The following is a 423738-nucleotide window of genomic DNA, read 5'->3' as shown; positions in this document are numbered from 1 at the left end:
ATGGTATATTAGGTCAGGACTCGGACCAATGACCAATAACGAAAATTTAGTTGAAAATTTTTATGCAGAGCTGACGTCATCGTTGGTGCTATCGATTAAATTGAACTACAGTATGTACACACGCTATTATATGATGTCATATATACTATACATAACAATGAAAAAAAACCACTTACCCAGCTGATCGTATGAAAACACTATACGCACAATTAGGTGTTCCACGAATTGTGAGCTTGGTTACATATTTCTTGATGAAAGTGATGCGGATAATTGGTTTCAATCACAGAAACTTCCAAGCAATCGCATTGGATCTTATGTCATCAATCAAACATTATTACGCAGATAAAATTTGTCATCTAATGCTAAAATAGTCTGGACATACATGCATGGGCTACTTTTTAACCTGATGTCATAGTTTTGCTATAACTTAACCCTTTGAGTCACATATTATTCTGCTGGGTCGATTTTTGTGACAAGATAGTATTCTATGATTTTTTAAAACGCTGATTACGAGTCTGAAATCACATTTCAAAAATTCTCAACGGTGGATCCAATATGGCGGACGAGAATTTCAAATTTGATTGTATCCGGTCAAAAAACTCTATGCGGGGGTTTTTGGCTCGCTGATGAATGCGCGAAACTGCATTTTTAAAATACGATTTCAGACCTGTTATTAGCAACTCCAAAAACCCTTGGACAGATTTTTTTTTCCGTATTCGATCGAATTTGAAGTCTTCAGCTGCCATATTGGATCCGCCATACTGTTATCTTGAATTACTGAAATTTGGATTCATATTCGTAATCAGCGACTCCAAAAATATATAATTTATGTTGAACATGTATGTATATGTGTAGATGGGGAACTTTCTCGGATATGAATTGTTCTTTCAATTTTCACAATTTTCTTCAATCCATTTGTTTTTAACAATAACAATTTACATTATATCGCAATAATTACTTTATTGAAAACCTATTTTAATAAAACATGCTATCAGAAATAGCAAAAAAACGCAAAGAAATACATTGAAAAGTTCTCTCAATGTAAAAAATGGATATAAAATAGGTGGTAAGAATACTAACCACCATGACTCAAAGGGTAAAGAAAGTCTGTCCTTAAATTTTGATCTTCTGTTTTCGTCTGTAAATGTTTTTTTTCATAATTGCAGAACGCAAGTGGCTTTTTTTAACAACAATTTCTCATCCAGCTATGTTTCTCAAATAATTATCTACATACTCTGAAATATACTCATACGACATATTCTCTGAAAGTCTTGATTGAAATTTTGCAATGCAAATGCGAAAGCTTCGTCTTGTCAAATATGAAGAGCTTTGCAGTACTGGTTTCCTTTTTGTTTTCTGTCAGCAGTTTCTGTTTTAGTGAAGTAGAGAAAAAAAATCAGAAAGATGTACCCTGAAACTACCTTCGGATAACACCTGATAAATATGTATGTGTCTTTACCAATGTATTATATGTTACCTGGAGGGGTGAATTTCAACGGGGAGAAAAAAATTCACGCCTTACGCACAATACATGTATAATATACAATATATTCATCCGAATATACTATAGGAGGTATGTGCGTATTTATGTACAATACAATATAGTTACAATAAAATTATAATAATAGTAATTAGAATAATAAGAATAATATTAATAATAATACAAAGACATTTCGCGTCTGACGAACTTTCGTGTGGCAAACGGTGAAGATTTTACCATATCGTGTAATAATGTAAAGCAATTTAAGAATAGTTATATTTCTTTGTAAATTAGTATACATAATATATATAAATATATACAATATATGAACATACATGTATATGTACTTCTGTTATTCCGTTGTTGTCACTATATTATTGTAAATTTAATTAAATATAGGAATTAATGAGGGGGTTATATATTACATTCTAAATGCTAAATATAATAATTCCCGCATTTGGAATCTGTTTATTCGATACTACGTACAATAATACATGTATATATCTCTAAGGCTCAAATGTCACAATAGTGTAATGACGTCAGAATTCTGTATATAACAAGAGTATGTTACACAGTTTTCACGAAGCACGAAATTGAGGTTAGGGTCGTGTAATGTCAGATTTCTTCGCGACAGTGCGTGCGTGGACTGCAAAAAAGACCACTTTTAACTCCTAGGACTCGTCGACTTACTTTACCCCGATAGAAACGGGTACTTCGTATACGGGAAACACGCATGAAAAACCCGTAAAACATGCTCACGTTATATAAACATATTTCCACATAGGATGACGGAAACTTGAGAAGAAATCGATTATTCACAACTTACACGCTTGTCGCGTACCTTCGAAAGTGCTTATACTGATACGCGTACGATTTGTGGTATTTGGGTGCATTCGTGCACGCAAGACTGGGATTTAAGGTTATGTAGTACTCCTACCCTTACCGACTGGGAAAACTAACCTTTTTTCTTTCTATATTAGATAAACAAACAAACGGTAAGAGTTCAAATTTCGACGGTGCATCGCTCTTTTCAACCAGAATTCAGGAAAGTTACTCATATCCTAAGAATCGTCAAAAAATGTGTGGTTCTTCAAAGAGTGTTACTATTTCCAAATTTCATGGGCCGAAAAGTGCATAGCTGAGATACTTTGCGCAATTCCGGAAAGAATAAGGAGTAAAATGAGCCATCGTGAGACATCCAATATCGAGATCGCTAGACGAGAAGTAGGAATTATAATAATTTCGTGAATAAAAGATGATCTTACGATCAACTGGGCGCACAGCCGAGCGTTCCTTGGTTGGGTTCAAAGTTCGAACATTATCGGTTCGTCTATTTATTGAGTACAGTAGAAAAAGGGTGAGTTTGCTCCGTCGGTAACGGTAGAAGTGCTACATGACCTTGAAGGCATTCTCCACACTGCATGACAAGATTCCTCATACGATGCTTACCAAGGTACGCAACCAACGTGTATACCTATAATTGGATATTCAATCTCAATAATATTTACGACTGATGTCAGCTGGTGGTAAACATTATAAATTCTTACCAACTATATTTAACCTGGGAAATATTCATTTTTATGTTCACGTGGTCAGAGTTCTCTCTGCAACAACTCCGGCGATTGTTTGTAACTTGATAATTATATTAACGCGGGATCATTAAATCTAACTGTTGCGTTATTGGTACACTGTTTATTATTATTAACCCAAATTTCACCATGATTATCGACAGGAGTATACGCGATGAAGAAAGAAGAAAACGAGCAGCTTATTAGCCTCTTCGGAAATGGAGTTACCAGGAACATTTCCAGATAATTAAATTATCACGTACCATTAAATCACCCGTTTTTCTTCAAGCGTTAACGGAAGAAATAAAGCAGCGCTACTCCAAGTATACATCAATTCTTGAATATGCAGAATGTGTATTTATCTCTCTACTTCGTCAATTATCATAATTTTTCCCGTTATAATTTCTCTGTTAATAATTTCAAATTATTATAATGCATTATTTATACACAACTATCTGGGTTGAAAAAACAAACAAATTACTTGAAACAGATGTCTGTAGATCCGTATTTAAAAATATTTCGAGTGGTATTGCCTGTAAAAATTTCACCGCAATTTTTTTCTTCAACTCAAGACCATGTCTTACGACGTAAGTGAAATCAATAGATTTTATGGTGAATGGTTTCAGCTTCTTAGTTTAATAATATCGATTGACTTAACTAACGTCCCAGATCAATAAAATCAAGTATTATTAACGCAGCAAAATATTGCAAATAAAAATATCGCGGTGCTGTATTTGACGAGTGATAAAATGTTAAACTCAGAATGAAATACTCACCAAAGATGTTGAATACAACCGATCGATTTTACCTTCTCAAACTGAATGATTATTTTCACACAGCACAATTATAACGGACCAGTTCAGAGAGAAACTGGATAGGAAATGCTGAAAAGGCGCGAAAAATTTCGCAGACTTGAAAACTTTTTCACGCAGCGAAACGTTCGCCATTTCACATTCAAGTGGACATCCAACGTTCGAGGGACGCCGTTTATAGGTCACATCACAGGAGAGCTTATAGCTGAATGGATAAACCCTGAACTTTGAGCACGTCGTTTTATATACAGCATACGAACATAAATTTGCAAAGCGAAAAATCGGATTAAAATAGGATTTTTATCATGTAAGAAAACGGAAGTATTATATATTATTATATTTAATTACCAGATGTTGATTACTCGGCCTTAAAGCTTCCGCGAACTTGCAATCTTCTTCTCAAAAATGTGTGTAACAAACTTTTCTTCGCCCGTGCGAAGGTCCGGTTTATCCCCAAATCATTCTTGACGTGTTTTGACGTGTAAGCAGCCGAGATTCCTTAACTTATTCATACACAACTTTTAAAGGGGAAAGTCACGTGTCATTCACCACTACACGAGTCTTTATATTTTCGGCCAAAGTCTTATTTTTATCGAAAATAGTTCTTTTGTTCCAAATGCTTCAAAATTCCCGCGCTAATGTCCGTCCGAAATCAATTCCGTTGAATATGGTTCACACGACAAAAGTGCTTATCACGTGAATTATAACGATCTTAAAATATTGTAAAGAAACTCTTTCAATATTGCAATAACCTTGTTTCAATGAATAAATATGTCTGTTCAACAGCTTTGAATAAATTAGCTCCGTTTCAAAAGATATTACTCCACCATCATTTAATTTTTTCACTTATTGAGTTGTTAATCGATGTTGTAAAAAAGTGTATTCGTGCACCGTGATGTTGTAATCTGTGGTACCTCTTGTAATCCTCATCATCTTCGTAATTACTTGTAATCTTTAAATTCATTGTCACGTTTTATAATACTTTTTTGTTCCTCATATTGTTTTTGTAATCCTTTTGATGCTTGTAACCATTGCAGTCACCTATTATGTTTGCAGTCCCTTTTAAGCTTGGCTTTCATTTCACAATCCCTCTGTTTTTTTAGGATTTATTGTATTCTTTGTAATCCTTGTAATACTAGTGGACTTTTTATAATACTTACATGTCACCTTGCTATAATCTTGGCAAACTTTTGCTGTAATCTTTTGAAATATTGTATTCAGTTGCAGTCTCTGTAATCCGTGTAATCTTTGTATTCATTTTGTAAACCCCGCAATCTCTGTAACCATCTTGAAATATCTTTGTAATTGTAATTAACGTACGCCATTTTGATGCAGCAAGCAATCTCTCGCAACAAATCTTTTCGTATTTTAGATGGTTATACTCCGAATTCATTTTTGTGATAATATTTTTTAAACATTTCTTACATGAATATTTCAAGATATCGTTGAAGGATATAAAAATATAAAATTGAAAAAAGATTCGCATGAATTGAAGAATCAAACTCGAATCAATTTGTGAGTTGAATTATGAATCTTAAAAAAATTTCACTATTCCACTTTTGAAAAATACTCACAAAGTTCTGCAAATTTTCAGTTTTCAGTTATTGTAAGATTAATTCCTCGATGGAATAATTTTTTTTCCATTCTTCCAAACATTTCGAATGTTTTGGATTTACAAAAATGAATACTTAAAGGTTTCAAAATGTTTGAAGAAACATGTTCCGGTTAACTAAAAGGTAAAATGGAATTCTAATTTGAGGTTTCGAAAATACGATGACAGAACAAGACACCCTTTTAACGTATTAGTTATCGAGTCGAAAAGTTTTAAGAGACAGAAGAAATGTTAAATAGTTTTAAAAACTATATTAAGACTCAAAAAAGTCCAGTTAGAATGGAAAATCTCATATACCTCGTATAGATGCTTAAGTTCGCAGCATACACATAGTTCTATGTACCTATATATCCGTAGGAAAGTGCATCGGCAAGTTTTTACCCCACGTCGTAAACCCAGGTGATAAATAATTTACGGACATCTTACCTGTTGAAAATTTATACAGAAGTCAGGAGCGAAGCCTTTTACGAATTGATCGCCGAATTGATTTTCCCCGATCACTGAGTCTAACCAATATAAATGGGTCCGTTTGCATTTGAAGTCGTGCTCGCGAATATTATATAGAATTATTCCTATAAAATTTCGACCAGTGGGCCCCCAGATCGGCTCTACATAATTCAAAAATGATTTCCTAATTTTTTCAGATTTTCATATCAATTCTAACCCGTGCCCCAAAGAGGGTGGATTCTATCCAACCCTTTCCGAGGGACATCAAATCTACCGAATGGATTTCAATGAAATATGGTAACAAAATTGGAAAATTCAAAATGGCGGATCCAATATGGTAAAGGGAAATTCAAAAATTCATTTGATTTCGATGAAGCTCGGTGCTCAAGGATTTTCGAGGCTGCTGATTACCAATCGGAACTACAAATTACAAAATTGAAAACGGTGAATCCAATATGGCTGTATCAAGTGAATTTTGGAATTTTGGTCTACCATATTGGATTCGCTACTTTGAGTTCTCAGATTTTGAGACTTTCAGGTTCTTAATCAGCGACCCAAAAAACCCTTGGATACGAAATTTAAACCGAATCCGTTCGGTATATAAGTTTGATCCACCCTCTTTGGAGCATGGATTAGAGTTGGGATGAAAATGTAAAATAATTGGGGAATTCCCATTTACCACGAAAAAGTGTGTTCAAAAATTTTTTTTTTAGAAATTACGCAATTTATAAAGATTTCATTACTTTTTCCAGACATTTTCTCGCTTACGATAGTCACCATCTCAATTTTCACTTACCGTAAAAAAAAACAAATTGAAATTATTTTACGGTGAATGGGAATTGAATTCCTTCATTTAGAGGGAAACGTCGTTAGGTTTTGAAAAATGGTTATAGAACATACTAAAAAATTTTTAAAATTTCTAAATCCACATAATTTCACAAATTTTGGTTTCTCTGTTATAAATAAATTTTTGATAACTAAACCATTTTCATCAAATTTCAAAATATTTGTTTCGCAAAAGTTGAAGTCAAAACGAATGCATACATCAACCACCTTGTTTTTCTTTGATCAAACATTTCCAATAATGTAACATACCATCGGTAAAAAAAATGTCAATTTTGCTCATAGAATCAAAAAATTGAAAAAAAAAAATTGTCTAGTATAACGAAACCCTGAAAGGAAAACAAAGCCGAATGTGACGCATTGCGTTCCAGCATTTTTGTCATCCCTGTCTCGCTGCAACGCTTCCGTTTTTGCATCCGCTTTACGTGTACGCTACGTCACACCAGAGTTTTATCATAATCTGAGCAATATGCAGTTCTCTCGGCGTCGCATCTGGGTTCGTCGAGTTGAGCGTCAGACATATATAATGTAGTATGGAAATATTCCACCAGTACACGGTTCATTAATCGTGTAATCCAGTGATATGTCAGACTTATTTCTGCGACAGACGGACGTATTTTACTGCTAAAAGAATGTACCGGTTAAAAATACCAAAATTCAAGTAATCCACCTCCTACGACAATACATTCTGGTGAAAATAAGAAGAGCGTTTTTTTTTTAGAACTTTCTTGCTGCTGTAATCTGTAGATACAAAACGCTTTTACAGGATTCAATGGAATACAACGACCTAGCAAGAATCTAACTTCAAAACTAGATGAAAGGGAAGGCTGACATTTAATAATAGCGTTGTAATAGCTTCAATTTCTGTAATCATGAGTTATATCTATATTCGAGTATGTCGGAATATTAATAGGCAATAAAGCTTAAGGAAAATGGATTAAAACTTCTGGCTTTATAGTTTCGACTACCACCTTAGATCGATACATCAAACCTTGATTCGGTTATAGAGTTTTCGTTGCCAGTCAACTTCCTTCTTCTCTCCCAGACATTGTCAAAGAATAGTTGTGAAAATAAAAAACCTGTGTGATGAGTAAAAAGGGTTACAAGTCGAACTACGCAGTCTTTGTACATGACAAAACTTTTTTTTCACCAAGCCAAGCCTTCTATTCACATTATTTAACAAAGTATGATAACATAACGTATGTGTAGGAGTACGCTACCTACTACCTCGTTATCAGAGCGTGTTAGGGCGGTTCCGGTAATAGGATTCCAAGAAATTCATCGCCAGAGCGTTTCGTGTTAAGGTGTTTATAAAGACCCGTTGTACACCTCGAAAACGCGGGGATGCAAGACTCCTATACCGCTCAAGCGATTAGAGTGAAACTTGGGCAGTTTATGCCTTACTTTGGCAAAAAGTGGAGCGTATTTTTCCATTGTCAAAATTTTGAAAAAAATTTTACAGATTGGTTACCACTCACAGAAATTGACCAAATTTTCACAGTTGCACTGAATAGATCGACCTATCCGGTATGTGCCACTCGACGGTAATGAAACACACATTTTGAGCCCAGTTCCATGAGATTTGATGGTGAAATGACGAAATGGCAGCTGATCTGGTTTTCGATTATAAAGAATCCCGAAATCTCATTTTGGCGACATTTGCTACCGACATTACGCGCATGCCGGTAATGTATGCGTGTAATGTCGGTAAAAAAATTACCGGCAGGCATGAAAGGTCGGTTACAAATGTCGCCAAAATGAGATTTCGGTGTTCTTCGTAATCGAAAACCAGATCAGCTGCCATTTCGTCATTTCACCATCAAATCTCATGGGACTGGGCTCAAAATGTGTGTTTCATCACCACCGAGTGGCATCATACGGGATTGTTCGATCCATTCAGTGTAACTGGGAAAATTTGGCCAATTTCTGTGGGTGGTAACCAATCTGTAAGATGTTTTTCTAAATTTTGAAAAAGTAAAAAGACGCTCCACTTTTTGCCCAAATAACGCATTAATTGCCCAAATTTCACTCTGATCGCTTGAGCGGTATAGGAGTTCTGCTTCCCCGCGTTTTCAAGGTGTACGACGGTTCTTTATAAGCACCTTAAAGTTTGTCGATGATCATCATCACTCCTCGTTATGAGAGAATCACAGTTGTGTATACGAATGGGGATCCGTTTTTGTCAAACTCTACCCAGGGGGCAGCATCATAGATCATTCTATGTCGCGCCAATATTCAATATTAGAAATAATACCTGTGTGTTATCAAAAAACATGGATAAAAATAAATAAACGATTTTGTTTACTTTTTACAATCATTAAATGAAAAAAAGATAACTCAACTGTATATTTATCTGTGTAATAACTTTCTTTTTTTTTAACAATTACACCCTTTGCAAAGTAGCTCAAACATAACATCAACGTATCCTCGACGATTTCGAAGACCGAAAATTAGTATTTATGGTTTTTTCCTACAGGCCTCGGCGTTTCTGAATTCTTAGAAAAGTGAAAGCTGCATTATCTCTACAAAAAGGTACAGAAAAGTTAATTTCTAACTTTTAAAAAGCAACATTTGAAAATTGGCGCTTGAAAAAACTTGCTAATATGCTACTCTTAAGCGAGTGACCTTGGCAAAACGGATTTCCATCCGGTACCTGAACGAGTATGATTAAACGCAATCGCTTGTTCGCTTATGACGAGGAGTCCGCGCCAAGGTTGGGTAACTCAGATACACAGCTGGTAGAGTGGGGGAAGCTACAAACTGGCTTAACCAGAACAAAGGGGATACTCTTTTATTGAGATTGTAACTTTGCAATGCGTGATCTAGTGGGAAAAACTCAAACTAATGCAACCAATCTGACAGTTGACCGTTAACCGTGTTTTTTCGCGTGCAGATGGTAGAACCGATATATTATTGATTATGTTTAATCAATTTATGTGCCACGAGTAATTTGAAACCTCGGGAATTACGATTTGCCGCCATTAAAATTAAAAACTTAGGTTATATGGTGACAAAATGGCACCGGCAACCAGGCGCTGACGTCATGAGGACATTCCCCAATTACGAGGATTCTTACAACGAGGCATTACTGTATGAACAAAGATTAGAGGGTGCATATACACATTTGACTGGAAATACTCTTTAGCCCTCGATATCAGCAGCTCCATGCGCCACTTCGCTTTTCCGTATACGATAATAGAGTCTGTTCATAAAAAGAGTCTAAATTCTACTTATCGTATGAAATATTGCTCCGTCTGTAAAATGACAACATATTCCTTTTTTTCGCCTGTTTACTATCTGCATATCCTAGAATTACATACCTTGTATACTTTCATATCTTATTTCCCTTGATTTTTGAATGATGTTCATTATTTTTGGCGGCCAAGGTCGTCCGGTTCGTTCGTGATCAATATAACGTGTATACGAATTGCCAAGTCAGCAAGTTCACATTTTGGATTCATATTCTCATATAGAAATCCTCACGTGTCGTACATTGCATATGGATACCTTTCTAGTAGGTGTATGTATAGGTATACGCTACGTGTACTTATATCGCTGAACAAGACAAAGGAGCATATTGGAGGCACGTCTCGTTCCTATTCATCGTTCCGGGTATATCCAACTGATTTAAATTCCGAACGGAGCTCGCTTCAACACGAAAAAGGAATAAAAGAACAAGCAAACCTACACGTACGTGCATACGTATATGTATATGCATACATATATGTATCGCCCATGTTCTTTTAAGCCCATAAGAAACAACTGAAATTAAATCTCTCAGTCTGCAGATACATTATGTAGAGTGTTTTCAAGTAAGCACCGCAGTATGTTGGGTTGCCTATCAATGAGAGGAACTAATATCGGTAATACAGATTCACTGAATCATAATGACTTGAGTTAAGCCAAGTCTTATAATCACTCTAACGTGGCTCGGGAACCCGATTACTAAACGATTCAGTACAGGTTATAAACAACCAAACAACTGCTTGACCGAAACCACACAATTTGGCAAGATGGGCAGTTCCAGCTCACTCGCTAGGACTGGGTAACTACCGGTAACTTGGTAGTCTGTATTACCGATATTTGTTCCCCTCAGCGCTAGGCAACTCAACATACTGCGGTGTTCACTTGGAAACACCCTATAAGGCTCGTTTCATCGTCGTCCCACAATTCCGTAGGTCTATTCCGGTGTAAATGGTGGTGCTGAATTTATGGCACCAAGGATAGAGATAGAGTGAAAAAAATGAGCAAAAAGATCAGCTGCAGGAAGAAAAGAAACAAGTCGACGCAGTGGCGCATGGCCCAGATATTATCCATCGATCTGCAGATTATCAATGACCCCTCTATATCAAACTAAGTAAATCCTTCGCGCAGATTCCGACCTCGATAAATTTAGTGATCGAAAAATTTATAATGTTTGGAGTGAAAAATTGGCGTTGTTACTTATATCGATGAAATACTGACTCACCTTGACATATTTTACAACTCGGTGAGCAAGTTTATTACAGGTATGGGGGTTGCTTCAACTTCTTGGCGCACGTGTGGGATACTCAAAACGAACATTTATTAATAAGGAAGTTCGTTGGCCAAAATTGATACTTTGTATTACGTTATATTACCAAATAGTCGTACGTTGTGTAGTTTCACTGAACGATGGCTAATTTTATTTGGATGAATATTTTCTATAAAGTCATTGAAACAGGTTTTCTTTATTTTCAATAATAAATTCGATGTGATCATTTTTTTCATCATATCGGTGCATCGTTGTAAAATCACGTATTGAACGGTGCCAACATTACGAAAAAAGTGATGCAATCAATTTATGTTAAATAGTCTTCATAATATGAAAAAAAATAACCAATGTGCTATCATCTCGTAATGAAACTGATAAAACATATCAAGTTTTGGACAACCAACGTCATTAAATACGAACCGCATCGGCACTTGCACTGATTATAAATGCATACCCTTTTAACGTTTTCCCTAGATTTAAAATTCACATTCAAGCATAGCAAAATGTAACTGACGACTTATATTTGACAACAATTATCCAAGAAAATGGATGATGCTGCTCATATAACAATAAAGCAATAGCATAACAATTATTTCAACTTCGGATTTGATTTGGGATTGGCAAAACGTATTGAAAAAACGATATGTTCATTTCGTCATTTGAAATCTTCACAGTTATTCAACTTTCGATTGGAACCCTTATCGATTACCGAAATTAATAATGAAGAAAAATTGCCTCACGAGGATTTCATTTATTGTCGGTGCTCAACGTTGCAGGTGCTACCCTGTCATATTGGAGGGTATAAGGATTGAAGCTTTACGCTCATGGAAAAAATGGCGGGGCGAGAAGTTGATTCGATATGCTTCCAAACTTTGACCACATTTTGTTGATTTTAAATTAGACGATGCAATAATTGCCATCACTATTTGGCACCACCGAATTACAAAAAAGGCATTCGGTTAGGACTTCCAAAGACCCCAGAATTTTACAAACTTTTTTTGGCCATGATAGAAAAGAAATTCATGCAGAAGTTTTTACGAATGGCTGAAATTGTTCATTCTGATGACTACATTCAAACATTTCTAGTAGTATACAGTATTACAACTTTTTGAGGTAATAATTGCGATTGCGTGTGGATTGATGAATGAAATTTATTGTATAACTATTTTTTTGATGTACTTTTATTCCAGGTTATAACGATTCAAATATGGCTGCCTCAAATCAAAACAAATAATCATTATCAGCAGTAATTGATTCTTAGTGATTATCACGTGTTGTCCGTCTTCGTTGATTTCCACCTTTCTTTGGAAGACGGGCTCATTCTGTAAAAATCTCGCATCAGAGCAACACGTGTAAAGTTGCCTTTCCCAATAATTGTCTTCTCTTCTTTTAAAAATCGAACATCGATGACCATTGAATCATTTTTTAATATAAAGTTTCACGACGTAGATTTCGTTACAACAGAATCAAGTCAGTGACCTGTGAAGCGTAAGCCTTGTGAATTATCTTCGAAAATAAAACCACATGAATTTTCGTTTCCAAACAACATTTCGCTGTGATTAATGACATCGACCGATCTGCGTTATTTATAACCGACAGAAGAGTAATTATTAGGAAACCAATTCAAACATTAAAAATACTAAACCTAAGCAAAACATATAAAATTGATATGAGAGAGTATTTAAAATGTATAAGGAAAATCAGAGAAATTATAATCTTAACGAAAGAAAGACGATTTACGTTTACAATTTAAACATTATACACTTTTTGACAAATAACTTATGTATGAAATGAGCGAATGATCGAAAAACAAAGTGTATTAGTATAAAATTGAATTAATAAAATAAAAGGAAGTGATTTCAATTTTTCATATCACATGACATAAAAGATTTTCTAATTTATTTTTAACAAACCTTTATTATTATAACGTCGAATAGCAGCAGAGATGTAGTATAAGCACCACGTGCCTGCATGTCAAACATAATATCGCGACTACTTGATATTCGAATCTCGGGTCGTTGGCCAAAGGGTACAAGAGAACGACCCGTTGGCGGGTTTTCGCTCAGAGAGCCAAGAAGTTTTGGGCTTTGCGAAGGAGAGAGGCGTGGGTTGGACCTCCAGCACAGATGTTGCGATATTAATGATTCTCTCGGGCATCTGAACCAGCATCAACTTGACGTCGTCCTGTGGCGTGTGTGCCGGATGACCAAGACGTCACAGCCTGTGCCACCACCTCGAAGTAATCGGCCTATATTCACCTGCCTAATGATGCGTGAACCAAATTTATACTTTCGGAGTGTCCATTCCAAAGCTGAAAATTTTAATCAACATTTTCAGCGAAAAGCTCAGAGTCACATTTTTCTTTGGGCCCAGCATAAGGTAATTTATAAAAACAAAGCATTTTTTAATCTACTTTGCGAGAAATTCGACCGAATTTCCCGATCACTCAATATGTATAAATATTTCAAATTTCGCATCAGCAAATTTTTGTATATTTAGAAAGACCTCAAAGCGATGCTTTTTTAGCTTGTTCCTATTCTCCGGCTTGCTTCATGTGTGGTAGAAAAAGTTGTTGGGTGTCTTTTTCGTCGAGAGTAATCTGTACCGCTTTACTGCAAACGTTGTTTCTAACGTTGCATGGTCCAGTTACGCGATCATCGATCTTCCTGTGTACCAACGTAGCAAAACGTGGAAGGGGAGGAGGAGGAGGAGGAGGAGGTGGAGTTCTCCGTCAAAGTCGCTAGTTGAAATAGTTGCCGGCCACTTACGAGGAATCGGCGACTACGTAGCGACGACGAGAATGGCCGGAATTCTTGCATCGTGTAAGCAATGCACGCGTGTCGGTGCGAATGGCGATGTGCTCAGTCAGGCGATTCTAAGCCCGGAGCCCTTCCTTTACGCGTTCCATTTCTCCCGAAACATACTTGGAATACCCCACATACGCAATGACGATTTGTCGAAATTAATATCAGATTAACGAACTGAATTCCAGTTGCTCGATGGTCAGGATTACGCACCCTGCAGCAGACGACTAATTTCATTCGCCGTTTTACGACTTAACTCTGATTATGATGAGACAACTTTGTCTGATGTCTCGGTTTATATTTGTCGAAAATCTCTTGAATACAGTACAATATTCCAGGCATTTATTTTGCTATAGGTGAGTAACACTGTTTTTTTGTTTTTTTTTTTCATCAACCCGTTACATGGACTGTCTAACGCACGCGCGCTTTAACGCGATGTAACAGTCCTATCTTTACCGACAGAGCGAACTGATCCGTTTTCTTCCTATACTGAATAAACACACGATCAGAATGGCTTGAAATTTCGACGGTGCATAGCTCTTTTCTAGCGAAATCGAGGAAAGTTACTCATATCCCGAAAATCGTGAAAAAAATTTATTTACGAAATTATTGTAATCACTAGTTTTCATTCAGCAGCCTCAAAATTTTATGAAAACAGTCTCACGATGGCTCATTCTCTTCGGTTTTGTAGAAAGTCCATCAAAAAATGCACTTTTGTGCCCCTGAAATGCCGGACATGTGAGAATAGCCATACCCGTCAAAAAAACAAACATTTTTTTGACGATTTTCGGATATGTGTAACCTTCCTCGATTCCGCTACAAAAGAGCTATGCACCGTCGAAATATCAACTCATTCTGTTCATTTGTTTATTTAATATAAGAAGAAAACGGATGAGTTAGCTCGGTCGGTAAAGGTAGGACTGCTATATCGCGTTAATTCGTCCGCCAAATATTTCTGCACAAGTATAATAATTATTTCCTTAAAAGAATGTATTACTTTAAAATAGTTTACACCGTCGACATGAATTTAAACATACCTGCTATCTTACACCAAAGATTGATAGGATATAAGTAAGGGAACCAGAAAGGTTTGAAATTTCAAACAAACATTGAATCTTTTCTCTATGACACGTGGAGATTTTTCGTAACAAAAATTTCTACTCAGTCAAGTAATTTCCGGAAACATCATACTTTTGATGATATATTCTTGATAAAAATAAGAAAATCTAATATTTTTACTGTCGAAACAGGTATAAGGCACGTGTTAAAAACATTGTCTCTTTCTATTTTCACTAATTAATTTTGTAAAATGCGCAATATATTAAAAAATGCTGAGACTGAATAAAAATTTTTATTGCGAGAAGTCTCTCCGTGTAGAAATTCTGTTGGTACAATCTTTCGCGAACATTTTGGCGTAAAGCCAGTTGAAATATTTGCAAAATTGAATTCATTACATGAGTTCCAAGAATTTTATTGCATCCACCAGCGACGTGACGAAGAATTACTACAGAGTCGGAAAAGAATCGCAGGCATCACCATAGAAAACTAGGACAAAAAAACTAGGATACCAAAATTTCACACAAGCTCAACCGACCTCTGCGTATAAAAATCAATTATCTCAGATATTTTAGCAACAATGATACCGAATTATTTTAAGTTTATGTTCATTTTTAGCTGCCGTTGTTCTACTTTAGCCCTTTTCTCACAAATTTCAGGTTCAATTTGTGAGGGAAGATCTTACGAGAAAAACAGCACAATGATGACTTGCAAAAAATTCCAATTTCAATCCCCCACATCACTGTAAAAATTAGAAAGCAGTTACGCCTTAGGAATATCTCCCTTGATTATTAACATTTTTGTAACCTCAACCAGTGATTAAGATGCTTATAAAGACCTGTTGTACACCTCGAAAACGCGGAGATGCAAAACTCCTATACCGCTCAAGCGATCAGAGTGAAACTTGGGCGATTAATGCCTTATTTTGGCAAGAAGTGGACCGACTTTTTACTTTTTCAAAATTTGGAAAAAAATTTTAAAGATTGGTGACCACCCACAGAAATTGGCCAAATTTTCACAGTTGCACTAAATGGATCGAACTATCCGGTATGATGCCACTCGGCGGTGATAAAACACACATTTTGAGCCCAGTCCCATGAGATTTGATAGTGAAGTGACGAAATGGCAGCCGATCTGGTTTTCAATCACGAAGAACACCGAAATCTCATTTTGGTGACATTTGTCGGTAATTTCTTATGCACATAAGAAAGCTTATGCGCATAATGTCGGTATCAAATGTCGCCAAAATGAGATTTCGGTGTACTTCGTAAGCGAAAACCAGATCAGCTGCCATTTCGTCATTTTACCATCAAATCTCATGGGACTGGGCTCAAAATGTGTATTTCATCACCGTCGAGTGGCATCATACCGGATAGTTTGATCCATTCAGTGCAACTGCGAAAATTTAGCCAATTTCTGGGGGGTGGTAACCATTCTGTAAAATTTTTTTCTAAATTTTGAAAAAGTAAAAAGACGCTCCACTTTTTGCCAAAATAAGGCATTAACTGCCCAAGTTTCACTCTAATCGCTTAAGCGGTATAGGAGTTTTGCATCCCCGCGTTTTCGAGGTGTACAACGCGTCTTTATAAGCACCTTAATACGATCAATATAAATTCGCTTGAAAAATTGATGTGTGATTATTCACCAGTCCTCAAACGCCGTTCCAACTCTATCCCGTCTTTGCTCTTTCAAACCTTTCCGATCCCCTCAAAAGTTAAGAATCACGAAACCCCATGTCTGGATTTAATTGTAGATATCTATCTGCAGCTTTTCGCTCCTGGATACTCCACCGCCTCACCGAGCCCATTTCTTCCCAGTAGAGAGTGGCGTCTTGCATTGTGTTCCGATGCCACTTTAATCGATTCGTTTTAACCCGAGTACTCTCCTTCTTCGTCGGTAATAACGGAGCTAAGAGGAAGAAGATCAGCTCGAGTATACTTATCAGACTAAATCCCACGAATACACCACAAATTCCACCGATGTTACCTTCAAACATAAAAAACGGTTCGTCAACCAGCCGTTCAGATGGAAACGCAAAATAATAACAATAAAATCGATCGCTTCAAGATATAAAGTCATTCTTTGATTATTGTTGGGATCTTTGGTACTGGAGTGGTTAGAGCAACGTGTTATCCCAAGAGGGTAATCAGCTGATTTTCATTTCGTGACATTGAAGTCCGCTTAAAAATGAGTAAACATTGTTATTTTATTCTTCTAGAACGAGTATTTCATAGCGATATACTGTAATACAGAATCAATCCTATTAAAGATAATTTTGCACCAAATACTTCAACGAAATTTTAACCCTTTCCGTTCGATTGTTTACTTAATATAAGAAGAAGAAAGGTGAGTTTGCTCGGTCGGTAAGAGTAGGAGTTACATACAAGTCATTAGACGTGCGTCACGTGTCACCATACAACGACGTCGTTACGCGCGCTATTTGAATAGCGTTAGAAAATCTTTCCGCGATAACACGCAGATGAATGAGAGACACAAGCCCACAAAAAAACAAAAAAAGTTCAAGCTCCAACTTGAAAAATCTTGAGTTCACCTTGAAAAAAAAGATCCTGAAAGTTTCAATGCTCTATCTCACTATTAAGGGGTGCCAGCAGATTTGTAAAATAATTATTTTTTTTAGTTGTTTCTTTTTTTTATATTCAATTTATTATTTATGACTATTTTGATTTCTTAAATTTTTATTCCGGACTACTTTAAAAAATTTTATTTACTGATTTCTAGGCTATGTTTTTTTTTTATACGCCATGTTGCTTATTCCATCACGAAAAATTGAAAATGTTTTATTTGTTTACGATTAGATTTTTTTTTTTTTTAATCGTTATGAAATTCAAAACAATCAAGGTTCGAGAAAAAATGGAATCTTATTCCATTAGGAAAACGAATAGACAGAAAAGTTGAAACAAAAAATTATTTTTAAATTCTGCCGGAACCCTTTAATAGTGAAATAGAGAATTGAAACGTGCAGGATCTTTTTTTCTCAAGGTGAACTCAAGATTTTTCAAGTTGGAGCATGAAAATCTTTCCGCGATAACACGCAGATGAATGAGAGACACAAGCCCAGCTATGGACGTTATTGATAGATAGTTGGTACATAAATACTTGGGTGTAGACATTATATATGTACAGGCATTAGGTACATTCGCATCTCTTTTTATCGCCACTTACGCTATAGGTTGATAATCTTGAATATCTCGCCGTGCAATATCGCGTCGTCAACGTTTTACTGAAGAGTGCTTAAGAACGACCCACCTCAAGGGTTCAACCTACTGCTTATATTAAGTGAGCTTCGCGTGTAGAATACAGACAGTGATTCAGGAATACGACTTAATTCTCATTACAGAGCTGTGATTAGAGAGAACAGATGATTCGTTCAACTCATTGGAGGATTAGTCTAAGCATTTAGCATTTACGATTATACTTTATATTTTTTCGACTGATTCGTTTTTTTCTGTTTTTGCTACTCTCGCTACAAAATAGTTTAGGAAATAGCAAAAATTTGTTATGGAACTCTTATGTCATGCTGATCAATCGACAAGACATTTGTTGGTTTTACGAAATTGAGATTTTTTATAACTGGATCTGCTATGAGATTTTTTTATTTGAGTATCAGAAAATATAACATCAATATTTGAAATATTTTTTTTTTATAACAAAAAAAACTTTGTTTTTTCACTATCGTGAATGCAATTTCGGTTCAAATGGAATCAATCATTGATAGAGGGGTTCGACAGGTCATATTTAAAATTCAAGTTGATGTTTTTTATACATGCTTTTTGACACCCGAACTAACTTATAATTGATCGCAAATCACACAGAATTTTTGTCAACCTTATCTTATTTAGTTTCAAGCCCGCTTATCTCGATAATAAGAAGCTGTTGCCAAATGATATTGAGAGATCTTGTGAAAATATGCAAAGATCTTATCATAACAAAATAAAAGAGAGATATATTCGATTGATTCATTTGGGAATTTATACCTATACGTTAAGTAAAGGAACGTTCGGTTGGAGGGATTATTTTTAACTGATTTATTCGAATGTCACGAATAAATTGTCAGGAAAAAAGCATTGAATCAAATATGTATACTTATCTCATGATTAATTCGAGTCTGATATTTTGTTGCATGAAAAGTTCTGTGTAATGGTCCAAGAAATTGTTTTCACTGAATTATAATATGTTTGAGTCAAGAAATATGATTCTATTGATTGAACAACAGTTTCAGTTAAATCAGAGGCGACGATACAGGGTGAAAAAAATTTTCCTTAACAAAACATATATTTTCTTAATTTATCAGATCTTTTTTCTCAGTGAAATCACCGGGAACCAATTTCGTTGATTAAAATCATTGCAAAAACTCTAAAGTTGAAGAAATTGCGTGGGAGAGTTGCAAGAAATCATAAAAATAGTTCTAAGCCTTTCAGTAAATGATAAACGATTTCAATTCTATAACATTCTATTGATTTCTGTATCGTCGTGTGATTTTCGTTAATGTCTAATGATTTTCCAGCATTACAGGCAGTATCTAGTGATTTTTGGTAACTTATGGTGATTTCCTGTCATTCTATTTTGTCCGGAAATCACTGAAAATCCCCTAGATTGCTATGAAATTATAGGAAATCAGGGCTAACATTTAGAATTAACGGAAATTACTGGGTAATTGAAATCACTCATTTACGTGCCAAGTAAAGTGTCCACCTTTCTTAAAATTCTAAGTTTTTTCAACAACATCGATTGTTTAGTAATTGAAGCAATGTGGCAGTTTAATCCATCCGCAATTCTACGCATGGAAGGAAAGTCGATGCCTCCGGATTTCAATTGAATAGCATTGAAATATGATTCTATTTCAACTGAATATTCCGAACAATCCGTGCAAGATGTGATAAGCGATGTGCCTCTAAGCTAATCCTGGATTTGCTCAAGCAGCTGTTATTGCATATTAAGCACGAAAATGATATAAACCGAATATATACGAGGTTGAAGTTAGTAACGTTAATGTGACGGAACATCAGAGAAAATATCATTATTAAGCAGTTCGGAACGACTTCCAAAGAATTGGTTTTTAAAAATATGTACATATACATTAGGGTGGCCGTTAAAAAAAAAGTTCAAGCTCCAACTTGAAAAATCTTGAGTTCACCTTGAAAAAAAAGATCCTGAAAGTTTCAATGCTCTATCTCACTATTAAGGGGTGCCAGCAGATTTGTAAAATAATTATTTTTTTTAGTTGTTTCTTTTTTTTATATTCAATTTATTATTTATGACTATTTTGATTTCTTAAATTTTTATTCCGGACTACTTTAAAAAATTTTATTTACTGATTTCTAGGCTATGTTTTTTTTTTATACGCCATGTTGCTTATTCCATCACGAAAAATTGAAAATGTTTTATTTGTTTACGATTAGATTTTTTTTTTTTTTAATCGTTATGAAATTCAAAACAATCAAGGTTCGAGAAAAAATGGAATCTTATTCCATTAGGAAAACGAATAGACAGAAAAGTTGAAACAAAAAATTATTTTTAAATTCTGCCGGAACCCTTTAATAGTGAAATAGAGAATTGAAACGTGCAGGATCTTTTTTTCTCAAGGTGAACTCAAGATTTTTCAAGTTGGAGCATGAACATTTTTTTGCAAAAAACGGCATAAAAACGCGGTTTGTTTCAACTTTTTCAAACAATGGCCGAAATTTTGCAAATATCAAAAATCGCATGATTCAATCCAAGGCCATTAACATGCTGATTCTAAAACTGTTTGATTTTTTGGTTTCAGGTTAACCATCTCTGAGAAATCATCAACATCGCAGACCTACATTTTTTCAGACTGATTTTCAACTACGATTTTCGTGTATAAAAAGATATTAAAATCAATAAATTTATTTTTAATGTAATTCTAGAGTGTATTTGTTAAGCCTGACAGAGCCTATATCAATATTTACAGTTAAAACTTATTAAAAAAATTCTTGAAAAAATCCTTTTTTTTTTTTTTTTTTGCTCGTCATTTGGGTGGACCTCTTAAGTGATTACTTAGTGCCTTGTGTGGCAAGAGAGGAAAAACTGAAAAGGCTTACTCACTTAGCAGCTCGTACCAATAATATATGACGTCCTGCTTTAATCTGGGTACAGAGTCATGTCCAAAATATATGTGGATGATGCTACGGTCCGAAGAATTGGTGTTATTCCTAGAACACAGAGATAAAATGTAATAGGATCAACTACCTGCAAGAGGACAAAAAAAGAGGACAATTTCTAACGGTTAATGTGTTTCAAATGATCCCACAAAGATGAATCGCACGGATTGAATAGCATCCCTACTTTGTGATGGAAATGAAGTTGCAAAAAGTTGAATAACCCAACCAAACATATTCAAAATTCGAAAAAAGTTTTTTGAATTCAAACATTTGAAATGATCAAACTCTAGCGTTTTTTATCCGATTCTAATGTTTTAAACTCATTTCACTAATTCAAGAAATCCTCGAAAATTGACCGAAGAACACTCGATAAATATTACGTTAGAGTACAGTCATACTTCACTAATGTAACTGTTGACGAACATCTGTTGTACTCTACTTACGCAATTTTTTTTTCATTTTGTACACAGCTATTTATAGAAAAAAAAGTCGGTCAATCTGCATCGTAAATATCTGCAGATATCTACGATGAAAAAATGGGTTCAAAACATCGGAATTGGAGTTGAAAATACTAGAGCTCAATCATTTTTGACTGGATATTTTTTCGAATGACTTTTTTCGATTTTGCAAACTCGTGATTCAGACAGACTCGGTCAATTCATCTCGAATTCGAGACGCAGCCGATTATTCTGGTTATTTCAACTATGGCTATTTGAAAATTTCTGAGAGCCTAAACGGATATGCATGTTGTCTGTGTACAGATAGAAAAAATTTTATCTCGAATATTTTCGATTATAAAATTTAGAGTTTTTAACTTATCATATGCATGGAAAAGCACATTTCTAACAAAATTTGGATGGAAATTAACCTTTCGTTTCCATACTGGGTCAAATTGACACACATCGGATTTCAGAAGGTTATGTACATATGTACTTCGAAAATTCTAGAATAAGAATCCAGCGTTGTTTTTTGAAAAATAAAATATTTCACTTAAAAAGAATATACAGTTCTCAATTTTTTATATTTTGTCTTAAAATTTGTGAATGGTACTCTTGAAATGGGGCACTTTGAGGAAAAATAAATCTTGATACTGTACGTTTCAAATAGCATAGTCATTCTGACACACGAATTTGGTGGAAATGGAGGAAAAAGACTCATTTGTAACCTTTCGGTTACACATATTTATCTCCAAAGTCAGACGCCGAGACTATTTGATCTAGACATCCAAAAGCTTAATTCAGTACTCGGTGGGGATTTACCACCAGCCTTCTTAATCCTCCGAGAATTTCATTTGTCAAATAGAAGCCACATATTTTGGTTGGAAATTGAAACGCTGTAACTTTACGTAAATTTCAAGGTCCATTTTCTAAATTTATTCCCTACGCATTTTTCTCTAATAAACCTATCTTCAACTCACTCATGTCAAATTTGTAAAATAGAACTTTGATTTCGTGCGATCATACGCGCTGAACAGAATTTTGCTTTCAATTTTTAAGGCAGCCATTCTGTAGCGTGAAACTTTTTCTTCGAAATGGTTTTTTCAAATTTTACCTGCGATTTTTTGTCACCAAGTTGCCCAATATCAAAAGAAATCGTGCGAGAAAAACTTTGACCGTAACGGAAAATAAGTTTTTACGAGAAAATTTTTTCACAAAGAAAAAAAAACTATAAACTTTCAAACAAAAATCATGAATTTAAGACTGAAGCTGAAGAATATAAAAAAAGGTTTTCCTTACAAAAAACGTGTTTCGCACTGTTCTTGAGCATCTAGTCTAGAACAGATTGCATGCCCAAAAGATTCCGACTCTTTTACATCGCTCACACGTTGATTCATATTTTTACAACGATAAGGATACGATGAAAATTCACCCCATGCAAAAATCAAATTGTTCAAAGTGTGTAAATTGATCAACGCCTTTCTCCTGAATCGTAAGAGCTAAATATTTCAAACTTAAAGGATTTTAGCATCTTATAATTACACCGGATATTTCCGAGTAAATACCGCAGTATGTTGAGTTGCCTATCACTAAGGGAAACAATTACGGGTAACACAGACCTACTAAGTTATCGGTAGTGAGCGCGTTTAAAGCCCTTGCGATTGAGCTAAAACTGTCGGTGTTGCTAATTTGTGCGGATTTGGTCAAGCAATTGTTTCGTTGTTTACTACCTATCCTAAGTGTGACCTATGCAGAAGCATTCAGTGTCCGGTTCCGGAGTCATGTTGAAGTTATTACGACTCAGTAGGTCTGTTTTACCGATATTTGTTCCCCCTAGTGATAGGCAACCCAACATACTGCAGCGTTGACATGGAAACTCCCGGTGTAATTAGTGGACTTGCCCATAGATAGAAATGTTTGAATTACGCGATATTGCCGGGAAAATCCGCTCCTGCGGTTAGGCTGGTGACGCTATTCCAAACAAAGTAACGGATATCGTTACAGGCTGGATAACATTCGCTGCAGTCAATACCCGTGACAGCCTCGTACTTCATCGCTCTGTAGTAGCTTTCACGGTTGAGATTTGTTTCGTCGGCAGCAACTTCGTGAGGAAAGAGGACCCACCATTTCGCTGAAATGGTACAAGTTTCGCTCAGTACCGAAGCCATGAGAGCGGAACTAGAAGTAGCGCCCTGGCGGGAAACTTTTTGAACCTCTGGCTACACGCCTATTTTTCTCCCTCGGATCGATGGATGCGAGAATTTGGCCAAATCGAAAAGTGGTTTCGTTCCCTGTGACGGCCATAACTCGGATGAGAATCGCTTCGTTTCGTTCGATTGACCTATCAATCGACACCTTGACCCTTCATGGACCCGAGACAATTTTGACAAACTCTACGCTACATAAGGGAACTTTTACTCAATACTTATATTTGCTTTGAGGAGGCTGGTCTGGAGAGGAGAAAATCAAGTCTCCAATCGGTAATATTGAACAGAGTTTTATACGCAGTGTTTTGCAAGAAAAAAAAAAGAATTGGAAAAAAATCCAAGTTACTCAAAAGTAACGTTTTGTAGTCCAGTAAAAATAGGTCTGAATTAAAAATAGTCGGATTTTAGCTGCATTTTTGTGTATAGGGGATTTCGACTCTCAGGATCTGAAATCTAGTCATTTTTGAGCTGCTCAGCCGGTGTTTCGAGAAAACGGTGAAGTTTGACGTTTTTCGCATTTCCTCAAAAACTGCTATCGAAAGATATAAAATGACTTGACTATAGTGTAGGGTGAAAAATTCTATATCGAATTATGTCCTCGTATGTCAGAAACGGAGTCGGATTACCAAATTAGGGAAAAAGAAATTCTGCTTGTCAACGGTATCTGGGGAATAAAATGGGTAAAATAAATTTATTAACTAAGAAGAAAGAAATTCTATTTATCGACGGCGTCCGGAGAATTTTTTTAAAATAATTCTAAAACGCTTAAATCGCTGCAGTTAATTCTGATTCAGAACTATTTGTACTAAGCAATACCTCTCCGTATATTGTTGCTGAATTGATTTTTTCACAGAAATTCAGTGATATTCTAGCCAAGAATTGCTAAACAGTCTATGTACAGCTGATGACAATCTAGCTTGGAGCTTTTAAATTAAAATGCGATTTAACAGCTGTATAAGGAGGAAACACAATTTTCGTGTACAATAAACTATTCTGTAATAAACAATTTTCAGGCGAACAAAAATTGCACATTTATTTGTTGATAGCAACATTACTGAGAACATAAAAAACCGATATACTTTATACATTCTCGTTTCGGTGTTTCCGACGACCGATTGTAGAGTTGAACATGAAAACAAAAACCAAACTTGAAGTACCTGTTGTTTACTAATTTTCGTAATTTTCACAATGTGTACCGAATAATTTTAAACTGAATGTTACACTCGTGACATATGAAAGACAACATCTTTGTTGGGGTGTTTCCTTCAATTTTCACTCTTCAGACTAACGAGACATAAAATGAGTAAGAAATATTATTTCCACTTCATTTTCAAGGTTTACTGAGCTGAAACGTGTAAGGAATAGTTTCAGGAGTTTTTAGAGTGAAAAATGTTCGTAAACAAAAATCATCATCGTAAAACCGTCGGAAAATGAACTTTTCGTGGAAATATTGCACGATTAGAAATTTTAAGAAGAAATCTCTGGCAAATTTTCAATTTACCATTTTTTGTTGTTTTTTGCCTACAAATTCTGTAATATAAGACACTTGCTTTCATCTTCAATGATCTTTCATCCAACCTAGAAAATTTGGAAAAAACTCACAAAGACCATCGCTGATGTATTTTCCGTTCTAGTACGTTTCATGTAATATACAGCTAAAATGAATGATATTGTAAGTACTAGAGAACCATAATTGTTCAGGCTTACATTTATTGCTGTTCAAACACGGAAGGTCAGTCATATCACAGGTTCTACGATCATCTGTAAAACAAAATCGCGTGTAGACAATCAATCACATTTTCCTGCAGTGTATAGGATTGATCATAAAATTATCCTCTAGCTTTCCCTTTACACACCTTTTTTTTTTTTTATTATTATTATTAATTTATTTGTAGAAACGGCTCAAGGTTAAAGCACAAAGCTCTGCCATAGATATAGATCTACACTCACCTCTCTTAGGAAAAAAAAAGGGCAGGCAATTACACGTCTCCCATATATCGTCAACGCGACAGTTTACTATACAATCGCTGTACGTATATCCTGTGAATAATTTTTGCAGTTCCGTATTAAATATGCATTTCCGCTTCTCTACAGGATAACTGATTATTTCGTCCGGCGTAAAAAACACTATCGCTTCTAGCATCAAATACGTTTCCGTTGACGGGGATATCATTTGTTCAATTACCCCACCACTTGGATTATCAGGATAATCCTCGGAATTGAATATAATTACCTAAGGACAAATAAATTCAAGCAATTCGTAAATTTTTGGGAAGTGAATAAATGGAGAAAATTAAAGTCAACCAATTACTGTGAATATACTACATTTCGGTGATGAGTATTTATGAAGCATCGGATATACGACAACATTTTTTTTTGTCTTTCAAACGCGCATTAAATTTTCGTAAAGCATCTCAAATAGAACATTTCAGCCAAATATGAGCTTTTGATATTGATATTAGAGTTACCTGTTTTGTTTTTCTTTCATTTTCCATTCAAATAACACGTTAAGAAAAACAAAAAATTCTTGAATATTTTTTTTTCTCGTAAACGGTTTGAATTATAAACTATCTGAATACAGATTCTCCATGCGAATTTCACGCTCTATAAAAACATACCAAGATACAAAATTTCTTTCTTTTTATGTGTTATTTCGAGGGAAAATGAAAAAAATAAAATAGGCACCTCTAAATATAAATATCAAGAGCTCATATTTGACTGGCATATTCTATTTAAGACGCTTTACCGAAATTCAGGTGAGCGTTAAAAAAAAAAAAATTTCATTTTTTTTTTTTTTTTTTTTTTTTTTTTGTAACACCCCTAATGGAGCCACGTTCTCAAGACTATGTTGTAAATACTAAGAATTAGCGCAGTAATTAAAACTGAGTGACACAACTTTCGAATCGGATCAAACCGGATCGAACTATTCGGTATGAGGCTACTCGGCGGTGATGAAACATACATTTTGAGCCCAGTCCCATGAGATTTGATGGTGAAATGACGAAATGGTAGCTGATCTGGTTTTCAATTACGAAGTACACCGAAATCTCATTTTGGCGACATTTGTTACCGACAATACGCTCGTGCCGGTAATGTATGCGTGTAATGTCGGTAAAAAATTAGCGGCAAGTGTGAAAAGTCGGTAACAAATATCGCTAAAATGAGATTTCGGTGTTCTTCGTAATCGAAAACCAGGTCAGCTGCCATTTCGTCATTTCACCATCAAATCTCATGGGACTGGGTTCAAAATGTGTGTTTCATCACCGCCGAGTGGCATCATACCGGATAGGTCGATCCATTCAGTGCAACGGTGAAAATTTGGCCAATCTCTATGGGTGGTAACTAATCTGTAAATTTTTTTTCTAAATTTTAAGGAAGTAAAAAGACGCTCCACTTTTTGCCAAAATAAGGCATTAAGTGCCCAAGTTTCACTTTGATCGCTTTGAGCAGTATAGGAGTTTTGCATCCCCGCGTTTTCGAGGTGCACAACGCGTCTTTATAAGCACCTTAACAGTCGTCTCAATTACAAATTACATTTGTAATTTGTAGTTTATATTTGACTTATTTCAATTTTTCCCGACATCTTATTTCGTCCTCAATACAATATACGTATGTAATTTTGATTTTGTTTTGCCCCAGTTACAAATGATTCATGTAATTTTAATTAATATACAAATTAAATTTTAATGTAATTAATATGTGAAATTACAAATTGTAATCGGGTAATGCCCAACACTGACCTTCCAACCTTTTCCTGGTGGTATTGTGTAGTAGTAATCGTCAAGCAAAGGTTCGATCAAAATAGTCAGACCAGTAGTAACTCCTGGTTCTGTTGCTTGTAAGACTTTGCTTTGAAATCCGGTTTTGTTGTAACCAGATGCCCTAATTCCAAGAATTGGGTATTACCGGACAGAACTGCATGTACCAGAATCGAGTTAATGTGCAATTAATTTACAATACGTATATAATATCTCACGGTATAAACTCATCACTCTGACGAACGTAGTTGAATGTGCAGCAGTAGCCGTCCTGAGTTTTTCGAAATGTAAAAAGTTTCGTACACGGCATCAGCTCCCCTCGGTAAGTACAGCTCAGAATAACCTCGTGACACTTCGGCGTTAACTGGTGAAACAAACAAAACATCTGCATAATTACTTCCGAATCGATTGCTTGTAAGCAAACAACTGGCACCAGTAATTTGCAACCCTGCAACACAAAGGAAGGCTTGCTTCGTAATTTGTGCCACTTTTTCCCTTGACCCATAATTGGCGGTTTCGATATTGATACTCATCGCGGTGTGACTTGAAATTTTAGGAAAGGGGTACGAATCCATAGATGTAAAACTCACCGAAAGAGCTAGTCGAACAATTTTTCAATAAGATTTATATCTGGGGGGGGGGGCTGATATTGTTTAAAAAAGCGCAGGTATTTGTTGAATGGCCACTTAAATGGATGATTTTTTAATAAATCGAAACGAGTAGTAAACTATTACGATACATAAATCTTGTACCTGATTATATGCGAGAACTCCATAGAAAAATCAACGGAGCCGCCATTTTAACCCTTTCAGTCAAGGTCGGATACTCAGCGTCTCACCTCAAAAATTTCCATGTCCTAGCTTTATCACAGCTTATTTACAACTTCATGTGATCTTAGTTAATTCTTATAAGCCCGAAAACCCCCAAGTAGCAAGTTCCGGCCAGAAGCATCGAACTTTGATAGATTTTTTGATTTTTATCCACCATATCGGATGCGCCATCTTGGATTTGGAAACTTTCAAATTCCGACTTTAGGTTTGTCATCAGCGACCCCAAGACCCCCGAATAACTCGTTTTAGCCAGGATCATTGAGTTTTGAAAGTGATTTCGATTTCACATCCGGCATTTTGGATGTGGAAATGATCCAATTCTGACTTTGGTTTTGTGATCAGCGACCCCAAAAACCCCCGAATAACTCGTTTCAGCCAGGATCATCGAGTTTTGAAAGTGATTTTGATTTTAAAAAAGGTCGATCTACTAAAAGTAAGGTAAATTCTGGTAGCGCATGAAAAAAGTATTTTTTTTTTGCTGAAAAACCGCGTATTTTTTAGATTGATTCCCAAAATTTATCCAGTAATAAAAACCGTATTCGGGAAGATAAGAATTTCTCACTTAAGGTACCTATTTTTTCATAATTTTGTTATGTCGGCAAAGATACGAAAACAATTCGCGTTTAAACCTCAATTAGGTGGAAACAGTAAACTTTGATGTGGCATTTCTCGTGAACGGTAAGTCCTAGAAAGTTTAAACTTGGTTAACATTTCAATCGTAAAACACAGTACAGGAGGTACAAATTTCAGAAAAATCGATTTTTTGACGTCCCGTTCATTTGTTGATAATTGTTGGAGTGTCCTTACATATGTGTGTGGGGGTGGGGGTGGGGGGGGGGGGGGGGGGGGGGGTACTTACAGAAATACTTAGTATTCGAGGACTCAATTGAATCTAAATCTTTCTTTTTTAATTGTAACCAAAGAAAATAAAATGATTCACGTCACGGAGAATACATTTTTGAAAATTCAAAATAATGCTCAATAATGTTTATAGAAGTTATTTTTTACTATTTACATAACATTTCGAAAAACAAAATTTCTTTTTAGTATTTTAAGGGTACCCCATTTTACCCCCCCCCCCCCTATCCCGTTTCGCCCGCTCCACCCCTACTAATGTAAGTTTTTGTAAAACTACTAACATTTCTCATTAGTTCGTTAGTATCATACTCTCCGTTGTAAAAAACCTTGAGCATATCGTGGAGAGCTTGATGCTGTGTTTCGAATGACTCGTAGTCGTAATCATACAAATGTCCCAAGTACTTGAGCAGCCCCAGAATCTCCTGTGACGATAAGTTTGAAACATTTGCTTTGAAACTGTAATGCAGAAAATGATTACGACGCTTTTACTTGACGGAATCCAGTCTGATAATTTTGCTTGCGTATGATAGTATCATTTATATTCTTACATTGATTCGGCTAATGAGCTTGCAGATTTGTAACTAATTCGGTTCAAAGTACACAAGGCCATTGCTGCAAATTTCGAAATTTCATTACCTTCGGTCCTTTACGATGAGATGAAAAACAAAGGAACAAGTAAATGGTCACAGTTTGTCGATCTAAAAAGATTAAACGTTCCAAAGTTATAGGTTATGATTTAGCACTTCAGATACGTCGAAAAGTTTTTTGTCACCCGCTGATTCACAATCGATGCTAAAAATTTCAGAAAGAAGTTGATTTCAAAGGAGAATGTTCGATAGCTATTTTTCTACGAAATGCATTATTACGGCAATTATGTAATTCACGTGGCAAATTTATAACCTCGAAACTAATAGAAGAACGAAAAACAAACTCTTTTTTGTACTTTTCCACTTTCGTGCCTTTCGAGGATACTTTTCCTAAGATATATGAAATACCATAAGAAAGACAAACTTTTTTGACAAAATGAAATGCTAATTTTGAATTTTGTCACACATTATCGAGACATAAAATTTTATCGAATCTCTACTCTGATAAATTTTGATCATGCAAATATAGAAAATATCTTCCTCAGATGATATCACGATTGTTTCTACAATTGTCGGCATTCAAGAATCGGTTCAGAAAATCTCTCTTGTGTGTTAAAAATTTGAGATCCGATACATTAACTTATTCTGTAATAACCTAAGAACTTGTTTTTCGTAGGTTGACTCCGATTTATACAAAGCCTAAAAAATCCCGATAGAAAATGTGTGATATATTTAATAAATGGATGAATCAAAGAAAGTTATTTTCCTCCTGTATCTGAATAAAGTACAGGCTTCGATGATGATCGTAGTATTGAAGAAAAAGATGATGAATGTCAAAAAAATTGGTAGACTGCCACATCACAAAATGTCTGACATTGAAAATATACATAATGTTTGTTATTTAATTACTAAAATTTACGTTTTCAGACATTTTGCGCGTAGCTTTTGACCTGACTGTATTTCCAAAAATGTCAACGAATCTAACCTAAGTGACATACAGCAACACGGTTAATTTAGATCTTAAATCATTCGTATGGATCCCAGATTAAAAAAAAACTGTTTTCAGACATTTTTAAGTTGTCTGATTAGATGCTACATTCAATTTGTCTGGTATCATTTTTTTTAGATATTTGGCCAACGTATTTAATCATTGCCGACCAATTTCAGATATTTTGCTATGTGTTACTTAGGTCAGATGTGTTCACATTTTCGAAATGCTATCAAAATGTAAGACGACAATGTAAATGTAATAATGTAAAATATGGTAGAAATACACCGTGAAATAAAGTACGTACCAGGAAATGCAACGTTACTTGTAGGATACGGATCGTTGTCCTCGGTAGTTATAATTGGAGATCTTTTGTACTCAGCGTATACATCAAAGACGACGTAAGCTGCCCCAAAAATCATCACGACGTAAACAATCACCCAAATTGTTCTAGAAGAATGAAATATACATTAGAGGTATAGGTGCATGCAAGAAAACAATAATTGGGAAAAATTGTGACAATTATGTACTTACAAGTACAATTTGTAATTAAAATCACAATGAAATACAAGTCAAGTATATGTGTAATTTGTAATTGAACCTAGTCATGAAATATAAAAGACTTTCGTATTTTGTAATTGGAAAAAAGAAAATGAAATCACAATAATGTAGTGATGGATTGTATTACAAAATAGTAATTTGGCTGGATACTTTCATACTAATACTAATAATTTAGTCGGATGAAGATGAATTTGAAATTTCTACTCGATCCAAGAAAAGATATCAATTACTTGCAATAATTGTAACTAAAATGATATCTTGATTATAACCGAAATCAAATACTAATTGCAAATATAATTTGTATTTCATTTCTATCCGATTACAAAATACAAATTTAATACATATGCATTCTATTTTCAGTTGGCAAAATTGTGACAATTATGTACTTACAAGTACAATTTGTAATTGAAATCACAGTAGCATACAAGTCACGTGTATAATTTGTAGTTGAACCTAGTAATGAAATACAAAAGACTTTCGTACTTTGTAATTGGAAAAAATAAAATGCTGATCACATTTTGCAATCATAATTGATTTGAAATAAAATATTAATTATATTAATCTTTTGTATAAATAAGGTCAAAATGAAATACAAATTACATTGTAATTGCGGGCAAATGAAAGACGAAATGAATAAGTATTACAAAATGCAATTGCAATCTACATTCTATTTTCTTCTGAGTACAAAAAGTATTGAATACAATTCAAAGAAGAAAAAAATGGCATTTTTTATTCAGTTTACTTTAATTACAAATGTCGCACGTGTTGTAATTTGTAATCTGTAATCAAAATGTGATTAATTACAAATCGTATGGTGCTAAATACTGATACACATATTATAATTAGGAAACGAAGGTGCGTAGGTGCCATTCGGAGGGTCAATTTATCTTACATTTATTTGAATCAGATCGAAATGTATTGCGCTAAAAGTAAATATCATTTTATCGTTCTCACCTCTCAAGCCAATGTCGCCCTGGTTCAGTGAAATATTTGCAGCCATTCAAGCTTGAGTTTTCACAGTAGAATTTGAGCTGTTCAACAAATGGTCTACATCGAACACTTTCACGCCGTTTTGGGCGAGTCCAGCCGTTAATTTTTGGAGGATCGATAGTTTCGCTTATACTCCGCATATTTTCTGCGGTAAAAGAGACTTCGAATTCGAACGTTTTTCAAGTCACTAGAATTCGCGGGATAATTTCTCCAAGGAATGTAATCTCTGGATAATTCAAATCCAGCAGAGGGACAGAATTTCGTTTCACGTAGTACAACACTAAAACTCTAACCACGTTTCCCGGTTGTTTTCCTCCGTTCTCTGGGTTTCCTCCCACCTGGTTTTCTCTTCTGAATATTTCATAGTTCGCCCAAAAATTCCACCGGAACTACTCACCACCTTCTACTCTGGTTACGCTTTTAGTCGCACGTTTTCGCCTTCCATTTGCACAGTCGAACCCAAGACCAATGCTGTGTGAATACACTGTGTGACTGAAACATAACACAGCGAATAAAAAATTTATTCCCAAATAAATACCGGTTCGAGTTCTGTGACGATGACCGTGAGAAAAACCTCAGCCTCGATGTATTTGCTCGCGAAAATCCACCGTTAAATGCAATGACGAAGTGATTTTGACGACAAGGCGTGAATTAACGTGTGAATTATAGTTGTGCGATATCAAAATAAAATGAATCTGAAATTCGGTACGTCGGGCTATTTTTCGCTTGCAGGATAATCGATCGTTTCAACCAGACAAAATCACAGATTTCTCTAATTTTAGCTCGTGCGCTGAATTGTGGAAAAGGGTTATTCTTAAACAACGATCATATTAATTCTGATAATTAATTTTAATACAGAAAAAGAGCGTCAGGACATAAAAAAAAATACTCGATTCATTGTGAAACTCGGTCATGTATAATCAGATAAAATTATACACGACAGGATCTGAAGTTATATCTGACTAGATCGTGTTATACCTATATAGCCCTTTTATAAAATTGATTCTATATCAAGATATTATTTTAAATCCGGTTCGATACAATTATGAGAGTCAGATTTGATTACACTTGACCGTATTTAATTTCAGATGTGACTGCGTGTGTGTTTTATCATATCTGGTAAGATATAATGTCAGATCTGACCTTATTATAACAAGATGTTCAAGCTACATTTCACATTATAATTTATTGAAACGATCCACAGCTTATACCTTGTATCCATGAACAAAGTGCGCACGTGATGCGCGTGCCACAGCTAATCGTGGGCTCCTAGGGACATTTTCTGACAGTGGCGATTGGTATTGCGTCGGTTACTCAATCAGGCGGTAACTGACGACCAATCAAATTCGACCGACTTAACGCATGCGCATCACGTGTTCAGTTTGTTCATGGATACAAGGTATAGTGACTTTGAAGTATCTAGTTAATTTATCAAAATAGGTATGAATGCATTTTGCCTTATTATGATTCACTGAATTTCAGACATTCCTGCAAATATGAAGTAAAGCTTTTTCCAAACATTAATCAATACAGTAGTGTAAAAACCAAAGTCAGCCTCATAATTCTTTCGGATACAGAGTTTTCTGTGAACAAAAACCACCACTAATTGTGGGCTCCTAGGGACATTTTCTGACAGTCACGATTGGTATTGCGTGGGCTGCTCAATCAGGCGGTAACTGTCGAACAACAAAATTCGAACGACTTGACGCACGGGCATAAGGTGCGCAATTTCCTCATGGACACACGGTATATACGATTCGTATCAGACTTTGATATACACAATTATTAAGTAAGATTATTACGATTATAGAACAGACGGCCTACCATTATGTAAAACAAATGGTTCTTTTTTTCCAATAACACAAGTCTGCAATCCAAAAACTGCACAGGTTTTTGTACTGTTTAGCGTAGATTTTTACTCGCTGAAACTAGGAAAAATACTCCAAAATTACATCACGTCCGGGTTTTTCTTTAACTCCTGTTTGTAGTTTCATTTAAAGAGGAACTCCCGTTTAACTTGAAATCTAGTATCCTATTCTTAATTCTGAAAATTCTATGCAAAAGTGATTTCCTAATTTCATATAATATGTATTAGAGTGAGACTCAAGAATAAATACAAACAGAGAAAGAGAAAATAAAAAGCGGAAATATGTTCGGAGAAATGTCAACGAGAAGAAGGAATGGTTTCGTGGGTAAAAAGCATGAACACGGAATATGGAGTACATTTCCTGATAAAATTATTTGTTTAATTTTGTAAGAAATATTGTTTAGTTCGTTGTAATGAAATGGCGGTTTTTTCATTACTGTTATGCATTTTTTTACACAAACACCTAATTGTATTTTGCAAAAATACTGTACGTGATGGAGGGAAATGGAAGTCATTTTTGGATTCAGTACACTCGAGAACATAATATTTACCAAAAACATCCCATGCAGTTAAAATAAATTTTTTTCCCCATACCTGTGTAATGGAGTCTTACACACGTGACTAAAAACCACTCTGCACTCATCTATTGAATTTTACAACGTGGTGTAAGTATACACTGTGTGCCTAAGAGTGCAGATTCTTTCTCCAAAAAAGTTTCTCTCTTGCGCTAGACTGGACTTAAGTAAGATGTGTACCAACGACACCAAAATACCCTAGATCGGTGGCAATTAATTGTTACGACGCTGAATCTGCTTGGGGAAAAAATGAGCGGGACTTTCAAATACTCACAACACGACTATACGTGATGGCATTACCGAACAGGTTAGCGTTCGCCAAAAAAATAATTCCCTAACAATATAGGGATTTCTTTAGACAGTTGGTACACATCTCAGTTAAACGCTCCTCGAAGAAAGGAGCGTGTGTAGCAGTTCTAGACACAGCATGTATACTCAGACATACAGAACTCAGACTCAGACAGAAAAGAGATGTTCTGTTTTCATTTTCCTCTCTATGCCGTTTACTACCAACACGAAAAGGTATAATATCAGGCTTCCTCCATGTCTATATTCTCTAAGATTCATATGAACATCACCGCCATACCTTTCAGCACACACTCACTGCAGTTGGACGAAGTTAGTATCTCGTTTAAACTTTCACATCCAGCTTCGTTATATTTTCAAACCGATGGAAAATTTTAACCGTCAAAAAATCATCCCGATTATTTTACTTCCAACAATTCTTAACTGAGGTATTTATTATTTAACTTTAATAACACTGGTCAACACGAATTTCGAGTCTAGGTTCCAGATTTCAAATTTTGATTTCTTCCACGTAATCAATAAAAAAAAAAAAAATTGATTTGTTAGATGAAGTTCGATTTTTATTTCAACCTGCTGCTACCTGCTACTTATACTATCAAGTAAAAACTTCAAGACTTATTTGTCAACGTAATAAAGACAGAAATACCCGTTATAAGTAATAATTGAAGATTTTGGTTTTTAGTCGATGTATAGAATCAAAATTTATTCATTTAAATATAAGCTGTGAAGAAAAATTTTGCTGACTTACATAATCATCTGTGGAACACAGATAAAAATAAACATGTCCTTTTTTTTACTTTATGAATATTCGTCCAGTCCGACCAAAATCGTCTTTGAATTGACTGCAAATAACTTGAAACAAAACTGTATAGTTATTTTCAGAATCCTAAACCGACTTTCTGATTGCCTCCTGGACACGTACCTACACTTATTATTTTATTTTGGGCGATTTGAATTCAAGAGTTGATGATTTTGTGCGAGTAATTATATTGTGAAAGCTCTATGATCACATAAATATTTATATTGCGATGCGCACAATCCTCCAAAGATTTTCCCCGCAAAATGTTGAGCCATACTAAGTTGTACGTTGATGAGCAGCTGAGTGAAACTAGTTTTGTTTTATTTACCTCGTTCCCTGTTTTTCTATCTCTATATTTTATTCCATGCTGCTATTACAAGTATCTACATACATCTACTGAATACAATATTTCATATTCATTGATCGAGGCAAACAGACACACACGACCTCCATTAATACAGGTTAAGTATTTATTGGTGCTCAATTAGTTCACCAATGATGGACGATATCATATTTTTATTTCTTTATTTTTTCACCTTGTTACTTGTTTCTTTATCTCCATATTTTACTCCATACTGCTATCATAAGTATCTACATATATCTACTGACTATAATATTTCATATTCATTGATCGAGGCAAAGAGACGTACATGACCTCTGTTTGCACAGGTTAAGTACTTATTGGTGCTCAAGTTGTTCACTAATGATGGATATAGGCACATTCTTATTCGTTTCTTTTTTTCTTACCTTTCGATTGACATGCTCTTGACCCTAAGCGAGTCGAGAACCAAACCTCCCAGATTATGGATGAGTATTTTTGAAAATTGAATACATGGAATAATGAACGATACAATTTACACACATGTACTTCATAAAGTGTAGAATAATAATAGAATGAAATTGGTAGGTACTCGTGGTCTCATAAATATTTTCTATCAGAAAGTCATTCAACTTTCATTCGCGTATTCTAGCGGTTAAGGTCACTTAGCAATCCTACCTTTACCGACCGAGCAAACTCACTCTCTTTCTTACTATATTAAACAAACGAATGAACAGAAAGAGTTCAAATTTCAACGATGCATCGCTCTTACTCCAATAAAATTTACTTAAGCTGTGTAAAATCTACCCAAATTAGGATAATTTTCATTAAATTAAGTGGATACCAATGCAATCAATGCCTGCGTGTCCTATTTAAGCAAACAAATTTTTTATCAAATTCCGCAAATTGAGAAGTAAGCAAGCAGAATTCTTGGTTCGTTGTCAGTATAGCTAATTATAATTACATTCAACTTTCGATTGGAGTGTGGAATCAAACGAATTAGATGGTAAAAAGTTACAACGGAATTACTGTTTTTACAGCCGTGAATAATACATTGAACGACAAAACTGAATTTTGAATACCTTCGCACAATCAACTGTTGAAATAATGACTCTCGGATCAGTCTATTTGCAGTTAAAGTGCGCCAGGTAGCCTGCAGGTTTCCTGATTCCTCAAATTTAGAAGTGTAACGTAGTGTAACGAAGAATGTATGACGGAAGTTGTGACATCAACGTGTTTATGGTACTCGAGTAACCACCAAATTTCTCTTACCACAACGAATTTCCGATTTCCCATTCCATAGTGCACAGATTATTTATTGAAAATATGGTTACGTCACGTATTACATTACAGGGAATAACATAGTTATTTGGGCTTCATCATTTCATCGAATTTCATCGAATTTTTCGTATTATGATTTCGTACTGTATAGCTATGCATACATTCAATCTCTACACCCCATACAAAGAGAATATATTCATCATGCTAATTATTTTTCATTGATGCTGGTGTGTTAAAATTGAGTTTGTTGTAATTGCCATTCTATATTTGCCCTATTATTGTTGCAGAGATTAATTGCCGCAGGGTTCAACTAATACAAGGGATTAATTGTCGCAGAGTTCAGTCACCGCAGGGTTTATCGTCGCAAGGATCAACCCGAACAGTGTTTAATTGTTGCGGATCAATTCTCGCGGGTCGATTACCTTGAAGCAAATTGACATAGAATTACCCCTAATTCGTGACCTATTCATATCACCTACTAAAATTTCTGAACGAAGATTTTTTTCAACGAGAACTTATATTCTTACGGGGTACTTCCGGGTTAAGTCCTCGGGATTCCAGCAAATTATTCCCAGACAATAGGGTTGCCCAGAAGTTGGAGAGCACAAAAATTTCTACGCGAATTCAATGCTAGGGAAATTTTTTTCTAGTATACTATATAAATACTATGATATTTCAGGAGTTTCCAAAATTTTCATGATAAGTTTCAATGGATATTTCTTGGAGTTTCCAGAATTTTGATAAGATTCGACAGATTATAAAAAAAAAAAATTGTTCGGGTGGAATTTCAAGAAACTTCGTGAGTTATAAAAAATATGATAATTTTCCAAAAAAATTTCTATGCAGAGTATTTACAGGCTCTCTATTAACGTGTGAGTATTTCCATTTTTGGCAAAAATTTCTACGCAGATTCATTGAATTTTTATTCGGCATTTTATCGGAAATTTGAAAAGTTTCACAAGTTCATATCGGGTTTCTAGTATGTGTAACACTTGCGATGGCGACTAAATGATTAGAATTTCCGAAATGACAATGGTAAAATAATGATAAGAATTTCCGAAATGACAATGATAAAATAATGATATAATAATTTTTATGACAATATATTATATGCAAAGAAATGTATGATGTGTTCACCTCAACTCAATTTGCTTAAAACTTAAGCATTTCATGAATTCATTTTTCACTTATATTACTTACTAGTGCAAACTCAACTATTTTAACTTATTACTCATGGATTTTCAAACGATGTTCGTTCAAAGGTACGATATTCGATCAAATTAATTTACTAAGCGCATTATATCAAAGGAATAAAAAAAATTAATAAAACAAAATAAGCCTCATAATTATAAACTGTTTTACAACGCCTGATATTATATCCCCAGAATACTCAACTTCGGACGCAGAGTTTATTTAAGTACCGACGCGATGTATAACGTAAATACTGACTATTACGATTACGGGCATTGCTATGGATGGTACGAAAATATATAATACTAACCTACCTATCTTAGTTCAAATTAAAAGCCGCTTTACGGTTCTTTAAGAGGGTATAAAAAATTTACGTCCTAAACTTTGCTGGTTTCAGCTAACATCTTCAAACGTGTTCAACATATAATGTAGCTTAAGCCTTCAAATATTTGTGCATAAAATTAATAAAGATCAAGGGTCTTCAGGCATTTCTCAACCGTCGATCATAATGAAAAATAAATACCAAATACGTCTTGAGTTATTACTGGCTATGGTTATTACGTGCATTGCTCATTTCGAATCACTCAAGTTCATCACATTAACCTAACCTAACTCAACCTAACCTAACCGATTATGCAAATATATCACTACCACCATTGCCACCCCAACTCCTTTCTGGAAATTCCTAACCTAACCTAACCTATTATGCAAATATATCACCACCACCATTGTTGCCGCAATTCCTTTCTGGAAATTCTTCTTCGAGTTTTTAAACTTTTTATAGCGTGTGAAACGATGGTGGATCATTCTTCATACATTTCGCGGGAATCCCGTAAAGTTTCATGAATTTTTATGGTGTTTTGAGAGTCCCTGTAGCATATTCCTATGGAATTCTTATAATACATCGATCAGTTTCATCATATGTTGACCATTACTATGTGGAATTTTTGTGATAAGGTTCGTTAAAAATACGAAACAAACTCTCGCTTTTGTCGAATTATAACGTTTTATTAGCTGTATACATGATGCAGCGGATTTTAGGTTAAATTTATTATATATATATATATATATATATATATATATATATATATATATATATATATATATATAGTAAAATCACCTCACATCAAATATGGCCAATGGGAATTACCAGCTTGTTGAATATTCACCACTCCTACGATTTCAAAATTTATTTTACTTCCGCGAGGGAGTTAGGGAAGTATAAAAGCACACACGTATCCGGGAAAACCTATTCCATCGGTAAGGTCAAGTTACGTTAGGTTAGATTTCACTAGCTTTCCGTAAATATGGCACGATGCAACGAAAATATTTTCAAGTGACAGGAACTCGTTCATGATAGCCGCTTTCCTGCTAAGTCAATTTTCTGGCTACTACTTACCACTTAGCGCGTACAAGAAGTCTGTCATTTGGTTCAACGTTGAACGTCCAGAGGTGTGTGGTGCTTATGACGTCAGGATACATGTATAAACCTGTTCCACGGCGCCTTACGTACGGCAATTACTGAGTTCTGTTCTTGGACTGTGATGCGACGTAGGTATGTACATACATAAGGCAAGTGTACGTACTTCACCTTGGCGTGGAAAGATTCAACTCCACCTTCATCGACGAAAATGATAAGGAAAAGTTTGAAGCCGCGACGAGGGAACAATCCGGTCGCAGGCGTAACTTCGCCGTTTCGGAAGACTCGATAAACTTCTGCAAGTAAAACATTTCGGCTCTGGTTCAGCTTTTGGTTTCAGGCGCAGCCGGACCATCTGTCGCCTTTATCGAGATCCCAGCACCTTTCCGTTCCCTCGGGCAAATCGCACCGTTCCACAAACCGCCCAGCTTTAACCCCGAAGGCAAATCTTCAGAGAGATCTCACAGTCTCGGAAAAAGAGCAATATCCTCTGGAGACTTGAATTTGTCGGAAAACTCGTAAGATCCGATAAAAAATATTTCATTCATACGGCGAGCAATTCTGTCAACAATCCACAATGCACGGATGCTTAAAAATATCGTTGATAGAAAGCTAGGTTGGACTGAGTAACATCCACCTCGGATCGATCATTCGAAGCACGCCATGCTTTCAAGAACTTTGATAAAATTTATACAACTTGCAAGTTTCGGCGAGAAAATCTTCTGGCCATCTTTGTTTAACTGGAACTTGGAATAAGGACACAATTATTATGAGATATAATCGTGTGAATAACTTTTAAACATTTATCATCGGTCACTGTGTCCTTTGGGATTCAATATGTTGACCATTTTTATTAAAATCAGATTCGGATTCAGCGCGTCAAAAACTTTAGGGAAAGTATGGTCCGGTTTCAGAGTCTAAGGGTTAGTCTTTATCGGCCTGCATTATCGGACATATAACTGATTTTTTCAAGGAAATGACACGTCCAATTAAAAACAACATCAAGAATACTTTCGATTACAAATTTCATACGGAATCAGGTGAAAAAAAATTTAATGCGAAATTCCGTAATTTTGATCCTGCCATCCGTAACGTTTGATCCGCCACTTAGAATTTTGAAATTTCCATACCGGATTCGTAACCAGCGACTTTAAAAACTCTAGCATAGAAAATTTGGCTTTGATCCAATGAAAACTGTGAAAAACGGTTTGTCTTTTCATAGTGTTTTTTGCACATTGATTGTTTATCAATAAATTACTGTGAAGTACTCAAGTCAAAACACATGGCGCATTACAAAATTGAGGTATATAGGAGTCTTGAGAAACTTAATTGCTTGCTTATTAGTGCTAAAATGTACCCGTATTCATATAAAAACTGAAAATAATCTGATGTTGCATATAAGCAACATCACCCCTGAAAGAATCAAACGAATCATCATGATCGCTTATGGCTGTCTAACTATGACGAATATACACCACCAAGAAAAAAATTTATACGGTTTAGAGTTCCGATGATATCGTTAATTTTTTTTTTTTTTTTCTACCGTAGGTTTAATTTTATGTGGATTGAAGTTATGTATTAATCACAACTATTACATCCAGCATAAAGTTCACTATAAAACTTTTAAAAAAACTGCGATATCGATGTAAAAGTTGCCACCAAAGGATGGTGATCTGATCTATAGAAAAATAACCCCAAAAACATCATATTCGGATCAGGAATATCGAAGTTTATTCATTCCGTACATTCAAATGACAAAGGATTTTCTCAAAGCGTTGATATCTTGTCATTAGCTTGTGTTCTTCGAATTAGCTCAGATTCATTTCTATCACATAGTAAGAATATTAACTTATTCGTGTTTATTATAATTGGCAGAAATCGCATTGCTGGAGATTATTTTAACGGTTTCGTCCTCTTCTCCTAACTTTTGACGCAGACAGATCGCACGATTCATTTCTAAATTATCTTATACTCCAACCAATACACCTACAGATTAAAAGTAGCGAATATCTTTGGAGTACATCATCGATTCCCTGCAGCTGAACAACAACTTCGTCCATGAAATATGAAAATTGTCAAACATGAATAAATCTACCGAGTAGTTGAGCACGATGGCAAGGGGTTGAAAAAGGGGTGGCTGGAGCCAGCAATCTGTGGCAACTAGTTTCGCAACCACAAATCACTCCGCGTTGTCCGGTTTATCCCCCCCCCCCCCCCCCCCCCCGCCCCTCCGCCCCTCGCTGGCACGCAATTGCAGCTCTTCTCACGCCCTCACTTTCTCTCATTCTCTCTCCCTTTGGTTTTCCGTTTTAGAATTTTGCTCAATACTAAATAATATAACCGCCAGTTGCGGCTTCGCCTACATCTAAATTTAATGTGACAAAATGAAAATTCTATTCACATGAAAAAATCTTGCTTACAGTTGAGAATATTCAAATGAAGACTGATAATATCTGACTTAACCTATAACCGAACCTAACCTAACCTCTATCTATAAGAGCATTCAGCGTTCGCTTAAGTGTATGATCCCGTTCTTTTGACTTGGCTTACAAATATAGGTATACCGTTATTTCTCCAAAACTGTTCAGATCGTGGTGACGAAATATAGTCCAAATACGGTCAGACGTTGTAGCTATTCACAGAAGAAAAAAATAATCAAAATCGGTTCAGTCGTTCTGGAAACTATATAAAATACGTTCATTTGTTAAAACGGCTCGCACGCTACCTATTGCATAGTAGTTCCACTAATTCATAAGCCTTCGCAATGACAAAAGAACGCAGACGGGACAAACCACGGTGTTATATACAGGTCTGGAAATTACTATGAAATGGTAGGAAACCGTTAACCGATTCAAATATTCTTACATATTTCACCGCTACGTGGCATTGGTGCTAAGTAGTATGCGACAAGTACAGATTAGTTTCTGTCTGTCTCTCTCCCTGTTCTGAACGAGGCACATGCGCGGAAAATAATAAGCAGCAAAGGGGGAAGGGGGTGGGAGATACTAGAGTCCCGACAAAACAAAAATACTACCAGACTGCAGCGACGCATATGGCGGTGAGCAAAAGGAATAGCGGAGCTCGTAAAGGGGACACAAACATTTCTATTCTAGGGGGACACACGGTCTCATTGAACTGAGGCTTTCCAGACCAGTGTATATATAAGACCGTGAGACAAACAGACATTCATTTTTATACGTATAGATTTCGACTCGAAAGCAATTTACCACCGCTCGTTACTTCGTTTCAACGGAGTGATGTCCCGGAACGTCAATGAATTCCTTTCCGCAACTCTACTCTGTCTCTCCCTCTCACTCTCTATTTCCGGATAAAACGCGAACGAAATGCCAACCATTCCGTTTTCAAATGAAGGACGATTATCGGCTGGCCGTTCACTCGCCAGCTCTGTCTACTCGTTCCGCGGTTTTATCCGTGACGTTTCCAACTTCCAATTTGATTTATATCTTTCGGGAAAACCACGCAGGTAACACGATTGCTATACGTGATCCACTTCGGATCATCGGTCCAGTAGATTCAATTATATGAGATCTCTTGGCTATGTCACTCCATTTTGTAATCCAATCCAATCCTAACCTAACCTAACCTAACCTAATCTAACCTCACCCACCTCTGTGCAAAGTCAATGCCTTCTGCTGCTTATATGTATAAACAATTGTAAAATTATTCGGATACGTGATCCACTGATCATTGGTTCAGTAGAACTAATTACATTCGACCTTTTCTCTTATATCGCTCCATTTGTTCGGTCCAGCATAGCCCAATACATCTGGCTGTACCTAAGTAATAATTATAAAAGTTTGTAAACCGTCGAACTGACTCATGGAATTTCCCAAACCATGAAGGGTGCGCGCATGTGCCATAAAGAACGTACAGCATTTGTTTTAACGAGAAACCATGCTTGGAAAGGTAAAGCGAAAGAACCAGAACATGAATTCGGGACCTCGGACTTTCCTCGTTTATGGCGTCAGGTCGTCACCACACGCGCATGCCAGTAATGCATGCGTGTAATGTCGGTAAAAAATTACCGCCATCCGTGAAAGGTCGTTAACAAATGTCTCAAAAATGAGATTTCGGTGTTCTTCGTAATCGAAAACCAGATCAGCTGCCATTTTGTCATTTCACCATCAAATCTCATGGGACTTGGCTCAAAATGTGTGTTTCATCACCGCCGAGTGGCATCATACCGGATAGGTCGATCCATTCAGTGCAACTGTGAAAATTTGGCCAATTTCTGTGGGTGGTAACCAATCTGTAAAATTTTTTTCCAAATTTAAAAAAATTAAAAAGACACTCCACTTTTTGCCAAAATAAGGCATTAACTGCCCAAGTTTCACTCTGATCGCTTAAGCGGTATAGGAGTTTTGCATCCCCGCGTTTTCGAGGTGTACAACGCGTCTTTATAAGTACCTTAAGAGTCCCACGCCAAGGGCCTCGTGAATGTGACGTAGGCGTTTTGGGTTTTTCTAACCCCCTACCGGACCACGCATGGAGGATGGAGGTACCTAGCATTGCCTTCCACCCTCATGGGTTCAGCTCTTATCGTAGCCTAACACATAAATTTTTTTTACCATCAAGTCAGTCGCAGTCAAGTAGGCAAATCGTCGAGTCGTCGCTAAAGTTGGATGTCGAGGTCCACATCAGCCACGGCAGTAAAGACGCGAGTCATTGAATACCCTGTGCTCTCGTATAATACTTGCAACTGTTACTTTGCTTACTTTAAGCTCACAAAAAAACAGTTATCTGTTAACACGTCATCGAGTTAGTATTTACTAATACAAAATCTACAACCACATTTACATCTCATATTTGTAATCAGGATTAAACAAGTTACGTTGTTTTTTAATACTGATTTCGTTCAGACATACTGAGAAAATAATTCGACCCTGGAATACTTATTCTACGGTAGTCTTACACCATTGCATAATTCAACTTCTTTGATAATTACAACATTCCAGCCTTGGTGCAAAGTCAATGCCTTCTGCTGCTTACATGATCTTCACCTTGGTCCAAAGTATTAAACTATCTTGACGTAAATAAAACTATTGATCACAACTTTTTAGCAGCGTTTCTGTTTTGTTTCAATTGAGAAGAGAACTGGAATTATTTCATGAGAAGCTTATAGAGCAGACTCGTAAAATTTCTCGAGACTTTATGTGACGTCATGGTGAAAGAGTCATGAAACTTATTTGCCTATGTCGCCGTAATATCTGTAGTTTATGCATGTACTATTACTTTCACAGTGTTTCAGTGCAGAGATTAAAGTTACGATTATCGATTTCAACAGTTTAATGTCAGCTGTATCGAGATTATTTCCACGTACGTCTCACATGCATGCCGTACTGCATGAGCCCATTACCGCAGTTTATTTCCACCATGACTATTGCGTATTGGAATGGTACTTTCTGCTGGTAAGTTTTGACCATATAACGAACGGAGACCAGTGTAGAAAGTAAAAAGTGGACATTATTTCTTTCTAACTCACTGTTAGGGGATTTTATCGAAATAAAAATCCGTCTACTAGTTACTATCATTGGGCTGTGCTGTAAGGTTTTTTCACTAGGAAATGTTGAATGAATGGGTTGAAAAATTCAAAAGACATTTTGTAAGAATTCTCAAGACCCTGATTTTTCAAATCGCTTCGTGATGGAACCGGTCCAGAAAAGTTCAAGATGAGAAACAAAAATTTTGTAATTTTTTTGTTGAACTTTCAGACTGTTTAAATAACATTTAAGTTGATCAAAAACATTAAAAGCAATAAAAAAATATTAGAAAAAATCAGCCCATCATAGGCTTGGTCTTCAAACGCCAATCTGAAATTTAGGCTATTCAACCGTTAGCTGCCCACTTTGGATATTCTGACTAAAGCCGAAGTACCGACCGAGTAAAATAATTGCGTTTCGGGTTTTTTCACTCCTGAGAAACCCAATCTTTTCCAAGTATGGAAAATGATGGAAACTTCAATAATTGTGCTTGTGTCGAGATTGGGAGATTGTCGGAAACACCATGTATATGGGTAAGTCCACCAATTCTGTGTCAAAGTTGTACCGGGTGGTCTTAATTTAGCAAAACTAAGAAGATCATCTGAAAGGACGTATTAAAGCAAGCATTCGTGATTTTTTTTAAATTTTTGTGTTCAATAGTTTTTTAGTAATGGCGGCTCACAGTTTTCGCATTTTGTAAAACACTAAGTTTTCAAATGCCCATAACTTTTTCCCAATTATAGCTAGAAAAAATTTTAGAGAAACGATTTTTCAAAGAAAAACATGAACTTTTTGAAAAAAAATATACCAAAATTCTGGAATGTTTTAAAAATTACGAAAATTGCGTTTAAAGTATAAAAATCGATTTTTCGGGTCTTGCCCCATTTTTCTCGGTTTCGAAAGTATTTTTTTCGAAAAATTCAAAATTTTTCACATCGGAATACATTTCAAACGAGATGGGATCTCTGAAGCAACCACCTTAGAAAAATTAAATTCAAATTTTTCGCAATTTATTATTTTTTTTTTTTTACAATTAAAATTATTGTTATTATTACTGTTATTTTATACATTTTTAAGTGAGAGATTTTATAACCTCAAAACCAACAGTAACCATTAAAATTAAATACTACTTATCTATTAGATCTTATTATTACATAGGCAAACTTAAAAAAATTATAATTCAATTCTAATAGCTACTGTTGGTTTTGAGTTTTTGAATAACAATAATTTTAATTGTCAACGAAAACAAAAAAAATGCGGATAATTTGAATTTAATTTTTCTGAGGCGGTTGCTTCAGAGATCCCATCTCGTTTGAAATGTATTCCGATGTGAAAAATTCCGAATTTTTCGAAAAAAACACTTTCGAAACCGGGAAAAATGGGGCAAGGACCGAAAAATCGATGTTTATACTTTAAACGCAATTTTCGTAATTTTTAAAACATTCCAGAATTTGGGCATATTTTTTTTCAAAAAGTTCATGTTTTTCTCTGAAAAATCGTTTCTCTAAAATTTTCTCTAGCTATAATTGGAAAAAAGTTATGGGCATTTGAAAACTTAGTGTTTCACAAAATGCGAAAACTGTGAGCCGCCATTACTCAAAAACTGTTGAACACAAAAATTTAAAAAAAATCATGGATGCTTGCTTTGATACGTCCTTTCAGATGACTTTCTTAGTTTTGCTAAATTAAGACCAACCGTTACAACTTTGACACAGAATTGGTAGACTTACCCATATGCATAGTTTCAGCCGATTCTGACTTGCTTTGAGGTTATTGCACGCTACTGTGTAGCTGAATCCCACATATATTTTCATCAATTCTCCGAGGTTTCCTTGATTATCACACAAGCACTATCATAAACCATATCATCATTTACCTAATGAAGTGGATTTATAGGAAGCGGAAAAAGTGTAAAACACGATTTCCCAAATTTTTCCGTAAAACTTAGAGAATCGATATCCCCTAAACGTCTCCCAAATGAAAAGTGGTCAAAGAACGCCGACCTTCAACGTCATGTTGACTTTCAGGCTTCAATCTGGGCCAAAAGTGGCGCTAGCTCGTATTGACAATGCGAATCTCTCTAAAACTGTTCACTAATTACTTGGAGCTTTCACGGCCAATCGAAACCCCTCATGGAGCAGTACAGATATTAAGAGAGAAGTGAAAGATGTCGGTGTAATTCAGAATCATTCCTCATCCTCCCCGTCGTTAGGAGCTGTTCCATTGCCCATTATTCTTTCCAAATCATTTAAGGAACTTTGCTTCAAGAGTGAAAGCATGTGCCGAGCTACGCTGTGACCGAATTCTTTAATTCACTTCAGTGTCGATATCTTTTTGGGGCGGGGTTGAGATTCAGAATTTGAGAAGTTCCGGAAGAGTCGAATTCTGAATTTTTTGGTGGCGAAACTTTGTTAAAGTAAAAAAAGAAACTTTGACTAAACGTCAGACTTTCGAATGGTTCGCAAAAATGCACAGTCCCGAAAGAGCAAGATTTCGAAAGAGCATAACTCCAACGAGTCAAAGTTTCGAAAGTGCAAAAATGAGAAAATTTAAAAATCTGCAACATTGAAATTCCGAATGATCCAAGATTTTTAGTTCTGTAAATTTCTGACTTGGTGAAATTTCACCACTTTGATCTTTCTTTGTTGTGGATTACCGATATTTTTTTTCGGAATGCTAGTCATACTGATTCTCGGGTTTTCTCGTTTTTTACACCCACTCGTTGACTAAGCTACGCTGTGTGAGCATATTTTAGTATTCGGAATTTTACTTTTCGGAACTTTGAGCCGTCGGGTTTCCGACACTTTGTTGTTTCGTAAAAATTTCATTTTTGTACTTTAAGTTTCGCCATCAAATAATTTGGAATTTGAGCACTATCGGAACTTTTCAAATTAGGAACTTCAACCCTGTTCCATCTTTTTTTATAACATACTATAAAGTTTCTCTTTGGTGTAGGTATCGTGAGTACTACTTGCAGTTTTTTACCAGCCGTAAGCACTCATAGAAGACTTCCTCAAATGATGTTTAGACTACTCTCGGTCGCTATTGTCACATTGTAACTACTGAGGGAAGGTTGATCGTGAGTCAGTGGAAACTTGTTACCAGCCTCACACTCACTCCCAAGATACTCTTGTGTCATAAAAAATTTACATTGACAAAATCCGGCCGCGAGGGTGTACTTAGTTTGGAAGCGGATTGAATTACTTACAATTCATAGATATCAATTGTATCAAATATCAATTACATCTTCGTAACTTCTGCGTAGTTAGATTTATAGGAGACTAGGGGTTTTACCCCTGCGTGCCTCGCGTTGCTGTTCGTTCTTATTTGTTTATTGTTAAGAAGCAAGAACCAAGTCGATATCTCATTGGACCCAAGAGATATCGCGAAATCCGCGGAAACACTCTTCACCCTCTTGAGCCCCTTAGGAACCGAAATCGTCTCTTTAGGACTTAAATTTAGAAAAATGCCGAAAATCGTTTTTAGGATTTTGAATGAGGAACCGTTACAAGCAAAAACCAAGTCGATATCTCATTTGAAGCAAGAGATAGCGAGAAATCCGCGAAAACACGTTGCAACCCTTTCCATCCCCTTTGGAGTTGAATTTCGAAAGGTCCCTTCGTATTCTACGATTACATCATGAAAGAAATATACTCCAAAATGTGAACCTCAGACATTATTTTCAATCCTCAAGAACATTATTCATGCGAAGTACGAACCAGAATATAAATCCTGTTCCACATTTTTTTTCTGTCAATAAAAATTTCAATATGGGTTGCCAAAATATTTAAGAAAGCACACATAAACTGCACTTGAGAGTAGTACTAAAATCTGGTTAAATGTTCAAAATATTGTGGAGGGGTGAGAAATGGTGGCATAATTCGTAAAGAATCTCTCATATGTAATTAGTCATTGAAAGATCGTTTAGTACAGCTCGAAAATTTCTAGTATATATAGGTATAGACGAGTACAGTCACTGACTAAATTTAAGATTAGGAATACAGAAAGAAAAAACCATTAAAAAAATTTCAGCTATGCGATTTGCGCCAACGATAATGAACACGAATAAATCAATTTTCTTTCTATGAGACAGAAATTAATCTAATTTGATAAAAAATATCAACAATTACAGAAAAACTTATTTATAATTAAAACCTCAAAATCAAATAGGCTTTGATACTTTTCAGTCGATTATAATGTTTATGGACCCATTTTGTTTACCATAGAGATCTAACCTAAAGATTTGTGTAAATTTTATAATTTGGAACGTTGAACTTCTGAAACCTTTTCTCAAATTGTTGATATCTGAGCTTGTGTTAATTGAATTTGTTTAGATTTATTTCCATTTTGCAATAGCGATGGTGTTTTTTTGGTGTTCACCATTAGCAGTGGAAATAACGTTGCTTGAATTTTTTTAAATGGCTTATTTTCTTTTCTAGTCTATGATGCAAACGGTGGAAAGCATTTATCCTTAAAGGGGCGCATATATGCTGTAAATGTACTTGTAAGACGTAACGGTTGTACAAGCTTGCCAATTTTTTTTCACAACACTGTTCAACCAACCAAGCAACATGCATTGTAGCCCAAGGAAAAGAAATTATAGTCTGGTCGATTTACTAACTTTGAGAAAACGTTAGATATCAAAAATCTGAGACGCTTGATTTTCAGAACAACTTACTGAATGTATACTTCAAATTTCAGACGAAAACATCGATAATTGTAGAATTTATTCACTTTGAGTGGGTAAAATTGAAGAATAAATTAATCTAACAAATCAAACATGCAACCAAAACCGTAATTAAATGCATTTTCCGATTTATCGATTCCATGATCATTTTGCAAATCGTTAGTAAAGTAGACGATGGTGATATGTAATTATATTTTTTCCGTGGAACATTTTTTGGCTTCATCACACTTTTTCACAAAAATAATGGAAAAGAATTAGGTGATCCTACTAAATATTTATAAAAATATAAACGACGTTTATGTATTGAGAAACGGTAAAAATTATTTTAGTATTAGGATTTTTCTTCATAGATTTTGGCTGAATTACGAGAATTAATAAGTATCGCAATTGTCTCATATGGTTAGTGCAGTTTTGGTTAATTTCCATTTAAATCAACATATCTTTAAGAAATTACATCCATCCGAAGTGAATAACTTCTACAGTTTTCCAAAATTTGCCAAAACGGCGTATATAAAATTCTATTTAAAATTATACGCCCTTTTGGCTTTGCAGAACTAAAAGGGCGTATAATTTTTTTTTTTCTCTGCCAATCGCTTTGTAAACATATTCTAACCCTAAAAATGAGGAAAAAAATTGATTACTTTGCAAATTAAAAGAAAAAAAAAACCAACACCACCAATTGTTTAAAAAAAAGTTGGAATTTTTTTTTAAATGTTTTAAAGCAAAACTTGAGTTTTTTTTATTAACCCTTTTGGCGTTAGTACATAAAAAAAAGTTATTACAGATCTTTACGTTTTGAGCGATTTTTAGTTGAATGGCACAAAAAATGTTCTTATACGCCCTTTTGGCATTTGACACGCGATATATTTAGCCGAAATTTGTTGTATACATTCCGTGCACCATTCTGATCAATCAAGAATATCCCATTTTCGGTATCTAACTTTTCCTCAAAGTTACGAAATCAACCGAATCCAGTTTTTGTCTTCCTGGGCAATATATCTTACTTGGTTGGTAGTCCTGCCAAAAATGATTATGCGTTAAATTATCAAACGTTGTGACTAAAATTCACGTGTAATTTATTACACAATTTATTTCCTAAATTCGATACAGTATATAAAATACAAATTATTAGATATACCAGATCCAAAACCGTATAGAGATTACATAGTTCAAACTTCCAAAGTTCACTATATAATTTTTCATCTAGTATATCTAATGATTCGTCTTCTCGTGAATTTATTATATAGATTCTTAAATATTATATTTAATTCGCAAGATAAATCATGTAATTAATTGCACGTGAATTCTGGTAATAATATTTTACAATTCAACACATCATCACCTTCAGTAGGAAGGAAACTACTCATAAAAAAAAGTCAAGCATCTACAGACTTACTTCTCACAGATACATGCATAGGGTAACCCCCCACCCCACCCTAAACTGCAGGCGAACAGCGTTTTACTCCTTACATCCGAGATGAACAATGTGCATCGCCCAGCCTTTCAATTGAAAAGGGAATCTCGAGACAGTATTGTAATATTTTTGAGTGCCCGGCTTTCGAGTGCCGGATAGCTTCACTGCAAGACTCTTTGAAGATTATACGTTGCTCAGAATCAGACCAAAACCTACTTGACCTGTAGAAATTCGGAATATATCTGTTATATGAAGTGGACTAGCGTCGCATTATTTCATTTTATGAAACTTTAGATTTTGACAAATAGTCTGCTTGAAAATGAACTTACATTATTGATTAATGTATTTGTTATAGTTAGAAAATTTAAGTAATAATCAGGAGAAAGGAAAATTCATCCCGAGGGTGGGAATCTGTATAAACAAAAGGAAATAATAAAGTTTTGGATTAATCATCAATTTTTATTTACGTTTATCGTTGATGAAATTTGTTTGTATCAAAGTATTAGTAGACTTTTTCAAACTATTAGTAAACAAGTTTTAACTGTAAATATTAATTTAGACTTTATTACGCTTACGGTTTTCGTGATTAAGATCAATAAAAAAATTTTTTTTTTTTTAAATATAATTCGAGTATTTATTAAGCCTAACAAAGTCTATATCAATATGTACAGTTAAAACTTATCAGAAAAATCCCTTTTTTTGGTCATCAGTTGGGTAGACCCCTTAGCGATCTGAAAAAATCAATCAATACGATTTCATTACTACTCACTCTGCACACTGCAAATATTATCTCAGGTATGAACAGATTTATTAAAACCCGCTGATTTTTAGTCGCTATGAACGCACTTTGACAATCGATTCTTCACACAGGAGAGGAAAATAATTTATAGAAACAGGAAACAGCTGATAGTGAAGACTTCACAAGCAAGCAACTACAGCATCGCATTACGTTGATTTGTGTCAGAAAATTAATATGAAAGGAATTACTGGACGAAATTTTCTTCATCTCGAAACAGGATTCGTAAACTTTTGGAAAATTTTGTATCTACAGTTCATTCAAGCCTCCCGAAAATCTGGTCATAATTTTTTTGGGAATTACTTACTCGTTGCGTTTATTAAATTTAGCGCATCTTCCGAAGATATTTATAGACTAACCCAGTTCGCAATACATTATAATTTGTCAACCTAAGAATAAGTGCAGTTTTTCAATGAAAGGAGAACGATTGAATAAAAGAATCGGAAATGCCTTTCAATGAAAAAATCTGTCCAATTCAGATGAGGTCCGGAAACGTATTCAGTTCCATAAACAAGTTGTAAGGCTTTTGTAGCAGTGTAAGTTGTAAGGATGGTTTTTTCCATTAATCTCGAGGTAATCTGTCTCTTTGAATCGAATGTGGTTGTCAGTTTATACAACCAAGGGTGAAGAACGATAACCGATAAAAAACGAACCTTCTCCATTACCAATTGTATCCCATTTCTTTGCCAATTTAAATTCGGGTCGTCGATTATGCTGAACCTTAATCTCAGGAAGAACGACGCATCGATCGCAACAAATTTTAGTCTTTCTATCTATATATCACCAACTGAAACTTGTTATTTATAAAGAAATTAACGAATGTCATGGAAATAAATATTAAAATGGTTTAAAGGAAACATTTTTTAGAAAAAAACGACGATTTGATAAACGTAAATGAATTCTTTCACAATGAACAATGGTAGGTTCTCTTTGCATTCGCCTTGGCTAAAATATATCACAAAATTGTAATTTATGGAAAATATCTGTGTTTTCCGCCAGGTGTTGTAAGTTCTAGGTTCAATGATTTTGAATTTTATGAAGTGTGAATTTAAGCAATCGAAATTGTGTTGAAAAGACTTTATGTGGAAAGATAACAAATTATTTGAAATTAAGGAAATCCAGAGAAAATATTTTTTCAGTGAATTATTATTTCAATAATTTTTAATAGCGAGATTCATATCTTCTTTTTATAGAAGAAACCTGTGAGTCGAAACTCACTTCTTCACTGAAAAAGGAATCTGCTTCGAGAAACAAGCATTTTCTCTGATGATTCTCAGAAAGAAATCAACAAGAATAAAATTGAAAATCAGAAAGAAATAGAACTTGAGAAACCAAATGCACATAATTACTCTGCCCACTACAACACAAGTACTTCTAAACTTTAAAAAACATTTAAGGGCTACAAGAAACTTCAATTAAATTGCAAATATTTTGTTCAACAATCGTCTATCTCTTTATAACGAAAATGGTTTCGGTAAACTAACAATTCGTAAGAATGTTACAAAAGAAATTCAGGGGCATTTTATAAAAATACACTTCATTAATTGCCAGCTATGTATTTAAGAGAAAAGAGAGTGAAAACTTTGTTCGCTAAACTTTAGGAGTCAAGTTTAGAAAATAATCTGAGTAATTATTTATTATTTCTAATTATTTCTCCTGAGAATTACAGTCAATTTCTGAAGCACACTGTTAAGCCAATTTAAATACAATCATACCGCATTTTGATCGTAAATGAATTACCTACATTAAATCACTCTAGATAAATTTTTCCTTGCCTAACTACTCAGTTAATCGCGAAATCGTTTAGTATGCAAATTGTCTATGGCTTATAATTAACAACTTCCTGGTCAATTAATAAACTTTTGAAAGTTATTGAAAATTCATATCAGACAAAATTTTAGAGAGTCTATCAAAAACGAAAATGATGACACGATTTTCGCAGTGAAAAACCGAAAAAGTCGCCTGATTCCTCTACAATAACAAATAAAATCCTTAATTCTGGCAATTTTCTACTTAATTGAGGAGGGATTCGCTCTTGTCAAATTCAACTCGATTACCTTTTACTTCGTCTCGTGATCGAGGTGGGATCGAATTCTGAAAGCTGGAATTTCGAATTTATTTAACGCGGATCCGAGTTTCCCCGGAAATTGCAAATGCTGAATTTAACGAAATAAAAATCTTGCACTTTCGAAATGAGTAAATTGATGAGGAGTCTAAATAGGTATCGTAAAAAAGACCCCAAATGAAAACGTGAGGGTGAGCAAAGCTTTACTTTACCGCCTTCGAGACCGCCTAAAAAGATAAAAGACGTGACCAATAAACATGTCGTTAAAAATGTCGTGAAAAAAATAACCCAAACCAGGATTTGGCAAAGCGGTCACAAAAATAAGAGGAAAACATAAAATATGAAAATAATCGTCAGAATTAACTCAACACTTTTCGTCATTTTCCCATAATTATAGACAATTTTTGATAAAAACACGAGCAAAAGTAGGCCTGTAAATTTTTAAATCATATGAAGATTATTGATTTCCCGGTTTCCTATTTTAAAACAAAACAAAAGAACAAGACATTTCATTGTAACTGAGCTCAAAATTTTCTTTGACAACATTATCTAGGGATTCTTTTTTTCATTATAATTTTAAATATAATAACTGGAACTGGAACCGTAACTATTATTCATGACATTGACCAACACGACGAGTATTTCCTCGTTTGTGAAATTGAAATCGTCCACAACTTTTGGTATTCGACGCAAATTATTTAATCTCCTTGTCCTAAATTTCTCCACCGAACGATGCTACACGTTTTCACATCGATTACAATCTATACTGCAGCGACCTGCATTACCGGCGTTATCGCAGTGACACCTCTAAAGAATTTCACCCAACATCTGATCAAATGCAAATCCAACGTGTTTTGTGATTTATCAAACGCGAATAATACCGTCAGCCAGTAAGGTAGATTTCTCCGCGTCGCATGCATAGTCGGTAATATTGCCACTAGAGTGAGTAACTATCAATACTGACTATTGGTGTCATCTTACACGAGGTATGCAAGTACTACAATATCATCAACTCGATAATATTTTACAAGTATCACGAATGACTCGTCAACTTTGTCGACTCGTGTAGACTCGTTCGAAATATCATTTCCTACCAGTAAGCGGTGAGATCTAAACAACGACAAAATGTCTCTGAACGTAGATCCCGAAATTTTGTCAGTTTTCGGTTTTTGGAGCGGTCTGTTAGCTCTGAAAGTTATGGCTATGTCATTACTTACTGCACGTCAACGATTCCGAAAACAGGTGAGTCCAATTTCTGTTTACAGAGTCAGCAATCATGAATAAAACCGGTTTCGCGATCATTTCTCGTTCGTTTGTTTTCGTTTTTCTTTCTGTTAGGTATTCGAAACAATTGCCAACCCATAAGAAGCGAATATCGAAGTTCGAAAGTAACTAATGTGAAATTTTAACACCTGTAGTACCATCAAATACAATTATTTATACGACTTATCTGCGCTGTGCCAATAGTTCACCTTATTCAAATTTAAAAATAGAAATAAGAATTACAAAATCAAACAAAAGAATATTAAAATGCACGAGGTGTTCGAAAATTATCAGTCACTATGGGATTCCCCCATTCTGGTCCCCTATCGAAACCTTTTAATACCTCTTTTCGAGATGTTTCGCTGTTTGTTTTTCAGTCTACATAATATTTTTGCGCAAGACAGATTACATGATAAATAATTCGTGTTAACTAATGTCCATATCTTACGTTATGGACAGACAGTGCATTTCAAAAGTATAAAAAAATAGACCTTGAATGATATTGCGTTCGATTCGAGTCAAACTATTTATTTACAATGCAGAACAAAATTATACATTATATGTATTGTAGAAAACGTCTTTCATTGCAATATAATATATTGAATTGGCGAAATTTTCTTCACTCCTTGGCACCTTGAGAAAAAATATTTAGTCAGAACTAATCGAGAATTACAAATATATAACTGTGTGTTATCTATGATTTCTTATTTTACGAAAACTTTGAGTTTTGCACTTCTTTTTACAATTAACCTAAGTTTTATCCAGGAAATGAAATAAAATCTCTTAACCCATTGTACCAGATAATAATTGACCCAACTACCGCAATATGTTCTCATAATTATAAAATCCTCTTATTCACTGCTGGCAGATAAAACAGGCTCTTAGTCGATAACCTTCATTGCCAACATTTCACAACTTATAATACTGATATCATACGATCATCACTATCAAGTCTAAATCGAAAAATCGTCCACAGATATCTCACAGTGTAACCGAAAAAAGTCCCACTGGCTCATTAAAAGTTCTTAATCCATTAAACTTTAACTGTGAACACCTTGTTGTTAACAACATCATGGAAATCACATTATTTTACTATTTTTTCATCTATAAAATCATATTTTTTTCCCGTTGTAATGAAAAGTAGCTCATTTTATTAAAAATTAAAAAGAAATATATTGTTCTTATCCAAAATTTTTGCTCAGACACAATTTGTGGAGAATTTCTTTATGAATAAAATGAGAAACTATTTGTCGAAATTGAATAAGGAACGTAATAGATTTTCCCGTAAAAAAAAACAGAATAATATTATTCATGTGACACTGTTCGATGAGATGTTTACAGATCATATTTGTCGTCGATGTTTTCAAGAAATTTCCCCATACATGGGGACTTTTTTAGTTAAATGTTACTAGATTAGCTTCAGCGATACTTTACAAGCTTTTGTTTTATCACGTTTGTGAATCAACTCACTGTTTTGAACCAACTGCACGTCCCACAACATGAACAAACTTTTGTGAATTAGAAAAATTTCCAAAAAATTCCTGTCTCAGAGTCTGAAAGTAAGAAGACAATGACAGTGCAAGTAACAAAAAAAAAAACTAATTGCAGGTCTTCGCAAATCCGGAAGACACCTCACTCGCAAGTAAAAAAGCAAAGGTCGACTTTAACGACCCAGATGTCGAACGAGTCCGCAGAGCACACTTGAATGACCTTGAAAATGTTGTGCCATGGTTCATTGCCACTTCCCTCTGGATAGGAACTGGTCCATCAACATGGCTGGCCGGTTTGTTGATCCGAGGTTTCGTCATCTCGAGGATAATCCACACTATCGTCTACGCAATCGTACCGCTTCCACAACCTGCAAGAGGCCTCAGTTTTGGCGTAGGACTTTTGATCACCGGCTACATGGCGGTTTCAACAATACTGCACTACTCATCCTAAAGAAACGATTTTAAATTTCCCCATACATATATGAACTTACAGAACTGAGTACAATTTCCCTAGGATTTTGCTTCTGTTATTGGTTTGAAACTGGGGAAATCGCACTCAATACGTAACAGCGATATATGAATTCCAGCTAACTTTGTAATACATGATGTTATTGATAATAAAATTGGTGACTAGGTTAATGCTTCATTTCTTTATCAAATTCGTGCAGATGATTTCATGATTCTAAAGTAACCTACAAACTTGATGTAACGCCAACTGAAGGCACGAAAAAGGTGAACCACTCAAGAAGATTGTTAGAAGCTGCAGTTGGCCAGAAATCACGTTTCGTCAAACCTTTCCATTTTTTTTTCTTTTTATTTCATATTGAATTATGATTTTTTTTCTAACCTTGATGTAACAAGTAAAAGCTTATGTAACAAGAATCCGAACATTATACGAATTTAAATTAATTGTCCAAATTTAATTTTGTTTACTTTTTTCCGTCTACTTTTCCAACGTCAAGATTCATGTCGATAAAAAAAAAAGTCTTATCCAATGATAACATAGTTATGGTACCTATACCATGGGATTTGAAATTGTTGATTTGATCTCAAAAACCTCCTATCCTATACCATATATAATCTTATAAAGAATATTTGAATATAGCTTTCGAGATTTTTTTGACAAGCACCTTAAAAATGTATAAAACTAAAACGCAGAAGAAAAAATAGTACGATTTTACATATTCATGATGCGGATTGAATTTTCGATTCGGCGCTCACTCTTCGATTCTTGGCCCGCACAGTGTTCTTTTTACAGTAAAAAAAATGATGTTTATATCTTTTTTTAGCCACTCTTCTTAACTTTCTGGTATCTTCGGTTGTTTGCTTATGGAAATGAGCTCTAGCGATCCAGTCAAACCAGCAGAACTCAGCTTTATTCTTCTTCTCTAAGCTTACAACATTTGAATTCACACAATAAAATTTCCTACTTTTTCTGTGAACAGTACCGAATCGACCATCGCAATTGAATTTCAATTGCCAGCTAATCTTCATCAATCTCACAGCTTCATAAATACTTTTGTTATAATAGCTCTCTAAATAAAATACTGGAACACAAAGTTACGTCAATTCTACGACTTACAATTCTGAGAGTAAATTTATTCGCGACGAATCCTCTTCCTCTCTTCATATTTGCACTACCTTTCAAGTGCTATGATTTTTATACATTTATGTACCTGAGAAAATCTAGATATCACATATGGGTAAGTGTAAATGAATGATAGAACCACTTCATTCGAAAATATATTTTTCGAACAGTAACAAGTCACATAATTATAATAGCTATGGTACAAACATAACGCAATAAAATGAAAATTCTGAAGGTGTGGCACGAAGGTTTTTCCCCGTTAAGGAATAGTAATGATAACATATCTAAACGTTTATAACAAATCTCTAAATTCTTTAGTTTTAGAATGCCTATAAATTATTTAAGATTGCAAAATATATAAGTCTGTATTGCATTATAACAGTTTACTGAATTTCCCACCGTCGTAAAAAAGTTGCGAAATAACAATTCGTCGTAAAAAATGCATTGTCACATTAAGGTTATAAACTTCAGCTTCATATTTTTTTGATACGAGTGTAATATATAGTTTAAATCATGATTTGTACTTGACATTTAGTGCGTTGTACAAGCTTTCCCTGATTGAATTAAATTAAAAGACTGATTTGAAAAAATACTGTAAATGAATCAGTAAGAATAATGCAATATCGTTGCAGCTGCCATGTAGAAAGTGACGAAATATCCTAGGAAAAAGGCAATGGCCCTGGAAGGCTGGGGGAGAGGAACAACTGCATATACGACAGTATGAAGAATCCTGGACAGGACGAAAACTCGGATCAACAAACCGGCCAACCACGTCGATGGACCCGTGCCTAGCCAAAGCCAAGTGACTATGAACCATGGCACAACGTTTTCAAGGTCATTCAAATGGGCCCGACGAATTCGTTCCACGTCTGGGTCATCGAAGGCGACTTTTGCCTTCTTATGTTTCGCGGCGTCTTCCGGATTCGCGAAAACCTGCAAACACAATTAATCATGGAATCATAGCGGAGTGTCAGGTTCTCAGATTGATTAGAGCTACACGGAAGAGAAGGATTATTTGAGTCAAGTGATATTCGCTTGATTCAACTAAATACTATAGTCGAATTTAGCGAACACGATACTTATTTAATTCGATAAAATACTTTTTTCGGGTGAAATATTCATGACAAGTCAATTTAATCTTGGATCAAGCCCCTGAATGATCATGCTGACTATCAATTTATTCAAGATAACACGGCGTGAGCTCCTTGCGATAATGTGAATTTTGTGTCAAGAAATGTGTGATTAAAATGACTTAACAATTTTATTAAATCGATTGTTTTAAAAATATAAAGTTCTTGTGTCAAACCGAATTGAGCTTGTTTTAAACTAAGTTTTATTGAGTCAAAAATCTCAATGACTGAAACGGGTAATGAAATTTTGTTGTTACAAAAATCTCTTGCGTTGATTAAACATTAGGCTTATTCAAGCGCACAAAATGTATTCTTTGAATGATATCATTTATAATTCTGTTCACTCAAAATGTTGTGGGACTGAATCGATATTTGATAAGCAAAAATCCAAAAACTTATTGTTGTACATGAAGTAGTACCCGATTTTACAACCATCTCTGAAGCTATTTCCGTAGCGAGAAAGTTCACCGCCTAGTGGCCATTTATAGTACTAGTATACCGATGTTTACGATTAATATATTCTCTCCTTGTTCCAAAGTATGTGGTGTTTCTTTTACCTCGTAAAGAAATTAGTGCAACTGATTCAACGAGTTACACCAAACAAGCTCCCGTTAGATCAACAAAGTATAGCATTTTTGTTGACTAGATTTATGTACTTATTTTATTTCAAGTGCCTAATTATTTCTGTCAATGAACATGCGACTTGGAGGAACTATAAATAAACTTGAAACGAAATGATGTTTAATGGACTCAATTTCCGAAACACAACGAAATTTTCACTCCAATCAATACTTCATTCGATCGTGACAAGAAAGGCTATCGTTAAATCAAGGAATTCGTTTGACCAACTACACATTACAACGCATATTTTAATTTGTTAAAAACAAAAAAATAATCATTTCATTTTCGAAGCAATTAGAGCTAAAAAATCATTATGCTATCCAGACTTGAATGCGAATCGTACTTAGCCCACAAGATCTGGAAGTATAGAGTATTATGAAAAACAGTATTATGACGTGAAACAAAAGTAAAAAAATATACACGTCTTTTATTTCAAGGTAAACTACGAGGAATTAATTGCCAACCATTTGTTAATAGCTGCGTAATTGTGTCGATTCACCGATCGCCGGTTGGCAGGGAGGTACATAATTTATGAAATAATCAACCATGGAAAAAAACTGGATCGCTGATAGCTGAAAAATAGGGTTTATCGTCGTATCGAGCAATTATATCATATTATATAAACTCCGACGGCGTCAACGTCTGGAATGATTAATTATTACACGATTTCATAAGCGATGCACCAAAAAGTCGTTAATCAGACGATTGAGAAGGTTCTAGACACAAAAATACAGGGTGGCACCAAAGTGAGACGCAAGGCAATCAGAAACGAGGCTGAAGTTAGTAAAGTTACTGTAACGAGACGTTGACACAAAAATGACTAATTTTGCATCTTTGGAATAATTGGTAAACTTAAATTTACAGAATCTGAGTTTATTCATGCTTTATTAACGGTTTCCTAAATTTCCGCGAACCCTAAAGTAGCAAAATAACGAGTTTTTCTAAAGATGCAGTATCACAATGTAACATTACAAACTTCAGACTGATTGCAAAAATTCATACCAAGTTTTCACTCCAAGTGGCAAAATTGCGGATTAATTCTAGGACAGTTGATAAAATTTTCTGTGAGAGTAACGCATCTAGTGCATTTTTCCCCTTGTCTGATCGTACTAGGATCGTTGGTCTGACATTTCTTCGATTTAATATCCCTACGTGCAATAATTATGCTGACGGAATAGAACTACACGCAACATATGTAGCTTGGACAAAATTCGAACTCACCTGTTTCCGCATCCGCTGACGGCCCGTAAGCACCGCCATAGCCAGGATTTTTAGGACCAATATACTGCCCCAAAATCCAAAAATTTTTACCGACTCCACATCTATGCTCGGTGCCATTTTGCCGTTACGCCGATATACGCCGGTCTCAGTCTTGTTTACAACTCCACGTTCTTAGAGCGGCTGAAATTGAACGAGGCGACTCCTAACGATATGCCGAGTCATGGACGAAAGCGATAAAACAATCGTATACTCGGCGCTTGCCGGTAGTGCCCTTGAAGCACTTCGGTCAGTGGCTCTAGCCAACGGCAGTAGTGCAGACTATCTAAGCTGTTATTAGATTTCTACTTGACCGACTAAGGACCCCGCAGAATTCCAAAGAAATAGGCTCCCGGTCTGATTGGCTGAATTTTCAGTAGGTTCCCTGGTGAGCGTGATTGCTACGATTTTTAACGAATTTTTAGGGGAATCGGGACGTTTCGTAAGATTCGATACAAAAAATTGTTTACGCCCAAAATCATAAATATATATAATTTCTCGTAAAAACTGGTAGATTTTCGTGAAAATTTGTATTTTTTTAGTGAGAAATCTACAAGATAGTACTATTTTCATGGTAAATTAACAATTCCTTACAAAAAACTATACATGTATACAATTTTGAACGAAAGAATACGAAATTTTCCAATTTCTGTAAAAATTCGTAGTAGTAGAAATTTTCATCAGGGTTATTGGGAATGTAACTTTGCAATGCGTCATCTGATGGAAAAAAATCAAACTAATACAACCAGGCTAACAACTGACCGTTGACCGTGTTTTTCCGTGTGTAGATGGTAGATATATCATCGATTACATTTCATTAATTTATGTGACATGAGTAATTTCAAACCCGAAGAATTACAATTTGCCTCCATTAAAATCAAAAACTTAGGTTATGTGGTGATAAAATGGCGCCGACAACCAGGCTCTGACATCATGAGGACATTTTCTAATAGTATATATCCTCCCGATCAAAAGTTCTTCCGGACAAGAGTCCCAAACATCAGTAGTTTCCGACAAACAGGTTTTTGAACATGCTTTCCAGATTTTTCGATGTGTATGGATTTTGCGATTTTCATGAATTATAAAGCTTCAAGTGAATTTGGAATCAAACAATTAATCACTCAAAAAACTGCACGGTTGATTCTCAAGGATAGGCAGGACGCTGTGATTGATTTCATCAATGCATTGATGCTATTCTTGAACTCGCTAGTTTACTAGAAGGAGGTGCAACGTTAGATTAGGCCTGAAGAACGACACTCTCTGACTCTTGCAATAATCGACTTTTCCTGTTTTTCACGCATGTCGGAATATCTGCGAATCGGCTGTGCAGTTTTTGAGTGATATATTTGATCTCAAGTCCACCTTGAAGCTACGTAATTTGTAAAAATCACGTAATCCATAGATATAAGAAAATCCATGCACTCCTCTTCCGAAGCCTGTATCTCGGAAACTACTGATTTCCGGGACTTGTGTCCGTGGAAACTTTTGATCGGGAGGATATATAACATACTGAAAATTCATCCAATTTAACCGGGAGCTGATTTCCATAAAGATCCTGCGACGTCCTTTAGCCTTCTCACAGTTTTACCGAATTCTCTTTAATCTCTCTATCTAATAAAAAGATTTCATCGCCTGAATTTAACATTTTCAAGACACTCAAACAATTAAGACGCAACCAGCATCGCAGGAAAGACGCAACCAGAATCGCACGGACGATTAAGATGCATAGAGTTAGTGTTTTTGATATATTGTTTTTTGTTGTCCAGGACCAGCGCTACGTGGCATTCGTGGTCCAGGTCGCAAGGACGATATTTTCCGTCGTCCAAAAACCCTGCTTTGTAACATTCGTAGTCCAGATAGATGGAATGAACTTTTCGAAACACAGAAGGTAACTGTCGCAGCCCAAAGGCTAGAATAATTTCGGCCTACGCATGAGCGAGGCGCTAAGCGCTAACCTTGTGAATAATATAAAATAATATAATAACACCCTAAATAAGGACATCCCTAGTATTCACTGTATTCAATCGGGTGACAAGGTTAGTGTGGGAAAACCCAAAAAGTACATCTCTCGCTCTCTAAACAATAAACAAATGAGAACGCACAACAGCACGAGGGGCACGAAGCGCGCAGAGGCAAAGCCCCTAGTAGAAATACAAAATTTATAAAATCTGCGTTCATGGGAAATTAAAAAAAATCTGACCAAAACAATTTCAGTCGATAAGGTAGGAGCAGCTACATCGACTGATAACGTAATGTCGCTAGTCAATTCACTGTAATATGTTTCGAGCCAATCACACATACCTAACATCAATTATTTGATGAAAGATGAAACTTTCATCATGGGATATCGTATTTATTCTAACTTTTCTTACTTGAAGTTATCTAGTACTTACATGAGTTATCTCCTCGGTTGCTGTCGGCGGTTAGAGCGGTCTGTATCAAACCAGTTCAATGCAGTGCAACAAGCGGTGCCTCCAATATCCGCTGTATCTAGTGCGTGACTGGTTCTTTGTGACAAAATCATATCAAAAGTTTTTACCAAATCTGGAAAAATCGAGATCGTTTTCCTCTCGTTGTCTTCGCGTTTTGTATTTCCTTGGTAATCAATTTCTCAGTTACATCTTGCGTGATCCATGCCTTACTAAAACCGTCTATCGTTTAGAATGTCTTTCTAGAATTTTTGTTAGATGTTTGTCTAATTATAAGTTATTTTCTGATATTTTATTATTCATTTTGTTATAGTGTATCTGGAATTCTTATACTTACGGTGATTCTTAGATTCCACCATTTCGTAGTTTTTTCTTCAAACTTATAGTGTAACTGGTCAGTCCCCCTGAACGGGTATCGTGCAGAACTATAATCGGTCTTATCAAGATTCCAAATTTCCAGCTTCCCTCAGAGTGAACTAAGTAGAATCCAGGTCAACATTTCGACAGTGGTTTCACTCAGCCCGTTAAAGAGCGCAATTTGCTTTTCTTGGAATCGAACTTATTTCTTATTATACTTCCGCGTAACTAATGATAAACTAATATTATTCGATGTTTTCAACTCTGGTTGATAGCTCAAAATTATTTTATATTCGTATCCTTATTCTATTTGTACCTAAAAATTAGCATATTTACGATGGATTTTAGTAAATCGTTATTAACATATTAAGTGGGTACATGGGTTGAAATAACATCGTCATACAAATAAAAACCATAAATACTGTTTACGTTTTTGTTTAAATAACGTGAATTTGTTGGATTCGACTCCCTTTCCCTGTCGCGAATATTTGCCTAGAAGAATTTTAGTTAAGTTTGATTTTACGTCGCGTAATGTTAGTACACATGTTTGTGTATTCTAAGATTTACTATGCACCGTGACTCTGTCTTATCTTACACCATACAATAAAAATATTGTATTAGTATAGTGTGATTAGCAGCTGCAGCGTGTTCAAGTTTATCATTGCAATGTAAAAATCGTCTTATCGGAATGTACCTTGATCTGTTGTTGTAATAATCTCCTTCAGTACATTGGCAATTTAAGTTGATGATACTGACTTTTTTATTCATTAGTGCATTATATTGAACTGCCACTCACGCAACACAAAACTTGAAGTCGTTTAAAGGACATTTAACTTGAGGTGGAGAGGTACAGTTTGAAAGGTCTAAAAGCGATTGAGACGATTGGTTTATATGATTTGACGTATTTGTTAGTATTAACATTAGTCGTAAACCCATAGCGTCAGAAGTGCCGCAAAGGGGGGATGCGAGGTAAAAACTCTGAAGGCCAAAGCCTTCGTCGAACATAGCCACAGCCATAGAAAATGATGATTTTGAGAGGCAGTTGTTCTTGAACCGAGCCAGAGACCGGTACAGAACTAATATTGATAATTTCTGGAGGATGGGTGGATTTGTTATCGCATCGCCCTGTATGCAGTAGATTATTGTAAGTGAAATAGAAACAGATTGTATTACAGGTAAAGAAAATTGTTGGTGTAATGAAAGCATGTTAATCAGTGATACAAGTTTTAGCGATTAGGTGTGTATTAAATTATCTCAAACAGTTCAATTGCAAAATCAGATCTGCATAGTGAAATAATTTTGTAAACATTACAAAATTATGATTTAATGGTAGCAACGAAAAAAATTGTCGTTTGATGGTTATTTATGCTGACAGCAAAAATATTATGTATGTGAATTGACAAACTGATTTAGTGCTATCAGACCACAAATGATTTAGGTCTGCTGATTTTACGAGGCATTATTTACCATACAATGCGAGGCATTTGACCTTATATTTGAGAAGTGGTTAAAGAAAGATCTGAGCTTCATGATAATGCAAACAAAAACGTGAAATTTTGTCATCCTAACGTCATCCCACCACCCTTAAGGGGGCCCGCAAGTGAAAAGCAAGCCCCATGACAGATACACGCTACAAGGACGCTGATTTTTTGTACATGGTTTTGAATAAGAAACGATGTCTCATATCAATTTTTTGTAATTTAGAAACAATTATTTGATTCTATTTCGTATTTGCGACAGAAATTTTGTTCTCAGGAGAAAAGTTTCAGCATAATGCGTGTACAAGTTGATTTTGTTTTAAAAGTTTGAAAATTTCTCTGAGTGAATAGACAGAATTTGTTATATCTTACCAATAATACTCGCGTATTGTTTATGGAAATTTTTCGCTTGAAGAGCTGTGTCACGATTGTTTCCATTATGCACTTAACTCTCGCGTGAACACCTTTACGGCCATAGGCTCAATTCTGGGCAATTAAGGCAGCTTCATACGGAATTATATAGTGGGGATAAAATACTCCTCATAAAATAGTTTGAAACACTTTAACGAACTAAATCCAAAAAACATCACGTGATGAATTATATGAATTTCACGTTTTAAGGCCTTAGGCAACTCTAGAGGCCGAAAAAAATAGGCTTTTAGGAATTTTTTTCAGAAATACAACAAAATAAATCGAGATAACAGAAACGTTATTTTATTATTCATATCAGTGACTACTTACAGTAATTTTTTTGGAGCGATTTATTTCAAAATGGCGGCTGTGCAGCGTTTTTGCGACGACGTCTCCTTTTTTCGGGGTCCACGACCGGACTAACATCTCCTGTAATTTTTTTAGTCATAATGAGCCAATGAATTTTTTTGATTATATATAATAACTGCTATAGAAGTACGTAGGATTTTTTTCTTATATTGCGGAGTTCATTTGTTATTAACAATTATCTGACAATTTTTTGGGCGAGTTCTTCACTTTCCACTTTAGAAGTGCGCCATTTGGCCAAAAATCAATATATCGCAAAAATCCTACGTACTTCTATAGCAGTTATTATATATGTATAATCAAAAAAATTCAATGGCTCATTATGATTAAAAAAATTACAGGAGCTGTTAGTCCAGCCGTGGACCCCGAAAAAAAGAAGACGTCGTCGCAAAACGCTGCACAGCCGCCATTTTGAAATATATCGCTTCAAAAAAATTACTGTAAGCAGTCACTGATATGAACAATAAAATCACGTTTCTGTTATCTCGATTTATTTTGTAGTATTTCTGAAAAAAATCCCAAAAAAGCCTATTTTTTCGGCCTCTAGAGTGGCCTAAGGTCTTAACTGCAGTGTATTTGGCTCCTTTCTGATACCTACGAAATCTCGGTAGATCTAAAATTTCTCAAAATTTAGATTCACTTAGATGAATTCGACCACAACTGATTGAAAATTGTACGTAAGCATATACAGGGTGACCCAGTACCCGCGGACCACCGAGCACTGACGGATTCCTTGCAAAGAAACAAGACTAATTGAACTAACTAACCCTGTATTTTTTTTTTGTCCGGAAATATGAATTTTTGAATTACTTGTGATAATTTTCGATTCTTTCTATAATTTATTGCCGAGAAATAAGTGTTGTCATATTCATCCTGATTCTATAAGGGGGACCATAAAATTTCGAATTCATGTTAACGGTTGACTGGCAGGGTATTTTCGAGTTTTTGTACAAAACTGATCGAAGCATATTCTTTACTGAAATACACGAAAATCTGTTTAAGGGGGGTTTTTGGTGTTATCGATTCCATTTCTAAACTTAGTATTTGCTTTGAACCATGTTAGGTAGGTCTGAGAATAAGGGTTGACGGTGAAATTTTCGATTTTACAAAAAAATTGTAGTTGGGGGTTTTTAGGGATGCTCATTCCATTCCATTGCTTGATTTGATTTTCACTCCGCAGCCCCCTGAAGAAATAAAAAATAAGGGTTGAGGGTGAAATTTTTCGATTTCTCCAATTCTCAATAATACGAATAGAAATTCGATGTCAGATTCATGAAGTTCAAATGGTAGATCCGAAGAACGTGAACGCCGAAATTTAAATTCCTGAAAATTTATTATTGTCATTTTTGTTTATTTACATTTCAGTATCCGCCATTTAGAATTTCACGACTTAGATAGCGGATTCATAGTGAGCAGCCCTAAAAACCTCGAAGTAAAAATTTTACAATCATACGATAACTTGAAAAGTGTGTACTTCAAACAGTATAGAATAATTATATATGATTTGAATGATTTTTAGGTTAGGATTTTGAGTTTAATAAATCTGTTTGATTAGTCGAATAGAGCATACCAAAAAACAATTATGTATAAATTTTCGTCCAAACAGATGGAAATTTAAAAAAGTTATTTAAGTTTGTACACATACGATACAATACCAGGGTTGGCACAGTTCTTTTTTTTTTGTACATATATGATACAATACCGTTCAACCGGTTCGAAATATGTCACATATCACCTCTGAACTAGGTTAACGAACGTTGATTTCTTACGTGTAGGAGTATAGAGTTTATCTCTTGAACGATAACGATACTTTGTAAAGAGTTGTGAATGAAGTGAATGAAAAATGCTTGATCGACCTGAATCCTCATTCCTGGACCATTTTTTGTTTCGTTTAGTGTTTCTTATTGTTGAATGTCACGTTACATGTAACGTGATCGTATTATTAATTATTTTTTTTACTTGCTGAATGTTACATTAGTTCATGCATGCATATTTCAACACCGCATGAGTATCGTTAAAGACAGTGAAGAAAGGGTGTCAGTTGCCCCAAAAGTTTACGTTTGAGTTTATTTCATCCACGGCTTGCTATTGTTTGAGTTTTTTGCGGTTCACAAGGAGACTGCGTTTTCTGATTTTGTTTCCGTGTTTTGTTATGACCAGTTTGACATTCTTCTTTTGTTGTATTGTCTCTCCTACATGTGGTTCATCCTCCCCACATGAAGATTCTGGTGCTCGTTGATGGAGAGTTTTCGTTTTTGCACTGCTTGTTCACCTCACTTTGTTCTCCTGTCAGTCCTTTGTATTTTGGTTTGGTTAGTAGCAGTCGACAGTTTTCATTTCAGTTTCCAACCCGTTCAATTAATTCTCTGCATTTCGGAACTCCATATTTAGCGACCAAATATGCACTCGTGAAACTGAAAAACCTTTTTGAAACCGCTGTGTGATGACTTTCACAGACTTTCTCCCCCATTGCTTCTAGGCTCATACTTCATTCAAAAACTGCAATCTCTTAACGCTAGTGCAAATAATTAATTTCTAACAAGTTATCTCTTTTGGAACCAGCCACATAAAGACGATGTCGACGCGTAACTCTACATTCATTTCACGTGACTATTCACGTTGCATAGCTATAACTTCGATGACCGTTTGCAGTATGAATCCAATTTGAAATTCCAATGAAAATTAAACAGTAATCAATTATTTCAGTCTTGAAGAAGTAATACAAGCAACAAATCGAGCAGGACGACAAAGCTTCTTCGAATTCGATTTTGGCGCCTCGTGTATCGAAAGGAGTGAAATCCCTCAGAAAGCATTTGGACCGAATCTCCGCATCGTTGGAGCAGCTTGAAAATATGTGGGAATTCACCTTTCTTGAAATCGCGATAAGCTGTGTGACCATTCTGACAGTTTTATACTACTACAGTGTCACGAAACACTCCTATTGGAGAAGGAAGAATGTGGCAGGCCCGAAGCCACTGCCGATATTCGGTAATTTCTTGGACGTTGCCTGTATGAAAACGTCATTGGCCGAAAAGTTTCGCGATCTGTATCAAAACTGGAAACACGAACCGTTCATCGGATTATTTCACGGAACAGTGCCGGTTGTGATGATTAGTGACCTCACACTGCTGAAGCACGTCTTCGTGAAGGATTTCACAACGTTCACCGATCGAGGACTTCTCGTTAACGACGATGTCGACCCCTTGTCCCAACACTTGTTCGCCATCGACGGTCACCGGTGGCGAAGGCTCAGAAATAAGCTGTCGCCAGTCTTTACGTCCGGTAAACTTAAGCAGATGTACCATCTTCTGTGCGAATGTGCGGATCATTTTGAAAAGTACGTCATTGACCTTGCCGCCAAGGGCGATCCGATCGAGTGTAAAGAGATCACAGCTAAGTTCACCACCGATGTCATCGGCTCCTGCGCCTTCGGACTCAACATGAACGCTCTCACCAGCGAGGACAGCGAGTTTAGGAAGATGGGAAGGAAGGTCTTTGCCCCGTCGTTCAAAGACGGCGTAGTAAGAACAATCAGGGAAAGTCTGCCAGTCCTGTTCAAATACTTGAAAATCCGAATATTTTCTCGCGAGATTACCGAATTCTTCGTCAACAGTACAGCAGAGACCATTTCGTACAGGATGAAACACGATATTGTTCGGCCGGACTTTATCCACTTGTTGATGGAGCTTCGGAAAAATTCAGATCAAACTGATTTGGGTACGTGAATGACTCACTTGGGCCTGTCAATTTATTATACTGATTTTTTTACCATCTTTTTGGATGACTTTAAGCAAAGGATCTGAGCGATCCTATCTTAATCTATCTTGATATGTATTTATAAGTAACTCAGGAATATCTATTCATGATTAATAATAGAATAGCTTCGATTCCGTATGACAGATTTCTTTTACTCATGCAACTGTATTGTTATAATTAACGAAATTGGAACTTCACCATTTCCGCGTGTGAAAAAATCTTTTAATATTCAGAACTGACGGATGAACTGATCGCTGCTCAAGTTTTCGTCTTTTTCCTGGCTGGATTCGAGACTTCTGCCACAACCATATCTTTCGCTCTTTACGAACTAGCACAGAATGAAAGTATTCAAGAAAAACTGCGCGATGAAATCCAAGAAGCTCTGAAAGCTCACAACGGGAGTCTACCTTTTGAAGCAATCAAGGATCTCAAGTATTTGGACAAAGTCTTTCAAGGTATAATGACCGTACATTGTAATTGTGGTTACTTGTGAGATCATGATATCTTTTCCCTTATTTTCTGTTACGTGTAATAACTACGTAGTTACACCTCGAAAAATGAACATTCGGTTGTTCTCATTCGACGAAATTTTCTCATTCCATTTCAACCTGAAAAAGTTGTTATGCATTAATCCCCATGAAAAAAAGGATCCCTCGCTCAAAAAGATATCTCTCAAATCTAATCTTGAATAGTTGCTCTCGGAATAATAACTTCTTTCATTGAAATCACATTGGGAAGCTGTCATTATTCTTTCATCTGTCACTATATCAAACCAAATTCGTAGGTCAAACTGTTAAAAAATTATAAACTTTGGCTCTAAGTTAATTCAGATTAGAAGTTTCTCCTAAAACATCTTTCGTTGCTGAATTATTGATCTTGAAGCAAAAATTCACATGAAAAATTTGTATAGAGTATATAAACTCCATCCAGCATCAAGTTCCTAGTATAAAATGTGCTTAAGTCGTAACTCAACAAAACGACATGTTCCCTGTGTTATTTAAATGGAAAAACTTCGGATTCCAAGACCGATCTTTTGAAATAAAAATTCAGAGATGTCCTCCCGTTAGGATTCCTTTTTGCTTGGACAACAATTTTTTCGGGTAGGCCCGAAAAAACATGCGCTATCAAAAAAATCAACTTAACAAACATCGATAATTATTGTTTCCGTGATTTTAGAAACACTGAGAAAACATCCGCCCCTTCCGATTCTAACACGAAGATCCGTCAATGACTACACGATACCTGACACAACGGTCCATATTCCGAGTGGTACAAAAATCTTTGTACCAGTTTTGGGTCTTCACCACGATCCGCAGTACTATCCTGATCCTGAAGTTTTTGATCCCGAACGATTTGCGGATGAAGCGGTTCAAAAAAGACCTGCGATGGCGTACTTGCCATTTGGAGACGGGCCACGAAACTGCATCGGTAAGACAAACGTTATCCGTATTGGAAAATCAATCATCTGTCAATTTCGAAGTAATTTATCGCATCTCGTTAAAAGTGCTAGTTTTCTCCTAACTCAGGTTTATAAAATTCAGAACAAATTTTTCAATAATCAAACAACTGCCTCTATTTACAACGAATCATTAAAGCCATGAGCAAAAATTCTGAGCCGGATATGAAACCAAAGATATATCTAAGTATGTAACAGTTGTACCTGTAATTCAGAGGAGCCATTTCGAAGAATCTATTCGTATTCGTTAGACGCCTCGGACGTCATTATATAATCATCAAGTAATCGTAGGTGTTTAAACATTACAGATTCAAAAAACAATGATATTTGTGTGATTTCAGGTGCCCGATTTGCAATTTATCAGACGAAAATGGGTATCATCAAGATACTGAAAAACTACAAAGTTTCAATATCCTCAAACACGAAAGTTCCGTACGATATTGAAAGAACCACTTTTATACTGACATCTGTTGGTGGTATTTATTTAAACTTTAAGAATCTTACATGAAACATTCTTACTTCAAAATTACTAATTCACAGAATATGTAAAGAAAAATGGTATAACAAAAAATTCATCTGTGCAAATAAAACGAACACTATAGAGTAAAAATTCCACAAGTTCTAGTCTTTACGGATCCTTTCCCATCGAAACAGAATATCTTCAACGTCAAAGACTGATTTAGTCTAGCCACTCTGCTGTAACTGATTGTGTGAAAAATTATCTGTTTTCATCAACTCTGGGGATAACTATATGTAAAATTCCTTTTGAAAGATCACCGAGGATCTCGACATATATGATTGTTACATCCCAGCCGATAATTACAGCATTACCCTCTCTATACGGTAACTTACCGACGTGACATTACCATAATAGATCATCGGCAGTTTACACCAGATTTGAGATTCATGTCGATCTAGATTTAGTTACCATCTCTGTATACAACGGTCTTGCACCGACAATCTGCATACAACATACCAGGCGTTATTTTGCAACCAAGCTTAGACTCGTGCAATGGTATGCAGTATATATATATGTATATATGTATATCCCACATTTAGAATTTTGTTTTATTTGCGCTCACCTCCAATGGCGCGAATGACATTGCTGGAGATTTTTCAAACATTTTACTATCTTCTCTAAACTTTAATCCAGTGGGTGGGGCTCATTCGTTCTTAAGGTCACGCAGTAGTAGTCTTACCCTTACTGACTGAGCAAACGCTCCATTTCCTCTTTATCTGAAGAAAACAAAGTAACAGAAAGGGTTTAAATTTAAACGGCCCAACACTCTTTTGTAACCGAATTCAGGAAAGTTACTCATATCCCGAAAATTGTGAAGAAAATGTGTGGTTTTTTGACACGTGTTACTATTCTAACATTTCCCGTATTTCAAGGGCAGAAAACTATACACCTGAGAGACTTTGCGCCATTGGGGAAGGGATAAGGCGTAAAAGAAGCTATCGTAAAATTGTTTTCGTACAATATTGAGGTCGCTAGACGAGAACCAGAAATTACGCTGACGATCAGCTGGACGCACGGCGAACCAAACGCTGGTTGAAATTTGAACTCTTTCTGTTCGCTTGTTTATTAAATATAGGAAGAAAAAAGGTAAGTTTGCTCGGTCGGTAAAGGTAGGAGTACTAGATGACCTTAAGAGACGAAAGCAAGGATACAGGAAAGGTGTAAGAATTCAGGATAGTGGTCGTATGGGAAAAGGATGACAGGAAAGGGACTGTAAGATCACTATAAAGAAAATGTGAGAGTTAGCGAGCAGCGAAAAGATGGGAAAGACGTGTGGCGACAAGCCGGTCGTAACAAAATAAACAATATCTCGGTATTTGTAAAAACAACGTTATATTAGTATACCAGATGTAAATTGAGAAATTCTTGAGAATAACTGACATCAAATATGCGATCTTGAATAGCATTAATCACAAAGCGTTATTCCGGTTACGAAAGATTTAATGAACCATTTTGCACACGAAAAAATACATCATATACAATTGTGGAGCGGCATTTTGGGCCCGGTATAAACGACTCTCCGAACCCTGGACGGAACCAAAAATACAGATTCTATGGTATCGATTGTCGAATTAGGTGAGCAAAAAAACGTGAGAGGTGTCATGGAACACCCGGTTGAAACGAAGTTACGTATACACGAAACGATATAGTGAGAGAGACATCGAAAGGGATCTCGAGAGAAGCGCATCCAAAGGAGCCACCATGATATAGTCCTACGCTCATACTACGGCCTGCCCCGACTCCGAGCGCTAATAGAGAGAGAGAGAGAGAGAGAGAGAGAGAGAGAGAGAGAGAGAGAGAGAGAGAGAGAGAGAGAGCCACGTACGATAGCAAAAATGTCGTTGGAACTTTTCATGACGGTCGAATCTTACACTTATTTCGGCCTAACCCCCATCCGCCAAGAGGGCGTAACGCGCGATAAGGAGCTTCGTTCCAATAACGCCAGAACTGGAGTCATGCATCTGAGATTCCGAGACGGGTAGTATTCACCGTAGCGAATAGCGAACGAGATATTACAGGCCTTTTGTTTCTTCTTGTTTTTCGAGTTCCAACGGCATAGAACAGTGAGTCGGTGACGATTTCGAGACAATTGAGGACTGGCGGAGTTGCGACAATTCCAAATGAAGGATATCGAGGCTTTGGAGGGGGTACCAACGAAGATCCCTTCATCCATAGCCTCTCCTCGCTTCCCCACCAACAGCTACCCGACAAAATTTGCGAAGTACTGACTTGCTCGCCGCCGAATCATCATAGAACTGCGAGGAGTACGAAATTGCGATCTAACGTCAACTTTTGCGTCGCAATGCTCCAGCAGACGCGCGTCGAGTTGCGTAACCTACCAAATCGATGACGGATCAATTGTTGCGTATTCTTGCGGGATTGACGTCACGGGGGAAGTAGCGTCAGAGATCTGTGTTGCGGAGGTCCGTCGAATTTGAGATCACTCTAGTTCTACCGATTAGGAGACATAGACGCGTACTGTAACGTTTTGAAAGCGAGATTCTGAAGGGAAAGGAAAAATTGGGAAGGTACCACCACGCAACTTCGAGGAGGTGGGAGCTTTTGTTCAGTGGATGTGGAACGACGAACGCTGCTAATATCCTTGCGATCGAATTATGAGATTATTGAAGTAAAAGCTTTCCGAATAACGGATAGCCATTTTGGATTTGCGTTGTCGACATGTGCTTGAAATTCGTCTGCCGATTCTTTTGCTTGGTGACCGTAGTCCGAGTTTCGCGTATTTGAGTTGAGTAAAATTTCGATTGTTGAGAGTAATAGTAGGAGTAATGTAGATTCATGCTCATAGCAATGTTGGACAACTGGAGTTAAAAGCACACATGAGCTTTACAAGTTACAAGAGGGTAGAATTAGAGACCTTAAACTAATTCAAATGTACTAAAACCGTCGAGAGAAATCAAAAAAAGAACGTCAGTCAAGGAACAATAAGCGGAAGTACGGCGATACACAAAAAGTAAGATCAAATTATAGATAGACGGAGGTCAGGTTATGTAGAATAACTAGAGTGTTGAGTAGAGTCATGCTTCCGAAATGCGTTCTTTTCGTTTGTAATTTGCGTACAGCCATTTATTTGGCTTTATTGAGTCGCGTTGCGGTATCGTGTTTTCAAAATCGCCTCTTGTGTAAGTCGTGAATATCTGAAACTGAGTGTTCGAATTAGCAAGTAGCCGATTTTAGAATTTTGAGACAGTTATTTCGTTATGTTAATTGAGTTGGCGGTTGCGCTGCAAATATTGTATTTTGAATTTTGATCATGTTTGTTTTACGACTGAGTTTGCGTTGTGTCGAATTACGTATTGTTGAGTATAGTTTAGATTTAGTGCGTGTAGGTTGAGTGAAGAATAACGTTTAATGTACAAGGAACATCAGTTTGTTGTCCCCCTCCGATTTCGTTGAGACTTATGTACCTATGTTGAAAAATTTAAAAAAATGGTGACCATACAAACAAAAAAAGCAACAACTTGACAAGCCTTCCGAGCACTTATTTGCGAAGAAAACATTCGCGTTATTTACAGTGGGTGCCATGACAACGTGGCAACAAATGCCTCTCACCATACAGTGCGAGGCGTTTGACCTTATATTTGAGAAGGGTTGAAGAAAGATCTGAGCTTCATGATAATTCAACAAAAAACGTGCAATTTTGTCCACCTAATGTAGCAGCAAGTGAAATTCAAGCTCTATGATAGATATATGCTACAAGGCCGCTGATTTTTTGTACGTGGTTTTGAGTAAGAAACAATGACGCATATCGAAAAATAATTCCGGTAAAATCTTCGCTATTATAGAAATTGATATTTTTGACCGAAGAAGAATGTCCCTAGATCCATGGGTGAAATTGTTCGAAATAGTCAACAGGAGATGTGAAAAAATCGGCGAATCTTGATATCAAGCACCGATGGAGGAGATACATTTTTAAGTAAGTACAAACCACTAAAAGGCCGTTTTGCGTACTAGTAAGTTCCTCAATTTCATGTTTTATGACCCCTACTGTCATAATATATAGATCTATAAGTAGCGGAATCAGTAGGAGTGAGTCGGCATAGTCAAATAAAAGTTTAAAATTGATGTGAGTATGGAAACCCTACGACGAGAAAATTTCTAAGTTCCTATAAATATACAAACTTCATTGCATAAAAATTTCAATACTTAATATCAAGATTCGTCGATTTTGTTACATATCCTGTTGACTCTTTCGAACAACTTCACGCAGGCATTTTACAACATTCTTCTTTGTTCAATGATATCAATTTTGAGAATAGCGAAGATTTTGCCCGAATTATTTTTCAACACAGGACATCATTTCTTATCCGAAACCATGTAGCAAAAAAATCAGCGGCTATTCAGTATAGGTTATAACGTGAAGACGTTTAATACCTATTTATGTAGCATGGCCGTAAACCGCCTGTTTTTTTGGCAAGGATAAAGATTTCAGGACGAGCTGAAGGGGAGCCGGAAGCGAGCCGGAAGCGAGTACTGAAATTATCCGAGCCAAAAAACGGTTTACGGGCATGCCACATACAATATTTTTTACGGTATGGGCATTGAAGAGCAAAACAAAGAGTGAGGTTATGTCGCGATCTGTTCGACGAAGCTACTTTATTCGGCAGTTTGGGATGCGCACTTCGAACTGCGCATAAAAACTGCGGAATAAAGACTTTATTCCGCAACTTTGTTCGCTGCCGTATAAAGCGTCACTTTACGGAACGAAAACTGCCACAAAAAGTGGACTTTTCAATGCCCATGCCGTCAATAGTACATTGTATAACAAGGAGGCAAAGATGGTCTTTTCGGGCCGAGCGTAAGTTTGCAATATAAGACTCGAGGAAATACGCGATGCAAATACGCGAGGTGAAAAGACCGTTGCCTCCATGTTATACACGATACTTTATATAACAAGAGTATCTTACGCGGTTTTTCACGCAGCACCAAATTGAGGTTAGGGTCGCGAAATGTGAGATCAGTTCGCTGTGTTTGTCGCGTCAGCGCCTGAGAGCCGTACAGAAATGACCAACTTTGACTCCTAGGAGTCAAAAGCGGTCGTTTCAGTACTCCGCGCATGCGCAATTCGCGGACTCACTCGACCGGCGTAGAAACGGGTACTTTGTGTACCGAAAACATCTAAGAAAAACCGCGTGAAACATACTTGCGTTATATAACAGAAATGAGTGCGGTTCGAATCCGCGTACCCCTCCGACGGGGGGACCGAGAGGGGGATTCGCCCGCGTGCCACCTCTGACCGGGAGACAATCAGTCAGTACACACCTCTTGTAATCGTTGTATCGAGAGTCAAGTATCGCTCAGTGAAGTGAGAGTGTGTGTGTAGTGCGACAGCTCACCGCACTATATACCAAATTCAGGACCCGTGAGTGTGGGATTTCATTGTTATCAACTAAAGGTAAAATGAATAACCCTTCATCCCATATATAATGACTTGCGTCGAGGTTTATTAGCTTCCTTACTGCATTCCTCGCACTCTCTTGAGACTATCACCAAACCCTGCTCGGTAGCCGCGCTCCGGTCCCTACGCACGACCCTCGGGCCACTGATTGCAGCTAGTCAGAGGCAACAATATCCTAGTTTGGTTCGGGGCTAGGTAAGTAAAACCGCACTCGACCCGGCGCCCAATAAAAAAGGTAAAAGGTAACAGTACTTCATGCCGGCGAGTGTGGATCGCCGGTGCAACGAGAAATCGGCCCGTTTGTGCCCCTATTCGGCTTCGCTTACTTAGCCTGGCGAACTCGCGTAGGGTGAGGAAAACCATATTTTCGTCACAAGGTATATATGTATCACTTGCGAGTCCCTCAATTTTTTTTGCAATTTTAAAACAATTATTTGATTCCATTTCGTATTTGCGACAAAGTATTGCTTTCTCGCAAGAAAAGTTTCAGCAAATAGTGTGCAAATTGATTTTCTTTAAACGTCAGAAATTTTCTCTTAGTGAATAGAAAGAATGTGTTATATCTTAACAATAATAGTCGCGTATTAATTATGGAAAACTTTTGCTCAAAGAGCTGTATCACGGTTATTTTCATCTTGCACTTAACTCTCGGATGGACGAATTTACGGTCATCGCCCCAACGTGGCTTGATGAGTGTAGCGTGAAGGAGGGTTTTGGATTCAAGGCTACATGAACACTGGAAGGCGCTTGTGGCACATGTGTGGATAAAACGTTTCAAAGAGATCACAATAGTTGATATCAACAGGGGTTATACGTTTATTTGATGTGTGCACTTCAATTACATAAACGAACACTTTTAAACGGTACAAATATATATATATATATATATATATATATATATGTATATATATATATATTTATGATACGGTAAAGTCAAATATATAAGGATTGAACGACACGATGCTACGTGACAGACTTTTTGGTAACGACTATAAAAGAAAATGATGAACTAGATAAACGAATACATCCGTAAAACAATCACACAACGCATTCACACAGGGGTGTCCACATAATACACACATTAATACGAAACAATGAGAAACTGCATAGTGGGCATTTATTTGGCTCCTTTCTGGGAAAAGTTAACGACTTGATACAGAAATATGAATTTTTTATTTATTTTCAACAGTTTTTGAATACGCAGAATCTTCCTCAACGGTGTAATGTATTGCCAAGAAATAAGTGTTGTCATCTTCATCCTGACTCTATAACGGGGACCATAGTATTTCGATTTCATGTTAAAAGTATGTGATATATCACTCCTGATTTAGGATGACAAACATTGATTTCTCAGGTGTATAAAGACTATATATTGAATGATAACGACATATTGCAAAGAGTTGTGAATGAAGTAAATGAAAAATGCTTGATTGGCCTGAAATCTCATTCTTGGACCATCTTTTGTCTCATTTTATTGTTAAGTATCGTTGCATGTCACGTTACATGTAACTTGTAAATCTTTTGTGTCCCTAGATGCAGATTGATAAGGTTTCGTCGGGGAAGGTCAATGAAGAACTCGATATGTTTGGCAAATATGCTTTCCGGCGTTTCGGTTGGCCGGGCCAGCCATCTTCTAGCTGTATTTATAAAAGAAAACAACAATGTTACATTTATTTTAAGGTTATGCACGTATTGGCACGTTAAATCGTGTTTGATAATTTTTAAAATTGGTTTACATATAAAAAGGTTACGGAAGTTTTAAATTCTCTGTGAGATGCGATGTATAATGACTACATATAGTATTCGACTTACAGCCATTAGACTATCCTACACGCGTGAGTATTGCAATATGTTCGTCACATAGCGTTTTGGTAGGAAGTGATTTCCAGAATTCGAAGTTGGAAAGCTATGCTTATGCATTCATGTCTGCATTTAGTTTTGCGTGGCTGCCAGTGCCATAGATCGATCGATTCTTGGTTAGGATTAGTGGCGATAAAATTCAAACCAGCAATTTTGTATTACCTGGGTTACTTGGAGAGTTGGGTATTGGAGTTATATGATGTGTTGACTGAAAAATGTTATCTAATGTCGAAAAATACAAGTGGCTAAAATTGTCAATGTCTGTGCGTTTGTTTGCAGTATCTGTTTTTGGAATGTGAGTCACCTCTTTAATAAGCCGTTTGTGCCACGTATCTTCCTTATCAATAATTTTTACATCATTAAAATTAAAAGTGTGGCCCATGGGGAGTGCATGATACGATAAGGCAGATCTATTTGGATCAAAGGATTTTATGTCGTACTTATGATTTGCTATTATTTTCTTCAAATGTGGTGGAGATTGTCCGATGTAAAATTTTATGCAGTCATTGCATTTGATCTTGTAGACAGTGTCAATTTGATCAAGGTTGGATGTTTCTGATTTTAAAGATGTGAATAGGCTGTGAATAGTGTTTGCAATTTTATATTATACATTGATGTGATGTTTTTTTAACGTACGTTTACGAAACTTGGATAGCGTCGCCAACAATACACCACCTGCAAACATTTAACCAGAAACATATAAAAACAGATCAACAACGTGGCAACAGCATGGCATATTAGAATAAAAAAGGTTACATCACTGAATTCACCGCACAAGTTCTCAAATCTTATAACACGCTACCTCCAAAAATTTATTACTACAACTCGCATCATCCCTTACAACATAAAAAGAGTGTAGCCGGTGGATTAATTGATAGAAGCATAATTCTTTCACACTATAAGTTTGGGAAAAAAAACTCACAAATAGTTGAGGAAACATTAATCAAGAATGGCTACCCCATAAGGATAGTCCTTGACCTTCAAGCTCAAAGGATAAACAAACATTATAACAGCATCAAATGGAACTCGAATCAAATGGTTGACTTACAATTAAATGACAATAATAACGTCAGCTCTATTCCTTTTGTAAATGGTCTATCACAAAACATCAAACGTACTTTGACAAACATCACATCAATGTAACATATCAAATCGTAAACACTATTCACAGTCTGTTCACATCTTTAGAATCAAATACGTTCAACCTAGATCAAATTACCACTATCTGCAAGATCAAATGCAATGACTGTGCGAAATGTTACATCGGCCAATCTTCATAACATGTAAAGAAAAGAATCGCAAATCATAAGTACGAAACAAAATCCCTTGATCCAAATAGATCTGCTTTATCGTATCATGCACTCACTAAGGGACACACTTTTGATTTTAATGATGTGAAAATTATTGATAAGAAAGATATATGGCACAAACGGTTGTTTGAAGAGATGACTCACATTGAAAAGAAGAATACTGTAAACAAACGCACGGACATTGACAACTTTAGCCACTTGTATTTCGACATCATATAATATTCTTCAGTCAACGCGTCCTGTAACTCCAATACCTAACTCTCCCGGTGACTTGAGTAATACAAAACTTCTGATTTAAAATTTCGCGCCACTGATCCTAATCAATACTGGATCGATCCATAGCACTGATAGCCACGCAAAACTAAATACAGACAGAAATGCATACACGTAGCCTTCAAAATTCGAACTCTGGAAATCACTTTCTCCCAAAACGCGATGTAACGAACATCTTACAATACTCACCTGTGCAGGGTAACTGTAAGTCGAATATTATATAATCATCATGCATCGTATCTCGTAGAGAATTTGAAACTTTTGTGACCTTTTCCATATGTAAACATAATTTAAGAATTATTAAACACGATTCAACGTGCCAATACGTGCGTAATCTCCGAATAAATGTAACGTTGTTGTTTTCTTTTAATAAATACAACCAGAAAGTGGCTGGCCGGGCCAGCCGAAACGTCGGAAAGCATATTTGCCAAACATATCAAGTTACATCCAACGTAATCACACTATTAGAATTTTTGTTACTTGCTCGATATGGTATTAGTTCATGAAGACGGTGTCGACGTGTGACGCTACATTCATTTCACGTAATTATTCATATTGCATAGCAATAATTTCGATTTCTGTTTGCAGTATGAATCCAATTTAAAGTTGCGATGAAAATTAAACAGTCATTAACTCTTTCAGTCTTGAAGAAGTAATAGAAGCAACAAATCGAGCGGGACGACAAAGCTTGTTCGAATGCGATTTTGGCGCCTCGTGTATTGAAAGAAGTGAAATCCCTCACGAAGCGTTTTGACCGACTCCCATCGTTAGAGCGACTTGAAAATATGTGGAAATTTACCTTTATTGAAATCGTGATAAGCTGTGTGACGATTCTGACAGTTTTATACTACTACAGTGTCACGAAACACTCCTATTGGAGAAGGAAGAATGTGGCAGGCCCGAAGCCACTGCCGATATTCGGTAATTTCTTGGACGTTGTGTTTATGAAGACATCGCTGGCCGAAAAGCTTTGCGATTTCTATCAAGTCTGGAAGCACTTCTTCGTGAAGGATTTCACAACGTTCACCGATCGAGGACTTCTCGTTAACGAGGGTGTCGATCCTTTGTCCCAACACTTGTTCGCCATCGACAGTCACCGGTGGCGAAGGCTCAGAAATAAGCTGTCGCCAGTCTTTACGTCCGGTAAACTCAAGCAGATGTATCATCTCCTGTGCGAATGCGCGGATCATTTTGAAAAGTACGTTATTGACCTTGCCGCCAAGGGCGATCCGATCGAGTGTAAAGAGATCACAGCTAAGTTCACCACCGACGTCATCGGCTCCTGCGCTTTCGGAATCAACATGAACGCTCTAACCAGCGAGGACAGCGAGTTTAGGAATATGGGGAGGAAGGTCTTTGCCCCGTCGTTCAAAGACGGCGTAGTAAGAACAATCAGGGAAAGTCTGCCAGTCCTATTCAAATTCTTGAAGATCAGAATGATCTCTCGCGAGATTACCGCATTCTTTGTCAACAGTACAGCAGAGACAATTTCGTACAGGATGAAACACGATATCGTTCGGAAAAATTCGGATCAAATTGATTTTGGTACGTGATTGACTAACTGATGCTTTCATCATCTCTTGGAAGGAATTTAAGCAAAGAATGTAAATGATTCGATCCTAATTCAACTTCAGTCATATTTGTCAGTAACTGAGCCGTAGCTATTCATAATTAAAAATAGAATAGCTTCAATTTCATATGAACGGTTATTTATACTCACGCAACTGCATTGTTTCAGTGAACGCAATTGAAAGTAGGGGAACCCGGGGCGAAACGGGGCACCAAATATTTGAAGCTATATCATGGTTTCTGGCGACGAAAAAAAATTGCCGACTTCTTGAGAAAGCATTCCTCAATGTTTTGGTATTACTTAGATGATATTTTGAGTATTTATTAATAGGAACTTTTGATATACCGTCAATGAATAAAAGGCGGAACGGGGTGCTCTGTTTATTATTTATTGCAAAAGGTGCGCATATAGCAAATTAAATCTGCTTCGTCATCTTCTCTGTCTAGACCTGAACATGAGGACCTGGTACACTTTTGGCACCGAGAACAAGAAGTCCAGCGTTCATCGGAAGTTGAATATAGCTTGTTACAGTAGGCCGTTCGTCCTCCCTCGTTCCGCGCCGGCGGCCACTTCGAGCTTACTTCTGAAAAAGATATTGTTGAATAATTCGTCGAAATGATAATGTGATAGGATTGCTGAAACCCTGTATATTGAATACATTGACTGGTTGGAATTTGGCGAGTTTATCGACGTCATTTTCACGTGCGAAAAAATCTTTTGGTATTCAGAACTGACGGACGAACTGATCGCTGCTCAATTTTTCGTCTTCTTCTTTGCTGGATCCGCTACTCCTGCCACAGCTATATCTTTCGCTCTTTACGAACTAGCACAGAACGAAGGTATTCAAGATAAACTGCGCGATGAAATCCAAGAAGCTCTGAAAGCTCACAACGGGAGTCTACCCTTCAAAGCAATCAAGGATCTGAAGTATTTGGACAAAGTCTTTCAAGGTACAGTGACCGTATATTGTAATTGTGGTTACTTATAAGATCAACACACATTTTTCCTTATTTTCTGTTATTCATAATACTTACATAGTTACACCTTGAGAAATAAGCATCCGAGTGTTTTGTTTGGACGTAATTTTCATATTCCATTTCTTCCTGAAAAACTTGTGATAGACCGATACCTATGGAGAAGAGGATCCCTCGCTTCGAAGGATATATATCAAATCTAACTTTAAATACTTACTCTCTTCTCGAGATAACATGAGGAGCCGGCCAGTATTCGTTCAATTGTTACCACTGTCAAGCCATATTCGTAGCTCAAACGATTCAAAAGTTATAGACCTTGGCTCCAAACTCAATTGAGTTTGAAAATTCATCCGGAAACGTCTTTAGTAGTATAATCATTGATCTTGCCTGGAAAAGTTCACGTGACAAATTTGTATAGAGATTTATAAACTCCCTCCAGCATCAAGTCCCTAGTATAAAATGTACTCAGGTCGTAACTTAACGAAACAACATCTTCCCTGTGTTATTTGAATGAAAGAACTTCGAATTCCAAGGCCGATCTCTTACAATTAAAATTCCGAGATGCTCTTCCGTTAGGATTCTTTTTTGCATGGACAACAAATTTTTCCGGTAGGACCGAAAAAACATGTGCCATCAAAAAAGCAACTCAACAAACATCGATAATCATTGTTTCCGTGATTTTAGAAACACTGAGAAAACATCCACCCGTTCCGTTTCTAACACGAAGATGCGTCAATGATTACACGATACCTGACACAACGGTCCATATTCCGAGTGGTACAAAAATCTTTGTACCAGTTTTGGGTCTTCACTACGATCCGCAGTACTTTCCAGATGCTGAAGTTTTTGATCCCGAACGATTTGCGGCTGAAGCGGTTCAAAAAAGACCTGCGATGGCGTACTTGCCATTTGGAGACGGGCCACGGAACTGTATCGGTAAGACAACCGATATCTGTGTTAGAAAATCAATCATCAGTCCATGTCGAATTAATTATTCGCATCTCGTTAAAACTGCCAGTTTCCTCTGTGCTAGGGTTTTAAAGCTCGAAACAAGTTTCTCAATAATTAAACGACCCTTCCTAAAAATGATCATGCGGTATATTATAAAAAATGACTGAAATTCACGTGTGATTTATGACATGATTTATTTTGCAAACTCGATAAGATATGTAAAAAAACCGCACAATAAATTACAAAAGCACGAATCATCAGATCTACTAGATCAAAAATCGTTGAACGATTTTACAATTCATCATGTAATTCTGAAACAACTGACAATTTTCTATGAAAGATAATTACCATTCCGTTCCAAAGCAGCGTAATTTTTTTCCAGTAGTGTTCTTAGAATTTATTTGAAAAGTACAACAACGGAGTACGAATTCATACGAAAAACTGTAATGATCGACAATTTTAGAATTTAATTTAGACCGATAAGGTCACGAATGTGTATGAGAAAGTATGAAGTATAATTCTTGAACCGCCGCTAGATGTCTTGATCTCAGTAAGCGAGTCTAATGGAAAAAACTAAAATTTTTTATTTTACGGAACCAGGAATCCTACGATATTTCACAACCGATTGTATCCATTTTAACAATTTGATATGAAAAAAACGATCGTGTAAATGCGCGCCATTCTACTCTCGTCGTATTAAGTTCTACGATAAACTACAGCAAAGTAAAATAATTTACAAAATGTCCATGCCAAAACTACGAAAGTGTTCAACTTTCTCTACTCAATCTTAAAATCGAATTCGTAGTTGTAGAGAACTGAAAAAAATTACACTAATCAACATTATTTTACGAAAGCTTATGATTTGATATGAAAAGATACAATATTCTACAGAAATCTATGAAAATGTACTAAATTTCATGGGAGGAAGGATTAGAAATCAGATCAAATATCTACGCTAATCGACGAAACATTACTATAGTCCAAAATATCTTGCTATAATGTACGAAAAAAATTTACGCCAGAACTACGTCAAATGTTCCAATTTCTCTCCAAAATCGTAGAGAATTTCTGTGTTCTGGTGTAGAAACTTTTCGTAGTTTGGCGTGGAAATAATTTCCACCGGGGTAGTTAAGTGGAAGCTGAGGTTCTTTAGTAAAGTCCATTAAACAATAGTATATTGTGCAACTAGTAGGCAAAAGACACTTTATATATGTATATATATACATATATTTATATACGTCTAGTAGCGCCAAAAATGCGCTACAAGATAATAATTTTCAGTAGCAATAATAGAAATTAATGAAAATAAATAGTACACATTGTTCATTGGTATTTAAACTTTGTAAAAGAATTCATTCCATTTTATTCTTACAAAAATTACTGTGCAAAAAATCACGTGATCCACATCTCCAAAACAAAAAGTTGCTCCACAATCGACATCGTATCTCCGGTGAATGTTGATCGGTCTGCAAAATTTGAAAAAATTCTTGTCAAATGAAGTTGTAATTATAGTCTGTCTAGCCAGAATTTTGAATTCCAAAAAATTTCGCAATTTATGGCAGCTTAAAGACACGTATGCGTCTTACGTCATAAATTTTACACTTGAATCATTTTTATGAAATTTTTTAATCAAAATATCGAAAATCCGGCTCTACAGACTACAGTGAAAACTATTTCGAATATCCAAAAAAATTTTTGGGGAAATTTTGCAATCGAACTTCACAGGAATAAGCCTAAAACTATAGAGAACAACAATCCGTTCTAAAAAAAATCGATTTTTTGAAAATTCTAGATGTATTTAAGCCCTTAAAGCAGTTCATAAGCTCTTGGAAATCTACAATCACTTTTAGAGGTTCCATGTTTGAAATTTTGGGAAATACAATTGGTTCTAACCCAGTCAGTGGTGATTTTGTTAACCTGCTGTTGTAAAGTGCTAGTTAAATCAAATCTCACAACGTTATAAGTTTTTTTATCATATAGCTGTTTAAGCATTTTTTCTCTGTGTATTTGTTTTTGTAATTTAGAGTCGCCGTTTTGAGAAATTCGCGTAATTCATCAACGGTGGTAAGTTTTATCGTTACACAGGAACTTCCTATTTACTTTCAGACTACTGATGCGTCATTGTATAATCATCAATTATTCGTAATTGTTCAAACATTAGAGATTCAAAAAGTAATGATATTTATTCATTTTAGGTGCCCGATTTGCGATTTACCAGACGAAGATGGGTATCATCAACATACTAAAAAATTGCAAAGTGTCAATATGCTCGAAGACGAAAATTCCGTACGAAATTGAAAGGACAACTTTTGGACTGGCACCTGTTGGTGGTATTTATTTGAACTTTACGAATCTTTCATGAGATATTTTCACTTCAAAATGACCAATGAACAGAATATTTACAGAAAAATGGAACAAGAAAAAATGTATCTGAGAAAATAAAACTGGGACTATAGAGTAAGAATTGCACAAATTTCTGGTCTTCATGAATCCTTTCCCATCGGAACACAATTTCCTAAATGTCGAAGATTATAATGTAACGGGAATTAATTATTCAATTAGCCACAAAGAATACAAAAGAAAATCAGGCATTAAAATCAATAGTATCAAGTGTATTGACAAAATAGCAAAAATCGGATGCAGTCAGAAAAGGGAAATTAACAATTCAGCAAGATAAAGTAATGCAATAAGCAAAGAGCAGATATTAGTGGGATACCTGACGATACAATTCGATAAGCAGCAATTAGCAAGTTTACATTATCCAAAGATGAGACTAGCGTGCAATAACAATCTGAGAAATAATTAGCGATAGAGAGAAGTAATACAGTAAGCGAGCATTAGCAGACATTGAAAGTATACGGTTTGTGTATTATAATTATGAGAAAAGATTGACAGAAGCTAATAACTTAAACAGTATGCGTTATTTTAAATCAGTTTTACAATCGACGAACGGGCCAATTAGACCACGAAAATTTGGATAATAAAGTAATTCTTACTTGACTTACAATTTTATTAAGATAGACTAGCTAAGATATTGTTGAGTAAAGTCATCGATATTAACGAGTATTCACGAATAATTCATGTAGCTTGAATTGCGAGAAATATGTTCGGGATAAAGTGAATAACGAGGATAAAAGATATTAAAGTTACTCGCTACGATTTTGTTACCGATACTGCAAACTAGATTAATCTACGGCGGCAGTTGCAATAATTAGAGATTCCGATTTTCAGGGGTATGCAAACTCAATTGTTGTAGACAACGTCTTATCGATAAATCAAGGTGCAAGCATAAGCAAGAAAACTGTATAAAACATAATACACGTTAATAGAAGCTACGCTATTGGTCAAGATGCTACAACATTAACCCTTAAATGGTAACGTGTTTTTCGGCACCTTCAAATGCATGGCAACGGAGGGTAACTCGTATGGGGCGCTTTAAAAAGTGCTCTAAAGTGCTCTAAAAAATTCGCCAAAATTCATGAAATCCCTTCGACTATCGTAGAACAAGGACCAATCACTATATTGCTCCTCATTATTCATTGATCAATATTTATCAGTTAAAAAGATACACATTTCAAGAAGTTACAGTCATTTTCCAGGTAAAAAGAGTGATAAACGACCAAGTTACAGCCAATCTCCCAGAGGCCTAAAAAAAAAGTTGTTTTGCGGTGTGTAACATAACTCATGACTGGATCATCTGAAACAAACAAAGTCGTTGGAATTAGTTAAGAACAATATTCTCTTGTACTTGACGGTGAAAAATTTTGAATTTTTCTTTTTTTTTTCTTAAAGAACCGAAAAATGAAGGATTTTTTTAACGAAGAAAACAGTTTTCACTTTGAACATGCGTCATTCTGTTACGGTATAGAGGGACGGTATTGACAAGCGGTTGTTTGGGTGCCTTTGGGTCCGATCTCGTCGCTGTCCTCGATCCAGGAATGATGAAAGGTTACTTTTGATTATGTATAAGCTTTATTAGAATTTGGGAGTAGGGTAGAATAAATTGGCGAAGTGCTTTGAGGAGTAGGTAAGGTGATTTTTATAGAACAGAAGTTGGAGCTTGATGTTGATTGTTAGAACGTTGGAATCGGAGTGTATTCTGAGCGTGAGAAAGAAGCGAGAATCCAGATAGTGGGGAATAGAAATGGCAAGGTAAGGGTGATAACGAGTGGCGTAAGGCTGGATGGAAATAGGAGGACAAGATATAGAGTATAGCGTTACGATGAGGATGGCCGGTAGAGGCAAGAAGTTGTCGAGGAAGGTGGGGGAGACGTATGGCGGGATGCCGGACGTAACACCCCCCCCCCCCCCCCCCCTGAGAGACAACATTCGTGAGGTATGGCGAGCGAATGTTTAGAATGAGAAGAAGAAGGGTATTGGGTGACTGGTAGGTGATCACTTCGCCAGGAATAGTCTGTAGTACGTAGCACTGTAAATGTGTTTGAGTAATAGCGGATGAGTTTCCTTACAATAATGTGCGTGTTATCAAGCTAACCTAAATTATTAAGTTGGGTATGATTGTGATTGTATGATTACAATCATAGTTAAGTTAGAGCAGTATAGTATAATTTTGAATTATGTATAATTGATATTGATATAGTAATGTAGTTATAATAATGTGGTTCATACAATAATAGATATCCATGTTATCGTTACAGATTATAATGGTAAGATGAAGCAATGAAAGAATATAATTGCAGATGTGGTAGAGGGCTTAGTTCCAAATGTGGAGACAGTTGGAGCTGGCGTAAGGTGCTTATAAAGACGCGTTGTACACCTCGAAAACGCGTGGATGCAAAACTCCTATACCGCTCCAGCGATCAGAGTGAAATTTGGGCAGTTGATGCCTTATTTTGGCAAAAAGTGGAGCGTCCTTTTAATTTTTCAAAATTTGGAAAAAAAATTTACAGATTGGTTACCATCCATAGAAATTGGCCAAATTTTAAAAATTGCACTGAATCGATTAAACCATTCGGTATGATAGCACTCGGCGGTTATAAAACACACATTTTGAGCCCAGTTCCATCAGATTTCATGGTGAAATAACGAAATGGCAGCTGATCTGGTTTTAGATTACGAAGTACACCGAAATCTCATTTTGGTGATATCGCAATCTCCAGCGATCTCTTGAGATTTAAAAATAAAAATTTCTATTCTCCTAACTTTTATCTCAATCTTCAAGTCATGTAATACTCCTACCCTTACCGATCGAGCAAACTTTTTCCTCCCTATCTTTAATAAACTAACCAATGGAAAGGGTTTCAATTTCGACGTTGCATCGCACTTTTCTAGTAGAATTCAGGAAAGTTACTCACATCCCGAAAATTGTCAATAAAAAGTGTGGTTTTTGACACGTGTCAACCGAGAAACCCTCGGCCGTACGCCCAGCTAATCGTAAGAGAAAAAGTCACACGTGTTTTTGACAATTATCGGGATATGAGTAACTTTCCTGAATTCTGCTAGAAAAGAGCGATGTACCGTCGAAATTTCAATCGTTTCCGTTCATTTCTTTATTTATCATGTAAAGAAAAGGGTCAGTTTGCTCGGTCGGTAAGGGTAGAAGTACTACCAAACCTTAAGGCTTAGAACAATTCGCGACGTCGCCAGTTTTTGTTTGAGACAAGGTAGTCATGGCGACGGTTTCCGACGCGGGAACATATGGCCAGTCGCGAAGGTGTACCTGACGGGGTCGAACAACGTCAATCGTCGACGTAACCTCGCGTGGTGTACCTGAACTGTCACGTCATACCCGTCAACGGTAGATGCGCTAACCAGATTTTTATTTCTGCGTAACACTTTGACCGTGTTTTCTATTCGAATATTGATGTTGTCCTTCGGGTTCGTTGTTGAAAGTTTCATTCAAGTTGACAGATTCGTTCAGTCAGGCTTGCCAACAGGTGCCGGTTACTTTCAATTTAAGTACTCGTTCAAATTTTAACGTTGAAGCTGCTTCTGTGGTCGCTGCTTTAGTGAAAATTTCTACTACTGCAAATTTTGATAGAAATTGCAACAGTTGGCATTATTTCGTACGAAATTGTAAATATGTATATTTTTTCGTAGAGAATTGTTAATTTTCGTCAAAAATAGTAGTATTTTGTAAATTTTTTTACTGAGAAAACAAAAATATTCATGGAATCCTACAAATTTTTATAAGAAACTATGCATATTTACTATTTTTTACGAAACCGATGTTTTGCAGAAATTATTTTCACCAGGGCTTAAGCCAATCGCGATTCAATAAGTTTCAATTGACAAAATGTGCGCCGTGTATTGCTCGTTCATCAGTATCACTTGTTGAAGACCAAGACCGTGATTTGATACCTCGTAAGTACATACAAGTAGTTTCATTTTTTCTAGAATAAAATTTTATGCTTTGTTTGAACATTAAACCGCATGTAGATTCACGTCACTCACGCAAACGCAAGGCGAACACTTAGGTACTCGCGTGAGAATCGATCTATTTCGAATCAATATATCATTATATTCTAACTGAGAGACACTGTGCAGTTCATGTTTTATGTATAAGCTGCAGTATAACAGTATAAAGCTTCCTTCAAGAGCCACATCATGTACACGTTATCTAACACCATTTTATTGAACGTGCATGCGAGTACTTTGTAACCCTATCGTCTATTCACCGCGCTATTTGACCTTAAAACCATGATAAAGACTCATCACTGCGCGATTGGAATGAAAGTCAGCTCGTCCGTCGGTGATACGACTGACTTTCGAGTTTAAGCACTCTTCCGAAATCTTTTATACCACTGATGTAGGAGGGGAAACCGTTTTCCTATCGTGAAATAAAAAATAAAAAAAAATTAAATTTTGTAGTTTATTCAGTAGTTTTTGAAAACAAATTTACATTTAATATTCATCAGTAGTACCATTTTGAACAAATCTGTATCACATTTAATTTGTTATAAAACTGCAAGATAGATTAATAACTATGTTCAATAATTTCTCAACCTTATCTTTGACTATGTGTAGATTTTTTCGGTATCGAGGGTCAATAAAAAGCGTGAAATCCGAATTATTTTATCTGACAGCCCTGAGGGGGCCCTCGTCAGAAAACCAAACAATTATTTATAATAATTATGTAATGCAGTATTATAATTACTGTAAATAATTATTTCATGTATATATGTAATACGGTTCAGAAATTTGGAATCACTTTACGAATTTTCGATCCGGATAAAAAGTTAGATATCTCGGTCAAAAAATGGCAAGAATGGATGTTCCGGGCTGCATTTAAAAGTCGAAAGAACCAGTTTCATTCGCGTTTTTTTGTAAATTCTCTGTGACTTTCTTACACTCACTTGGTAATGTTGAGCACGTATTTTTTTATGATTTTCATACTTTCTCGTAATTTCTTGGAAAATATCAATAGAGATTTTTTTAGAATGACTTTGAAAGGGATAAGGGTCAGCTTCAATTTCCTTTTCTGAAATTTATTTCTTCGATTTTACTTATAAAGTTATTCACTGTTTTGTACAGTAGTTCAGTTTTTGGAAGATCTGTCGTAACTCGAGGACTACGTGGTTTAAAATTAAATGTCAAGAGGGAGAAAAGTTGCATTATTTCATTTCAAACGTGTCATAATATTTTAATAATTTCGTTGAGATGCTTTTTTGTGATCGTAAAGAAATTTTCTTCAGCTCGAGAACGATGGGATTTAAAATCAAAAGTCAGGAGGAAAAAAGATGTATTCTTTTGTTTCGAACGTTTCAGAATTTTTTTTAGAGTTAGATTTAAAACAAAATTTATACTCATAAAGAAGAGATCAAACTCCTCGTAAGAATAAATTTCTATTTCTATTTCCCCAAAAGTTACGCGTGACTTTTTGGAAGTATGAAAATCGCAAAGAAACACCATGTTCAGCTTCACTTGTTAGTGATGGCTAAAAAAATTGTAAAGAATTTTTTTAAACCAGATGATGATACTGATTTTTTCTTCTTTCAAATCTCACCCTAAACATTCATTTGGTTTTTTTTTGGCCGAGATATCCCCAATTGTATCCCGATCGAAAATTCAAAAGGTGATCCCGAGCTTACGGACGGTACTGTATACAGACTGCTTCCTAGTAAACACCGCAGTATGTTTGGTTGCCTGCCATAAGGGTGCGCAAATGTCGTTAAGACAGACCTACAGAGTTATCGGTAGGTAGCAAGTTTAAAGTCCTCGTGAGTCAGGTGGAACCGCTGAACCAGTGCACTGAACTATAATATTATATATGAGGTATTCCATCCCAAGTGTGTAAACCCGTGACCCTCACCCTCTCATTTTTTTTTCTTTGTTTTGTTTTATATGATCGCATTGAGCCTAAAAGTACTCAAAATGAATATAAAATTCATAATTGATAATATAAAATTCATTTTGAGTACCGAAATAATTCAATATCTGCTCAAGGTGAGCCGAGTGAGCTATTCGAGAATTTTTTGGAATTTTGTGAACGTTAATAGCTTGTAAAACACATTAAAAAAAATCTGCCCACTACGGGTGATAGCTTGAAAATTTTTATATGTTATCACGGTTTTTTGAGAATTTTTTCAGATTTAAAAAAAATTACGTTTTTTTTTTGAAATTTTTTTTTTTTCTTTAAATAAGAGATGTTTGAAAAAATCTAAAAAAAATATGAGGGTGTCTTTTAGACTCAATGCGATCACATAAAAAAAAATAAAAAAAATCCGAGAGGGTAAGGGTCACGGGTTTACACGCTTGGGATGGAATACCTCATATATAAAAATATATAGGGCATTCCATGTCAAATTTACCTATGTTTTCCCTCACCATTTTTGATTTATTCCGCAATTTTTTATACGATTCTTCCATCTGAAAAAGGCAATCCTGAATTTTTTCAAATTTTTTTCGCAACCGATTTCTTGTAAATATTATTGAAACTTATTTCGAAAACGGACGTTTTTTAAATTCTGAAAAAATTCTTGAAAATATAGTTTCTCATTCCGATCATTCTGACACCTGGCTGATGATGGACCGATTTTTTCTTCTATTTTTTTTTAGCACTTTTAACATTTTTAACAAACGAAACTCTATCCTGCAACGTTACGAAAATTTTTGAAGATTTTTCGTAACGTTGCAGGATCGAGTTTCGTTTATTGAAAATGTTAAAAGTGCTAAAAAAAATAGAAGAAAAAATCGGCCCATTACGAAAAAAATACGTTACGAAAAAAATCTACAATATTTTGTGATAAGTCTAGCATTTTCGCTGTTAATCTCGAAAAAAAGTAATTTTTTACATAACTGCAACTTTAAATTTGAATAACTTTTGAAAGAATTGAGTTATCAAGAAATTTTAACAGACCTTTTTTTGTAGAGTATTAAATTAAATGGATATTGACAACCTACAAAAATAAATGGATATTTATGTGCTTTGCTTGGTTACTGAGCCATAAAATTCAAAAATAACAAAAATTATTTTCTCATGTTGAATAAATGGAAATGGGAAAATTGCGTTGAGAAACCACTAAACATTAATATTAACTGCTCAAATTATGACAGGCCTCTTATGTCCTCTTCTTGCAACAATTAGACGTGTGACTTTGAAACAAAAGTCAAATAAACGATATTTTTGGATCACCCTAATATATATACTATGTACATAATATATATTATAATGAATTTTAAAACGAATCACCATTTTCGGTTTCTAACGATTCACGTGAACGAATTTTCAGTAATTTACGTAACCATGCTGCAAGTAGATTATACTTGGCAGCGTTGCAATGCGCTATCCGTATCTACCGCATTATGGCATCGGTGAGGTCTTGTTGCCTATAGCCACGCGACTACTCGCAACGATTCACGATATTTCCTATGCAATTTCCTGAACTGTACCTGAATTCTCACCAAATAACGCGTTCCTGTTTCATTCTCGCGTTTCAACTTATTGCCTTTCATCATTACAGTTTGAATATTGACAAGCTTTGAAATAAACTGTGTTTATCTCAGCAAAGTTCTATTGTTTTGCAAACATATTTTATCATTGAAACAAGTCTTTCAAATAATAGTCTTCCAATATAAAGACTGTATAGAAAATGAGATTTTCCACATTTTTTCCTGTATATTTTCTTGAACATATTATAAGACAAAATGCATTTCGAGGTTTCGGATACTCTTAATTATGATGTGATGATAAGGTAATTAGGCTTACATCTAATGATTGTCACGAAGTGTCGAACACAAAGATAAATGCCGCATAGTTCAAGATTAGTTTTACGTTTGAGACTTATCTCTTGACACATTTCTGTACGACAAGGAACGCTCACTGTTTCTGAACAATACGGTATCAGTCCTACAGGACACTCGTCGAACGTTATGAAAAATGACGAGTAGTAAGTGCAAAGTGTCAAATGTAAGGTTAGCTTTACCCTGGTCTTGGAAAGTCAAGTTCTAAAGCATCATTTCGCCTTTTATTGATGCGAACTAGTCTCACGTACATATATCATGCGCCGTATGGTCCGTAGGTGTATAATTGCTGTGGCAAGCATTCATTCAATAATAATATAGCTAATTCTTTGCCAGTGTAGATGTATCAAGTAAGCATACTATCGTGTCGTTCTTTCAACGTCTCATATGCCGCTGTTGTATGATACCTACTGGAAAGAACACAAGCACATGAAAAAAAAGTTGTTTGTGCGACAGTACTTTTCCAACGTATTTTGAGCTGCTGAATCGATATCCGAGGTCAGAATTGAAGTTCCGTGTTCATTTTTTTTTTTCTTGCTAACCTCAAAAAATACTGCAAATGGGACTTTCTTTTACAAACGGAACACCTTTCCGACCGAAACATTTTTGATTTGGCTGAATTTTTTTTTAAAAGCAAATATTAATATTGTACGATGTAATGCAGAACAAGGTACTTATTAACTAATAATAATGTATTGAAATATTAAGAAAATTAATTTAATATATATATAATATTATTTTATATATATTATATTTTATAGATAAATAATATTATTTAATGAAACATATGAAATAATTATTTATACTGCTGAGAAAAACGATACGAGGCAAAAAAATGAGGCGTGCAATGGAATCTGCGCGCCGATGCGACGTGCCGCGTCAGATAAATAAATTTTTTCTCCAATAGTAATAATAATATAATAATTTCTCTATAGATTGAAAATGCGTTTTTCATAGAAAATTTGACGTAGAATACGATGGATATATTAAGAACTCGCCACGAGGTGAGGGCAATGGTTAAAAATCGATTCAAACATTTTAATTGCTTATAACAATATGAATTCGTTAATAATTTTCAATGAAACTATTTTTTTTTATCACAGTTCATTCTTTTATCTTTAAAATGAAAGAAAGAAGAAGGTTCTAGCTCAAATATAACCGGAGTTATGAATTTGTTAGAATGAGTCTACAAGCCGAAAATCGCGAGATTCTCAAATTTTCGATCCCCTCTGTTTTCCAAAATATGTGAAAGAAAAAAAAACTTGAATACGTATCTCTTTTTTTCGATATAAACCCCGAAAAGAAAAATTCAGCCAAATCAAAAATGTGTCGGTCAATTTTTATCCAAATCTGTTCGGTTTGTACAAGGAAGTTCCAAATACGCCATTATTCTGATTCCTGCAGTGTTAATATTTCTAATCTGATGTGAAGATATAACTATCTAAGTATAAGGAGGCCAGCTGACCTGCCCAAAGTGATCTAGCTGACGCTAAACGAGAATAATGGCGTACATACAACATTTTTTGAGGTTAGCAAAAAAAAAAAATGGTACATAGAACTTCAATTCTGACCTCGGATATTGATTCAGCAGCTCAAAATACGTAGGAAAACTACTATCACATCCGTCGTACAATCAACTTTTTTTGAGTGCCTGTGAAATTGATTCTTAGCCGAGAAGTAAAAAATCGCGTGAACCATGCAGATACAAACCTACGACTAAACGTACTACACCCCAAGGGTTAATCGCTGTTGTTATCTGGAGTCAATATGCGCCGTAATCTGATGTAATTCTTGTTATCGTTTTAAAACTGATATAACTCTTGTAATCCATTGTCACCTCTTGCAGTCTTTTGTAATCGCTTTGTATTCTTTATGTTACCTTTGTAATAATTGTAACCACTTATAATATTTGCCATCCATTTCTATTCATATGTTAGTGTTATCTACATGGAGTTCTTGTAATATTTGTATTCCATTGTAATCATTTGTGATCCATTGTGTTCCTTTCGTACCCTGCATATTTTTATTGTGATCCCTGAAATCCTGGTGATTTTCGTAATCAGTTACAATCTTTGTGATCCCTTGCGGGCTTTACCAATTCTTTGCAATCTCTTTCCCTGAAATCGCCTTGTAATCTTTGTAATCGTAATGCGTGTACTCAATTTTTTCTTTTCTTTTATTAAATAGTCCCTCGACTGCACGCTTATCGTCGACGCCCACAGACAGAATTGAAACATAATGTCGTACTAATAGACCATCTAACTAGCCATAATGGTACTCAAAGCGAATCTCAATCAGTCTAGGCTGTGATCGTACGTAATAAGGCGTAGATTTTGAATCTTTATAAAATTACCGCCTTCGTCCTGTTCCATTTCAACATTAAATCCTGCATGCAGGAAGCACGAATTGCAAAAGGCTTGATATTTTATGGAGGTATGATTGCCAGCAATTTTCTATATTATGAAGTCAGCGCGCACGACTTGAAGAGTGAAGCAATCACTGCGAATTAAAGCAGGTCGTACATTTTCAAGGGTAATACCACCTCCTTTAAAAATTTACTGAGCAAGTTAAGTGTGAACGCCTCCGCTTAAATGGTGACGTCCTCTCAATTGCAACTCCTCATAAACATTACCGAGAACTTAGGTATAACTTTGTGACAGGATGTCACACTGCAATATTTTTTAATGCCAGCTAAACACTGGCAGGCACCTTCAACTGCTGATGACGTTTCCAAGGTTTACCTTTCCCACGCACGGTACATTGCCGTCTTTAAAAAATGGCCTTAAGTAACTAACAATGAGGTGAAAGCAGTTCCTTGAAATCCTTCCTTCGTATCTTTATGGGGTAATGGGCGCGTCGATACTATAACAACTTTGGAAACATCTATAATAAGAGAAAAATAACAGAGGTAACATAGACATATTATGACAGATAACAAAAGCCTGAAAAAAAATATTTTATTGGGATATTTTTGGTACATGATATGTTTTCGAGTGTGCTGAATCCAAAAATCACTTCCATTTCCTTCCATTACGTACAGTATTTTTGCAAAACATAAAGTGTTTGCATAAAACAGCATAACAATAATGAAATATCCGACATTTCATTGCAATGAACTAAACAGTATTTCTTATAAAATTAAACAAACAATTTCTTCGTGAAATGAACTCAATATTCTGTGTTGGAATCTGACTTTCCCCATTAACGTAACTATATTGGATACATGTATTACCTACTGGGCTCTCCCAGATCGTCATTTGCGTATCCGGTGTGTAAGAATAATTGTAAAACGTGTAAAGGGCGTGGGCTTATTCAGGAACTGCAAAGGTAAGCCGGCCTCGTTTGACGATCACTGCACTATCTACCAAAACGGGATTTACAATTAGTGTCAGGGTCACCTACGACGAGAGACGAGGAAGCGTTGTTGCAGGTTTTTCGGAGTTCCTGCACGTAAAGATGAAGATCATAAGAATGACTAAAAATAATTGATTTTCGATTGAATCGACTATATGTCCCCCATTAATTGAGTATAATCGATTATTTTTCATCATAATTGGTTTTGTTCTTTAGTCCCATAAACGTGGCAATGCAATATTAATTTGTGTGATTAAAGTATAGATTATTATTATTATTATTATTATCTTACTTACTATAAGTATTATACCTATTTTATATAATAAGTGGAAGATAAATGAATATTTTCACCTGAAATTGAAAAATATTTTTAATGAAACTATAAATCATCAATAAACTTTTCTGCTATTCAGAATGTATAGTGAAATTTACGAAATTTTGATCTCATATGTACCATTTCAAACGATTGCGAAATAATCGATTAATCGATTAATTTTTACCGATTCAATGGAGTCGTGTTCGATTATTTTTTTGGACTCGATTAATTGATGGATCGATTATTTTTACGCCTTTTCAGCACCAAAACATATTTTTATTTATCATATTTATAAATGGTGTAAGGTCACATCCATATTTTTGTGATTTTTTCGTAAACGCTTTAAAAACCTTTGAAACGTTAGGAAGAATAAAAAAAAACATTTTTTGCAACAAATTATATCAAATGTAAATGTACAAGGTTGCAACCGACATTTTTAATTTGGAAACGTTTAAAAACCTTTTGAAACGTAAATATTCATCGATTTCGGAAATAAATTTCGAAGATTTTCGCGTGGTTTGAGAGTGTGGATGCGACCTTATGACTTGAACTCATGATCTTCTATTGTTAATTAACAACTTTTTTCTTACGAAACAAACGTTTTTGAACTTATTCTCATGTTTTTCGCGTGGGGGGAAAGGGGACCAAAAATATACCCCTTTATCCCTCAATTATATCATCAGACACGCGAAACATTTCAATTTCTGCTCGTTCTTCAAGTCGCTATTACGCTTCGTTAAAAGAAGAACTGCATGCAGAGTCTCGACGTTAGCTGCACGCATACACACTGCATCTGTTATAACCATGACATCACTGGCTGCAAATGCCCACATGCAATTCTTTCGATCAGCTTGTACAAGGTTCTCCATGCGAGCTCTGTTCATTTATCACAAACTGAACAGATTATGCATATTATTCACAGGGCTGGATAAATCTCTTTGACAAGTGCGTTAACAAATGATAATGGAAAATGCTTCTAAAGATATAATTTCAATAGATGAATGGAAATGTATTCTCCAATGCTATTTTACTTCAAACATAAAATATAGAGATTTCAAATGAGTTATAAAATGTATACAATTGTGATATATATTTTTCTAATAATTCAGATACGTCTTGTACACTGTCACTTTGTACTGTACGTGCAATATTATTTTTAGCCAGGAACCGTAGTTTTTCATATGTTTTGTCTTTTATAATTGTTGTAAATCAAGAACGGTTTTTCAATTAAAAAAAAAAACTACAGTTTTGATAGATCTAGCTTGTCGTGTTTAGTGTAAAAATATTCTAAACACTCGTGCAGTCACACGCTGTTTATTTGCGGAATATCATACAAAACGCTCTTTCTCTATCTCTGAAGAGAGAGGCTATACAGGCAGACATGTTTGCTCTTCAGGTGAGCACGACACAGTCAGGATATATATCCAAATCACTTCTTGATCCAAGCGAAAGCATTAACACATTTTTTAAAACATTTTCTTCAAGTTAAAAATTAAGTGGTAACCTAGAAATTTTATCGTAATGTATTCCAGTCGCAGAGAATTATTCTAATATATTCATAATGGAATTCTGGGAAATATGTGAAATAAAGTTGAATATATTATAAGACATTTAAAAAATGAGAAATGTCTATGAAGTGCACAAAAATAATACATAAACATGAATACATTTTTCCACTTCAAGTAGAAAATGCAAAATTTAATTTCAAATATTCCTCAGTCGATTACGTACATCATTGAATGATTAGGTCTTTCACGGAATTGAGAATGATTCAATATTCTGCATCGAGAAAAGCATGAACAAATAAACGTAATGTAAACAAATAGAGTCGATGCGAGTATGCTAGACAAGGTCATCTGCAGTAATGCCGATTGTTTTCAACGGAATCCGTGACGTCATCTGAACAGTCGAGATCCTTGGCATTGCGTATCGCGTTATATTGCATCAGCAGTTGTTCGTCGCAACCGTCAGTTCTACAAATCGGATACAATTTAAAGTTTCAATCGACCGCAGAAATTATTTGAGGTTATGTAGTACTACTACCTTTACTGACCGAGCAAACTGGAAATTTGAACCCCGTGTGTTAATTTTTTTATTTAATATAGAAAGGAAAAGTTTGAGTTTGCTCCGTCGGTAAAAGTAGAAGTACTACATGACCTCAAGGGAAAAAAAATTAATGCAGAAATCGGCGGAAGGTACGTCGGTAACGAAATCAATGAATCCTGTCACATTTCCGCAGGCATATCGCAGTTACACACTCGTATTATACATATTCTAACGTATATACACGTATACTCTTGTGGATCGTGAAATCGGGGCCGTCGAGCGAGTCTGCCAATGACCATACACGGTTTTAATGACTGATGACTTCACGCAGCGAGAATAGCCTGGAGGTCCACGATCAGCCGACCAGTGGTTCTCATTTACATTGAAAACTGCAATAAACACATACACTTTGAAATTCTACACGCAGCATTGAGGCGAGGACAGATTTTTTGTATATTTGGACAATCATCTATGCAGATATAGCGAAATCGAACACGATATATGGGCTTCTAATAGACACCAATCATGCTTCCAAGAATCGCGCATAATCGATCTCAGCAAGGATTTTGTCCTAAGATGGCATCCTCGTGTCGTCAGAAATATATGTATAAACTTTTCAGAAATACTTCATTTATTATCAGCTGTTACAACATCGCTTCAATATCCAAGCAAGTATCATTGCAATCGATTTGTAAAATGATTCTAATACCGACGAAATATTTATTATAATAATAATTATTATTATAATTGTTATGATTATTATTATTATTATCACTGTTGTCGTTTTCATTATCATAACACCGGCAAGTCATGAAGAAATTATTGTTTTGACGTATCGATTGATACACAATCTTCCAATTTCGTTTAATCTTAATCTCAAGTTTTATTTACTCAGATATCCAGGCGGCCTGATTTCCAATGTTAAGGTATCCTATAGGTCTATACTTTAGCTTGTTCTGTAACTTCGCGTACAGTACGTTTTGTGAGAGTTTCTGCAAGCTGCTTATTTTTACACTGAAACTGTATAAAAGGCTTAGGTGGCACAAGCATTTTCTATAGTATACCTTATAGTATATTAGGATGGTTTTGATTTTGGCCATGTTGGAATTTCTTCGCGATCACCGCCCAAAAGTAATCAACGAACATAGAAAAAAACTGCCGCAACCCCAAATTTATACGATAACTCCAACACGCCCCACCAGGTAGTCGAATTTTCAAATGAAAAACTGCATGCATTCAAAATTTTTTGAAATAATCTGTTTAATAATTCAAATCTATGTATCATGAAACAATTTCCTGTGGGTATCTTATAGGTAATTTAATGCTCTACGAAAAAGGTCTGTTGTAAAATTTTCTTAAATTTAATATTCATCAAGTTATCAGCGAAGAACCGTCTTCATTTTTTCACTGCAGAAAATATTCATAACTTTGCGAAGAAGATTTTTTTTCTTCAAATCGTTAAAGTACGGCACTCATAATAATTGTTTTGGATGTAGAAAAATATTTGAATTGGATTTGGTCGGAGTTTTTGATAACATAAAATAAATTACAACCTCTAATGCGTGGAAAAAATTTTAATTTTAACTTGTTATGAATTACAATCTTATCATAATAAAATCAAGCAGCTTCACATAACTGAAAAATCTACTCGCATACGATAAGTGGTCAAATTTATCACATAAACGCTACAACACATAACCTAATTTTTTCGAGTCGACTGCAGTCTTGGGGTTGTTTTTTTGTCGCCATTTATGGATTATGTGGATTGAATCGCACTTTCTCCGAGTTTTCCTTGATTTATTCAGGTATCGCCGAGCTGTCGGCCAACATTCGTCGCCGTTTCAATTCACTTGAATCATGAAGTAGCCGATGCATGTATATGCATAGGGTTGCCGCTGCATTCGGTTCCTTATTTGTCGCTACTCTCAATACTTACCGAGTTGGACCACCTCGCAGTTCTGCAATACTACGCGGAATGAATAAAAAGTTTCCAGATCTCCGCTCTCATTCCACACTTACGTAGACCGCTCTGCCTACATGATTTTTTAATATACCTAATTGGATGAAAATCAGGTCAGGTCAACAACAATTAAATTACTATTACCAGTATGACTACACGCTTGATTGTCGAAAGTTTTATCGTCGGTTTTGAAAATTCACAAGAAAAAATTTAGAAAACTCTAAATAAACGACTTCTTCAATTCTGTCCCCGACCTTTTCTACGAAAAATCAATTACTTTCGAATATCATCAATATGTACTGAATACTTCGAGAGTGACGTTTTTGCTCAACTATCAGAAGCATGACAGTTCGAAAACCTCGCGCAGTAATTGACAACAAGTTTCGAATTTTATTAGAGTATTATTTTGTTACAGTATTTTAACACTGCCACTTTAGTATAACAAGTTTTTGCTATTTATTCATTGTTGAATAATCAATTAATTACTTATAAACATTGTCCCTGACGATTGTTAGTATTATTAACTTTTTCGTATTTCATTTCATAATATTTTGACATAAACCTTGATATATATTTTGAACCTCATCCAGCCTCTTTTGGACATTTTCTTTCAGATTTATTATATCTGTGTATAGTCTGTCGAAGAAATGCTAATTGGAAAACTTGTGCTACTGTATCTTTGTTTATCTCCTCGTCAAACTTGGTAATCGATATAAAAATTGGTTTGCATTTTACCGGCAGACTGAAAACCTGTGTTGAAGAATTTAAGGAGGAGACATGCATTTACTTCTGACGGTTAAAAAAAAGGATGGTTCCTCTCACCATGCCGTAAATTTTATCAACGAAATAATAATAAATTGAATAAACGACTTCACATCATCACGACGATGACATGACGACACGATGACGACATTCACAACGTCATATCTGCATCATAACGGTGTTTTGATGTTCTAAAACAAGATACGTTTTTTTTCTGAATAATCCAATCCCGTAGCTATTATATATTCACTTGTTTTATGTTGGTACTTCAAACTTGAACGAACGAACGAGGATGTGAGTTGAGGTGTGTTACAGGACAGATAGATATTACTTAAATCAATGCATTTTTGAACCCCAAAATAGTAAATAATGATTATTAATTAAGTTAGTTATTCTATAAAACTCATTTGAAAACTATTTATTTACCCTAAACCATAGCAAGTCCCCTAATTTTCGTGAAAATTTTGCGCGAATCACGCAACATTGACCCATTATTCAGTTTCGAAATCATATATCTTTTCATACCATTGAGTGTTCTAATGTTTTGTTGTTCAGGAAATTTAGAATCCTCACCCAGGCTTGATATGAGCCGTATTTTTCGGTGATACCTATTTTTCAGAATTACGTTCATTACTCAATATGATTCCAAACTGTGCCATAAAATCAGATATTCGAGATTTTTATTTTATTTGGGTTGGGTTGGTAGCATTTGGTCGGTTACTTGGTGCAAAGTTTTGCTTACGGAAATACAAAATCGTCAGTCTTTATCGTAATTTATAATGTCAATGTGTTCTATTTCAATAATTTCGTGGTCTTGCTGCTTGCCTATCAATAAGAGTTGAAACTCGAAATATGTTCAATGTGTAATCTGTGTGCAACTAGGAGTTAATCCCTCGTGAAAGCTCACAGTGTACACTTTTCCGGAAATCTTTTGAAATCCCTTGAAACCTCTGAAATCTTTTGAAACATTCTGTAATCTTTGAAGTCTCTTGAAATCTTTCGAAATCTCTTGAAATGGTTTGAAACGCTCTGAAATCTTTTGAAGTCTTTGGAAATTTTTCAAATATTTGAAATCTTCCTTTATCTCTTAAGCCTCTTAAAATCTTTTGAAATCTCTGAAATTTTGCTTTGAAAAATCCTTTGAAATCCCATGAGGTCTCATGTAATCTTTCAAAATCTTTGAAATCCCTTGACGTCTCTTGCAATCTTTTGAAATTCTTTGAAATCATTTGAAATCCTTTGACGTCTCTTGCAATCTTTTGAAATCCATTGAAATCTTTTGAAATCTTTTGAAGTCTTTCGAAATCTTTGTAATCTTGGAATCAAGTGTACATCAAATCAATGAGTGATTAACCCTCGTTGTGTCTTGACGTAAAGTTAGTTAGTACAGTTAGACGTATGTGAGTGGTTCAAGACTTAAATTACATATTACATACTTTTTTGTGTTGAAAATTTTGAAAAAAATAGTCGATTTTTTTGATACGGTCTAATATACTCATGACTTTAGTTCATCCGTTCTTTACTTTCTCTTCTGGTATAAAATGTGGCATGCCCATGGCACGTTATTAAAATTGTTAAAAATCTGTTACATCTGTTACATCACATAACCTACAAACGCCTGAAATCCAATAATAAGAACAACAATATAAACTCTCTTGAAGCAGAATTTCTTTCTGCGTCTTCCATTGTTTCCGCGGACAGAGCGAGGGACAAGTTAAAGGATAAGTCGTAAAAATAGCCGATTCGCGCGTTGGCGTCTCCAGGTCATGCGACGTGACACAAAAGCCTCGCCTCTCAGAGCCAGAGCGAATCTTACGGCGCGAGTCGACCGGTTCGCCTACTGGAAATCGCCATGTTAACCAAATACGGGGCGCCAGGGACTTAGACGTAGTCGGCTGTGGACACGTACATCGTACCCACATATACACCCATAAAGGCATGTGTGCGGGCCGGCAGATTGTGGAGGCACCCATACTCGTACAACTCGAGTAGGCATTTATGCCTACACATCGCTGATCACGTACGAAACTGTAACTTTATAATGTCAAGACACCAGTTCTGTACACACGGAGGAAAAGGAGTTCGTGAATAAACAAAATAGATTTTGTGGGAGTCCATTCACTTCAATCTAGTAACCCTTATTTGCTCCGAATGCGATGACTTCTCGATTGAACGATTTCGATTTAGTCAGTTTGTCAAAATGATTTAGTCAAGCGAATTCCCTGATTCGACAAATACCTTTCTAGTTTTGATACAACAATTTAATATTCTTAAAACAAAACAATTGAGGTACATTCAATAGGATTTTTAGTAATAATTTACAATATTTCAAAATTTACGTTATTGCAAGGAACTCGCGCCGTGTTATTTCGAATAAACTCATAATTGTTTAAAATGTTTAATTCTATTTTAAGTTGTCACAAGTATTTCGTTCGATAAAAGTATTCTGTTGAATTAAGTAAGTATTATATTCGCTGCATTTGAATGTAACTTTTAGTTGAATGAATCGAATATCACTCGACTCAAATATATAATCCTTTCCCTCCCTGCAGCAGTTACAGGTTACCTTGACGTTCCAAAAACGGTTCGATCAAACGATTAACTACTTTACCTATATTTTACACCGCCTCAAAAATTAAATTTCAATTATACGTAAAGATATAACGATTTAAAAATTTACAAGAACTACACACGAGATACGATATAGAACGAAAATATCCTAAACCCGGACGCATTCGACTCTTTCAAATCAGTGCAATCAATTTTTTCTAAAATTTTTGCTGAAACAACAGGTCCAAATGATAGTTTTTACCGGATTGAAAATCCTCCTGAGTTTAGGAGTTTTAGTTCAGGTCTAAGTGACACGTCGGAAGAACTCTGTCCCATTATTATCAGATAAAGCGTAAAAAACAATACTCGGCCCAGTTTCTTCATGGAATCTACCAAAATAACCGTGAAGTTTATGGTTTAACAGTTGGTCCGGCTCCGTTCTGATATAAATATGATAAGGTGTCTGTTTTCGTAGGCCTTAACAGGTTCGCTTCAGTCTGCCATTTTGAACGAATGGTACAAGAAGCCCTGATATCACCAATACCTGATTTCTGACTGCGTCAAGTTATAAAAAAGTCACTATCGTTTTTAGGAATAGTTTTTTTATCTCCACTATCAGATCCAAATAAGTGTCCTGTACTTCATAAACGATGCATCAGATAATTATTTCAACTAATTCTTTCTCTTAGATCAATAATCTCGAAAGAAAAATGAATAAACCACACAGGGAATTAGAAAAATGTGTAGTTGAGAATGAAATATCGTCTCGTTGAAGGTGTCAAGTATAGATTTATTGAAATGAAATTTGTACTTCTTTTATAAAATGAATATTTCAAAACAATCGTTGTGTTTGAAAAGTATAATATCTTTTTTTTCACACACGTAGAGATTTTTTCAGTCAAAAAACTTTTGCTAGGTCATCTCTGTTACTTTTTTCAGTAGTGTGTGTATTTTACAATTTGTGGCTTGAAAAATGTGGAATCTAAAAAACCTTTCATAAAATAATTTGACGCGTTGAATCCAAAACTGCTTATCACAATTTTAATTCGCTGGATTAGATGGAGCATTGATAATATGAGGACTTTAATTTTAGATTCAGAATCGAAAATCCTCAAATGACCGAGGGCAAAATTAAGCAAATTAGTACCGAAATTCCGCCACAGGGAGAATCCTCATAATACTCTTCAATGCACATTTTCATTTATGTTTTGGAATCGGTTTCTCAATTTATTGGTTAATAGCCATTAAACGTAGTTTCATCTAATTTTTAGCATTTCAACAGCTTTCTAACCGTCAATCCGAGAAAAGTTAATTATAAGTAAATTATGTAATTTAGTACGCAAATACTTTGTAAAATACTTTTACTAATCTTCTGAGATCTTTGTAATCTTTATGTAATCTATGTAATCTTTGTAATCAACTTGTAATCACTGTAATTGTAATCGGTGTACGCCATTTTCGCCTAGTGATTAACCCCTCGAAAATGACTCTAAGTTTTGAGAAAATACATTTTTTTAGAAAATATATAAATATTCCTGAGAATAACAATTGCTTCGTGAGAATATTATTCACACACTGTGCTAAAGGTTAGAATAGACAAAAAAAGGAAAAGAAAAAAAAAATTTGCATTTCTCAACGAATCGCCAATATTTTACGAATGTTTTAGATTCCTAGGAGAACAGTATCCTATTCCTCAGAATTTTCTAATAAAAGGGATCAAAAAATGGTAAATCGTAAAAGAAAATGTACATACAAATGCGCCTAATTTTTGTGTTCTGACAAATAATTTAATTAAACTTACAGTCTGATCTAAAAACTTGACGGTTTGATAAAACCATGAAGTTTGACCAAAAGCGGATTGATTAACAATGTGACACGCCTCACATAGTTATTGTACATATTTTTTGAATGCCGAATTCGTGTATAGTTCATCCGATCTGAATGAATAATAACTAATTAGCTTCCTATCGTTTGTTCATTTAATATCGGAAGAAAAAGGGTGAGATTCCTCATTCAGTAAAGGTATGACTACCGTATGGTCTTGACGTGTTTAGTTCTTATTTTATGAATAAAAAAATCTATTTCTGAAGCCGTGAATTCAGGTTCCTTCTTTAACAACACCGATGTCAAAATAATCCGGCCCGGACTCAAGTTCTAAGACTTTAGAAAATCCGAGACTTTCAAGGGTCCCGTTCTCTTGGATAGATCATGTACAGCTTGGGAGTGACTATACATATAATGAAAACCGCGAATCATACACAGTTCGTGGGAAATAATGTTGGCCAGAGAAAACCGCAAGCCGCAAACGTATGCCTTATACTACCTCCACGTAAATGAAGCCCACACCTTCAGTCTGGTATCGCTTTTTCTGGAACTGACTGACGAAGTAGTCGCCGGAGAGTTTCTCTCCGGGCCATAAAAGATCTACCACATTTATTATGCGTCATTGCGCATCGTCAGACATACGAGCTGCAAGAGCAAGCTGAAATATGCCGTATTCAACACGCATGCTGTAGCATTACAATATCGATTCGTATCGATCATGATCCTTTTTACGTGCCATGTTTTACTGATACATCATTCGCTTTGTATTGATACAAGGTATATGTCTTTTCTTTTTTATAGAAATACGATGTACGAATATATGCTTGTACTTGTACCGATCAAAAGTCTCGCGCAATATAAGATTCGCGATATAATAGTGAGATAATTTGTGTCACTGCGGTTTCACGAAGTGTGTGTATACTAATAACGCATCACACATGCGGGGGATTCCATGCCAACTCGACCAGTTGTGATCTAACAGTTTTTAATTAGATCGAAACTTTTTTACGTAACAGTTACAGTTTGGAAATCCCAATTACGTGTTCAAATGAAAAATTCCATTAGTATCGTCAGATAGAATATTGAAAAATAATTGAAATGTATTTTTTCTTTTTTCAATTCAATGTTTATTAACAAATTACACAATGAGCTCACAATAACTTCCGAAGCCTCTAAAATATATTGGAAAAAATTATTGAATTTTCTTGGCTCTGAAATAAACTTAGCATGTGTAAGAAGATTTAGTATTTTTTTTTTTTCTTCAAATGTTCCTACGGCATTTTCCAAACATTTAATTAATAATCAATTTCTCGAATGCTTCATTTACAAACATGTACGTTAAAGTGTCGATTGGATCTCTAAATCTCATCAAAATTTATAAAATATTCAGACTATCATTTTTATGATTCTAAAACTTTGAGAGTGCTAGAAATTTTTTTTTTTTTCTGACCGACTGATCATTCAACGATAGACACACAGCAGATTATATTTTGGAAAGTTTGTTTAGAATTCCATAAAAGGTGAAGTTCAAAATTAAATCGAGGACCTTACAGTACTACATGAATATGTTTCAACGAAATTAAAAGTACTGATGTCAAAATATGGTCAAGCTAGCATGAAATGACTCATACATAGGTGTTGACTAAGATTATGAAAAGAAGGAGAAATGATTGCTAATAATAATATGTAATTATTTCTTCAACAGCAGCCATGATTGAGAAATGGTAATAAATTTTTCCGCCAATTCATTGAATATGAAGTTCATCAAACACGTTCCACACCAATTTCATGGAAATGGACAAACAAGAATCGTTACATTTTGCAAACAAGGAACCAGACTTTCCTGGTTTGCTTTAATTGCGTCGTCGATAGCAATTCTCGGCAATCAAATTGCGCGATAGTAAAGTACAGAGGACGTCATAGGAATGAAGAAAGAAAAACACTTGAATCTATGTATCTGTAGTGTTATAAATATTATCCTCAAAGAAACGCCAAATGAACCTCTATTGGTTCTGAAGCCGACATGAATTGAAGGTAGACGAAATTGACACTGCACAAGTTTTTCTACTATTTCTCATAGATTTTTACTCATTGAAACCGGGAAAAATACTCTCATAGATTTTTCTTGAACTCGTGTTTGTTCTTCCATTTGAAGTGAAACTCCCGTTTAACGGGAAATCTGATATTCTATTCTTGATTATAAAAGTCATATACAAAAGTGATTTCTTATTTTCATTTAATATGTCGCGGTAATAATGCCAAAAGGGCGTATCGAATTTTTTTTTTTTTTTTTTACAATTAACTTAAAAATGTGTATATTGTATAAATCTATGGAAAAAATGGAAAAAAAGAAGTTTCTAAAGATTGTCTACATTATACACATTTTTTAATTGATTGAAGAAAAAAAATATTTTGAAATACGCCCTTTTGGCATTAGTAACGCGATGTATAAGCGTGAAACTCAAGAATAAATATAAACAGGAGAAGAGAAAATGGAAAGTGTGTGCGCAAAAGTATTAAAGATAAGAAAAAAAGGTTTCATAGGCAAAAATAATGAGCACGGAATATTGAGTACATTTCATGATGAAATTATTTGATGAATTTTATAAGAAATATTGTTTAGTTGATTGCAATAAAATTGTGGTTTTTTCATTATTGTTACGTTTTTTTATGCAGACACCTTGTATTTTGCAAAAATACTGAACGTGATGAAGGGAAATGGAAGTCATTTGTGGATTCAGCACACTCGAAACATAACATTTACCAAAAACATCCTGCGCAGTTGAAATAAAATATTTTTTTGCAAACCTGTGTTATAAAATCGAACGGCAACTCGCCTTCTAGTAATATTCTGTATGAATCAGATGATCGCAAATATTTATGTTCACGCTCCCAATGTATGCATAATGATGAATGACGAGTCGATTCGTGAAACTGAGCATTATGGCAACTGCGCATATGTCGCGATCTGAGCTGCTGAAAGTTTTTCTCTTCAGGTATAAAGAACCACCGCGCACAGCTTCGAAGCAAGATGACGTAACACGGTTTAAACTCGTTGGCTGACTCTGACAATGAGATTTACTGTTACCCGCTAGTGTATTATACTCCATATGTAGGTACTTTAATGCTGTAGAAGAACAATGAGCCGGTCGAGGTTTAATTGCCGAAAAGTACCCAAGTGGATGAAAAGATAAATAGATATCATACCTGTAAGACAGAAGAAGGAATGTAGAAAACCTTCCCGAATCTCGACATCTTGCGCAATAACGACGAAACGAAGGCCAAGGCGAAGCGCCGATTAACAGGTCGAGAATCTGAAAATTGTAATAGTAATTTTTTTCGGTATTGTAGGCCAATCAAGAACCAAAATCTCATTTATGTTTCGACCCTTTGAGGGGAGGCCCTCCTCAAAACTGTAATTAGTTTATTTACAATCATAAAAATTGAATTAACAATTACAATGGGAGTGGTAATAACTTTTTTGCTTCATATAAAGAAATGTTAAAATGAAATAAAAGTTAATGACTTAACTTTAGAACAATTATAATATAATCGGCCAGAGAAGTAAAGAAAAAAAAAAAAAAAAAAAAAAAAAAACTTGAACTAAGCATACGTGAAATAAAGAGTAAAAATAACCGAGTCGAAACACAGCTTTCAGAAATCAATCATGTCCACGAGAGAATAGAGCCAGGTCGTCAACTACAATTGTGAAAGAATCAGGTTAGGTTTACCATTCCTGTCAATATGCATCCGACTACCAAAGAAGGACTTGAATTTTTTTTTTGTTCGAAGCAACTTTACCAGGATAAAAGACTCCCAACTATTCACTTACCTGAGTCTTTTGGTAACCTGTTAACATGTAACCTTTAGCAAGGTTTTTGGCAACTTCGATAATAATTTAAATGTCTTAATTTTTACGTTCTCGTTCGATATCTCAACAATGATCACCGGTAGGTAAAAAATTCATGTGACCTAACTTATAGAGTATAAAAAAACGAAACAAATAGTATATGTTATCACAAAAAGACAAGATGGTGGAGAAAGTTCATCCGAAATCTTTGTCGGAAAGTTCAAGTTAAACTTTTCCAAGTCCCCCGTACACAATATGTATCTAAAAAACTGCCTTCTCCGTAATATCTTCTGTAATATCCGCGACGGTTGAACTATTCTCGCCAATAAAAGTAACAAGAATTATTAATTAGCGATTCTAACTCGATGTCACGGTTTGTTAACTGCTATGTTGACCAGCGATCACTTCTGTTGGCAATAAATGCTAAGCTGCAGTCGGAGTGTTTATGACAAAAAAGGCAAGAGCGAGACTGCAGAGCGAAAAACAGCTTTATTGAAAAGATTAAAGGTAAATATACTCATTCTGTAATCCTGTCGTGCGGTATTTAAGTTACCTAATACGTCAAATGATTATTACGTAAGACTCCCATCCTCCCATTATTGAAAAAAAAATATCTCATCAGCGAACAATATTTCGAACAGGCTTATCACCGTTTTTGATCAGCGTGTCATGGGTCTGTGGCCAGTCAGTTTATTCGCCAACATCTTGGGCCTTATATTTATCGTTAAACCGGTTTTCGCAAAGGTGTCCTTATTCCGCCGCTCTCCGTGCGTGGTCCCCACCTTTCCGCTAGTGTCAGTCCAACATTGATACCACCAGAAGACGTAAGTGTTCGCTGGTGTTTGCTATTTCAGACGCCTCCTACGGTCTTTTACTGATGCGAGGTGTACGGAGCACCAGAGTGGGGATTACGGCCAGCTTCGCGTTAACCAGTTCGTGCAGCTATAACTAGTACAGAAGAGGCCGGTCCGGTGGATTTGACGCGTCGCGGTGCCGACCATACGGACGAGCGATACGTAGCTGACACGACGTGTTTTTTACTTCTTGCCGCGATATTTTTACGAAAAAGTGAGTTAGTGAATGCGAACGGTATTGATACAGGCTGAAAAGTAAAGCCGGGCAAGAAGCGTTACCCAAAATTTTTTTATTTATATTTTATAATCTTATAAATTTTGAGTGAGATCGGTGCTGTTCTTTTTTTTTCACTTTGTGCAAATTTTTAAAACAGTTTTACACAGAATTTTTCTAAGCTTTTTATAACTCTGGATTATCGTTGGTTATATAAACGACGGTATTTTTAAATAAATTAAAATTACTACGATTGTGGAAGTTGAACTTGTTAACATTCGATAGCAAAGTGTCGCTTTACGTATAGTGTCCGGAACGTCTTTTATACAAGTAATATTAGCAAACGGTCGGTGGTAAAAAAAAAAGTGTTAACATGACGATTCACAAAAAAGGAACAGCAAATAAGACGAAAACTAAAGGCTCCGATAAGAATGTTACTGAAGTTGCCAGTACCTCGTCTAGCTCTGTAGCTGACGTGTCACAATCCACTTCAAAAAATGCGACAGTTGCTTCGACAGAAATTGTTTCAACGTCAAGTGTAGTTCAAGAAGCATCGAAAGTCACGAAGAGCGAATCTCGAAGCAGTGTTACCGAGGTGAGCAGTTCCAGTCGTGAGGTGATAATGGATTCGAAGGGACATGTTGTCAAGGTAATTGAGCATGCGCCAAAAACAGTCAAACACTCATCGTCAACGTCTAAGGCTGGGCAGAGTTCAACAGATTTTATTGCGGGAGAGCAAAGGGAGCAAATAAAGCAAACGAAGAAAGGAATTAGTGATGAAAAACGAACAACAAATTCAGGTAAAAGTCTGAAACAGATTTCAGATGGAGATCATGCTGCAACTATACGGTCGACGAAAGGTCAAAGTACTGATCAGATCAGCTCTTCTCATTTTGAAAGCAGTCAAAAATCATCTTCCTCTTCAAATACCGTCGTGAAATCTTCATCATCCGTGCAGGCCCACATTGAGCAATCGTCATCAGTGACAAGTTCCGATCAAATTGCTAGTCATTCTAATCCTACGAGTCAAACATCTTCAAAATCGTTCGAATCGGTGAGGTCAAGTCAACTGGTGGAGCAAGGTGTAACTAAAGATGGTCAAACGGTGAAATCAAGAACGGAAATACAAAAGGCTGGACACAGAGTAAACGACAACGGAAAAGTTACATCATCAAAGACGGAAAGCGTTGACAGTGAGACAAGCGTACTACCAGCTGATGGTAAGGATGGTAATAAAACCTTACCTACTTCCCAAAACGTTAAAGTTATTGGCGAGCGGGTGAGTCCAGACAAAACAACAGGTAATGTAACAATTCGTACGAGAGTAACAGATAGTATTGGCCAAAGTGTAGCGACGACTGAGCAGGTACGAAGTGACGGTACCGCACATAATACCAAGCCCGGTGCATCTACGTGGGACGGAAATTTCGTCCTCGAAAAATCGGTAAAACAAAATCCAAGGAACACGTCAAGTTCAAGCGTCTTACGTCAAACTGGAAAAGATTCTCCGTCGTCAAAAAAGTCGAAGGATAAAAGTACTAATGTATCTCGAACAATCGCTGGCGACAATAAATCTGTAACACAGATACAACAGGGATCTTCGAATACCACCGAAGTTCGCGGCTCGACTCACATTGATCAGAAACGATCTTCCAGTACCGTAATTCAAGATCAAGACTCCACCGTTCAAAGTTATACTTTGGAAACTGTAAACACGTATGATTCTACTGGAAAGCTCATTAGCAGTGTCACTCGCCGTGTGCCTTCGGAAACTAGCGGGTTCACGGATAGTGAAGAAACATCTATAGACCAACAGACGTCAACATTTATTCATGAAACCGATTCCAGTGATCAAAACACGCGCTACTCAAAGCCCGGAGACTCTGCTTGGGATGGAAAATTTGTTTATGAAAAACCTTCCCCTACCCGAAAGTGGAATACATCTGATGCTTCAATATTTCAGCATCCTGGCCAAGATGGAGTAGTCGAATCCACGAGACGTATTGACTCGAGAGAATCGAATCTAGATGGTTCCTACAACAAAGAATCTACGACTAATGTTCACACTGCTCGAGGATCTACAGAATCATCAGAATTTTTGACACGCGAACGTGTAGATGTCAGCAAGGAATCTTATGTGTATACGGACGATGGCAGGACCCCACAAACTGTTGCAGATCCTCCAGAGGGTACCCGAATCAACAAGCCTGGTCAGTTAAATCCAAACGGTCAATATATGCGAGAAAATTCGCAAGATAATAGATCCAAACAATCGACCGATGCTACGGTGGTGAGAAGAACTAAGCCGAGAAATGATTCCGTGGAAGTACAAGACATAACCGAAGAAGTTAACGTCAGTAACGTCTCCGAATCAGTCTCCTCTTCCTATATAGTTGAACATTCGTCAAGTAGCGATATAAAAAACATCGATAAGATAACCTCTGTATCGGAAACAATCATCGAAGAAGAGCCTTCTGGGAGAGGAACTATTAGTCATACTCCTCACAATCGTCCTGAAAGCCCTGATAAGTCACGAGGACATCCCAGAGACCGTGTACCTGTAAGCAATAAGCCTGGCCAATCAACTTGGGACGGTCACTTTATTTACGAAAAACCACAAACACCAACTTCTGACCGACGCCACCCACCTAACGGTAGCCCTGTGGATTCTTTGACCAGAAGGACTAACAGGCGTAGCAACGTAATAGACATTTCTGACGTCACAGAAGATAATTCCATCAATGAAGTCGATACTGTGTCAACTTCATACATTGTTGAGCACTCCTCAAGTCAGCAAAGTTTTACCGACTGTAAAGACCATGTAAGTATTTCTTCAATTACGTCAGAAACCACTGTTTACGATGACCAGCAAGGTAATCGTCCTGGTACTGCTCAGAGGAAGCATCCACTAGATGGACATCCAACTCCATCAGAACATCTTGACAGTCCAGACAAGACTGCAAGACCCACAAAACCAGGATCTTCGACATGGGATGGTTCGTTTTTGTATGAAAAGGTATCAGATCAAAAGAAACCTGCTGACTTAAAAAGACAACCTGTGATCGGTGATGGTAAAAAACCAAGTGACAGTAGACAACGACCCACCACTGAGAATAAAAGACTCACCGGCGGTAGCCCAAGTGAACAAGATCGCAAAAATTTACGCCACGGCAGTGACACTACCTTGAACATAGGTAGTACTATAGAAGATGAAGTCATTTCAAGTTCTATCATTGTAGAACAATCCAATATCCAAGAGAGTTTTACCGACTCAAAGAATCTAGATTTCTCCACGACGGTAACGGAGACGGTAATAATTCGGGATGGCAAACCTGTCGAAAAACAAACGATTCGATCCATCACTGATGAACATTATCCCGATAGTCCTGATAAGAGAGCACCGAGTTCGCCAGACAAACTCATCAATACTCCTGGAAGCCCACACAAAAAGACCGCTCATCCCGATGACGCGAGTATTCGACCCACAAAACCCGGCTCTTCGACATGGGATGGTTCCTTCGTTGTCGAAAAGAGACCAACAGCACAGAAGCCCGCTGATTCTCGGAAAGAACCCCGAGTCAATGAGAAAAGGAAACCGACCGATGGAAGACAACAACCGATTGACGATGGTAAGAAACCAACGACCAGAAGACCTTCAGATGGCAAGCCAAGTGATGTGGAGCGTAGAACATCGAAACATGTAAGTGACAGTACTTTGAGCATCGCTAACACGACCGAGGATGTTTCTAGCACTTCCGAAGTCGTCACGAGCTCCTTTGTCGTGGAGCGATCCGACATCCAGGCGAGTTACACTGATTTGCAGAATACAGATTTCTCTACGTCGTTAACGGTAGTTATGCGCGATGGTAAGCCAGTCGAAAGACACACAGTTTATTCCTCAACCGATCAACATCGCCCTGGTAGCCCTGATAAGAGAACACCCACTCCGAGAGATAAGACTGTCGATGGGCAGAGAAGCCCAGACAAAATAACAGGCCCTCCTGATGACAAAAGTGCTCGTCCAACAAAGCCCGGTTCTTCAACGTGGGATGGTTCCTTCGTTATTGAAAAACCACAGGGGCAAAAAAAGCCTGCAGATTTGCGGAAAGAACCCATTGTCGATGATCAGAGAAAGCCAAATGATGGAAAACGGCAACCGAACGATGGAGACAAGAGACCCTCCACCGCAAAGCCTTCCGATGTGGGGCGTAAGACCACAAAGCACGTGAGTGATAGTACTTTGAGCCTCGGCAATACAACTAAAGATGTATCCAGTACGTCTGATGTAATTACCAGCAGCTCTTTCGTCGTAGAAGAGTCTCATGCCCAGGAAAGTTATAGAGATTCGAAGAACGTGGATTTTTCAACCATGTCTACTGAAACATTACTGATTCGCGACGGAAAACCTGTTGATAGATCTGTGACTCATTCAAAACCCGGTCAGCGTCGACCTGGCAGCCCTGAGAAAAGAACTCCTCTTCCCAGAGAAAATATTGTCGAAAGACCAGAGAGTCCAACTAAAAAGGGATCCGCTCCAGAAGACAAAAACATCCGGCCCACAAAGCCTGGATCTTCAACTTGGGATGGGTCTTTCGTTTACGAAAAACCCCAAGAATCTACTCCAAAACCTATTCAAAAGAAAACGCCATCTGATGACAAAAAAAGGCCAACTGACGTACGTCCCAAGGGCGGAAAATTGGTTGACACGACAGGTCAAGTATCAACTATGACTTCCGCAGATCTCCGGAAAACTTCAGAAGATATCAGGGATACGTTGGACGTAACGACTAGTACTTACGTTACCAAACAGACTTCCATAAAAGACTCGAAGAAGTTTGGTTCAACAAGTGTGTCTGAAACAATAGTGCACGAAGAGTCTGAAAATAAGCAATCAAGAGATGACTCCAGGAAGCCGAAGAGGCTTGAAGACCTCGATAAATCACCCGAAAGGCAACCTGGTCAATCTGGACGTCGGCCAGATGGAAAAACGTCCCCCGAACGAAGGCCTGGAGAGCCAGAGAAGCCTGAAGACAGGTCAACTCGTCCAACCAAACTTGGCTCTTCGACGTGGAGTGGTGGTTTCGTTTATGAACAGCCTAAAACACCAACTCCAATCAATAAGAAACCTGGTCAGCAAAAAGAACCGACTGATGACAAAAAACGTCCATTAGAAGACAAGAAAAAACCATCCAACGAGCGCCCAAAGGATCAGAAAATTACTGACACAGTTGTTCGAAAATCGTCCACAAGTTCCACTGATATTCGAGACATTACTGAAGACGTAACTGATGTAACAATAAATACTTACGTCAGTGAACAGACGTCTGTGAGGGACTCGAAGAAATTTGGTTCAACAGTTGTTTCCGAAACAGTAGTCTATGAAGGATCACCAGACAATAGACCAAGGGATGATGGTGGTCAGCCGAAGAAACCTGATGGTGACAAAGCGCCTCAACAGCGACCAGGTGAGCCTAAAAGGCGTCCAGATGAAAAATCAGTTTCTGGCCAAAAGCCCAAAAGGGAAGAAAGCCCCGAAGACAGGTCGACTCGTCCAACCAAACTTGGTTCTTCGACGTGGAGTGGTGCTTTCGTTTATGAACAGCCTAAAACACCAACTCCAATCAATAAGAAACCTGGTCAGCAAAAAGAACCGACTGATGACAAAAAACGTCCATTAGAAGACAAGAAAAAACCATCCAGCGAGCGCCCAAAAGATCAGAAAATTACTGACACAGTTGTTCGAAAATCGTCCACAAGTTCCACTGATATTCGAGACATTACTGAAGACGTAACTGATGTAACAATAAATACTTACGTCAGTGAACAGACGTCTGTGAGGGACTCGAAGAAATTTGGTTCAACAGTTATTTCCGAAACAGTAGTCTATGAAGGATCACCAGACAATAGACCAAGGGATGATGGTGGTCAGCTGAAGAAACCTGACGGTGACAAAATGCCTCAACAGCGACCGGGTGAGCCTAAAAGGCGTCCAGATGAAAAAGCGGTTCCTGGCCAAAAACCCAAAAAGGAAGAAAGCCCCGAAGACAGGTCGACTCGTCCAACCAAACTTGGTTCTTCGACGTGGAGTGGTGCTTTCGTTTATGAACAGCCTAAAACACCAACTCCAATCAATAAGAAACCTGGTCAGCAAAAAGAACCGATTGATGACAAAAAACGACCATTAGAAGACAAGAAAAAACCATCCAGCGAGCGCCCAAAAGATCAGAAAATTACTGACACAGTTGTTCGAAACTCGTCCACTAGTTCCACTGATATTCGAGACATTACTGAAGACATTACTGATGTAACAATAAATACTTACGTCAGCGAACAGAAGTCTGTGAGTGACTCGAAGAAATTTGGTTCAACAGTTGTTTCCGAAACAGTAGTCTATGAAGGATCACCAGACAATAGACCAAGGGATGATGGTGGTCAGCCGAAGAAACCTGATGGTGACAAAATGCCTCAACAGCGACCGGGTGAGCCTCAAAGGCGTCCAGATGATAAAGCGGTTCCTGGCCAAAAACCCAAAAGGGAAGAAAGCCCCGAAGACAGATCGACTCGTCCAACCAAACTTGGCTCTTCGACGTGGAGCGGTGCTTTCGTTTATGAACAGCCTAAAACACCAGCACCAGTCAATAAGAAACCTAGTCAGCAGAAAGAACCGACTGATGACAAAAAACGTCCATTAGAAGACAAGAAAAAACCATCTAACGAGCGCCCAAAGGATCAGAAAATTACTGACACAGTTGTTCGAAAATCGTCCACAACTTCCACTGATATTCGGGACATTACTGAAGACGTTACTGATGTAACAATAAATACTTATATTAGCGAACAAACGTCTGTGAGTGACACAAAGAAATTTGGTTCAACAGTTGTTTCCGAAACAGTAGTCTATGAAGGATCACCAGACAATAAACCAAGGGATGATCGTGGTCAGCCGAAGAAACCTGACGGTGACAAAATGCCTCAACAGCGACCAGGTGAGCCTAAAAGGCGTCCAGATGAAAAATCGGTTCCTGGCCAAAAGCCCAAAAGGGAAGAAAGCCCCGATGATAGGTCGACTCGTCCAACCAAACTTGGCTCTTCGACGTGGAGCGGTGCTTTCGTTTATGAACAGCCTAAAGAACCGACCGGTAAGAAACCCGAGCCAAAAACGGGACCAACTGCTGATAAAAAACAGCCCACTGACAGTAAAAAGAAACCAGATGGAAAACGCCCTACTGATTCCGTGGTTCAAAAACCTTCTACTACTCCAACCGACGCCCCAGCTGATAAAAGGCCTGAACAGAAGAAGCCCGGAGACAGTACCGAGAAGCCTAAAAAGTCGGAAAATCTTTATGAAAAACCTGAAAGTTCTTCTGACCGTCCTGCTGGAAAACGAGAACCTGAAGACCGAAGACCAGAGAGTCCCACAGACAAATCCTTCAGACCAGATAAACCCGGTTCTTCGACCTGGAATGGTTCTTTCGTTTACGAAAAACCGAAATCTACAGAAAAGCCAGAGAAGCCAACTGACGGAAAGAAACCAAAACATCCGAGTTCGCCGAAGGACGTCGTTCCAAAACGTCACCCATCAGAGCAAAGCCCAGACGAAGTTACTAAAATGACCTTCAGTCAGACCACCATTGATCTGCAGGACGTAACTGATATCCAACAATCTTCATACGTCATCGAGCAGTCATCGAGTTACACCAGTGTCAAGGACGTACGCGATGTCACCGAGGAATACATCACCACTGATTACACAACGGAAAAACGTCATGACTTGGTGAGTGACCAAACAAAAAGTTCGAAATTCCTCGATCAGAACTAATCCTTTGCTATTTCATTAACTCACTGCAGAAAAATAACCGGCGATGATACGTGCCTTAATTCTACCGACACTGAGGTCTACTTTCACCTGTTTCAAACTGTGTCGGTTCGTTGTACGCGTAACTTAACATGCACGAGTATGCATATATGTATATATAGGTATAGGTTATGCGTAGAGACGATATAATACATGCGCACATGAACTGTTCACGGCTAAAAATATCCATGATTCGCTTAGACTTCACTTGTTTAACTACGAGAATTACTTAATACGTCAATGAATGTTTAAGCTGCATCTGACTTTGATACAAGAACGCAGAGTAGCATTTGAAGTTTTCATCACGCGTGATATACTTACATAGATAATTTGACAGGAGAACGTGACTTTGAAAAAATGTTCGTTTGTAATGCTACTTTTTTGCCAAGTCAAAACTAATTTAACGTTAAAGAACTTTTCAGTTGAAGTTTGATCATAATTGCATGAAGTATATCGGTAGAGAACGTTTCGATAGTACTCAAACATGAGATTCAACGTGAAGTACAATACCTACAAATGGCTGCATTAGCTACCGAGATTTTTTTCGAGCTGTAACCTCAACCTTTTCAAATGTTACCTCGAATCTGCTTATCTCTGCATAAATGAGTCACTGTGTTTCCATGCGAGTGTATAAAGTATCTCACACAATCCTACTCAAGAACAACCTGTAATGAAACGTGGCACATTTTATGAGTATTTTTTCACGTCATATTTCAAACATGAAACACCGGTTCGAAAAATTCTGCGCCTTGCTGTTCTTCATATAGAGAAATAAAACGTTTCAAGTCTTTCAGCAACTACTCAGTCAAGCCAGAAATATATCAAAATTACGTGGCAGTGTCTGAAATTTTTTTCTCGCCAATCGAGATAATTTGTCATAATATATCACAAGATATTTTAACTCGAAACACTTATTCCTGAGTTATTTAACGACTCCGTTTACGTGATTTTACACACGATTCTGATCGTGATTTCATCGAATCGAGTAGATCGGTTTAATTTCGAATGAATTGATTTCATTGGCACGTTCTTCATATGGGTACCCATGACTTGGCCGCAGCATTGTTTAAATTGATAAGTTCCGTTGTCAGCGATGCAGGTTGTCTAGTACTTACATTTCAATGCGTTGTACGTGTTGAAAAATTTACTACACTTGTACATAAATAATCAATTACTTGCTGTCTAAATAAAATTTCACTGTGAGATTATATTTTCGTGGCAGCGTTTCGATTGCGCACCAAATGAATTTATGCCGAACTTGAATAAACGCGATAAGGCTGCGGATTAGATTAGTAATTGATACAGCTGTTTTCATATTTTTTTTTATAATAATCATGTCATTCTAAAAATAAGGCGAGTAGTTAATGTACAATTTTTAATATTTTCTGTCCAAAGGCGTCGCTTTTTTAAGCAAGTATGATTAATTCAATATTAAATCAACGAACATTTCTACGCGGCCGCATCCGATTCCACGAAAATTGTGGTGGGTGACTCTTTGAACAACTTCCTGCTGTTTCATCGAATTATGTTTTATTCTCATTTTTTTTTCTTACAATAAGACGCAACTAGGAAAAAAAATTCAACAAATTCTCACTAGAAACGTCATATTAAATCAAACTCATTTTCCAATTTTTCTTAAAAAATTCTTAAACCAATTGCAAAATTTTCTTTCTAATCATTATTCATTCGTGAAACTCGAGAATATTCTGTTACACGTGATATTTTATAAAAATTCAATGATTTAAGTAATACATTCTACCAAGCTTTACAAAGCGCACCAGCCAGGCTAAGATTCTTAGAACGTTTCAACTTAGAGCCATAGCATTGGTTTGAAAAAAAACCTTGACTAGATAAGGATCGAAGATGTAAAAGCCCTTGTTAAATTGGCATTAAATTATTCGTAAGTTAGATTATAAATATACCAGTTAGACTGTATCAAAAAAGTCGACTATTTTTTTTCAGAATTTAAGTCAAAAATATTATTCGAAATGACGAAAAAAGGATGCTGTCCAAGTTTCAGCACTTAATATTAATATTTAGAGGTGCCGCATCGCGGTTTTTTTATTTCCCATTTAAATGACATGGGAAACATTTGTTGTAATCTTTGGAATTTGTGTAACACATCAACGCATTAGTGTACTGATAAGACCAGAACGAATTTTTTTTACGGAATTGAACGCTCTAAAAAAAAGTCTGTTATCAATTTATGATAAATCTACTCTTTCAAAAGTTATTTAAAGTTCTTTGTTGACGTTTGATCTGAAATAACTATACCAACAGAGTAGATTTATCATAAAATGATAACAGACCTCTTTTGCAGAGCGTTCAATTCCCTACAAAAATACATTATGGTCTTATCAGAATACTAATTCGTTGACGAGTTATAAAAATTCAAAGTTTAAAACAAATTTTTTCCGTATTAATTAAATGGGAAATATAAAATCGCGATGAGGCACCTCTAAATAATATTATTATGAGCTGAAACTTGAATAGCAGCGGTTTTTCCACATTTTGAACAATATTTCCGACTTGATTTTTGAAACAAAAAAATATTGGAAAAGGTCCTGATTTATTCCACACCATTTAACGCTGATGAAAATATTGATCGTGATTAAATTTTCGCACAGATTTTTTCACGCGTATGTGCGAAAGATGTAAGAATGATCGATGATAAGAATTGTATTAAATAATTACAATCGCACTGCGTAAATGACAATTGAAATTAGGGCGAGAATAAAATACCATTAAATACCGCATATTTACGTGTTTCAATGAATTTCTTAGGATTGATCGGTCAAGGTTCTTGTGAGTGAGACGTTGCATGCGGGTTATCAGAATGCAACTTTATTGTTAAATCGAACTTTTGGAATTGAGTTCACGATATCGAGGTTACGGCGCCAATGTTGAGCATTCAACAAGCAAACCTTATAAGACAACAAAACACTGAGAAGTTTGACGTACCTCATTGTTAAACGTTGAACTTTGCCCTAGATATGCCAGAGCTCAATTGATCTACACAGGTATCTTCTGCCGACAGAGCGGATCTAGAGCGATCTTTATCAATTTGATCATAATCAATTTTTCTTGCTACACAAACTAATTCAGTCTGATATTAGTGGTGAAATCCTTCAGGATGTTATTTTTATCAAACCTTCGTTCTTTCGTAATGGAGAAAATTGAGTAACGTCCTGTATTCATGAAAATTTCAGTATGATTTTTTTATTTGCTATTAATCAAAGATATAAAATCGACAATACGCTGAAATCTTAGGGCCGTAGCAAATTTCTCTTCAAATAATTAATAGAGAAAAAATTTTTTTAGTCCCCTGATTTTTTCCGTGAATTTTGGTGTTTGTAAAGTCATGATTATATTAGATTGGCTCTAGTTTTTTGTTGTTGTAGTACTGTAAGAAGGGGGATGGTTACTAATAAAATCATGATTTTATTCGTAAATTCTCCGTTTTCAATCACCAAAATTGACAGAAAATATCGGGGCATCAAAATTTTATTTTCTTAAGCTGTTAAGTATTTTTTTCATAAACTTTAAATAGTAAAAGTGAAATTAAATTTTTCATCTAAATATTGCTTTTTTTTAATTCATTCATGAAAATGTCGATGAAATAAATAACTGAAGTCAATTTCTGAAAATTACGCTTACTCCTAGAGTCATTGACATGAAATCTTACTAAGACCACTCAAATATCTATAACACTGTTGACTAATGTTATTCTAATGCAGCAAGTTGAGCCTAGTCACTCAAGTGTTTAAACATACCGATCTGCTGTGTCAGTTTAATTAGTTCAGCGGCTTAAATGTGCAACGTATGTTTGCGTTATCCGATAGATAATTTAAAATTTGTGAAACGAGAAGTAAACCTTATTCAACTGAATAGCGCAAGTATGCAATTAGCCTGAGATAAACGACAGTAAATTATAACTTTTTAGAAAGCACAAATGCGATTTTGAAAATCCATTTGACCACTTATAACAATCAGTAGCGGCTAATTATTGCGGTGCGAAACAACCTGCAGCTGCAGGTTTAGTTTTTTTAATTTAGCCTACTTTGAGCCCTACGTAGAAACTCCTACGTAAAATTTGAAGATAGTAAAATAGGTTCTTTAAAAATCAATATCAGACCCTCCCTTGACGCTAAAAATCTCCGAAATTTCCGGAATTGCCAAGTTTAGGCTCAAAACAGAGTCTGTTTAGAACCTCCCGTAACCCCCCTAAAGGTCCATTGATTCGGATTGATTATGATTGAATATACAAAAAATACGATTAATTCGTATGAAATAAAATTCAAATCCCAATAAACAGAAATTGATTACATATAGGCATTTTCTGTATATTCAAACAGTTGAAAGGGTTTTTGTATTAGTAAGAACTTTGATTAAATACAGCTCCTTTCTTCAAAAAACTTTCTTGTGCTGAATTGGTCTTAAGTAAGATGTGTACCAACAGATCCAAAATACCCTAGATCGGTGGTGATTAATTGTTGTGACGTTGAATCTGAGTGGGACTAAAAAGGGTAGCGTTCGCCTGAAAAATAATTCCCTAGCAATATAAGGATTTCTTTAGACAGTTGGTACACATCTGAGTTAAAGGCTTTAACCTTAAAGAAAGATGCGTGTGTGGGAGTTCTAGGCACACCATGTACACTCACAACACGCTTAAGGCTCTCTTTAATATTGAAGTGCCTGAAGATCACGGCGACGGGGTATTTCTTGTCTATGTTTAGCGTTCTGGTACGTGAATTCCGCCTTAGCTGCACACTTGAAAGATCGCCGGCACCAGCGTACTTGGACTCTCGAGATCAGAAATGGAGGTTCAACGAGCTGCTGCCGATGCCTGTATAGTCACGTTGTTCGAGAAAGAGAGTCGCGCTTATATTTAGAAATTTCGAATACCGCATGACATGTTTTGCCACACGAGAGTTCCATGAACAGTAAACTATCAAAATTGTACATATATGGTAGTCTGAGGCTTGTTAATCGTTCGTCAGATACCGCGAATCGCTTCGAGTCATTTGCATCACCGTCTTAACCTCAGATTTTTCTAAGGATTGTTGCAGCTCTCCGAATTCTACATAAACCTACTTCAACACTATATTTAGATTATAAGGCATTGGCATGTAGTAATTATCTACGTATACTAATTGTGAAACGACAGCTATACCAACGTGTCTAAATTAATGTTACGATACTATACCAAATATTTTTCACTGTCACGTGTCAGTGAATGAAAGTCGTCAATTTTTTACTAACGTTTCATCGACATAACGAAATTATCCAACATATCAGCAACGGTATGAAAAAAAACACAAAAATGAGGAACAAAGAAAATTGTTCTCTTGTGGTCAAAATGAGTATTTACATAATTAATAGAAGTTACGAGAGAAAAAAATAGAAGACGAAAAACAAGAAGTAGTATTTCCGGGTCATCTCTAACGGTTGTCAACTACAAACGACAGTTAAGGGGTTAGAAGAATTGTCACAAACAGTTCTATAATTTGTCACGAGAAAATCAGGCGCAAAAAACTTTACCAAAGAAGAAGAGCTAGCAATTTTCTATTCGTTCGGATCCTTATATGAACCCTTTTTTTTACACAAATATGGCGAAGTGAAATTGTACTCAACTATTGTCCGTTGATGGATGGCGCGAAGAGACAAGCTAATTATAAGACAATTTATAGAAATAGTGACAACTCAGCTAAAAGGTAAAAACATCATGGCGTCAACTGTCTACGACACAATACTATATTAAAATGTTACCAATACTCGAGGAATACACGCAGTTATTTTTCTTTGAAAAAATATTCTCGATACCGTAATGTATTCAAGAATTCTTTTGTAATATCGAGCAAAAACGAAACGGACATTTTTTTTTAATACAAATTAAACAATTGAAAAAAGGGAATATTATAGATTCGAATAAAAAAATTAGTAACTTGATTACTAACACTGTATATTACTCTAATTATTCCAACTAACAAATGCTTTTGCCATCTAATTTGCAGAGAGATGTTACTGAGTCAACGACAGAGTTTATCGGCCATGAACAGGTGAATAGCATGGTAGCCAGAGACGTTGTGGATGACAAGAGATTCGAAAAAATCACAACCACCAAAGGGCCAAAAGACACGCCAACACCAAAGTCAATTCCTGCTGCTGGTAAGCCCAGCCGTCCACAACGCCGTGATGAATCTCCGAAAAAACCTGGTGATGATGCTGACAAGCCTAAGAAACCAAAAAAGTAAGTCAATCATGTACTGATTTCAAGAGTATTCATTAGTAAAATCAAAGTTGGATAGTAAGAGTCAAAGTATTTCTTATTCAACACAGCTGTGATGCAAAAGGTGGTTTTTCAAAAATGAAAAGTTTTCGGAAGCTCAGTTTTACTCAACTTTTGAAACCAATATCAAATATTTTATTCCGTAAACTGTGTTAAAACATTTGTTTTCATTGTTGTATGTTCGGTAATTTTATGCAACGGGACCTCTTCTGATAATTCTTTACTTTGTAACGTAGACCTTCCGATCGTCGGTCTGTTTCTCCGGAGAAACCTAGTGACCAAAAATCACCAGACAGCAAGCCAAGGCCAGCTGCTGGAAAGCCTAGTCGCCCGGACGAAAAGCCACGACGTGGTGATCAAACGCCAGATTCCTTGGACGAGGACGAACCACAGCCAAAAAAGTTACTGGAGCCTGCTGATGTCCTGGCTAAAATACCACTGAAGGAACAGTGTATTTGCGAGCTATGTACCTGCGGGTAAGTCACCTTAATCTGAATCATTATGAAGCTGAATTCGAAAAATCAAATTTAAAGGATCATTCAAGTGTAACGGGTCGGAAAATAGCTGATTTTCGCGATTTTTTTTCGATGGTCAAAATATGTTCATCGGTTTAATTTTTTTATACATGAGAACAGAAAATAAATATTTAAACTTTTATTTTTATTTATTTTTCACACTTTTTTTAACGGTTGAAAATATTTTCATAAAAAAGACGTCCTCATGATGTACACAGTTTTGTCCGTAAATATTATCTGAAACAAAATTTGTAAAAAGATTATTAATCAGTATGAAAGCCGCTGTCTTGCAATGGAGGTTTTTTCTTTATCAAAATCGACAAAATGACGGTGATTTGAAGAGAATTCCGACAATTTAGCCTATTTTTTCAACAGTTTCTAAGTAATAAAAAAAAGGTTTCGGTTAGTGATTGCCAACTGAAAGCGTCTGAGGTCAGAAATTTCATAATGATTTTGGTTCAAATTAAAAACAAAGTATATGTCTGTACAGACAAGTTTTCTTTGTGATCACTAAAACTTAAACTTGAGGTACACTCTATAAAATCGATCAAATATGGTCGGTATTATTTTGTTTCTTTAACCACCGATAATGAATTTTGAATCGAAAACAGACGTTAGTGAGATTTTATAAATCGTCTTCTAGGTTATTTCTTTCGTCATCGAGAATTTTAGTTCCTCTAACTATCGAATAGTTACACGTTAAAAAGATTACAAGCAGTCGTGTAATTGGATGTGATTAAAAATGTCTACAATAAGCCGAGCGTGATGTGAAAATAATTAGATAGGGCGATGAAAAAATAAACAAGATGAAAAACCAGTTCGGATGTAATGAGTGCATGCCTCAGGAATGCCTTCGTTCGCATTATAGCTTTATATCAGTGATTACGTAAAGCGGCGATACCGCGATTAGAGCAGCCACGAAAACTTTGCACAATATGATCTCGAACGTATAAAGATAAATAAAAACGAAATCGACCACTTGAAATAGAATTAGGAAAGCAAGAGTATTTATCTATAACTATACTGTTAAAAATTTCTATTAGGAACTTCCTACACAGTATTGGAAATTTTAATCGGATATGGAACACTGAATGCACAATACCTTCAGTGTTTATTCAATTTACAAATACAATAAATTTACCACACAATTTAATAAATTCAAATTACTGCGTGTTTCTTATAAATTTTAGTCACGTCAAACATTTTTATCGTAAATTTCAGAAAAATACGTAGTAATTTACGTCGCTCCACTGCATTTATAAATTTGTAACATGATTTCATAATGTGACAACTCTTTTGTTCAGTAAATGTGTAGTAAATTCACAATAATTTTTAACAGTGTAACGCAGTGTAGGTAACGCAACTGTTTTCTATCGCCCTGGGTAACCTCAAAATATTATCAGACTTATGAGCAGCAAAACGTGTAGAATGAAATTCTTTTATACACCACATCTAATTTAAAATAGTTCAAAAAACAATTAATTATTTAAACGCGCTGCTACATATCTGTGCTACTTCTACGTTTTAATTCCCTAATTCATCGCAGGCTCGAATCCTCTGTATTCAACTCTGCTGACTTTTCAATCCATTCATTTCAAATGTTGGCTTTCGGATATTTAAGGTCATGTAGTACTCTTACCCTTACCGACTGAGTCGCGCTACAAAAGAGTGATGTACCGTCGAAATTTGAACCGTTTCGGTTAGTCTGTTCATTAAATATAGGAACAAAACGGGTGAATCAGCTCGATCGGTAAGGGTAGGAGTACTACATAACCTTAACGTAGTCTTCAATGTACCGCTTGTGCTTATCTAACCTTTTCGGTTACATATCTGATGCATATCTGTCGATTAATTATATAGTTGAATGCACTCACGATGCACTTGTTTTCACCTTCACGACATGTCACTTTTACATCTACACTGTACGCATACAAATATAACTCATGTCGTTTTTATTATTTTACTTACCTTTTGTTGTATCACCTTCGAATACACTCTATTGAATGTAACCTCTTCTGCTGACCTCAAGCGACCTTGGCCTCTCTCTCTCTCTCCTCTTTCTCTCTCTCTCTCTCTCTCTCTCTCTCTTTCTCTCTTTCTATTCCCCCCTTTCTATTCATCGCCGATCCCACAACGCACTACGATGTTGAATAACAATGAGACGTTTGGCAGCGAGTGCAGAATGAACATTTCGACAAAGCGTTCGCTTCATGGGCCAGCAAAAATCTGTATATCCATAGCAATCGGTCAATATTTCTTCCAGCGAATAAACCTGGAGTATATGTTTAAGCCTGTGTCTATATTGTTTAAAAAATTCTTGCAACACACATTAGAATTTGATGAAGACATTTGCGAAAAGCAACAGTGCGCAGCCACTTAACCAGGCCTCAAAATATGCATTCCTCTGATCGTGTTCATTACGTAATTCGTAGAACGACCTAAAAACCGGTACTTCAGGTCTGCAACGTGCCTGTATATCATGGTAGATATATGCATTAGAGTATCATTAAATACGTTTATGTACAATCTACATGCTGGCAATGCTGTGACGCGATGCCGTCAGTAACGATGACGTAATCGGGGCCATCTACTCATGCTTTTCGGCCCACACTTGTTACAACAACTGAATATCGTTAAAGCAAAATTTGTCGATCCGAGTTGGGCAAAGAACCGCGTTGCAGCGAGTGAGGTAATGTCACAAATAATTCAATATGGAAAAAATTGTTGGCCAAATTGATGACCCAGCAATAAGAATAACACGACTAATGTTTCTATAACTTGATGTGGTGGATTAAAGACCGCTCGTAATCCCTATAATTATTTCACTTCGACTGAATAGATAAATCATGTAGGTGACTGTTTTTTGTTTTGTAAGTAACAACAATCATAATTATAAAGGAGGTGTATCTATTTTTATTCACGTACAAATATCGATAATAGGGTAAATACAAATTCTTGCAATATTTTACATCGTAAAGTTTGATTCATTAAAAACAATTGACTTAGTTTTTTAAACGAGTAGCAATTTTAGCAAATTTATCAAAAACGAAATATTTATAAGCTTTTGTTCCGGGTAATCTATACTACCAAATTATTAGAGATACCATATTTTTTTTCTGCACAAGGAGGAAAAAAGTCAAGGCCGATTATCTCGCGTGGTAATATGCGAATCAAATTATAGGTATGACTATAAAAGCGGCCTTGCTTCCCAACTACTTGTTAAATCATAGCGAAATGAACGCTAGCAGATACATACATACGTAGGTACGTGTCGCATAAATTCGTTTCCTAATGCATGGTTGCAGGCAACAGAATTATAATATGTATCTAGTTTTTCTAGCGTCACGTTGGGAAGTTGGAAAAAAAACAAATTGGTAACACGTCGCACGGTCAGAGCACACCGACAATAGCTTTAATAACATCAGCCTTAACTTGTGACTACAAAGCAATCTTGCAATTCAACGACACGCCGCACCGTCGCCTCTAGCGGGCCAAATATTTTTTAGTTTCCCAGATAACTAGACGAAACTGCGCCGCATCATTGCATAGAGATAAAATTAGGAATTTTATTATCCTTTTCAAGATATCGTGTGGTGCTCGTGCTCCCTAGACCGAAGCAAGATTACCAAATTAGGTTAGGTTAGGTTAGGTTAGGTGTTAGGGTCTTTTTTAAACCCTGCGAAATCCTGGGGCTTAATCATGAAAGTTGGGTTCTTCGGGACCTGGCAACAACCATTTTTATCGAACTACGCGAGTGTCACTGACATTTTTGTTGGTGTCGAAGATTCGAAACTGCAGCTTTCTCCTTTAACCGGTTCGTCATTTCCGGGTTTCATACCGCACGATCTACTACCATAACGAACCATCGATCCCTGACAAAGAACTTATGTTGCGGCCAAACAAAAGGCGGATTATGAAATTTTGGGTGTCCGTCTTTCGTAAGAGAAAAGTGACCGACAGTGAAAGTATAAAACGCGTATACATAAGGTTCAAACATATTGGCGGTAACTGAACATCGCCAAAACTCACTGACATGTATTTATATACATAATAAACATGGAGAACTCGAAAAACATGAAAATGCTAATCTAAATTCGAACTCACGACGAGTAAAGTTTTGATGAAACCTACCTACCGCAGCATTTTTATCGACAAATTAGCGTTTTTATCGTCTAGTATATCGAAATCTTCAACGATCTTTTAAAGAACAGCTGCAACTCGAACATTTTTGCGTAGATGTACAGTCAACTTGTTGCGAAGAGTAAGCTTCTCCGCTTGAATTGCTGCTACTGTTAAATTCTGACATTGGTCTTCGGCTCAGTGTAAAGAGGTAGAATGAGTTGGGAGTGTAAAGAATGTTCAAAGTATAGCCATTTCTGGTCACTAATGTACAAAGTGTTTAGTATTTATTTGACGACTGCTTGCGGTTGCGTCATTTGAGGTAGATATACTGTACAGCCAGCTATGTGAAGTATGTCACTGACACTTGAAGTTCCTCATCTAAGGAGGTGGTGAAACCAGCTAACATTAACAGTAATCGATGTAGCTAGGTATACAAGCACACCTTCATTCAAAATTCTGGTCGTTCTTCGATGACTGGATCACCGTTGCTTAAGGCGGTTATTATTAATTTATCGTCGAGTTGCCCCTCACGCAGCATTTAGAAAATAATTGAAATAGCTAAGGACGTTGGGAGCGAAAGAATAGTTGTGTTAAATACCTTATAATATCTGTGGCAAGTCTGAACTCAATCTGCGAGTCCTATAAAACGCACCGGTGAGGTGTTGAAAAATTGTAAGGGCTTGAATTCTGTCAAAACAAATGTCTGCTACTATCATATATAATATAGTTGAATTAAAACGCTTGGTTGAACAACTAAATAGCTACATAATCTCACAGTATCAAAATCATTGTCAACGTTGGGCTATGTAGTTAAAGACTAGTTGAACCACGTTAGGCAGTAGTTTTCATTCATGTGCTGCATGTCACTTGTAGAAATATCAGAGGCAAACTTTGTTTGACTGAATCAAACACAGGCTGATTGTGAATCTCTGTAAGCCTCTATTATGTACGTATTATGAGCCTGAGCCCACTGGAATGAAAGACTGAAGAGGTTAGCCTACTTAGACGAGCACCGAAACAGGCTAATTTTCAGAAATTAATTCCGGAAGAACTGCTGATGCAATATTAATAATATTTTGATATCAACACATGTAAACGGTCAAAAAAATTTATTGGAAAAAAATACAATTTGATAAAGATAGAATGCTTTTCCATGATTCACGTGGTTGGTCACCAAAAAAAAGAAACTTATTAACTGCATTATATCAGCTTTCGACTCACGAAGCTTTTTTCCTTTTTGGTGATAAAAAAAAATTCCTCGGTTTTTAAATGTTTCCGGCTCAAGAATACGGTTCAAACAAATGTTCAAATTCAAAAAATATTTTTAATATCTACATGAAACTTATTGGAAGAATAATCTTAACCGTTCGAAATATTTTTCAAAAGAAAAACGAAAATAAAACCGTTACACTAGTGTATCTTCTTAAGGCACGCGGGGGCCGCAGAGCCAATCTCCAGCTGAGAAGCTAAGTAATTCTCTTTAGAGGCAGCTCCTTCTATGGTGCAGTACAAGAGTTGAACGGGGCTAATCCGAGTCTGCTATTACGATGTTGCGGTCGTTCCATATGCGGCATGCCTTGAGAGGAGATTACGCTGTCCATGTACATCATAATAACGGAGCAGCATTTTAATGGATGTTGTGCATAAATTGAAGAGAAATATGGTATTTCACGTTCAAATATAATATTTCGATTCGTCAAAGCCATCTTTATGGCTTTCTTGACACGTGAGTTTAGGGGAAAAGTTTAAATGGTCATTAAAATTGTGAATCGAAATTTGCCTAGTAATTTTTTTTTTCCAATACAAATTCTCACAACTCTAATTTAGCTTGAAGTAATGTTAAATACTCGCTGAAATTTAACTGCTGCACAGACGATGTTCTACCTACAAAGCATACAAGAACATCTGCAATCGCGAAATCTGAAACCAGAGACTAGTATAATTATTTAGAATAACTTAATTTTAGGCTCGGGAAACCAATCCACAAAATACGTGTAACACCATGATTTGCAATGACCGAATAGTTCGCGAGAGTGCAAAAAAAGCCATCAATATTGAAAACGGCTGTCAATAGGTAACACAGAATTTAATATCTTGAGGTCATATATAATTATAGTCAACTTTTTGAATGAGATGATTACGAAAATCGCGTGGTCGCAAGCGAATTAATAATAGACCAGCATAAGCCGTATAAGAAAGTTTTATAGTCAGAGCGTAGGATAGGACACAGTCAGTATAAATCAGGCTCGATTTGAACTAAAAAAGACAATGCGCGGCGAGTAATGATACATAACTGTATCGTTATAAACACCCACGTGGACAGCCACCTCTGCCACCTGACTCATTCCATGACTGATTAAAAGCTATTATAATAATACTGAATCAACGCTAAATGTATCCTTCAAACTCAGACCAGCTATGGTGAAAAAATTTCCCGTATATTGAGTGGGTCTGTTTCTGTAAAATTCCGAACTCTTCAAATGGTATTAGCTCCGACATACCCAACATGATGACAAACTATAAATTTTTGTAAAAGTGTCCGGAACATGTAAACAAATTTATGTAACGATATAGCCTTGCCGGTTTTAATGGTTTCAGAGTAAATAAATGAGAGATTGCAACAACGAAAAATAAATTAGCTAACAGAAAATATAGGGTATGAGAATTTCTTGAAGTTGATATTTTTCGTATGATACATTCTCGACAGAATATGTATGAATTTGGAAAACAAACAAATCTCTAAATTGGTAAAGATGAGAATACTATTTTAAATCCCGGGGGTTTTCTCACCTGTCAAATTAATTGGTGACGAACGAATTATTTCAGACGGCACCGATGTCCTCACAATGTTGGCCAGGACAATTTTGAATCACCTCACGAGCCTATAGACAGCGTAACGTCTTACCGCCACGAATACGATGAAAAGCACGTAGATAGACAAGTGATAGTTCACCATGAAGACCACCTGCACCTGGAGGGTGAATTCATTGGGGAACGACGTACTGACTACGTCGTCACCCATGGAGACCGAGCTCCGGTTCGAAAGCCTCAGGATAATCTTCATCCTGAAGGAGATTTCTACGGACGTCCTAAGGAAGAAGCGCCCACCATAGGCGAACGAGCACCCGTTAGGCGTCCCCAAGACAATTTAAGGCCCGAGGGTGATTTCGATGGTAAAATATTATTCCCATTTGTTACAATTCTGTGCATTACCACTATCTACAGCTATGTTTGAAAGTTTTATGACATTATAGTTTGATGGTAGATCAGCATTACAATATATGTATATTTATTTTTTTATTTTTTTGTTTTCCATTTTTTTCAGGCGTGACAACAAAAGAGCTGGCCTTCCCCGGGCTACCCGGCGAACGACCAAGCCCTGTGCGTCGCAATACCTACACAAAAGTAGAGGGTGAATTTATAGACGAAACTACGAGTCGAACTGAGTATATCGATCATCGAACTATACAGCGAGCGGAAGTAATTAGACGTACAGATAATTTGATCATTGGCGAAGGAGAGTTTACGGTGAGTAATTATAGTCCCATCTTTTCAATCCTTGAAACTATTCAAGACTGGGAGTAGCAGGATAAGGCAAAAATTCGGGACATTCAGATCTTGCATAATGATTTTAAGATGTCAACATTAAAAAACTTGGAATGACTAGATTTTTCGGTGGATAAGAATAACAATGGTATTAATCAATCGTCTTCTATTCCATTTCTAGGGAACCTCTCACGTCAAAGAAGACTTTCCAACTTACGAAATTGTTGAGCATGAAGAACCCACGATCCGTCGCAAAACAACAACGGACGAAGTAGACAGATATTATGGCAGGACGGACATTATCGAAAACTTTACAACCACCAATGAAGAGTACCGTAACTTTGATCAAACTGACTACATGTCTACAACAATTATCAGACGCGATGATAATCTCAAGCCAGAAGGTCCTTTCGAAGGAACACCTAAATCCAGGGATGACTACGTGCCAATGCTTACCGAAAGACGAGAACCGCATAAACCGAAAGACAATCTGAAGCCTGAAGGACCTTTCGAAGGACGTCCCAAAGACGATTTCAAACCAACCACGGGAGATCGTGCGCCAGTTAAAAAACCTCAGGACAACCTTAAGACCGAAGGGCCTTTTGAAGGGCGCCCTAAGGATGATTTCTCTCCGAAACAAAGTGAACGACCCGAAGTTAAGAAGCCTAAGGACAATCTTCGCCCCGAAGGAACCTTCGAAGATCGACCGAAAGACAAATTCACACCGGCTGAACGACGCACACCCATTAAACATGCAGACAATTTGAAACCTGAAGGAGAATTTGAAAGACCCATCCGAGAACCGTACGGTCCGGGTGAAAGAGCGCCAATCGTTCGCCACCCTGACAATTTGTTCCCCAAGGGTGATTTCCCGGATAGAGAGCGTCAACCATTTGAACCTGCTGAACGCAGGACCCCGATAAAGCCTGGAGATAATTTACGCCCTGAAGGAGACTTTGATGGCCGCCCCAAAAATGACTATGGACCGAAATATGTCGAAAAACCTGATGTCAAACGACCCCAGGATAACCTCAAGCCTGAAGGACCATTCGAGGGTCGACCAAAGGATAAATATACTCCTGGAGAACGTCGCCAGCCGATCAGACATCCTGACAATCTTCATCCCGAAGGTGAGTTCGAAAGACCTGAGGAAGAACCCTTCGGGCCCGGTGACAGAGCTGAAATTGTCCGCCATCCAGATAATTTATTCCCGTCGGGAGAATTCTTGGACAGAGAACGTAAGCCCTTTGAACCCGCAGAGAGAAGAAAGCCAATCAAGCATCCAGATAATTTAAAACCAGAAGGTGACTTTGAACGTCCAGAGCACGAAAAATTCCGTCCTGCTGAAAAGCCTAAGGTCAAGAAGCCTCAAGATAATCTTAAGCCAGAAGGCGATTTCGAACGACCAGAACCGACTAAAGTGGGTCCAAGTGAAAAACGAACACCAATTAAACATCCGGATAACTTGAAACCAGAAGGTGATTTTACTGGCAAACCAAAAGACGATTACAAGCCCATGCAGGGAGAACGTGCGGACGTTAAACGACCAGAAGATAATTTGAAACCTGAGGGTATATTTGAAGGCAGACCTAGGGATGATTATAAACATGTCACAGTTGACCGTGTCGATATTGTCAAGCATTCTGACAACCTGTATATGGAAGGTGAAATTTCAACATACAGATCACGAGACGAGTATGCTGACTTCTTGGTTAGAGAACGAGTAGAAGTGACAAAACATCAGGATAACCTAAGGCCCGAAGGACCATTTGAAGGTCGACCTAGAGATGATTATTCACCAAAAACTGCTGAAAGACCAGAAGTGAGGAAACCAAAGGACAATTTACGACCTGAAGGAGAATTTGAAAGACCAGAAAAAACACCATATGGCCCTGCTGAAAAACGAACACCAATCAAACATGAAGATAATCTTCGACCTGAAGGTGAATTCGAAAGACCTGAGCATGAAAAATACCGTCCTGCCGAAAGACCCGAAGTTAAGAAACCCAAAGACAACCTGCGACCTGAAGGAGAATTCGAGAGACCCGAAAAGACACCTTACGGACCTGCTGAAAAACGGACGCCGATCAAACACGATGACAATCTTCGACCGGAAGGTGAATTTGAGAGGCCGGAACATGAAAAGTACCGCCCCGCTGAGAGACCTGAAGTCAAACGACCGAAGGACAACCTGCGACCTGAAGGAGAATTCGAAAGACCCGAAAAGACGCCTTACGGACCTGCTGAGAAACGGACGCCGATCAAGCACGACGATAATCTTCGACCTGAAGGTGAATTCGAAAGACCTGAGCATGAAAAGTACCGCCCCGCTGAGAGACCTGAAGTCAAACGACCGAAGGACAACCTGCGACCTGAAGGAGAATTCGAAAGACCCGAAAAGACGCCTTACGGACCTGCTGAGAAACGGACGCCGATCAAGCACGACGATAATCTTCGACCTGAAGGTGAATTCGAAAGACCTGAGCATGAAAAGTACCGCCCCGCTGAGAGACCTGAAGTCAAACGACCGAAGGACAACCTGCGACCTGAAGGAGAATTCGAGAGACCCGAAAAGACGCCTTACGGACCAGCTGAAAAACGGACGCCGATCAAACACGATGATAATCTTCGACCGGAAGGTGAATTTGAGAGGCCCGAACATGAAAAGTACCGCCCCGCTGAGAGACCTGAAGTCAAACGACCGAAGGACAACCTGCGACCTGAAGGAGAATTCGAGAGACCCGAAAAGACACCTTACGGACCTGCTGAAAAACGGACGCCGATCAAACACGATGATAATCTTCGACCGGAAGGTGAATTTGAGAGGCCCGAACATGAAAAGTACCGCCCCGCTGAAAGACCTGAAGTCAAACGACCGAAGGACAACCTGCGACCTGAAGGGGAATTCGAAAGACCCGAAAAAACGCCTTACGGACCTGCTGAGAAACGGACGCCGATCAAGCACGACGATAATCTTCGACCTGAAGGCGAATTCGAAAGGCCTGAGCATGCAAAGTACCGCCCCGCTGAGAGACCTGAAGTTAAACGACCGAAGGACAACCTGCGACCTGAAGGAGAATTCGAAAGACCCGAAAAGACGCCTTACGGACCTGCTGAGAAACGGACGCCGATCAAGCACGACGATAATCTTCGACCTGAAGGTGAATTCGAAAGGCCTGAGCAAGAAAAGTACCGCCCCGCTGAGAGACCTGAAGTCAAACGACCGAAGGACAACCTGCGACCTGAAGGGGAATTCGAAAGACCCGAAAAAACGCCTTACGGACCTGCTGAGAAACGGACGCCGATCAAGCACGACGATAATCTTCGACCTGAAGGCGAATTCGAAAGGCCTGAGCATGCAAAGTACCGCCCCGCTGAGAGACCTGAAGTCAAACGACCGAAGGACAACCTGCGACCTGAAGGAGAATTCGAAAGACCCGAAAAGACGCCCTACGGACCTGCTGAGAAACGGACGCCGATCAAGCACGACGATAATCTTCGACCTGAAGGTGAATTCGAAAGGCCTGAGCATGAAAAGTACCGCCCCGCTGAGAGACCTGAAGTCAAACGACCGAAGGACAACCTGCGACCTGAAGGAGAATTCGAAAGACCCGAAAAGACGCCCTACGGACCTGCTGAGAAACGGACGCCGATCAAGCACGACGATAATCTTCGACCTGAAGGTGAATTCGAAAGACCTGAGCATGAAAAGTACCGCCCCGCTGAGAGACCTGAAGTCAAACGACCGAAGGACAACCTGCGACCTGAAGGAGAATTCGAAAGACCCGAAAAGACGCCTTACGGACCTGCTGAGAAACGGACGCCGATCAAACATGATGATAACCTTCGACCAGAGGGTGAATTCGAAAGACCTGAGCATGAAAAGTACCGCCCCGCTGAGAGACCTGAAGTCAAGAAGCCGAAAGACAACCTTCGGCCAGAGGGTGAGTTTGAAAGACCAGAAAAAACTCCGTATGGTCCAGCTGAAAAACGAACACCGATCAAACACGATGATAACCTTCGACCAGAGGGTGAATTTGAAAGACCCGAGCATGAAAAGTACCGTCCTGCCGAAAGACCGGAAGTCAAACGACCGAAGGACAACCTGCGACCTGAAGGAGAATTCGAAAGACCCAAAAAGACGCCTTACGGACCTGCTGAGAAACGGACGCCGATCAAGCACGACGATAATCTTCGACCTGAAGGTGAATTCGAAAGACCTGAGCATGAAAAGTACCGCCCCGCTGAGAGACCTGAAGTCAAACGACCGAAGGACAACCTGCGACCTGAAGGAGAATTCGAAAGACCCGAAAAGACGCCTTACGGACCTGCTGAGAAACGGACGCCGATCAAACATGATGATAACCTTCGACCAGAGGGTGAATTCGAAAGACCTGAGCATGAAAAGTACCGCCCCGCTGAGAGACCTGAAGTCAAGAAGCCGAAAGACAACCTTCGGCCAGAGGGTGAGTTTGAAAGACCAGAAAAAACTCCGTATGGTCCAGCTGAAAAACGAACACCGATCAAACACGATGATAACCTTCGACCAGAGGGTGAATTTGAAAGACCCGAGCATGAAAAGTACCGTCCTGCCGAAAGACCGGAAGTCAAACGACCGAAGGACAACCTGCGACCTGAAGGCGAATTCGAGAGACCCGAAAAGACGCCTTACGGACCTGCTGAGAAACGGACGCCGATCAAGCACGACGATAATCTTCGACCTGAAGGTGAATTCGAAAGGCCGGAACATGAAAAGTACCGCCCCGCTGAGAGACCCGAAGTCAAACGACCGAAGGACAACCTGCGACCTGAAGGCGAATTCGAGAGACCCGAAAAGACGCCTTACGGACCTGCTGAGAAACGGACGCCGATCAAGCACGACGATAATCTTCGACCTGAAGGTGAATTCGAAAGGCCGGAACATGAAAAGTACCGCCCCGCTGAGAGACCCGAAGTCAAACGACCGAAGGACAACCTGCGACCTGAAGGGGAATTCGAAAGACCCGAAAAGACGCCTTACGGACCTGCTGAGAAACGGACGCCGATCAAACATGATGATAACCTTCGACCAGAGGGTGAATTCGAAAGACCTGAGCATGAAAAGTACCGCCCCGCTGAGAGGCCTGAAGTCAAGAAGCCAAAAGACAATCTACGACCTGAGGGAGAATTCGAGAGACCCGAAAAGACACCTTACGGACCTGCTGAGAAACGAACGCCGATCAAGCACCACGATAATCTGCGACCTGAAGGTGAATTTCAAAGACCTGAGCATGAAAAGTACCGCCCCGCTGAAAGACCTGAAGTTAAGAAGCCGAAAGACAACCTTCGACCGGAGGGTGAGTTTGAGAGACCAGAAAAAACTCCGTACGGTCCGGCTGAAAAACGAACACCGATCAAACACGATGATAATCTTCGACCTGAAGGTGAATTCGAAAGACCCGAGCATGAAAAGTACCGTCCTGCTGAAAGACCCGAAGTTAAGAAGCCAAAAGACAACCTTCGACCGGAGGGCGAGTTTGAGAGACCAGAAAAAACGCGTTACGGCCCGGCAGAAAAGCGAACACCAATCAAACACGATGATAACCTTCGACCAGAGGGTGAATTCGAAAGACCAGAACACGAACGGTATCGTCCTGCAGAAAGACCCGAAGTCAAGAAGCCTAAAGATAACCTTCGGCCGGAGGGCGAGTTCGAAAGACCAGAAAAGACTCCTTATGGTCCTGCTGAAAAACGAACGCCAATCAAGCACGACGATAATCTTCGACCGGAAGGTGAATTTGAGAGGCCAGAGCATGAAAGGTACCGTCCTGCCGAAAGACCTGAAGTTAAGAAGCCGAAAGATAACCTTCGACCGGAAGGTGAGTTTGAGAGACCAGAAAAAACGCGCTACGGCCCAGCAGAAAAGCGAACACCAATCAAACACGATGATAACCTTCGACCAGAGGGTGAATTCGAAAGACCAGAACACCAACGATATCGTCCTGCTGAAAGACCAGAAGTCAAGAAGCCTAAAGATAACCTTCGGCCAGAGGGCGAGTTTGAAAGACCAGAAAAGACTTCATATGGTCCTGCTGAAAAACGAACGCCGATCAAGCACGGCGATAATCTTCGACCGGAAGGTGAATTTGAGAGGCCAGAGCATGAAAAGTTCCGACCTGCCGAAAGACCTGAAGTTAAAAGGCCAAAAGACAACCTTCGACCGGAGGGAGAATTTGAGAGACCTGAGAAAACATCGGTTGGGCCAGCTGAAAGACGAACACCTATTAAACATTCTGACAATCTGAAGCCCGAGGGTGATTTTGTTGGCAGAGTGAGGGATGACTACAAGATAATTAAAGGCGAGCGTGTTGACGTAATTAAACATACTGATAATCTTCGAATGGAAGGTGACATCCAAACTTATCGATCCCGTGACGATTACACAGACTTTCTCCTCAGAGAGCGTGTTGAAGTTACTAAATATGAAGATAATTTACGTATGGAAGGAGAATTCATCGATATGAGAACGCGTGATGATTATAAAGTAGTTAAAGGAGAAAGAGCTGAAGTAAAGAAGCCCAAAGACAATCTTAAACCAGAAGGAGAATTCGAAAGGCCAGACAAGAAACCCGTCGGGCCGGCAGAGCGTCGAACACCAATCAAACACGCTGACAACCTAAAACCAGAAGGGGACTTTACGGATCGCCCGCAAGAAGAAGCCCCGAAAAAAGGAGAAAGAGCTGAAATAAAGAAACCCAAAGATAACCTCCGTCCTGAGGGTGAATTCGATAGGCCTGAAAAAACATCTTACGGCCCTGCAGAGAAAAGAACACCAATCAAACACGCTGATAATCTCAAACCCGAAGGTGACTTTACTGGACGTCCAAAGGAAGAGACTCCAAAACGTGGCGACCGAGCTGATATCAAGAAACCGAAAGATAATTTACGTCCAGAAGGAAATTTCGAGCGTCCCGACAAAACACCCGTTGGACCAGCTGAGCGCAGGACACCTATACGCCACGAAGACAATCTTCATCCGGAGGGAGAATTTACTGGACGTCCCAAAGATGATTTCACTCCGAAACGTGCAGAACGTCCAGTGCAAAAGAAACCTCAAGATAACCTCAAACCAGAAGGTGAATTCACTGGCAAGCCAAGAGAGGATTACGTTAGAAAGATTGGGGAGCGATCCGAAATTGTTGTGCATAAGGATAATCTAAGAATGGAAGGTGAAATTGATGTGCACAGGTCAAGAGACGATTACACCACTTCGAGAACCGAACGCGTTAACGTTGTCAGACATGAAGATAACCTGAAGATCGAAGGAGAATTTATTGACGTGCGTAGACGTGATGATTACAATATAACACGTGGCGAACGCACTGAGATTATTAGGCACGAAGACAATCTCCGCCCAGAAGGTGACTTTGAACGTCCAGAAAAAGCACCGGTGGGTCCAGCTGAACGTAGATCACCTATAAAACACCCAGACAATCTAAAACCAGAGGGAGACTTCATTCGTCGACCAAAGGATGCTGCACCAACCAAAGGAGATCGGGCTGTTGTCCAGAAGCCTAAAGACAACCTCAGACCAGAAGGTGACTTTGAAAGGCCTGATAAATCACCCGTTGGTCCAGGTGAAAGGCGGACACCGATCCGACATGCAGATAACCTCAAACCAGAGGGTGATTTCGAAAGAAGGTCTCCAACTAAAGTGGGGCCAGGTGAAAGACGGACCCCGATTCGCCACGAGGATAACCTCAAGCCTGAGGGTGATTTCGAGAGACGGATTCCAAGTAAAGTGGGACCAGGTGAAAGACGAACTCCGATTCGCCATGAGGACAACTTGAAACCCGAAGGTGATTTTGAGAAACGAGCACCAAGTAAAGTAGGACCAGGTGAAAAACGCACTCCGATTCGCCATGAAGACAATCTTCATCCGGAAGGTGACTTCTACGGGATGCCGAAAAATGAATCGACGCCGAAGAAGGGTGATCGCGCAGTTATCAAACGCCCGCAAGATAACCTGCGATCTGAGGGTGAAATGCAAATGACACAAACTTCTAAAGATGATTACAAAGTTGTAAAAGGCGATCGAGTCGAAATACGTCGCCGCGAAGATCATCTGCGCATGGAAGGAGAGATTGACGTGCGTAGATCAAGAGACGATTACAAAAAGATCACGAAGGTCGAAAGAGTGGATGTTACAAGACACGAAGATAATCTTAGGATTGAGGGTGAATTCATTGATGTCCGTAGAAGAGATGACTACACCACACATGTTGGTGGTGAAAGAACCATTATTCAGAGACAGCGTGACAACTTAAGACCTGAAGGTGACTTTGAAAGACCAGAGAAGACTCACGTTGGTCCAGGTGAGAGAAGATCTCCTATCAAGCATCCAGATAATCTGAAGCCTGAAGGTGATTTTGAGCAGCGAATACCGCAACAAGTTGGACCTGGTGAACGTAGAACACCCATCCGTCACGGAGATAACTTGAAATCGGAAGGTGACTTTGACGGCCGACCAAGAGACGACTACTCGCCGAAAAAAGGAGAGAGAACCGAAATAGTACGGAGAGAGGATAACTTAAAAATGACTGGTGATTTCCGCGATACAACTTCACAGAAATCGGCATACAAAGTTATTCATGGCGAACGCGTAGAAGTCAAACGCCACGAGGGTAACCTGAAAATCAGTACTGGTGCAATGGAATCTAGGACAACTTCGAAAGATACATTCACACCAACCAGGAAAGATTCAGCCGGCATCGTATCCTACGATCGGCCAGTAAATCGCCAAACACACATGGAGTCCTCAATTTCACTTGGTGAAGACACAAGTACAATGTCCACGACAAATCAACGTAACTACAACACATACACACGGAAAACTGGTCGTGAAGTAGCTACTAAACTAGACGATGTGCAATCAGATGTTAAACGAGCTGCGACAACGGAAACTAAAACTATGCCTGATGGTTCAATAGTTACGGTCATTAGGGAAACGACAACAAAACACACAGGGAAAAAGTTAACTGATCAAACAACTCACCACCAACATGCTCATCATACAAACGTGTCGGAGCGCCACGCTACTCGAGTTATCGATAACTCTGTAATTGGTGGTGGTCCCGGCGGTCCAAGAGGGGACTCGTCCGTTGGTAGCATAGTCCAAGACAATGACATTTCCCGAAGGTCAACTACAGTCGTGGACAACCAGCGATATGCTAACGAACAACATCATCGTACAAGCAACGAACAACATCATCGTACAAGCAACGAACAACGTCATCGTACAAGCAACGAACAACATCATCGTACAAGCAACGAACAACGTCTGAGATCCGAGAATGTGTCTCAAACGCGTTACGTGGTCGATGACAGATCAATAACCGATGTGAATAAGCACGCCCGAAATCAAATCACGCGAGACATATCATCAAATACGCGCCACTTGGCAGACAACAGGTCAACAAGCACGCAAGATATTCAAAAACAACAACAAATCGAACGACATCAACGACAGCATCAGCACCAACAGCAGCATCAACACCAGCATCAACACCAGCACCAGCATCAGCACGAAATTTCTCGGCGTGATTACGTGAATTCCGAATTGGTTGACAACAGGCAAACAAACGCATCGCGTCATCAACACAGCTCGATGCATACTCAACATACCGTTGCCAGTCAAGCACGATACAACACGAATCAATCGAGCAGCAGCGACTTGAAACAAATCATTGGAGGATATTCCGGACAGTCAGTGGTGGATTCTTCTACCAAGACCAGTCATCACAGAAAAAATATCATCTCTTCGTCGGCCGCAGATGTGAGCAATTCAGTGCTGCATCGCAGAGGAGTAACCTCATCGACTGAGGCACTTCACACGATTTCGTCGACTGCTGCGGCTCAACGAAAGAGCATATCGAACCTTGCTGATTCTGGACAGTATATCAGTAATTCGAGTCAGAGTAGCGACCGTCGAAGTCTGACCTCCTTACACCGTAGTACCAAGGATGGCAACCCTTGGGCATCAGCGACATATGAAAGGCCACAACGGGTCGTTCATCGGGATAACCTTACGATTGGCGGAAAATTCTACTCTCAACGCGAAGCCAACAGCTACGGTAACTTCACGACGCAGAAGACCGAACGCGTTCAAAGACGCTCGAACGTATCACACATCGCTCTTGGCGATGGCAGCGCAACTACGTCAACATCCTATAAGAAGGAGTTCGTTCCGAAACAACAGGGTCCATGTCCAGCTGCTCTATTGGAAGCTAAAAAAGCGCCCTTCAAGCACACAAGAGATACGCCAAAACACAAGTTCTACATGCCACTGATTTCCAATTAATTTATTAGGTTACCAGTCCTCTGAGTCGTACACAAACGCTGTAACTTTTATCGCACTTACTTCTCTTGATGTCATTTGAAGCAAGCGTAAGTCGGCGAAATTCCTTTTCGACACCCTAGAACTGTGATAAAAATTCAGAATTTTACTATTCTCCACGTTAAATTGATGTGATTATCTAACTATACTATACGGTTACATTTTTTGCAAGAATATCCACAATGATATTTTATCTATACTGTGATAAATTATTGTTGAATATTATTTCCCGAGAAACTTATATATGCTAATATCTGCATTGGTTACATATGGTGAAATTTATCTCGTTATTGATATACACGATATACTCGTATACTATAAACATTATACTTATATAATATAAATATAACTCATCGCATGTAAGTCTGTTAAAACATGGAATCAAGCAGAAATAAACGTGACTGATTGCAAAAGTGCATTGCAAAGCAACAACAATAGAGCTTAAAATGGCGAAAAATTCGAACAGATTAAAATCAAAGAAATATCAAAGTAGTCCAATCGTTGATCTAAATTTTGATTTAAGATCAAAATAATGTTATTCTCGAAAGCATTCCAAAATTAAAATTGATTTTAAAGATCTTGACTATCAATTTATATATTAATTTATGCACTATAGTTCGCAAATAATTGATCAAATATTTTAAATAATAATTCCACTGGACTAGTGACGGTTTGCGTTTGTTTCTCAGCTGGCAGAATATCAATGATTCACATTGGGTATATCACTATCACTACTATTGCTATCATCGTTATTATAATTATCCTGCTTCTTGTTATTCTTATTATTGCCTTTATTTTCTTTGTTATTATTTTTTGGCATAAGTTATTTTACCCGTGTCGTAAGTATACGATATTTGATTTATTCACACAGTTATACTTTCATGAAATAAAAAAGCTTTTATTATTTGACGAAGAGTATTATGATTATTATTATCATCACCACTTACCATATCATCGAATAGCGTAAGCGAGATTTATCTCGTACATGGGGTCCTTATAAATCCCTATAAAACCCTCTGAAACAACCCTTCAAATTCAAAGGCCCTCTGAAATACGTAGATACAAGATCTCCGGATCTGATGGTAATATAATTCTTATTCTTGACATATATACTTTCCATTAAATTCTTCCGGTTGTGGAGTTCTGCAAATTTATTGGCTATGAAATGTTTGACTTATTTCTAGGTGCTTCTTTGACATACACTGCATGCGTGACTAAGAATTAAACCAAATCGAGTGTAAACGAGATACGTCGACGAAACATCTCCGATCGTCACGTGTACGAGAAATCTGTATTGTTTCCTATAGCTAGCCAGCAATTGTTTTGTGTTCAATATTTATTTCTGAAATGTGTTGGGAAATAAATAATTATGTTTGTTCAATAACTTGAAGACGCAATCGAAATCGGTAATCCCATTCGCGAGACCTTCCAACATCTCTGCAGGTGGGATAATAATACTTGGTGATGATACACTCACAACGCCTATTATGAGAAAAGAAGTACTTCTTAACTACCTGTATTTCTGTGCCCTGTCAATCTTTTCTCAATCAGCTAGCTGTCTAACTCGCACATTGGATTCAGCCACCAGGTAAATACGATCCTAAAAAATTGATCACAGAATATTAATTTTAGATTATACTGGACTTCAAGAAAATATTAGCAAATTGATTCTTAGCAAATGACATTCAGAAACATACGTCAATGGTTCGCTCGAGTGTAATTCGTTCTTGACCACTGAAGCCGTCTTACGAAAATATCTATTTACAATTCTTGAGATGTTTTATCTAGAAAATTTTATCAATTCAATTTTTTATATAAACGTAAATTTCTCAATTACTTGAACTATATTCCAGTAACGACAATGACGCGCTGTACAATAAGAGTTCTTTGTCAAATAAGGATATCTTAAATCATTTCGATGATTCTTCTGATATTGAATTTCGTTTTAAGCTCCTCTAGTGGTCAGGTCTACCATAACGTGAAACTAAAAGAAAACACGAGACGGATGAGCGATGAAACTGATCAAAACATTCAGTATAGTCAGCTGACCGACAAACAAGACATTAACAATGTTAACAACGTACCAATCCGTCGAAAACGGGCAATTCGAGAGGCAGGGAATACAGTCCCTCTTAGTGGATCGTCAAATCCTTCCCGCAAGGCAGGGCTGATTTCCGGAAAGCAACGATTCAAGAAGGCCAATCATCCAATTGATGTCAATGTTGGAAAACTGTTAAACGATAAAGGTGATCTGAAAGGGAGTTCTCTCGCAAAATTTGATGCTGCGGGAGATCATGGTGATCAGGTAAATTGATTCTCACAACTATACCATTTACAATTGCATACCGAGAGGAGACATTGTAACCTAACAGAAACTTGCATATTGAGTAAATGACTGCGCATAAAATCTTTTGGATGGCAATATCATGCCGCGTCAATATTCTTGTCTGAAAAATAAATAGAGCCAATCAAGTTGCAAATTGAAATTACGTTGTTGTAATGAGTCGTAGCAGGTCAACAGTCGTGAGCGAATTGAAAATAAAGGTTTGCCACGGCTTCCCGAATTATTACAATCGGTATTTGAGATCTGCAACTTGGCTTGGAAATTGGCAGCTTAAGCTTGAGAACGTTAACCTGCGTGAAAACATGACAAAGCTTGCGCATCTGCAGTCAGATGCTCAATCTGTGAATTTTCACAGCTTTCTCTCCGTATGAATTTGATAAATCGCAAGTCATTTTATTTCCCTTAAATTTTCGGCTCTGTCCTTTATAAGGATAAACGGGATCTTCGCAAGCAACAAACCATGTCTTCGGGATTGTCGCAATCCAGGGACGAAGATAAAGTAAAGTCCGGTAAAAAAGAAGGGAAGAGAAATTCCTATTCCGTGAAAACAATGAAGCCGAAATCCAGGGCAATTAAGCAGAGTGATCTCATGACTCGGAGCTCTTTTGCAAAGATGAAAGGCCTCGTACACGACAAAGGCGGTTATTCTGCTGTAATAGATGACTCAAAATTGCGCGAGTCGGAGTTTGACAGCAAAAACCTCGGGGATGAAGCTGACCTTGATCAAAAATCTACCGAGTATGAAGAAACAGATGATGATGAAGACATAGAAGCACCGGCTGGCTACAAGGAAAATGCGCCGGAAGTTTCGCAGAACAGCGAAGAGTCTGAAAAAGTTGATCTGCCTCAGAATTCAGCGGAAGATGATGATTTTTATAACCAAGAAATGGACAAGAGAGAAGCAGAAATCTTAGAAGAAGAATACGAGGGAATCGATAATCAAGACGAACCGTATGGGGATGCCGACGAAACCGACGATTCTAACCGCCAGGGCACGAATATTCGACGAGAAACGTCACTTTCGGAAAATGGAGAAAAAGTAGATAGCCGGGTGAAGAGACACGATACCGAAGCCAATGGAAGTGGTTCTGACAAAAATGACACGACTAACCTGAGCGACGATGCAAAAGGACCACTGGAGCGTCTTGGAAACCTGGCTGACGAATCACTTGATAATTCGAAACGGGAAATAGATCAAAATTCAGTCGGGGTATCATCGAGTTCCAGCCACGAAGCACAAGAAGACACTCTAAAGAGCCGGGAAGAAATGAACAAAAGCTTGAAACAAGATTCGATGAATTTTGATACGAAATCCGACGTCCACGTGGACTGGGATGCGAAAGGCACCGGGGACTCTTTTAACGATGACATGAAGAAGGAATCGAACAACTTGGCTAATGATGACCTGGACGCTGATTACGATAAAAAAGTCGAGCAACAGATCCAGCAGAGGATAGACTCAATAAAGGAAGAAATTAAGCGGGGAGTAGAGGAGAAGCAAAAAATACGAGCAATCGAAGTTAACAATGCAAAGTACGACGCGATGCAGAGCGAGGATGAAGAGGACGAGGTTGAAAATAATCAAAGTTTAGATGCACCAAGCGAGCGAAAAAGTGTTTCAAAACGATCTATCATCGATGGAATTCAAAGGTCGCATCAAAAGGCTAAACGACATATTTTAAAAAGAGTAAAACGCTCGAGCACCGCAGATGAGAGACAATTGCGTGCTATCGAAGGTGTCGAAACCCTGGATCCCGACGTCCTTGTGAAGGCAAAGCTACGCCATGAAAGCATACGCAAACGGTCCGCACCAATTTATGGCGCAACTGACGAGGACGATTCGAAAATTTCGAGTTCCTCAATCAAAAGAAGCATCGTCCCACGCCAAGTTTACCTCGTCAAGAGCGAACCGCAAATATCATCCCCGGGAAACAACAGAGAAATCAGGAATCCGATAATCATACCCGAACAAGCACAGGCTAATATCGATGACGAGTTGCCACCAGGTGTATCATTGGACCAAAGTTTACTAGAAGACCATTTTTCTGCAATTAATAACAGACTCAAACGAAGTCCGGAACGATTTGCGCGGCGCAGACGCGCTAGCGCAGTTATTCCTGAAGGCGGAGTCGCCTTTCTTGGTTATAGACCGCAAGACGACGACGAGAATGACGAGGGAAGTGAATTCGATGATGACGGCTTCGAGGACGGAAGTCCGCACCTTGCAGAGGACAGATCGAGCTATGCTGAACCTTACGCGATTCGTGCCCAGTACCTCGGTAACGAAGTCAGGAATGAAAAGCCAACTGACTTCCTTTTCGCTGGTGTCGATGATGAGCAAAATGACTTTCTGGTGCGGCGCAAGCGCGGTGAACTTGACGAGGATGGGCAACCGGCCCGACTTCACGGTGGTGGAGCTCTTGCCAGACGACAAGCACGGGCGAAGTCAAAGCAGATGCAATCAGCACGGGTAAATAGTATATATCCCAGAGAAAAATGACTGGATCAAATTAGATCGAATTTTTTCTAAATAGTTCTCAGCATATCAAATCTAGACCAATCCAATTGAACCTAATTAGATATAATTTTATATTTCTTGGATCTGGTTAGATATTAAGTTGTCAGGTCTATCTATACATATTACTATAATTACGGATGCAATTACATATAACAATTAGCTCTGACCAGACCAGGAGCCTGATTCTGTGACTTGTATCATCGAAGACAGAGGTTATAAAAGTCATTCTGACCAATCAGAGTTTAGAGGCGTGATTCTGATTTTCTTGCCAACGTGAAAGCAGTTATAAAGGTTATCAAGACCAATCAGGAAGCAGTTGTAGTCAGAAAATTTCCTTTTCTTTATGAAAAGAAGTACTGATTCAAGCAGCAACCCTCATCGGATAGAGTTACAGGATCTGGGATGCATTTATCGGACTAGATATAATTATGTCTGAACCGTTTGATATCATGTATGACCAGATTTTATTATATCAGGTCAAATCTAATCAAATATAGTCTCGTACTTTGTCAGATTGTCGATAGAGATAAAATTTGGATCTAATTATATCTGATTGCTTTAATGAGGACAATTTAGATCTACTCATTTTTCCTCGGGATGTCCGAAAATAAGCTGAGAGTGAACAGCTTTGGTTGTGTGATTGAATCACTTTTTGTCCTGAATATAATAATACTTATCAAAGTCAAATTCTTGATAATGCAAACCTATTAATTACATTCATGTGGCACCAACACGGGAAACCGTCTCATTCTACAGCTGAGGTAAAAATGTGGAATGTCGATGTCAAGCGACTTTAGTATTCCATGTGGGGATTTGATCGTATGAATTCTTCAAATTTTTGCATAGATCTAACCGGAATTATATTACACCGCATGTGGGTATATTTATAATACAACAGGAATATTACGCAGGACGTAACAAAGTAACGATAAATATGAAACAAAAATTCATCTGTAAACATTTCAACCTGCCATTTATACCCTAACATCCGTTTGATTGTGTAAGGTGATAATCACTTCGTCCGTAAAGGCCAAAATAATATAGTTTTCGCATAAATTTTACAATTTTTAATGAATTCGTGCAGTATCGTATTGTCTAAAAAATTACTTTCAATTACTATTCCTGAGTAGGTATTGTTGGAAGATAATTTTCAAAAATGTGGTACAGTTTAGGGCATTCAATATCTGTTAAATTTATGTTATAATACATCATTAATCATCTCCCAGCATCTGAATTACACAATTTAGCGGACGAAAAACTGGCGGTAAAAGTATTTGGTTCGAGTTTGAAGTCATAGGTAGGAAACTGAAACTAACAATTTGAAATTTAAAATCTGGACATAATTTTTGAGATGATTTTAATATGAAAAGATAGCGTAATCCGTACATCACTATCGCATTACATGTAATATTACAACTTTCTTCGTCCGGTTTGTATATTCGGTTTAGGCTACTTTGTAGAGAATGACATAATATGAGGAATAAATTCGGAGCTGCCAATATAGATGACAATATGCAAAATGGAATGGAAAAAGAAAGGAGAAGAGACTAAAAAAACTTATCTGGAATATCTGAAAGCAGATCTAGGGTTCCTAGAAGTGAAGAGCTGGTGGAAAAAGGCAACAGATGGACTTGAATGGAAGTGAATTACGAAGGAAGCAAATACCCACGTATTATGGCAAAGCTAAATAAATAACAAAACTGCAGAAGAAGATTAAACATCACGACCATCCTAAGCTTTGTATAATATTAATTTAAATTGAACGGTCACTGGTGTGTTGTCTAAATCGAATACACAAACGGTTCCTATAATAGTAGGTACGAGTAACAGACGAGTCGCCATAGCCTATGGACTGAGTAGCATGTATGATTCGAATGGATAGAAGTTTAACAAAATTAAAAAAATGAAGACGGAGTTTTTGAACCAATACGTGACTTTCAAAGACCGCACTACTCATATTCTTTAATTAAATTCGTTGATATAGTTGTGATATTCTAATACTCGTAGTATCTGCCCAAAGTTTCATACGCTTTTCACCAATGGACACAGATCACTTCAAGAAAGAACGTGATGGAGAGAGATAAGCGGCACTCAGTAAACGTGATTGACGAAACGAAGTCTGATTCCGTGGCATCCTTGGTGGGCAGCTCACAGGAATTGAGCCCTCGACTGGCGTCCGAGTACCGAGAGGCCTTTGGCGGCTTGCAAAGTGATCCTGGCGGAGGGCTTGCCAGATTTAAACGGGTCAAGCGTGCTGGTCTTGGCAGCTCCTAGTTTATACTTTTATTACTTAAACAATAGGACTGTTATACATTATTCTGTATAAGTCGCATCTGCTCAACTATACATATCTATGTATGAAATAAACCGATATACAGAGAGAGAATTAAAATATACAATCAATATACGTTCGAATAAGATTTATTTTTGAACAAAAAGCCAAATCATTGTATGAACAGATCATGAAAATTTATCCGGCTGTGACTAACTGCAGCGTAGGCGCAAAATATTTAATCATACCGCGGCAACATTTTCGCCTGCAAAGCAGGTGAGCCAAATTATTCAGACCGAAGATTGAGATTTCAAAATCAAACGTGTCAATTGCTGAATTGCAATTATGTTGTTATGACCTAAGTTTATGACAACTCGACGAAGGACAGAGGTAAGAAAGACTATCGCCGTGACTAGAAAGTCTCCTTAAAGTAGACAGAAATTAAGATGGCGTTCCTGCAGCAAAAATTCCACAAAGCGCCAATCAGATTGAACCCGATTGAACCCTGATTGCTAAGCGCTAACCAGGTTGAGCGCCATTTGTGGTGACTTTTTGTTCTTCTTCTTCCAAATGGTTATTCTCCAATCGAGGATGTGCCAACACATTGGGTAACTTGTTGAACCACTATTGCTTTTTAATGGACAGTTTTTTTTGTTGAAAACCCATATGAGATACTTCTCCTTACCTCTACACTCCATTGATAACTTATAGCAGTACTCAGTCAGTTAAAAATAACATTTTGCCAAACTCTCTCGAATCACTACATTAACTCTATGATATCTCCTTAACTTACAAGAAATACGTAATGTGAACCGCGTTTAACAGCTAAAGCTTGATGTGACCAGCTTGCATGGTAATCCAACCAGGCTTTCGCATGCACATTCGGACGCTGAATCTGCTAAGTTGCACAGTTTCTTCTCAGTACATGCTACATACTAGTCTTCTGCGCCACAGTATGATTAGTGTCGAGGTCGTATTACATCAACGAATCTCCGTGAAATTACTCATAGAAAAAAGGCCGTGTCACGGACCATTTAGCTCTTCGCTGTAGCATTGTCAGAAAAAATGACTAGTAGTAGATGTTTGTGAAAAATTGGATATACGAAGTATGTTTTTAGTGGGTCTTCGGATTTTCAAACACGAAACGAAAGATTTAATCTTTTAATTTCGGGCAAAACAAAGTTTCTGAAAATCGATCGACGCGTTCGGATTTCATTCATGTTTTAATTGATTCAGTTTTTTTTTGTGGTCACCCTGTATATTTGTTTTCGTCAATTACTTAACATGCATGCGTCCCCTGATCCGATTGGCACGAACATCGATTTTTACTAACATCGAATCCGGAGTTGGGAGTTTTCAAAGTCACAATTCGAATCCAATATAGTGGAAAAGAATATAAAATGTTGCCAGATTCATGTCAATTCCCTTGGGGTTTTCTGGACACTAATTCTGAATATTTGATTAACAACAATCCAACAACTATGTAACTTCAGTCTACTACACCGAGAAAAAGTTCTAGTGGTGGTACCTATTATGCAGTTATTAACTATTCAAATTTTTCGCCGTAACTGAAATATTATATGGTTTTGGATACAAAATGAAGACGAATTTTTTTAGCCAGGGTATAAAGCTTTTACTTGGCATTGGTCAGTCACTCAAGGCGGGATTTTCACGGGCGTCAAACCGTTGGAGGCAAAAAGACGCACATGAAAATGGGTACGGTCTATTGGGATTGCCACTTTGCAATGCGTGATCTGGTGGAAAAAAATCAAACTAATCCAACCAGGCTGACAGCTGGCCGTTGACCGTGTTTTTTCGTGTATGGATAGTGAAATAGGTATATTATTGATTATGTTTAATTAATTTATGGGACATGAGTAATTTGGAAACCCAAGGATTACGATTTGCCTCCATTAAAATTAAAAACTTAGGTTATGTAGTGATAAAATGGCGCCGACAACCAGGCTCTGACATCATGAGGACATTTTCCAATGCTATAACAACAAACCGCCGCAAGTCTGAACCACGTGGTTGAGTCAGTGGTTCTCATTTGCATTTTTATACAAAGAACCGAAAAATCTAGGATTGTTAATTGGAAGTGTGAACAAACGGAGAAAATGAAGAAACGAGAAGGAATCGAATAAAACGGTATCAGAAAGTCGAGGTAAGAAAATAATGTAACTCATTCTCATTATTCCAAAATCGTGCACTCGTGCATAATTCAGATGCCTTTTCATACGTTTATTACCGCATAGTCCATACTGAAAATAGTGCGGTGTGTCCAGGGCCTTTCTTCTAAACAATAAACAATAATAAAAAAGATATCAATACCTGATTCGTTTCAATGCATTACATGTATTACAATTCCAGAATGTTGAGAATGAATTGGATTATTTTCTTATATCTCGAACAGCTAGTTATAAAGCTTATAGACGAGCTCTATGGAATACGCTGCGAGTAACGTATTGAGAGTTACAGCCAAAAAAACTGTACAAATTTCAGTATTAATGTCTAATGACATCGATGTTGCCGACAAAGTTTAATAGCACGCTCTGCCGAGTTCCCCAAAAACCACGACGATTCTTCGTCAAATCACATCTGTCTTCCTCGATGACATCTATACATATAGTAACGTATCTTTTCTTCTTTCAATTTTTTTTAGTGTTATGACAAAAGGCATGCGAAACTAATGGTAAGTATGAATAGTGAGATATGTATATTAACCATAGTAAATAATTAAATGGTCATTCTGCAATGTGAATAATATATTACTAGAGTCAACAGGTCTTGCAATTAGACAATGTATTTGACTTACAATATTTACGTAGGCACGTCTAAAATCTATAGAAGACTTTTTGAATACCAAATGATGCTACGATGAAAATTGTCAGAACTGTGTTACACGCATTATGCATGACATTACATCCCTAATCAAGTCTCTACGTCATATAATTGATTTAGTGTGACTGAAATAGATTTATTTATCAAAAATCGATGTCTTGAGAAATGGTGTTCACAATAATTATTCATAATTATAGTATAATACATATACAACATTATACATATTTCATTATTACTAATAGTTATTAACCACAATAAACACTTTCTATTTACAGATATTAACAATTCTTTGAAAATGAAATAACAAATGCTAGTACAACAGTTTTAATTTTACTATCATTCGGTTTTTTTTTGTTTTTTTACATACGTATGATATAATGTACCTGTATACCTATATAGTAAGTTTCCGCAATTTTAATTGATTGTGCGTGTAAGTATGCGCATTAATTGATAAACCATTATAAAAAAAAGTGAAATCAAAAATTATAGCGCCAAGGATTGGAAAATTTTGATAAAAAAAAAAAAAACATTTGAACCGAAAGTAGCACGTTTCAAAAGAAGATTTTTACTACGACTAATAGATTATTGCAAAGAAAATCGATTTATTTTATAACGAAGCAGCATTGTATCATGTGAAAGATTAATGGATTGAAGTGAATTGTTATTAATATTATTGTTACAATATTATGGATATAAGATGTATTTATTCATATTAATCGAGCTTATTTTGCACTTATTCTGAAAAATATGGATAAAATAAGAAAACCTGAATGATTCATTTCTTTGATTTATTCCTTGATGGAAATACCGTAATTCTAAATATTTAAGTACTACACAGAGAACGGTCATAATTTTTTTTATATATTGAACTGTCTTTTATACATCTAACAAAGACGTGTTTTTATGTTTTTCAATTTTTATCTTTTTTTTTTGTCTATTCATAATTTTTTCTGCTCATAAGGGATGGGGCACTGTATCTCAGTCAAAGTTACTATAGTAAATTGACATCTCAAAGTGCACGACTTAATTTAGCAATAATAGATACACTTTTGGCACTTCTTAATAAAGATAGTCATATTATAATATTTTTTTTCTTCTTATTTGTTTTTCTTGTTGTGTGTGTGTGTGTTTTTTTTTTTTTTTTCTTTTCTTTTCACGTTGCTACATCATACGACAATTGTAAGAAAAATTGCAAAATATTAATCTACTTCAGTAACCTGCCAAGGTATATTAAGTAAATAAATTATTAAAAATTTGTGAGAGACAAGATACCACAAATTCTATGATAATTTATAATAATGCATTATTATATGCATCCTGAAACTACATTTTTTCGTCTCTTTATTACTCTCAATTAATTGAGATTTTGAATGATCTTGAAAAATCTGATCTAAATACTTATTTGCCGATGAAAAAAAAAAAAAAATAAAAAATACAATATGTATATGTATATGTATATACATCAGAGACCCTTCCTCGAGGATTTCTAATATACACCACTAACGTGCATAGAAATTTCTTACATATTAAAAGACTAAGTTTAAAAAAAATTGTTGTTATTATTATTCATATTATAACTTATAAATAAATAACGATCTATTCTAACGACTATAAAAATTATTAACAATATTATTATTATTATTATTTACTATCTTAAACAGAATATCGCTCAATCAGCAACAATAATAATATTCGTAACAATGGATAAATAAAATTTTGTCAGTGGCAAAAATCTTTTGTACACTCCAATATAATGACAAGGTCACCAATAATTTTCATAAAACAACAAAACCATTTATGTGCATTCGATACAAGTATAGATATATACGTGTACGTGTTTAAAATAATTTTAGAAAAATTATCAGTTTTCAAAGTTCCATGGAGTACTTCTTTGTTTTCAATGTATGTATGTGCATAGTACATTGAAAAGACATGACGACAAACTGCGTTCATGTTCCATACGCATTTGAAATATCAACGAATAATTATTATGGATCGAAAAGTTGTAACGAAGCAGATAAAACAGAATTGTGACGATAGCGTAAATTATATAAAGTAGTAGCACAAGCTTCGTTCAGGAGACAATATACATACATACATACACCACATACCTATACAATCCATTTATCTGTCCATCCATTGAAATTATCGTAATACATTGAGATTCAAAATTGAGAAATAATAGTATTACGAAAAACAGTATACCCAACATACATACATAAAAAAAAAACACTTTTGGACATAGAAATGTATTTCATGATCTAATTCTATCTTGATTATAGAATGTAAATGGACAATACTAAGGTATTGTTTTTTCATGCAACATATAGAATATATATGGGGCTCTCTATGTCAACTCCAACAACGATTTTTCTTCGTCATTATTTTCCGATTCTGCGATCTCAGACAAGCGCCCCTGAATTATTTCAGATTTTTTCCTCCAACCGTCAATTTTTTATGATTGTTCAGACCCGTCTCAAAATCGACCTTTTTTATGTCGTATTTTTTACTCCAATCACTTTGACACCCGTCCTAAGATGAGACGCTTTTCTTCTATACTTTGTGGTCGCTTCTAATTTTTTTGGTCAGTTAAGACATTGTACAAACGGTGTTAGAATTCCCGAAAAATTCTGACAACTTGTATTTTTTAAAATCGCTCCATGATAGAACCGATCTAGAAATGATGGGAGTGAAAAATACATGTTTTAAGAATTCATTGAGAATCTTCAGACCTGTTAAACAATGTTTCAGTTGACCAAAAAAAATTGGAAATGCTGACAAAAAAATAGAAAAAAATTGTCCTATCTTGAGACGGGTTTAATATTTGAAAAAAAAAGAGATTTTGAAAAAAGCAGAAAAAAATCGTGAACAAATCAAAAATGATGAGAGGAAAATCACTGGTCGAATTGACCTGGGAAGCCCCATACATAATATATCGTACAAATGAATTTTTTTCTCTTTATTATTGCCTGAATTATTGAATCCGTGTGTGTTAAGGAGTGTACACATTTTACTAAATAATCTCCATCAAAGCAGAACAACTTTCAAAACTATTTAAATTATAAGTGATGTGTCTAACCATGTTTTACACAGTTAACGCTGTTTTGGAATATTAGGTAGCGTCTCAAGCACAACTACCTGAGGATAATTCATATTCATTTCCTAGGGAACATGCATGCTAGCACTGCTTTTAACGATTCTTTACAACTTTCCAAAATAACGCTGTTGTATAGAATGTGATATATTATATAAAAACACAACAATTGCCAGGAGAATCCGAGATGAATAATGACAAATGAAAAATTCGATTTCGCAAACAAATGAATATTTGAGAAATCGATCGTTCGAAAATTTTCAAAACGTACATAAGTGTAGTCTTCTCAGAATGTATCACCAATTAAACTCGGAAGAAAGATTAGGATTATTAATTTTCAAGAGTCCCTGCTCTGCTGGAGAAAATCTCCAATTATACTTCGTATATTGTTTATTAATGAGTTCAAGATTCTCCAATAAATAGATTTACCCAGTGTTCACAAAAGATATCATATTTACTCAATATACGCGCGTCCAGCGCGCTGTTCTTTGAAAACAAAAAACAAATAAGAAACAACTAGAAGCAATGCATCACGGCTCGAGTAACATCAGATTTGAGAACACATCATGAATATGATTTTTTAACCGATACTTCGCAATTTTCTTACCTAGAAAAAATGTAATAATTGAAAAATTTCAAGGATCATGTTAACGCTGACATTTTTAAATTTTACCAATTGGCACTTTGTGTGAATAAAAATGGCCAATTTTCACATGTTCACAAAACAGAGAAGCCTAACATGATTAATTCGTAAATTTTCCTATTCATTTAAAAAGGTAATTATCAATGTAAAGAGCAATTGAATTTTACTTGTAATATATAAAGATTAACATAAGCAAAGTCATTTTTTTCAATTAGAAGAACAAAAATTGCGAACTGAGTACCTTAGGTTTCTTTACTTTATGTACACATAAAAATTTCCCATACAAATACCCAATTGTGGTACAAAGTACTATAAATCAAATTAAATATTCTTTTACCTTATCAAGCAATTCATAAAAACTATCAACTTTTCCCAAAATTATATTAATTAGATATGCATGCGATTGCAATATTTAAAAAAAATTTTCATGGTTTTGTTTTGCTCAAAGAATTTAGTAATTTATAGTATTTAAAATTTTTTTTTATTGTAGAACTCTAAGATAAGCTTCGCACTTGATTATAAATTGAAAAATGCCAATCAAACGATTGAAGTAATTTTCGATCTAAAAATAAATCAAATACATAACATTGTTCTCACCTCTTCAAAACTTACGACTGTGAATAAATTGCATGTGTACGTTTAGTCGTTTACGTACCTGCTCCTAGGAAAGAGATAATAATTACGTCAATTTGACAATGGAGTTGGTAAATCAATATTTGTCAGGAATTTTAAAACGTTCATAAATAAAATGGAAGAAATAAAAAAAGAACCTGTGGTGACGGTTGACTTGACGCTAAAATCAGCATTACCTCATACTGTTGACTGTGAAGTAGAGCTAAATATACCTGAGGTATGAAAATTTGTTTAACCGTGACCTTGAGTTGGGTATATGTTCTATAGCTAGACGTGATATTAAACGTGTTAATATAATTTTTTTTTTTTTTCTTTTTTCTACCTAATAATGACCATATCATTCAACCTTAAACTTATTTCTGTAAGTGTATACAAAATGTGCCCAGAAAATAATAATGGATTCAGAAATCACGATCATTTCTTTCAACATCTTAACCGTCCCACTAGAAACACACGGGTAATGTGTTTTATATTTTTAACAGTGTGTCTTTATGCATTTAGTGCTTCAGTTCCACAGAACCTGCACCATATATATGTATATATATATATACACCTATATATACTCGTACATATATTCCATGTGAAATCGACAAGTCGAAGAACTCTTAACCATCAGAGTTTTAATCAGCGATTTTTTGTGTTATATATATTGGCCAGAATATAAGTCAAATTTCAAAATACTTTAGCTTTTGCTTCATTTTACGTCAATAGCGTACTTTTTTCTCTGATATAACGTATTTTAACGCAACTTCGTGTTTTCGACTTCCCGCACAACTATTAGTTTAAAGTTCGCATCATGATTATGTCGAACGTTTTCGTTCACTTGATTTGTCTGTGAACACTTCACTCTATTTGCATTTCGAAAATTCGTTACCTCAATTATTTCACTCACGAGACATCGAATAAATAATTTGTTTATTTCAACTTCAGATTGATCCTTTGAAAAACTTTGAGTTCGAATTTTCAATTTTCAAGAGTAGGTGCGCGAATATTGCATTGCGAGAATATTACAATTATCGTTCGATAACGAAATTTCCAGTTGATAATGCAAATCCCCTAAAAAGTCCCGAATATAAGTCGAATACAGTTTTTGAGGGTAAAGTCGCTCATCAAAAACCTCGACTTATATCCGGGCCAACACGGTACTCTCAAACATTTCTTTCCATCTTCTGTAAATAGTTTTAACTTCAACATTGCATTAACGGAAGTGATGCACAGTAAAATGTTAATGCAAAGAATAAGAAAATATTCTTAATAAATGATTGCGACATATACGTGGTATTAAGATAAAAAACAATGTCACTTTGAAAAGTGTTCAATTGTTAATGTTTAGTCTTTTCATCGGTATATCCATTCAATCTGAGGTATCATTTCCGTTAATGCAGCGTAGAAGAGTCAAAAATTTTAATGAGAAAATAAAAGTCTTACCACTGTCAATTTGGTTGAATAATGATTGTCTTGGATCATAGAATTATAAAAAAAATTTTTAAAACAATCGGTAAGAGCGTTATTTGAACTGGAAAAAATTCATAACTCGCCCACGATTTGAATACATAATCTAAAAAAATCAGGAAAGTTACGACTGTGCAAAAAAATCACACAGTAAAACTGAAATGGCACGGATTTTGATCTGATCGATTTCACGTGGATAACTCTGTGTGTATATATGAATATATATATATACATATGTAATATTATATAGATTATGTATACATTTGATAGTAGTTTACTATAATTTGCGTATGACAAAAGCATGTATAAATCAGTTAACGGTTTCTTTTGTGCATCCTTAGAGATCATACATAGTACAATATACAAAGTAGTATAAAATAGAGTAAAATAAAAAAAAAAAAAAAAGAAAACGTTGATCAAGAATTATGTTACTTAATCTTTAATTAACGATTTATCACGAACGGGTTTTGAGATCGTGTTAAAAGTTCTGGTAACTTTTTTGCAGAAATTCTGTTACGTTATTGAATAAACGAAAATTACTGATCAAAGTTTACACGTATCATGCTTTTTCAATATTATTAACTTTTTGAGCAGGTACCAATAATTGATAAGCTATAAGAATTTGACAGTCAGAGGAGAGCGAGAGAGAGAGAGAGAGAGAGAGAGAGAGAAAGGTATAGTATTGCATTCGGTAAGTTACTAGAACTGTGAACAATATTCAAAATACCCCATTAGCTCAAGTGTCTTAAGTCATAACACATCAAGTCGTCGTTACTTCATCCTATAATAACGCAATCGCACAAATTAGTCACAGTATTTTTAATCTTAAAGTCAATCTAATCTAAAGTGATGTTCGGCAGCTGGATCAGATAACACAGTGCTCGAATCAGTGAGCATTTGCAGATCACCAAAATCCAGCGGTTCCAAACCATGCTTAAGCACATCATCTTCGGAGAATAAGTTTGGATCAAAGTCATCTCTTACAAATTCTGGAGTCGATAAGCCATGATTTGCTGAAAAATCTGTCACAAAACAAAGTGCAATAGATTAAACCTCCGGTAACGATATTTCATGCATTTGCTGCAAACATTTGGAAAGTATTTTTTCATTTGAAAAATCCTACAGCAAATTCCAGAAATCTAAAATCTCAACCAGCGGGGTGACACTCAGCTTTCGGATAGGACCCTTATTTTACACCAAATTGCAAAGCGTTACCACCTGAATCGTGCTGGGCGATGAGGTAACCAAAGGTTAGTAGAACCTTTGAGTTTTTCTCAACATTTGATGGTAACATAACTTTATCGCAGTGCAGACTCGAGATAGAAAAGCAAACAAATTTACATTGTTTGTTATTATTATATCAATGCTACCATTCTTACGAGTCGACTTTCTTGGCAACATTTATTTTTCTTGCTGTGGTAATAGAATGCTATCCGAGTTCTCAAATAAGAAAATGGAAGGGGAAACTTGTGTCACTCCGCTAGTCTCAACATCCGATCTTGATACATACCTTGTGGAATGCCTGACTTATATGACATATTATTGTTCGAAGGAAAGAAAAACTTCACTTTTGGACATGTATTCTAGTTGCTAACTGCCGGTTCTATTATTCTTGTCTCAAATTTCAACAAATCTAATATTTAAATAATTTATCGTAGCTAACAAAGGAATGCCTTACATGATAACTTCATGAAACCACATAAGCTGTCTCGAAAGCCTGTAGATTTCTCATACAAACACCAATGAAAATTTTCAGAACCCTACTCAAATTCTTAGAAATCTTATTAAGCATTTTGAGAAGCCGATAGAAATTCCCAAAATTCCCCAAAATTCAGACTTCCACCCCGAGAAAAAATCGAAATATCGGTTTTAAAGAATCTAACATTCGAAAATTCCGAATTCCTACTTCAGATCTGTAATCAGCAGTTTCTGAAATCTCTGCTTACTCAAATCAACTTTCACGCAAGCCAACTAACTCCTTTCATTTATCACAAACACGTTGTAGCCGCCATTCTCAAAAATGCGTTTGGATAAATTATATGCACCCGCAAACTTTATAGGCCAGGGAAAAAATCGAAAGGTAGTACTTGAATCATAATAATAGTTTTGCAATCAAGCCCCTGGATAATTATAAAAAGGGTTAATCGTTTAATTCAAAACCTAATAACTTTATCAAAAAATACGTCAAACGAAAATTGTTTGCGACGAAAAAAAAAAACTTAATAAAGTATCCTATGTTCATCTGCATATTTTCAAAAATAAAGGAGAAAAAGGCGAATGAAAATTTATTTTTAAACAAAATTTGTTTTTTAGTGAAGCATCACTAGGAAGGTATAGTGACGCAAGATGCGTCTGTCTCATGTATATAAATGTCACATTTTTTTTATTACTTGAAACTTTAAGGTTTTCACTTCCCATTTAAATGATTTTTCCTTTTTTTTGTTTTTTGCTTACTTTTGAAGATACGAAGATAAATACAGCATACTTTTTCACGTTTTTTTTTTTGTCCCCAACAACCTATAACCAGCAATATAGCACCCACTTATTGTCTGCTAAATCTAAATGAAAACTGAAATAACATCGCTGTTCACCATATTTGAAACTTCGAACATATTTTGAAGCTTGTTTCATTTATTTATACTGTTCGCACGATTATGTTTATCGTCCAGGCAAAGTGACTACCAGCGCACCACAGTCAAAACTACGCTACAACTGTGAGCTAGCCGACAATAAGGGGGACCGATTATAACACGGCTCGTATGGGGACGACGCGACTTCTCTAATATACGTCCGTGTTTCTGAGACGAAGTGATTCTTGAGATAATATTCAAGAATTGAAGAAGTAAAATTTCATAAATACCAGTGAGTATAATCCTAGGTGTATTTGGTGTTTGGGGTGTTAATTGTTGAGTCGACGTTGGTGTTCGAGGTTGATACACCAATTGCGGACTAGTACTAAAATATCCCGCGTCTCCACTGCCCAATTCTCCACTGACATTGATCATTTCGCTCTGAGGATCAAAATATAATGTAAGAAAGTGATTATTCCGATGATCTCATGCAACAACTGAACCAAATTCTTTTTAAACCATTATGTAAAATAAATTTTTCCATTTGCGATAGAATCATGTCAACTTACTTGAGTATAATTGGTAGTGTGATTCGGAGAGCTGATATAAGTAGCCAACGTCGTTGTTGCCACAGGTGAGTCCATCTAAATATAATAAATATTCCAATATAATTTAAAATGTAACAAACGTTGAAGTAAAATTTATAGTGTAAATAAAATGACGGTCTATGAACTGGTTAATTTCTGACATTCTTTCTTGCATTTGGAAAGTACTGAACTTAAATTATCATAAAACATTATTCACTAGGTATGCACATTTTCAAAACGATCATACGTCTGTTGGAACAAAGTTAATAAATAAAATAGGTTCTTTAACAATAGCTCAATTTTCATATCGATTAACTAATGTCCGCGACAAACTCAAATACTGATTATAAAACATTTTTTGAGACTGATTGCAAATGCTTTCCACCAGGTCATATGTAGTCACTTTATAATGCCTTGCCGTAAGTCTGCTCAAACTTATCAAGAATTTGTAATTATAATCTACGTGGCATACAGTAGTATACTTATTATGGTATGCATATTTAGGATCAACACAAAATAAAAAATCTGAAGTCACGAAATGTAAGCAATCGTTTGTGACTTTTTACTTTTTACTAGAAATTCCTGCTCCCAAAATGACAATGACTTTAATCAAATTTCAACGACGGTTTTCAAAAGCTGAAAATTTCTTTCATAATTTTCGACAAAAGTTGTCATATATTTGAAACAAGTGCTGCTAGCGGTGAATTTTTTTTCATCGTATCTCGTGTTTCATTTTACTATTTTTACTCGAAATTCCCTGTAGACTTATCAATTTTTCATTCACTACCTAAGAATTGTTATATCGCATAAATATGACAACGGCCTGTGCAATAGCGATTGATTTAGGCAATTTTTTTTTTTTTCCTTTTTGTAGTTTAGGTACATGTTTACCTGACAATATTGTCAAATTCATCTATTAGATAGATCAGAATTATAAAAAATTACCAACAATTAATACTAAAATGTAAGATAAATCGTACAAAAAAGTTTTTACTCGTCCAATCAAGGATTCATTTCAAGGCAGCCATTTCATTATTTTGCTAAAATCAGATAAGTCAAATATAAGGTAAACCGATAACCCTAGAGAAGGTCTAACAATAATAACAACGATATCATGTATAGAACACTTAAAAGTGATACATGGAATGGTATTTTTTCAGGTTCTGAAAAAATTCTTTGGATCTTGTCACCTCTAGCTGTGTGGTCCATGTGCAGCCAGATTCCGCAAGATGCTGGGCTATTTGCGCCCATTCCTAACAGGGCAGGCAGGTAACATATCAAGGATAACCGGTTTAAAGATTTTCAATTAAAGATCATGTATAAAATTAAAAGCTACATAAGCACCTAACTTTATCACTTGGTAGTTAATATCTGATATTTAATATTTGAAATTGAATATATTTTTTTCCGTCTATTTCTGTTGATCGAATCGAAGTTACTTAAATGTGAACTATCTCTTAAAGTACCTACGTTACGTGAGAAATACATAATGAAACACAAAACCGACATTCACACAGTTGAAAATAGACAAAATACAAAAGTAATATGGTTGAAATCATGGTTTAGGATTTGTAAATAAATCGGTCAAACCGGCTGAATCAAAAGTAGGAGTGAAGTGAAAACCGTTTACAAAATTTTCAAGCAGTTGTATATGCAATAAAGATAACGAACACGAATGAACCATCATCCCTACTATGTGAGAGAAGTGAATTTGAGAAAGTTTCATGAGTTGAATTCTTTAAATTACTAAACCTTGGTGCCTTTGGTCTAATTCTAATGTTTTTCGCTAATTTTATTCGCTGACCAGGTGCCAGAAATTATCCGAAAAACAATCAATAACTCTTACATTATTATACAGTTACAACACACAACTGTGATTGCTGACTAACATTTATTGCACTATACTTACACAAATCTATTTCTATTCATTCTGGAGATCTCTAGAAATCTCTGTGGCTCGCTCTATGGTGAACGAAAAAAGCCCAAAAACATTAGGATTTGATTAAAAACATCAGAGTCCAAACATTTTAACGGTTATAACTGTAAAAACTTCGCTTAAATTGTTGATATCGTAGATTGTGTTCTTCGAATTTTCTCACATTCATTTTTATCATATAGTAAAGATATTATTGTTTTATTCGTGTTTGCTATCATAGGTGCAAAGAACACTGGCGTAGATTTCTTTAACACTTTTTTTTTTGTGCTTTCACTTTTGACTCAGAATTGGCTGATTCATCCGCGAAGCGCTAAATATTTAAAGAGTCGAATTAAATCTCATAAACTTAATATGAACGTAGGGCAAGTAATTTGATTCCAAAACAGTATGAATATAATTTCAACAAGTCGTTACAAATCTATTCAACTGGAGAAAAAGAATTTCCATGTTTCTTCCACGTACATTTGCTTATAATAAAATGATTAATACTGATTGATCATTGAAGCATGGCTCATTAATTATGTAAGACTAATGATAAATGTAATACACCAGATCCAAGTAATTAATATGCGCGCCTACACTGATAGAGAAATAATTTTGGAATACAAAAAAATTAGCTATTTGGAAAAATATTCTATCCACATTGAATCTGTTTCTCTTGTTCACATACCGTGTGTCCATGAGGAAAATGCGCACCTTATGCGAGTTCCTTCAAGTCGTTCGAATCTTATTGGCCCACAGCTACCGCCTGATTGAGGAGCCGATGCAATGCCAATTACGGCTGTCAGAAAATGTCCCTAGGAGCCCACCATTAGCTGTGGGCTGCTAGAGATATTTTCTGACAGTCGCGATTAGTATTGCATCAGCTCCTCAATGAGGTGGAAATTGTGGGCCAATAAGATTCGAACGACTTGAGGCACGCACATCAGGTGCGCACTTTCCTCATGGACACACGGTATAATATACTGATGTATTCCATATGCATAAAAATTTCCATCACACTAATTCATTGCTAGAGATGTTGGTACAGGCAACAATAAGACGTGCCTAATTGTAAGTAAATTCTAACGGTAAATTTCAGACACGGTTGATAATATGTTTCCAGGATTGGAATTTAAGCTAAAATTCGAAAAAGACCCGATCCTATAGTCGAATTAGCTTTGTATTAGTTATCTGGGAATGATAAATATTCTCTTCAGTTGCAAAAAATACGTCTACTTAATTCGTTTATATTGTTTAGTTCGGGTAGTGATTTTCTATGTCATACTTACCACTCCCTTGATATGCACAAAATCAAAATTATAGCATGATTAAAAGTGAACTAGTGAAGGTTCTATTTGGTATCGCATTGTTAACTCTTTAGAGACCAGTGGGTCACTGGTGATCCATGAGCTTCAAACTTTGTTTAAAAACCCCTATAATAATACATAATAAAACAGGGCTTTCTACCAGTGTGTGTCCCTGAAGTGACTCTAGATTTGCTATTTCTACCGTTAGAACTTTAATTTCGTGCGTAGGAACATTAAAAGTAAATATGGCAACAGCATCTTCAGAATCATCTTTGTAACCTATGGAAAATTTGCATTCCGGGGAGTAACTAAAAATATCTTTCGATTCACGATTTCCTAATCTGTTCTTTAAAGTATTAATCGTCGTCAATCACACTATTCGTAAAAATTTACATTCTTAGCTGAGATGTTTGTTTCAAAACCGTAAAAAAAGCACTCATTTTTCATCAATTTATTTAAAAAAATAAAAACGTACATCATCGACTATCTAATAGATAATGGTTAAAATTTTTCAATAAAATTTTTTTTTTTTCAATCACATAATTATAATTAGATAAACTACGAACATGCGCAATACAATCAATTTCAAATTACTGTAAAATCAGCTTGATCAAGGAAACATTGATTTACTTACCATGGTGAAATGCTCGAAATGCTGTTGAAGTGCCGTTGCCTGCGTTTGATCAGGCAAATAAGTATTTTGATCTATACTGTTCGTGGGGAAGTTCGGTTGACCCAAGTGTCCTGTCGGACTAGGTGGTGCTGATGGGTTGTTACTATAACTTAACGGACTCTGTAAAAATAAAATATATTTTACTGCCTAACTGAATCAAAGAAAGGGAACAAATTAAGTATGTCAAGTGTCACAGTTCTGAATAAAATGTTAAATACGACACAAAAATTTTTCTTTTATGTCAATGTACTTGAAGATTTTCCAGACAATGTTTTTTAACTGTGCTCATGAAATCAAGATTGAAACTACCTAGTTCAGAATTGATGAAATGAAATAATAACTGTGACGCAGAGTCACTTCAGGAACTGGCATGGATACTCAATTCACAATCGTCAACGCTATTGTTAAAGTTGAAATATTCCAACTTTCAAGTAAACGTGCATGTACTAGAACAACGGAATGGCTATTGTTGACGGCAGTATGTCAAGCCTATTCCCCAAGATACGCAGTTAAAACCACGATAACGGAACCTCGATCTGGCAAAACGTGTGTGGTTACGGTAAATTCTATGATAACGTACATGGTTAAGGACCCCATTGTAGATGAGCCTTTACTATTTGAGATCTGTTTGATTTAAGAGGTGCGATTGCAAGTTTTATTACTTTCACTAATTATCCTATGCTAGACCATTTGTAGTTACTTGCAGTTTCAAAATGAATATTATGTATCAAAATTCGGTCATTTCTTTGATTCCAACGTTTAAATATGATAGATTGGGATGTTATAAAGAAGAGGGATATTAAGAGAGTTGGGGGACGGGTCTGCAGTAGTTCTTATTACCCTTAGGCGTTACAAGATTGAAAATCCAAAGATTTCACCTGTACATAGTTTAAACCACCCATTAGTGTCTTTTCAATCTAGTTATTTCAATACTGACCCGAACGGTGAGACTTGGCGACGACTGAGGTGACGGCCTACTCACAGTTTGAGGAGTTCGGTATGTCCCCAAGGGATTCACTGGTTGATGTGACTGCGACGACTTCTGGAAGAAGACAATTTAAAAAGAATACAATAATCGCACGATGATGTATAAGATCAAATTAAACACCATTGCTTAAACTGTCTTGAATTACATTGTTGTGAATGCCTACCGGACTTTGTGGTTGCACCGGACTATGCGGCTGTTGATAAATAAAGTGTTGAGGACTGTGAGCAGGCGGTGGTGGTTGCGTGTAAGAGTGAAGATCTTGTTGCGAAGTACTTGTGCTGTTATCCAGTGCAACACCCTGCTTTGAACACATTTGAATTAGTCTTGTCGTAAACCGAGATAAATAAAATGTATGGCTAGGAACAAGATATCCAACTTTTCCAGAAATTTGGCTACTATTATTTCAAATACAAAGTAATCCAAAGGAGAGAAGATACCTAATTCTATTTTCGAAAATTACAACATCAAGATTTCTCTGTCATACATCGATACCAACGATTAAATAAATGTTGAAGCAATTCCTAAAATGCTGGTAACATTTTTGACGAAATAGGCTTGCAAGCTGTATACTATTCTAGCTTTAAGAAGATGCTCTAGTCGGTCTTTACCGACAGAGTAAAGCCAAAGTTATTTTAGCTATTATGAGTTTATACATCACTAATGCGAAAATGCTGCACATAGCGCAGTTCTACGTGCAATGTCGAACAAGAATATAAAAACAAAAATAAAATAGATAAGCTATAATATATTGATGTAGAGAACAAATAATAATTCATGTGTATCGATTGTTTAGGTTAATACTAATTTATACACATGTTTCTTTAATTATCGAAATTGTACATACAAAATAATGATATAATTGAATGAAATGTGGAGCGAAGAAAACAATACCTACCTGTTAAGACCTAACAAAAAAAAAATGTAACCCATTGCGAATATTAAGTGAAGCAGCCCTGGCCGTTTATATTTTGGATTCACTCCACTCATTATTCACAATATGTATATTTTCATTTATATTGGAGAAAGGTGAGTGTGAAATGGTTGAGACAGAGCTGTTAGTAAAAAGGAGTGATTTAAAAAAAATGTTTAATAATATAGAAAAGAACAGCTACTGACCTTGCACGTATGGAGAAACCTAGAGTTAACAGGCACTGATAAATGATTCTGGAAAATAACAAAAAACGAGAAACCACTACAACAGAGGCAAAAAATAAAATAAAACGTAAATTAAAATAAGCACAGCTAAATACAGCTACTGAAAAATAAATGCCATGAAATTTCAGAAATAAAATAATTTTCATGCAGAAGAAAAAACGATTATTGAAACGGACAAACAAGTGAAAATTAGAATATGTGTTGAAACTTGAATAAAATATTTCCCACTGATCCGTTCAGAAATCACCGACTTTCCACACTTATCGCATAGTAATATATTGTGGTACATGGAAAGTAGGCCATTTTCAACGATTGGGATATGGTGGCACGAGCGGAAAGTGAGCTTAGATATCGATGCTTCATCTGAAAACGCTTCATAATACTTAAAAGCCTAGTAGGTTTGATCCATTTCATTATATGATCGTTCTTTTTTATGCAGAAGATTATTTTCTACTTCAATTCTATTCTAATTCAGTTTTTTTCAATCATGTTGGCATCGTTCACTAAGTCATTTAACACTGTTGCATTGACAAACTGATCTGCCAGATTTTTAACCATTTGGAAGCGATTTGAAGCGAAGCATAAATATCTAAGTCTTTACATATAATTGTAATATTTTTTATTTTCGTATTTTGAAAAAAGATCTTTGTAGCTCACCAATATAGTAATTTGGTAAATAATAAATATACGAATATGACTATCTCGTAATAGAATCGATACACGATTACATGTGCCTCTAAGCTTAATACTTGAATCTCATTGGTTCCAAAGTTAAATATTTCGCAGCAGGAGGTAAAGGTGTTGGTCCAACTGGTAATGAGTATTCAATATTGTTACAACGGATGTCACAAGGTCTCAAAAATTCATTAAAAGAAATATACTTGTATGATTTCAGGATGAATTTTCCAGTACCACGCGGAGAAAGAAAATCATTTAAGCCGATTATAAGCCTGGATTGAGCAAAGAGGAGGGCTTTGATTAGACTACATGAAAAGCTATGCAGCTAGGGAATATATGATGCAGCGCGATATTGATATGGAATGGAATATACGTGATGGACTTTGAGTTGACGAAAGTAATTGTCAAATAAAAATCGTTTAATTGAACATACATACCCAAAGTGAAGGTTCTGCCAGAAATAGATTAGAAATGATGAAAGAATAATTGTTTCAACTAATCTATTGCACAAATGATAATGCTCTATTCATTACGTAAGGCGATCTATACGAATTGCAATGTTGAAGAAGAAAAACTACATGAACGCATTAGACAGATAAGTACCGAAACGTATTTAAAATAAGAAAATCCAGTAAAAATGAGGCACAATAACTATATTATTATTCTAAGATTTCTTAAATATATTTACTTGGGCATGTGCCGGACTGTGATCTTGTGAAAAAGATAGCCTTCCAGCTTGTTGTAAGCTGGTTGGCGATAAAGTCGTAGGACTGCTCGTTTGAGGACTCTGAAATCCATGCACAATAAATTTTAAACCGTGGCGGCAATTTCAGCTTACATAAACAGGGTATAAACCAGATTTGGGATAAGAAGCAATATCATTTGTATGAAATTTGATTGATAATAATTACATAAGTAATGTATTATGAATTGAATTAAAGTAAACAAGCTGTCAACAATACGATCATCATAATTTGCAATTATTGCAATTTGTACTCTCAAAATTTTGGCTAGATTCATTTCCTAACTGTACTAGCTGCTCCGATGGACAAGTTTTTGTTGTACTAACAATAAGATAACAAGTGAAAAGCGGATTGATGAGACTAAAGTTGTAAGTAAGTAAGAGAGTAAAGAAAACTCGTTGATTCACAACTTTGAGGCTGTCCAAAATTCATCAAATCGTACAACGTTGAAACACTCAAATTTTGAAGACACAGCTCCTTGTAAATTATTCTGAAGTTGGAAGATCGTGATTTTTCATTCAAATTGTCGTTAAATTAAAGTTATTTACTCAGATTGTATTTCTTAGATTGAAACTACAGCCTAAGATTTTTTAAATGTTTTTTAAAATGAGCCAAAACATTAGAATCAAATCAAAATCACAGGGTTAAGTCACTTAAAGCTCGACGGTGTAAATCTTTCATGTTTCAGCATCAAAGTCATGAAATCACATTGGCCAATGGACGAAACCGTACTTTCAGAGTGTTAGTTTGATTATTCATACAGGCGGGAACAATAGCTGATGCTAGAATATCTAGAGCTTAAATTCTGCAAGAGAACCCTTTTGGATTTCATTAAAATGGATAACGCAACAGATAATACGTAACGCCACCTCACTTTTGTCAAGTTTATTTACGACGATTTACATTTTCTTGAGAAAAAATACCTTGAAACAAATACTTGGCATGATCATTTAAAGCGTATCTCCCTTACATTTTCAGTTGTACACCATAAATTAAGTACTGATATTATATAATCGTGATGGTTTTTTTTTTCTTTTGTATATGAATATTTACACTACATTCAATTAACTTTGAGCATAAATGAATACTTCGTGCCTGTTTTGTATTAATATATTGTAATAGAGGCAAAAAAGATAACAATAAAAGGCTGTAGAATTAACATTAAATTTTATAATTAAAAAAGTAAGGGAAACAATTCTCAAATAATCATGCAAAAGCTTATTTCAAAGTTCGATTACTGATAAAATGTTTCAACTACCACAATCAGAATCTTTGTCATGGCTAGAACGACAAATAGTAAAAAATAAGACTCAAATCAATTAGAACCTCAGACTTAAAATACACAACCATGCTAAGAAGTACGATGAAAATGTCAATGTATTTTGTCTCCCGAGACCAAGATATATCACTTTTTCGAATGAATGTATGATAGGTGATGGATGATTCTCTGGAAAGAATTTGGCTAGCGAACAGATTATCAGAGTTTCCATTCAGAATTAGAAATGAAACGGGTTTGAGGAGTTCAAGCGCAGAAAAACACCACCTACTTTCATTTTAAACACCCCGCAGCATATCTATAGAAAGTCGATTTACAATTAGTATTATAATAATACTGATCCGGGAGCTTACGATACCACTATTGGCATATATGATGTGGCGTTTCTTGTCTTCTGACAGTCGTCGTGGATGAGAACTTTACATCTAAAGAAAAAAACCATACAAATGAACAAGTTGAACTTACGGTACTATATGGCGTGCTACTCGAATGATCCTCTTGATCAAGAGGGGCTTGTAGCGGTGGCGGAAAATGAACGTTGCTTAAATCAGGCAAGGATCCGGTGTTATTACCAATCGGTATCTGTTGTCCAGGCGGTTGAGAACTTGGATAAATACTGGAATAATGAACAGGTATAAGTTAATATTGACCATAATTATATTTTCATTTAAAAAATTATCTTTAACCGAAACCCCAACTAGGGTGACCGCTAATTTTTTATGGTGAAATTCTTTGCCTTTTATAGGTTTTCCAGATATAAAATTGTTATTTTCCATATACATTCCCAAAGTCAACCGTTTCACTCGATAAAACTTTCGTGATGATCATGTTATCTACAAAATGGCTCAACCAATTTATTTCAAATTTAGAAACAGCATGCTTGGATAATTTAGCTTCGATGCCAAGATTCGAACTTCTTCATTTCACAAAAAAATTCACAGCTTTTTTTTTATTTAACTAACAGAAATAATATCATGATTTTAAAAAAGTGGGGATGTTTTAAGGAGGATAAACTATCCAAGAATATTGTTGCCTTTGATATCAGTTGAGCTGTTTCTGAGATATTGTGGGCACCGTAAAACATGTCACTGAGCTAATTGATTGATGTTATTGTCAATAACAATATCTCCTCTTAATTAATTCTGATATAAAAAAAAATACAATCGATGCATGTATTGATCTACATGTCGTTGAATAAAACAAGTCCGAACCGAAATAACTAATTACTAGTTCAGGTATAAATTCCCAAAATTCACTCACATGTACCTCCTTAATCGATTAACGGAGAAAAAAAACTGAATAAACCGTTTAATCAATTGATTGAACGAAAAACAAAAATTGAAACCAGTTATCGAAAAAACCATAAATTGAAAAGGTCTCTCACTCTATCGAACAATTAATTAAAGTTCCCGATTAATCTATTGATCGCACAGTATAAATAATTATTGATACAAGATTAGAGTTATATACTTTATTCCAGGTACTCTGGGCATTTCACAGGAAGATCTCGGCCTCTCCATGAAGCCACGATGCGATTCTCTGTGCTCAGAACCCATGCCTCCCATATGCGGATCTACAGAGATAACATTGCAAAGGATCCTTATCGTTAGTGAACATATGGTGAAAAAATGTAATACATAAAAAGGATACAAGATAAAATCATTTTATGAATAAAATCGAACTTTGGTCTTTGAGTTAATAGTCAAATGCTGCAGTTAGTTTTGCAGGTTATGAATCATAAAAGAATCGAATTAAAATGGTAAAAAAAAAGTATGCTCATTGCCTGAATATAAATAGTTCAGCAAACAAGATTATTTTGAAAAGAAAAATTTCAGGCACGGCAGTTTTTGCTAACTGAACATAATTACAGTTGCAGTGTTGTACGTTCTCTAGATGATTCCGTCTAAGATAATCGTCTTGTTGTTACATAAATTCGCGTCATCTTTTATCTCGTAAAGATAATTATATCAAGCTCATCTTTGATCTTCATCTAGATAAATCAGCTGTTCATCGTTTCACGTTTCACGTTTTTTTATGGTTTAAAGATAAGACGAACTGCATCAAAACTGTGTCATTTTGGAGAAATATGTCATTAAATGAAAACGTCTTTCTGAAAACAACTCTCGTGTTGGTATAGCATTGCTAGAAAATTTCAGGCAACAAAGTTCTTTACAATCTGCTACAGTGATAAAAAAAAAAAAGAAGAATTTTTTGAGGCAATTCACCACCAACCAAATTATATTTAGTGCTTAAATTAAATTATACTTGACATCGTCAAACCTTTCGTTCTTTCGAGAAGTATTAACTGTCTAGTAGATCAGACAAAGTTTTTCGTTGCCTAAGCAAACAATATTTCCGCCACCATCAAAGAAATATTCTTTTGAATCAACAATTCTTTTCTCTCACTGAATCAGCAACACCCATTTTCAATGTCAACTTTTGCATTATCTAGATGAGAATTAAGATAATCTTATCGTTTATACGAAAATATAAGACACGATCTGTATATTTGATATAGATGAAATTATATATATGCATAATCTCATCTTCATCTAGATAACGATCCTCATAATTATCTTGTACAACACGGACTATACAGAGTACGCATATGTGCAGCAAAAGAATTAGATTAAAAATGGGGAAAAAAAATATAGAAACCGACACGCATCGCTACCTCGCCGGTGAGGCATGGAGGAAGGCATCTGGCAGGAATCGTTCACACTTTGATGAAGGGCAGAATCTGAATTGGTTCTGCGCCAAGTATCTGGGGGAGGGGACAACAAATAAGGTACACCGCTGTAGGGTGAGGTGTCATGTCTCTTCTCCGCAGGACGCGACCTCATTGGACCAACCATAGATCGACCACGTTCCATACTTTGGTCCATGTTTCGGTCCATGCTTCGGTTCATACTTCGGTCCATACTTTGGTACATCGTTGAATTTGCTTGACTCTCCTCGGCATTGTTCAGTGTAGGCTGGAAAAAATAATCATCGTTAAGATCTGTATTGAAAACTTTGCGATTGCGACAAAAGAAAAATTATCAGCTTCGATCAAAAGCTATATATAATGAGTTTGGGTGACTTAATGACGAGGGGTGATCACTTCTGAAGTTAGGTGTACACCTGACTTCTAGACTTCAAAAGGTTTCGTGTCGTTAACCTATAACTTCACACGACTTCAGGTCAGTTCATATAACCTCAAACTATTTCACGCGACTTCACGTGATTCCAAGTGACTTCATGATTTCAAGTGACTTTACGTGACACTAATCGTAAGTGAGTTTTCGTGTCTTTAATAAGCGACTTTGCATGACTTCAAGTCATTTTACGTACGTAACTCTACATGATTCACGTGACTTCATGGAACTTCACGACTTTGTGTGATTTGAAGTCATTTTGCCTGTCTCTGGGTGACTTCGCGTGATTTTACGTGACATCTAGTGACTGTACGTGACTCTAAATGATTTACGTAACTTCACGACTTTCTATGACTTGATGTCATTTTACGTGTCTCTGGGTAACTCCGAGTGACTTTACGTGATTGTATGTGACTTCACAAGACTTTTTTGACGGCGCACACTCAACTTCAGAAGGGCATTATTCACTTGCAAAATGGTAATTCGGTTCAATAACGGTAAATAGATTGCCGTTAAATAGATCAAATTTTTTTAGGATTTGCTTGAAGCGAAACAGTGTAGTAGCAGCATTACAAAGTCAATAAGATAATTCATCGAGCTCTAATAGGATCAGTCGAGAATCTCGTTACGGAATTTCTGTCAGTCATAATTTTGGACTTTTCAGAAAAAGGAATATTTCACTCAAAGTGTTTCTGAAATATTGACACAATATTTTACACTGAACCATTCTAATGGACATTGTAGTATTTTTAACGCATTTCGATTTTCTCGACTAAAATGCTTTTGCCGCTACTGAAACATTTTTGAAATATTAGATGCTACACGGGATTGGTTGATAATTATTTTCTAAGCTGATTTCTCAAAACATTGAACTTTTGCAATTGGCACAAATTATTCTACAAAATGATGACCATATTTTTTTTCTATTTAGTTTCAACAAATGCATTGCTTTTTTTTCAAAATTTTAGCGAGAGATTGATTTTAAAATAATGGAAGAAAAAATGCAATAACGGAAATGAAATATGCGCACGAGATTGCGTTTTGTTTCAATTTCATTTCACAGTATAGCAACGTTATCGCACTTTGTAAGATAAGAAATGCTGATTCGTAATTGAATGCAGTGATACGAAAGAATCTATATGGTTTTACAAAAGACTAGCATAATCTGAATAACTCGAAATAAACTTTTTTTTTTTTTTTATGGTGAAATAAAGTGAACGTTAAAAAAATATTAATTATATCCACACAACTTATTACGGAAATATTATGAGTAAGAAAATATAGACTGCATTAAAATATTCCATAAAGATATTAATAAACGATGTTCATTTTACTTTTATAACATACAGAAGAATGTACGACAAATTCGGAGTAACTTTTCTCAAGACTCTGGAGTCGTAAATTTTCTACATTATTTACATAATTTCATCTATAATAATACTTTCACTATTACAGTCATAAAAAATTAGTATACAATCTTTATAACGTTATAAAAACAAAGAATCTTGATTATCAATAGTGATATAAATACATAATTGCACGGAATTGGTTAATAATTAGATAATAATGTCATTATGTGTGATAATCTCAGACACGTTCGTGATTACACTGATATGCAAATATGTATGATAAAACATCTTAGCCGGGAAATGAGATGACGAGAAAAACAACAACAAAAACAACGACAACAACGACGACGACAAAAACAACAACAACAACAAACAATGATTGTTATTTCCATGAAAAAAAAAAGTACAAAATGTGACAAGTAAAATGAACATCAGTTTCAAAAGGACAAATAATACTTATGTGTAAATTTTCCACACCGTGCGGCTTATAGATCACAAGTTTTGTACAATTTTGAAAGGTTTATACTCATACAACACGCTATATGTTACATTTAAAGCAAGTATCCAAACAAAACGCGTATCTATGATTACTGACACACATGCACTACATTCAGCTTACGTTAGGTTTACTGTTTACTTGCTCGTGAAAAAAAAAAAAAATCAAATTCTTTCGTCGTTGAAATTCGTCGTTGAAGAATTTTGTTGAAGAAGGTCTTGTAAATAATAGCCAATAGTTTAAACTTTCAGACTCTTTCAATACGGAAAATCGATTTAACTAATGAAATTGCGAAAACAAAAATGAATGGTTTAGAAGATGGTAATAAAATTTTGAAAGAAAAAAAATCGCGGCAAATACGAGCATCATAAAATCGTTAAAAAAATGTCGAAATGCGTATATTATTTTGAGAAACGAGCTTCTTTGACTGAAGATAATCGAGTTTTGAATCGAATTTACTCGCAAACGAACTCTCTAAAATGCATGAAAATTGAAGATCAACTTGTTCTTGTTAAAACTAATAATTAACCAGATTTTTTTTTTTTTTTTTTTCTCTTAATGAATTTCGGTATCAAGTTCAGCGAAGTAATAATTTATACGCATTGCAAACATTAATATGTCCGGCAACAAATATAAAAAAAAAAAAATTAAACATGAAATACATAGCAATAAACTCATAGTGGCAAATTGTTAATCCAATCTTAATAACGATAAATTTCCGTTTGACGGACCAAAGTTCAAGGAAAATTTGCAGCGACTTGCGTTATATTTTGTTTTAGACATATTAATATACTTGTATAATCAAATATGAATCAAATATTCGATTAATTCAATTATTGATTGTTGATTGTAAGAGCAGATTAATCAATTGATTGAAAACCCGATCAATTGAAGGGCTGATTAATCTATTAATAAAAAATTTGATTAATTAATCAATTCAAAATATAACTAATGAATCAAAGTCAAAGATTATAGTCGCACAGCCCTGATTTTTAATAACCTATCACAAATATTGTAGCGATTTTATCGTTTGTTTGACCCGCGTTGACGTCTGTTGTAATGACTGGCACGTTTTAAATGATACAAACCGGTTTCCAAAATATCTTATACAAAGTCTTTTTTATTGCCTACATATATATATGAGGCATTCTACGTCAAACTAACGGGTCGTCGGCCGGACCTCGTGAAATTCCGATGACGAATAGATTTTTTGTTAAAACCAAAGTAAAAAAAAAAAAAAAAAAGCAATTAAAATATTTAGCAATTCTCATTCCATTCGAATCATGAGAAAAAGATGTGTTTTCCCTGTCCCTGATTTTACAAAAAAGTTTCATCGATTTTAAAAATGTCGATCTTCATGTCAAGCATATGCATGTCGCCAGGCTTTTGTAATATGGTGGAAAAATTTTGAAAAATTAGAGGCATGATTTTTGATCGAAACAAACCAAAAAATTCATCGGACATCAAGATACCAGGGGATTGGGCCGATGACCCGTTCATTTGACGTGGAATGTCCCATATACATCTGTGATTGTGAGTAAAGTAACCGTAATAGATATACGCATCGCACAATCGTAAGTGTTCTTCGAAACTTTCTACTATTCAAACCATCTCAAAGTTCCAGCTGTTCAAAATAGTTGAAAAATACTTAATAATTTTATTTTTTGTTTCAATCATTTCGAAATTCGTTCCATTATGAAATAATTTTTTATTCTTCAATTCTTTTCAGCACTGTAAAAAATTACATCGATTCAAATCTAGTATAGTTTATACCTCGTTAAAATTTTGTAAATATTGAAAAAAAAAAATTGATTTTACCTTCAAAGTGAATATATTAATTCACTTTTTATAAGGCGAAATGTGTTTCAGAATTGTCGGGGTATTTTTGACATTTTAAACATTGATTTTAATCAATTAAAAATTTCAAAAAAGCTCGAAAAAAAAAAAACAGTAACAAATAAATTATTCAATTATCGGACTAATCTTGAAATAATTTGGAACAAAACCCAAATTTTTGAAAAGTTGTCGACAATTTAACAGAATGTGAATCTTTGATATAGATTAAATATTTGTAACGAAAAAGCGAATTTACAAGAAAAAAAAAAAAAAACGTCAAAAGTGGACTTTAGAGATGCTTCTATCTCCCAAGAAAAAATTCAACAAAATCAAAAATGTCGAGGTCCGGAATTGGTCGATTTGCCACCGAATATTCCATACATTCGCCGAGCAATTTTTTAAAATTAATGCATTTATATTTCACTTTAACTAAACGCAAGCCACCACGTTGCATAGCAAAATCTCGTATCACAAGTGCAGTGCATTGCTCACTATAATAATTGGTATTTAATTGTTCGTTAACAATAAGTTGTAAAATCCGCGAGCTTGACCAAGGTTGTATTGATAGCATGTATGTTAGACCAATCTGCGAAAACTTTTCTGATTCCATAAGTTTTCCAACTTTAAAAAATGTTTAATTTGAAAAAGATCTTCTCTAAAAAAAAAATACGAATTTGGCACAACGTTCAATCCAAGAAATAAAAGCTTTGAACTTATTAACATTATGAATAACCGATTTATTAAAAAGAATGGTGTTCGAAAATAGTAGGATAATTTTCGAATAGGATCGCAATATTTGGAGTAATATTTCGAGTCTTGTATGGGTTAACAATATTTCAGATGCCCCAGAACGTTGTAATATTAGTAAGAATGGACGAAAATATTATTAGCGTAATTGCTGATTTTAAAAAGTTCCGAGGAATGTAAAAGATAAGCTATAAAATCGAATAACTTCTCATTTGAAAATATTGAGAACTACTTTTTTTTTCGATTCTCGATAATTTGTCATGCAAACCATGGTAACTTGATCATCAACGATCTCACATAAATTGGACATACCATGCCAAATCGATCGATTCAGACCTTGACGATTTATAATTTTCTTTAGACTTTTTTAGGTGATAATATCATTTCTATAAATATTTTCATGAAATCACTTTCAATTTATAAATAATCAAATCACCTTTTCCAAAATTCTCGAAAATTTAACCTTTTACATTTACGTTATTTTGAGATTGGTCATCATATGATGGAATGTTTTTTATTCTACACCTTCATCACGGAAACGATCTCAAAAAAATCGGATCAAAAGACGAAATTTTAGAAAACTGTAAAAAAGACATTTTTTCCTCCACTATATAGGGACTCTTGAATATGCTATCATCACTTTAAAACGTTTCAACAGAATCAAAACCCTAGTGATGATGAAAATCGATTAATTTGGCACGGAATGCACCAAATATATATATATATATATATATATATATATATATATATATATATATATATATATATATATATATATACTTCTATTACATCTATCTACGCAAAGAATTGTTTATTTTTCCGAGTAATCAAAATCTTAATGAATGAAAAGAATACTTATTTCGTTTTTTTTTCCCTGCAATATAGAAACTTCCCGTAGTGCTATCGAATCCATATATGTCGTAATCATAATAATTAAATATATGACTACGAGTAAGTACTCAATGTGTTTGTATTGCCATATACACACCGGTACTAACCTCACAATCACAAGATTTCGGAACGAGTCCAGAGTTCAAATGGATGTACATAAACAGCGTGGACATGAGACGAATTTATAAATTCGTTGGCAGAAGCGCAAATTTACACAAGAAAGAATTTCATTCATAATTTTTACGTCGTTCGCGAGTTTATCTCTCTCGCTAAACAGCTCAAAATACTGACGTATAATCAGAAATAACTCCTAAAGTTGTTATTGAAAAAATAATTAGATGCGCTACAAAATGCTCCCCGAATCGAGTCGATATAATAATTAAACGCAGATGAGCTCCAAAAGCGGCTGTCTAAAATTGATTTTAACAGATATTTTTTCGAAATAGAAAAGTGCAGTTCATTTTTAACCTCATAATTTTATTCAAGTATCGGGGGTCAAGATATTTCACAAAGTTTTCATTCCCTGACTTCATTAACTTATTCGAATGAACATTAGAACGTTTGGCTGTTAAATGGAACACTCTGTTGTCTACACAACTGGCCGCCACTAAGTTTAATCCAATCTTAAACAGCTGACACACGTTTGTTTACAAATTACAATATTCACCACGAGGTCTTCGTGATAAAGTTATATTTTGTTTATTCTCTTTCTAAGCGATGCAATCACTCTGAATACCAGTCAAAATAACTCTGAATTAAAGATATTCAGAATGTGGCTGCATTTTTGTGTACAGGAGTATTCGACCCTCAGAAACTGAAATATAAAGTCATTTTTGCATTTTCCTAAAAAAAAAAAAACTGCTATTGATAGTTGGAAAATGACTCGACCATCGTGGAAAGCGAAAAATTCTACATCGAATTATGCCCTCATATGTCGGAAACGGATTCAGAAAAAAGAAACTACTTCACCGAAATTCCCCAGATTCCGTCGATAAGTAGAATTTTTTTTCTTTTTAATTAAGAAATTATTTCACCGAAATTCCCCAAATTCCGTGGATAAGTAGAATTTCTTTTTTCTTAATCCAGAAATTATTTCACCGATATTCCCTAAATGCCGTCGATAAGTAGAATTTCTTTTTTCCTACTTTTTTAATCAAACTCCGTTTTCCACACATTATGAGGACATAATTCGATGTAGAATTTTCCGCTCTACACGATTGTCAAGTTATTGTTCATTTACTGACATACGTTCATATATATATATATATATATTATATATACGTATATAGAGTTAGTATAGTACAATTAGAAAATTATATAGTAGTGACACTCGGCGCAGTATTTCCCTTTCTTTTTCTCATTCACCAAGCCCAATGCGCATATGCGATGACTCTGTATTATTTGCTAGGAATTATCTTTATTACACTTGCGGATTCGTATAATAAGTAGAGCATATAGGTATATACTATATACCTACACAGGAAGCTAATTCATATGATATACTTATATATACTTATATACATGTATATAATAGTATAATATAATGTAATATACAACTTAAAAAAATGCGAATGCATGAGGGCGTGGAAAAATGAAACGTCAATAAAAGCTGACATTTCACGGTTTGTTACCCCCTTGAAGTTTTCCCCGTTCAGATTTATTACCCTACCAACTACAAACTCCTTAGTCTGATCTAATTGTAAATTTACGGTCGAGGTTTTTGCAAAATATTCACTTTATCAAAATATTTTCAAGCAACCTCTTTGAATGTTTTTTTAGCTAGCTAATTTTCCCATTACAGTACAGCCTCTGAAATATTTCCTGAAGTTTTTTTACTATCGTAATTTTTTTTTTTTTTTTATTCTCTCTTATTTACCAACTCATTTTGAGTGAACCATTTTTTGTATCGGGTTTTCTGTTTTTATACCTAATGATGTACTTTGCTCGTTTTATACTGGAATTTATTAGTCTAATTCCTAACCTAACATTTGACATTGAATAGAAAAATTAATTTCAGCCAATAGCGTAGAGTCTCATTATACTTCAGATTTAATCGCTGATTTTGTTCACGTCATCTCGAATTCTGAAACGTTCCAATCAATTTTTTCACAAACTTTTTCAAGCGTTTCTGAAAGTGAAACAATAACATCAAATTAAGGCATATTTTTCGAAATCTGAATCGGTATCGAAGCAGAAAATCCGGTAAAAAAAACACACATAAAAAAAACTTTCAATTTGATGTTTGTACGAGAATTATCTGAATGAAAAATCAAATAATTCCATTTATGGTTTTTGAAAATCGATTGGACGGTTTTGGGAACTATTTTATCTTTCATGGTTTCTGCATAATATTGGTTGTATTTCTTTGTCATAAGACTGTACGAGTAATCGGAAAATCGTAAATTTTTATGAACTATTTTTCCATCGATTGATTATTTAAAGAAAAAAACAATCAAACGAAGTCAATTTTTAAGTCATACAAAATCGAGTTTCTAATTATCCTGCACACGTGATCGAGTTGAAAGAGTAAAAATTCCGATTTTTCGCCACAAGTTTTGCTGATTAACCATTTATTCAAGTGTTCCGATTAACCGTCTTGTCGAGTGAATGATTAGTCAGTCTTTTGAACAAACTAATTTTTCGGTTAGTCGATTAATTCGCAAAACAACTAATGAGACCACAGTGCCAATTTGTAATTTTGAGATAATCAGATTTCCAATCTGCCTAATGTACCTACACATATAAATGTATACAATATAGAGTTTTATGGAAAAACGTTTGACGATTGATGGATACATATATATTATATATACCTATATACATATATATATATATATATATATATACACCTATAATACGTATACGCGACACACAGACCTAGTTGCCAAACGCCTTGCCATGAGACATTATTCTTACCCCACGCGTGTCTCGCGTCGTTGTTTGTTCTCTTAATCTCGTTATTTATTTTTCTTTCAGTTCCAAATCTGTAAACGCCCGGGAATATCATCGTTTGCTTGCTGCACCAACGGTTTAAGACACATACCGAGAGGTTCTCTCGAAAGGACCTGCTCGACAATCGCAACTCGTATAGTTTACATGCGTAGCCAACTTCGAAAAATGTTACTAGCACGATGGTCACGGATACCGATGCGTAGTGGATCGCATCGGAGCCTTGACCCAGAGATTCTTAATACGTGAGAGGTTATGGTTAACTGTCACTCGTCAGTCAGTCAATTCTAGGGAATTTGTTCTTGTCATCGTAAGAATGTTACGAGCTCGATATGCAGGGATATCGATGCGTAGTGGATCGCATCGGAGCCTTGACCCAGCGATTCTTAATACATAAGAGGTTATGGTTGACTGTCACTCGTCAGTCAGTCGATTCTAGGGAATTTGTTCTTGTCTTTGTAAAAATGTTACGAGCTCGATATGCAGGGATATCGATGCGTAGTGGATCGCATCGGAGCTTTGACCCAGCGATTCTTAATACGTGAGAGGTTATGGTTAACTGTCACTCGTCAGTCAGTCGATTCTAGGGAATTTGTTCTTGTCTTTGTAAAAATGTTACGAGCTCGATATGCAGGGATATCGATGCGTAGTGGATCGCATCGGAGCCTTGACCCAGCGATTCTTAATACATAAGAGGTTATGGTTGACTGTCACTCGTCAGTCAGTCGATTCTAGGGAATTTGTTCTTGTCTTTGTAAAAATGTTACGAGCTCGATATGCAGGGATATCGATGCGTAGTGGATCGCATCGGAGCCTTGACCCAGCGATTCTTAATACATAAGAGGTTATGGTTAACTGTCACTCGTCAGTCAGTCGATTCTAGGGAATTTGTTCTTGTCTTTGTAAAAATGTTACGAGCTCGATATGCAGGGATATCGATGCGTAGTGGATCGCATCGGAGCCTTGACCCAGCGATTTTTAATACATAAGAGGTTATGGTTGACTGTCACTCGTCAGTCAGTCGATTCTAGGGAATTTTTTCCTGTCGTAAAAAATTTGCTTCAGGCAGGCAAAACGGATGTCAGCCAATCAAAATCAAGCAAGTTAAATCGCGCGTACGCTAAGAACAGGTCCTTTCGAGAGAACCTCTCAGTATATACACACATAGATACATACATCTCCATTATACATACAGAGATAAAAATATGCGTGTTACCTATACACACGTATGCATGTATAACACCTAACTTCTGTTCCCATTTGTATGAAAGTGTGTCCAAAAATAGCGGACAGACGGTCTTCTTGGTTAACTATAAAACGGGGTGATTCAAACTTGGACACAAAGGTTTTCGACCCAGCAGCTACGGCCTACAGGTCACTCGTCACTCAAGGTCGTCACCATTCAGGCTGCCCAAAAATTTTTGAGAAAAAAATTTCATGGCATTTCCAGGTTTCCCACTACGTAAGACCCAGAGTGTTTCCTGACATTGTCTCAGTTCTAGTAAGTTACTAAAACCTTAATCGTTCAGCTTATTAATTTTGCATTGGGTTTAAATTCAAGTCGAATTGAAGAAAAATATAATGTAAAAAAAGTCAGTTTAAGCCAATTTTTTTTCTCGAAGTAAAAAAGTAATTTTGTCACCTCAAAAAATAGTTTCCAATTCCCATGACAGGAAACTGATATTTTCAGTTTTTTCTATGAACAAAATAAAAACTCCCTGACAATTTCCAGTTTTTCACGACCCTTTGTAAATTGCCTGATATTTTCAAATTTTTCATGTTTTCCAAGTGCGTGGCCACACTGCCATTTCCGGTTAGTCACCTGGGTCATCCGCGTTATGAGTGCAACGTAACAAACGTACTCAGATCCAACTTTTTCACTGGGATTGACATTGAAAAAAATTTTACTCTATACACACTAACTGTATGCGATATGGTATAGACAGTCTTGCGACTATTAGAAGCCACTTTGCTTGTCATCAATTTGTCAAATACTCCTAATGTAACTCGTGTATAGAATGTGTGGTTCAACATACCCGAGTGTAATGATTTTCTGTGTGGTACTTGTGCTAACGAAAAAAAGAAGAAGGTGCTTATAATCAAACTTCGAAATTTCATGTAATTTTTAGCTATAAATTGCTATAAGAATTTCGATCGATATTGACCAACATGCATTTGGAACACTCGTCTTTGCAATCGCATATAATTAATTAATTTACAGCAAAGAATTATGTATTATGTTCACAACTATACCAAATGAACATCCGAAGTAGAGTCAAGTTATATCAAGTTTATACATCGATAGTTAATCTTGTTACCAGTTGTAAAAGGGTTTATTAAAATACTTTCACTTGTGCAGTTCGTTGACTGAAGAATATATCTTCACTCAACATACAGCGCAATCATTCACATTTCATATTTTCCGTTTTTTCTACACCAGTGTCATAGTAAGTACGATTAAAACCTCACTAAAATCTTCGAGATAAATAATTCTTCTAATACTATCTACTTTCCAAGCAGTTTCCACCATTTCCCGCGATACTATTATGATAATTATTTAAATTTCCCGCGACATTTGACAAATCGACTACATATCAATATGGCCGCCTCATAGCTTCAAGTTACGACAAGAAAATAACACGGGATACCGCACCCAATTAGCATAGCGATCAGTGAGCTTTTTCCACTACTGACAACTATCCATATAAATAAATATTCACAATTGCAAAAAATAAAAAACAAACTTTACTTTCAAATACTTGTGCAAATACTACAGTCACTGTAATTTTGTTTTATCAAAAATAATAAACGGATAACTTGATTCCATTTAAAAAAAAAGTTTACTCTCTTCATATTCAAACACCTACGTGTGTGATTTTATTTTTCTACCCATTCGCCTTCTTCTCAATTCGTTCAAAATTGACTCGATTCATTTTTCTGCCACCAGTTCTGAGTTTTCTTTAACGGATAATAATCCGATGTTCGAAATTATAGCAATTCAACTTTAACGTGGTTGAAGATTTAACGCTGCGTAAATGACGGAATCCTGCACTAGAGACAATTCAAGGTGATGTGTGTCCAAAAAATAAGATGACTTTTCAAATTTCGCGGGCTACGTACATTCGATCTTCGATTTTTTTTCTAAATATCATGACACCCGTCCCGAACGTATATTGTCAGTTTCAAGTACCTATATAGCATTTTTTGTTTGTTTGTGAGAGGCCTAAAGGTTAGAAGTATTTCGTGTGATCGGCGATTTTCTGCTGTCGAAAAAAATGAATCAAAGAATTTGCATGAAATTTTGTGTAAGAAATGTGTGTCCCTGCGAGTGACTTTTTGGCCAAAAACAAAATTCTTCCTGTCCCCAAAACTGAAAAGACCCATGAAAAGACGGAGATTTGCAACGATTGCGGAGATAAAGACTGCATCGCTGGAAGAGCTCAAGGCTATACCAAAAAGCGCTTATCAGAAGTGCTTCGAGGATTAGAAAAAGCGTTGGCACAAGTGTATTATATTTGAGGAGGATTACTTTGAAGGGGACAGCAGGAATATTGATGAATAAATAAATATTTTTTGGTAAAAATTTAAAGTCATCTTACTTTTTGAACACTTTTGTAGTTACTATAAGTTATTATTTTAAGGTTAATCGTTAATTTTGACGTTTTCTCACGTTGTAACCTGAATGATACACCTCGAAAACGCGGGGATGCAAAACTCCTATACCGCTCAAGCGATCAGAGTGAAACTTGGGCAATTAATGCCTTATCTTGGCAAAAAGTGGAGCGTTTTTTTACTTTTGCAAAATATGCAAAAAAATTTTACAGATTGGGTACCACCCATAGAAATTATCCAAATTTTCACAGTTGCATTGAATGGATTAAACTATCCGGTATGATGCCACTCGGCGGTGATGAAACACACATTTTAAGCCCAGTTCTATGAGATTTGATGATGAAATGATGAAATGGCAGCTGATCTGGTTTTCGATTACGAAGTACACCGAAATCTCATTTTAGCGACATTTGTTACCGACCTTTCACGCATGCCGGTAATGTATGCGTCTAATGTCGGTAAAAAATTACCGGCATGCGTGAAAGGTCGGTAACAAATGTCGCCAAAATGGGATTTTGGTGTACTTCATAATCGAAAACCAGATCAGCTGCCATTTCGTCATTTCATCATCAAATCTCATGGAACTTAAAAGACTCTCCACTTTTTGCCAAAATACGGCATTAACTGACCAAGTTTCACTCTGTCTTTATAAGTACCTTAAGGTTCGATGGACAAGTTAGACACATATATGTGTATGAGAAGTCTTCTCTAAATAGCCAACATTCTATGGTGGACGCCAACCGGCATCAGTTCGTAATTTGAAGAAGTGCAAAAACCTATTACTCATTAATAAATCTTATTCGTTGTAATATGAACTCTTGTGGAATTCTATTTGGGCCAGACGTGCGAATCTCATCTTAACCCTAGTCGGTCACAATTCATTAGAATAGCATAACGTTCACACTGGATGAAATTCACTCCAAAAGTGATTTTTTGCTTAAAAAATGAGTTCTAAATTTTTTTAAAATATATCTAGGCATTCTTTAAGGCTCGCAGAAAACTCTCTCTCTCTCTCTCTGTCTCAGTTTACCTAATCAAAATTGAATGTTCAAGTATTATAAGACATCGGAAAGGTTAAAGAGAGTGCCAAAAATGTCGAAAAAAAGGCCTTTATTAATTCGCACGATGAATGGCGCGCCACAAAACCCACTTCCACCACTAACGGACTCTACGAGGAGTTTGAAAAATGTTTGGGTAGAAATTCATCCAGAGTGACTGATTAGGGTTAAAAGATACCTCGCTCAATACTAAATAATTATTTTTTTTCGCCATGTTTTTTCATGTAGGTTTTATTCCCCTGTTTATCGATAATAAAAATGGTGTCTAATTTGATTGAAATTTTGAGGGATTTCTCAACCACGTGATGATCTATACTATTTAATAATATGCGGTATATAGATATGATCTAACATAACTAGGTAAGACATTAAGGCGACGTATAACGAAACAAGTGACCAGGATGGGGCTGCACAGGTGGCAATAGAGGTGGACGAGGTCGTCCAACACTTTCCTAGCTGCGGCAGAACGAACGGCGATCAATACTTCGTATGCAACACAAGTCGTACACCACGTGTTTTGCGTTTCATATAGACGATATCCGTTCGCGTTAACCGTTGTCCGGACTAGAGCTGCACCCACCAAATGGATCAACGGTCATATGATTTGAGGATGAATGGACCACGCCGTCTGAACCGAGATTCAGGAGAGGATAAAAATGTAGAAAGATGAAAAAATTAAAGGGCCACAATCACGAATTTTCAAAGAAGCGAAACTTTAATTTATAGTATTTTAAAATTTTGAAAATATAAGTATGCAGGAGTAAAGGAATAGAAAGGTTAGAACGTAGAATTCCGAATAGTAGAATCTTCAGAATTCCTCTCGATAATATAGAATCCTTTCTATATTTCGTCATTCTGTACTTTGACTTTCTATATTTACAATTTTCTATACTTGGACTTTCCACATTTTCAAATTTTACGAATAATATTTGCGCCTGTATGAAAATTCGATATTCTCGTCCTTCTGTCAATCGATAATTCTAGTTTTTTTTACCCCTGCCGATTAAAACTGTTCAAAAACTGTTCAGTACTGTTGCAGTTTGCGGCAATGATTAGGTACACGGGTGAAAAAAAAAAAAAAAAAAAATTGTTGAGTTCATGTTTAAATTGATAAATTTTGATTCTATAAATCGAATAATAATCAAAATCTTTATTTATTATTTATAAAGTTTTGTTTTTCTCTTTTTTATGTTAATGAATAATTACCGGTGAACGCCAATTCTGAGTCTGGGTTCTAGTTGTCAAATTTTAATTCATGTCACGTAACTAATAAAAAAAAAATATAGTTTTATCAGATAAAGTCTGTTTTTTGTAAAAACTAGAACGATATTTCGGATGTTAAGAAAAATTATCTATTTAATGAAACATTTATTGTAAATAACAATTAAACAGACTTCAGTTTGGTATTTAAATTTTTGAATAAAAGTAAAAATTTAAATGCGAAAGTGAAGTTTGTTCGAAATAGCGAAAAATCTAGAAAAGGTTTTACGATTAGAACGTTCAGAATTACCAAACTCAGATGTTTTTGTTCCAGTTTCAATTTTTTTTAGAATCATTTTGTTCATCGTTGAAAAGTCTGGACATCGCGTGAAATTTTTTTTTTTTTTTTCAAATACTCATCTCCAGAGTGGATGATAATAGATTGCGTAAGTAGTAAATAGATTGCGGATTATAACTATACTACGATAAACAAATAAAAATACCAGAGTTTTCCAAACTAATTGTAGAAAACCTTTTCGCAAATTGTTGATATCTTAGCCTGCGTTGCCAGAATGCATTTTTCGTGATTTTGAATTTAATTCAGGTAGAAAAAAATCGATAAAAAATTTAAAAAACACCTCAACATGATAAAAGCGTTTCACTTATACCAGACTTTGATTTTGTCCAAAAAAAATTTGCCATAACTCTTCATAATGATAGGTTTCTAGTCACGATATTAGCACGTCCAATAAATAATATTTTCATATGGCAAATTGACATAATGGGATTAAAAATGGAAAGTATTGCGTCTGATGCTTGTCTTCTTAGAATTACTGTACTAAAGATAGTATATCAGGTTGAAATTCGTAACACTAACGTTAATGTAACGAGGCATTTTTACCAAGAAATCGTTATTTCGTGACCTTAGGATCGTTTGAGAAATATTCAGTGAAAAAAGCATAACAAATGCTTACAAATAATGACTTAAAAACTCAACATGTTTTTAAGATGTTCCAGAATATTAAAAATTTAATTTTGAAAGGTTTCCCTCGGTACTCGAAGTTTTTTCATATATGAAAATGAACACGGAGAGGCTATCATTTCTTTGTTAAATTCTTTACCACTCGGACGGATTTAGTAATTGGCACTTGAAAAATGCGCAATTATATTATATCGCTACGTTATACTGTGGTTATGCGATAGAGTGATTCAAAGGCGAGGTTAAGGCTAGTAACGTTACTTCAGCGATGCATGTTTACGGAATATCGTTGCTTTGATCCTTAGGATTATCTAAAATAAAGTTAGTAAATTATAACAAAGAAAAAAACGTTGACATTTCAAAAAGACAACGCCACAAAAAATATTTCTTTTTGCAAAGTTTATTAGCAACGATTTTTTCCGTCATGTTTCGTCTGTTAACGTTACTAACTTCAGCGTAGTATTCAAAACAGAGTTAAAGGTATATTATAATACTAGGAAAACAAAGACGGGAGTTTTCTTTTTTTTCCTTAGAATCGTTCCCAAGGTTTTAGGCAAAAGTAGATGTGAATATATAATTATACCGATTAATCAAAAACAGACTTAAAATTTACTCGGAACAATTTCACACAGCTGAAGCCGCAACGTCATTAACTTGACCGCAAAACTACTGTGTTTCCACAATTATCTCAAGGATACTTCCTGCGTCGATCAAGTTCATTTTCTGCTATTACAACTCAATTCAAGTAACTGTGAAACGCGGTTTCCGTGTAACGACACTTTTTTCCTTATACATCACATAAGGAATATGATCAGTTCACACCATTCAGAATAACAAAGATAAATTTGAGAATATTTACAAATTAGATTTTATGCTGAGAACCCGGACTTAAAGACGTCTATAAGATATTTATCATGGGCACTGAAAAAGTTTCGAAACATTATTTATACGTCCGGTTTCCATCTTTGTTTGTTTTATACCCATTTTTGTTTGTATACGTTATATATATATACGAAGAAAAACTTTGTGCGCAAACCTTTTTCTAAGTAACGAAAATAAAGGAATATTCATAGACTTTTATGTGTGAAACTTAAAGAGAGACAATTTCACTGTAAAATTAAAAAGAACAAAGTTACGATTTTTACACAGAATATTCTTACGTTCAAGTTCGAAAATTAATATGATTTCACGGTTACTACGGGGTGTTTTTACTTCATCGATAATAAAAATATATGTCAATTAAAAATAATTTTTGTTTTTACCTTTCGGACAAGAATTACGCGCGCCATTTTTCCGGCCAATTCAAGACTCGGCTAATAATTCCGCCATTTTTCAACAATTTGACGTTAACAATTCTGTCTTGTACTACTAAGGTGTGTGTAAAAATACACTAAAAATTTTAGAAAGCTTCGTTGTTTCTTTTCCTTCGAAAAAAAATCGCCGAAAATCACTTTTTCTTAGGCTTCGAAAGCAGGATTCTGCCTTACGAGTCGTGTAGTATTCCTACGTTTACCGACCGAGGAAACTCACCCTTTTTCTTCCGATAATAAATAAACAAACGGACGCTAGAAGGACGAAAAAGGGTGAGTTTGCTCGGTCGGTAAACGTAGCAGTAATACATAACCTTAATAAAACACGAAATATTTTGTTTTGTTTAACCCAGTTGATACTCAGTGTGAGAATTTTAGAGTTTCTGTTAACATTTACATAACAATTATTATATGTGATTATAAGATACAAATCATTGTGAACCTCTGAATTTACACAAATCCAAAGCAATTTCAATACCGTCAAGGATTCCGCTGGAATGTATTTATTACTGGTTGATATAAAAATATACGGAAAACTGGTTTGAGGCTACAGTCACGATTAATCATATTCGAAAATAATATTTAGTTTTTAAATTGCTGTGTCTTGTACAGCATACATTGTATGATAACCGGAAATCAGTTAAAGCTGATGAATTCAAAAATCAAGTCATTAACGTTTGTTAAAATTAATGTTTGTTAAAATCACCTAATGTGATTCAAAATAACAAAAAAAAAAAAAAAAAGTTATTCAATCCTCTTGAGAATTCCAAATACTGCACAAATAACATGGGCAGTTGAATTCTGTAAATACATTTTTACTTTATTTTCTCTCCCAAAGATTATTTCCCACAATTGTGCGGCTTATCAGCTGTTTCCTGTGAACATGCTTAAACTATATCTATGGGGACAATTTCGGAACTTTGATAATAAATTCGTTAAATGCCTCTACGTTTCGTGTTCGTAGTATCATCATCTGTTATCATCTATGTAATGTCTAAAGTATAATTTAGTGTGTATATGACGATTAATAACGATAGATATCATAAACTACCGTGCTAATAAATTAGGACACCTGAATTTAAAGTTCAACGAAAGCTGTCCAATAAAAATACTAAATCATTTACTGACTGAGGTAGCGTTGGAAAAATTTGAATTTTCTCCGTTCAAGCTACTCTCTTTAAAAATCGTAGTGTCAGCATAATTTTTTCCGTAACTCATCTTCAACTCGCCACACAGTTTCATAAAAAACATGCGCGCAAAAACTTTTGTTAAATTATTTTCAAACAACTTTTGGGATTCTCCCGAGTGCATCGGTATTGGAGTAATTGATATTAAACAACAACAAAAAAAATCGGTATTTATGAATAATTAAGTGTATCAAAATTTTTGGATTTCTGAGAGTGTTCACTAATTTCAAGACCTATAGTACCTTCTCACTTTCCGCAGGATTCAGCTTGACTTAACTTAACGTCATGTAGTACTTAACCCTTTTCTCCCTATATTAAATAAACAAACGAATGAAGAGGGTTGAAATTTCGGCATTCAGGCGCGGTGAGTTTGATCGGTCGGTAAAGGTAGCGGTACTACATAACCTTAAAATGAATCAATGCATCGAGACTATCGAAATACATACCATGTGTCCATGAGAAAAGTGTGCACCTTATGCGCGTGCATCAAGTCGTTCGAATCTCATTGGCCGACAGTTAACGCCTCAAGAGCAGCCAATCGCGTCTGTCAGAGAAAATGTCCCTAGGAGCCCACCATGGTTAGATTAGCTGTGGGCTACAGTTACCACCTGATTGAGCAGTCGGTGCAATACCAATCGCGATTGTCCGAAAATGTCCCTAGCAGCCCACAGCTAATCTAACCATGGTGGGCTCCTAGGGACATTTTCTAACGGACGCGATTGTCGGCCAATAAGATTTGAACGACTTGACGCACGCGCATAAGGTGCGCACTTTCCTGTGCGAACCAATTCTCATGTTATTTTGGCACCAGAAAACTTCACAAAAAATAACAACTCGACGATTGGATCACTTGATTAGTTACCTGGTGAAAAAAATGTCAGAAGTATCCACATCCTGCAGCACTTGTATTTACCGTGATCTGGTAAATTGTTGAAGACAATGCGCAACACGATATTGAAAATGAAAACAGTTTGCACTGTTGATAGAGAAAGTGATCGCATCGTTTAAATATATCGTGCAAAATCTGACAACTTTGTATCTGAAATTAATTAATACTGAACCCAATCGATAAGTTGAAAGAAGTCTAAGACAGGAACAAAGCAGAGAATGAGAATGGTCTATAAAAACGAGAATAAAGTTAGCAACGTTACTGTAACGATTCGTGTTTAGGAAATATCGTAACTTCGCACATTTAGGTTTGTCTGATATTTAGTAAACCATGTACTTTGAAAAATCAATTTTTACTTCGTTGAAAGTGGTTCTGGAATTGCTCAATAACGATATTTTCCCTTGATGTTACGTTACATTAACGTTACTAACTTCAATCTCGTTTACAAAAACGGATCACATATATATATATATACGTATATCAGCAATCTGATTATGCAACAAGTAATTAAATCCTCTTTGTGTCACTTTCAAATACAACCACTGTAGAGGAAACTTAGTTGTGTATAAATAACTCAGTTAAGACGTAACGAGGATCTGTTATTAACAAGCAGCTGCGTAAATATTATATATGTGTATATATATATATATATATATGGCTATCAAATTCATAATCCGAATAGCTATATTGATCCACAATTATGGCCCACAACAGCCTCCGGTACTTGGGAGTGGAAGAGAAATTTATTAGTCGACGCGATTGAAAATCTCTGATGTGTATAATATATGTATAATACATAGGACTGTTAAATTTCCTAATATTCCATTTTTTACTTTTTTCGTTTTATCTACGGTGAATTATCTGATGGACAGACCCCCCCCCCCCCCCCCCCCAAAAAAAAAAAAACAAGTGCAAAACATTTAAAGATGACATTTTTATTGTGACGATTTTAGAAATTTAAAAAGGTTTCAATGTGTTCCAACGATTATGATTATTAGCTATTGAATATTGATATACTATTTTAGTTTCGTGGAATTGAATCAGTGAATGGTTTCCTCTTCCTTAGATTTTACTGAATCAGTTATGTTAATCACACGTAAAATTTGAATAACCGACCGGTTTTAACGGCATGAGATATTAAACTGCAGACTTTCTAAACGCGAGAGCGAAACGTGTTTGTAAATTTTTTCACTTCAATATTTTAAAATGATGCCTGAAGTTTTGAAAGAAAATCTAATGAAATGAAACTCTATACATTTTACTACGGAGGTTAAGACCTCGAGATCCTCGAATCTCATTTGTAATCAAGACAAGCAAAATGTGAAGATCCTCTTTGCAAAAGTTAAGAGACAAGCCATTATTTCAGCTTATGCGTAAGGAGAAAAAAAAAACGAAACAAAAAAAAAACGACAGTACAAGTCGACTTATTTCCAATCGATAGGAAAAAAATCTAGGCTTCGACGAGCGTAATGATTTTTGCAAACAAAATGGAAATTTCGCAGTAAAATGTCTTGGAGGATCTACAAAGTGCCCCAGTATCATATTATTATCAGATCCTTATTTGGCGTGATAAGTTGCAATTTCAATCAGCAGAAAATTAAATTCTTATAACACTTTTTGACAGGCTATCACTCGAGTTGAAAAAATATTCATAATATAGCTTGCAAACTTCGAAGAATATTTTGTGAGCTATATTCTTATAGTATATACTCCGTGTTAGACACGTTGACTGAAGGTTGATAAGGACAGCTAGACATGCAGGGTACGCTTTTGCAGCAAGCGAAAGGTCACCAAGGATGTGAAAGTAATAGTAGCGCCCTACATTTACCGACACGCTTATAGGGATTATGTTGTTAATTGAGTCGGTAACAGTAGGAAATTTCTATACCGAAGCTTGTAAGGATTTCAATGGTAATCGAGTCGGTAACGGTAGAAAATTTCTATACCGAAGCTGATGAGAATTTCAACGTTACTCGAGTTGGTAACCGTAGCATATTTCTATACCGAAGCTTATAAGGATTTCAATGGTAATCGAGTCGGTAACAGTAGGAAATTTCGATACCGAAGCTTATGAGGATTTCAACGTTAATCGAGTCGGTACCAGCAGGTTGATAAGTGAAATTCCGTAAAAAATGCGAAAGAATGAAAAAACAAATGAAACCTGCTGATGACCTTCAGGATTTCTGCATATGCAAAAATGAACTTTAGCAAGCTGTAACTTCGGGATGATCATTCTGAGGCCAAAGTTTTTCGCTGCCTTGTTCGATTATCTCATGTGCGGTATTTTTCATTTCATTTGAGAATTATTTATTAGCAGGTTAAGGTTAAATTCGCGAATTTTCTTTGAAATTTTCAAATACCGCAATTGAAGTAACTTTTACTAAAAAAAAAGTGCTGTCCATATAATTAGCATCACGCGTGTAAATCGGAGTTTCTTTATTTACTTTCTTGTGTTAAGTTAAGTTAAGAAGATAGAGTCCCATTGTTTGCCATCAAAATCATTAAAATCCGGATATTTTATCTCAAAATGTTATCACTTGAATTTTCTGTTTTTCTTATTTTGTAATTCGAATAACTCGAAAACTATGGGACCGATCGAATCAACATTATATTCTAGAATAGTAATAGACTCTTATTTTCTTTTTTCGGTGAAAAATAAATGAACGGAAAGTCGAAAAAATACGCAATGTCATATTATAAGATAGCCGTTATTGGATCGTGTAATCTGAGCTAGTTCATCTCGATTGCCTGTAACTAGCCTTTTGCCATTGTGATATAAGAAGAGGATGGATGTCGGTCGAAACTGACTATTTTTAATTTCAACGAATCATTATTCATTCGAAAGATTTTTGATAAATTTTTTTTCAGCTTTGTTTTTATACATCTTTTTCTTTCTATCGGTAAACATGTACTTTATACTTTTTGATGAAAGGTATCGCGAAAAAAACTGTTTCTTCCGGCTGGTTTTTTTCGATTAATTCAATTTAAATGGCAATGAGCATTTCTAAGTAGTATGTCGACTTGTGAAAAAAAATAGCCATCAAATATGTGTGAAGTTTGTATTTACTGATCTAAAACGATAAGGTTGTCAAGTGATCAAGGGATTAATCGACTGACGCACTCCGGGATTCTCCACAAAAGAAGTGTCATCTGAAAACACTACGTAAAAAACTAAGAGAGAAAAAAAAAAAAAAAAACAATATAAACGCAGGTATGATAAATAATTGTGCCGATAAATAGATAAGATTGTCGCGTTGGCATGCGCAAAGTACGTGATACTAAATCGTAGTTGTGTTGAACCTTTTTACAGCCTCTCAGATGAAAACTGGTAAAACCACTGTAAGAAGTCAGGAATGTATAAACGGACGAATTAATTACACATTAAAATTTGCAATAATAAGGTATGTTTCAGAGCTAGCTTGTATCATGAAATCTATTTTACATAATTTGTTTTCTGATATCTGATGTTCAATATATCTTAGTTGTTAGGTTTTTTTTCTTCGTGTCTAATTACGGAGTACAAGAAAAAAGCTAAGCGTACACGGTTTATTTTATTCTTATGTTTGTGTTTATTAATACTATTTCTGAGTGTTCTTAGGATGCTTATAAAGACGCGTTGTACACCTCGAAAACGCGGGGATGCAAAATTCCTATACCGCTTAAGCGATCAGAGTGAAACTTGGGCAGTTGATGCCTTATTTTGACAAAAAGTGGAGCGAATGTTTACTTTTTAAAAATTTGGAAAAAAATGGTACAGATTGGTTACCACCCACAGAAATTAGCCAAATTTTCATAGTTGCACTGAATGGATCGAAATCTCCCGTATGATGCCACTCGACGGTGATGAAACACACATTTTGAGCCCAGTCCCATGAGATTTGATGGTGAAATGACGAAATGGCAGCTGATTTGGTTTTCGATTATGAAGAACACCGAAATCTCATTTTGGCGATCTTTGTTACCGACCTTTCACGCATGCCAGTAATTTTTACCGACATTACACGTATGCATTACCGGCATGTGTTAAAGGTCGGTAACAAATGTCGCCAAAATGAAATTTCGGTATTGTTCGTAATCGAAAACCAGATCAGCCGCCATTTTGTCATTTCACCATCAAATCTCATGGGACTGGGTTCAAAATGTGTGTTTCATCACCGCCTAGTGGCATCATACGGGAGATTTCGATCCATACAGTGCAACTGTGAAAATTTGGCCAATTTCTGTGGGTGATAACCAATCTGTAAAATTTTTTTCCCAAATTTTGAAAAATTAAAAATACGCTCCACTTTTTGCCAAAATAAGGCATCAACTACCCAAATTTCACTCTGATCGCTTGAGCGGTATAGAAGTTTTACATCCCCGCGTTTTCGAGGCGTAGAATGCGTCGTTATAAGCACCTTAATTCAACGACGTTGTATTACATAAGAATTTAATAAATTGCAAGAAAAAGCCATGGACAAAAAAATTCATCACAGAATACGGCCGTGTTTAATCTCCGAATAAACTTCTTGAGTGAGTAATCACTGTTTTTTCGTTCGTTTTTTTTTCGTGTCTTTTCTTTCGTTTTTTTGTTAAACGAATATAATTATACGGAAAGAATACAATAAAAATGTGCGGTTTTGAACATTAAAAAAGGAATCGTAAACGTTAGTAAAAATTTTTAAATGTATTCAGTGAAGCTGAGTCAAAAATACCGTGGTAAAAAGCAGATAGAAGATAAATTCCGGTACTTGTCGTATGATTTATAATGCACAAAAAATGGATAACGGAGGACAGTGAGAAGAAAAAAGTATACTGCTGTAAACACCGCTGTGATTTACTTATTATTCTTTCGTTGGTACGTCGCATGTCTAATGGCATAAGATCGTGAGCGTTATTTTATTTATTTATTTTTTTTTTTGATCGTATCTGGGCTCAAAACATGAAAATATGGTCAGAAACGTCGAATATACTGATAGATACGAACTTCTGCTACCGATTTCAGTAATTCCATAAGGTCGTATCTGCCAAAAATAATTTTATTCACTTTTCTTGGGTTTAAATTATTGTTACTCCTATAGTTCCATTAGTTCAGGCTTAATTAGCGTTACAAAATGCCTTATCAGAAGGCCATTTTTTGCGCCGCGTTTGTATAGTCATATAATGGTGGTAATTTAGTGGAGCCATGACCGCTCATCGAGGACCTTTGATATTTGCCATATAACGAGTAATCTCCATACGTATATTATGATAATGGTTGGACAAAATTTCTTCATATAATTATACAGGAAATAGAATAATATAGAATTTGAAGGGAAGTTTTTTCAAACTGTTCATATATAATTTTTAATAAATTATACCAAATGAATATAATTCCAATATTTGTAATATTGAAAATATTTTGAACGGTGTTTTGAAATTCAAAATAATTCAAAGATTTCATAAATTCGTTTTTCATTTTAAATTCGTTGATTATTCACAAAGGAATCTCTATTTTGCAAGATCGGTTCGATATCGTGGTAAGAATTTGTGAAATACGGGAACTACGAGTATCCGTAACTGATTTTCAAGGCACTTGCGAAAATTCGAATAGCCTTTATCTTGAATATAAAAAACGGAATTACCAAACGACCTAATTGGATTAAAGAGTAATACTTATAACAATATAGCTTGTATATGTATTCAACGAATACAAACTTGCTAAGCATCCTCAGTGCACTTGATTTCCATATCGTTAAAGAAAAAAAAGTTGGATCATCGCAAATCCTCAAATAAAATTCCCCGACTTTTCCAGTAGAAAAAAAAAATTTCCTGACGTTTTCCCACAAAACTTAGGTAACGTTGCGCAGTTTTTATTTACCAAAAGTTCCAGAAGTTGTGCACCTTGAATTTATAAATTTATATCTAAAAAACACGTAGGTAGTATTTCCAAAAGTTAGCTAAACCGAATTCATGATGCATAGCTGAAGTTTGAATAAGATTTATGAAAAAAGTACCCCCCCCCCCCCCCCCCCGCCCTATAATCCATCATAATTCCCTAACTTTTCCCGTTCGACGGAATTCCTCGACTATTCCCGGTTTTCCCGATTTTCCAGTCTGTCGTCACCCTGTTACATATTATAGGTACTTTCCATTCATTCACGAGTGCTTCAATACCTAGAAATAAGCATCATATCTCCACTTCCCGATTGGGAAAATCCCAGCGCATCGGTTAGCCTTCTTTGTACAGAAAGTCTCAGCAGCAGCACGTCACGCAAGAGCCAGAATATGGATATCGCTCATGATTTGGAAGACTCGTCTTACGACCCACGTGATAGAAGTTAGTAACGTTACTTTAACAATGTATGTTCAAGAAAAGTCTTCGCTTCACACCGTTAGAATTGTCTAAAATTTAGTAAACCATACTGAACCAATCATAACCATAATTTTTACAAACCAACTCCTTGAAAGTCATTCTAAAATTGTAAAGTAATGACTTTTTTCTTGATGTTTCGTGACGTGAATGTCAATAGTTACTTCGACCTCTTTACAGTTTGACATTTCATCGATCTTGAATAAAATATCCGATGTATAATATGTCAGATGTTTCATAAGTTTACTGTGATGCTATAGGTGGCATTAAAAAAGAACGTTGTTCGACAACAGTAATTTGGAGAAGCTGCAGTGACGCCATTTTAGCAGATTGCAAACAAACGACGACGTTTCAAATATAGGTGGTCACAACGCGATTGACATTTTTTTATCGAACTTTTTTAATTAAGTGCCAATTTTAAACTTCGGAACTTTTATTTGCTGACGTCTGATCAGAACCTGTTTTTCCATTACCATATACTTTGTGTCTATACATATTGGAACTGCGGACAGTGATCCGAAAAAGTTTTAGACGTTTTATGGGGTTAACGTTCTACCTTTATGCATATCCCAAGTAAAGAAATGTCATCGAGCAGACTCTGGTCACTCTTAGCGACGAAACCACGTCAAACTTTTTCATTTCAATGTATACGAGGTTGAAGTGATAAACGTTATCGCAACGAAAAATTGGGATAAAATCTCTTATCCTTAGTTTTATAATGATTTTGAGAGAAAGATTACGGTACCAAAAAAAGGATGTTTTGTTTTATTACGATTTACTGAATTTCAAAAAGTTCCAAAATCGCGATACAACAGTTGTTCCTCAGCATGAATCCCTACGGTAACGTTACTAACTTCAACATGACCAATGTACAGGGTTTTCCACGTGAAACCGCAAGATTAATTTTCTCAACCCCTCGCGATTTTCCTGCATCTCTGTAGAACTGAATTATCTGTAGAACGGGATGATTTTTTTTCAGATTCTTCCAAGTCAACAATCCTTCGTAACACCCATGCGAAAGAAAATTGTTCAATCTTTTAGATCAATTACGTAGCCTGAGATCTGGATTATTCGTGAAAGAAGGTGTGCAACTTGGCACGAAATTTTCTACGGTTTAATTTATTTATATTTATTTGTAACACAAAAGCGCTCTCTAATAGATTTCACTGAAATATTTGCACTGCATATGTTTTCAATCCCAGCGATTGTCCAGAAATTGGAGGTTTTATTGTTATATAATGTCAGCCGCAATAAAATATTCAATTAGATCCAAAGATTATTACTTTTAATCTGTAAACTACTAGTCTGCGTAGTTTCATCCAAATGGACAACCCCTGGGATTTGAAAACATAACATCGTCGTAATGAATTTCAGCCGAATCGATAAGCACGCTTATGTATTACAAATGACTTGCACAGATTTATTACAAAAACTTGACTCTGAAGGTGAAGAGATTTTTTTCTTTTTTTAAATAGAACAGTCGAAAATATCACACAAAGTTGCTCAAGTTTTTATGAGATTTGTTTCATGCATCGATCACTCGGATTTGAAGTTATATCGATTTATTTAAAAAAAAAAAAAAAAATCGTTGAATAATTGAAATTAAATTTTGCTGGTTGATCGTTGTAAAAAAAACCTTTGATTTAAAAAATCTGAGAAACAAGTAGAACCGACCCTTTCAATACATATTCGGAATTGTATAAAATGAGAATGAGAAACGGTCTACGCAGTTGGTGAGATAAAAAACTTGCATTTCTACGTTCGATTTGATATGGACTTACGTAAAGTTGTAATAATCCACAACATCCATCTACTAGCTATCCTCTACCTTGTGACATGAAAAATTGTAAGAAAATGGATAGTTAAACAGAACGCCACTCTAGCTACACCACTACAAGCAACAAGAGGAGGCAAGCAAAGCTATATGAATGAATGAATGAATGAATAAATAAATAAATGCAAATGAATGAATGAGAAAGGTGTTACTAATTATCTAAAAATATCTGAAGTGCAGAAGAATAAAAGCGAAAACAGCCAAGGAATTTTGTTCACGGATCAATGAATGAATACCTTTATAAGATCAACGGAGTAGAGACCTGCAGGAAAAATGTCTGCAGTTCCTTTGCCCGTAGAGTCTGTAGGGTTTTGAGGATGATGATGGTCTTCGTCGTCGTCGACGTCGTCGTGGTCGTTTTCGTCGTCGTCGTTTTTTTTGTTGTCAGCGTCGTCGTTGTTGCTGTTGGGGATGTTGTTGCCGTTGCCGTGCTCGTTGCCGTTCTTGTTATTCGAAGCTTCGACGCCTCGGTTACGATTGTTGTTTCTGTTGTTGTTTACATTGGGCAAGGAACCGCCAGCCTTGAACTGATTCCCCAGGTTAATTCGGAGGTGCTTTCCGCTGGACTGAAGCGGAGGACTCGCCCCGGCACTCTTCACCGACGGAGTTACTTCACCGGGTGCCCCGCAGCCCGTTGGACTTGCTACGACCGAGTTACTGGCAGACGCCACTCCAGCCACCTAAGCATTTCATCAGATACCCATACCGTTTCATTCCAATTGCAAAGCCCCAACCACCATTTGATGCACAATATGCACATACATGTTCCCGCTACGCTCATCTTCGCCAAATTTTTTTTATACGCGATTTTCGACTCCCCGCGCAACTCCTTCTCTTCAGCTACCAACATCAAGTTTTTACTTTGAGGGATTAACCCTTTGAGTTAAACGCTGCTGAACTCAATATTTTGGAATAAATTTTCTTACTCGAGGGTTTCTGGGGTCACTGATCACGAATGTGAAGTAAAAATTTGCTAATTTCTACATCCAAGATGGCGGATCCAGTATGGTGGAAGTAAGATCGAAAAACTATCAAAATTCGATGATTTTGACCGAAATTAGATTTTCCATACATCGAAACTTATATAAAGTAAAAAAGATCAGTTGAAGTTGTAAGTAAACTGTGGTAAGGATAGGTTATGGAAGTTTTTGAGATGGGACACTGAGCATCCAGCTGTGACTGAAAGGGTTGATTATAGAAAAGGGGGATGGCCAGATTTTTGCCAATTTTAAAGTCATTGGACTCCGTGAATTTCAAGCATCGTCAAGTTTTTTCACTTTCAAATTACAGTTTAACAATATTTTATTTTTTATTTAGCTAGTATTACGATATTCGTCGACCTTCTACAATTTCTTGTGTAAAACGATCTGCACTATTTGTGGCGTGATGATGGTTCCAAGTTACACACTGAGAAATATAGGATAAGGGTGAAAATGGAGAACGATCGAAATATAAAAGGTCATTCGTAATATTGAATTTTCAAATAAGCAAAAACCTGTTTCGTTGAAATTCAAAATGTATGTACAAAAAAGTCGAAATATGTCTCCCTAAAGGTCGAAGTATATGGGGAATTCAGTGCGGACCCAACAAACGTTTGACCCTCACCATTTTTGATTTTGTTCGAAATTTGTTCTGCAATTGTCCCAATTCTGAAACAGTAACTTGAATTGTTAATTTTATTCAACTGATTAATTATTTATAAATATTGACAATCAGTTTGAAAAGCACCTTTTTAGAAATTCTCAAAATCTGTATTTTCTTTTCCAAACATTTCAAAACCTTCACAAATGGCTCGACTTTTTCAAGACTTTCAATTTTTTTCACCCAGTAAATTTTTTTTTTTTTTTAACGGTTTAAAAATTCCCCAAAAAATCTCAAAACTCCTATTTTTCATTAAAAAAATTTCTACACCGATTTCATTATGAAGTTGATAATAAAATATGAATGTGCGAGAAAAATAGATAAAAATTGATCCATAATCGAACCGTTCTAGAAATGTTCCAAGTGAAAACTATAAGTTTTGAGATTTTTTGGGAATTTTTAGATCGTTCGAAGTTCATCAAAAAAATTAAAATGGCTGCAAGAAAGATAAGAAATAGAGCTACCATGGGCGCGGTATTGAAATGTTCCGAAGAGAAAACACAGTTTTTGAGAATTTTAAATAAGGTCCTATTCAAAATTACTGTCAATGTTTTTAAAAAAAACTAACCAGCTGAATAAAAATTCTAAAAAAATCAGGGTACTGTTTTAGAATTGGGACAAAAACAGAAAAAAATTTGAACAACATCAAAAATGGTAATTGTCAGATGTTTGTTGGGTTGACATGGAATTCACTATATGAAGCCGACATATAGAATCGTCAGCGAAATGAATAAGAACGAATAAGCAAACCAAAATATATAGAATCGTCAAAATTCGAACGATTCTTCATTTTGGCTTTCTAACACTTCACCATTCTACACTTTGACTTTTCTATATTTCGAATTTATATAAATTTCAACATTCGATAAAACAAACTTTCACGTTGTTAAAGCTTCGATACTGTGACTCTTATCTTTTCTAATATTCCTAGATTTTTACCCATACCCAAAATATTTGATTCGTGTAGTCATTACAGAAAATTATAATAGAATCGGTATCGTTGGGAAAACTGTTTAAAAACTGTTCGAATTAAGATAAAATTTTGTGCAAGTAACTATTTAGTGTGATTATAGTTGCCGATACTAGGTTTTCTGGTTACAGTAACGTGAAACCTGTTTCTTTGGTTTACTATATTTTCCCGTTAAATGAGGCCTCAACATCAATTTATTGTTGTATACCAACATTAAATTATCCTAATAGTAATAAGAAAAAATATCGTACTAGCGACTAAGAAAACGAACGCGAATAGATTTTCTCATTATAGCTGTAACGAAACTCAACTTCATTCAGTACTCAGAAGACTGGATTGTATATCTGGAACCACAATTAGAAGCATTTCGCGGTGCACCATCCAATCACTTGAAAAAAAAAGAAATCCACAGTAACCTGTTCCTCAAAGTAAACCCTTCCATTGGACCGATTCCGTGATTCTATAATGGCAAGAGTCGAGTCGTAGATAACTAATTAGTAGTAGATAACTAATGGATAGTAGATAACTAATAGATAGTAGATGACTATTCATTTTCCACAAAACTATCACAGAGATAGTTGAAAAATTCGCTAACACAGCGAGTTTCCTCGTTTTAGGTCATTCCTGAGATTCCAGGTAGTAATATGGCCTCAAATATGGCTGAATGGACGAATTTCGACAAGGAGTTTGAAGGAAGTTGCGATAATAGTATCGCAGTGAAAACAGGGCCACCGAGTTGCATTGCGCAATAATGCACAGAGCAATAGTAACGAAATAGTGATCGGAGCCAGTCGCTAGTCCCAAAATCCATCAAAATAACTCTCGAGCCTTCTTCAAGGTTATGTAGTCCTACGTTTACCGACCGAGCAAACTCATCTTTTTTCTTCCTATATTAGTCTCACGATGGCTCATTTTACTCCTCATTCTTTCTGAAATTACGCCAAGTATCTCAGCTACGCCCTTTTTGGCCCCTGAAATGCGGGAAATATGGGAATAGTAACACATGTCAAAAGACCATGAATGTTTTAGACGATTTTCGGGATATGAGTAACTTTCCTGAATTTGGCGCAACGTCGAAATTTGAATCCTTTCCGTTCGATTATTTGTTTGATATATGGAGAAAAAGGATGAGCTTGCTCGGTCGGTAAAGGTAGGAGTACTACACGACCTCAAGTCTCAACAGTACCGACAAATCCATATTTCAACCTGTCCGACAGATGCGTCGGATTTTTTGCGACCGGGAACATAACCTCTTTTCGTAAATCGATTCTAGATCATTCCTGATCCTGGCGGATGAAAAATCTTCGAGTTTATCAATGCGATAACAAATAATACATGTGGATGCATTGATATGTGCATTGGACTTGCCATCCGTCGTCCATCAACGTAGACACGGAACAAACGACGAAATAAAAATAAACGAGGTTCTCTCTCGACCGTAGCTGACTAGATTGATTTTTTCCTGATACGAATAATAGGGAGTCGATGCTAAACGAGTGTGTAAACAGGAATAATTTTTTCACATTTTTCCGAAACAGAATAAGCGCAAAAATCTGTACGCGGTAAATTTTTGTTCATTTTTTTTTTGAGAGTCAATTTGTGTCTTTATAATTGGTCACATGTCAAAATAATGAATTCGATCAGTAAAATGATATGTGTACACATTTTTTACGATAACAAATATGCAACTTACATTCCAACAATGTTAGGAATGCGTTTGCAGCAAGGATTTTATTTACACAGAGAAATATATGCGCTATCCGAATTTTCTTTTGAAACGGTTTTAAACGGTTCTTGAGAAGAAAATTTTTCAATAAATCATGAGCCATCAACTTGTGTGACTAAATAAAGAAAAAATACTAACCGATTACATCAGGGTTGCTGTGCAAAGGTGTGTACACTTTACATTGAACTGCCTTAATCGAGGGGATATTCAGTCATAGATCGGGAGACAAACGATTGGAATTATTTCAAGCGATTTCAAATGGTTAGAAGTGATTTCAAGTAGATTTCAAGCGATTTGAAAGTGATTAATCTCCAAAGTGGTTGGTGATTTCACACAATTTTAAGGAAACTCATGCGATTTCATGCAGTTTCGAGTAAATTGAAGCGATTTCACGGGATCTCGTACGATTTCATACGTTTTCAAGCGATGTCACGTGATTTCAAGCGATTTCAAGCGATTCAAAAGTGACTGCTTTTCAAACTGGTTTGCAATTTCAAGAGATCTCGTACGATTTCATACAATTTTAAGCGATGACACGTGATTTCAAGTGCTTTCAATTGATTTCAAGTGATTTCGAGTGATTTCAAGTGATTTCAAGCGATTTGACAGCGACTGCTTTCCAAAGTGGCTGGCGATTTCAAGGGATCTCATACGATTTCATGCGTTTTCAAACGATGACATGTGATTTCAAGAGATTTCGAGTGATTTGAAAATGACTACTTTCCAAACTGGTTTGCAATTTCAAGGGATCTCGTACGATTTCATACAATTTTAAGCGATGACACGTGATTTCAAGTGCTTTCAATTGATTTCAAGTGATTTCAAGCGATTTGATAGCAACTGCTTTCCAAAGTGGCTGGTGATTTCAAGGGATCTTATACGATTTCATGCGTTTTCAAGCGATGACACGTGATTTCAAGCGATTTCGAGTGATTTCAAGTGATTTGAAAATGACTACTTTCCAAACTGGTTTGCAATTTCAAGGGATCTCGTACGATTTCATGCATTTCCAAGCGATGACATGTGATTTCAAGCGATTTCGAGTGATTTCAAGTGATTTGAAAATGACTGCTTTCCAAACTGGTTTGCAATTTCAAGGGATCTCGTACGATTTCATGCATTTCCAAGCGATGACATGTGATTTCAAGCGATTTCGAGTGATTTCAAGTGATTTGAAAATGACTGCTTTCCAAACTGGTTTGCAATTTCAAGGGATCTCGTACGATTTCATGCATTTCCAAGCGATGACATGTGATTTCAAGTGATTTCAAGCGATTTCAAGTGACCGCTTTCGAAATTAGTTTGCGATTTCGATGAGTGAATAACCCCTTGACCCTAATATTAGAATAATAATCATAGTAAGTATATGGACATAAATAAAATGTTGCCTATTTCTAACTCAATGTAGTTACAAAAGAATATAAAATTAAATGAAATTAGTCGATCAGTGGAAAAATTTGAAAATTAATCAACCATAGTTACAAAGTGACGGTAACGACCTCCACAGAGATATTCATTACTGATAAATCGTTATTCAATTTGAAAATGCGTGTGCATAGATTTTTGTTATTTACTATCACGTTAAAAAGCGCGGGTTATTCGAGCTAACTAACATATGGGTTACTTTACGTTTGAATTGGAGTAAAATTTTTACTCATGAGAAATTTCTGTAATTTTTCATTACAATAATACGACAGTACATATAAAATAATAATATAAGTTCTACAGTCGGCCGCCAGGTGCGCAGAAAAGTTTGGCGTTCTCACGGCCGAAATAGAAGACTAGCTTTGGTTTGCAGTCCGGCTATTTTATCGAACTCGTCAAATTATTCGACACCCGATTCCGTAATCGAACACTCGCATAATCTTGGTTATTCACGAAGTTTTTTTTACACTTCTATCCGATAACAATGCTAAGAGTTAGTAATCGTTTGGTTCAATGATCACATCGTATGGATATTGGATGTTAGACTTGCTATATGTTTATATACATACTTAGACATACATAGACATACATAGACTTGCTGTACGTTTATATACATACTTGCTATATGTATAAACTACTGTGAAACAGCTAATCACTTATTGCAATGAAGATGTGACTGATCAACAAAGTATTGTTTTCCATTTGAATTTTGGGATTCGAAAAGCGAATTCAGCCGGATTTGTTCTGTATCATTTTGATTTGTTTTAAATTTGTTTTCCTTTACTAAAGGATTTCATTGTTTATTATTATTTATTCTTTCACAAGCTGATAGATGGCTTTGGGTTCTTTCATTCGTTTATTGCGATTCTCAGTGAAGGTGGAAACGCATCGTTTAGAACGCACCTCGGTCTTACTGCATGTTCAACAAAAATCCTTTACTTCACTATATGTAGGCTTGTTTCAGTCGTTGGATAAATGCATCGTATGGTGCAATTCGCGGTTTTTCTAACTATCAGAAGTTCAAAACTTTGACTCTACGAAAGCTTTTTCCACTTTGAACTGCATAATTTTATCGTTCCACGTTATCATAACATCACATGGATGTGTTTGCCTATTTATTGGTATCTAAATAAACAAAACTGTTGCGATTAATTTCTTTTACCCTTTTAATAGATTTATATCCATGGTTTGTTTGTTCGACAAACATAATTGCTGTTCGAAAAGTGGAGCCATCGTTGATTAGGTTAGGTTAGGTTTCACATTGGTCTGCACTGAATTTCTCAATTATAAATGACATCCTTTACCACATTTAGGTACACTCCATTAGCTCAGTGTAGCAAAATGTTTCTACTTTCAAAATAATTGCAAATTGTTCTTCGTATTATGTTTGAGTATCCGAATAATCTGTTTAACGCCTAGTTTTCTGTAGCACATGTTATTCATCCACGCTTCTATATAATATTCATATAATACTAGCTTTCACACGCGGCTTCGCTACCTACCATGGTTTAAAGAATAAATCAAGAATTGTTTGTCAATAGAACTCCAATCCTGGATACAATACAGAGCAATATGTTAGGATGTTATTATAGGCACAACATGCCAGGTAGGGAGAAACAACATATAAGAAGTCTGTTCCAAAAATAATAGGCGATACATTTATTACTTGTAATATATGAATAATATGAATGCAGCTTGATTACAACATTAACCGGTCAAACTTAAACTTGAATTTCGTTATTGTAAGATATATACTCGAAAGAGTGCAATTTAGTCGCGAGAAACGAAAGCCATCTGGTGGATGTGTTACTAAGATGGCGCCGCATCGCCGACAGTGCCATCTGGTTGACTGGTACTGAGACGGCTAAGATGGTAAAGTAGACGAGGCAGTACCAGTTGGCTGTTTGACTAGGATGGTAAGGTAGGGGCAGCTACACCCGCCATCTCGCGGTAACGAGAGAATCTCCAAGCGCGTGGTGTACATTCCATGTCGAAAGTCAACATATTTATCATATTTTCATTACTTTTTCAACTAATCGAACCCATTTTGCATAACTCATGTAGCCTATGTCACTCTCCGGCCCATAAACTATCTATATACAAAAAATCACGTCAATCCGTTGCTCCGTTACTGCGTGAAAGAAGGACAAAGGAACAAACCAAAAAACATAATTTCACATTTATAATATTAGTAGGGAACAAAAAAATATCAATATCCAATTCGTGATTGACGATTCAAAAGCCCTTGGATATGATATTACCTGAAAATATAACGATTTTTTTCGTTTTGAACCACTATAATGGATCCACCATTATAAATTTTGGAATTCTGACATTGGATTCGTTATCGGTATCCCATAAAACCTCCGACTCATAATTTCCATCAAATTCCGAAAATTTTTAGATTTTGTTCCGCCATATTCTATTCGCCATTTTGGATTTCGCAATCTGACTTCACCTTTGCGATTAGCGATCCGAAAAACCTGACGGTAACAAATTTTCATTCAAATCCATTTATCCATTCTCAAGATATCGTTTTTATTTGGCTTTTTATAATTGAAACAGTACTCGACCGATTAAAACCAAAATCTAATCAGTTACAAGTTTGGAAAAGCCGCGTCGATCGAGACTAGAATGATCGAAATCCGGTAGCTCATGTTCGAGATATCGTCGAAAAAAAAGGTGATTCTCCAGACCTTGAAACGTCTAGATCTAGTGAAAAATAAATTTTTTGTTTTCCGGGGAATCACAATAACTTCCTTTTTCCTCTATGAACAGAGAAACGAAAATTTAAAAAGCATCACGTTTCAGCACTTTGACCTCAAGCATTCCTCGACGTTGTTCTAATTTTACACGTGTAAAATTCTTTCTTCTGATTTCCATTAATGGTTGAAATACACGATAAGCGACAATATCAGTGTGCCCGTGAACGCTGCTGCCTTAGGTCAATGCGGAAACGAAAACCTTTAAACGACTATCTCATTGCAGTCTCTATACCAACAACGAAGAATGAAATAATTTACTCAACGAGCATCAATTATGACTTGTGGGAATCTGGTGGGAATTCTCCAATCCGTGGAATAACTTTATCGTAATATATGACTTTCTCGAATCCCACAGTACTGTAGACATTTTTTCTTTGTAATAATCTCGGCTTTGAATAATGTGGCTAGAGTTATCGAAAAATATTTATTCTTAAATCTTATAACCGCAACGTTCACGGGGATCAAGAATTTGTCGTTCGAAATGTTTTTTTTTTTTTTTCAAAGATTGTAGATTAATTTGACAAAAAAAAACTGGTATTTACTAACTTTCCGATGCACATACGTATGATATTTTACGATGAATGGCGAATACGTTTCAGTCCTCAAATAAAAATAAAAAAAAAACTATAATGCAGGAAAGAATTTCACATTCGTTATATAAAAACTATTAACAAAGATTGCACGAGAATCTAGAAGGAATAAAAATAAGAAAGCGTGTAAAAAATGTTTGCAATTAAATACTTAATTGAGTTTTTAGAAGAAATCGCAGTTTTCGGGATACCAAAACCGAGTGAATTTCGACGACGCGAGATTTCGAAATTAAAACAGTGAATTTCGTTGTTAAGAAAGTATTACTTAAAGACGATTGTGAAAAATAATAAGTCGTAAATATTATTTCCTCTGATATATACTGCGTCACTAAAGTAAAGAGCTAGAAACCTATAGAGAAATGCTTCTTCTAAGAAGATTACGATGGTGGACAAGTTATGCAATAGCAAGATTTATCACTACCAAGTACTAACCGACCGACCGGAAGTACATTAGGTACGTATTGTTGAGAAATCGGTAGTTAATCGTATCACTATCGCAAAGTGGTATACATAATCGTTGTGTAGATAGACTGGCCGTTGAAAAAATGTTTATGTTGCAGTTGAAAAGTGTCAAGTTAAACTTGAAAAAAGAAAATCCTCATGCCGGATGCCGGTAATTTTTATTTATTTACTTTTTTTTTTTTTTAATTTTCTTCTTTTTTATAAAATAAGATTTCATTTGTTTTCAAACCCTGAGGGTTTTTGAAATTTTATAACGATTCAAAGGAATCATTAAACGGTAGATTATAAGAAAATCTGAGATTGAAAATACTTTTCACTCCAACATTTTCAATTTTTCACGATAAACCATTCAAAAAATCATACCTTAGAATATCGGTCTATGAAAAATTTTAAGGAAGACTAGAATAAAAAATGAACATATCAAAATGGTGATAAAAAAAAAATAAATAAAATTACTGAAATTTTTAACGCACCGCTTCTAACCGGGTTTTTACATCGTCATAATTACTACGCTAGAAGGATTCCTTAACGCGTCAATGCAAAAGCGTCGTCCGAACTAATTGGTAATTAAACTGTCGTCAATTATCGCTTTTGGCTATTCCCAATCAATGCTCGTTCGTTTGAGCCACCGCGTTAGGGAAAAACTATTTTCTAGGCGAAGCAGAAACGTGCAGTAAATGTAATTATATATAAGCTATGAGAGAAATTGTATTTCTTGATACGACATGAATTTTGCAACAACAGTATAGAATGTATAGCTTTTCTAAATTCAATAAATTCTCTAATTGTAGGTATTCGAAAAATATTTAATGCACTGCAACAAATCTTTTACACAATTCTCTTGCTGGTCTAAAAATTTTTGTTTCTTCTGTACTTTATTCGTGAAAAATGTTGTAAATTATTATTATTATTATTATTATTTTTTTTTTATTATAAAATCGAAGAATATTTTCTATTCTTACTATAATAACTGATCGTGAAAATTGTATGATTTTAAATAACAACGTAAATACGATCAATTGTTTAGACATCAGTATTATTTGTCTAGTGAATTAAATGACCTACATAAACAATATCAAAATCTGCGAATGATAAACGAAAGCAAAATGTGAAATGTTTTATTAGAAATTTCGGTTTTTCAGCATCGAAAATGATTCCGTTAAGTTTATTCGTTCCGATAAGATAAGCTGCTACTGCTACTGTTGCCATTAGTTATTTCACGTGGATAATTAGAAACTCACGGTCAACTATAAATGATCGATGAACTGTTTAGCCTCCACGCGGTGCACAGCCGAAGAATATTTACCAAATTAACGATCGATGTTATATAGGAATAATCTGACTGAATTCTCAATTAATTATTAACGAACACAATGCAACTAATATAATGTTATTGAAGAAAAAAAAAATCTAAATTATTTGAGAAAAAAACGAATGTCTTAGATGGTAAATGTTACGAAAAAATTCTTTACAAATTTGAACTTTTCGGAAATAATAATCGTAAGAATGAGGAAAGAAGCGAGTTAAGAAAAAATGACTATTTTCTTAACTTTAAATAATGATTTTTAAGGAACTGAGATTTCGATATATGAGTGTATTCAGTTTTATTACGGTTTTAATGAAATTCAGACAATTCTAAAATTGAGAAATAACGATTTTTCACGGTATGAATCGGTACGATAACGCTAGTATAATTTCAATATGAATAATTGATCAAAGAAGATATCATTACCGATATCAATATCATCGGTGAGTAAGTTACCGACAGCGTGGTGAAAAATAAAAAGTAAGACTCAAGTGAGGTGGGAAGAAGTTATACGCAGAATCGCAAAAAAAAAAAAAAGAATTATAGATGTATGTACATACGTAAATACAAGTAGCATTTTATTACGGCCATTAATTATCACTATAAAATAATGATGATTGGCGCTACGCTGAGAAAAAAAATTCGTCGTCAAAAGAAATGTTTACTTTCAAGTATGGAATGAAGAAGTATTCAACAGGATTGAAAAAAAATCCAGTTACTTCAGTAAAATTAATTCATTATTCATTATTCGCTTTCATATTTCTTAATATACGTGCAATCAACTACGTTCATCAAGTTAGCACGACCACTTACAAATATCAAAATGAAGACTTTTGGATAATTAGAATTTTTGTTAATTGTCCGCTAATTAGTCGTGAAAAAATTCTTTTCCAAATTAAGACAATCCTAAACTTCGAGATAACGATTTTTTCCAAAAATGCATCGTTAAATTAATTTTTTTCCCACACGAACAGTCAGATAAATGAGTTACCTCGTGTAAAAAATGTCTACGTCAAAACTTCGAATACACATATTTTGTGGCAGTGAAAGAAAAAGAGAAAGAAAAGAAAAAAAAAATAAGGACGAGAAACGCATCCTACAGTAATGTGCTGTATAAACCATGTCTACACACATACGGATAGCTAATGCAATGTATGTTACACGTGTTCCCATAACTAGGCTGCTTATGAGTTACGAACGCAGATACAGTTCACAGTTATATAATCCGATTGGCGAAAATGAGAAACGTGAATTTCGTCTCACGTTGTCCGATTCTATACACGAAGGCCGGTAATGTATAATCAATTGTCTTCGCGGAACGTGATTGAAAGTCTTAATTCGTGACGAATCCAAATGCCTGAGCATTCCCATGGAGTATACTGTATAATATATACTAAATACAATTAGTGCGGTTTTTTAATTATTTCATTTCATTTCTCATATATGTATGTAAGCTGTCTCTCGTATTCAACAATGAAATTTTTGTTTGCCTACAACGTCAATTCACGATGGAAAATCTGTATTCGTAATATTTCACGTAATGGTAACATGTCGTTAATATAATAACAATTTTATGTCTATATCCGATTTTTTTCTTTGTGGTAAGACGGAGGGGGGAGGAATTTCAACGCAACGATGTTGTGTAGAATGAAAAAGAAAACATGGTATCACCGATCAATAACGACATATTATTTGATAGAATAAAAAGCTGAAGAATCCTGACGTAAACATAAAAATAGATATAATAAATAAATGTATACTGATAGTGTATACATACATATAGGTATATAAGCAATGTACAATACACGGGCCTCGACACGACATCACGATTTAAGGCAATAGAATAGAGAGAAAGAGAGAGAGATAAAAACAAATGAAAAACAAAACAACGAAAACAAACCATAAATTGATATAACAAAGATTTTTTCAGCATATACATATATGTAAAATAATTTTAAAAAACTGCAAGAAAAGGGATTAAAAAAAAAGGAAAGAAAAGACAAATCGCATGGAATAAACATCATTAAATAAAGCTTACATAATAAAATAGTACAATTATAGATGCAATGCGAGATCGCAATAAATAATGTCCACAGACGTTTGTGTGAACGTGTTGGGTCAAGTCATACGGCATTGCCAGAGTACTATTTTGACATTTGTGTAAATAATGAAATGTGCCTCTTGGAGTGTTTATCGCATTATGAGGTACAATATGTATCTATGGTATATACATAATATCTGTCTGCTGCCTGCACACACATTCGTACACGCTGTGCGACACATGAACGTGTCGCGTGCGCTGTGTGAACACGTGTGTTGTGTTGTATTGTGCGCGGATCTACATAAGTATGTGCATGCATTCGTGGGTAAAGGAGGGAGAAGCGAACGCGTGTTGGTAAGTACGTCTCCTACTCTGCGACGCTGTACGTACGTGTGATGTGCGTATGTATGCATCTACGATACGTCGCATTTGCAGAGGCCTCGAAGCGAAAAAAAAGAGACACGCAATCGCGCGGCAGATGTCACGTTACGTTTACGGCCGATTGTCAATTGTCACAAGTCGGGAGATCGAACGAACATTTGAATGCAACGTAGGAGGTTACATTCTCGTTTCAGGCGCCGACGGTGGTTGGCGATGGGGTCGAGTCCAACCGTGAAATATACCCATAGCAAGATATATCTAACCGGAAGAAGTGGAGAGAGAGAGAGAGAGAGAGATAAAGGAGCGAAAACATACACATAGGATCTGGGCGCGAGCTCTCGGAGAAGCAGCAAAATCGTTGTGTGGAAAAGGTGTGAAAATGAAAACTGATGTAAACAGAATATGAAAAACAAAATAATAATTGTTCCAATAATAATACAGGAAAGTAACGCGGAGTCAGACAAGCGACGGATGGCCGTGTAATAACGAAGATTCGATGGCAACGGTAGGTATTTGTCTGATTCTTTTCTCATTCTTTATTTCTCATCGTGACAATGAAACAACTATTGGAGCCTCTTGACAATGAGGCGCGGAAAGAAAAATCCAAGCAGCAATCGTCGAACATTGGTTACATTCGTTGCGGAATGGTATGAGGCGGCTCGGACCGTGCGTGAACATGAGTGAAAAGTATGTATGGATACGATACGTCTATAGATATCGTGTGGCTGCGGCGCGCTCGCTGCATATAACACGCACCAACCAATACTATAGAGGAGGTGTAAGAGGTTCGTTGTTTACGTTTTAATGTCCGGGTTAGAGGAAACACGGCAGACGTGTCCGAGTGAAAATAAAAGAAATCTCTTACTCTGCTCGTGACGTCGGAAACCTCTCGCATGATTGCCTCGAACGCGGCAGTTTCCTCCGCCTGTTTCTGATTCAAAAGAGCTATCTTTTCACTGAATTTCCGAGGGTTCGCCATGATGGCTCGGCACTGGATTTTTGACTTGCAACTATATTATTCCCACGTTTGTTATACCGACCGCACCAATGAAAATGTTAAAAAATGAACGTCACTGCCTTCTAGATGGCCACACGAAGAACTGATCAACCTCCCTATTCCGGTGTGCTGATTCTCTCCACCGCACGTCGCTGCCAGTTGCTGTTGGCTTTTGCCTCAGCTTTTAGTACCACGCAGATGTCGCTTCACGAGGTTCCTAGTAGTTTTCACTAGAATCCCTAGGGACTCGGTAACGTACATAAGTGGTTAGCCGTTCAAATCTACGTTTCAAGCGATATGTTAATCTTAAACTCATGCGCGTAGACCAAATCGCATGCGATTCGGTTTTGGTATTCACCAATGTCACGCAGTCGCGTACATTGTTCACGCACAGAATTCTAATAGAAATCTAATGGAATTCTAATAGAAATCTGTGCGTTCTCGTGCGATCATTTTGAACGCGATGAGCCAGCAACGTTGCTGTGTGGGAGAATCTTGCAACAGCCAATCATTGCTCAGCTTACAAGAGTAATTCAAAAAACACCATCACAATGAGTGTTCTGCGGTTCTTCCCAACAATGCTTCGAGAGGAAGCGTCATATGCATCAAAAGCATCTAATCGTAAGGATCGTAACCATTATCAAAAGCACGATAAAAAATTAAATTTTATTAAATTAACCGTGTGAAAAATGTCAGCAATTGTGAAGAAAAGATGCGGATATATGTATAACGAAAAACCAAGACACCTTACTCTTCGGTAAGTGTCTGAATATGAAAATAAACATTGCTTGAATGATTCAAGACGCGGTACAATGCTTCGGGCAATATGTATATCTACTTCATCATTGTGTTAGTAATCCGATCATTACCACGTCCATGATGAAGTTTTTTCGAGGAAATAGGTAATTATACTATTGAATTGCAGTCTTTAATGTTAATGCAATACACCACTACAATTAAAAGAAGAGGTTGAAATTAATTTTAGTTGAATAATATTATTCATTTATATACAACTGTTCTATTTGATACAAAAGATACTCGAAATTTATCGCATACGATTTATAGTATTACACGGTCTTACCCAGGTTCGTAATGTTGACATCTGTGTCGAAGGAAATCGTATGAAACTATGTCCGAACTTTTGCATGTGGCACGAATCGAAAGATTATCGTGATAATTTGTTTATGTGTTTGCTTGTTTCACAATAAATCGAAACTAAAAGTGGAGTGGTGAATTTCGGCAACCAATTCTTGAATATGATCTGACGCGTATTGTTTCAAGAATCCACTGGGAATTGCGATGTGAATCACTTGCACATAGTTTGCACAACCAACACGCATTGCCACTTATTAAGAAGTAATAAAAATGACGCTACAAATTAGTATTTTTCGTTACTCTTATTTCGTCATTAAATTCACGAGTTTGATCTGCTGCTTCTCGACCCTTCGCTACCCAGCGAGTACGTGTCATTTTTCCCAGTTTTCTTGGTAACTGTAAAGAAGCGAATGACAAAATTGATATTCAATCGAAACTAAATCGACGAGCATTCAGAAGCAAGTGTCACGTTTACCGAATTGACATTTTTTATTTTCAGATACGATTTTGAATTCGCCGTTCGTCTACATTGCATACAGATCTTATGGTTTTGTTTTTTTTTTTTGTTTACTCGACAATTAGGCAGGAGCAAACGTTCAAATTATAAAAATGCTCATAAACAATCAAGGATCAATTAGAAGCAATTGTTAAACGGACCAAATTAGCTAAATTGACATTTTTCGTATCGCATACAATTTGATATTCGCCGTTGGTCGATCTAATCTCCAAATCACTGCCCCCTTTTTTCCCAGTTTTCTCGAAAACTATGAGGGAGCAAATCATGAAATTCACAAAGCAATTACTAGAGATGCGGGAGCAATTAGTAGCAATCATCAGATTTCCCATATCAGCATTTGTTTGAGCTACGTGTCAAATCGAATTTGACGACACTTCACATTGCGAAAACCCCTTTTTCGGGTTTTCCTGATTTATCCGAAAACCAGGATGAATCAGTTTACAATAATGATAGATCATTCGGAAGCAAATGAAGAACAATTCAAAACTCATCCTATTTCGTTGGAATAACCGTCGGTTTTTCCAAACATTCGTTTGAAATTGGCGCCATTTAGCTAGTGGTCGGGTAACCAAAGCGGTTTGTCGTTTTTCTCGAAAATCTAGCGAAACAAATAATAAAACCTACGAAGCAATTAAGACCAATTACACGGTACAAGAATTTTTCGGAAGTTCCATGATTTTTGAAAATCCACGAATCACCTAGCCGCTCCCGGAAATGCATTTTCGTTTTTTTCGAGTTTCTCGAAAACCGTGCGGGAGCAAATAATTAAAAATATGGAGCAATTTGGGAAAAATTTTTAAGAAATTTGAAGGTTGCAGGCCAACTTTACATATGGACCTCCATATTCTGAGCTTTACTACTCGGCGGGTAAGTAGGCCTGGATCCATAAGAAACCACGGTAGCAGCCCGGTAGCTTCTTTATCGACAGGAGCCTGTAACACGTTATCACATAAGCACACGTGGCCGTGTGGTATCATACATATATGTTATGTGTAGTATGCAAGCCACAATAGGAAATCCGCAGTAGTGGGGGACTTCCCAGAAGCAATGAGGAAAAGTACGAATATCCCTGGTCACTCTGCAACTGTTCAGTTCTCTTCGATTGAGAAATAGTCATTCGGAAGGAGACGAAGAAGGATAATCAGTCAGTTTATAGGATTTGAAAGTGAATTAAACGAGGGTCACCCGAAAAAAGTTATTTCGGATTACATAGCGTGTATACCAACGAATGACAGTGTGACGGAACTATCGAAATTCAAGTTGAAGCTTAAATTTGAATCCAGTCTTTCGTGCAATTGCCTAGCAATGTACGAAGAAGATCTTTCTTTAACAGAGTTAGACTACGACGTGTTTTTGGAATTGGAGCACGAATTAAATAAAGACTTTGCATGGAGAACAGTAGCAAAGTACTTGGTAGAAAATTCCTCAGCAAACAATCTATCATCTACATTTAGGTAAAAATAATAAAAATCAGATTATTATTATATAAAAAACACAACATCAACTATAGATTTGACTAAATATCTAATGTAAGAAATCACTTGGATAATTTCTAAGTATTATTATTTCTATATTTAAAATATATTCACTGCTACTATCATTGTTATCCCTAATAATTTCTTTGCTCAGCGATCGATGGATTCATAGGCTAGAAACAAACATTAGAGCATCGCCAGCAAAAACTTTATTAATGGACTTGGAAAATGGATTTCAAGTTGGACAATTATGTAAAATTCTTGAAGATTGCAAACTGAATGATGCACTGTATATTCTTCACGGACCGGGTAGATAACTTATTTGGTCTTTGGTAATATTTCAACTTAAGATTATACATAATTCATAAAACCGTAATAAACAAGGACATACTTACATTTTGAAAATGCAATTCCTCCAAAGTCATTCTCAAATTGCAAAACAGTGACTTTCTACCTCTTAATGTTTTGTTATATAAACGTCAAACATGTTTTCAATAGTTGACCTGGAAATCATTGAACAGCCAAATGCAAATGGACGATCATACAAACTTGCAATAGGTGACACATTAAAAATTGTCTGTAAAGCAAGCGGCTTGCCAGTCCCAAAATTCCAGTGGTTTCATGGAAACATTGAGTTGCAGAATGAGAAATCAAGCACTCTTAGCATACTTATAACTAAGTAAGTAAGCCATTATATAATACCGTTTGCATTTCTTTTTTATATTTTCTATGTTGGATCCATAGGTATTATAAAAGTAAAAAATTATTGAAAAATTCTAACAAAGCATCAAATGCTTTATCTTCAGCCGTTGAATAAAAGTTTTACCACTCATTCTTTCAGTTTTGATCAGGAAGGTGAATATCGGTGCAAAGTTGAACAATACACCAGGAACGGTATGCTTCTCCGAGAAAAATCTTCAGAACACGTCTCTCTTTCAATAAAACCCATTCCTCCAGAAATAACATTACATCCGTTATCTGCCGAAGTAAAGATAAATGAAGACCATACCCTGAGTTGTCAGGTAAAACCTGACCCAACTCTGAAGTATCAGTGGTATAAGGATAACGAGTTACTGAAGGAAAAGACGCAGAACACTTTACAGGTAAATTGAATACTTTTAAGCATTATAGAATAAAAATACCATATCGGTTAGTAGATGAACAAGTCCCATTTATTAATCGCATGAAATTTGCAGTTGATTAATTTTCAATCCCAAAATGAAGGAAAATATCGTTGTGTGGTATCAAATGGATGCGGTTTGTCAACTCCTACAGCATGGAGTACATTAACGGTGAGTAATGTTTATGCGTAGAAAGTTTATTTAAAGAAGCATTGATTAGTCTAAAAAATTATTAAAAATGCAGTTATCTAATAATTTTTTCAATGTTTTATAAACGATCGATCATGTTTATATGTAAATTCGACCTATTCTAACAATTTATCAGTCAATTCCGTTCACACTATAATAATCAGATGCTTCAAACAAATTCGGAACTTCCAGTAAAGATAGATTGAAATTCAATATATTTATTGTTAGAGAAAAAAGCAAAAAAGAAAACATATCATCTTGATTTCATGAAATGACTTATTTTTTTGGAGAAATCTTCTACTTGATCCCAGATTTTGAAACATTTAATTTCATAATAAGCTGGACACATAAGACTAAAGAGATTTAAAATAAAAAGCATAGCTCTGTCCATAACGCTGTGATACTAATATTGCCTTGGGCAAATTTGATTGATCTGTTGGAACAGGTACAGCACCCAACCGAGAAAGCTTTGTATAAAATTGCATTGCTCATCGGTAACTGCCAGTATGAAAGTCATAATAAATTGTATAAGCCTGTGGCTGACGTGGAAGAGATAAAAAAACAGCTGAAAAAAATAGACTTTCACGTTGAATGCCTACGGGATGCAACTTTAGCTGAGATGAAAGATGCCATCAAAAAATTCTCTAAAAAATTGAAAGAGGGTGTATATGGTAAGATTGGAAATTGACTATTGCCGGTATTTTGGTAATCATGAATTAATTTTCCATCGCATATAGGGTTTTTCATGTTTGCTGGTCATGGGTTTGAGTTGCATGAACCTTTCTTGATGCCTATTGATACCCCTGAATTATACCTCACGAAAGACGCTATTTCGAAAGATGAAATTTTGCAATGTGCACTTGCCCGCAACCCTGCACTCCTAGTTGTTGTACTCGATATGTGCCTGACAACACCAGACAAGTAAGGGCAGAAAATGAGCTTGTCTTGATACCCTTATTACTATCATCAATTATTAATTAGAATACGAATGGTAATCGGAGGTAATGATGTGGTGATTTAATAATTTCTAGAAAGTCAAACAAAGCTATTTATGACGAAAAACCTGAAATAATTAAATACAAATGCAATGATAATCTGCTAGTAGCATATTCTACGTGTAAGTATCATAAAAGCTTTGAATCAAAGAAAACACCCTTGGGAATTTATACGACAGAGTTGACGAAACACATTACTGAGAGGATACCAGTTAAAGTATTGTTTGATCGAGTTCGATCATGTAAGTAAAGTGTTACCTTCATTTTCATTGTATATTACGTTTCAGACTCTGCAAAATTTGAAGTCACGTTTTTTCCAATTTGTTACAGCTGTTCGTCAGTACAACCGTAAACAGACCAACGAGCAAATGCCAGCGGTGGAGTGCGTTTTGTCAAAACGATATTGTTTAACAGATCCAGTGATAACAACCCGTTTCCAACATGTGTTAAATCTAAAATAAGTAATATCTCCCTAATCGTTTCACTACGATTTTGTTGAATGCAAACATTTTTACCAGGATGGTCCAAAATCAATAGTTGTAAAGCAAAGCACAAAAGTTTTTCAGTTTTCCACTATCTTATACTACTTTTTTAAATTTAACAAGCGGGAAAATAAAAATTTTTGTCTTTGCAAATAGCTCAAGGATAGCTGTACAGATTTTACTCTAAATCTAATTAGTTTCAAATAAAATGAAGCCAAACTAAGGAGTCCTATTCAGAATCAGGACAATCGTATAAAAAATTATGAACAAATTCAAGAATGATGCGGGAAGATCATTTGTCGAGTTCGCATAGAATACCTTGTATACAATTTATCAAATATTCTCATTAACTTGACTTAGTTTTGGAAAAATTCACAGTGTTCACAGAAACTAGGAAATAGTTCAAATAAAGTATGCATAATGGAGCTCAAAGTAACTTTAAATTCCTCCAAATCTATGCCCTCATGATATTTTCTTATACAGTTTCACGTATTCAAGAGCAATGTGATAGCAATAATTAGAAGATCGTTGTTACAATATTTATTCTATACACTTGATCTTGAGCTTAATTTTAATTAAACTTGAATTACGCTTCTTTTATAGACAATCTTATCACGTTGTACCCATCCTGACCAGCATTGTGCTGTAATTGTATGTTTCTAAAATACACATCAAAGTGTATTCAAATTTGGTGACGAAAGAGCAATCTTATACTTGAAAATATATTTATTGACATGACAATGAGATTAAAATAACTTACTTCAGTTATCACAGCGTAAGTAATTATTATGTCTATGTTGAAAATACCATTTGAACAAATCGATGACTGCAAATATGACTGTTTCAAGTAGCATTTCCAATCTTATAAACAGTTCTTGATAACTTCACTACTGTTATACAACTATTAAACATTTATATATACCATTCATTTCATCACATCACACAGTCTGAAGTGATTCACTAGATCAATAAGCCATGAACTATTCGTATGGCCGTAGTTTCTGACAAATCTGTAGTTACAATAAAAAGCGTGCTGTGATAAATCTTGATCAAGCCGTGCTTCGAACACGCGTTGTAGTCGTTCCATCGGGGATGTTATTTCCGCATTTTCATTAGGTTTTGGTGAATTTTTCAAATTTCGCAAAAAATGGTACAGCATCAGTATTTCGACAGTTTTTGATGATTCATCTGTAAGCAGTTGAGTCCACAATAAGTAACAATAAGATTGTTAATATTTCTTTCGAATTTGTAGATATATTGGGTGTATAGTCCAGTTGGGAAACTCGACACGAATAACAATGTTGTGATAGAAGCTTATGAAATGTAACTGAAGTAAATAGTTGAATTTAAATGAAAAGATAGTCCCTTCATATAGCATGACATGGAAAAAGAATAGTTTTATTTGCAAACTTATGAGGAATTATGCTAATTATCGAAACCTCTGAACACCAATAAATAGATTTCGCTGTAATTCAGATAGTAACTGCAAATTTGCCACAGTAACAACTGAAGTATCGAAGATTTTATCATGAGCAAGAACTTCTTTTGTGATGGATATCTTTTGACCTTTTCGCCTACAGTATTGTGTAAGAGCTGTGATATGTAGATCGGGATGAATATCAGAATCACGGGTGAGAGCATAGTATGTCGCATATGCATTTACATGTCATGAGAGATGTGCAATTGGGACAACTTCGAACGCTCAGCAAAACCATGAAACGCCTCAATGTATAACCAATCTTGATGTTGATTATGGCACGTGCTGTTGGAACTTGAACTATAGGGCAAGGGGTCTACAACTTGAAAGTAATACACGAAGCGAAATTTATTATGGACCATCAAAATATACGATAGCGTCTACTTTTTGGTATTGAGGAGTGAAATTGCTGTCAGCGTGACTTCCCAATTCATGAAAGTTAGTCAGTTCGATGGATTTGATGAAAAATTTATGAACTTTCAAAATTATAGATCTAAAGCATCTAAAAAATAATTAAATAAAGTGATTTCTCCAAAGTTGTCATTAGCTGGACTTTCATAACTAATATAATTGAATGAACTCGTACAATTTTTATAACTTTTGAAATATTATTTCAAACAAATTTGAATATAAAATTCATTGCACTTAAGTGATAAATATAGATCAAGTTCGACAAAATGTAAAATATCGAAGCGTGAAGAATATTGCTTTCTTCTGATCAGAGAATGGCGATAAAAGCTTTGTGAAATCTACTCAAAGTTATTCCGAATTCACAAAGAAATTATGTGACTAGAATTGGCTATTAATCCTCACCATTCCGGATATTAATGTTCGCAGGAAGAAATAATACAAGTTCTTTACTATCCATGGCAATCTCTGCTTTTTGTTCATCGCTCATTCGGGATATATTGCCTTTTAGAATCTCTATTGCGTCCGGGGCAACGAGATCTTCCAAACTCTCATAATCTTCTCTAGACAAAGCGTTTGATACAGTGAGTACAGCCTGGAACAATGGATAATCTGCACGAGGGAGTATTGCTTAGAATAAACTATGGAGATGAATGAAAATGAAAGTTACCGGAAAGGGGAAATTTCATAAATAAATGTAAGCTGGTAGTTTTGTTTTTGAAATAAATGAATACACACTTGTAGTGAACCTTTCGTGAATTCCTCAAAGTCAAATTCTGGGTCTATTTTAGGAATACCGTATTTATAGGCTAGATGGCATTTACCCATTTCAAAGAATGGCACATTAGGTTTTCTAGGAAAGTCCATAAGCGGAATATAGGGCCTAGGATTTTCATTTTGATCAGTGCTGAAATAACGACGCATTGACAGTGTTCGACAAGGTAAAATCGAATTCAGGGCGAATTTTCTGTTACACTTCGCAAGGTCGGTATTATTATTGTTCATTTTGATAAATGCGGTGACGACATTCAACCTGCGATAATTTGTGTACATAATGTATCTACTACGACAATACAATGCCGATGACATCCTTGGGTGTTTTAAACTTTGTATATTTTTTAACGAGGAACCAATTCCATGAAGCGCAAAAAACTTAACCTCCCAAAATCAGTTGTATGCACGCATGTATGCATGTAAGATTTCTATTCTAGGTACGCATGTGCCCATGTATGTATGCATGCATGATGGATGCCCGGATGCCTGGCACCATGGCATGGTGTGAGAAAACAAGGTGTGTTCTTGCCATAGACTTATAAGATAGATCGAGCGCTTCTATAAGAGGCACTGACGCCTACATATGAAGGACAGAGATATCCGGGAGTACTGCTCTCTCTTTTCAATCGGAGTCATGGTGGAAGGCCAAAGAGTATAATGTGTACCAGCGACACCAGAATACCCTAGATCGGTGTGGATTAATTGTTGTGACGTTAAATTTGCGTAGGAAAAATTGAGCGGGATTTCAAATAGCTCACACTACAACTCTCCATGATGGTATTACCGAGCAGGGTAGTGTTCGCCAGAAAAATAATTTCCTTACAATATAGGGATTTCTTCATCCAGCTGGTACACACCTTACTTGAAGGCTTTGACCTTGAAAAAAGGGCCGCGTTGTAGATGTTCTAGGTATTCCATGTATACTTCCATCACGCCAGCGGGACGACACAAGTTTCCCTTTCCACTTTTCTGAGATTAAATGTTAAAAAGAAAATTGAATAGTAAGAATGTCCCTGGACACTATAGGGATACAACAGCTAATGACGCTTTCGCTCAGACTCAGGTCACCAAAGACGTTACAGACTCCAAAGGGCCGCAGATTCTTTTTTGTCTGCTGCACGTGAAAATGCAGTCTTACACTATATTTTCAAAATCATTATTTGCTGACGTCTCACACTTGGTGATTTCGGTGGATTGACCAATCAGAGCATGCTGCATTCAGCTGTTTGTTGCACGTCAAATCTTAATAGCGTTTTCCACTGAGGAACTCGGTGCATATTTTTACACGCGAGTAAGTGAGACAGAAGTACACTGAGTTTATCTGTGTCTCAGTTGCTCTAATGTGAAAAACTGGAGTCAGTGCGCACTCGGTGCACCAGTGGAAAACGCTATTAGCGTTAGTGTCCTATACCAAAGCATTGACTGTCACCCCGGCACGGCACTCAGTGCATACCACTGATCTCTTTTATAATATACAGATATACTCTATTAAGCAATATTTAATTTACGAAAGCAGTTAATACACCTTTATGTTTGCCATGACCAAATATAATTGATTGATGCCATTATGTCAAGAAATGCGGAAAACCGCACCGGGTCTCAATGTTCAATTGTATTTTCTTTTGTCGGTCACTGCTACCGCTCTGAGACCAACCGCTGACAAGCGGCCCGTTGAATGATTAAAAATCGACTTATGAGAGAAGCAGGTGGACACCTCTAATTGTAGGTAATCGGCTATTTTACCTGAACAGGGAAAAGAATCTAAGTTTTCATGCAAAAGATTTCATCGGATTCACACACGGATATTGCACTGCTTAATAATTGCTCTGGCCCGAGCGTTCTACATATGTATGTTGGTACGTGTGTGTGTGCCTGCGCATTGCGAAGCCTTGGGAAAAGGCGTCATAGACAGCGTGGTGTATGTTTAATCAGAGACAATTAGGATCGCATGTGGCCTCCAGGCACAATTTCTTTTTTTTCTATTCTAGTATTCGTTATAAATAAAAGACATAAAAGCTGTCACTTATCATGAAATGATTAATGTTGTTGCATAAACTAAAATTATTGTAAAAAGAGTCTCGTTTTTTATTTACACCGCAAGTAACGTGTATCGTTACGTGTATCACTGATCAAGCTTTTTCCCATCTTTTACTTTCTGCCTGTTTTGGTTACTTTTCGATGGTACAAAGCATCCGATTTAATTCCGTAATGCCAAGGTCGTTACAGTGGTGTCAGAAGTGGGATATCGCAATAACTGACTACAAGTGGAAAGTCAATCGTTAAAAAAATAGAAGTTATTTATTGGAAAATGATGTTTTGTGTCGCGTATTTATGGATTTTTAAAAAATCAATTAATACTTTTCACTATGAAACCTGACGTGATATGGCAATTCTATTTATAAACCTCAATTGACTTCAAAGTGAGGAATCATAATTACATACTGTAAGCCCAGTGAAAAAAAGTATTTAATTTAATTGTTGCATAGTTAGCCCAAGTGACTAGGGACTTTTCCATATTCGTGGTGTCCTTGCTTGCGTTCAACGAAAGCAGCGATAAAAATATTGCGAGAGAAATGCTTGCTATTAAACCGTGACTAATGTTGTTCGTGTGTGAAACCATTGTAAACTTTTCTAGAATAGGGACCTAATAACGAAAAATTCACTCCCTTTTAATGCTGTACGAGTAGACGTTTGAGAATAGCGAAGTTTGTCCTCGATCTATAGTGCCACTTTCCTTTTACGTCAATTTTCTGACAAAACACCACACTAATAATTTCATAGGTATTTTCATCGACCCATTCCGTTAGATCCGACCAATGAAATCACCTAGTGTCGATTTGTGTCAGAAAACTGATATAAAAGAAAAGTGCCCGCGATCTTTATTTTTCATGGCGAGAGGGTTTGACGATCCAGTTGACTGGTTGATTGCTTAATATTGAATTGAGAAAATCATTTTTCATATTTTAGCTCCTCAAAATATCGGTTGGATATACTTGTTTGACACATCTCATAAACTAGATCAACCAATCGGCTGGATGGTTCCAAAAGACATGTCCTAAGCTCTTTTCATTGATTGGTTGCTTTCTTAAATGACCTGCATGAAATCGATGCGTTGTAAATATGGCCTTATGCAGGCAAATAAAATATAAAAACCGTACTATTAGCCAGTGGTTCCGAACTGGTAACCGACTTCTGAATTTGTTGATCTATTGGCCTTTTTAAATAGATCGGAGGTTTGTTCGAGAGTCAAAGCGTGGCTTGTATCGTTGAATTGAGGTGACAAAAGCTAAGATTTGATCCGAAAATAACCGAATATTAACCGACTCTCGACTGTTCGTAACCTCGCAATACTGGAGTCGGAAAGCTGGTTGAAGTAACTACACAGGTTTGGTTCTTCTTTTTGATATTACGGAACATATTTCGCAAAGTATTATTTTTCATCTCCTCGTTAATACATAAAATATACGTAAACATACATAAACAAACAATCGAGGATGTGCGACAATCAGAAAGAGGAACAAACAGACGAAACAACTCAACCAATCGAGGTAAGTTCGTCTTCACTCTTAACACAATTTGTACACAGATACATTATATATATAGTATAATATGTATTGATGTTAATCGCTGTACCGTTAACTTTTACCATTCTGTAGATGCATAGGTATATGTAATTAACACTTTATTCTTGTTGCAGTTGTCGTCAAATGACATTGAAAAATTAGAAGAAGCCAAGCTTAGGGCCAAATTCCCAAATGCTGGCGGACATCCCATAAGCGGTCATTCTGCGTTTCTTCAGAAAAGATTGGCCAAAGGAGTGAGTATAACCACAAAATGACCGAGATTCTAAGCTTCATTCCAATGAAAGATACTTGTCTAGACTTCCTAGTTTGAGCCATCTGACACACAGTCTTTGCCTCAAAGTAGAGAAATGTATAAAACCCCCAAAGAGAATCACAGATAATTTTTGTAAATAGATCTTTAAACCCAATCAACCGTGATTATTTAATTACATAGCTCCAATAGTTGAGTCTAATTTTAAGCGGGAATAGATTGGATTATCCTATTCAAATATACCAAAGTATAATATACTTGGGATATTTTTAGTGGCGTTCTATGTGGGTTTTATTCTTGCTATATCATAGCCAAAACCACCTTCCTGTTCAATCTAATGATTGTTCTAATAGAGGCTGTTAGCCATTAAAAATTGAACGGAATTAGCGAACCTTCTTAACAATCACTTATTGTGATAGGAAGTAATTAACTCTACCAAATTGTTATCTATTCTTATTGCTCTTATCTTACTGTATTTCGTCATATTCTCAGATTTGACTTTGAACAATAAGGTTGCCAGAAATGCTAACGAAAGTAGAGAGGTTCAAGCATTATATGTTAATTTAGATTTGCTCCAAGTGAACTAAATTATCAAGAGATTTGTAAAGCTATAAATGTTGATTGTTCCATCACAGAGATATAATTAATACACCCTCTCATTCCTAGTATCTATTTCGAAAAGTATACATCAGAATCTAGAAATCATAGGAACGCTTGCACAAGTATTAAATTTTGTAATAGATGTGTTCATACATGGAACAAGTTTCGAGACAAGTGTACTATTTAGTTATAGCCCATTCATTCACTTTAATTTTACGCTCTGCATTCGTTTATGAAACTTGCAATTACACATTATTTTTCAAATAATCATATTGCAGATTTCAAAATTCAGCGTACAGTCAGTTGTATCCGCATAGTTGTTCAAACGTTTTCAATCCAGAATTTAATTTTTTACTTTTCACTTATATATTCTGTGCAAGATACGTTTACAATAAACTACTTTTTTTTTACTCAACATTTTACAATTATTGATTGCGGGTAGAATTAATCCAGGAGTTTTTAGAGCTGGGATTAACCAAACGTTTCTCAGAATAAAAGCGTTTCGTTCTTAAAAAGGTGATTATTAGCTTACCGTTTGTAAAAATCGTTTTTATACTGAAATGACCAGTTTGTTTACAAGAGCATCTAAGATATTTAAATTCAATAAATGTAAATTAAACATTTAGAGGAGTTTGGTCTATAACCTTGAAGTGGCTACAGAATTCCTGTGTGCTCACCAGCTTAGATATATTCAAATTTTAATGATGTGCACAGTAGACTGTTCTATGTGAAAAATAGTTTTCTAGGTTTACGTATCCATAGGTTGCAAGAAATCACATATTTTTATCAGACACTGTTTTCATGGCTTGTCAAGATTACGTAAAGTTATTTGCAGTAAAAAGTTTTTGAAGAATCTGTAAAAAAAATCATAATTCCATCGTGTAGGAGATAGACTAATTTTCTTGATTTGATTCCCGTAATCTAAATTTTTGATTAGTTCGTAACTGTATTTTTTGTTAATATCTCTTAGAGAAATGTTTCTTTGCCCAAAAAAGAGGTTTTTTTTTTTTTTTTTTTTTTATATGTAGTGATTTACAGCCAACCCACAGGTTTCTTTTTTGCATTAAATTTACGGACTGAAGTTCTATGTAGACCTAATTATTCTTAATGAATGTGAATAACCTTGCCTTAAATCTATGATCAATTTAATGTTACAGCATTTCACCAAAAAGACAAATCAGTTTCGTTATTTGAATCTTTGTTTGACTGAAACTAGTAACAATGCACATGCTTTTAATTTTTTATTTGTTACTTTTATTTGAAAAACAGTGCATACAACCATCATCTAAATGAGAAATACAGTTATCGAATTCATAATTTATTTATATGAATAGTTGTCTATTGAATTTCATTTAATCACAGGTGATGAATGTAATATATTAACCATTTGACTGTATTGATCTTCGATAAAAAATATCATCCTTAATTACGATGTGTAAAATCCAAGATTTTCCTGGAAAAAAAAATGTTTTTTCAATTTTATACTCTTTGTGTGTTAATTTTAATAGAATTTTCAAGTAGCCATGTATCTTCATTTTCTTCAGTTTCCGTAATTCGTGGCATCCTTTGAAATTTGTCAAGACTCCAACCATTTTTCTTTGATCTTTAAATTTTCCAAAATGTTTTACATAATTGGGTGACAATGCATCTTTAAATTTTTTCCATTGTTCTTCTCGTTACGCTGTTTGACGATGTATCAACATTACATTAAACAGAATAAAGTATAACTCTATTAGGTGTTTAATTGTATTTTGATTCAGTAGAGAAAAAAGAAGTAAGAAATAAAAAGCAGTAAACTGTTCATATGCTTAAAAAGTAAAGAAACTTCTTTGATGATTTCGTTGATCATATTCGTCGTTCGATATGTCAAACTCAAACAAATCCAACTAATCATAACTACGGAAAAGCGGCTTCAATGTAGTAATATTTCCAGATTCGATGTGATATGTTTTTTTCAGGAAGGTAATGCTGCTAGTTAGCTCAAAGTATTAAAAAGTATTGACGTATTCGATTGAAGATTTATTCAATAAAGTTTATCAAATTAACCAATCTCCTCCTCTTTGTGTGATTCTTTAAAATCTAGTTGAAATCCTACAAATCTTGTTATCCATAATCGTTGTTGAAACATTGAATCGTCACAAGAAAATCTTATAAGGACTTCTTCGATTTGAATCGCTTCGAATCATTTCTCATCAAGTCTCTTCAAGATATTATTGATTGCCTAGATTTACATTTCACGAATAGGAGTCAACCATTGGCGGAACGTTTAAGAATCATCAAATCCATAAAATTTGGTGGAAGACAAATCTTTCTACCCAACAATACAAAATTGGTTGTGTCAAAATTCCAAAAAACATGACTGTATTCTATTGCCAACTTTTCAACTCTTCACTTAATTAAAAAATTCCGTTATGTTTTTAAAATACTCGGAAAAACTCTGGAACTCTAAAAAACTCTCAGACTGTTGAGAAAAAAAGATTTCTTTCAGTTATGAAACAGACAGAGACAATTCAAACATTTCTAATCCCATTTAATATAGAAAAAGCTGTAAGATATCGAGTTGTTATCGATAAATAGATCATATAGTATATCGCTTACTCTCAATAGTTCCATAATTTACATTGCCGTACTAAAAGTGTAATTCTTTCAGCAAAAATTCTTTGATTCTGGGGACTATCAAATGGCGAAACAAAAGTCGACAGCAAAACCAAAACCCGCTGGTGTCCTGCCAACGGGAGATGCGATTCCAACACCGGAAACTGTGCCACAACGGAAAACATCGATAATTCAACAAAAATTCAATACATCTACTAGTTCGTAAGGCAAATTATTGCCGTGCTTGTAACTTAGCACTGAAAGGAGATTCTGTTTGTATAAAATCTAAACACGTTTCACCACAACAATCGCATGGTGATCAGTCATCCTCATCACACAGTCAAATGGACAATTGGATCCTGGCTGAGTATTTTTTCTGATTCGGTTTCTATTTGTCTCTTTGCTTATACAATTTTATTCCAAACTTTGAATGAAACTGCCAGTTCCTTATTTCTAGAATGACAAATATGGCAAACATTATTAGATATTATCACTTTGAGGACCCAAGAGGCAATAGTAAAGAAGCTTCGATTTTTTTTTTTTTTTTTTTTTTTTTTTTTATTGGCATCAGTTACATGAGAACGTTGGAAGAGAAAATTGATTCGTTATTTTACATAGCATTAATTATACAAAATTTGTATCAAAAATTGAATCGAAGTTGATTTGGAATCGTAAATGGGTATCATCTGCTGGTAAATGACGCAACGATATGATGATTATTTGCACACCGAATCAGATTACGGCGCAGCATGCATTTATTGAGTAACTATTGCGCATGTTGCAGCTCTGATTTTAATCTTGATCTGCATTTTGGATACCACTGTGATTTGCTAATGCTATTTTTCTATAAGAATTTCATTGTTACTTTGCATTTTATTTTATTTTATTTTTTTTCTCCTTTTTCAACATACACATGTATTATTATTATCAAGGTATTTATATCGATGAAGTTAATTTATCGAAACTTGATTATAATTTGTAACATAATAGTTGCACAACTACTAACTGTATCTAGTTATTAATATATATTATCATTATGTCACAGTTGTTTTATTCTTTTACTCAAATTATAATCCCTCATCGTTATTTTCCCAAATCTTTTTCAGAATATTAAAGTAATGTTCATATCATCCTTTGTTGTATCCATATATCTAGTTTTCTAATTGTTCTTTTATAAAAAAAAAACACGCATCTGCGCACACATAACTAGGAAAATGCAAGAATTTTACCAAAAATCAATCCAATTCGATATCGCGAGTTCTGACATAATTTTTTATAGTTGCCTGCAAAGTTGGAAGGAAAAAAAAAAAAACTCATGCGGAATCTACATTAGTTGAACCATTGAGACTTGAAATATACGAAGAGAATAAAAGAGCAGGTTTTACTCGAAACTGCAGGATAAGAGGGACACATCAGGTTTATTTGTAAAATATACTTTGTAAAATGCAGAATTTATTCTAGAAACAGTGAAAACCACTATGTACAGAGTGAAATCCGCTATATTTATAGTAAAAAATATAGTTGGTATGGGTATTTTTCATCAAAAACTGATGTGTTTCTCTTTTCCTGCAGTCAGCTCTTTTTCTTCTCTCCGTGTAACTGTTCAGTTGACCTATCGTCACCCAAATGGAGATGAATAACAGTAACTATATGTAGATAGTTTTCCACCTGTGACATCGAGACAAGTGAACTTGTTGCAGTAGATTTTTTTGGTGGTATATTATATTTTTTGTAAAATAGGCTCATCGTAAATGTTTTATCTGAATTTAGTATAAATATGAAAATAAAACTATAATTTGTAACCAACAGCATCATTTTATTATGAACGCTATTAACATATATATTTATATATATACACGACTTCCTTTGATTATCATCCAATTAACAAAAAAACATTTTGTCGCAAACGAACCAGAGGCACTTCGATCTCTTCAACTCACAACTTAATTATTGCACCTTTGTTATTGTCTCTTAAGTACCCCATTAAACTACAATTACTTAAATACGTTGCGAATAATAATTTGTACCAATCATTAGTTAGTACTGTTTTAATTTAATAACTAAGTTTATCCGATTAACAATTGATTTAGAAAGTGGAGTGAAAACATTTCCCTTCTAATAGTTACCGCGAAAATGATATGTAGGTCTGTTCTCATAAGTAGGTACATTCTGGTGTCATTTATTATGCTAGAATTAACTAAATAATGTACTTGAAAGATAAGGATTTCACTATCAAAATACATACAATTACAAACAAAAACACAAAACGCACCGCGGTATACTATTTTGTATAAGCAAAAACGCCGATCATATTACATCAGCTCAGTTTGTGATTCATTGCTGCCGATATCATGCGTAATAATGGAAGGGGGCTGCTACTCAAAAAATCTCGAGTTATAATCGTGATGTGTTAGCTGAATCAAGTTACAAATCTACTTATATCTCTCTACTGTGATGATTACGCTGAGTCTCGGTATGGTATTAATTAAGGCTGTGCATTGAATGAATCGATTGACAAAACAATTAACCGAAGTCTACGATTAAACGATCAATCGTGCAACCCTTGTATAAATCACTGAAAAAAGATATATGTTTAATTCTTGAGCAATGACTATTGATTTGTTTTGTTTTTGTTGTTTCGTATAAAAAGGCACTTGTATGCTTGCTCAAAAATTCTATTATATTCCTTACTTCCTCCCAGACGCTGCTTTCTTGTAGAACATCTGGAGTGACCGTTAGCCATAAAGTACAGACTATACGTTTCCCCATTTGCAACATTGTATTACTAATTACATCTAAATTATATGCAAATGCGGTCAGAAAAATTCATGGTGAAAAATGACATAGTATGTATATAATGCTACTGCTAGTGTTTTGGTTATATTATTCACCCCGTTTACCCTTTTTCATTTCGATTATTTAAAAAAATTCTTCTCTTAGTACGTTTTCATCAAGATAACTAAAGTAGGTACATGTTGAGCTACCAATAATTTGCACTATTCATTGCTCGACTTTTTGCAAGAGATAACTCTATAACATCTTCTCATAACCGGTTTTATCTGACTTCACATCCAAAGTCTTGCAGCTCTTAATGTCACCCTGTATACCTATGCTAATTTTCACTATTTGTACATCTCTTCAATTAAATCTGCGTACATCTTGAGGACAACGTTTCTTTTTACTTTTAACGTTGGTCCAATTTCACCCGTTAGGACTGAAAAGTCATGTGGGAGAATCCGGAATTTCTGCACCTTTTGCGCATTACTTGTTGCATGACTGTTTGCCCTTTTAATAGCTTCTTCGATTTCCTTGTGAATCTGTGAAAAGGAAGGAGTCACTTCAGATAATGATAATTCTTCACATCTGTTATAAACTTGTATGTAAATTTTCGTTAGTCTATAAAATCTCTCCAGTGGCAGAATGAACGAACTTTGTGAAATCTTTGTAAAACCCGTAAAATTATTTGCAAACTTATGCAGTTCTGAAGATGTTAGTGAAATGTCAGAAATCACGTATTGACAATAATTTATGCAGTGTCTGAAGCTCTTTTGGAAAATTCAGGAGAAAAAATTATATGAGTTTTGTGAAGTCCTAATCATTGAGGAACCATGCCTTAATAAAAAAAGGTCAGCGTAGTGGGGTTTGTGTAGAAAAAAAAGTACATACAGCTGGGTCCTTGGATTGTATGACTTCCGTTACTGTTTTCGCTTTGCTGCCGATTGACTGAGCCCAAGACAGTGTCAATGGTGACAGCGTGTCCAACGATGCCCCAGTATCAGGATTTACATCAGTCTAAAACAGCAATCAATAATTTACATCCTATGATAACTTCGTCCAATAAATATGTATATTCACTTTAAGAGGGCCAGATTATCGCGAAAACTGATTACTGTACAATAAGAATGTAAATCTTTTTTCTTAAGCACTATAAATTTCGGGGGTGTTGAAAAACTCATAATTGATGTTTACTGTTTTAAAATCGAAAACCAGTACGTAGGTCAGCACATAGGTTTATTTTGCAACAAAACATGTAATTGATTGTCGTAAGATGGAAGGTACACCGTTAATCCAATTTTAGTTTGTGATGCAATTTTCTGTTGAGAAGACATGCCATTTCAGCTTGAGTGCACGAGGCTTCTAGTTTTTCTTTTGGCGAAGTTATGTGCAAAGTAACAATGTATTTTTCGCCACACCTGCACAACAAGTACAACTTTCGACCCCTTGCATAAACAGGAAGTTGTACTTTCCGATGCAGGGGGTGGCGAAAAATAGTATACATCACAAGGGAGTGAAAAAAAACTTTTCCAAACTGCGTGCAAGATTGACACCCGAGCCGAAGGCTTATAAATAGGCGAATAACTTACTTTCCCTCCCTAGGTGCGAAATATACTATTTTTGCAATTTTTCTCGAAGTCTAGTAAATGCATAATATTTCTCATATTACTGTTCTTCAGCAGATCTTCGCATTCAAGCGGAAATGACATGTTTCCTGAAGAGAACAGTGCCAAGGCAGTGCAAATTGGACTAACAGCGTACCTTCAACCTTAGGACAATCAAATGGATTTAGTGAAGAGTGGATCTATGTGCTGATCTGTGCACTACCGAGGAATTGATTATGTAAAATGTGGTCTTCGATGTCTTGACGGCAAATGTTAACCATGCATTTCCAAACCGTCAGAATTTGTATGATTCAAAAATAAAAACGATATTTACATCCTATAATAATCAATTTCTGCGACATCCGGATCCCCAATTATGATTGACAACAACGAAATCATTGACATTTTCTCACCTTTAGAGTGACTAGTATCGTCAAGTATTTTCTCATGTCACCGACAAGAAGTGCATTGCTAAGAGCTGGTAATTCAGCCAAGACTAAATGCTCTATGTGAACCGGCGGAATGTTTTCACCACCGGCCGTAATTATTAATTCCTTGATACGTCCTGGAAATTAAGAGGATATCATATAATATTTTGTGAAACCCAAAGTGCCTTAGTCTTAGGAGAATGTAGGATACCAAGGAAATATCAAAGACTTTTCCACGCCTCTGACTTACAACCTGATATTAAATGAATTATGATAGAAGATGAGATAGTTCAATTTTCATAAAACAGGAGTAGTAGAAACAATTCTATTGATCGACCATCATTTCAATTCTCATTTTCGCAGTATTACATATTCTTTTTCTATGAAATCATACAAAGGTAATATTACATACCTGTCATCCAAAGGAACCCGTCTTCATCATATCGGCCTAAATCGCCACTGTGTAACCATCCTTCATCGTCTTTAGCTTCCTTAGTTTTTTCTTGTTCTCCAAGGTATCCCATAAAGATGTGACGACCCTTCATGCAGACTTCGCCTTCACCAGTAGCATCTGGTTTGTCTATTTTCAAGCGCATGCCTGGCAAAAGTGGTCCGACACTTCCCAGTCTGCAAAATGATGTAATATAATCAACATTGCGCAAGGTTATCCAAAACAATTAGACTAGTGATTGAGTTTAAAATATTAGGAAAGCTGCATTACTGTACAACCAGTAATTGGTGCCTTTGAGAATAATTTAACAAATGATGGTTGTATTAGTGCAGCAGTATTCTTTCCTTATTTCTTTAACAGTCGGGGGACATATAGAGCAAATAATGGTAGTTTTATAAGATATTCTTTAGACAAATGTAATTTTGGAAAACAATTTTACTTATTTCCTTGTCTGAGGGATTGTTAACTTTCATCAGGTTTGTCACAACATGCAAATAATTAATGAGCAAGAATATAATGATTGCAATAAATTGTACTTATACGGCATAACGTGTGAATTTTAGAAATTCAATAAAAATCAGAGATGAACTGATATGTGATCCAGGTAAAGTCGATTTGGTATTAAACGATTTCATTATCTTGACTTAGTTTCGTTAATTTTTTTCATTTTCCCCAGCCATAAACTCTGCAGTAATGTAAACTTATTTTTCAAACTCCCGAGGTTAAAATTGTCATTAATTTAGAACCTGTTTTAACGAAGTTCGTACGGTTAATATGATAGTGCATTTTAATAAGAAACCGTTATTTTGTAACTTTAGGATTGTATAAAATTCAATAAACCGTTATGCAGTATTTACATACTAATTTCTTGAAAACTCAATACTTTCAATGTTATTCTGAAATTGAATAATGCTGAGTTTTCTTTAAACGTTACATTACATTGCGTTAACGTTACTGAATTCAACCTTGTCTCCTATAGACGTTTATTATTATCCGAAAATTACCTGTAATTGTCATTTCGGCTCAGAGTGTGAGCACCAGCGCATTCTGACATTCCAAAAGCTTCCATGAGAGGGATATCAAGGCTCATGAAATATCTTTTCACCTCGGTACTCAATGGAGCGGCGGCTGTCACAAAGATATTGCACTTGTCTAGACCAAGAGTGCTCTTTATTTTGCTGAAGACAAGCCATTTAGCCAACAGATAGCTCCAGCTCTTATAGTCCACTCCGTTCATCTTGTTTATGTTATATTCGAGTGCCTGGGCTTTGGCCCAATTTGCAATCCACGTTTTTATCACTCCGTTACTTCGGGCTACGGCCTGCATTTTTTCATAGATTTTTTCCCACACTCTGGGGACTCCTAAAAAGACGGTGGGCTTCGCTACCTGCAGAGAGTTTATCAGGGTACCCTTTAAGGCGTCTTTGTCAGCAAAATATACCGTTCCAACAACCACCATGCCTGCATAGATATCGACAACCTGCAATAAATAAGAACAATATTAATGAATGTTATTATTTTTGAAACCGTAATATGGGTAAAATACTGTAAAAAATGAAATGGTCTTACACCGGGATCTTAGCTTTACACCTCAGCATTCATAAGTTTCTGTAATTCAGGGTTCATCAGTATATATGATCTAATGGAAAATTTGTATTTTGACACATTCTCGGTCAGTGTAAGTTATTATTGCAGAAATGCACATTCATTGACCCCTTAAGTGTACCTAAATTTCATTTTTAACTAGCATCTTCAATTCTTAATTCCTTTGTAATGAATTTACAAGTGATTTTCGCAGGATAACTTCATTGAAATGAAAAGGTATTTATCGAATATACAATTGGAAAAAAAAATTATTTCTTCAATAAAGAGATTTGAGGTGAAATAACGCCCGGCAATTTGAAATTCGTATATTCGACGATATTGATGAAAACAGTGTTTTTTACCGTCAATGTTAGCATCTGTAGAATAAGTATCGTACAACTACGATGATGCGATGTCAACATCTGATGATACACGATAATTTGGAGTGTTAAATAAAAAATTGAAATAAAATAAAATTCAATTAAAATTTACATCTTTACGCGCGCTCGCGAAATATTTCCGGCTGGTGTTGCTTGCTACAACCAGTTAAACCTATTCGACACTGTGGATTTTTTTTTTTTTGTTACTTTGCTCAATAGAGTACACTTATGGTGTACTAAAATCGCTGATGCATATGAGAATATACGAATACATTTATTTATGAAAAAGAACGAGACGGTGATATATAATCTACTATGTATATTTGTTGTAATTTTAATATTCACAATAATAAAAACCTGATTAATTGAGACTGGATGTACCTTGAATTCAATCAAATTTTTGAATATAGCTGATTTTCAATCGTCCAACCGGGTTGTTAGCAGTTTATCTCAGAGTGAATAAAAATCGTTCTCCAATAGAAGGTGACCGATTACATGTGCCCGGTAACAGCAATTTATTGCAACCACTCGTGATTAAAAATCAGCCTAAGCAAGTTTTCACACCATGTGGGTGACCTACACGAAAATAGATCATAAAAGAAAAAAGAAAATTGGGTGCAATCTTAGGGTGCCATATAAGGAGCACTTTCCTTTTACGTCAATTTTCTGACACAGTACGACACTAAGTTACTTTATTGGCCTATTCCTTTAGATCTGATCAATGAAATCACTTAGTGTCGATTTGTGTCAGAAAATTGAATTAAATGGAAAGCGCCTGTGGTTACAATTGGAAAATGTCCTTATGACGTCAGAGCCTGGTCGTCGGCGCCATTTTATCACCACATAACCTAAGTTTTTCATTTTAATTGAGGCAAATCGCAATTCTTGGGCTTTCAAATCACTCATGTCACATAAATTAATTAAATATATCAATAATATATCAGGTTTAACATCCACACGCGAAAAAACATGGTCAACAGCCAGCTGTCAGACTGGTTGCATTAGTTTGATTTTTTCCACCAGATGACGCATCGTAAGGCGCGGTCTTACATACAGGTCTGGGGACTCTAGTGGTGGGGGAAGTACGCTTACGCTGCAGTTTTTGTTTTTCAACGCTACCGCTAGTTGGCACTAATGGTAAAGTAATGTTCGCAAACATAACCTCAAATTTCTCAAACTTTGCAAATGCCGTGGTCCAAAAGTACGTAAAAATAGTGAAAATCGCATAAATCGTACATCGTTATATTATTGTTAAGAATAACGTGTGCCATTATCACTTTGTTATCGCACACCACTTGTTGTTTGAGAAATTTGAGGTTATGTTTGCGAACATTACTTTACCATTAGTGCCAACTAGCGGTAGCGCTGAAAAACAAAAACTGCAGCGTAAGCGTACTTCCCCCACCACGCAAATTTCGACGAGTCCCCAGACCTGTATATAACACCGTGTTGTAAAGTGCCAGTCCCAATAATAACATTCAAAGTATTCTATGCATCATCAATAGTAAATTTCAATACAATCCATAAATACGATAATTTTCACTAAGTTGGGATAAAATTTCGTTCCTGGAACAATCGGCGCCACCTTCAGAGTTGCCAATAGATATTAATCAGGTGGATTCGAACAACATTTGAAGCTAGGCGCAGAATCAAAATGGTCGTAGTTAACGCAGTTAGACATACTAGTAATTTGATTTCAGCTCTACAGTGGTTTTCAGAGCTCGTTGGATATAAAACATTGTTTTATTCCCGACTGAACCATAATGTTAACTGTTTCGATCTAAAAAGTGGCACGAAAGCGGTATGGTTTTCCCTCTGAACTTTTGCGGGAAAAAGGTACTTTTTTCCATCATTAGCGGGAAAAATGAGATTTGCGGTAAATATCGATAGAATATGTTACAAATTGATGTATAACATCTTAGTTCTCGGTATGTGACATTTGGTGGGATTAATTTTATGAATGCCACGCAAATGTATAACAGGAAGTAGGGAGAAGCGCATGCTATTCAATTTACTATAATATGATTCTTCAGTGCGGGCTACGATTGGTGCTTGTGCTGCAGCGTATTAGCGAAAAAAGAAAAAAAATACAGAGACGGTGAGGGAGGGGGAGAGGGAGGGAAAAAGTGGAAGAAGACACAGCTGTTGACCGTTTCTTCTATAACTACCAGACAATTATTTATAATATACTTCTCTTTTTTTCATTTTATTTTTATTTGTTAAATAGTATATTTTTAGGTGGATGCCCCCCCCCCCCCCCCCCCCCCCCAACATTCTGGTAGGGGCTTCACCCCGTACACCCCCACCAGGGCCTGCACCGGCCTTGGAATCGCTCCCTCGCCCTAGCTCCTGCCGATCCACACCCATATACTAATTATATGCACTTTTGAGAATGAAGTTTGGTGTTATTAATCTACGTTTTTAATTTTACACCCAATATTGCAAAAGACATATCGAGTCCCTATTTTCAAGTCAATAATGTGGTCACAGTTGAGCCGAAAATGAAATCCTATATGTAACTCAGGAATAGAAGTCGACTATTCCCTTGAGTGATTAGTACCGCCTTTGCATCGCTCTGGCAGTAAACCTACCCATAAGAATAATCTCTGACTTTATTCTCTTGTTACATAATTTACTATTGCGCTAGATAAAATTACAGCTCGGGCTACAGAAGTTTGCACTGAACTCTACAGCTAAATTCTAATATCCAAAAATTTAGCCTACAAAAATCACTTGTACGTTTGTATATGCATGACGAAAAGAAACAGGTATGATTTTTTGAAACATAACTGTGGATGGACATGCGTGAAGATGTAATTATAAGATGATTACTCATCATTTCAATATGCGTATATAGTCAGAAAATCTTGTCCGTACAAGACATGCACCACAATAATCGAATAATTATTCACAGGCGATAAATAACAATGAACAGGTATACCAGCTGAAGTTAATAGTTTCTCCTTACCTGAGCCGCTACGTGCGACAGTGGAAGGAAGCTGACGAGTCTGTCATTCCTAGGCGTTAATTTTGCCGCAATTATGATCGCCTTCGCATCGTAGATGAGATTGTCATGGCTCAGCATAACTGCTTTTGGATGCCCAACTGTTCCGGACTGTAAAAAATCTAGGTTTAATTGCAACTCTGTATTTCCAAAAGAGATGTTAAAAAATGATAACCCATTATTAAGATCTGACAGATTAGCTCAAATCTATTGTGAAAAATATTTGAAATAGATATTACAGAGCTATAAATAGCTGCAACTTTTTTTGTAAATGACTATAGTTACATTAAGATCACTGTAAGAAATGGCAAGTTATCTGAAGGGTTGTGATACATTTCGGGCTGAGACACTTACCGTAAAAACCAAAGTGCAACATTCATTGACACAAATTGTCCGCAAGACATGATCCAACTTGTCATCAGACTCATTTTTACCGATTTCCAATAGTTCTTTCCACTAAAAGTATTAAAAAGGTCATTACAATCTTTTATATCTCCAGAAGTCGTCATCATCACCATTGATGAGTCGTATTAAGACACGTATCAGGAAAATAGAACAATGTGGCGATGTACAACATAGTCATTTTGTGGTACCATATACTTTTTGGGCCCTACATAAAACGGTGTTCTTACAATGTCTCATTTTACCTTATCCTTTTTGTGGATAAAAAGGTGAAAATTAGTTAAAATTGTCATAAAATTGACTTTGTTGCTATATTCCCAAGTCGTCCCTACAGTACAAAACAGAACATCCGATATCACAACTGACTTACACTTAGAACACCTTTCTGAGTGGGAACACCTTCATACTGTACAATGGCTTTGAGAAGGGGTAGCTTGCTTTTGATTGCCAAAATTTTCTCCAATTGTTTGGAATCCTCGACGACAATTATATTAGCTCTGCTGCGTTCCGCGCAGTACAGGCAAGCTTCTGCGGAGTTAGTTGTATAAATCCCAGAGGCAAACCCTCTGCAGACATAAAATATTTACCCAAAATTAAAAGCGTCCTTTTTCCAGAACACTATATCTAAAGTATGTAAATTGTTTTTCATCATCCTTTCAGAATAAGACCAAAAAATTTTTATAACCAAAAAACATTGTATCCAAAAGTCGTCCGTAAGACTGAAAAGATATCTAAATGTCCTAAGATTTATCGTCTCAAACGATAATTTCGTCTAGAACATGACTTTGTAAGCCAAAATGGTTTTTTGATGATAAATTTCATTTCACCGACGACATTCATCTGTCGAATTCATTTTTCAGAGTATGAACTTTGGGAAATTGGTAAAACGACGTGTGTCCTTCGTTGTTTGGCAAACAAGCATTGCCAATAAGACTTTTGCACTGTGATTGCGACAAACGCTTGTGCTACGAAAATATTCATTCGTGTTAAAAATTTACCAAAAAATTTCAACGGGAACTGTTCGTTATTTTGTACTGCAATTTTTAACGTAATTAGCTCACCCAGCATGTATGGCTGCAAGGTCAGTGATGAACCATTCGGGACTGTTGAACCCAATGATACAGACGCCATGGTAGCGCTCCAGTCCAAGCTTCAAGAATGCTCTCGCCACGATCCGAACCTGATTATGGTATTCTCTGTCCATAAAAATTATAATCTCAGTTTGACCAAAACAATTGGTGGTTGTTTGGGTGCATCTTAATTTATTATAGTGTACATCTTGGAATTCAAGCTGGAATTAGAGCTATTACATAATTCCAAGTAACATGTAGCACTTTTCGGACAGCATTGCCGTAGTTCGTAAATAGTTACAAACGGTGAAATGCAAACGCGCAGAAGAGATCAGTCAAAATGTCCACCCTGTCGTTTCTCAGGATCGTCCGTTATATTATCAGTTTTCAAATAAGTACGTTATCACATCAAGTGAAATCGACTGCAAATACAGCCATCAGCATTATTCGTAAAATCAGCTAGCACTTCACATGTTCCCAACATTTTTTATATTGAAACTATTAGAAAAAAAATGAAAGAAGAAAACTATAGGGCTTTTAAGAAGGCCTCTCTCGAGAAGGCAACCACTCCTCAAGGTGAGTATACACATAACTTGAGGACTTACAGATTTGAAGACTTCATAACTCCACATGATTTACGTAACTTCACGAGACTTCACGTGATTTCAAGTGACTTCAAAAAACTTGTTTACGATGCACACCTGTCCTTAGGAGCACCCCCCCTCCCTCCCCGCCCTTGGTCTCTCATAACAGGCTGAAGCGTTAAAAATCTATGGCATTTTTCTTATGGACCCAAAACACCAACGATTCATGGTATTATTCAGACAATATCAAATAATGGATTGTGTGCATATATTTTGTGATCATTTTTTTTTATGTATACTAAAAAAATAAGGATCGTTTCATTAAACCGGAGTGCATGCTTCATCGTCTGTAGTTTTGTAAAATGTTGAGACAAATCGCAATATCTTTTTCTGTTTTTGTATAGCGAGTTGTTTTCTTCTTCGATCAAAATCGATTAAAATGTCTCAACAGGCGTGTTACCTTTTCAAAGTGAATCCATCATGCATACAATGCAAGAGTACAAAGTCATTGAATCAACTAAACGTCATGGTCGACGAAATGAATATTTATTTGTGTCAATTCAAAGTCTACTGGTCTATCAAGATGTTTGATTGGACTATTTAAAGCAACTAAACATTCTGTTAGGCCAAGAGATCTCGAATTAACAAAAATAAATATTCATTTTGCCGCCTTTGTCTGCGAATATAGTTATTTCAACGACTTTTTTCTTTGATGGTGAGTGTAATTATTGGGTGCCTGATGCCATTGTTTAAGATAGTTATACGTATCATGCTTAGAATGACACAATTGTGTCATATCATTGTAAATGATCCGCAATTCTTGAATACGTATGCAGAGTTACAAATCCTTCAAGGTAACCATGGCAGTATTCATAACAGAAAAAGTATAATGCTCTGATGGTATCTCAATTTTCGCAATTCATAACTTCTTTATAAAAACGTACTTGAAGGTATAGGTGATTCTTCGCCCATCGATTCCTTCACGGGATACCAAGGCTGGAAAGTTGGGGTTTTCTCTGGCCGTTTTTGCCAGCAATCCTGGCACTGAGATAGGCACATGATCGAAAGTTCCATTTTTTTCAAGTTCAATGCGAACTCGACCGTCTGCTTCAGTCGTGGATATCGAATCAGCCGCACGTACTTGGTCCGGTCCTGAATCCAACAAATCAATGCCATCGTTACAGTAGTAAATGAAACAGCTACAGAAATGTTGTCCTTTCAACCTGTTTTGTTGCATTTTTGTTTTTTTCCACAAAGAATTATCTCAGATTGTGAAATTTGACTATTAGTGCAATCTATTTGGGGTTTTCGACATTAATGGAGTACGCTGTGCGGATATGTACACAGAGGTGGTCCTTGATAATTTTTTTTTTTCGAATTTATGGGCTCTCAAGTGCTTGAACGCTTTCAAATTGATAAAAGACAAATCACGCTTTGTGATCGAAGTATTTTATGGCAATAACATGGAAAAAACTTTCTCTGCTCTTTAAAATGTTATAAGTCGTTGACGAATATACTTAATATAATGCTTTCAAATGGTAATTAACGTTCAAAGTTTCATCAAAAAGTCTTCTTCTCTTACCCCCGCCTGGAACTATTGAGAGGTTGGACTGTATTCAAATTTTGTAAAATTCAATTTGTGAAGACACGACAAACAATATGACTGAAATCGAAAGAAAAGAAAAAAAATTCTCTGGATAGATTCTTATTCAATAAATGTTCTGGATTGAACTGGTTTTTATTTTTTTTTAATATTGATGGTTGAAATAGGCGTAGGAGATCATTGCACAGAAATTCACGTTGATTCAAATATTTCGACATCCCCCATGAGTATATAGTTGAATGATTTCAGATCATTGCAAAAAAAATGTCCCAAAAACACGGTAATGATGGTTTACATACTGATTATCGTGGCGCTTTGATCACATTAAAATCTCTTCACCGTGAATATTGTATTTATACCTATGGTAATCTAACATTAAGCTGTGCAATAAAAAAAAATTGCACCAATATAATTATACATACCGAGTATTTCCAAGTAAGCGCCACCGTGTATTGAGTTGCCTATCACTGAGGAGCACAAATATCGTTAAGACAGACCTACCCAGTTATCGGTAGGACATTGAACACGTTACCTACCGGGTTACTTACCGATAACTCGGTAGGTCTATCTAAGCGATACTTGTACCCCTCGATGGTAGGCAACCCGATATTCTGCAGCGTTCACTGAGATACACCCTGTATATTAGAGTGTCCAGAGATCATAAAAATTCTGGAAATCTGGAAATTTGAAGATCTCAGGGACTTTTATAGCGACTCTGGATTTTTCTCGATCAAAGTTCAATTATTAGAAAATTTTATCAAGCGTCGATTGCAAACGAACAAAGACTCTCAGCTCTAGGTGAGCCTGCGAATCAAACTGATTGTGAATGATTCTGAGGTTAATTCGAGATCTCTGTGCTACCGACGCTCTTGTGAAAGTGTACGAAAAGTGAGTAGTAAGTGGAGGATACTGGAATTTCGGCCAAACCCTTCATCTTCCCTTGTTTATCAAAAATCAAGATACCGCTTTTGCAGGGTTGAACGATTCTCAAATTATACGTGTTCAGTCAACAAAAGAATTCTGGCGAGCTGTTTTTAACGCAAGTTTTGTGAATTTTTCACAGCGATGTATGAAAATGAGTGTTAAAAAATGGCGGTGTTGAAATTGATCAAAATTAAGCGGTAATTAAAATTCAACATGATATAATGTTGCGCGTAGATAGGAACCATCAGGTATAGTGTTAGATTGACATTACATTTTACTGTTCCACAGAATTTTGCATTGAACTATAATTGGACACCCCGTATGTATATGGTGTTCGCGACACTTACCGTCTATGTCTGTTTGGTTTGAAATAGCGAATTCAACCCCAGAGCCATTTGTAGCAGCTGATGATCTCTGAAATGTAGGAAATGAAGTCAAGTTGAGAAAATTTAATACACCACGATGACGAAATTTTTGTCACGTTTAGAGTAAGTTTAACGTAATTGAGTCAAAAGACTTTCTGCGTGAATAGAAAACGTGCTGTTATTACGGAAGTCCCTGTTCAAAGTAACGATCAAAAACTGTCCATCGAATACTAAGTAACGCCATGACATACTTATAAACAATGCATAAACAATTGAAATCTGCAAAAAAGTTAAATCATAATTCATATCTTTTTTTGCAATCACGGTAACAAATGAAAATAGATCAAGACTGTCCAGTAAGCAGAACCCGAAATTTTCCTCGGTGTAATCGCAGTTACAGACAAGAGAACAAGGCCAATAGAATGTTATAAAATACACTGTTCTAAAGTGCGTTTTGCCAACATTAGGCTCGACATAATGTAGCTTTTAATTTATGCTACAACTTCAAGTTTGACAACAAATCGCAGCTCCCGCAGGGATGAGGTATAAAAAACATCAAACGATTATCAAAATACTTTCTTAACATTAAAAATGCAATACGTTACAAGCTTGTCCCAAAGCGCTCTAAAGCTGCTTGAAGCGTATGTCTCGGATACGTACCAAAGATAGAAAGCCTGAGCGGTTTTTTTGTCGTAACCGAAAAGGAACACCCATGCATACCGGAGAGTCACAAGAAATGACCCAGAGATACTCGTCTTTACCGACTGATTCGACAACAAATTTTTCCCCATCAAAAATCGACGTAGTTCGATATTCAAATAAACACTGTAAATATGTGATAAATTAAACGTTCTTGTACCCTTTCACGTCAGTAATAACAATTTTTACGATTCGAAAATTTGACGCCACCCAGAGTGATACCCTGTAGATAATAAACTACTCTATATAGCTATGCCCAAGGCAATGAGACTTTGCTCAAAGGTATTTATAAATCAAGTCGCCATCGCAATGCTAAGTTTCTGGATTTATGAATTGAATAAAAAAAGTGCAGCATCGAAAATTGTCGCCACTGGGGAATACAGTATAAGTATTGCATTTTTAATCATGTTTAATCAAGTCACTAATATAGTATGGATCCATATCTTAGAGATACAATCCAATTGATACATTTTGCTGTATCGATGTTGCAATCGATGGTTGATTCTTTATTTACTAAATTCATATTTAGTAGTACAGTACCTAGTTATTGACTAAGTTTCCATCTGATGTTGAATGCCACTGAATCTAAACCCTTAATATGCAGCAAACATCAACCAATGACAGCATTGGTACAAAAGAATGTTCCATTTAATTAGAGTTATAAAATGGTAAATTTTGAATTGTGCTTCAGATTGAAACGCAGTAATTCACACAATTCATATAATTACATATGATTAGTTGTAGTGTATGATATGTATTTTTCAGTTTTTACATAGCGGTGAAAGTATAACAATATGAAAAATGTAAAGTTCAAAATAAATGCAGCCAGGAATTGTACGGCAAAACACTGTTAACGTCAACTTTTCCAAACAATTCACTTGCATCCAACTAAAAAAATCCCCGTGAGGTAAGACATTTTTTTACATTAGTCGATTTCACTAGGGGTTAATACAAACATGACAAGATATCTATAAAGCTGGTAAAAATGATACCTTTTTCATCTTCCAATTATAAAGGTTTCGAATATTTAGGCATTTCAGTTTAACGGTATTCTCACTTACACCCCTTGAAAAATGTATAATTGAAGTTTCACTGTACTAACGACATCAGACAGGCCGTATTATTTTTAATTTTTTTAAACACCAAATGCACATCGTTCGTACAATTTTTTTTTATACAACACTTAATTTTATTTGACAAAGAATTTTGTGTAAATCACCTTGAAAATATTTTGTAAACAAATACTGACTTTTTGGTGCTAAATTACTCGTATATTGACATAACCATTGTGTTTAAGGTATTTTCTGTATTAACATCAAGTGATCTTTAGTTAAGTTAACCTCGATCATCTTCAGTTGCACTTTTTAAATCGTTGTGCCACAATATTTTTGTTTGAAAGACCAACATCCAATTGCAAGTAATTGATGGGTAGTAGCGATCAAAGCTTTTGACAATCAGAGTTTAAGAAAATGTAGAGCGACAATGAAAAAGCAACAACTCGATAGATATCGTAGCTCCTAAAAATCCGTTGAATATTCAACGTCTTGACGATGCTAAAGCTGTGATTATCCAGTGATAAATCCAGTGATTTTCATGGAAAAGCGACTCGAATCAATGGAATTTTAGGATTTCTCATTTTTACCCACTGATTGCATGATACAGTTTAATCATGCAAAGTTAGTATATTGTGTTACATGTGCGAAAAATTGATGTTTTCTGATGAGTGTGCAGTTTTCATTGTGATCGCAAAGGCGAGTGATATGTTCACAGAATTTTTTCCAGTACATCTGTGAACGAAAGTTTGATTCGCGAAGCAACGAAGGTGCTCCTGGTGGTGCGTAGAATTTGAGTTATTATAGATTACTTACGCTCAAAGACGCAGTCCGTAAAATGGAGTTATTCGAAAGTGCGCATGCGACAAAAAAAACCGCCTAGAGTGTAGAACCGAGCATTTCAGAGTTGTGCGCATGCAACAACATCAGATTACCGCACTGTTCGGAAATGGAACCTTTTCACACGCTCCATAACTTCGAAAATCAAACTTTTCCGTTTTTCACCCAGGTTACGAAGTTGACTGCACGAGGCGGAAGCGACCATTTGTCGCACGAGTGTTACATACTGCTTCTTGTAAAAAGTGCCGAAAGATTCAGTCTGGTGCCTGTGAAGCGGGCAAAAAAGAATCTAGACTGTTAAAAAAAAAAGCGCGCGCAAAAGTAACTAGAATGGTAAAATAGCGTGAAAAAAGTAACTAGTAGGTGTAAAAGAGACTATAGTCGATCTACGCATGCGCAGCCCATATCCTTGTAAGAGGCGTTACTTCTCACACATTTTACAGGCGCCAAAAGAGGAGTTTTTGATTACGTCACTCAACAGTTTGCTCGGGTAAATCATTCAAATTTATTTCCAAACCGCACGCGAAATCTTACTGAAGAAATACATGATAATTTCCCTATAAATCCATTCAGCAACAAAACGTTGATATATTATCATTTCCATTTTATTTCCTTTCCAAAAATAACTGCCAAATGCAAATATAGAATTTGAAATTCTCATGTTACGACTTACTTAGACGAACTGCGTAGAAAACTCAGACCGGGAGCAACCGACGAATGATTTGATCAGCTGATATGTACGTATACTTCAATAACGACTGTAAGGTTTTATACAACTGCTGATTGTGAGTAAATGTTGTAAAAAACATATCATATCAGCAACTTTGACTGTACACATTAAATTAAACATAAACTAACGAATCCACGATAAAGAAAAAATGGAGGAGAAAATTGCATAATATGAAATGGGCAAATGAACGCTTTGATCAGACGATCGTGTGATGAGCAACATATCGATTTAAAAACCACTATAATATCTGAGCCTTGGCTTAGGCTGTTGAAAGTTCACTGATAAGAACTATATGCGACTTCAATTGCCGTTGGCCCTCGATATCAGTATAACGTATCTAAACTGACGCATTTTTCAAAGTTTTATATACTGAAATTTTTTAAACCGCTTACCATTTCTCCTTCCAGAGCTAGGTATAACGAATGCGGCAACGTCGAACTTTGGCGGACGACTGATCAACATTTGCGTGAAAACGCAAACGTTCGATCGATCATCCCATCGACTAGATGAAAAAAATTTCGATTTCCTAACTGCTGACGACGTGTCGATGATAATATTCTTGCATGCTTGCTCTTGGTCTTCTCTTTTTAATTTTCTGTCTTTCTCTTCATATTTTACAATTAGTTAAACTAATTCAGTTTTGAAACATTTAAATGAGTAATTTCAAGGAAAAATATAACCTAAAAAAATCTAATTGACAATATTTTTAGAGCAATGCTTTTGTGATGTATGCATTTTAGCGACCGATTCTACAGACATTGATGCAAGATCTACAGGCTGATTCAGCACAAACTCCGAGAATAGGAGGAGCTTAGTCGATCAATGGTAGTCACACCGCATCCAATCAGACGAGTGATGAGATGGACCACATTGAAGCAACGTTAATAGTGATATCCAAATTGATGTTGTATGGTGTATGATAACCAAATACTTCCAACCATGACAAGAAGTGTTTAGATACTGGTGTTCATGATTTTCGAGATAAGTGTTCAAACTGAGAGGCGTCTTATTGGAGATAAAAGACAAGACAGAATTGCGTTCAGAATAATGTTTTACAAAAAATTCCACATCGTTCGGTAGTCAAATGCGGCAAACACAATACTTCCTTAATTCAAAAAAATACTTTTATCAGACGAAATACTTGTAACAACTTAACATATTGACGAATGATCGTGCTGATTATCAATTTATTCAAGACAACACACCACCAGTTCTTTGCAATAATGTGAATTTTGCATCAAGAAAATGTGTGATTGAAATGACAAAAATTAGATTGAACATACCTCGTATGAAATTGTTTTACAACAAATATTCAGCTTGTTTTAATTCATGTTTTGTTGAGTCAGGAATATAGTGGTTAAAACGGGTAATGAATTTGTTGTTACCAAAAAATTTTTTACAGTTTACAAACAAGCTCCGGTTAGATGAATGAAGTACGACGAATTTTGACAATCTAACTGAATCGAACTTGTTGAATTGAAGTCATCGTATTTGGAACAAATAAGGGATACTAGATTGAAGTGAATGGATTCCGACTAGATCTATTTTCTTGGTCCAAGAATTCGTTTATCGATGATATATATGCTTCTTATTTATTCGTTTAATCGAGCAACAGAGCTTCTTCTATTTTCAGAGATTGTACTCAATCACCCTGTACACAACGATAGATTCGACGACAAAGTTCCAGTCCATGAATAAACCTAAAGCATCAAGGATTAACTGCGTCAGAAAATTTAATCGCCACAAAACGAGTGAATTGTAAATCATATGTTATCGCATTCGTTTATGTAAGTCCTATCCTTCAATGCTTGTATATATATATATATATATATATGTATGATTGATCATGACCTCCACGACGAACTTGCAAGAGGTTCTTGCATGTTCCGAAAAATTTCTTATCCCATCCAAATTATTTGTGTGTATAGTTATTCTCGTTTCATCTGACATTCGATGCGTTTATTGTATATTATACCTTATATTTTAAAATCTATACACATGCGCTCTAAATTATTAGAACTTTTTTCTACACCTGCACTTTTTCAAAATGCACTCAACACTGGGAGCAACAAGTGAACTCAAAAAACACTCAACGTGTCTTACGATGCTTCGGAAAAAAAAACAATTCACGATTTTTCAAATTAGCAACTCCACCAAAGTGCGTTTGGCTCAAAATAAAGATTCCGTGGAAAAAGATAAACGTTCCAAGTTATGCGGAAGATTGTGCTTATTTGATTTTTCCTTTTCTTTTAACATTTTTTTTTAAGTATACGGAGAAACATGTTGCAGCATTTCGATTATTATTCCTTTCCGAAAATACAAACTTGTTGTTCACTATTCTTCATAAATTCAAGGCTGAAAAAAATAAATAAATAATTTCTTAAGTGAAAAATCAAATGCGAAAGACTTTCCATATAACGTATAGAACGCTACTATTTTCCGAGAATCTTTCTTTTCACGTAAACAAACTATTTAGGAGGTGCCCTCAGGGGTTCGTCGTTGGAAAGTCGCAAATTATTTTTTTCGAAAACACCCTAATGTTAATAATATATGTAAATAAAGAGTGAAGTCTTGATAGATATTTCACGTAGAATGCTTTACGTAAAATATTCGCATATGATGTACAACGTATATAAATATAGAGCAAATACTCCAATAAATGAATTGCCCAAATGAACTCCCACATTTAAAATTACTGTTGTATATAAATTATTTACTTTTTGTAGGCTGCTGATTCACTGATGTCCACATGAATTAATGACTTTGAAATTATCTCATACACGTGTAATATCTAAGATTTGTATTAAAATACGAAACCAAATTCTCTCGTTATTCCATCATCTAATAATAAAACCACATTGTTGTACGAAACGTAATAAATAATGTACACTTGAGATCGTGGCAAGACGATATGTGCTGTTATCTGCGATAGTATGGACTTTGATCAAATTTTATATCTTCAATTTTATGCATCTCTAAAATCTCACCTTTGATTCTGTTACGTAGGCGTTCGTCGCATGGCCGTTTAGCAGCAATACTTCCTCCGTCGACATTTTATCTGCAATCAAAATTATATATGTCTAGTATATATAAGTTCAATGTATTCACTTCATGTCTACCTGTTTATAGAATTTACCATTATTAGTATTCAACATCTTCGATTATACATAACGTGTTGAATGGGCTATTCCATGCCATTTCTGCTAGTGTCAAAAGGTCACCATTCCCAATTTTTTATTTTTAACTTCAGTCAATTACAATATTCTCTAATACAATATTCCGAAGTTAGAAAGTGTCGAAATTTAAATTTTCAAGCTACTTTTGAAAAATTTGAAAATATTACAAAAAATTCTATGAAAAATGACAGAGATTTTGAGAAATTAATAAATCACTTTTGAAAGTGTTGCCAAATCTTTGAAATTGCCTTTCTAGAATTTAAAAAAAATTATTCTCTCACTTTTCAAACGGTCCTGAAAAATCTAGAACAACAAATTCCGACATAACATTAGTAAATAATTTCTAACTTCTAAACCAGTGATAATACCACTTTTCGCAAGATTATAAAATTCTTTTAATCTTGCGTTGAATTTTTCTTAATTTGACGAATTTTTTATATTTAATAACATATCGATTCACATTTTGTGACAATTCCGTAAAGTTTCGGAAAATTTTTCACCAGGATTTTCTATGAATTTCCGAAAAAGTTCAAAACTGGGTTTGGGAAATTTTCCTTAGGTTCTTGAAATTTTCACGAGAATAATACGTGCTAAAAATTCCCATAATAATTTCACCAAGATTTCAGGTATTTCCACGAAGAATTAAACGCGAGATATTTACACAAATGTCCAAACCACGTGTACGTAAATATAATTTTCCATGAGCAGATATATCGCATACGAATAACGTTTACCCGTCCTCCCAGTGATGATTACTTATGCTATATATACAGCAGCGGATGAGGTGACGCGGTCAAAGTCCACGCCGAGATCTTAGCGGTTTTCGTTATCGTATTTATTACTAAAGTCTATACCAAGCGAATGGGTACAAACTGTATACATAGGCGTATATCCAATAGTCCCCTACGAAAATTTACTAGAGACATGTGTTGATTTGAAAATTTGGTAAAAAAAAATATTTGTTTGTTATTCCTATGAATAACACTTCTTCTTTATCAGGTTGAACAAAAGGTAGTATCTAAAAAAATGATTGACTTTTTTGTGTAATGATGAAACAACGGAAAATTTTTCGCCAAGTAACCAGGAAGCTCTCGAAAAATTTAGTATTTAAAACAAGAAGGAAAAATGTTGTGAGGTTTGATATGTCGTATAGATATGATACGCCAAGCGTTGTAAGAACGGGTAAAAAATAAACGCCTGCTTCGGTTTCAAATAAAATAACACAGAGGGTCCAACATTAAAAATGAAACATCGGCTTTCGACTCAGTCTTACCTAACATTAATAAATAACCTAATTTTGTTTGAATCTTAATCTCATGTATGTACGGTTGAGCTTGACCTCACGACATATATTCATTCTATGGCCCGCGGCATACAAGACTCGTCGCACATGCAAATACAGACGTGATATCGAAGATTGAAACACATAGAAACTCGATGCAATACCACTGAAATTTGTAGCCTGAATTTCGTGTTGCGTAACATTTTTCGGAGTAAGGAATTCATTCTCTCTGCGAGTAGGTAATACGTGCAATATAATTACCGGAACCGATTCGCGTCATTGAATTGATATAAGTTGTGAAATCTGCGAAAATGTTACCTCGTCCAATTGTATTCAAAATAGTGAATATTTGTAGCACAGCTACCTTGACCAAAGTCTTCGACTGGAAATTATGTACTCATTATCGTTAAAATTTTACATAGCAACAATTTTATGAGCCATTAGATAGAGCAAATGATTTGGTTTACTGTTCAGATACATATTTTCATTGGGTGTACAAAACAAGTGTATTTTTCAACTATTTGAATGAGATTATAAACAGTCATAGTCTTTCAAGCTTTCACCAGCACTTTTACTCATCGTCAACAAGAAAAATAAGACTATAGATTTGAATAAATATTGTTGTTGTTATATTTTGAAAAAATGTTAATATACTTAATATTTTTTATTCTAAGATATAGTACAAAATCATTACAATAATAAAACATGGATTATTTCATCCAAATTAACAAACAGTCTCAACACTTTAAAGTCATCTTGTTTTTTGATAATATGGGCCACGTAATTTGACGGAGTCGACGACAAACAGAATGATATGCGCACAAATAAAACTCACGACACAATTTGGGAAAGCAGGAAAAAAAAATCGCGTTATTCGATTCGAAACTTTTGGAAATAATCAAGATTCGATGTTTATAACTGCGTATTCGTATGATATTAAAACACCGTTCGTACTATCCTACACTTATGATATCGGTGGTTTAATGATTACTGTATTGGTGGGGTGCAACAACGCCGTACTACATATTTAATATACCTTTGCAAAGTAAAATCACCATCGTAGGTAGCGTAGTCGGTATAATACAGGCACTTCCTTCTCGCGTGTTACTTCATACGATACTAGGGCTAACCCTATAAAGAGTAAATGCGGTGGTGTGACATCCGTGGAAATCAATAGACCAAGGTATCACACCATTATTGGCGGGAAATTTGAACCTTGGAGTCCTCTAAGCAACAGAAACAACCGAAGAACGCCGCAGTGATCTTTCCTCGTACTTTGTACTCTTTCACGTAACCGTTTAATCTGCACAATGATACGATACTAGATCGTGTGTGCATACACACATACATAACCTACATATTCATATCGTAATCTGCAATTAAAATCTCATGAAAGTTTTTTTTTATGAATGCAGGTTGACGTTTTCAAGTATTGTAACGAAACGTATTTTCACTGTTCTGACGATAAATAAGTAGCTATGAGAAAGGGAACCCACTATTATTTTCTCACCACCTCAAGAATTGTATACATACTATAGATAGGTACACGTATGTGTAAGGTATAATAAATGTTTGTTCGCCTATCAGATACCTGTGATTATTTTTTTTTTTTTTTTTCCCCCCCGGTACCTAATAATCGACGTGACTGCATATAATTTATCAGGTAGATGTGACGCTGCTGTATTTCTGTATCTGGATACGATTAGATGAAAAAAAAAATGCATAACGTTTGTTCTATCATCACGCAAAGCAGTTTAATTATGCCCATACCCGATGATAATTGACTAAATAAATTTTTGAACGCTATAATTATTAGGGTGGTCGTTGAACGTTGTTTTTTTTTTTGGATCGCAATGTCAATGTTGGATTGACGTAGATCGACTTTAAATATATAAAAAAAAATCAAAAAAAAAAAAAAAAATCTCTAATTTTTTTCAGATTTTTATTTCGAACCCTGAATCTCTCTACTGGATTTTTTTTCACTGAATTCTCGAGCACTAGAATAGGATTTCCCACACATGTTTATTTATTTACTTTAAATTGCAAAAAAATAATAATAATAATAATAAATAAAAAATAAAAAATTTGTACACTTTTTTTTCTTTCGTCCTCTTTCTCTACTGACAAAGCTATACTTTTACTTTTCCGGTGAAAAGTATCGCGAAGAAACTACTTCCTGGTTTGTTATTCTTAATGAGGTTTATCTATTTTCTGTTTTCTGTCGTTTGCGGCACACAATCATCGTGCGTAGCGAATTATACAGTCACAATGTTTGTCTTCACCCTAAAAGTATGCTCCTTATCCGAAACATCGCAGATGTGAAGAAATGCAACGCCCCCAGCCAAGGTGATACTCTAATTGTCATTAATGGCATTTATACTTTATGTATATTGAACACATCACCTGGTTCTATTATAAATATACACACGTACGTATAAACACACACATCCATATATACGATGCCTTGTGTAAGTTGATAAGATATGCATGACCAATATTGGTCTGTACAACAAGAAGAGTTTTTAATATTTTTGCGTTCCACTTACATTATCACTGATAACTGTTAAGGTTTTCTGTACACTATACCATAAATATAAAACATATAAATACTTTAGGGATACTCATAAACTAAACTATTTGAAAAGAGAAGGTCTAGAGGTGATAAATAAAAATGGAACCAATTATTAAGACAAAATAACAATAAAACAAAAGAATCGGCAGAATCAAATATTTGCACCTTGAAGAAGGTGTACGTGGTATGCGGCAAACGGACTGAATGAAGAAGATAAACAACGGTATAGCTCAACGAAAAGTGGAACGAGCAACGGTATAACTACTTCATTTATAAACTAAACAGTATTTTATCAAGGTCCACGTATACTCACAGCTGTGTTGGATGCTGCGAAGTCGGTTGCCAGTAGCCAGCTGAGTTTCGTATTTTTTTATATATAAGCTATACTAAGTTGGCAGCCGGCGGAGTCCCGCGCTGGTTAACGGACGGAGTTCAACTGAGGAATAAACGGCGCGAGCCATACGGCGTTTGTCACGTGATCTGGTGCCCCGACAAGGCAAGGCTTACCTGATACTAGACACACGGAGGTGATACAGCGGTTCTACAAAGCTCGCTACATACCATATCATGCCATATTTATCTTAATCATGCCACGGTTCCTGCCAATCAGAAAACAAATAACTATCTTGGGCTGCAACCACCGGCTTTTAAGGCTCCGCGCCATGTGCTGTACGGGTCGTTGGATGCAGCTCGAATTGCAGATCCATTTAGCTAGAAACGAACGCCGGTTTCCGCCGGTGTCATGGTGTCGGTACATAAGGTCGTCTACCCTTGCCGACCGAGCAAACTCACCCTTCATCTTCATGTATTAAATAGACAAACGAACGGAAAGGTACATAGGGTCATGTAGTACTCCTACCCTTACCGACCAAGCAAACTCACCCTTGATCTTCCTATATTAAATAAACAAATGAACGGAAAGGGTTCAAATTTCGACGGTATATTGTTCTTGTGTAGCGGATTTCAGGAAAGCTTATATTCTGAAAATCGTAAAAAAAATGCGTGGTCTTGTAACATGTGTTACTATTCCCACGTTTTGCGTATTTCAGGGGCTAAAAAGTGGATAGCTGAGATACTTTACGCAATTCCGAAGAGAATAAGGAGTAAAATGAGCCATCGTGAGACTGTTTTCATGCAATATTGAGGTTGCGAGACGAGAACGAGTAATTGCAATAGGTTCATTAATAAAAGATGCTCTAGTCAGTTCTTACCGACCGAGTAAAATGTCAATTAGTTTTACTATTATCAGAGCCCGTAAAACACTGACGTGTCCACGGATAATGCAATTCTACATGCCATGCGAGAATAACGCCGTAAGACTTATTCCCACAATTCAATGTTAATTCAATTACAGAAATACATTTTCTGCTATTATAATTGCGCAGAAAGAAACATTCTCTTTTATCTTTGTGCCCGGCGTTGCGTGTAGCATTGCACTGATCCAAATCCGTACTTGTAGATCTGTTATCATCGCCGAGGATTTTTCTTCTTCTTGCTTCTTCCACCTAGGCACTTTTCTTCGTGTCGGCGCGAATCAGCTGAGCGAAGGCCTGACCAAATTACTGCAATACAATTCAGCTGATTATTATTTATACCATGGAACCGCATGTGATGCTATTGTAAAAATGATTCGGCTCATAAAGAGTATTATTCCACGAAAATTTCGAGACCTGTGTTTTATGTTGCACATTTGAAGCTCTCTTCGTAATGTATTCGACTGACATTTTGAATTAAGAGGACGCTATTGATCAGTCTTTACCGACAGAGTAAAATGTCACCGTTTTTTACTATCGACGAAGCCTGCGCAGGACTGACATGAACATGCCGCAGACAGCACAATTATACATGAAATGTCGAACAAAAATATCTAAAAACTTTTTTGTCTTGTACGAGAATAAGGCCCGGAAATGAATTCCTACAATCAGTGGTGATTATTTATAGACATACATTTGTTGGCACCATTGCTGCGGAAACCAAAACTCTTTTGCGGTATTCCTATTCGGCTGACTATATCATGATCTTAAGGGACGCGTCAGTGATACTCTACACTTTTTCGATTTGCTCGAAATTTAAACTCATAATAAAGCTTCCTAAAAAAGTGATTTTCACTTGCTTCCAATCGGTTACGTTCCGTATGTGCCCAAGTATTATTTAAAATAATGTGAAAAAGTGCTATTTTTTTAGAAAGCTCCTCACGTCATAATTCTTGTCGTAAAAATCTGACAAAATTCTACAGGTATTGGAGGAGCGCGAGGAACAAAAGTTACAACGGAAATTGCGATCCGACAAGGTACCACTTAATTGTCCCAATAATTGGTAATTGACAATTTTCACAAAGATTTTACAAGTATGACAAGTGGTTTGCCGTATGTATATCAAAATTTGCGTTTTCTTCAACGTTTCTTCGTTGCTTCTGTAAATTCATAGTTCGACGAGTCATGCCAAAATTTTATCATAAGCAACTATCGAATTTTTCTTATTTTTATTACTGACCTATATCCTATAATAATTTTTTGTTGCACTAACTATAGAGTCCCTAACTATTTTCACATGTCAGCACGATTGAAAAAAACAAGAGTTATAAAACAATTATGCGACTTGTAGCTGTATACAAACAGAAAATCTAGTATGTATTACAATTTTTTTCAGTTATAATCACTCGTACTATATTGTTTTGTAAATATTGCGATGATTTGGTGTTGATACAACAATAAATTATGGGGACTGATTTAATTTAAAAAATGTTAAATAAAAAAATGTATTTAATGTTACAACTTTCAGAAAATGTAGTACAACGGACAACCCTAACTACCGAGGGGGTAACCACTTGACATATCTGTATCTCAACCATTTCACAACTGTTTCATACATAATTTTATACTATTTCACAAGAATTGCATACAATTTCACAAGCATTTCACGCCATTTTGCACCATTCCACACGTATTTCATACCATTCTAAAACCTATTTCTAGGTTTCTAGGATTCTATCTCAAGGGTTGTTTCTCCGGGTAAAAAAAATGTTTGAATATATTAGTATCATATGCTCGATTATATACTTTTAGAATTTGCGATAATATAATAGAACATTTTTCTTTGGTTTTTCATGAGATCTACATAGAAAACAATAAAATAAAAAAATAGGAATCAATATTGCAGTAAATTTTTGATCTTAAGATGTGAATTACGTTACGGTTACACATTGTCATATTATTGAGACGTTGCTCTAATGAAGGGGGGATTAAAATACATTATTTTGTCACAGACATTGACGAATAATACATCATCTTACTCAGGAAACATGAAGATAATAAGACAATCTAATGTAAGATTCATCTTCATCTTGTTCCTCTTCTTGGCTGGCTTCTTGGTTTTCTTTTCCCATTATAAGGGATGTATAATGAAGAGACCTTTTGTTGATGAAAGTCTGACTGTACAAATGAAGTCACCAGTATACGAAAAATCTTCGCTCGAAATCATTCGTACGGGTTCCTAAAATTCAAAGCAGTTTTTTTCTTTATTGCAAAACAAAAACGGCATACAAAACCTAGATTATATAAACGATATATTCAAAAAATTTCGAGAACCCCGATACACACCTAACAGATTTTTTTTCTGGATGCCATCAGGATTTTACACATCCACCGGTTCCCAAGGCTCTTTATCACGAAGCACATTTCGTCTGAGTGAAATATTCCGTGGTCCGAAGTTGTAGGAGCACGAAGAGTATACTTGTAACAGAAAATATTTACATATTTATGTATTATATTTATGCTTTGTATGAAACCGAGTTCAAGAACGTTCTCAGCTAGTTTGTACCATGTAGAAAGGACGCTAATTCTGGAATCACTCGTATCTGCTTGACCTTTGAAATATCCTTTTTGTTTCCAGTAAAAGTCTTTTCGGAAATGTAAACAAAATCAAGTATTAATCCTATCTTGAATTTACTCTTTATATCATCTTAAATTTCAAATATTACCCATTCGCCAAGGCTAATTTTATTTTCTCTAATGGTTTTTTTTTCCATATCGAGATCTTTTGGATTTTTACAGTTTGTAATTCGGGTTATTTAATATCCAATTGCGCCAAACTCGTAAAAAAAATTGCATACCGTAATCTGTACAACCTTTGCAGTGGATTCAACCTGGCATCTAAATAAGGATTTAGTGAATAATTGAGGACTTTCAAAAAAATTACGATACCTTTCGAATTCGGTACAGCCCTAGATAAATTTACCTACACTCTAGTGTCGCAAATTTTTTCAACAGATTTAAAATTCGTTTTATCTTTAAGACACAAATCGTATTCAGTTAAGGAGGTTTTCTGGTCTAAAGGTCTAAATTTTAGGCATTTTTCTAAGTGAGATGAAAGAGTAATAAAAAACATTTTTACCATCCATCTTTTAACGAGAACTTTACTGATGTTTCAAGATTAAAAAAAAAATCCTTCAAAAACAAGTAATCAAAAATACGAAAAGTTACAGGGTGGTCAAGTAGGGACTACAGAACAGAAAGGCGCGTCCTGGTCAACATGTTTTCGACTTTTTCCCTTTATTAATAAAGACGTCTCAATAGTCCGGAGCACGGAAAGAGGGAAAAAAATATTTACACGAAATGTCGACGATTTGAAAAAAAAAAATTTCTTATGCCCCTGTTTTTTGACCTTTCCGAATTTTTAAAAAATAATAACAAATGTTTTTTTTAATCCGTGGTTCCAACCGTAGAGGGATATACAAAGAACATTTCCACCAAATTTCAAGTAAATCGGTCCATCAGAACTCAACATATTACGTCAATCGCATCGAAAAAAGTAGTTTCGAGAAAAACGCGTTTGAAGATTCGTTCCAGCCGGACCGGTTTAGTTGGCGCGTCACAAAAATAACTATAACTTCGAAAATAATTTGAATTTCCAAAAATCCTCTTAGAGGCTTATTCTCAAAGGTTTAAACTTTGAAAATATGGAGAAAAAAAACCGATTTTTTCAAATTTGTAGACCAGAATACCCCCTTAAGCAGTGTTTATCTTTTGATACAGTTTCGATCAGAATTTTTAAGTGTGTAACTGATATTACTGCATTTCCAAGTAGAAGTACAGAAGATGCTTTTGTCAATTTATTTCGCAATTTTTAATTCCAACGTATATCGTATCCTGTACGTAATTCTACTGATTATGTATGAAAGTATTAGACCAAGACCATTTTTGAATATTATATGGTTAATTTCTGCTGAATCGTGTTTTTCAGGATTTATGATGCCTAAACCTGCTTGCAATCGCATCGCGTTGAGCAGTCTTGGCTGGCCATCACATGAAAAATGCAATACCTTTTTTTTATTTATTGTCCGTGCCAAACATGTTTGTCCAGAATGGTGGTGCATACTCTATTAGGGAATGAGCCATCATGGTATAAAGTAATGATGCAACTTTTTCGTAATGAAATAGTATATTGTGTCTGCAGCGGAAAATAGAGCATATTGAATGCGCGCATGCGCCACGAATTTTCTACAGCGAAAAATAGAGCATATTAATTGCGCGCATCTGCCACGAATCTTCTACAGCGGAAAATAGAGCATATCGAATGTGCGCATGCGCCAACGCTGTTATACAGTAATAAGGCACTTGACGTACGCTACGTAAGCCTCGAAAACGACACTTTCCAGGCAGGTGTTACAAAAACATTCTTCTATCGCCTTAGCACACGTCGCGAGATATGAAAATGGCACATTCGTTGAGTTGATTGGCAAAACAAACCCTACGAGTTGATTACTTTTTGCATCATATTGAACTCTACCCGTGATTCTACTAGCATCCTCACTCATCCTAACGACAGCCAAATAATTTCTGGCAGTCAAGTATTCGTTTAGTTCTTGTTGTAAACGTAGTTTCAACAAATTTACTTCTCAACAGATTCTGCAGCCAATCCTAACTCCAATCACTAAATCATATGTATGTACATACGTGCACATTTTGAACAAATAGGTGTTGGAAAAAAATATTTTTAAAGTTATCAACAATTTATTCAAACTGACAAGTGCGCAACAATCATTATCGATCGAGTAATATAGAAAGTATTGATCTAATAAGTCTAAACTTGAGATGCGCGTATCTAACACTGCACAGTCCAACTCCCTTCACAAAAGTAGATTTACCTATTATGAATGAAATAAAAACGTTTGAATATTTTTGAATAATTCTGGTCCAACTAATAAAGACGTTCGTTGTGTCGATCTGCAAAATTTAAAAAAATTCTTGTAAAGCAAAGTGGTAGTTATAGTCTGTCGAGCCGGATTTTTGATATTTTGATTTAAAAATTTTATAAAAATAATTCAAGTGCAAAATTTATGACGTAAAGTGCATACTTTTTTTAAACTGGCATAAATTGCTAAATTTTGCTAAGTTTAAGACAACTTCATTTTTCAATCATTTTTTTAAATTTTGTAGATCGATCAACATTTACTGGAAATATGATGCCGACCATGGAGCAACTTTTTTTTCTTAGTGTTTTGGATCACGTGATTTTTTATATAGTAGTTTTTGTAAAAGATAAAGTAAAATAATTTTTCTTTACAAAGCTTAAATGCCAATAAACAACGTCTACTGTTTACTTTTATTAATTTCTATTGCTATCCTACTAAAAAAAATTTTCTTGTAGCGCATTTTTTGCGCTCTTAGACGTATATAAGGCCTTAAGCCAACCCTGATTGTGGTTCTACTGTATTTCGTCGGGCGGCTAAAACGAACGTATCTCAGTCGACTCTGCAAGATATGTATAGAGCATTGTTTACACTTACTGTAGCATCTTTCGGAATACGTCTGTTTCGTATAAATGCGTCTTGTAAGTCTACTTGAGAATGTCCAAACATAATCGATTTTCGATTTAATCGATTATTTTTTTCCAAATAATCGAGTATAATCGATTATTTTTCCTCACGATCGGTTTTTGTTTATTACTTCCATGAACGACGGACACTGATGTAATCAATAAAAGATAAATCAAAATTTTTCACCTGAAAATGAAAAATATTTTGAATGAAACTATGAACTATCAAAAAACTTCTTCACTTACACGGCTGCTGAAATTTACGAAATTTTGGCTTCATATAAACAGTTTCAAGAGAATACGAAACAATCCATGAATCGATTAATTTTTACCGATTTCATCGAGTCTTGCACTCCGATACACTTTTTGTGTATCGGAATTTGCAAAAATTTTGCTAACACCATTAATGTTTGAAGTGCCGAAGTGAGTAGATGTAGCAAAAGCTGCGCCAGATAATTCTGAATTGGTATGCCATCTTTCGAAAAACCTTACTTTCATAAGAACGGAATATCGCTTCAACTCAAAACTGGCATTTCTCTATCGCTGATTACTGGTAATTGCTAAAATGAATTTTCAATTTCTTTCATTTTCCAATTTTTCCGTATGAAACGTTTTCTCGACAAAGTTTAGTGGTATGGAAACTAGCTTTTGGAAAATTTAAAAAAATTTTGTGAACACTGTAAAATCGAAAAATTCAAGGAAATATGTTTTCCGTTCAATTCTGAGCTCTGAATGCACATAATTCGTCCATCAAATTCGCTCACTTAGAAATAATCTGAAATAAAAAAAAAATATTTCCACTTTGTTCCTGATTATTTGTTGTCTAGTTGGGGGTGAGACCTGAACTTCGGCGTCAATTGTAGTGTTTTAATATATGCGAGAACTTTTTACCAATTATGAGCAAAATACCTGTCGAAGGCCAATCGACCTTTCAATTCTTAACCGACTATGATCCTTGTATCGGATAATTTTTTGCTGTATGAATTTCGTGTAGGACATAAATCGGACGTTTATGGCTAGAATAATTTTGAATAGAATCCAACTGTGTAGATCGGTGCGAATTCTATTTAAAATATGTGAAATGTTTTCAACCATAACCTTTAAAACACGCTTGAAATGAAATACTAAAAAATGAAGTATTTCTGAATCATATTTTGTATTTTGAAGTTTTTTATTTTCGATTTTAAATTCTTTGTAAAGAGAACATTCGGAATTTTCTACGGGCCAAGACTTGTCGACATACGAAATTAAAAAAACTATTTGAGAGATCACCACCCGCGATATATAAGCCGACACACGTGAAATTTTTCATATAGATATATGTGTTTAGGGATTGAATATAGGTGTATGCATGTTTAACTAGATAAGGTATTGCTGAATTCACATGCGTTGTCTGAATGAGAGTTCGGACTTCGATCTTGTGAAGTAAAAACTTATCTCTCGTAAGGCCCTTTACAGTGACAGGTTTTTTTAAGGGCCCTCCTATATCATGAGTGATAACAAAATGTGTATTTGAACCGTCTTTAGATTAGTATACCGCCGACCTGATCGTAAAATTCCGAATCTATGGATACGAACGCTCGAAAATCACATTTATATCTACTGTATTTAAGTTTAAGGGGTTTTACGCAGTCACGATTTTTCGAAACCCAATTTTTTTTATTTCATTTTCCTCATGTTCATATATTCAAGTATATCCACAGAAAATTTCATGCCGATCCGACAAATATTCTTAAATTTTGAACGGGTTTATCTCAAAACTATGTCTTCAAAATCATTGAGGAAGAATTCTCGGAAATGGCTGAGCCGAACAGTCTCAAATTTTGACACCAGCCTCATCGATATATTTTTGAATCCTGAAACGAAGGTTTTTTTCTCGCCGATAGATATTTTCCATTTCTTAAACAAATTAAGGCGAAAATTATTACGGAAAATCGAAATTTTTTTTTGAGAAGCTACCGTTTTGTTAAAAATTATTAAAAATATTTTGCTTATTCCTTCGGGAGATCAGTTCTAACAACTTTAAGAGGTCTACCCAACTGACAAGCAGAAACCGGTTTTTTTCAAGAATTTTTTTAACAAGTTTTAACTCGAAATGTTGATATAGGATTTGTTAGGCTTAATGAATACACTCTTGAATTACATTAAAAAGAAATTTGTTATTGATATTAATCACTTTTTGTACACAAACATCATAGTTGAGAATCAATCTGAAAAAAGGTAGGTCTGCCGTGTTGATGATTTCTCGGAGATGGTTAACCTGAAACCAAAAAACCGACAGGTTTTAGATTCAGCATGTTAATGGCCTTGAAATGGATCATACGACTTTTGATATTTGTAAAATTAATAGAATGGCGACCATTTTTTTTTTAAAGTTGAAAAAGACAGCTTTTTTTACCATTTCTTGCAATAAATATACGGTTAAAATCAAAATTTCAAAAAACGTATGATTCATTTCAAGGCTATTAACATGCTGAATCTAAAACCGTTCGATTTTTCGGTTTCAGGATAACCATCTTCGAGAAATCATCAACACCGCAGACCTACCTTTCTTTCAAGACTGATTTTTTTTAAATGTCATTCAAGAGTGTATTTATTAAGCCTAACAAAACCGTTTTTTTTTTTCTCATGAGTTGAGGGACCCACCCACCCGCGGGAATAATCTCCGACTTTATTCCCTTGTGACATAATGTACTATTTCGTATCTAGAGCGTAAAACATGGCTTTACATACTGAGTGCTCGGCGTGATCGCACGAGGGTGTAAATCGTTACGCTCGTAGTGCGGACAATATTCTTTGCCCTACGAGTCGTAAAACTGGAAAACATTACACAAAAATTGCAATAAAAGGCAGGAACAATAATGCTTTGTTGTTAAAAAAATATATGTATTCATATTTATTGAAAGTAATTATAACATAAACTTTTTGTCTCACCACAGAAAGGTTTTTAATTAAATAAAAAAATTAACTGAATTTGATCACGTGATTTTCAAATCTGATAAATATCCGGATGAAGCTCACTTTGAAGCTACTAAAAACCCTAATCCTCTTTGCTAAAAACTACCTTTAGGACATATATATCAATGTTACTTTCCTCGTAATCATGAGTATATGATTTTCCATGGTACATATATTTCGATGGATTTTTTACCATGACCTACGTAACCCGAAATTCTGTAATAAATACCGGGTTGTTCTAGTCCAATTTTCAATGGATATCGAAAATTTCGTGATGGAGAACAAGGGGTGTAGGTGAAAAAAATTAAGAATTCCAAGATTCGCGTAGCACATTTATACCCATAAGCATATTTTATAGAATTATTTTCACCAGGGAACTCAAAGTAGAAGAGAAGTCGGACCCATGCTTTTCTACCACGATCAGAAAACAAAATAACTTTTCACTCTCTGTTTGTTGCAGAAGAATGTACTTATTGTAGTATTGTAAATAATAAATGATTACTCGATATAAACGAAATAAACCCTTCTAAATGACTGTACCAAATCTTTCTCTGTTCATATAAAGCTAAATTACATCAGACTGTACAAAGAAAGCCAGATTTCCTCATTTTTTACATAACCCACATTATTTCTCCTTCAAGACAAATTATTATTAACGTTTTAGTGGGAATCAAGTGGGGAATACACTGGTACTTTTGCAGAGTTTTAGATCATGTAGATCATGGTGAAAAATCCCTTCGAATAATTATACTAATGAAAAAAAACGTTTCGTTACGAGAGAAGTGAAATTCATATACATGTACTGCAGGATAATGTCATTAGCTTTAAAATGGGCTTCATCTGGATCCTGTATGATGAATCGCAATTCCAAGTAACTCTGAATGAAAATAGAGCAATTATTTCAAAGCACCGTCAACACATTCAAAAACTTTCGTGAAATTTGGAAACAACGATGTAAATTTTTTCCCAAAACTGTGCTGTTTGACATGGAATGACTTCCATACAACAAAATATACATTTGTCAGGTCAGATTTGAACGAAAAAGGTAGTGCAGCATTTCACAAGCTTAATCAGTAGTCAAACTGCACATTGTGTATACAGTAAAGGGAAAGAAAAAACTGTCGTGCTTTTAGGGGAATAGTGGTAGCAATATGAAGTATAGAAACAAAAGAACAACATGTATTACAACTGAATATTTTTTTGAAGAAATATAATATGACAGTCCATTATTTCCTTCTGTTTCTTTTCTTATCTTATCTTAATTATATATTGTAAGTTTTAGAAACTCAGAAATTCGCATTTCATGTCCTTCGTTTCTGTGTGCTTATGTACAGCACATTATTTCCTCGAATGAAGGCATCGCCGTACTTATTCTTTAACTGTCCATTGACGTATTCTTCTGTTTGTTCAAGCGCGATGTTCATGTACCCATCAAGACATGCCAAGACACCTGAAAATTATCATAATTTTTACGTCCTGATGGACTTTGCTATGAAAGTGAAAATTTAGGTTTGTAAAATAGAGTGCCTGTACTAGTTAATGAAAATCCACCAGTAAATAAACAAACTATAGAAAAGTATTCGTGTAGACACTGATTTTAACATAACTGGGGGTATTTTTCAGAACGTTCATTCACTGATGAATTTGTCCTGATAAGAATATTAATTTTAGATGTATTTTCAAGTATTTGTAATTCGATAACTTCAGAAGTATTTCGGTCAATCTTTTTTGGATAACAATAAGAAAATGCAATTGCAAAATCGAGTCACTGTAGTTAACTATAAGTGTTCAGTTGATATATAGACCAAAAGTGTTGACTTATAAAAATTCCGCCCGCTTATTTTTCGGGAAACGAAGTATTTAGATTTCTTTTAATTTAATTTAATACATACCTCTGTAATCAACACCACTATTCAATTTCACTACGACTGGTCGGCCATGAATTTGTTGTATAAATTGAGACAGTGCTTCTTTGCGGCTCATCTGAAAACAAAGGAACGTCAAATTTGGTTTAGAAAATGAACAATTATACTTGTAGTTTTAGACGATATAAGGTGAAGGGAAGCCAGGTACTCTGATAAGTATAGTTAACGATGGTCTGCGCGCATACAAATATTAAAAAAAAATTCTAAAGCAAATTTTAACATGAATCAAGCAAAATTATAAAATTCTATATGCACATGCAGGCGAAGTCGGTGATTAGGTTCTGTCAAACCTTAATTAGACTATAAGAATCAACACTACTGTTCCTCAAGTGATACACACTTTCTACGGATGAAGTTCGGGAAAGAATATCACCACTATATCATGTCAACTATTTTTACGTAAATTAGTTTGTACCTTCTTATTTTGTGTATACACGAATTTATTATTGTTCTTCTTGTTCTAACCTAATGGTGGTGCAGTGTTACCAGAGTCAGCTATCGTCTATGGGTGCGTTCCGAAATTAGCTGGCAGCGCGCTAAAAATTCCCTAGGATAAAGGCAGAGCTAGTCACAAATTCGGCAGCGCAAGAGAGATGAAAGATTGTTCACAGCATTAGGAGCTAATATCGTAACGCATCCCTGGGCACGTGCGCAAAGTTTGAACAAAGACAGAAATATTGTCATTATTAGTAATAGAGAGATGTAGTCTTTCGTGGCTATTCAAAAACAAGTGTCTGAGAAAGACAGAATCCATCCAATTTTCCATCTTTTTCTGCGACACTCAATCGCTGTCTCTTTCTAATCCATTCATTCCATTCTCTATGATTTTCCATGACGATGGGTGGGAATACACTAGTGCTCCCATCCCTCTCCATCCCCAACACCTTTCGCCTTACTAAGGGTGCGTTCCGATATTAACTGCCAATGCTGTCAACAATATTTTATCTCTGTTGCTCCATCAAGTGCATAAGTAGCTCTGCCTCTGTTCTAGGGAATTTTTAGCTTTGTCAGGTAATTTCGGAACGCACCCTTAACTAAGGAGCTGCTCCGCTCTGATAGCGTCACGGACTTATGGACGGAACGCGAGCTAGGCTTGTTGGCGAAGGGTATGCGCCTTGGGGAGAGTACATGAGGTAACACGTCGGCCATATTGATGAGCTAAGTTTTCGGGCGCCACGTTTAAACGATTCACTTTAGGCAGTATTAGTTTTTCGGACAGATCGTTGCCATAAACTATTTCCTCGAACTGTATAGGTATGTACGAACACAGCTTCAATTCTTTTGTATAAGAAACTGTGCAGGTAAGCACATTTTTTTTAAATCCAATTTTAATTCCGGCGTACATTCTATAGAGGTGCAAAGCACCTGTATATAGAACCAGAATAATACTATAAGTATAAATGTATACAAAGAAAAAACAAAAACAAAAAAAGATAATACAATGACAGAATGGACACAAAATATCGCGTTGAATAATTCGTAAATTATTGTATATAGAACAAGTGTCGGTTTTAGCAACCATGAATATTTTCGTTTTTTTCGGAGGAATTTCATTTATTGGATGAAAATATTATTAATTATAAATTGAATAGGTGCTGAATTGTTGCTATTTGTCGTTAGATGGAATGGAAAATATTCAATTTCGTTGATTGAATATCATTTTCCGAAGATTCACGGTATCCAGAGTTAGTAAAACCGACCCTTGAAAGCAGATTCAGCTTCAAGTTATTAATTCATTATATCAAAAAATGAAACATGGTACATTTAAATATATAAATCGATTGCGCCTTTTACACAGAACATGAAAACAGTTTCTGTTGTGTACAGCGAATTTCCTCGTTCAACAGCTCTCGTCCAATCTGCTGCCGTTACGAAATACCTATAAAATGTGAATGGTTAGAGGAATTAATCATTAGGTTTAGGTAACTGATATTATTGGAACAAAAAAATTATACTGGAAACGTTTGCCTTATGCAATCAAAAGAAACAACTACAATAAAGGAAAATACTAAAACATGACATTCAATATGTACACTGAGGGAAAAAATTCGTTGATTCAACTAAATGAGCGGTCACGAGGGGTGAAATGAGTATTTAATTATGTCGATTAAAAATTTGTTGGCCTAAAAAAATATTTAGTTGGATTATTTAAATCAACAAAATTTGAATTGACACAATTAAATGCTCATTTAGTTGAATTAACGACGTTTTCCTCTTTATGTATCTACTTCAAATAATATTGTTACGGTTTCCCCCTTCGAATATGCATTTATTGATTTAATTAATCAAAATGAAGATCTGATGTTCCCTGACAATGGTCGTCTTTTGGAATCGATGAGGATCCTTCTGCATTCCTTGAACGGACTTTGAAAGCGACACATCTCCTTGTACTTTTGTCCTAAATAAACCACCCCAGTCTTTTTGAATCTCCTGACTATTTATTACACCCGCATATGTAACAATATGTTCAAACATTTAAAGATGTATGATAAAATTCACAACAATACGAACAACACCTTATGACAAGGCATCTTTCTGACGAAATGACTAGACAACAAATCTAATAATATTATGACCAGCATCTTATACTACATGACTAAATATATGTCTTAAATAATATTCTGTTCAAATAAACAAATAGCAACACTTAGATTAGAGGCAAAACCAGCTATATTAAACAAAAGAAGAAGTCTCAGTTGGTAGTCTCGGGTATCGATCGATAGCTTCCTACTGCCCTCTGAAGAGGACGAGCTTATTCAACTTATGCCTGTCGCTACGTGCAGCGTTTACAGATTGCTTCTCAATATAAAAAAAGTCTGATTTTTACGTATTTACGTGCAACTGCGGTTGTTAAATGCACCGAATGGTTTTCCAGAACCATTTGATCATGGCAGTGATCATCGAGATCACGGAATAAAGTATTGGCTTCTGTTAAATTGGAGAGAATGCAAGTTGCAAGGTAATCTTCTGAAAAAATCTTTAAAAATTTTCCACCGCTTTCTTTTAACGCAAAGCGGATAACTCTTTCCGCTACACGACAAATCGTTGTTACGCTATCAGATGGATAGTGTAACGCACCTCGAATTTTTAATGCAATCAGCTCAGTTTGCGGATTCAAAACACTGCCGGACAGAGTACCCACGCAAATCTCACAGATTGTGACTTTGCTCAGATATTTAACCACAAAACCAGCTATGTACACGATAACCCTGTCAGAAAATTCGGATATTGCTCTTATGTCTGGTAAATAAGAATGGTCATCAAACACGTTTGCTGCACTGTCTAGGTTTGAGATTGCGAGGCTACCGACCAGCTGAGCAGTGGGGGTGGATGAATTAATTATATCCTCAGGCTTACAGGCAGAAGTAACGTGCAAGATAGCGATGTTTTCCAATGATATACAGTTTCCTGAATCCATTTCGTACATTTCGGAGTGTATAGGCATTTTTTTAAATGCTGCCTTAAATTGTCGAACGGTCGGGTTATTATTATGCCCCCCATACGACTGTATGCACCCAAAAAACAATTCCACATGGTCCTGGCTCAACTTGTAAGTGGGTATATGTGTCAACACTTTAGCCTCTTCGCACAGTTCGTAGAACATACCTTTCAGGCTTTCAATACAAATTAAAAAGCCCAAGAAGCCCATTCGACGTTGTCTTTTAACAATACTGAGTCTGGTGCCTTCTTCTTTCAAATTCAAGATGTAATTTCGACATTCATCCAGTTTGTTTATCACTTCGACTATATTTTCTAAATGGATTGGCTTCTTGAAATTAGACTGTGGCGAATTCTTCGCATTAAATATGTCAAAAAGAACATTGAATAGTTTCAGGAATTCTTCTGTGGCTGCTGATTTTTGAAAATAATCGAGCTTTAAAATATTTCTACAAAATTCTATGCTATGAGCAAGTGATGTGCTGAGAACTTGGGTGGCAAATTTGACTTTCAGCTTTTGTTTGTAATACTCGATGTGACTTGATCGTAATTTATTACCCAGATGAAGGCCTTCTTGTTCCTGAATTTCATGAATTTTGGCAATGTAACCCCATAATATGGATTCACCATTTCCGTTTAAGATTGTTATTCTTGAATCCCCAAGTACATTACGTATGAGCTTTATCATATGACAGGAATCAGGAACGATATAAATTTTCTCCGAGGTAACAGGATGCAAAAAAGCTGGATCATCTAATCCGCACCCGAGTAGTTTTGCCATTGAAATATTTGCAAGAGCTCCGTCGAACGTTATCGATTTGACAATGATATTACACTCTTGCAATAGAGTTAGGCACTCATTGATTAAGGTGGCCTTTTGATTTCCACTAATACCATTGGTTAGAAAGTAGCCGACAGGTATCTTCCACAAACTGTTTACACCAACGAAGAGAAACACTAGAGCATCTTTAGCAACAGTCCTATGATCGTTAGCTATATTTGGTCCCATATCTACATACCCGCTAAACTTTTGTCCATCATACTCTACATATTGACGTATGGACATCTCATCGAAAACAAGAGAGCCAATCAAAACATCATCGACTATTTTCGCACGTTCTTTGATAGCATTCAGGCATTTGGTATTAAAGCCAGGTTCACAATTGATAGATCGATACCACTTTGATAAGGATCGTGTACTGTGGCATGCATCGATTTTTTAATCACTCGTTTAAGCAGATCTGCATTTGATTTTCCAATATCGGTTAAAACATCTAGCTCCTGAAGATTGAGGTCTATTCGCTTTCCTAACTCACCCATCACATCTTTTAAGGTAGCAATGCGTTTTTTTTGTCCGTTGTGCTGTTTCTTTTAGACGTTTGATCTCCTTTCGATGTGATTCCTTCAGCTCTTTGATGATGTTGAGTAGGTGTTCCTTTGAGGGAGAAGTTGCAATCAACGACTTCGATACCCACGTACCTTTATCAACACATCTTGGCGGTTGTGGCGTTTGACAGGAAACATCTTTTTGCTTAAAATTCTCTGATGCTGAAAAAATGAAAATTATGAAACTAATATTTGTATTAACAAGGGTCCCGGAGATCTCAACAATTAGATATTGTCATCATAGAGTTCATATCAACTCACGGCTATCAATTCTCGACGTTTTATTTGCAGATTCTTGATCAATTGAAGATGAAGGTTCCGCTGCATCAGGGTACAACTGGACTTCATCTGCGAGAAGAAATTCTGTGCATTCCGAGCATTTGCGTTCTCTATCAACGCTGCATGTCTCTTGCAAGGCAGTATTCTCCTGAATGCAAACCTACGTAAATGAATGATTTATATTCACATGCTGATACATATTTGTATTCAAAAACCAAGAATTGAACTCACATTTGGAATAGCATCGTCTTTCAGCCTAACTTTGAAGGCAGATGTTCGATCGAATGATTTCGATGAAAAATGACACGAACATAAATAGGCATACTTTGGCACACTTGTGTTCGCCAACCCTATCGTATCAAGCCATATCCTACGCCTCTCAATATTTTTCGGAAAACTTGAATGAATATAGATACAAATACATTACTTGGTACACAGCATTCACATTATTTACAGTTTCAAAAGCATTTCTTATACTTACAGGCGAAATGTAGCCTTATTCTCTACTTCGATCTCACATTGTTTTTTTGATTTTGCGAATGATCTGTTCTTGCAGTTAGGCGCTACACAATAAGGCATGTTGTATTATTTTCAATGGTGTCGGCTACCTTCTGACCTAACCTATACAATAATCACAACAACTGCACGTGCGTACCATACATCCGTGTGCGTCCGTGGTATATCTATATCTATTTAGCTCATCAAGATGGCTGCAGTGCTTACATTGGGTGCATTGTTGGTCATGTGCAAATGTAATGTAAGAAAAAATTGAAGCCAATTTCGACAAAAAAAAAAAAAAAAAGAAAAGAAAATGGTGCGGCAATGTTGTATATGCAAAGCGGAATCCTCAATACTTGTAGACATTTCTCTTCATCGGTAATTCATTATTTCGTATTATTTGTTTACTTTGAGGTTATGATAATTGTTAAGGGAGTACCCTGGTCGATTTCGACGTTGACGTATATATCTACAAATATCGAGGTCGTCGTATCTCAAATGCGGAAAAGGTGTTAATTAACCCATTCTATATATAATTCTGAACATAAATACTCTATTGCATTTTCATTTGACGCAGTAATAAAGAAATGGCATTGATTCTACGAAATTGCAATAGTAAATTCGTATAATTCATGTCATTTTTGTATTTTTATGTTGAATGAAAATGCATCAGAGTATTTTTATTCAGAATTGCGTATAGAATGCTAAGGCATTTTTTACGTTTGAGATACATGGACCTCAATATTTGGAGATATGACAACGTTGAAACCGACTTGGGCACCACCTTAAGAAGATCTCTTGATGCAGTTATTAATTTAATGTTTAATATTACCTATATTTTCAGTTTACCTAAAGATGACACAACAAAGCGAAAGTGGTTCTTAAACATAGGTCGAGAGGTCAAGAATTGTAGCGCAGTTTGCAGTCAGCATTTCAAAGATGATGATTTTGAATATAAAATTTATGGTGAAAACGTAAGAAGGTATTTGAAGGCTACAGCTGTTCCGTGTTTGTCACATACTGAGACTGACAGGTATGCTTTTTTCTTATTTTCAATTGAATTATCTGCAACTTTGACTTACATAATTAGATGTAATTCTTGAATGTTTATGGGTCTTCATAGAGAAAGTTCTTTTTATAACTCGATGCAATTAACTATTGATAAATTGTACATACCTAAAGGATGTATTCTCAATATAAATGTAACAGCTATTAGTATTGATTGCAACTCAAATTTGCGCTACATTTTATTTTTAAGTACCCTAAAAATTGAACACACAACATCTTTTGGTGAAGAATCTGCTGTGTTGCCTCTGCAATATACTAATATGTACGTTAATAAAATATTGGTTTTTATGTGTTATATCGAGTAAAACAGTACTTTGAAATATTTTACAATTAAACTAATAATCAATCATCCAATTGATAGTATAGAACCATCGGTGCCAATCAAGTCCGAAGATCTTTCTGATCTTGAGGAATGTAGTCAAGAAGGAGATCAGAATTCCGAGTTGTTAACACTTTCAAATGCAGAAATTTCAGCTATTGAAAGTCATTCGAATCAGAATCTTCCAGACTTGAAAAATGCTGAGAATCTAATAGATATTGATAACAATCATTACTCCGAAGAAAGTAAAAACAGAGAAAACGGACAAAAGTATACAGATTCTAAAGACAACATGCTCAAAAGGTAAGCTATACAAAGTGTTCCATGATTGCGTTTTTTAACTTAATGTTAATCAATATCAAACAATCGAGACTGGAAAGAATTGCAATATATATTTTTATTATTGGAACTATGAATTTTCCACTTCCAGAAGTGAGCATGAAAATGCCAGCTTGCCTATCTAAGTATTCCTGAATAAATTGAAGTGATTACTGTATTGAACTTTAGAAAATTTTTTAGACTTCATAGGTGTATGTATGGATACCGTTATGTATGAATTCTATTTTTTTATAGAACAATTGACGAATCTCATGCTACAGTAGGTAGGAGGCGCATTTGTAACGCAAGATATGTTGGAGATTTGCAACGAAAAGATTTTACATCTGATGTTAGTTGGAATATATTTAAACATCATATGGAGAACACCAGGAGAAAGCAGAAGGTGTTAACTCAAAAAGTTCGAAGATTCAAATTGAAAATAGAGAAATTACAAACTTTATTAGAGCATTTAAAAGAAAGTGGACTTGTCTCGAATGAAGATTGTAATGAACTGACGTGAGTTAAGGTACATTATATGATATTTATATGACTACCATAATCATTGACATGATTCGATGATGAATGTGATTAATCGAGTTCACTACTTTTTTATGTCTGTACAATTTATTATATGATTTTTATAATACACAGAAATTTAATAATACAGTTTGAAACTAATATATTTACACTTCAATTGAAGTCTTCTGAGTTATATATGTAAATTAATCTGCAATATTTTCTTATATACAACACGCCAACAACCATTGTTATTTTGGAGAAATTATTTCAATAGTTTACCCTCCAATCAAGACCTTTTTTTACAATAAACAATCTGTTGATTGATTTGGTGGAAATAGTCAGGGTGTCCAGCAACCGGGAATCCCTGGAAAACTGGGAATTAGACGGGAATTTCAAAGTGCCCTTGAAAATACGGGAATTATACTAGAATTTCCCACAACAACCGGGAATTCGCACTGAAATTGTCGTCTCTACATTCACCAACTGAAAAATTAATTTTTGAAATACATAGAAAAGTTAAAATTCAATGTAGAAATGTTAGAGTATAGAGAGCTGTAATATAAAATTATCACAACGAATAAGAATACATCAGCATTGTGACGATTCTATATTCTGATTTTCTATTTTTTACCTTTTGTTTTCAATTTTTCTGTACTTCGGCTTTCTACAGTTTGAAATTCTATGAAATACATTTGCACATATTTTAAAATTCGATGTTGTGACCCTTTTATTTTCTGATTTTTCGACGTTTTTGACTCCATCCGAATTCATCAGTTCTACACATCGTCGAATATGATGATGTTCAATGTTGATTATTCCATAATAATGCACAAACGGTATAAAAATCATTATATATGAGTATACGAGAGTTTTGAACAAAATAACTTGGAATATACGGGAATTGTACAGTTATTTTGAACTCTGCTATCGCTGGATACCCTGAGTATTCACCATTATGACATCCCTTGATTTACCTCAAGTACTATAATATACGCCTTTGTGTTTTCCTTTCATTTACAGTTTTCTACGTCTGTTGGACTACAGGACATAATCAAGAACATTCCCAGTACAAAAAATAAAATAGCATATTCACCTCTCCTGAAAGGGTTCGCTTCGTCCTTAATGTTTCATTCATCATCTGCTTATAATTACTTCAGAAATTCATTTATGAAATACTTACCACATCCTCAAACAACTCGAAAGTGGTTCACAAATATTGATCTGATTGGGAGTCCTGGTATTAGTGAGCCAGTATTAGATAACTTGAAAAGAATCATTGAAGAATATGCACTTAAAGATACGAACCTACAATTTGGTATACTAGTAGATGAAATGTCTGTAAAAAAAAGGTGTTTATTAGTGAAATGGGTTTCAATTTCGAGGATATGTAGATGTAGATCTTGGCTTCATAAAGAGCTTGGCCCGTGAAGCGAGATCGAATATCCTGAAAGAAGTTTTGGACTATATTACACGCACATAGGATCATGGGGATTAGAGCAATAACTTTCGACAGCGCATCAACTACTGTAGGCTTGATTAAACAACTTCGTGGGGACTTGAAAAATATTGAGGAAGATGCTTATTTTGAGCATTCAATTAACCAGTAATCGTTGTGCCTGATGCACAATGTCTCACACCATAGAGAACTAGAAATACTCTTTCAGAGTTCGATCTTCTAGATAAAAATTCAGTATGAATGGTATTTTTGTGAAAAGTCAATCATCAGGAGCTAGAAAATTTGTATCCTGGTACAAAAATCCAGCAATGTGATATTAATTTCCAAAGTAAACAAATGGTCAAATTAGCTCTGCGAACACCCAGTACCAGTGTTGTGAACGGACTTATATTCATGAAAAAATTATTTCCACAGGAATTTAAAAATATTGATGCATTATCTGAGTTTTGCAGAAAAATAAATGATTTATTCGACTTTTTAAATTCAAGAAGAAAGTTTGTTGAATGATTCCCGGAAATGTTTAAGTATTAAAGAATATGATAAAATGAGAATAGATGCTCGCGATTGTATACATTTTGCATTGATTATATAAAATCACTCCATAATATCAAATAAGGCCCGAAAATTCCGGATCTCGCAGGTTGATTCTCTTTACTGTAAGAAGTTGCTTAAGACTTGTTAAAATTCTGTTGGGCGAACAAGACATGACGTTTTTGTTGACATATAAACTGAGTCAAGACAAAGTCGAGTCACCTGTAAACTTTTTTTCCTGTATGAGACAAATGGGTGACTCGTATTGCCAATTTAGGTAGAATAAGAAAATGGTTACCAGGAAGTAATTTGAAGGTGCCGCTGACCTAGTTTGTAAATATCAATTTCGTAATGTTATAAGAACTTACACTAAGAGGTCGCTGATTTCATTTGTCTGTTCCGTTAGATCCGACCTATGAAATCACCTACAAGCCGAGAGAGACTTCTTGTGGATCATGAACGGGCTCCTGTGACCTGAAAATTTTTTAATCGAACCGCGCCATATTTACGGAAAGCTAACTTATGGTATAGATTTTCGTGGCTTACGGTGTGCTTTTATACGTCTCTTTCTCCCTTCCAGAAGTAAAATGAATTCTGAAATCATAGAAGCGATGAATATTCCACAAGTCGGTAGTTCCAATTGGCCATGTTTGATGTAACGTGCGTTCATTTATTTTGTCATTATTCGTAATAAATCCTATCAGCGATCTACGTTAGCAATGACTGAGATACAGACGTACACTTTTATTCAAGCTACGATTTGAAAAATTTTATACACAGATTCGTACTACAGTTCTCATACGATTCGACTAGGAAATTTCCCCAGTTTCAAGACCATCTCTATCAGACTCCAAAATATCTTAAATCCAGATGAATCGGTATAATTTTCGGCATACAGCCTTTCTTCCGAATTATCCACACAGCTACGAAAATGTAATGGCTACAATAGACAACAAAACAGTTTCTGCATCCGCTTATGCTGACACCGAGTGTCACAATCGGTTCAGGTATGTGTGGGTTCATCGACATTCCGGCTCTCTAAATTACCCCTGTCCCGTGATCCGGAATCATAGCGGCGCGTTTCGAATATAGCGCTGAAAGAAACGGTTGCGATTTTTCAGTGATCGTTCCGCCGGTAAAATTTCCATTCATGGGACAGGATCCTAAAGTATCATTCACAATCGACTTAGTGCAGTGGTGCAATGACCTATGTGAAGCTGGCCTGCAACTTAAGATTTTTTAAATAATTAATGTACCAAAAAATTGCTCCCGATTTGCTCCTAATTGCTCCGTACTTTTTATTAATTGCTCCCGAATAGATTCGGAGAAAAACTGAAAAAAAGAAAACCGACAAAAAACTGAAATCTAGGGATATTCTTTGAACGCGGTTTTTGGCTAAACGGAAGGGATTTAAAGGATCTTCTGTGCGGCAAAAAATTGCTCCCCGTATACACTTAATTGCTCCACCATCAGATTTAATGAATTCGCACTCTTTATCGAAAAGAAAAAGGAAAAATGTGATGTGACCATAAAGTAGTGGGGGGTGGGCCAACTTCACAACCAACTTGAAACAAGTCTGACAAACGAAAATTAAAAAATAATAATACTAATTAATTGCTCCTGATTTGCTCCTAATTGCTCCGTACTTTCCATTATTTGCTCCCGCATAGAGCCGGAGAAAAACTAAAAACAAAAAACCGAAAAGAACAAGAATCTAGGGAAAATGGCTTGAACGGAGTAGGAAATAGATATTTGCATCTATATGAATGAAATACATCAGAAAACAATTGCATTTGTATTGCTTTAATTTGCTCTACCTTTATTTCTAATTGCTCCTTCGTAATTGCAGAGTTATGAAATGATTAAGCAAGCTAGATGACGACATAACCTCCTTTTGATCGGACTCCGTTATACGGAATAAAAAAGGGACAATTGGGCTTATATGCATAAAATGAATCGAAAACGATTGCTTTGCTATTGCTTCAATTTGCTCTATCTTTATTTGTAATTGCTCCCTCGTATTCACAGAGTTATAAGATGATTAACAAGCTCGATGACGACATAACCCTACTTTTGATTGGACTCCGTTATACGGAGTAAAAAAGGGATAATTGGGCATATATGCATAAAATAAATCGAAAACGATTGCTTTTTTGTTGCTTCAATTTGCTCCACCTTGATTTTTAATTGCTCCCTCGTAATCGCAGAGTTTTAACATGATAAACAGGCTCGATGACAACATAACCCTACTTTTTGGTCAGCCTTCGTCATTAGGAGTAGAAAATAGATATTCGCATCTATGTATAGATAAAATAAATCAGGAAATGACTGAATTTGTGTAGTTTTAATTTGCTCCACCTTTATTTCTAATTGCTCCCTCGTAATCGCGGAGTTTTAAGATGATTCTCAAGCACGATGACAACATAACCCTACTTTTGATTGACTCCGTTATACGGAATAAAAGAGGGATAAGTGGGCATATATGGATGAAATAAATTGGCAAACGATAGTTTTTCTGTTGCTTCAATTTGCTCCATCTTTATTTTTAATTGCTCCCCTCGTATTCGCGGTGTTACAAGATGATTAACAAGCTTGATGACAACATAACCTCCTTTTGATCGGAATCCATCATACGGAGTAGGAAATGAATAATTGAGCCTTCATGGATAAAATAAATCAGAAAACGATTGCTTTTCTGTTGCTTCAATTTGCTCCACCTTGATTTTTAATTGCTCCCTCGTAATCGCAGAGTTTTAATATGATAAACAGGCTCGATGACAACATAACCCTACTTTTTGATCAGCCTTCGTCATTAGGAGTAGGAAATAGATATTTGCGTCTATATATAGATGAAATAAATCAGGAAACGACCGAATTCGTGTAGCTTTAATTTACTCCACTTTTATATATAACTGCTCCCTCATAATCGCGGAGTTTGAAGATGATTCTCAAGCACGATGACAACATAACCCTACTTTTGATTGTGCGCACCGTTATACTGAATAAAAGAGGGATAATTGGGCATATATCGATGAAATAATTTGGCAAACGATTGCTTTTCTGTTGCTTCAATTTGCTCCATCTTCATTTTTAATTGCTCCCCTCGTATTCGTGGAGTTACAAAATGATTAACAAGCTTGATGACAACATAACCTCCTTTTGATCGGAATCCACCATACGGAGTAGGAAATGAATAATTGAGTCTTTATGGATAAAATAAATCAGAAAACGATTGCTTTACAGTTGCTTCAATTTGCTCCATCTTTATTTTTAATTGCTCCCCTCGTATTCGCGGAGTTACAAGATGATTAACATAAGCTTGATGACGACATAACCATACTTTTGATCGGACTTCGTTCAACGATGAAGGTGATGGATATTTAGGTATATATACATAAAATAAATCCTAAAACGATTGCTCTTCTGTTTCTTCAATTTGCTCCATCTTTATTTTTAAGTGATTAACAAGCTCGACGACAACATAACCCTGCTTTTGATCTACTCCGTTATACGGAGTAAAAGAGGGATGATTGGGCATATATGGATGAAATAAATTGGCAAACGATTGCTTTCCTGCGGTTTCAATTTGCTCCGTCTTTATTTTTAATTGCTCCCTCGTAATTGCGGAGTTACAAGATGATTAACAATAAGCTCGACGACAACATAAACTTTAGATCGGCCGTCGTCATTCGGAGTAGGAAATAGATATTTGCGTTTATATAGATGAAATAAATCAGGAAACGACTGAATTTGTGAAGCTTTAATTATCTCCATCTTTATTTCTAATTGCTCCCTCGTATTCGTGGAGTTTTAAGATGATTAGCAAGCTCGATGACAATATAACCATACTTTCGATCGGACTCCGTTTTACGATGAAGGTGATGGATATTTAGGTATGTATGCATAAAATAAATCAAAACACGATTGCTCTTCTGTTGCTTCAGTTTGCTCTACCTTTATATTTAATTGCTTCCTCGTATTCGCTGAGTTATAATATGATTACCAAACTCGGTGACAACATAACCCTACTTTTGATCGGACTCCGTTATACGGAGTAAAAGCGAAGGATAATTGGGAATATATGGACGAAATAAATCAGAAAACGATTGATTTTTTGTTGCTCCAATTTGCTCCACTTTTATTTTGAATTGCTCCCTCGTAATCGGGATTTTTAAGATGATTAACTAATGACGAAGGCTGACCAAAAAGTAGGGTTATGTTGTCATCAAGCCTGTTTATCATGTTAAAACTCTGCGATTACGAGGGAGCAATTAAAAATCAAGGTGGAGCAAATTGAAGCAACAAAAAAGCAATCGTTTTCGATTTATTTTATGCATATATGCCCAATTATCCCTTTTTTACTCCGTATAACGGAGAGGTTATGTCGTCATCGAGCTTGTTAATCATCTTATAACTCTGTGAATACGAGGGAGCAATTACAAATAAAGATAGAGCAAATTAAAGCAATAGCAAAGCAATCGTTTTCGATTCATTTTATGCATATAAGCCCAATTGTCCCTTTTTTATTCCGTATAACGGAGTCCGATCAAAAGTAGGGTTATGTCGTCATCTAGCTTGCTTAATCATTTCATAACTCTGCAATTACGAGGGAGCAATTAGAAATAAAGGTAGAGCAAATTAAAGCAATACAAATGCAATTGTTTTCTGATGTATTTCATTCATATAGACGCAAATATCTATTTCCTACTCCGTTCCAGCCATTTTCCCCTAGATTCTTCTTCTTTTCGGTTTTTTGTTTTTAGTTTTTCTCCGGCTCTATGCGGGAGCAAATAATGGAAACTACGGAGCAATTAGGAGCAAATCAGGAGCAATTAATTAGTATAATTATTTTTTAATTTTTGTTCGTCAGGCTTGTTTCAAGCCGGTTGTGAAGTTAGCCCACCCCCCACTACTTTATGGTCACATTGCATTTTTCCTTTTTTTTTCGATAACGAATGCGAATTCATTAAATCTGACGGTGGAGCAATTAAGTGCATACGGGGAGCAATTTTTTGCCGCACAGAAGATCCTTTAAATCCCTTCCGTTTAGCCAAAAACCGCGTTTAAAGAATTTCCCTAGATTTCAGTTTTTTTTTCGGTTTTCATTTTTTTAGTTTTTCTCTGGATCCATGCGGGAGCAATTAATAAAAAGTACGGAGCAATTAAGAGCAAATCGGGAGCAATTTTTTGGTATATTAATTATTTCAAAAATCTTAAGTTGCAGGCCAGCTTCACATAGGTGGTGCAATGTAGTGCACGAGTTTGAAAATACGAATACCATGCGAGCGTTCACAATCAGCGGTTTACCACTACACTGATCGTATTGGATCGTATGTGAACGCTCGCATGGTATTCGTATGTCCAAACTTTCGCACTGCACTACCATTGCACTAAGTCAATTGTGAATAATACTTAAGTGCATGCTTATTATGGTATTAATATTGCAATATTATAATTCACCGTGATGTTTGTTCGGCGACTTGTTTTCAACGACTCGTTCTCGAAGAATTCTTTTTGACGAATTGTTTTCGACGAATTTCCCGCCAATCGACTTCAAGATGTATAAGGGAATATAAAAGCTACCCATATTGTTTTATAAGTTAAAGCTGTGACTCATAGGCCAAAACTCGAAAAATGAAGTTTCATTTTATTGGATTTAGAGTACATAAATAGATAGACTAATGTCTAAAGAGTATAATTCCTATTTTTGGTCTGCCATTTAGAATTTTATGGTTTCCACACCTGATTCGTGTATTCATTCACTTTCGTATTCAACGACCCCAAAAACCTAATAATACATTCCAAGCGAATCCGGTTGATTTCGAGAATCGCATGCGCCATATTGGATCCGCCATTTCGTTTTTCACGATTTTTACTTCAGATTCGTAATCAGTTATACCAAAAACCCATATATATTACGTCTCAAATAGAATGAACTACGGAACTACGTTTTTGAATTCTTACCAGCTTCTTGGGAATCGGCCCCAATGTGCGCCGTCTAGTACTAAACGATAGCTCACTCTGGCAACACTGGCCACATTCTTGGTTCGTCCAGGTTGGCTGCTGGCTGTGTAAGCTGTGTTCATCATTTTATTCTAGGGCTGTGTTGCCTTCGTCTGGACCTTAGACCATACAGAATGAAGTTATTTTAACGGATTACGCCGTTATAGTGGTCAAAAACATTCAAATAGTGTTCCACGATTTTTCCTTAAAATCGATAGAAACGGTGTACCTTCGTAAGTGTATGTCGTGTCAAAACTGGGATTTTTTCATCTGGACATATGGCAAGGTTAGACTTCCATGCACTGATTGACAGTTCAAAAATGACAGTACAGTCAAGAGAAAACTCATCACATTGCCTGACATAATTGATACCTGATGATAACAAACAAGAAATAACAGCACTGTCCATTGGCTGGCACTCTCAGCCTTTGTCCTATATTTAAGAAGGACAAACAATTGAAGATGAACGACCTTTCTCCGCACTTGATATGCAATGGAATTGATAACAATCGAAGTAAGATCGCGCATACGTTCTTGCAACATATTCATCTTGACTCGGGACATTGTGGAAAAAAGTGCGATACAGTTGAAGCTCAAAGAATCTGTGATAATTCTTCAAATTGGAAGCCAAACAAAATTTCTACCACTGCATTTTATAAAAATTATACCAAAAACTCTTTCTTCGTTGACTGTTGCCGACAACTGGATCTCGCTCAGAGTACAGACCCAACCGATCGAAGGTTCATATGGATCATTCAAAACTGAGATAGTTTCTACACCTGGAGATTCGATCACTGATTTTCCAAGCAATCCCATGAATATTGAACACCGATTAAAAGAAAAAAACTGTTGCCTGCGATGCTCACGTTGTAAGAATGACATCACTAAAGTAGTTTTCTTCAAACGAGTGCTACCCTTACCCTCAAATATCTGTGAACCGAGTGAATGGTTTTGTTGCAATCATGATGGCAATGATTACTCAGTTATCCCAGACCCCAAGGAGTCGGATTGTTTTTACGAAAAGGATTACAGACTGTTGAACAAGGCAATTTTTAAGAAGGAACTGAAAATCGATGAAGATAGTCAAACAGTCACGTGCAATAGATGTTTATCTACACTTGGGGGTCATTCTACATATAAAGATAGCATTAAGATATGGAATTGCTGCATAGAATTTAAATTTTCAGATGATGAATCTGACATTGAAAAAGCTTCAGATCCATTGCAAGATTTCATCTCAATTGTTAGCAATCGAACCGATATCTTCACGGGTAATCGAATCGTAGTCGAAACTTTGGATGGTGAACGTTCCCATTACCTGATTTTGCAGGTAATGGATAAGAATTTAGAATTATTAATAGAGAAGGATTGTGCCATTTTAAATAAAGCTGATACAATTGAATTGGCATCTAGTCGAGTGACCAAACTTTTATACAAGTACACAGAAAATGAGACAGAGATGAAAAGCTACTGTGTTGATATAGAACGGTGTCAAGTAGCTTTGCCAGTCATGCTGGCTGCTGTTGATCATCTTTCATCATCCACAAAACGATATCCTCCGTCGTACAGAATTATTGATAAATATTTTGTAGGGTTTGTTTACTTATAACGATACTTCGACAAAGACCCATTCTTACTTGTCTTCGGCTTAATTATTATAGATAAGTCCATATGAAGAAAAATGGCCTGGAATTTTAACAATTATTTAATATTACTGCTTGTTAATTTTTTCCTTTTTTTCTGAAGTGTGTAAGGAAATATGAGCAGATGCCAATTCAAATAGTCACAAGTACGGAATTGAATCACTTTTTCTTTCAGGATTTCTAAGTTGACAATGCTATCGGTTCTCTTGCATTGCGCAATTATATGTATCGATTATTGAAAACTTTGTCGTTAGCTGTTCATGTTTCATCTTTTCATAACCAACTCATTCATTAATGTCAATGTTGACTGTTTCAAGAAAATTCATGGAACTAACTGATGATACCGACTTTGAAGAAATAGAAACATTAATTTCAATTGACAATTACATTACTGGCAGCATAAACAAATGTTCAGATATTATGTATGAGTACAGCCAGACCCCGGAATAAGTGCTCCTGCAATCAGCTAGTTTCCTCCGTTTCTCAGTCAATTTCAGGAACAGGAGGCCTTCTCTCCCACTGAGACTTTGGCTTCAGTTGAACTTTGTATCCCAACCTATGAATAAGCATGCCTAGTTAAACAAATTATTGATTATTGAGAAGTCACGCATTAAAATAAATAATTAGAGACAAACGAAGCAGAGGGACGTGAGGAATAGCATGTGGTAGGGGTATAGCGATTCTCAAAAAAAAAATTTCTCCTTGCCAGTCTAGGCGCACTTATTCCGGGGTCAGACTTTATATAAAATGACAGTGTTTCAGTGAGGACTATGAAAAATGATGTTTAAGCTAGTTAATATTTAGAGAGCAGGGCGCTGGACGGCTGTTTTCAATGACATCAAAAAATGCCACACAGGTGTTTGTTTAATTTAGCATTATCTTGAGAGAACATTGTGTCTCTGTCTCTCTTCCATGAACATAAGTGAGTACTTATAAAATTTTATTATTTATGAGCCATATTTATTTAGGTATTGGAAAAAATAATTTCATACTCCATTGATTTGATACAAAATAAAATTGGTCTTTTAGAACGTGTAATATTTTTATACCCAGATATATTTTACTGTCTGCCAAGAAACTTCGTAATCATTGTTAATTCCTTAAACTAAGATGAGGTTAAATTCGCAAGGTTAACGTAACGATATACTGTTAGGAAAAATCGTTATTAATTGTGCACAATATATTGATACAAATTCTTTAACTTATTCGTAATTTAACACTCCTTCAATCGTTCCAAACATACAACACATTGGTTTTTGTTTCAATTAATGTTTCGTTATATTTGCGAAACGATTTTGAACAAATTACAGGCACGGGTAATCCCCGTTGACCTGAATATGAAGGTAAAGAAAACAGCATAGATCATTCATTTGATAAGTCTCAATTTCATACTTAATTCACAAATCAGTTGTCAGTTTAGTGTCGAGACGTCATGAATTACGAGTTTTCAATCCCGTAATGTTGATTCTTTTCTTTAATCGTTTATTGGTGTTTAATAGTGAAATCCCGACTTTTGATATGGTCAATAGTTTAGTCGTTAATAAAACAAGATCGACTAGGAACTAAAATGACTTCGTGCCTTATAATTGTATTTTGGGATCGAATTGGGTTCTGCATGTGCGGAATCGTTTGTTGGTGTTTATGAACGCCTCACCAACTTTTAACAGTCCTCCAATTATCTGTAAGAATTTAAAAATCCCCCCTCTGACCCTGCCGAAAAAAAAAAAAAAATGATTATGACTAGGCACTAGTTCCGGAAGTTTGTCCAATTCTAGTGCATCTGACTTACGATAGGTCCTCATTAAGTTTAAATAGCATTGAAATTCAATTTTCCGAACGGGCAATCGTTTGTTGTTCGCTTGTAGGTGTTTGATAACGCAAGCCCTACGTTTGATAGTCAATCGGTTATTCATAAAAATTGAAACAATTGTAGTCGGGTTTTAGTCCCGGAAGTTTGTCCAGTTCTAGCGCATCTAACTTACGACAGCTTCTCATTAACTGTAAATTGCCTGACAACAATTTTCCGTACGGGCAATCACCTATGCAAAGTTGGCCTGCCATCTTCGAGTTCCTTGAAAATCTTCACGCCAAAAATTGCTCTCAATTTGCTCTCAATTTTTTATTATTTACCGCCACACGGATTTCGAGAAATTCGAAAAAAAAGAAGATACATTTCCGGGAGCGACCAGGTTTTTCACGGAGTTTCGAAAATCGTAGAATTTCCGAAGAATTCATGTGCCAAATAATTACTCCTTAATTGCTTTTGATCGCTCCCTAAATTTTATTATTTGCTCCCATAGCCCACACGGTTATTGATAAAATCCAACGAAAACGTTCCGGGTACTTGAGGCCTAGTAAAATGGCGCCAAATTCAAATGAACGTTTAGAACAAACCGATGGTTATTCCATATATCCGAATTGGATTGGCCTTGAATTGCTGCTTAATTAATCCAAATTATTTTCATATATTTGTATATTGCTTCTGCATAGTTTTCAAATAAATTAGGAAAAACCAAAAACAGGGGTTTCCGCGAGGCGAAGTGTGTCGCTTAGACTAATGAAGATATGGAAAATTTGATAATTGCTACTAATTGCTCCTGAATCGCTAGTAATTGCTCCGCACATGTTGTAATTTGCTCCCTCATAGTTTTCGATGAAATTGGAAAAAAAGGGACCGGCTTGGAGGTTACGTTGAAGAACGGCAGATTCGAAATTGTATCCGAAACAAAAAAATATCGATTTGGTCCGAGTGACAATTGCTTCTATTTGCTCCTCGGTTTCTTTTTAATTATTTACCAATTCCATCATTTGCTCCCTCACAGTTTCCGAGAAAACTGGGAAAAACGACACCGACTCGTTGCGAAGCGGAAGTTCAAGAAGCCACAGATTCGTGGGATCAACAGCACAGAAATTATGCAAGACGCTTCTTGTTTCTCGGCTGTAACTCCTGATCCATTGCTTGCAGTGCCAACACTCGATTCAAGCATTTCCCGAAATTTTTCGAAAAAGGAGTGTCAACTATTAGCCTTACTCTTTTGAACAAAGAATTTTCAGTCTCTTATTCTATACGCAGGGAATAGACGGTCGGAAAAAGAATTAGTATCAAATGGAAAAACTATTTTTTTTAAATGAATGTCAACCCAGATAGAACACACGTATAGATAAAGACTAAAGGACAGCCAATAATATGTATATTATACGTAACTAATGCATTTTACCAATACCATACGTATTTTAGACGGTATTTAGACTTTATCCATACGTGTTTTCTATCTGGGAATGATTTAATTTTAACGTTCAAGAAAACATCGAATGAAAAAAATTGTTATCCATAGAAAGCTGATTCTGATGTTTGATGAATGTTGGAATCGATACTTCCAGAGTAATTAAAACTTAGAAAATAGAAGGAGATGAATTTGATGAAGAATGGGTGATAAATTTGGCTTGTGGGAGTGTGGATTAAATGTATACTTGTGAAAAGTGAAATATATTCACAAACTTTTAGAGAACGTTGATGAAAACATATGTCTTCTAGGGGTTAGCTAAGGGTTTCGAGATTTTTCAAAATTTTAAATTGCATTAGTTTGAATCGAGGTTTGAGTAATATTAAGATGCAGGTTTCTGATATTTCTCAGAGTTTTTGCACAGCTCTGCAAACAAAAACATGTTTCCGACATATCATTTGTAACAGCTAACGTTAATAATTTTTCTCAAAGATGATCAATAGATCATTGGCCTCAGGAGACTCCAACCTTTCGGAAGATTCTGAATATTTAATTGATACTTTAATCGCATAAATTGATATCACATTGCATCGTTCATGAGATTAAAAAAACAAAAACCGATTATGATGAAAAATAATCGAATTGGTCAATTATTCAAGTCTGAAATATAGTCGATCATACTCGATTAATCGGGAAAGAATAATCGATTTAATCGATTATTTTTAGTCATTATTAGTTACAACAATTAATGATTTGTGTTGAATTCAATGTTAGAGTCAGTTGATATTGTACAAAGATTTATTTGACAATAATGAGGTTGAAATTGGTAACATTGACGTAATGAATCAGGGAAAAAATGCTTATTGTGTAACTTTAGATGACTTTGAAGGTACTGAGTTTACAAAACATTAATATATTTTGTTTTATCACGTTTTACTGTAATTCAGACAGCCCTTAAAAGCCGAAATAGCAACTTTAACTACAAATCCACCATTGCATTAACGTTACGAAGTTCAGTCTCACTGAAAATAAGTGGGTAGGTACTTGATATTTTGATTTTCAATAACAGTTTATTTGTATAATATATAATATTTGATAAATTTAATTATCAATGATACGAATTTTCACAGAGAAAGAAAGTGTTTATAGAGTACATCCGTATTTGGAATTTTGTAGGTGAGAAGTCACTTAATGGATGTCAACAGAATAACATTTTTGATACAATTCATGAAAAGTAACTATTAAGCAATTTTTCCGTCAAGAAATGAATTTTCCAAGTTACAAAAATTATCATTACAACTAATAAGTAATGTTCATTGTGTGTTAACATAAAGTAAGAAGAGCCTGGAAAATAAACCTAAAATAAGGGCTTAACAATCGCGATTCTGAATGTTACTATAAAAAAAAGGGATTATTTTCAACCAATCAGAAATAAGATAAAATTAGAAAAAAGTACATGAAAAAATTGAAAAAAAAACGAAGATCAATCAACTCCGTCTACAACGGTTGCAAGCCTGGATGCGAAAAGAGGAAGATTTCATTTATAAGCACTATAAGTTTATATTTTTCTATAGGCCTCTCAATAATATATGATGAACGAGAATCACATTAATTCCAGTTTTTTTCAGAATATGCCAATTTGATGCAAAAAAGTGGACATAATGATCGTGCATATCGTGTATAAGTAAAGAAGAAGCATGAATTTTAGTCACTAAATGGTCACTTTTCAAATATTTGTAGTCACTTTTGTAACTTGTTGTGATCAATGAGACCGCTATGAGCCATACGAGAAATATGTTTCTAATTAATGATGAAATAAAATATTCAAATTCAATTTAACATTTCTTGGGAGAAGACTGCAGGAGAGATATAGATTTGAAAGATTGAGGTCAATGGTTTTTGCCGAATATCATCGGCTCAGGAAAAATGGAAAGAAACCCGATGCTGGGGCACAAAAAATGTCGAAGTAGGTTATAAAATAATCCATGAATATTCATATTATACATACGTACGTATACACCTATATGTACATGTACATTACAACAATGTTGCAATAAATTAATTACACATGCCTTAAAATAAAACGTACGTACCAACAGTTTAATGTTGCATACAATTACTAAATGTTATAACAGAGAAAAGCATCGCATGGGGCTCAAATAAAGTTTATACTATATTTGTGATAGCAACCTTAATTATCTTCTGCAGTACAATTAATGTGTTGTTTTTCAATAATGTTATTATAAGCTCTATAATAATGGAATAGAACGAATATTACAATAATACATTACTTTTTTCTTCTTGTATACCTTTATTCCGTTCAACGTAATGGAATTAGACATGAATTATTGCATAAAAATTAACACAAAAACGCCTGATTGCTGGACACAAAATCAAAAAGATATCTCCTGCTTACATTTCAAATGTACACACGAACATTAACAGTAACTCACAAGGCATTGGTACACGTTTCTGAAGTACACAGTTCAATGGTACAGCTTAAAATAAATGACTTCTTACGTTCTGATACACGGCATTATAGTACGCAAAAATTATTTTAGGCTTTGCGGAATTTTGGTCATTAATTTTGCACCATATAGCAAATTCCATTTGCTATAGAATGTGCACCGCTTATGGTTTTTCTGGTTTTCTCCTTTCTGCACCGGTTGACAATCACGGAATTTGCACTCGGTGTGCACTTTTTCTGTGAGCCAAATTCAACATTAGAAATGTGTACTGAAGCTTTGTTCAGAGGTATAACATTGCCAAGTTCAAAATGTGTATCATTGGAGGTTGGTTCATGAAAATCATGACCACCAAATGCTCCGAATTGACCTACGCGATGAGACAGTTGGTACATACCTTCCTTCAAATATTTTCATCATATGATATCTTACTTCTTAGGGATCATGGGTTACAATTCCTACTTTCAAAAATTATGTACTTGAAGCCATTGGTCATCTTATTGGAAAGACTATAGTATCCAAACCCAGGCAGGCTGTTTTACCAGAAGAAGCTTATTCGGTCAGCTGAAAATTTCATTTAACCGATTATGAAATGTAAAAGCTGATTCTTCTGGCGCTCAAGGGTATAATAACAAAATTAGTTTTCACGCCATTTCAACTGATCAATCAAATTTCCAAACCGGAATAACCTTTTTAATCTACACATATCGTTAATATGTCGCTTTGAGATCACTAAGTGATTCTTGATTTGGAAACTACAAAATACTTAACAATGGCATTGCTTAAAAGGCAATCATGACACTTTAGGCGTGATCAGTATACCTACTTGCATTATATCCATCTACTCGGTCTTCTTGAGCCGCTAAGTCTGAATTAGCCCTCAAGTAACCCATGTCTTCAACTGCATTTCAAATAGGAGCACCTAATTCACTTTGTTAATTATTGTGCTCTTCAAAATATATCTAATCATATCAATCATGTCTGTTTTCTTCTTTCATTCGATAAACTATATAGCAAGGCATTTTAATTCTATCCCTTCAATTTACACATACTACAACGGTCATGTGAGACCTTAGGCATCATATCTTACGACATCGTCGTCATATTAAAAATGTATAATTAATATCGTTTTCTAAATTTCGTGAAGCATCTTCGGGTTTTCTTATGCATTGTTGGTTTCCTTTGTAGTGACTAGCAGCCTGTCCGAAAGTGGTGATACATATGCCCAGCCTCCATCTTTAGTTTCCTTAAAAAGCTGTTCCAAAAAGTAATTAATACCTTAAGCTTAATCTGAGTTGAGAATTATTATTAACAGATTGAGACTCAGGCACAGCCTCCAATGACCTGCATTTACTCTCTTTACCCCTTTGATTTTGAATTTAGAGGTAAATTGTTTTTAAGAATATATTTCTGATTTGCCTTGCAAAAGATGGAACTGTATGTTAAGTGAAATAAAGAAATGTAATTATTCCTTTTTCCAGTACCTATGGAATTTATCATCTATATAGTGGCTGATCGTAGAAATTAAAATGGTTCTTCTATAACGTGAAGTCTTAAATGGTTGAAATATATCGATTTTTTTCATGAATGAAAAGTGTATGGTTTGAGGGAAATGTTCCAGAAATTTTCTGTTCCAATTCATAAAATTTTATAGTTACAGCCCCTTACATACTCAGCACAACAGGCGGTCGCGATAAGTTTCAAATATATCGACTTCGAAGTTTCAATAGGAATTTTTTGAACATGAAGGTATAGAATATGGACTTGGGATTGCGGACCGAATGTTTGAAAACCATAATTATCGTGAAACTATCAAAAAGCAATTAACCAAATGACTCATAAAAGCATGTTCAAATTTTGGGATTATATATTTCGGGATGATATTTTTATCTAAAACATTTTTATCAATGACGAAAAATTAATTTCTTTCGGTCGAAAAACTTAGTTTGTATCGCAATTTCTGTAAATTTTTAGAATTTTTATACATGGCCAATTCCACGTCAAATCGGATATATTTCAAGGTTTTTTTGACTGCGTGTTTTGTTAATTGATTGAAATTGTTTCAACTCAAAACAGTTTAAATGTTGCCTATATATTACGCATTTTTATTTAGCCATCAATATAGAAAAGTACCATAATACTTGATATACAAAATTGAAAATGCATGAAAAATACTTATTTTTGTAAACAGATATTAAAACGTACAGATAAGTTATCTATGCAGCCTGAAGTGATGAATCCAAACAAACTAAAATTACAATAATTTAGAAAACTGCAGATATATGTTCGTAAAAGTCTTGTGATAAGTAGTTCATGATATTGCTAACAAATGGTCACATTTGAGTATCACCGGATAGTAGTTTCTGAATTATTTATAGATTTTAAAATCAAATCGTTTCTGGAACTGGCGAGTTTTTTTGTAGTGTATAATAACTCTGATCAGTTAAGTCTGACAAAAAGTTGTTGATTTGCAAAAATTTTGTTTTTCAGTTATCCTTGTAATGCAACAGGTCTTATATTTTCTTATTGCAAACTGTTTTGAGCAGAATGAAATTAAAACGAATTCCTTTTCCCCCACATTTACACCTTGGATATCACTTTCAATTTTATATAATCTACAGTGATATGTAAGACACGTATGGAAATATCAACGTAGTCATCGGCGTTTTTTTTCCTTGAAAATTGACTGTAGCCTGAATATGAACCACGTAAAACAACTTACCTTAGTCTGCCAGGGAACATTACTTTCCTTGCGAAGGCGAGCTTCTTCTCTTTGTCGTTGCTCAATTGAATACTTAGCAACAGTAGCACGATCCATATCATTTAATCTGAGTCCAGCAGTTACCTCGCGCCATACTTTTCTCGATTCGCATTCTTCTTGTTCACTAACAGGTTTCACTCGTTTTTTTTCAGCCTTTAAATCTCTCACGTCCGCAAAGAGCTCTGTTTTCTATTTTTTTTTTGTTTTTGTTTTTTTTTTTTCAATCCACAAGGAAAAAAATACATTTTTATAAACGGGATAATAAAGGTAATGAGAATATGCTCTATTAATGTTCTCTGCATAGCAGCTGAACGCTTACCCCGTCAGCCCATTTCAATTCCATAGCCCCACTCCACTCGCCATTGATAACAAGAAAAGGTTTTTTATCTGCTGGTTGAAAGACTTGGCAAGTAACGCGATTGCGTTTTCCGCCATAGAAGGGTTTGGTAAGGAAATCAATGGTCGCATGGTATCCAGTTTGGGCACAGGTTATTGTGACTGCACCTCCTAGTTCAATCCATGGAACGGTAAGAATAGATCTTCCGTATCCATTAGGGAAAGTGAGAACATACTCTTCGCCGTGTTCTAAGACACTAACCCATCCTTTACCGACGTTGTGCACACCGATGCTAAGACCCAAAAATTTACTCTTGGTCCAAACGTGGGCACTGAAGCTAATTTTCTTGGCGTAATGTTCGGCGTAAAAGGCACTGACTGAAATTCAAATAGAGCAAGTTTATTTTAGATATAAAGACAGTACAGGTGTTCCACAGTTTCGTTAAACAAATTTTACCCGGAGGATGATGAGAAACTTGTTCAGAAACGAAGGTTAGTTGATTTTCTCGGCACCAAGGTACCGGCCCATCTTTTACAGTGTTAGTACTGGCCTTTGAAAGTGTGTCTGATTCACTATCCTTTGGAAGGTCCCAATGACATCGAAACACTTCACCAAGGATCGGGTTGTACGGTTTTTTAGCAACTCCTGATTTACGTCCTGCATGGAAGCTGCAGAGGTACCATCGTACCGTTTGCACCATTCTCTCTCTTGGAGTGGGCATGTCTGCTATTCTAAAACATATGAATTTCATTGACAAGATCTATTGGCTATGCAGGATTGATACTAAAAAGAAGTGATTTTTCTACTTGAAGAATTAACTCAAGGGGTAACACCACTCTAGCGACTGGAAAAAGGCCTAGTTTTGACCATTTATTTTGGGAGTATGGAAAAACGAATATGACAGTTTATTTTCAAACGGTTTATTTAACAAATATTGAAAAATGAAGAAAATTATTTTTATTATCATTTTAATGCGAAATGCCACAGAGCCAATCATTGAAATCGCCTTTTCAAAAACTCCTTCACGGGAAGAAGGATTTCTTGTATAATCTATATACTATTGGCGATGGAAGGACGTAGGGTTTTTTATTTAAAAGAAATTTTGTAGAAATAGTGCACTTTTGAAGAAATGAATCGATTTTTGGCCAAAAAGTAAGCAATAAATTGTTTATACAAAACGGGTATGTACTTCCATAGACAATGTACTTGTGAAGCCACAGTAAAAATTTCAAACCAGTCCATGCAACAGTAGTCAAGTAATCTGAACTCCCAGTTTGAAAAAAGTGGTTTCCAAAAAAATTCATTTAAAGTTTTACGAGAACTCACAATCAGTTTGTGCTCTGAGGCATTGTGTTTAAGTCGAGAATTGAACCTTTTAAACAAAAAATTTCCTTATAGGACCAACTAGATACTGTTTTTATGACCCTAAAATATTGTTTAATAGAAAAAAAAAAAAAAAAAAAAAACCCAACAACCCTAGAATATTCCAAAATCCTGGAGTGGTGTTACCCTTTAAAAATGAGTAATACAAATCGGTTGCACTATTTTGTTATTTGTGAAGTTACAAAAAAAACTAATTAGGTAAGAATTGCCAGGTAACTGTACATTTTTGGATTAAATGTATTTTCAGTACAGAAAACTATTAATTATTCCTAATTAGAAAATTTCTGCATATCTAGAAATAATGGCATTACAATTGTATTTACAGTCAAGTCTGATCTAGCTTTATTCTACGACAAAATTTAAACGATTTCCAGGGTGACGTCTCCACTATAAATTGGACCTGAAAATCCCTGGCTTTTTCAGGTTTTTAGGGTGGCTACTCAATTTGAATTTGAAAGTTCTTTGACTTTTACATGTGTTTTCCTGGCCGAAATCTCACTTCTTTCCAGACTTTTTGATTTTGCATATTGCATTTTCAACATTATTCTGCATTTTTAAAAGTGTTGGAATTGAGCCATTCAATAATAAAAAACAGAAAGTTGTAAATTCCGGTAAAAGTGAAATGTAGACCTTATCCATACATACTTACTTCGGTATTAATATCATCATTATCAAATTTAGGAATTTGGGATTATTGATAATCAAGAGAGCGCGATAAGTGAAATAAGAATCAACAAAATATTCGAGTGAACGCAGCAAAAAAATTATGAGCAGGTATTTGAAAATATTAGTAACAGTTGAAAAATTTAGAGGTCGAATTGTACATCATCTTTCGCGCAATTCCTTGGAACGACTGCTAGTATTTACTGAAATTCTCTGACATTTCCCAATTTTGTAGGTCGGTCAGACGAGTGGTCACCCTATTTTTTATACTGCAGAATCTAATTGTTGCCTAGCATTCTTATGAATAGAAATTCGAAACCGATTGATAAAAAAGTAAACTTGTGCAAATATGTAACATTTGCATGTCGGAATCAAATTATTTTTATGAAGACATGTGACATTCTTCAAATTTCAGGTTTTTTCGACACATTAAGATGAACATAATTATTTCGAAAGATTATCTATTCTATTATTTTGCATTCCTCATAAAAAACTCATTAGAATACAATTTGATTCTTCATTGGATTTTTGTTCTCGAAAAACTTCTTTCATTAATTTGAATCATGTACAGAAATAGCAGAGTAGAAATTCTGTGCAAAAAAAAAGTGATCTACTACAAGCCTTGCCTTTCAGCATTATTTGTAGACTCCAAGTTTTGTACAAAAATACAATTTATTATAAGCAGAAATTATTCAAAAGCAAAATACATACCTAAGAAAAAAATCAGGATGTGCAAAATAGTCTGCATACATTTCCAAGAGCGATCGACGCTCCAAAATAAATGTGGGCAGAGCAACTTTGGTCAAATCCATACCAATCTTTACTTGCGACAACAAGTGAGCAACCACGGAACCGTGACTTTCCATTGAATCCACTGTTAAATATCATGTTAAATAGTAAGAATGATATATCAGTCGCATCGTTGAATCTATCAAAGCACTCACCTTCTGGCTCACTATCTTCGTCATACAGAGCTGCAAAACAAAAAATAAAATCTTTGAAGAACGTGTGGTAAATTTGTTTTTACAGCACAGGCATGAAAAAGTCGCTTTGAGGCATCTGTTTTCGTTCCGCAAAGTGTCACTATAAACCGCAAGTAAAAAGATTGTAGACTGCAGTTTCAATGCGTAGTACGAAGTGCGCATCTGGGACTGTCGTATAAAGAGTTTTAATGTCATGATCTCAGATGCGCAGTTCCCCAAGCCTCTGGACCCCGAATTAAGCTTTATTACAAAATTCTTGATTCTTGGCTTTTCATACGTATGCCGAAAAAAATAATGTATCGGGCAGGTAAACTGTTTATCGGGTCGACCAATGATTTCAGCATGCTTTGACGCACCTCGACCTACGGTTCGCACGTGCTGAAGCATCGGTTTCACTGATAAACACTTGGTTTACGTGCTAGCCGCGTAAACTACTGTGAGACGCACAGTTTACATGCACTGTAGACTTTGATATTCTTTTACTCGGGAACGAGGCAAAACGGTATTTTGAATTTAATCCCCAAGCTTTAGTGTACCGCAAAGTGCATTCCAGATTTTTTTTTTCAAATTTGTGGAACGTGGAAATCGTTGTTCAATAAATAAATAAATACTCAACTTCTGGCAACTTTGACCTCTTTTTTTTATAAATCTAAAAGATTTTCTACGTAAATGTTGAAAAAAATGTATTCACAAATTAATCAGCAAGTATCCTAATGTAATTTGCAATATCGGGGTAACGCTTTCATGAAAAATTGAAAAGTATCTGAAATCTGACTTATCTGCTTCATTCAGATTGGTCTTTATGCTTTTGCCCACGTTGAAATCGAGTGTTCAATAAATTAAAAACAATCTCATTCAAACTTGACAATACTTGAATAATCTAAAATATTCTGGAAATTGCTTGGTTCTTATGCTCTGATATGTCACACGTCTGGAAGCATAGTTGTGACGAGCAGTAGCGCCATGATAAAGTCTTGATGCTGGATTTGAAGTATTAGTTTTTTTTCTCAAAGACTAACTAATACATATCTTTTTAATAATTTTATGCGGTGTAAAGTACTTTGACCAATGCCTGAATTTTTTTTTTTTTGTAATATGCTATTCATACATTTTATTTATTCTACAAAATTCGTGTCCAAGGACCAGAGTACCTCCACAACTTGGGTTTCTCAAAATGTTTCAAGAGTTGTTTCTTCAGATCAAGGAAGTTGGTAAGTCAAAAATCAATATTTTTTCATTTATTTTATTATGAGATAGTCACACAAAGAGTATTTATCAAATTAATGTATTTGTAAACTATGATGATTTGCCCAAAAATTCATGAACACGACATACTAAAATTTTGAATAAGAGCTTAAATGTCAATTTTGTATTTTTAATCACTTTAAAGCTATTCTCTAGAACCCCAAAAATACAGTTTTACTTAACGATGTTGGTGTCATTAATTATTAAATTTTTCGAAAATACCTTGTTATTAATTTTGATATAGAAAAAGCAACTATATCGATTGGGTTACTGGGGCGAAGAAATCTGATTGAGTAATTCTATGAAAAATAATACCGATTTTTAACCCACCGACCCCTTTCAGACGGCATAAACTTCCATCAACCTTCAACTTACCATCATAGTCCAAAGATCCATCACCTTTTGTGGGGGGTGGAGGAGGCTGTTTCCGGTTATCGCCTGAATTGCTTTCTTGTGTTTGTTGTAATCTATCATTCACTCGCCGTCTGTTGAATGATTTACCCGTTAAGTACATAAAACCCAAATTGAAGAAAACAATTGTCGATAATACCAGATTTTTGCTGTATCAACTGGCAACATGCTTGCATCACTAGAACGGCACTTTAGCGTGCAAAAATGAGCGAGTACAACTATTCGTGGTCTGCTAACGTTATGTCACTGACATGTAGTTGAGCGATCAACTTGGTTTAGTTTAAGAATATAATTGAAAACCGTCTTGTCAATCTGTAATTGAAAGTATTGAAGCTGACCAAAATATAATGTTACGTTTGTTATATGTGTTAAATGCGTTATGATAAAATATCGGTACTTTGTTGAATTTGGAAATTCGAGGCATGACTGATACTCACTGAGGCAAATGATTGTGTGCCGAAGAAGGGGAAGAAATAAACTCTTCCGTTGCATCAAAGTAATCATCATCTTCGTCTGATGACGAGTACGAAAATTCTGGGACTAGAAGGTTCATAGCTAAAATAAAAACAAAAACAATGTTGTTATATTATATAGAAATTTCATTAACACAACTACAAAACTGTAAAATACGAATTAGAATTTTTCCGATTTGTCAAAGTATTATTGATATAATTAGTCTGATTGCACGTTTTCACATTACTTCTAAACGGAGCAATGAAGCAGAAGATTCATGAATCATATAACAATTTGGACGTTACAGGATAACACTTGCTCATATGTACGTCGTTTCGAACCAGCAATAGTTTTTTCCATTATTTTATCGTTAGAGTATACAGGTTTTATCAAATTTTGAACGATTTCTACAGTAAGCGGTATTTTACTAGTTGTAAATGGTTGAATGCTAGATGGAAATCAGGCACAAAACGAAGAGGGTATCAAGATCATAGTTCAGTAAGAAAAATGATCAAAATTGTTAAAAATTATGAAATCACAATTTAGAAAATGTAACTGAGATTGATTAAGTTGAATTTTATAGCCAGAATATTTCTTCAAACCGCATCTTGAGCACCAATCGCTGAGAGCCAGCGCCAACACATGCATAAGTTTTCATTTGCAGCACTTGTCTCACTATGCTCAGCTCACATAAAAGTTTGTTCATGTGTTGGTACTGGCTCTTAGTAGGTGACGCGTAGAGTGCAGTTCGTAGAAATATTTTCGGTATAAACATTTATCTCATTGACATGTGAAGATTAGAGAGAGGCGAAATTGAGTAAAGAAAGTTTTAGTTACTAATGATTTTGAAAATAGAATACACTTGATCAGTTTTAATAATTCAAAAAACGTATTGTTTGCCCAATTTTAGTAAATCAGGGTTCATTTCGTTTGTGAATTAATTTTTAATGATGTAAAGATGTCATTTAATAAAGTATAACTTTATTAATTACAGTCGATAACTATTGTGCTTACAGTGTTCGTGTAAATAACTCAGGAACTGAAGAAGCGTTCTATTATAGGCATTATGCCAAGAATTCATTTATAAATAAAACAGTCCATTAAAATTGGCCGAACAGTACATTTTTGGCATTTAAGAAATGATATAATACTATAATTGCTCAGAATACTGGTAATCTTCGTTATTTTTTATCAGTTAAGATTCGTGGGTTGCAAATTTTTTTTATGTTACGGAAATGCATTCGTACTATTTATATTCCACCTGATTGGATTCAATCATAGATTTTGAATTAAATTAAAATTAAATTGATAGACAATCTCTTTTCAGTAACAGTTTTAGGTGGAACAATTTACATTAAGGTAATATTTTAACTGATTCATGCCCAAAATAATTCATGAAATTAAGAGTTATGCTGAGATTCTTGCCGGGTTGAAAAGACAAAATAGCAGAACAGTGAATTTCGTAATTACCGTTTGGCAAGATTGGTACCCGTGGCTCAACACATTCGGAGCCTAACTCAATACCAGCTTGTACCGTGGCTTCAGGATTTCCTGCAGGAACTGCAAAAATTGAAATTCATTATCAGCACTAAAACAAAAATTGGAAAGAGATACTTGCCATGTGTGAGTGTAGGCAAAACGTGGACAGGTTCGGCAGGACCTCGGTATATCCCATTCACTGGTATGGCTGTATTCTGAATAAATGTTTAGTGAATAAATACTGACCCCTGTCATTTCTGGATTGTAGTAAATTGTGATTCAGGAGAAACTTCGCAGAATTTCAGATACCTTTGCAATTTGTAACTGAACAATGGTGTGCTTTACTGAATTCAGCATAGCATTCGCTTGAGTTAAAACTGCAGCATAAACTTCCTGCTTCTCATCTTCTCCTTCCGCAGAGTTATGTATTTTTCCTTCGATCAACTTAATCTGATCGATCAACAGCTGAAGATAAGCGTCCGCCTCTGCAACTTTACGATCGAAGTCCTGTTTAGGAGGCGGCTTCAAGGGATCCCAGCGCTGTAAGTAAGTGTACATTTTTTTAACTGTCGTTTATATTTTGATTTTTAAACATAGTACTTCGATATAGCAACAGATCAAGTCATGTATTAACTTCACTGCAAAGTCTTTGTACACAAGAATCTTGAGTAAAATAGAAAACGCAGCTACTGCTACCGTGTAGAATGGGGTGGCCCTTATTTGGGAGTTGGGAAAATTTTCATTGACACGCCTCGCAGATCTGTTCCACATTACTTTAAAAAAATCTGTGCAAAGTTTAAAGCTTCTACGTCAACTGGAACACGAGCCTTTAGGCTCTTAAAGTTTTAAATGTAAAACACATGTAGTTCTTATAATCAGTTATTTCGTTTTGCATAACTTTGGTATAAATCAAGCAAATGATTTGAAATTTGGCAGAGTTGTTGCTTGTGATGAAAGAAACAAACCCTGAAAATTTTAAATCTATATAATTATTGTTTCCTTATATATAAGCCTAGTAAAAAGTGATGCTATTGAGATTATATAAAAAAAGAAATACATTAAAAACTTATGATAAAATTTTGAAATTTTCACGGTTTGCACGTGTTCCAGTTGACGTAGAGGCTTGAAACTTTGCACATTTATTTTTCAACGATTTGTAACACATCTGGGGGTATTCCGATGAAAAAATTTTCGACCACCAAATAAGAACCACCCTAGTGTAGAAATACCATTCAACGAAGTAGGGTCGATGAGGCTGATTTTTAGGTCTACCACTGATTAGGATCAAGATGCGTCATTGTACTCATCTGAAAAGATCTCATTACATAACATGCTAAAATAAGGCATCAACTGCCCAAGTTTCACTCTGTTCGCTTGAGCGGTATAAAAGTTTTGCATCCTCGCGTTTTCGAGGTGTACAACGCGTCTTTATAAGCACCTTAAGGGGCAACTCTTGTCGATTTCCACGTTGACGTATATATCTCCAAATATGAAATTCCGCCTACCTCAAACGCGAAAAACGGCTCAACAGCCCTATTCTATACCCAATTCTGAACAAAAACACTCCAACACATGTTCATTTGACACAGAAATAAAAAAAATGGCATGAATTCTACGAATTTACTATTGCGAGTTCGTGGAATCTGTTCCAATTCTTTATTTCTGCCTTAAATGAAAATGTAATGGAGTGTTTTGCTACAGAATTGTGTATAGAATGTAACTGTTGAGCCCTTCTTCGCTTTTCAGATATGTAAACTTTGATATTTGGAGATATGTATGTCGCTGTCGTAATCGACCAGGGCACGCCATTAACTGCCAGGGTGCCGTGACCATAAAAAGTTATTTTTTCCTTGCATTCATACAGTTCTGAGCCCTTGAAGTTGACGAATTATTTATTATTTTCTCAAATGGCTTCAGAACAAATTATCATCTTCTTTCTTCGGAATGAATTTTTCTTTCCAAAAACACTGAGTAATAATATATCTGAGTCCAAACACGCAATTGCAAGAATTACCAAGTCATTGTGATTTATTATACGGTATAACTTTAGCTTATATTAGAAAAATTACGGGGTAATACTTGAAATTCCACATTGGTTAATGTCATTGAAAAATATAGGGATGCATCATACAAGCATGTTACCACAAGCAGTATGGTCTCCTGACACTCAGATCAGGCCAAACCCCTTTTTGACCCTTATTGGATGTAGATTTTTATACAATCCGTTCTCTTAATAGTGCCGGTGATGGGTATGTCGGGGAGAGACTCTGTGAGAAAAAGAGTACCCCCACTCTCAATGCGATTCGATGATGAGAACATTCGAATCACTCTCTTTCAACATTGCCAAAATCTACCTAGCACGTGGCACTATTGAAAGAGCCAGAGAACTTGGTCATGAATAGGGTAAGCGTTCGAGCACTTAAAATGGAAAGCGGTACAGTTGGCAGAAGGCACTGTGCATTGAAAAGTGCAGGCGAATACCACCTCGAGTTTGGTATTGGTTCGTAATTGTTATTCCAGTGATAAGTAATGCTGCTTTGGAAGGGTCGCTGGGGTGAACTCTTGACCAGTATTGTATGATAATTACGGGACAATGGACTTTGGACTTAATATTTTTGAACTTCCTACTTTTTATATATGCATTGAATATATATTCAAATACACACGTTGTCACACATATCTGAAATATATATGGGACTATACCGCATATGAGTGTCGTAGTATAGTGTCTTCTAGAGCTCTGACCCATCGCTCTCGTTCATCACCATCTCTTGTTTGGAAATGAAACGTTTTCGCATCGTCTTTGGATGAGGAAGTTGTTATAGTGAAAGTACTGTCATCCTCATCGTCGATTCCAATCACAGCTCCTCGTAGTCTGACGCACCCACGTCGAGCACCCCGCATCATCTTTTCCTTGCTCTGAAAACATAATTCAAATTCACTGTCACAACATCGACATTATCTCCTCAATAAAGTACCTAGAAAATGCTACCCTCATTATCTTCCACTGGGTTCAAAGGTTACCAACTGGGGAATACAGCGTGACGTCGATTAGAATACTATTATAATATAAATAATTATTGCTTGAGAAATTGCAAATTCTATTCATGGTGAGATTTGAAATATTTCAAAATGAAGCATATGAAAAGAGTTTGTACCATTATTATTTACAGACATTAAAACGAATGCGAGCTGTGTTGCAAAACTGCACAGGGATATCTCTTTAGCTTTGGAGACTAGCAAGCGAATTTTTGTATGTAAATAAATAAATGTTCTGCGAACAATGCACTTTCATTCAAGCTTGAATTTTGTAATGTTAATATAACGAAGCGTGTCTGAAAAGTAATGCATTCACGACTTGAGAGTGATCCAAAGTTCAGTAAACCATGAACGAGGATGCACATAAAGTAAAATGCACTTATTTTGCAACCACAAACCGTTCGGAGTATTTTTAAGGATACAAACTAGAGATTCTGGTTAATGTTTTGTCACGGCATTACAGGGTGACAAAAATTTTGGTGAAATAAAATTCCTTGACTTTTCAGGTAAAAAATGTCACTAATCCCTGACTTTTGGCCACAGAAATTATGAAATGTTGGGCCGAATTTATGATGCACAGTTCAACCTTCTAAACAGTAGAGTGAAAAAAACAGGAAAGGTAGTATAAAACGAGTCCTTGACTATTCTTGGTCTTTTGCTACCTAACAAATGTAAATTGCATATTCTACATATGCATGAAACCAATGACTTGTAGAAAAAAAATAGAATTAATACCTAATTAATAGGTGTTCGAAATGTTAGTTTCATATATGATATATATATGATACAATTTGTTAATTGTTTCCGATCCAAAGGAAATACGATTGAGATTATGAAAATCATGGAATTGCATACTTGTGAATTGAACAATTACACAGGTCCACAAAAATAGAAAAGCCGTGTGTGCTGGGGGTCGAACTGTATTTGTCTTGTCTATTTTTTGGCGCTGATCACGAATCTAAAGTCAGAATTGGAAGTCAATGTGAAAAATCTTGAAGAAAACCATAAAAACACTTAAGAACCATGTTTTAGCAATTTTTTCTTGTAGTTCTTGCATCCAAAGTTTTTTGGATTGTTCCTCTCTGTAACATTCACCAGTACTTTACAAACATATTTTTTTCCATCATTCGGGGCGTTCCGAGGTCATGCATGGTTAAAAACATGTTTGTAATTTTTTTTTTTTTTCACATGATCGGTACAAATACCGTGAGAAATCTGCTAACACGGAATCTTTCGACTGCGACGACAACAAAGGGAAACACACAAAACAGAAAAAAAGCGAGGTAAAAAACCCCTACATAGATGATTTGAAGACAAACGTGTCCAGAAATGACATTCATTGTAAAAATAAAACGATTGTTTGGAAAAAATTGGTAAAAGATTATTTTTATGGGTTTTTATGATTTTTTTTCAAGATTTTTCACATCGATCGTGAACTCTGAGTTAAGATTCGTGTTCAGCGGGAAAAAATAAATAAGAATAATACAGTTCGACCCCCAAAAGACGCAACTTTTTTATTTTTGTGGACCCGTGTTATGTGTATAAACAGACGCAGAATATTAATTAATTTTTAAGATAATTTCTGAAACTCATCTACTTAAGGGTAGTCGCATGCTCCTTGCATCATTATAAAATATACGAAAAACGCCTGTTAGATTCCAAGGTTTGAAGGTAGCTAAATATACGTCAACTCATCCAAGTGTACGGATGTTACATATCATTAGAATAGAATGACGTACATTATAATGATTTGCGTAAAGAAGGGGGGCAGTTGAGAAGGCATATATGAAGCAGTGTCTTGGGATTGCTTAGGTTAATGTATGGTTTGTTCATTATGATTGGATCGTAGCATCGAAAAGAGTCCACAGCTTGTCGTTGCATGTAGTAGCTATAGCAAGGTAAATAAATTTTATTGGTTGGTTGGCTGGGTTAAAACAATTCACAAATATGGGGCTGGCAGAGACATATCACTACTACAATGTTGAAATCGCAGGTGAGTTAAGTAAATCTTTTATAATACTAACTTAGTGACATTCAAAAGGATTTTTATACGTAACAACAAATTCAATATTTGCCATAAACATGTTGGTTCGAAATGGGGTTCAATTGATTTCAGATTCTCGGACCAACGACTGGTGGTTGATATCAACACCGTTGCCTTTGATGATAATAATAGCAAGTTATCTCTACTTTGTGTTATCCTGTGGACCACGCTACATGCGAGATACCAAGCCTTATTCTTTAAGAACATTCCTTACGTGTTACAATGTTTTTCAAATCTTTTACAACACATGGATTGTCTATAAATTAATAATTGCTGGATGGCTAACATATTTCGGCGCGGTTTGCAATCCCATGGTTATAGATTATTGGCTGGACCCAATGGCTGTACAGGTAAGATAGGATCCAAATAAAATGTGTGTATTCAGATGTCCCGGTCGAAACGTTGAACGGTCGTAACTCTGCACATTACTAACCTTTACATATGTCGTTAAGCGCTTATCAAACAAGTAAAGGTTAGTTAAGATCAGAGTTTTGACCATTACGAACTTCGATCTATTTGCAATTTCGTCCATTCGGAGTTTCAACTTTTCGGAAGTGCGACATTTCATGTAATGGTCAGTATAAACTGTGACAATTTGAAATTTTGACACAAACCTGATTGGAATTGTCTGAAATTCAATAAACAGAAATAAAGCTTGGTTTACTTACATTCTGGAAACTCAACAACTTGGAGGTCATTGAAAAATTGCAAAATAGAGTTTCCTGTACCAAAGTTTTGTAACATTAGTGACATCAACTTCAACTTCGTAACAGTTTGGTATATCTGGGCATGTGATCGATTATATCTTGAAATTTCTCTTTCAGGAAGCTGAGATAACCTGGTGGGCCATGATTTTGAAAATAATCGATCTATCGGAAACAGCAGTGTTCGTTTTAAGGAAAAAAGATAGACAAATATCTTTTCTGCATCTTTATCACCATGTTACGACGGTGTTAATAATCTGGGTTACAGTCAAGTACTTTGCAGGAGGCATATGCACCTTTCCCGTAATGCTGAACAGTATAGTTCATGTCATCATGTATACTTACTATATGTTGACAGCGAGAGGCCCAAGAATACGAAGAATTATGAGCCTTATCAAGCCCTACATTACCGGTATTCAAATAGTGAGTTTACACCTTGCTTTGTAAGAGTTGAAAATTTATTACCAAAGTTACTCGAATGTGGAAATAAAATTTTCTGGGTCTTAAAAATTTCCTCAAGTATATTGGAGAAAAAGATTTTTATTCAGAAATTGCAGAAGCTGGATTGTGAAAATTTTGATGTTCTTTTTTCTTGCCATAGCGTGAACTACAGAGAATTTTTATGATAAGGTTTCAAAAGAAGAGAGTATTCCCAAAATTTACGAGCCTAATATTTAGTACGGTATTCAAAATGTCACTATCAGCCTTGAAATTCAGGCAATTAATACTGAGCGATTGTTTGGCAAATTTAATTACAAATCACATTACGAATATTCATTTATTTTTACTAGGTTTGGAGGAAACTCTTATACACGGAACATGAAAATTTTGCAAAACAATTCGTATGGCATGAACGTCTATATTTTTGTTCAAACAAACTTTGAACTTGCGCTTGAGAACCTATTTCTGGGGACATAAGTTTTAAAAGTAGCAATGATTCATCTGTGCAAATTTACTTTCAATTTTTTGGTGAAAAACTTTATGAAAAATTGTAGCTACTGATTTGTTCGGCTTAGACTTAGCATTTTAACTTGACAATAGAGACATTTCACGTGAAGCAGACAATGAAAAAAATTTGAGGTTCTAAAATTCGTTCAAGTTTGGCCTATTGTACTTCGAGAAGGTATGAATGTTTTTTTACGTTTAATTGTCAAGTTATAGGCTTCTGAAGAATTGACGTAATTGAAATATAGATTTTTTGGCAGCAGTTTTTAGAATTAAACAAATTAACAATGAGAACATGGTGGTTTTGATAGAAAATTTACTGTACTATTCAATTATGAAATCAGATTCGAAATTTGATTTTTTTTTCTCGTGAAAAACCAGAAGTAAACCTTTTAAACTGGAATTTTACTTACTTAAACCATTTTTTTTTTTTTTTTTTTCTCTCCAAAAACATTTCAAAAATAGCCTCAAGTATGTCGATCATACTCTAAAAATTTCAAAATGGAATATACATTAATTTAGGAGATGTTTGAAAGTACATGGCGTTTGCTCAGATCGCCAGTTACATGGTTTGCGCTAAAAAAGAACATACTTAGTAAAACTGCTGTTTCGTTGTCTGCTTCAAGTGAAATGTCTCAATAGTGCAATCTTTGTTAATCTTCAGTGGAATTCACAGTATGTCTCAAAGATGAATACAAAGAAAAAAAAACTTCCCGCAATTTTATTTCCTGTTTTTACGAGCCAACTCTTTTTGAACACATACTTTTGCACCTAATCCATGCAAAAGTCATTTTCTGACAATGAGAAATAGAGACATAGAAAAATTGAATGTTGATCTAACTTTCTGTCTTTCATAAACTAACAGCGGTTCTTTGCACAGGTTCAATTTTTTGTACTATTGGTACATGCCAGCCAAGGATTCTCATCTTCGTGCGATGTTCCAAAAGCAGCAGTCACTGTCCACATAACAAATCTGCTGATAAATCTTTACTTGTTTATACATTTTTATAGAAAGAATTATAACTCACAAAAAAAAACTGCTTGATTTAAAAAATGTGTCGAGTTTGTAATGTAAATAAAAAAAAAAATCATAATAATACTAATAAAGTATCAACACTATATATTTTTAGGTTTTGAGGGCGTAGCCTGCGGCTGCCCTTTTAACCTATGATGATCTTTGGTTTTCATTAGTTCATGTTCTCATTTTCCACTGTAATAGTGATTTCTTGATGTCTATTCGAAATTAAAAGTTGAGTTGATATCATGTTTTTTTACGTAATTTCCGTGATGTTGAACTTTGTTACGAATAATACTTTTCTAGTAAAATTCGTAAATTCAATAGTTACAATGAAACACAGTGTAATCAATACTGAAAAAAATTATACGGTAAGTTTTATTTAACGCGGAACAATCCGGCACCTAGGGCAGACAACTGGAGTTACGTTGTCAAAACAAATAATATAAGCTGTAACTCTGATTGTCTGCCTCAGGCGCTGGATTTTTCCACGTTAAGGAAAACTCACAGTATACATGATTATATATCACGTATATGTTATCGTTATTGCCATAACAATTCAATTACTCGTCTCTTATCCGCTGGGCATTTTTGTATGAAAGACTGTGAAAGACTAAAAACTCAATATTACTAATTGTCTTCAATCATTTCCCAGCAATTTTATATCCTAAAGCGCAGTGCTTGTCCAGTTCCGAGCTTAGAGTTACCACTAATTCTGAACTGTGAAATTTCCTGACTTTTTCAAATCCAATATTGCAACTTACAAGAGACATTTCATCTTTTTTTAAATAATAAAAGAAGAGGAAAAATATAATCAATTGTTAAAAATTAATTTTTATTTCTTTTTAAATCTTTGTGTACTTTCCCCATGTTTGAGTTGCTTATTCAAAAACACATCACGCATACACATATGCCAAGTGTTTTTTGCTAAAACTTTAATACTCGAAACTATATGAAAATGCGAATTACTAATTTGTAGTTTTTCCAGTAATTCCATGCTATTCCCTAATTTTTCCATAATTTCTCTAGATGGACCAAGTATCTCTGACTATTCCACGTTTTTTTTTTGTTAAGTGGCAATCCTGAATATCCTTTTCAAGAGTCTTTGAAGAGATGGATTGCTCCGCAAAACTGCAAGTTGAATCAATAAGATGTCAGTGAGTAATTTGCAATGCAAAACTCGTATAACTATATTCTAATGGAATGGTAGCCCCGCTAAGGCATTATTGTCAGAAAGTGGTCCAAAAATACATCGATTTTCAACATTTACTTTCCAAGGGTATAACAAGAATGAGGTCGGATTTGTGCATACAGTAAATACGAGGTTTTACGATGTTTCAGTTTTATTTTAGAGAATGATATGAATTGTCAACGGACTTATTATTGACACGAAAAAGGTATTCATCCGTAATATGGTCCAACGACATGCATCGAAACTCAAAATCTGTTAATCCGATTAACTTGAAATTTCGACAGATCTTTGATTATGAAATTTTCTATGGTATGTTCGGATAGTTTGTTGACATTTTTTGAGTTGAAAAAATGGTGACCCAAAGAGAAATATAATTTTGATTTTCAATGATAAAAAGACCTTAATGTTTTTTTGTTATAAACATTTCTTAAAATCAAATCATTCAGTCATACAAAAAAAAAAATATAATATAATCAATGATCTGTACAAATTTTAAGTCAATCGGGCGATACATTTTGGGATTCGATCTATGCCGTTTGACCACGCTACAACCAAATAACGTGTTTGTATCAACAATAAGTTGGTTGTCAATTAATATTTTTCAATTCACAAAGAACTGAAACTTCACAAAACACTGTAGTAACTGCATGTAAAAATTCGAGCTTGTCTTTCTGATACCCGCGTAAGCAAAATGATGAAAAACGAGGGGTTTTTTCAAATAAATCCTCATGATATTGCCTTGATAATTTTGCTTTGTGAAAGTTTTTACCCCAATGAACGGGAAAGCGACTCAGTTTTCGATAAAATATACTGGCCAATGAAAGTAAGTTTACCGATTGCCTACTTATAAAAATTTTTTTTTTATTTTTCCAAGTCTCATTTAGTTGATTAAAACATCAGAAATAAATTATAAGTAAAATTAAAATCATTAAGAAGCTTGGTAAAAATTTGGTGGATTTACTCTTAATTATTTGACATTTTCTTGGAGTTCATGTCGAGTGATTTCAATTGACATTGCAAACAACTTGTAGAAGACGCATCAATCATCAATCAACCAAAAAAAAAATTTTCTTGTGCCAGAGTAGGGTTTATTATTTTTTTACTTGTCATGCACGAAAAGAATGGAAAAATTTGTATACCTGCCTCAACGTTTACTTTTGTAGTCTTGGGAGGGATAATGACGATTTTATAGTTTCGATAACACAAGTCTACATGGATTTTGTGTCTGGAATTTGTGTACGTGATTATTATAGGTTCAGTGATACTGAACAGAGGAAAATTATTATTTTTTGAAAAAGTTTGATTTTACAGCCAAGAGAATACTAGTTCAAAATTGAAGAAAATCTATTATTTTACTTATTCAGCTGATAAAAATTGCAATTTTTTCAATTTTTGAAATAGCATTATCTTGGTTGCAAAAGTAAACTTTGCTCTGTTTACAATTAGTCTGACTCGACCTAAAATAATCATGCAGACAAATTGCAGGCAGAACATGTGTGTAGAGTAATGTAATTTGATTTGGCCAAATACTAAATATAAAATACAGTTGTTGTCTGATTGATTATGTTTGTGTTTAAGTTGCTGAAAGTAAAAAAAATTCAAAAGATTTTTACTCCCTCATACGAAGGCGTTTTCGAACTTGGAAATGTATATGACCTTAAGCAAACAATACGTTACAGAAATTAGAAGCTTCCTAATAGTGATATAAATATGATGAATAAGCGTGGACATAGAAGACAGCGGATAAAGCAATTTTGTCGAGCTTTTTAAAATACATCCAAGACTGATCTCAACGTACAACATATTCAACGTTCACTTAATCAAATTGAAGATATGTGTGTATATAGAGGGCACAAGTTTGTCACCTGCACCAGGAGTCTTGATCAATCTATAAAAAGCACATAATTCGAACCAATTAAAAATCAAATCAGTTTGTGTACATAAATGAATGTTAAAAATAATAAGCCATTGTGGAAAATGAATAGGTGTGTAAAATAACCTGGACTTTTTAGCAGCGATACGAAGCAATAATCGCAGATTTGTTGACAACAAAGCTGTGTGGGCGTAGGGAAATTATAATAGACGTTTCCATCATACATAGAGTTAGTAGCCACTTGACGAAAAAATGGGTGTAACCTGTCATTGTTGTGTCGTTGAGTTAATACTGCCGACGTAAAAGCTTCGGAATGTCTTTAATTGTCGCTTTATTAGGCTAAATAAATACTCGCCGTATAATAAGACAGAAGACCGGCATTGTCGTCGAGTACAAACCAACGATACTGCCATCCATTCACAACGTTGGTCCACTTGCTGAGCGAACCCTCCATCGTCGACATATTTGTTGAGGCTGCTATGTGCTTACTGCTTGCCCGCTCTATGATCCCGGAAGAAACAGGTGGGATCGAGGGCCAAAATTTTGGTGATTTTTGAATATCATTGTAACCAAATACCAAAGTTGCCACTCATGTAGGCGCTAGTGCTGCTTGTAAGGACTAGAGTCCCTAGGGACTCTGTTGGGGACAAATGTGGGACAAACATAAAGGTAAGATTTCATGGCAAAGTAAAAAGCAGCAGCAGTTTAGTAACTTACTAGACGTAAGACTACCACTGATCCTGCCTCTACTCTTTTCTTAGGATTCAAACATTATAACAAGAACACCCTGCAGATTCTAGGGATTTCCAGCGATTGGTATGAATGTTTATTCTCCCTACGGAGAGTACGAGAGAGAAACTTTTTTAGAGAGAGAAGCAGTCATTACAAGTACTGCGTATATGCTCCAAGTTACAAGCACACTACGTATTCCTTTCACCATGGATTGGTTCCGATATCAGGCTTCTAATGCCGTCCACAATCGTTTATCCCTTGTCTTAGGGAGTTTTACCGCTATCAGCTAATTTTGGAACGCACCCGATACACTCTATTTTTATTCTACGGAGAAAAGTATTCGGAAGTGAATTGTATTCAGTACAATTTAGTATCAAACCACAAACTGTCAACAAATGATTTGTCACCAAATTGTTCACGACGACGAGATACCTTTAACCTCAAAACAGAAAAGTCAATTATGAGAAATGTAAACATCGAATTCGATTCTTAAGGTGAAATGACCTAGTTCAAATTTATTTATCTTTCATCTTCTGACCATACTAAAGTAATGTCGAAAATTAATTACATTATAATCGTAGGGAAACAACGTGAGGAGCTCTTGATTAGTTGCTGCCAATGGAAATAGCATTAACTGTAACAAAACAAATAGTTGAAGCTAAGGTTTTTTTGCATTGTCTACAATATGTCTTACCCGAAGTACACACCTGCTGAAAGGCTTGAAATGATTCGGAGATATTACGGTGGGCTTAGTTTCCAAGGTGTTCGTGATCACTTTGCTGCGGAACATCCAGATCGGCCCATTCCATCTGTTCATACAATTAGGTCCACTGTACTTCGGCTTGAAAAGACATATTGCCTTGCCAATGGTCATAAGAAAATACCTCGCCCCCGGAGAGCTCTTAGTGAGAATGTGTGTCTTCTCATTTGTGCTGCTGTAACACAAAATCCAAACGCTAGCAGTTCAGAAATATCTCGTCAGGTTGGGACTTCAAGATCTTCTGTTATCAAGGTTCTCCATAAAAATGGATATCACTACTCCATGCAGTCTCACAACTGTGGTATTTGGATCCACAGAAAGGGTCAATTACGTAAACGAAAAGAGATTGGAGAAACAGAAGAAGCGGAAGAATCGGAAGAGACAGATGACTCAGAACATATGGATGACACAAGAGAGATTGAAGAATCAGAAGAAATGGAGGCAACAAAATTAATGCTGCAAGGAAGAAACCATGAAAAGAATGTGCAAGGTGATTTTATACACGAAGTAAAGCAAGAAATTCAGCCTGAAGAATATAAAGATGAACCACAAGACCCGCTGTTCATTGATATTGAATGCTTTAAAGCAGACCCTGGATAATACTTCGTGATATGAGGTGGTGACTTTATTAAATAAGATTTTTAGACGAGATCCAATTTTTCACTTTCATTACCAGTTTTCTAGTTACCAAATAGATATCCGTGATATAAAAATTAGGACAGATATTTGTGTTGTGGGCAGTGATAAATACAAGATCTAGATTAAGGATATATTTCGTCCGATGGGCAAAATTGTACAGCATGATTGATAATTCGAAACATCCGATCTGTACTGTATTTATCTACATCTTTGTTGATTTCTGTATTGTTCTGAATAGTAGTCTACCTTAAATGCAGGGCTGATAGTGCAGCACCTTTTCTTTCAAACTCATTTTTTTGCCACTATCTAGTGCAAAGTTACTTCTTTCTATTAGATCACGATGACCTAGATTTTTTTTAGTGCCTACATCCGCATTGTTAGGGTGAAGCAAAGAAGCAAAGTTTTTCAAAATCGATATGGCCGGTGGTCGGGTGTGGAAAGTTTATGGGATCGCGTGTCAGTAAAGAACATTCTTTAATGCACCACAACAGTTGAATCTTTAGCTGTGAAAAAGCTTTTATGTTTTGGTTTTATTAATCAATGTAAATTTTATGGTTTTTCCGTACAGATGCACATATACACGATCATTATGTTTACTTCTTTTGCATCAAATTCTGATGTCAAAGTTAGTAAGGTTGTCATAATGATTCATGCTGCACAAGAACCGTTATTTCGCGATCTTAGAACTGTTTGAAATTTAATAAACCGTATTAAAAAAAAACACTCATATTTTTCAATCTTAGTTCCTTTAAAAATCATTGTAAAAATAAGTAAAGTGTGATCTTTTCCCAATATTTCATTACAATAACATTACTAACTTCAACCTCGTATCAAATTGAAATATTCTGAAATGAATTGAAATTCATGTCATTCTCATCCATCAAATATTATTTAAAAACCTATAGAAAAATGCTCAGAGATGAAACCTTCCTCCTCTCGCATCCCGACTTGCAATCATCGTAAACAGAAATGCTTATTCATTTTTTTAATTACTAGACCGAGAGTTAGTAACATCTAGTAAGTTACTAAACTGATGCTGCTTTTTACTGCCCAAGAAATCTACCTTTTTCGGTGTCGCGCTGCCATTTAGCAATAAACCAGCACTAAACTTCAAAACCTACGTAAAGTTGGTCGAGCATCACGAGCCTTTTTTAATTTCGATTATACTAATCGCTTGGTGGTCGATTGGTGGTGATTGGTAGCCTAATGAAATCGTTTGGTAGTCAATAGTTGATTTGATATCGATTAAACGAATCTAGGCGTCAAGTTAGCCGGATTTTTTTTATTTTCACTCCAACTAATTTCAAATGGAGCTTAATTGACGCACAATCGTTTGGTGGTCACGACAAACTTGATACGAACGTTTGGTAGTACGCCGTTTGGCTGGAAAGTCCAAAAAAGAATGCGGGATCAGCCAACTTTACGTAGGAGACCATAAAGTACTAAACGATAGCTTATTGGCAACACTGTTTACAGCCGATACGTTTTTCGGAGCATGAAGTTGGCTTCGCTGGCGCGAGTGAGCTCAAGTATTCATTTAAAACATGATAGTCAACGGTCCTTCCATCTAGTGCAGCTATTGTCATAAGGAAAGAAGGAGAAAAGGGAGAAGAAGAACGGTTTTTCCCCGCCTGTTAGTTAATACATTGTTTAATAATAGAAAATTAGAACGAGGTAAGGAAAATCATTGTTACTCATTTAACCTGTCAAGCCCGTATTATACTAGAACCTAATACGAAAAGTAATAGGAAAATTTTATAATTTTATGGTAAATGATTGTATTCCAATCCCCTACACTTTTTCTTGTGAATGTTTGCAAGGCTGCTTTTCATATTCCTATTCCATTTTTCACAGTGTACGTAAAATTTAACTTGACTGACAACTATATTTTATCTCATTTTAATCTGCTGTCCCATATGTATTCCTTTGATCTTGTATCACAGCCATGATTACTGATTAAAATCAAAAAGGCTCGATTACCTTACTTGCTAATAACAATCGTTGAAAAAAGATCGGGATGGATTCGAATTACTTTTATTAGTGATCACATTGTCTAAAAAATATATCCTTTCAAATTATTTTGCCTGATCGATATATGAACCATTATACAGTTTTATTATTCGGCATTTGATATGAATAGATGCAGGAAAAATATTTCAAATGCCAAATCATTTGTTACAGGCTTTGGTGCAGGCTTTGAAAGTACCTGGCACAAGAATATGGATACCAATTATATGTCAGCTAAAAACACAACATTGGAAAAGACTGCAGATCAAGAAAATGAACAACTAAATCTATCTCATCTCAAGAAAGCAATTGATGAAACCGAAGCTGAGGATACGGCGCTTGGTAATGAGATTCTGGAGCTGCTAAAAGAGCTTGATATACAGCCTGACACTTTTCCTGAAGATGTTAAAGAGAGTCTGAAAGATGTTTCAATGATAGTAAAAGAATATGGATTATCTGATGTTGATGAAACATCATTGTTGATATCTATGGAAAGTAAAAAGATTCATGATAAAAAACAGCAGTTGTTAGAGCGAGAATCAAAAACTAAATATAAGCAGTTATTACACAGACACTCTCTTCTTCAAAAGGAGCTATGTGATTTAAAAGGGAATGTCAGCTTTATAACGAATTCAGTTGCAAAAATAGAAGATGACATCAAGAATGATGATATCAGTTGTAAATCACAAACAACCAAGTTGGATAAGTATGATGAGTTGGCTTGTAAAATGGAAACTGGTCACGACAGTTTAGGTCTGGAGAAATTTGAACCAAAAGAAATTTTGGACAAATACAGAAGATTCATTGCATTGAAGGACCGGTTGGCAGAACTTGACCAGACATTAGCGCCATACAGCGATTTACCTCCAAACTTATTACAGGCCAGGGCTCTCCTTGAAAGTAAAGAAATTGAGTATAAAGAAATATCAGAACAATTTCTTGTAGCATCTTCGAGTAACATATAATTATTAATTTTCTGTCAAAATACTGGAATTTTCTTCAATTCGTTTTTTATATTGAAAAATTGGCTTTTTGGTATTTTCTGTCTCCTTGCCGCCCACTTATAAATGCAGGGATTTAATAGCGATTGAAATCATACTGTATGTTGCTATTAAAAGTAAAATTAATCCAGAGCTGATGAAGAATAATCTTGCAAATAATTGTAACCAATTTAATTAAGATTTCGTATATATATAATGTCGTGACCGTATTTTTCATTTCCTCTAATCAATTTCTTTAAATATATCATTTTTACTCGTATTATTTCTTGTATATAGTGCTATCACTGTGTAATCATCGAAAACATATTTTCATTTACTTGGCGTTTGTATTATTGCAACCATGTGATTAGCTCATTTGTCTCAAGTTCAGTTTTAGCAGAACGATGGTAAATTATTCAAGAAACGCTAAGGTACTCTGTACAGAAGCTGTTTCTTTAAAACAAATCTTTTACACCAGCAGAGATGAGATAATTGTGGTATGAGTAGACATTGGACTACCAAGTATGTTTTCTTTTTTATTAATTTGTAACAAACGTAAGGTTTTTAAACAACTTTTCACATTTATCTTCAGCTATATATAGTGTATAAAGAGTTTAACGTTTGTGTACATTTTTTATATTTCGTCTGATTTACTTTTCCTCCATATCACCATTCCTCCAACCAATGCAGACATTCCCATCAAAGTTGATAAAAGTTGAGTGCTCTAGCAATCTTCTGATTCGATTATCAAAAATTTGATCACACACTTTCTATAGATGGTGAAAAAAAATCAACACAGTCTAAAATCCATACTTCGATTGAGTTTGTTTTCTCGTAACCCTATTCTGGGCCCACTGATTTTTCAACTCAACTTCCATAGCCTTAGCTTGATGAGCCAGGTAGGTAATTTGATGTTTTTTCTTCGATTGTGTACTTGGGCCTGCTCCTTCCATAGAAACTGGCCTCTCAGCTGGTTGTTCGGTCAAAGTTTTGACGAGCCATTCCCTCTCATCGGGTTTAATATCTTCCCCATTTATCTCAATTATGTTTGCTTCATCAAAGTCTTTATTTTTTCGTTTCATACCTCTTCTTCCACACAAATATTCAATAGCCTTATCGTCGAATGCTACGTTGCCCTGCGAATCAACGTTATATTCTTGCTCTGGTACTGGTAACTTGGGACCGACCTCTGTTTTGTTTTTCATTATTATCTCTTCCTTAGGAAGATTAATTACGTTACTCGTTAAAACTTTATTGGTAAATTCAACTACTTTTGCGCCTTCATTTCTACATTCTATCAATGAAGGAACAGTATATCCCATTTTCTGTATTTCATTGTGTACCTTATGTCCTTTTACCTCGAGAGTGTTAGTAAGAGTTTCAAAGATTGTATTACTTGTACCGGACTCAACAGAGATTTGTTGCGGTTTTTCTAATAGAGTTGAAAGTTCCTTTTCAGAGTTTTCAATTTGCAGAGGTATTTTTTCGCTATCCGCTAATGAAAAAAAGTCCACTGTATTCTTCTGAATTTTGTCTTTGACATTTCTCGTATCAACATTTTCTTCATCAGAATCTGTGTCATCATTTATGGAGGCAAGATTAGGCTTAGTTTCTCCACTTGAAATCGTAGTTGACATTAATTCAATTTTTTCTGAACGAAGCACCGGCAAGGGCTTTGATACTTTTTTAACGGCATCAGGGATCAAACTTCGGATGGTGGCTTTCGTGTTCGACCCTTTGGGTGGAGGCAGAATGGCAAAGAGTCCTGTTCCTTTCTGTGAACCCAATTAATGTCTGAATTTAGAGTTCAAGACTGTAACATTATAATTGTAGTACTAAAAGTTTTCAAATTAGGAATTTTTCAAGTTTGCGATTATTATGGGACATCTCACCTATTATTTAGAATTCATATTATTCTCATCTGGAAGTAGCATAGAGTTATGTACTCGAAGTTTCGGTCAATCAAGCTTGATTGAAAGACAGCAACAAATGAATAGTTCATTATATTCAACTGTAATTTTACAATTATATACCCTCAAATAGCAACTTGGGGTTTACTCACAGCTCAAAAATTTATCATCGGTACTTGATACTGTTGAAGACTCAAATTCATTCAAATTGGATTGATTGGCACTTCAGGTACATACCATGAATCCCGCTTGAAACAGGTTCTTCTAAGCTACGCGCCCATCTCCTGCACCAACACATGCATAATTGTTACCTGAGAGCATTTGCCCACCACATTTGTATCAGGTACAATTTGTGCATGAATGGGTGCGGGTAGTTGCCGTGTGGTCAGAAACGGCCCGTTTCAAGATAGATTCTCGGTATAGTTTTTCTAATTCATTGAATACAAGAAACTGTGAAAATAGAAACTTGATAATATTCATCAATTTCAAGAACTTACAGGGTAGTTGAGATGACCCAAGTGCATAGTGTCCTAGCATTATTGCTTTTCCTTGCACTGATAGATCCCTAATTGAAAAATCAATCAACATATTCAACAGAAAATTGTGAGAAGTGGCTTTCTGTGAAAATTGAGTTTGAAGAATTTTGTTTGATAACTGAGAAAAAGATGTGAAACGTGAAGTTTTAGTGCGTACCCAATGGAAAAAGTAACAGAGTAGATTTTCGTTGTACTTTATAGATCCATAACATTTATATAGCAAGGACTTATATAAATGATATAGACTAGAGACATCATACACAAGATCACACATTTCTATATGAGTAAGATATCCGTATAGATCTGATGTGTATTCGTAAATGATTCATTTCAAATATTTGCACTCCAATAACTTGACAATATTTAACAATTTCATAAAAGAACATGTTTCTTGATTTTTTAAGTGCTAATTCAGCTTCTATAGGAAAAGCAACATTTGCCAATAACTGTACAATTATAAATTTTCTATATAATTTCATCATAATATTTTTTCACCCAGTTACCTCTGAAGGTTTTATTCTGTGCTTCTTCCTCTCCTCTTTCTCTTCTTCAACATCTTTGAACTGGCCAAGAAAGAAACAGAAGAGTATTAAATAAGAATGAATACATGATCATAATGCATAGTTGGCAAATTTGGGATAAACGAAGCACATGGATTGTGGAAGACTTATGTGATATCATTGAAAAGAAAACTGCATACATAGAAGGAAAGATAAAACCTCACATAAACGTGAATGAGGAATCAACTGATTGCCTGAAATGATGTAAAACTGCGAACAAAGTGCATAAGGTGGAAAAAATTTACATTACCTCAGATAGCGAGGGTAGAGATATTTTAACCGGTGCACGAATTCTTTTCACCGACTTTTCTTGGGATATGTTTGTTTTATTGAACGAAGATGTTACGTTCTCCTCCACTTCATCAGTGGGACTAATTTCAATTTGTTTGGGTTTTGGTAGATTTTTGAAAAGCGTTAGTTCATCAGTTCCTGTAAATCTAGGCATCTCTGATAATTTTAATTCACTACTCTTATCATCATTGTCATCATCCAGTTGAGAATTTGTTGTGTCAATTACGTCGTTTGGAGCTGGTAGGTTCATAACTGTTCTAGATTTTTTGACCAAATTGTCAGCATTACTTTCAACGGATTTAACGGGTATTTCGTCATCGTCAGCATCTTCATCGCTACTGCTATCATAAGCGACCAAACTCATGATTAAAAATTTCGAAGATATATTTATAACCTATTTTGACATTTCTCGCACTTCTCACAGTGTTTTACAGGGGCAGGTATAATTAAGCGTATTATAAGCCTTAAAGCATGTAGTATATTGTAAGCACAACATACATGAAGGTACGACAGAACTCTGCACGTACCGATCGGCATTATCAGACTGAAGCCTCTCATTAACAACCGAATGAGTTGATTCTTTTTTTAATCATTTGTAGGTCGCTTGTAAGTGTTTGTAAGTCATTTTCCGTTGTTCAGAAGTCAATAGTTCAATTGTTATTAATAAAACAAATTTGACTAGGGAATTCTCGTAATGTTAGACCGTCATAGTTACAATTTGCGATCGAATTCAGTTCTGTTTGTACGGAATCGTTTTTAGGTCATTTTTAGGTGATTGTAAGTGATTTCGCGTCATTTGTAAGTCAATAGTTCAGTCGTTATTGATGAAACAAATTCATCCTGGGACTTCGAGTGGCATCAGCCCTTTACACTAGCAATTATCACTATCGAATTTATTTCTGCCTGTGCCGAATCGTTTGTCGGCTATGTAGAGGTAATTTTAAGTGATTTCTCGAAGTTTGTATTTCAATAGTTCAGTCGTTATTGATGAAACAAATTTTTCTCGTTTTAATTTTTGCGAATCAACAATCGACTATCAAACGTCTGGATTGCGTTATTCAACACCTATAAACGAAAAACAAACGATTGCCCCACCCGAAATCGAATTTTGATGTAATTAATTAATGAACACCTGTAGTAAATTATCATTTACAATTAATTTAGTGTAATTGGAGTGCAGTGCGGAAGTTTGGAAATACGAATACCATACGAGCGTTCACATCCGATTAGTGTAATGGTAAACTGCTGATTGTGAACGCTCACATGGTATTCGTATTTTCCTATCTTATTTTAAAACTCGTGCATTGCACTACTACTGCCCTTACCACTGAACCACCAATGGATCAAGTCGATTGTGAATGATTTTTTGTTCTAAATTTGACAGTCAATTGAGAAATTATTGAAGATTACAGAAGTGGTTGTAAACACCTACGATTACCTGCGAATGATATCGCGTCAGCCAGAACTCAATTTGATTGCGAATTGCAGGTGTTGGCAAGGGCTCTCTAGACAAATTTGTTTCATCAATAACAGCTGAACTATTGACTTGCAAACGTCCGAAAACGCTCACAATCACCTACAAACGACCTACAACGGATTTCGTACAAGCAGAACTCAATTCGATCGTGAATTAATTATGGGTGTAAGGGGCTGACGTCACTCGAACCCCGTAGATGAATTTGTTTTATTGATAATAACTGAACTGTTGACTTAGAAACGACGGGAAATGACTTACAAACATCTACAAACAACTTGAAAACTATTAAAAAGGGAATCAAGCCATTCGGTTGTTAATGACAAGTGTATGGAGCTTAATCCATGACCTCTCTGTTGCACTAGGAACATTTCACTCGCTGTTCTTGTCTGGTAGCTCGTTACAACGCTTCGGTGCTAAAGCAAAGGCAATGCGCGTTTCATAAGTATATTGTCTAATCTAGGATCACCATAGTTCGTGGCTACATTCCGGCGACTGGTGTTGTGTAAATTGTTTATCCCGTTAATGTCTTTCAATTAGTATAAAATAAAGTGACAAATCTAAACTGTAGTGTGTCACCGCAGTAAAAGACTTGTAATATTAGCGACATATCAACTACTTAAAAAAATGAATATGAAACCAAAATTTTTAAGCCCAGGTAAGCGTGTTACGTATTAAATATTTACTGGTATTTTTGAGGTTAGGATGACAGATATTACCTCAACTAACGATAATATTTTCGTGTCAATTACAAGTACTATAGCTACTATTTTTGCCATATAAAATTAATTAAAAGCTCATCACTAACTGACTTTAATTCTTTCGTTAGTGGTCATTTGAGTGGTATAAAATTAATCTACATGTTCATTATTGAAATTTAATCATATGATTTCTATTGCAAATACTGTTGCGTGTAATCCGTTGCTTATTTATGATGATCAAAATGCCAATAACAACTGGTTAATCATAAATATAATCACAGTAATTTGTTATGTGATTTGTTATTTAGCATGATCGCAAAACACACGGTCTCTACGAATTTTGCTTAAAATTCAACTTTATTTAAACATGTTCAAGACAGTGGATATAAATATATGATTGACCAATGAAAGAAATTGTCAAACTAATTAGCAGTTGAAGGACTTATCTTGAAAGTTCAAAACTAAAAATGATCATTTTCCTTTGGTAAAAATTAAAATGTGTACTTTTGATCTACGAGCCACCAAATAAACAAATTGAAGTTTCATACAAATCAGTTTGGTAGTTTCTGAAATCATTGATAAAAAGCAAAGAAACAATCTCTCTTTAGAAAAGTAATATAGATCTATAAGCTCGTAATGTCTTAAGGGGCCTTACCAGTGTAACCCATGAAAAATTAGGCGATTTTCAGGAATTTTTTTAAAAGAAAGTACTCGATAGAATGTTTTGAATTTTTTTGGAAATAATAAAGTATATTTTCAAGTATATTCTAGGTTTTTTTTTTTATAAAAATATTGAAAAATAACGGAGTTATTTGCTGTCTTCGGAGGTGCAAAAAAAAAAAGTTCCCCAACTGCTGACATGATTCCAGCCGAATGAGTAGCTCAAACAAAAAAATTCAAAAAGGTCATTGAAGTTGAAGGTATTTCCTATACAATGACCTAAGATTTTTGAAAAATATCAAAAATTAACAAAATGGCGTAGTTCTGAAAAAAGTGTTGTGTTTTAGAGTAAGAAAATGGTCGTTTTTTTAATGCCAAATTGACAATTTTCAACCAATCAAAAAGATCGTACGTCATTGTATAGTAAATATACTCAAAAATACTCAGTTTCATTTTGAAGTCGATCGGTCAATTTCTCTTTGAGTTATGATGTCAGCAATTTTGAAAAATGACGTTTCGAGAAAAACGCGTTTAAACTAGGCAAGTGGAGCGGCTTATACCTGCGAGCGGTCGCTCTTTAGAACGCTGTCATTCAAAAACTATTCAAGATATGACCTTGCCGCTTTCACAGGATATTCTTGAAGATATAAACTATCGAATGAGCCAAAAAAAAAAAAAAATTCGATTTTTTGAAAGTGTCACACTGGTGAGGCCCCTTAAGCTACATATTTCCCAGCATAGTGAGTGAGAGTTAATAGCTACTAACATCAATGATCATTCAACAATCATTTCATAATGTTTTTCTCAGTTTCCATTTGATGTTTGTTAATCAAAATACCATTGAAATTGTCCTAGTACTGAAAATACAACAAAGCATTAACACTAATCGTATCGGCACTTCACATATACCTATTCTTGCCATAGGAAAACCTTTCATTTGACCGGATCTGGTACGGTTGGTGTTAAATGACGAACAAGCATCTGCATCAGGATCAAATTCAATCTGATTTTGGTCTTGTCAAAAACGAATCATTTCATAATAATATTTTTTCTTTGTTCTATTCTATTTCAATCTAAGCACCTACAAATAATTACTTCTTACAGTCATGATATATTAATACCTACAGCATTGCAATTTGGTATAACTTTCAGGCGAGAGTACTTGGAAAGAGGACAAAGCAGATGTAGATGTTAATTCGGGGACACAATTCGTTTACAATGCTCACCATTCATTAGCTATAGATATGCAACGTCAACGTTTACCAATATTCAAGAACAGGAATCACATAATATATTTACTGGAAAAGTATCAAACATTGGTCCTGGTCGGTGAAACTGGTTGCGGTAAAAGCACCCAAGTACCTCAGGTAAGCTTTGTAACTTTATTAAATCTAACATATACGTTATTCATACAAGGTATCCTAAAAGTTCAGGGATAACTGAATAACTTGAAAACTTTAAGCCATAGGAAAATGTTGGATACTGGGGTAGTAGTTTTCCGTGACTATCTTGAAGGTCATTTCAAAGTCAAGATGATTTTCTTAAGTAGGTCCCAACTATGATCAGCAACATCACGCATTGTAAATTTGCGTGAAGGTCATCTCAAGGTGCGAATGCTATATTTAGACCGAGGACGTGAATTTCCCAAAAACGCATTTGATAGATTACAATGTTACTTTTAAAAGTTGTAGAGATCAGGGAGATACATGCAGCGCTGAAGGTGACTCTGAGCTATAGATCGAAAGTCAACTCTTACAATGATTTCTATGATTTCTAACACTTGTCACACGATTTCTTTGACGCTATCGCAGGAATCCAAGCGATTCCAAATAATTTTCAATGATTCAAATTATTTTGATAGATTCCTCGTGATTTTAAAGAATGTTCCAGTTATCTGTAAGTTTCTTTTGATCTTCATACAATTTCATTTCTAACAGTTGTAAATTTATCCAGACTTCCTTGAATATTCCACCTGTCGATTCCGAGGAGCAAATTCGGATTTACACAGTCCATGACACGAGCGTCGTTTCAAACTCACCTTGAAAATTTTAACCGAAAACATCGGAACCATTCTGGTCACCTATTCCTGCACCATTTCCGCTAACTAAAAGTGCATTTGTGCATGATTAGAGAGCGAAGGTTCGCACGACACCATCTATCCCTTGATGTGTCTTTCCAAGTTCCGGGAACACAGTGTTAGTTCTAATATCTCAATACTGTTTACAGTGTAGAAGGTAGGTTTGTTTCTTCTATTGAGGAAGATTGTTGTTCTGGTCGACAAATACTCCAAAATAGCTGTACCCCTCTCATTGGTTGTCGCACTGCCCCACACCCTCTAGTGATCATTGGCATCGCATTCGTATTCGATTAGTCCTCTAGCTTCTGCTATTGAGCATCCTTATCGTGTGGAAAGTAATCCGGTCTATCACCAGCTTTTGCTCCCTGTTTTTTCAGTCAAATGCTGGTAACTATTGCAACTAGGTTCATTGTGCTGTACGTTCTAAGAGGGATGGTTATCGGTAAAAATTTTTAGTACCCAATGTCATATCCGGTCGTAGAATTTTTCACTCTGTTCGTTTCTGGGGTTAAAAGGATAGCGTCCCATTTAGAAAAATTAGTTCTAACTTGAAAGGACCTTGAAGGTCAAATTCAAGATCGCGCGTGGATATCCAGCGAAAAATCCGATAGTCAGAATACTCAATGTTTTGTCCACGACTCGAGTTTTTCACGTTATTCAGCCGACCCGGGACTTTTGGGACACCCTGTATAGTGAATTACCTCGCAGTGTTCAGTGATCAGAAAATACAAGCGAGGTGACAGTAAAACTCAAAAATAAGATTTCTCCAGTCCTCCGCAAATCAAGACTTTAACGAAAACAGAATTTTGATAGCAGATTCGTGGTTATTAGTGCCGAGCTACCTTTCGTGTTTCGAATCATATTTATTATTGACTTATCTTTAAAAATTTATGGCCGAATAATCGTATGTCTTGTAATGTGATATCTTGACGGAATGAACAGAAAACAAATCAATTTCCTTCCCTAATTAAATATTTGGTGATACGTAATATTGGCACCGACATTTTACTTACCGTATTTATATCTAATCTGTGATCAAATATTGAATATCCAAATACCATTTTTACGTAGAATGATGTATCGCACGGTCCAGTCAAAATTGAAACTTGAATCTTGAACAAATTTACTGTTACACGAGAGACAGTTCTGCATCGGTCGTTAAAATTTCTGTGTCTGTTATTGATCCACAGTTCTTTGTATTTGGCGATCCAGGATGTACATTCAATGCTGAAAATAATTTTTTTGACTTTTCTTGAGTCCCCTATTCAGAGCATTCCTTTTTGCCTGATTTTTCCTGCGCTGATCAGATTTCAACTCGTAGAATTTTTGTTCCGTTTTTAATAGTCATACGATTAATGTTTCTAAAAAATTCGTTATTTTACAAATTTACATAACCAATTTTGTACTATTTTATATATCATTTAGTATATTATATGCCGTGAGCATTCGGTGAATTGTCATAACGCGACCGGGCGCGACTGCTGCGCCTGAAGTAGGCAACTGAAGTTACAGGTTGACCAGCAACCGGGAATCCCTGGAAAACCGGGAATTATACAGGCATTTCAAAGTACCCTTTAAAATACGGGAATTTCCCACAGCAACCGGGAATCACCGCTGAAATTGCCGTTTCATCCCTACATGCACCCGCTGGAAAACGAATTTTTTTAAATAAATATTTCTTCAGAATATCACTTTTTTTTACACAATTTTAGAATTTTCAAAATACATAGAAACGTCAAAATGTAGAAAGGTTAGAGTATAAAGAGTTATAATATAAAATTGTCACAACGAATAAGAATACATCAGGCAATTGTTATATACGAATATACGGGAGATTTCTAAGAATTAATCAGGAATATACGGGAATTATACGGTAATCTTGAATTCTGATATCACTGGACACCCTGAGTTAGATATATATACGTATCTGTTTTATTCGTGTCTATTAGGATACTAAGGGGTGAAACCCATTTGGACACCAGCGTTATAGGACGCCACAAGTAATCGGAAACTGTATTCGACACGAGATTTAGTGGATACAGATCAATTGGATACCGAGCATCAAAGATTGAATAAATATATTCAAATACTCGATTAAAACCAAAATTGCCAGACATAAAAAAGTAATTCTGAAGTCCCATTTTCAAATTGATTGTGTCGAATGAATCTTGGTGTCCGATCGGTCTGTATTCATTAAATGTCATGTCCAATACAGCTTACGATTATTTTTGCCGTCCATTAATACTTGTGTCCAAACGTGGCTTTTCCATGGTAACTATTGGATATTACAGATAGCATAGGTAAGACATAGGCGCCTCCGTAAGTGGAAATATGTTGCTAAAAGAAAGAGAGAGGAGATCTTACTGCTCTTCTTAATACACACACGTCCTTTTTTGGGAACATTGTTTAAATCATTAGAGAGTACGAAAATATTTTTCTTAAATTTTTTTGGTACCTGATGAGGGCTGACCAGCGCATCGACAAAAATTGAGTAAAATTCAATGTTACCATGATTTGTGGTGAAGGGAAAGAGCCATATGATGTAGCCAACGATGTTTCTGTCAATTAGATCCTCCTGTATTGACTTATATACCTGTATAAACCATCACAGTGTTTAGGTTCCTTCATAAATCGCGTAACGCTAATTTTTGGAATATTAGACCCCCGTCACTTATGTGATACACCGTGACGTTCATACGACTCCCACCCACTCTTCTGAAAATTACGTAACACGGATGGATTCCCCCCTTACCTGGACCCCATTTGAATTTTACCCATGAGTGAACGTGCTATAGAAATTTGGAATATGACTGTACGTTTGAATAAAGAATGATTACAAATTTATTAAAATGACATTGAATACAAGTTAAATATTTGTCATTAACGTTCCAACGAAACGATTCAATTTCGTCTTAAGCATTTCGGTGGGTGCTATAAAATTTATCGGTCTTTTCCAGGCGATCGGAAAATCCTGCGGCTTGTGCCCCCCCCCCCCCCCCCCCCCCCCAGCAAAGCGTGGCACAGAACTCCGGCCCTCATAATAGCATGACGTGATTCAGAATCGGCCCCATTTCTACAATCCCGTAAAAAGTTAAATTGATATATTGAACTATTCTTCAAAGATCGCGGTAAAATCACTTGAAAACGTAATTTTGAGATAACGGCGTTTAAAGTTTTGCTCTTATTTATCCTCTTTAAAAGCTGCCTGTACTGTAGAATGAAGTTTCTACATTCTCGGGGACCCTTATTCTGAATACTTAAGTATGGAATTGTCACTTTGCGATGCATCATCTAATGGAAAAAAATCAAACTAGCGCAACCAGGCCAACAGCCGACCGTTGACCTTGTTTTTTCGATAGTGTGGTAGAATAGGTATATTATTGATCACGTTTCATTAATTTATATGACATGAGTAATTTGAAACCGCAAGGATTACGATTTGCCTTCATTAAAATTGAAAACTTAGGTTATCTAGTGATAAAATGGCGTCGACAATCAGGCTCTGACGTCATGAGGACATTTTCCAATCAAAGAAGAGAACCGGGAATGCTTTATGGATGCAATGCATTGACCTGTTGAGCTGGGACCGACTGTGATCGGCAGGTCGTGTATCACCACATGTTTTCCGCTCCACTGGCCACAATATTGGGAATTTTTCGATCGGACTTCCGCTAAAATATAGCTAGAAGATTATAGTAATCAGAAATGCATAACAAAATCCTCCCCCTAATAGAATTTCTTGTCCAGGAGAATAAAATTAGGTTCTATTGTGGAAGAAGGATGGTTAGCCGATTTTTTTGTAGGTTCATTAGATACGGACGAACATATTTTCACCTACGCCCCAAAAAGTTAGGTCCGGATTTGTCCGTAACGATTGTTTAAACTTTTGAGACCCCATATATTATTGAATAACGTATTTGTTATGGGTTTTACGCGAAAATTGTTCAAACAAAAGTTGTTCGTCTCATCATTTTGAAAAATACAAGACGTCGCGAGATCGATTATCATTATTTGTTTAGTTGCAAAATGGAAAGTTCCGTGGAAATAAAAAATTTCTTTTTTTTGTTATAAATTAATGAATAAATAACATGTGGCTTTGGAACTCACGGTACAGATAATATGAAGTGTCCTCAAAATTATCGTGCAATGCGTTTTTGCTTGTGTTATATAGTTGAGCAACAATCCGCGACAAGCCAAAATCCGTATATCGTCTGCCTTTTTTTATTTAATTGGCCCACGGCTTGTCAAAAAATCATGGAGTCAGTTCGTTAGTAGTACATTCCATAAATGAAAAAAAAAAATTTTTTTTACTCGAAAATCATAATTTTTAGGCGACTTGAAATTTTTGGCTTTTAAACAAATAGAGATATCTCCGAGAATATTCATATTATTGTAAATATTATGATAGATTGTACTTGCCCTTTATTTGACGAGTAATTTAAAAAAAAAAAGACCCGAATATCTCGATTAGAACCGGAGATAACGGTGTTTGAATGTTATTATGTTTATTGTTGTTGTAATTAATATTTCGGGGGAGAAAAAAATATCAGTCTTCTCTCAACACCCCAAGCCATCACCGTGAATTTTTTCCGATCCCTAGGTGCGTTATATCTAGTAAAAAAAAATTGCTTAACGTTCGTTGAGCGCCGTTAGCCGGAGGAATGAAGCCGGGCGGCGTGGTGGGGGGCTCGAGGCTTCGCGCGCGCGGCTGGACTCACCGCTTACTTAACAAATCAATAGCTCGGTTAATAATTATCGTAAAAATTTTTTTTTTTTAAGAACTATGATATTTTTTACTCAACAATTTGAATCTGCAATTGGATTTTTAATATTTATAATTTTTTTTTTTTTTTTAATTTTAGTCATATTCTTAGGAAATATTGAATATAAATAACTATAAATAACTTTAGATATATAATATCTGAGTTTTCAGATTAAATGAAATGAAATAAAACCTAATTACGGTGGTATGAGTATGTATACATATATATATAGACATATAATGGAAGACCGAGAGAGAGATTCCAAGCGTTATAACGGGTTTTTGCTTTGAAATACCCTCTCTTCTTGAGCTACAGGCAGATGTTTTCGGGGAAGGGTCTTTCAGGTATAGAAGAAGGCGACACACGACGCATAGCTGTTTGAACCTTCATCCCGAACAGTCAGTATTTCGACTGTCCACGAATTATTACGTTGTGTGAAATATGTTTGCTGAAACACGTGGCTGAATACATTTGGTTAAAAACGTCGCTCTGCGGTAAGTTATAATTTTTAATAATATCTTATCTGCTTGCTGTAATGCATTCAAAGATATTTTAACACATTTTATTTAAACATATTCGCCAATTTCAAATATCTGTAGGATTTCGTTTAAAAAAATTCAACTCTACTAATTTTTATTGAAACAAAAAATTGTTTTTTTGAGTACTTGTTATACAATTTTAATTGAAATAAATATAAAAATTAACAATTCATTTTATCGTAGGTTACTCGGTCATGGAGGAAAATAACAACTGTTTCCTGTGCGAGAAATCGTTAGACGAGGGTGCGACTGTTCACCTTAAAGAAAAGGCGTTGGGGACCTTAATCAAGGCGAGTATCCAGAGAAAAGACAACAAGCATCGAGATCTCCATGGCAAGGATAACATCATACTCCATAGTAAGTGCCATAAAAGCTACACTCATGCCAATAGCATTCAAGCCTGCATCAACGCCCAAAAATCAAAAACGTGCGCCGCATCCACACGCTCCGGTACTTCAAAAGAGTTTGATTTCAAGAACAATTGTATATTTTGCGAGAAAAATGCGTCCGATGCTTTTTTAAAAAATCAAGCTAAAAAAAAAAAATATTTCGAAACGGGAAACTGTGTCTCTCCTAAAAGATGCACGAGACATCGTTTTACAACAAGCTGCACTGCGATCGGATGCATGGTCCAACGAAGTCATGGATCGCATACTTTTAACCGACGATTCAACTGTGGCACAAGCTCGATATCACCGTTTCTGTTATCTAAAATTTATGTACCCGCCTTCGAAATTATCTGATCAATCTGGAGAGGACACTCCTAACATTGTTGACCTCATCGAGAAATATATTGAAGACCATCCTGATGAGCATAATTTTTCTCTGAAGGAAATTACCGATAATATCACCGGATCAGTCCCAAACAACCAGTGGCTCAAACGGCAATTGTATGATAAACTTGGTAACGATATTATAATTACGTCCATTCCCGGTAATGAGCCTATAATTTGTTTATACCCGGGACACGGGCCATAAAATCTTGCTGAAACATTTTCAAGAGTCCGAAGATGATGAGTCAGAACGCCGTAAAATTGTGTCTGCAGCTGCGAGGATTATCACACAAGATATCCGTTCTGAAAATTATGAAGTAGACAATTATCCGTCTCCGCATTCATTTCTCGTTAACGTTGAAAAAGTGATCCCAAATTCATTACGATTATTTCTGGAAAAAGTCGTTTTGGATAATAAGCAAGAAAAAGAAAATAAATACTTATCGAAAATAGTATCGATTGCTCATGCAATAATCTCTTGCGTTCGCCCACGCAGCTTTTTATCTTGCCTTCAAATTGGGTTGGGCGCAATGTTAAACAGAAAATTTGGCTCCAAAAGTTTATTGAATATTTTGTCGTGAGCCGAACCTGATCTAATTTTAAGCGATGACGAAATTGACAATGATATTGAGACGGAAACAGATGTGATCGAAAGTAACGAAGATGTAACATATGATACTAATGAAATAGAAGAAATCGATGATGATTCAATGCCGGAATATACGCCTGCTTATAAGAAACAAAAAAAAACGATGTAATGTATGTATTTTTTGTATGTATTTTTTTGTATGTATTTTTGTATTTTGTATGATTTTGGGCCCCACTTGTGTATTTTGTAATATGACAATAATGTAACAAATAATTTTATCGTATAAAATAATATGTATGCACAAATTGGAGCAAAAAAAATGTATGAATATTTATAGTCACATGTTCACTATTATTTTATGCATTGGAAAATTAAATATAATTGACGCTTGAATCACTTTAATTTTTCCTACCATTACCCTACGTATTTTTATTTTATTTTTTTTAATTTCGGACAAGTCTAATGTATAAAAATATAATAGCAAAAACCAGTTACAACGCTTGGAATCTCTCTCTCGCTCTTCCATTATATGTCTATATATATATGTATACATACTCATACCACCGTAATTAGGTTTCATTTCATTTCATTTAATCTGAAAACTCAGATATTATATATCTAAAGTTATTTATAGCAATATTTCCTAAGAATATGACTAAAATTAAAAAAAAAAAAAAAATTATAAATATTAAAAATCCAATTGCAGATTCAAATTGTTGAGTAAAAAATATCATAGTTCTTAAAAAAAAAAAATTTTTACGATAATTATTAACCGAGCTATTGATTTGTTAAGTAAGCGGTGAGTCCAGCCGCGCGCGCGAAGCCTCGAGCCCCCCACCACGCCGCCCGGCTTCATTCCTCCGGCTAACGGCGCTCAACGAACGTTAAGCAATTTTTTTTTACTAGATATAACGCACCTAGGGATCGGAAAAAATTCACGGTGATGGCTTGGGGTGTTGAGAGAAGACTGATATTTTTTTCTCCCCCGAAATATTAATTACAACAACAATAAACATAATAACATTCAAACACCGTTATCTCCGGTTCTAATCGAGATATTCGGGTCTTTTTTTTTTTAAATTACTCGTCAAATAAAGGGCAAGTACAATCTATCATAATATTTACAATAATATGAATATTCTCGGAGATATCTCTATTTGTTTAAAAGCCAAAAATTTCAAGTCGCCTAAAAATTATGATTTTCGAGTAAAAAAAATTTTTTTTTTTCATTTATGGAATGTACTACTAACGAACTGACTCCATGATTTTTTGACAAGCCGTGGGCCAATTAAATAAAAAAGGGCAGACGATATACGGATTTTGGCTTGTCGCGGATTGTTGCCCAACTATATAACACAAGCAAAAACGCATTGCACGATAATTTTGAAGACACTTCATATTATCTGTACCGTGAGTTCCAAAGCCACATGTTATTTATTCATTAATTTATAACAAAAAAAAGAAATTTTTTATTTCCACGGAACTTTCCATTTTGCAACTAAACAAATAATGATAATCGTTCTCGCGACGTCTTGTATTTTTCAAAATGATGAGACGAACAACTTTTGTTTGAACAATTGTCGCGTAAAACCCATAACAAATACGTTATTCAATAATATATGGGGTCTCAAAAGTTTAAACAATCGTTACGGACAAATCCGGACCTAACTTTTTGGGGCGTAAGTGAAAATATGTTCGTCCGTATCTAATGAACCTACAAAAAAATCGGCTAACCATCCTTCTTCCACAATAGAAGTCAGTCGATTTTATACCTTATTCGTCTGGACATTTTTAAGATATTTTACAATATAATTTGGGTAGTAATTTTTTTTTTCGATTTTTTTTGATCTGGTACATCAGGGTACCCTTTAAAGCGAATGCAGATCCTCCGCCTCTTACACTTTCTAAGCAAGAGAGTAATTAGGATACACTTTTATAACCTGTAACGTGGTATAATTAATACAAATTGATTACTGAAGCTGGGGGTTAAAGATTCTATAACGATAATGTGATACAATATCGCGGTATCATATCAAGATTATTGATAAAAAAAAGTTCGAACAGGAAGACATGTTAGGACGTGTCACACGAGTAACAGTGCGCGTAGCGCCGACGCGCCTCGTTCCACGCTGACACCTTCAAGGCTGAGAGGCACTGGCTCATCGTTTATTATTTAGCCACAACACTGTCAACCGTTGAACGATGAAGTGCGCGAATTTTACGTTTTCGAATGTATGATGCTTTCCTCGGACACAGATCCATCGGTGCACATACATAACTATTTATTATATTATACAGTGTGGAAAAAAGTTTACATGATTTAATTATTTTATTGTAGAGTGTAAATATGATGACCAATTTGCATTTAAGTGGGAAGTCATGATAAACGAACTAGAAAAATAATAACAATATAATGTGATAAAAATTGTATCAAATGAAGACGTTTTATAGTAGAGATTGGTTTTTCATTTTTCTCTGTTCTAAGTTTGATTTATAAGTGCCAGAGAATAAATGATTGCCATACGACCGAGCAACAGTTTATGATAACGATTTAAAAAGAATCGGTTCAAATTACGTACCTGGGTGGAATGTTAAATCTTGCTTGTTCTAATCTTGTTGAATCATTAAAACCTGTAACGTGTTTGAAGTGACGTAAGTCGTGTACTTTAAATCGTGGTTTATACAAAACAAAGCTGATAGCATTATAATAGACTTTAACAAACGTACGATTTAGGTAAAACAAGTTTAGATATAAACGAGTAAAAATTAGCGAGGTTTTTTTTTCTGTAGAGCGCGTCACGATAATTGAAAACACCGCGCGTCACATTAAAACTGTGAGATATAATAATGTTTTGCGAGAGTTATGTATTCACCTTCAACGAATGGGAGCTCCAGACTAATTATTCCTCTTTGTTACATATTGGTACAATTCTCGCGGGACGTGTGCGCTGAATGAATGCCCAAAACTACAATGCTCGGTCCAAACGCGGTTTGTAGCCGCCTCTTCTTGGCGCTCTTAATTTTAACTCTGAGCTACTTTGTGTACATGAACTATCTCCTCTTCGTCAGAGTCCGCGACTATGCAATTCGCCGAAATTCGGACGGGACCCCAACTGATACCTCCTACCACAACTCCTACATATCGTGCGACGTAAATCCGATCTGTGACGTAACGGTGAAGAGTTTGATGCTCGACAATCCGAACCACTACTTGTTAAGTCCCTTGGCCGTGATCGTTGACCGTGTGCTCAAGATCAGCCAGCAATCTTGGATATCACCAAACGAAATCAGTGCTTTCCATGTACTGGTGGCAGTCGCAGCAGGAAAATGTGTGTCGAGTGACTCTCTGTCCCACCGTCGCTTCGGCGTTGTTCTATTTATGATAAGATCATGGCTAGACGATCTTGATGGACACGTGGCAAGGCAGCGGAAGAATATCCGAGGCGAGTATTCGGAGGTTGGCAGCATTGGTTACTGGGTCGACGGAATCTGTGACTCGCTAGGGGTCTTGAGCCTCATCATCGGGGTGTACTACTTCATCAAAGTCAACCCCCCGAGGCGTGGCTACGAGAAGCTACTTCCGGTCATCGAGTCAAAGGACTTGGGATCCGGAAAGCTGTACAAGAAGAAGACGCCTCTAGGGCGAGCTGCACCGAAGGTGCTGCTCCTCTTCGTCGGTCAGCTGATGCTCAGTAGTGCTGGATGGAACCGGTACATCGCTCTGTATCAGGACCTGCTCGAAGGGCAGCCGTCGCAAGGACATCAGAACAGTATTACTGGATCCTCACTTCCTCTCAGTCAGGAGGACATTCAGTTGACGGTTTTCCGAAGCAACCCCTTCTGGGCTATCACTTTGTCCTGGACCCTCGTCAATGCTCATGCCCTGACGGATTACCTCCTCCTGGCCATATTTACTGACCGTCTCTGGGAGTACGTAAGCTCCATTCGGTACCTGGGTTACGTGGTTTTGTTCACCGTATTGGGAGTCACGGAGTATCACTACAGGAACCTTTGTCAGGAGTTTTTCGACCCCGCGACATCGGCCCACGTAGAAAGCGAGCAATCTTTGACGCACGTTGAGAATATCAGTTATAGACTCACTTGACCCCAGTCAAACGAATCGAACACGTCACCTAATTCTACCAAGTTTCTTCAACCATTCTTATTGAGGAAAATATCGGATAGATCTTATCAGAAAAACATTGATTGTGATAAAGGAATTTGATTATATACATTCATGTATAGGATTTATTCAATATTTTTTTTATTATGAATATTTTTAGTTTGAGTATGTGTAAAAAGACACAAGTCTGCACAGTTTATGTTTAAACTTGCAACGCATATGGAAGTTATATCATTTTTATAAGTTTTATCGCCTTTTAATCAACAGTCGATAAACTGCGGTTAGCTACCTAGTTCTGATACCGAGTATACAGGAAACTTTTGCAATCAATGTGGTACTGATTGTACAAGTTGTGTCTTTACAACAAACGCTACGTTTGACTTATGTATATTACATTCTGCCTGGTTCAGCTTCTTTTTTTCGGACGTTCGTAAATCGCCACATTTGACCACTACCCCAAAAAAGCTTTGTGAATTTTTACAGATTTTTATATCCATCCTTTTGGAAAATTGATTTTTCGTACAATTCGTATAACTTAGTTTGTATGAGCAGGTATGGTGATAAAGTTGATAGTACAAAAAAAAAAAATTTTTTTTTTTTTTATTGCATCATAATTTGTAATGCAATAAATCTTATATTTTCATTCTTATTACGAGAACAGTTTTGAGCAAAAATATATGAAATAAATTTCTTTCATTTAATGAGCTACCTTTGATATAATTTTTAATTCCATATAATCTACACTAAAAAAAGAAAGAAAAAAAAACAGAGAAAAATCGACATAGTGGGCATCGTTCATTAATTGATTTTTTTTTTTTTTTATTCGACAGTCTCAGCCCAAAGTTGCTATGTATATATGAAACTCCAGTCCAGTTCTAATCCGGATTTCTATATCTTATTGTTACCAGAACGACTTGAGAAGGCACGTACATACATAGAGAGTCACGCAAATGATTGAAACTAATATAAATTCGTACTGAGACTTTTGGCAAATAGTTTCCGACATCATTCAACAGCTGATGCTCACCTTGCTGATATTTTGGTAGGTTTTTTTTTTATGTATTCCTGTAAATGACCCGTATTGCATAAATACAGTTAGATGTTATACCTTATGTTAAATTACTTATCGAACACTTTTGCGGTATTTACTGGTATATATTTACTTTCGGGATAACGAGCACGTGGCATTTGTGGTTTCAACATCCTGGGAGTTACATCATCGCCGTTGGACTGTAAGATGTTCATGATGTCACTTGGGCGTCAAATCTCCGCCTGCTCAATTGAAACAGACAATTTATGCGTCGTCCGTTTTAAGAGAATTGTTAGATGCAGGGATCGCAGTAAAAGTAGCTACCTTCACGGATAGTAAAGAAAAGGAAAACGGAATTGAGAAAATTATTTCGATTGAGACAAATTTTCAATTTCATCACACCGATGTAGATTTTTTACATCCAAAATCGTGATTTGAACATTTAAAAAATTTGGAAATATTGGTCCCAGGTGTGGGATGTACAAGAAAAAACGCATATGCATCGAATCAATGGATGGATTTAAGTTGTATTTATTAATACATTTTATGAGCGTAGATTTTAATGGATAAGATTCCTTGTTGATTTTCTTGAAGGATGTCTGTGATCTACGCTGGAGTAAAAACTTATTTATGAGGAAGTTGTTGCAGTGTCATCAAAGAAGTATAAAAAGTAAAACAAACTTTACTAAAAAAATGTGTGAAATTTTGTTGCTCCAGAAAACATTAACAAAACATAGACTGTGATATTTATACAAATTGAATAATATTAGTATATATTGTAACGTGGCGTTTTAGAATGGCCCGTCACAAGGGCATACAACTGAAGGAAACTCCAGGAAAACGCGTCCCTGTTGGGATATACTCCAACCGAACTCGATAAAAATTAAACGATAAACTACTAGTTAGTAATTCTTTCTTTATAAACGCTTTATCCCGCGCTTCGGCGCAAGCAAACAAGATACCCTGGATGATGACGATGTTCCTGACCACCGTGAAACCAACATCAACCCTTACAAGGGTCGCTCGAGGAGCGTAACAACGACGTCGCGTCCCGTGGACTTCTTGAGTAGGCGTCGTCGGACCGATTCCTATAAACTGCTACTGTTCCAGCAGTTGTTATCGCTGTCGAGAATATCCAGAGGACTCGACGCCGCGTACTTTCGGCAAGGCCAATGGTGATTTCGTAAGCAGATAATGCCCAGCACCATGCCACCGGTGGCAGTGACTCTGAGTTGCGGTAATGCGGTCACTCTAATCTCCAGGAAGTGAGAGAAACCTTTCATATGTAACGCGAGCATACTTTACGCGCGTTTTCGTGCTTTTTTTCCGTACATAAAGTACCCGTTTTTTTGAAGGTTGAGTGACTCTGCGAATGCGCATGCGTGGAGTATCGAAAAGATTATATTTACGTCTTGGTTGCGAGGTGAAGTAGTACTTTTTGTAACACCTGCCTGGAAAGTGTCATTTTCGAGGCTTACGTAGCGTGCGTGAAGTGCCTTATTCCTGAATAACAGAGTTGGCGCATGCGCACATTCGATATGTTCTATTTTCCGCTGTTGAAGATTCGTGGCTCATGCACGCATTCGATATACTTTATTTGCCGCTGCGGACCGGCGTTGATTTGCCTCTCAAATAACACTTTCCTACGCATGTGTTACAAAAATAGCGTGTGTAGCTAGTGCGTGAAGGCGATACCTGCGTCGTGGGATCACGGTGCAAACTTCCTCCTCGTCGGATATCGCCTGCTTCATGGACTAGCTACGCAATGTAATATTTCGTATCTAGTGCGTAAAACAGGGTCTTGTGCCCTGAGTGTTCAGCGAGATCGCACGAAGGTGGAAATCGTTACGTACGTGATTCGAATAATATTTTTTACCATACAAACCGTAAACTTATAAAGCATTGTACAAAAATTGAAAGAACGGCAGGGGCGAAGAGGGTTGTGTATACGGGCATGGAAGGGGTCCAGGAGTCAAGCCTCAGTGAGGGTGAAGCCCCCCCCTCCTATCTAAAATATATACCATCAATAATTAAATAAAACAATACTGTATCATTGAAAAATATATTTATTTATATTTATTAGAAATACAAAGCTTTTCAACTAAACAAACAAATGAACTTAATTTGGCCACCTGTACAAAATTAAACAAATTTAACTAAACAAAAATTTAATTGAATTCGATCATGTGATTCAATTGTTGTTATTAAACTGAAAATGAAGACGAATATTGTTATTTATACCTCTTGTATTCTTACACTCTTACACTATGGATAACAGAATCAGGACTGCGTATGGCAGCGAGACAACCCGGAGACGTTCGAGTTGGGCAAATAGTAAGCAAAGAGGCGTTGCCCAATTGTCACGGATTACACTGTTTTTGAACTGAAAATTTGCAGAATCAATCTGACCTCAACTATGAGTGCGGGAAACAACGATTTGGAGAATGTAGGTGCTTTTTTATTTTGTACATACCGGTGTGTAAAACGGGATTTTACACTCGCAAAATGGTGCGTAAAATCCCATTTTATGCATACGTAGGGCAAAGAGATTGTTACCTCCTTGTTACACACGATTCTTTATACAACAAGAGTATGTTACGCGCTTTTTCATGAGCACAAAATTGAGGTTAGATCGCGTAAAAGGGGACTTGAAGGTGGTTCTTTCTTTTTCTCTTTTCAGTATTCTGCGTGCATAAGAGGACTCACAAGTGATATATTCATTACTACGCGTATGCGCTGTCGCGAAAAAATCTGACCTAACGCGACCCTAACCTGAATTTTTCGTAATAATGAGGTAACGGTCTGTATGATAAAATTTGATGTAGCGGGATTTCTTGGATCGCTTATTGCGTATCTGAACTCGAAATTTGCAAATTCAAAATGTCGGATCCATTATGGTGGACCAAAATCCAAAAAGTCATTCGATTTCAATAAAACGCGGTGCTCGGGGGTTTTCGATGTTGGTCCACCATATCGGATCCGCCATTTTGAATTTTATGATTTTAAGTTCAGATTCGTACTCAGCGATCCAAGAAACACATCTAGACCAAATTTTATCGAAACATGTTCGGCAGATTTAATGTACCTGTCAAGGAGTTAAATCAGGAAATCCCCCACTTTGGGGCACGGGTTAGAGATGAGATGAAAACATAAAGAAAAATAAGGGAATTATATATTGTCCCCAACGACAGGCAACCAGCTGTTGAGTAAGTCTGACTGCAACCCCGTACGAGCAACATCTATCGGTAATCTCTGTAAACCCGTGGCATATTCGTGACCGATATTCACTATGAGAGGCATGTCCAAATTATGGTAGGGAACAAACGGCGAATCAACTGGACGAAGGATCACCTGACAACACCGGCGGGATCGGCAAGGTGAACTGCGACCACCGTTCGTATTATTCATTATACAAATATACACTCAACCCGCCAGGAGACAGCTTCTGTCCTCGATTATTCCTCGATTTTGTTCATCTAGTTCCTCAGTTAAATTCTTCCTCTCTCTTTCGTCAATCGCTATCGTTTGTATCCGCTACCGTTCTTGAATACCTTTTATCATTTTACTCTCTAGTTCACTTCTCTCCCTTTTTCTCCCGATTACCTTTCTCTGTTATCTTCTTTCTACAATATCGCTAAGTTTATCTTAAGATAAAATCAGTGCCTACGTGCCCGAGTTACCGGCCGAAGTAAGGCTTGTGCCTTTGTATCGTATCGTTCCGGTGTTGTTCATGCCTTTTCTTCTCTCGTACCTTGATTAACTTTTTATTTGTATCGCGCGATGCCAGTATCTTTACGAATCATGGTCCGCGGCTCTGAGTTGCATCAAGCCGCAGCTATGTTATCTGTGTACTCCTAGGGACATTTTTTGACAGTCGTGATTGGTATTGCATCGGCTGTTCGATCAGGCGGCAACTGTCGGCCAATAAAATTCGAACGACTTGACGCACGCGCATAAGGTGCGCACTTTTCTCATGGACACACGGTATTTTTAGTTTGTCACATTCTACCTATAACATGCTTATTCGATATGCACGGATCACAATTTTCAACCTAAAAAACTGACTGACACTTGGTGGAGTAATGTTTTTGGGGCATAGACAATGTAGTCGCAATGCTACGATTTCAATTAACGCCCAATACCGAACAGGCATTAATACCTCATCGTATTTTTAACATGTTTATTTACTCCCATACGCTAATAGTCAGCGTGGATTAGAAACGACAATATCGTAAGACATCTCAATCTGTATTACAAAAATTGGCTGACGTGAATACAGTTCTTAGGTTGAAATATATATGCATGTTTATTCTATATTCACTCTATATACCTGAAATTATACATTATATAGGCCACATTCTTTGGAGCATCTCGCGGAAAGTATGTATTTTCTCATCAAGAGCCAATAGAGTTTCGTTGCAATGTAAATATTGTTGAGAAACAAAAATAAAACAAATAAAGTATGAAAAAATGAGTAAGAGGTGAAGAATAAACTACGGATTTCTTCAAGTTCAATTCTATATCTTTATATTGTAGTTTTCCTTAATATATGAGATGCGAAATACGTACTACGTACCTTCATTAATTTACTATCCATATATGTTTTATGTTCGACATTACGCGAAGGCTTGTTTTATTTGTTCATAAAATATATTTGCATATTGTATATATAATAGGGTGTTTGAAAAAAAAATATTTCAATTTTCCAACGGGCCACACCCGAAATAGTTACTTTAGGTAGAAACAAAAATTCTGGCCAAAGATGAGCATTGTCAGTTGAGTGTACGATCGGGCGCAATTGATTTTTCATCTTTCATTTTTTCCTTTTTATAAAATTTTTGATGGATAATTGTTAGTAAACAATTTTTTTTTGTGCTTAAGGCAGCCAGTGGATTAGTTTGTGTCCTTAATGAGATGCTCTCGGAATTTTAACTCTTCAGTTGATATTTAATAAGGACGTCTAACGAATTTTCTGATTATCATTCAAGTAAAACACATAAAAAAAACATTTAACGAAATATTAAGCAATTAACTCCTAATATCATTAATAAAAGGGCTACAAAATAAGTATACAATACTGAGAGGATCTAGAAGGGAGAGAATTTTGAGATAGGTCGACGACTTGTGGAGTGTTCGTCTTTTAAATTTTGCAAGTAACGTCTGGTTTTAGATAAGGAACACGTGCTTTCGATATGAACAGCTGATAGCAAGATTACAGACGAATTCAAGGAAATGATCTTAACCACAATCTTAAATATTATATTAAATTATGTCGTTTCAAACTAGCCAATTTTATATCTGTCAGAAAACTTTTCACCGAGGGTAAGGGCTAATAGATACGTGTAACAGCTGACGAAGGAGTCAAATAATAAAAAAAAATGTCTTCTTTAGCAAAACGTTAAAAAAATGATTTTTTTCCACTTCTTCGAATTTATCTTCGACTTCTCTATCAGCTGCTGCTATTCAAATTCCGTGTTCTCTGTCTAAAATCAGACGAAACTTGTAAAATCTCAAAAATAACAAAATCCATCGGTCAAATTCCAGAAAGTTTTGTATAAAGACTTTTTCTCCTTGTATCTCATTTCATTTCTGTAATATCGATTTTATTAGAATTGCCAATCGAATTATGATTCGACCATAGTTGGAACTAATAATTAATTATAAGATTTGCTAAATAAACAATCAACATCAGTAAACACTCAACATATCTGTTGACTGATTGTTGAAAAAGCTCGTTCCTAATATTTTTTCCGTAAAAGTTACCACAATAAATTCCAGTGCAAATGACTTTGACGAAAATTCGTTACGGGTTACTCAATTATCTGTTCTATAATTGACAAATAATAATTTTTAAAATATATATCTCCTGTCAAGTGCTCAAACAGAGAATAGAGTGTATTACTTTTCAAACCAAGGCACGAGTTTTCTATTCACTGAACGAAAATCCGAAGAGAAGCACCTTGAAATTTGAAAGTATGTAATTTAAAAAAAATCTAATCCTATGTGCAATTCATTGTGCATATTTTTATTGAACATCTTGATCCCGCTGCAGACGCATAATGATGGTCACTAACTTAGGAATATACCCAAAAGGATGTCGCGGGACGGGTAGTGATTATTATTATTATTATTATTGTTGTCGTTCTTGACATTTAATTTTGTTAGCTATTTCTGCAAAATTAAACAGGAGTTTCTAAAATTTTTAGAAGAGTTTCCAGAGGATTGATTGACCGGAGTTGAAAACTCTGCTGCCGAAATTCAAGAGGAAGATGTAATTTTTGCTAGGTTCGTGGAAAAAATGTTGACAAAACAACGAGATCTTCTAAGATGGGCAAACGTATTTTACACTGATTGTATACCTATATACACCAAAAATTGTATGTCATATATCTAGTCGTAAAGTCGTTGAAAATTCTTGATCAAGCTGACAATTTCGAAGGTGTTAAAAATATGAAAATTTGTATATTTTGGCTGCTCGTGCATAGATCGTGTTGATATAGGGCTTAATTCAAGACTCTAAAAATCTTTAAGCTAATATTTTTGCTGGATAGGCCAAAGCCTTCTGTTCGCGATAAAGGATGGTGCGTCAGCTCCGCGAGCGTTCATGTTTTTAATAAACTTGGCGCTATCGACTACTGCCGATCTTGATCTGCATCTAACCGAAATTTTATCAGGGTAGAGTAACCTACTAAAATCGAGACAAAGTACCGCAGGAAACGTGATAATCAATCGAATTGAATATATTCTTAGAATTAATCGAACTATTGTTACTTTGCAACTTATTTGAAATTGCTTGAAACTCAGTAAATCCTAATAAAGCAAAAGATACTTATCTATTTTGCTAATTTCATCTAAAAATTACTGACTTCAACCTCGTAACTGATGTCAGTGAACCATGTTTAGAAAAAACAACAACAACCGGTTGTAGCAGAAAACCGAAGAAGCTCACATACTGTGAGCAAATGATTGGTTTCATAAATTCGATTATCGTTTGTGAGTTTACACTTCCAAAGTTCAGCGAATTGTTCATATACAGGGTGATTCAGTACTCGGGGACCACCGGGCACTGACGGATTCCTTGTGAAAAAATAAGACTAAAATTACTCTTGACAATTTTTTTTTAAAGCCACGGTTTTTGAGTTAGAGCCGTTTGAAGTCCACCAATCACCGTGCGCAGATAGGGCCAGGCGCACGAGCCTAGCACGAGGCTAGCGTAGGCTAGCGTACGCTGCATCGGGCTCAACTACACTAGCCTCGCACTTGGCTCGCGCGCTCGGTCCTATCTGCGCTGTGATTGATGGACTTCAAACGGCTCTAACTGAAAAACCGTTGCTTTAAAAAAAAATTGTCAAGAAAAATTTTAGTCTTATTTTTTCACAAGGAACCCGTCAGTGCCCGGTGGTCCCCGAGTACTGAATCACCCTGTATATGTACATACGAATGCATTTTTCTTAAGCTATACTGTTGTATGATTGGTTTATAAACATATGAATAAGAGAATCGGCATAGTTTATTCGAACAAATTATAGACATTTTTTATATCAGCTCTAAATTCAAATATCCTCCCTACCTCATCCACATTGATTGATATTCTGCTTCGTGCAAACTAAAGCGGAAAAATAAACTCACGGTGACGCCTGTGGTGCGGATAAAAAATATATATCTCATGGCAGAAGTTTATGAAGCCTGACAAACTCATCGTTCTAACAATAAATAAAAAAAAAAAAACAATGGTTCCAAAGTTATTTAATTAACTTCGCATACCAATGTGACTGCAAGTAAGTGATCTAAGAGGAAAAAATCCAGTGCCATGCGTAACTTACCTCTTTCTGTTTATTTTCGATCCATCAAGGCCGATCAACTTCACGACGTTACCTACGCTGTATCTGGTATTTCGGGATTCTCTATATAGAAAGTTATACTTGTTTATGTACGAGAGGAGGGTACGATATATCGTCGTGGGACCTCTTTGTCGGTATTTTTAGGATGGTAAATTATACTCAACGAACAGAGCGGCTTATGGATGATCGCGCCAAACATTCCGTAATATAATGTAGGTCATCACGTCCTGGGTAAAAATATTTTATACCTACGTAGATATTACATGTTAGATATAAATTTTTAAGTAGATCTACGTGCATCTAATTAAATTTATCCAACTGTAATGGAATCCTAAAAATCGTTCATATATAATTACATATAGTTAAATTATGAATTTTGTTAAAATACCTTAATGTTAAATAATATAATAGAATAAAATCTGTTTGATCTAAAATTAGATCTGATAAGATCGATAGAGAACAAGTGAGATTCACTTAGATCTAATCCGGACAAAGTTCTAATGCAATAAATATACCGAGATTCAAATAGATATACGGAGATCTAATAAACGTAAAAACGTTTATTAACAACATCAGATCAACTCAAGTGTACGTAAATCTACTTATATCTGTGGAAATGTCGGAGGATCTGCGATACTTTCAAATTTAGATTTACGTCGATCAAATTTAATCATGATTGATATAAAAAATGTCTACGCAAATCTAAATTTCTTTTCCTCCAGGTGCTTTTTATGCGCGGGTATTTGTTTTTCGTGTCCCGTTCAGTTTTAAAGATTCTTACATACTTAGTTTTATTACTATATGTACTTATGTAACGCGTTTCATCCAATTGTCTAATCAATTATTTTGAATAAATTAAACGAAATTGAATAAATTTATTTTGTTTAACCTGCACCGAAAGTATGCGTTTTCGTGTATGTAAAATGAGCACAAAGTGCCTTTTTCCCGGTCGAGAACGAATAGCGGGCGCACAATGTCGCAAGCAGGCCCAAAATATTGTAAGCGGGTGCAAAGTACGTTTTTGCGCCCGCTTCCCCGAATAATAAAAAAGCGAACTCGAAGGCAAACTTTCGATACAGGTTATGGACGAAAAGTATCGTGTGTAGGTATACTTTTCTTCAGATCTGCTCGGAAAAGTGCTCTCTTCGTACCAATATGGCGGGTGCAAAGTGGTTCTTTTCCGCCCGCTCTATTTTTCTCGCTCTAGGACGGCAAAGAAGAATTTTTGAATTCTTTCCTATATTACTTTTTTCCTCACAAGTATCAAGAAAAACATCGCGTGTATCGCGGACGAATAGGCGATCCGTCACTCGTACGAATTTAAGAGCCCTCGTATCGGTTCTCGCGGTATTCGCCCTCGTAGGAGGGTGTTTATCGTCTTCGCGTTTGGCTCGTGCTGCAAACCTCACCCTTCTAGTCGCACGAATACCCCACTCAGGAGCAAGAATCGCCTACTTTCCGTCCTAGATATACAATAGTTATTTTCGTGGCAAGTGCGCATAAAATAGGGATTTCTTGACGAGTGCAAAGCGTAATGCACGCGAGTCAAGAAATCGTTAATTGCGCAGTTGTAACAAATCCTATTTTGTGTGCTACCTCTTGTTGAAAACGAAAATATTGTGTAGTTTGTATAAGGACTAATGCACGTAAAAACTACAAATTGGTCGAGTTGTTAACGAAGGTAGCGGAGAATAGTACATTGTGTATCAAGGGCGGAAACAAGGCGATTTTGAAGACTGCGAAGTTAATCGCACGAGTGAAGCGCAGGCGGCCTTCTCACGAGTCAAAATCGCATTCCGCTCGTGGTGCACACGATACTTTTTGTCCGACTCTTTTGAAAACGCGATACACTGAAAAAAAATATCAGTCCCATTGAGTTATTTAACCAAATATGGGAAAAAACGAAGAGATGAAAATTGGCGGTTGTGATGAGCGTGAAGTTTGCGTCTGAGCAAAGCGAGGGTGGCATTACACGAGTTGCGATCATCAACTTTCGTTCCTTGTTACACACGATAGTTTTCATAACAAGTGCATGAAAAGTGGTTGGGCTTTGCGTGGTAGTTTTACGGGACGCGAGTGGTGAATTTCTTTTCCCTAGGGACGAAAGTGAAGCAATTGTGAATTGCGCATGCGCGAACCTAACCTTACAACGGTAAGGTGAAATTGGCGAATTTCATCCCGCAAAACTGCGACGCAAAGCCCCGTTTTTAGACGTAAGTTAGATAACAATATAAATCAGCCAAGCTCTTCCAAATCTCTACATCAATTATTTGAGGTCTGCTGCATTCAAAAATATCCCATCGTATACATAACCTTCCATACTCGCGTTTGACAACTGAAGCCCGAGGTGTGCAGCTTGCCTGAAAAAACGATAAAGCTCGCACATACGTAGTTGAATCTTGACAGTTACGCTCGCCTTTACGTCATATAATATAATCTAATTTAAGGGGGTATTCTGGTCTAGAGGCCGAAATCTTAGGCATTTTTCTAGGTGAGATAAAGAAGAAATAGAACAATTTTTACCATCCATTTTTGTCACAAGACCTTTATTGATGTTTCAAGAATACAAAAAAATTCGTCAAAAAAAAAGAAATCAAAAATACAAAAAGTTACAGGGTGGCAAAGTGGGGACTACAAAACAAAAGTGCGTCCTGGTCGAAATGTTTTTTACTCCTGTAATGTTCCGAAACAAAAAATCCAAAGAAATTCTTTGCTAGTAGAGACGTCTCGATGCTATCAGCCGAGGCGAATTAGTCGAGCGGTTAGTGCGATGGTTCACATGCGGGTCTTGACAAATGAAAAAATCAATCGAATTCCGCATAAAAATCTCCACCAGGTAGGCGGTAGTAGAGATAAATCCCTCGGAAAGTGAAGGTTTACGCTCGTTCGAAGACCGGCTTTACCATAAATAAAATTTGACATTTTACGCACAACATTTCACTGTAGTAATGGTAAAAATAATAATGATAGTAATAATAATAACGGTTATAATTTTTATGCGGAATTGGATTGATTTTTTCAATTTGTCATAGAAAAAACTTGTTTTTTTAAATTACCATCGTACTAACCGCTCAGCCGAAAGTATCGTAACATTATCGATTTTTTTTTTCGTAAACTGCTGAGAGTTGCATCGTGTCACTTCACTACATCGCACTTCTGGTGAAGTACTAAAATAGGAAAAAGACTTGTCCAAATCCGGTTCCCGGCTCTGGCGGTCTCTCCTTGTCAATAGTCCGAATCACGGAAAGAGAAAAAAACATTTTTTCACGTAATGGCAACGATTTGTAAAAAAAAAAAAATTTTGTGCTCCTGTTTTTTGACCTTTCCGAATTTTTAAAAAATAGTAAAAATTTTTTTTTTCTAAATCCGTGCTCCCAACCATAGAAGGATATACAAAGAACATTTCCACTAAATTTAAAGTAAATCGTTCAAGTAGAATTCGAGATGTGATGTCGACTAGATTGAAAAAAAAGTAATTTCGAAAAAACGCGTTTAAAGTTTGGAGTCTCGTTTCGGGCAGTTAGAGTCGTTTAATGGTATGTTATACTTACATTTTTTAATCAGCGATCCCTGCCTCATACAATGTCCCTTCTTCCATTTCAAGTGCGACATTTTCTGGAGCTCTTTCAGCCATGCGAGCAGTTCTAACTTCTTTAGAAGCTTTCGACCATCTACTATTGATTCGTTCCGGCCGGACCGGTTTAGTTGGAGCGTCACAAAAATAAATGTAAGTCCGAAAAAAATTCGAATTTCCGAAAATCTTCTTAGAGGCTTATTCTTGAAGGTTTAAATTTTGAAAACATGGAGAAAAGATTTTTTCAAATTTCTACACCAGAATATCCTCTTAACAGATGTGTAAAATACTTCGTTAATTTTTTTGTTTGTGGCCGATAATCTCAAGAACCAGCGCGGGGCGATTTACATAAAATATGCAGCGATGTCTTTCTAATTTTCGCAGGAGTAGTATTGGCTATATATAAGTTACTCAAAATCAGTTTATTTAAATAAAAAATGCTGCTTACGGTACTAAAATAGCCCAAATCAGTATAGATGTATGTACCTATGAAATGATAAGCGATAAATTGTTGAAAAACGTAATTTAGACATTCTGAAACTGCCATTTCGGATTACCCAATATTCCGATATAAATTTCTGACTTTTGAAACTGAAACGCCGACACGTTCGCAGTAATTTTCGAAATACCATGAAACTTCCCGATTGCATCAATCTTAACGAGAAAAGTTGCAACTTTTGAACGCACCGTTACGCCAATATGCTGCAATGGATGCCTTTCATGTAGAAGAGGTATTTTTTTTTGTCTCCACCACTGATAGCACCCACGTAAACATGGATATACAGTTAAGGGGTAGTCAGGAAAACCCAGCGTGATTTCGATAAATATGTATGGATAATCAGTAAACCTGATCTTGTTCGACGGATTCCTGCAGTCCGTTGAATGAAATAGACATTCTTATAAAAAATTCAACAGCATCGATTCTGCACCGTCACTCTACTCCTATGACGAACGGTATAAGTAAACTAACGAATCGATTCACACCTTGCACTTAACACTTCACAGTTTATACGAGTACCTACATAAAATCTATCTAGTATAATGAGGAGAAAGTAGCCATGAAGAGACAAATTTTTATGTTAGATTACTAATCCAAATAATTGGATATATTAATCCATATTATTTTCATAAGTTTTTGATATCCGCGATTGACCATTTAAATATTTGGGTTTAAGGTGCTTATAAAGACGCGTTGTACACCTCGAAAATGCGGGAATGCAAAACTCCTATACCGCTCAAACGATTAGAGTGGAACTTCGGCAGTTAATGCCTTATTTTTGCAAAAAGTGAAGCGTCTTTTTAATTTTTCAAAATTAGAAAAAAAAATGTACAGATTAGTTACCACACACAGAAATTGGCCAAATTTTTACAGTTACACGGAATGGATCGAAATCTCCCGTATGATGCCACTCGGCGGCGATGAACCACACATTTTGAGCCCAGTTCCATGAGATTTGATGGTGAAATGACGAAATGGCAGCTGATCTGGTTTTCGATTACGAACAACACCAAAATCTCATTTTGGCGACATTTGTTACCGACATTTCGCGCATGCCGGTAATGCATGCGTGTCATGTCGGTAAAAAATTACCGGCATGCGTGAAAGGTCGGTAACAAATGTCGCCAAAATGAGATTTTGGTGTTGTTCGTAATCGAAAATCAGATCAGCCGCCTATTCAGACATAGCTCTTTTTACTGTTTTCGAAAATGTTTGGAATAATTGTAGTGTGTAATAAAAGTAAGTCTCAAATCCGCAATGCTTGAAACTGAGTTTACCAACTTCAGATGAGATCTGACGAAAAGTGTGAAAGTTTGGTTTCGATGCTCAAAGCAGATTAGTTGCTGCAATTTTAACTCCATACGTTGTAAACGGTATCGCGAACACTTGAAATTATTTTTCATGGGCCCTACTCTCCAAGTACTAACTGTAATACACTCAAAGTTTACATTCTTCAGACTGTCATTACCGTTCGTAAGTACGTTTTCAACGGCACAATTTTTATAGTTTTATTACATTTTTTTTTTAGGTTGAATCTTTTCTGAATCACTTATAACTCTAGATTAATACTTGGAACTTAGCTATAATATGGAATAAAAATATCTAGTACTGCAAATATAATTTAATTAATACCTCATAATTACATTATACTTTGGCTTTTGTTATACTATACTACTAGTATATTGTCTTTTAACACATTTATCCAAAATTTTACGTATACTATGTTCTGTTTTGTAATGTTCTTTAAGCATGCAGGCATTTTCGGCGTTTGAACCCTCCAGTGTTGAAAAACAGTAGCTAATTGAATTCTACGTTAAAACTAATAATATGAATTTACACCCACATAGAGTGACGTTTTGCGATACAAAATAACTCTCCAAACTCTACATGTAAATTATGATAAGATAAGATTCGTCAAGATTTTTATCATCGATATGAAAGAGCATTAAGCATTATATGAAGCATTCTTTGGAAACTAAGTGACCTTTTTTCTTTGTTGACCTAGCAAAGTTATTGATGAATCTTTGCCAATAGTTTGTTACATAGCATTAGTTGAAAAAACTTTTTGTGAATTATTTCAGACTTATTAATCACAACAACATCTTTTTCTTCGTCAAGATTGACTTTTCATAGATTCTTTGGACGTATGTCTAGATTTCCTCGTAAACTCTACCAAGGTGACATCAATTTGATTTCTCCGAAAAAATCTAAGAATGTAATTTAAAGAGTCACTAAAATTCAGCTAATCACCAGAAATATCAACGGCAGATCGATTATTTCGTACTTTCTTGAAACGGTGCATGTGAAACCAAAACTTCGCAAATTTCATGTAATCTTCGTATGTAGTCTTAATAGCGGAAGAGTTTTTTGATAATTTATAGTTTCATTCAAAATATTTTTCAATATCAGGTGAAAATATTCATCTAACTTTCACTTGTCATATCAAATATAGGAACTTAGAAAGTGAGGCGAAGATAGCAATTGATAATTTAATCACATAAATTGATATTGTATTATTGCATCGTTCATGCGAGTAAAAAGCAAAAATCTATCGTGATGAATAATTATCAAGTCTGTAGATTAATCGAGTTTGAAAAATAATCGATTATACTGGATTAATATTGACCATGACATTTTTTAATTTCATCAAGAATATTTTTTACGGCAGTACGATCTTTGGACACCTTCCGGAACATTTCAAATTTTTTCCATCACTCGTCTTTACCCTATAAATTTTCAAACCCATCTCAAGAACACCTAAATTCATTTTTCTAAATTAAAAAAGAATAATCGGGTTTCGAAATAAAACATTTTCACACAATATTTAGAGTGGAAAAACATTTTTTGATACTTCTATAATCATTTTTTAATTTTTTTAAGTCGTATTTTCTTTTTTCGTATCTGCTAAAAATTGATTATAAAATTTTGAAAAAAAAATCGTGAGTCTATTTTAGGACCGAAAAGACAATTTAAAAACACATCTGTAATCAAATTAGAGATGCGGTATTATCATAGATTTCGAACGGGTGTAAAAATAGAAAAGACCGATTAAAAAAAAGAGGAAAAAAAATGTCAAAAAAACACAAAAAACCTCCTTTTGTTCTTGCATCAATATGTTGTACTTCGAAAACGGAATGTTTCTTCTTGGTTCACAAACATCTATTTGGATGTTTTTGAGGTGGGCCTAAAAATTCAAAGAGTGAAGATAAGTCATTAGTGGAATTCATACACGGACTTGTTTCGTGAGGCTCGTGAGGAATCGTGAGGAATCTCTTTAATGCTGTTTTTGTATTGAAATTCCCAGTTGTTTATTCTCACGAAAGATAATAGGGCAACAGGTGTCCTGCAATATTAACGCCATTATGTGATTGATTCAGTATCTTTTGGAAGCTGGTTGGACTGGAGATGGAAAAATGATTGGTATCACGGAACCGAGGAGAGTAGCCGCCACCTCACTGGCCAATCGTGTTGCCGACGAGCAAAACTGCGTCCTCGGCACCGTCGTAGGATATTCGATACGCTTTGACGATTGCACCAGTGAAAATACGAGAATTAAGGTAGAGTAAAAATCCTTAGATCTATCTGGATTTGCGAAACATAGAGAATACGGCATTTCTTCAGAAAAATGTAGTTCCGCATTTCTCCTAAGCTTTTTTTTTCAAATGATTATTGTATTTTGTCAGAGCCAAGGGGTTAATCAATTAGTTTGTGCAGACACCAGATTTCAAGATAATCTGATTTCAAGATTATCTGATTTCAAGAGATTTTACATGATTTCGGAGATTTCAGTGAATCCAAATGACTCCGTAAGAATTGACTAGATTTCGAAGATTTCGTATGATTTCAAAGATTTTCCAAAGTTCAGATGATGATTTCATAGGGTTTTTTTAATATTGCTAAGGATTTTGAAGAATGCTTAAAGATTCCCTAGAATTTCAGAGATTTCAGATGCTTTTAAGCTGATGATTTCGTAAAATTTCACTAGATTTCAGAGATTTTCCAAAGGTATCTAATGATTTCGTAGTAGTTCATGACTTCGAAGAACGTAGAGATTTCAGATGATTTCAGTCGATGATTTTATATGATTTCACAGAATTCTAAAGGGTTTCCAAATATTTCACAGAATTCAGGGACTTCAATGATTACAGATGATTTGAAATGATTTCATAAGATTTTTCAAGGTGTTATAAGATTTCAAAGAACTTCAAAACGTTTCATCAGTGTGTACTTTCACAAGTGATCGACCCCTCGGAAAGCTAACTTTTTTACATAAAAATCGTCTAGGTTCAATCCTTTTTGAGACGGCATAGACGCGGTATAGAAAATCGAAATTAAAGCCCGATCTGCTCTTAAAATCACTTCTAAAATAAATTGGCAGACTTCTAGCGGATAGTGAATCCTAGAGATTCAATATTAAGACTTCAGGGATCATCTTATCTCTATGTTCATTAAAAATGCCAGAAGTTACAGCCATTTCGATATTTTGCTCCCATATTGTTGACCATTAATTCGTGAAATGACTACTTCCCAAGTAAATAAAAGATCTTATCTGAAGCGATCATAAATCAAGTAAAAGGGAAGCAAATGATGTTATCGCTTATCCATTAGGTATGTAGTTTATTTACCCGCAGTGTTACAGTCTTTTCTCGTTGATTAGCATCCTAAACAAACTTAATTTTTATCGCAGTTCATGACTGAAGGTATACTGCTTAGAGAAATGATGGGTGATCCTTTACTGACCAATTACTGTATCCTAATACTGGATGAAGTACACGAGCGTACCTTGCTCACCGACATCGTGATGGGATTATTGAAGAAGATAATTCGGGTGAGCCGAACGTCCGTTAATTATACTCCAGCAAAATACCACAATTACGAATAATCTCCCTGCACGAAGCTGTTTGAGTCTTATCTACAAAATTCTTGTTATGTATCTTATATAGAAACGACCAAGTTTGAAAGTAATTGTGTCTTCGGCAACCGTCGATGCTGAACAACTTCGTGATTTCTTCAACACAAATACTTCGAAGGACACTTCAAAGGACTCCGCGACAATCATCAGCGTTGAAGGTCGCCTATATCCCGTAGACACCTACTACGTTGAAGGTAACGAAACTGCTCTTTACTTCTTAGTTTATTATAATATTGGGTATTCTAAGGACATGGTCTATAGCCCTCGCAGAAACAAATGTCTCAGAAATATTTTATAATGTACTGCAATATTCAGAATAGGGAATGTAAATGAATACAAATCATTCGTTATTAGTGGATAACTGTGAATTGAATTTAATTGAGAGTGAATTGCTAATGACCGAATGGTTTAGTACGCATGCGCTGAAATTCGAGATCTAGAGCATTTGTTTTGTCAGGGTGACCAACATTCATGAATTTACATGAGGGGTCACCGCAATGCATGGAGTCTCAAAAATTTAGACAGCTGTTGGTCATCTGAATTTATGAAAGTTGGTCACTGACAAAATACCTCCTCTTACTCTCGAATTTTAACGCATGCGAATTAGACTATACAGTCGTTAGCAATTCGCTTTGTATTAAGATAATAGCGAACGATCTAGAAGAAGGATTTAAAATGATGAGAAACGAAGACACCGGCATAAGAATTTGGTCCAATAACATAACAAACCACCAACGACCATAATATAACTATATACAGAGTGAATTCTTGATGACTGCATGGTCCGTTGTTTGCTAAAATTTAATGCCAGGGTAACCAACCGTCATAAATAGAACCAGAATATTTTTTTTGTAACACCTGCATGGAAAGTGTCATTTTCGAGGGTCGTGTAGCGTGCGTGAAGTGCCTCTTTCCTAAATAATAGAGTTGGCGCATGCGCGCATTCGATATGCTCTATTTTCCGATGCGGAAGATTCGTAGCGCATGCGCACATTCGATATGCTCTATTTCCCGGTGCAGCGTATTCTTGTCACCGACAACACGGTCGACGGCAGCCTCGCGCGGCACTCTATACAATTCGACGTTGGTTTGCCTCTCAAATAACACTTTCCTATGCATGTATTACAAAAAATAGCGTGTGCAGCACGTGCGTGAAGGCGATATCTGAAGAGTGTGATTGCAGCACTCACCTCGGCGCATATGGAATTCGCGCGAGTCCGTATGCGCCGTCGGCTCGTGCAGCAAACTTCACACTCTTCGGATATCGCCTGCTTCACGCACTAGCTACACAATATACTATTACAGTTGTCGCTGACAGTTGTATATACATACTCAACACTGCCAACTGTAAACATTTTTGAGGTTACATACATCGCGGCGAACTGTCGTCCAATATTCGGGACCGTTGTCATGACACCCGGATAAACAGCAGCTTTTAGCCCAGGCACGTTAAGAGTATCACCTCGGAATGAGAGATAATAAGCAGTGAACTTGCGTGAATCTTTATTTTGGCATTCTAAAATTTTTTTTCAAAACTCTCATAAAATCTTGTGTTCGCGTCTTATGATATTCAAGGTCAAAGGTCACGAAAATCTGTTTTTTGCAATTATATTTGCACCTTATATAAAAATTGTAGAGCATGAAATTCTCTACAAATTTTGTTTGTAACATTTTTTTTATACGTTTAACCGTTTTCGAGATAGAGCGCGGTTAATCACAGTTAACGATGGGCTCCTAGGGACATTTTCTGACAGTCGTGATTGGTATTGCATCGGCCGCTTGATCAGGCGGTAACTGTCGGCCAATAAAATTTGACCGACTTTACGCACGCGCATATGGTGCGCACTTTTGTCATGCACACACGATATAGCAGTGTCACCACCCTAGACTCCTTACAACTAGGGAGCTTTATTTTTACTAGTTAGCTGCTAACTGCTAAGCACAGAGATGCTATTCAATTTTTAGTAAAGATATCCATATATTTACACACTATGACCTGAATATTGGATAAATTCGCATTGGACTTCTATTATTCCATTTATTGAACGTCGTTATCAGTATTTGGACCCGCCCAATAATAAATTTTATCATAAACTACAGTTGAATTACAAATTACAAAAATGTGATTTGTATTTTATTGTGTATGCCAGTTATTGTCGTCTTAATTATAAATTACATATGATTGTTACCTGTAATTTGTAATTGACTAACTGCAATTTTGTCTAACACTGTTCGTTATGAATTATATTCAATTATTTCAGAACCAGTCGCTGATTATGTGAAAGCAGTTGTTGATACAGCGTTAAAAATTCACGTGTATGAAGAACAGGGTGACATCTTGGCGTTTCTTACCGGAATGGAGGAAGTCGACAGGGCCGTTGATCTGCTTAACGAGCACGCAAAACTGATTATAGATGGCAAACGTAATTAGAAAATTCATCAATAATTCTACGATATTCGTATGAGTAACCCCCTGCTGCCACACGAAAGGATCCTATGCAAAATCATCCTGCTCAAAGCGAAGCTGTAAAAAAAATCTTGATTCAAAAACTTTCTAGGCATGGACTATTTTAGAAAGAAGAACAAAAATTTTACAACCTGAGATTTATGTTAAGCAGATCGATGAATTTTAAAAACATAGAGATCTATACATAACTTGGAGGTTATATTTATAGCAGCAATTTTTTTTTTTTTACAATATTGAAATGAAAACGTTTTTTTTTACTCTGTACAGTTTTCTTCATAGATTCGCTCTAAGTAAAATAATTTTGTGTAAGATAATTTTCTGTTACACAAACTTCGAATCGAACGATTTTGTGTAGGGTAATTACGTGTCTAATAATTTTATGCATGTTCGGTCTGTGTAGCATCGTTGCGTACTCTGTTGGTATCAATATGCATAATTCTCGCAGTCATTGTATAGTGTATTTTTCTGCCGACTAGTTTCCTTTTTTACTTATCCACTACAAGTATTTTTCTGAGCCCTTCTTCGTGCGATTTCTACAATTTTATGGTGAGAGTCGATGATTGTTTGAAACAGCAAAATGCTTTGTATCATATCCAATATCTGTATTCTCTTCTCTTCACTGAACGTTAATGTCAATTGAATGCTATTTTTCCTTTTGCACTAATATTTCTGTCTCTATTCAACATTGAATCTAGTGTTTCTGGTTTTCAAAATTCTGTATTTACCTTCATATAAAATATGACTCTATACATTTGCTTTGCTATTCTTTCTCCCTTTATCCACACACATATTTCATTCAACACTAAAACTACCAGACCCGTTGAAATGGCTGGTTTTACAATTTCATTTTCAAATTCCTACTTTATGTTTCAATTTTTTTCCTTCAATGATGTCATGACTTTTAGATAGATGACTAAAGGAGCAGTATAATGAATTCAATTTTTGTTTTATTCTTTCAAAATCAAATTGATTTTGCATTATGGCTACTTATACTATACCAGTCGATATAACTGGAACTTATCAAGGTGTAAAAAGGTCCTATGATGTATTAATAGAACTTGATGTCAATTAATTAGATTCCTTCGAACACCATATCTTATCTGGTGCCACAATATAAACACAAACAGAAGCATAGCTATAATGTAACGTAAAAATGCTCATCGGTGGATTTGGGGTTTCATTGCACACTGTCACTCTGTATACGACAGTCGTTGGAATATGACCTAATTTTCTTTTCTACAACGACATTTTTCAGGCACTCAAAATGGTAAAACGATTGAAATATATTCTTTATCACACGTATTATTTTTACCGATTTGTCAATTCTTATTTAGGGATCATTTCTACGAAAATAACAAAGTGATAAACATAAAAATTCTCTAAGATTACGTATCCTTAAAGACCAGTCAAAATGACTGATTTTGGTAGACCTAGCTTCGTCTCGATCTCGGTAGTTCTAGTGTTAATAATGTCTCCAACTAACTACATTTATTTTATGCGCGGTATGAGTTTCGTTGGAAACACTTCTTTTATTCTGCATTACGAATTGAATTGTATTATAATAGAATGGTTCCTAATGAACCAGACTAATAAGTAGTTTTTTTTCACCAAACCTGATGACAAACCAGCTTTCACCTTGACTTGCTTTGTTTCCTGGATATCTGTATAACCTTTCGGCTGTGATACCTTTTTTTATGTAATTCAATTTCTGAGCCCCCCCCCCCATTAGAGCTGAAACGTCAATTCATAATTTTTTTAAATTTATTTAACCGTTGATCCCGAATAAATTGTCCTACGTACATTGTATACGGTCGAAAAAAATCCTTTTCGAATAACACAGCATTACTCTAAATAAACAATTGCCATCAAAGACCGTTTTTACTATTATTCTATTCATTTTCATCATATTTCTTGTCAGTGATTTAAAAGATTCTGCTTCAGACTTATCTTAGTTTATCTTTTCATGTTACTCACAATCAGACAAAAGTTCTAGTCGTTATGTTTTGAGCTAGAAAATGAATATTGATCACTGCTGGGAAAAGAAAATTTATCTTACCGAAAGAAGTTTTTCCTTGCATCCGGTTTAGGCATTGAGTTCTATGCATTTTAATAAAAAAACGTGTATGTGTAATATGTATATTGTATATACAGAGCTGGGATTATATTTCATCATCTGAAGGGCAATATAGAGTTGATGAATCTTTGTCAGAAAACGATATAATAATTACAATTTTTCTTCTACGAATCCCTTTCAAAATGCTTGAGAAAAATAAATCACGTTTTCATGGTCATTCGTAGGTATTTGGAAGGCAAAGACGAATTTTCCTTGTGTGGGTGAAAGTGTAAAAAACGTACTTCACTCATACCATTCAAAATACGTTCATGGTGTTCGCTAATTATACAGAAATATTCTTTTTTTTGCAATGTTTTGAGAATTTTCTAGTCTAATAGCTAAGTAGTATTTCACAGATGCAATTAAATTATAAAAATTTTCCGTTTCTGAAAAGTGACTACGGCGACTAATAGAAATCTAGGCTTAATTATATATGTGTGTTTCACGATTGACAACAGTATAGATTCTTCATTGTTTCAGAAAAAATCTTACCACTTCCGATGTACGGCTCTCTTCCGAGCTCGGAACAATTGAAAGTATTTTGGAGCGCCCCAAAAGACACGAGGAAAGTTATCGTCGCGACGAATATAGCCGAAACTTCGATCACGATACCTGGCGTTGTTTACGGTAAAGTACCCTTTTCTTCTATTTGTTTCTCAAGGTTATAATGTCGCACGACTAAGGAACATCTCCACTTAGCTCTTGAACTTCCCGTTTCGTTGTTTCCCGAGCAAAACTAGATCAAGGGACGTTTTCTCTAGATCTAAAGCGCTAGTATGTAAAATACAGTATTTGAATTGGGCACATGCGCCAAGGATATTTTACCGCACTGTTTTAAGACAGAGCAATTTCCGCACGGTCAACAGGTTTCGAAAATGAAACGTTCCAAGCAGGAGATATAAAGAAAAAATTTTCAGTAATATTGTTTTTGAGCTCGTAACGCATCTGAACGGGAAGTTCGTAGGCTGGCCCATTAAGGTTAGCCGCATTGAATACTTGTTTATTAATGTTTCTTTGATCTGAAATATTTTACTCTGCCTTTAGTAATCGATAGTGGGTTTGCAAAAATCCGTTGGTTTGAGGTGGAAACACACACTGACAGCCTAATAGTAGCACCAGTATCCAAAGCATCTGCAAGTCAACGAGCTGGGCGGGCTGGTCGGGTTCGATCCGGAAAAACATACAAGTAAGGTGATCAGAGTACAAATAATCCATGGAGTTAGTTACTTGTTCACTTTGTACGATCTATGGTGATCCAGAAGCGTGGGTCCAATTAGTGAAACAAAAGCCCTGCAAAACGATTGTGGGACGAAAATTTTCCGGGCTCTGAAAATTGCAAAAAAAAAAAAAACAAGGCTAACCCCTTTGGATTTTTTCAATCGAAATATGGCCGGTTTTGAAAAATATTCGAATCGATTGTTTGATGCACTATCTCGACGTTATTTTTCGAGAGGAATCTATTGAACGCGTTTCGAAAACGTTGCGACCAACGGATCAAGAGTTGAAACCGAAAAACAAAAGAATTCCATCGTAATTTTTCTGCTGCTAGTTCTTTGTTTTTTTTTTATGTCATTTTTGCGTTCCTGAGGGTCCAATTAGTCTAGAAAGGGTCGTACGAATCGATTTTGTGACGGAAAGTTTTTTTGCATAATCTAGCCATATGTTCGACAAGGGAACTTTTTATAATCAGTCATTATCGACCGAGAAGAGTCTCATTAATTTTGACCATTATCAGAGCCCATTCATGAAATATTGTTGCGTGAAAAAAAAACACTTTTTTTAGATACTTGTGTTCAGTGTTATACATACAATGCGCTAATTTCGAATTTATCGCTCAGTTTCCGGGTTAACCATGCATTATGGGCTCTGATAATGGTCGAAACGAGTGTCATTTTACTCGATCAATATAGACTGCTCTTCTTAAGCCTTTGAGGGGCACATCTTTCTACTGACCAAATTTAGAAAATCATACGTAATATATAGGTTTTCGGGGTCGCTGAATGTGATTCTGAAGTCAGAATTACGAAATTCAAAAGTGGCGGATCCAATATAGCGTGTTGGGCTAAGTTTGCGGTTTTTCGCGTAATTTACGAAAATATTCATATTCCGAAGTTTCCAATTTTTTTTTAGAAAAAACTAAAGTGCGGAAAATTGAAAAAATAATGTATGCTATAAAACTGTGTATCGAGAATACGTACACAATATTTCAGAGCCTCAGCTGCCTACGTTACAAAAAACCGACTTAAAAAAAAAACGAGTTTTGCCACGTTAATTGTTTATAAAAAACACATAAATAAATAAATTATTGCAATTTTGCATGGAATTTTAATGACTTAGGCACCCAAGAGCCTACAAAGTGTTTATACTTATGAAAATTATGTGTTTATGCTTATGAAAAGTGCAAAAATATATTAGAAATGTGTAAAAGATTGAGACTAAACAGGTGGGACGTATACGTCCCACTGCCCCTCAAAAGGTTAAGGCCGGCGGGTCAATTAGGCGGTGCGAATTAAACCGTTTTTGCGAAGCGTTGTATGACAGAAAAAACATCAATTAGCCAAATGAACTTTTGGGGATAGTTTTATGTCTATTTGAAATGAAAAAAAAGTTGTATAATGTACAACAATGTATTATAAGCCAAGTTATAAATAGATTCGTAGAGTGTCTCGCGACTGAAGAGTTTGCACACGAAATACAGCTCGCAATTTTTTTCTGAAAAAAAAAAACCACAAAAAAGATTCTTAATTTTGATGTAATTTTCTCCTATGTGACCTGAGAAAATCTGGAAAAACACGTAGAATTCAAATTTTTGTGGAGGGTTTAAAAAAAGTGGTTTTTCAAGAAAATAAATCACTTCAGCTGGGTACAAAAGTCACTTAAAAAAAACTTCCCTATGTTTTTTTTAGTTCACATAGAAGAAGATTACATTAAAGTTAAGAATCTTCTTTGTCGTTTTTTTTTCAGGCACAAACTGCGAGCTATATCCTGTACGAATCTGTTTATAACTTAGCTTATAACACATTATTGGACATTATACAAATTAATTTTTTTTTAGGTCAAATATACAAAACTATCCCCAAAAAATCATTTGGCTAATTGGTTTTTTTCCAGTCCTACAAAGCTTCGCGAAAACGGCTTAATTCGGGTAGTCTAATTGGCTCCCCGGCCCTAAGGTATAATCTCAACAGCAGCCTGTATATATATTATTCAACGTATGATTCTTGATTTCACGATATCTAAAAACACACGATAAGCGATTGACGCCAGCTGTGAGTCACCGTATTTGTACGTAGACAGAATCGCGATGTATCATTCATTCGTCAGAGCGAAATTTCAAGGTCTCAAAAATGCCCGCAGCACAAAGATATCCGATAAGCTAATAATGTAAGTTCAATTAAAATTCTGCAACAGCAATGACGCCGTCTTACCGCATAACTTAAACTCATTGTTAGAATAACAACAAATAATGTTTAATAGTATTTTGCCAGCTAAACGCGGAGTACAATATTCCGCGATAAGTTCAAACGATACGTCACTCACGATAATTGCATTCTATAGCTTTTGTTACAGTAGAAACTAAACGCGTTTTATATCACATACATCTGTATTTACACCATGCGTTCATCAGGAATGTGCGGACCTTATGCGCGTGCGTCAAGTCGTTCGAATTTTATTGGCCGACAGTTACCGCCTGATTGAGCAGCCAACGTAATACCAATCGCAGCTCTCAGATAATGTCCATAGGAGCCCACTGTTAACGATGGGTTTCTAGGGACATTTTCTGACAGTTGCGATTGGTATTACGTCGGCTGCTCAATCAGGCGGTAACTGTCGGCCAATAAAATTCGAACAACTTGACGCACGTGCATAACGTGCGCACTTTCCTCATGGACACACGGTATATATACATATATTTACACATATTGAATTCTGGATGTTCTCACCCACATCGCTCAGAATTTTTTCGAATGAACTATGTAGCTCCTAGAACAAGTCGACATTCAGCTCGGCGAAGTCAATAATTGAAATATAATATACAGTTCTTTTGAATTTGAAGAGAAAATTTTTATTTGGAAAATAAGTACAGGATCAATCTGGTCTGGAAAAGTAGAAGCTTAAAAATTCTGCAACATTTTTTCAAGTCATTGAATATTGGTTCTTTTGTTCATTTCTTCTCTGAGTTTATCATTTCGTATGATAGTGTGAAAACGATTTATAGCGTAAAATATTAAGAATTTCTTCTCCACTGTGCGATTACGTTAAGGTGGTTAACGTAATAACATATTTTCCGTAATCATCACTCATTGTCAGTGTTAATATGCATAATATTAAGTCCAAAATTATATTACTTATTCATTTCTTCTTTAGTCTGATGAAAACAAACAACCATTTTGGAATAGGGAAATTTCATTTCAAGCAAATCAGTAATGTTTTGTTGTCTTTTTGTATCCAGGGGGTCAAATTTTTCAACTGTGGATTTGTTCGAAACATGTTCGAAGGTATTCGCAACAAATTTCTACTGTTGTTTTTCCCTTAAGTTGTAACTTAGTGGTTAGCACAATTAATAAACTTGATATTTATCACAGATTTCTGAAATAAAAATTAGACTTGAAATATTTATTCAATCACAATATTGAATACCAAGAGTTAAATATGAGCGATATTTTTCTTCAACCGTGCATCAAAAAGTCTCTTAGTATTCTCAAAGATTTTTCTCATATCGTTCCAGACACGGCGAGTTTTAAATAAGCAATTCAAGGTTTACATTTTTTTTACATTTTAACGTTGCAAGGTCCACTTTAACTGGTTATAATTAGGATTCTGGTGATAGTTGTAATCAAACTAAGTACAAAATATAGACACTAATAAATGTTATCGTAATCGCTTTTTATCCGCATGTATGTATGTTGCTGCAGCGATAGTTTGAAAAGTATAATAAATAAATAATTTTAATTTTAATTTCGTCAATTTTTGTAATCTCATGTTCGAAACCATAGAGATTCTTGATTTAAAAATTGATCCAAACAACATCAACTTTGGTAGTATAAAGATCATACATTAACTCGCAGTTTTATGGAATAACTAAAAACTTGGATGGAAAAAGATGGAACAGCAATTCATAATTTGCGAATATAATAATCTGCTAAATATTCGATATTCAAGTAACTTGTAATAAAATTTAAAAACTTAGTTATTTTTGGCAAACCAAGTACTTCAAGGTGATCCATGATCAGTTACTGAATCTATGGAAACATTAGACCTTGAGAGTAAGAGAATTACAATGCCACGGAGATTATTTGTATATTTTCAGACTCTACACAGAGGATGCATTCGACAAATTTTTTGAAGCAACTCCTCCAGAAATGCAACGTTCAGATCTAGCACCTGCCATTCTACAGCTGAAAGCTCTGGGCATTGATAATGTATTGCGATTCAATTTTCCCTCACCACCGCCAACAAAGAATCTTCTGTGCGGTCTAGAACTCCTTTATGCTTTGGGGGCCATTGACAATAATGGAGAATTGACAAGTCCGTTGGGAGTAACAATGGCAGAAATGCCATTAGACCCTGTCTATGCCAAGTGTCTGATAGTCTCAGGTGGGACCCTACTTTAGTATTATAATTTAGTGTCCCTCAAATTTAATTGCTTGCTGCAGCCAGAATTCCGTACACATACGATGAATTGTTGTTAATGCAAAAATTACCTACAGGTACTATGGGATGCTCGGCAGAGATAACAATCATCCTAGCTATGCTTCAGGTTCAAAATGTATTTACGATACCCGGAGGGGGTCAAGCAGCTTTGAAAGCACGAGTTGCACGTCGGAAATTTGAAGCGGAAGAAGGGGACCTGATCACGTTGTTAAATGTCTATACGGCCTATGAGTCCCAGAAAGTAACAAGCTGGTGTCATCAGAATTTTCTCAATCACAAATCGCTACGAAGGGTCACAGAAATTCGTACCCAGATGTGTAAAATGCTTAAAAAGTTGAATATTCCACTTATCTCTTGTCAAGGTAAGCAATTTCGTCAAAGTGTGATTAAATCGAAGCCCTTTCATGACCGAGAGCTTAACAAAGAGTTATTTACGAAATTCCACTTCCATCCATCAGGTGACACCGAAAAGGTTCTCAGGTGCATTACTGCCGGCCTTTTCCCCAACACTGCTTATCTTCATTACACTGGGGTGTATAGGACCGTTCGAGGTAGCAGGGAACTTCACATTCACCCCAACAGCTGTCTATACACTGTTCGACAACCTCAATGGTTAGTATGGATACTTAAGAACACGAGTTTCAGAGAAAGATAGAAAAAAAATGAGAAAATTTTGCCTCCCGGACGAAAGTCTAGGTGTAAAAATATGGGGATGATACAGCAAAAAATTTTATCAAGCATTTCTGGTTTCAATCCGTGAATTTACAAGTCATTTGCTAAAATGTGTAGTCGAAATTCTCACGAATTTCAAATATCATCAGGCAATTTAAAAAATTGTCCAGGTGTGTTGGCGATGCTTATCAGAGTAATGCTAAGCAGTTAAATATTCCTTTGTTGATTCAAATTTTTTAATATCTCTTGGAGATAGCTCATTGTCGATTAGAAAACACTTTTTTGGTTATTCCAAGTGATTTAAACCAATGAATATTTGTCTGAAATTCCTGAGAATTTCAATTTTTTCTGAGGAAAAAAATTCCCTAATTCCAAAACACGGACACTCCGTAAAACCACTAATGTTTTTGAATTTGAAAAGAAACTAGTATAGAACACCATCATTAATTTTTTAAACCAGAGTGAAAACTTTATGTGAATTGCGTCAAATGTTCCAATACGATTTTAATTCGATTGAACACTTTGAAAATAAAATCAATCTCTGTTGCGCCATGGGATATTGTAAGTTGATAGTAATTAAATTCATTATTATTCCAGGCTCATCTTTTGCGAAATTTTGCACACCAGCAAAACGTATATGCGTGAATTGACAGTTGTAAAACCAGAATGGCTGGAAGAATTAGCGCCTCATTTCTACGAAAGGCGTGCCATCGATCCTTTCTAGACCCATAACGGATGAAAATGAATGGATCGCTGTTTTGAAACCCATCATAAACGATGGAAGAATTTACAGCCACTAAAAGCATGAGAGAATTTTCAATTTTTTCCATCAATGAAAGTGAGAAAAAAAATAGATATGAATTTTGGTAACTAATAAATTGGTACTTTGTGTAAACTGAGTGTATTTATTTTTCTGTCGCCGTGGTCAATACTTAAACTGAACCGGCTTCTTCTGATGCTGCATATTAAAAAGTTCTCTAAGTGATAAGTGAATTGATTTCAGGGACTGAAAAGTTTTGAAGTTTTGCAACGTTTTAAATATAAAATACGATAATTTTATGGAATTTAATGGAGTATGAAATAGCAGGATGGGAAGAAAATTAGAAACATTAATTATATCCAACCAAAAACTGTTGACAAACAGACGGGAATATATGTAAAAATAAATTAGACTCTTCAGTGGATTGGTGCAAGGTGCGTAAATTTAATAGGTATAAGAAGAATACATAAGTTTCCTAAGGAATATAAAAATATTTAAGTTGAAATATTTATAAATGTGTATGGTTTGAATGAATGGACTATTACGCATGATATTTTTGCAGTTTTGCATGTCGGTAAGTTTCAGGGACAGATGACTAACTGATGAAACTTTGTGGTTAAATTCACGTAAATGTTATAAAGCCTCGAAATTTTTTACAAAATATTAAAATTTTCAGATTTCCAGTGCCATCTGTAGAGTTAGAATTCATAATTAAAAAAAACAAAAGGAATAAATTAAAATAGTTGATGCAATATTAACAATTGCGAAAATCATTTCACGGAAAAAAACAAACTTTTTAAAGTATACAGCATACAATTTTGTACTCAAAATCTAGAACTTGACTGTCTCTTTTAATGTGTGAGACAAATAGCTGTTACATCTCACAATTAGTTTCTACGATCTGTATTATAATAATTTTCATCGAGGTATGTAATGCTATTACTTTTCTTCTGTCATTCTGTCAATTGTAAATATCATCAATGTAGTGACATTTATTTATTATCTCCAATTCTTAAAAACAATTCTATGTAATGTAAATATTTATCATAAAGTAAACAATGTATATGTAAATATACGGTATATTTCAAAGAAAATATTATTCTGATGCTACATATTGGACACAGTAGCGTTTATCGGTGCCTTCCACTCCCGTTATCGAATCAAAACTAATTCATCGTACAGTTCTGCATGGATTGCAATATATCACGTTGCCTAAATCGAGTAGATTTCCAATACTCTTCTGGCTATTGAGATTACCTGTATCAACTTAAACCACGTCTCAGTCTTGATCAGATATTGGGAGTAAAAAGTTGAATGAACAACATATATTCAAGCATAATAAGGATCTGGTTTATGACTTTTCGCTGCTCGAGACACCACTGGCAAAGATAACGGGATTACTTTCTAAGGCATTTTTTGGCATCAAGCTAACAGGAATAATACGCAAGTGTGCAAAACATAGTACATATATATATATATATATTTGGCATCCGTGGTAGAAAATGGTTAGGGATACAGGTAAGTGAATATATATATTTATATACGCGAATTGAATTCAGTGCACTGACTTACGACGTAACTGCCATTTTGCAGACACACAGCACACGAGTGGAATTTCAAAATTGTATTTTGTCAAACCGAATTCCACTCACTCACTGACCATATTTTTGTACATTTTGATATCTATAAAAGATTCTTATAAACAACAACTATCTACTTTGCACCATGAAACCAACGCACTAATTATAATTTAGATAGCTATCCTGGTCCTGCTGCCTATGCCTTATTTAAAGAGGTGGGTCGGCCAAAAATCGATACTTTTTATTAATTTCATTACAAGATACTACTAAAGAGTATTTATTGAATTATTATATTCGACCAGATCTACTAGGCATTAAATCATAAACTATTCAGAAGCGATTTGAAATAAAGCTTCAATGAACATTTTCTTCATAATTCTTGTAATTAGGATTTTCTGATTTTTGTATTTTTAAAGAGGGGTCCATAGCTTGCGAATATAAAGATTTTATAATTACTTAATGTATGACTATGTTATGATAAAATGAATGCAAAGTAACGATTTTTTCCCAACCAACCTTTTCAAAGTATCAGGATCCCTACATATAACCAACATAAATTAAAGCTGTTTCTGTTTGACACCACTGTTTCTCCTGCAAATTGAACCAACTTCTACGAACTTCGATGTTTTCTTTCTACACATGTAGGAGTTTATCATGCAATAATTGATGAATTCGAAAAAAAATATTTTGCCCAGAAAATAAAGATGTGAGTACAATATTAATAACGTTCTCTCGATGAATCTGATTCTAAATATTACGTTGGTAAGCTCAGTTAGCTCGAACACTTGAATTGACTCAACACAAATGGATATACATGTACTTGAAAAATTATTTATACATTTATGAATTGATCGAGTAAATCTGAAACGCATAAGCTTACAAACAAATATTTAGCGATAGTGAGTTATTAGTTACAATGAAAGAGATGATCAATAAAGCTTAACAGTTACGAGAAAAGGAGTTCGGAGTTTTGAAGAAATGAGAGCTTCAATTTTATTTAGCTTCCAGGATTTCGAAAATGTGGTACTTCAAAGTTTCACGTCGACCAACATCTGGTCGACAATTTGTTCCTGAGTTTGTGCTTTCTGTTTGACTCTTTTTTGCTATGGATTACGAATACAATGTCTTCTCAACCCATTCTTCCATTGTAAAAGTAGCAGTGTTTGTCTTATCTGGATCGCGTTCTCTGAATATATCTACAAGCGTGAGTTAATCATGAAATATTATGAATATTTGTTGTTATCAAAGAATCGAGTGTCGATTGTTAGTTGTTAGTAATGAAGAATATTGTTGTTTGACTAATCAAACTACCGACCCTTATTTTGTATTAAGTATACTCTCGAAGTCATGTCTAAAACTATATAAATTCCAGTTTCGAACTGAACACGAAGCTGTCTCATGTTTTTGTAAACCTTTTGTGTTCTCTTTATTTTACCATTCTGACTCACCAATCATCGTCTTTAGACGTACAGCGCACATGATATAGTCGTCAAATGCGATCATTCCATCCTTCGTTCCATAACGATGTACAAGTATGTTCAAGACATGATTATTCATGCGATAGCCAGCGCTGTTTAAAGCTTGTCTAAGCTCGAACGCGCTTAAGTATCCGGAACCATCTCTATCGTATAATCTGAAGACAGCCTGAAGAGAAGAATTTGGTTACATTTATCATGAATTGTACCTTTGAATTAGCTAGGCAAATTATGATCAAACAATTAGAAAACACCTATACTCACCCTCCAGTTTCTAATGTCATTCCAAAGTGATTTAAACTCTTCAAATCCTAGTTTACCAGAACGATCTGTATCCAGCATGGCCACCATACTGCGGCATATATCTTTACTAAAACCTTCGTTTTGCAGTTCTGAAATAAGATATAGTCCAACACATATTAGCACATTATATAATATCATTATGGAATGAATTACTGGATTCATAATGTAGCTGACAGTACTATTTTTTGTTTTTACAAATATAATTTTCGGGGCTGACTGTAAAATATAATTAATATCAGATTAATTAGCTGTCAAAGTTTTTATATGCGGTATAGCTGATTATATAGGTCGGTTAATTAAGCAAGCCTATAAAAATGGAAAATTGTAGAATACATATTATGAGTGACATACATCTTTCTCAATGAGTATCAATTTGTTACTACATGATCATGTTGTCAACAAACTGCTGCTTGGTTGATGAATTGTGAAGCACAAATATGATTGCTAATTATCTATTACTATAGATACTACCTGTTTTTATTAGCATCTTTGTACATACATGTTACATGTTCCAGACTAAGCATTAGTAAATAGGGAGAACTCCAGTTTAATAAGAAATTTTAGTATTCATGACGCTCAAAATTTTTGCTGCCAGCTCACTGGCAAAAAGTAATTCAGAGTTATGAGCCTCGTATCATGAAATTCAGAAAATGTTCGACTTGACAAGAAAGAATGATAATTTCCCTTGTGAGATGATCTTTGAAAATTAATATCTTTTATTCTGGTTCTCCGGAAAATATTTGAAAGAACGTACATGTAGTAGGAATTGACATCTGAAAACTGGGTATATTCTGGAAATTTATATCTCGACAAGCAGTTATTCAGTTCAATTGAAGTTTTATATATATACATATTTCTTTTTTTCATTAGAATCAATTAATAGGAAGCATTGTCATTGACTATAATGTCGACCATTTTGCTCAGAGACATGTTCTGTGGTGCCTATGGTAGCTCAAAAACAGTTCAACTGTTTTACTTCAAATTCGGAGACAGCACATTCTTCAATAGTTTATTCTCCTTGCCACGATCGAACATTTTTTTTAACAAAATGGCGATTATTAAACGTTGAAATTCGACTTTCTGCCAAAACTTCCTAACTTTTAATTTAACTTATAGAAAATATCACAATAAAAAAAAGCGCGATCATGAGAAAGACTGTAAATTATACAACATTAAGCTTTCTCCAAATTTGAAGAAAATCGGTGGTGCTGTTCTTGAGATAACGTGGATGCCGCAAAACATTTCATCGAACGAAGTGGTGAATGTTATTATCGATAACAATGCTACCTATTAATAGATGGTAATAAAAAAAAGGGGGAAATAAACCCCTACATACATTGAATAAAATAAACCCCAATAAAATTGAATAATTGGTTGTCCAGCTATGAATTCTCAAAATTCACTCTCTTCTCCATCCATCTATTCGTATAATGTGTACCTAGGGTGGTCCTAGAAAAGGTCGTTTTCGAATTTCGACTGGCTCAGCTGCTAAATCAGTTCCGAATAATTCAAAAATAATTCCCTAATTTTTTCAGATTTTTTAGGCTGGATTTCCCCATTTAACCCTTCCAGGGACACATTAAATTCACCGAACGGATTTCGATAAAGTTAAGTCTAGGGGGGTTTCTTGGGACGTTGATTACGAATCTGGATTCGAAGTTGGATAATTCAAAATGGTGGATCCAATATGGTAACATGAAGTGACTTTTGAGATTTTGGTTCACCATATTGGATCCGCCAATTTGAATTTTGTAAAACATGAAAAAAAAAAGGAATTATTTTTTGTTCAATTCGAGCCGATTTAGGGGATCAGTCGGTTGAAATTCAAAAATGACCTTTTTAAGGACCACCCTAATAGATACCCCCATAAATAGATACATATACTTTGTTCAACGAGAGAACAACGTCAATCTGCTAATAGGCTGGTACAGCAGGGAAAGCTGTGGTTGGTAAAAATTACAGGAAAAAAAATGATGCCTTTTTGTAGGTCAAAAAACGAAAAAAATTTGTCCTCTGGTTTTATTGTGACCAATATTTTCGAATCTATTTAAGACCCTTTCTCTTGATCACCTGTTACAGAACCTGATGAAAATTTTGTACAATGGGAAATCAAAGGCAAAACTTGTGAAATGAAATGTTATTGAAGTAGGCTTTTGTTTAAAATTCATACATTTCTCACATTGCGATAAGCACGACCATATTATGTATTGTACATCTGAAAATATGAATTGGAATGTTATAAACACGGAATGTAATAACAAGAATGTATGACATCCTGACACTCATATCAGTGAAATATTGTACAATCAACAATGTTGCCATGATTAGTAAGGTTATATGTACACGTACATAATTAAATTTGTCGAAATAGTTAGTTTCTCAATACAATGAGAATTTGGTAATGTGATTAAACAATTTAAAAAAATCATAAGACTTCCTTATATTATAACATGATGCAATAGATATCAGTGAGCAACATATATATAGTGTGCATGTAATATACAATAAGTATAAGTAATGCAAAGTCTGTATTTCTCAGTATTCCATGTTCAAATGTTCCGTTGAGTGATAGAATAACGTTTGGAAATGGCATGAAGGGAGGGAGGCTATAGTATGTTGTGTAGCTAGTGCGTGAAACAGGCGATATCCGACGAGTGTGAAGTTTGCAGCAGTGCTGCAATCACACGAGGTAGGTATCGCCTTCACGCACTAGCTACACACGCTATTTTTTGTAACACATGCGTAGGAAAGTGTTATTTGAGAGGCAAACCAACGTCGAATTGTATAGAGTGCCGCGCGAGGCTGCCGTCGACCGTGTTGTTGGTGACAAGAATACGCGGCACCGGGAAATAGAGCATATCGAATGTGCGCATGCGCTACGAATCTTTCGCACCGGGAAATAGAGCATATCGAATGCGCGCATGCGCCAACTCTATTATTCAGGAATAAGGCACTTCACGCACGCTACACGACCCTCGAAAATGACACTTTGCATGCAGGTGTTACAAAAAATTATTATCCATACCTTCACCTATTGTAAACATATCAAACATACAAAGAGGAAACGTGAAACGCCACCAGAGTGTTACGCAGGGAAAATTACTCTAGTGCGAAAAAAACTTGAGAGGAGAAGCATAGCATGTTGAGACACAATCACCTTCGCAGCATTGCCAGCAACGGTCGATTCACTGATTTTTGCACCCATGGACAGGACCAGTAAATGTTCGCATACAGAAAGGGAAATAGTGTGTCCATGCAATCAGACTTTTGAATAGAAACTTGCAAGTCTCTGTAGAAGGTCAAATACCGTGAGGTAAGTAAGGATAACTCGTTCGGATTGCAGAATATATTATATAAGTAAAATTTGCCTCTGAATAAAATAAAAAACTACGTTCGAATGATGATTCTTGATCCTACTTTTCATCCCTGATAAAAAAAATTCCCATGATTTTGTACAAAGATCTGTAGGATCTAAAATACTTCTAATATTGGGAACACAACCGTAGTATTTGAATAGAATTTTTCGTAGATTTTGGTGGTTTTTTTGTTGTTCTTTATATAAGGGAATTGTAGAATGGATTGCATTTTTGCAACCATTTTTCAAGTATTAATTGTTGAAATGCATATAATTTGTGATAGAATATCGTAGAATTCTTACTTAACCCAAATTCTGTTAGGTACTTAAGTTGCCTGTAATAAGTTTAGAAACTAGTATATCACAATTTCTATCTTCTATTGGAAATTCTATGAAAAACAGTTTTTTCGTCTTCGAGTTTCAGATTTTCTCATTGCAAAAATTTCCAATTCTTATTCCAACCCATAGATTTCGATGGGAACCTTAATATTCTCCAAAAAATTTCCAATTCTTATTCCAACCCATAGATTTCGATGGGAACCTTAATATTCTGCAAGAACAGAATTTTATTTTCATTATAATGGCCGGTACAGTTTTTTTATTTTCGTAGCAGAAAATTATCGATCATTATCATTTTTCACAGTAATTCGTACTCTTATGAGAATTCGTGGAGTTTCATTTCATTTTTTTAGTTTCATTTTTCAAATTGTACTATTTGATGCTTTTCTATAAATGAAATCTAAAAAAAACAACCAGTTTCTACGATTTCCTATTATTCCGTATTTCTATAGAATATTGTAGAAATTATTTTTATCGGGGGCGCCTAGAGTAAAATTTTTTTGTGGAAATTCTTATTTCACCGTCCAACTTGACGTTACATTTTCATCACTTCTTGTCTATACTGTTAGGTGGTAGCTTGCAGAATGCCTTACCTACAGGTTTATTGTATTGCTCGTTATTACAAACAAGACCACAGAGTAACGAGATGAGCGTGTCGACAATGGACCCTTCTCCTGGGGTGATTTCTGGGGCTCGAGCTTCGCTACGTCGAGCAGATGATGGTAGCTCTATGCGTAACACACACTACGAGTTAGCTAGACTATTAACATATATACATTTGGATTAATGTCCACCGCACTGGCAAATATCAATTCTGACAACATTTGCGTTATTTGTGTACTTTTTTTCTCTAGATAGTGAAGGTGTTTTTATTTGTCTGTGTATTAAGTGTAACGAGAGAATCCCAGAACTACTGTATTTATAGTATCATAATGTAGAGAGGTATTTTAAGTCTACAAATTTGTACTGTATGCAGAATATCGATGCAGGGTTTGTATTCTGATTCGAGTCTGAATATTCGCTCACTTTCCCAGGTAATCCAGTCGTCTAATAAGATTTTTCCGATGTTTTTTCAAGAAGCATACTGCTCAATAACCGCGATTTTGTATGAATAACATTATCTCGAACATCGAGAAATAGGTCACCCTCTAATACCCATCCTTTTACAACAATTCTGCAGTTTTCAGAATAAAAAGAAGAAATGGTCACAGTGTGGCAATATTATTTTTTCTCAAGTTGAGAATTATTAGATACGTCTTCAAAAAAATTTACATCATACTCTACGAAATTAAACATTTTCCAAGCAAGTATTGGAAAAATTTTCTTTTTCTATGTAGGAGCACAAACAAATTTGTTGTCACAACCGTGTTGTCATTTTGTATGGCCTTTTTTATTCGAAAAATTACAGCTCAAGACTGACAATACGAGTAACATTGACGATTTGATTTTAGTATCAAAAGTTGCAATCAAATTAATATGCGTTGATCAACTGAAAACCGTCAATACTAGAAAATTAGTATAGCTGCAAATATGAAAAAGAAATGTCAGAAAAAAATATGCACTCAGTTTCAATAAAAACAAACTAATTTGTTCGGAAGAGATGAAATTCTTCACACTATTTACAAAATTTATCGACTTGTTTCAAATTTTTCACACGTGCATCAACCATGTGATATGTGTGCAAACAACATATCCTGCGTTAAGTTTTCATTCGCGACATTTTTTAACACTAGGTCACTACTGGATAGGTCAATTTAATAAAAAACAATTTAAAAACAATATTCAATAATCTTTATGAATTAAGTTTGATTAGTTTAGTTAAAAAATAAGGAATGAAATATTTCGGATGATAATTACGGTAATTATTCCATAAAAGTGAATTGATTTGGTGAAAAAATCTTAAATCTTAAAGACAATTCATACGTTTACTTGCATCATATATTGTTTGAACAACCATGAGGCACAGCTTCAGAAAATTATGTGAGTATAATTTGAACTTCAGGTACGATGTTGATCCCAATTTGGATACACGATGTTCTTTTAATCATCTACCGAGGTACGATGTTCTTGAACCAAATTTTGAGACGTTGCAATGTGTTTACACTAAATTCTGAGATACACAGCTTTCGAACCCAATCCTCAAGTACAATGGTTTGGTCAGCCATTGATAGATCACAATGAATTTGAATCGAATCATCAAAGAACTTGAGATTTTCTATGTTTTCTGAATCATTTTCAGACATCTTCTTAAAAATTTGATTCTGAGTAATATCAAGCTTGTTCATCTTTTACAAATTTCTCGATAAATTTTGCATACAGATTATTGTTAAAATGTCTCAAGAACGCTAAGACAATGAAAGCACTCAAATCTCCTAACTTGTGGTTTATAAGTAAGGCGGAATTTCTTTAATAAATTTTGAAGAAAAATTTCAAAGAGGGTAAAAGACAAGATCTTGACGTTGTTCCTAATAATTTTTGCCATGGCAGAATTTTAGTAAAACTTGAGGACTAATTCAATTTGTACTCCTGTTAAAAATGTTTAGTTGATTTAAAAAAATCATTATCAGACTGAAAGGAACACACCTGAGAGGTAAGAAGTCAAAACAATGGAATGGCAATTTTTTAAAATACCCCGTACAGTATGACTACGCATACAATCCATGTATTCCATTAATTTTTAAAGAAGAATGTGACCGAAAAACTGAGTGGTAATTTGTACTTAGTTACTAGATACCAATGCAAATTACCATAAAGTTTTCCCACAACCCGCCAGTAAATGAAGTGAAGAATGTGGTTGAACTTTGATTTGACTTACAGAAATCTGAGAAAGATAATAAAAAATGAATCTGTGCAAATAATCAACTAATTGTGAGCTTAAATTAATTATTTTTTCAAATAATCGATTGGTCGTACAGTTTGATTGAATGTTTATCCAATTAATCGATTGATGGATTACTGGATAACACAATTAATCGTAAAAGTTGATCAATCGATTAACAGAAAAAAAATAAATAAATAAAAAATATTAAAAAAAAACATTATTTGAAAGGACCCATGAATCAAAAATACGATTAATCGATCAATTGCACAGCCCAAATAAAAACCAATCCGATGCAGCGAACCTAGGTGGAAGAAAGATCGAACAAGCAAAAATATCCTAAGTTAAAGGCGGAATACGTTTCTTTCAAATAACATCACGCTTATTAAAGAAAATTTTCCTTCTCTATTGACTACAGCAAGACCCGTGTGCCTGATAACGTATGAAACGCAACGCACGTTAATTCTCAAGACACAGGAAAATATTAATCAAACCTATGAAATTTCCAATTATTTTTTTAAAGCAAATAAATTCCGCGTATGAATTAATAATTTAACAGATTCAATCGAACCCAAATGCAATGAACAATTAATTAATCGAAATGTATTTATGCATATATCATAATTATTACATACATGGCTCTGAATCGATAATTTATAATTCCCCGTACTACAGTATGTGGACACGTGAGAAAAAAGTTATTTATTTTCGGTTATTCTGATCAGTGTTCTCATCTACCTTTAAAACATGCATTGAATAGTTTGTATCGAGAGAATAGAGCAAATCATTCACGAACATAACGAGCCACGTATATAAAATAAGTAAAGTTAGAAGGCTGCATTATAGTGGCATGTACATGCATAAGCAAAAGAATGGAAATATGGACATGAAATGATAACGTAGCTGTAAATAATGTATTGATAAATTGTTGTGAAGAATTCATGCAACATGTTCAAGTAGTTTGCGATTAATCAAAAACATCCAAGTGTGAACAATTTAACATTCACTGGATGGATTTATTTGTTTTGCAGTGTAACTGTAGAATAATTCGAATATTATTTGAAGACAAGAATTTTCAATGAATTTTTCAATTGATCACCTCTAGTAAATATAATACTGTGTTCAAATCTAACACAGATGTGTATCAATTGTAAAAAAATCAATTATATAACCAGCGCTTCATGGGATTTGTACTTTGAAGTTTTACAAGGTTTTCAGTGCTAATGTATAGTGGTTAAACATATAATGTATGTACAATGACAGTCCATCGTACCTTTCAACGAGATTAATATTCGCCAACAAGCATACATTTAATATTTTTGTTCATAAAGATTAAATATGATACAAACCTTTTCGCATAGCAAAGTCCAAGATTTCTTTCAATTCCATCCAATCAACCTCCATATCATCACCGGCAAGTTTTCTGAAGAACTCTCGTACTTTTTCCTCGTTTCTATCAGGCTCAGGCTGATCTCTTACCTGAATAAAAAATCATCACAATTGTCTTGAGTGTAAAGTATAACTCGACCAAAATATACATTTATACTATATGTCAGTTTTAGTTACAGCTGTACATTTCAATTATGTTATACTCATTCTCGTGCTTTGTGCTTTGTGCAAACTATAAATTTAACAAATATCGACAAATACTTTAGTCGATCACCGTGTAATAATCTTTCTCTGATATTAATTTCTATTCAATAATAATACTTACTGTATCTTCTTGCCCATCTGGCCTTTCTTTACCATGGTTATTCACCTAAAAGCCAAGCGACACAATCGTGCAACATGTGATTAGTGATTAGTGACTGTATACCATGTAGTTCCCACACAATTATAATGTTGACAATGCCGACAGGCTGGTAGAACTGAGAAATAAAGGTTTTTCCCTTGAAAATCATATATTTAATATAGGAAGATAAGGGGTGAGTTTTTCCCGGTCGGTAAAGGTAGAAGTTCTACGTGACCTTAACTGAAGATTTCCATTGGAATGTTGTAGTCATTCGAGCTAAAAGCGAGTGTAATAAGGAAATATTCTCTAACGTTTTATGCTGATTAGAATAACATGTGGTAAGAACAGTCAAAAAATGTTAAATTTTATTGAACCTTTTTCTTTCCATTGTGAAAGCGAAATACCCTAGATAGTTCATGAAACGACTAATATTTTCGAGGTAAGAAAAATTCATATTTTTTTAAAACCTACGGAAAGAGAGGAAAATGAGGTTCTACCAGCCTTCGTCAGATACATATTTTTGTGATTGTTAGTACTACTATTTCTTCCACAAAACATGCTGAGTCTGTCGGTGATTTGCGTTGGCTGTGTTGTACTACATAGCAGTATTCACATATGATTTGTGAAGTCTACTGCATACCGGTAAGGTTTATACTTTGGAACAGGAAATTTGACTGTTATCTGTTAGCAATGTTCTTGATACTTTAGAAAATTGATAATTAATGTACAATCTCGTCCGACCGATATTCTGTCGGAGGATATTAAGTGAATGTTAAAAAAAATTAAAAGTGACTTTTTCATAAATTAGTTGGCATTATCAACAAATATTAAAAACCAAATATTAATGGTCAAACAACTCAAGTTAATTTTTTTGCGCTTATTCCATGCATGTTCTTAGATAATCTGTACACCTTTGGTGTTATTTTATTGTAAAAAAAAAAATATACTCTATATCACATACCCTATCATCAACCTCGCCGATACCAACTTGTTCATCATTTTCCCTGTAATAAAAATTCAGAATTATAAAATCAGCATCATCTTTGATGTTTTATTGGTCGTAATTTTCAGAAAAATTTGTCAATTTTATCTTTGACTGTGTTTTCAAAACTCACTCCATGTTGTTCTGATTTTCAGAAAATACTCTCAATAAGAATTCGCCTTCTTCGTGAGGATCAAAAGTACTGGGAACAATGCAATATACACCAGGCGGCAATTTGAAGCGGCAGCTAACTTCACGAAGGTTAATGAATGATGGAGATCGAGCTACTGAGGCGTTGAATTTGAAAAAATTAACATCTAACGGCTTTGGTAATCTGTCGGGATCTTCCAGCTGAAAAAACGGATTGAAAAGTCATTACTTACATTCATTCAACTGTATGTAAACTACTTTTCTCAAATTTTTCAAAAATCATCAATAAAAAACTTACACGATACATGGCAAACCCAATTGTCAGGCAATCAGCACCCATCTGTCGTTGTGCCCTACGATTTTTCTGCATCAAGGCTACGATAACCGTGCATTTGTCATCATCTTCATCTGGGTATTCTAATGTTATACGGTACTGCGGATTGTGCCAGAAGGTTTCTAAAAATATTTATGACATTAGTTTTATCGAATGCCATCCATCATCAGCTTCTGAAGCTTAACGATCTTTTGATGAGGTTGAAGCGTGCAACCAGAATTAGTGACCAAACGTTCTAATGTTCATCCGAACAAGGTAGCGTAGACTAAAAATCAATATTTTGTGAAATACCTTGAACTTCCAATGCTTTTATAGAATTATCAGTATAAAACCGAACTGCATTTTTCTATTTTTAACATGTTTGGCTGCTAAATCTGGCTGCTAGCTTTAGCTTCATGATGTTTTGCGTACAGTTTTTAAATCATAGTAATAATTTTATAATAATTAGGTACCTAAAAAGTTACGGCATCCACCAGCTGTCACTCCGCGTACCCATTCCCCTTCAAATACGCTCATTTCCCATTTTTTTTTACCAGCGCCGAGATCGCTGTCTGTTAAAGAGTCCGGATTCAAGTTACAGATCTCAAGCCTTGTGAAGTGGTGTTTGAAATCTTGTAAAGACATCCAAAATTCACCATCTACGTCGAACGTTAATCCTAGTTCTTCTTTTTCGTGATCAGGAATAAACCTCCATTCAGGTGATCTGCAGGACGCATAAATCTAATTATGTTAATCACATTTCTCGGCAACGTTATAAACATAAAAACTATGACATTCTTACGATGAGGTAGATATTACTTATTGTTTATCATGACAATAACACAATGCACTTGCAGTGTAATTACTGCCGAATAACTTTCGTAAAAAATACAGTCTGAAATTAAACAAAAATATGAACATATGCTCATCCTAAATTGAAGTGTGACAAGCCAGATATTTGTACATTTTCGATGAATTTTGAATAAGACACAATGCGTAAAAAAATATACAAATATGCACAAGTTTTACAGCCCATTTTAGATGATGTTATTCCTACCTTTGTGAAAACTTTTAGATTATTTTTTTTATCTACACGTCAGGGTTTTTTTGCATGAAATATACTCACTGATCGCTCCAAGGTCCGTTCCATTCAGCCTCGTTACCCCATGGGTTTCTCAATCGCAACAAAGGAATTTTTCCTACTTGATTTGGCGTCATAATATCAACATACTTGACTCGTGTAATACTATAGGCATGCCCTCTGATTAAACCTTCTGGTGTTTCAGCTTCCAATACGTTTGGATCAGGCTAAAAGTTTTGTGTGGGAATTTTTAGATCATCTTCACAAGATTAGGATTTTGGTTTTGTCAAATTACCTCCAGTGAACAACCCATTAATGAGTTTCTTTCGTAAGCCTTGAGTAGAATACTGAACAAGTTTGGTGGTGTTTCATTCATTTCGTACAACTCGGTTACACCTCCGGTAAAGTCTTCCATAGCTTCACATGTCGTTCCTCCCTTTAAAGCTTCATATGAACCATGAAGCTTCGCATACGCTTTCTCAAGCAATGCACTCCAAAACTCGTTATTTTCAGCTGAATGTAAGAACATCAATTTCCCTTGACTAGTCGGCAGGCGATCATCTATGACTACATCCACCCATCTTCCGTACTGCCAAAATCTAAGTGTATAAAGCGATTGAATCAGTCAAAATTACTACTAATTGCAGAAATACATTCATTGGTCATAGACTCGCATAAAAAAAAAAAAAAATTTTGGACCCTTTCGTTTGGCATTGCATGTGAATGTAGGCTCTAAGAATAGTGAAAATAAGCGATATTTTACTCTATCGGCGAAAACTTAATATAGTATCCTCTTACGGTGAATGGACCGTACCGTCTAAATCGAAAGTTAGAAAAATGAAAACTGAGACGCTGAAAAAACCTCCGCCAGTGTTATTTGTTTCAATGATGGTGAACCCGAAAAAAGTGAAATCTTTTTTATGTAACAAGAATGCTTCTGAGCAAATTCGAATAACACAAGCTGAGATATTAACAATTAATCAAAGAAAAGATTTTAAAATTAGAACGATCAAAATGATGAAACTCTGGTATTTTTCATCTGATTATAATGTAATTTGCTTCATTTTACTATAAATAACCAGATCCCTACAAATTGTCTGGAACAAATTCAAAAAGTCTTACATTGCAATATACTTATGAAGCGAAAATATAATTTTTGGCGAACATCTGTACTTACACCGATCGATTTTCACTTATTCAAGAGATCAGTATTCACAATATTTTTGTAGACTCTAAGGATCAATATCACAAATTTCAATCTTATCAATTGTCAATTTGCTTGAAAAGTGTACTTGTAAAAATTGTTTTAGCTATGTTAACTGGCGTAGTACATACTATCATAGATGATATATTGAGCTTATCGGAAGAACTTACGACAAAAAAAAAAGCTGCCTGTAAAAAATAACTAAAATTGTTTAATCTTTACGAGAGTAGTAAATACTGATGTGTAATTATAGTTTGCAAATTTACGTTTCTAAAAAGTTTTTGTACTACATTAAACCTTCAACTGTTAGCAAAGTAAATTGGCTATGTTGGGGAAGCAGCTATTTTTTTCAATATGTTTATCAATAAATTCGGAAAAAACTTGACAAACTTACAGACATTTTGAAGGACCTTAAAAAACCAGAGATTGATGAAAAAATTAATTCATTTAGTTGTAAGAATTGGGAAAACCAAATCTTTCGAAACTGCCATTCTTCTGATATTTTACTTAGAAAAATATCTAGCAATTCGAAACAATAACTTTCTCCATTTTTTCCGAAATGAGGTACTTTGTGATGTTGGCCCTGACAAAAGTTAAAATGGATGATTCAGTAATAGTTCAACGAAACCGTTTTTGAAAATAGTCGAGAACTCCGGAACCCTTTCAAGAAGAGCAGTAGCACACTACTATAATTTTTAGTGCATTTTGAATTTGGGGTGACAACTTCACACATCCACAAATAACACTGCAAGAGATTTTTGAAACACATTTTTTTTCTTTCGTAACTTTTCATCGAGACATGATTCGTCACCTATTCATCCTTAAAAAGTTTCCACACACCTTGATAGAATTATTCTTTGTGTAGTAAATGAAAATATGCGATCACAAACACTTTAGTGGCAATATGTATGGTGTAAAATGTCAGTTTCTGAATTATACCTGAAATGGAATATCCCTGCATAGTTGTCTTCGAAGCTTTGATCTTCGGGTACAATTTGGAAGAATAAATTTGGATGCAGTGTAAGATTTGCAACAGCTGCGATGAGCCAGCAATCACCAAGCTCGCCCTGTTGTACATCAAACCGTGAAAACCCCTCCACGAACAATTGTGGATCTTGTGCAATTTCCTGAAAATGAGTGAATTCATAACCTGAATGTGTCTGTGATTAGTGAAATAGGAGAAATAATGCAGTAGGAAATTCTTGTGATACACGACGAATCTGAAATTTCTATCCATCAAGACTTATCGAAAACTAAAATATGATAGTCGTGAGGATCAAAAATAACTTGGTAAGCTAGCGAGAAGCATGAAGTGATGAATTCTGGCCTACATGTTTTAGTGGTCCATGTTTTGTTTATTATCCAAAACGAGAATACAAGCAAAAATTTCAGTTTTTGATCAAGCTTGATTAATCCAGACATCCTCCATTCATCATGAATTTTTTAAAAAATGAAAAAATTTGGACTTTGTGAAGCTTGAATACAAAAATAAGGAGAATAGTGCTGGTTCGCCTTATCTGCTTGGGTTAAAGAAATGTTGTTACATAGTAGCTGATGACACTGGCACGATTATCAATTAGTGTTATCGGAATCACAAGTATTCGAAAAGTAATTTGAAATGTTTGTCATTATGCTCATTATCTGCATAAATAAATCTTCCCAATGTCAATATTATCTATGATAATACTGTTCGAATAACTGACCTAGCACACATTTCAACGTAATCTGGGATTCTTGTTGCGTCATTTTTTTTCTTTTACAAGTTTTTAGCACCAATGAGATAAGCTTGTTTACCATGAGATTAACGGTGGAAATATTAAAATTTCATAAACTTAGTATCTGTTCAAAGTTAAAGTAAGGATGCGTCCTGCTTCATTTCGTTCATTTCGAAAGTTCCAAACGGGAAATGAACCTGTGTGAATCTGGCATATCAAATATTGGCATCTCAAAAATAAACTGCAGTTCTTATAGCATCCCGAATAGTTCTACAGTTCTAGATAGGTTTCAACAGTAGTTCCGTTGAATTTGCTCCAAAAAAAGCATTTTCGAAATATGAGATGCTAACTTCGTGTAGCATCTCACAGCATCTCAACGCAATTCGGTCGTAGACCTGCGGATCATAGATATCAGAAGACTTCTGTGGTTTCGAGCGAGATTTACGAAAGTTCTTGGGGTTTTTGATTAAAAAGAAACCTAATCACACGAGATGCTAAGTTCTCGTAGCATGTCGTAGCATCTCAACAAATTGATACAATTTGACCCTTATACACCGTAAATATCGAATGTTCTACACCCGGAAAGCATTATATCAATAGTTCTCTAGACCGAGAGGTAGAACAAAACTCAGCATCTTAGGTTTCAGAGGCGGAAATTCGAGATGGGTGTATAAAATAATTATTCAAATATTTTTCCCGCTGGAACTATTTTCAAATCGAACAGAACCTTTGACAGAAATGTCATAGCACTCACCTAGAACTCACTCCGAAATACCAGCATCCCGCTCGCAAAAGTCAGCATCTCAAGTTTCAGGGCCGGAAATTCGAAATAGATGTACAAAATAATCATTTTTATGTTTATAATGTTATATAAGTTATAATTTTTATGTTTCCGGTCCGAAACGTGAGATGCTGGCGTTTTGTTCTACTTCTCGGTCTAGAGAACTATTGATATAGGTATAATGCTTTCTGGGTGTAGAACATTCGATACTTACGGTTTATAATGGTCAAATTATCTCAATTTGTTGAGATACTACGACATGTTACGAGAACTTAGCATCTCGTGTGATTAGGTTTCTTTTTAATCAAAAACACCGAGAACTTTCGTAAATCTCGCTCGAAACCACAGAAGTCTTCTGATATCTATGATTTGCAGGTCTACGACCGAATTGCGTTGAGATGCTGTGAGATGCTACACGAAGTTAGCATCTCATATTTCGAAAATGATTTTTTTGGAGCAAATTCAACGGAACTACTGTTGAAACCTATCTAGAACTGTAGAACTATTCAGGATGCTATAAGAACTGCAGTTTATTTTTGAGATGCTAATATTTGATATGCCAGATTCATACAAGTAGCAAATGATGGGATCATTTTAACGGTCATGATAACAATTCAGACACAGATTTGAAGAATTGTCAAATGATAAGCATTTTTTTTAGAATAAAATCAATAAATATATTTGAAAGATAACACTTGTCTTAGAATTCTGTTTTTTTTTTATTTCACGCAATTTGTAATTTTTTAAATTCAACAATACGAACATTCGTAGTTCTCAATCGAATTGCACCGGTCAACGCGAATTTTGAGTCTGGATTCTAGATGTCAATTTTCGATTTCTTCTATGTAGCTAATAAAAGAAAAACTAGTTTTATTAGATATAAAGTTTGTTTTTGTAGAAACCAGAACGATATTTCGGGTGGTAAGAAAAATTACTTATTTTCTCAAACGTTCATTGTAAATAACAATTAAACAAACTTCTTTATCGCATTTAAATCACTTTTATTAAAGAATTTAAATACGAAGCTGAAGTTTGTTTAATTGTTATTTGCAATAAAGGTGTGAAAAAATAGGTAATTTTTCGTAATATCCAAACAATCGTTCTAGTTTCTACAAAAGCAAACTTCATCTAATAAAACTAGTTTTTCTTTTATTAGCTACGTGAAAGAAATCGAAATTTGACATCTAGAACCCAGAATAAAAATTTGTGTTGTCCGGTGTTATGTATTTATTAATGTAAAAAAGACAAAAGCAAACTTCATAAGTAATAAATGAAAATGTTAGCTATTATTCTCTGTACAGGATCGAAATTTACTTATTTAAATAGAAATTGAAAAAAAAAATTTTTTTTGTTGACCTTTGTTATTTGTTCATCCTTACCATTGGACGTTTCCATTCGATGTACCGATCGGGTCTCTTTGAAAAATATATGGAATTATCTTGAGCCGGAAACTCGGGGTCTTCGAACAGTGTTCCATTCGATAAACATTGCTGCCTTAGCTCGTTAAAGTCTTGAACTGTTCCTTGTGGTCTGATGCCTGATCCTCTTTCTCCGAGCTATGAACAACACAACAGAGCTATGAGTCAATATTTTAACAATAGTTACTAAACAATTATGAAGTAATACGAAATTGTTTACATCCTTCCTTTCTTTCAAAAAGAATTAAATTTTTCAATCTTCTCTAGATTTAGCTTAATTAACACTTAATTTCTATATTCATTATGCAGTAAATTAATTTGAGTACATTTGTAAACAAATCTTTATATTTATTGAAAATTTTTGAAAAACTTTTTGTAATTGTAGTCTTATTGAAAATATTCTTTTATCGATATGTTGATCCAGATTTTTTAAGCTTTAGATCTCAGAATCATTAATTTCAACTGTTCTCTAGTTTTTCATAACATTTTACCGTCAGAAAACATGCAGAAACACCACAACTCATTTTATTCTAGATCTGTAGTAGAAATTTAATTTCCGAAAAGTATGTTTTCTCTAGAAATCGATTTGATTCTAAACTGCATCTCAACTTTGTCAGAAATGGTAAAAAAAAAAAAAATGAAAATTCAGAGTTTCAAAGAAGAAGAAAATTCATTCGATTTATATGTCGAACTCGACTTAGTCTGAAGGTCAGTTTTTTCGCGAATTATGTAGATAATTAATCCGAACTGTTCCAGAAATAAGTGAAAAATTTGTCTAAAGAATATCCGGGAATATATGTTGAATATCTGAGAAATCCCTGAAAAAAAATTGTGAGAAATTGCTAAAAATAAGTTTTTTCACCAAGGTTTTTATTGTTCGGCGCAATAGATTTATAAAAAAAAAAATAGTACGAAGTACCAGTTGTTTTGTTTCTAAGATTTTTGTAACTAAAATAATATATTCATCATCTAGAATTTAGTCAATAGCTGACATATTGCCCACGATTCTTGAGCGTGGTCAGATCCATATAAACTATCGGCCATCTCTTTAGGGTCACAGTTTTGATCCTTGCGAGAGACGTCTTGATAAATTTTATTATGTTTCCGAATTAAACCTTTGTCTTCCCGATCTTAGCATTTCCTGTCGTACAAAAAAATATGTCCCAATGAGTTTTGTGTGTAAAGAAGCCTGATTTTTCCGAATATGAAATCAACATTCAGATACGAGACTCCTTAGACCCCCAGAAATTGTGAAAAACCACGTTGGCACAAAAGTGCCAAAAATTCAAAGACAAAGCATCGATTTAAAACCGTGATGAAATAAATAATTGAACAACGGGTTTTTCGTAAACGGTAAGGCCTCGGGTGTTCAGGCTAGAGGCTCACAAATTAGAGGATTTCAACTCTTGTTTGACACTTTTCGGTACAAACGGCCCTACGCCTTTTCTTCGATAATTTAAAGTACCCAAATTTAAAAAATCGGGTTTGTGGCGCTATCTGGCGTTTCGATATTTTGTTATATAACCTACATAGTTTCCAGAGCAACGTTTCAAGTACTTCGAAAAAAATGTCCAAGTACAAATATTCAATAGTTTGTTTTCCATGACGACTTTTGTTGCTGGGGTACAAACGACCCCAGTACGTCAAGTATATACGTTGAGATTTCGTGATCCGATAAGAGATAACTAGTAGCGTTTAAAGTCGTGCAAGGACATTTTGGTTTTGAATTTGACAGCTTCGAAGATTCGGCTGGGCTAAACCAGCCATCTTCAGGCTACATTTATTAGAAAAACAACAGATTAGGCAACTATTTATTCGGATAGCGCCGAGTGCTACATGCATTATCGACTTTTGAGGTTAACCTGATGTAGCAGTCCTACCTTTACCGACCAAGCAAACTCATTCGTTTTTTTCCTATACTAGCTAAACAAACAAACGGAAAGGGTTCAAATTGCAAAAGTGCATCGCTCTTTTGTAGCGGAATTCAGGAAAGTTACTCATGTCCCGAAAATCGTCAAAAAAATGTGTGCTTTTTTGACACGTAATATTATTCCCACATTGCCCGCATTTTAAGGTGCCGCTGAAGTGACTTGAAAATATCAAATCGTGACGTCATAAATACGTGCAGCGCCTCTGAACGTTGAACGGTGAACTAAGGCCGCTGATTTCATTAGCTTGTTCTGTTAGATCCAACCAATGATGTCAGTTACAGATCGGAACATACTTCTTGTGGACCATAAACGGGCTGCTGTCACATGAAAAACGCGTATACGAATCGAGCCATGTTTACAAAAAAATAACTGATAGTATAAGTTTTCCCGGATAACGTGTGTGCTTTTGTACGTGTGAATCTCCCTGGCGAGGGTGAAAGAAATTGTGGAACAGTGCAATCAGTGAATATTCAACATGCGGTAGCTCCGATCGGCCATGTTTGTTGTCGCGTGATTTTATTCACTTCATCATTCTTTATTATAAACATTATCAGCTATTTGCCTGAGCAGTGACTGAGATTCACACGTACACTATTATTCAAGCTACGATTTAAAATATTTCCGAGTAAGATTCATACTCTCGTTATCGCAGGATTCGTATAGGCGTTTTCACCCAATTTCCCCGCTTCTGACGTCACGAAATATATATATGACATGCCAGGTCAGCGGGGCCTTAAGGTGCTTATAAAGATGCGATGTACATACATACACTTCGAAAACGCGGAATGCAAAACTCCTATACCGCTCAAGCGATCAGAGTGAAACTTGGACAGTTAATGCCTTATTTTGGCAAAAAGTGGAGCGACTTTTTACTTTTACTTTTTCAAAATTTGGCAAAAAATTTTACAGATTGGTTACTACCCACAGAAATTGGCCAAATTTTCACGGTTACACCGAATCGATCGAACTATCCGGTATGATGCCACTCGGCGGTGGTAAAACACACCTTTTGAGCCCAGTCCCATCAGATTTGATGGTGAAATGGCAGCTGAACTGGTTTTCGATTACGAAGTACATCGAAATGGATCTCATGGAACTGGGCTCCGAATGTGTGTTTCATCACCGCCGAGTGGCATCACACCGGACAGTTCGATCCATTCGGTGCAACTGTGAAAATTTGGCCAATTTTAGTGGTGGTAACCAAACTATAAATTTTTTTTTTCAAATTTTGACAAATTGAAAAGACGCTCAACTTTTTGCCAAAATAAGGCATCGACTGCCCAAGTTTCACTCTGATCGCTTGAGCGGTATAGGAGTTTTGCATCCCCTCGTTTTCGAGATGTACAACGCGCCTTTATAAGCACCTTGAGGGCTGAAAAGTGCATAGCTGAGGTACTTTGCGCAATTCCGGAAAGAATGAGGAGTAAAATAAGCCATCGTGAGACTGGTTTCATTTAATATTGAGGCCGCTAGACGAGAAATAGTAATTACAATAACTTATGGAATAAAAAGGGTGAGTTTAGTCGGTCAGTAAAGGTAGGAGTACTAGATAACCTGATCGATTATTGAGGTTAAGCACATGTGTAGCACCGTGGATACATTGTATTTATGGCTGACTGGGCCCAGCTGAAACCTCGAAGCTATCAATTTCACAACCAAAATGTCCTTCAATGACCTTTCCCAACGAAACACTACTAGTTGTGTCGAATATGTGATTCTACAGAAGCGTGTTAAACAAAGGTTAATATCTCATTGTTAGTGTACAGTGTAATACATCCAGACTGTGGCCAAATCAAAATTAACTTTGACCCTAAAAAGGTGGTCGAAAGTTGGTGGGTCGTTTGCCGATATAATTTTGCCTACGTTATAGCATGGTTTTCCAATGTAGGTTCCACGAGTGGTGCGAGGCTTATCGTCGTAAGTAATATGAGTTGGGCGTATAATTTCGGATGCAGATTGACGATAGGTTGTACATGGAGGTGCACTCGTATTTTGATTCACTTCATCAGAATTGGTTCTGATGTACTGGCGATTAAGAGTCGGGTTTTTTTGCCAAGAATATTTTTTGCTTGTTCCTGTGATCTGTGGTCCTTTTATGTTTATCGTCGAAACGTAAGTAGGCGCAGAGTATAATTTTGAATAATTTTTATTCGACTTTTGGATAGAATCTATTTTTAAATCGGCTGTCCCATACTGCAGATAGTTTTTGAGCCGATAGTTTCCACAATTTGACGTCTGCATCCTCTGATTCATTTCAGATTTTGAAATGGTCGTATATTGTTGTTACAATCTGGAATACTTGGCAACTTTTCTTGCACTATATTTCAAAATCACGAGTACTATGTACGTAAAATACAATAAAAACTCTGGCTTTCGTGAAAACTTTTCCATGCTATGCAAGGAGAATTTGTACGTCAGTTCACTTTGAAGTGGCAAGCTTTACTGACGCTTCGTCCAGTACAATATTGCGGTAGCGAATATCACGCAGGATGCCTGATAAGATATTTATAAAAAGTCGGAAAGGAGAAAGCCACAAATCCGAGAATATAACACCAGGCTCTTAGTTTTTCCTTGTTCAGGATTATTGGACGGACCTTGCGAATAACCGGTTGATTGGCACTGCATTTTTTAATTTTTCCAATTCATCAGGAAACGTTTCCAAATTTTTTAATTGGGGCAATTGCAACAGATACTCTAATTTGGTTTACTACTCTCAACCCCTAAAATTGGGAATGGGGGTAGATTTTTCAATTTATTCAATACCCTCTAAATTACAAAATACAATATAGGTAATTTATATATCTCCAAAGTATTCATTTTTTCGTTCGTCATATTGGCTGGGTCATTTAAAGTCAGCCATTATACAATTTGCAACTCTAATTTAAAAATCATAATCAGTTAGCAAAAAACTCCCCTATACATTTTTAAAAAATTTCAAAAATGATCAAACAACAACAAGTCATTTTTGCTCAACCTCAAAAGTAGCAAAAAAATCTTTTTATACGCTGCACGAGTAATTATAATAAAAAATAATAGTAAGATATGCCAAATTTTCTGATCGAAGCTACAAAACTCATTTTCATTTTGTACTCGGAACTATATATTTTTTTGGTCATGGTAAAAATTGAAAATAGGTAAAGAAGACCGCACAGTAACCACAACCATTTTCCAACCACGTTCTATCTTTTTATCGGTGCTTGGACGAGTGTGTGTGTCCGTTTATGAGAGGAAGTTTTTGCCCGTCGGTAACTCGAGGACAAAAATTTATTTTCTGCATCATCCAGATTTTTTCATTGTGTCATGTTCGAATAAAATCAAGCTTAAGGTATGACGCTGTGAAGAAAAATTCAAACTGCCGCTGGAGAATAGAATATATCGTGTGTCCATGAGGAAAGTGCGCACCTTATGCGCATGCGTCAGGTCGTTCGAATTTTATTGGCCGACAGTTATCGCATGAGTGAGCAGCCCACGCAATACCAATCGCGACTGTCAGAAAATGTCCCTAGGAGCCCACCGTTAAATGTGGGCCTTAACCGCTAACTGTGGGCTTCTAAGAACATTTTCTGACAGTCGCGATTCGTATTGCGTCTGCTGCTTAATCAGACGGTAACTTTCGGCCAAAAAAATTTGAACGATCTGACGCACGCGCATAAGGTGGCACTGATGGCCACACGGTATAAATCAGAGCCTTTGGATTGTGTTATCTCAAATTTTAAAAGGTACACGACGTTATCACTGTATGTGAAAAGTTTATGAAGTATCTAGGTTCTCAGGGAAATCTAACAGGTTTATCATATATATAAATAATGATATAACTGATTTATTTCATTTGAGTAAAAAGTTGTCTGTAAAAAATAATTGGTAAATTTATAAAAACTAAAACTCATGAATCTATATTGATCGTTAAAAACACAATTGTACTAAAATGATTTATATCACCTGTATTGGGTAATTATCCGTTTTGAATTCAAGAAATAAATAAATAAATACATTAAGTTAAAAAGCGCCCAACATATATAATACAGATGATTGAGTGTAATATAAAATTATCCGACTTGATCAAAGTGGTGTTCATAATAGGATGTGCCATATCTGAAGTTTCGACGACTTTCAAACTTAATCGAAATCTTGAGTTTCGACCAAAACTGAGGATAGGTCAGCTTTTAACGCATTTGCTTTTTACTCAAGAACTCGTTATCCGAACTCAGAATCAGCAATGTTTAGGAAATATCGTTACATACGTGATAAATAAAACATAGTTTTATTTTGAAATATCATCTCCTTGGAAGTCCTTTTAAAATTGAGCAATAATGATTTTTTTTCTGGCGTTTCGTTATGATAACGTTACTAACATCAGCCTTATAAATGTGTAGATACACCACGTTGTCCGCAAAACAATTGACCAAAAAAATGTAGTGGCTATGAATGTTGCGAATTAACCTTTGTTCGATTGAACGATAATGACACTGCAATACTTGGAATTTTCGTGACAGGCATTAAAAACGAATATTCGAAAATATTATTGAAGTCTAAAAGTTTTGTGGACACCAAAGCACAGTAAGAGATGTGTCCTATTCCATATAATACATTGTTCGTTTCACTTGAAACGGTATTACATGACAACATTTTAAACAAACAACTGGAACCTGAAAAGTGGAAACTGAACCTCAATAAATAAAAGTTGAAAACAGAAGTATATTTCTCATCGTATCGTTTCTGTTGACAAAAAGTATGATATAGTTGAAGCAGTTAAAAAGAAGATCTTAATGACATGAGGAAATATTCACGGGTTCGTTAAATCAAAATTTTAGGACGAAGATAGGTTTTAAAGATTTTCAAAAGTTCAATAATCGATTAGAAACGTGTCGTTTTTACTGTTGGGTTTATCAAATTTATAGTCCGATATTGTTGTAGAATTTTTATAGGGTTTGCTAAATTTTTCAATTTATTTTTGTAACTATTATAGGAATACGAGTGACGATAAAGAAATCCTCGTACATCAACATTTTAGAGGATAAAAATTTCATTGTTCGATACCTATAAATTTTTTTTGTAAATGATACAATCACGTTAAAAAACAGTTTTCAACAAACAAATTCTCTGCAATTAATTTGATTCTTTAAAAACATTCCAAATAAAAGGGACACATATTGTAACGCCCAAAAGGCATTATGTATTATAATCCACGGAAGCAACCCACTTCCCTCGAGTCAACCACTCCTCGAATTAACTTTAGCCGTCACAAAGCACGGATATAACATATAAAAGACTGAAACTAGCACTATAATATTCAAAACGAGTAAAGCCAGAGAGAATAGAATAATATGTATATACTTAGAAATATACCTATGTGAGGCACGCTAATCCGGCACAGCAAGCAAAAACCCATATCTATATAACGCACGGCGTCCGAGCCTCGCGCGCCGACAAAGAGGGGGAAGAAACCAAGATAGTATATAAGCCGGCACCTCGGACACAGGAGGACACTCTCTTCTTCCAGCTCTCCTTTGGAGAACCTAATTCGCAAACAAAGGATCAACTGAGATCGCTCAGTTGATCCAATTATATACATTGTGTTCTGACCGTATAACGGCTATTTAAAGTATTGTATTCTTCTATTTCGAAATCTCAGGCCATCCCAAACAGCAAACCTATATAAATTTATATTATCTTTATTTACTGCTCTGCAGCTCGTCGACGACTCATAACGATCGTCATTAATTACAATACACGCATTTAATCAATTTATTCGGTAGCTGGCGCCGATATTAGGCCACACAACTTTCTGTACTATTTCACTATTAATACTTATCATTATTATTATTTTATCACCCAACATTGGCTGATCCTTTATTTCTCTATTTTTTTTGTATAATGTTATACGCCGCAGGCGAAACAGATTAAAATTCTTATTTTTATCCAACACACGCGCAAAGAGAGATTCTGTCAATCACCCACCCCTTCATCCCACCGGCTGCGTCTTATCACTATTGCGGTGAAGGATTCATTGCTGACACACACACACGGCTGCGGTCGTGCGCTATTGCGGCGCACTCTGCATTGCTAAATTACACACCCATCCATATTAACGGCTGCGTCTTCTCACTATTGCAGTGAAGGATGCATTGCTGACACACACACACAGCTGCGGTTGTGCGCTATTGCAGCGCACTACGCATTGCCAAATCCCACATCCATCCATATTAACGGCTGCGTCTTATCACTATTGCAGTGAAAGACTCATTGCTGACACACACACACGGCTGCGGTTGTGCGCTTTTGCAGCGCACTCTGCATTGCCAAATCACACATCCATCCATATTAACGGCTGCGTCTTCCCACTATTGCAGTGAAAGGTTCATTGCCGACACACACACACGGCTGCGGTCGTGCGCTATTGCGGCGCACTCTGCATTGCCAAATCCCACATCCATCCATATTAACGGCTGTGTCTTCTCACTATTGCAGTGAAAGGTTCATTGCTGACACACACACACGGCTGCGGTCGTGCGCTTTTGCAGCGCACTCTGCATTGCCAAATCACACATCCATCCATATTAACGGCTGCGTCTTATCACTATTGCAGTGAAAGACTCATTGCTGACACACACACACAGCTGCGGTTGTGCGCTATTGCAGCGCACTACGCATTGCCAAATCCCACATCCATCCATATTAACGGCTGCGTCTTATCACTATTGCAGTGAAAGACTCATTGCTGACACACACACACGGCTGCGGTTGTGCGCTTTTGCAGCGCACTCTGCATTGCCAAATCACACATCCATCCATATTAACGGCTGCGTCTTCCCACTATTGCAGTGAAAGGTTCATTGCCGACACACACACACGGCTGCGGTCGTGCGCTATTGCGGCGCACTCTGCATTGCCAAATCCCACATCCATCCATATTAACGGCTGTGTCTTCTCACTATTGCAGTGAAAGGTTCATTGCTGACACACACACACGGCTGCGGTTGTGCGCTTTTGCAGCGCACTCTGCATTGCCAAATCACACATCCATCCATATTAACGGCTGCGTCTTATCACTATTGCAGTGAAAGACTCATTGCTGACACACACACACAGCTGCGGTTGTGCGCTATTGCAGCGCACTACGCATTGCCAAATCCCACATCCATCCATATTAACGGCTGCGTCTTATCACTATTGCAGTGAAAGACTCATTGCTGACACACACACACGGCTGCGGTTGTGCGCTTTTGCAGCGCACTCTGCATTGCCAAATCACACATCCATCCATATTAACGGCTGCGTCTTCCCACTATTGCAGTGAAAGGTTCATTGCCGACACACACACACGGCTGCGGTCGTGCGCTATTGCGGCGCACTCTGCATTGCCAAATCCCACATCCATCCATATTAACGGCTGCGTCTTCTCACTATTGCAGTGAAAGGTTCATTGCTGACACACACACACGGCTGCGGTCGTGCGCTATTGCAGCGCATTCTGCATTGCTAAATCACACACTCACTCACACCTCCGGCTGCATCTTCTCACTAGTGCAGTGAAGGATTCATTGCCACTACACATGCACACACGGCTGCGGTCGTGCGCTAATGCAACGCACCCTGCATTGCTTAATCACACACCCATCCACCTCACCGGCTACGTCTACGCACTATTGCAGTGGTAGATTCTTCGCCACTTCACCCACGTAAATCCTCATCCTCCCGCGCACAGCGGTGCACCTCCGCATCGAAGGACGAGCAGCACCCTTGGGCAGGGACCGCCCACACCAACACTTATCAACATAACCGCCCTTGAAAAGGGGATAAAGTACGTCCATCGCGTCTGTGACAGCCACAGAAAAACGAGACGTTACAATATTATATTCTTCACATAATTATATTCAGATATTGTTTTAAATTTATAAAAAGAATTATACGATTTGAATAGTACTTTTTCCAATGTGAATAGGGTGTCGAAGTAAATATAATGACAAAGAAAATTTTAGAAACAAAGTGCATCAAACAATAATGTACAAACATGTAAACGTACTTTTATATCTAACTTCCAAAATCATCAATCATTCCAGAGCATAAAACCAGTGTAATGTCCATATTCTAAGGAATTTTAATCGTTTGTTTACTTATGTGACGAAAAATACAAATAAAATTAATCAGTTGCAGGCAAAAGTGTAACTTTTTCATCACCTTTATACCGAAGTATAAAGAAAAAGGAGAATAAAAAAAACGTTTTAATTACATTTTAGCTTTTAAAAATGTATGTTATAACATCGCAATCTTTCTGATCACCTGAAATATTTTTACAACGACGCAGTGAAAATATTTTGCTGTATTACTGTTGAAACGTTTCTGAAGCATAAGCATAATATAAATTTGCGGTAACTCATATCGTTACTCGACTGCGTGGTTTTGAGTTTCCTTTTAGGTACGTTTGTATCAGCATTGTAATCTTGTACAACGCAGTATAATGTAAACAAATTCATATTTTTCCAGTTGATTTATATCGATATACTCGACCAGGCTGTATTATAATATCTTTCCTCTAACCGTAAGCGCGTTTAAATTAGCAACGTAATCTTTTATGACAAATTACATAAAAATAAACTTACAAAAGCGGTAAAATCATTTTAAAAAAATGACATCATATATTTCCCTATACTTAGCCAAGGGAGAACAACATTTCAGGCACCCATCAAGAAAAAAGTCGTAAGTTTTTAACGAATTGTAAATCTTGACTCATAACGAAATTCAGAATATAATTGTTTTTCACATCGATGCAGAAGTGTTTACTCAAATTTTGATTCGAAAAATATATAGTTTTTCAGAAACATAAGAAACTAAGTTCTTTTCTTTTAATTAACTTTCAGATATATCTATATTTTAACTGGCGTTGAAAGAGTCAGCAAAAAAGAAGGTATTCGGTATGAGATAAGTTCCTGCTTTCTCGAAATAAGTGACCGAAGTTTTACCTTAATTTAAATTAGAACAGTTGTGTAACAGGATGCGAGATTGAAAGAGAAAGCAACATTAGTACCGAAAAACTTGATCCAAATTTTTTTTCGTCAGTCGAAAAGAAAAAATTACAGGAAAGAAACGAAATTGTAGTAAAGATAATCCGCGATGAAAATTGTCTCGTGAGAAGGTTATCATATTCTCCTTTCAACACTCGTGAAAAATATGGGTCGATGAGATAAGAAACTGCTACACACACCACAAGTTATTGGCACGAAATTGATGAAGTAATCATATGCAATACTAAAATATAGAAGCAATATTAGCGACAGTTTTCAAATAATCGAGTTCAAACTCCGTAGTCGTGCTCGAAGCTGTCTCACAGAAAATACTTAATTTCCGGCAATTTCACGAATTCCTTCGTGAAATCTAGACAGAGAGCATTCTTAGATTATGCGTCTCTGGGAAAATAAAAAAGAAAATGCAAGATATCGCATTTTTATCGTGGTATGGTGTCTCAATTAACTCTTTCAGTCACAGAAGTCACTATAGTGGCAGCCGTTTTTTCTTTCCTTTTTTGTTATTTTTTTTATGTCCCATGTAAAATCCTGATTTTTGTTGCGTTTTCAGGTAACTAAATTGCGTGACTGAAAGAATTATAATATTTAATATAAGTTTAATACTATTTCAAAACAAAACCAATCGAACAGTAATTCAGATAATTAAAACGAAAACAGTTGCAATTTATTATTCAAATTTTCTGTTGAAAACAAAATCAAGTACAAGTTAATTAATTTGAAAATGAAACAATATTCATTCCACTGTTCATCGGAATACCTTTTTTTGTAATCAGGCTGAAGCTAGTAAATCATAATGAGGCAAAAATAGTTCATATTTTGAAGACTTCAAAGTCACTATAAACTTGGAAAAAAGTAATTTTTCCTCTCAATGTTTCAAAACTTTAGCTTTATTATTTACGTTCATACATAGTCAAATCAACCAGATTTAATCATTATCACTGATACATATTAGAAATGATTAAAAATATGTTGTTTAAAAATTATGATTTATTTGAAAAATACGTTAATTACTTTTGAAAATTGATTTCGTTTCGATTACAAATTATTTGTAAAATTTTTATTTGAATGTAATTAGATGCTGTCCAACACCACTACAGCTGTTTGATTTCATGTCGACAGTGATGATTATCGTCTAGCCTAGATACAACATGACGGACAACAAATAAAAGAATAAAACAAAGAGAGACGTACCACTTTGATGTTAGCAAGTGACGGTAATAAACGTCTAATTTCTGCAACTTTTTTCACGAAAAACTCGAGCCCTGAATATTGTCCTTCATTCTCATTATCATCATCATTATCTTCGAATGATCTAATGGGATAGGATTCGTCACTATCATAGTTGCCCATGATAAACGAACTGAACGGCAATTGAAACGAAATAATTCTTCACTATTGAGAATAACTATTGATTCATTGTCGTTCTACCTTCTACTGTTTACTCACAGCCGCATGGCAAGTATTTGTTGTAAAGTGTTGTAATATGTTGTAATATGTATTATTACTGAATTAATGGCACGGTTAACTGGTTTTGCGTCTACCTGCTCGACGTGACATTCGTTTATCACTGCACAGGGAGAGCGTAAACTCTACTATCAACCAAATTAACTTCAGTCGACGGACCGCGATAAGCGCGAAACGCAAACGTGCGTCACTTTTCATCCGATGGCAGATCAACCGTAATGAGGTCATATCTGACTCATTACGGACTCGTACTAATTACATTATAACAATTATGTTATTGTGTGACTTCAGACGGCAACATGACCACAATCGAGGAAAAATCGTTGTTTCGCGATTCAGGAATTGTTTGAAATCCAGTAAACCGTAATAAAACAAAACACACTTGTATTTCGAAGTCTTAGTTCTTTAAAAATCATTCCAAAATTAAGAAAATCGTCATCTATTCCTCAATATTTCGTTACGCTAACTTCAACCTCGTCTAAAATTGAAGTTTGGGTCTGGAATCAGCCTCAGCCGTATCTATTGAATAACCACGTTATATAATGTTTGCAAAATTTTTTGCAGTCATAAATTTTGGTGGTGAATTTTTTAGCAGGCCAAAAATAATTGCGGTGTCCCTCAGCCTCTTTCGATAATCGAAAACGTGACTTACGGATATGTGGATACAGTAAGAGTCAAGACTGACGGTTATTGGCTGATGGTTTTTAGTTCGCACGGTCACCGTAGCACGAAGTGGCGCTTATGGTGCGGCACAAGTCAACTTTACCGGCTGATCACTATTTGTACCCAAAATTATCTGAAATGTATGTTTATTTTCCTGGTCTAAAAGTGGCATGAATAAAAAAAATTATATTTTACTTATAATTATTTCCAGAATAGAAGACGTCTCTCAAAAATTCATAAAATACGGAAATAGTGATGCGTATCGGAAAAACCTTCAAGTATGAATGCAATTGACTGTCGAAATTTGGCCCGATTACATTCGTTTGTCTATTGAACGAACGAAAGAAACGAACAAGATGATTCACGAGTGAAGGCGGAACTGTTTCAATATGAATGGTCTTCTGTAGCCACTTTTCTGCGCTAAAAGCACAAGCCCACAAAGTAAAAAAAAGTGTTTGAACTCGGCATGCAAAACATGTTTTTTTTTCGAATTTTTTATTGCTGCATCCGAACTTCAAGTCGGAATGGAGAGACTTCTGGGTCGATTTTCAGTAAATGGCCGTTGAAAGTAAGAAAATAATGATACACAGTCGTATGGATTTTCGAAATTACAATGATCATAACCATACGTTTTTTGGGTCGCTGAATCCTAATCTGGGGTCAGTTTGACCTTATCAGTTGAAAATCAAGGCCATTTCAAGGTCAAAACGAGAAAAAACCTGTTAAAACAGAGACAATTATACGTTTTTGGAGTCGCTGCATCTGAAAACCTGGCGTAACAATTTCAATTTCGACCGGATCGCGAAGTTTCATGGGAATCATCGTTAGCATTCAGGAAGGGCAACTCAGAACTCGAGAATTCGAAAATATATCTATGTTGAAAATCATCGACTGATATCCTAGAACCTCTCCCAACTTTTCCAAGTCTCCTTTGTAATATATTTCATACGACACTAACAGTACTACAGTACAATACACTTATACATACGTTTTTCCTGTATACATATAGATATTTTCTTTTTCATTTTTTGTATTTTTCTTCAAATCCATTTCTCTGATTTTATTTATCCACCATTCTTTTTGTTTAATATTTATTGCATTATACCATGATTAATTGAATTAAAATTAAATATACTAGCAAAAATAATAATAATGTTGAAAAGATTTTTTAAAACAATTTACGAATGTGGGATTTTCCTTAGAAATTCGGTTTTTTTTTTTTTTAATTTTTCCATATTCTACATCGACCACTCTTTTTTTTAAACTTTAATTCAGAACACCGTCGGTATAAATTTAAGTCGCAATGATAATAGCAATAACAATAATAACAGTATAAAAAATAGTTCGCAAATACAAGTTTTCCTTCTTAATTCCTCACGTCGATGACAGCACGTGTAAGATAACGAGCGGATATACACACTGATATGATCGCTGTTCACGCTCACAAGTTTTTTCCCCAAACCCATAATATTCTCTCCAATTCCAACCAGTGAAAGTGTAAGTACTATAACGTTGCTCTCGCCATTGTTGATAGCCCACAACTCCAGTAATTTGATATGGAATGTAACGGACATTCCACATCTTCAACTTTCACATACTTTACATAATATGGATCAGTACAAGCACATGTATCAATTACACAGCCACACAAAAAAAAAAAAAAATTCTGGCTGGCGGGTCAAACCATGACTATCATATGCTATTTCGGTCGGTGAAACCGAATCCGAAGTCCATTTCACCCCATCATGTAAGAGGTTAAAAGGTTATGGGATTCAATATATTAGGTACATATATTCAAAATTGTGCAAGAGTTCTATGCAGCCCTACAAGAGTTCTAACCAATCTTCCAGCACAGTTTTTGAATCCGATTAAAATAGAAAAAAGTTGCGTCGGTTTTAAGGTTTCTATTTTACGAAGTTGGCCCTCAAGTGTTAAATTCGATTTTTACTATCAAAATCGATAGAACTATTTTTAAAACTTACAACGAACTCTAGGACTATTTGAATAGAAGCTAGAACTCTAAAAGAAAAATCGATTGTCGAAAAATGAGGGGCCAGGTTCACAGCGGTGAATTCATGTCGTTTCTTTATTTGTACGACAAATGAAAATATGTCTGAGTGTTGTTGTACAGAATTGCGTATGAAACAGCGCTGTTAAGCCAGCATGTAGCAGTCCTACCTTTACCGACCGAGCAAACTCATTCTTTTTCTTTCTATAATTAATAAACAAACAAACGGATAGGGTTGAAATTTGGACGGCGCATAGCTCTTTCGTAGCGAAATCGAGCCAGGTTACTCATATCCCGAAAATCGTCAAAAAAATTGGTGGTTTTTTGACACGTGTTACTATTCCCACATCTCCTGCATTTCAGGGACCAAAAAGCGCATAGCTGAGGTACCTTCGGCCATTCTGCGAAAAATAAGGAGCAAAATGAGCCATCGTGAGACTGTCTTCATGCAATATTGTGACCAGGCTATGAGAACTAGCATGTCATATATATATTTCGTGACGTCAGAAGCGGGGAAAACACCATTACGAATCCTGCAAAAACGGAAGCACGAATCTTACTCGGGAAATTTTTACATTGAAGCTTGAATAAAAGTGTACGTGGCTAACTCAGTCACTGGTCATGCAAATCGCTGATAATGTTTATAATAAAGAATAATGAAGTGAATAAAATCACGCCAAAACAAACATGGCCGATCGGAGCTACATGCATGTTGAATATTCACTGATTGCACTGTTTCACAATTTCTTTCACTCTCGCCAGACAGTTAGCCACGTACAAAAGCACTCACTTTATTCGGGAAAACTTATACTATCAGTTATTTTTTTGTAAATATGGCACGATTCGTAACGGCGTTTTTCATGTGACAGCAGCCCGTTCATGGTCGACAAGAAGTATGTCTCGATCTGTAACTGACATCATTGGTTGGATCTAACAGAACAAGCCAATGAAATCAACGGCCTTAGTTGACCGTTCAACGTTCAGAGGCGCTGCACGTATTTATGACGTCACGATTTGATATTTTCAAGTCAGGTCAGCGGCGCCTTAACAACGCCCAGCCCAAAGCCGTGAATCTAAAACATAAAATTCGGGGAGTATAACGTCTTCTATGACGTAAGCACCAAGTGAGAATGGCGTTTTCTAAATTCTAACTCTCAGAGGGGTGATAGAGATAGCTAATGGGGTTTCATAGATTACAATATTTGTCGGCTCATAGAGATATATTGACTTGCGTTTTGCCTAGAAAGGTTATCCAATCAAACGCTTAAAAAAGATCTCAGCATTTTGGGCTGGTAATTCCCTGAAGAAGCCAATCGTTAGGTATGTATGTACATAACATTAGGTGTTTCAATCTCATGAATAATAGCGTTTTTTTATCATTTTGTCAACAAAACAAGTGAATTTCGTATAAAAGATGTATGTACAAAGAATGAAGTGGCACCTACGGGGTAATCAAGCAAACTTAAAAAACTTTCTTGCTCTGTCAGTAAAAAAATTCTCTACCGCTGCCAATACAGTTAAAATTATAATCTCATACGCGGTCGGTAAGTGTAGGACGTTTCAATTAACCCAGCGCCTGGAGCGCTTTTTCACTAGCTTCAACAAAATACAATACAATGACAGCTGGCTGTTAGAGGTCGTTCATTAATTACGTAAGGGTCCCAGGGGCCGGGGGGGTTTAAAAATCTATACATGACCTCATCTCGGGGGGGGGGGGGGGGGGAGGGGGTAAAAGTTATTTGAAAGAAGAGCAACGTCTCAGAAAATAAAAATCGCACAGAAAATTAAAGGGCAGTTTCATAAACTAGAAAAAATTTCTATTTAGACGTTCTAAAAACTGTGAGATCTAGTTTTTCATTTTTAATATACAATTTCACTTATATATTATTATTTGTAAAAAAAATTATTTCATAATAAGTTTTTAAAATCGTAAATGTGTTTATATTTACACACTTCGAAGCTTATAAATGAAAACTATCAAAATAATTACCTTTTATGAAATAAAAATCTTTAATTCATGTCTACTTATGAGTATTAGTACAATTGATCCTCCTCTAACGACATTTAACTGTAAAGGAAAACTGTACGTAAAATCTCACGTAAGAAGTAGAGGAGGAATCCAAGAAATCTTATGTGTTCTTACATGGGGGTAGGGGGGGTTGAAAATGGCTAAAATCGTCCTTACGTGATAATGAATGGCTCCTTAGGGATGTTCGATCTACTGTAAATAATCGATCTCTGGATCGATTCCGAATCGGACGTGTGAGAATCGATTCTACTAAAAATCGAAGGGGAAAAGATCGATCTTTTCATGTTACGTGTCCCAAAAGAGTGAAACTCCAAATCAAGCGAATGATCGAAACCTCAAGCCCAACGAATAACCAAAATCCTAACCTGAATGTCTACTGTTTACTGTATGCTCTAGTTATTCTAAATTCTAAGCGTTCTCACACTCTCATATTTTCACGTGTCTCGGTTTTATAAGATTTTTCTTTGTCTTATTGCCTCAGAATCAAAAAGTAAAGAATCGATTCCAGCCTATAAGAATCTGTTCCCTCGAAAATCGGAAACTGGAGAATCGATACGAAAGATCGATTTTTCTCGCCAAAAGGATCGATTTTCCTGAAGATCAATTTAGAATCGAACATCCCTACGTGGCTGTCTGCTTTAGTGATCTTTCGTCAATCCTCGGCCGTATACACAGATCTTTTGCAGTTTTGGCCAATTCTTATTATGGAAATAGCGACTTTTGATTTTCTTCTTCAAATAAGTGCCAATGAAATTTTCGAGGATTCAATACATTATGAATATGCGGGCAAAGATCCTTTTACATTCTTCATCAACAGCCTATTTCGCTTCTTTTATTGTTGAATACATCGATTGTGTTGCTGCTATAAGTTTGAGATATACTATACCTACAAGTATAAGGTGTAGGTAGCAGATCTCTATAAGTAATGAAAATGTACTATTGACTTTTTAGCACTAATTATTTCCAACAGCGGAAGAGATAAAGAAGAAAAAGAGTATACTGACTCAAGATCGTTATTTTGTTTGTTTTTTCTTTCGTAAACGATATTAGTGAGTTAATGTTAATTTATTATTAGACAGAATGTCACTATATACTTACATCCACTTTTTTAGCGACCTGACGAACAAACTCTGGCTCACTGACCACTTCCGTGTTCCAACCGTAACTCATCTTGTATATATTTTATTTAAACTATCCACTTGTTTTAATTCAATGCCAACCAACGTTTGAAGTTTATAATTGTACTCCTGCAATGCGCTCGAATGCCTTTGCATAAATCTCTGTTTTCGTTTAGGATATATATTTAAAAATTTATCAATTCACTACCCACAATCAGTGTAATCTTTACGAGTTCATTTTCAGCTAATTGTCCAGTTATTAATCAGCATCATAACATCTTAAAATAAATTTTACAAATTTTTTAGTTCTTAGCAGAACCTTGAACAGGCTTTTTTATGCGTCTATTATGTTGCTCTTTTTGGAGTCACTTTGGTCTTACAAAATTAGATCATCATTGTGCTTTACATTTTGAAATAAGAATAAATACTAGCTTATTCATGGAATAGCTTTGCGTTCGATACTAAACAGACGGATATTCCAGCTTAATATTATCCACGTTTACCTAACCGACAAGATGCCATCAATTAGAATGTTTATATGTAAAATAAAAATAGGTATAGTTTGATACGTGTACCAAAAATACACATCACATAATGTTTTGTTTACATTTGAATACAATCAGTATATCGAAGTTAGATAGTATTCTCTCACATATAAAAATTTTAAATACGTCTTCGATGTAATAAGAGAGAAACGAACTGTGTAAAGTCGAATTTTTTAAACAGTATCTTATGGGAGAACTGCTCTTAAAAGCTTTTGTTGGAGAAATAACTATATATATTTCACATTTAAGAAGAAAATATACATCTGCAGTATATTCTACAGTTTGTGCTGATTTAAAATATTAGGATGAAACACGAGGTCATTGACTTTATTAGCGTGATTTTTCTACAACAAAGAGGTTAGGATGTTCAGATTTAAAAATTCGGTAAAATCGTAAATACCCGACGTGTAATAAAAGTAATAATTATCTCTGAGATAAGAAGGTTGTTTAGAACTTGTTTTAAATAAGATGCGATGCATTTTGGAAAAGGAAAATTCTCCGCATATCAAAGATATCTTTTTCTTACCGGTTGAGGGTTAGGATACTGCCTACACTAGAAATAAAAGTGAACCAAAATGTGTATAAATAGAAACCATTTGTGCTGCATGTAAGAGTTTGTTGTCCATGAAATATCACGGAGAAAAAGGATTACCAATATATCAAAAATTACTCGAATATGCAGTCGCGATTGTTCGCGGCAAATGAATTTTTCATTTTGATCTTCCTCAACTTTCCTCTCGGCAAGACAAGGAAATGTTTTGTAAAAATATTTAACCAATTCCAGCTAAACTCTAATGAAAGAAGTCAATGGAGGTACACTTTCCTAAAGAGTCATCATTGAATTTCGGCATATGAGCTGAAGTTAGTCGCCTATTCACAGAAAGCTCGTGCATGCTATAATTTTTTTTGGCATCACTCGGATTATTGGAAATTCGATGTTTGCGTTACTATAGTCACTGACATGAGAAAATCTGCCATAAAGAACTTTGCGTGAAATAACTTTCGGTGACTCGCTATCGGCTGCTAGCTTTAGTATCATTGCAACACACCTTGTTACATTCCACGCCCGTCCGCATATTCTATATCCACCTACGCATTAAAGTTTATTTTAGTGACTCTTCTCTATACCGAATACTGATAAATCAATGGGCGCGTATTGTTTTCACAACGAATCGCACGTATCTGATTCCATAAGAATTGAATCACGTTTGCTCTTTGGCGTAATTAAATTCGTTCATTGTTCAGAAATATTCAAATGTTTGCGGTTTCGTTCTGTCAAACTTGATTGACAAAAAAAAAACAAAGATGAATAAATGGTTCTATAAAATATTTAGTCATTATTTCACCGCTTTGTACCCTCAAATAGCGAGCTATTAGATTCTTTCACTGCTGAAAAATTTATCATCAGTACTCTATAAAGTGACGACTCGAATCTTTTTTCAAGATAGATTGATCACAACTTCTAGTAGGTAAATAATTTACTCGTGTGCACACACGAGTTGCTTATAAGCAAAGAACCAAATCTTTGCGAGCTCTCTCTTATTGATCGCAGCTTTATGTAACGTACAACGGTAAAACCCATCGTCCGCATGCCATTGACTGCAGTTTGGCCGAATACAGGATGATCTGGATAATGTATAAAAACTCTCCGAATCATCACGCACATCACGCACACCAAGGAATAGATTTTACTCTCAATTATTGAAAGTCTGACAACCCTTAAATGGTAACGGGGGGTCACTCGTGCCTCGCCCAAACCGTCTTACGTTTCACGTCTCATCACGTTTTCCTTTGTTTATATGATTATATTGTTTAAACAAATGATCAATTCAGCAATATAATGATTGGTCCTTATTCTAGGGTAGTTGATGAGATTCCATGAATTTACCGGAATTTTTTAGAGCACTTTAGAGCACTTTTTAAAGCGCCAGAAACGAGTGACTCCCGTTACCATTTAAAGGTGCCGAAAAACACGTTACCATTTAAGGGTTGAGTAAATCGCGTGATGAATAACCCGTTTCGGAGGTACCCACCAGTAAAGTTTAATTCTTTACAGTGTTTTAGAAAAAATTTGCAAGCCTTTTTCCTTTTCTCGAAGTGTAAAAATTGTCGGAGATTTAGGTATACGTTATAAGCAGAATTATGACGTCACAATGGAACTATAACGCTTATTAGCTTTTTTCACTATCATCTGTTGAAACCGGATGAAAATTCCCCTATAAATTTGCCGGTTATGTATAAATTACAATTAATAAATAACGCAAAAAGTAGTAATAAATGGTATTAATACCCGATTAGAATTTTCTAAAAGTATTTTTAATCGCGGAAATAGTTTTAACAAAAAAATATGTCGTTATAGTAAGTAGAATTCTCATTTAGAGTAAGGAAAATCCTAGAAATTGTTGTTTTTTTTCTCTCGAAAACTACCGTTGAAATGAATATTCTAGGTATAAAATTTAGCAGAAATTAATTGAATCATTGGAGAATACAACTTTTAAAATACAAATGATTCATCGACTACTCATACACGAGTTCTCATTGTGATCAAAAAGTTCTTCAACCTGTGTGAAAATACAAAGTGATTATATTCTCTTTAGTGACAGATTCCGCACCTTGGGTCCAAATAATTTGAATATTTATCGTATAACTCGTGGATATTACAATAAATGAAAAATTTACGTTATACAATTTTTTGCTGGGTTTAACACTCATAGAATCACATGGTTCTGATCCAGTTTCCAACACAATGAAATTAATGCCAGGCAAAGGGACGTTCAAGGTCACGACCGGTGAAGCATAAGCCGGTTATACAGAGAATGGTAAAGCAGGAAGTTTGATCGCGAGTCACGTTGCTTTCTTGTACGATTATCTCGTGTAATACGTAGAACGATTTTTATAACTATATACAGGGTTACAATAGGTATACAGTGTTGAATAAAACAATTCAGTTATTTTTATCTATGGGGTCACTATTTGAGAATCCGTATCGACTCGATTACAGAAATTAATCGAACTCGTTGAAAGGTTGCTGAACTGTTAGGTAAAAATGTGTTACCTAAAAATGTAACGGTTATTCAAATAAAAATATAGAACTCTTACGGAGAAACATTCAAAAATTTTCATGGGAAAGAAAAATCAAATTTTGTCTGTAGTTGTACGAAAAATCCAATCAGAACGCCGTCAGTTCTACATTGCACTCAATTTGAAAGTTATCGATATCTCACATGTACAAGGAACGAATCATGATCATGACAGCAAATTCAAAGAAACTGAAGTTAGTAAGGTTGACGTAACGGAACATAGAGGGGAAAAGTTACTATTTTACATTTTTATAGTGACTTTAAGTCAATTATAATTTACCGCATCTCACGACACTCCTGAAACTGCTAAGTAACGATTTTATCCGAAACATGAATCATTACAATGACGTTTCCAACTTCAGTTTCATAAAATTCATTTCAGGAAATTGTTTGAACCTTCTTTCGTCAAATTTCGAAATGAAAAAATAATTACTATTAATATGCGTGATGAGCTGTGAAAACCGTTGAAGACGACAGCACGTGTGACGGTAAATTAATGTCAAAGTACTCTTTTAAACTTTATATTACTGCAGAAATTGTTATAATGAACTCTGTTCATGTTTTTACTGTCGACGAATGATGGCAGATCACGCGCGCACGATACGTCATACATACCTAATATAATAGCTAGGTATAGGTATACATATACGGACACATAAATGTGTCGAATGTTAATACCTCCAAAGACTGATATTACATCGCATGTTGCGAATGAGTATGCGGCATACTTTATCATTTCCTAACGTATCGATCGAACAATGCGAACTTGTCACTGCAATAAACTGCAGCTGCGTGAGTAAAGTGTAACCCGATGAGTAAAAATGGTTGTTTATATCACAATAACGACAATATGTAGTTAGAATTAATTGAAGCCACGATGAAGCGCTCATCTGTTTTGTTTCTATTTAAATTTGAAACATCTACGTCTTGTGAATGGTATTTTCCTTAAAACCGGTTTCAAAGAAGTAGAAACCCCGAACTAATTAGCCGGGAATATTGGATTTTGTTATAACTGTAGTTATCCAACGACCTGGATCAGAGAAAATAATCGTCGACATTGAAAACATTCGAGCAGTTTCTTCGCATTGACTGACAATAATACAATAAACTATAGGTAAACACAAGGAGATGGCATCGTGCGGTTTGTATGCATATAATGTATCGCACAATGATTTTTAATTGACTTCCACAAGCGACGACTACGCATCGCCATTTGCTAAGCTATACGCTCGGTCAACTATTTACTGTCATAATGTCGTTCAGCTGTTGTTGTTCACTTTTCGTTTTCGGCCAGAGCTGGCTTGTCAGCTCGGCTTCCACTTTGTTTAATCACAGTGCGATTGGACCGCGATTGATGATCCCACGTTTAATTGCAAAACACAAGTGCGCGAAACACTCAGGCGGGCACGGCAAGGCTCGGCAAATGTTCGAGGAAAACGCGAGAATCGCCTTCTCAGTTCTCACTTCATGCCAGCTCACCGCTCACTGCGACTGCCGGTTGGATCCATGCCGTGTCGGTCGGCCTTTGCTTCAATAGAGGACTTGGATGTGTGCGTGTCTTGTCTATATTGATGCACGCCGGCGTATGCCGAAGGTTGCCGTTCTATCGCGAGTTCCATTGCTCGTGGTTAAATTCTGAAGGACCATTCACGCGAGGCGGCGATAAATTTGACTGTTGGAAATCGAATTGCACTGGACTGACGAGGAAGGTACCTCGCGCCTCGGGTCGACCTCTCCGATTTGATTTCTTTTGTAATATGTTATAGTAGACTAAAAACTAAGCGACACGTGTTTTTTTTTATCTGCCATTAAACACTTTGAGGGGGTAAAACCACCCTCCAAAGTAAGGCATGTCAAGGGGTGATTCGGCAATTTCGCCCACAAGAAGCCGATATTTTTTAACCAATCCAACTGGACAATTTTTCTCATAACGAGAAATGAAACATGTCATTTTCTCAAGTAAAATAAAAAAAAAACTACCAAATCGCACCTTGACATGCCTTACACTTTGGAGGCTGGCGTCATCGCCTTAAAGGGTTTAATGGTAGAGAAGAAAAATATGTGTCACTTAGTCATTGGTCTACTATAATATATTACAAAAGAAATCAAATCGGAGAGATCGATCTAGGATACCTTCCTCGTGTGACGTATGAATTGCTAGAAGAAAATAAATTAGTGGAGTACTTTTGCGCTCACAAATTTATGTTGCGTTCGCTAAATATAGTTAAAAGAAATTAATTAAAAAATTTTTCAAAATGAATTAACCCTTTGAGTCACACATTATTGTGCTGGGTCAACTTTTATAACAAGATAGTATCGTATGGTCTATCGAGTCGCTGATTACGAGTCTGAAATCAGATTTTGAAAATTCAAGATGGTAGATCCAATATAGTGAACAAAAATTTAAAATTTGATCGGCTATGGTCAAAATACTCTATGCAGGGGTTTTCGGGGTCGCTGATTGAATTCGCCATACTGAATTGTTATAGTCTAGTTTCAGATTCGTAATCAGCGACCCCAAAAACTTATGATTTATGTAAAACATGTATATACGTGTAGAGAGGGGTAACTTTCTCGGAAATGAATTATTCCTTCGGTTTTCACGATTTTTTCAAGAAGTTTCTATTGAAAAATTGAGTATTGGAAACCTATTAGTATACTATTAGTATAACCGTAAAGAAAATGTTGAAAAGTTCTCTAAATATACAAAACATGGATATAAAATAGGTGGTAAGAATAATAACTTATTCGTCTTAGTACTTCATTTCTCGAAGCGCAAATTAAGTAAACTCGAATGACTTGGATAGATCTTCGAAATAGCGAGGAATCAACCGTTCAGCTAAAATCATTGGAAATTATTGAAAATCACTTCTTCAAATCACATGTGATTGCGCTGAAAGAATCACGTCAAATTTGCGCTTGAATTCACGGAAATTGTAATTAGTCAATATTTATCAACAAACACTAAATTGTTTAAATTCATTAACATTCCGATGGTCTCTATATTGCTATGTGCTTTTGTTGATGTCCAGTTTATCAAATTATTTCCATTGATTTCCCGGCGTTCTAGATGATTCTATCTAATCCGCATATAACTGGGAAATGCTTATAGAACGCTAATAGATCATTGGGAATCGGGGGCGTAAACATTCGAAATCAAAGGAAATCATTTAGAATGATGGGAATTAACTGAAACCGAATGATTAGGTAGAAATGAATAGAAACCTGCTCTCTCATTGGTTTCGGGATTTTGTTAAGAATCGCGAAGTTGCAAATTATTTGTTCAGCGTCATTTTGACGAGTGTATTATAAACTCTGAGGGAATTTCTACAATCAGACAGTTTTGAACTCTGCGAGTGTATAAATCTGACGCTTGACTCACCGGTGATCCAGGAATTTTCCTCGCATGACTCGAGTTTTTAATTACGTCTGTATAAAAGCAACATGATACTTCTTGGAAATAAGATTAGAATAAGCGCATGCATGCGCTAAAGTGCCAGTGACTGATAATTAATATAATAATACTACTAATATAAATAACTATTCCTTATTTTTTGCATGGCTACATAAGACGGTGTCGAATCGAGATGTGATATCATAATAACCACTTCTGGCAGCTTTACTTTTCATAAAACATTTATTAAACTACATCTCTCGGTTTAACGTGAACATACAAAAGAGTTTTATCTATCTCGAAAACGCTGACTATGAAAATCATGTTGGTAAAGAATGTTCGTATATATACTGACGTTAAGAGTTACTTCGTCTAAGCAAATTTCAGACTCGCAACGCACGCCATAAAATACGGGTAACGAATTTTAATTATGGAATCGCTAAACGAAGTCCAATCGAAATCGTGAAATCTTTTTTCAAAACCCGCCGAAATGCACGTTACATTAGATCGGGAGAGAAGTTCATGAAAACATGAAGAAAGTAGCATTCTTCAAAACCGTTTTCACTTTTTGATTCACTCGCAATCGGTCGTCATTCAACTCAGGATCAATTATAGACACGAAAGTGTCTAGCGCCAAAACCATTGGAAGAATTTTTTTTTTTGAATCCTGACAAAAAATCACTTTTAGTTTTACTCATTTGTTTCAATTATAGGCGAGCAAAGTCACACAGACCATCTTGTGCTCTATATTTCTCGCTCTCGAAGTTGTGCTCACGGGGTTGGTTGAAGTTCCGAATTTGAAAAGTTCTGAAAGCGCCTAATTTCGGATTATTTGGTGGCGAAACTTGAAGTAAAGAAATCAAACTTTTACGAAACAACAAAGTTTCGAATAGTGAGAAACTCGACGGCTGCAAGTTCCGAAATTCAAGATTCCAAAAATTCAAGTTACGAAAGAGCAAAGTTCGAAGAAGAAATTCCGAAAATCAAAATGTACTCACACAGCGTAGTTTTCTCAACGAGTGCGTGTAAAAAATCAGAAAAACAGTAAATCACAATGACTAGGATTCCGAACGTAAGAATATCGAAAATCTAGAACAAAGAAAGGTCAAAGAATTTCGATGTTTTGGATTTTTAAATTTTTTCATATCCACCCTTTTGAAACTTTGCACTTTCAAACCTTTGGGCGTCACGTTTCCGACCATTCTGAACTTTGATGTTTCGTCAAAGTTTTATTTATTTACTTTAAGTTTTGCCACCAAAAAAATTCGAAATTTTCAGGGTTTCGGAACTTTTAAAATCCGGAATTTCAACCTGATGCTAATGCGGCTACGGTATTGAGTAATCATCAGCTGTTTATTTATCTGTTCATGTATGTATATTGATTACTTAGCCAACAAACATTATTGTAAAAACAGTCAGTCTCAAGCCTTTAAAACGAGAACACATATTTCAATTGCATTTGCTTTTTCCTGATTTTATCTGTGCTGTAGAATTAATAAATGGCGGTTTTCTGGTAGACATACTTCTCAAAGCTAGGATTTTCGGGAAATCTGGCCTTACTCGAGATGAGAAAAAGTGTCGGAAATAGAGAAATCGCGTCTTGATAATACGTAGCTGTAGATAATGTATGTAATTTTATTTAAAGATTGTTTTTATAAAGATACTTCAGGTGCCTACTAATTGTTTAACTAAAAGACTGTATGATTAGTATTTTTACTCGCCTCGGAAGGAAGCTAACTAAGATACATATTTAAAGTATCTACATTTAAATAAAATTTTTTTTTTTAAATTACAAGTTTTATAGGAAGATACTCGAAATTTAGTTTTGTTAATTTTGTTAAAAAAAGTGTAATTAAAATTCAAATTTACACGAGACTGAATACATAATAAATGTTGATAATTATTAATAAGCGTAATTTTATTTTGCATTTAATTAACAATTTTGGGATTTGTCGAAGGTTTTAGAGGTTTCTCGAAAATTCGAGAAACCAGAAACCCTGAAACTTTCTAATCGTTTTTGTGAGACTAAAATAAACGCAGTCAAGAACTACGATAGATTTATTTCGATAGCGTTTTAGGGACTCCCGGTGAGACCCTGGGAGAGCAATACGAACTCACTTACAGACTTGAATTATTATGTAGCTCCCTTACATTAGACAATACGTTGAAAAGTTTCATGGACTGGATCATCGTGATTGGATTATATTGTGGAATAATACAGCACCGTATCATTGAATACAAAAAGATTTATGGGATCTTTTCGTTGCGAAGAATGTGATTGCGATTACAGATGATTAATTAGAAAGAAATATTCATATAATTCTACGGTGTGTTATTGACAACGTCACGTGACAGATGTATTTTTAGAATTGATTTCAGATTGATATAAATATATTATGAATGAAATTCTTTCTCATTCCGGTAAGAATATTACATAAATTTTGGAAGACTAACTATAAAAAAAAAAAAAAAACAACGATGCATGCCATTTGATTTTTACATGTGATAAATAAAAAATTACGCGCCATACGTCTACTCGATCTGTTGACATTTTTTCGTTCTACGGCAGCGTAAATTGTTCTCAAAAATACCAAGGAACCAATTTTGGAAAAATATTCTGTGAAAATCTCATAAACAAGGTTTTTGAGATGCAGAACATTTGTCACAATATAACGTTACGCGAATGTCTTACTTGTCAGTCAATCGAATCCTGGTTTCGTAAGTTAACCATTTTGAAAATGATATCCGTATTGGCTGCATATTAAATGACCAAGCCTATATCTAGAATTCATAATCGAGAATTCGATGAAGTGGTTTCCTAAGTTTTTTGCATATACCTTTAACACAAATTTAGTAAAAATATTTCTTTTCTAATTACTTGAAACCTTGTTAACCTGGCTGGAGTCGAAATAATGTTTGTTCAACTAAATTTAACTACAGTCCATTGCAGAATATTTTTAATGTATAAACTTGATCTAGTTATTTTCTTTTCTGTTTCAAACGTGAATCCATAAGTCTATTTTCAGTCCAACGTTTACTCAGTAAAATCTGTCTAGGCAACTGACTTCCTTGAAGCTTTAAACGATAGAACAGCATGCTCGAGTTTCTGGAAACTTAAGTCAACTTTTATCAACTATATTCAACATTTATGAATTATACTCTTCGAGTATTCTCACTCCAACGTCCTTCCACAACTCCTATTTTTTTCAATTCTATCGAAGCGGTAGAGCATAGTTAGAAAAAATGAAATCTCATTTGTCTTCACATTGTATGAAAATTTTAGTGGGGGTTTCTTAAAAACATTGTTATATTCTGATTAATTTTCACTACTGCATCATGAGTATTGTTGATTTTCTGGATATTTTCCCTGCCTTACTCAATCATCGTTGCTATCGTCATTAATGAACAATTCACTGAGAATCGCATCTAGTCGTGGTATTTCGGATAAATATCTCCATGTGCTAAATAATATGTGATTGCAGCTATATGAGAACAGCAACCGGCGGTCCTTTTTCCATTAGTGCATTCCCAAAAACGTCTTGTAACACCTTCACTGCCAATGCCGTGAGGGGTGTATTCAACAAAGCAGCGATAAACCTTTCTGGATATATGGCGAGACTAAAGTAGGAATTTTAATATATTTGTTTTATCTTTAGCAAATTGTATATTCACGTTCCCAGCTTTGTCAGTCATTTCCGCAAGATATGATATGACTTGTGAAAACTGATAAGTCCCTGTGAACAGATTTTTCAGTTCTTTCTGTATGTCGCAACCTTTGGAAGCATTTTATTAGATATCCAATTTTTAACAAGGACCCGATATTTCTTTGTGACAATACCATGCACGAATTCAACTGGCCAACGAATTTTCGTAACAGAGTGCGACTCGTTCGTTTCTTTAACAGGTAATTGTGAACGCTTTCCTTAAGTGCTGGCATCAGTACCTGTAAACCTTTCGATTCTAAGTGAGTTTTGACATCATTTTTGTGATGACAAAAGTGTCAGTCGTTTGTTGAATCAAGAAATTCGCCTAACTAAATCATTTTGACAAATTCATCAAATCGAAATTGTTGAATTAAAATCATCGTATTTGGAACAAATAAGGGATACTAGATTGAGTGAACGAATGCCAACAAAATCTATTTTGATGGTCCAAGAATTCCTTTCAATCCCTGTATGCTCTAATACGAAGATGGAGCAAAAAGGGAACAGCCCCGGAGCCTAGGTGGAAAGCTCGTTGGAATGGTGTTTTCGTGGCCGCCCAATTTTCGGCTACCTAACCTAACTTGGACTATTACAGGCAAATTCATACATTTACATACTACGGCTTCGTTAGCGCTTGCGCACTTCGCGAATAACTCAATTTTATGCGTTGCATTATTGAGCCTGAATTACCTAACCCTAATTTCACACGCTGCAAGTAACACCTTCGATACTTTTCAGATCAAACTTCTCTTTATAGTTGTGGAAAAGAATATCGTGATATGCGAATGGGCGATTTCTGACTCGTGTGATTGCAGTGCTCGCCTTGGCTCATGCCCCGAACTTCACACTCATCGGAAATCCCCCACTTTCTGCACTAGTAACACGATATACTATTATTGCCCTTCTAATAGTAAAAATCACACTTCTGAGATCATGAGCGTTCTTTCAAAAAATCTGGTATTTGTCACTTTATTTTATAATGCATGTGGAATATTGCGCTATCAGTGACGCGTATGCTCTGATAATAACTGAAATAAGTGACGTCTTACATTTTCTACTTTACTTCAAGCATTCTCTAAATATTGTCATTCCATAAGCCGGTCGATAAATGTAGGGCTTTGCTATTACTTTCGCGCCGGTGACGTTCAACTTGTTTCGAAAAAATCATGGTCTAAGATGAAAACTACTCGTGGTTGGCTGTGTGGTTGACTGAGAATTGCCAAAGACAGCCAGCCGTGGATTATATTCATTTGAAACAAGCGAAAGAGTTCAGGGGTAACGGCAACGCTCTACGTTTATCGACGCGCTTATAGGAATCCAATGTTAATTATGTCGGTAACAGTAGGATACTTCCTTACCGAAGCTGCCCACTTCATCACTTAATGAGTTTAAAAAAACCGCGTTTGGCTGGGTGTCTTTAACAATCTTTATTCAACGACTGCGATTAGCAATCATTTATAGTAAAAGACTTATCGCACGCGCAACGGTAGATAACCTCGAATTTTGTTTCGAACCGAAAAAAGTTTGCTCGGAGATAAAAGCATCAATGAATATTACTGTATACCTATATATGCGTACGCCATATACTTTGATAATGTCAGAGATAGTTTACTTTCGAGTAACGGGTGAAAAATTCAGAAGCATTATACCGTGATATTTAAAAACCTTCAGAAAAAAGTATCGACGGAACGGCCTCAACGTTAATGTGTTTTAACTTTATAAGATACAAAAATATTGCCAGGAGAAAGAACGGTTTAAAATAGTTGAGACTATAAATATGAGATGACCTGCAGCGCTCCCTTCTTGGAATGTATACCCTGTCTTTGTGCGAGCACACACATGTATGAAATACATGTGTTATGCGTTTGGCGCAGAGCCAGAAGATGTTAAATATTGTTCCTGGGAGTCATTGAACTTTGATGTTGTAATACTTTATAGCTGCAGTAAAATATTTATGAAAAATTATCAACATCGTGTAATGACGCGATCCTGCTATTTATTCCTACTAAATCTAGAGAACATCACTTGAATTAGAAAACCTTAAAGATCGCATTTGCGGGGTGGTAAACGTCTCCGGAACCGGAAAGACCGCCTTGCAAAAGACGTGAAATCAAACGATATCGGCCCGATGTCGACCACACGTCATCTGCTGGCATTCCATGTAACGCAGGATTTCTGGAAGAAAAATGCGAGAGATGATGATCCGATTCTCGAGATTTCGTGAAAGAGCACCTCAGATATATCCGCCGAATTTCCCATTTATCTTTATTATGAATTCTTTTATTTTGAATTCAAAAAGAATTTCGGACAATTTCAATAAAACTTAGGAATATGAATCACGATATTTTCACCATGTAGCGAATACGAAACAGAAATTATAACTTTGAGAATTTATCTGTAAATATTTCAAGTTCATGCAGAAACTCGGATGAACATTTAAGTTTTGGCAATAACTATTTGCAAATGGTACAGAAGTTTTCAGAAAGCTTGACTTCAGCACGCTTTCCAATGAGTTCAGTCAATCTTGCTGAGAAAAATTTTTCATTCAAGGTGTCATCTAACATGTAAAACAAAAATTCCTTACCCGGACTGAAACTTGTAGGTTTTGACATCACCGCCGTCGCCAATGACGGCTTTTGTATAAAAATACGAGTAATTAGGCATCTTTGAGTTAATTAAAAAAAATTATTTCCGGCCCCGAAAATTATAATCTAATTCTTCACGGCTAATCACAAACAATAAACATTATCTTGTACTTTTACGGAAAAATCTGTACAATGTGTGCTATTGAAAAGTTTAAAACTGCGCAGAGACGAACGCACGAATTCTGTGGGTCTCTTTCTGTACTGCCAGCAAGTGGACAGAACGGGTACGTGTGTCGTACCTATACAATCTTATTACTTTATATATATAATATACATACATATACATATTTAACAGAGACGTGCTGGGTTGATGAGTGACAAAGAAACAATATTTCGACTGTGCTAACGAACCTGTTGTGTTTCATTGCATATTTCAAATACAACAAATATCAGATCTTAAGATTTGTTCATATCTGAAAGACTCGTATCAATGTCATGTTACTGTCAACAAATTTTTAAAACTGGATGTTAAGCTGCCGTACAAGTAATTTACGTAAATTCAAATTCGGTTTGGCGTTACTCTATCAGCGATGTACTTTCTTTTGAAAAAATACCGCACAAAAACGGTGACACCGAGCAGGTTTAGCGCCCGGCTGCGCATGCGTGAACTTTATCGAGTTTTCATGCGCTCTGGATCATTTGAACCTTCAGCTATCAAGAACCATTTTTTTTAACAAGTGTGTTAGCTCCTCTACTTTTGCAAATTAGACCAACCGACAGAGAAAATAAAAGCCGATTTCGTGACATAGAACCCACTCGTAAACCAACTGTTCCACGTTTTGAAACATAGTTTATAGATAAAAAGATACATGTTTCTAACATTCAGTTTTTGTTCGGTTGTTTTTTTTTTTTAAGAACTTTTCAATGCGGGAAAATCGTTTTTTTTTTTTAGTTTTTTGCCTCTAAGATGAAAACTAATACAGTAATTCTTGTACTCCAAAAAAAAAAACGTTGTAGAGAATTGAAAAAGTTTTAAAATAAACTTTAGATCGACTTGGTCGGGGAATTTTCAAGCGAGGAAAACTCGGAAAACCAAAAAAATAAGGTTTTTTTCAAAAATACACAGCTCCGCCAATTTTCAAGTTGCGACACACGACTTGTGTAGTTTTGACATAATTCCGAAGCCGCAAATCACAGATGGTTCAACTTGTCAGAAATTCACTCAACTACAATTTTTTTCGTTGAAAAGTGGTTTTTTTCTTGATGCAAAAGTCAGTGCGCATCGACGCATGTTCGAACATATGCTGTATAAGAAATGCATACGTAATCCTATAAAATACGAACGTTATGCATGCATCTTTTATTATATTATTTAAATATAGAATTGCCAAAACTATCACACACGTTTCATCATTTTATATATTTGCCACCAGCCATGAAATTTTCAATCCGGCCGAGAATCCGGCCGCCCGAAATGACGGTAGTTCAAGTATTTTTTAATTAATCAATACGTCCAAAAACCGTTTTATACGGACAATGTTTAGTCTATGAATTTTTTCGTCGCAGCTATGATTTGCAATTAAAATAACTGGAGAAGAAAACAGAATGACAAGATTATTTTATTCTGATCGAAAAAATATATAACGTTGTAAAAAGTGGTTTATATCTTATAAAATAAACGTTCGTATTGATTTCTGACCCTATAATCATAGTTACGTCGAGAAACTAGTTTCTTTGGCAATAATCATGTCATGGGTGATGATGACATTGCATCGCTATTGTGATCTTTTCGAATCTCTATGCATTGGTTATTTTTAATGGAATTGGAGTAAACGGTTCTTGTAAGACTTTATTTTATCCAACATGTATAATACTCTTATGAGCTACTACCACAAAACATTCAAACATATATGGATATACGAAATCAACGGTAAAACAGTTCAGAATATTCATATAAATGTATATGATAATAATAATACTTAATGAATAGTTGCACATAATAATTATTAGTTTATGTCAATTAGAGATATATATATTAACAGTCAATAAATTTTTCAGAAAAAAATCACTATTAAATATGAAGTTTCTATAGACTTATATTTAAACATAAGTAACAAATATTTGACACATCAGTTTATCATTCATTTAGTGTGATTATAATTTTTCTTTTTTGTCTTTTGGCACGCAAGATAATTTGGCGTTTTTCTCAAATAATACAGATTCATCATGCACATCACATTTCGCTCTTCAGCAACTTAATTTAATATCGTTCTTATTTTCTCTTACATGCTGAATGTTTCAGTTACTGAATAATATGTACATATTACAAACAGAGAGAAAGTAATCTACTGGCAGATTTGCATCATCAAATCATCAATATTTACAATTATTATACTATATGTATATATATATATTATATATATATACATTATACATTGTATACAGGGTAGAGCATTCAAAGTGTTACAGAGCAATAGCGCCCAAACTGCTGGTTATATCTAAAAAACTTTTAGTTAATAGTTATATGTAGATGGCGTCTTTCTCAAACAATGGATCTCTTATCTGAAACTTTGCAAGATATCACCAATAGTTTGCGTGCTATTTCTCTGTAACACTCCAAATGCCCCACCCCGTATAATATTATAATACACTTTTTGTTCAAATTTATTCTACAGAGGTTCATATGCTTCTATGTATAATAACTGTTGAGCACATCTACAATCCGCTTGATTCTGAAAGGATAAATAGTTTACGAGTGTTTTCTTTATAAAAAAAAATAAGACCTTTGAAATTACATGTTAGAAACTTAGTATTTGATACGGTATGGTGAAATTTGGACATGCCTCAACTCTGTCTTGTTTGAGATCTTGCGAAATTTGTAACTCTCTTCACTATGTATTTCGACGTCAATTTATATGTTAAACAACAAGTCTCTACAAAATTCTCTTTTCTCTGGTTACAAACATGAATCCGATGATATTGTTCACTTTGTTGTCATAAAATTACACTATATTCTTAGGTGTTACAATATGTTTTTCGCGAACATTTATGTGAAGAATAATTAATATTAATACTATGCCATCGCCATCACAAAAGTTTTCATGACATTTTTGCATTGATATAACGACTTAAAATAGTTGGATTTTTATTCAATTGGTTACTTGCCTATTAGGATCACCGTCGTGTATAACAAACAGTGTATAACATGACTATGGATACTCATTCCGAGAAAGCATACCGTCGTTGATTCCATAACTGAGCCCCAAAAAATTCTGGAAAACTAGAGATCATTGATTTCAATAACTGTAATGCCTTCCAATCTCAAATTGTAGGGTAACGTGTGTAAAGAGGGGGAAAATATCGATTTTTTGTTAAATGTCCTTAAGACAATACTTTGCAACTAACTGTAGAATCTGAAATGTTACACGACTGTTTGCATGAGTTGAATGCCAGTATCTACTCTCACTTCCATATTCTTAATAATAACTCTGTCACTCTCCTGCTACATTTTTAATACTCGCAGTTAATAACTGAAATATACAGACTTAGTATCATCGTCATGCAGGCCATACGGGAAAAAATTGGCTCTTGGTAAAATAGTTTCCACACATGATATGCCCTGGCTATATTATGCTGTGGTAGCTTACTGGACTGATTGGTGTCAATTTCTATGTCTGTAGTAAAGCGATGCTGGTTCTGGATACAGATTCCTATGTCGATATAGTTACCGACGCTTAGACAAGACACCAACCTTTTTCTAGAATTTTCAAGGGTGCAGGAGGATATCCCCACGCTAATTGACTTAATCACTCATTGGATCATTTAAACTGACACACGATGGAAGAACCTTCTAGAATCACTGATCTTCGTGTCCGAGAGTTCGAGGTCGGACGGTCGAAGGTTCGTGTTTGCGCTCGGTAAGCTCGATGAGGTACACATCTCGGTAATATGCAGTTCCTCGATCTTACTCGATAAGGTACGTATGTTGCACATTTAGTCTCGGGATCTAGCCCAATGAGGGCTGAAAACATGGTAATGCAGAGCGCAATTCCTAGTGATTGTACTTAGTGGAGGTTAAAACTAGGTTATGGTAGAGCAAATTGCCAGTGAGATAGAGCAACGAAATAATCCAATGATAGATGAAGTCAATTTATTGTGGATATCTCCTACTCTCAAGTGTTCTAGAAAAAGGTTTGTGTCTTGACTAAGTGCCGGTACATAGGAATCTGTGTCCAGAACCGACATAGCTTTACTATTTTTATCTGAAGGACATTTTTGTGCCGAGATTATTTAAAACACCGAACGGTCTCAAACATTTTTCATTCTATACACGAGCGTTTCTACAATTGCAGACATCCATGCTCTGGTTTTCTCGATTACATTGACAAGGCGACTAATTGTAAGCTCTGTTCTTTAGTTACGGTACCGTAGCGTCTTCGTAACGCCTCCTGCGGTGATTGGCTCGAGTATGGAATGTTCAACAGAAAAAAACTGTGATACAGAGAGTACGGAAAAGCTCGCGGAGGGCCCTTATTTTCAGATTTTATCACGTGTGACACACGCTTGTGTTACAATTAAACATTCCCTATTTATTAGGGCATAAGAATCCATAGGATAGACTGATCAGTTCATTGAAAATTTTGATGCTTACTCGTTCCACTATTCAGTGATTAAGGTTATATTACATGAAAAATGGATGTTAAAATATTATTCAACCCAAAAATATTGAGTTCTATCTCGTGAATCGCCGTGCCAACACAATCAAATTTCAATACAAGGTCTCAGTTTATCCTAAATTAGATACGTACCACAGCGATGGGAGTTTTAATCATTAATTGTCACTTCATAGAATAATGATTTAATGATGATTCGAATTGTTATGAGGTTGAAAATCTAACGTAACCTGCATAGTTGGACGATACCCTTTTGCTAGTGTATTTACTAACATAAGTGATTAAAAATATAGTATATAAAATAATTTCACAACTATACATATGAGAATGAAACCCATAAGTGTAGAATTTGTGTGTGAATTTCCTAGATTTGATGATCAGATGATGAAAAACAGTTTTGAAAGGATCAAAACTTGCGTACATACTTATATTACATATTATATTTATCACATTGTATACTATTTACTGATTTCCTGTAGAGTCGTATTAAAATTTTGCGTTTGGGAATCGTTACAGCTTGTGCTTATATCGTATTAATTACATTGTAATCC

The 423738-nt window shown here is 35.5% G+C and overlaps 23 protein-coding genes, 1 long non-coding RNA gene and 1 pseudogene across 47 annotated transcripts; 15 read left to right on the top strand and 10 right to left on the bottom strand.

Moving 5' to 3' along the window:
• Positions 1–16849: 16849 nt before the first annotated feature.
• On the bottom strand, positions 16850–32980 carry LOC124414447 (sodium channel protein Nach-like). The gene is made up of 11 exons (XM_046895392.1): positions 32459–32980; positions 31251–31393; positions 29917–29980; positions 29650–29824; positions 27899–28044; positions 27663–27804; positions 25873–26155; positions 25630–25683; positions 23642–23846; positions 21223–21329; positions 16850–17121 (listed from the first exon to the last, which is right to left on the bottom strand). Exons 1-11 carry the CDS (start codon positions 32632–32634, stop codon positions 16850–16852), a joined length of 1767 nt encoding a protein of 588 aa, XP_046751348.1. The 5' UTR covers positions 32635–32980.
• A 22753-nt stretch (positions 32981–55733) lies between these two features.
• Positions 55734–58114, top strand: LOC124414525 (microsomal glutathione S-transferase 1-like). The gene is made up of 2 exons (XM_046895481.1): positions 55734–55957; positions 57587–58114. The coding sequence occupies exons 1-2, from the start codon at positions 55841–55843 to the stop codon at positions 57917–57919; spliced, it is 450 nt and encodes a 149-aa protein (XP_046751437.1). The 5' UTR covers positions 55734–55840; the 3' UTR covers positions 57920–58114.
• Positions 58115–59168: 1054 nt separating this feature from the next.
• Positions 59169–62226, bottom strand: LOC124414526 (microsomal glutathione S-transferase 1-like). Its single transcript, XM_046895482.1, has 2 exons — positions 62029–62226; positions 59169–59989 (listed from the first exon to the last, which is right to left on the bottom strand). The coding sequence occupies exons 1-2, from the start codon at positions 62143–62145 to the stop codon at positions 59660–59662; spliced, it is 447 nt and encodes a 148-aa protein (XP_046751438.1). The 5' UTR covers positions 62146–62226; the 3' UTR covers positions 59169–59659.
• Positions 62227–65856: 3630 nt separating this feature from the next.
• Positions 65857–72906, top strand: LOC124414524 (probable cytochrome P450 6a14). Its single transcript, XM_046895480.1, has 5 exons — positions 65857–65994; positions 69812–70822; positions 71095–71316; positions 72038–72289; positions 72659–72906. The coding sequence occupies exons 2-5, from the start codon at positions 69958–69960 to the stop codon at positions 72823–72825; spliced, it is 1506 nt and encodes a 501-aa protein (XP_046751436.1). The 5' UTR covers positions 65857–65994; positions 69812–69957; the 3' UTR covers positions 72826–72906.
• A 9406-nt stretch (positions 72907–82312) lies between these two features.
• LOC124414527 (cytochrome P450 6a22-like) lies at positions 82313–87554 on the top strand. The gene is made up of 4 exons (XM_046895484.1): positions 82313–83241; positions 83995–84216; positions 84925–85176; positions 87387–87554. The coding sequence occupies exons 1-4, from the start codon at positions 82482–82484 to the stop codon at positions 87551–87553; spliced, it is 1401 nt and encodes a 466-aa protein (XP_046751440.1). The 5' UTR covers positions 82313–82481; the 3' UTR covers position 87554.
• A 25454-nt stretch (positions 87555–113008) lies between these two features.
• On the top strand, positions 113009–146691 carry LOC124414628. Its single transcript, XM_046895628.1, has 9 exons — positions 113009–118957; positions 119462–120898; positions 126994–127229; positions 127505–127744; positions 134732–135078; positions 135231–135433; positions 135633–138612; positions 138961–144672; positions 144745–146691. The coding sequence occupies exons 1-9, from the start codon at positions 113498–113500 to the stop codon at positions 145788–145790; spliced, it is 17661 nt and encodes a 5886-aa protein (XP_046751584.1). The 5' UTR covers positions 113009–113497; the 3' UTR covers positions 145791–146691.
• Positions 146692–147751: 1060 nt separating this feature from the next.
• On the top strand, positions 147752–150670 carry LOC124414626 (midasin-like). The gene is made up of 2 exons (XM_046895627.1): positions 147752–148131; positions 148601–150670. Exons 1-2 carry the CDS (start codon positions 147832–147834, stop codon positions 150668–150670), a joined length of 2370 nt encoding a protein of 789 aa, XP_046751583.1. The 5' UTR covers positions 147752–147831.
• An 11608-nt stretch (positions 150671–162278) lies between these two features.
• Positions 162279–217740, bottom strand: LOC124414780 (CREB-regulated transcription coactivator 1-like). 9 transcript variants are annotated; one of them, XM_046895844.1, is made up of 15 exons: positions 217496–217740; positions 203560–204003; positions 176181–176493; positions 174989–175091; positions 173984–174134; positions 172188–172286; positions 170783–170830; positions 169830–169964; positions 169616–169720; positions 168640–168798; positions 167988–167993; positions 165971–166033; positions 164763–164837; positions 164484–164634; positions 162279–162645 (listed from the first exon to the last, which is right to left on the bottom strand). In XM_046895844.1, the coding sequence occupies exons 1-15, from the start codon at positions 217607–217609 to the stop codon at positions 162455–162457; spliced, it is 2157 nt and encodes a 718-aa protein (XP_046751800.1). In that variant the 5' UTR covers positions 217610–217740; the 3' UTR covers positions 162279–162454. The 9 variants fall into 9 exon arrangements, with proteins under 9 accessions (XP_046751800.1, XP_046751804.1, XP_046751802.1 ...); XM_046895848.1 differs by having other exon boundaries at positions 169661–169720; XM_046895846.1 differs by having other exon boundaries at positions 176193–176493.
• A 2732-nt stretch (positions 217741–220472) lies between these two features.
• On the top strand, positions 220473–223505 carry LOC124414842 (mucosa-associated lymphoid tissue lymphoma translocation protein 1-like). Its single transcript, XM_046895936.1, has 9 exons — positions 220473–220693; positions 220869–221023; positions 221213–221393; positions 221556–221817; positions 221911–222006; positions 222470–222695; positions 222762–222945; positions 223056–223261; positions 223350–223505. The coding sequence occupies exons 1-9, from the start codon at positions 220545–220547 to the stop codon at positions 223478–223480; spliced, it is 1590 nt and encodes a 529-aa protein (XP_046751892.1). The 5' UTR covers positions 220473–220544; the 3' UTR covers positions 223481–223505.
• Positions 223506–224212: 707 nt separating this feature from the next.
• On the bottom strand, positions 224213–226591 carry LOC124414931 (m-AAA protease-interacting protein 1, mitochondrial-like). The gene is made up of 3 exons (XM_046896121.1): positions 226125–226591; positions 225792–225981; positions 224213–224689 (listed from the first exon to the last, which is right to left on the bottom strand). The coding sequence occupies exons 1-3, from the start codon at positions 226473–226475 to the stop codon at positions 224427–224429; spliced, it is 804 nt and encodes a 267-aa protein (XP_046752077.1). The 5' UTR covers positions 226476–226591; the 3' UTR covers positions 224213–224426.
• A 2719-nt stretch (positions 226592–229310) lies between these two features.
• On the top strand, positions 229311–234586 carry LOC124414940 (cAMP-regulated phosphoprotein 19). Its single transcript, XM_046896132.1, has 3 exons — positions 229311–229708; positions 229858–229977; positions 233245–234586. The coding sequence occupies exons 1-3, from the start codon at positions 229655–229657 to the stop codon at positions 233413–233415; spliced, it is 345 nt and encodes a 114-aa protein (XP_046752088.1). The 5' UTR covers positions 229311–229654; the 3' UTR covers positions 233416–234586.
• A 1368-nt stretch (positions 234587–235954) lies between these two features.
• Positions 235955–259190, bottom strand: LOC124414921 (very long-chain-fatty-acid--CoA ligase bubblegum). Of its 2 annotated transcripts, none has more exons than XM_046896107.1 (13): positions 259028–259190; positions 254672–254742; positions 248346–248412; positions 246416–246623; positions 244879–245013; positions 244188–244383; positions 243770–243871; positions 243380–243526; positions 239452–239927; positions 238409–238623; positions 237982–238133; positions 236856–236981; positions 235955–236506 (listed from the first exon to the last, which is right to left on the bottom strand). In XM_046896107.1, exons 2-13 carry the CDS (start codon positions 254735–254737, stop codon positions 236312–236314), a joined length of 2085 nt encoding a protein of 694 aa, XP_046752063.1. In that variant the 5' UTR covers positions 254738–254742; positions 259028–259190; the 3' UTR covers positions 235955–236311. The 2 variants fall into 2 exon arrangements, with proteins under 2 accessions (XP_046752063.1, XP_046752062.1); XM_046896106.1 differs by lacking the exon at positions 259028–259190 and adding an exon at positions 257179–257324.
• A 4276-nt stretch (positions 259191–263466) lies between these two features.
• On the top strand, positions 263467–278469 carry LOC124414929. Its single transcript, XM_046896118.1, has 7 exons — positions 263467–263472; positions 264979–264983; positions 276325–276392; positions 276859–277047; positions 277273–277344; positions 277444–277704; positions 277975–278469. Exons 3-7 carry the CDS (start codon positions 276328–276330, stop codon positions 278237–278239), a joined length of 852 nt encoding a protein of 283 aa, XP_046752074.1. The 5' UTR covers positions 263467–263472; positions 264979–264983; positions 276325–276327; the 3' UTR covers positions 278240–278469.
• On the bottom strand, positions 269669–270914 carry LOC124414941 (U6 snRNA-associated Sm-like protein LSm6). Its single transcript, XM_046896133.1, has 3 exons — positions 270829–270914; positions 270381–270471; positions 269669–269938 (listed from the first exon to the last, which is right to left on the bottom strand). The coding sequence occupies exons 2-3, from the start codon at positions 270469–270471 to the stop codon at positions 269790–269792; spliced, it is 240 nt and encodes a 79-aa protein (XP_046752089.1). The 5' UTR covers positions 270829–270914; the 3' UTR covers positions 269669–269789.
• On the bottom strand, positions 274732–276112 carry LOC124414928 (annotated as a pseudogene).
• Positions 278470–286329: 7860 nt separating the features above from the next.
• LOC124414927 lies at positions 286330–288847 on the top strand. Its single transcript, XM_046896117.1, has one exon. It carries the CDS (start codon positions 286722–286724, stop codon positions 287835–287837), a length of 1116 nt encoding a protein of 371 aa, XP_046752073.1. The 5' UTR covers positions 286330–286721; the 3' UTR covers positions 287838–288847.
• A 1574-nt stretch (positions 288848–290421) lies between these two features.
• Positions 290422–312327, top strand: LOC124414942. The gene is made up of 3 exons (XR_006930085.1): positions 290422–290761; positions 305538–305544; positions 312318–312327. It is a non-coding gene; the product is annotated as an uncharacterized LOC124414942 (long non-coding RNA).
• LOC124414920 (oxysterol-binding protein-related protein 9) lies at positions 294694–314691 on the bottom strand. Of its 3 annotated transcripts, none has more exons than XM_046896103.1 (13): positions 314443–314691; positions 305979–306194; positions 303585–303815; positions 303415–303490; positions 303267–303356; positions 301781–301898; positions 301263–301417; positions 299649–299678; positions 299416–299578; positions 297115–297389; positions 296641–297035; positions 296283–296510; positions 294694–294815 (listed from the first exon to the last, which is right to left on the bottom strand). In XM_046896103.1, exons 1-13 carry the CDS (start codon positions 314548–314550, stop codon positions 294723–294725), a joined length of 2178 nt encoding a protein of 725 aa, XP_046752059.1. In that variant the 5' UTR covers positions 314551–314691; the 3' UTR covers positions 294694–294722. The 3 variants fall into 3 exon arrangements, with proteins under 3 accessions (XP_046752059.1, XP_046752060.1, XP_046752061.1); XM_046896104.1 differs by having other exon boundaries at positions 301308–301417; XM_046896105.1 differs by having other exon boundaries at positions 314351–314478.
• Positions 308123–311305, top strand: LOC124414933 (elongation of very long chain fatty acids protein AAEL008004-like). The gene is made up of 4 exons (XM_046896124.1): positions 308123–308307; positions 308431–308708; positions 309183–309485; positions 310888–311305. The coding sequence occupies exons 1-4, from the start codon at positions 308262–308264 to the stop codon at positions 311050–311052; spliced, it is 792 nt and encodes a 263-aa protein (XP_046752080.1). The 5' UTR covers positions 308123–308261; the 3' UTR covers positions 311053–311305.
• A 488-nt stretch (positions 314692–315179) lies between the features above and the next one.
• On the top strand, positions 315180–316690 carry LOC124414937. 2 transcript variants are annotated; one of them, XM_046896129.1, is made up of 2 exons: positions 315180–315313; positions 315401–316690. In XM_046896129.1, the coding sequence occupies exon 2, from the start codon at positions 315505–315507 to the stop codon at positions 316177–316179; it is 675 nt and encodes a 224-aa protein (XP_046752085.1). In that variant the 5' UTR covers positions 315180–315313; positions 315401–315504; the 3' UTR covers positions 316180–316690. The 2 variants fall into 2 exon arrangements, with proteins under 2 accessions (XP_046752085.1, XP_046752084.1); XM_046896128.1 differs by lacking the exon at positions 315180–315313 and having other exon boundaries at positions 315353–316185; positions 316217–316689.
• A 1112-nt stretch (positions 316691–317802) lies between these two features.
• LOC124414935 lies at positions 317803–319729 on the top strand. The gene is made up of 2 exons (XM_046896126.1): positions 317803–317892; positions 318400–319729. Exon 2 carries the CDS (start codon positions 318438–318440, stop codon positions 319188–319190), a length of 753 nt encoding a protein of 250 aa, XP_046752082.1. The 5' UTR covers positions 317803–317892; positions 318400–318437; the 3' UTR covers positions 319191–319729.
• Positions 319730–319848: 119 nt separating this feature from the next.
• On the bottom strand, positions 319849–322941 carry LOC124414925 (proline-rich protein PRCC). Its single transcript, XM_046896113.1, has 3 exons — positions 322462–322941; positions 322155–322214; positions 319849–320980 (listed from the first exon to the last, which is right to left on the bottom strand). The coding sequence occupies exons 1-3, from the start codon at positions 322864–322866 to the stop codon at positions 320006–320008; spliced, it is 1440 nt and encodes a 479-aa protein (XP_046752069.1). The 5' UTR covers positions 322867–322941; the 3' UTR covers positions 319849–320005.
• A 1531-nt stretch (positions 322942–324472) lies between these two features.
• Positions 324473–368876, top strand: LOC124414922 (probable ATP-dependent RNA helicase DHX35). Its single transcript, XM_046896108.1, has 12 exons — positions 324473–324634; positions 326490–326704; positions 354523–354702; positions 355833–355973; positions 356089–356251; positions 358319–358480; positions 361118–361264; positions 361682–361823; positions 365949–366235; positions 366349–366654; positions 366751–366904; positions 367562–368876. Exons 1-12 carry the CDS (start codon positions 324604–324606, stop codon positions 367686–367688), a joined length of 2055 nt encoding a protein of 684 aa, XP_046752064.1. The 5' UTR covers positions 324473–324603; the 3' UTR covers positions 367689–368876.
• Positions 336196–338219, top strand: LOC124414926 (ceramide phosphoethanolamine synthase). The gene has a single exon (XM_046896114.1). It carries the CDS (start codon positions 337035–337037, stop codon positions 338181–338183), a length of 1149 nt encoding a protein of 382 aa, XP_046752070.1. The 5' UTR covers positions 336196–337034; the 3' UTR covers positions 338184–338219.
• Positions 358307–418771, bottom strand: LOC124414919 (calpain-A). 12 transcript variants are annotated; one of them, XM_046896097.1, is made up of 16 exons: positions 418514–418771; positions 417969–418104; positions 386932–387108; positions 383996–384183; positions 382148–382451; positions 381898–382079; positions 381245–381495; positions 380757–380914; positions 380442–380659; positions 380288–380330; positions 379309–379353; positions 378944–379073; positions 375370–375504; positions 371044–371171; positions 370753–370948; positions 369405–370500 (listed from the first exon to the last, which is right to left on the bottom strand). In XM_046896097.1, the coding sequence occupies exons 1-16, from the start codon at positions 418591–418593 to the stop codon at positions 370415–370417; spliced, it is 2457 nt and encodes an 818-aa protein (XP_046752053.1). In that variant the 5' UTR covers positions 418594–418771; the 3' UTR covers positions 369405–370414. The 12 variants fall into 12 exon arrangements, with proteins under 12 accessions (XP_046752050.1, XP_046752051.1, XP_046752049.1 ...); XM_046896100.1 differs by lacking the exons at positions 417969–418104; positions 418514–418771 and adding exons at positions 405187–405484; positions 410077–410327; XM_046896094.1 differs by lacking the exons at positions 369405–370500; positions 417969–418104; positions 418514–418771 and adding exons at positions 358307–358440; positions 390765–391199.
• Positions 418772–423738: the final 4967 nt, after the last annotated feature.

The sequence above is a fragment of the Diprion similis genome, chromosome 14 (genome assembly GCF_021155765.1).
Source record: "Diprion similis isolate iyDipSimi1 chromosome 14, iyDipSimi1.1, whole genome shotgun sequence".
NCBI classification, from domain to species: Eukaryota; Metazoa; Arthropoda; class Insecta; order Hymenoptera; family Diprionidae; genus Diprion; species Diprion similis.
This window is presented reverse-complemented; position numbering and strand designations above follow the sequence as displayed.

What these genes read in the sequence shown, in the direction of transcription:
- LOC124414626 (XM_046895627.1), top strand. Translation starts at nt 147,832, where the DNA reads ATGAGCGATGAAACTGATCAAAACATTCAGTATAGTCAGCTGACCGAC. An exon ending in CGGGAGATCATGGTGATCAG is followed by an intron (nt 148,132 to 148,600) that starts GTAAATTGATTC and finishes GTCCTTTATAAG; the next exon opens with GATAAACGGGATCTTCGCAA.
- LOC124414922 (XM_046896108.1), top strand. Translation starts at nt 324,604, where the DNA reads ATGAATATGAAACCAAAATTTTTAAGCCCAG. An exon ending in ACCAAAATTTTTAAGCCCAG is followed by an intron (nt 324,635 to 326,489) that starts GTAAGCGTGTTA and finishes TATAACTTTCAG; the next exon opens with GCGAGAGTACTTGGAAAGAG. An exon ending in ACTGTTCGACAACCTCAATG is followed by an intron (nt 366,905 to 367,561) that starts GTTAGTATGGAT and finishes TTATTATTCCAG; the next exon opens with GCTCATCTTTTGCGAAATTT.
- LOC124414929 (XM_046896118.1), top strand. Translation starts at nt 276,328, where the DNA reads ATGGTGCGGCAATGTTGTATATGCAAAGCGGAATCCTCAATACTTGTA. An exon ending in TCACATACTGAGACTGACAG is followed by an intron (nt 277,048 to 277,272) that starts GTATGCTTTTTT and finishes TTTATTTTTAAG; the next exon opens with TACCCTAAAAATTGAACACA. An exon ending in CCTCTGCAATATACTAATAT is followed by an intron (nt 277,345 to 277,443) that starts GTACGTTAATAA and finishes TCCAATTGATAG; the next exon opens with TATAGAACCATCGGTGCCAA.
- LOC124414526 (XM_046895482.1), bottom strand. Translation starts at nt 62,145, where the DNA reads ATGGCACCGAGCATAGATGTGGAGTCGGTAAAAATTTTTGGATTTTGG. An exon ending in GTCAGCGGATGCGGAAACAG is followed by an intron (nt 59,990 to 62,028) that starts GTGAGTTCGAAT and finishes TTGTGTTTGCAG; the next exon opens with GTTTTCGCGAATCCGGAAGA.
- LOC124414927 (XM_046896117.1), top strand. Translation starts at nt 286,722, where the DNA reads ATGGAATTGATAACAATCGAAGTAAGATCGCGCATACGTTCTTGCAAC.
- LOC124414941 (XM_046896133.1), bottom strand. Translation starts at nt 270,471, where the DNA reads ATGAGCCGCAAAGAAGCACTGTCTCAATTTATACAACAAATTCATGGC. An exon ending in TAGTGGTGTTGATTACAGAG is followed by an intron (nt 269,939 to 270,380) that starts GTATGTATTAAA and finishes GATAATTTTCAG; the next exon opens with GTGTCTTGGCATGTCTTGAT.
- LOC124414525 (XM_046895481.1), top strand. Translation starts at nt 55,841, where the DNA reads ATGTCTCTGAACGTAGATCCCGAAATTTTGTCAGTTTTCGGTTTTTGG. An exon ending in GTCAACGATTCCGAAAACAG is followed by an intron (nt 55,958 to 57,586) that starts GTGAGTCCAATT and finishes AACTAATTGCAG; the next exon opens with GTCTTCGCAAATCCGGAAGA.
- LOC124414842 (XM_046895936.1), top strand. Translation starts at nt 220,545, where the DNA reads ATGTACGAAGAAGATCTTTCTTTAACAGAGTTAGACTACGACGTGTTT. An exon ending in CAGCATGGAGTACATTAACG is followed by an intron (nt 222,007 to 222,469) that starts GTGAGTAATGTT and finishes CTGTTGGAACAG; the next exon opens with GTACAGCACCCAACCGAGAA. An exon ending in GTTTGATCGAGTTCGATCAT is followed by an intron (nt 223,262 to 223,349) that starts GTAAGTAAAGTG and finishes AATTTGTTACAG; the next exon opens with CTGTTCGTCAGTACAACCGT.
- LOC124414919 (XM_046896089.1), bottom strand. Translation starts at nt 391,154, where the DNA reads ATGAATCAGAGGATGCAGACGTCAAATTGTGGAAACTATCGGCTCAAA. An exon ending in AACGGACCTTGGAGCGATCA is followed by an intron (nt 381,496 to 381,897) that starts GTGAGTATATTT and finishes TGCGTCCTGCAG; the next exon opens with ATCACCTGAATGGAGGTTTA. An exon ending in TCGGCGAGGTTGATGATAGG is followed by an intron (nt 379,354 to 380,287) that starts GTATGTGATATA and finishes CTTGGCTTTTAG; the next exon opens with GTGAATAACCATGGTAAAGA.
- LOC124414935 (XM_046896126.1), top strand. Translation starts at nt 318,438, where the DNA reads ATGGATACCAATTATATGTCAGCTAAAAACACAACATTGGAAAAGACT.
- LOC124414628 (XM_046895628.1), top strand. Translation starts at nt 113,498, where the DNA reads ATGACGATTCACAAAAAAGGAACAGCAAATAAGACGAAAACTAAAGGC. An exon ending in AAGCCTAAGAAACCAAAAAA is followed by an intron (nt 127,230 to 127,504) that starts GTAAGTCAATCA and finishes TTTGTAACGTAG; the next exon opens with ACCTTCCGATCGTCGGTCTG. An exon ending in CGATAATCTTCGACCTGAAG is followed by an intron (nt 138,613 to 138,960) that starts GTGAATTCGAAA and finishes TTCGACCTGAAG; the next exon opens with GTGAATTCGAAAGGCCTGAG.
- LOC124414933 (XM_046896124.1), top strand. Translation starts at nt 308,262, where the DNA reads ATGGGGCTGGCAGAGACATATCACTACTACAATGTTGAAATCGCAG. An exon ending in TGGACCCAATGGCTGTACAG is followed by an intron (nt 308,709 to 309,182) that starts GTAAGATAGGAT and finishes TTTCTCTTTCAG; the next exon opens with GAAGCTGAGATAACCTGGTG. An exon ending in ACATTACCGGTATTCAAATA is followed by an intron (nt 309,486 to 310,887) that starts GTGAGTTTACAC and finishes TTCTTTGCACAG; the next exon opens with GTTCAATTTTTTGTACTATT.
- LOC124414920 (XM_046896103.1), bottom strand. Translation starts at nt 314,550, where the DNA reads ATGTCGACGATGGAGGGTTCGCTCAGCAAGTGGACCAACGTTGTGAAT. An exon ending in TTTGCCTACACTCACACATG is followed by an intron (nt 303,357 to 303,414) that starts GCAAGTATCTCT and finishes CAATTTTTGCAG; the next exon opens with TTCCTGCAGGAAATCCTGAA. An exon ending in AGTTTCTCATCATCCTCCGG is followed by an intron (nt 297,036 to 297,114) that starts GTAAAATTTGTT and finishes TTTGAATTTCAG; the next exon opens with TCAGTGCCTTTTACGCCGAA.
- LOC124414447 (XM_046895392.1), bottom strand. Translation starts at nt 32,634, where the DNA reads ATGCGGAGTATAAGCGAAACTATCGATCCTCCAAAAATTAACGGCTGG. An exon ending in AGCTCATTAGCCGAATCAAT is followed by an intron (nt 29,825 to 29,916) that starts GTAAGAATATAA and finishes TCTGCATTACAG; the next exon opens with TTTCAAAGCAAATGTTTCAA. An exon ending in CACCAGGAAAAGGTTGGAAG is followed by an intron (nt 26,156 to 27,662) that starts GTCAGTGTTGGG and finishes ATTTGTCCTTAG; the next exon opens with GTAATTATATTCAATTCCGA.
- LOC124414931 (XM_046896121.1), bottom strand. Translation starts at nt 226,475, where the DNA reads ATGTCATCGGCATTGTATTGTCGTAGTAGATACATTATGTACACAAAT. An exon ending in TCACGAAAGGTTCACTACAA is followed by an intron (nt 225,982 to 226,124) that starts GTGTGTATTCAT and finishes CCATTGTTCCAG; the next exon opens with GCTGTACTCACTGTATCAAA. An exon ending in GAACATTAATATCCGGAATG is followed by an intron (nt 224,690 to 225,791) that starts GTGAGGATTAAT and finishes AACTGCTTACAG; the next exon opens with ATGAATCATCAAAAACTGTC.
- LOC124414940 (XM_046896132.1), top strand. Translation starts at nt 229,655, where the DNA reads ATGTGCGACAATCAGAAAGAGGAACAAACAGACGAAACAACTCAACCA. An exon ending in AAACAACTCAACCAATCGAG is followed by an intron (nt 229,709 to 229,857) that starts GTAAGTTCGTCT and finishes TTCTTGTTGCAG; the next exon opens with TTGTCGTCAAATGACATTGA. An exon ending in AGAAAAGATTGGCCAAAGGA is followed by an intron (nt 229,978 to 233,244) that starts GTGAGTATAACC and finishes TAATTCTTTCAG; the next exon opens with CAAAAATTCTTTGATTCTGG.
- LOC124414937 (XM_046896129.1), top strand. Translation starts at nt 315,505, where the DNA reads ATGTCTTACCCGAAGTACACACCTGCTGAAAGGCTTGAAATGATTCGG.
- LOC124414524 (XM_046895480.1), top strand. Translation starts at nt 69,958, where the DNA reads ATGTGGGAATTCACCTTTCTTGAAATCGCGATAAGCTGTGTGACCATT. An exon ending in TTCAGATCAAACTGATTTGG is followed by an intron (nt 70,823 to 71,094) that starts GTACGTGAATGA and finishes TTTAATATTCAG; the next exon opens with AACTGACGGATGAACTGATC. An exon ending in CGGGCCACGAAACTGCATCG is followed by an intron (nt 72,290 to 72,658) that starts GTAAGACAAACG and finishes GTGTGATTTCAG; the next exon opens with GTGCCCGATTTGCAATTTAT.
- LOC124414527 (XM_046895484.1), top strand. Translation starts at nt 82,482, where the DNA reads ATGTGGAAATTTACCTTTATTGAAATCGTGATAAGCTGTGTGACGATT. An exon ending in TTCGGATCAAATTGATTTTG is followed by an intron (nt 83,242 to 83,994) that starts GTACGTGATTGA and finishes TTTGGTATTCAG; the next exon opens with AACTGACGGACGAACTGATC. An exon ending in CGGGCCACGGAACTGTATCG is followed by an intron (nt 85,177 to 87,386) that starts GTAAGACAACCG and finishes TATTCATTTTAG; the next exon opens with GTGCCCGATTTGCGATTTAC.
- LOC124414921 (XM_046896106.1), bottom strand. Translation starts at nt 257,200, where the DNA reads ATGGTGATTTTACTTTGCAAAG. An exon ending in AAACCAAACAGACATAGACG is followed by an intron (nt 246,624 to 248,345) that starts GTAAGTGTCGCG and finishes TGTTGGATTCAG; the next exon opens with GACCGGACCAAGTACGTGCG. An exon ending in AGCCGAAATGACAATTACAG is followed by an intron (nt 238,624 to 239,451) that starts GTAATTTTCGGA and finishes ATCATTTTGCAG; the next exon opens with ACTGGGAAGTGTCGGACCAC.
- LOC124414926 (XM_046896114.1), top strand. Translation starts at nt 337,035, where the DNA reads ATGCCCAAAACTACAATGCTCGGTCCAAACGCGGTTTGTAGCCGCCTC.
- LOC124414925 (XM_046896113.1), bottom strand. Translation starts at nt 322,866, where the DNA reads ATGAGTTTGGTCGCTTATGATAGCAGTAGCGATGAAGATGCTGACGAT. An exon ending in CTCTACCCTCGCTATCTGAG is followed by an intron (nt 322,215 to 322,461) that starts GTAATGTAAATT and finishes TTTCTTGGCCAG; the next exon opens with TTCAAAGATGTTGAAGAAGA. An exon ending in ACAGAATAAAACCTTCAGAG is followed by an intron (nt 320,981 to 322,154) that starts GTAACTGGGTGA and finishes TTGGGTTCACAG; the next exon opens with AAAGGAACAGGACTCTTTGC.
- LOC124414780 (XM_046895844.1), bottom strand. Translation starts at nt 217,609, where the DNA reads ATGGCGAACCCTCGGAAATTCAGTGAAAAGATAGCTCTTTTGAATCAG. An exon ending in GTAGCACGCCATATAGTACC is followed by an intron (nt 172,287 to 173,983) that starts GTAAGTTCAACT and finishes CATGGATTTCAG; the next exon opens with AGTCCTCAAACGAGCAGTCC. An exon ending in ACCTAGGATTATACTCACTG is followed by an intron (nt 162,646 to 164,483) that starts GTATTTATGAAA and finishes GTTTTGTGACAG; the next exon opens with ATTTTTCAGCAAATCATGGC.